Here is a 570286-nt window from a genome sequence, read left to right as displayed (position 1 = left end):
GCAGGTGGTTATCTCTGAGTTCAGGACCAGCCTTAGTATTGGAACTACAGAGCTAGTTCCAGGACAGCCAGAGGTACACAGAGAAAACCCTGTTTTGAAAAACAAAACAAGAAAGGAAGGAAGGAAGGAAGGAAGGAAGGAAGGAAGGAAGGAAGAAAGAAAGAAAGAAAGAAAGAAAAAAGAAAGAGCATGTGAAACAAATTATAAGGTCATTTCAAGAGACTGGAGGTGGAGAGAGGACTCTGGTTAAGAGTGCTGGTTGGGGATTTAGCTCAGTGGTAGAGCACTTGCCTAGCAAGCGCAAGGCCCTGGGTTTGGTCCCCAGCTCCGAAAAAAAAAAAAAAATAAGAAGAAGAGTACTGGCTTCTCTTATACAGGACTTAGGTTCAGTTCCCAGCACACACACATAATGGCTCATAATAGTCTGTAACTCCAGCTCCAAACCTTGTGGCCTTGGCAGGCTTCTGCACATGCATCGTGCACATAAACTCACACAGGCACCCCCACACATAAAAATAATAAATAAGAGATCTCAGAGGAGACGGAGGCTTGTTTGCAGCCCTGGTTTGTCTGTAGAGACCTCAGCCCTGAAACAGTTGTGGAGTCTGCGCTTCTGGCTGTTGCCCAGGCTAGCCCCTTTCTCATTCACATCAGGAGCCCACACTAACCGTTGACTCTCGCTGGTACGATACCCCTATTTGGCTGGCTGTGACTGGGGGAGCCGAGCCATTTGTTCAGAAAACTGGCTCCTCCAACACCAACTTGTCTGAACCAAGTCACTCGCAGTGGTAAAAAAAAAAAAAAAAAAAAAAAAAAAAAAAAGATATTTGAAAGATATTTGCTTTCTATTGGGAAGATGGTTTCCTCTCCCCTGGAGACCGAGCTCAGAGATATTTCAGTGGCCCAAGGAGATCAGAGAAGGCTGATATAATTTACAGCAGTTCCCCCTGGACCAGTTAACCTCCACCAAGAGCAAATGCAGTGCTGCCCTTTGAAGCCTCGGGCTGTCCTTTGCTGGGGAGAACGTGTTGCCTGTGCTTATTTATGGGTTTTAAAACGTGCTCTCAGATTGGCTGGCTGTTCCCCAAAGGGTGGCCTCATACCTGTAAGGCTGGGGCTCTTCTGTGAAACCGTGACGTAGGCGGAGAAGATAACAGATGCCAAACGAACCCAGGCACAGTCTCTGTGGCCTCATGGGAAACGCAATGTGTAGTTCGTCACCTTAGCCCTGGATGGGAAGCTGGAGCTGGGGCGGCTGGAGGATTAGAAAAGGCCCACTTGGGAAGAGACCCCTGTAGGCGAAGAATGCGGCCACGGCCACGTAACACATGGGACGGAGAGAACAGGAACTGCAAAGATCAAAGAAGCAAGCAAGAGGGACAGCAACGACCCCCAAGATCCAGAAGTTCAGGGAGGAACAGGAGCCAGGGCAGATAAGAGTGCCATTCTCTGCAGAGTCTCTCTATCACTGGGGAGTGGAGCCATCTGAAGGCTCTCCAGTGGCTTCCGTGCAGAGGAATGGGACATTCGATAGACCAAGAGTAGGGTACAAAGGTCACCGAGAGTCCGCTGGAGTCACCCAGCTGATCGAAGATCGCAGCTTGGGCTAGAATGGAGTGGTGGAGTTGGAGAGACGTGGGCCAATTTGAGTTGGACCTGCTCTGGGGAAAGATGGCTCCGGGGTCCCGTGGCTGAGGGTGTCTTTGTACTTTCTGTGCAAGATCAGAGAGACAAGCTTGCTCAGCACTGTTAGGGAAGCAGAGAGAGCAGTTAAAATGATTCTGTTGATCTTGCAGGGAGGGTTGTTTGGCTTTTTTTGGTTTTTGTTCTTTTTGCTCTTTTGGTTTTGCTTTCGGTCCCGCCCCCCCCCCCGCTCCCCTCCCCCAGCCTCCCCCAGACAGATCTCTGTGTGGCCTGGGCTGTTCTGGAACTTGCTCTGTAGACCAGGCTGGCCTCGAACTCACAGAGATCCACCTGGTTCTGCCTCCCTAGTGCTGGAGTTAAAAGCATGGGCCACCACTGCCCAGCTTAAAACGCTTTGTCTACTACAGTCTGTGATATCCTTTTATGCATGTCTAGACCCCGAATGTTCAAAACAAAATCTGAAACACATAATCTCAAAAAAAGTGTTTTGGGGGTTGGGGATTTAGCTCAGTGGTAGAGCGCTTGCCTAGCAAGCACAAGGCCCTGGGTTCGGTCCCCAGCTCCGAAAAAAAGAAAAAAAAAGTTTGTTGTTGTTGTTGTTGTTTTTTTTTTTTTAGCAGCACAATCCCTTTCTCTTTTAGCTTTATGAAAACTGCCCAGGCAGCTGGCTCCTCTGCCCCACTATGCCACTCGGCGGCCTTAGCCATGAGGCTTCTGGAGCCCGTGCCGGCTCAGCCTCCCTGGCTGTGGACACTGCACTAGGCCATGGATCAGCAGCCTGGAGCTACTAATTAATCTGTTACATTGTCTCAGAGGGGAGGCCCAGGGGACTGCGGAAACCAGCAAGGGGCGGGGGCAGACTGTGAGCTTTATCTTGAGGACACTGGAAAATATCAAGAGGAAGGCAACCTCTTCCTGTCTTCTCTCCTCAGTATTTCCATAATGTCTCTTTTTCTGCCTGTCAGGCCACCCTCGGGCTCTTCTATAGGGACAAATAGGTGTTTGGAACTCACCCAGATTACCTAAAGTGAACTCACACCTCAAAGTCCTCAGTCATGTGTCCAGACTGTTCTCCCGATAAGGTGCCACTGCTGAGTTCCAGAGGTGAGGCTCGGCAATCCTCGGGATCATGCCACAGGATGGGTGACTGGTAGGAGCCAGCACATTCAGGGGGCAGCGGCAGCTGAGGTCCCGGTGCCCAGTTCTCACATGACTAAGAAGGACTGTTGGTTTTGTGGGTTCACATTGGGCAGTGGTCCACAGAGACCTATTTCCTGTAACTTCTTGCTTCCTGACTGTGTGGTGTCCAAGTGAACCTGGTGTTTGAGCATGTGATAGATCACAGGATGAACTGTCTTAGCCATATTTACAAATCTCTTCGGTGGCCAAAGTCACACAGCCAGTCAGTGGCAGAGACGAAATTGCTCTTCCAGAGTTCAATCTCAGACTGAGTTCATCCAGACTTCATGGTCGGCCTGGAGACTGGAGGGGACAGGACCAGGCCTGGAGGGAGACCAAGCTGTATTGTGAACTGATGGTGGCCTGGCCTGAGGAGGTGACCGAGACAGGGGACAGATGGGGTTGGAGAATATGTGGAAGATAAAGTAGGTGGGATTTCTTTGAGTTTTGGTTGTCTGAGACAGGGTTCCAAGTTGCTTCATAGGCAGCAACCCCAGCCTTAAACAGCTACCCCCCTGCCTCTGCTTCCACCACCACCCTAGTGGAAGGATCACAGCAAATACTACCTTGCCCAGATCAAGCAATAGGACTCATAGTAGAATGGATGGGCAAAGAGCAGGGTTGGGGAAGGTAAGGAGGAGAGGGGTTAAGAGGGTGCCGTATTCCTGACTAGGGCAGCTAACGGTAAGTTGTTGGAACACCTTCCTGGGGCTAGTAAGTTCAGGAAAAAAGGTCATTGGGGTTAAAGGAAGAATCCACGAGATTCAGAACGACACACTGTGATTGTGTAGCAACTTGTTTCAGAGCTTTGAGACAGATTATATACCACCTGCCTATAGAGAGGGTCATTGAAGTCATGGACATCATCAACTGACCAGCAAGAGAGGCAGCTAGAGGAGAGCAGGAAGCTTTGAAGGGAGAGCCCCGAGTGACTCTCACTTTCAAGGGGCAGGGAGAGGCGAACTTCCCAGAGCATTCTGAGACAGCCACCAGAGAGATTCAAGGAGGTCATGAGAACGTAGGCTCCTTGGGGCTGTGGTTAGAGGGAGAAGGAAGTGATCCACAATCATGGGAGTCGCTCACGGAATCTGCAGTATGCCTGCTGGCTTTGGGGTGGGGGTGGGGTAGGAGGGGGGTGTGTTGATGAGGGGTGGGGGTGGGAGTCAGACTGGAGTGGGTGAAGGAGTGAATGGAGGTGTACGGGATGGATGTGGTGACCCACTCGTTCAAAAGACTGGGCTCCACAGGAGGAGCCAGGCCCTGCATGGCAGCAGAAGCATGTGGGGTAGAGGAAGGTTTATTTTTAAGATGATAAATTATATTTAAATGCGATGGGGAAAAGAGGGAGAGCAATGGTTGTCTTCATGGGGACCAGTCAACAACCACGGGGGGAAGCTTGCCCGGACCCTTCCTTGTATAATCACCAGTGACAGGACTGATACCCAAGGTGTTGTCTGGACCCTTCACCATCTCAGCCATACCCATACGGACATGGCTGTCAAGACCCTTGTGGCGCATGACTTTTATCCTAGCATTCAGGAGGCAGAAACAGGAGGATCTCTGTGAGGCCAGCCTGGTCTACAAAGCCAGTCCAGGACAGCCAAGGACTGTGGTTACACAGAGAAACCTCCTCTCACGAAATGAGAGAGAGAGAGAGAGAGAGAGAGAGAGAGAGAGAGAGAGAGAGAGAGAGATCCTTGTGAAGGGTAGTGTGCACACTTTTTTTCCTGTAGTTTGATGCAAGGAATTGATGCTCCCACAAATGTTCCCCTCAACATGAGCGAGGGTGTGTGTTCAGACAGCAAAGCCTGAAGCTAGCCCCCGGCTCTCTGCAGATTATAGATGAGAAGGCGGTTTCTCTCAGAGCTTTCACTTTAGAGTTTACCTTTGCTCAGAACTCTGAGGTTCCTCAGAAGAGATAGGCAGACTTTGCTTCCAGTCACTTCCTCCCTGGAGCGCTCGGAGAGCCTTCTCACCATGCTGCCAGTGAGACATTTATGCAGCTACAACTCCGCGAAAGTCCTTCATATCCACAGCACACGGCTCGGGGCTCTGAAGAACTTCTTCCTACTGGCCATCTGCATCTATATCTGGTGAGTCAAGCCAGAGCCAGACTCAGGACTCCACAACCCAGCCTTTCTCTACCTCCACTAGACCCCTGTTCCTCCAGGCTACTCCTTCTGGTCTCTGGGTGACCCCAGCTTCTCCTGTGTCAGATCTCTCCTACCTGCCAGGTTCTCCACCAATCCTCAGTCCTACCAGGCTCACCTAGATCCCTGCTCCTTGATACTGGGCTTGCTCCAGGGCCTGGTGGCTTTGTATGCACCTGAATGCATTGAACATCCATTTCTTAGAACTAAGAGCCACCGGGATTAGAAATTAGAGAATTATGACCCCATTCAAGGACTGAACCCACAGCCCGGAGAAGAGGTCTAGCTTCTCTTGAGTTAACCCATGAGATCAAGAGTTGGTAACTGAATTGATAATTAGACTATTCTTTCTAAAAGGCAAGATACTGCAGGCTCTCTCTGCCTCTCCACTCCTTTAATGTGTCGATGGGATATGTTAATAGTGAAAGACCCCCAGCACGGGGAGACCCTCACTCAAGTCTTGGGGTGACTCAACCCCCCAAGAACTCACACAAGACCATCCTTGCTGTAATCACATGAGGTTTATCGATAGGAACCAGTGCACTGGGGTCGAGACTCATATCCCACGCAGGGGCAGTGGAGTTCGACTCTGAGAGGCTGGGAGAAGAGGTATTTAAAGGAAGAAACCACAACACAAAGGGGTAGGGATGGTATCATTGGAAAGTGTGAAGAATACCAGTGAAAAATCACAAGGAGAAACTCTGTTTCCTAAGATTGTTTAACTTATGTCCGCTAGTTCCTGGGAGAAGCTGCTTGCTTCTCAACGATTGTTCTCTAAGATTTATGGTCAGCTAGTTTCTGGGAGAAAGCTGTTGAGCCAGCCAATGTAATTACCCATTCTATAGCCCTAGAAGAGGCTTCCTGGAACATAAAATTCTGGAGCCTAACCTGTTTTTTTCTTCTGCTCTAAACTTTGTGTCTAGGGGGCAACTTTATTTTTTTTGTTCTTTGTTTTTTGTTTTTTGGGTTTTTTTTTTTTTTTCAGAGCTGAGGACCGAACCCAGGGCCTTGCACTTGCTAGGCAAGTGCTCTACCACTGAGCTAAATCCCCAACCCTGGGGGGGGGGGCAACTTTAAAACTTTTACCTTTCATTTCCCACTTCTAGTGGCTAGTTCTAATCTTAGAACTAAATTTCTGTATCTTTGTAATATTGATTTTTTTATCTTTTAAAAGTATGATATTGTTGGCATAGCATCAAAATCTGAACAGCACTCACTCGTTTTTTAATGAAGGTAATTAGCTTATTTAACACACATGGACCTATAATCAGAAACAGAAGCAAAATTAAGAAGGGTTCCATAAGGGAAGATAGCAGAGTAGTCATCCAACGAGATCTACTAAACCAGCTCTCGAACCATCCCTGATGCGCTTCTCTGTCTCTCTGTCTTTTAGTGTAGCACACAGACCTCCTTCTTTTTTTTTTTTTTTTTTTTTTTTTTTGGAGCTGGGGACCGAACCCAGGGCCTTGCGCTCACTAGGCAAGCGCTCTACCGCTGAGCTAAATCCCCAACCCACAGACCTCCTTCTTTAAGGAATATCAGGTCTAATCTTCTTTTATTCTGAAGGACTACCTCTGAGAGGGAGGTTAGGGATTCTTGGGGGTCAGCTAAAAAGTCTTTTTTACTCTTTTTATATCTAAATCAATGGCAGTTCTGAATTCTCTATAAGCCTTGTGTTGCAGGGCAACAGCAGATGTCATTGTAGTTGTCCTTGTAGTACCTAGACTCAGCCTTAAGAGAGCCCTAAGTAATTGTTAACTCTCTTTTGTGTCTTACTAAGTCTTTAGCATCAGGATTCCAATCTGGACACTATCTGAACCTACACACAAAGGTCATGACTGTCTTTTAGAACTTTTAAACTTATACAGATTGTGATCCCTGAGGCACAGTTTCAAGAAGTGTTAGGCGTACTAACATATGCAATGTTCCATCATTTGTAATAGAAATCAAGCCTATCCCCACACCTATCCTGATGGAACCCAGGGCAAACATGAAATTCTTGTTTCTAAAGCACACTCCTCAAGTGAGCATTATAGCAAACTCCCAGTCACGTCTCTGGTGTGTCCACTTATCTGATGTGCAAGTCTAGGGAGCTTTTTGAAGATCTGAGTGTCCCTCTAGGTCCCAGCTCTCAGCCCCAACAGCTTGTACGCGGCTGGTGAGAGCTGACACTTGACAGCTGTCAGGGTGGTCAGCAGCACCAAGTATGGTCCTTTCCAGTGAGGTTTTAGTGTCTGGGCTCGGTGTCGTCGTATGTAGCCGAGTCTCCGACCTGGAACTGATAAGCTGTCTCAGGGGTCCCCAGGGCATAGGCTGCTGCCAGCTGTGAGCAGATTTCTTTCTGTATCACCTGTAGGTCTTTTAGCCTGGCATACAAATCATTATTACTATGACATGTTGGTTCAGTAACATCATCTAATACCGTCAGAGGAGCTGAGGCCTCATATAAGATCTCAAAGTGGGTAAGGCTGAATCTGGAAGGGATATTTCTTTCTTTCTTTCTTTCTTTCTTTCTTTCTTTCTTTCTTTCTTTCTTTTTTTTTTTTTTTGTTCTTTTTTTCGGAGCTGGGGACCGAACCCAGGGCCTTGCGCTTCCTAGGCAAGCGCTCTACCACTGAGCTAAATCCCCTACCCTTGGAAGGGATATTTCTTGCTCTGAAGAGAGCAAGAGGGAAGGAGTGCCAGCCAGTCTGCGCCAGTCTCCATGGTCAATTTGGTCAGGGTCTCTCTTTTTTTTTTTAAAGATTTATTTATTAACTATGAGTATACTGTAGCTGTCTTCAGACACACCAGAAGAGGGCATCAGATCTCATTACAGATGGTTGTGAGCCACCATGTGGTTGCTGGGATTTGAACTCAGGACCTCTGGAAGAGCAGTCAGTTCTCTTAACCACTGAGCCATCTCTCCAGCCCGGTCAGGGTCTCTTTTAGAGTTTTATTTATTTACTCTACCTGTTCTGAACTTTGAGGTCTGTAAATATAATGTAATTTCCAATCAAACTCTAAATACTTGGCCACACCCTGGCTTACCTTGGCAACGAAAGTAGGGCCGTTGTCTGACTCGATTACCTTGGGCACTCCAGATTTCTTCCAGTATCTTTTTGATGACTACAGAGGCCGTCTTTTGCTTGGTGGAGAAAGCTTCTATCTATTCCTGAAAAGGTATCTACAAGCACTAGGAGATACTTGTGACCATATTTTCCTGGTTTTATCTCAGTGAAGTTCACTTTGACTTTTTCCTGAACTCTTTAGGTCTCTTTGCCCTGTTTGTTTGTTAAGCATTCACTTACTAACATACCTTATACTTCTTTACTGTCTCTCTTGGGTAAAATCTTGAAGTCTATTACATACACCTTAACTACTTGGACAAACTTTTTATCTCCTAAATGAGTCCATTTCTGTATTTGGCAAAGTGAGTCTTTTGTTTGTTCTCTGGGGAATATAGTTTTCCCACAAGTGTGTCATTGTCTTTTTTTTTTTTAAAGCAATTTGGGCCTTTTCTTCTGTTGTACATTCTAAGTGAGGCCATCCCTTGGTCTGATTCCAGTTCCCAGTGGCTGTCTCTTGCAGGCCTGCAACCAGGATAGGCTCCTGCATAGCCATTTTTTGAGCCACTTGATCTGCTTCGTTATTGTCCCATGCCACTGAATCTCTTCCCTCCTGATGTCCTGGGCAATGAATAGTACTCACAGTTGCTGGCTTTATCAGGGCATCCAAGAGATGGTAAAGACATCTGCGGCGCTGATGTGCTGGGGGTTGGGGTTCAGCCATCCCAGATGACATTGTTTTGTCCACCATGGCAGCACCCACTTATCTCTGACCTTCATGAAGAGAACTGTTCCCGTCTGTAGAGAAAGTAGCCTCGGCTTTCAGCAGGGGTCAATCAGCCAGTCGCAGAGGTCTTCCCTCTACCCATGGGCTTCTGCCAGTACTTGACACTTGTGCTGTGGTGGCTCCAAGTCAGGATTGGACAGCAAGGTGACCAGATTGCCTCCAACCGGTGGAGAATCCAGTCCATGTCAGCTGACCAGTGGTCCCATCCTCTGGGACATTTCATTTAAAGGCAAAACATCAGCCACTCTACCACAGTTTAAGTCCTGGATTGGGTGATAATTGTTAGTGCCTGGCTGGCAGGAGTGATGTGTTCCAGGCAGAATGGCACCAAGCCACACATCTCCCAGCATCAGGTACTGGTGCACTGAGACAAGTCTTAACCTCCACATACATAGTCTGCAGATATGCATACACATGGCCTCACCCAGCCATTTCAGCCCATGCAAGCCATTTTGGAGAGTAAATTTCTCATGAGCAAGGGATAGGGGCATTCAGGGATGACCATGAACTAGTGGGTTACCCGGCCCACACCAAGGTCCGCTGTTCTTCAAGTATCCATAAGTATTGTTTGTTGCCGGTAGGTCCCTGTACCCAAGGTCTTTTGATGGACACTGGCCCACTGGGGCATAGGAGCACAGAGCGTTGGGTCCCTGTATCCACAAAACACTGATTGGGGTTCCCCTCTATCCTGGAGCAGTCCCTGACCCAGTGTTCTTTTTCTCATAATAGGCACTCTGATCTTTAGCCAGGGATTCTCTTCTGTTGCCAGGTGCTGTCTTCCTAGACTCTAACTACTGTGACCAGTATGTTTTTCTCCTGTCTTTTAGCTTCTTCTTTCTGTCTCTCTTTCTGCTCTTTTTGTCTTCTTTTTTTCTTTCTTTCTTTTTTTTAGTCTCTCTGTTTTCTCTGCAACTTCACTAACTCTCTCAGTGACTTAGCTTAACCCTTCAAGTTACTGCAACTTTTTTTTCGTATCTTTTCCTTACCTTAGCCAAACTGGTGGGGCATTTTCAGCCCCTCAGAGACCCACCATTAGAGTCTGGCAGTAGACCTGGCCTTCCCTACCTTCAGGTGTATTGAAGTCAACAGGCAGAAGTGAGGGCCTTCCATCCGTGTCTGGAACACTTTTTCTGGCCTCTAGTAGGATTCTGTATTTCCTGTAACAACTACTAACAAGCATCTCAAGTGGGATGGTGAGAAAACAAGAAGAGAGTCCAGAAAATAGAGGCCCGCCAAAAAGGACAAAAGCATTCTGTCACACAGAAAGACAATCAAAAGATTAACAGACAAAAAAACAGAAGTGCGCACAAAAACAAAAAACAAGTGGCAGCTGCAAGATCACAAAACCGAACTGATTCAGATGGGAGCTTCCGTGAGCTCAGCAACAACAGATGAAGGGGAGCGGATTCCACATCACTCCTCCTTCCCAAGTAGAATCTCAAATGACAAGTTGTGTGCTCTAGTCTAACGTCAATGCAGTGGTAACATAAAACAAAGACCTAAGACACATGGACAAAGACCACTCTGGAAATACAGACGGCCGGGAGGGCGGGTCTCTTCTCCAATCCAGGAGAATCACTGAATCCTCACCAGCACCCAGATGGGAATCTCCCAGGCGTCCCTGGGTTCCCTCACCTCTTGGGACGTCTCCCAGGGCAGCGAGATCAGTGAGCCCCTGGCATGTCTACTGCTCACACTCGAGTCTCTCCTGAGACACGAGCCTCCCTCTCAGCCTGAGATGGGAGTGATTGCAAAACCAGAACTCCAGAACTCTCGAGCAAATGCAGACCCAGAGTAGCAAATACAGACCCAGAGTTTAGACGGCACAAAACACAAAGACACAGACAATATCTCACCTCCAAGTAGGTCTCTGGAGATGAGGGTGGTCGCCTATCCCTGATGAGCCCCCAAATGAAAGACCCCCAGCGTGGGGAGACCCTCACTCAAGTCTCGGGGTGACGCGACCCCCCAAGAACTCACACAAGACCATCCTTGCTGTAATCACATGAGGTTTATCGATAGGAACCAGTGCACTGGGGTCGAGACTCATATCCCACGCAGGGGCAGTGGAGTTCGACTCTGAGAGGCTGGGAGAAGAGGTATTTAAAGGAAGAAACCACAACACAAGGGGGTAGGGATGGTATCATTGGAAAGTGTGAAGAATACCAGTGAAAAATCACAAGGAGAAACTCTCTGTTTCCTAAGATTGTTTAACTTATGATCCGCTAGTTCCTGGGAGAAGCTGCTTGCTTCTCACGATTGTTCTCTAAGATTTATGGTCAGCTAGTTTCTGGGAGAAAGCTGTTGAGCCGGCCAATGTAATTACCCATTCTATAGCCCTAGGAGAGGCTTCCTGGAACATACAATTCTGGGGCCTAACCTGTTTTTTTCTTCTGCTCTAAACTTTGTGTCTAGGGGGGGCAACTTTAAAACTTTTACCTTTCAATAGGAACTTTTATGTTCATTACGCTACGGAGGTCCATTAGGTTTGCAAAGCCTCCTCTAGTTTAACAGAGCCGGATTCAATTAGAGTCGGGTTCAGTGTGTGTTGCACATTCCAGAATGGAGATGATGCATCTGGCTGAGCTTCCCAAACGGCAGAGCATGCGCCGCTCTGGGAGGAAGTTGCAATGGATAGCCTCAAGGAAAACCCCAAGTATTTTGTTAAGTGTTTCGAGGCCGGGGCGAGACTGAACTGTATTTGTCTATGTGCGTCCTTGCACTCTATCAGGTATTCTGAGTGGGTCCCAAATCTGGATTTCTATTTAAAAACTGTCTACATTCTGTGTGCAGTCATGTGCTCATGTGTCCATGGCGGGCACATGGTGGCCAGGGAACAAGGTTCTGGAGACAGTTCTCTCACCTTTCGTCACGGCGTGGGCTCTGGGGATTGAACCCGGGTCGTCAGTCCTGTCAAGAAAGGATTTTACTCACAGAACCACGTCACTAGACCAATTTCTTCCTTCTTTAATAATAGTGTTGGAGAAACACTAGAATGTACCGTGAATAACGTATCTATGTGCCTCTGTGCAACTTAAGAAACAACGTACACTGATCCAGCTCTGCTCCCTGTCAACTTTTTTTCACTGCTTTTCTCCGCAAGCATCACCCTGAATTTGATCTTTGTCCCTTTGTTTTGATATGTCCGTAGACATATGTCTAGGTTTATACAGATGTGAGATATCCCTCTTACCTACTGAGGTGAAATTCACATAGCATAAAACTGACTGCCTGAAAAGAGGGCAGAATGAAGGGCTATTTTTTTTAAAACATCTTTATCTATTATATACACTGTCGCTATCTTCAGACACACCAGAAGAGGGCATCAGATCCCATTACAGATGGTTGTGAGCCACCATGTGGTTTCTGGGATTTGAACTCAGGACCTCTGGAAGAGCAGTCAGTGCTCTAACCACTGAGCCATCTCTCCAGCCCCGTGAAGGGCTATTTTAATGTAAGCACACCAGGGCCACTTAACAAGTGCATGGTATCATGTAACAATGCCTTTCTCTACCGATGTATTTCTGTCTTTTTTTTTTATTTATTTTTTTATTTTTTTTGATGTATTTCTGTCTTAAATATTCCATCTTAAAAGGAAGTCATGGGGCTGGGGATTTAGCTCAGTGGTAGAGCGCTTACCTAGGAAGCGCAAGGCCCTGGGTTCAGTCCCCAGCTCCGAAAAAAAGAACCAAAAAAAAAAAAAAAAAAGGAAGTCATGTGCTCATTAATGGTCCCTCTCCATGTCTCCTCTCTTGGCAACTATGTATTTTCTTTCTGTATAGATTATATTGATTCCATGCATTTCTTATAAATGTCCGGTATGGTGGCACATGCCTTTAATCCCAGCATTCAAGAGGCAGAGCTAGGAGGATCTTTAGGAGTTCGAAGGTCATCCTGGTTCACACCAGGATAACCAGGGCTACATAGAGAGGCCCTGTCTCAGATAGATAGATAGATAGATAGATAGATAGATAGATAGATAGATAGATAGATAGATAGATAGATAGATGGACAGACAGACAGACAGACAGGCAGACAAACAGACAACGTAATCCCTGAAACAAGAGCAAGCCAAGCCAATGTGGCACGGAGTCCAGGACAGAGCTCTGAGCTGAGATGCCATCTATAGCAGGTAAGGATAAAGGGAGGGACAGGCACAGGCTGCTAGCCCCAGTTTGCAGCAGGGAGAGTCACAAGGAAACAGAGGCAGATTGCCATCAAGCAGCGGCTCCAGGACACCCCTGCCCCCAGAGTTTGCACTGAAACTTTTTCCCTCTGCTCTCAGCTTTGCTTTGATGAGCGACAAGCTATATCAGCGGAAGGAGCCCCTTATCAGCTCTGTGCACACCAAGGTCAAAGGCGTTGCAGAGGTGACAGAGAATGTCACGGAGGGCGGGGTGACGAAGTTAGTACACGGCATCTTCGACACGGCCGACTACACCCTCCCTTTGCAGGTGAGTGCGGGGTCCCTCCAGGTCACATCCCCCTCCCCATCCTTAGGGGTCTAGAGCCTCATTTCAAAAACAAAGTTACCTTGGGACTAAGGATATGTATGTATGTAGCTCAACTGGTAGAATGCTTGGCTAGCAGGCCCCCATAGCTCCAGGAGGTCAAGGCTGGAGACTCAGCTCTCCAAGGTCACCCTCAGCTGTACAGAGAGATTGAGGCCGGCCTGGAATACTTAAGACCTTGTCTCAAAAGAAAAGAAAAACATTGGCCCTATTTAAAAACCTGTGAAAAATCCCAACTGAGAAAAGCTAAAAATTGCAAAACTAGGTCACATCCAGCCGCTCAAAGAAGATGCGGTCTTTGCTTTATCGAGTCCTACCGGGCTGCTCAAAATAGCACTGCATCCTGGCTCATTCCAAACATGATCTCATTCACTCTCACCGACAGGCACAGGGCTTTAGGAGTAGGGTCACCATGTGGCAAGCTCGGCATGGGTTCAGAAGGGCAGAGAGCTTGTCTTCTGCATGGCTTGTGTGTCCTGTTATTGAGAAGGTCGCCAGGAGATGATTCTTGAGTCTTTAGAAAGGATGTGGTGACAAAGAGGGGAAAGGTGTAGGCTACGGACAAGTGTGTGGTAAGCTGAGTTTGCAAAGCAGGGAAAATCAAAGAAGTTACCATAAAAAGGAGAAATAAAAGAGAGGCTGGAGGAGTTAGGAACAGATGGAGAGGAGGAACAAAAAGTCCTATTTGCAACCCTGGGGAGCCAGGGCACTTGGCAAAAGCATCAGACCCAAGCTGCTGTTCGTTCCTAACTATAAATCACAAAAGCCACTGATTGCCCGGGTCCTGAGAAGCCCCATGGTCTTCCATTAAGCCTTGAGAAATCTCAACAGCCTGCCCAGGGTACAGCCCACATGCCACCTCCACTTCCCCAGCTCTCCAGAGTCTTGATTTAATGGGATTTTACTGTGTCACAAAATGACACAGTTGCTTTTGAGGCTGGCTCGGAAAATGACTGCTCCCCTCATTTGAAAGCTCCTCCACTCCCTCTCGCCCAGTGGGACAGTTCCTGCAGCCTTAATATTAAGCCCTCCGCAAAGTCCATGCTGCCCACGGCTGATTTCTAAAGGCTTCGAAGAGTACAATGGCTCCCGCCCCCAGCTCTTAGCAAACCGTATTATGAAGGTTAAGGAGATTCTGTTCCCTAAGGCCTGCTCTTTTTTCCTCCGTTTCTCTCTACAGGGGAACTCGTTCTTTGTAATGACAAATTATCTCAAGTCAGAAGGCCAAGAACAGAAGCTGTGTCCTGAGGTAAGCAGGGGACCCACTCAGAGAGGACGCAGGGCCGAGATGCATTCTGGGAACCAAGAAGTCTTTGCCCACCCTTGTCTCCCGGCCACAGCGGAGGGGCCTGTGTGAGCACCTGCTCTTTCCTTCCCAGGCTCTCTGTGCAGCGCACAACACAATTCCCGGCATGTGTGTGATCTATTTCCCATTTCACTGGAGCCTCACCCTTCTGGGAGAGCAACTCCTAGGCCCTAATTTATACCAGAGAATACTTAAGACGTAGCACGATACACTGCGAGCCCTCAGAAAACGTGCTGCTATTGGAACGAAGAGGATCGCCCCACAGCAGATGAAACCCAAGGCCTGCACAGGGCCCAGCCAGCCTGGAGGATACCACATGGGGAGGGGCGTTTAGCCTATACTACATTCTGGCCTGGGTCATTCCAACTGGTCGAGTGTCAATACCCACACTATCTTTGGTTGGCCCAGTAAATGTGGCCAAGACCTAATGTACATCTGAATATCCGCGGCGCTATTCAAACTCCTATGGACCTGAAAGGGCTTCACTCGACTGGGGTTGTTCTCACAGTTCCGTGACGGACTGAGCTCAGCCGGGTGGGTTTTCTGATTTGGCTTATTTCTCACAGAGCTGCCGTTACCATTCTTTGAAGGCTCCTTTCCGTTTCCAAGGACTCTTAAAGAGTTTTTCTCTTCTCAGGGTCTTTAGCCACATGCTTCCTCCAGGAGAGTAGCCAGATTTCCAAACTGCAGCTCAGGAATCCCAGCGCCAAGGAGGAAGAAGGCTGAAGCCCGGAGCTGGCACAATGCTATTTCAGCTGCCTCCCGGGTAGTTCTGCGATCGTAGATAGGTCCGGCTCAAAAGGGAAGGAAATACTTGGTCTGTCAGCCAGGAGAATGATCAAGAACCTCTCTCATCCATGCAACAATTGCAAAACTAATGTTAGAGTTTCTTTTATAGATTAAAAAAAAAAAACAAACAACAACCAAAAAAACAGCCAATCAAACAAGACCAAAACAAACCCAAACACAGAATTGATTCTTCCTCTTTCTTGGGAGTTCCTTCTAACCGATGAATGAAAATCACAACTGCCCAAGAGCAGTATGTATATAGCATTCATTCACTCATTCATTCATTCATTCACTCATTCATTCACTCACTCACTCATTCATTCATTCACTCACTCATTCATTCACTCATTCATTCATTCACTCATTCATTCATTCACTCACTCATTCACTCATTCATTCATTCATTCATTCATTCAAACTATGATTATCAAGACCTGTAATGAGTCCAGTAGGCAGTTAGACTGCAAAGATGTGACTTAGGCTTTGCAGGCAAAAGATTCATAGTTGCATTCAGGGGTTACTGAGAGAAGAACCGAGGGGCAATGGCAGGTCACAGAAAGAATGCAATCCAGGCAGTAAAGAGAAAATGAGTCTGAAAACTGTTTGCACTATCCACTGAGCAAGGAATATATATATATATATACACATATACATATACATATATACATATATACATATATATACATATGTACATATATACATATATACATATATACATATATACATATATACATATATACATATATATACATATACATTTATATACATATATATATATATATATAAAGCCCTCTTTCCCAAACCCATTCCACCCTCATAGCGGCCATGCCAGACAAGCAAGTTACCCTCCTTGAGCAGAGGGGTTGTAGCTTAAAGGACATGAAATGACTTAGGCAAGATAGCACAAGCCACATAACATAGAAAGCTGCTCTCACAGAACCCAGGAGTCCCTGGACTCAAGACCTGGAACCTTGGCCTGGATCTTAGACACAAGAGCCCAGATGACAATGAGCAGGGGCTACGGCCATTAGACCGCTGCATAAAGTAAAAAATGCAGGAAGCAAACGCTCTCTTTCCTTTTTCCTCTTTTCTTATTCTGTCCTTCAGACCCCAGACATAGCTGACCCATTTTCTCCAGCCAGGCGCTTGCTGGCTGAGTCTTTCCTTCCCACATCGCCTGCTGCGTGCATCTTGGCACCTGTCTGCTCACTCTGTGGTGGCGAGGCCACTACAACCCTCAACCTTGCCACCTGCTCTCTACCCCAAAGACCATCCCGGAAAGTGCCTCTTGGCTGCCTTGACATCTGCTGCTTGCATTTTGATGTATCCTTGTTTTTAATCGAGATGGAATCATATACTCTAAAACCTACGACTTCCAAATATACATCATGCAAACCATCACCAAATTCCAGGAAATTTCCATCACCCTCCACACCTCCACAGCAAGGAAATGTTGACTCCCAAAACAAACTGTCCCCGTTAGCAACCAATCTCTTCCACCCTCCCCACAGCCATTGACGGCCACCAATCCAGCTCTCTGCCTCTGTGGCTTTGCCTGTGCAGGGCATTTCCCAACTATAGAGCCAAACAGAATGTGGCCTCGGGTCTCGCTCCTTTCACCCCATACCACGGTTTGAAGGCAGTTGTAATGTAGCATGTGTCAGGACCTGGCTGAGTAAAGACACCACATATGGGGCCTGGGAGGATGGGTCAGTCGCTAATGTGCTTGCCACCAAGCATGATCTGAGTTTGATTCCCAGAACCACATAAAAAGGAGGATACAGCTGTGCACACTTGTAATCCTAGTGCTGGGGAGGCAGACTGGTAGGGCCCTGGGGCTTGATGGCCAGCTAGCCCTGTCAAATAGGTGAGCTACAGTCCTGTGTATGTATGTGTGTATGTATATGTGTGTATGTGTGTATGTGTATGTGTGCATATGCATATACAAATACATCATGCATATACAAATATAGCATATACACACACATATACATCCTATACATATATATCATATACATATACATACTCATCATATACATATACTACATATACATATACATCACATTCATGTACATCATATTAATTTCATATACATCACATACATTACACATTACATACACATACATCATACACATACACATATACATACACATCATATACACACATATATCCTATACATATATATCCTATACATACACATCCTATTCATATATATTATAGTTATATACATCATATACACATACACATCCTATACATACACATACACATCATATACATATACGGGGAAGATCGATAGAAAGAGACAGCTGATGTTGACCTCTGGCCTACCACCGTGAACAGGTGTGCATGCATGCACACGCATGCACACACACACACACACACACCCTCCTCATATGAATGTAGCACTCTCTTGTCTCCTCTCCCTCTGACGGATTTGGTGTTTTCCGCTCTGGCCACTGTGAGTGGTGTTGCAGTGAACCATGCTGACTGAGCAGGTGTCTGGTATCCTGACGGCTCATAGGCAGCGCCCACTCTGCTCTTCCTGCAGTATCCCAGCCGCGGTAAACAGTGCCATTCTGACCAGGGTTGTATAAAAGGATGGATGGACCCACAAAGTAAAGGTACTTTGTCTTTCCCTGGACTGCTGAGAGGGGGTGGTCTGGCACCTTTGGGACACTTAAGACGTCCAGTTTCGGGTCCTTAGTCTCCGACTTTCGACTGTCCTTTGCTCCACCAAATCACAGGCGAGACTGTGTCTGTCCCCTGACTTGGCCCCAACAGTCCAGCTGACGTCTATAAGCAGGACATCAACTCCCAGCGAGAGAAGCTGGTTCAGGGTTAATTGTTGGAACACTTCCTCAAAGGTGGAGGAACATGAACTTGACCCTCCAAGGACCTGGGGATTTAACCTTTTTCACTTTTACTTCTCCTTCCTCCTCTCTCCTTAACTCCTACTTTCTCTTCCTTTTCCTCCTGTTTTCTTTTCTTTCTCCATTCTAGAGATTGAACCCAGGGCTTCATGCAGGCTGGATAAGCACTGACCACTGAGCTACAGCCCCAGCCTTGCAAAACAGACATTGCCTCATGTTTTAACGTAAAAAGACAGTGGTTGTGCAGGTCTTTAATCCCAGCACTCGAGGCAGAGGGGCAGAGGGGCAGAGGGGCAGAGGGGCAGAGGGGCAGAGGGGCAGAGGGGCAGAGGGGCAGAGGGGCAGAGGGGCAGAGGGGCAGAGGGGCAGAGGGGCAGAGGCAGGTGGATCTCTGTGAGTCTGAGGTCAACCTTCCAGGCCAGCTAGAGCTTAAATAGACAGATCGTGTCTCAAAACCCAGGAAGAGCGACCAGTGGTTACGATGTGAGTTTTGAGTTCCACTCTGTAACATCTGCATGTGAGTTACCATGGAGATGGTTGTACTGTGCCTTGCCCTTTATTCCCTTTTTTTGCTTTCCTCATGCTTCAGAAGGATGCTCCCTAGTTCACTGTGTGGCTTTACACATCCCCAGACAAGCTGTGTACCCCAGAGGTACTCAGATGCCATGGAAGAAAACTATACTTTGGGTCCCTGTACAGTAGACTTTGAATACAGAACTCGTCTCTCAGACGTCTCTCCCTGCAAAACACCCAAAGGGCGGGCAGACCCCAGCACCTCTCTGTGCCATCTCTGGGCCTAAGGATGTACTGTCAAGTGTTCTGTTTGACTTGGGGTGCATATGTGATGAGGGCGGGGTTCACAGAGGAGGGAGCAGCTTGGGCCTAAGAGTATAGTCTCTGCACGGGCTAAGTGCGTGGTGGTGCCCCCTGCAGAAAGACATTCCTCTCCCGGTACATTCACTTCTGTGGTTTTCAACCCCTTGGAACTTGTAGGAATCCAGACCGGCAGGTGTATACCTTACGACCAGAAGAGGAAGACCTGTGAAATCTTTGCCTGGTGTCCTGCTGAGGAAGGGAAAGAAGCCCCCCGGTGAGTTGCACCGTGTTTGGGGGTGACAAAATGGTCTTTGCAGTGCTAACGTTTCCAGGGTCCCTAAGCTTCTTTGATCAACATAGCCCTGGACTTGGAGAGCTCTATGCCGTCTCCGGGAAGGCTATGTCAGCTCTGTGGTTCTGGGTTCTGCCTCTTCCGGTGGGGTGCCCGGATGCCACCGGTACAGCAGGTCAGAGAGGATCGGACAAAGTCTGGAACAGGTGGGGTCTACAGTTTGCCTCTTCCTTCCAGGGCATCAGATGCTGCTCTATGCCAGATCAGGGAGGGTAGAGTGAGGTCTGGGACAAAAGGGGTAAAGAGGACTACAGAACCACCCTTTCTGCCCTTCCGTTGCCATCCCAGTTTCTTTGTGCAGAGGGTACTACACTGCGGGTGGGATCCCAGCCTACACTTAGGGCTGCTTGGCTCCTTCCAGAAGACGCTGGTTGTAATTTTCAGCTTTGCCACCAATTCATTCGTCAGATGAATCACTTGCACCTCCACATGCCTGTCCCAGGGCTCCGTTCTTTCTTTTTGTTGTTTGTCGTCTTTGAGACAGGGACTTACTATGTAGCCTTGGCTGGCCTAGAATTCACTCTGAAGACTAGGCTGGCTTCAAACTCACAGAGATCGACCTGCCTCTGCCTTCCTCAGCACTGAGATTAAAGGCCTGTGGCAGAATACCCGCTGAGGTTTTTGTTTGCTTGTTTATTTGTTTTTTATTCCTGTTACTTTTGAGACATGGTCTCACTGTGGAGTTGAAGCTGGCCGCATCTTGTAATCCTCCTGCCTCACCCTCCTGAGTTCTGCGATTACAGGCATAAACCACTAAATCAGCTTGCTGGGTTACATTTTGCGAGGACTTTGGGCGAGCAGTCTCCTCACATTGTATGTGAACCAGATACAATGTTTCAGGTAACCCTACTCATTCAGGATAGCCACCAAGGAACTGACTTTCTTTAGTTACTTTAGTTACTTCTCCTGTGTGTCACTTCCTAAGAAATAAAAATCTAAAACAAACAACTAGACAGGGAGTAGGTCCCAAGGTTCTTGCTCTGTAATAGATAAGACACGCAGAGAAATCGTAATTCGAAATAAAATCTTAGAAATGTCACGCGTGAAGATGCTGCAGTCTTTGGAGTCTTAGTTTTTATATTTAATTATTCTTTATATATACACATGCATTTTTAAAATGTATTCTGACAGTTTTGTGCATATTATATATAATGTATTTTGATCATGTCTGACCCAAATTTCCCCTCCCACTCTCCCTGGGTCCCTTTCTCAAATACTTTCTTCTTCTGACTTCATGCCCCTCCCCTCATGACCCTCTTCCTCGTGCCCCTCCCACCCATGCCCCTCCCCTTCATGCCCTACCCCCTTCATGCCCTGCCCCCTTTACAATAAGTCCAGTTAGCTGTGTCTGCACAAACATAGGTGTAGACACATTCACCTCAGTGTGGGTAACACAGCATGAAGAGAAAAGACCCCTCTTCAGGCAGCCATCCCCGGTTTGCCAACGGTTCCTCAGCTGTGGGCGGAGCATCATGATGCCAACTCCCAGCTATGCTGGGCTGCTGACTAGCTGATCTTGTGTAGGGTAACTATAGCAGCCTTGAGTTTATGAATGCAGCAGCCACGCCGTGCCCAGGAGACAGCTCTGATCCCCATTCTCTGCTTCTTAACCTTCTTCCCACACACTCTTCCCTGATATTTCCTGACCCTTCGGGGAGTGGGTTATAGAAAGATCCTATTTAGGGCTGATTGTTCAACTGTTAGTTTACCTCAGCACGTTGACCAGTTGTGGTAGGGGTACTTCTGCCATGGCGCTTACCAAGCGCTATATCGAGGCTCTTTCCAGCTTCTCCCTTACAGAGCTAGCTGTCAGATGTTAACATGTCACCGCACACTGCCAGACATACAGTTGTGTCGGTATTGGATGTGACACCATGATTACCTTTCTCTCAAGAAGGGAAAAGTCTTCTTGGAGAAGCTGTAGGCCTCATGGAGAACTTCGGGACGTTTTGCTAAGTTATTGTACTTGTTTCTCTTCACTCAAAAACACAAAACCATAACCCTCTGGTCCATGCACTCTGTCCCTGAGGTTACTGACCCTCGTCTTCCTCTCCCAGGCCTGCACTCTTGAGGAGCGCCGAAAACTTCACCGTACTCATCAAGAACAATATCGACTTCCCGGGCCACAACTATACTACGTAAGTATCTCAGATGCCCGGCTGTCCTAGTCCATTATCTGCCGTGGAACAAATGACCCAGACCTTGAATCCTCAGATTGCAAAAGCTTCTTCTTTCTCTCTCATCTATGGATGCAGAGTCTGGAAATGTCTTTGCTGGGTGGTTCTGACTCTCGTTCTTTCCAGAGCTGACTCTTGGCTCTAGGCTTGATTAGAGTTGAGCCCGTCTCCAGCCTCACCCCTGTGGCTGGAGCAGGAGGGCTAAGTTCCACATCATGTTCATCTCGCCCGAGGACCGTTTCGAGTTTCCTTAGGACATGGTGGGCGCTCCATCTAAGCAAGCAATCTGGATAGCAGCAGGTTGCTAAGGGCAACTGAGATGCAAACCACAGTCTTTGGGAGTGATAGCCCACCAATACTGCAATATGCTATTGGTTCAAAGATTGTTCTTTTTTTTTTTTTTTTTTTGGTTCTTTTTTTCGGAGCTGGGGACCGAACCCAGGGCCTTGCGCTTCCTAGGCAAGCGCTCTACCACTGAGCTAAATCCCCAACCCCTCAAAGATTGTTCTTAGCACAGGGTAAAAGGACAGCCTGCAAGGGTCCCCAGCAGACAAGGGGGCTGCCACACGGGTCACATCAACCTTTGCAGTGGATCAATGTCAAGTTCAATAATGTTGTACTGGGGGCTTGATAGCAGCTGAGGTGGAGGGATTTAGAGCACAGTCGCCAGCAAGCACTATGTATCAGCCACTGGTTTTCCTGTTAGAGAAATGGTTGTTAGTGTCGTTTGTTTGCGACCCTGCACAGGAGAAACATCTTACCAGGTATGAACATCTCTTGTACCTTTCACAAGACTTGGAACCCTCAGTGTCCCATCTTCCGGCTAGGGGACATCTTCCAGGAAATCGGAGAGAACTTTACAGAGGTGGCAGTTCAGGTGGGTGAAGCCTTTGGATAGTGGGTTCGTGGGGGAGGTTGAGGGAGGGTGGAGGTTGTCAAAGGTCAAGTGACAGTGTCTAAGGGCAGAGGCTGATATTCCGGGTTCTGAAGTCACGGCTCACATTTATATGCGGTAAGCTATATCAGGGCCCAGGGCTTTACCTGAATCCTTTCAAGGATCCCCACAGTCCTTAGTGAGCTGGTACATATCTCCCCTAGCTGCTATAGCAACTTACCAAACAATGAAGGTAAAGTCAGTACATAGAAGGAAGCACCCATGTTTGAAAGTGATGTCTAGGGCTGGAGAGATGGCTCAGTGGTTAAGAGCACTGACTGCGGGGCTGGGGATTTAGCTCAGTGGTAGGGCGCTTGCCTAGCAAGCGCAAGGCCCTGGGTTTGGTCCGCAGCTCCGAAAAAAAAGAAAAAAAAAAAAAAGAGCACTGACTGCTCTTCCAGAGGTCCGGAGTTCAGTTCCCAGCAACCACGTGATGGGCTCACAACCATCTGTGATGAGATCCAATGTCCTCTTCTGGTGTGTCTGAAGACAGGGACAGTGCACTCACATAATATAAAAATATAAATTTTTAAAAAAATAATAGTACCATATGTCTTCTCTCTGTGCCTGGGGTAGAAGTCCAGACTCAGAGCTGACCTTCCCGTGTCAGCAGCAACGCACTCCCGCTGGAGGCTCCAGGGGAGAGCACGTGTTTGGTGTTTGCGTTTCCACCTTCCCCAGAGCTCCTGTATTTATGTATTGATTGGCAGTCCCTTCCTCCATCTTTAAAGCCAGCAGGCAAGCATCTTGTTTTAGTAGCCATAATGACTTCTTGTTGTTTTCCTTTGTTTTTGTTTTTGTTTTTCCGATGTTTGAGACAGGGTTTCTCTGTGTAGCTCTGGCTCTCCCGGAACTCACTCTGTAGACCCAGCTGGCCTCAAACTCAGAGATCCTCCTGCCTCTGCTTCCCTTGGCGTGCTGGGATTAAAGGTGTGCACCACCATTGGCCACCTGACTTTTCAGTTCTTTCAAAGTGGGTCTCATTAGGTAGCCCAGGCTGGCCTGGAATTCTCTAGCCTCCCAAGTGCTGAGATTGCACAAGAATGGCACATTTGCCTGATTGTTCTCTGTCTCTCTTAGAAAAACACTTATCTTTAGGAGAAGGACCTTTGTAGGGAGGGCACGTACGACCAGGTAGCCTGTCCAGCTGAGGACAGTCATTTGCTCACAGCTGCTGAAACTTTTCCTAAGGGAGCTCAGACAGAAAGCAGAGAAGGCCTTGGATGCAGTCCCCTGGATCAGGGTAACCAGATAATCTGTGATGGGAAGGAGTCGGGGGGGAGTTTGAATGCAGGGATGGTTTGCGGAAGTTACATTTTAAGAGTAAATATGGGGTAGGAGGGCCCAGATGGGAAGCCCCAGGAGGCACACCTGCTGCCTGCCACCGTGGTATGGGGACCCATGTTCATGGCACTGAAACCCTTTAGTGAGTATTTGCTCCAGAGAGTAAAAACTTCCCTGGGATGATCACAAAGCAGGACAGTGTCTGGTGGCTGCGTAAGCCACATCCAACAGACTTCGTGACTTCTTTTTCACTGTCCTCCTCCTCTAGGGAGGAATCATGGGCATTGAGATCTACTGGGACTGCAACCTGGACAGCTGGTCCCATCGCTGTCAACCCAAATACAGCTTCCGCCGGCTGGACGACAAGTACACCAATGAGTCCCTGTTCCCTGGCTACAACTTCAGGTAACAGAATCAAACATGCCCGTGGGCAGACATCAGCAGACAGAAAGGGCAAGGTGCTGCTTCATGCTTGTTACTGTATTTGAATCAGGGCACACAAACAAAAATGTAAGCAAATCAGACATTATAGCTTACCAACATTATGACTCATTAGGGAAATGCATTTAAAGCCGCAATAAGATGGCATTGTAGGGCCAAGGAGGTGGCTCAGTAGGTCAGGGTGCTTACTGTCAAGCACTGAGACCTGAGTTCAATCCTCAGAGCACACATGGTCTAAGGCTAGAACTGACTCTTACAAGTTGTGCTTTGACTTCCACACACATGTGTGCTCAAGCACACACATTCACGTGTACATGTGCACATAGACACACACACAGACATATACACAGACACACAGACACACACGTCCAGGCCTGATAAAGTCTAACACTGAAAAAAGAGATTCAATTGTGCATACACAGGAATGACTACAACTTTAGGAGACAGGAGCTGGAGCGATAGCTCAGCAGTTAAGAGCACTGGCTGCTCTTGGAGAGGACCCAGGGTTGATTCCCAGTACCCACACATTGGCTCACCATGTATATATCCAATTCTAGGAATACCTTTTTCTGACCAGTTCAGGCACCAGGCACACATGAGGTATACATGCATGCATGCATACATACATACAGATAAAACACTCATAAACATAAAATAAAGATAGATTTTAAAAATATAACAGAAAGCAAGTATTCCTCTTCGAGGGCTTCTCCCGCTCTCAGGAATTCTCTCGTTTTTTCCTTAAGAATAAATCTACATTCACAGAGTAAATGAAATTTAAAAGTCAAAGTGTTGTACACAAATATTCATAGCAGTCTTATTTATAACAGCAAACTATGAGAAGCCAACTGTCAAGCCCAGATGAATGGACGCCCTGCGGTATATTGGGACAGGGCAAAGCTACTGGGTGTGAATAAGAAAGGAGGGAAATACTGACACATGTATCACCTGGGAGTTAGATCTACAGACGCTATGGTGAAAAGCCAGATCTAAATGGCACGTGCTTCATGACATGATGCCCCTAAATTGAAGTTCAAGAATGGGCAAACCACGGGTGGGCGAGACAGCTTGGTGGGAGGGGCGCTTGCTGCCAGGCCTAGTGACTAAGTTCTAGCCCCAGAATCCTCCTGATGGAAGGAGACAACCACTGCCTATAAGTGCCATCATCGGAGCTCCATCCTAGGTCCAGGGTCATGGGTCTCACCTGGATGCTTGCCGTAGTGCCAGGCATCCCAGTGCCCCACCTCCCTGCCCCAACTTAGTGAACACCGTCACTGGAGCAAGGTCCCCTGGAGACTCCACTTATTTTTGGGCATAGGCAGAAAGTTTTAAACTTGGTGATATTCTACACAAAGTTATGGGCCTTTTTTCCTGGGAAACTAAAGTGTTTCACAAAAGGTTTATAACTTTTAACAACACTGGGCTCTTAGCCCATATGACAGCATTGGCTGGAACTGGGCATCGGCCTCTGTTCCATCAGTCCTCAAGAGCATATGGCCTTTGTGATGTCACTGTTCTTGTCACTCCTTTATGTCTTTATATATGGCTGGCATGCTGCATGCCCAGGCCCTGTTGAGACCCCTGACCTCAGCAGTAAGCTGGCTGAGGCATTCTGCTTCCTCGGGGGTCAGTGAAGTTTCATCCTGGGCTCAGGAAGTGGTTCTTAGTTCAGGCAACTTTTTGATCATCCATCCTGAACATAGTGATGTGCTGAATAGACTGTGGCCATTAGCAGAGACAAGAGGACAGGGCAATGGTCCCCTGGCAGTCCTAGGCATTTTTATTTAGGAGGCAGACAAAGGATAGAAGGGCAGTGTACCAACCAGACATTAGCCAGCATCCTCCTGGTTCTCAGAGCTAAACCTAAGAACATTCGGTCCTGGTGGGATCTGAGCTCTCCTGAGACCCGAAGGCAATATGACATCAGTATCCTTTTAGAATAAAGCCTTAGCCAATTTGTTATTGAATGGGCACCAGGAGAAATCTTTGGCCAAAAATAAATTATGGAGATCTGGCAGGCAAGAGGACAAGTTGTTTTCAAAGAGCATCACAAAAGAGAAGGAAATGACTGGCTATATGAGGTATTTGGGCAAAATATAGCTTTCTGTTTTACGGGAAGTTTAAAAGTTCACATTATGTAACTTGGTCCTCAAGAAAGATTTATGGGGGCTGAGGAGATGGCTCAGTCAGAAAGGTGCTTGCTGTGTAAGCAAGAGGACATGAGCTCGGATCCCCAGCATTCATGTAAAAAAAAGAAAAAAACAAGCCTAGTGGTGTGTGCCTAGAACCCCAGTGCTGGGCAGGCAGAGACAGGAGGATTCCTGGGGCTTGCTGGCTAGCTGGTCCAGACAAACTGGTGTTCAGAAGGTGCAGAGAGAGACCAGGTCTGATGAAATAAGGTAGAGGGGTCGTTGAGGAAGGTCCCTGATGCAGACACCTGGTCTCCACACACAAACCCTCGCTAAAATGAAGACACACTACAGAATGTCTTCCTTTGGTGAGCACCTGATTCAGTTGACTGACTTACATGTGATTAAGGGGCGATAAGATGCACGTCTTGGGTCCGGAACACGTGTGGATGCATAGTTCCCTCTGGTACTGTAGCAGATGACTTTAAATGGTGTGAGGTGGTAGACATTTATTCTCTCATAGAGACTAGAAGTCTGTGGACACCAGGTGTCAGAAGGGCCATCTCTCTCTCTGAAGGCCTAACAAGAGCTCTTCTCTTGCTTCCTCCACTTCTGTCTGCTCCAGGAATCTTCTTACCTTGTGGCTGAATCACTCCAATCTCTGCTTGCATCCCTGAATGCTTTCTCCAATTAATTTATAAGGATGCCTGTTCATTATGGGATGTAGGACTACCCTGAACCCAAGGGATGCTCATCTTGAGATTCTTACCTATGTTTGCAAAAGCTCTGTTTCCAAATAAGATCACAATCACGGTACTGGCCTGGGGGTAGACACTTGAGCCTATCTTCTTTGGGGGAACCACCATTTAATCTGCTTACTGCAGAAAAACACCTTGTCCAGTGTCCCTCACAGACTCAACACCTGCCTGTACTGAGGTAGACTCCTAGAGCTCTCCTCAGACTTTCTGAAACCCCTCTTTGGCATTCATTCAGGTCCATGGACTCCCCTTTTGAATAGCCTTCCCCCACACAATCTTTGCCCTTCATTTCGATCTAGAATAGGCTTGAGAACAGACGAAGAAGACTGGATTGCCTAGTGCTTTGTTTTTTCTCTCCATAAAACTCCAGCACTTTCAGAGAGGTTGCTATAGAGATGGCTGCTTTTTTTTTTTCTCCATAGATACGCCAAGTACTATAAGGAAAATGGCATGGAAAAGCGGACATTGATCAAAGCCTTCGGCGTGCGTTTTGACATCCTGGTTTTTGGCACTGTAAGTCTCTCCTGGTCCCAGCACCTCTATCCTATGGCTGTCTAATCATGGATGTGGTGAGGAGTGCATGCTAGCGGTTGCTGTCAGTAGCTCTGTGCTACTCACCTGTGAGATGAGAGGAGGAAAAGATGTGTTTTGGGGATCTGCTGATGTACAAACCATCTGAAAACACAGAAGGCGACTGAGGAGGAATTCAAAGACCCAAGCTTTGTTTCATTTTTCTGAGGCAGGCTTTTTCTGCATAGCCTTGGATTCTCCATCTCCCTGACTCATCCCTCTATGTGCTGGAATTATAGGTGGGCACCAGCACGCCTGGCTCTGAGAGTCAACTTTTCAAATACTTTAATACTGAACTGGGGAGATGGCTCAGTGGATAAAGTGTTTAGTGGACCAAAATGAAGACCTCAGTTCAGACCGCCAGAGCCCAGGTAAAAGACAGGGCCTGGCAATGGCTGTAATTCCAACACTGCAGGTAGACACGGGAAGATCCCAGGGACTCACTGGCCAGCCAGGTTTTCTGAGAGACTCAGTCTCAAAAAAAAAAAAAAAAATCACCCGGGGTTGGGGATTTAGCTCAGCAGTAGAGCGCTTGCCTAGCAAGCTAGGTGGAGGCACCTAGCAAGGCCCTGGGTTCCATCCCCAGCTCCAAAAACAAAACAAAACAACAAAACAATCACCCGAATAATCAACTAGGGAAAGACACTCCAAAATCAACTTCTTCTACATGTGTGCACGGACAAGCACACCTGCACACATATGCACACACATATCACAGATCTCACACATGATAGATAGATGATAGATAGATGGATGGATGAATGGATGATGGATGGATACATACATACATACATACATACATACATAGATCTGATACTAAGCTGGGGGGGTGTATCTCACTGGTAGAATATGTGTTTATGAGAAGACCTGGGTTTGCTCTCCACCCCCACATAAACTGGGACACATCTGGAACCCCAGCCTTTGAGACAGTTCAGCGGTTAAGAACAGCGGCTGCTCTTCCTTCAGAGGACTTGGGCTTGAATCCCAGCATCCACATGCGTGCTCATAACCATCTGTAATTCCAGTGCCTGGTAATCCAATGCCCTCTTCTGGCCTCCATGGGCACAGGTACCCAGGTGGTGTGCTTACACACAGGCCAAACACCCATACACAGAAACTAATACATCAAAAATAAATAACCTTTGATACTTAAAAAAATAATAATGGACAAATGAAATTCTCTGTAAAATATTTTGTACCAGATGCTAACTCAAACAGGCTTAATTAGAAGACTTTTGCTGGGAGGACTATTTAACTGAAAAACAGAGACAAAATGGCAGGCTTTAGATACAGTGGAATTTAAGCGTTCAAAGAAGATAATCAGAAACCTGCCTGTGCTCTTCCACCTGCTCTGTTTGCTACTGACTGTCTGCATGCTCCCTTATCCACAGAGATATGGGGTAGCTTTTGACTTCTAGTAGGTTAGCAACATCAACGGAAACAAAGTATGTCTTTGCCGGAAGTCTCAGCAGAGGCTTTAGGCAGAAAGCCCTGGCTGTGCTTGGCTCTGTGTGGGTCAGATGTTCACTGCTGTACACACCACTCATGGCGTGTGTTCAGTGGCTGCTCTTGGATCAGCCCAGACTTGGACGGGGGGGCCAGAGGACAGGATAAGGCATGTACTAAGGATAAAGTCGTTCTCCAGAGGAAAACTGGGGTGAAGGAAGGAGATGATGTGGAGGCACTTAGAAATCAACGGGGACCACAGCATCCTCCTTGGCAGCAGGTGACTGATGTCGCATTGTAGCATAGGAACCAATGAAATGTGAAGGTGGGTGTGGGGGTCCACACTTGTAATCCCAGCACTCTGAAGGCAGAGGCAAATGGATCTTGGGAGTTTGAGGGCAGCCTGGCCTACATACCAAATTCTAGGCCAGTAAAGGCTACATGCATACATAAAGACCTTGTCTCTAAATAAATAAATAAATAAATAAATAAATAAATAAATAAGAAGGAAGGAAAGAAGGGAAAAGAACCTATAAAATATAACAAAAAAGGCCACTGAGAGGGGACCCTGAAGAGTTCGATAAGAAGTCAGAAAAATCTCTGCTTCCCAAGTAATCACACTCCATGGGAGAGCTTGTCCAAAACCCTCATCTCATTTGGAAAACACCCTTCAATGGTCCTCTCCTTGCTGACCGCCTCCCTCTCTAAAACATTCCGGATGGCAGAAAGGGGAAGGGTGAGGTCTCACGGCCCCTGTGACAGTGACAGTGAGCACTTGAGTGTGTGTACCAATGCTGTCACCAGGCTTTGCACATGCTACAAGTAGTGACTGCGAGTTGGTGTGGGGGAGGGGGGCGCCACCCGGAGCTCAAAAGAATAACAATGTTTCCTGTACCACCCAAGCTCAACGGAGGAGTTAATGTTTCCTGCTTTGTTTCAGGGAGGAAAGTTTGACATCATCCAGTTGGTTGTGTACATTGGATCCACCCTGTCCTATTTCGGTTTGGTAAGAGGTCCTCTTCCCCATCCTTTAAGATAGTGATCCGGCTTGGGGATGGGTGAGGGGGTGTCCCACTCGGGAGGGCAGATCTCTGTGAGTTGGAGGCCAGCCTGGTCTATGTGGGGAGACTCAGTCTTGAAACCACAGCAGCAACAAAAAACCATGAAGGGGAAAAAAACGATTTGGGGAGAGACATCTCGTTGGTCGTGCGCTTGCTTTCCCACAGGCCACCGTGTGTATTGACTTGATCATCAACACGTATGCCAGTACCTGCTGCAGGTCACGTGTTTACCCCTCCTGTAAGTGCTGCGAGCCCTGTGCAGTGAATGAGTACTACTACAGAAAGAAGTGTGAGCCCATCGTGGAGCCCAAGCCGGTAAGGCGAGCTGCTTCCCTAGGAGATACCACACCACACACACACAGACTCTTCTAGGTGGCTAAAACGATGTGTGAAAAAACAGGCCACGGTCACAGTTTGATCCCTAAGCGGGTGTGTTCCCTGACAACCCAAACAACTGACTCTCTGATGAGTCCTTAGCTTTGAGAAAGAAGAGACTTGAAAGCGAACACTTTCGATATCCAGGGAGACAAATTGCTATGCTTTTAGCATTCATTACATCAGCACAGCACACACACACACACACACACACACACACACACACACACACACACAGTACAATGGCTTCAGAGAACAAGTCATTCAGCAGTGACCAGTAATAAAGTGACAGAGACGCTTTCCTTCCTGGTTTTTCCATTTTCCTGTACTTTCCTAGAGAAACCGTCACCTAAGACAAGCACAGTGTGTGTGTTCAGGACGGTCATTAAATTTTTGTTAAATTACTAGTAATGCCTGAGGACCAGGGAATAGTTTAGTGACAGAAGATTTGCCCAGCATGTGTGAGGCCTGAGCTTGATCCCCGGTATTGCAAAATAGGTAAAGAATTAATAGGAAAAACAAAACAAAAGACATCGACCCAAATGGGCGAATAGTGAAAGATACCATGAAAGATACATAGTAAATAACACTAGTCACCACTCGGGTAACTGATAGTAAGAAAGAAAAGAAAGCCTTTGGTAAGCTTATATTCATATGTATGTGTATATATATATTCATTCATATTATATCCATATATATTCATATTATATCATACATATTCATATTATGTTAATACATCCATTCATATGTATATGTTCATTCATATTATATTCATATATATATATATATATATATATATATGAATGATATGGTAGCACATGTCTGGAATCCCACTGTATAGGAGACTAAAGCAAGAAGAACATGAATTCCAGGTCAACCTGGAGACCTTGATTCATACAGCAAACATACCTAGAAAGTTGGATATGGTGGCTCAAGCCTAAATCCCAACACTAGAGATCTAGAGATGCTGAGGCAGGTGGATTGCCTTGAGTTCAAGGCTAGCCTAGGCTATAGAGTAAGACCTTGTCCCAACACACACACACACACACACACACACACACACACACACACACACACACAGTACAATGGCTTCAGAGAACAAGTCATTCAGCAGTGACCAGTAATAAAGTGACAGAGACGCTTTCCTTCCTGGTTTTTCCATTTTCCTGTACTTTCCTAGAGAAACCGTCACCTAAGACAAGCACAGTGTGTGTGTTCAGGACGGTCATTAAATTTTTGTTAAATTACTAGTAATGCCTGAGGACCAGGGAATAGTTTAGTGACAGAAGATTTGCCCAGCATGTGTGAGGCCTGAGCTTGATCCCCGGTATTGCAAAATAGGTAAAGAATTAATAGGAAAAACAAAACAAAAGACATCGACCCAAATGGGCGAATAGTGAAAGATACCATGAAAGATACATAGTAAATAACACTAGTCACCACTCGGGTAACTGATAGTAAGAAAGAAAAGAAAGCCTTTGGTAAGCTTATATTCATATGTATGTGTATATATATATTCATTCATATTATATCCATATATATTCATATTATATCATACATATTCATATTATGTTAATACATCCATTCATATGTATATGTTCATTCATATTATATTCATATATATATATATATATATATATATATATATATATGAATGATATGGTAGCACATGTCTGGAATCCCACTGTATAGGAGACTAAAGCAAGAAGAACATGAATTCCAGGTCAACCTGGAGACCTTGATTCATACAGCAAACATACCTAGAAAGTTGGATATGGTGGCTCAAGCCTAAATCCCAACACTAGAGATCTAGAGATGCTGAGGCAGGTGGATTGCCTTGAGTTCAAGGCTAGCCTAGGCTATAGAGTAAGACCTTGTCCCAACACACACACACACACACACACACACACACACACACAGAGAGAGAGAGAGAGAGAGAGAGAGAGAGAGAGAGAGAGAGAGAGAGGGAGAGAGAGAGAGAGAGAGAGACTGAGATTAAATGTGACTTTGCCCAAAGTCATACAGACAATGAGTGGCAGAGCTGAGGGTCCGTCGGGGCGGGCTAGCCTCGGAATCTGTTATAACCGCTCAGGTAGAGTCGATGGCATGAGTGAATATCCAAGATGGTTTTGTTTAGAGGGGGAAAAAAATAAATAAAAGAACCATATGTCACAGTTTGTGGGTTAAAAAGGTTAACTGTGCACATAATCTACACAATCTATACATTCTCTATATGTACATTCCACACATATACATGTTTGCATGCATAGGTGGGTCCTGGACACACAGGAGTACTGGCCTTCATGGTTGCTGGCTAAGATCCAATGGTAGAGGAGTGAGCACATTGTATTTTACTAATGTGGACTTGAGGTCCACCCCACGAACTTCCATGATTCCCCCACCTCTGAGAAACCAGTCCTTTCCAGCAGCCGAATGCACAGTCCACTGTTTATTGTCCATTGTCCTTGGGCTCGTGATGGAAACAAAAGTTCAGCCAAGCTCAGGGTGGTGGCATTGGCCTGCTGTGCCAGCAGTAGGTAGACAGAGGAAGGAGGAGGGCACGTTTGAGGCTAGTCCAGACTGGAGAGTAAGTAAGACTGAACCTCAGAGAAGAAAACCAGGCAGTGGTGGTGTTCGCCTTTAACCTCAGCACTTGGATGACAGAGGCAGGCAGATCTCTGAGTTCCAGGCCAGCCTGATCCACAGAGTGAGTTCCAGGACAGCCACGGCTACACAGAGAAACCCTGCGTCAAAATAAAATAAAGAAAATAAGGAGAGAATAAGAAGGAAAGAAAGAAGAAAGGAGAGGAGAGGGGGGCAGGGAACGAAGAAGGAAGGGGAAGAGGAAAAGAAAAGGAAGATTAGTTCACCTTTGTTGGGGATTTAGCTCAGCGGTAGAGCACTTGCCTAGCAAACGCAAAGCCCTGGGTTCGGTCCCCAGCTCCGAAAAATAGAAAAAAGAAAGAAAAAAAAAAAAAAAAAAAAAACCTCTCACAGCCTGTCTGGATGAGTAAAATTTACTGCCCTCCAGAGACTGCATCTGGGTAAATGGAACTGGGGAGAGCTTGGCACAGGTCACCACACCGGGCTGGGGTCCCGCTGGACTGTGGGCGGGACCAAGTCATCCGTAGGGGGTGTGGTCTGTGCCTGACTTCCCTTTGGGGCTTTAACCTGACTTGCCCCGTGCTAAATGTGACTGGCAGATGTGTTCATATCTGTCTGGAGAGGTGACTCTTTGACGCTTGCGCACAGAAGCAGACAAACTTTGACCCTTCCTTTACCAGACGTTAAAGTATGTGTCCTTTGTGGACGAGCCCCACATTTGGATGGTGGACCAGCAGCTGCTTGGGAAAAGTCTGCAAGATGTCAAAGGTCAAGAGGTCCCGGTAAGTGAAAACAGTGAGTCGTTTTGTTTTTTGGTTTTTTTGTTGTTGTTGTTTTTGGTTTTGGTTTTGGTTTTTTGTTTTTTAGGAGATTTTGCTCTTAAGTATACATGATTGTAGAGATTTATATAAATCAAAGGTGATAGATTTGGGGGCTGGGGATTTAGCTCAGTGGTAGAGCGCTTACCTAGGAAGCGCAAGGCCCTGGGTTCGGTCCCCAGCTCCGAAAAAAAGAACCAAAAAAAAAAAAAAAAAAAAGGTGATAGATTTTGACAAAATAACATAGTTGTGAAACCAACATCCAGATTTTTAAAAAAAAATTAGTTGTTCGGGAACTGGTCGGATGGCTCTGAGGGTAAAGGCAGTTACCACTGAGGCTGATGACCCAAGTTAGATCCCTGGAGCCCACACGGGGAGGGAAAGAACCAATTCTAGCAAGTTAGCCTCTGATCTCCCTACACTGACTGTGTTTTACACACACACACACACACACACACACACACACACACCACACAAATCTAATAAAAATGATTTAAAATCAGATGGCTAGGGGTATAGCTCATAGTAGATTTGGGGGGGGGTGGTAATTAGTTTTTTTTGTTTGTTTGTTTTGTTTTGTTTTGTTTTGAGACAGGGTCTCTCTGCGTAACCCTGCCTGCCCTGGAGCTCACTATGTAGACCAGGCTGGCATCAAAAGTGGCCTCTGCCTCCTGGTTGCTGGGATTTCATAGTAGAGATTTATCCAGAAAAGAGACAGAGAAAGACTGAATATTCCAAAAGTCCCTTCCATGCCCCTCCTAAATTGTCATCTTTCCTTAAAAGTGGTCCCCGTCTTGCATCTAAGGATTGGGTAGCCTTGGTCGGACTAGAACTCTTATAGAGACCAGGTTGACCTAGAACTCAGAGACCTCCTGAGGGCTGGGATTACAGGCATGTGCCACCACAGCAGTTTAAGGATTATTTTTACGGATTCTGCGGTTTTATAAAAGTTGGCCTGTGCCAGCTGGGTAGAGCTGTCTACACCTGTAACTCCAGGACTTGAGAGGTCGAGGCAGGGAGATCACTGGGAAACCAGATGAGACCAAGTGACAAAGGAAAACTGGACTGTGTATTTTAAAAGTCTTACACACGCTGCTACAAGAGCTACCTGACACAGAAAATAGCTCATTCTCCCTTTCGTATGATTTCTGTCTTGTAAACATTCAGTTTATTTACCTGTTTCAGTGAGGAAGGGCATTTGGGAAGTTTCTAATATGGAGGGGCGGGGGGGAGGGGGGCAGCAAATGCCAATCATGCCAGCATTCTGCCGGGTGATCACCTGAGTGTCTGGGCTGGCGGCTGGCAGCTGGAGTACATTCAGTGTCAGTGGATACCAACAAACAGCCACAAAGTTCATTTGTGCTCCCACACAGTTCCGGTCCTTGGGCACCTTTGTCAGCTGTATTGATTTCCTGTGGCCCTAACCAGTGACCACGAATGAAGTAGCATAAAACATCAGGCTTGCTCTGTCAGTCCAGAGGGTAAATGGCTGAAGTGAAGGTCTTCGTAGGGCAATGGTTCCCCCGGGAGTCTTCAGGGAAGAATCTTCCCCTTGTGTCCCAGCACTGCCTAGGCCCCGGCAGCCTGGCAGGCTGCCCCACTGAGTGTGGAAAGCACTGGCCTCTACCTCATTTCCTGCCTCAGCAGACAGCCCGTCTAGTTCATTCTCTGCCACGGGTTTTTGGTGCGCTTATAAGAAGGCGGTATCAGATTCAAGAACATTCCCTCTCGTGTTTAGTTCGTCAGGAATTCTTATCAGAAATGGATTTGGAATGTTAAAAAATTTTTTCTGAAGCAATCTGGGAGGTTTTCTCTTTCCTGTGATGTGTTGAATTTCAATGCCCGATCTAAGTTGGGGAATGCTGGGACTTGAGCCTAAGGCCTTGCATATCATAGGTTAACACCACTGAGCCATGCCCTTCTGAATGTAATTGGTGAATGGCTAGGGATGGCTCCTCCCCCCCGCCCCCGCTGGCGGGACTCACTGACTCACAGCGGCTGGGTATGTGTGTAGGAACGAGTGGATGTCTGTTCATGTGAATGCACCGCGTGCACACATGTGGGTGTACACCAGAAGTTGTTACTTGTTTCCCTTAATCGCTCTCCACGTTACTGTTTCAAGACAGAGACTCTCACTGAACTCAGGGCTCACTAATTCTGCTAGGCTGGCTGGCCGGGTTGCTCCAGGGATCCTCCTGCCTCTGTGTCCTTGGCCCTGGGACTTGAGGTGCACCGGGCTCAGCTTGGGATCTAACGCAGGTCCTTCCGCTTGCATGGCGAAGTGCTTTACCGACTGAGCCATCTTGTCCCACAACTTTCCATTGCGATGTGATGGGCCATTCTTTGTAGTTATTAATGGATCGGATTCCATTGTTTAGGACTTTCATAGCTCATCTTGGGGAGAACCTGACCAAAATTTTCCTTTCTTGTAATGTCCTTGTGGACTACAGGTAGAAAGTGAGCTACTTTGCTGGGCGTCCTGATAGATCTCTGTAACCCCAGCATTTGTGAGGTACAGGCAGGAATATCAGGAGTTCAAGACCCTGCCTTACATAGTGTTTTGGGTCAACCTGGGCTACAAGAACTCCATCTCAAAAAAAAAAAAAAAAAAAAAGGTTCTTAGTGTTTGGGAGTGTAACCGTTCATGGCACATAATTCAGTGATGCCCACATGTCACAATCCAGTCAAGGCCACCAGCCCCAGAGCTCCTGTATCTCCTCAGAAAGAAATCCCATATTCATCAAGCAGCCACTACTCACCTGCTTCCTACTGGCCTGTCTCCTCTTGAAACTCTGCCTAAGATGGGCCATATACCATGTGACCTCTGTGTCACTTCTGTCACTTAGCATTGTGTTTTCAAGACTCATCTACGTTGCTGTGTGTGCCCGGTTCGGTCTGTTTTGTGGCTTCATAGTATTCCTGGACAGACAGACTGCCTGTGTGCTTACCCACCCACTGGTTGGTGGATGCTGGGTTGTTTCAGCCTTTTGGCTGTTACGGATGGTGCTAGGTTCACATACACAAACCATTCCGTTTGAATGTATTTGACTCGGGTCTTCATCCAGGAAACGAAGGCGTATGTCACGAAGACTAGGCCCAGCCGTTTTGGCAACTTCTTTAGAAGATAACAAATGGTTATGCCAGTAGAGAGAGAGAGTAGGAACGAGTCAATGAGTGTTTTCTATCTACTGTATACTGATCTCTGCCCCTGCACCAGGGACATGCGGCAAATAAACAGAATTCTTGCTTTCCCCTGGAAGGCAGGCGTCAACAAGGAAACGTACTAGCCAGTTAGGTCTCTTAGGAGGGGGCCAGTCCCAGAAGATAGTCCCACTATCTTGATGTGACTGGAGAATTGCCCAGGGAGAGTCACACCCTCAGAAGGCAGCCAGGGGAAGAGGCTCTGATCCAGTTGGTAGCTAGCTGCCTTTTCTGAACTTCATTTTCCAAAGATAAACATCTATACAAGAGGTTCTTAGCAGGCTCGACAGCAGCCCAGCCCTGATGCAGACGTCTGGCAAGTGGTAGCTTTGCCAGACGCGGTGATACTGAATGCGATTACGTAGGTTGATAGAACTCGAGGGGTTACTGTCGCTGATGGGTCTGGAAACTTGACTTTTTCAGAGACCCCAGACGGACTTCTTGGAACTGTCTAGGCTCTCCCTCTCTCTCCACCACTCACCCCCAATTCCTGGACAACCTGAGGAAATGCAGCTGCTCCAGATAGAAGCGGTTCCTAGGTCCAGGGACAGCCCAGATTGGTGCCAGTGTGGAAACTGCCTCCCGTCTCAACTACCAGAGAACCGCAGGGCCCTGGAGGAGCTGTGCTGCCGGAGGAAGCCAGGACAGTGCATCACTACCTCTGAGCTCTTCAGTAAGATCGTGCTATCCAGAGAGGCCCTGCAGCTCCTCCTGCTCTACCAGGAGCCCTTGCTGGCGCTGGAGGGAGAGGCCATCAACAGCAAGCTGCGACACTGTGCGTACAGGAGCTATGCCACCTGGCGCTTTGTCTCCCAAGACATGGCCGACTTTGCCATTCTGCCCAGCTGCTGCCGCTGGAAGATCCGGAAGGAGTTCCCCAAGACCCAGGGGCAGTACAGTGGCTTCAAGTATCCCTACTGACAGTATGGCTGCCACATTATGGTGACTCATAATATAGCATTCTCTTGGAAAGACTTAGAGACACACTTTCAGCCAAAGGGGAACTTAAGTCTTCCTCCCTCGTAAGCCGTGTTGAAGGGATTGTTAGGCCAATGGCAAGCACATGAACCCCTCTCCACGTGGATGAGAAACAGATGCAGATCTGAGCCTGCGGCTTGACCTGGACTGCGGTGCCACCCACAGCCTATAACGTATACACAGGCTCCTCGAATCCCGATCTTCCCCAACTCACTTCCTCTGAACTAGCATTGTGGAGACGGTGAAGGTGTTTTCTCTCCCGTCCATGTCTCCACAGCTTCCTGGATACAGAGGCCCATTCCTGAAAACCAAACCTTTTGAGATTCGAGAGTACTCTGAGAAATGAAATATGGCCACAAATTCTTTGACGTCCTCCACCCCAACCCAACCCCTCAAGACCCAAAGGTGTCGTTTCCCCTCCCCATTACGGGCAACTCTGGCGGCTTCATCCAGTAGCGGATGTGACGTCACATGTATTGTTTCAGGCCCTAGTTTTAAGAGGCTAACAACTTCCAATTCCTGTTGAACGCTTGCTGAGAGGAAGCCAGGCAAGTTAAGAGCACAACTATAGGGGCTTCTCGGCTGTGAGGAAGCCCGAGAAGCTCCAGGGGGAAGTAGTCAACCTGAGCCAGCTCATCACCAGAAGCTGCCACCGGCAGGTGATTCCAGACACGACACGTGACTGAAACTGCAGGAGACGAACTGCGCATGTCAACCCAGAGGACCACTCTGCTGCCTTGTCGTCACATGTGGGGAGTGCGGTCACCACACAGCAACAGGCAACCGGAGCAAGGGATGCTAACCGAGGCCCGAGTCACTGCAAAGCGTAGAGACTCCTTATATCGGGCAACTTTAAGAGGTCACATTAACCAGACTAGAAGCCATCGCATCTAACCGCATACCAGACACAGTCTGACGCCTCATTGCTATGCTATGGTTCTAAGTGACTGCTATTGGCAGAAACCACTAAAAGCCGCCTCTGTGCCTTTAACGTCCTGGACTGAACAGCCAATGAGTCCGAGGCAATCTAATGCCTCAGCCTAGTGCCTTTGGGGGGCGGGGGGTCAGAAGAGGGTGTCGGGTCTCCTGGAACTGGAATTGCAGGTGGATATGAGGTACCGTGTGGGTGCTAGGAAGTGAACTTGAGCCCTCTGGAGCAGCAGCCGGTGCTCTTAACCACTGAGCCGTCCCTACACCTTCAAAACCACATCTTAAAAATCATAATCATAATAGAGAAAAAGAGAGGGGAAGAGCGGCTAGGGAGGTGGTTCAGTGGGTAAGAGCACAAGCATGAGGACCTTTGTTGGGATCACAGCATCCACCTAAAGTTTGGATGTGGCTTGGTAGAGACAGGAGGGTGGGGGTGGGGGTGGGGGGGTGAGCTTGCCATGTAATCTGATGACCTTGAACCCCATGGTGAATGTGGAGAATCACGTTCTCTGACTTCCACATGGACCTCACACACACACCACACACCACACAGACACAGACACACTACCACCACAACCACAAGCACACATACACATGAAGACACACAGAGACATATACACACTACCACTACCACCACAACCACACACTCACACACACATACATGCATATACACACACACATACATCATACATGCACACTAATGATAAATAAAATAGATTTAAATTTTTAAAGAAAGCCAGTACCCTTCCTTCCCTGTTCTCTACAACCGCTAAGCATATAAGAGATAACAGTCACAGGTTTGAGACCTTGCCTCAAGATTTCTTTTTGATAGTTTTTTTTTCTCTAGACATAGACACTTGTCTCTACAGAACAAAGACTTTGAGTATTATGAGATACTGTGACTGATGATCTGCGACTTTTAGATCCACTTTTTTTTTATTTTTTTATTTTATTTTATTTTATTTTGGATTTGAGGACCGAACCCAGGGCCTTGTGCTTCCTAGGCAAGCGCTCTACCACTGAGCTAAATCCCCAACCCCAAAACCTCTTTTTTTAAGACCAGGGTTTTATCTAGCTTTAAACTCAGGAATCCCAATAATTGTACCATCTTTGATTTCCATTTTCACTGTGTTTTTTTTGTCTGGTTTGGGTTTGGATGGGGGGGGGGTGTTTTGTTTTGGTTTTTGTTTTTCATGACTGGAAAGGCCTGGCTGTCCTAGAACTCATATGTAGATCAGGCTAGCCTCGAACTCAGAGACCCACCTGCCTCTGCCTCCCAAGTGCCCGGATTAAAGGTGTGAGCCACTATCAGGTTTGTAGATATTTTTTATAAACATGGAGTGTATTTGACTTCAGAGATGAGCTTTTTTACTCCAAGAACTCTATGTAAGAGCTACAGGCTTCCTTTCCTGTGGCCTCCAAGTCTTTCTTTACACCCTACTCTTTGATGCTTCCTTCCTAGAGTACTTACATAGCCTTGTTAAGGCTTCAGACAGTCACTGACCACTGGACTCTAGTGTTTGCTTTTGCCTTGGCCACTGGTGCTCTCCTGAGGGCGACACGCTGCTCTGTGGATAAAATGGCGCTTTCACAGCAGCAATATCTGCTTCGTACTTTCGGTCCACTGTGGGGGCGATGCCATGATCGGAGGCCGTGAGCAGCTCATTTTGCAGGACAAGATTCTTGTTGTTAGACGCATTCTGCTCTGTCAATTGCCCAGAATTCCGCCCTTCCGTGGTCAGAACTGAAGAGCTGCTTCTCGACACAGACCGAATGACGTCATATACGGCTGACCTCATGTACAACTCAGGGTGAATATCACTTCTCCCTTTACAGGGAAGCATCTTCCAAACTCTTCCCAATTTCAGGTTGGCCATGTAAGGTTTTTTTGTTTTTTATTAACTGTTTCCATAATAAAACTTGATTTAAATTCATTCGTTTAAGTCTCCTCTTTGATTCCTTTGTTTCAGAAGAGTCCCAAATCTTAATGAATTCATTTACTTTCTCCATCATAGGTGGTGTGAACACAAACAATCAGATGGTTTGAGCAATGAAAACTTGAAACCTGCGGTACATATCATGACGAAGGCAGGTGATGCTCTGAGGTCCCTTACTGGGAGAATTTGGCTTACACGGGAAGACCAGAGTGTTCTACCCAAAGAAGGAAAAATTTAGCTAAAATTTGCAGAGAAACTCCTGGTTAACTAGAATTCCAAGTGGGGCAGGGTAGAGCATTCCATGTACTGATAACAGCATGTGTCCTACCTGGGGTCCTTATCACAAGCCTGATAAGGAGTCTGCTAAAACAGGATGGTAGCCTTAACTGATTTTAAGCAAGAACCTGGTAAGACCCCATTTAACATTTAAAAGCTCACTCTGAACCAGGCCTGGTGGCTCATACTTCCTGACTCCTGGAGACAGAGGAAGGCAGATCTCTAGAGGCCAGCCTGGTCTACATGGAAAATTCCAGGCCAGCCAAGGGATCATAGGAGACCCCATCTCAACACACACAACAAACGAATAGAAACAGAAGACCATTCTGGAGCAGAAGGTTGAGCTCATTGGAGAAACTTGTCTTGTGTGCTTGAAGCTCCAGGTTTGAGATTTAGTACTGACAGGAAAAAAAAGAAATCACCATGTAGAAAATATGAGTGAAGGTAGATATGGTTTTAGTTTTTTTTTTTTTTTTTTTTTTTTGGAGCTGGGGACCGAACCCAGGGCCTTGCGCTTCCTAGGCAAGCGCTCTACCACTGAGCTAAATCCCCAACCCCATGGTTTTAGTTTTTATTTCAGTCTTTCCTGAAACTTTTTCCTCCCCTTACCTTGCTCCTCTCAGAAAGCCACAAAAGGGCAAGTGTCGGCGCCTGCACCGACACGGTACCGAGAATCGGGCGAAAGCCTGTGGGATGAAAGAAGCACACACACACAGGTTATTCGTGTCAAGCCAGAAGAGGAAAAAGGCTCCTGGTTACTTTATTGACCAAACTATATATCCAAAGAACACCACTTAGCAGGTATCTGTCAAGCACAGTGGGGAGCCCTGGCTGAGACTTCGGTAACAAAGGACCGACTATGTGGCCTGAATACATTAGGGAAATAACCAGGAAGGCCAGCCTAATTCTGACTCAGGTGAGAAGTACCTGGCCAGACTGCTCCCAGTCGGGGACAAAAGGCTTCCACATGCAAAGGCAGGGCTCAGCAGGAGTCAACCTTGCTGGAGACCCAGAAGGGTCTTGTTGCTGAAAACATTCCGTGAATGCAAACTACTTGTGCCGAAAATATCAGGGAGAGGCTTTTGATCCTACAATCTAAGACTAAGGCCACACAGTGACAAAGCAACCAGGCCCAAATCCAATATGGCTCCCACAACTCCTCCGTATTTCTTTTATAAAAGACCATTAGGTGGAAGTAGTGGTCTGAGAGAGATCAGACATGCCTCACAGAGTGCCCAGCTCGGCCATGGCAAGCCACTCTTGCAGTTAGGACTGCACCCCAATGGCTAGGAATGAAATTATGTTGTAACACACCGTTCTGGGCTAACCGTGTGTGTGGTTAAGGAGGGAGAAACTGGGCAGAGGAGCATTTGACCGGCCCGTACATTTAAACGGGGCGTAGTCACCTCTGTCTTAGGATCGACCTCTCGAACCCCAGCCTCTCTGACATAGGATCACCTTGTCGCCCTCAAGGGTCCGTGTCTAGATTGGTCAAGGGTCAGAGGAAGTTGCCCGTCGCTGAGGAAAACTACATCAGGTCATCTTCTCATTCCTCTTACTTGAGCCCAGGGGCGAAAGAGTAGGAGCCAGATGATAATAATTTAGGAGATTGTGGAAGTTGAGCCTCTCCTGATAAGTAGTGGGCACCTAATCAAGTACATTGTCTTACTGGTTCTCCTCAGCATGTGAAAAGAAGCACAAGGACCGTTGTTGAGCGGCTCCTGTAATAAAATTTAGACCTGTAATACAATTTAGAATTCCCAATTGTAAACAACTACTCCAGAAAGTTCACCCACTGTGTTTGTCTAACAATAGAATGGGGGGAGGGTAACTTCAGACACTGCAGACACAATGTCTGCAGCAGTAAATGGCTGCTACAATAGCAGCGAAAATAACGTATAGCCAGGACAGTTCAGGATCAGCCATTCTTCTCTGAACAACCAGCAGGCAAGGGAACCATGTCTGAGATCTGTACAAACAGGGCAGAGTTCCCCAGTCTATAGCAGCTTCACGCAGATGGCATTCTTGTGAAGCTATAGACTGTAAGATGACAACACCAGTTAAGGCAGCAAGAGTCACCAGGGGAATGAGGGGGGATCTTCTATCTTCCTCTCAGGGCAGAGGAATGACTCTAGGGACCCGAATCACGAGAGCTGAATCTTCATGTAACCAGGATCAGCAAGTCTCAGCAACCACCTCTGGCAGCTGGCACACTCTTGTAGCATCCTGTAGAAAAAACACAAACATTCCCTCTTCCCCATAAAAATACCTGAACAGGATCATGCCAATATGTGAATCTTTCTATTTCACCTAGTCAGAAATATGTATAGTTGTAGGGTTTGTAGTAAAAATTTTCATATACACTTAAAGATTAAAGTTCTAACTTCTTACATTGAAGAAGCAACAAAATTACATAATATAAAGCTATTAGCCATTCTTTAGTAAAAATTTTAATGATATCACTTTGTGGGCTCTCTAAAATTATAAGCAAGCTCACAAAATGAAAACTCACAATCGCCAGGACGTAAATAAATTGAATAAAAATAATCCTCTAAATCTATCTTGGAATGGCCGTTGGAGTAAGCAAACTGGCTGTAATGTTCTCACAAGTTCTAAAACCTCATCAATCTTTCATAAATCTTGTAACAATCTCTACCTGTTTGATTTTTTTTTTTTAAATTATAAATAAGTTTGAGTTAGTCAACGTAACACTGGCAAACTTTAATCACAATCTTTAAGATCTCTTTGTAACACCAGAGCACAGCCACAACTTTGGAAAGTCACCTGAATTCTGAGTATGTGACTAGGCAGCTGTTCTTGGGGCAGTGGAATTATCATCAAAATACAGTAACTTTAGGGCAAACCACAACTTTGGCTATGATTGCCAATTCCTACATATGAACGCAGGATGGTGCGGTCTCCAATACCTCAACAAAGAGACATTGTCCTAAAATCTTTTAGAAGCCTGGTTTCTAGAATAAGAATTCTATAAAAATATTACCTCAATTTAGATCTGTTTCCCTAGGTTGGCCCATGTCACATGTTATCTAGAATGACTTCATCCAAATTACAGTTTTAAGCCAACTTTCTTTTACCAATGTTACACCTTTTAACCATATCTAATAACTTAAAAGCCAATAGTACATAACCAAGGCATGTACAGCATATTTATACATTTAAAACCAATCAGAAACAAAATTGAAGTGGCTACACATGTCTTTAATATTTACACCAAGCACCATGTCACCTGTTGATTCCAATAATCACAGTCAAAGATTTTTTAGTTTTATTATCATAGAAGCTGTGAAGCTCCTAGTGCCTTTAGGATAGGCTAGTATAAACATTTAGCCCGCCCCTGGGGAGCTTGTCCAGTAGACTTAGGCTTCTAGCTACAGATGTAGGCTCCAAAAGCCAATTGAAACTGTTTTTTATTCATTGTTCTCTTCTTGAAACGAGTTAAAACCAAGTCAAGGTGTGAACGACTGGCAGATAAAGTTTTTACCATTTTTTTCTTTTGACCACGAAACATAAAACATTTAAGCAACGAGAAACAAAAACCACAGACATAAACTGACAGACATGGACAGCCTGGTGCACCAGGGACAGACAATAGACAAAGAGGGAAAATTCTAGATGGTGTCCCTCCGAAGGGACCCACATATCCTACCTATGGAACCCAGAACCAGAAATAAGCATTTCTCCAATAGGAGCCAGCAGAGAGGCAGGACGTCTCCTGCCTTTCTTCTGTTCCCAGGAGAGCTCTGAAAAGTTTTTCTCTTTCTCCAAAGCATCTGCGAAGAGTCCGGCAGGACTGTTTTTCTAAGCCCATTCTCTCTCATGTCTAGGGTGTAAACTATCTCTAGTCGGGGTCCAAAGACTAAAACATAACTCTAAAAGAACGCATATGTAAAAACGCTTTACTATTACCTTGTCCCATTTATATGACAAGTTTTACTCAGGCTAGCCCAAATCATCCAGGCCTTTTCTGGCCCATCTTACCCCAATCCGTCCCTGCTTCTATGCCGGCCGGGCTCCCGGGACGTCCCAACAGTACTCCTTTCTTCTCCGATCTCGGTGGGACCTCCATTTGTCGGCGCCAGCACCGACACGGTACCGAGAATCGGGCGAAAGCCTGTGGGATGAAAGAAGTACACACACACAGGTTATTCGTGTCAAGCCAGAAGAGGAAAAAGGCTCCTGGTTACTTTATTGACCAAACTATATATCCAAAGAACACCACTTAGCAGGTATCTGTCAAGCACAGTGGGGAGCCCTGGCTGAGACTTCGGTAACAAAGGACCGACTATGTGGCCTGAATACATTAGGGAAATAACCAGGAAGGCCAGCCTAATTCTGACTCAGGTGAGAAGTACCTGGCCAGACTGCTCCCAGTCGGGGACAAAAGGCTTCCACATGCAAAGGCAGGGCTCAGCAGGAGTCAACCTTGCTGGAGACCCAGAAGGGTCTTGTTGCTGAAAACATTCCGTGAATGCAAACTACTTGTGCCGAAAATATCAGGGAGAGGCTTTTGATCCTACAATCTAAGACTAAGGCCACACAGTGACAAAGCAACCAGGCCCAAATCCAATACAGCTCCCACAGGCAAGCATGCAGAGAAAAGTGGGGACGGCTCTGGTGGGCTTTGATTTTAGAAATGTCCCCACTCTGGATTGGTGAGAATACTGAGTTTCAGGCCAGGGACAGACATATGCATCACGTGGAGACATGAAAAGCAATCAACAGGGGTTGGGGATTTAGTTCAGTGGTAGAGCGCTTGCCTAGCAAGCGCAAGGCCCTGGGTTCGGTCCTCAGCTCCAAAAAGAAAAAAAAACAAGGTATGAGAAAAGGGCATAGGTGGTGTCTGCAATTCCAACCTTGGAAGGTAGAGACAGTGTGCTCCCAGAGCAAGCTGGCCAGTGAGGCTGTATTGGCAAGCCCTGGGTTTGACTGAGAGGCCCCTCCTCCATGAATTCAGATTGAAAGGGCAATGAAACTGAATTTCCACATCAACCCTGGGCCTCCATGGGCGTGACCGTGCACACATGCCTATAAATACGCAAAATATGCAAAACACATATAAACACACACAGACGACGGGAGATGGGGAAAAACAGAACACTCTCGGGCTGGGGATTTAGCGAGAGAGAGAGAGAGAGAGAGAGAGAGAGAGAGAGAGAGAGAGAGAGAGAGATTGATTGAGAGAAAGAGAGAGAGAGAATAGAATATAACTTAACATATGGAAAGCCCTGACTTCAAGTCCCAGCACTGCAAGTAACAACCCTGGGGTCACTGGTGGAAGGGGGAACCCTAGGGAGGTGACATCATTTAGAAGTCTGCTGGATCACATGGGTGACCCAATAAGCCACCTGGTGCTGACAGAAAGGAAGAGAAGAATCTGAAAACACTTTCAAAACATTTTCTTGCTGAGCATGATAGCATGCACCTCTAATCCCAGCACTCAGGAGGCAGAGGCAGGTGGATCTCTATGAGTTCAATGCCAGCCCGGTCTACAGAGTGGGTTCCAGGACAGCCAAAGCTACATAGTGAGGCCCTATCTCAAAAACAAAACAAGCAAAGAGAAATCAAGCAATCGATATAGATCGTTAAGATGGCCTCAACTGCTGTCTTAGTTAGGGTTTCATTCCTGGGAAGAGACAACATGACCAAGGCAACTCTTACTAAGGAAAACATTTAATTGGGGCTGGCATACAGTTTCAGAGGTTTAATCCAGTCATCACGGAGGGAAGCATAGCAGTATGCAGGCAGATGTGGTGCAGGAGGAGTCAAGAGCTCTACATCTTGATCCAAAAGCAGTCAGAAGGAACCTCTCCTCCACAAGCAGCCAGGAGGAGAGTGTCTACCACAGGTAGCCTGGAGGAGGCTCTGGATCAACACTGGCCAGACTTGAGCATAGATATGAGACCTCTAAACCCCTCCTCCACAGTGATACACTTTCTCTAACAAGGCTACACCTCCTCCAATAAGGCCATACTTCTTAATGGTGCCACTCCCTGGGCCAAGCGTATTCAAACCACCACACTCCACTCCCTGGCTCCAATAGACTTGTTCAAACACATGAGTCTGTGGGGGCCATATCTAGCCATCACATAATGCAAAATACAGTTAGTCCAGTTTCAAAAGTCCCCATAGTCTATCACAGTCTTAACAACGTTTAAAAATTCAAAGTCTCTTCTGAGATTCATGTACTCTCTTAACTGTATTCTCCTATAAATCAAAAAGCAGATCATATACTTCCAACATCACAGGATATATATTACCATTCCAAAATGTCACGGCGAGGAAATACCGAACCAAAGCAAGACCCCAAACCAGATGTGCAAAACCAGATGTGTAAACTGTGCTTCTCCATGTCCAATTTCAACTCCTTTCCATCTTTGCTGACTGCAGCACACTTCTTTCTCCTGGGCTGGTTCCACTCCCTGTTAGCAGCTTTCCATGGCTGGTATCCCATGACTTTGGCATCTCTAACATCTTGGGGTCTCCAAGGCAACTTCAACGTCACAGCTTCTTGTTCCAATGTCTGGTATCCACACATGATCCTTTGGGCTTCTCCAAAGGGTTTGGGTCACTTCTCCAGCTCTGCCCTCTGTAGCACCTTGGGCTCTGGCTATGCCCACTCCACCGCTGCTGCTGTTCTTGGTGGTCATCCCATGGTGCTGGCATCTCCAAATGCTGGGGTCTTCTGCTGCAAACAGGCTGAACCTTCATCAATAGCCTCTCATAGGCTCTCTTCATGGTGCCAAGACTCAACTTCTTTGCATGAGCCCTTCGGTCCTGGGCCTTCAACTGCCACTGAGTCTGCACCTTCACCAGTGGCCTCTCCTGGCCTCTCACAGTGCCAAACCTCAGCTGTTCTCCCTGACCCCTTTATGCCTTCTTTTTTTTTTTTTTTTTTTTTTTTTTTGGTTCTTTTTTTCGGAGCTGGGGACCGAACCCGGGGCCTTGCGCTTCCTAGGTAAGTGCTCTACCACTGAGCTAAATCCCCAGCCCCCCCTTTATGCCTTCAAACCCAGTACCACCTGAGTGATTCTTACACATCACCAGGTCCAGTTGCCTGCATGAGGTTCTTCTCTGGAACACAGCTTCTTTATACTCTCAGAAAACTCTTTCCAGAAGATTTTGCCTCAGTGATGCTGGTCTCTTCTTAATCACCACTAACTTTTTTTTAGCACCAGCTAACCAAAATCAATTGTCCCAGTACACCCACCCACCCGCTTCTGTTCTTGACTCTAACCTCAGAACCACATGGCCAAAGCTGCCGAATTCTGCTGCTTGCCAGTCCTGGAACCTGGTCCCCTTGTTCTATTACGTCTTCACAAGTTTTCATTTTTCTGTGATTTCCTTTACTGCTTAAGCGTGGCTGTCCTGGAACTTGCTCTGTAGACTGACTTTGAACTCCTCCTCCTAACAGTGAACAACACCTCCTAACAGTGCAACTTCCCAAGGGCCAAGCATATCCACACCATCATGGCTGGTAAACCTGTCATTACAGCAAGGCCAGTCCAGGATACACAGTGAGACATTGTCTTTAAATAAAAAGCTCAACAGACAGAAAAATAAATGAGTCCTATCTTCAAAACTTGTAATGGGGGCTGGGGATTTAGCTCAGTGGTAGAGCGCTTACCTAGGAATTTGTTACCTATATGAATTTGTTCTTGTCTAAGTCAACAAAACCGTGCTGAGTAAGCACTCTATGATGGTGCTACACTCTTAGCCCTTGGTCCTCGTTCTCCTGTGTGTTCGTGGGTGTGGTGTGCATGTGAGTGGCATGTATACACACTCAGGTGCTCCTGGAGGCCACAGGATTCATGCTGGGTGTTCACGCTCTCCTCCGTGTTCCCTCGAGGCAGGGTGTCTCTCTCGTGGAACCGTGACTTGGACTCGTTGACTGCAGGGCCCAAGCAATCCTCCTCTCTATGCCCACAGCACTGGTTTATAGGCACAACTACCATGAGGCCTGGCTTTTAACATGGCTTTTGGGGATTTGAACTCAGGTCTTCACATATGCTTGGCAAGAGCCCAGACCTGCTGAGTCCTCTCCCCAGTCCAAAGACCTTAGGATTTTGTTGTTTTTTCTTCTTCTTGTTGTTGGTTGTTTTGTTTTGTTTTGTTTTGTTTTGAGATAAGGCTTTGCTATGTAGCACAGGCTAGCCCTTGGACTCAGGCTCCTCATGACTCATACTCCTGAATGTTGGGGTTACAGACATGGGCCATCACAGCCTGTGGTGTGACAAATAATTCTGGATACAAAAATCTAATACTCGAGTTTAGTGATTCCATAAAGAGCTGAGCATAGACTCGTCCCATGAGTCATCAGTTCTGCTTCTAGGCACACGCCCTGTGACTGAGGGGAATCACTCAGGACTGTTTGAGCAGCAGTATCCAGAGCGGTTAATAAGTAAAAACTAACAGGATCTGGGAGGAGCTGCAGAAGGGAAGGATATGGTGAAAAGATACTGTATAAATTTAAAAAAAAAATGGGGTTGGGGATTTAGCTCAGTGGTAGAGCGCTTGCCTGGGAAGTGCAAGGCCCTCGGTTCGGTCCCCAGCTCCGAAAAAAAAGAACTTAAAAAAAAATTAACAATATTGTCTAAGTAAAAACAACCTGAAGGAATGAAGGGATTTTCTCTTTTAGATATGGTGTCACAATGTAGACCAGGCTGGCCCATAACTCACTATGTAGATCAGGCTGGCCTTGAACTCATGGGATACTACTACTTCCTCCTCCTCTTCCTCCCCCACCCCCACTTTCCATTCCCTTCCTTCTCTTTTCCATTTCCTTTCTTTTCTTCCCTTCTGAGTATCAATCTCAGGTTTGGTTTGCTTGAATACTACCTATGCATCCATATTTCATTTGGAAAATAATCTACTGGGAATGACATCTTGGTCAGGAAGCCAGGAAAGGGGGAGAATGGAATGTTTAAGGAAAGATAGAGCTGGGACTGGCAGAGATGGGCTAAACCAATGGTGGAGGCATTACAGAAATCTTACTTTTGGCTTTGTTGGTGTGGAATTGCAGGCTTTCCCTACCCTGAGGCATTGATTTGGTCCTCATCCTGCAGCTCCTCAGATAAGATACGAAGGACAAAGTCCACAGACTTCAACTCCCTGGGGGTGAGCCAGACTGGCAGGCAGATGTGCCCTGTACCTGCAGAGTCCAGGATCCTGCCATTCTCTGGGGTAGCCTTTGCTGGCCCAGGTTTCCCTGGGTTGGCTATGGTGACACTGCAAAGCAGAGTGACTCTGTAACCAAGCACAGAGGAATCCCACCTTGTAAGCTCAAAGCCAGAATCCCACAGCCAAGACGTGAAAGATGGGAGCATTTGTTGCCTGCAGGAGGCAAGGAGACCACAGGGTTATTTCCAAAGGGACACCCTTGTAGGACAAAGACACAGAAGGGCGACACATGTATTCCTCAGCGCACTCCCTTTAGGAGTCCGTCCTGCACTCGCTGAGCTAAGGAGTGCGTTCTTGAATATGTTCAGTTTAAGGTCCCGATTTTACAAAGAAAAGAGGGTCGAAGGAATTTAGGGTGTGCTTACCTCAAAGTCAGGGAGATCAAAGGAATGGACAATAATACCTCAAGCCATTATCACCTAAGTTGTTTGTTTGACTTTTATTCTAGGTTTGGGCGCTTTGCCTGCATGTATACATGTGTATCTGGTGCTATCGGATGTCAGGAGAAAGGGTCAGATCTACTGAAACTGGGGTCACAGATGGTTGTAAACCACCATGCTGGTACTGGGAACCAAACCCAGGTCCTCTCGAAACCAGCAAGTGGTCTCAACCATTGAGCCATCTCTCCAGCTTGCTTTGTTCCTGTTGCTTTGGCTTTCATTTCGCTTCTTAGATGGACCTAGCTATCCTGCCTTGCGTGTATCTGTGCAGTATGTGCACACCTGGTGCCCAAGAAAGCAGCACGGGCATCCATTCCGAAGACAACATGGCTGGATTCTCTGCATCTGGAGTTACGGCTTGTTGTGAGCTCCTATGTGGACGCTGGGAACCAAACCCAGGCTCTCTGGGAGAGCAGCAAGTTCACTTAATTACTAAGCAGTCTCTCTGGCCTCTTGGTGTTTCGTTTGCTTTTAAACATACTTTATTCACTCTGGTGTGTGTGCCTGGCTTTACATGTACCGTGGTGTACACACGTGGAGGTCAGAGGACAACACATTGATCGAGTCAGCTCTCTCCTACCAGCGTATAGCTTCTGGAGGCAGAACTCAGTTGCCCAGCTAGTGACAAGCACCTGAGGTGACACTGAGCCATCTCTCTGGCCCTGCCAGAAAGTCTTAGCTGAGGTAAAAGAGAGGCTCCTTTGAAGGTGCATTAGCCCCAGAGGCTCCCCCTAAAGGTATGTGTCTTGTTTGCTTGGCAAGTTGGGAAACTGCCACACCAGTCAGTACAGTGGGCTATCACTGTGTTTTGCTAGGTGAAGACTTCTGAATGGAGCCCAGAGGTCCCATCAAGAAAGGGTTGGGAGCGCTTGCCTAGGAAGCGCAAGGCCCTGGGCTCGGTCCCCAGCTCCGAAAAAAAAAAAGAACCAAAAAAACAAAAACAAAAAAAAAACAAAAAACAAAAAACAAAAAAAAAAAGAAAGGGTTGGGATGGATGGACTGTTCTGGAAATGAAGGAGGCACCTTGAGGAAAGCAGGCAGCTGAAGCAGCTGTCTGAGAAACAGATCCACACACAGAATCGGAGCAGAAAGGAGTGAGGAGAGCATTTCAGAAGAAGGCGGAGTCCTCTTGGGAAACCGACTTCAACTAACTTGGATCTACAAAAACCTGCAGTTACAAAATAAATAATTGGATGGGTACGTGGGTCTTGTTTTACGATGGGATTGGTGAGACAGATTCCTTTCAATAGCATTTGAGTGAAATTGCTGGAGGCTGACTCTTCTTTCTTTTCTTTGAGATAGACGCCGGGACCACAGCAACTCTTTTTTTTTTTTTTTCCGGAGCTGGGGACTGAACCCAGGGCCTTGCGCTTCCTAGGTAAGCGCTCTACCACTGAGCTAAATCCCCAGCCCACAGCAACTCTTATAAAGGAAAACGTTCGACTGGGGCTGGTTTACAGTTCCGGAGACTTAGTCCATTATCATCATGGTGGAAGACATTTGGCGTGCAGGCAGACATGGTGCTGGAGGAGGAGCTGAGAGTTCTAGAACTTGATCTACGGGCAGCAGGAGGAGACTGACATACTAGGCCTATCTTGAACATATGGTACCTCAAAGCCTTCCTCCAACAAGGCCATACCAACTCCAACAAGGCCACACCCACTCTAACAAGGCCACACCCACTCCAACAAGACCACACCCACTCCAACAAGGCCACACCCACTCCAACAAGACCACACCCACTCCAACAAGGCCACACCCACTCTAACAAGACCACACCCACTCCAACAAGGCCACACCCACTCCAACAAGGCCACACCCACTCCAACAAGGCCACACCCACTCCAACAAGGCCACACCCATCCCAACAAGGCCACACCCATCCCAACAGGGTGATTTCCTCCTTCCTACTACTCCTTGTGGCCCAAGCTTCAAATACAAGAGTCTAGGGAGCCATTCCCATTCAAACCAACACACTATGTAACCCAGGCTGAACTGAAACTTGTTATGTTGCTCAGGCTGGTCTTGAACTTGCAATTCTCCTTCAAAGACAGAGGAGCTATCCAGAGCTCTGCTCTGAGCTACAGAGACCTGTCTAGAATTCATCTTGGTTTTCTTATGCGTGAAAGGAGAGACTGGGTCTATGATCTCTCGGGTCCTCTTCATTTTAAAATGCTCTCTCCACTGTAAAATAAAAAGTTCGATTTATACTTGACATTAATATATAGAATCAAAGAGAACGAAAACACTACAAGTCAAAGCGGGTAGACAAAACCAAAACGGAACTTCCAACAGAAAGAAGCCTGCGGTTCTACAGAATTCATCAGGAAACTGGAAAGCTGAGAAAAAGTAATCTAATCACTGAGCTCGGCACACTGAAGAGCGGTGGCAACGACCGTAGGAAATCAGAGGGAAATACTAGGGTGGAAATCCGTGAAATGAAAACTTCAGAAAGCCAAAAGCTGATCTCATAAAAAAAAAAAAAAGACTATGAAGATAGAAGGGTTGCAGAGGTGTGTCTAGGAAAAAAAAACACAGAAGAGACTTTCTAAAGCACCAAGACTATTACAGACACTCATGGTGAGGAACCCGAGCGGTTTTCCCTGGCTGCTCTGACTCATCTGCATTGTCCGCTGTCTGCCTCTTGGCACTGGAATAAAAGCTCCCAGAGACAAGGACTTTTTGTCTCCTTCGTTCACAGAGAAACCGAGGCTCAGCCGTGGCTAGCACGGGCCACAGCTGAGCCCCTTCTGAATACATACATGCACGCCTCCACTAGGCTGACATACTGAGGCTGTGCAGGCCCCTAAACGAGCCTTTCTGTTCGTCTCTGGCGGCTCTGCCCAGTTAGAAGAGAAAGTGGAACTAGGGAAAGGTCAAGGGATCAGGGTCTATCAATGGCTCATTGTCACTGAACCTTGCTTGTTGCTGGGAGCCACTGGAGAACTATGAACGCCTGGCTCGGAGAGACACGGCTGGGCACGTCATACGTCAGAGACGCAAAAAAGGAAAATAAGAGGTTTCTGAACATTTTTAAATGCTGAATTACCATATAATCAAGTGAATGTATGCCCAGGCAGATACGGAAAAGAACAGAAAACGCATTCAAGGGGTCCCGTGGGTTGTGTTCATAACAGCATGGCTTACAAAGGAGGGAAGCAAGCCAGTGTCTCCCAGTGAATCAATGGATAAACAACATGTGGCAAAGCCACCCGATGGAATGGCATTCGGCCACAAAAAGGGCAGAATATTGATTCACACAAAACAGTGGATAAATCTCAAAGCGCCGTGTTGAATGAAGAAACACGCCAGGTCACACATCACAAACCTATTTATAGGAAATATCCAGAAAGGATAAGTCCATGGAAACAGAGAGAAAGCCAGAGTGTGGGTTGTCAGAACCCAGGGGACAGGAAAGTGGGGGCTGACAGTTTTACGGGAACGAGGCTTCTGTTCAGGGTAATGAGGCTTAGCACGTGATATGCATTTGTAATCCTGGCACTCAGGCAGAGGCTAAGCAGGAGAGTTACAAGTTCAAGGCCTGTAGGTTGATGGCTTTATGCAGTAAGGCAGGTACAGAATAGAACGAGGCCTGTCATTGGACGAGAAGGAAGGATGGGCGGGACAAAAGTTTTAGGAAAAGGAGAGGGAGCCAGAACAGGAGGGAGGTGGATGAGGAGAAGGAGCTGGGAGAACATGGCGGCAGAGGTTAAGATTCTTCTCTGCGGGGGCTGGGGATTTAGCTCAGTGGTAGAGCGCTTGCCTAGCAAACGCAAGGCCCTGGGTTCGGTCCCCAGCTCCGAAAAAAAGAAAATGGAAAAAAAAAAAAAAGATTCTTCTCTGCGCATAGTTACAGGCTGTTATGACTATTTTTAAGGGATGGGTGTGTACAGGACTTTGTGCTGTCTGGATGGGCAAATTATATCTTATCAATTAGATCAGAGTTTATCGTGTGGTGTGTTCTTTCATGTGGAGACTTAATTGAGTTCAAGAGACTATGTGGTGGTGGGACGCGCCAAGCCCACCACGGAATTGGGATGTGTGTGCCTGGTGTGGTAACAACCTGCCAAGGGAACTGCAAGTGAAAGCAAAAGAGCGTGGCTCGTGGACCGCCTGGGTCAGAGAATACTGGGGGGCAGGCAGTATGGAACCGCTGAGATAAATTAGCGTGCCATTTTCCTTTTTTACCGCAACAAAGGCCAGCCTGGGACACACAGGAAGACCTTGTCTCAAAAATTAAACAGCCTAATTTAATACTTACATTCTGAGGAATGGACAGTGGGAAAACACTAGTCTCAAACCATTATGTGTCTGTACGAGCAGAATTCTGTGTTTACAGTGAAAACCCTGCAATTTATCATATACAAGAGCCTCTCCGGTTAAGAGCACTGAGTGCTCTCCCAGAGGTCCTAAGTTCAATTCCCAGCAACCACATGGTGGCTCACAGCCATCTGTGATGGGATCCGATGCCCTCTTCTGGTGTGTCTGGTGGTTACAGTATGCTCATATAAATAAAAAAAAATAAATAAATCTTTAAAAACAAAACAAAACAGGAGCCTCTCGTCTGAGATAACCCAACCGCGGATCCATAACGTGGCGTGCTTCTTTTGAATTAATTTGGGGTTGGTGCGTGTTCAGAAACCTTTCCCTGTTGCCATTTCCCCCCCCCCCCCCCACAAAGCCTACATTGAACTCTGCAATCCCTGGAGAATAATAACCACAGTTTAGGAAGTTCTTCTGATAGTCTGTTAATATTTCTTTAATTCAAGTGTTGGAAAGAATCAAGTTGTTTTTGAAAAAAAAAAAAAGTTTCCAGCCAAGAATTGCTTTATTTTAGTTCACCAATAGAAAATACACTTACTGATGGAATTTTAACATATTAAGTATTGGACCTCTATTCTGCTCCAGTCACAGCCAGAGTGTTCCCCTACGTGCAAGGGTGAACAGGGACATGTTGGCAGCAAGCCTCTTGCGTATCGCTGACTCTGGCTCGGTGGTCGCTTATGTGATGTTGTAGCCACTGATGCGAGCAGCTGAGAGAGGCCAGAGCTCAGGCTGAATGAAGCAGGCCTGTGCTCACCTAGCCTCCGGAGGCTCAGGACAAAATCTTTAAAGTCAGGGTCAAAAGGAAGGCTGAGACCAACTCTATTCTACTCCCAATAAAGAGGCAAAAGACGGGGCTGGGGATTTAGCTCAGTGGTAGAGCGCTTACCTAGGAAGCGCAAGGCCCTGGGTTCGGTCCCCAGCTCCGAAAAAAAGAACCAAAAAAAAAAAAAGAGGCAAAAGACAGCGAGGGAGGAGGCTACAGGAAGATAAACACGACCAACAACGCTCTTGGCAGGAAAAAAAAATGGCACTTTCACCCTCTCCTGACTCAAGGAAAATTATTCCTCGCTGTCACCCACTTCCCGTTCCCTACGGAATAGAACTCATGGGATGGAGAAACCAGAAGGGAAGCAGCTAAAGAAAGCATGGAGTGTTGCTGCCCACAGACACTTCCCAAGGATCATCATGACCAAACATCATGCACTTTGTGTATCTCAGGACAGCCCACACACTGCAGAGTCCCACAAATACTCAGGGGTGGAGTGCCCTCTGCCTCTTCAGTGGCTGACTACATTTAGAAGGGGAAGGAGTTTCACAGCCTGCCCCACATGTGGCCCATACATACACAGCCACCAAACTAGATAAGATGGATGAAGCAAAGAAGTGCAGGCTGACAGGAACCTGATGTAGATCTCTCCTGAGACACACAGCCAGAATACGGCAAATACAGAGGCGAATGCCAGCAGCAAACCACTGAACTGAGAACGGGACCCCCGTTGAAGGAATCAGAGAAAGGACTGGAAGAGCTTGAAGGGGCTCGAGACCCCATATGTACAACAATGCCAAGCAACCAGAGCTTCCAGGGACTAAGCCACTACCTAAAGACTATACATGGACTGACCCTGGACTCTGACCTCATAGGTAGCAATGAATATCCTAGTAAGAGCACCAGTGGAAGGGGAAGCCCTGGGTCCTGCCAAGACTGAACCCAAAGTGAACATGATTGTTGGGGGGAGGGAGGTAATGGGGGGAGCATGGGGAGAGAAACACCCATATAGAAGGGGAGGGGTTAGGGGATGTTGGTGTGGAAACCGGGAAAGGGAATAACATTTGAAATGTAAATAATAAATACCCAATTTAATAAAGATGGGAAAAAAAATAAGACGGGGAAGGAGTTGGGAAAACCTGGGGGTGCGCCTAAAATCCCAACACTCGAAAGGCTAAGATAGGAGACTTGTTGGGGGTTCAAGGTTAGAGTGAGGTACAAAGTGGGGTTTGTTTTATTATTTATTTATTTATTTACTTATTATTTACTGCAGTTTTGTGGTTTTATTTAAACACAAAACATCCATGCAGGCCATCTATTCCTCTTCTCACTGCGTAGGCTGGCGCTGGGATTGGTGACTCTGAAGGTCAGCTGTGCTGCTCTCTCTACGATGGCTTTTCGGTTCTCAGAGGACACACCGTGAGCAACCTCAGCCCAGTCAGATTTGTTGCCCACCAGCAGCACTTCCAGCTCCTTGGCATTGTGGACCAGAAACTTCCGGAAGCCGCTAGGCAGCACGTGATTGGCTTTCTTGTTGCCATGGTAACCAATGTTCGGCATCAGGATCTGGCCCTTGAATTTTTCTCTGTACTCTATTGCTGATACCTCTGGGTTTCTGCCAGTTCCTCTTAATTTTGACATATCAGTCTGACTGGAGTGAGAGGAACTTCTTGGTCCTCTTTTTGATGATCTCAGGCTTCACCAGAGGCCAGAGGGCAGCAGTCATGATGCCACAAAATGTGGCAACTGTCTCATTGGTAGTACAGGGGAAGAAGGTGGTTTTAGTTTTATTTTAGAAATTTTTGAGACAGGCCCTTACTACATAGCCCTGGCTGGCTAGGAATTCTGTACATACATCAAGCTAGCCTCAAACTCTTAGAGACCAGCCTGCTTCTGCATCCAGAGTACTGTATTTAAAGGGATGCGCGACCATACTGGGCTTACTGGGTGATTTTTAAGACTCTGGGCTACTGAGTGAGAATTTTGTCTCAAACTAAATAAATGAGCCTGTCATTTGATAAAGTGCTTGCAGTGAACAGAAGGACCTGAGTTCGGATTCTAAGTTTACTCATATAGAAAGTCAAGCGCAGAGGGGCAGACTGTCATTCTGCAGCTGACAGGGGAGGCTGACGGGAGGATCCCTAGGGCTGCCTGGCCAGCCCTTCTAGCCAATCAGTGAAAGGAAAAAACAAAAAAACAAACGGAAAAGCAATTGATGAAGATACCCAATGTTGACCTGGTCTCCACATTCACGTATGTGCATGAACCCTCCGGCAAATTCTAAAACCCTAAGAGAATTCTTTGGGATTAGCCTGGGTTGTAGCATGTAGTTTCTACTGCCCCCCTTTAAGCTCTAGTCGGACCCTGCTATCAGCCATGCCCAGGTTCCCTTGGGTCCGAGGATGAAACACACACACACAGACACACACACACACACACACACACACACACACACACACACATGCTCACACATGCTCATACATGCGCATGCACACACACACACTTTATCTTATTTTTAATATGCTTTTAGCTCAATACCCGGGCTTTCCCAAGTCTCCCTCCACTATCGCACTCTTCTTTCCACTCCCATCTCAACGTCGACCTCTAAATCTGCCCTCACTTTAGTTACTCAGTTACCTTTAGTCATAGCTCAGCAGTCCTGCCTCTTCTGTCCAACCATTGGCTGCTAGCATCTTTATTGATCAATCAAGAACCAACTGGGGAACAGGACCTTCAGCATTCATTTCCGATCAGAGCATCAGAACCAACCCCTATAGAGGTTATTCTTACCTACATTCAAATAACCAAAGCCCAAAAATAAAATGTGGTTACGTTGAGGGTTCCAGAGTCTTGTGATCCTTCTCTCTTAGCTGCCAGCTTTAACAACTATTTTATCTTAGGACAGAGATGGAGAGAGGCCCAAGAAACAGGAAAAGCAAGGCGACTCGAAGGGCTTATCAGATATAATGAGTTTGAGTTTTTATCATCAGTAAAGCAGGAGTCTGAATACCAATCGCTACTATGATGCTTTGCAAACAGAAATTGTTGCTTAGAGCCGAAGGAGCCTGGGTCCCCAGTGAGTCTAGGTCAGGGCAGTTAGAGGCTGTTTACTTTGCTAACAATGGCTGAGGGACTGAAAAGAGTAACACAGACTCCCTTTCTATTTGTCTTCAGACCAAAAGCAAACAATAAAAAAAAGCAGATGGGTTTTTATAAGGAGATGAACCACGTCAAAGGCACACACAACTCCCATAGCCTTGTTTTGTTTTGGTTCAAATCTTCCCCTAAGTTTGAAGCTGTCCTGACAGGAGCACAAGATGTTCACCTTGAGAAGCTACACTTCCTGTTGGCTCTTGCAACAGCCCTTCTTTCCCAGAAGATCTAGATCAGCTTTAAACAGTCCATACTCCACTTAGCTACCATTTCCAGAAGGAAACACAAAATGCTTGGAATGGACAAGGGGACGTGGGGTGGGGTCAATCAGTTACCTTCCACCTTAGTTTCTGAGTCAAGGTCTCTCCCTGAACTTGGCGCTCACTGGGTTACCTGAGATGTCCAATAAACATCAGGGATCTCCACGTCTCTGCTTTTCCCAGTGCTGGGTTTGCAGACACTCTCCATTCTTGGGTGTAAGGGATCTGAATCCATGACGTTATATTTTCCAAGACAAGTACTTTGCCAAGTGAGCCATCTCCCCAGCCCCCCAAACTCCGGATTTTAAACCCTATCCTACCTAAAAGAGAATACATTCTTCTAGGTGCTTTTTTTTTTTTTTTTCTTTTCTATTTTTCGGAGCTGGGGACCGAACCCAGGGCCTTGCGCTTGCTAGGCAAGTGCTTTACCACTGAGCTAAATCCCCAACCCTTCTAGGTGCTTTCTTGAAGTTGGCTAGATTAAGTCAAAATGTCAGCAATCACTCCCATTTACATTCAGGCTTTCTTTTCTTTTCTTGGAGGGAGCAGGATCTCACTGTGTGACCAAGCTGGCCTGACTAGCAATCCTCTAACTCAGCCTGCAGGTTCCTGGAACTGTAGGCATACACCACACACCTGACCTCGGCGTCTGCTTCTCCAGTGTGAGCACTAAAAGTCCCCGTAGCCCAGGGAAGACTAGACAGTCACCTAAGGATGCCCCTCATTGGCAGCCGAACCTTACCCAACAGGCACACCCTAAGTGGGATCGGCACTGTACGTTTTCAAGGGGAATCTGTGTAGCTTCGGTGTAGTTCACAGCCTTTGACTCTGGGCTGTTCCCTCCTAGAACTTCATTTTCTCCGTTACGTGATTCTGTAATTCCCCACCCATCAGACAGGAGGAATGCTGGCAGAACAGAAATCTGCCAACGGGCTTCTGCCTACAGTATATAGGGAACGTTTACATCCCAAAGAGACAACCATCTTTTAAAATAAATGAAAAGAGCTGAGCGGACATTTCTCCAGCAATGTACGAATGACCAATAAGAACATGAGAGGAAGCATCACGTGGTGTCTGTCCTTATGATGTTATCAATCACTATGAAAATGCAAATGAAACAGGTAAACACATATATATCCAAGTATCGGTGGATTATATCCATATTAGTTTATTTCGGGGCAACTAAAGGATGTTAAAGATTTATTTATTTTATGTGAATACACTGTCCCTGTCTTCAGACACACCAGAAGAAGGCATCTGGTCTCATTACTGATGGTTGTGAGCCACCATGTGGTTGCTGGGAATTGAACTCAGGACCTCTGCAAGAGCAGTCAGTGCTCTTAACCACTGAGCCACCTCTCCAGGCCCTAAAGGATGTTAAATAGTGATGATATATTTAGCCTCTTTGTGCCAAGTGAGCGAACCTTTCATCTTTAAATGCCTAGGCATTCCGGTATTCTTTTGTGAGCAACACTTGGGAGCAGTGGTAATTGTTTCTTTTGACAAGCCCTTGTGGCTGTATACCACGGTGGCAAATGCCAGCCTTTGAATGCTCAACAACCAAATGACACCCTAAAGCACACCTGGGTGTGTCACCAACTGGACTCAATGGCCCCAGACTCTTGGCTCCGCTTTTTATAGAGATCCATTTCTTTTTATGGACTGCTAATTTATTTATTGCTTCTTACTATTAGCTGCCTCAGGCTGTGCCTCCCACTTCTGTCTAATTTTCTGCATTCATACAAACATTTGTTCTAACACCTACATCTCTGGTGACATTTTCAATCTGTTGGATCCTAGCACCAACAATCAAGGTTTTTGTTTTGTTTGTGTGTGTGTGTGTGTGTGTGTGTGTGTGTGTGTTTGAGACAAGGTTTTGCATAGCCCAAGATAGCCTCAAAGTTCATAGGTAGTCAAGGATGCCCCTGAACTCTGGATCTTCCAGACTCTATCTCCGAGTGCTGGGATTACAGATGTGTGCCACACTGCCCAGCGCCCTGTTTATGTGATTCTAAGTTTTAGAAGGCTTACCTTTAGAGACAAGTACTCAGCAGTAAAGTACTTGCTCTGCCTGGGTTTGATACTCAGTACGAACATTTACTGTAAGGTTATATAGGCAGGCTCTTTCCAGAACAAAAGCGAACCAAGAGGGCAGGGCAAGGATGCGGGACCTCAGCAGAAAGCTGGATGCCCTATTCTCAGCCCCGTTCTCCTATGCTAATTTGTTCCACTTTGGCCTTTACAGCCGGCCTTTCCGCCCTCTTGTGTAGGTGACGCTTATGTCAACGGTTCCAGGTGCCTGTAGAGAACAAAGAGCTGCCTATACCAAACGCCCAAGAGACTCAGACTGGTCAGGCTTGGGGCAGGCTGCCATCTGTGACCCAATCAGCTGTGGCCAGGGGGATAAGGTCAAACAACAATAAAAAAAAAAAAAAAAAAAAAAAATGGCTGCCGGGCCACCCATGGGAAAGGGACAAAACAAGAAAGGGAGGGAAGAAATGGCTTAGCAACTGACATAGAAACCAAATATTCATATTCACTATTTAAACTGTTTTACCTAAAATAAACACGCCCTTTGTGGGGCTGGGGATTTAGCTCAGTGGTAGAGCGCTTGCCTAGGAAGCACAAGGCCCTGGGTTCGGTCCCCAGCTCCGAAAAAAAAAAAAAAAAAAGACCAAAAAAAAAAAAAAAAAAAAAAACACGCCCTTTGTGAGGTCTTGGGGAGTGCACCCTGTGAGTAAACGAGGGTTCTGGGGCAGCTGTTTTAAGTTACCTACCTTTTGTTTCTCCTCCTGCCTTGACGGTTTACACCTGACTCCTCCTTTACTATTATTACTAGGCAGATATAACACAATGCCACGACATTTGGTCTCTCAAAAGGTACTACTTGACAGGTAAGGTGGTAGGTGCCTGTAACCCAGGCACTTGGAAGGCGGAGGCAGAAAGGATACAAGTTATCCTCCACTAGATAGCAAGTTTAAGGCTAGCCTGGGCTACATGAGATCCTGTCCCAAACAAAATATATAACCTTTTTTAAAAGTTATCTAGGAGGGTAGGGAGATTCCTGCCCTGAAAACAGAGGACCTGAGTTTGCTCCCCAGAACACGCATAAAAAGTAGACGTGGCAGCATACACCTATAATTCCAGCACTTGGAAGGTGGAGACAGGTGGATTCTTGGGGCTCACTAAACAGCCAGCTTAGCCAAACTGGCAACCCTTCAGTTGTAGTGGGAAATCTTGTCTCAAACACCCATGTGGGAATCCAGGCAGTGGTGAAGCACGCCTTTAATTGCAGCACTCAGTAGGCAGAGGCAGACGGGGTCTCTGCAAGTTTGAGGCCAGCCTGGTCTACAGAGTTCCAGGACAGCCAGGAATACATACTGAAAACTCTTGTTTAGAAAAAAATCTCTCTGGCTTCTACAAGTACATACTTGTTCTGTCGTAAACACAAACATAGCATGTACACACACACACACACACACACACACACACACACACACACACCCTGCCCCAGAACTTGTGATCCTCCTGCTGCCTGGACTCCCAAGAGCTGGCGTTACAGGCCTACACTATACTACCATGCTTGACCATGGGTCTTGGCAGAAACTTCTCCATTCATTTCATGGGAGACAATTAGGTTATCTTCTTCCTGGTTTTTTTTTTAAAGATTTATTCATTTATTATATATAAGTACACTGTAGCTGTCTTCTGACACACCAGAAGAGGGCATCAGATCTCATTACAGATGGTTGTGAGCCACCATGTGGTTGCTGGGAATTGAACTCAGGACCTCTGGAAGAGTAGTTGGGTGCTCTTAACCGCTGAGCCATCTCTCCAGCCCTTCTTCCTTGTTTTTTATAAGTGCTGCTATGAACATTCCTATGAGGTTTTGTGGAAACAATCTTTTTTTTAAATCTCTGTAGCATAGGGTGTGGTGTCTGTAATCCCAGGGCTCAGGAGGCTCCAGGAGGAAGGAAACTGCAAATCCCAGGCTAGTGTGGGCTGCAGCGTGAGATGCCAGGACCTGCTCTCCTGGCCACCACTGCCAGATCCCTTCTGCTCTGCATGCAACCAGTCCACCCAGCCAAGTCTTTCACATCTGTCTCCAGGGTCTAGCCTTGGAAATGGATGGAACTATGAAAGAGAGGATACTGAGGGGTGCTAGAAAGATGATGGCTCAGTGGTTAAGAGCACTGACTGCTCTTCCAGAGGTCCTGAGTTCAATTCCCAGCATCCACATGGTAGCTCACAACCATCTGTCACCATCGTTGATTCAAAATGACAAAATCTCTCTGAAATACATACTCAGGACTGGATTTGATGGATCGAGAGTGGGAATTCAGTGTTCAGCACTGAATCACACTGTCGGCGCCAGCACCGACACGGTACCGAGAATCGGGCGAAAGCCTGCGGGATGAAAGAAGCACACACACACAGGTTATTCGTGTCAAGCCAGAAGAGGAAGAGAGCCTCTTCTGGTTTCTTTATTGACCAAACTATATATCCAAAGAACATCACTTAGCAGGTATCTGTCAAGCACAGTGGGGAACCCTGGCTGAGACTTCGGTAACAAAGGACCGACTATGTGGCCTGAATAAATTAGGGAAATAACCAGGAAGGCCAGCCTAATTCTGACTCAGGTGAGAAGTACCTGGCCAGACTGTTCCCAGTTGGGGACAAAAGGCTTCCACATGCAAGGGCAGGGCTCAGCAGGGGTCAAACCTTGTTGGAGACCCAGAAGGGTCTTGTTCAGACTGACAACATTCTGTGAATGTAAACTTCTTGTGCCACACAGTGACAAAGCAACCAGGCCCAAATCCAATACAGCTCCCACATCACACCTCCGGGCATCCATTCTTAAATTATTTATTCAGTGGGTGTGGGCAGTGTGTTAGCATGTTATATCCTCACACCAAGTGCTTGCCTGGTGCCCAAGGAAGGAACAAATCCCCTGGGACTAGAGGTACGGTCCATCTTTAAAAAAACAAAAACAACTAGGAAGCGCAAGGCCCTGGGTTCGGTCCCCAGCTCCGAAAAAAAAAACCAAAAAAAAAAAAAAAAAAAACCAAAAAAAAACCAAAACACTAGATTTTATCGTGTGTAGGAGTGTTTTGCCTGTGTGTATGTATGTGTACCTCAGGTATGCCTGGTGCCCACTGAGGGGGAAAGACGATGCCAGATCCAATGAGACTGGAGTCACACAGGTGGTCTCGAGCCTCCGTGCGGTGCTGAGAGTCAAACCCGTCAGCACTCTTATTTGCTGAGCCAACTCTACAGCCTGAAAGCCTATCTTTTTTACAAAGCGTTGCGAGTGGGGACGAAGTGCTATTTCAATGTGACCGTGTACCTTCTTTGTTTCTCTAACGACTAATCACACTGTGTACCTTTTCGGAGTCCTTCCTAACCATGTAACCCTGGCGGGACTCCAGCTTGTAACGCAGCCAAAGATGATCCTCAACTCCTGGTCCTGCTCCACCTTCCAAGCGCTGAGACTACAGGCGTGCGCCTGGGTGGGAGAAGGCTTGTTCGACTTTCTATTGCCTGTTTTTATATCGTGTAACCGTTTTAAGTAACAGTACTTGGAATATTCCAGGTTCTGAGCTTTTATGAGAGGTGCGCTTCCTCTGTTTTATGAGATCTTTATACTGACTTGCCTCTTTTGAGGCCAAAACTGTAAATCGTGACAAAGTACAGGTACGTTTTTTCCCTTTTTTGTTTTCTGTGCTTTTGTTTTATCTTTTAAAAAAGGGGGGAAAATCGTAGGGGGCTGGAGAGATGGCTCAGTGGTTAAGAGCACTGACTGCTCTTCCAGAGGTCCTGAGTTCAATTCCCAGCAACCACATGGTGGCTCACAACCATCTGTAATGCTCATATAAAAATAAATAAATAAATCTTTTTAAAAAAGGGGGGGGAATCGTTTCATAATTCAAGGGTCAAAGTTCTGTACCTAGGTCTTTATTGAAGAGGTTTGAGCTCAGATATTTGTGCCCTTTGTGGCTGTTAGATTTAATTTTATATAACATAGGAGCAGGCATTCAACTTCCGTCTTTTGCAAGAGGCTGTCCTCTGGCTCGAGTCATCTGTTGAAGCCTACTCTTTCCTCCTTGGATTGTGCTGGCATCCTTACTGAAAAACTCTTACTAAAAAACCCCTGAGTTGCTCAATACCAACCACGCTCAGTCAAGCACATGACAGACAGAAAAAGCAACTGAGCGAGATTAAAATCTGAGATGCGGGGGGGGGGCTGAAGAAATGGCTCGGGGGTTAAGATGACACGCTGTCGGGGTTGGGGATTTAGCTCAGCGGTAGAGCACTTGCCTAGCAAGCGCAAGACCCTGGGTTCGGTCCCCAGCTCCGAAAAAAAAAGAAAAAAAAAAGAAAAAAAAAAAAAAAGATGACACGCTGTCCATGCTGAGAACCAAAGTGCACTTCAAGCACTCAGGTCAGGTGGTCCACAAACAGCGCTGCAGCTCCAAGGGATCTGACGTCTTCTCCTGGCCTCTGTGGGAGAACGCACGAAGCCCTCCCAATAAAGGGCTGGGGAGGTGGCTTGGTGGTTAGGAGTGTACTGCTCTTCCAGAGAGCATTGTGGTTTTTGCTTATTGTGTAAAGATTATCCCTGTATTATTCAAATGCTCTTCCCTCTGCTCTTATCTCTGTTGCAGTCTGGACGTGGCACTGTAAATGCTTATTCTAAGATTCTCCATCTTGGTTCTTCTTCCCCCCCCCCCCCTTTACAAAACCTTTGTCCCCGCCTTACTTTTTACTGTCCAATTACAGGCCTCGCCTGAACTTGTGCCGGCCCTCACCTGTATATGGACATCAACTTACATCCTCCCGTCTCAAGTGTGTGTAAACATTCCTCTCCATTTATTCTCTTATCTGTCAATAAAAGCTGATCAACCAATAAAAACTGAGTAAAGAATAGGGCTGGGCTTCTGTCAGTGGGTAAGGGTGGTGTGGGGAGGGAGGAGGGGGAGGAGGGAGGCAAGGAGTAATCACCACCTGGAGAGGGTCCAGGAGATACCATGAGAACAGCTTGAAGCAGAGAGAGCCAGACCAATACTAAAAATCCAAGTATCTGGGGGATTTTGGCTGGGAGACAGGCAGCTTATCTTAGAGAATCAGAACGGATCAAGAACTGCTTAGATACTGTGCTGCAAAGCCTATTAAATAAATCTAATAGTTTCCGTCTCATTTGAGAGCTGGCTAGGATAGAGAAGAAAACCTTAACATTTGTAAAAATGGCTCATGACACACATCAGGTAGCTTACGACTGCCCACAACTCCAGTTCCACGGGATCCAGTGTCCCCCGGCACATGTGTCATACGCACACAAGTACCCGTAACAGGAAATAAGTCCTTTAAAAATGAATACATGATTTTTTTTAAAGATATCACAAAATAAGAAGCAGTCAGGGCTGGCAATGTAACTCCAGAGCCTTTGTCTTGCATATGAAAACGCAGAATGATTTCGAGAGGAATTAAGGAAATGTCACGTGGCTTATTCTTGTGTCTCAGAATTTTTGTAAACAATGTATTAGGAGGGGGCGGGCACATACCATGGCACATGTGGAAGACAGTCATGCAAGTTCTTCTTCCACCACGGGGGTCCTAGGGATTAAACTCAGGTTGTGAAGTTTGGCAGTATCTATGCCTACTCACTGACTGTAGAGGGAAACAGGGTCTCACTCTATACTTAGAACTCGGTATACAGACCAGGCTGGTTTTGAACTTGTGCCGATCCTCCCAGCTCTGCTTTCGGACTGCTGGGATTAGAGACGCCATACCAGGATGGTATGTTTTTAAGACTAAGCCATAGATTAAAACTTATAATCATTCAAATCGCATGATGTGTCTCTGGTAACACAGCGCTATGATTTGTGTGTGAAGAGTTCTCCTAAAGCCTTCATGTGTCGAAGGGTTCTTCCCCACACGGGAGATAGAACACTGAGAGAGGACTGGATTCTGGGAGCGATATGAGCGAATCATAACATTGGGAGATGGTACAAAGGAGGGGAAGGCAGTTGGAGTAACTAATTCACTAAGAGCTGGTGTTGGAAAGACACGTCTTGTTCCCATGCCTTTCCGTAAGGTCAACTCCACCACGCTCGCTCAGATCAGAGGAGCCAACTCTGATGGAAGCCTCTGAAACCATGAGCCTAGATGCATCTTCCTCCCCTTTGTTTCCTCTCAGGTTTCCGACACAGTGACCAAAAGCTGAAGCGAACACATATGGAATAAAAGATTTGGAAAAATGAAAAGAACTGTGAGGAATCTGATTAGAACCTAAAATCTCACGGATGTGACCTGCACAGGGCTGAGACGCTCTCCTCCTACGCTCACTGCACTGTACCTGGTGTAAGGAAGATAGCTATTAACAGTTCTTGGTTGTATCTGTTACACTAAATATAAAACACCTATAAAAACACAGCTCAAGGGAATGGATGTATGTGACGCGTAACACTGTCAACTCAAGTCACTCACTGGCTTGAATTTTTCCAGTTTTCCCTAAGCTTGTGATGAGATATCCTCAGTGGCAAGATGGCTTCAAGGACACCTACCATGCTCTGGCTGTTTCCTTTTCTCAGAGGCAACTAAGTTATCGGACTTGGGGCAGGGACACCGCCTGACTTCAGTTCTAGGAGGGATATATGGTGGCGTGTGTGGCTGACTACTACAGACATCCCTTGACAGGTTCTCTAGGAATGTAACTCTTACCCAAGTTCCTCTGGGGCACGGCTTGTTCTGCATCCAAACTGCTGAGGTGTCCTTTGCAACCGGGAGGAACCCATCTGCCTCTCAAGTCCTAGGCCTGAGGGGGTCATTACCCTTGTTACTCTCGAGCTGACCCTGCTCCCTGGACCCCTGCCCCTGAGGTAATTCGTCCCTTAGGGCTAAGGCACTCTGGGTTGTTAGTCTCGCCCCTTGAGGGGGTCACGGGTCGGGGCGTCACCCCGGGGTGGCGGAGGGGGAGGAGACGCGATCCTCAGGCCTCGCACCGCCTATTTCCGGGCGTCGCAGCGAGCCTGCCGGAGCTGGTGGGTGGAGCTGCGGCCGGGAGCCGGCGGTGGCGAGGGGACCCACAGTGGCCAAGGCGCGGAGCGGTCGGCGGAGCCATGGCGGGCTGCTGCTCCGTGCTCGGGTCCTTCCTGTTCGAGTACGACACGCCGCGCATCGTGCTCATCCGCAGCCGTAAAGTGGGGCTCATGAACCGCGCGGTGCAGCTGCTCATCCTGGCTTACGTCATCGGGTGAGCGGGCCTGGGGAGGGGCCGCGGCTAGGGGAACCCAGACTGCCGGAGACCTGGCAGCGCCCCCTGGCTCGCCCTCGGAGCTCGGGGCACCCGCTGAACCGGCCAAGCCCCTCCTCCTCCTCCCCAAGTTCAAGAGGCAGCGACACGCCCTCGCCGGGCTCTAGCCACCTGGAACCGGCTTGAACGGGACACTGGGGACAACTGGAGGTCCTACGAGCTGAGCCTTGTCTTAGCTAGACCGTCACCCCATCTTTCTTGCACCCTTACCTTCCGACTTGCTCCATGATGCTCTTTGACTTGGTGAAGGGACTGCGCAGGGAGGGCTGAACTCTTAACGCCACAGTCTTCCCGCTTCCAAGGCTCGTGATTTTCATTCGGTACTTTCTGGGTCTGTGGTTTTGGTTCCTTTAAGAAGCGTTTGATAACCCAGGACCACTTCCCAAAAGTGAGATGTCACACTTCCCAAAAGTGTCTTAAGGGGTCACTCATTTCCTTTGCCTTGTTGGATTGGTTGGGAATAGGAGTACCTGCCTGATTTTGATTCTAAACTCTGCTCCCCGAATACTGTTTATATATACCTCCCACCACTTGGCATTATTAAATGGTTAATTTTAATTGGACGCACCTGTAAGAATTTAATACACCCCAGGAGAGGTGGTGAACGCTACCTTGCCTCCGGGGCCCAATTTCAAGGTATTCAAGTGTCAACAGCTGCTAGCGTGACAGGTGGATCTGTTTTCTTACTCTTTCTAAAGGGCCTAAAAGCACGGGTCCCTAAACTACACATTGGAATCACCTAGGAATCCACAGAAAACATAGATTGCCCATTCACAAGCTGACACAGAGGGCTTACCAACCTCAGTGCCGGACCACACTCACCTGAGAAATTTTTGTGTGACCTTGGGTAGATGAATTAGGTACACAGGTGGTTGGAGAGGCCGCTCAGTGGTTAAGAATGCCTAAGACACAGCCTTTAATCCTAGGACTGGGGTGGGAGAGGCGGCGGATATCTGTGAGTTCAAAGCCAGCCTGGTCTACCAGAATTACGTAGTGTCTCAGATAAATAACAAGCCAGCAGGTCTCCTGCTTGGTGTGAGGTCTGGAATCTGTTCAGACCGCCTTAGGGCATTCGAAAGAAGGCAGGTTTCCCTCACAAGGTTGCAGGTTCCAGCATATGGAAGCAGTAGACACTAGGTAAAATTTGCTGAAGCCGGGTTTCGGTAACCAATAAGTCTGCAGTCCCAGCATTTATGGGCCTTGAGGCAGAAAGATGTTGAGTTTAAAGCTAGCCTGGCCTACATGAGATCCTGTCTCCAAACAAGTCCTCTGTAGATAAAGTGTCTTTTTTTTTTTTTTTTTCTTTTTTCTCGGAGCTGGGGCCCGAACTCAGGGCCTTGTGCTTGCTAGTCAAGCGCTCTACCACTGAGCCAAATCCCCAACCCCGATAAAGTGAGTCTTAAGATGAGGCCTTGGAGGATTTATTCAGTCGCCGGTACCTGAAACACCTGGACAGTCAGTCTGGACTTGTTAAGTGTCTGAGGGAGTAGTTTCCAGGGTTCAGGATGAACTCTCAAGTAGTGAGATATGCAGCTAGCCAACTCGGATTGGAAGTATCTAGAATCAGGAGCTCTCGGCTTTTGCTCTTCTGGGCTAATCTGTTCACTGATGAGAGTCTGTGGCTGTTGTCATTTTAAGAGGGCCATGTGCAGCCACTGAGTGCTAAGCTATCTCAATTAAAATGCACTCAAGCTAAAAACAAACAAACAAACAAACAAACAAAACCCCACTAGGTTTTGAAGGTATTTCCAATATAGTAAACCAAGAAAGTTAAATATCAGTACTTCTCCCACTGGGGTACCAAGAGCCTTTTGCATACCAGACTAGCTTTGTGCTAATGTTTAAATGCTGCCTTGGTTTTTGATTACGTATCTGTGTATGAGTGAGGGAACATGCCACATGTGGAGGCCAGAGAACAACTTTTAGGAGTCAGTTTCCCCCTTCCATTGTAGGTTCCGGGGATGGAATTCAGGTCCTTAGACCTGCACAGTGATCACTTTTACCCGATGAAACCACCCCACCAGCCTGTATTGTGAGGAGGTTGTGGGGCCTGGGTTGGACAGGCTCATGTAGCCCAGGCTATCCTACACTGGACTCCCAATCCTGCCTCCACCTCCCAAGTGCAGGATTATGGGTGTACACTACTGAGTCTATTCCACTCTGATACTTTAGAAGTTGATGATGTCTCAGAGTGGCGGAGGCACAAGTCTTTAATCCCATCGCCTGGGGAGACAGAGGAAGGTAGATCTCTTGAGTTTGAGGCTAGCCGGTTCTACAGAATGAGTTTTGGGACAGTCAGGGCTACCCAGAGAAATTCTGCCCCCAGCCCGGAAAAATTCTATATTGGAGCACATAAAAATGTCATTAATTGTTCTCTTCCCTTTCTTTTCTTTAAAGACAAGATCTGTAATTCTCTGGCCAGTAACATGATAGGAGTTCTAGGCTGGTCTAGAACTGAGATTAGAAGCATTCACTGGCACACCTGGCTTGCATTCTGTTTCCAATCGTGGAGTCTTACCGTGGAACTACCCTCCCTACCCTACCCTACTGTATTCCATTTCTGTTGGGCAGCATAGTGGTAGTAGGGTCTCCTTACACAGAAGTGCCTGTCCCGATCGATCATCTCTAAATCAATAGTGCTTTCACTTTTACCCATCTTCACTACGACCAACATTGACTCATGGTATAAATTCAGGACTTTTTTTTTGTTGTTGTTGTTTTGTTTTGTTTTTCTTTTTTCTGGAGCTGGGGACCGAACCCAGGGCCTTGCGCTTGCTAGGCAAGCGCTCTACCACTGAGCTAAATCCCCAACCCCTCAGGACTTGGTTTTAAGCTTTTAGCTTTTAGCTTTTGTTGTTTTGAGACAGAGCCCAGCTCTGCAGCCTGGGTAACCCTGCACTCACTAAGTAATCCAGGCTGGCCAAGGAATCCGCAAAGTGAGTTTTATGCCTTAGCCTCCTGAGTGCTGGGCAACTCATCACACCCTGGCCTTTGTTAACTTCCTGGCTTCATTAATCTTGGTGAAAAGTGTGACCTCTTTCTGCATGAAGCGAGTCTCCTCAGAATTCCCTGTGATCTTCTTCACGTGACGAGCAAATAACTAAGCCTGTGGTGATGGCATCATCTCCCCTTCCTGATTCAGCACCTCGGTGTACGGAGTCAGGAAACCCGAAGGCTTTCGGCCCTCACCTCTCCACCAGAGTGGATTACAGGGAAACACCGGTGCTGTTGGCTTCCTGGAAGCCCCGTAGGAGAGGACTCAGTGGGAGAGAAACCATCTTTAGGATGGGCAGAGGATCGAGGATCAAACAAACCCAGGAGAAAGTAACCCAAGAGCCAGGCAGTAGGGGTGCACACCTTTAGTCCCAGTACTGAGGATGCAGAGGCCAACGGATCTCTGATTGGAAGCCAGCCTGGTCTACAGAGTATGTTGCAAGGCAGCCAGGGCTACAAAGAGAAACTCGATCTTGAGAGAGAGAGAGAGAGAGAGAGAGAGAGAGAGAGAGAGAGAAGGTAACCGAGTTCCTATTTCTGAAGTCGCTCGAGGTGTATCTGGAGTAACAGACTGGTGTTCTGTAGCAATGTGACGGCAGCTTGGCAGTGTTCAGACTGCCCGGCAGTGCTTAAGATAACTGCTCTCGTCTTATTAACTTATCTCCCTGAAACCCTGTAAAGTTCTGTTATCCTTCAGTGTAAAGGCAGGACAAGCTGAGGTGCGGAGCAATTAAGTGACCCAGTGACCCCGTCACACAGACAGATGCCTTCAGGTGTGTAGTTAACTCAGCCCAGGGGCAATGCCCTTCCTTTAGAAGGAAGGAGCAGGAGATGACCAGAATCCCTGGGGGGAAAAGATGGGACTGTAAAAAGTTTCCCCGGGGGTTGGGGATTTAGCTCAGTGGTAGTGCACTTGCTTAGCAAGCGCAAGGCCCTGGGTTTGGTCCCCAGCTCTGAAAAAAAAAATAAATAAATAAATAAAAAGTTTCCCCGAGGGGCTGAGGGGAGAGCTCAGACAGTGAAGTACTCAATGCACAAAGCTGGCCGACCAGAGTTTGATCCCCAGAATGAGGTGCTGAATCACACGCCTGTAATCCCAGCCCTGGGGAGGCAGACACAGCTAGGACCCTGGCACTCAATGGCTTAGCCTAATCATCCAGCCCCAGTTAGATCCTGTCTCAAAGAGACAAGGTGGAAGGAAGCCAGCCGTGGCGGCAGCACGTGTCCTTAATCCCAGCACTCAGGAGGCAGAAGCAGGTGAATTTTAGGGAGTTCAAGGCCAGCCTGGGCTACATAGTGAATACCATCATAGTCCACACAGCAAGACTGTGTCTGAAAAAGTGCTTGCTAGACTGATGTAGAAGTGCACGCCTTTAGTCCCGGTAATCAGAAGGCAGAGGCAGGCAAATCTCTGTGAGTTCGAGGCCAGCCTGGTTTACAGAGGACAGCCAGGGCTACTCAGAGAAACCCTGTCTAAAAAAAAAAAAAACCAAAGTGACTGCTATTACAAGCCCAACAACTTGAATCTGGTCCCCAGAATCTGCGAGGGAGAAAATCAACTTCTAAAAGTTGTCGTCTGACTTTGACACGGGAGCCACACCCACCCACAAATACCCACACACCACACACCAACCAACAGCTGGGTAGAGTGGCTCACCCTACAGTCCCAGCACTTGGGAGTCTGAGGTGGGAGGATTGCTACCTCAGAGTCTGAGTCTACCCTGAGCCTCAAAGCCGGCACCCGATCAGCCAGGGCTACGTAGCAAAAGCCTGTCTTAAACACCCAAAGTTGCCTCAAAGATAAGGTTCTCTTGTCTGGAGACAATAACGTCTCAGAGGTTTTTCTGGCTTGGGTTCAAATCCCTCCCCTGCTGCTTGCTACCGATATGACCATAGGAGCGCTTGGCTTAGACATTCTTTGCCCCTGCTCCTATCTATACATTGTAGGTAAGAACAATGCTATGTGCCCCATAAAGTGGTTGGGACTAAGTGACCTACTGTGTGCAAATCAAGTGGAAACTATTGTTCTGATAACCTACTTTTGGTGAGTCCCATAGATCAGAGTGTTTAGAGGCTCTTCAGACATCCAGGAATAAAGGTAACGTTCACTCTGTATCTCCTGGATACTCGACGACTGGGCTCGCCAACCCCGGCCTTCATTTCCCACAAATAACCAGTGGGACTACTACGCCTGTTCACGGTAGCAGAGTGTAGACGTTGGGCAGCTTTTTCCATTCACATAGTTGGTAAATGCCACACCTCAGTCCTGTGGCTATCGGAGACTCCCCGGTGCCAGTTCGAATTTACCGTCCCTATGACCTACTGTCTTTCACAGGTGGGTGTTCGTGTGGGAAAAGGGCTACCAGGAAACGGACTCCGTGGTCAGCTCGGTGACAACCAAAGCCAAAGGTGTGGCTGTGACCAACACCTCTCAGCTTGGATTCCGGATCTGGGACGTGGCGGACTATGTGATTCCAGCTCAGGTATGGCTTGGCGTGACATCTGTGCGCAGGAAGCCCTTTGCTGACTTTGTCCACATACAGTGAGTGGCCCCAGTTCGCCACCTCCGGGCCCAGGCTGTTTTAGCCCAAGCAGGCAATACAGTCACCAGATCTCCCTGGGATGTCATTTCTTCCACAGAACCCTTGAGAGCTCTAGAGAGAGCTCTGTAGTGTGGCTGGCTCCAACCCAATACTCTGTCTTTCCCACACCTTCATGTCTCCAAGCTCTTGAGAGTAAGGTCTCTTTTTTCTAGCGCCAGAGGCCTCACACATGCTAGCCAAGCGCTCTACTGCTGAGTCAGATCTCCAGCCCAGGTTAAACATTGACTCGGCTATGAGCCCCTTGGCCAGGCCCCACCCTCCAGTCTCCTTCCACACGGCTGGTGTGCTGGCAGCTGATGGGCTGGCTTGGTGTGTTTGGTGGCCACATTGCGTGAGCTATGAGCACTTGGCTTGGAGCTAGGAAAGGGAAAGCAAGGACTTCAAGCTAGTCTCTTCCAAAGGACCTGGGTTCAGTTTTCAGCACCTCTGTGGTGGCTCACAACCATTGGCAGTTCCCCAGTTCTAGGGGATCTGATGGCCTCTTCTGACTTCTGCTGATACCGTTACGTTACTGGCTCCCAGACTCTTCTCTAGAGTCTTTTGGTATTTATTTGTTTTCGAATGTCTCACTATGCTTGCCCTGATCTGATGAACCCAGAACTTACTGTGTAAACAGATCGGCCTTGAACTCACAGATCCTTCTGGCTCAGCTTCCTGCTCTAATTAAAGGCACACACACCATCACACCCAGCCTTTAGCATGCTCCCCCTCCCAACCCCCTCCTCCAGCCAAGGAGGGGAACCCAGGGCCTTGCGCTTGCTAGGCGATCACCCTACCACTGAGCTAAATCCCCAACCCCTTTGGCATGAACAAGTGCCTGTGTGTGTACCCGCAGTGTAGCACGTGTGTGCAGTGCCAGCAGAAGTCAGAAGATGGCGTCAGATCCCCCTGGAACTGGGGTTGCAGGATAGTTGTGAGCTGCCTGGTAGGCGCTGGGAACTGGATCCAGGTTCTCTAGAGGAGCAGCCAGTGCTCTTAGCCGCAGAGGCATCTCTCCAGCCCCTACTACTCTTCTCTATGTGTGGAATTGGACATGGATTCCAGGGCCTTGTGACTGCTAGGCTAGTAGTCTACCACCTACCCTCCCCGGTATGTTTTCGAGGTCTGCATAAGCAGCGAGCCTGTATCAGCATCTTAGCATGCTTATGGCCAAAGGCTAATTCCATTGAATGGATAGAACACAGTTAGTTTTCCAGACGCTTTAGGCCTTTGGCTTGTTTCTACCTTTCGCCTGTTGTGGAAGTGCTGTTAGTAATATTTTTGTGCAGCTGTCTGTTTCGGGTGCTTTTTTTTTTTTTTTTTTTTTTTTTGGTTCTTTTTTTTTCGGAGCTGGGGACCGAACCCAGGGCCTTGCGCTTCCTAGGCAAGCGCTCTACCACTGAGCTAAATCCCCAACCCCTCGGGTGCTTTTTTTACTCCCTGTTTTATCTCTATGTTATAAACCTCCATGGAGGTTGACCAAGGGACCACAGATTTGTTTTTTAAATTGTGTTCTTAAAATAATAATAATAAGTAATGTTATTAATAATATGTAATTATTAATAATAAAATCAATGTTATTATTGTTACTATTTTAGATGTTTGAGAGTTTTGCTTAGATAGGTCAGAAGAGGGCAATCAGATCCCCTGGAACTGAAGTTGCAGATGCTTTTGAGCCACCTGGGGTGGGTGCAAGGAACTGAACTTGTATTCTCTGCAGAAGCATCCGTTGTCCTTAACCTCAGAGCCCCCTCTCCGTCTCCTTCAATTACATTCTTAAGGAAATTTCTGGACAGATTTCCTGGTGCACACCTGTAATCCCAGCCCTTGGGAGGTGAGACCAGGAGTATCAGGAGATCAAGAGCAGCTTGGGCTATATACAGTTGGAGGCCACCCTGGGCTACGTGAGACCCTGTCTCAGTCGCCCCTCCTCCACACAAAAAAGGACTTTCTTTCTTTCTCTCTCCTTTCCTCCTTTCTTTCTTTCTTTCTTTCTTTCTTTCTTTCTTTCTTTCTTCTTTCTTTCTTTCTTTCTTTCTTTCTTTCTTTCTTTCTTTCTTTCTTCCATGTTCTCTTTGACTTCTAGCTTTCTGATTGTTAATACTCAAATGCTTTCCTTGTTTTAGGTATATCTTATTTGATTTTATGTGTATAGGTGTTTTGCCTTGCATGTATATCTGCACACCTCTTTTGTGCCTGGTGCCTGTGGAGGCCAGAAAAAGGTGGCAGGTTCCTTGGAACTAGAGTCATTGACCCTCGTGAGCCACCATCCAGATGCCGGGAATCGAACTCTAGAAGAGCGGCCAGTGCCCTTAACCACGGAGCGATCACTCCAGCCCCATCTGCCTTCCTTTTCGGCCCCACTCACCTCTTCTTAGGGAGACTCAATAGGGTTCCCTCCTCCCCACAGGAGGAAAACTCCCTCTTCATCATGACCAACATGATCGTCACCGTGAACCAGACACAGAGCACCTGTCCAGAGGTAGGTGGCTCTTTGGGAAAGCCCCTCGGTGCTCCACACCGGCGACTGCTCGTGGCAAAGTGTGTGCAGGCCACATGGAACCTGTCTGTGTCCATCCCTTTTCCAGATTCCTGATAAGACCAGCATTTGTAATTCAGACGCCGACTGCACTCCTGGCTCCGTGGACACCCACAGCAGTGGTAGGGATGAGTAGCTCGTGCAGCTGGGACATCTCGGCCGATGCTGGACCAGGGGAAAGTCACACTTCCTGTGGCGCATCTGCAATAGAGAAATTGCAGAAATAAGACTCTGCCCCACCCACTTCCCCACCCCGGGACACAGCTCAACGGTAGAGAGCACAGGCTTGGCTAAGACGAGCCCCTCCCCCACTCCGTGAACCTAGGGGAGCCTGCTGTGAGAGCAGTCCCAGGGGCCTTCTTAGCCTTCCCTGTGTTGCGCCCCTCTCTGTGACTCCGTGTCACTTTGGCAGCTCTGTGGCCAGCCCTGAGGCAGCCCCTCTTGTTCCACTTCCATTTTGAGACATGGTCTAAATCCTCTAACTTACTAAAGATGGCTGCCCAGGATCCTCTGGGTCGCCTAGTGTACCACACAGGGATAGAAGATGGGCGACAAGACTCCCATGCCCCCGGACCTGCCCTCTCTTCACAGGAGTTGCGACTGGAAGATGTGTTCCTTTCAATGAGTCTGTGAAGACCTGTGAGGTGGCTGCATGGTGCCCGGTGGAGAACGACGTTGGCGTGCCAACGTGAGTCCTACCCAAGGCTCCCCAACCTTGGTTTTCAGCCTGGAGGGAGGTGACAGGGTGAGGTGAGCCTTTGTGCTGAATTCTGTGTGCACTCTTGTCCCGAGTGGGGCTGTTCTACCCCGAGAGAGTGGTTGTCAACCACAGAGCGAGATGACCACAAGGGTTTGTCACTTGCGATAAGGCTGCAGGTGGCTTACGTGTGCTGGAGCACTGTCCGTTGCAAATAGCCGACAGGAAACAGTTCTCCAGTTTTGGTCTTTTTTCCCCCCTTTATTTTTTCCTTGGGGTGGGGGTGGGGTTCTTTTTTGTGACACAGGGTTTCTCTGTGTAGCCCTGGTTGTCCTTGAACTCACTCTGTAGACCAGGCTGGGTTCGAATTCAGAGATCTGCCTGCCTCTGCCTCCCAAGTGCTGGGGTGAAAGATGTGCACCACCATTCCGCTGGTCTATTTTTTTTTTTAAAAGAGCCTCATTATATACCCTGGGATGGCTTTGAAATTTTTAAAATAATTTTTAATTATATCTGTGTGTGTATACATAACGAGGTTTGGAAAATAACTTGCGAGTCAGCTCTCTCCTCCTGCCATTTCGGACCAGGAATGGAAGTCCAATCCTTTGGCTTTACAGCCCTTTACTTTGCCCCCTGAGCAGTGTCAGCAGCCAAGCCCTGAACTCTTGATCTCCTGCCTCTGCTTTCTAAGTATTGGGAATACCGGCATAAGCTATCATAACCTGGCTTGGGGTGTCTCAGGCACCGTGCCCACATACACCCAACCCCAACCCCCACACACACATCCAGCGCATGTCAGTTAGTCCATCTAACAGAAAAGACTGAGCTGGGCTACAGCCGGGGATCACAGAGGACCAGGTTCCTTCTGCCTCTGCCTTCCTCAGGGTGGCTTCTTCTGCAGCCCTGGGCTTATGTCTCCCATCCTGTTTGTGCAGCCTGGACGTGTCCATCACTGTGTCACCCGTGACTCTTCTCAACCCATAATCATGGCCTTTGCTTCTTAGCTTGGACTTGGGTCACATATCTGCCTCTGGAGCTGGGTCCACCATCAATACCGCCCAAAAAGTACAGCCTGAGGCGGGGGCAGGCGTAGCTTGCAAAGGAAACTGGGGGCCCTGTTGCCAAGGGAATGAGGTGGTGAAATCACAAAAGCTACATCATAAACAACAGAGGTTCCAGGGGCCCTGGGCACCATCTTCCCAGTCACTTCGGTGCTTGGCACGGGTGGAGGCAGAGGCTGCAAGTAGAGACCTGCATGTAGCCTGGGTTTCTGTGGTGTTCCGTCCTGTGGGAGACCTGAGGAGCAGGAAGCTGTGGCCGCTCAGCCTAGATGTGCTGTCCCTGGGGGAACCCTGTCAGCTCAGGCACAGGGGAAGCAGCAAAAGGAGAGGGATCCTGGGGTTTGGGTCCTGGAAAGGATCTTTGAGAACTGGAGTGTCCAACGCTGGGGCCACTGGCCACTGGCCACTGTTGAGGTTTTTTTAAGATACCGGGTCTAAAGTAACGTGTACCATTGATGTGACATGTTGTGGCTTCTGAAAACTACGACCAAGACAAATGGCCTAAGATCTGGTTAACATTTTATGTTGGCCACATAATTTATTCCAAGTCCTGTGACATGTTGGGATAGTATATACTAAATGTCACTTCTCTTTTACATTTAAAATTTCTTTTTTTTAAAAAGGATTTATTTATTTTATGTACAGCATTCTGCCTGCATATGTGACTGCAGGCCAGAAGAGGGCATCAGATCCCATTACAGATGGTTGTAAGCCACCATGTGGTTGCTGGGAATTGAACTCAGGACCTCTGGAAGAACAGTCAGTGCTCTTAACCACTGAGCCATCTCTCCAGCCCACATTTAAAATTTCTTAGAGGCTGGGCATGACGGTGCATGCCTTTAATCCCGGCACTCAGGAGGTAGATTTCTTGTGAATTTGAGGCTGGCCTGGTCTGTGTAGTGAGTTCCAGGACAGCCAGGGCTATGTAAAGACACCTTCCCTCAAAACCACAAATTAATTAGTTAATTATATTTCTTCAAGATTCTTTTTAAAAATTACATGTGTATATCTATCAAGTGCCTGCAGTACCCAGATCTGGAGTTAAAAGCAGCTGCGGGGGGCTGGGGATTTAGCTCAGTGGTAGGGCGCTTGCCTAGGAAGCGCAAGGCCCTGGGTTCGATCCCCAGCTCCGAAAAAAAAGAACCAAAAAAAAAAAAAAAAAAAAGCAGCTGCAGTCTGCCTGACCTCAGGTGAAAGAGCCCCTAACCACTGAGCCGTCTCTTGAAGGCTTGCTTTTGTTATTGTTCCCCACACACACACAACGCACACGCACACCCGTGCGCACACACACACACAGGAATGCACACACACGCACACAAGCATGCACACATGCACAGACGTACACACACACACATGTGCGCGCACGCACACACACACAAATATAACCTGGTCCGCCAGGCCAGTAAGGTGGCTCAGCAGAAAAGGCCACTTGCAGCTGAGCCGAGTTCTAGCCCTAGAACGCACATGGTTGAAGGAGAGAACCAGCTTGCACTGGTCGTCTGATCTCTATGCATGAACACAGGGTTAATTTTTTTGTGTAAATGTGGCCTCCAGAAAACTTGAAGTGTGGTGTAGAAACAGCCATGGTGGTGCGTGCCAGGGATTCCAGCACTCAGGAAGCTTAGGCAGCGGGGTGGCAAGTCCAAGACCAGTCTGGGTGATCTATGGAGACTCCATCCAAAGAAATAAGAAATCACACTGGGTGGTGATGGCGCACGCCGTTAACTCCAGCACTCAGGCATCAAGGGCAGATGGGATCTCTATGAGTTTGGGGCCAGCCTGGTCTACAGAGTTCCAGGACAGCCAGGACTACACAGTGAAACCCTGTCTCCAAAAATCTAAACACTGGAAAGAGAAGAAATCACATGGCTAAAGTTGTGTTTGATAATGTATTTAGACCAGACAGCACTGTTTCAGGTCTGAGAATTCACACGAAAAGGTGGTGCCTGTGGCACAGGCTTCTGAGCCTCCTGCTGTAGAGGTGTGCTTGGGGTTCACTGGCCAGCTAGCCTAGTCTGACTGGTGAGCTCCAGGCCAATAAGAGACCTTGTCTCAGCGATGGACTGTGTTTCTGAGGAAGATACCTCCAGGTATGCATGCAGACATAAAACCTGCATGCACACAGAGACACTTAAAGGAGATGTCTCCATTCCTTCTTATTCAGTCCCTTCCTTTGAGTCAAGGAGGAAACCCTGACTTGGGATATCTTGGTTATCACCTCCTGATTTGTGTATCTTACTAAGAATCAGATCCAGACCACACACCCTGCACAGACAATCCTATTAACTACAAGTTTTAACATCACTTCTCTGGGAGTTAATTGAGAGCAGCCCAATTTTTATGGATGCATACGAACTGTGGTATGCCCATACAATGGAATATTACTTTGCCTTTAAAAAGAATCAGGTTCACCTAAGAACTTCCTCCGAATAGGTGACCCTCCTGGCTCACTCTTCCCAGTGCTGGCAGAGCAGATATCAGCCATAACGGACTGAAGGGGCTCATTTTTAAATGGCTAATGCTTTTTAGTTGAATTTCACTTCATTGTGAAAAAGAAAAGAGCTGCCTATAGGGTACACCAGTATTAGGGGGACGATACAGAAAATGACATAAATGGAAAAACCCTGTCGTGACTCCTCCCTCTGGATAAGGAATGGGGACTTCAAGTTTGAACCAGCTCCAGGCCCTCACTTAGCATCAGAAGTGTCCCGCTCAGCTCCCCTCGTCAAGTGGCCGTTGGTGGCTTTGCTGCTGATGCGTGGCTGAAATGAGCAGCTACATTTATAACTTCAAAGGTCTCATCTGCCTCAGATGAGGCCTCCTCCACAGAGGGGGTCAGACCGACCCTTCTGGGTTCTTACAAAACGAGTCGCTTTGGGAACAGACTCACCTTGTATTGTCAGCCGCAGGCTGAGGTGGCACCTTTTCGAGCTTTCTGGCAGCACAGTTTCCTTGTCAGCAAGAATGTCCCTGCTGGTGAACTCCTCTGTGTTTTGACTTATAAAACCAGATCTAGCAAGCATCCGTAACCCATGAACACCTTCAAAGGCAAACAGGCCAGCAGCTGCTGGGGGAGTCACGGTGGTCACAGCCAGCACCCTGTCCATTGAACACTTTGGACAGGAAGTTCTGCCCCTTCAGAGGAAGGCCTGGTGACCTAGTGTGACACAAAAGAGAATAGAAAATGCCAGACGCTCCCATTCTCCGTGCCAGAGTGGCACTGAACTGTCGGGAAGGGAAGGGTTGCACAGCCGTGCACGCGTATATAATAACCATTACAGTTCTCTTCCAGGCCGGCTTTCTTAAAGGCTGCAGAAAACTTCACCCTCTTGGTAAAGAACAACATCTGGTACCCCAAGTTTAACTTCAGCAAGTAAGTGGGGGCCGGGCACGTGCGTTCTCAAGCCTCTCGATAGAACTTCAGGCTCGCTCTCCCCCTGAGGTTGTCCTCACTCAGACTCTCTGCTTCCTCCCTGACTTCAGGAGGAACATCCTCCCCAACATCACCACGTCCTACCTCAAATCGTGCATTTACAATGCTCAAACGGATCCCTTCTGCCCCATATTCCGTCTTGGCACAATCGTGGAGGACGCGGGACATAGCTTCCAGGAGATGGCAGTTGAGGTAGGTGGCCAACATGGCTTCTCGTATCTTCTTGGCCCCAGCATGGGCCTGAGTTCTTGAAAGCCTAGCTTTTCTCTCCTGCTTTCCCCCACAGGGAGGCATCATGGGTATCCAGATCAAGTGGGACTGCAACCTGGATAGAGCCGCCTCCCTTTGCCTGCCCAGATATTCCTTCCGGCGCCTGGACACCCGGGACCTGGAACACAATGTGTCTCCTGGCTACAATTTCAGGTACACCCACATGGTGGGAGGACGAACAAATGTGGGTCGAGCCTGGGCTGCACCGTGAGAGCTGCATTCAAATCTGCCGTCTGAGAATGCTGCCCTATCCGTCTCCCTGGGACCTAAGAACAGACAACGCGGAATGGCCTGAAAGAACAGAATTTTATTCTCTGAGAGTTCTGAAACCTGAAGCCTGTAGTCTGCATTGCTGTAAACTCTATGGCCAGACCCTTCCTTCCTCAAGTGTTTGGCAGCTATTAGCAGCCCTTGGCTTATGCATGTGTCACTGCCTCTGTGGTCATGTGGCTTTCTTCCCCCTTATGTCCCCCTCTGTGTAGCTAAGGATCACCTTGAAATCCCGAACCCCCACCATCACCCCAGAGGTATGCACTCCCACATCTGCCTTCTCTGTCCTTTTTATGGATGGCCAGGAACTTGCTGTGTAGACCAGGCTGGTTCAAACTCCAGAAATAGGACTGCCTTAGCCTCCTGAGTGCTGGGTTGAAGGTGTACCTGGCCTAGTCTCTCTTCTTGTACATGAGATTTAGGGTCAACCTTAATCTAGCACGACTTCACTACATCTGCAAAATAAGGTCACCTTTGCGGGCCGTAGGTGGAGATGAACTTGAGAAGGGACACTATTAAATCCAGGAGACCCTGGGAAGGTGAAGAGAGGCCTGAGAAGCCCCTTTGCCATTTTCTAAAAGCAGTCAAATCCTGTGTAGAGTTAAGGAGCATTTGCTAGGTCGGGTTTTAAAAGTTGCCCTTGACTCCCCCTAGTGGTAGCTTGTGGTATCAACATTGCGTGCGGTAGTGAGAAGACTAGGGCAGCTAGCTATTCGAACCCTCTCCGGGGGTCAGGTTTGTATTGTCCCATCCCTGTTCCTGCAGGGCTCTTAGGGACCACTGTGGAGACCTCCAGCTTGGGTTGGAATCCTAGAGCTGAGAAGTTGACAGATCCCACAGGACTCCCAGCCCCTCGCCTCTGCCCGCACCAGTCTCCCCTGAGGGTCCCCAGCCTGGACCATAACATAGAAGTTGTGGACCACATAAACCCCAGGCTTCAGGCCTGAGGTTCTGGAGAATGCTCACTAAGGCTGGGGCCTGGCAGAACAGCAGTTGGGGCGAGCTTTCTTCCGGAGCTAATGAGGATCTAAAACCGAGTAGTTGCCTATTTAAGACAGATTGACCTTTTAGTTCCTGGACTGCTGGGGTTACAGACTTCCCTGGCTTGCACTCTGTAGCTTGGAGGGTGGGTTGTGTAGCTGTTATGTCAGCTCAGTTGTGTATCTCAACCCACCCAGCAGATGGTAGCCAGAGAGGAGCCCTGAGGCATGGCGTATCCCACCTGGAGCCAAGCTTCCAGGCTGAGGCAAGCGACCGGGCTGGCTCGGTCCCCATCCTTCAATGCAGTCCTGCAGATCCCCACTGGCTGAAGAGTTCCCTGTTAGTACGCAGGATTCAGAAAAGCCATTCAGATCAAGAGGCTTCCCATCCTGGGGGAGGATGCTAATGGAAGGGGAGTCACTCTGCTCCTCCAAGAGGGCTCCTGGTCCCTCCTGCCACATGCCTCACATTAACCGGGAGGCTGGCCCGCGGTGCTTGGTGTCTGTGAAGCCACCAGAGCAGCCCATTAGCCAAGACCAGTTGTGCCCGGGGACCTGGGTCTAACGGTCTCCCCATCCCCTCCCGTCTCTGCCTCCAGGTTTGCCAAGTACTACAGGGACCTGGCCGGCAAAGAGCAGCGCACACTCACCAAGGCGTACGGCATCCGCTTTGACATCATCGTGTTTGGAAAGGTGGGCCCTCCTTTGAGCCCCGCTTGGAGAGCAAGCCTCCCACCGTCCTCCTTTCCATCATCACCCCCGTCTCCTCCTGTCTTGCGCAGGCTGGGAAGTTTGACATCATCCCTACCATGATCAATGTTGGCTCTGGCTTGGCGCTCCTCGGGGTGGTGAGTGGCTAGAGTTGTTTCCCCGTCTGGGCCTTTCCCGCTTAGTGAGCACTGTCCGTCCCCTAAACCTTAGACTTGACTACACCGGATGCCTCTAGGGGCGAGGAGGAAGATTCCCTAGAAACCCCACCTCTGAGACCAAGCCCCTCGGTCAGAGTCTAGTCTGATCCAGAGAAATGGAGATGCCTTTCCTCCCTGGTCGATTAGACCTTCAAGGAAGGGGGTCTTAGAAAGCGACGGCTAGGGGTTGGGGATTTAGCTCAGTGGTAGAGCGCTTGCCTAGCAAGCGCAAGGTCCTGGGTTCGGTCCCCAGCTCCAGAAAAAAAAAAAAAAAAAAAAAAAAAGAAAGCGACGGCTAAAACAAAAACCCTGGTTCGTTCTGTGCTAAACCAGGCGACGGTGCTCTGTGACGTCATAGTCCTCTACTGCATGAAGAAGAAATACTACTACCGGGACAAGAAATATAAGTATGTGGAAGACTACGAGCAGGTAGGCTCCTGTACCCGGGATGGGCGCAAAGTGCGACACCTTGCCTTTGTCTCTTGTCCCCATGGAGACCACCAAGCGAAGGCCCCCCCCTACAAAGGCTGGCACCGGCCAGCTGATCACCCCAGCTACACCTGTGCTAGCATGTATTTCCTTTCTTCAGCTGGGCTCCCTCTCTAAAACCCAGCTGTCTTTCACCTTGCACTTACCGCAGTCACACCTTGACTGGGATAGTGGGCAGCAGGCCAGCATCTCCATCCACACCGTGCACACGCTCCTCTTGCGGAACGAGGGGTTTGTACCCTACTGTGAGACCCTCCAGAACCAACTCGAGACCTCTCTGTTGTTCCAGATCCTTCCACAAGCCCTCAGGAAAAGCACCAAGCTGCTGTCCGCCATCCGTCGGTGGCTGGGCACATGGTGGCAACACAGGCTGGGTAGTTACTGGTTCTCTCCTCTTCGCAGGGTCTTTCGGGGGAGATGAACCAGTGACGCCTAAAGTTACATTTCCACCCCGCTCAGCCCGCGAAGCAGAAAGATGGGGAGAGATGGCTACTGCGTCTGTCACTCTAGAGAAAGCTCCAGAGTTTCAGCTCAGTTCTCCACTCCACAAATACTCAGGGTTGCCCAAGCACGTCTTGTTGAGCCCGGTTCTTGCTCTGCTGCTCAGATGGGCTTCAGATACAAGATCCTCCTGCTTCTGCCTCTAGGAATGCTGGGATCATACATGTTCACTGCAATGCCCATTTCCCATGGGAGTTTTGGCATTTTTTACATTTTACCTTTCCTTTGTATACATCTAAGGCTGGCCTCAGACGCAAGACGTTCTTCCACCCTATACACCCTTTTAATCTCACTGTGTGTGGGAGGGGGGTCGTTTGCACACGACGCACGGTGGATGTCTGGTGTGCTGTTGGCTGGGCCACCTGTGGCTTATACAGTGTGAGCGTATGGAGGTAGGAAGGGTCTGAGAGCAGAGACACTGCTGTGGCTTACGGACAGGCCCAGGCTCTGTCCACGCACTTTATTTCTAAGGAAGGAGGCTCTCTCAGGTGCTGTCAGCAGGCCTGGGACACCATTCCTCTTCCCTATAATCAGAGAAGTTGTCCTTGTAGCAAAGGCAGGGTTAGCTTTTCCTTTTATAAGGGCTGTGTTGAAATGACCTAGGACCAAACATTAAAAGAAATAATTTTTTAAAGATTCTTGTCTGTTGTCTCTCGGCGTGTGAGCCGGATCCTCCTTCTGTTATGAAAGTTGTCAATGTACAAATGGAGTCACCAAAGAAGTGGTCAGGCTGGGGTGGGAGGTCTTTGTGTGTATCTGCCTGGTAGGAAGTGGTGTATATGCATGGTCTTGCAGTGAGGGCCACTTCTAGGAGCAGCTAGAGTCCCTAACCACTGCTTTGGTCACTGCCTGAGATAAATGAGTGACCAGAAGAACTTGTCCCTCACAACAGCAGGATGTAGGTCTTCTTTTACCTTTCAAAGTTTGCCTTGGCTGTCTGGCTGTACCTACATGCCACCTCTGTCCTGCCCTGGCCCACAGGGCACTCAACATCCCGCACTGCACCCTCCACCATCTCTAAAGAGGCTCTTCGCCTTGGAGCACCTCCTGCTGTCGGTATTTGATTGTGACAGCCTCTGCGGTAAATTCTACGGTGGGCTAGCCTGCCATACTCAGGAGAGCTCAGACTGCTTCTGGCAAGAAGTTTTGTTTTTAAATGTGCTGAGGTGGGGGCTGGAGAGGTGGCTCAGTGGTTAAGAGCACCAGCTGCTCTTCCAGAGGTCCTGAGTTCAATTCCCAGCAACCACATGGTGGCTCACAACCATCTATAATGAGATCCGATGCCCTCTTCTGGTGTATCTGAAGACAGCTACAGTGTACTTATATATAATAAATGAATAAATCTTTTTAAAAAATGTGCTGAGGTTAGGGGAGGTAAGGCTTATGAAATGGTTTTTAACAAAACTCTGGTTTGTGTGGCTTTTTTGTTTTGTTTTGTTTTTTTGGGGAAAGGTTTTCTCTGTGTAGCTTTGGCCATCTTGGAACTCAAGCTGTAGACGAGGCTGGCTCTGAGCTCATGCCTGCCTCTGCCTCTAAGTGCTGGGATTAAAAGCGTGCATCACCACTGCTGGGCTGTTGTAAGAGTCACATCATGGCGGGAGATGGCTCTGTGGTTAAGAGCCCCTGCTGTCCTTACAGAGGACCTGAGTTTGATTTCCTGCACACACATCAGAGGTGTCACAACTGACTGTAACTCCACCTCTAAGGGGATCTGACCTCTGCCTCTCTCCTTCACAGGCAACCATGACACGTGCACAGACAGACAGACAGACAGACACACACACACACACAGAGGGATGTTTCTTTTTTTAGGTTCCACGTGAACACAGATCAAATGGAACGGGACATTTTAGGGATGCTGGTACGGTTAGACTATGCCCCCCCCCCAAATTCGCATCTTAGAAACTGGATCTCTAGTGTGAGAAGATGAGGAGAGGGAGCCTCTTGGAAGGGACTGAGCCACCTTGGAAGGGTTTAAGTGCTTTATTAAAAGGGCTGCGTGCTGGCTGGTTTTGCGTGTCAACTTGACACAAGCTGGAGTTATCACGGAGAAAGGAGTCTCCGTTGAGGAAATGCCTCCATGAGACCCAGCTGTAAGGCATTTTCTCAGTTAGTGATCAAGGAGGGAGGCCCCAGCCCATTGTGGGTGATGCCGTCCCTGGGCTGGTTGTCTTGGGTTCTATAAGAGAGCAAGCTGGGCAAGCCAGCGGGAGCAAGTCAGTAAGCAGCGTCCCTCCATGGCCTCTGCATCAGCTTCTGCTTCCTGACCTGCTTGAGTTCCGGTCCTGACTTCCTTTGGTGATGAACAGCAATGTGGAGGTGTGAGCTGAATAAACCCTTTCCTCCCCAGCCTGCTTCTTGGTCCTGATGTTTGTGCGGGAATAGAAACCCTGACTAAGGCTTAACAGGAGGACCCATGTCTTCATGGTCCTTCTGTGTGTTAGCATCATCCTAGAAACAGAGGAGGCCTCAGCAGACCTAGTATCTGCAGGAATGGTGTTCTTGGCTTCCAGACATTTCGAGAGTTTCTATTTGCAAATCAGGCAGTTTGGGGCACTCTGTTACATCAACAGTCCCAGTCTGGGTCATGCTTTGTTCACTGAGAAGTCATGATGACGCCACCTCACTTTAGGGTGTGAGGGATGGATATTTGGGGTACTGTTTACCTTGCTCACCCAGGGCCATCTTGTATTCAGTGGCATCTACTCACTGGTACAGCCTGGTACTACCTCGTAAGTGTGGGAGTCAGTGACAGGATCTCACTCGTATGTGCATGAGTGGACTCCCTGAAGCCCCTGAAGCCCCTGAAGCCTGCGCAGTGACGAGCCCTGAGAAATGGCTTCTCCACACCCTCAGGTTCCCCACAGCATTTCTAGACAGGAACCTTCCCTTGGCTCCCGGCCTCTGTTCCTTCCTTCTAGGTAGACTCTCACTATGCAGCCCAGACTGGCCTTGAACTTGGAATCCTCCTGCCTCCACTTCCCAAGTACCGGGATGACAGGCATGCATACCACACCTAACAATAACCCATATTTCCACAGCATGGATTGGGACTTCTCAGATTTCGCCTCCTGTGCCCCCTCCCCCCCATAACAGAGAGTAAAAAGTCCAGATATCCCCCATCCAACCTCACAGAGTCCTGCCCTTACCCTCACGCTCCCACCGCTGGGTGGCACTCACCCGGGAGCAGTTTACGTGGGACCCCGGAATGTGCATCCTACCCTGCTTCCGAGAACTGTGGACGTGTCTGGTCTCAGAACTGCACTGAATAACGACACCCTAGGACATGCCTACATCAAGGGACCCACCGGCCAGCTGCATGAACTGTGACTTGGCCATCTGACTTGCTGTCAACGTGTGGGAAGGAACACCACCAAGGAATGGCCACCAACCGAAGAGCCCCCCGAGAGGCCCAGGCTTCGCACCATTGTGCTGTCTGTTTATTTTCAAGTTTACAGAGAAGCTCGATCACCTGTGGAAAAAAACAACCGAAAGCTCGTCTTGGAAGTTCATGTTCTTGTAAGTGATAAATACATAGTATTTAACTTTATACACCTGATAAAAGGGAAGTGCATAGTAGAGAGGTCAAGGGGCAATCAAACAGAAGCGGAGGGCACTGGTCACCAGATATGAAAGTCCAAAGTCCCACGGAACTCGGCCCACAGAGCTGGAGAAGACGGAAACCAACCATCTTCCCTAGCACCTTGGGAGCAAACGGAGGCAGTGGTTCCTCGTTGGCAATGTTGTGCCCTCTGGAAGATGGGCGAGAGCTGCAGGCCTAACCGGGCGTCGACTTGAACAGATGTTCTCCCAAGTCCACAAAGGTCCAAGGACGAGAATTCTGTCCTATGGAGAGGCCGAACCAGTAGGCAGGTGGCCTCTGCAGCCCCAAGGGAGAAGAAGGGCTCTGTACGGTGTCCGGGAGCCTGTGAGACCCATGGGGGAGGCAATAAAGACAGAAAAAGAGGAGCAGGGCTTTGTGCTTCCTTCGAGGCCATAGGTGCAGGCCAAGGTTGCTTATACGGGAATCATGGAAGGACTCATGGGCGTCCCATCTGCCGGGGGAGAAAAGCCACTCTGACAGCTTCTCTCCTCACTAATGTTGCTTTTACAAACAATGCTTCTGCTCTCATGCTCTGGTTCTGGCTGGACCTCTTATACTCCCCACGGCAGCTAGCTGGGCTGGATGGGGCGTGCGGAAGGGTGGGGGAGAGAGAGGTGGGGTCACTCCTTTCCACAGCCTTCTTTGGTGATTAGTTAAGAAAAAAGTTACCCATGCAGATCCCTCAGTTCCTTCTGCCCGACCAGCTGGTGCTGTCTGATTGCTGGCAATCCTAAGACATCCTGGGACTGTGCCGTGGTCTGGAGAAACGAACGGCATTGCCCAGAAGGGTTGTGTAAACACAAGAAGAATTCTGCAGTGCTCTGTCTGTATAAGCCACTAGGGCAGGCCACTCAGCCAAGCCAGGGTCCAGGCAGATAGGCTAGGACTGAGCTGTATGACCTGGTAGCTTTAACCACAAGGTGCTTATTGCAAACTAACTGAACCCCATCTTTGGCCAGAAGGGGTAGAGCCACTGGATTGTTTCTCCTTAGACTTTAAAAAGGGAAAGTGACAGGAAGTCCTTGGTCACACAGACCCTCCCCACACAGCAGTCTTTGCCCAAATTCTAACTGCTTATGTGGCTAGGGAAAGTGGCTACACCACAATCAAGAGCTTAAGAAACCCTACGGAAGCCAGGAACGCCTAGACTCTGCACAAGCCAGAAGGCAGTCTTCTGGGCCCCATTACTAGCAAGACAGCCATCACCAGATCATTCCGAAGCCCTGGAAACCGGTCTGGAAGCCCCCTTGAACTTCCTGTTTTCTCCTGGGGCCCTGGGTCATCCCACCCAAACTTCAACCAAACTTCCAATGTTGGCTGAAAGTTAAAAAGGTTCAGGATTGCTCTCTAGGCCTCAGGCTACAAAAAAAAAAAAAAAAAAAACCCACAAAGGCCCAGTGCCCTGAGCAACGTTCTGGGTTTTGACACTTTGCTCTACAATGGCACCCTGATATCACTGTGGTTCGCACTGAAGCTTCGACTAAGGATAGTCGTTTGTGCCTTCTCAGGGTGACGACCTTGCCTAAGTGGCCCACAGGAAACTGAGGTTTCAGTGACTGTGTGGAAGAGGAAAGAAAGCTTATAGCCTCTAGAACACACAAGTAGTGTGTGCGCAGGCACGGGTTTCATTGGCTCTCCGTCCCTGTCACATAGCCGTAGGGAGGGGCACAGATCCTGGAAGCCTCCCTATGTAACTTCTGAACTTCTCCAGAGTTCTGGCTAGTTGAAGACTTGGAGACATCTGTCGAGCCTTAAGCCATGTACTATACATGAAAGAGCAGATGTCACCCTGAAGTTTTTTTGCCAATTTACAGACAGAGTTAGCTTAGCTGACGACCTCAGAAACCCATTTTGAGCAGCTAACATGAAGAAATGTGTCTGGTCCTCCCTCTCCTCGCCGGACAAACCTTTGCCACCACTGTGGCTTAATGTCTTTCGGAGTTGCAAAGTACCCCTTGAACATTTCAACGTCAAGCCCTTTTAGTTTTCCTGACTATAAGTTTACCCATTAAAAAAAAAAAAACATTTAAAAAGTCCTCATTACAAACGAATGACATTGAAGGTCCCTGCAGCTACTGAGGGCTAGCCCTGTCTTTCCACGGTCCTGGAAGGTGCCCAGGCATGGGGTTTGTATGTGGGTTGCACCAATCCTTCTAATCCCCCTCAGTGTAGCCCTAGCTGGTTTCCCCACTCGATTCCATGAAGCTCAAACCCCACATACATTCACCTGGTCCATCTGACATGGTTCTGAATCCACAATGGGGGGGGGGGGAAGGGGGGTTTGTTTGTTTGTTTGTTCTTTTGTTTTTTGGCGTAAAAACATTTTAAAAAGAAATTGTCCCAAAATGCATGTTGGTTTCGGTTTGCAACTCCTCACACCCGCCGGTCCGGCCAGCCAGTGGCCAAAGTCGACGACGACGTCATGGAGTCAAGTCCTTTTTTTTTTTTTTCTTTGTCCCCTTAGACAACAAAGGGAGAGAAAAAAAAAGAAAAGAAAAACCACAAGAAAAACAACAGCAACAACAAAAAGAAACAAAAACAAAAACAAAAAACTGATAACCAGAGATGACAGTCAAGGCTCTACACACGTGCTTGGTTTCCGTAGGACATGCTGCTATGGAAACGCAGGGTGCAGCAGCCCCGTGCAGGGCCACACAGCCAGGCATGCGAGGTCAGGTGGTCCGCGCAGCTACTCCGGCTCCATGGCCTCCTCGGGCTGCTGTGGAGGCGTGCGTGGCGGGGAGCCAGGGGCCGGAGCCCCGCAACTTTCCACGCAGGGACCACCTTTCACAAGAGCACTTCCTCCTCCCCCACAGGGGCTGGCTCTGGGCCCCGGAGGCTGTCTTCGCTGCCTTGCTTCCTGCTCGCCGAACAGAAAATCAGCATTAAGGCTTGGAGAAATCATGGCCGAGCCCTGACCGACTCCCACCTTTGCATGCCTCTGCTCCCAAGTGTTAGAGCTGCTCTTTTAGAGGCTCTCCCCGTTTCTACTGTTCACTTAAAATATTTCAAAGCCGACTTGGCCTCCCCTATAGAGAAGCGAGATTTACCTGAAAGACCAAAGAACCATAGAACAGGTGCCAAGGTATCTATGGAACACCCCAAATCACCGTAGGGCCCTCCAGTGGGCTGTGTTCTCTGAGGTGTACAGAGCACTCTCTCCTTTCTCTACCCTCTAGGCTAGGAGTGTCTATAGAGCACAAACTGTGACGCCTGTCCTCAGTCACCCCACTGTGAAGTCCTGGGACAGTGGCAAGGACGTGTGTGAATTGGTCCGGTACATGGGGCCTTCAGGAAAAGCCTTCAACACCCAGCCTACCACCCTAGGCTCACAGGAAGACTCTTGGGAAGGAAGGGAAGACCACCCCCTTCTCAGAAGAGTCCCTCATAACCCCACTAGACCTGCCGGATGTGCCAGCCGTGGATGGGGTTTACCAGACAGAAGGGGAGCCCTATGGAGTGGACCTTAGCTCCAGGCTTCCTTCGAGCAGAGTTTACCTGTGAGGAAAAGCCACCGGCCTTGCCACTCAGGGCCACTGTCCAACTCTCAACAATGATCTGTGTATTCTACCCAAACGGGGGACTCTGTCCCTACACAGGGATGGTAAACTGATACCCACGTGTCCCTAAGGAAGAACCACCTACATTTGGGAGTTACATTATCTGGTCCTTTCATTTCCAGAGGTGACTTCCTGGTAAGAATATCTGCCCCTAAAGCTGCCAATGGGTGCAGACAGGCCTAGGCCCAGGATCTCCCACGAATAAGCCCTACAAATATCCAGCCCTCACAGGTAACCTAGGTGATGCTGTGTCCGCTGAGTAAGGAAAGGAGGGGCTGAATAGCACGGAGGGGAGCTCAAGTCTGTTGGAATACTGCCATGTTGATCTCACTGAAAACAAACAAATAAAAAGAAACAAAGAACAGGCTGGCCCACAGTCCAGTTGGGCAAGACCTCAAGAGTAAGGGCCCGGTGCCTCATGAACACAGAGGTGGGCTACCAGGTCACCTGGGAACAAGGTGGGGATAAGGCAGCCATCTGCCTAGCTGCTAATTCAGACACATCTTCCTGGCTCTCCTCTCAAAACACCAGTCCCAAATGGCAGGTGTTTTCTTACATCACCCGAGCCCCTGGCTCCTAGGATACAGGAGCCTGATGAATGCCCTCAGATAAGGCCATTCCAATGAAGAGAAAAGCAATTTCCATTTGATTCAAAGGACCACAGCAAGTTCATTCGTTCCTGACGGCCTACACAGAAACGCTGTCCACCAATGGATCCAAATATTGCCGTCCAGCTAAATACTACTCAGTTATGAAAAGGCAGGAAGTGCTGGCACGTGCTGCACCGTGGGCGAGCGACACGTGGCAGAGAGAGGCCAGACACGAAAGGCCACATGCTGCACCACCCATTTACAAAAGCCCTGCAGAATGGACAAAGCGGTAGAAAACTGTCCGGGCACCAGTGGATGCTGGGAAATGAGACTCGGGTGGATGCAGCTCGGAGGACTCAGGTCCCCTCTGGGGCTGAAACTACTCTGGTGGCCAGGAGACTCCACCGCACACTTTACAGTGATGGGCTACGGAGTGTTAATTATTTGTGGGTAGAACAGAGCTTCTCCGGGCTGGGGATGATGAAACCCACGGCTTGGTGCGTGCACTCCACCGAAGAGCTACGGCCCCAGCCTTTGACAAAGCCACTGTGTGTCTGTGTTCATGTTCACACGTGTATGCGGGCCAGAAGTCAACTGGAGGCCATTCCCCCAGGTACTGTCTGAGGAAAAACTTTGTTCTTTGATGCTAGGCTAAACAGTGACTTCTAGGAATCGGCCTGTCTCCACCTCCTGAGGAAACTCATGCGGCCCCACCTACATAGGTTCTAGGGCACTCAAGACCTCATGCTTGCCTGAGAAACACTTTAACAAACGAATGATCCCCCTGGCCCTCATAAAGCTAGTTTTAACAACAGAAGCAGCTGAAAGGAGTTCCCGGTAGACTCTGGCAACCTTATCAGGGTCAGTGAGAAGGACCCAGGGATCTCTACCCTAATCCAGGCACCCGGGGGAGCAGGGTTACCAAATAAGCCCACCCAACCTTACAGGGACAAAGCGTTCATCTGCTTCAGAAGTTATAGGTTGTGCTGGCCTAGATACACAGGCAGGAAGGAGAAAGATCTAGATCCTGCTAAGGTTATTTCTAGCTTTTAACCCACCCGAGGAGCCGTGGTGAAGAGCCACAGAGTGCAGCAGGCCTGACCTACGCTCCGTGTGCATAATTAGATCGCAGCTCCAGAGCCACGAAAGGACTCTCATTGCCAGTGACGTGCACGGGTGTGCGGCTATCCAGCGGGGCCTGCAGACCTGGGTGAGTTCACAGGCATTCCGGGTGGAGCGCCATGCACCACAGCCCAGCCCGCATGCAGGACGAGCCGCGGGACCCAAGCCCCTGGATGCCCCTCACTGTAACCCCAGACGCCCTCGGTGAGCCAGGCACAGCAGCCCAGGCTGAAGGCACATCTGCCTGCTGGAGACGCCCGCGTGCTCTGCAGCTGCCCGCCCCCAGGCCCCAGCGGAGGGAGGCAACGGTACAGGCAGGTAGACAGCAGGCATTACCTTGGGCTCAGACAAGGGCTCCCACTCCCTGGTTGGTTTTTTGCTGGAATTGCCAGAGGAAGGGAAAAGGGAAGTGAGAAGAGACCTTGGGGATGCCCCCAAACTCTAGACAGTAGACCCCCTGCATTTTCCAGAGAGCCTGTACCAGCGTGGGCGTTTTGAGCAGGTGAATGGACCCGTGTATTCGCCTAGAAAGTCCCAGAGTGAAACCATTTGGCTCGTCCGTCCATCACGCATTCCTGCGGCCACAGAGCGCTACCACCCAGAGACCCCCAGTGAAAGAGTAAGTCCTCAGAGGAAGGTAGAGCTCCAGGGTGGGTACACTGCCAACAGGTGGATGCTGGCTGTGTTGGGGGAGCCCAGACATAGCTTCTAGTACCCCTCCCCAACACTGGAAGGAAGATGGCGGACACTCACGTGAGCAGGTTTCCGGGTGCTGACAAGGAACGCTCCTCCCGCCGGCTACCTTCAAATGGGTTCCCAAAAGACCGTTTCCGAATCATGGTCTTCACTAGGATCTGAGGGAGGGGAAGAAAGACAGCAATGATGGCTGGGCCACACAGGGAGACTCCACATACCACCTTCCCCTCTCTGGTCCCTGCCAGCTCCCATGATTCTCGAAGACCCTTCCTACCCAGAAGCTGCCAGCCAGAGCCATCCTGAGCCTAGGGACAGCTTGCTGCCTGGCTCCCCTAAGATCCAAGCTCCTGGCTCTAACGTGTGGTTTGTCCTAATTCAGTTCTAGCCTACACAGCCTCAAGACCGTGTGGTCCAGAGGTGGCTGTGTCATTGCTGGAAGTCGCCCGGGACCACCCTACTCCACTCCAACAAGAAACAAGCTTTCATATCATGATAATTCTTTTTTTTTTTTTTTTTTGGTTCTTTTTTTCAGAGCTGGGGACCGAATCATGATAATTCTTGGGGAAGAGATGATGTGTGTTCAAAACTGAGATGGGATTCACACAGAGACACTTACCATTGTAAGAGTTCAGAACCTTTAAAGCCTACCAAAACCTATGGATGCTCAAGTCCCTTACACAGATTTCAGTATCTTCCTATAACCTTGGCATATTCCCCAGCGTACTTAACCCATCTCTAACTACTTATAACACAGAACGCTATACAGCTGACATTTAGACCCTATCAGTTAGGGCATGACAAGTCAGGTCTACATGTGTGATCCAAACCTCATTTTCCAGTCTCAGGTACTTTTGGCCAGTGGTCGGTTGCATTTATGATGTGGAAACCAAGTACCATGCAGCTGAATGGTCTTAGTTCATGCGCATCACCTTGATCCAGTTTCGGATTTATATTACCCCGAGGGAAAACCCCATACCTGCATCCTTTCCCTACAGCCCTTGGGAACCTCGAATCTTCCTGTCTGTATGGATTCACCCAGTCTGGGCCCTCCCTATAATGGAATGTACACTGGCCTTTTGCGTCTGTTTCTTTTTTTTTTTTTTTTTTTGGTTCTTTTTTTTTTTTTTTTCAGAGCTGGGGACCGAACCCAGGGCCTTGCGCTTCCTAGGCAAGCGCTCTACCACTGAGCTAAATCCCCAACCCCCTTGCGTCTGTTTCTTAATTAAAACATTTTGTGTGTATGAATGCCTTCCCTGCACATATGTGTGTGCACTGTGCACATGCCTGGATGCATGTATGTATGCACTGTGTACATGCCTGGATGCACATGTGAGTGCATTGTGTACATGCTCTGCCTGCACATATGTGCACTGTGTACATGCCCTGCCTGCACATGTTTGTGCACTGTGTACATGCCTAGATGCATGTATGTGTGCACTGTGCACATGCCTTGCCTGCATATGTGTAACTTTATATATGCCTGGATGCATGTATGTGCACTGTGTACATGCCTTGCCTGCACATACGTGTGTGTGTACTGTGTACATCCTTGTCTGTACATATGTGTGGACCATGCACATGCCTGGATGCATGTATGTGTGTACACTGTATACATGCCTGGTCACAGAAGAGGGTGCCGATTCCCATGGAAATGTAGTTGTAGATAGATGTGGGCTGCCATGTGGGTGTAAGAGCAGGAAGTGTCCTTAACCACTGAGCCATCTCTCCAGCCCCTAAAAAGGGTTTTAAGTCTGTGCATCACACACATGCCCAGTACCTACAGAAGCCAGATGTGTCAGACCCCCTAGAACTGGAGTCACTCAGAGTTGTGAGCTGTCACATGCATGGGTGCTGGGAATTGAATCTGGAAGGAGAAGCAGCCAGTGCTCCTAACTGCTAAGCCATCTTTCCAGCCCCTACAAAAGTTTTCAGATCTTTTCTGTGTGGTGGTGGTGGTGGTGTGCGCATGCACGTGTGGAGGTCAGAGGTCCACCCCTGCTGTTAAGGCCTCTCCCTCCACCTTGTTTGAAAGAGGGTCTCTCTAGCTTTTCACTGCTGTGTATGCCAGGCTGGCTGGCAAGGGCCTTTCCAGAGGGACCTGACACCCTCCTCTGGTCTCCACATGTGTGTGAACATTCATTCATACACAATCACACATGCGCACAAAAACAACTAGAATTTTAAAAATACTCAAACGAAAAGGGGGGAGGGAGGAGCACTGATTTACAACATGGTCGAAATACTCAGATGTCCACCAGCTAGAAAGTGTAAGACTGGTGGCGCATCTATGAAGGAACAAGCATCAATACCACCACAACACAGGGGAACCTTGGGAATGTGACACTACAAAGGAAGCCAGACACAAAAGGCCATACAGTACAGAATCCCACTGATAACAACTGTCCAGCACAGATCAACAGAGGAAGAAAACGGAGCAGTAGCCACCTGCCATGGGGGAGGGGAGGGGTGGGGCACTGGGGTTTGGGAGAGGATTGTGTTGCAAGTGTCCCGAATGCCAATAAATAGAGAAGCCACACCCCCAAGGATAGCCTGACAGCTCCCAGCACAGCAAAGTGCCAAGGGATTCTGGGACGAGCCAGCTCCTTCCCTCTGAGCCTTGGGAGGTGTTCCCCCCTAGTTGCCCTTCCCATGCCTCTGATCCCACGGGGAGGGTGAACTCTGGGTCCATCTTTCTTATGAGGTTGGAGCCTCAAGAACTGGTGCCAGCTCATTTTTGTCATCTCAAGCCTGGCATGTGACAGGCACTCAGTATTTCCCAAGGGACAGGTACATAGAGAAGGCTAGACCTCATAACCACGCCCCACACACACACCCCCTCCCTGCTCCAGCTCGCCTGATCCTAACCCTGCAGGCTCTTCCTGTGCTCTTGGAACTTTCCTTCAGCAGTGTGGGCTTTCTGGAAGCTTCTGCCTGTCACATTGTCCCCTCTCAGCAGGTTACACCCCACCTTTCTGCATTCATCCGTTTCTTTTTTTCTTCTAATTTTTGTTTATGTGATTGAATGGTTTGCCCAAGTAGAGTGCGTGAGCGTGTGAGCGTGCGTGCGTGCGTGCGTGCATACCACTGGCATTGCCGGTGCCTGCAAAGGCCAGAAGAGGCTTCAGGTCCCCTAGAAGTGGAGTTACAGATAGCTGTAAGCTGTGGGTCCTCTGAGACTCAAAGCGGGGGTCCTCTGCAAGAACAGTCGGTGCTCTTAATCCCCAAGCCCAGCCCCTTTATTCACTTCTTAAGAGAAGACTCTTTTTGATCCATGGTAGAGCCAAGTGTCCCTTCCTCAGGGACATTCCCTGCAGCCCCTCCATTGAACCATACAAGTACTCCTTGGCGTGACCATCTCCCAAGGAAGGCAGGGAACACGTGGGTGGTGCTCACAGCTCTTCCCTGAGGAACCACTTACAAATGGTTAAAGAAGCATTTCTCCACGGACAAATACCTACTGCAGACCCCCAGGCCAGACGCTTTCCCCCAAGAGTGTCTGGGGAACACAACTACCCAAAGTGGCATGGAGTCCGACCCAGCTTCCTCTCCCACCACAAGCACGGGACCTGGGAGTGAAGAGTAGACTAGGAAGGGCGAGTGGGCGTGGTTATGTGAGTGGGCGTGGTCGTGCGGAGCCCCGGGCGGGAGAAGAAACACGGATGACTGCCCAGCCCTGGAGCTCAAGTTCCAAAGGAGGCAAGAGTCAGTATGGGATAAGCAAGAGAGAGCAGGTAAGCAAAGAGCAGGAGTCAACTCTCAAATTTCCAAAGGGACCCTTGAGCCCAGTCCTAGCTTTGCAGAGCCCAGGGCCTGCTAGTCTCCGGGGTTGGGGCGGCGGCTCAAGTGGGCAAAACATAATCTGGGCTTCTGATTATGAAGGGTATGGGTGCTTAGAGCAAGAACCCCTGGGCCTCCCATCTCTCTCCGGGAGCCAGAAACCCTCCTAAGAGGCTGGCAGTGGGGTAGCTCCTACAGTCTCCAAGGTGAAGACTACTCTTTCAAGCTTCCTTTTCCCGGGGCAAAGACCCAGATTCAAGGCCACAAAAAGGAGTCCAGTGTCTTCCCAGATCTGTGTCGCAAGATCTGGAAGAACTTTCTGCAGTGGGAGGTGGGAACCCCTGATCCTGAGAACCACATGGGAAATGTGGGTCGTGCCTAGTTAGCTGCTCTAGAGACTGAAAAACGCACCGGCTGGGGACGCCATCTTGGATGCTTTGACTCCAGGTGATTGCAACTCTGGGCTGTTTGTCCTCATCTTCCTGGCTCCTCTCCCCTAATGTGCTCTGAAAGCAGGAATTTAAAGAGCAGTACGGTGCCTGCAGTGGGTTGCCCGGCTCTACAGAAACACGGGAATCCCAGGGTTACCTACCCTGACGAGTAGCCCCCAACAAGATCCTGACAGGCATCTGGCCTGCGTCCAGCCCTGCCCTCTCTAGCCCTGCCTCAGGCTCTCTCAGCTCCAGCTCTTGGTCGGTGGGCCTGCCCGCCTTACCACAGTTGCCAGGCTGGGAATGTGTTTGACTGAATTCTCGACCTCCTCTTCGGTCACCTCGACCAGTGTGCAGTTCTCGTCCTCCGACGGCAGTGGCTCGGCCCCGTGCCTCGTGACCCAAGGGTGCAGCTTCAACGAATGACAGGAGGGGTAAGGGACAGGTGCCACTGGTTCCCGAGAGGCCCTGTCAGCGAGCAGAGCCAAGGAGGGCATGCAGGAGGGAGAGGCCAGGGCCTGGGGTCTGGCATGCAGGAGGAGCTTGGGATCCAGGCATAGAGGTGGTGAGTGAGACGGGAGGAAATGAGAAAAGGCAGAGATGGAGAACGGGAGGGGCCGCAGTGCTGTGATGTGTGCAGAGACAGTTCTCCACCCCACCCCGAAACCCCCATCATGAAAGGAACAACCAGATTTTGGCATTAGCTTGGCCCAGCTACCCAGGAGCAGCCACTGATCCCCGCCAACTCTCCCCAACAACAGAGGTGCTGCTCTGAAAAAGTGTTTCCCTAGTCCACAGAAGAGGAAACAGAGTCACGGTAGGTCCAGATGGAAGGGCACACTCACAAGGGGACCCAGGCCCCCTCTCCAGGGTCTAAGTCCTTATCTGGGACTTCTGGGCCCTCTTAGAGACACCCGTGCGATTCAAGTGAGCCAGGCACTTCAGAAGCCCAGGAGCGCGCTTTCTTTCTTTCTGTTTTCAGACTCGGTCTCAGAGTGGGCTCTGACCCACTACGTAGCTAAGGGACAACCTTAAATTTCTGACCCTGGGGTTGGGGATTTAGCTCAGTGGTAGAGCGCTTCGTCCCCAGCTCCGAAAAAAAAAAAAAAAAAAAAAAGAAAAGAAAAGAAAAAATTTCTGACCCTGCCTCTACCCGCAAACGCTGTGATTGTAGGCATGCATTAACAACACCCAGTATAAGGTATTAGAGACAAGAGCCCAGGGCTTCACGCTTACTAGTTCTATCAACGGAGCAACATCCCAAGCCTCATCTTGAGATTTTTTTTTTTTAAAAGGGGTCAGATGTGCGTATGTGCCATCGACAGGGGTGTGTGGGGTGTTGGGCGAGGTCTCTGCTGGTGGTACTTTCTACCCCAGGGTAGAAGTCATCAGGGAAAGGATGAACTGCCCACTAACATTCCCTGACTCTGTTGTTCCTTCAAGGGACTGGCCCATATCTTCAACAGGGCCATGAAAGGACAGCCCAGAGCCCAGAGGCTCCAGGACATGGAAGGCGGTGATGCAGGAGGGTGTGGTGCTATGGAGAGGGCTGAGCCAAAAACGTTTCCAAGCACAGGACACCGGCCTTCACAGCCAGCAGCAGCCGAGTACCTTGATTTCAGGTACCACAATCCTGGACTCTGGGTTCTTGTCCAACATCCGGGTGATCAGATCTTTCAAGTCTTCGGCTATGTCAGGCCTGGGGATGACAACAGTCACAGGTAGGTCACAGAAAACTCAAGAAACCTGACCACTAAGGAATAAGGGCGTGGCGTGATCAACAGAGAGGCACTACTCACTGGTCTGGAAACTCCAGGGCCTGACTCTTGATCTTACTGTGCAAACACATGATTCGTTCATCCATGAAAGGGCACTGTGGAGAGGCCAGGGAGTGTGGTGCTCAGTGGTTGCCGCCTGTATCCTTCAGAGCCCATCTGTGCTGTGTCGCTCCTCAGGGATCACAGCAGTGGCCCAGGCTGGGGAGGGGCCGGGACCCATTCCCCTTCACTCTGCCCCCAGATCAGTAGAGGACGGGAATGTCTAGTAGGTGTCAAGCCCTTACCGACCACACTACTGACCTGCTTTGTTTCGAAGCTTCAATTTCCTACTGACGCAAAAGCAAACACTCTTCCCCGCCCACCTACCCAGAGAGCAATAAGGAAGCTGAGGGTAATATGTGTGTGCACATGTGTGAGTGTGATTGTGTCTGTGTGTGTGATTATGAGTGTGTGTTTGCATGTGTGATTATGTGTGAGAAAGTGTGTGTGATTGTGAGTGTATGTGTGATTGTGTGTGTATGTGTGTGTGAGAGAGTGTGTGTGTGTGTGATTATGAGTGTTTGTATGTATGACTGTGTGTGTGAGAGAGAGACAGAGTGTGTTTGTGTGTGTGTGTGTATGTGTGTGTGTGTGTGTGTGTGTGTGTGTGTGTGTTATGAGGATTTACCCTGGTTCAGGGGCCATAGTAGACTTTGTGTGACTACACACAGCCAATCCATGGTGCCCTCTACCTAAAATGATCTCCCCATCAAGTGCGTGGCTTTTTCTCTCCAGTCATGTCTGACCAAAACTGCCTACGAGTGGTCCCCAGCCAAGCAGACCTACCTCATTCTTGCCAACCATGCCATCCCTAGCTGGGCACCTGACCTGACAAGACAGTCATTTACTGATAATTCCTTTCCACTGAATCCTCAATGACACCGGCTTAGGGCTTCCTGGCTGGCTCTTTCTCAGAATGTCCTTGGCACAGTAAAGATCTACTGAACTAATGAAAATTCAGGTTGGTTCTGTCTAACCTCTCAGGGCTAGGGTGCAGCTCAGTGGTTCAAAGGGTGCTTAGTATGCACAAGGCCTGGGTTTGACTGACATCCGAGAGAAGGTAGGAATGACGAAAACAGACATATGGATACTATAATATGGTGGAAGAATCCATGTGGTGGGGTTATGAAGTGGGTGTAATGGGGCTGGGGATTTAGCTCAGTGGTAGAGCGCTTGCCTAGGAAGCGCAAGGCCCTGGGTTCGGTCCCCAGCTCTGAAAAAAAGAACCAAAAAAAAAAAAAAAAAAAAAAAAAAAAGAAGTGGGTGTAGTATTTGGAATATGTTTGGCACATAGGAGGTGGCACTATTAGGAGGTGTGGCCTTGTTGGAATGGGTGTGGCCTTATTGGAGGAAGTGCATCACTATGGGCCTGAGCTCTGAGGCTCCGCCCAGTGCTCTTGGTTGGCTCCGCCCAGAGTCACTCTCTCTTGGTTGCCTTCTAATCAAGATGCAGAATTCTGAAGTCCTCCACCAGCATGGTGCTTTCCTGCACCCTGCCATGCTTCCTGCTATGATGATAATGGACTGAACCTCTGAAACTGTAAGCCAGCCCCAGCTAAATGTTTACTCTTATAAGAGTTGCCTTGGTCATGGTGTCTCTTTATAGTAATGGAAACCCTAAGTAAGACATGGGTTTTTACTACAGAATTTACTTAACCTTATGTTGAACTGAAAATTGTTCTAAAGATATACTTTTTATTATGTGTGTGTGTGCATGTAAATATGGGCCACTTGTGTGCAGTGCCCTGGGGGACCAGTAGAGGGAGGGAGAAACCCTGGAACTCAAGTTTCAGCCCCTTGTGAGCAGCCATATAGATGTTGGGAACCAACCTGGCTTCTCTGCGTGCTCTCTGCTAGGCCATCTCAACCAGCCCCAAGAAAAAAATTTCCAAACAAATATTGAGGGAAAATAGTCTTTTTTTAAAAAAAAAAAAAGGTAAAATTATTCCTTCCCTCCCTCCACCTTCCTTCTTCCTTCCTTTCTTTGAGGCAGAATCTCTCTTTACCCCTAGTGGTCCTGAAAGTCTAAAAACCAGACTGGCCTCAAATTCAGAGATCCCCCTGCCTCTGCTTCCCAGGTACTGGGATTAAAAGTGTCTGCCAGCCACCATGCCAGGCTTTGAGACACAATTTGTAAGCTTTCCTCTACAGGAGCACAAGCTCAAAAAGGAAAGGTGCAAAAATCAGATTGAACTTCACAGTTAAAAGAGGTGCCTTTCCAGGCATAGTGGTGCATGCCTTTCATCCCAGCACTCTGGAGGCAGAAGTAAGAGGACCTCTGTAAGTTGAAGGTCAGCCTGGTCTACAAAATGAATTCCAGGAAAGCCAGGGCTACAGAGAAACCAAAACAAACAAAACCAAAAACATTCCCTAAGTCAATAATGCTCTACAAACTATGGTTCCCATTCTATCCCTGGCAAGAGTAGCTAGGAACACCGATGTAAAGAATATCAAATCAGTACTAAGCAGCAAAGAATACAGTGATTGATTAGTGATGTCTGGCTCAGGCTCAGGAACAGACAGAGGTAGTACAGTGTGCATTTGCCCTAAACTCATCAAGTATCTACAATCTCCACAGTCTCTGTTAATCCTCCTGTTTCTTTCGACCATTTTCATACAAATGAAAACACTGTAGAGATATGCAGATTCCAAAGAATATCTTTTTTTAATCTATTCATTCAGCTGTGGAGATGTAATCTGCAAATGACAACTGTCTCCTTGCAAGGCAACCAGCCACTCACAGCACTCAGAAGACAGGACATATCACCCTTTCTTACCTGGCCAAAAACAAAGCAGTATAGTGTCACACCCATGGCCCAAACATCCAAGGCCTGCAAGGGAAAGAGAGCTCAGTGTGATGAGTTGTTTTTGCAGGTCCAATAACTAAGTCTCCAACCTCCCTGGCTAAACAACATTCTCTTAATCTACACAGGTGGAACGAAGCCTGTTTCTTAGCGCTGTTGGTTGGGACATGACACATGGGCATGGCCAAGGACAGCCCAGCACCCTGCAGCCACAGTGGTTGGTTTGAATTTCTTTGCTGTTGCTGTTCAGTGAGCAAAGCTACAGAGCTGATCGCCTGATGAGAAGCAATCTGCAGGGTCTGGTGCCTGACCCTCTTCCAGGGCAACCAGCTCAGGAGAACGGAGACAGAGCTGGGGAGATACCGATCCTCGAGTGAGTTCCTGCGTCTGGCTGGTCCTATTCACCAGCTACATGACCCAGTGCACTTGCTAAATGTGTGTCTCTTACACTTAGAACCCAAGGACGCTGATACAGGCAGAACTCTGCACACCCAAACCTACCTTTCCGGAGAAGATCTTCCGGGTCTCTGAGAGCGACTCGGGCGCCATGAAGGCAGGCGTGCCCACGGTGTTAGACAGCAAGGCGTCGCTGCCCTTGAACTCATTGCTCACGCCGAAGTCGGCTATCTTGATGTGCCCGTCCTCCCCCACTAGGAGGTTGGAAGGTTTGATGTCCCGGTGAATGATCTTCTGGTAGTGTACTAGATACAGAGGACACCAATGGACAATGGAGGAGAGGGGGAGGGAAAGTCCATGAAAATCTCCACTTGGCCATGCAGCCCAACATGTCCCTGATATCTCATGTCCCAAGCCCGGGGTGCCCTCCCCAGACATGCTAGGAAAGACAAGGGGAGAGCGCCTTTAAGGACCTTTACATCACCCTCAACACACCAACCATCGATAGCGATGTTTAACCACCTGGCACAGCCTATAAATAGTTTTTGTTGACTTGGGCTTCCAGCCAGGCACACTGGGACCTGTAACAGTCAAGCACAACTCCCCTAACCAATGGCTAAGGCTCATCATGGCCAGCAAGGCAACCTAAGCCAGGCTCCTGAAGGATGAACCACTGCACAGAACGTGGGCCTTAGCTTCTCGGTGGACACACGCATCAGACAATACTATGTATGGTCTGGAAGTCCCAGCCTAGGGTAATGATGAACTTGGTGGTGTAGAAAGAGCAAAGGTTTAGGACTTCGCTCTACCACATTTATCCTGATTAAATGTCAAAACCAAGGGGGATGGGAGCGGGCTGGAGAGATGGCTCAGTGGTTAAGAGTACTGACTGCTCTTCCTAGAGGTCCTGAGTTCAATTCCCAGCAACCACATGGTGGCTCACAACCATCTGTAATGGGATCTGATGCCCTCTTCTGGTGTGTCTGAAGATAGCTACAGTGTACTCATAATAAATAAATAAATGTTTAAAAAAAAAGGGTGGGGTGGGATGGGGTGGGGTGGGGTGCGGGCAGTGGTGGTGTATGCCTTTAATCCCAGCAGAGGCTAACAGACCGCTGTGAGTTTGAGACCAGCCTGGTCTACATAGTGAGTTCCAGGATAGCCAGAAAAACCCTATCTCCAAAAAAAAAAGAGACAACTATCCCATATACTAGGGCGGCAGGGGTAAAAGTCACCAATGGGCAACAAGAACCCAACAGAGCCATTGGTAGCAACAGAGACTTTTTCTCACAGATGAGGGTAGCAGGAGGATAACAGGACCCCCATCCCAGGGAGCTGGATGGGGAGGGAGATTATGCAAATGGAACCCTCGCTATGCCTGGTCTCCATAGAAAGGGCTGGATTCTTGAAAGACACCAGTGTGCAAGGCAGATGGCTCAGTCAGTAAAGTGCTCAAAGGCATGAGATCCGAGTTTGGTCCCCAGCACCCATTTGGAGGCCAAAACAAAAACACAAAACCAGCTGAGCGTGGTGTGCACTTGTAATCCCCACACGAGGCCTCACTGGCCAGCCTCGCTTGTGAGCCCCGGGCCAATGAAAGACACTGCCCCCAATTCCAAATAGACTGTCTTTGCAGTCTATCACAATCTGTTAATAAAGAGGTTATTCTCATCGTAAAAATGGGTGAAAGAGGTAGAGAGCTCCGGAGGGAAGACACTGAGCCTCCATGTGCAGAAGCCTATATGTTCTTCTACTGCCCAGGGACAGCCCCGTCTGTGGCCCACACAGTCCTGTGTCCCCACCCTCCTCCTTTGCTCCAGCAGGGAAAAGAGATACTTTCCATTCCTACCCACTGGCTGTGATGCTAACTTTCCCAGAGGAGCGGCGGCTCTCCCCACCCCCACCCCACCCCCAGGGTGTGGCTTACAGTACTCAATGCCTTTGATCAGATCTTGGAAGTAGAACCGGGCCTGGTCTTCAGACAGTGGCTTGAGGGTGGGAACTTCCATCACAGGCCTGAAAGGGCGGGACACTGCGTGTAAACAATATAAACCAGATGCAGCCAGCCCTGGCCCACTCTCTCCCTCAGAGCCCAGCTCCCTTCCCTCAGCCTTCAAGTGCAAAAGCCTGGCACTGGGCCTGGGAGACAAACACTCACCCTTGGTTGACCAGTTCAAACACTGTGGGGAAGAGAAGGGAGAAGCTGTCATCTCGAGGCACAGTGAATCCACCTCCCGCCTCCTCACCTACCCCACCTCCAGGGAGGACTGAGGAGACGACAGCACAGTCTGCTGAACACAGGCTGCTCAACATTGCAAAGTGCTCGCTACCGAGGAGGAAACGGACAGCCTGCTGGCCCAGGGCCTACTTGGACTTTATTTCTAGGACTCAGAATAGTCAAGGAAATGTTGTGCCTGATGGTGCAAGTCTCTAATCCCTGCTACTTAAGGAGCTAAGGCCAGCTGGGGCTATAGAGTGAATATAAGAGTAACCTAGTCAACTCAGGGAGTCCTGTCTCCAAAGCTGTATCTGGGGATTTCAATGATATAGAGCAATGCTGGCATAGCATACATTGGGCTTCGGGTTTGAACCCCAGGAATGGAACACTCTCTCTCTCTCTCTCTCTCTCTCTCTCTCTCTCTCTCTCTCTGAGATACACAAACTCAGAGAAACACACAGACATCACACATACATACACTCACACTCACACACACACCACACTCTCATACCGTATACAAATACTACATCACACACATGCACACACACATGCACCACACTCTTATACCACATATAAACACTACACACCACAAATGCACAAACAGACACACACACACACAGGGCCTTGGGGACAGAACCCAGACCTTGCACATCTGAGACAAGCATGCTGCCACTGAACTGTATGTTCTCCTGTTTTTCTTTAAATTGACTCATTTCTAATTTTGCCCCTTCCTTCAGGGGTCTCACTCTGCAGCCTCTGGCTGGTCTGGCACACACAAATATAGATCCTTTGCCTCTGCTCCTCAGTGCTGGGATTAAAGGCGTGTGCCACCATCCCTGATGTCCTCACCATTTATAAATGAGTCTCTGACGACACAGCTGGGCTTTTGTCTGGAATTGTCCCCAGGTCTCTGAGGGTCCCATGAGGCTTCCCAAACTCACCGTTCTTACTCCTGGCCCCTCTCCCTACTTGTCTAGCACCAACCTTTTTATTTTTGAAGTTCTTAAAGCCTTAGGGCTTTTCTGCCTGTTCCTCCCTCTGCCCAGCTGCCCTTCCCCACATTAACGTGGCCAGATCTTTGACATTCGGGTGTTTGATGCTCATCTCCTATGTGATGTGGTGTGTCCACTGTCCCTGACATCACCCTAATTAACTGCCCTCAAAATATCTAAACTTCTCATTTATCTAATTACCGACACTATCTTTCCTGTCTAGGATAGCAGCTATAAAGCTCTCCTCTTTCTGATCATGCTGTCCTCGGTGCCTAGAACAGGTGTGAGTACACAGTAGGTGCTCAATATAGAGCCACAAATGAACACATAAGAGATCTAGATGTTGGGGTTGGGGATTTAGCTCAGTGGTAGAGCGCTTGCCTAGGAAGCACAAGGCCCTGGGTTCGATCCCCAGCTCCGAAAAAAAGAACCAAAAAAAAAAAAAAAAAAAAAAAAAAAGAAAGAGATCTAGATGTTAAAGGTCCCAGCAAGCTCTGGAACTGCGGAGGCTGCACCACAGAAGAAAAAGAAGGTTGCCGCTAGCCAGGAACCCTTAAGAAGAAAAAGATTCCTGCTGAGCCAGAAACCCTTAAGAAAAGTGAAGAGTTGAAGGTGAGGCACCTGAGGAAGAAGTTTGTCCTGAAGCACTGTGAAAGGCAAGGAGGAAGCTCATCTAGGAGAGGGCAAAGCACTCTCACAAGGAGTGCAGGCAGAAGGACTGGACTGAGATTCGCATGGCTAGGATTGCAAGGAATGCTGGGAACTTCTATGCGCCCTCAGAACCAGAATTAGCCTTTGTCACCAGGATCCGAGGCACCAGTGGAGTTAGCCCAAAGGTGTGCAAGGTGTTGTAACTGCTGTCTCCAGCAGATCCTCAATGGCACCTTTGTTAAGCTCAACAAAGCTTCAGTTTACATGTTGAGGATTGTGGAACCGCACATTGCATGGGGATACCCCAACATGAAGTCAGTAAATGAGCTCATCTACAAGCGAGGCTATGGTGAAATCAATAAAAAGCCTTGACAGATAGTTATAACTCCTTGATTGCTCAATCTCCTGGTAAATTTGGCATCATCTGCACGGAGGATCTAATTCATGAGATCTATACAGTTGGGAAACGCTTCAAGGAAGCAAATAACTTTCTATGGCCCTTCAAACTATCTTCCCCACGAGGTGCAATGAACAAAAAGACAACTCACTCTGTAAAAGGTGGAGATCCTGGCAACAGGGAAGACCAGATAAACAGGCTTATTAGACGATGAACTAAGGTATTGCCCGTGGTATTTTTATAATCTGGTCAGTTAATAAACAGTCATGGCTTGGCAAACTGAAAAAAAAAAAGTCCCAGCAAGAACTCCTTGCTATGCCCTGCTTTAAACCAGATGTGTGGGCTCCTATGGGGTGCACCTGGACCAGGAAAGAGGAACCTGTCCTTGGTGGTTCCAGGGCTACAGCTATCCGGAGAGGACGCCCAGGCACTGGCAAATGCAGCTAGCTGCTTCAGGGTGGATGGAAGGAAGCAATCTTACCCATGTACAGATGGTCCTCGTTAGGGTCATCCAGGACCTGACAGCACAGCCACCCAGGGACAGGAGCAAGGAAAGAAAGAACAAATATGAGTGAGGGGAAGGGGAACATTCCCACCTTGGGCGGGGTGGGGGGGTAAGGGGGGACGGGACTTCCCACCCACAGAGGGAACACTTCACACCCTCAGGAGGGAGCACTTCACACTCACAGGGGGGAGGACTCCCATTCACAGGGGGAGCACTTATAAACCTAGGAGGGAGCACTTCACACCCTCAGGAGGGAGCACTTCACACTCACAGGGGGAACACTTCCCATCCTCAAGGGGGGCATTCCCAACCCACAGGAGGGAGCACTTCACACCCATAGAAGGAGCACCTCACACCCTCCGGAGGGAGCACTCCCCACTCATGGGAGGGAGCACTTCCCACCCTTTTTGTTAGTCAAGACAAAAGACAGAAATTTCCAGAGTGTGAGAGCCAAGTGCACCCATCCTCAATGTCTGGAACAGACTGAAGAGAAGAAGAGCAGGGAGGAGTAAATTCTCCCCAGAAATGCCCCACTCCCAGATGCCAATCCAGCCCATCTCCTAGGACATGCCCTGGGTTTCAGGGTAAAACTTAAGCTCCACTTGAACTCAAGAAGTGGACCCATTCCTCCCAACCCAACCAGGACATGTCTCCATGCCTGCTCCTGCCTCTCTTCAATGGGCAGCCTCAAGCTTGTTCACTTTCTTGGTGATGTCCAGTACTGCCTTGGGCACACAGTAGGTACCTAAGAAACACTGATATATAAACAGAATGATTGTGTGGCCTTGCTGAGTTGGGTCAGATGCACGGGGTACTGGGGAGAAAAAGATCCCACTAGGACTCAGTGCTACCTCAGGCCATGCTCCATGGGGCTTCCGCTAAGATGGCCGACTCCAGCATTGGGGGATTGAGATCGGGAACACAGCATGGCCTTAGGACAAAAGGTAACCGCTTACAGCTACTCTCTTCTCTCTTTTGGGGAGAGAGACATGGATGGGCAGGACCCCCAACTAGACTAAGCTGCCTGTCTCTTCCACATCACACACCTTCCCCAGCACCCTAGATGCACAAGACCACAGGCACACCACCTGGCCATTCCATCCGGAACTCTGAGCCCTCCTGTGAGGGAAAGTCAGACCCAGGACGCACGCAGAGTTCCATGGCCATGGGTCTCCAGGCAGAGTGACCATGGCGCCCCAATCCCAAAGGGAAGGGAAGGTTCTCCACAGAGGCTCGGGACCCTTACACATGTGCCGCCCCCACCTTCGCAATGTCCTTCCCTGTTGTCTCTGCTAACCAAGGAATAGCTAAGGCCATTTCAAAGATTATTTTCTCCACAAAGTCCTCCCTGCCTCATTCAGACAGTTGACACAATCCTTTAGGTGACAACCTTGACCCGAGGGGCTCCAGATTGGATCTGCACCTCCTGTGGACTCCCCAAGTCACCTTCAGAGGGTCTACGAGATAAAAACTATTTATACTTTCAGACTAAGACACCACTGGCCTTTCACTGTCCTTCCCTACTGGTATCCACTGTCCAGAAGGCACAAGACAGCGTCACCAGAGGCTGAAGGCCAAAGCAGAGAGTCTAGATGCCTTTTAGAAAGTCAACATTAAGCTTTGCGCAGTGGCAGTATCGTAGCCAATGAGGTTTATCCAAGGCGCGATTATTGCTAATTGAAAGTCAACATTAGGGCTGGAGAGATGGCTCAGCGGTTAAGAGCACTGACTGCTCTTCCAGAGGTCCTGAGTTCAAATCCCAGCAACCACATGGTGGCTCACAACCATCTGTAATGGGATCCAATGCCCTCTTCTGGTGTGTCTGAAGATAGCAACAGTGTACTTATATTCATAAAATAAAAATCTTAAAAAACAGAAAGTCAACATTAACGAAGAAGAGCAACAACAGTAGCAGCAGCAGCAACAATGTATAAAATACATCCTTTTTTTTTCTATGCTAGGGATAGCAGACTCAGTCAGTAAAGTGGTAAAGTGCTTGCCTTACAAACACAGACTTTAGTCCAGCCCCCAGAGTCAATGTAACAAACCTGGTAACCGCTAGAGAGATGACTCTAAAACGAAGAGCCTGTACCTGAGCCAGGCTGTGGTGGTGCCCTCCTTCAATCCCAGCACTCGGGAGGTAGAGGCAGGTGGGTTTCTGTGAGTTGGAGGCCAGCCTGGTCTATAGAGCCAGTTCCCGCACAGCCAGGGCTACTCAGGGAAACCCCGTCTCCACAGTAGAGTTCAATTCCCAGCATCCACCTCACACAACCACCTGTAACTCCAGTTCTAGGGGATCTGACGTCTCTGGCACCGGCATGCACATACCACCCCCCCATATAGACATAATTAGAAATTAAATAATAAATCCTTTTAAAAAGTGAAGCATGGTGGCACATGCTTAGAAGACAGAGACGGGCGGATCCCTGGGGGCTGCTGGCCAGATAGCCTAGCCTTGTTGGTGAGCTCATTACTTCCTGAGGAATGACACCAAAGACTGGCTTCTGCTCTCCACAGGCATGTGCACACGTGCGCACTCACACACCCACAAAGTTGCTTTTTGTAAAAACATACCTCTCTTAGTCATATACAACAGGGTTACTGTTTTTCAAGAACTTAATAAAGAATTTAAAATGCTGTCATTTTATGGTTTTGACTTTGGGGTTTGCTGGTTTGGTTGAGACAGGACTGCTCGGACGGCAGGCTGACCCTGACCTTCTGAATCTCTAATCTCCATCTCGAGCGTTGAGAGTCCAGGTGTGTCTGGCGCTGGTTTATAGGTTAATGGGATACACAGGAATCAATGTAACCAGTGTGAGTGAGCTGGCAAACCTTTAGGCTGGGTTATCGATAACGTCCCCCTGGCACACATTCCCAGGCAGCATGCACTGTCCCCAACCCCAACACACACAGGTCTCACCCCCTCCCTGGCTACCACAGTACAGCTTGGCCTCAGACTCAACACGAAGAAGCCAGCTGAACACCCTCTGCAAACAGCCTCCAGCCTAGATCGATCTTTCTCTGTATTAAGTTGTTTTTCCAAGAATTCGTTACAATGACTAAAAGCCAACACAGGAGTTTTCCAGAATGTTTAAAGTTCATCAAGTCATCTTGAGACAAAAACCAAACCAAACCTGAGAACTGGTAACACTGAAGCAAAGGTTGGCTAAATATAGTGCGGGCTGAACCTGGCTCCTCCCATGTTTACAGAGGAGGGCTCACTGGAACACATTCCCGCTTTCTTACTGCTTTGTTTGTTTTTGCGACGAGCTCTTGCTATGTAGCCCTGGCTGGCCTGGAATTCATTATATCTACGAGGGCCACCTCAAATTCACAAGAGATCCGACTCCCTCTGCCTTCTGAGTGCTGGGATTAAAAGTAGGTACTACTATCCCCAGCGCTATTGTTTACGGTTGTTTAAGCTGTGGTTGTTTTTGTCTTGTGTGTGTTTATGCACATTACACCTTTATGTGGGTTCTGGGGATCGAACCCAAATCCTTGGGCTTCTATCATCAGGAGCCAAGTGCCTTTGCCCACTGAGTTATCTCATGGGACTTCCCTGGTTTGTATGTGTAGCTACTTCTGTGGCCCAGCTACCTGCAGGTATAGTAGAAAAACAACTAACTTCAGAGAGAAAGAAGTAGGGACTGGAGAGATGGCTCAGCGGTTAAGAGCACTAATCAGGTCCTGAGTTCAAATCCCAGCAACCACATGGTGGCTCACAACAAATCTGTAATGAGATCCGATGCCCTCTTCTGGTGTGTCTGAAGACAGCGACAGTGTACTTATATATAATAAACAAATAAATAAAGAGGGAGAGGGAGAGGAAGGTAGGTAAAGGGCAAGCCTTGGAACTCTCAGCCTCAACTTTTGCATCTGTAAAATGGCGGTGAAAGGCAGCTTCAAGGAAGCAAGTTCCTGGGGCTGGGGATTTAGCTCAGTGGTAGAGCGCTTACCTAGGAAGCGCAAGGCCCTGGGTTCGGTCCCCAGCTCCGGGGAAAAAAAAAAAAGAACCAAAGGAAGCAAGTTCCTCAGCCTTGAGGAAGCTGTCTACTATGACTTGACTCTAGGAATCCTAGCAGTGAAGGGTCTAGATATTACCAAAGCCAGGGCTAGACCATCAGCCCTGCCCTCCCTCCCTCCTCACCTCCACCAGCTTCACCACGTTGGGGTGATCCAGCTTCTTGAGGATGGCAATTTCCTGATACACCTGCTCAATGGGGCCCCTGGGCTGGATGCAGCCCCCTGGAGCTGGGCGAGTACCTCGAGGTGGGGGGCGACCTGCAGGAAGCACAAAGAATTAGGGCAGAGACCTTCCTCTGCAGAAGGCATCTGCTCTTGACAATTCCCCTGCTACCGGAAATCAGGGAGGCGGAATTCCCCGGGCCTCTCGTTCATCCTGTAAATCCCTTTCCTGTCACAGGCCCAACCCAAAGTGACAGAAACTCACTGAGGATGCTGGTCCTGCCCACCTCCCTCACCATCCCAGGGATGTGTTTGGGGTGTAGCTAAGCGGGTAGAATGCTTGCCTAACACGCACAGAGTCCTGGGATGAATCCCAGTGCCGCATAAAACACAGTGTGGTGATGTACCGCTAAACTCTTAGTATTTGGAGGGGAGAGGCAGGAAAATCAGAAGTTCAAGGTCATCCTTTACTACAAAGCAAGTAGGAGAAGGCCAGTCTGAATTACACAAGATGCTGTCTCAAAAGGAAAAGAAGAACCACATATAACCAAAAACCAAACCTAACCAAAAAAAAAAAAAAATTGGGGGCCCAGTTTTCACACTGCATAAAACAGACCCAAACATTATCCCTCTCCTCCGTGCATAGAAATGGTTACGGGTGCCCCAGAGAGCCAAGGAGAGGAAACAAAAAGACAGTCAATGAGAGAAAAGATGAGCTAGCTGTGCCAGGATGGGGTGTTACTCAGTGGACACGAGAGAATGTGAAGCCCAACAGTCAGACCCGTTACATCTGCACCCGTGTGAGAATGCAGGATCAGCGAAACAGAACGCAGCTGTGACCAAGCCTGGGCAAGGAAGACGGGCAGATGCAGCTGCTGAAAAGGGTGTGCAAGGAAAGGGGCTGAGTTAGCCTCAGCGTGGGACACGGGAGGAGCACACCTGACATCCGTCAGGAAGCTGAGCGGGAGGATCCAAAGGTCTGAGGCTAGCCCAGAGTAGTTTGCCACAGAGAAACAGATGTGTGGTGACCCGGACGACAGGTGGCTGCCACGCCCACCTGCAGCCTGGCTTCCTGGGTACCATCACCAGTGACTAACTGAGCTCTGGGAATCCAAACTCCATCTACATGACAAGCACTTTAGCCACTGAGCTATCTCCCTGGCTCCATTAGTATTTTACTTTTGATGCAAGTGTTGCTATCCTGGAGATCACTATATAGACCAAGCTGGCCTTGAACTCACATTCACCTACTTCTGCCTGCCAAGTGCTAAGATTAAAGAAGTGTACACCACCATGCCAAGCCCAATATTTAACTGTTAAAAAAATTCAACATTTGTAATGTGTTTTAGTGGCCTACTTTTTTTTTTAATTTTTTTTTTTATGTGAGCACAGTGTCACTGTCATCAGACACCAGAAGAAGGCATCAGATCCCATTACAGATGGTTGTGAGCCACCATGTGGTTGCTGGGATTTGAACTCAGGACCTCTGGAAGAGCAGGCAGTGCTCTTAACCTCTGAGCCATCTCTCCAGCCCCAGTGGCCTACTTTTTAAAATTATTCTTCCTTTTCATGTGTGTGGTTTTTTTGCAAGAGGGTGTCATGGGGCTAGCCTTGTACCTGACCCTCCTCCCTTCACATCCTGAGTGCTAGGGTTCCAGGCTTGTGTTCCATGCACTCTGATTATCTTGGAGGTTTTTTAAGTACCACTGCCACCAGGTAGCTGCAGAATATGTTGTTGCTCTTTCCAAAATTCCGATTCGTCCTCCTGCTAATGTACTTACATAAATGGCTTTTGTACAGTAAGTGATGTTTTGTGTCTGGTCTCTTTCGCTTAGCACACTTTCACTCACGGAATAGCAAACATTATTACCCTTTGATGGCTACATATTAATCCACCATATGCATACACATCTTACTTAATAGGCCACTAGAGTTGCTTCCACTCCACGGATATTGCGAATAGCATTACTAGCCCGCATGCGCAGATAAGCTTTGTGTCTCTTTCATTCTCTTGGACACTAGAGAGAAGTTGCTGGGTTCTAAGTTGTGACGATTGATACTGGTAACTAGAAAGAATCTAGAATCACCTGAGAGATGGCCTCTGGAGGATTTTCTTTGATGCACTAATTGAGGTGAGAAGGACTTGCCCACCCTGGGTGGCACCATTCCCTAGGTGGGAATCCTGGTATACATAAGCAGAGAAGGGTGCTAAACACTAGCATTCATTCTTCTCTGCTTCCTGACTCTGGATACAATGTAACCAGCCGCCTCAAGCTCTTCTTTGAAGTCCCAAATAGCAGCCAAAGTGAAAGATTTCCTCCTTAAATTGATTTTGTCAGTCTTTGATCAGGACACCAGGAAAAGAAACAAAGACACTGGTAACTCCAGGTTCAGCTTTTTGATTATTTATTTATTCTGGGGTGCATACGCCACAGAACGAATGTGAAGGTCAGAGGACAACGTGTAGGAGTGGGTTCTGTCCTGCCCTTGCCGGGCCTTAGGAATCAAACTCAGGTGATCAGTCTTGGGGCAAGTGCCTTTTCTGCTGAGCCATCTCTCCTGCCCTCAAACTCAGCTTCCAAAGTCTTACATGAAAACAAATGAGCTCTCAGGGGAGGTCCTGTATGGGATGTGGTGTCTTCCCAGAGTCTCTCTGCGGGACATCACATTCACCTGGCTCTGTCCCCACACCTTAGAACAAAGGTCAGCAACACTCACGTGGAAAGCCGGCCTGTCGGATCAGCTTCTTTTTGGACAGCACTTTCATTGCCTGCAGAAGAACAGACCCCCAAGTCCAGTTAAAGGAGATAACTAGGTTCTCTCCTCTCCAGCCTCACTGAACTCCCAGGCCCTTGGCACCTCAGGACAGGGTAGTGAGCGCCTCGCATCACCAGCAGGAGCAAGCTGCTACTGGGCTACGTGGAGACAAGACACCTGGAGTTGTGCCAGTGCCAAGCCTGGCGTACGCCCGAGGTTCCTTGTCAGCAGACTCAGCTGGGAAGCACAAAGCTCATGACTCGTGCCACTGGGTCAGACAGTGAGCCAGAACCAGAGCAATGGGCCAAAGAAGGGTATGATGGCTGCCTGCCCAAAGTCGTGCTGTTGGCTTACATCTGAACCGACACCACCTACTCCAGAGCCTCAATTACAAGGGCTCATCTATTGACTTGTTTGGGGACTGTGAAAGAGGTACGGAAGACACCAGGCCATCTGGTGTTGTTTCCGCCTAAATGACCTAAGAATAAAATGGGGGAATAAATACCCAAACCTCAATCAGAGCTGAGAGCTGGGAGCTGAGTGCTGAGTGCTGAGTGCTGGGAGCTGAGTGCTAAGAACTGAATGGTGGGAACTGAGTAGTGGGAGCTGAGTGCTGGGAGCTGAGTGCTAAGAACTGAATGGTGGGAACTGAGTAGTGGGAGCTGAGTACTAGGAGCTGAGTGCTGGGAGCTGAGTGCTGAGAGCTGAGTGCTAGGAGCTGAGTGCTGAGAGCTGAGTGCTGGGAGCTGAGTGCTGGGAAAGGGGCTTTCCTTTAGATGGGATGGGGATACTCACATAATAAGTATTGTCATTTTCATTGTAGGCCAGCTTGACAACGCCATAGGAGCCCTGGACAAAGAGATGCATATGATGTAGTAGCCAGAAGCCATGCTGTATGAGATGAGGACTCTGCCAGGCTACAGACTGCAGCTCACTGGGCAAGCGTACTGACTGAGACTGCACTCTGTTGGACTTGCCATGTCTGGAATCTAAATCAGCTGCTAACATTTCAATGGGAAGAACTAAGATAAAAACCCGGGTCTGAGAAACCTGGAAACTCTGCTGAACATGTAAATATTATCTGTGAGGCTGTTGCCTCTGCCTGCTAACCAACACCCAGTCCTGGAGGCTTCTAGCCTCTTCTCTAGGCCTAGAATGTTCTCAGCCTCTGAGGCTTGCTGCTGAATAAGCTCACCCTTGTTAGCTCTTTCTGAAGTCTGAGCTGTTCTGGCTCAAAACTCCTCTCCCAGCTGACTGATTCAGTCTGGCTTCTCTCTCGGCCTCCCACTGAATTGCTTTGCTTAGCCTCAAACTAACTCTGGCAGTCTGTTCTAATCACCTGTCTCCTCCTCTGGCTCCTTCTGTCTTCCCCTGTGTCTAGCATGCTCTCCCTTCAACCTGTCTCTGAAAAACTCTCCCCTTCTCTCTGCACTGCTCCCTTAAGTAGCTTCCCTTCCCTCTCTTGTCAAGACAGTTGGGCGGATCCTATTCTGTCAAATAGTCCTCTGATTCGTCATTTTGTCTGCCACTCAATTAGACATCACCTTCAAATGTGGGTGCTTCATTCTACACAACTTTGCCTTCATTGTTTGGGATTTAAGGTGTGTACTAAGTGTGCTAAGCCACACCACAGCCAGAAAAACTTTTTTTTTTTTTCAGTAAATAACACAATCTCTGGGTTCTTGTGATCAGATATCCTGCAACACCACTCAGGTCTCATATCTAAGCAGCTTCACTCAGGGGGCCTTCCTCCAAGGCTTACCAGTTAGCTTCAGTCCTCACTACTCCTTATGGTCTTACACTTAGCATACTTAGGCCAGTGATGCTAACATATCTTCTGTTAGCGTTTGAGTTTCTAGTCCCTCAGTGATACTAACAAAAACGGATGGGCAAGGGGAGGCCCATTAATGTGATGGGGACTATCGCCATGGCAATGGAGGAATTCTCCAGAAGTTTTCTGAACTGTAGAAACACATCTAATTTTAACACTATAAATTAAAAATAGGTTAGGCATGGTGCTGCACACTTTCAGTCCAGGCTCTTGGAAGGCAGAGGCAGGAGGACCTCTGAGTCTGAGGCCATCCTGGTCTACAGTGTGAGTCCTAGACTAGCCCGGGCTACATAGTGAGACCCTATCTCAAAGGTATTTTTTTGAAAGAAGGGTTGGTAAGATGGCTGATTAGGTAAAAATCCACCTATAATCTCAGTGCTGGGTGGGGGTGGGCAACACAGAATACCTCAGGCTTCTGGCCAGCTAGTTTTGCAGAATCTCTGAGCTTCATGATCAGTGAGAGACCATGTCTCCAAGAATAAGGTGGAGAGGTACTGAGAAAAGACATCTGTCATAAACCTTTAGCCTACACACACGCATACACACACACACACACATATACACATACCACACACACTACACACACCACACACATACACACCACACACACATACACACAAACACTACACACGCACACACACACCACACACATACACACCACACACACATACACACAAACACTACACACGCACACACACACCACACACATACACACCACACACACATACACACAAACACTACACACGCACACACACACCACACACACACACATACACACACACCACACCACACACACACGTACACACATACCACACACACACAACACACACACTACACACACAACACACACACACCACACACATACACACCACACACACACACCACACCACACACACACATACACACACTACACACGCACACACGCACACACACCACACACATACACACACCACACACACATACCACACACATACCACACACAAACATACCACACACATACACACTACACACTACACACATACCACACACACACCACACATACCACACACACCCACTCCACACACACACACCACACACACACCACACACATATACCGCACACACAACACACACACATACACACACCACATACACACACACCACACACACACACATACCACACACATACACACACCACATACACACACACCACACACACACACATACCACACACATACACATATACCGCACACCACACACACACACACACACACACACACACACACACACTATTAATGACAAAACCCTTTCACCCCACCAGCCTTGCCTCCAAAGGTCCCTCTCTTCCCGGCACTACTGATCCCCTCCAGGGTGTCAGGAACATCCCTGGTCCAGGTACAAAGGTGGCCGAGAGCCCCTGGAACATTTACCTTTCCAATTTCATCCTTCAGCGTGTACTGATTCAGCTGCACACAGTCCTGGAAAGCAAAGAGAGGCACAGGTGAGACGGATCTCACCAAAATAATACTGACTGCAAAGTCAAGGAGCACCCCAACTTCCCTGCCCTCCCCCTATTAAAGAATATATATTGGGAATGGGGGATGGCTCAGGTAATGAACTGTCTGCCACACAAGCAAGAGGACCTGGTATGACCCTGGGAGCCTACATAGAAAGGCAGGTATAGGGTAACACGCCTGCAATCCCAGCAGTGGGAGTCAGAGACTGGGGCGGGGGGTCCCTGGGCACACTGGCCAGCCAGGCTAATCAACACACTCAAGGTACCCATGAGAAACTGTTTTAGAAGAACAGGACGGCTCTCATCTGTAACCTCATGACAGGCTGATCTCTGGTCTCCACACGCACTCATTATACATGTGCACCTGTGCACATATGAACACACACACACACCAATATACAAAGAGAATATATACTAGTTTTATTATTATGGGGGGGGTCAGCACTAAGGATCACACTCAGGGCCTTATACATGCTAGACACTTTACCACTAAGCTGCACCCTCAGCCCACCCTGGGTTATACAGCTGAAGCCCTGTGTCAGAGAAAGAGAGACAGAAGGTGACGTAGGAAGATCAGGAGACCAAAAAATCATCCTGTTACATGGTGAGCTCGAGGTCAGTCTAGGCTATGAGACCGTGTCTCAAAATATAAATTTTATATATATATATATATATATATATATATATATATATATATATATATATATATCTCCTGAGCTGAAACAAACAATTCACACACACACACACACACACACACACACACACACACACACACACACACACATGCAGCTACAGTGGGCAAGTGAGCCTCCTGGAGATGGCCCAGCATTTTGCTCACTGCGATGGGTGTACCTTGGAGAGGCACAGCCCCAGAGCTCTGTCCCAGGATTGCTTCCTGCTCCTGCTGTGCCTTCACCGTTTGTCACTATTATGGTCCTCATATATCTGACCTGGTGTGATTGTCCTGGGAAGACTGTCATTGCCATAGCCTGGTGTGCTCACTTCCTGGGTGACAGCCCCTTCTGGTGGGCAATCTGCCTGCAGATCAACGTGAAGTGAACTTTCATAAAAATAATAGTTTAGGTGAATTAATGATTTTATGGAATTGCCAATTTGGTTTAAATACCTTTAGGAAGTTAGGGTATTTGATAGAAAGTTTAAGGAGATGGTTTAAGTTGTTTTAACAGACTGTGCCCCTCCTTGTAGAAGGTGTGCAAAGGCTGCATAGGTTAGAAAAGGAGCACAAGTGTGCTTTCCTTACATGTTATAAGCATGTAACCGTACTAGGGAGAAACATAGGCTTGAGACAAGTTAATGATCAAAGAAAACATTCATTCTAGGTTGGGTCTGAGTTCCTGGACTTGGAGTGTAGGGGTGCGGCCATGTCCATTGTCATAACCATGAAAAGACAGGTTATGAGTAAAGAGTAAATAATTCAATTATGATGTAAGACTAGAGAACCATGATTACCCAGTTTAGCTGAACACGACTTAAAAAATAAGGCGTAAGAGAGATGATGATCCGCTTCTTGGTAAAGACAAAATGTCACCAGGTAAGCATAGGAAAAGAGCTGCAACGTAGACTGGCTTGCTAAACTCTGCTAACCAACGGCAAAAGGATTACTGCTTTGGGGTTACATTGAACTTACAGAGAGAAAGAGATGAGAAATATTTACACAGACACAGACACACAAACATACACATGAAAATGGTTGAAGCCTATTGATTGGTAAGCCTCCATCCACCAAATATGTGTGTTTATGTATATATGTAAAGTGGTTGGAACTTTGCTTTAGCCACTCAATGTGTGAATGTGTGTGTGTGTGTATGTATGTATGTATGTATGTATGTATGTATGTATGTATGTTTGTGTGTGTATGTGTGTGTATGAGACGTTATTAGAACTTGTCTTGCTTCATCCACTCAGTGTGTGTGTGTGTGTGTGTGTGTGTGTGTGTGTGTTTGAGAGAGAGAGAGAGAGAGAGAGAGAGAGAGAGAGAGATTTTCTCCCCCTTTTCTCTTTTCCTCCTGGCTGTCCCCCCACCCCCGAGTTTAAAGAGTTTAGAAAGTCTCTGCATGGTCACAGGGAGTGCCGGCCACAATGGATCACGTTTTATCTCCTCAGAGGAAAGTCTGTTGAATGATGAGCTGCTGATTCTATACCCTTGCCTCAGTTTCCCTTGACCTGTCGAAGCTGGCCTTCAACAACACATACACTGACACACTCACTCATGCACACACTCACACACACATGCACACCACACCTACATGCACACATACATACATCAAACTCATGCACACACACACATACAGACACCTCACACACATGCACACAGATACACACACACATACATATATACACACCTCACACACATGCACATACACTTACATACTAACACACATCTCACATGCACAGAGACACACACACATGCTCACACACACACATCTCACACATACATACACAGCACATACATACACAGCACATACATACACACCCCACACCTACAGACACACACACATATACACACCATACCATACTCACACATACATCTCACACATATATATACACCTCACACACATGCAGGCACACACTCACATACATACATCTCACACACATGCACATAGATACATACACACTCACACATGCTCACACACACTCACCCACACATCTCACACACATACACACCCCACACCCACAGACACACACATATATATACACCATACCACACTCACACACACATCTCACACATACATACACACCACATACATATACACACCTCACACACATGCACACACACTCACATACTGGAGGGAATGTCTCCAGATTCCCCTCCCAGAAAAGAAAAAGAAAAAGCCATGAACTGGAGAGAGAGGAGGCAGAGGAGAGGCACGTGAGAGGGGTTAGAAGGAGGAAAAGAGAATGATATAATTTCAAAATATAAAAATTATTATTAAAAAAAAAACAAGCAATGAATAGCCTAGTAAGAGCACCAGTGGAAGGGGAAGCCCTTGGTCCTGCCAAGACTGAACCCCCAGTGAACGTGATTGTTGGGGGGAGGGTGGTAATGGGGGGAGGATGGGAAGGGGGGGTTAGGGGGATGTTGGCCCAGAAACCGGGAAAGGGAATAACAATCGAAATGTAAATAAGAAATACTCAAGTTATTTAGCTCAGTGGTAGAGTGCTTGCCTAGGAAGCGCAAGGCCCTGGGTTCAGTCCCCAGCTCCAAAAAAAAAAAAAAAAAAAAAACCAAAAAAAAAAAGAAATACCCAAGTTAATAAAGAAACAAGCAAAAGGTCTGAACAGGCGCTTCTTTAAAGGAGACGGATAAATGGTTAACAAGCATGAAGAGCCATTGAATACATGCCTACGAAAGCCACGCCAAGCCAGAAAAGGACGGGTAGTCAGACCGAGTGCTGGGGAGAACACAGCGCTCACAGTTGCACATACAGCTGCCAGAACAGGACGTGGGGCGTGGGCAGCCCCCCTGAAAACGACTTCCCTCCCTCTCTCTCCACTCTCCCTCCTTTCATACACGGTCCCATCTCTTCCCAGCTGGCCTCAAACATGCTATTTAGAGTGTGGCGGTGCACGCCTTTAATCTCAGCACCCAGGAGGCAGAATCAGGCAAATCTCTGTGAATTCAAGGACAGGCTCATCTACATAGAGAGTTCCAGGACAGTCAGGGACTACATAGTCACACAGACCCTGTTTCCAAAAAGAAAAAAAAAATGTAGACACAGGTAGCCTTGCATGGTGGATAAATACTGCAAAAGTTGTGGGTTACTGAATTAAAATCTCAGTGCTACCCCTCTCTACAGGGTCCAAGTCAGAGACATCCCAGAGGTCCCCAAGACAACATAGGTTATTACTGCTGCTCTTGGGTTCCCATAAGTAGACAGTAAAACTACTACTGACAACACAATACACTTCGGCTAAAGACAGAGAAGCCAAGCTACAACCTCCACCCTGTTGGCTCACTTTCATAGTTGCCTGAAGGGGCCAAGCAGGCCCCTGGGGGAGGGAGTCATCACGATATCACCCAGCAGCAAACTCTGTACGCTCTAACACTGATCCGATACAATGCGGTATGGAGGTTGTGAAGGAAACCCATGCTTTCTGACTGGTTCTGAGGCCTGCTCCACACGAGGGGATTCAAGCTTGGCATCGTAGAGCTGGGCGATGGCGCTCAGCTGCGAAAGGTCACAGGTCCTACGAGGAAACCTCCTGTTGTTGTTTGGCTTGAATGGCGTGTTGTCAAAGTGCCTTCTAATGTTTATGTTTACTCCCATAGTTTAGAGCTGCTCTCCAACTTGGCCGGAGAAGTATCTCTCTGCAGTGGGTGGCTGCTAACACAGAGACCCGTGACTGGTCCCCTCAGTGCTGAGCGTAAGTGACCGGTGAGTATTCGGCTCTTCTGAGAATATCTCAAAAGGGGACGCAAGTCAATGTAAGAACCAGGGGACAGGGAGGAGGGCTGTGAAAGGCTATCTTTAGGATAGGACACGACCACTGGACTCAGGAGCTCGCTGCAACCATGGTCACCTGCACAAGATCACTTACTATCCCAAAAGGCAGTTAGTTACCTTCCCCAAAAGAGGGCAAGAGGCCGAGAAAAGAATGGGTGGAAAGTGAGGGAGGGGAGAGGAGCTAGGGTAGCTGCGATTAAGATACAATGTTGACATGTGTGAATTTGTCAAATAAAAGACTAACCTGTTAGAAAAGTGGGATACTTGGGGGGGGGGGGGAGCCTGAACTGCTGGTCCTCCTGCCTCATCTCTTGGGATCGTCATGAGGTGTTAGGGGTGGAACATGGGGCTTCGTACACCACGCTAAGCAAGCACTCTATCAACTGAGCCACAGCGACAGCCCACCAGCTGCTTCTTAACATCCTCATCCCAGCACCCGGCGTCCTGTTTCTAGGACTACCCAAGAGAAATAAAAACGATTCAGTAGTAAAAAGGAACCAACATCAGCAAGGCCAGGTGGCACGAGCCTGTCATCGCAGCCCTCAGAACGTACAGGCAGGTGAGTGTGAGGCCAGCGGGGAGACAATGAGATCATGTCTCAAAAAAAAAAGTTTACGTAGTAAATGAAGACCATCAACTGCCAGTAAACATGTCCCCCGGTGTCTGCAGGGAACCGTTGCAGATACTAACCAAGAAGAACTAAAGTCCCTCAGAGAAAATGGCACGCACGGCAATGTGCCAGTACAGAATACGCCCCTCATACAGCCCCTCTCACATATATTTCCGCACTAGGAAACAGACAGCTCTTCTGGCCTGGAGCTCACTGTACAGACCAGGCTGGCCTAGAACTTGCAATGATCCTCTTGTCTCTGCCTCCTGAATTCTGGGATTACAGCATACCCAGCCCTCTTCCCTCAGACTTTTTTTTAAAGATTTATTTATTTTATGCATATGGGTACACTGTCGCTGTCTGCAGACACACCAGAAGAGGGCATGGGATCCCATGACAGATGGTTGTGAGCCACCATGTGGTTGCTGGGAATTGAACTCAGGGCCTCTGGAAGAGCAGTCAGTGCTCTTAACCGCTGAGCTATCTTTCCGGCCCTGCTTCCCTCATATCCTATTTTATTATATCTATGTTTGTGTTGGTCTGTGTCAGATGCCCCCACAGGTCAGAAAATGGCATCTGACCCTCTGGAGTTGAAGTTAAAGGGGGTCGTAAGCCTCCATGAGGGTGCTGGGAGCAGAACTGGGGTCCTCTGCAAGAGAAGCCATTCCTCTTCCACTGAACCGCTCTCCTGCTACACACACACTTACACACACTCATACACACACACACTCATGCACACTCACACACACACTCAAACACACACACTCACCCATACTCACACACTCACACACACTCACACATGCACCCACACTCACACACTCTCACACACTCATATTCACTCACACACTCATGCACACTCACACACACTCAAACATACACACACTCACCCATACTCACACACTCACACACACTCACACACTCTCATACACTCACATGCACACTCATACATGCACACAGTCACTCACACACACACTCATACACACACACTCACACACTCTCATACACTCACATGCACACTCATACATGCACACAGTCACTCACACACACACTCATACACACACACTCACACACTCTCATACACTCACACCCACGTGTACTCACACACACATGAACACTAACACGCGAGCGCGCGTGCGCGCGCGCACACACACACACACACACACACACACACACACACACACATACACACACACTTTAACTCATTCCCAAGCTGCTTATGTATTTAATACAATGTCACTGTTATGTAAGTCATTCTACCCTGGTGCTCTGAGGCAATAACTATTTAAATTGTCATTTAATGACACGAGAAAAAAAATAGCCCGCACAGCCTCATAGTTGCGATTTTTTTTTCCTTCCGAATATTTTCAAGGTTGGCTGGATCTGCAGCTATCGGGGCCAGGAGCGTATCCAACAGCACGGATAGATCTCAACATCATTACGCTGGAGAGGAAGCTGAGCTAATGGAGCACTCGAACGGGCACTGAACCTGCTTACACAAAATCCTACAACCTGCAAACTAATCTAAAACGCTAATTTTTTTTTTTTTAGAGAAAAAAGAAAAAGGCAGTTTGGAATGCCAGGAGTGGCTGCACACACCTGTTATCTCGGCGTTCGAGAGTCTGGGGAAAGGGGGTCATGCAAAGTTCAAAGCCAGCCTGGGCTACATAGATCCTGTCAATGGCAAAGAAATGAAACGGACTCAGTTCAGCAGCTACTGGGGAAGGGGCGTGAAGGACGCGGCCAGCAGGTAGGAGATACCCTCGGTCTGATTGAAAAGTTTTCCCAGGAGCAGTCAAAGAGGAAAAAAACTAACGTTTGCCCGGTGAGAACGTGGGGGAGGGGGGGATGTTTACTTTGTTGCTTTTGAGGCTTCACCTCAGTCTGCGGCCCCTAATGTCCTTCGGGTCATCCTCCCCCTCCCCATCTACCCCACCATGGCTCACTCAGCGCACGCACCAACCTGCAAACCCGTGATGGAGACGTGGTGCGACTCCACTGTGGGCCGCCGGGGCATCCGGGGAGAGGACTGTGGGGAGCTGGCTGGTGAGTAGGACAGGGATGGGCAGATGCAGCGTCCATTCATGTCCAGGCTGCTGTTGGACGCCGGCCCGCCCTGGGACCGCTCCTGGAGGGACATCTTGCGACCAGAAAGCAGGGACCGTGACTCAGGTTCCGAGGCATCCAGAGGGAGTTCCTGGCCATCGGCCTCCAGAGGTTGGTCTCTGGCCAGGCTGAGGTCCACGCCCCGGCCTGGTTCACACTCGGTGACCACGATGAAGGATTCCATGCCCAAGTGGATGCTTAAGGATGAGAGTCCCCGCAGTGCCTCGCAGGGCTTCTGGCTTTCCCGGCTGACACCCCCGCTTCCCAGCTCATCCTGGGGGGCCGCCCGGTCGCTGGTGGGCTGGCTAGAGACACATGATGACATGGTGTGTGTACCAACTTCATCGGCCAGGCCGGAGCACTTCCATCAGCAGTAGAGCTGCCTGCAGAAAGAGAGAAACAACCGTGAGCCAGGCAGGGACAGAGAAAGGAGTCCGTCCTCCGGGCCAGACTAGTGTCTGATTGGAGCACACGGTTAAGATCCTTAAAAACATCTTTCTGCCCAGTATGGTGGTATAGCGCTTGGGAATCTAAGGCAGGAGTATTGCCAGGAATTAAAGGCTAGCCTGGGCTACACAGTAAACAACAGGCTAGATTGTGCTACAGAGCAAGACTCTGTCTCAAAACAACAAAAAACAAAAAATAAATAAATAAATAAATAAATTTTGTAGCCAGTGTTCTGGTGCCACATGTCTATAATCCCAGATCTCAGAAGGTCAGGAGTTCAAGGTCTGCCTGGTCTGCACAACACGAGCTATCTTTGAAAAAAATAAATATTGGGGCTGGAGAGATGGCTCAGTGGTTAGAGCACTGACTGCTCTCCCAGAGGTCCTGAGTTCAAATCCCAGCAACCACATGGTGGCTCGCAACCATCAGTAACTCCAGTTCCAAGGGGAACCGATGCTCTCGTCTGACCTTCAAAGACACCAGGCACACAGTGCACAGACACATATGCAGGCAAAAACACTCACTCGCAATCTTTAAGTTAAGAAATGGGGGAGGGGCAATGTACTCTTTTGCATTTCTTCTCACACATCATGACAAGGAATTTAAATTCAATTCTCTCTTTTTTTTTTTAATTTTTCATTATATATGAGTACACTGTAGCTGTCTTCAGACACACCAGAAGAGGGCATCAGATCCCCATTACAGATGGTTGTGAGCCACCCTGTGGTTGCTGGAATTTGAACTCAAGGCCTCTAGAAGAACGGTCAGTGTTCTTAACCACTGAGCCATCTCTCCAGCCCTAAATTCAATTCTTATATGAAGAAAGTATAAGGAGCCCCAAGAGACAGAATTGACAGCTAACTGCAGTGTTGCCGGGCAGGGGCAGGGGCAGGGGCAGGGGCAGGGGCAGGGGCAGGGGCAGGGGCAGGGGCAGGGGCAGGGGCAGGTAGACTTTGAAGCAAACAGGACTACACAGAGAGTTCCAGGACACACACATACACACACACACACACACACACACACACACACACACACACACACACATCACACATACACAGGGATGAGGGAGAGAAAATATTAAATGAGGTCTCTTGATTTTGTATGTTTGATATATGTAGGGATGTGTCTGAGTTCCTGCGTATGTGCATGTGTGTTTAGAGGTCAGAGGTCAACCTCAGGAACCTCCCTCCCTATCTTGGATTTTTGGTGGTGGTAGTAGCAGTGGTTTTTAATCTTTAAAATCATTTTCTTTTATGTGCATGGGTGTTTTGCATGTATGTATGTATGTATGTGCACCACATGTCTGATGGGTGCCCGTAGAGAACAGAAGGCAGCATTGGAATCACAGGAACTGGAATTATGTGTGGTTTGAAGTTGCCATGTGAGTGCAGGGAATTGAACCCGGATCCTCTTAACCAATAAGCTGTCTCTGCAGCCTCCCAAATTGTTTTTGGAAACAGGGTTTCTCACTAGAACCTGGGGGGCTCCATTTAGGCCAGCCTGGCTGGCAGACAAGTCCCAAAGACCAACCTCTCTCCATGTTCACAGCTCAGCTTGCTGACTAGCGACCTCTAAATCACCCTCTTGACATTTTTTTTTTTAAATCAGTAAAAGTATCTGGTGCTGAAGGGATGGCTCAGCAGCTAAGGGCACTGGCTGCATTTCCAAAGGACCCAGGTTCAATTCCCACCACCGACATGGCCACTCACAACAACCCACAACTCCAGGGGATCTGATAGCCTCACACAGGCATACATGCAGGCAAAACACCACAGCACACAGAATAAAAAGAAATACGTCTTTAAAAAATTTTAAAAAAAGGGGTTGGGGATTTAGCTCAGTGGTAGAGCGCTTGCCTAGCAAGCGCAAGGCCCTGGGTTCGGTCCCCCAGCTCTGAAAAAAAAAAAAAAAAAAAAAAAAAAGAGAAAAGAAAAGAAAAGAAAAGAAAAAAAAGACATTAAACAAAAAGAGCACAGGACCCAAACTCACAACTGCCTATAACTTCAGCTTAAGGGGTTTGAGGCCACTGGCTGCCACAGGCACACGACTAACACACACACACACACACACACACACACACACACACACACACAGAGTTCTTTAAGAATTAGTAATTACCATGCTGGAGAGATGGCCCAGTGGTTAGAGCACTAACTGCTCTTCTAGAGGTCCTGAGTTCAATTCCCAGCAACCACATGGTGGCTCACAACCATCTGTAATGGGATCTGATGCCCTCTTCTGGTGTGTCTGAAGTTAGCTACAGTGTACTTATATATAATAAGTAAATAAATCTTTAAAGGAAAAAAAAGAACTAGTAATTATCTACTTCTTAAATGCTAGGTGGGCCAAATGAAACCCTTCTACCCGTATCTTCCATGCCTTACTGCAGTGACTTCTCCCACGGACTGGTAAGATGTCCTAAGCCCTGGATGTGCTATCTGCCCCCTGTGCTGTGGTGGGGTAAGTGGGGTGCACACTTCAGGCCCGCCCAGGCTGTAGACTGAGACCCTCTCAAAACAAACAGGCTGGGGAGACTGCAGCTCAGTGTAAGAGTGCCTGCCCCATGGGCATGAGAACCTGAGTTCAAATCTCTAGCACCACCTAAGAAACCAAGATGGCTGCCGGAAGGTAGTTCCTCAAAACGGTAGAGGCTTTCTGCATGCTCCGTACCTAGGAGTACACCCTACCAGCTCTCATCCTAGGACCTGAGGAGGGAGGCAGCAGATGAATAGATACCCATAAGCATTAGCTATGGCTACCACACAAAGGAGAAAACATCACATCAAGCGTAAGCCCGGTCCCAAGAGGCCTCGAATGGCGTAATTCCACGGAAATGAAATTTCCATACTAGGCAAATCCAGGGAGACAGGCAGATTAGCGGTTACCTAGGACTACGGAGGAGCGTTCTGGAGGGCAATGCAGTGACTGTGAGATAGGTGCAGGGTTTCATCTTGGGTTTCATCTTGGCGAAGATGTCTTGGAATTAGACAGGGTGGAGATTTCACAGCCCAGTGCATGTACTGAATGCAGTGAACCGATCTCAACGGGGTTCATCTGCCAGGCGTGGTAGCGCACACCTTTAGAGATGGAGCTAGGGGGGCTTCTGGGAGATGCAGGTCATCCAGGCAAGACAGAATTACACAGTGAGACCCTGTCTCAAATTTAAAGGGGAAGGGGGGTTAACTAGAGGGCTAGGGTAGCTTGCAGCAAAGTTCCTAACTAGGATTTGAGGAGCCTTTGGCTCTACCTCAGCACCCCCACACTCCCAATTCATTTTAAGTCCTCTAATCTCTTTTGTTTGTTTTTGTTTTTCCAGACAGGGCCTCTCTGTGTAGCCCTGGTGGTCCTGGAACTCACTCTGTAGACCAGGCTGTCCTCGAACTCACAGAAACCCACCTGCCTCTGATTCCTGAGTGCTGGGATCAAAGGTGTACGAGGTCCAGCCTCAAGTGAACTTTTAGATCAGTTGGAGAGAGGAAAAGAGAGGGTGGGGGGAGACTGTCACACACCTCCAGGTTGTCAATTCCCACCAGCCCTGGGACAGAATATTAACCTTTCACTCACGTGCTTGACAAATGCTGGTGGACAAATGTCACAGGCACTGAGTTAAATCCGTGCGTCGGCAACGTGGTGGCAGCTGTGTGCTCACCAAGGAGGGTCTCCTTAGGCACTGGGAAAACAGTGGGTGCTGGCTGCCATTTCAGTGAGTAACATGGCTTCCAGGGTCACCCTCGGGAAGGAGGACTTGAGAGGGAGTGGCATGAAGTCAGGGCTCCCTGGAGATGTTGTCTGGCCCTCTAAATCCACCTTTCAGAAACATCTATTGTAACAACAGTGGGGAATCCTCCAATCAGAAAACCCCTGGCATTCTCAGCCGTGACTGGTGCCTACAGATGAACACCATTCATGATTTTTTTTTTTAAAGTGTTGGATTTTCTTGGTTGGAAGTTTAATTTGATTTGACTTGGTCATTTGTTCTAAGAAAGAGGAGAAAGAACATAAAGTTGGGGGAGGGGGGACCTGGGAGGAACTGAAGGAGAAAAAAATGATAAAGATATACTGTATGAAATATATTTTCAATAAAGAAAAAAAATACAATAAAGAGCCGAGGAGATGGTTTAGTGGGTAAGAGTGCTTGCTGCACAAGTGTGAAGGCCTGAGTTCAAATCCCAGCACCCACACTAAAGGCTCGGTGTGACCTAAGGGTATTTATAACCCAGCACTATGAGGGCAGAGACAGGAGGCTCGCTGACTGCCAGCCTAGCTGTGGGGTCAGAGAAAAAGCCTGTCCCAAGGGAATAAGGTAAGCGTGAGAGAGAGGAGAACCCTTGTCCGTCTCCAGCCTGAGTGCAAACACGTGCACCCACATACATTGCATATACCACACACAAACAAACCCCAACAAAGTCAACCATGTGACAAGGTGCTCAGCCTGGCTTACAGGAAGAGAAGTACACATGAAAACAGCCAGCAGCCGCTGCACTTCCTCAGGAAGCTAGCCATGGAAGGCCCAAATGGCCTGTCATTCTTCCCATTGGTACGCACTCAAAAAAAAAAAAAAAAAAAAAAAAAAAACGGAACGGAGGGCTTCAGACCCCTGCATAGCAACAGCCATGGCGTCGCTAGTCACAACTGCTAAACGGTGGACGGAACCCCATCTATCAAAGGATAAGTGGGCCTACAGAACGTAGTAGGTCACATAAGAGTCAGAGCAGGAAGGCAAGTCTGACCGACAACCAGTGAGTGGCATCTGGGATGGTCAAATTCGATTGGACGCGGGGGTAGGGGTGGGGCCAGTGAGCACAGCGCGTAAAGACCTGGGCTCCACCCCCAACACTGCACAACCTACTCGCTGCTGCTTGCTGGGCAACAGGCAGTTAAGAGGAGAAGTTCAAGGTCACCTTTAGCCACTCAGTGAGTGAGTTTGAGGTAGCCTGGACTACATGAGAACCTGAACCCAAAACTGGAAGGGAAAAAAGCAGCACAGAGGTGGGCCGGGTTAAGGGGAGAGAATGAGAAAGTCCAAACTCAAGGGAAGAGCCCAACACGGTGGACAAGCTTGAGGCCACTGAATTGTACCGGTAAAACCAGTGAAGATGGCTCATTTTCACTGTATGTCACGTATATAGTTTTTATTTATGTGCATGTCAATGCCTGTGCCACTGGAGCGCAGGTGTCATGAAGACCGGAAAGGGCACGAGCTCCATTAGAGCTGCTTCTGAGCTGCCAGACTTAAACTCAGGTCCCGTGTAAAAGTACAACGACTGTAGAGCGCTTACCTAGGAAGCGCAAGGCCCTGGGTTCGGTCCCCAGCTCCGAAAAAAAGAACCCAAAAAAAAAAAAAAAAAAAAAAAAGTACAACGACTGAGCCATCTTTCCGGCCCTGGAGATGAATTTCCAGAAGAGAGTAATATGCCACGCCTCAGTACCGACGAAGACATCACCAGCTATGCTCCTGCCTCAGCTTCCCTGTCAGTGGAGTTCCGTACTTTCTGCAGCCTGCCTAATATTATTTTACATATCCTGATGTGATCCTCACCTTCCAAAAGAGAAAAGTGGGGCTCCGAGGCCACAGCCTGGACTCATCCTCTGCCCAGCTTGCCTTTAAATTTTTCTCTCTGCCTCAGTTTCCTCATCTTTAAACTGGGCAGCTTCTGCATAGTCACGGGGAGCAGATGAGCCTGAGCCGTGCACTCAGACCACATGACTGAGGTGCTAAGAAGCTAGTCTTTCGATACAATGTCTATGAACAGCTGAGCAAGGTAGTCTTTGAGACAATGTCTATGAACAGCAGGGGCTGTGTTCCAGAATCTTCCTGAGTAACTACGGTCCTCGAGAGTCCACCTGCAATTCCATGGATTCCACAACTGTGACCCAGACAGCCCAGGGCAGGCAGGTGACCTATATCCTTCCTCTTGGAGCCACTTCTATTGGGGCTACAAGTGTTCCTGAAAAGAAAACCAGACTTGGCAGTGCCTGGGAAAGTCAATGGGGATTTTTTTTTTTCTCGCCAACAGAAAAACAATTGCTTATCGATCTCTACTCCAGGCCAAGGACACCGAGCCATCCACCTCCGACGAAGCCGCTTTTAATCAAGTCTCCTTGGCCAGCCGGTGTCTGGCCTGGGCCTCCCTTGTCGCTGCTTCTGACGCAGGCTTGGCCTTCAAGGTCTGAAGGAAGGAGGAGAACAGACCACTAGGACCAGGGCTAGGGCTGCCTGTGAAGGAAAGTTAGGCCCACCCAGGTCTAGGTTATGTGGAAGGATCGTGTCCCAACTCTACAATCTAAGCCAGTACTCGGAATTGTTTAAGGACCAGAGACCTTACAAGAATCCAATGAAGTTACCAACACTTTCCGTAGCAAAGAAAAAAAAAATTAACCATAAATGCAATAGTTTGGCATAAAAGATTGTACTAAAAATGCTTTAAGTCCCAGCAGGCATCAGGCATGGAGTGACTCCCTGTGGTTGTGTAATTCCCCCAGGACAAGCCCTCTACAAGGAAGGGCAGGGATCAGAACACAGGATTGAAAAGGACATTCCTACAAGCTGCTCAGGTTTGACAAAATGCCAGCAGCCCAGGCTGAGCCGGGCAGTTCACCGTGAATCACAAGAACTGCCCCACCCGGAAGCCCCCTGAGCCCCCCCCCCCCCGGCACCCAATGGAGCCGCCAGACCCTTCCTGGAGCAGATGGAGCCAGTCCCCAGCCAGGATGAGAGGAATGTTCCATCCTCTGCCAGGAAGCCAAGTGGCACAGGCCTCCAGGAAGCGCTTGACCATTTCCTTTCCTGGGGGCCATTTCCAACCAGCAACTGCCGCCTGCCAAATGCAGAGCCCGGTGGAGCTGGGCCACGCTGAGCCAAGCTGAGCTACTACCCGGGCTGTGGTGTGCATAACAAGTCGCAGGTAGGCTTCAAAATCAGAGACACACCTTCCTCGGAGTCCATCAGGGTCCCCAGAGCACCTCTTCCCTGGCTCCAAGACCAAAAAAAAAAAAAAAAAGGGGGTGGGGTGGGGTGTGCGAATCAGCTCCACAGATCCTGCCAAGACCAGAACGATACCATCCCTGGGTCAGCAAACAGCCACATCCTCTCTCACCTGGGGAAACTGAGGCCCAAGGCCCTAGAGGAAAATTCATTTCACTCGTGTGTTCTTTTAACAGTCAATTAGGGAATGAAGATCAGTTGGGAGATTGCTTATCAAGTATGCAAGAGGTCCCGGGTCCCCAGCGCGGCTGTGAATCAGGCACAGTGGTGCACGCCTGAAATACTGTGGAGGTGCAGGCATGGAAAAAGTTCAAGGTCTCAAGGGTCATCCTCAGCTATACCACAAATATAAGGCTAGCCAGGGCTACACAGTGAGAGCGTGTCAATCAAACACACACACACACCCCAAAACCAAAACCCCCGAAGGGTCAAATCACTCCAAGTGATTATGGAGGGTCCCTACATGGGATTTCTGGGGCAAGGAACCAACAATCTCATGAAACATTTAAAAGGAGAAGACCCAAGTGCCACAACACAAACAGGGGTGCGGTGGGGGCTGGGGGTGGGGACAGCCAGACTAATCACAAAAGAATAGAAGAGAGGTAGAAGGAGGCTGGGGAGCTGGGGGGTGGGGGGCATCAAGGACGTCTGTCCTGGGAAGTATTTTCCCTTCCTAATTAAAATAATAAATTTCTTTTTTTTTTTTAATGAGAAAGTGCAGTTAGGATAAGTTCCTCTTTTTTTTTTTTTTAAGATTTATTTATTTTAGTTATATAAGTACACTGTTGCTATCTTGAAGAGGGCATCAGATCCCATTACAGATGGTTGGGAGCCACCATGTGGTTGCTGGGATTTGAACTCAGGACCTCTGGAAGAGCAGTCAGTGCTCTTAACCACTGAGCCATCTCTCCAGCCCAATAATAAATTTCTGAAGCAGAGCCTCACTGTGAGGCACAAGCTAGCTCTGTGATCCGCCTGCCCCGGCCTCCTGACTGTGAGGATTACAGGTGCCGCCACAGTGCCATGCCTGCAGTCAATGTGTGAGCATGAAGACCTGGAGTTCAGCCCCACAGCGCCCTCATAAAAAAGCCCGGTGTGACTGCCAAATGGTGTGTGTGCCAGGTTCAGGGAGAGACCTTGTCTCAATCAATCAAGGTGAAACAATGGAGAAAGATCTCAGGGGCTGGAGGGATGGCTCAGTGGTTAGGAGCACTGACTGCTCTTCCTAGAGGTCCTGAGTTCAAATCCCAACAAGTACATGGTGGCTCACAACCATCTGTAATGAGATCTGGTGCCCTCTTCTGGTGTGTCTGAAGACAGCTACAGTGTAGTCACATATAATGAATAAATACATCTTTAAAAAAGGAAGAAAGATCTCAGCCAGTCGAGTCATCAAACACCTTTAGTCCCAACACTCAGGAGGCAGAGAAACGCTGTCTCAAACAAACAAACAGATACATTTTTAAAACATTTAAAGATTACCGATTTACCTAGAGTCACATGGTAACTTAAGTATCCTTAAAACAGGTCAGAGTTTCCTTGTTGTTTTTGTTTTGTTTTGTTTTGTTTTGTTTTTCCCAGATGCCTAAAGTGGAACTTAGGGTCTCTGTAAACGTCCCGGTCTGTGATTTCCAAGAAAAAAAAACCCTAAAAGTTATGGACAGAGCCTTGCAAAGGTCCCAAACTGTCTCCTGAGTAAAGTACAGGCTGGGTCAAAATCTTAACATAAGTCATGTGGCTGCCATCCTAGGAACTCAATCTATTTGGGGAGACCAAAGGGAGCAGCCTCCGACTATGCCGGGAACAAATACCCAGACTCGACACAGCAACACGGCCTGACTGGCTAGGGAGAATGCAGTTCTGAATTCGCCACTGAATTCTCAGGCCTAGAACTTTCTAGAATACAGAGACAAAGGTGGTGGGGAGAGATCCACTCCAGCAATACACAGTCTGGCCCTCCCACATGGCTCTCCCTCCCTCATCCTGCTCCTCTAAATCCACCTTCTTCCTTCTCCAACCTCAAGTGTACAACCCCCTAAGCAGGGACAAATCAGGAAACCAGGTCTACAGGGCCACCTGTCCCTTACACTTGGACCCAGAACGGGGAACAAGGGCTGAAATTAACAGAAAGGCAAGAACTCTCTCTTCCACCGGCTTTGAAGGCAACAGCACAATGGAGTTAGGAAGCTATAGTGGCTCATGAATCCCAGCACAAGGGAGGCAGAGGCAGGATGCTCTTTTAAGTTCACACAGCCAGTCTGGACCACAAAGCAGGATCCTGCCTCTGCCAAACTGAACCAGGGAATGAGCTCTCTGCCCCGCCCTCCTATCTAACCATTGACTCCCCTTTAAGGGTTCCCTAACAGAACCACCCACCTTGGCCTTCCCTCCTGATGCTCAACCTCTCAGGGCAGAGGGCAAGATCCTGGCCTCCCCTCCTCGCCCCCACTTCCTGCTCCTTTCCAGGTTGGAATTAGCATTTTTATCTCGGTAACAGCCATCTCTCAACTATTTACAGCCTCCAGGATAAAAGGAGGCAACACAGAAATAGTACCTCAGCAGCTTGCAGGACGGGTGGGTGTGGGTGTGGGGGGCACGACAGAAGCTTCCAGATTTCTCTTTCTCCCTTTCCAAAAGGGAGAGATAGCCTAAGATATGGCTCATCTGTTACACGGGTCTCCCCAGCAGCTCCGAGACTCCCACAAGGAGCAGGTCCTAGCACCCGTGAGCTCTCACAGTGCAGCATCTGTTCCCAGACCCCCAAACAGGGGGTTGAATGTTGCAGAGCCCAGCTGAGTACAAGGCAGCAGCACCCTGTCCAGTTCCTGTCATGCCCAGGGCCTCCTTCCCGCCTTGTGAAATACCAATCAGTCCAAACAAACAAAGCAGAACCAAACTTTGCCATTTCTCTGGGCTTAAAATGTTTTATAATTGGAAGAAAAAAAAAAAAGAATGAAAGAAAGAAAAATCAGTTAGGCACGGTGGTGTCTGCATGCAGGAGGCAGAGACACAAGGTCAAGAGATCAAAGCCAGACTGGGCTACAGAGTGAGACCCTGTCTCCCAGAAGAGGAAAAGAAAGAGAAGCCCATATATGGGAAACAACACAAATGTCTGTCATGATAAATAAACCAGGTGTAGTCTGCTTGGAGTATGGAATATTATTCAGCCATCAAAAAGGAAGGAAGCGTAGAAGATGTGATTCTGAGTGGAACCAGACACAAAAGACCTCCTATTGTATAAGATGTGACCCACAGGCACACTAATCCCAGAGAAAGCAGATGTGTGGGTGCCAGGGGCTGGAGGGAGGGATGCCTGGAACAAGGAGTGATGGTTTATTAGGTACAGGATTTCCTTTTGAGGTGATAAAAATGCTCTGAAACTAGACAGAGGGAACAGACTACAACACTGTAAGTGTCCTAAATGCCACTGGGAGGAACCTCGCCTCGTTTTTTTTTTTTTTTTTTCTTTAAGGATTGGAGAACCGAGTCTGATGGTGGAGGGCTTGCTAGCAAAGTGTACCAGGCAAGCACCCTACCACCTGAGCCACATCCCCAGTCTAAGAGGTCCTAGAGAATCAGAGAGAGAGAGAAACATCTAAATCCTCAGCTTCCAAGGAAGGAGGATAGGTGCGAACTGAGAGAGAGCACTGCAGCCTGAGAACCACCTCGGGACTCTCTCACCCACCCGTCCAAGGACTCTCACCCAGAGGAGCCGTGTGAAAGCACACACGTGTAGAGCCTCAGGATGGAGGAAAGACAGCGGCCCTAGCCGCGGTCCACATCCAATCGCAAAGTCCCTCAGTTGAGTTGGATCCCACCCTATTCCCTCTACCTAACCCCTCAACTTTTCAGCCCATCTCTGAAGGCTTGGCATAACAGACGCCTCCTCCAGGGAGCCTCTGGGATTCACTCCTCTCAGAACAGATTTCTCCAGAAATAGCACCCTGTGGCTCGCTCCCTCTCCACTCCCTCAGCCCTTGAGGCTTGTGGCATTTCTCAGCATCTCCCTCCTGGCATTTGAGGTAGGGACATTCTTACAGGACATTTGGCTTTCCTTAGCTCCTGCCCACTAAACTCCATGAGCGCTTAGTCTCATTTTGACAAGCCAAAAGTCCCTCCCACGTGTTTCCAAATGCTCACCAGGAGGGTGGGACTGTCCTCTGAGAAATACTGCATAGTTATTAGCCCAACTAGCGACTGCAGAGAAAGACAAGCCTGAGTCCTCCTCACAGGACAGCAGGACGCCTGTGTCTTCATACACAGCCCAGTAAACAGGCCTGGGCTTCCCCCACAATAAGGAAAAGGAAGCCCTGCATTGTCTGTGTGTGATCCTGGCTAAGTTAACTAACCGCTCTGAGCCATTTAGTCCCAGGAACCTCAGACTCCTGTTCTCAACCACATAGGATATGGGTCAGCATTAAATGAGATAACCCAGGCATTTGCCACATAGCAAGAACTCAGTAAATGTTACTTAGGGGGTGGGAGTGTGGTTCGTTGGTAGAGGGTGTGCTTAGTAGCATGCTCATGGCACTGGGTTCTATCCCCAGCATGAATGATAAAGGTAACTAAGATTATCCAAGGTAGGGGCTCATCAGATGGTGGCTTTGATGAAGCAGTTCAGAGCAGCAGATTGTACAGGAGGAGGATCGGGCAAACTGAAGCGGCTTCTGCACACCACCACACAATCTATTCTGAAACTGCAGTGTCTGTGGGCTTGGGAGCGGTGGCAGCCCCTGCCACTTCCAAAGAACAAAGGAGTAGGGAGTGGGGAGGCAGAGCAATCCTCCTCTCTGTCCTGTGGGGGCAGAGTCCGGAGGAGTAAAAGACATCATTAATGCCCCAGGGCACCTGAAGTTTCTACTCGAAAATTGGGGGACCGCACAGAAGAGGCTAAGGAAGATAAAAGTTGCATCTAGGGTAACCAATGAAGAGCACGACCCACCCCCCCAGGTCAGGAGGCTCCTTCTTTGCCCAAGGCACCTGAGATGTCCTCCACCCCCTGCTCCATCCCTCTGCAAAGTGCCACCTCTTCCTCTCCAAGTGAGAGCAGCCGGGGAGGAGGCTGACAGAGCTGTGAAAACACCCCGCTTCCCAAACTGGGCATCCAGGGGGTGGGGGAGAACCCTGGCAAAGCCCCGGTGATACCAGGGCACCAACCCCAGGGCAGAGCCAGAGGGAGCCGGGCATGCACTCTTCATGCACCGCTCGCTGCAGCCCTGAGGTAAATTTAGGTCAAAAGGATCAAGTCGGCCTGTGAGGTCGGGGTGATCAGAGGGCAGACTCCGGGCCAAGCCTCTAGGACCCCGGTCCCCGAGTGACTTGCAGCCTGCGGGGGTGGGACACTCCCGCGCGCTCAGGTTCCGCACCTGTCAAGCGCCAGGGGTGGCCTAGGCCGTCGCCGGGATCCGGGATCGCCCTGGCCGGCGGACCTCGGTGCGGAACTCCAGGCCCGCTCCTGCCGCTGGGGCCCGAGCACCGCCCCACTCCGGAGGCCGGGGGAAAGGGGGCGCAGCCCTCCACGTGGCGGGGCGCGGGGCGGCGCACGTGGGGTCCCCTCGGGGCCCGCCTCTGGGCTGTGTCTGCCGGCCCCGCGCGCGTCCGGGACCCGGAGACCCACAGGGAGGTTGCGTCCCCCCACTCAGCCCGGCCCGCCTCGGGCCAGCTCACCTGGGCTCCGCGCCGCCGCCTCCCGCGCTCTGCGCCCCCGGCTCGGCTTGGCTCGGCTCGACTCGGTCCGGTTCGGCTCTCCACGGGAGGAGCCGCCCGGGCTTCGGCTCGCGCGCGGCGGCGCCTCGGGCTCCGTGCTGATTGGCCAAGGACCCGGCGTGGAGCGCGCGTACCCGCCGCAGCCTCGGCCGCGCGCGCCGGGTCCCGCGGAGACTTAAGTAGCGGCGGGGCGGAGGCGAGGTTGGGGGGAAGGAGGAGGCCGCCCGCGGCAGGAAGCGAGGCCGGGCTCGCCCGCGCAGGGGCGCACAGGCCGCAAGTTTGGGAGTGGGTCTCAGTTCCTGCCAGCTGCTCCACGCTGCTTTGTTCCTGAGCGTGGAGAAGTTCCCCGGAGGCGACCGGGGAAAACCCAGGAGCCGTCTGGCGGTTCCCTCCCTGGATTTCGGGGCAACGCCCATTATGAGGAAACCCTTTCCGCAGCCGCCTCCCCACCGACCACTGTTGCAGGCTCGCCCTAAAATGCATCACTCACTCCGAACGGCCCAGTGAAGTTCTAGGTCTCCCCACAAGGCTGACCAAACACCCTTCCTCTTTTTGACGTTTTACTTTACTGGAGCCTAAAAGCTCGTTTAGTCTCCCAGTTGGGTAACAACGGAGAAAGAAAAGGGTATTTGAAGGGCTCCCTGACCCGGTGGCCTTGGATGTGGGGGGTCAGTGAACGCAGTCTTGGATGTTCACCAGGGGCTGTCTGCATGTTCCTGCTGGCAGCCAAAAGGGAATCAGAGTTGAGATGTCAAATTCACCAAGGTTTCAAAGCTCTTTTGTCAGCTGGGTCCGTTTCCAGCCCTCAATAAATTATTTCAATATTCCTAGGCTGGGCACTCACAAACAGTTCCCAGGACCGGACAAATAAACTCAATGAACGTTCTAATGAGATGGTCGCTCCTGATACTGCTCAACGGGTTTGCATTTCTTTGTTAGTGTAGCACATAGAGCAAGACGAGGCGGAATAGTACACAGTAGTTAAAAGGACTGTTAGATCTACTTGTACCCACACGGAAAGAAAAACAAAAACATGGAGAGTGAGACAGCAACCTGCTGGATGCAGAATCAGGCAGAGTTTGCGTGCCTTTTTAAGCTCCACTCTTGGAGTGACTTCCTGAGGAGACGTGAACTAAACGTCTATTCACCCAAAATAGGGCGCCAACAACAGATCAAAGACACAATTTCATCCAAGCCCAGCTTGGTGAACCAGTGAGTTTATTGGGCTTACTCATCTCCAGCGTGGATGGTGGCTTGCCAAAAGCTGCGGAGGGGGGAGGTAAGATAGGTGGGGTGTCTCCTTCGATTACCTCCCCATCTTACATACTTTAGCATCTCCCCCGGGCTATGTGTTCTTGGAGGTGGGCAGCGGAGGGAAGGAGGGAGAGCAACTAATGACTCTCTCCCCATTCCTTCCCTGGAGGATTGATAACAGCCGCCCTCCAGGAAGGGACCGGTGCAGTCAGGCACAGCTGCTCTGATTTCAAAAGGGTAGTGGCATGTTGTATGACTTCCACACGCTACATGCTTTTAGACACATACAAAAGTCAAAGAAAACTGGGTCACGTTAGATTCAGACACCAAGAAGAAAGTAGGCAGCGAGAGGGCATCGCTCAGAGGGAGGGTACTTCCCTAGCTTGTAGGAGGTACTAGCATGGTACAAAAGTAAAGGAAGGGTGCTGGAGAGTTGACCCAGGAGTTAAGAGCACCAGCTGCTCTTGCAGAGGACCTAGGTTCGATTCCCAGAGCCCACAAGATGGGTTACAACCCTCTGGAACCCCAGTCCCAGGGGATCTGACGCCCTCTTCTGGCCTTCTCAGGCAGAGCATGCATGTGGTTCACAGACATACATTCAGGAAAACCAGCTGTTCACATGAAATAAAAAGAAAGGGAGGGGTGTTGGGGATTTAGCTCAGTGGTAGAGAGCTTGTCTAGCAAGCACAAGGCCCTGGGTTCAGTCCCCAGCTCCGAAAAAAAAAAAAGAAAAGAAAAGAAAGGGAGGTGGGTCGGGTGTGGTGACACACTTACCTTTAACCCCGGTACTTGGGAGGCAGGGGCAGGAGGAGGATCTCCACCAGTTCAAGGTCAGCCTGGTCCACATAGGAAGTTCTAGGTCTATATAGACCCTGATTTCCAAAAAGGACAAAACAATAATAATAAAGTAAATGAAGGAAGGAAGAAAGGAAGAAAGAAAATGAATTGAGAGCAAAGAAGGGGACAGAGAGTATAGGAAGATGTCATATCTGTTTTATTTCCTCTATAAATGGTTGTAAAATAAATTGCAAAAACAGTCAATGTCAAATAGTGGGTACACAGTTCTGTATTGCTCTATACCCTCCCCAAGTGTGTAGCAGGGCAAGTGGGTGGGGCCTTTGGGGTCATTAATGGTAACGCACGTGTTGGCAAACTTTCTTCGTAAAAGACCATCAGGTCAACACGTCAGGCTCTACCCCATGCTCTCAACAGAGACAGCGCAACTCTGCCATTTGGCGGCTCCAGACAACGATGAGTCAATGGCTATGGCAGTGTCTCAACAAAAGTTTTTTTTATAAGCATCACGGGGTGACGTTCATACAATTTTCCTGTGCCTTGCCCTTTAGGAGGGCACTCCATGAAGCAGCCTCTATCTCCATCTCGGAGGTCATCCATAAGGAGGGGGGCACTTTTGAAGTGAGGCAGCTACGCAGAGGTCCCCCATGTTCCTCTAAGTAAATCCAAAGGATGGCCTGCAGGGGGTTGCTGCGGGGGGGGGGGTGGTGGGATACTTGGGCAACTGCTTTCCTAAGGTAACCAAAACAGACCCTGGTTTCCTTTCCTGTCATTTGTTAACATTTATAATTCTATCCGAGTATGTCACACTTTACTAGGTTGCCCATGCTTTATTATAACGCTGTAGGTAACACAGGCAGAAACCCAGTGTAAAGTTAAACACTATAGAAAGGTTTAGGGGCTGGAGAGATGGCTCAGTGGTAAGAGCACTGACTGCTCTTCCAGAGGTCCTGAGTTCAAATCCCAGCAACCACATGGTGGCTCACAACCGTCTGTAATGGGATCCGATGCCCTCTTCTGGTGTGTCTGAAGACAGCTACGGTGTACTCATATATAATAAATAAATCTTTTTTAAAAAAAAAAAAAAGAAAAGAAAGGTTTAAAATACCCATACAAGGGCTGGAAAGATGTTTCGACAGTTACGAGAACTCATTGATCTTTCAGAGGGCCCAGGTTCGATTCCCAGCACCCACATGATAGGTCACAACCACCTCTTCTGACCTCCATGAGCTCTTGGATTGTTTGATGTCCAGCCGACCTTCCTCACTCTTTCCTTCTCCACTCAAGTTGTTTTGTGGTGCTGGGGAATCAAACCAAGGGTCTCACCTATGCTAGGTAAACACTTCACTGCCAAGTTGAAGGAGCTGAGCTCAACTTATGGGCTTTGCTTTACAGATGTAAATTCCTGGGGTCTGGGCAGGTGCCACAGCCACACCCAAAACATTTGCATAACTCAGCATACAGGTGGGAAGGCAGTGCCACTGAGCTGAGATGGATTTCATTCAACTCTCCGGCACTCACTAATTACCTGTAATTATCTGTGAGCATGGGCCGTTGACTTGATCTCTCCCAGTTTGACTTCAGCAGCTATCAGATTGGGATAATAGCACCTCGGAGCTCATAGACCTGCCCCGGGGTTTCAACTCGAGGGTGTGTGTGAAGACATTAGCTCAGAGCCTGGTACCAGAGTGCTCACTGGGGCTAACTCCCGATATACTTAGCACGGTGCTAAGAATCCCATCAATTTGTGTGCCTTTCTTATTAAAGCAAATTAGAACAAAGTGCAGAACACTGTAATTGCCTGTCACTGCCATTCAGTTCCTCTTGTGCTAGGAGCCATCCCACACAAAGAAACCAATTTCTTCTCCGAGATACGAAAACAAGAGTTAGCGTCCCGCTTTTCAACTCCCCCTCCAAGAACGCCCAAAAACCCTATTCTAGGCAAACAGATCTTGATGTCCTGACAACATAGATTGCCAGGAAAATAAGTAAACACGACATCTGAGTCTTATTTTTTTTTTTCTTTAAGGAAAACTTAAACTCTGTGGAGGGTGTAAGGTATGGAGATTTAAGACTTTATCATTTTTCTCTCCCACGTGGATGGCTTCATAATGTCCTTCTTTCATGGTTTGCCCCTCCTTCCTGAGCTAGCCTGCGTTCCACCCCTGTTGTTCACGGGAATGTTCTGAGTATCTAGAACAAAAGAATGGGATTCACATCGCCAATGAACTTGATTCGTGGGGTTCTTTATCTTCAACAGAGCAACAGCTAAAAGAGGCCTTGAAAGCTACCTTCTACCGGCAGCGAGATAAATAGCTTTCTAAGTCTTCGATACAAACAGCATTGTAAAAGATGTCTGGGATGGTTTATGAGAGGGCTCTTCATCTGTCTCTGCAAACATTTGCAGAAAGAAAAACACCAGGACACAACTGAATACTCGGAACAAGTAGAAAAAAGTCCAGGCATCAGGTGAAGGCAAAGATGACGGCCTGGGGATAGAGGAGAGGCATGCGCGGTAGAGGCTATCACACCCGGGACTGAAAGTCTTTCTGGTCCTTAGCACTGACTGGGCTCACTCAGGCCATGAGGTCAGAGCTCAGTTTCCTCGTTGGTAAAACGAGGAAGGCACTGTGCTTGAAGATGACGCATAAGTTCTTAGTGGTGTCTGGTGCACGATGGCTTCTAGAGAAATGGTATTATTGGTCCACAAAAAGGTAAGTGTTCACAGAAACATCACAAGACCTTTCTAAACAGTGGGATCTGGGTAAGGCTGAGAACATTATGTTCCCAATTCTACAACCTGCTATTTATAAGACCTTGAGCAAGGGACTTCCTCTCTCTATGTCCCAATGCCATCTGTTAAACTGAATGAACATAGTTGCCCAGGCTTTAAGACTGTTCTTCTGAAGGTGAACTATAGGGTTGGTATTTAAAAAATTCTTTTTTAATTCATATGTCACACGTGGACAGGTGCCTAAAAGACAGCCTTGCCGGAGGTTGGGGATTTAGCTCAGTGGTAGAGCGCTTGCCTAGCAAGCGCAAGGCCCTGGGTTTGGTCCCCAGCTCCGAAGGAAAAAAAAAAGACAGCCTTGTCTCTCCTGAAGCTATAAAGTTAAATGCAATTTTGTGTTGCCCGATGTAGGGGTGCTGGGAAGTGAACTTGAGTCCTCTGGAAGTGCAAGTGCCCTTAACCACTGAGCCATCTCTCTAACCCCCCCGACATGTAACTATTTGTGTAAAGAACTCAGAACAGGCCATTCTGCAGTCAAATGCTCTACCACTGAGCTATACCCCCAGAACAGGCCATTCTGTACATTTTAGCCATTCTTATCCAGGTCAGGAAACAGGCCACTAGATCTACCGGGATAGAGTGCCCACTGTTTTGAGTCAAAACACTTTCCCCCTTTTCTTTGAGGATAATTTCTTCTTTTTTTTTTTAAAGATTTATTTATTATATATAAGTACACTGTCGCTGTCTTCAGACACACCAGAAGAGGGCATCGGATCCTGTCACAGATGGTTGTGAGCCACCATGTGGTTGCTGGGATTTGAACTCAGGACTTCTGGAAAAGCAGCCAGTGCTCTTAACCCCTAAGCCATCTCTCCAGCCCCCTTGAGGATAATTTCTAAAGGCCACTGGGATAGACCCGAATGCTCAATGGCTACAAAGCTTTCAATCCTTTCTCACAGACCCTTTTCCCGTTTAATCCACTATGAGACCTTTAATGTGAAGTCGCCTGGAACTACGCCATTACGTAACATAATTACTGGCTTCCTTCTGCCACCACACACTCCATTAGGGAAAAATCTTAAAAGCCAGTCGGCTGTCACCCAGATAGTTGTGTCACTCTTGGGGTCACTCTTGATAGTGCCACTTTCCATTTGACACACTGTTTGCCCCTGAAGAACAGCCTGGGAGGCGGAGTCACCGGTAAGCTAAGGGCTGCTTCCCTGCTGAGATGTCCACCATCTGAGAGCAGGGTGGCCAGGGAGCTGTGTGAATGAAATCAGGTGTGGTTCGGTAGCAGTGAGTGTAACTACATCACTTTGTGCCCAGGAACTCTGGATCGATCTCTCTCTCTCTCTCTCTCTCTCTCTCTCTCACACACACACACACACACACACACACACACACACACACACACACACAAATTTTTTAAACGCCTTAGCTAGCTCAAAGGCTGTGCAGTTCTAATCCTCTGACCCTAGCTATCATAGATTTTCCTCCAGTACTCCTGAATCTAAATCTATGATCTTTGTTGCCCTGTTCCTTCGGGGGCGGGGTAGTCTTTCCGGCCTAAGATGCTTCTGGGCAGTCCTTTTAGGGACTGCATTCCTTCTCACCTATATTTTGGAAGATTTTCCTCCTGCAGTTATAAATCTGATCGTCTCCCTCCAAAACATGGTTCCTCCTTTCTCCCTCCTCCTAGCCCTCAAAAATCTAAGGGTCCCACCCTGTCTCCTTTTGCCTGGCCATTGGTTGCTGGCATCTTTATTGATTGATCAAAAACCAACTGGGAATGAGAACCATCAGCATTTGGACACGCAGATTCCTGATGAAATCAAAGCATTAGAACCAATCTCCAACGTGGTTCTACGCTCCAAACGGCCTCGGTACTTGGATCTAAGATGCAGTGGTGTGCTGGTTTAAAATCGGAGCTGTGGAGGCAGAGGCAGGCAGATCTCTCAGTTTGAGGCCAGCCTGGCCTACACAGTAAATTCTAGGCCAGTCAGGGTGGATATGAGACATTATTGTTACCATTTTTACCTTTTTTTTAATAGGAGAAAGGGTGGTGATTAAGCCCCAATCCTCATGACCACACTCAGGTGTGGTGCCACAGCCCAGCACCAGGAAATTTTATGCCAGAAACCTCTTGTTTTTCGTTTTTCCTACACATTCCGGTCAGTTCTGATCCGTCCTGACAGCTCTGGGGTTTAATGTTGATGCACGTGGAGTCCAGCTAACGCAGTAAATGGGAACAAGGACTGGTGGTGTAGCTCAGTGGTAGGACACACGCTCCGCATGTGTGTGAATCTGGATAAGCTAGCACTGTCTCCCCTCCCCGCCTCAAGCAGGGATCAGCCAACTGCAGTGGCGCAGACCTGTTTACACAGGACTCCAGGGAGGTTGAGGTAGGAAGATCTAAGTTTGGGGTCAGCCTGGGCTACAGTGTCTAAGAAAAACCAAGCATAAAAGGAAATAAACTCACCATCTAGTTTCTCGCTGGGAGAAAATTTTTTTAACTACACAGCCATTATTGTGATTACATTTCTACAAATACAACCTCCACAGAAATTAAAGCAAAGATTTTTTTTTTTTTTAAACATCAACACTCCGATTCGTGTCTCTCCTTCTATCGTAAGCCTGTCTCCAGAGCAGCTGTCTTTGGCCAGCAAACACTCCCTGGCTATGGAGTTGTTTTTCATTCCTTCGGAGAGAAACTGTTTCTCATTAGAAGGTTTAAATATAACAGAGAAAGAGCCAATGACAGAAGCTGCAAAATCTGGTTGGTTCCTTGTGGCTTCAGAAGAGCTGCTGTGTGTAGGCTGCTTTGGCCTTGAAACATAGGCATTTATTTTCCTGTGTGAAGGGGTAAGAAATTCATGAACACACAATGACAGCGGACTCTCTTTTAACTGTCGGATTGAGGTGTGTAAATGAGCTTCCAAACGCCCCCTCCACACTTCTTTCCCTTTCCCACATGCATGCAGAGGAACAACAACAAAACAAACAAAAAGCCCCCCCGAAAAACAAAAAATAATACGCTATTGGTCTTAATACCACAAACCTTCTTCTTTTATCTCCAGTCACGTGTGCTATGAACAACCACACACAAGGACTGGCTCAGACTGACAGCAGGGGAAGCTGCAGAAGTAAACCAAAGACTCGTGAAAGCATGTGGGGGTGGGGCTGGGGGCTGGAGGGGCTGGCACTATAGCACAGTGGTAGAGCGCTTGTCAGACATGGGCAAGGCCCTTGGTTGGATCTTCATCCCTGACAGAAAACCAACCAATCCCACGACAAACCAGTAAACCTTTTATTAGGGGTGTGACTGGCATGTGTCACGACGTGTGGTCATGTGCACAGTGGTCAGAGGACAACTGCGTGGAGTCAGTTTTCTTCCATCTATCTAGAGGTGCAGGGGATGACCCTTGGGATGTTTGATCTGTGATAGGCTCCTATACCTCATGATTCATTTTTGCCAACCTGACACTTTTTTTTTTTTTTTTTTGGTTCTTTTTTTCGGAGCTGGGGACTGAACCCAGGGCCTTGCGCTTCCTAGGCAAGCGCTCTACCACTGAGCTAAATCCCCAACCCCCTGACACTTTTTTTTTTAAAGATTTATTTTATTCATTATATATAAGTACACTGTAGGTGAAGAGGGCATCAGATCTCATTACAGATGGTTGTGAGCCACCATGTGGTTGCTGGGATTTGAACTCAGGACCTCTGGAAGAGCAGCCAGAGCTCTTAACCCTGAACCACTCTCCAGCCCCTGACATTTTTTTTTTCCTCTCTTTTTTTTTTTTTCCCCCGGAGCTGGGGACCGAACCCAGGGCCTTGCGATTGCTGACACATTTTTTAAAATGTGGTTTGTGGGCACACATGCATGAGGGCTTGTGTGCCTGTGTGCACATTTTGGGAGAGGGGAGGCAGAGACAGAAGCTAGGTGTCCTCCGTCAGCCTCCACCTGACTGGCGCCCACCGATTCTGCTAGTCTTGCTAGGTAGCTTGCATGGGCAGCGTCACCTCCGCCTCCTGAGGGCTGGGGTGGCAGTCAGCAGACATGTCCCCCTCACTTTGAAGTGACATCTGGAAATCCAAATTCTGGCCCTCACACTTGCCGTCTCTCCAGCTCTCAAATCTTTTTTTTTTTTCCGGAGCTGGGGACCGAACCCAGGGCCCTGCGCTTCCTAGGCAAGCGCTCTGCCACTGAGCTAAATCCCCAGCCCCCAGCTCTCAAATCTTATGTTTTGAAATGGAATCTCATTGTGTAGTAGGGGCTGGCCTTGAAGACAGCAGCCTGCCTCCACCTTCCACGTGCAGGATTAAAGGCCTGAGCCACCAACCCCTGTAAGAAGATTTAGGAGGATACAAAGGTTTTTTTTTTTTTTTAAGATAATTTATTTTAATTTTATGTACATTTTGATGGCTTGTGTGTCTGTGTGAGGGTGTCAGAGCCCTGGAACAGGAGTTACAGGCAGCTGTGAGCTGCTATGAGGGTGCTAGGAATTGAACTCAGGTCCTTTGTTAGAACAGCTAGAGCTCTTAACTGCTGAGCCATCTCTCCAGGTCCCAGATACAGTTCTTAACAAAGATACCGACAATTCAACCCAGAAATAAAGCCCACCTCAGACAAACTGACCAGAACAGTTTATTGACAAGATAGCATATAAAGACACTACAGAGCATCAAGCAGGGAGCCTTTTCTAGAGATGGTTAATCAGGGGCACCCCATGGGAAGGCAGCTCCTGGTGCAGCTGCCGGAAGACCATGGCACAGTGGTTCCTCTCCTGGGTCTTGCCGAGGGCGTGGTACAGCCTGGCCTGGAAGTACGACACATCCCTGATGCGCTCTCTACAGTCGACTTTTGCAAAGTAGTTCTTGGCTTCAGTGAGGTTCTGAATGGCTGCTTCCAGAGCTGACAATGGGGGTGGGAGAGGGAAATCAACATCTGACATTTCAGTTTTCAAAACCTGCTATCTGAATCCAGCACACACCACATATCAGATATTCTTATATTCTCCACTCTTGCAAATGCAACTGAGTCTCCACACGGCTCCTACCTTCTGCTTTCTTCACTGGGTCATAGGAAGCTGCTGAAGCCACTTGGCACTTGGACACTAAGAACATGGCACGGCCTTTGTCCAGGATGGCCCCATCGGCCAGGATGGGCTCAATAGCCATGTGGAGAAGGGTTAAGGCCTGTTCTGGGATCCCCAGGATGAGCTACAAAGGAAACAGCAGATAATTGTACACATGCATGTCCTGTGCCCATTACTAAGATGGGCTTGTGTTTCGGCTTTTCTCCATAGCACAGGCTATGTCATCCTGCACAACACATTCCCAGAGAATACATGTACACAGCAGTATGATCAATAGATGCAGGACAGAGTGGTCATTTGTAATATGGAAAGCCTTGTCTTGTATTGCTTTATTTGGGTTTGGGTTTGTTTTATTTATGACAAGGTCTATTTTTTTTTTTAAAGATTTATTTATTATATAAGTACACTGTAACTATCTTCAGACACACCAGAAGAGGGCATCAGATCTCATTACAGATGGTTGTGAGCCACCATGTGGCTGCTGGGATTTGAACTCAGGATCTCTGGAAGAGCAGTTAGTGCTCTTAACCACTGAGCCATCTCTCCAGCCCAACAAGGTCTTACTATTGTAGCCTAGGCTGGACTATAACTCACTGCGTAGTCTAGGCTGGCCTCATACGTGCAGCAGTTCTCCAACTTCTCTCTCAAGTAGTGAGGTTATAGGCACGCACCATGTAGCCCAGCGCTCAAGTTTTGTCTTTAAGGCATGGTGGTGAAAGCCATGGTGCCTCTCACTTCCTAAGACCCCAGAGACGAGAGAACTACACAGTTACAGTAATCTACACATTACCCAGGTGGACTTGCGATGCACACCTAGCCCCAGCGCTTGGGAGGCTAAGGCAAGAGTGCCCTATACTCGAGGGCACTCGGTTCTACATTCTACAGAATACTGTGCACATAACATGGCATTGGTGATAAAAGAACAAATATATGGACAATTAAATAGAACTCAAGAGTCCAGGAGCCAACCGATACATAGCACGAATTGATTTTCTCAAAGGTGCCAACATTATTTAGCAGGAGAAAAGGTTTATTTGTTTCTTTGTCTTTGAGACAGGGTTTCTCTGTATAGACTGGCTGTCCTGAAACTCACTCTATAGCCCAGGTTAGCCTTGAACTAAAGAGATTTGCCTGCCTCTTGCCTCCCAAGTGCTGGCCTCAAAGAAGCCTTTTCAATAAATTTCAATAAACAGTGCTGGGATAATGATTTGACAAAATGAAATAGTGAAATGTGTATGGAACACATAAGAATTAACTGAAAATAATTCAAAGACCTGGGCTGGAACAATGGCTGAACTGGCAGTGCCTGACACGCAGCATGAGGGCTGAGTCTGATCTGTGAGCCCATCCGAAATTCCCATGTCTAAGCCTAGCACTGAGGAAGCAGAAGTGGGGCTTACTGGCTGCCAGCCTGCCTGACTCGGTGAGCTCTGGGTTCAGTGAGAGACTTGGCTCCCAGAAATAAGGCAGAGAACAACTAATGAAGACACCCAAGGTTGGTCTCTGGCCTCCACAAACACATACCCATGTGCACTAGCATGCATAGATGCATACACATAAACACATACACATGTGTACCAGCACGCATACATGCATATACACATACCCATGTGCACTAGCATGCATATATGCATATACACAAACACATACACATATAAATTTCAAAGACCTAAATTTAAGTGCATAAACTGTAATATTTATAGAAAACGGTGAGAAAGTCTTCATGACCTTAGATGTGGCAACCACTTCCTAGACAAGCAACACAATACTAAAGCACAAGAAATAAAGAAAATAGCTACATATGAGATCCTATCTCACAGAGAAAAATTGCTAAAAGTGAATTTATCAAATTTAAAAATTATCAATCAACATGATCAAGAATATACATCTCATGAGTAGAAGAAAATGTTTGGTACATGCCTACAGTGCAGCTCTCTGAAGTTGGCGATCAGCCTAAAGCCAGCCTCTACTATGTTGTTACTATGAAGCCATCCTGGGCCACATAAGCCAGTTTCCAAACCAACCAACCAACCACAAACTCTTAGAAGTCAACATCACAATTACACGCAGCCATGCCAGCTTTGGGGATGACCGCCTGTTATCTTGGTACTACAGAGCAAAGGCTGGAGGACAGCTCCAAGTCTGAGGCCAGCCTGGTCTACATAGTTAGTGCCCAGCTAGCCCATGGTACACAGAAAGACCCTGTCTCAAAGTGGGGTGGAGCAAGCCAGGTTTTGTGGTACAAATAGCCTATAACCCTGACATTTAGGTTGCAGAGGCAAGATACCTAGTTTAGGCCAGCCTGGGCTACATAATCAGAGCTTATATATAAAAAACAAACAAAGAAACAGAACAATAAAAATTAGAAATGATGGAAGAGGGCTAGAGAGATGGCTCAGTCATCAAGAGGTCCTAATGAGCCTGAGTTTGGTCCTAGCACCCACCTGGGGCAGCTAGCACCCACGGTGCAAGTGATCCAAGCCCATCTTCTGAACTGAGGGAACCTGCATTCATGTGCGACACCCACATAAACGAATAGGGATGCTCACAATCACTGGTCACCAGCGACCAGAGTACCAAACCACCAGCCACCACTTCATACTCGTACGGTACAGTAACGAACACTGCAAACTCCCAGAGAGCTGGCAAATCCTTACTTGAGACAATTCTGGGTAGACTGGAAACCTTAATACGCTACTGCTCAGAACACGAAATGACGAGTCCACTACGAACCCATTTAGCACCATTTGTGCCAAAAATAGTTAAGCTGTTCCTAAAAGAAATTAAAATTATCGTATGATTCAACAATTCCATTCTTAGATGTCTAAGGAAACTGGAAACAGGTATTCAGAGAAGAATTTGCATGTGCAGAAGATGGCTCAATGGTTCAGTGTCTGCCGCACAAGCCCAGAGGTTCCCACCCTATAACCACAAAAAAGGCCTACGCGGTGTGGTGGCTGCCAGGAACCTCTGCCCTTGGGAAGCAGATGCTGAAGCTGGGGAGATGGCTCAGTTGCTGAAAGCCCTGACGTACAAACCAGAGCACCTCAGTCGGACTCCCAAGCAAGCACAGCACGAGCTACACAGTGACAAGCGCCTCTTATCCCAGTGATGGGACAGCAAGAGACATCGGGGTCTCTAGGGCTCAATGTTAGAACGGTTAGCCAGTCTAGCCTAAATGACAAGCACAGGTCCCCATAGAGACTGTGTATGTGTATACAAATATACATACATATATATACACGTGCATATATATACATAAGAGAGAAACGCAAAATCAGGTGGACAGCCTCCAGGGAATGATAACCAAGGCTGACTCTGGCCCCCATATGCACACACACATGTACCCCATAAACAAACATAACACAACCTCAGCCCACTGCCCCCACCAGGAAAAAATAATCATCACACTGGCTTACCTGGGCATAAGCCAAGTTGAGCACAGTTTCAGAGGCCAAGTACTGTAACCGGTATTCTTTGGAGAGGGCCAGAGCTTCCAGGAGCACAGGCATTGCGATGGTCGGGGAGGAAGATCGCCAGTACAGCTCTGCCACCGACAGGAGGACGCTGAGAGAGAGGAGAGTGGGATGAGAAGACCCACCTTCCAGCCCCGACAGGACACCTGGGAGACAGCTTACCTGATGACCATCTCTGTGTTCTTCAACTTCTGACAGTATGTCAGCAACTTCTGCAAAAGCTTGTGTGCCTCTGTCATCTGGTTTTGAGCTTGCAGCACCACTGCTTTTCTGGAACAATCGAAACAAACAGGAGTGGTCACCCAGAGGTCTGAGAGCATTTCAACCATAACCATTCGGGGGTCAAGCATCTATCTCCTTAGCAGGATTGCTAACTTCTAAAGGGGAGAAAGGAGAGAAAAAAACAAAGAGGAGGAAGAGGAAGGAAAGGAGGAGGAGGAGGAGGAAGAGGAGGAGATAAGAAGACACTGAAATGCAGTGGCAGCTGCCACCATCAAGTGTGACCCCAGCACTTGGGAAGTGGAGACAAGAGGCTCGGTTCACACCGCATCCTCAGCTACACGCCGAGGTGAGGTTAGTCTAAGCTACACGAGTCCTGCCTCAAACACACCAATCAATGCACGGCCATGTGTATGCATCTAAGAGCCTAGCTGGGCCAGTAAGAAGGCTCAACAGGCAACTGTGCTTGGTTCCAAGCCTGGTGACCTGAGTTCAATCCCTAGGACTCACATAACGGAAGAAAATTACTAACTCCTAAATGTGTCCTTTGATTTGCACACATGCACCAGTGACATCATGTTTACACCAATACACACACAAAATAAATAGATAAAATATAATAAAAAAGATTAAGTCTTGGATTATAGCTATCAGACCCTCAGTCACTATCTCTAGAAGATACTTATTTTATTAAATTTAATTATGTGCCTTTTGTTGTTATTTGCTTGTGACAGGGACAGCCCTGGCTGTCCTGAAACTCGCTATATAAACCAGGCTGTCCTAGAACTCACAGGGATCTGCCTGCCTCTGCCTCTCTAGTGCTTAAAGTATGTGCTACCACACATAGCGGTTGGTTATCTATTTTCTTATTTCCTAGATAGAAAAACAACAACAACAACAACAACAACAACACACCCTTGACTTTTTCAAGTAAAGCTGAAAGTAAATTATAATTAATACACAAATTAAAGTATAGGAAATATAAAACTATTAAAAATTATTTTGGCTGAGTTCGAGGTCAACATGGTCTACAAAGTTGAGTTCCAAGACAGCCAGTGTAACACACAGAAAACCTGTTTTGAAAAACCAAAAGAAGGCTGGAGAGATGGTTCAACAGTTAAGAGAACTGACAACTCTTCCAGGGGTCCTGAGTTCAATTCCCGGCAACCACATGGTGGCTCACAACCATCTATAATGGGATCCGATGCCTTCTTCTGGAGTGTCTGAAGAAAGCTGCATAAATAAATAAATCTTTTTAAAAAAGAAAAGAAAAAGTATGTGTGTGTGTGTGTGTGTGTGTGTGTGTGTGTGTGTGTGTGTGTGTGTATGTGTGTGAGAGAGAGGTGGCTCAGCAGTTAAAAGCTCTTGTTGCTCTTGCAGAGGACCTGGACTTAGTTCCAGGCACCCACACAGTAGCTTTCTCACGCCCTTTTCTGACCTCTCCTGGCACTAGGCACTCACAATGCATAGACCTACACTCAGGCAAACACTAAGACACAGAATAAAGTTAACTAACTCTGAAGCACCCGACAGCAAGTCTGGTGACCTGAATGTGGATCCCCAGAGCACACGCAAAGCTGGACAGTAGCACAGGCATCTGCAATTGAGCAGAAAGAAGGGAGACGGGGGTCTGTGGGAGCCTGAGGCCAGCTGGCCTGGCATGAGCAGAGGTGAACAAGCAAAGGGGAGGGGCCACCACCTGAGCTGTCCTCGGACTGCCACACACAAGAGATTATATTATCTTATTTATTTGGTTGGTTTTTCGAGACACGGTGGCTTTCCTCCAACTCGCTCGGTAGGCCAGGCTGGCCTCAGACTCACGGGTTTGACTGCCTCTGCCTCCTGAGTGCTGGAACTATAACAAGTGTTTTGCTGTATGGTGACAGCTTCCCAGGTTTCTTACCTGTATACTCCTTCTATGCCATTAAGTGCTGTGATTCCTGTAACAAGCGAGTCAGCCAAATGGAATTTACCATCATTCATTGCTCTGTCAAACTGTATTTTTTGATCACACAGCATCCATAACTAAAACATTAAATAAATACAAAAGGAAAGATATTCACTTTGTTGTTACAGGCATCCTAAGAATTCACACACATGTGTTTGAGGTTATTTTATTATTTAATGTTACAAGCAGAGAGAGGCCCACATTTGGTGGTGGCAAACATTTATAATTCTAGTACTTGAGAAACTGAGGCAGGAGGACAAGAAGGGTCCACGGCCATTGTGAAGAACACACCACACAAAGCAGCCCCATGTCCACCTCTCGGCTCACACCGTGCTTTACCACCGGTCTTAGATCCTCCTGTCATCCTTATCAAATTCTATTTCCCTAGAAAGCGTTCAGTTTGCTGTCTGCCATTCCCATTCGCGTTTCCTAGACTTCTCTAAGGCTCATCCTTAAACAACATACAGAATAAGGCTGGGTTTGGTGTCTAATTTTGAGACAGGGTTTCGGGCATTGCAGGCTAGTCTCGAGTGTTCTATACAGCCGAGTATGATTTTGAACTGTGAAAAAATGTATTTTTGCCAGGTAGTGGGTGTACCCAACACTTGGTGGGCAGACAGATGGATCTATGGATGTGTGTGTGTGTGTGTGTGTGTGTGTGTGTGTGTGTGTGTGTGTGTGTGTGTGTGTTATTGAAGATAAACTCAGGACCTGGGGATGCTCACTAAGCTTATACCTCAGCTATGACTTTGATCTTTGGATTATTGATCCTGCATATGGGGATTACAGGCATCCACTACCACACCCAAGTTATGTGGTGCTGGGGATAGAACTCGGGCTTTCTGCTTGTTGGGCAAGCATTCTACCAACCATGCATCAGGCTGGCTTCATACTCAAGAGATCCACCCGTCTCTGCCTCCCATTGAGAGTGTGAGAAAATGCATCCAGTCCCTCCGGGTTTGTTTTAATGTATGCGTGTCTGTATGTGGATATTAGCATGTGGTTGCAGGTGCCTACAGAGCACTGGGGCTATAGTTCCAGCTGACTGTGAGCTAGCTGACAGGCGTACTGGAGCCCAAACTCAGGTCCTGTGAAGGACAGAATATGCTCTTAACCACTGAGCCACCATCTCCCCAGCCCCACGTGACACATGTGTGTACACTTAGTACAGATAAATAGCATCGCCTGTTCGCACCCTTTCGCCCCACTTCTCTGCAGTCTAGGACGGGAACGAGGACTTGGTGGCTGCCTGGTGGGTTCTATAATAGTAAACCACATATCCAGAGCACCAGCTTCCTTTGCAGCTTAATGTTTTCCTGAGGGAATCATCTCAAGTGTCCCACTGTAGAGCTAGGGATGTGTCTCACATGGGAAAATGCTGCCCAGGGTACATGAAGCCTGGGTTTCTCCCCGAGACAGCACAGCACAGGCACGGCAGCACGGGGCTGTAACCCAACACTCGGAGAACCAGGCAGAGCATTAGAAGTTCAGTGTCAACCTCACACAGTCCAGAGCTACCTTGTGATACATTTGACCAAGTCGTAAGAAATCCTATTTCACAGTACAGTAAGGCATTCTTTTGAGAAATAAATCTATCTGCATGAGAAAGGCAGGTACCTGGGCGTGCTGACTGTTGGGTGGGAACCGTTCCTTCAAGTGCTTCAGTACTTCCCCGGCAGCAGCGAAACAGCCCTAGAATGGAAAGCCATGATCTGATTGGCTCACCAGCACTGACAGGAGGTGCACACGTGACCTACCTGCTCTCCTTTAGTGAGCTAGAAGACAACAGGCACAGGGAACTGAATAGTTCAGTGAGGTATCCTGTTTCCTATAGGTTCTAATGAGTTTTATATATTTTTTTTGTTGTTGTTGTTCTTTTTTTCGGAGCTGGGGATCGAACCCAGGGCCTTGCGCTTCCTAGGCAAGCGCTCTACCACTGAGCTAAATCCCCAACCCCGAGTTTTATATATTTTTAAAGATCCTTTTTCATGTTAAAATATGAACTTTAATCCTAACAACTGTTTTCTGAAAACAGTTTTTATCAATCTCTGCACTCAACTTGGCCAGATCTATACAGCCATGTTCCTGTACCACAGAACAGAAACATTCAAGAAGTGTTTATATTTAGCCTCACTCTTAAGAAGCCAAGGTCCCACTGTAAGTTAGACTGGCCTAGAAGCCAAGGCACAGTTAAACCTGGCCGTGAGCTCCCGGCTCCTCTACCTCCCAAGTGCTGAGACTACAGACGCACACTGCCGCCTGGCTGAAGACCTGTCCTGAACTATACAGATAAGCAAAGTTCTTTCTAGGAAAACTTGAACAAGACAAAGTTACAGCAGGTCTGGTGGCTCCTGGCTGCCAACATCAGCATTAGGGAGGTAGAGATAACTGTTATGAATTACACGTCAGCGTGTTCTGCCTGGTGAGCTCCAGGGCAGCCAGGCTCACCAGCTCACACAGTAACACTCACCTAAGCTAAACTAAACTGAACAGAACAAAAGCGCGGTTACTTATAATCCCTCTCAGACAATCGCAGACATGTTCCACACATCTTCTATGCCTCTTTTATGCCCATAAATATAAAATATAGAAGTTCTAAAACAAGCTATACTTATTAATTTTTGTAAAATATGTGCAACACTGTAACTGCATGATTAAATTCTATGAATCGTGGAGTTTTCCTTCTATGTAGGATCTTGCTATGTAGCCCTGGTTGGCCTGGAACTCAGATGGAGGCTGGCCTTAACCTAACAGAAGTCTGCCTCTATCTGTCAACCTCTCCCCCTCATAAGTGCTGGGATTAAAGGTGTGCTCCATCTCATTAGGCAAAATAAATATTTTCTGAGTGATTTGACTTTTCCAGTAATAATATAACTCTATATTAGCATATTTTATTAGGTAGATAAATTGATACATCAAAATAACCTGCTGGGCAGTCAGAAGGCAGAAGATATATATTCTGGTTGTTTCTAATTAATTCTACTTTATAAATATTGCACTGACTGTCTTGGGGCATACAATTTTGCATTCCTACGTGTCCAGCTGTTTCCTCATAGGCAGAAAAATGAAAGGTATTTTTTTAGACCTTGAAAACTTTTGCCAGGCTGGAGAGATGGCTTAGTGGTTAAGAGCACTGGCTGCTCTTCTAAAGGTTCTGAGTTCAATTCCCAGCAATACATGGTGGCTCACAACCATCTGTAATGGGATTTGATGCTCTCTTCTGGTCTGTCTGAAGACAGTTACTTATATATATATATATACATATATATATATATATATATATATAAAATAAATTAATAAATCTTAAAAAAAACAAAACAAACAAAAAAACCCCACTTTAGCCTAATTTACTGGCTGAAACTATTTCACTGTCTTGATTTTCTTGACATTTATTCCGTGTGTGTACCCCTACATTTGTGTAGCTAGAGGACAATGTGCAGGTCAAAGGACAATGGTTGGGGGAGGGAAGAGCTGGTCCCCTCCTTCTACCATGTGAGCTCCTGGGATCAAACCCAGGTTGTGAGGCTTGGCACCAAGGCCTTTACCCATTTAGCCATCTGGCTGACCCATTGTCTTAAATCTAATGTCAACAAGACTGAGTTTCTCTTGTTTTGATATCCACGTTCTTTTGTAAACCCACACTCATGCCTTTCTTAGACGTATGTATTGTGAAGTGCTGTCTTCTTAGCTAAGGCTTCTCTTTTCAACATATAATTAATTTTATGTCCATTGGTATTTTTCTTGCATGCATCTCAGCGTGAAGGTGTCAGATGCCTGGAACTGGAGTTGTAGACAGGCATGAGCTGCCATGTGGGTGATGGGAATTGAACCCAGATCCTCTGGAAGAGCAGCCAATACTCTTAACCACTGAGCCACCTCTCTAGTCCCTTAGTTAAGGCTTTTCAATTTGCTCTAATCATTCCAACAAGTGTTAACTACGCACAACTAAGCTTTTAGTTGAAGCTAAACCACTGAACGACAACAGCAGAGATCATTCTGCTTCTGTTATGTCTACAGGCCAGCCCTGTTCTCATGTCTGTCAGAGAGAGGGGCAGTACTGAGATGGGCTGTCCAACTTCAGACCAAGTAAAGAGAACTTCTTACACTCCCCCCATATCTCAGTGGCACCTACAATTCCTGAGGCTTAGAAGGGAATAGTACAGGTGCAACAGAGACTACGGGAGTGAGAGAGTACAAGAGGCTGGGACAAGCCTGCCTCTCCACAGTGGCCAGCCAGCCAGTGTAAACACCCGACAGTGCTCAGCACAGTGAGTGCACGAGGTGAATATTCTAAAATCAAAGGTTGTGCTAGAGCAGCTAAGGCCATGAGGAAGCCATTATCACTCCAGCTGCTGTCAAACATTTCTACACATCCTGGCTGGTGAGGGTAGGGTCACACAAGACCAGAAAGGGGGAAAAAAGGAAGGTGGGACTGTTATTACAGATCCGAAGGGTAGGGTTACCAATATTTTTTGAGGTTTTAATGGGGAGAGGGAGTCATGTAACTAGCAAATGGCTACACAGAAAGTCTGAAGGGGAGAAGACTCAAGCCAGGACCATGCTTTCTGAAAAGCAGTTTAAAAAGTCAGCAGAATAAAAAAATAACTACCATACACTTCCACAGCAGCTGAGCATGGTGGTGCATATCTGTGATCCCAGCAACTCAAGAGGCTGAGGCAGGAGAATCTCAAGTTCTGGGACAGAAAGGGTAAGAGGGATAGAAGGGTGGGAGGGAGGGAGGAAGAGGAGGGAGAGAGCAAGAATACAAAGAAGGGAAGAGCTGAGGAGGAAAAGTCCTCGAACTCTACATGTGCCACTGCATTATGGGGTCTGGAGGAAAGGCAGACGCTCCATGACAGTCCTATATGCAAGCACAGGAGGCAAAGGTGGGAAGGTCGAGTCTGAAGCCAGCTTTGAACTACACAAGCAGGGCTGGGGAGACAGGTCCGTGGTTAAGTGCTTAAAGCTTGCGTTATGAGTTTAATCCCAAGAACATTAAGAAATGAAAAAAAAAAAAATGGCTGTGGTCGTGTGAGCTTGTAATCCCAGAACTAGAGAAACACAAAGAGGCAGATCCTCAGGTCTTGCTGGCCAGGGCCAGTGAGAGACCCCATCTCAAAAGACAACATAGTGCCTGCGGAGTGACACCCATGGTGCCCTCCAGCCTCGAAGCCGGCTTAGACCCCTCCCCTCCTACCTTTGCTTTCTGTGCTTGCAAACAGGGCTGTGCTGAAACTTCTTCAGCGTCGACCTTTCCTCCCGATACCACAGTTCAGTGGTACATTAGTAAAGAGTTTGAGGAGCCAGTGGGACACACACACACACACACACACACACACTCACACACACACACACACACACACTCACACTCACACACATACACACACACACACTCACACTCACTGCAGGGGTGGGGGACGAGGGGAAACAGGAAACAAAGTTCCAGTGCCAAGAAAGAGAAAGAAAAAACAAAAACCAAACCAAACCAAAAAGCAACATATCAGATTCCTAGAAGAAAGCAGAGGGTAAACACAGATGGTTTGCCCTTTGACCTGGGAAAGGACAAGAGGAACAAACGTCTCAGACAGCACAGGATGACAGTAACCAATGGGGACACACAGGACCCATCAGAGCCCAACCTCCCTGCGTTCACAGAAAGGACTAGAAGATGATAGAGTGAGATCTTTACTATATAGATGGGGTCCACCCCTAACAGTAACAGAGACCACAAGGGTGAAGAGAAATGCTGTGAGGAAGAAGACTGGCTTAACCTGCAGCTTGTTCTATGAGGTGAAGACTCAGTTCCCAGATCTCTTTTCCAGGGGACCTTTGAGCTCAGGGGAATCTGAGGCAGCATTAGGACTTCCGCCTCCTAAGAAGAGAATGTGCACAATTATGTGGGATGAAAGTCAATGTCACACCCACTTCCCATTGTCCTTTGGGGTCAACTGGACATGAGCTGGAAACAACTGACAAGTACTGGGAGATGCTTCAAGCCCCTGGACCTCAGATCTTGTTCCACGGAATAGGAATAAACACAGTGAGAGCATGAGGCTTGCAAAGGATTCTGCAAGGTAACACACACAAGCATCAAGCACAGGCCTGGCACAGAGCTACGAGACCAGCGCTGGTTATTGCTCTTCCGCCTTGATCATCAAACTCCTGACCAGACACACGCAAACCTCTCTGCTGCACTCAATTCCACCTCTCCTTTAGTCACTGTTGATTTTTTGTTTTTGCACCAGGGTCTCTCCAGCCAGGATAGTCCTGGCTGTCTGGGAACTCACTGTGTAGACCAGGCTGGCCTCATCCTGTCTTTGCCTTGAGTGCTGAGATGAAAAGTGTGCACCACCATACCCAGCCTACTCTGCTTCTGCGAACCAGTAGACAATCTCACTGATGTCAAAATACCCTGCGAGTGACAAATGTGGGGACTGCATTCTTCAGCAACCTGCACCATCCAGACCCACTGGCGCATACCTAGGGCTCTTCTCAAGCACTAGAAGGAAATGGCAGTGCCCCAGTGTCCTAGGAGCACACTAGTCAGGCCACCCATGCTACATCTTTAATTAACACTTGGGGCGCACCCTTGGAGGCCATGAGAGCAGCCTCTGCTGCTGCCACTTGCACTGCACAATGCATGGGCTTCCTTCCTTTCAAGTTGGTTTCTGCAGGAATTTTGCCATGGCAACAGAGCACAAACGAGCACACCCGACCCACCTGTTCTGCATGCAGCTCTGCAAGATGGCAGAGAGCGACGGCAAAGGACTCGGTGTTGTTCTGTTGCACACCTGCACTCAGTGACTCCAGGCTGTTCATGCTCAGCAGCATCTGGGCTTGCTGCAGTGCCATGGTGCTGGGTAAGGAGAGGGACAGATCCCCTTAGGCAGCAGACCCAGGCTACCCCTGAGCTATACACTATAGTTATCCTCAGTGGGGACACAAGAACATTAACCCTTGCGGCCCTGGATGTGTGGAAGCAACTCCTCCCCATGCCAGCTCTCCTGCCCTCAGGCAGAGGAGAGCAGAGCTATCCTGGGTCTGCAGGCCCCAAGGAAACGTAGAGCAGGTCAATGTACCAGGGAGCACTCAGCGCCCAGATCCCCACTCCCACTTCCCACCCGCGATGCTCCCTGAGGTCACAGGATGCTAATTATGTTTCACGGGTAAATTCGGACCCGAGGCCATCCTGGCACCGGCTGCTCTGGCAATGCAGGCAGTGGCCAGTGTCGGCAGCTGTTTCAGAGCACACCGTGCCAAAAAATTATCTGAAATACAAAAACAAGACTGGTGAAGAGGCGCTTCCTTCATTACGGAATTCCTAGAACAGCAGGCTGTCCAGGGGCTCCAGGGGCAAGGCTGGCTCAGAAGTTCACTTCCAAACTACAGGTGGCTGAGTGGAATGCAGACAGTGGCTGCAGAGACCCAGAGAAAACACCTCGACAGAGGAGCTACGCTGCCTCCCTAAACCGCTGTGGGAGGGGTGCTGGACTTGCAGAAGGAGGCCATGCAGCATGCGAAGAGGGAGGGGGCTCTCAGCTCAGGGTCAGGTGATCTAGGTCTGAGTCCCAGCTGGTCACTGGTCAAATACACTCATGATCTTGGAATCAAATGTGCGAACCAGATGAGAGGTCACCCACCAGTTGGTTATACACAGAGCAGCCGGGAAGAATAAACCATGTATGTGGGGAAGACTTTGCCAAGTTCGTGCAGACTACAAAATGTCTCCAGATGATGAAGCATTTTCTCTAATCCCCTCGGTGAACAATTCCAAAGGGGGACTCTCTAAAGGACCCACACCTCCGTGGCCCTGGCAGTGTGCCCGGAGACCTACCTGCGGCCGTACAGCCTCCAGATGGCCGTTTTCTGTGCGATGCTGATGTCGATAAGTTCTGACAAGCTGTGTTTCCAGTGCAGGAGGTCAGAGTCCTTTAGGGCATCCATCAGTTTGTTGGCCGTCTTCCCAGCAAAAGCTCTCTGTTGAACAAGGGACTGTATTCCCAGGGAGGCGAGGTACTAAGGGGACAGATATACCCACGACCCAAGATAGAGATTACATGACAGAATTTGTTTTGCTCTTCAGAAATGTGGTGGATTTCACATTTCAGCACATGCACAGTGACAGCTCTACTTAAAGAACCTATGACCTGGTCTTAACCCTGACCCATGAGAGATGTGTTCCTGAAACTCTCGGACTGAAAGAGAAGCAGAGGATACATGGCAAAGAGCCAGGGCTTCAACATTAGGTAACCTGGACTTAGACACTGCCTCTGCTACTTACTGTGTGACTTAGGGCCAGTCACTTAGCTTCTTAGCTAAGCCTCAGCTTCCTCATCTGTAAAATGGGCATCAAACCTATCATAGAGAATTGTGGTAAGGATTACAATGAGATAACAGAGCAAACAGTGCTGGGCACATTAGGTAACAGGAGATTAAAAAAGGACGCCTTCATGAGCAATGAGTATCTTCTTAGCTTTTGGAATTCTCAAGGGTAAAAAGCTCATCTAAAAAGGCGGTTTAAATCCATAAGCAGAGTATATTTAAGTAGTCTGTGAAGCGTCACTTCAATTCGGTCCATGTAAGTTTCCTTCCCAGCAGGTAATGCTCAGACTGAACTAATGTATACATTAAGTAGTTCTCAATCTTGCTGCAAACTTCCTGAGAATGAGGCGTAAGTCTTACCGTCACAGCAGAGGCTGAGACAGAATATCTTTCCAATAGCAGCCTAGACCCCAAGGCCACTCCTACTTTCTGCATACAAACCACACCCTTTGCATGGCCTCAGTGTCCCCGAGGCAACACTCAGCCTTTTCTTGCCATGCAGAATGAGAAGAACAGGCCTTCCCAGTAGGCTTACTGTTTAAAACAAGGAGGAGCAAACTTTCAAGCAAGGGTCAGAGCCACACGTTACAGACCACATTTGGTCTTTGCGTAGTTGTGGCTGTTCTCCTGCCCCATCCATTAAACATGCAAACCGTTCTTGGCTCAACAGCCATACGCAGGCAGATGGAGCACCAGATTTAAAACACAAGCTGTCGTTTGCCAATCCTTGGTATAAACTAAGCGCTCCCAGGGCCGAGGACGTAGCTCAGTGGCAGAGCCCTTGCCTAGCACGGGTGAGGTGCTGAGTTCTAGCCCCAGCACTAGAAAAGAAGAAAAAACCTCTTCTACAAATTCTCTAAGTGCAAATGTACTAAGTGCTGCTCAATAAACTACTAACCAAAGATCGCTTATCAAGTCGATAAGTGGAGCTCTCACAGATGTTATTAGGACAAAGGGAATAGAGAGAGACCTACCCAACAGAATTTAGTGGTGTGATTAATAATTCGATCAGAAACCAACAACGACAAGCCCACGTGTGGGAATACCCACTCCAAGGCCTGCTGGTTTATGACACAGGGGAGGAAGAAGAGACAAAGGCTCGACACCACTGACTTTAACAATCGCACAGAAAGATGAGCCTTACCGGTAACCCAAAATGCACTGCTTTCTTCACAGAATGCTCCAGCAGAACATAGCTATCGGCTCTCTTCTGCCCCAGCACATAAAGCCAGCTCTGGCGAGAGACAACCATCAAAACGTGTCATGAAAATGGCAATGGCGGCTCTCCAGTAAACATCAATGTGGACGGACAGAAGAAAGAATTTTAACGGGACAAGATAAACCTTGCAATACTGTGATATGAACTGTGCGTGTAAGTGAAACCTGTTAGGCTTACTAAAACCTTGATCAAAGCCAGACTGAGATAAGCAAGCTACTAATCCTCTTTCTCTGACAGCCCCAAGTGTAGGCGCGTCAGAAGGAAGCATGGAGCTCCCACCCGGCATTTAGCTGAGCTGAGTAAGTAAGCAGGTGAGTAAGAGCGTCCATAGTCTATGAACTTGGTAACTGTTTGCTACACCAGCTCTCCCCAGTTACTAGTACAAGGCATTGTCTCATCGATGCCAACGTCAATGCAACCGACCCTTTGTCTCATGTCGAGTTGTATAGAACGTGCTCAAAGCAGAACAAATGCCACCAATTAAGAAAGATCTGACCATGGGGCCCTCTGTGAGTCCCTGTGCCCACCTACATAGTTTCCCCTCACTGCTAAGGACCTTTGATCCCACTGCACAGCAACCTGATTGAAACTGGGCCTTCAGGAGGCCACCTCAACCCATGCAAAATCCCAAGACCAGAGGACGGCCTCACCAAACAGTGCTGCAGACACACGTGATCGTTGGACTCCTGGGCAATCCTAATTGCCTCCTGCAGGGCGAGCTCTGCCTGTTGACTAATGACAGACTAAACATTAATATCCCAGTAACAATCACAAGCATGCAAGCGTCGGTAGCAGGAAGTCATTCACCACGCACAGCCCGTACATGTGCAGCCTCTGGCTGCAGCTGTAGCTATTTATGGACTGCTTTCTCCTGGCTGCCCAACCCCAGGGGCAGGAAACATCCATTGTGGAGGCGGGGACGACCCTCTGGGGGATGTCTAGGAAAGGGAATGGTTTTCCTTGCTGCTTCTAAAATGTTTGTTCCAGCTCTCCAATGCCAAGAAGACAGCAAGGAAAAGACTAATAGTTTACTTTCCATTATTTTCTACATTGTTTAAAACACAACAAAACCACAAAAAACCCAACCCACCATATGCAGTTGCTACTTTATCATCATTAAAATAATAAACAAAAGCCTTCAGAAGCATTCTGAAGATTATCATATCTGGTCATTTTTTTCTCTCCTCACATGTCAACTGTCCCCTGAAAAATCAAGACGGTCCCCCCCAACCTCCTACTGTTTATTGCAGTCCAACCAGCCATTCTCAGTCCTCCCTACTGAAAACACCCCGTCACTTTGCAATGCTTCATTAAATACTACTGGGTGTTGCCTTCTGTTTACTTACTTAACCTTTTTTTTTTTTATTTCTTTATTATATATGAGTACACTGTTGCTGTCTTCAGACACACCAGAAGAGGGCATCAGATCCCATTACAGATGGTTGTGAGCCACCATGTGGTTGCTGGGAATTGAACTCAGGACCTCTGGAAGAGCATCCAGTGCTCTTAACCTCGGAGCCACCTCTCCAGCCCTCTGTGTGGATTTTATTTAACTACTTCGCAAACCTCTAACCGGCACAGGTCATGCCTTATGTTCTTGATTTTCCAATAGCAAATAAAAGGACGGAAGCTTTACTAATGTCTGCTGGAACCTCAATGGAGAGTCTCAGTGTCAGAAGTCTCAGAGGGCACTTGCCTAAGGAAGAACTTACACAGTGAATGTTCTTCCAACATTAGCAACAGCCTCACCGGTGCAGTTTTAATTAAGTAGTCCTATACTGTTTCCTTAACTGCTCGTTCAAACAGAGAAGCCAGCGACCTTCACCTATGCTGCACCTCTTTCAAGCTGCTTTCTATGCTGAGCAGAGTGTAACACCCTAGACTGAGAGCCACCGAGAGCAGGAGCACATCGTCATACACAGGTCCTCAGTGTCACACTGAACACTGCTCCATTAAACAGCAGGTGGCCGCACAGTGCTAGGCTTAGGAGAGAAGAGTTTGAGAGAACGTACAGTGTGCTACAGCAGGGCTAGAGACTAACATGCAGAAACTTAAGAAAGGCAAGCAAACACTTTTTTGTTTTTTTGTTCTTTTTTCCGGAGCTGGGGACTGAACCCAGGGCCTTGCGCTTCCTAGGCAAGCGCTCTACCACTGAGCTAAATCCCCAGCCCCACACACTTTCAGTTAAAGAGCCTGACATGGTGGCACAGGCCTGTGACCCTGATAACTGGAGGGAAGGTCAGGAGTCAGAGACCAGGCTGGGCTACATGAAACTGTCTCAAAAGGGCTCCAAACGAGCAAGGGGCAAGCAGGTCTCCTCTCTGAAATGTACTGTGACGCCCACTGAGCCTCCCAAGATGGAAGCAACAGCCTCCCCACGACTCAGGGCTCGGCTGGTCTGCAGCTCCACCGTCACCTTCCACTTTCCCTACCTGCAGAGTCCCCACGACTCAGGGCTCGGCTGGTCTGCAGCTCCACCGTCACCTTCCACTTTCCCTACCTGCAGAGTCCCCACGACTCAGGGCTCGGCTGGTCTGCAGCTCCACCGTCACCTTCCACTTTCCCTACCTGCAGAGTCCCCACGACTCAGGGCTCGGCTGGTCTGCAGCTCCACCGTCACCTTCCACTTTCCCTACCTGCAGAGTCCCCACGACTCAGGGCTCGGCTGGTCTGCAGCTCCACCGTCACCTTCCACTTTCCCTACCTGCAGAGTCCCCACGACTCAGGGCTCGGCTGGTCTGCAGCTCCACCGTCACCTTCCACTTTCCCTACCTGCAGAGTCCCCACGACTCAGGGCTCGGCTGGTCTGCAGCTCCACCGTCACCTTCCACTTTCCCTACCTGCAGAGTCCCCACGACTCAGGGCTCGGCTGGTCTGCAGCTCCACCGTCACCTTCCACTTTCCCTACCTGCAGAGTCCCCACGACTCAGGGCTCGGCTGGTCTGCAGCTCCACCGTCACCTTCCACCTTCCCTACCTGCAGAGTCCCCACGACTCAGGGCTCGGCTGGTCTGCAGCTCCACCGTCACCTTCCACTTTCCCTACCTGCAGAGTCCCCACGACTCAGGGCTCGGCTGGTCTGCAGCTCCACCGTCACCTTCCACTTTCCCTACCTGCAGAGTCAGGAGCGTACCGCTCACGCAAGCTGTAAGCTCCCACTCTGGACCTTCTCACCCCTGTGACTGCCCTCCAAACACAGGCACAGACCACTTGGCTTTCCTATGACTGTGTTCCAATATCAGGTCAGCAGATGACAGGCAGGACTAACCTGTGACCTTGGCAACTGGGCATGCGCACAGACCTGGAGCAAGACCAGATCGCTCCTCCTTCCAGCCATGGCAGCTCCTTACCACAGCTCTCAGCCTGGCCACACTAGGACAACACTGCAGCTACATTCTGTACCTGTACCGTTCTACCAGCTACAGCATCTCCTACAAGTAACCCAGTGCTTCTCTATTTTCACTTCTGCACACCCTGGCCCCCACAGTGGAGCTTCGTATGAAGCATTATCTGACGAACAAGCAGCTCTCAAAATGTCCAACATTACAGGGCTAGGGCTGTAACCGTCAGCAGAGCGCTCGCCTTGCTTAAGTTTCCACCTCCACCACCACATAAACAGGTGTGGGGCTGCCTGGCTGAAATCCCAGCACTTGGGAGACAGAGGCAGGAAGACTAGAAGTTCAAGGCCGGTTGAGAAACACGAAATCCTGTTAAGAGAAACAAAGGTCTTTGGGGCTAGAGCAGTTGCTCAATGCCAAGGCACTTACTTAACTGACCTGCACAGGGTCCTGTAGCATCCCCAGATGAAACCCTAAGAGGAGTTTATAAAACAAATGCTTCATCTACAGGTCATTAGAGCAAAGAGGGAGTGAGCTACTGTAAGCTACTACGGAATCTCACATAAGCAGCGAGTCTGGAATGTGAGCCTGGGGCCTGCATGTCCCTGCTGCCACCCCGCTCTGGGCTTGCGCTCCACACCGCTGTTGTGAGGTTCTGAGGTTCTCAGACTACGTCTGGTGACTCGAAGTCCTACCCTGCTTTGGTAGCCACTTTTGCAGCCAAGGCTCGCCTCTCTTACCTAAGTCTTTTCCATGAGAAGGTGTCCACACACTTGCCTAAATTGGTTTTTTTTCCTTCCTGACTACAAGTTCTCATGCTTTTTCCACAAAGCAAAATAAACAGACCATAAATCCAGGCATATATTATAACAAAACCAACCGGTTCCATATCATGGCTGCCTGAACTCATGTAAAAGTGCACGGAACTTCCAAAGTCTGTGCACCTTCTACCAGCGGACACACTCTCCTTAGCTTTATAAATACCGAAAATAGCTTCTGCAGCACCACCACTGCCTCCAAAGTCCCTCTGGGAACCTCCGACCTAATGACCTAATTCACTGAATGGCCGATTGCTCTTAGAAGCAAAAAACAAAGCAGGCTCAGGCACTAAAGCACGCACTGCTACACAGTGACTCCAGGGGGCACACTACTAAGGAAGATTTTCCACTTACAAAAAGGTTCAATCTGGGAGTTAAAAACAAATCTAGAAAAATCTCAAGTCAGTTTCTTTCTCCATTTTAAAAATAATTTTTTAAATCTCCAGCCCTAAAAATAATTTTTTGATTGTTTTTTTTTTTTTGGGGGGGGGTTCTTTTTTTCGGAGCTGGGGACCGAACCCAGGGCCTTGCGCTTCCTAGGCAAGCGCTCTACCACTGAGCTAAATCCCCAACCCCTAATTGTTTGTTTTTGACTCTGTTTTATGACAGAGTCTTCTGTGTAGCCCAGACTGGCCTTGAGCTTGCATCTGTCCTCTTCCCTCCAACTCCCCAGTGCTGGGATTACAGACGTGTGCCATCACAAGTGGAAGAGTGTTTTTTTGTTCTTTGAGACAGGGTCTCACTACATATCCTTGGCTGGCCTGGAACTCCCTATGTAGACCAGGCTAGCCTCAAACTCAGAAATCCATGTGCCTTGCCCCTGAGTACTGGGATTAAAAGGGTGCACTACCCCTCCAGGCGGTGGATTATCTTTAAAAACGAGTTTCAGTGAACACTGAGATACTGGTCCTCCCTGTCTGCATGGACAGAAGTCTACGAACTTACTAGTGGCCGAAGCGGCAGTGCAGGGCAGCCAGGTTGAGAGCGGCGTATCTTAGGCTCCGGCCATAACCTTCTTCCCCATTACTTTTGCCCTCTGCTCCAGTGAGAATCAGGCGGTCAAAATAATGAAGGAGGCTGTGCGTTGAGCTGAAAACATCTTGAACACGGAGGTTGTTTAAGTAGCTGAGGTAATGCTGAAACAAGAAATAATCAGTAGTCTCATGGGAGCCATGGTCAGCATCATCTTTTTTCCAGGGGCAAAGTAAGAGATTCAAATACTGGCTTGGAACAGGCCACAGACGACAACCTCATTAGCTGTCTGTTCAGGTTTCCGCGCACGCACACCCCCCGATTCATGTACAAGTTAGAAGTTAGTTCTTCTAAACGTCCGACTTAAGACGGAACAGCAGTAAAGCCAACTACCGAGTTTATTCCTTCCTTTTGCTTTGAAGCACAGAGTTAAAGCAGTCTTCTAAAAGGGGTGTCTCAGGTACTGGGAAACACAATAGAACTGTTCTGACATGAATAAAACCTGATGTCAAACCAAATATCATCTGAAGTTTACATTAAGAAACTCACAGAGGAACAGATCTAATAGGACATTTAATTTCAAAATTTGTTTGAAAACACTCCAAAAAGGGAGAAAGGAAAACAGTTTTTCAGTCTTCAAATGTTTTTTTTAATCTATTCGTCTACCATCTCCTGTTTAAAGCCACACCCAAGATGACTGAGAGAACACAGTAGTAGGCCCTTGGCCCAGGGATGGTGGGGAAACCTTGTGGTCTGGGCCCTGCTGTTATCTTGCCAAATGTGATTTCTTTTAGAATCCAAAATTTGTGTGGCTCTCTGACATACTGAACTGCACTGTCCTTTCCTTGAAACCCAGGAACAAATTCTGGATAAAACTCACAGCTTCAGCAAAATCAGGATTAAATTTCAACAGGTTGTTCAACTCCTTCTGCAAGGAGGCTGGGGTGAGGGCTTTAGTCTCGTCATTCTTCAACAAAGCAGCCTGAAATTACAAGGACAACACATTAGAAACAGGGAACCCAGAGGGAACCCAGGGACTGACACTGGCTGACACCCACCTCATCCGCCCGAGTGCATTTTCAACACACTGACCATGTTCACGCCTTCCCTTCCCTTAGACACAAATCTCCGGGCCTGCACTCCTTACCCACGTGCTCCTTCCAGACCTAGCAAACCCCAGTGGGTCCCAGTTTACAGTTTACACTTCACTGTCTATCACTGAGGCTAGACAAGGTCTAACTATCAGTTAGAAATAAGACTATTAGGGGCTGGAGAGATAGCCCAGCAGTTAAGAGAACTGATTGCTCTTCCAGAGGTCGTAAGTTTAATTCCCAGCAACCACATGGTGGCTCACAACCATCTGTCATGGGATCTGATGCCCTCTTCTGGTGTGTCTGAAGACAGCTACAGTGTATTCATATACATAAAATAAATAAATCTTTAAAAAAAAGAAAAGGGGTTGGGGATTTAGCTCAGTGGTAGAGTGCTTGCCTAGGAAGCACAAGGCCCTGGGTTCGGTCCCCAGCTCCGAAAAAAAGAGCCAAAAAAAAAAAAAGAAAAAAAAAAAAAGAAAAAAAATAAGATTATAAGTAGTATATCTTTTTTTTTCTTGAAAGGAACTGGCACTTGTCTTTCAATCCCCCTGCCTCAGCTTCCTATGTGCTGAGACAATAGTATCCTCAGACCTGGTATGGTAGTAAGTGGTACAGGTGGTAACTTCATCCTAGCTTTTCCCACATGTATGTGATTGCAGGTATGAGGTTAGGTCTAATGGCTGAACATGTCATCTTAACACATAGGAGGCGTTTCCACGAGGATCAGAGTTACAGACTGAGACTTTGTCTTAAAAACATGAGTGAGGAGGAAGTAGAGATGGCCCAGCAGTTAAGAGCACTGACTGCTCTCCCAGAGGACATACATGCAGGCAAGCCATCAATGTTCATAAATAAAAACTTTAATCCCAGCAGTTGGGAGGCAGAGTGGGATGTAGCCTGGTCTACAAATGAGTTCCAGGACAGCCAGGGCTGTTATAGAGAGAAACCCTGTCTCAAAAAAAACAGCAAAAACCAAAACAACTAAGAATGGCGTGGCAGGTCTAGCCTGTGATCACAGCACTCAGGCTGCACAAGAGTCCCTGTCAGTTTGAGGCCAGCTTGGTCTAGAGAATGTCCCAGGCCTGTCAGACCTACACAGTAAGACCCTATCTTGGGGAACTGGGGTGTTAGATCGGTAGGGGATAGGGGAAATGGTGTCCAGCAGTTAAGAGCACTGACAGTTTTTCTAGGAGCCAGGTCCAATTTGCACCAAGTCAGCTCAGAAATATCCATGCATTTGTGTTCCGGGGGATCTGCCACTGTCTCGTCCTTCATAGGCACTGCATACATGTAGTTCACACACAAGGAGGCAAAGCATTCACACACATACAATATTAATAGCAATCTTCTTTTCTTTTCTTTTCTTTAAAAAGAGATTCATTTTTATTCTATGTATGTGGGTATTCTTACAGGTATGTCAGTGCACCATATGTGCAGTGCCCACAGAGGCCAGAAGAGGGCACTGGATACCCTGGGACTGGAGTAATGGCTATGAGCCTGTGCAGTTGTTGGTCCTCTGGAAGAGCATCATGTGTTCTTAACCAGGAGTCTTTGCAGCCCAGCCTGTTCTTCTTTCCACAAAGTAACAGATGATAAACTTTGTCTCCTCATCAAACGGTCTTTGAAACAATTTCTACAGCGACACTGCTAACTCTCACTCACATTTATTGCAAACACTTTCTGCCCTTGATTAAGTTGAGAATGTGACAATGCCAACATTGAGTTCATGCTGAAAAACCAACTGTCTCCTGCCCGGTTCCTTCCTCTGTGTCACCAAGGCTTTCCCCACCCAAGGGCAGTTAAAACTTAATGTGGGGCGGCCTCCGGTCTAATTACAGAGTAACCTGGGTACACGTGACTCTTTAATCCGTCTGCAGGGCACAAGGGTGTGAGGCGAATCCAGATTACAAACACTTCCTCCCACAGCTAAGACATGCAGTACCACATTAGGAAAGCTGGGCTCCACAACTAAGGTATTCTGCACGTGGACTCTTGACTGACTGGTGTTTACTGTGGGGTAACTCAGTTAGGTTAAGTTAGTTTTTAGACAAAGCTTCACTCTACAGCCCTGGCTGCCCTGGAACTCTATGGAGACCAGGCTATCCTGGAATTCAGAGAACTGCTGCTTTTGCCTCTCCAGTGGTGAGAGGCATATTACCACATCCAGCTAAAATTCAAATATCACATCTTTTTAAGGAAGAAAATTATGAACAAAATAAAAACAGGACAAAAAATTTAAATTCTATATTGTATTAAAATAGCACAGGAAAACTATGTAGTCTGCATTAACACAATAATGAAGAACTACGACTTAGAGCTGTAAGAAGCACTTCTGGAACAACACACACTAGGATCTATAACTGAGCTACATTAAAGTAAAAAGGCGGGCTGGGGAGATGGTTAAGTGGTTAAGAGCCCTTGCTGCTCTTGCAGGAGGCCGTGCCTCGGTGCCCAGCCCTCACATCAGACGGCCTGCACCAAGCACCAGCAACTCCAGCTCCAGGGATCAGGTGCTTCCTTCTGGCCTCTCAGGGCGCTGAACCATATGTGCACATAACCACGTGCACATAACACACAGACACCTCACACAGACACAAATGCACACACTGAACCATGTGCACATACATAACCACAGACACCTCACAGACACAAATGCACACACTTAACCTTCTAGTTAAGAAGAAAAGGTAGGCACACTGGAAGACAAGAAAACTCTGTCTATGTCAGTCTAGGCTTCACAGTGAAACATCAGCCCTACCCCAAGAGATAAAACCTAACTTTAGCTGGAAAGAGCACGTTAATTATTTATAAACAGAGTAAAATATAATGTGGAATCCCGAGAGTAATGATACAGGCAGTCACTATACAGCACTTTCACTGGATGTGGTGGTTCAAGCATAATTATAATCCAAAGATATGAGGCCAGCCTGGGCTACAGAATGAAATCCCATCCCAAACTAACAAAAAGCTCATGGTGGAGGATGTGTAGAAGTCAGAGGACAACTTGTTCTCTCTTCCCACCATGGGAGTCCCAGGACTGAACCCACTCAGGTCATCAGGCCTGGTGACAGGCACCTGTATCTACACACTTAGTGACAGGCACCATTCCACACTGAGGACCTTGTCTGCACCTGCACTTCTCTGTACACGTATGTTTGAGAACATCAAAAGGACAAGTTGGTGGGTGTACAGCCCACTGTAATGCCAGAACTAGAAAGGCAGGGAGGGATCCCCAGAGCCACTGGCTAGCTACACTAGCAGCTTGCCAAGCTCTAGAGTCAACTGAAGAGCCCGCATCAATGACTAAGGTGAGAGCAATTATGAGCAAGACACCGGACAACACACTGGGGCTCTACATGCACATGCATACAGTGGACCCACACGCATCCACCCTTACCATAGTCATATATACATGGGGGAAAGTTAATTGGGGACATAACTGTCAGGGAATGGTTCTAATGCTCTTTTATTTCAGATCCCCAAAAGTCACGCTTCCAAACCTAAGGGTCCCTACCCCAGCTGGCTTCTACTGATAATAAAGAATTGCCATTGAGCCAATGGTTGGGCAGGGAGACAGGGCCAAACTTTTAGATTTTGTGGGTGAGGGGCCGAAGAAAGAGGAAAGGGGAGAATCACCATGACCAGGAAAGAGAAAAATGAAACTTAAAAGCCTTTCAGCATTGAAGAATCCAGGAAAATGGCCCTAGAGGCCACCTCCCTGATTGGGTCTGAGGTAGCAGAGATGAAATGTTCATTTAATAAGTTGACTCAGGAAAGTTGGAGAGGAGAGCATGTGCTAGCCGAGGGGAGGACTAGAAATGCCCAGTCACTGAGCTAGTCAAGGCACATCAAAAGTAGCTGGTGTGCCTGTGTCTTTCACCCTTGAATCCAGAGGGCTCTGGCGGGTGGCTGGAAGCACAGGCCTTCAGGAGCCAAAGCAGTTTTAACTAACCCACTGTGCGCCAGTGCTTGCCTGGCATGCACAGGACATGGGGCTCAATCCCCTCAATACTACAAATTAAGTATATAACTGCAGGAAGGAAGAAGCCAATCTAGATTATGAGTGAATGGGCTCTTGGTCACACTCCATTATGGAATGAATGTCTCCAGAGAAGAATAAAGTAACAGGCAGGCAAGGACCCATAGCCACTATACCACAGTCTTGCAAATAAACACATTAACTTTAGAGGGACATGACAATACAGAACATCACAGGACTTAATAAACGTAAAAAAGCTCATGATAAGCTATATGGAACATACCTGCTGAGAAAGAAAAAATTCTGCTTGTTTTTGGGACAGAGGACCACTGCAAGATACCTCCTCTTCTCTGGAAAACAAAAACATAAAATCATGTAAGTTCTTTAAACATTCAAGGCAAATTACAGTAACACGCCCTTATAAAGCCACTTCTCATAAGGCTAGACAGAAAGAGGGGACGTTCAAGGGCAGCCTAGGCTTCCTATTAAAAAGCTATTTAAGATATTTTCAATGTTTAAAATGGGGGATTCAAACATACATCTGCAGATCACACGATAGCAACTCAATTACCCACTGACAGACAGTAGATAAGCAAATACGTGGTATGTACATGCAAAATGCTATTCAGCCTTTTACAAAAGGAAGTTCTTAGACTAGGGAGATAGCTCAGTGCTTAGAGCAAGTGTTGCTCTTGCAGAAGACCCAGGTTTGACAGCTACACGGCAGCCTTCTGGCCTCTGCAGGCGTCCGATACACCATGGATGAATCTTCAGAACACTGTGCCATACAGCCCTCGACCACAGCTCCCCCACTCCTAGCACTCTTAATCCTGTGACTATGCCAGTCTTTCTTTCATTAAGACCAGCTCTTACTATACAGCCCGACTACCCTGGAACTCACTGCCTAGCCAAGGCAGACCAGGAACAATCCTCCTGCTTCCTTGATCATTTCCTAGTCCCTGCCTAGTGGTGGAACTATACACATTACCAAACATGGCTTCTGTTTCACTTCTTTACCACACTGACTCTCTGAAAATTCTACCTCATTAGTTTAAACTTAGTTCCCTATCTATCATCTGTCCATCCCTACCTACTGGTATGAATGCGGGAATTTTCTCCTCCTTGCAGAGTGAACTGCACCAAGCCTTGAGCCTGGCATAGGGAAGCGCTGAGCAAACACTCGCAGGATAGCTGAGTTTGGGAGACTGACACAGGATTTCCTTAGAGGAAAAGCTGCGAAGGCAGCCCCTCGCTCGCAGCCTCAGGGGCTCCACAGTAAGCTCACAGGGTGTGTGTGCTTTCCAGGCCTGCACTCGGGCGGGACATGAATGCTGCCACTGAGCCACAGAGCTAAACACAACACGAAGCTAACTTCATTGTCTGCTCTGCAACTGGAGTCTTAGACACTCGACCAACAGCTCAGGACTGAGCAGGCCAGGCTCTAAATGTTTGCTTCTCTGGCACTGAATGGTGAGGCCTCATTCACAGAAGGCGGGGTCTGTACCACTGAGGACATGCTTGGCCCTGCCACTCTCAAATTAACAACTAGAGCTCCCTGTCATCTGTGTACCTGAAGGCTGAAGCAGGTCTGCCCTGAGTCTCAGGCCAGTCTAGACAAGCGAACGAAGTCCTGTCAGAAAAATAAACAGCGGGGCTTCCCTTCAGAAAGGGGGACTGTAAGGTGGGAGACTCGCAAAGCTCCCAGTATTACCTCATAAACTTGTGTTTCCCTTTTCCAGAGCTAATACTAATTCACGAGAAAAAGAAATTCCCTATAGAAAGCTAAAAAAATCCCAGTAACTACAAAAAGAGAAGGGTAATTTCTCTTCCAATATAATACAATAAAATAAAATTACAAAAGGCTAGAATTACAAAAGAAATTACATGTCTAGCATGTGTGAGATTGTGGGTTCCAGCCATACCCTTGGAAAGAAAAGAGAAACTATGCACACATAAAAATTTTAAATTTAAAAAAAAATGAAAAAAAAATTTTTAAATTTTCCTTTTCATTGTCAAAAAGGGCTCCAATTAACTATTATAAAAAATAGCTAAGAAAAGGCTCAGTGGTGGGGCACCTGCTGAACACACACAGCCCCGGACCAAAAACTGTAAAAGCAAAGCAAAAAGTTTCAAATAATCAAATTAGTCAAGAAATACAGGAAACGGGGCTGGGGATTTAGCTCAGTGGTAGAGCGCTTACCTAGGAAGCGCAAGGCCCTGGGTTCGGTCCCCAGCTCCGAAAAAAAGAACCAAAAAAAAAAAAAAAAAAAAAAGAAAGAAAGAAATACAGGAAACTATCTTTTTTTTTTTTTTCCCCAGCTAGGGTTTCTTTATGAAGACCTGGCTGTCCTAAAACTCACTAGGTAGACCAGGCTAGCCTCAAACTAATGGAGATCTTCCTCCTGCCTCTGCCTTTTGAGTTCTGGGATTAAAGTCATGCATCATGGGCTGGAGAGATGGCTCAGTGGTTAAGAGCACCGACTGCTCTTCCAGAGGTCCTGAGTTCAAATCCCAGCAACCACATGATGGTTCACAACCATCTTAACGAGATCTGATACCCTCTTCTGGTGTGTCTGAAGACAGCGACAGTGTACTTATACGTAATAATAAATAAAATCTTTAAAAAAAAAAAAAAAAAAAAAGAACTGGCTATCACCCCAGACACTTGTTTAAAAAAAAAAAAAAAAAGTCATGCATCATCATACCTGGCCGGAAACTTTTCTTTTTTTTTTTTTTTCTTTTTTTTTTTTTAAAAAGATTTATTTATTTATTATATATAAGTACACTGCAGCCGTTCAGACACACCAGAAGAGGGCATCAGATCTCATTACAGATGGTTGTGAGCCACCATGTGGTTGCTGGGATTTGAACTCAGGACCTTTGGAAGAGCAGTCAGTGCTCTTAACCGCTGAGCCATCTCTCCAGCCCGGAAACTTTTCTTTTATGTATGATGTGCATATAAGTGCTCATGTTTGAAGCCAGCCAGGGCTATATAATGAGTTTAAGGTCAGTCTACATAATGACAACATGTGTGTGCCCTCCCCCTCCCCCCCAAAAAAAACAGCTTGTGGAAATCCATTACATTGTAAGCTAATTTTAGGACATTTTATAGAGACCTGAATATGGTGAATGCCTGTGCTTTAGGAAGCCCTCAACTGATTCTCAGACTCTGATGATTGATGGTGTCAATTATTAGGGTAGCTGACCCCACAGGACAGAAACCGCACATTCAAACCTAGAAATCTGAGTAGAGTACAAAGACAGGAGCAGGGAGGGCTCAGGGAAGCCATAGGGTAGGAAAAATGATTCCTCAGGCAGACAACAATGGGCCTTTATACCTAGGCCTGTCAACACTGCTCCCTGGTCACAGAAGTATAGAGATCATCTGACAGACACCATGTCCTATAGCCACCCGCAAAAGCCCAAAGGAAGGGGGCCACTGGATCCACACTGACTTACTCTCCTTCCACCTGTGGACTGCCCGCTTGTGCCTCCCTCCCACCAGCCGATCCAAAGCCACAGGACACAAAACTTCAATTGTAGCCTGTGAGCTGACCTCCTGGACACCCGGGGACAGAGAAGGGACAGCCAGCTCACGGGGTCCAGACCAGAATGGACTGCAGCACCTTCACTGAGGCCGTAACTGGAAGAGGACCCTGACAGGAAGCCGAGTTACCTGACAGATACGTCGAGCTCCTCCTTCTCCATCTGTCTCTCTCCATCCTCTCTGTCCATGTCAGCGTCTTCCACCGTCTTTTTCTCCCCGTTCTGGAAATACTGCTGCAGGGCAGTGTACAGCTTGAACACTTGACTGAAGGAAAGCTTGCTGTAGGCCAAGATCATGTGACGCAGAAACAGACCTACGAGAGAGGAGGCGAACCATTAACTGACATCCCAGGACTCGGCAACAACTCCTGCCCATTCCTCCTTCAGAGGAATCGTAGGTGCTGCCCTCCGCCTGGAGTGCTCTTCCCGCATGCTCCGGCCAGGTCTCAGGCCTCTTGCATCTCCACCCCTCCAGGCCTCCATTTTCTCCACAGCTATTCAAACTCTCTGAAACTACCACAGTTATTATGTGTGGGTCTAGTCAAAGCTGAGGAGTAATTACGTCATCTTATTTACTGATTTCCTCTGTAACATCTGCCACCCCTCTTCCAGCACAACTCAGTCTCTGTAAGAGGAAAGTCTATGTCGACCTTGTACATCAAAGACCTGGGAACAGGAGAGCAGTAAACAACTGACGCTAACTAACATAAAAATGGCCATGCAACAGAGTCAGAGGGGAGGGGCATGGACGGTTAGTAGAAAAGCATCAAAGAAGTGTCACGTATGCACGTGCTTCACATACTAAAGGAAGAGTGTGTTTTTACTTACCTTGCTTCCTAAGTTGGCTGCTGACTCCCACTTACAGTGGCACAACACAGGCAAGTGGTCTGCAGGACTGTGAAAAGAGCTGGGTAACCCCGAAAGACCCCAGAAGCAGGCTAACTACTACAGATGAAGCAGAGGTGCTTTCCCACAAGGTATGGTTAAATACAGAACAAACAGGAAGGCAGTAAATAGAAACAACAGCACAGCCAGCACCCTAGCCTGCACGTTCATGTACACCAGTCATGACAGATGCCCCCCAGAAAGCTGCTCACGTCAGTGGAAACGCTCTCTGCTCTTCTGACAAGTTTCATACCTACTACACTTGTTTTGTGAACCTCTGGTTCAGTTCCAGAAAAAGAATCTGAAAGGTCATCAAAAAATTGTTCCAGATCCTTCAATTCGCCTTCAGCCATCAGTTTGATTCTGAATGAGAAAATTGGGATGCATGTTTTAGCAAGGCCTGCTGAACATCTTCCACATTTCATATTTCTGAATTACTAACAGTTCTGCTTTTCAAGGTTTGTTTAAAGCTGTGGCTTCTAAGACAAACTTTATAATCCACTTAAAATGTCACTCCCATATTCCCCAAGAGTATCGTACACTGCTCGCTTACTGTATAACACTCGTCAGAGTAAAACTGGAATTATCTAAAACAACTATATATAAAGGAGGTAATTCCACGTGAAATAATACACCTGGGGGGAAGAACACATAAACCTTATGTCTAATGTTATCCATTTAAAAACATCTCAATAAGGGTTCTTAGAAAAACAACCCCTCAAGTAAGCCTAGCTTTAGTTCCCCATGTACCCCAGCTGGCTTCCAGATCATTCTGTAGCCAAGGAAGAATTTGAACTGCTGCTCTTCCTGCCTCTCGCGCCCCCCACCCCCCAATGCATAGATTACAGTTGTATCCCACTATGGCTAGTTTAAAGTGCTGGGCAGAGAACCCAGGCTTTGTGCATGGGAGGCAAGCACTTTCCCAACAGAGCCACACCCCTCTCATTTTAACTGCTACCCACTCCTTTGTAGTCTTTCTTCACCCAGCCCTTTGCAGAAAGAAAGTTCACCTGATCTGCACTGAATTTGCCAGCTGAGGACACGATTCTTCAATTAGTTTGTACAGCTTTGACAGTGTAATATCTGGGCCCTGCGTAAAGGAGAAACAGGAAGGTTAGAGATAGCGGGCAAAGAGCTTCAGACTGACAAATAACTGTAGAGAGGCATTTGTCAATCACTCCAAATGATATATATGGAATCCGGATTTTTCCTGACTACACAAAACACCAGGACATACTTCACATTTGTGGGTTGTTTTGGTTTAGTCAATGGAATAGTATTTTAAAAAAGGAAAAGTGAACAAGATTCATAGGACAAGGCTCTCTTTCCTTTGTCACTCTGTAAACAGGCAACACTGAGCCTGTCTCCATCAGTTAAATGGACTTAATAACCACTGTCTCCTTTGTTGATGGCAAAAGTTAAGTGACTGAATGTGAGGGACTTTGTTTTTACCCGGGAAGCACTAAACAAAGGTGAGCAGTAGTTCTCATGAGTATAAACACATCTCATCCTTTCCTGAACTTGGGAAGGAAGGCTGGCTAACCCCAGAAGCAATACCTTCTCTAGACGAGGCTTAAAATTACACACTGGAGCCATTTTAGAAAGTTACTGTTTACGCCACTCTAGACCTGGGTAACTCAATTCTACTCCTTGGCAAACTGTATTTGACATATATTATTTTAACATAGCCTATATGGCTGGGTACACACCTTTTAATCTCAGCATTCAGGAGACAGAGGCAGGGGGATCTCTAAATTGGAGGTCACCCTGGCCTACAGAGCTAGTTCCAAGACAGCCAGGGTTACATAAAGAAACCCTGTCTGGAAAAACAAACAGAACTAAAACTGCCTGTAGGTTAAAACAAAAACAAAAAAAAGTATCGAATTATGTTGGTTATCTTAGTATGAACTATTATGCAACTGATAAGAAGAATATTCTTTTTGGCTGACTTGGCAAGAGTCCAAGACTTGTTAAGTGGAAGAACATTTAACAAGTAGCATTTATCAAGGTCCTTTTCAAACTAGAACTCAACAATCAGACGGATTAATAGTGAAACTCTCTGAAAACAAAGCAGAACTGGACAGCATGGAGTATCCCACTTTCCAGACGACCAAGGCTCTCAAACAGTTGCCCTACCCCTAATCATTCATATTATACAGGAGCCTAATGTGGACCTGCAAAAAGAATTCACGTAAAGCACCTGACCATAGTAGGTGCACAATAGACGTCAGCTAGAAGCATTCACGTTATTTTTCCAAATTCCTTCAGAGCAGAAAGTTACGAGATGAACCCCGCCCCCTAGGCCCCAGGTTGGACCTTCCCCGCCCCCCCCCGGCGCAGGGCGGGGCCCACAGGAAGCGCGTGGAAATGAGCGGGAAAGAGTGGGCGCCTCTCACCTGCAGCAGGGGCAGGAGCAGCTGGTTGAGCTTCCGCCGCTCCACAAGGCTGACAGCACCCTCTCCCGTGCGGCCCATCTCGTTCAGCAGCACCAGGACCGCGATCTTATAGGGCGTCACCCAGTCCTTGATGCCAAACAAGTTGGCGTGCACTACCCCGTTGGTCATCATTGGATTGAAGTATTGGCTCTCGTGGACGCTGGCAATGACAGGCCTTCAAGGCCTGCCACGCGCCGCGCCCACGAGCCGCCTTACGCCATGGCTGCACCCGCCCGGCACCAAGCCCGCCCAGGACTGTTTCCCACAGCAGCGGGTCCTCCGTGTCCCGGTGTGCTTTCGACCAATCATACAACACAAGGGAGACTGACGACCAATCAAAATATCCAAACGTTAGTAAGGGGGTGGGACATAAATGGTGTTTCCAGAAATCGATTCCCTACAGGAACGCTCAGCCAAAGTGAACAGGTTCCTAGTCGACGTGGACCGGGATCCGGTAGAATGGAAGAGGCAAGGATTTTTGTTAGACACAGAGTGAACTACAGACTGTGTGTATTCGTCTAATTTGATCTCCCCCCCCCACTCCCATTTAATTGCATTTTTTACCTCTGGCAGTACACAAGGTTGAACACGACGCCTAGTGTATACTAGGGAAACTCTCTAACAAAGACGTTCATCTGAAGCTACTTTCCTCCCCTTTTTGAAACAATAGCTTACTTAAGACACATAACTTGGCTTCGAACTCGCGATTATCTTACTTATCGGCGATCACCACAGTAACTGAGATAATGTGAATGCTCTACCCTGCCCAAAAGACATTTTTAAATAATTGTATTTAAAAGCAATGGAATTAAATTGACACGTTTTAATTATATTTGCATGCGATGCGGTAGCTCCCGCCTTTTACTCCAAAACTCTGAAGGTATAGGCAGTGGCAGGAAGATCTCCATATGTTGGAAGCCAGTCTGGTCTATAAAGCCAATTTCAGGCCAGCTATGTCTATGCAGTAAGACCCTGCCTCAAAAAAACATACTTTTTTCATTCTTTCTTTCTTTCTTCCTCTCTTTCTTTCTTCCTCTCTTTCTTTCTTTCTTTCTTTCTTTATTTATTTATTTATTTATTTTTTGGATACAAGGCGTCACCATGCAGCCCTTTGTAGAATCTGCAACTGCCTCCCTACTGCTAGGATTAAAGGCATGAGCCACCACCATGCCTGTATTCTTACTCTGCTTTTGTAAGGACAAGAATACATGTTTTTCTTTAACCCCTCACAAATGCCATTTGCAGGCAGCTATTTCAGTTTGCAAGTTCTCATAGTGAAACAAGAGGGAAGACCACCTTCTTGTGAGTGAATATCTGTTTCCCACCTAATTCACTACAAAGCCCAAAGTCTGGGAAGTGAAGCCCTTAAAACCAACCCCTGGTCTACAATCCTTTCAGTCTGAATTTTCACATTGCCCCTTCTATCTCTATTTCTCAAGACACTCAGTTTTCCAGAGTTTAAATTATTATTATCAGGGCTGAAGAAAGGGCCCAGTTGTTAAGAGCACTTGTTGGTTCATCATTCTCTTCTGGCCTCTGAGGACACCAGACAACCGTGTGGTACAGAGATATATATGTAGGCAAAACACTCATACAAATAGAATAAGAATAAATATTTTAAATAAAAATACTATCAGTGATTAGCCATTATCAGTAGGTTTTAATACCTCTTAAAACAAAAAGAAAAATTCAACTCCTGCTGCATACAAACACAAACTGAGCCTGTTTTCGTCTGTCAGTCCTGTTTGTTTAATAAGTGATGTAAGAACTAGAGAGATTGGTTGCTCAGTGGCTAAGAGTGTTTACTGGTTTTCCAGAGAGCCAGACTTTGTGCCCTAGGACCCACATCAGAGATCTCGATACTGTTTATTTGGGGGTGGGGGGACATGTTGGGTTTTTTGTTTTGGTTTTGGTTTGTTTCAAGACAAGGTTTTTCTGTGTGATAGTTTGTATAAGCTCGGCCCAGGGAGTGACACTATTAAAAGGTAGGGCCCAGTTCCAGTAGGTGTGGCCTTTTGGGAGTAGCAGTGGCTCTGTGGGTGTGGGCTTTAAGACCCTCATCCAAGCACCCTTCAGGTGAAGATGTAGAACTCTTAGCTCCTCCTGCACCGTGCCCACCTAGATGCTGCCATGCTCCCACCTTGATGGTAATGGACTGAACCTCTGAACCTGTAAGCCAGCCCCAATTAAATGTTGTCCTTATAAGAGTTGCCTTGGTCAAGGTGTCTGTTCACAGCAGTAAAACCCTAACTAAAACATCATGTGTACGCTCTGGCTGTCCTAGAACTTGTTCTCTAGACCTAGCTGGCTGTGAAGTCACAGACATCCACCTGCCTCTGCCTCCCAAGTTCTGGGATTAAAGGCATGTCCTACCACTGACAAACTCTTCCAACTATCTTTAACCCACCTCGGGGAGCTCTGATTCCTTCTTCTAGTCTCCTCCAGCACTGAACATACATGCACATACCTCTACATAGACAAACATACATGCACATGATTAATTTTTAAAAAAAAAATTAGGTCTGGAGAGATGACTTAGCACTAAAGAGCACTGGCTGCTCTTGCAGAGGACACAGGTTCGATTCGCAGCATCCACAAGGTGGCTCACAAACATTTGTAACTCTAGTTCCAGGGACTCCAAAGTCCTCTTCTGCTGTCAGACACTAGGCTCACCTGTCGTGTACATGCCAGCAAAACAATTCATATAAAACAAACATATAAACATATAAAACAAAATAAATGAATCTTTTAAAAAAATAACTGAAAGCTAGTAGACTTTCAAGCTATTTTGCCCAGTAGGCAAACCAATGCCTGATTTACATATCTGAGAACACTGTCCACCTGGAGCAGAACTACACCAGGTTTTCCTCTGACTCATCAGACAGTAGCTCTCCATCGTGACCTCTGCAGCTCCCATTACAGATGGGAGAGTCAGCAGATGGGTCTCAGAGAGCTGTTTCACCTGCTGCTAATCTAACCCAACCCTTCCCCCAAAGGGACAGGCCCTAATCACCACAGCACTTGTTAAAATACTGCTGGATCTGGAGAGATGGCTCAGCGGTTCAGAGCACTGACTGCTCTTCCAGAGGTCCTGAGTTCAAATCCCACAACCACGTGGTGGCTCACAACCATCTGTAATGGGATCCGATGCCCTCTTCTGGTGTGTCTGAAGACAGCGACAGTGTACTCATATACATCAAATAAATAATTCTTTGAAAAAAAATTTAAGACTTTTCTGTGGGGAGGGCTGAGTTTTTGAGACAGGATCTTGCAACATAGCTTGGTTATCCTAGACCACTAGTATGCTAGACCACTCTGGTCTTATGGCTATTCTGCCTCTGCCTCCCAATGACCAAGATCACCACACCCAGTTTTTTTTTTTTTTTTTTTTTTTTTTTAGACCTCTTGCTCCTAACTCCCATTTGTTACTGCTGGACCATTTGCTATCATGAGGACAAATTACCTTTCTACTCCATATAACTGACCTTGCCTTATCCCAGTTAAAATCCTTTCTGGGAAGAGGATAGGGACCACACAATAACTTAAGAATGGAGGTGCAGGGGAGGGGGCAGTGCAGACAGACATCTCATCAGGTAAAGGCCCTGAAACATCAACCCTGCGATCTGTGTTCCAGCCTCAGGACTCACACACTGCAAGGAGAAAAACAATCCCTCAAGCTGTCCTATGGCCTCCACGCCTGGGTTGGGGCATGTGCACACACATACACAGATAGGTAGGTAGACAGATGAACAGACAGATATATAAAATTTTTTTTAAGATTTCTTTATCTTAGGGGCTGGGGATTTAGCTCAGTGGTAGAGCGCTTGCCTAGGAAGCGCAAGGCCCTGGGTTTGGTCCCCAGCTCTGAAAAAAAGAAAAAAAGGAAAAAAAAAAGAGATTTATTTATCTTATGTATGAGTACACTGTAACTGTCTTCAGACACCAGAAGAGGGCATCAGATCCCATTCCAGATGGTTTTGAGCCACCATGTGGTTGCTAGGATTTGAACTCAGGACCTCTGGAAGAGCAGTCAGTGCTCTTAACCACTGAGCCATCTCTCCAGCCCAAAAAAATATTTTTAAAACAGTCCAGGGGTTCCTCTTTTCTCCTCTTGCTCTTGGTCCCTTACCAACTTCCCCCTCCCCCCACCACTCCTTCTCTCTCCATGTGCTCACATTCATGACTGCTCTCTCTCTCTCTCTCTCTCTCTCTCTCTCTCTCTCTCTCTCTCTCCCTTTCTCTGTCTCTACTACTCCTTTGATTCCTCTCCCCATGCCCTAAATAAACTCTATTCTATACAAAAAGGGGAAAAGGGGGGCAGGAATGCAGTTCTATGAGAGTGCTTGCCGAGGATGATGGAAGCCCTGAACCCCATTTCCAGTCCCTTCCCAAATCATGCACTCCATACTGCACCCCGATGGCAACAATCGGTGACAGGCCAAAAGAAGCTTTGGGGTTCTCATCCATTTGAAAGTCAGCCCAGTGAGTAGCACACAAAATGCCAGTTCCATCCTGAATTGAACCGGAGTTGGTGAAATCTCCACTTGAAGTTGTTCCTAACACCATGTCTCTAGCATCCAGTAGTTAAAGAAATGGGAAAGTGTAACATTTCCGACCTTCACCAGTAGACCCTGCGGATGGACCCCAATTATCCTATTCAGTCTAAACTTCCAGGGCTCTTCCAGGGCAATGCAGGGAAAAGCAAGTCAACTTCCCCTTCAGGTCTGAGAGGCACTGGGAGGATGAAGAAGAAAATGAAAAGGACTCGTTCCCTTTCTAAAGATCATAGCCAGGCCACTCATTAGAGCCTTAATTACCTGGGCTGCTACGTGACTCACAGAGAAAATCAGCTCAGAGCCTGCCTCTCCCGGCCAGCAGTTTACAGTCCAGACAGACAGGCTGACGCTCACACTCATTTACAGACGACACACACACACACGCACACACACACACACACACACACACACACACACACACACACACACACACGATGCAACAGGACCATTAACTCGGCTGTTCAGACAAGGCGACCATTTGGGATGGGGACGTTCAGATGGCTGAGATAAGTAGGAACAGTTGCCATGAACAGTCTGCTTTCAAGCTAAGATAAACAGACTGGACAGAAGGATTCTCCACTGTTGCCTTCATTTATAGTCACCTAAGAGTATATACAAGCCTAAAAATTGCCAACTTTTATCTGGCATCATTCTGAACCCCTTATATATTCTAGGGTGGTGTGCCTGTGTGTGATGGGAGGGGTACTCATAGAAAATCCACGGTCCTCCTGCCTCCACCCTGAAAGGCTGGGATTCCAGGGATAAAGGCGGTATAAGTGGAGGCTCACGGTAATTGAAATGATTGGGGCTGGAGAGACAGCTCAGCAGTTAAGAAGTCTCCATGCCTCCCAGTACCCATATGGTGGCTTATAACTGATGTGTTTATAAAGAGATAAAGAGAGTGGGGATATGGTCTATGGAGGTGTGATGAGGTGTTGGGGAAGGGGGTGCCTCTGTGGGCCCATGTTGAGGCAGGCCTTCCCCCTAAGGGACCAGCCACAGATGATATAGTATAGAGTTTATTCAGGACATGGGGAGGGGAGTTAAGAGGGTAGTGGGGGCAGATAAAGGGAGAGAGAGAGAGAGAGAGAGAGAGAGAGAGAGAGAGGTAGAGGAGGAGGAGGAAGAGAGGAGGAAGAGGAGGAGGAGGAGGAAGAGGAGGAGGAAGAGGAGGAAGAGGAGGAGGAAGAGGAGGAAGAGGAGGAAGAGGAGGAGGAAGAAGAGGAAGAGAAGGAAGAGGAGGAGGAGGAAGAGGAGGAAGAAGAGGAGAAAGAGGAGGAAGAAGAGGAGAAAGAGGAGGAGGAGGAAGAGGAGAAGGAGGAAGAGGAGGAAGAGGAGGAGGAGAAGGAGGAGGAGGAGGAGGAGGAGGAGGAGGAGGAGAGGCCGGCCATGAGCACATGGAGAGAAGAGGGGAGGGGAATGGGGAGAGAAGGAACAAAAGGGGTTAGAGGGTAAGAAAACAAAAAAGCAAGAGAGCAAGAGGGAACAAGGGAACAAGAGAGGGGGCAAACAGCCCCTTTTATAGTGTCAGACATACCTGGTTGTTGCCAGGTAACTGTGGGGGTGGAGCTTAGAATGCTAACAATAACCATAAGTAATGCCAGTTCCAACGGATCTGACTCCTCCTTTTGGCCTCTATGGCACCAGGCACACACATGGCTCATAGACAAATATTCAGGCAAACACATTCGTAAACATAAACATTTGTTTGTTTGTTTGTTTGTTTGTTTAGTTTGCTTGGAGACAGAATTTCTCTGTGTAGCCCTGGCTGTCCTGGAACTTCCTCTGTAGACCAGGCTGACCTTGAACTCAGAGATCTTCCTGCCTCTTCCAAGTGTTGGCATCAAAGGCATGCAACACCACACCCAGTTGGCTAAAAATAAATTTTTTTTTAAAAAAAAGTAATTGTAGCAATCGCTGCGTACCCTAGTTACAGACCATGGATTTGTGTGGTATTTATGAACACACCTCTGAGTTTGCCTTTGCTAAAATAAAAATGCCTTTTCTTTTGAATACCGTTGGCCAGATTCCCGAAACAGCTCTTTAGGCCTCGAATCGATGTTTTTGTTTCAACCAACTCAACTCTATTTAATTCTTATCTCTCTTCATTTCGGTTAGGATTCAGAATGGCTTTTGTTTCTTTTTTTTAATTTATTTATTTATTATATATAAGTACACTATAGCTGTCTTCAGACACACCAGAAGAGGGCATCAGATCTCATTACAGATGGGTGTGAGCCACCATGTGGTTGCTGGGAATTGAACTCAGGACCTCTGGAAGAGCAGTCAGTGCTCTAACCACTGAGTCATCTCTACATCCCCTAAATGGCTTTTCTTTTAAAAAAAATATGAATAGCTAATTATTTTTACCATTTGACACTTGATTAAAACACTTTCTAGAGCCTGTGGGTAAAAAGCTGCATAAGACTTGCCTAGCAAAATACAGAGACTCAGGCTCTCTGCGGCACCAAATATAAACAAAGAACAAAAGACGAACAAACAAGTAATAAGTGGAAGGAGAGGGATGGAAGGGGGCGCAAGGCCTCCGGTAAGGAGAACCTGCCGATCCCGGACATTCGATCAAGGCCCTATTGAAGTCCTAATCCGAGCAAAACGAAGGTCAACCAGGGCTACATGAGATTGCCACAAAAAACAAAAATCGGCTTTCAAAATGGCTCAGTCAGCCAGTCAGTGGTGGCGCACACCTTTTATCCTGGCACTAGGAATACAGAGGCAGGTGGATCTCAGAGTTCAAGGCCAGCCTGGTCTACAGAGCGGGCTCCAGGATGGGCAGGGCTACACAGAGAAACCCTGTCTCAGAAAAAGAAAAACAAAGCCAGAAAAGCCAAGTAAATAAAAACAATGCTAAAGAGTACGCCAAAGAACAGACTTTTAATATTTGAAGGGTTGGGAAGATTACTCAGTGGTTAGAGCGATGGCCGTTCTTGCAAAGGACCCAGGTTTAGTTCCCAGCACCCGCATAGTGGCTCTTGACTATTTGTAACGTTAGTTCCAGGAGATCCAGTGCCCTCTCCTGCCGCCACAGGCACCAGGCACAAACATGGTGCCCAGGGAAAAGACTCATACACTTAAATAAAATAAAAGTTAAAAAAAATCTTGTTCCAAGGCAGGAAAGTAAACTTATACCATCTAGGTTAAATAAATAAACAATTTTTTAAAAGAAATCATAAAAAAAAAGAGTATTAGATCCAATTGGCCCAAAGACCAAGGACAGATTCAAAGACGACTGGCAAGAAAAAAAATGTCAATGAAATGAAGCCTAATAATATTCTGCTAGACTCATAGATCAATGCCCTATCTGATTGACATCAGAGCGGCTTCATTCAGCAACTAATGAAAACAGGTACAGAGGGCTGGAGAGATGGCTCAGTGGTTAGACACTGACTGCTCTTCCAGAGGTCCTGAGTTCAATTCCCAGCAACTACATGGTGGCTCACAACCATCTGTAATGGGATCCGATGCCCTCTTCTGGTGTGTCTGAAGACAGCTACAATATACTTACATATAATAAATAAATCTTAAAAAAAAAATGCAGAGACCCACAGCCAAGTCTTGTGAGTCCTTTTAAGAGGGGCAGGAAGGATTATGAGAGCCACAGGGGTCAAGGACACCACAAGAAAATCCACAGAATTAACAAGCCCGGACTCCAGCTCACTGAGACTGAACAGACAATCAAGGAGCTTTTGTGGGTCTAACCTAGGCTCTCTGTATATGTACTATAGTTGTGTAGCTTGGTATTTTTGTAGGACTCCTAACAGAGGGAACGGTGGGCTGTTTGGGACACTTTTGCCTGCTTTTGGGACCCTCACCCTCCTACTGGTTTGCCTCACCCAGCCTTACTGTGAAGGCACTGTCTAATCTTATTGTAACCGGATATGCCATGTTTGGTTGATATCCCTTTTCTGAAGGGGGATGGAGGTGTGGATGGGCAGAGAGGAGGTGGGGATGGGGAGGGACTGGGAGGAGAGGCAGGAAGGAAAACTTCAGTGGGATATAATGTATGAGAGAAGATAATAATAATAAAATAAAATAAACAGTGTTTGAGACAGGCGGTGGTGGCACATGCCTTTAGTCCCAGCACTTTGGAGGCAGAGCCAGGCAGATCTCTGAGTTCGAGGCCAGCCTGGTCTACTGAGATAGTTCCAGGACACCCAAAACCTATCTCAAACACACCCTACCCCATCCTCAATAGAAGAGCATTCGAACTGGGCATGGTGGATTTGAGGCCAGCCTAAATACAGAGTTCCAGGAGATCCAGAGTTACATGGGAAACACTCTCTAAAAAATAAAGAAAGAAAGGCAGACAGGCAGACAGGCAGACAGATGGGAAAGAAGGAAGGTAGGAAGGAAGGAAGGAAGGAAGGAAGGAAGGAAGGAAGGAAGGAAGGAAAAATGTTTGAATTACAACACCTTGTTCAATCAGCTGCAGTTGAAGAGTCTGTGCAAAACCAATATAAGAAACATCTGCCTTGATTAAAATGACTTACAGTGTAGTTAAAATCCTAGCTACAGTGGCTTTTATACTCCTTTCTCCTGAGTCAGTTACAATTACAGAGCTGAGAGTAACCGACCCAGTCACGAGGCTCATATACTTGACCCAAACCAAACAGTGTGGAGGGTACTAACCAGAAACCTAGTGGCCTTTAGACCAGGATACCTTAATTTTTTTCAGTGAAGTTAACCTACCCCAGCAAAGAACAAACCAAATGGTTTTTCAGTGCCAAACAGTCAGCCCTGAAAACAAACTTATGCAGGCTGAACAGGTTATATTTCAGAACATACATATGTGCATGCGATGATATTTAATTTAAAAAAAAAAAAGGAGCCAAGGGCTGGAGAGATGACTCAGAGATTAAGAGCACTGACTGCTCTTCCAGAGATCCTGAGTTCAAATCCCAGCAACCAATGGCTCATGACCATCTGTAATGAGACCTGATGCCCTCTTCTGGTGTGTCTGAAGACAGCGTCAGTGTACTCACATATAATAAATAAATAAATCTTAAAAAATAAAAGAGAGAGCCAAGAATTTGAAGGATAGTGGAGAGGGGTGTATATAAGAGGATTTGGAGGGAGGAAAGGAAAAAGAGAAATGTTGCCATTATAATGGCAAAAATAAAATGTATTTTTATTAAAAATAATTTATTTCACTCAAAACCCTTTTTCATTTGAGAAATTTTCATACAGCCTCAGGTATAGAAAGAGAATATGTCATAAAGAAATACATTTAAAAACAACTTTTGATATATAATTTTTCCATTTTTAAAGAAAACTTATTTTTATTTTATATGTTTGGGTGTTTTGCCTACATGTATGTCTATGTATGTGTATGAAGTGCTCACAGAGGCTAGAAGGGAGCATCTGATCCCTAGAACTGGAATTACAGGTGGTTGTGAACCACTGCGTAGGCGCTGGGAACCAAGCCCAGCACCTCTGGAAGGGTAGCCAGTGCCCTTAACCACTGAGCCATCTCTCCGGGCCATGCAAGCAAGAATTTTGTGTAGGACCCTGTGTTTATAAATATATAACATATCTTACGTATCATATGTTTAGAACCACTTCAGAACTTATTAGAAATTCTGTTCTAATCCTGAAATAAAAATCAGTTGACAATGTTTATATTAAATTCAATTTATATAAATTTATATAAAATTCACAGACCATCAAGATGGCTCAATGGAGAAAGGTGCCTACCTCAAGGACCTGACCTCAACCCAGGACCCACACAGTAGAAGGAGAGAACTGACTCCCAAATGACTCCCTCTGACCTATAGGTGCAAGCCACAGCTCTCAAGTTCACACAGATAAACACAAAAATCAAAGGGAAAAAAAATACAAGCCAGGGGTTGGGGGAGATAGTTCAATCAATACAATGCTTGCCAAGCAAGCTTCAGGGGCTGAGCTCTACACCCCAAACCAAAGTTTGAAAAGCTAGGTATCATATCATACCATCCGCTTGCAAGCCTACTTCAGGCAAAGGGACAGCACAAATTATCTTTGGGACAGTTGCTGCCAACCCAGCCTCCTTGGTGAGAGACCCTGTCTCAAAGCACAAGGTAATATTTCCTCGGGAACAAATTCCCAAGATGATGCCTAGCCTTCACAAGTACACACACACACACACACACACACACACACACACACACTCACTCACAAACACACGCTCACAAACACCCAAATACACAAAATAAATAAATAGACCACGGAAGTGGCTCTAGTAACTGGCACTTGCTATCTATCATGACATCCCAAATTCAATCCTGGGAGCCACTTGGTAGAAGGAGAGAATCCACTCCAGGAAGTTAGCCACTGCCCTCCACACATGTATCCTGACTCCACACAGATGAACCGAAAACTAACCAAATGGCATAATATTTTAAATATAAAATGAATTTAAACACTTTTAAGGAAAACAAACAAAAAAACACCAAAAACCCCACCCTCAAGTCTGCGCCTCAAACAGTAATTTTTTAAAAACATTCTATTTTTTTAAAGATTTATTTATTATATATGCATACACTGTAGCTGTCTTCAGACACAACAAGAGAGGGCATCAGATCTCATTACAGATGGTTGTGAGCCACCATGTGGTTGCTGGGAATTGAACTCAGGACCTCTGGAAGAACAGTCAGTGCTCTTAACCGCTAAACCATCTCTCCAGCCCCTTAAAAACATTCTAATACAATAAGGCAATAAATACAAAGACACAGACATTTTGGGAATTTCATGCTGAGCGATGATGGTAGAAAACTATTCGATGTCATTGTTCTCCATGACTAAACCATTGTGTTTTCTTTCTCTCATGTCTCTGTAAAAGCATAAAACTTCCCACGTACTTCGACAAGAGGACTGTCTATAACCTCAGTGGGCAGAGATGGTTCCGGAAGCTGTTTCTTAGTGACAAGTGTTTCCAGGATGGGCGGTGCAAAGTGTGCATGTCAGGTCACGTGTTTAGCACCGAGACTTCAGTGAAGCCACTCTGGGCAACACCATTGAAGTAGAAGTGATTTGTTTGTTATTTATTTTTGGCTTTTGGAGACAGTTTCTCTGTATAACCCTGGCTGCCCTGGAGTTCGTTCTGTAGACCAGGCTAGCTGGCTTCTGACTCAGAGACCCACCTGCTTTTGCCTCCTGAGTGCTGGGATTAAGGCGTGGGCCGTCACTCCCTGCATTGAAGACTTTTACTCTTTACAATTTTTCTTTTTTGCACCCCTCATATTCAGTTAAGCCATGGGGTGGGCGTTGTGAGGGTGGTCCTCTTCCTGTTTAGTGTGAAACAATTTAAACAAAAAAGCTGTTTGATCTGTTTGCTCTTGATTGGGCTAGCCTGGGTCACGTGCCTGCCACTGAAGAAGTCAGAGACTCAGAACCGAGGCGTTCCCCACAAAATGAGTTGTGTGCAGATTATCTGGAGGGAATCCTTCCGTGAAAGCGTGTGAATGTTAACCGTAGTAGAGTTCTTGGAATTTTCTCCTGACAACTTTGATTTCTGCGTGTGAGCTTAAACGGCTTAAAGCCAAAGAGGAAACGCCAGTTCCTCGAGAAGCCCACGTTTCAAGTCGCTGTGAAAGCGAAATTTGAATTGGCCTCAAGTGCCTGGCTGAGTCATGTGGAGTTCCTAGAATAGGCGAAGGGTGTCGAAAATGGTTGGTATGGTACTGGGCAGACCGATGAATGCTAATCTCTGGGAATTTGAGGTTCTCTGGTCTATGCAGAGAGTTTTAGGACAGCCCGGGCTACAAAGAGAGACCCTGTCTCAAAACAAAAACGAAAACAAAAACAACAAAACAGAAATAAAATAAAAATGTAAATGTTATTAAGAGAATGAAAGGAGGGGTTGGAGATTTAGCTCAGTGGTAGAGCGCTTGCCTAGCAAGTGCAAGGCCCTGGGTTCGGTCCCCAGCTCTGAAAAAAAGAAAAGAAAAGAAAAAAAAAGAAGAGAGTGAAAGGATCCAGCTTTCTTTTTCTTTTCTTTTTTTTTTTTCCGGATTTTAATTAACTAGTTAGTTTTGTTTTTTTTTTTTTTTTTAATGTTTAGCAATCTTTAGCCCAAATGCAAAAAGTTCAATACAGCATTTGCAGGGCTTGGCATTTATTAGTTTAAAACAAGACAATGGGGAAATGGAACAAGATGGTCTTTCCATTTTCCAAGCTCTCAGGAAAGGGACAAAAGCATCCCTTTAACCACGCCCCTTTCTCTCACTACCAGCAGTCGACTCTGGTCTGTGATCTTTCTTTGTTGATGTTTGACAAGGTTTCTCTGTGTAACTCTGGCCGTCCTGCAAATCACTTGTAGGAACACACTTACGCTTTATGAGACGAACACCTAACCTGATGCACAGAATCGGGAACAGCAAAGTTGAAGTAACTTACATAATTAGTTCTGGAAAAATCAGGCTCTACATTAAGGTCAAATTATATACTGACAGCAAATGAAAAAAAAAAGGGTTCTCCTTTTGTTTGGTTGGTTGCTTTTGTTTTTTTGTTTGTTTTGTTTGTTTTTTGAGACAGGGTTTCTTAGGCTAGCCCTGCTTGTTCTGGAACCTGATTTGTAGACCAGGCTGGCCTCAGAGATCTGGCTGCTTCTGCATCTTCCGTGCTGAGGTTAAAAGTTCCCACTACCACTACCTGGATCCTCTACAAGAGCAGCCAGTGCTCTTAACAGCTGAGTCATTTGTCCATTCCCTAACTGATTTTTAATTTTAATTTTTTATTTGTGCGTGTAGATGTGTGTCTCTGTGTATAGGTATATATATATGTACATATATACATATATATATATGTTTAGGTGTGTGTGTGTGTAGGTATGTCATGGCTTATACACGGAGGCAGAGGACATCTTGCAGAAGTTGATTCTTTGCTCCCACCTCGAGAGTCCCAAGGACTCTAGTTTTTTTTTATTTACTTTTTGTTTTGTTTTCTTGACACGGGGTCTCACTGTATCGCCTCAGCTGGTAATTTGTTTGTTTGTTTGTTTAAATGGTGGTCCCGGGAATCCAGCCCAGATCTTCAAGCTTACAAGGCAAGTACTTGGAATCGAGTCACCCCCCCAGCCGTATGTATTGTAAAACTGTAAAGCTTTGTCTCTTACAAGAAGTTTAGGCGAATAGTACCGACCTTTGTTCTTTCTTACAGGCTCTCTTGTACATTTTTCCCCTTTGTCCCACAAAAAAAAAAAAAATCTGAGTGTTATATAATGTTGCAGTCCAGCAAGATAGCCAAGCTCCCAAAGACCTTGGAGAGTGAACTATCTCCTATGAGCAAGAAGGCAGAAGAGAAAGAAAATACACACAAAAGTTAGACTTCTTTATATTTTCTTTTTTTTTTCTTTTCTTTTTTTCGGAGCTGGGGACCGAACCCAGGGCCTCACGCTTGCTAGGCAAGCGCTCTACCGCTGAGCTAAATCCCCAAATCCCCAACCCCAACTTCTTTATATTTTCATCTTATAACTACAGTCTTGAATACGAAAGGCTGAAGATCTGGGAGAGATGGCAAATCAGACCGACTTTTTATTTTGATGGAGGCGTAAGTACGGTCAGACCAGTTTGCCACAGCATTAATCCCAAAAGGATGTCACCAAGAATGGAGGGTAGAGGGGTTGGGGATTTAGCTCAGTGGTAGAGCACTTGCCTAGCAAACACATGGCCCTGGGTTCGGTCCCCAGCTCCGAAAAAAAAAAAAAAAAAAAAAAAAAAAAAAAAGAATGGAGGGTAGAAACCTATACTAACAAGCAGGGGGCTGAAATAAACCAGAGAGGGCAGAATAGCAAGTTACCTTGAAGCTCACACGGGCTATAACTCCAAGCAATAAAACAAAGAAACACATAAAGGGGAACACTTTAAAAAGTTTTTCTTTAGACTTTTATTGGAAAACGCCAGCAAGTCAAATATTAAGGATAAGTCAGGGTGCCTGCCAAGAATGGAGAAGGCCAGCGTAGCCGCTGCCTCGAGCCTGTAATTTTGAAGACAGGAAGGGCTACAGTTCACTTCAGCCTGGGCCATATAGTGAGACCTCATTTCCAAACAACAGGACATAAAGCAAAGAGAGAAACAGATGAGTTTAAAATCCAGTCCTGGTCGTGAAAATTACAAAGAATGAATTATCTCACTGGTTGACACTAAGAAATACGGAAAGTGGGTGTACCTGCAAGCAAATGGATTTTGTGTTAGAAAGTCATCAATGTGTCCATTGATCCCTCCACCTGGGAAGGGTGAGGCCTATCCTGTATGGATGAAATACAGTGTTGAAGGTCTGGATAATTAGCTGAACTGCCAGGAAAACTTGACCAGGCCTGAGGAGCGTGGCTAAGTATTTCCACATCCAACCCATCAGACCAGCCTCTCCAACCATGCAATCTCACTCCTTGGAGAAGGGGTTGCTCATTGTATTTTGTACCTAGGTGGGCAGAACACTTACCTCCCATGCATGAAGCCCTCTATCAGTCCCCAACGCTGATAGAAACTATGTGGGCTGGAGAGATGGCTCAGTGGTTAGGAGCACTGACTACTCTTCCAGAGGTCCTGAGTTCAAATCCCAGCAACCACATGGCAGCTCACAACCATCTGTAATGAGATCTGGTGCCCTCTTCTGGTGTGTCTGAAGACAGCTACAGTGTACTTATATATAATAAATAAATCTTTAAAAAATTAAAAAAGAAAGGAAGAAACTGTGTATGGTGGTTCGTGCCTGTAATCTCAGTCCTTCAAAAGCAGATGCAAGAGGACCACAAGTTCAAAGCCATCCTCGGCTACACAATGAGTTTGAGAACAGGCCGAGAGCTACACGAGACCCCAGTCTTTAAGGAAAAAAACCAAAACCAAAATGATAGCAAAAGTATTTTTATGTTCATATTCACATATTCATACATCTTATCCCCAGTTTGCTTCCTTATTAATCCTTGGTCTATTTTATTTTTATATCTGGAATAGCCATGGTAAGATTCAATTTAGTCATGTATCCATGCCATGTGTGCATGCGTGTGTGTGTGTGTATGTGTGTGTGTGTGTGTGTGTGTGTACATGTGCGCGTGCTTGCACCTGTGTATTTCTGTGTATGGGCGTATGCCTGTGAGTACAGGGGGTCTTGTCGGCCAGGAGAAGGTGTTGAATCCCTTGGAGTTGGAGTTTTGGGTAGATGTGAACTCCCTGTTATGGGTGCCAACAAAGAAATTGGATTCTTTGTCTGCTATAGAATGGATGTGGTTTAATTATTTGTCTAGGAGCAACTAGCCTCAGCCTTTGAAGCCTAGGTTATTTCCTGACTTAGGGTAGAAGATAGTCAGGTTTTAGCTGGGCCTACCTCTTAGAAGAACTAAGACCAGAGGCTGGAAAGTTCAAAGCCGGTGTAGCCTACCATAAGTTGTAAATGTCACTTTTATTTGCCAGACGTAATTGTCATCTTGGAGGCTTACTGATGAATAAGCCAATTCTTTCTGAACTCTGACTGGCTGGTTCAACTCAAGCTGTTTCTGGCTAAAAACTCCCTCCCAAGCAGACTCGAACTGGCTTCACTAGGCTTCTGACTGATTTGCTCGGCTTTGCTTCAAACTAACTTTGGCGATCTGTTCTGATGCTCTGCCTCCTCCTCGCTCTCTGGCTTATTCTGCCTTTACTTACAACCTCTGTAAAGCTGTCCAGGTAAAACTGCCCTCTTTCTCCCTCTTAAGTAGCCTCTCTTTCCTGCACTGTTCTATCTCTGTGTGTATCGCTAACTCGTTCTGTCAAATCTTTCTCTGATTCGTTACTTTGTCTGCCCATCAATTAGACCTCACTTTCTTTTTTTTTTTTTAAAAAAGAATTATTTACTAGTTTTATGTATATGAGTACATTGTAGCTGTGTTCAGACACACCCGAAGAGGGCATCAGATCCCATTACAGATGGTTGTGAGCCCCCATGTGGTTGCTGGGAATTGAACTCAGGACCTCTGGAAGAGCAGTCAGTGCTCTTAACCACTGAGCCATCTCTCCAGCTCTAGACATCACTTTCAAACGTGGGTGCTTCCTTCTACAGACTAGCTTTACCTTCGTTGTTTGGGATTAATGGTGTGTACTAAGGGCATGTCTGTATTCCAGCCAGAGGGGTTAAAAGTGTGTATTCCAGCTGGATCACACAGACCTAAAAGGCCTGTGGATGTGATCCCTCACAGAGCAGCCATATTGCTGGATTAAAATCCCTCTACAGTGAGTTTAAGGATAACATGGGCACCGTAAGTGAGACACTGTTTCTAAATTAAAAGTTGTAAAAGGTTGGGCATAGTGCCTCATGCCTCTAAGCCCAGCAACTGGGATACCGAGACAGGTGGATTGACATGAACTTGAGGCCAGCCTGGACTATATAGTGAGTTCTAAGCAAACAAACAAACAAACAAACAAAAAAACAAAAAAACAAAACAAAAACCCCACATATGCCCACAGCTTGGTGGCACGAGCTTGTTTCTCAGAAAGAATCAACTTTGCAGATAAAACTAGGGTCTCAAAGTGGGGTCGTTCTGGACTGATGGGCGGGCATACATCAGGTGGGGACAGAGGTAGATCAGAGGTAGTTGCTGGAGTGAGGCAGCCACAAGCCAAGGAATCCCTGGAGCCGCCAGAAGCCAAAGAAAAGCAAAAAAAAAAAAAAAAAAAAAAAGCAGCTTATTCCATTGTTTTGTTAGTTTTACATTGGTGTGACAAAATTACCTTAGAAATGAAGGATTTAACTTGACTCAAATTCGAGCAGAAAAGGTCCCTCACAGTTGCAAAGGCATAACGGAAGGAGGCACCATCTGTGGTGGCAGCAGCTTGGTGGCCTGGCTTTCTCACATCTTAGCAGACAAGGAAGAGGGAAATAAGCAGAATCAGGACCCAGCCATAGCTATCAGACTCACTCCTATGGCCTAAGTCAACCATCTAGGCACTATGTCCAGACGGTTCCACAGGGTTCCATCGTCTCCGCAAATTAGCACTCCCATCTGGGAATCAAGGGTTCAGACATTACACACTCAAACCATGGCTCTGCCCCCAGGCAGTTTCATCCTTGTCATCTCCGGTGCTGTGAGTGGATTTATTTCTGCTATTCAAGCCCCCAAACTTTTAGGCATTCGATGCGGCAGCCCTAGGAAACCAGTACCACAGTTCCAACATTTTACCGTTCATCTCCATTCAATGTAAGCTCCATGAGGAGAGAGGCTGTGTCTTTTTGCTCTGGGTTCACCACCCAGCGAGGGCAAAGTGAGAGCATATGAGCTAGGACGTCCATGGGGGAAAGCAGCCCCCTGCACCAGAGGCGAATTGCTTCCCAATACTGTAGCACATAGCTTCTGTGTGGATGGAGACTACTGTACAGGAATGAGCTTGCTTTGCAAGGTCGGTCTCTTTTTATTAGAAGGATAGAAACACAGGTGAGCATGACCCTGCTCTGGAAATAGGGGTGACTTGATTCTCACTTTCATCAGGGCACACTAAGCCTCGGGCAAGACAGTTCAGGTGTGGCTCATTTTCCCAAGCTATGAAAAGAAGAAAGCCCTGTGTGCCCATTTTGGCTACTCAGGAGGACGGGGTTGGAGTTGGGAGGCCCTGTAAAATCTTCCTTGCCCGGTTGCTTTCACTCTCTGGGTTTAAAACTACTAACACTCTATCTCAGCAAGCTTAACTCCCAGGGTTTGCTCGGTCACTCGGCAAAGTCTTAAGGCATTAAGTTGCCACTTGATAAATCCGACCTTCATTTTTACAGATGGAAAAAAATTTTTTTTTTTTAGAAAACAGACATTTGATTCACTCTTTCATAATTGTGCACATATTTGATATGCTTTGATCATAACCTCTCCCAGTTTCTTCTACTATTTCTTGTCCCTCCTAATGAACCCTCTGACTTTCGTTGCGTGCTTGCTTCCTGTCTGTCCTCCTGTCTGTCTGTCTGTCTGTCTGTCTTTTGTTCCAGGCTGGCATTCAATCAGTTCACTGTACAGCCAAGAATTGTTGCAGTAAATATCATTTGGGGGTTGCTACCTCACCTTAGATCATTTAGCTCTCAAATAAAAGACACAAAACCTTTCTGTTTATAATAATCCTTGCTCCATTAGAGCTGAGCAATTGCCAACCCGCTCTGCTAGTTTACTTCCCTTTCACTAACCCCAAGATATCACTTGCCTTGTCCCGCCTGGACCACTCCTAATTCAGCGTGCTGGCCCTCATGGCACCTCCTTCCTCTCTCTTCTCCCTCTCCTCAGGATCTCTCCTCAGACGACAAGCCCTGGCACCACCTCTCCTTGGTGGCACCAAAGCCCCACCTACCTCTCTTAGGCCCAGCAATAAGCTGTAGGCATCATCTTTATTAACTGACAATTTTAAACGAAGGAGCAAGGTTTGCACAACAAAAGCTGGTCTACAGGAGAATGTACTCTCAGGGCAACTGGACCCTGGGATACAGAATTTAACATGATGATACATAGCAACAGAAAAAAATCTCAACAAAGAGTGATCTTGAACACCTGATATTCCTGCCTTATTTCCCCAGTGCTGGGACTAGAGGCCCGCCACTTCACACTTGTTTTTATGCAGCCTTGAGGATCAAAACTCATGCTTCCTACAGGATAGACAAGCATTCTACCAACTGAGCCACGTTCCCAGGCCCAAAGACAATCTTAAATGATGAAACGATTTCATTTGATTCGACAACGACTACAAAGAAGGTGGGTTACCTGGCCCTGGTTCCAATTCTGAAAGTGATCCAGGACCAGTGAAACACAGCAAGCTCGGTTTGAGTCTCACACATTCTCACCTGGCTAGTATGTAGTTGGCCAGCCACGTCCATCAATCTGGCACTCAGTTTAACTCATATATGAAGGGAGGGTGGAGGGTGGAGGGTGGGGGTGGGTGGGGGGTGGAGGGTGGGGGTGGGGGGGTGGGTGGAGTAACACAAATCCTAGGGGTAAGAATGAATGCAAGAGTGGCTGATGTGGTAGTGCACACCTTTGATCCCAGCACTTGGGAAGCAGAGGCTGAGGCAGGTGGAGCTCGTGAGTTCAGGGCTAGTCTAGTCTACAGATACAGATCCAATAACAGGACAGCCAGGGCTACTTCTATCTATCTATCTATCTATCTATCTATCTATCTATCTATCTACCTACCTACCTACCTACCTACCTACCTACCTACCTACCTACTTATCTATCTATCTATGGGGCAGTGAACCCTGCAGGGCAGTGGACCGTGCCACTAGACAGAAGAACTGATAAGTTAGTAGCAAAAGTTCAGAACCTCAAACTCATATAATTGAGAACGGCAGGGGTTCACTAGCTCCTGACCAGATTCCTGTCCTGGAGCACGTGACTATGACATCCCACTAAGAGGACCATGACAACTGGTCACAGAGCATAGAAACCCAGAGTTCTCCATGTTAATGAGGAGAGAAGTGATAACCACAAGCTGTCCTCTGATCTGCACAAGTGTCCTGTGGCTTGAGTGTGTCTTACCCCTAGAACATAGATAGGTAGATAGATAGATAGGTAGGTAGGTAGGTAGGTAGATGACTGATAGATGATAGGTTATAGATAGATGATAGATGATGATAGATGATAGATAGGTTATAGACAGATGATGATAGATGATTATAGATAGATGATGATAAATAGATGTTGATAGACAGAAGATAGATGACTGATAGATAACAGCTAGATGGGTAGATAGGTGTTTATAACAAGGATTTGACTGGAGAGATGTCCCAGTGGGTTGAAGTGCCTGCTGCTGAGCTTGTCTCTGTCCCATCACTAGTATTCGTGCACGCACTCATGGTGGGAGTCAAGAACTTACTCCTGGAGTCTGGACTCTGAACTCCATAGGTGGACTCCCAGACCTCCATGTACAAGCACACACATGCACGCAAAAGAAATAAATGAAATGTGATAGAATATGTACATATAGAAAGGGATATATCTGCTTACATGTGTTGGCGTACTGGACAGTAGCCCATGAATATGTTGAAGTTATATCTTAATCAAGTAAAATAAATTTAAATAAAATAAAAAGTCTTAAATCTCAAAAGCAGGGAAGTAAAGGTATACAGATCTGGGAGTACAAGACACGTATCAGATCTCATACATATACCAGGACCAGCCTCATCTATATACCAGGACCAGCCTCATCCACATACTAGGACCAGCCTCATCTACATATCAGGACCTAGTTTCACTCTGCCCATCCTCCCCAAAAAACCCCTGCTCAACTGCCCAGAGAACAGTCCTACTGTACCCTAAACAAGTAATTGCACTACAGTGAATGATCTCACATGTCTTTGCAATTGTTTTTGTCTCTTCCAGAGGCCGCGGGTTCAATTCCCAGCACCTACATTGTGTCTCACAACCAATTTCAACTCTGGCTACAGAGGATCTGACCACTATCTTCTGACCTCTTCAGACACCAGCCCTAGTTGTATGTCTATATATGCGCACACATGATCACGAGCGCGGACATGTTCAGGTGCTCCCACGTGCTTGAGCAAAGTGCACGTGCTATGGAGTCTGTATGGAGGTCAGAGGACAATTTGGAGTTGTCTCCTCCTGCTATACCAAATCCAGAGACGGATCTTAGTTCATCAAACTTAAGGGCAAGTGCCTTTGACCTCCGAGCTATCTAGACTACCTAGGTTTTATTTATTTTTCTTTTCTATTTCCTACTATCATTGTGTGCCACAGCAGTGTGTGTGAGGGGTATACGATGTTTGGGACCTGGCATCTATATGAAGGTAAGAAGACAACTTTGTGGGGTCGGTTCCTTTCTTTCTCCTACCTTTATGTGCATTCTGGGGATCGCACTCAGATCCTCGGGCTTGGACCACAAGTACTTCCACAGGCTGAGCCATTTTGATGACTCCGACGTGTTTTATAAATAATTTTCTTTTTTCCTGGTTGGGGATTTGGCTCAGTGGTAGAGCGCTTGCATAGCAAGCGCAAGGCCCTGGGTTCGGTCCCCAACTCCGAAAAAAAGAATAGAAAAAAAAATAATTTTCTTTTTTCCCTTTGACAGCACTAGGGACTGAACCTAGGGCCTCATGCATGTTAGTCAAGCCCCAAACGATTCTGTTGTAGGCAGGGGGTCAGCCCTGTCTCCCCCCAAAAATATGGACATTTGTTTCCGCATTCATTCCATGGTGGATACTTGTGTTGGGTCCTCACTCTCGCTGCTCAGAATCCTGCTGCGAGCTTCACTGTGCACACATGTTCTTACTGGGTACACGGGAGTGGAACTGTTGGGTCATAGGTGGCCTTATGCTTCATGTTCTTAAACGATCGCCAGAGTTCCGAAACGGCAACCTGACCGTGTGATATCACCGGTGAGTTCTCTGTGTCTTCAATAAGGCCTACAAGTATGTTGTCCCTTTCAAAATCCCACTCGGAGGGACACCTGGGGTCTCATTTGTATTTTTGTGACAGCTAATGACAGCAGGCATATTTTAATTTGCGTATTTGTTAACCCTTGAGGATTACTGAGGTAGAGATAGTCTTCGCCTCACCAGAAAATATGATTTTCCGAGACAAGGTTTCACTATATACCCCTGGCTGGCGTGGAACTTACTATGTAGACCAGGCTGGCCTTAAATTCACAGAAATCCACTTAAGTTTACGTTCTCACCGCTGGGATTAGAAATGTGTGCCACCAGACCTGGCTTAATATTTTAGCTAAAACCAATTGTGTATATACGCGCTTGGGTCAGGGCTGGAAGCCAACAGTTGATGTTTCCTTCAATTGTTTTTTTTTTTTTTTTTTCTTTTTTCGGAGCTGGGGACCGAACCCAGGGCCTTGCGCTTGCTAGGCAAGCGCTCTACCGCTGAGCTAAATCCCCAACCCCAATTGTTTTTTATCTTACCGAGACAAGGTCATTCACTGAGCCTGGAGCTCACCAATTAGGCTAGACTGGCTGGCCAGCAAACTCGAGGGATCCTCCTGTTTCCACCCACAGAATGCTGGAATTACTGATGAGTGCCACCAAACCTGATTTTTACATGGGTGCCAAGGAGAGAACACAGGTCCTGGTACTCAGACAGCAGGCACATTATTGACTGAGCCATCTCTTTAGCCCTGCCAGCAAATGTTTTTTAAATTTCTTTGCCAAGTTGGTGAGCAGAATCAGTAATAGTTCTTCTCTCTTTTTCCCCCCTCTGTGTAACAGCTCTGGTTGTCCCAGAGCTTGTCCTTGAACTCACAGAGATTCACTGCCTCTGCCTCCTGAGTGCTGGACAAGATATTACATTGTCTCAATAGAACCTGAAGAAAAATAGGCTTGACATAGTCCAAGAAAATAGCTTGCTATGGTTTGTTCTGTTTTGAGCCAGGGTCTGACTACGTACAGTGGCTGGTCTGGAATTCAGAGAAATTCACCTGCCTCTGCCGTCCTGAGATTAAAGGCCAGCGCCATTGTGCCCAGCTGTTTGTAAGTCCTGTCAAATATTCCAACTAAGCAGGTGTTAAAAAGGAATAGAGTAAGGGCTGCCTCAGTGGTTAAGAGTACTTGATGCTATTGTAGAGGACCTAAGTTTGGTTTCTAGCACCCACATAGTAGTTCACAACTGTAATTCAGTCGCAGGGCATCCAACATCCTCTTCTGGCTTCCTTGGTCACTGTACACACGTGGTGCACAGATACACACCCAGGCAAAACCAGACACAAAGAATTTTAAATTATTATTATTATTATTATTATTATTATTATTATTATTATTATTATTATCATCATCATTATTAAGAGTAGATCTGTCTGGGTCTTCCCTAAGGAAGAATTAACATCGTGAGGTCTAAACTTTTTTTTTTTTTTTTCCGGAGCTGGGGACCGAACCCAGGGCCTTGTGCTTGCTAGGCAAGCGCTCTACCACTGAGCCAAATCCCCAACCCCGAGGTCTAAACTTTCAAATCTGATTTTGAAGTGAGAAAAAGAAGTGTAGAAAAACCAACTAATTAAAACCTTAATCGAGGGGCTGGGGATTTAGCTCAGTGGTAGAGCGCTTACCTAGGAAGCGCAAGGCCCTGGGTTCGGTCCCCAGCTCCGAAAAAAAGAACCAAAAAAAAAAAAAAAACCTTAATCGAGCAAGGCTGAAGAAATTTATTCCATCATTTGTCACTTGTTTTTCCGTCCCGACATCTGTCGTGAATTCTTTGAAAGGGTTAGGACTTGGGTAAATTTGAACATTACATCAACTGGGTAAAGGTGTGGTGGAACGCATCTTTAATCCCAGCACTCAGGAGTCAGAGGCAGCATGATTTCTATGAGTTCCAGGCCAGCCCGGTATACACGGGGAGTTCTCTTGACCAGGGCAGCCAGAGAAACAGGGTCTCAAAACAAAACCACAAACACACACACAAGCCAAACAACGGCAAAGAATTGGAAGTGAACAACCTTTGGTCCTTCAACTGTTTCCCACACACCTTCTTAGTGGTTCTCCCTAGAGTGCTGCGTCTCTCCTTGAGGAGACCCCAAGGTTCTCACGGTGATGAGAATCTAGAACATTAGGAAAATGGGTTCAGCCCGAGGCCCTGCTTCGCAGTTTAGAACAAAAGCTTCAAACGAACCGTGTTTCCTACTTCACCACAGTCCTTTCTGCCTCTGGCCGCGGGAACCTAGACACCCAAAATAGGAAGCCAATTCAGCTTCAGCATCTTCCTCTAGGCGAGCATCGCATCGCGCCCCGCCCCGCCCTGCCCCGCCCCTCTTCGCTCCTCCCCTCCTCTCTCCGCTCCCTTGATTGCTCCCGAAGCCCCGCCCCTTCCTCACCATTTCATTGGCTCTGGTGACCGGCCCCCAGAAGACTTCCTTCGGATTGGTGAGTTCCGCCCGCCGCTCGCCGTCTTCCCGGGGCGTGACCGAACGTGACCACGCCCCTTACGTAGGGACGCTCAGTCGGTCTCGGGAGGCGCCGCATTCGCCGCCTTAGAAGGAAGGAGGTCCGTTGTGTGAGCAGTCTGCTATGGTGCTGAGTTCCCGGGTAGAGCCGACCGAGCCGAGGCGGTCGCGGCCATGAAGGTGAGGGGCTGGTGGAGCCGGGAGGCTCTCCTCGCCTCTCCTGTACGCCCAGAGCGCTTCCTATTTTTCGTCTCAGCGGTTGCCCAGGGGGGGTTCCTGAGAGACCACCATGGTGGGGGGCGCCCGGTCCGGAATGTGTGGGGCCCGGACCGGTTCCAGCCGGAGAGGCCAGGCCAGCAGACCCGCCCGAGTTCCTACAGCGCCCTCCGGCGGCCTGGTCGAGGAGCGGGCGAGTGGCCCTGCTGTCGCAGCCCGCTGGGCCCTGTTCCCGGGCCCTGTGCTCTTTTCGGCGTCCCGATCTTTTAAAGCCGCTAGAGCTTTCCTCAGGCCTCGGTGTGTCTGCCCGTGGCTGTGCCCTCTGCCTCCCTGAGTCCTTGAGCTAACCCAGACCTCGGGGGGTGCATCACGAGACAGAAGGCAGAGAGCGCGCTGCGGGGTGTGATGAGGCTAGGACCAGAGTAGCCCGGCCTGAAATGCCAGGGATTGGGGGTGTCCCCCTTCATGGAGTTCTTCCGTGGGTTTGAACGTTTGGCCGTGACCTAGAGCGCTAGACGTGTCTACATCGCCACTAGGTACGCAGCAAGTAATTTGGCAGCCTTTCTCCCAGGTGGGAGTGAGAGCGTGGGAGCATCACTGATAGAAGTTTCAGAAAAGGGCAGGTTTTGTGTGTGCGTGTGTGTGATTCTGGCCTACTTAGGGGAGGTGATTTTTCTCAACTTCATCACAGAGAGTTCCACAGAGTCTGTGTACAGCAATCAGTTCAGGCATTGAATCATTTGCCCAAATCAAATCAAATGGCATGAGTCAGAAGGTGGTGATGTCTTTCCTGACAGGGTTCGATTCATCTCGTGGACGAAGTGTATTGGCTTGGGGCTGCTAGGTTAACGACCTTTTACAAAGTGTCAAAGATTTACTGCGGACGATTGAAAAGAGCGTCAAGTAGAGAAAATCAGCAAGTGTTTTGTCCAAGTCCTTCATTGTATTAGTCAAGGAGTAGAGGTAATTCAAAATATGGTCGCCCCCCACCCCTTTTAAAAAAGGATTAAAAGAAACCGGGTAAGCAGTGTGGCCTGTAATCAACGTTTGGGAGGTAGAGGCAGGAGGATTGCTGTGAGAGTGTGTGTGTGTGTGTGTGTGTGAGAAAAACCAACCAACAACAATCCCCAGAGAGGTACAGCTCAAGTAGCCACAATACAGACAGCAATAATGTAAGGTGGTTGTGTTAAAAACTCTCAGAAGCAAGAAAGATAGTGGTACCTTCAGGGTTGCATGCCTGTAATCCCAGCATTTGGGGGGCGGAGGCTGGAGTCAGGACAATTAGCTCTTCACAACTATCCTTTGCTTCATAGGAAGTTTGAGGCCACCTTGCACTGCATGAGATCCTATTTTAAAACAAGCAGCCAGGGCTTGGGGATTTAGCTCAGTGGTAGAGCGCAAGGCCCTGGGTTAGGTCCCCAGCTCCGGAAAAAACAAAAAACAAAAAACAAGCAGCCCCTTCCTGCTTGAATCCAGGAAGGTTTGGGGAATAGGCTAATTTCTTTGTTTTGAGATAGGGTCTTGCTGTATATCCCTAACTGGCCTGGAACTGAACGTGTATGCTGTCCTCCCTCCTGAGTGTCTGGATTACAAATGTGTGACCTGGAGTGGGTGATTGTTTGAACTGACATTAAGGATTGAGACTCCTGTGAAAGCTTTAAAAAATTGTTTTAAAATGTCTTTAGGTTTATGTGTATGAGTGTTTTGCCTGTGTGTGTGTGTGTGTGTGTGTGTGTGTGTGTGTGTGTGTGTGTGTGTATGTGTATATATACCTTCCGCATGCCTGGTACTCACAGAAATAAAAAGAAGGTGGCCTTAATCCCTGGTACTGGAGTTACCAGTGGTTGTGAGCTACCATGTAGGTTCTAGAAACTGACTCTAGGTCCTCTGCAAAAGCAAAATGAGGGTTCTTAACTGCTCATCCATCTCTTCAGCCCCTAAAGAGTTTGTTTCGATTAAAAATTTTATTTTAGAGCTGGGAAATGGCTCAGTGTTTAAGAGCACTTGACTGCTCTTCTAGAGGTCTTGAGTTCAAATCCCAGCACCCACATAGTGGCTCACAACCATCTGTAATGACATCTGATGCCCTTCTCTGGTGTGTCTGAAGACAGCTACAGTGTACTTCTATATAATAAATAAATCGTAAATTTTTTATTTTATGGGTATGAATGCATGTATGTCTGTGCACCACGAACACGTACCTCAGATCCTGACCTGGAGTTAGGTAGTTGTGAGCCATCATATGGGTTCTGGGAATCAAACTGTGGTATTTAGGAAGAGCAGCCAGTGCTTTTAGCCACTGAGCCATTTCCTATAAGAGTTTTTACTTCTCAGTTTAGTTATAAAACGTCGTTGCAACTTAAGAATACTTTATTAAACTCTATGACAATAGCCTGAAAAAATCTATGACAATGTCCTGAAAAAAATCACACCTTTCCTGTGAGACCCAAAACCAACCTTTGTCTGTCAAGGAGAGTAGACATGGGAGGAGGATTGGACGTCGGTACTATGCCCAAACTTTTACATAAGTCGTTGAAAAACAGTGGTTTTGTATTTAAGTGAAAGATAACTACTCTTTCTTTTCTTTCTGAGCAAAAAAGAAAGAAAAAGAAAAAGGATATGACTCCTCCTGGGTGTGGAGAAATTTACTGTGGATAAAAGGTAGAGCATAGCCAGAGGCAGGGACATCTGGGAGAGTCCACATGACCAAACTGAGCTGGACACAAAGGAGAGGGGATGGAAGGCCAGAAAACCGGATGCATCAGCAAAGAGGCTCACAGGTACAAAGAGGGCGGGTAACCAACATGGCCGGATTATATAGGGAAGGACAGCCTAGCCTCCTGGGCTGGAGATTTCAGGGTCGGGGACAGGGTATGTAAGCCAGGAGAACCCTGTAACAGATAGGGACTGAGGGATGCTGGGAGAACCTGTTAGCCTAGTGTACTATGATAGGTTAAGGCGCCTCAGCAGTTTGTCCAGGGTTTAAAATCTAGCACTTTTCTCCCCCTCCCCTTTTCTTTTTTTTGGGGGGACAGGATCTCACAGAGATACTAAGGAGAAAATGGGGAGAATTACTCCATGTTTTAAAAGGATTTATTTAATATATATGAGTACACAGTAGCTGGCTTCAGACACACCAGAAGAGGGCATCAGATTCCATTACAGATGGTTGTGAGGCACCATGTGGTTGCTGGGGTTTGAACTCAGGACCTCTGGAAGAGCAGACAGTGCTCTTAACCACTGAGCCATCTCTCCAACCCTTCTACAACTCTTGTAAAGGTGGGAAGAGAGAACCAGCTTCACAAAGCTGTCCTCTCTCATGCCCCCCCCCACATACACCTCCATACAATGCACATACAATAGGATTAAATGTTACGTTTTAAAGGGCAGCATCTGTTTTATGATGTAGGATGTCTTTCCTTTGAAGTATAAGGTTAGACAGTATTAAAGCAGTATGCTCCATATATTGGTTTTGAAGCATCAGTTTCAGTAAATAGTCTTCCACATTTCTTTTTTTTTTTTTTTTTTTTTCGGAGCTGCAGACCGAACCCAGGGCCTTGTGCTTGCTAGGCAAGTGCTCTACCACTGAGCTAAATCCCCAACCTGTCTTCCACATTTCTTAAGTGAGTCTAAAGTCTGCATGTTATCTTTTTCTCTCAGTTCTGTTAGAAAGTTTAACTGAAATTTAAACCAGAAAGCATTCATTAATATCTGTTGCTAAGATTCAAAACATTCTTTCAACACAAGGACATTCGAATTTTAACAAATTGGAATTGTCCAGAAGTTTTTTTTTTTTTTTTCTTTTTTCTTTTTTTTTGGAGCTGGGGACCGAACCCAGGGCCTTGCGCTTGCTAGGCAAGCGCTCTACCACTGAGCTAAATCCCCAAACCCCTATCCAGAAGTTTTTAACAGAAACCTGTAGTCTCTGAAGTAGATGGGTTCTTTGAGGAAGCTTTCACTAGTTGAAGAGTCTCAAGCTAGGCATAGGTCGAGTCCTTCAATCCCAGCATTTGGGAGGCAGAGACAGTTGGATCTATGTGAGTTGAGACCAGCTTAGTCTGTATAGTGAGTTCCAGAACACTTAGAACTACATACACTCTGTCTTAAACACCGAAAATATAAAGAAAGTTGGAGAGAATTCATATCTGGTTCTTTTGTAGCATCTTAGAATACTTGGTCGCATATGAAAGTTCTAGGTCATCCCTTACTGGACGATATTTTATTCCCTGTGGAGTTAGGACAACAAGACAGACACAATCTCTTTGTTTAGTTGAAAGCCAATGACTTAAATCATTTAGTTTTCAACAGCTCATCCATTGTCCATTACCTCTTCCTCACCCCTGTCTCTGTCATTTCAATCTTCATACAAACCACGTTCTGTAGTCCGGCTGATTAACATTACATTTAATGGAATCATTAAAAGAGATCACATTCTAATTCAGTATGGTGCAGGAGCCAAAATTTGTAGTAACTTTTACTTGAGTGTTTTGAAGTTTTTTTCGCCTACAGGGATTCTAAGTGTGTATATACACAAGACAGCTGGACATTGAGGTCATTTGAAAACTGGCAGTGGGAGAGGGCATAGACACAACCAGAATACCCTTCCTCCCGGTCTTGTTGACTGAAGCTGTTCGTGCTGCAGACGGAGTAAGCGAGTTGAATCTAAGAAAACTAATCAGGTGCTTATGTTTGGTGATTTATTGTAGAAACAAGTGTCACAGTGCTTGAAACTGTCAAGTCACTTTGAAAAATTATTTGTGGAAAGTAACAGTGTCCTCTCCCACCCTTGTTACCAGTAGTAGTTTTAGTCTAAGAGAATTGAGCAGGAAGATGATAAAGAAAAAAAAGTTATTTTTAATTCTCACCAATGGCTAGAGACCAAGCTATCAATGTAACTGAGTTTGGGAGTAGCAGGTACCATGAAGTTTTGTTTTTGTTTTTCTTGTATCTCTCTTTTTTTTTTGTTCTTTTTTTTTTTTTTCGGAGCTGGGGACCGAACCCAGGGCCTTGTGCTTCCTAGGTAAGCGCTCTACCACTGAGCTAAATCCCCAGCCCCCTCTTTTTTTTTTTTTTAAAGATTTATTCATTTATTATATATAAGTACACTGTAGCTGTCTTCAGATACACCAGAAGAGGGCATCGGATCTCTTTACAGATGGTTGTGAGCCACCATGTGGTTGCTGGGAATTGAACTCAGGACCTCTGGAAGTGTAGTCGGGGTGACCGCTGAGCCATCTCTCCAGCCCCCTCTTGTATCTCTTTAGTGTTGTGTTTTCTGTGCTGGATTGAGTAGGGCCTGTGGATGCTGAGTGAGAGCTGTATTACTGCGCTGAGTCTCTAACTCCATCACCTCAGACTTTGGACTACACTCTCGGCCGGGGAAAGCAGTGCGTTCACTTCCAGGACTGTTGTTCTGTCTTTTGTCTTGGACTCCCGTGTGCTCTGTAGACTCCTGCTTTTAACTGTGGTCCTAACCAAGGCTTCCTGGCTTTAGTTTTCAGTGATCTGATGCTTTACTTGGAAAAGAGACATAGACTTAAGTTTTGTTCTGTTTTCCATTTTTTATTTATTACTATTACGGGAGTTCATGCTGTGGTCAGAGGACTTTATGGAGTCCATTTTCTCCTACCTTTATGTGTGTTCTGGGGCCCCCTTTCAGGTCACCAGCCTTAAACTCCTGATCTCTGCCTTCGCCCTCCCAAGTGTGAGCTCACAGTTGTGGGTCACCTCACTCGGGTTAGCTTTTGTTTTTAGTGAACAGATGTCAGAAAGTTACCCTGACCTAAGGGTTCCAGATTGAGGCGGAGCAGCATCAGTGAATTCACTGCAAAGCCAGGGGATTGTGTCAGTACTCAGTCTTTAGGAAAGGGTTTTCCTCAGAAAATCTAGGGGGAAGTGGAAATGTTTGGAAAAAGACATTCCAAAGTCATTACCAAAATAGGAGCAACAAGTAAAAGGAAAATAAAGGAATATGTGCTAACCAGGTGATCTTTAAAGAGGGGAAACAAAAGAGGAATCTGGGTCTCTGACGGCCCCCCTTTTTAATTTTATGTTTTTGTGTTTTGCCTGCATATACGTGTACACTACGTGTATGCCTGGAACCCACAGAGGTCAGAAGAGAGGATTGAATCCCCTGGAACTGGAGTTCTGGATGGTTGTGAGCTGCTGTGTAGGTCTGTGAATCAAATCTAGGTCCTCTGCACGAGCTGCAAGTGCTCTTAACCCACTGAGCCATCTTTCCAAGTCCAAGTTATTTCCTTTCCCCTCTCTCCCCCCTTCTACCCCTCTCCCTCCCTCCCTTCCTAAGATTATTTTATTTAGGCTGTGCTTGGTGGCATACACTGTTAATCCCAGCACATGGGAACCAGAGGCAGTTATCTCTGAATTCAAGGTCAGCATAGTCTACATAGTGAGTTCCAGGACAGCCAGAGCCACACAGTGAGACCTGTCTCCAAATAAACAAATATTGTGTGTGCGCTCGTGAGGTAGGGGGATAGGGATAGGGAGACGGAGAGAGAGAGAAAGAGAGAGAAAGATGATTGATTGTTTTCTGTTTTGGAGAAAGCACCTTACCATGGAGCCTTGGTTGGCCTGGAACTTGCTATACCAGGCTCGTTTTGAACTCCTAGATCTACCTGCCTTTTAAATGCTGTAATAATTAAAAGTGTGTCATAATGCCTGGCTTTAATGTTTGTTTGTTTGTTTGTTTGAACTTTGTTGTTATTGTGCATATGGGGGCTAGGAGGGAATGTGGGCCACCATGGTTAGAGTGTGGAGATCATCTCAGGGCAACTTTTATAGAGATCTTACAGAGAAACCCCAAAACAAAAAACATAAAAAGGAAACAAAAGAAACTGGTAGCAAAAGAGTAAGTAAAATAAAAAAAATCAGTAAATTTCAGTACAAGGAATTCGAGAATTTGAGAATCATTAAATGGGCAAAACTTCAGGAAAGCCACTTTGAAAAAGGTCAGCCTTTTTGAAAGCTTTGGAGAACTTTAGAGGGGAGTGGAATAGTAGAGGCACAGCCCATGAGAAGACGATATGGACAGTCTCGGGTGAGCACATGGCTAGATGTCTCAGCTCCTGCTCAGGAATCTTCCAAAATTATTTAGGCAGGAAGAAGGAATCTTCACTCAGACCCAGAAAGCCTTGGCCTTGTGAATGTTGGCTGTATCAGAATCACCCGGGAGTTAGGGGGAACTTTTGTGGGGCTGGAGAGATGGCTCAGTGGTTAAGAGCACTGACTGCTCTTCCAGAGGTCCTGAGTTCAAATCCCAGCAACCATATGGTAGCTCATAACATTTATGTGATCTAATGTCCTCTCTTCTGGAGTGTAGGTGGATATGCAGATAGAACACTCATATACATAAAATAAATAAATCTTAAAAAAATTGTTGTTGGCTAAACTGTGCTCTAGAGTAGCAAAACCAGGAGTCTCCAGATATTAAAAACTTAAAATTATGTTTATTTCTGTACGTGTATTCCATAGCACTGCATGGCATTCGAAAGACACCTTGGGATTTGGTCCTCTCCTTCTAGTGTATGGATCCCAGGGATTAGGCTCATTTTATCAGTGATTTTATCAGTGTGAGTGATTTTTAAGGCTTTGTGGTGAGTCTAACGTGCAGAGAACAGTTCTGGTTAGTTTCACAGGCCAAGTGGCATTTAGAGCACCTCAAAAGTAAGGACCTAAAACCATCTACACATAAGGACAGGGGAGGTCATTAAATACTTCAGCTGTGGGGAGTCAGAACTCACAGGGCTTAATACAGAAGTGGAAATTATGTTTTTCATATACCCTTGGTGGCAATGAAGAAGATACCCTAGACAGCGCATACAGGCCTGTTTGCACTCTGAACTGTTAAGTCGGAAGAGTATAGATGCTGTTCTGAGAGAAGCCAACATTGTGGGTTTACCCTTCCTGTGCTGACTAGAATGTTCTAGTGTAAGAGCTATTTCCTTAGACCTGTCTGACCAAAGTGCTCAGATCCTAATGAGGCTGCAACCTAGATTTTTCACTGTGTTTTCTCTCCTCCTGTTATGGTCTATGACTGGAGATAGTAATACAGATCTACAGTTTAACTTTTTTGTTTTTATAATGCAATCCTAAAGTTAAAAGCAGCCTTCTCTGTTCTCAGCATGCGTGTTTATGTAAGCGTGTGCATGTTCATAGGCCAGAGGAAACTTTGTTCCTCTGGCGACTGGAATCAGAATAACCCTCACAGGCTCATGTGTTTGAAGGCTTAGTGATCAGGGAATGATGCTATTTGAAAAGATGAGAAGGTATGGCCTTGCTGGTGGAGAAGTTAGTGATTAAGAATTAAGACGGTTGAACCCTGGGTGCCACCTTTCTTTCCTCCTTCACTTGAACATCTGGTAGGGAGAACAGCATTATTGTTATAAGCTCTCCAAGTTGCATTTAAGCTCGATAAGCAAATGATGTTTGACATAAAAATCAAGGGAACAGGGTTGGGGATTTAGCTCAGTGGTAGAGTGCTTGCCTAGCAAGCGCAAGGCCCTGGGTTCGATCCCCAGCTCCGAAAAAAAAGAAAAAAAAATCAAGGGAACTGTGGTGTTATCTGGTGCCATTTTAGCTAATACCTCAGCCACACTAAGTTCCATTACATATCACATTGTCTAGGTTCCAGAGTATGCTTACGAAGTGGAATATGGGACCAAAGAACCCCTCCTACTGGTCCCAAATACTGTCTCCTTTATTCTTTAGCATGGGAAAATTGCTTTGGCCTCATATTTGAAAATTTGTATCTATTTCAGACAGGCTGGCTTCTCACATTTGTGAGACTAATAAGAAAGGGGATAGGGGAGGAGCTGCAGTTGGAGCTCTCGGGTGCAGTGCTTGTCGGGAGGGGTCCACTCCCAACAACACACAAAAAAGAAAGGCATTGTTACAGGAGGTATAGTGATAGCCATCTTCTCTCTGAGAATAAAGAGGCAAGAAAGAAAGAATCAAACACACCCTAAAAGAAAATGTGGGGGCTGGGGATTTAGCTCAATGGTAGAGCGCTTACCTAGGAAGCTCAAGGCCCTGGGTTTGGTCCCCAGCTCCGGAAAAAAAAGAACCAAAAAAAAAAAAAAAAAAAAAGAAAAAAAAAAGAAAAAAAGAAAATGTGTTTGGTGGAGAGGCAAAAATTTTTTATTCTTTTATTCAAGGGTGCTTTGGCCATTAGAAATATTTAGTGCTTTTGTTCTGAAAAGGTAGAGTAGCGTCTGCCTTAAAACTGCTTTCCTTAATGCCAAATGAATATATTTATAAGAATTTGGGAAATAGAGACGAATTCAGAGGGAAATACCTGTGTGAGATACATTAACATCTAGAGAGCTGCCAGTGTGGTGTACACTTTTTTTTTTTTCTTTTTTCTTTTTTTCGGAGCTGGGGACCGAACCCAGGGCCTTGCGCTTGCTAGGCAAGTGCTCTACCACTGAGCTAAATCCCCAACCCTGTGGTGTACACTTTTAATCCCTGGTCTTTATAGCAAGTTCCAGGACAACCAGGAGTCTGTGTCACATAAAAAAACAAAACAGAAAAGCCCTGGAGAGCCGGAGTTGGCATTTGGTTGTTTTCTTGTGATGCTTAGTTAGGATGGAGCCCAGGACCTGGTGCGTGAACACTCAGGCCCCTGAGCTGCAGCCTGGCACTGGCCTGTTGCGTCTTAATATAAATCAGCATGTTATGGTCTATAGCCAGTGAGACAGCAGGCGAATGGGGCAGTGTGGTTTTATTCCTTCTTGTTAAGTAATAACCGGAGAAATAGACCTGTAGAGCCCAGTGCATGTCTCAGGTTAGCAGGAAGACCTGAGTTTGAAATAGAACCTGCAATTTTAAAAGTATAAGCACATCTTCAATATTACACAGGGGATATTTGACTGACATAGAGTTAGCGTAGTGCATACAGAGTTGTAATTGGGCTTTTGGAAACTTGAGGTGGTAGAACTGCAAATTTAAAGTTGACCTGGGCCTTTAGACACTTACAGATTTTGTTTGGTTTTTTTTTTTGCTTTTTTTGTTTTTTGAGATTGGATTGGTTTCTCTTTGTAACCCTGGCTGTCTTGGATTAAAAGCATCTGTCGGGCTGGAGAGATGGCTCAGCGGTTAAGAGCACTGACTGCTCTTCCAGAGGTCCTGAGTTCAATTCCCAGCAACCACATGGTGGCTCACAACCATCTGTAATGGGATCTGGTGCCCTCTTCTGGTGTCTAAAGATATAGCTACAGTGTATTCATATACATAATAAAGAAATTTAAAAAAAAAAGCATCTGTCACCACTGCCCAGCTTCAATCTTTTGTTTGTTATTTTGTCTTTTTTTTTTCTTTTCTTTTTTCTTTTTCTTTTTTTCCGGAGCTGAAGACCTTAGCAAGCGCTCTACCACTGAGCTAAATCCCCAACCCCCTTTTGTTTGTAAATAACAGAGAATTATCTTTCTAAATGACTTGAGACGTTGGTAACTTGAATGTTAAAAATATATCTTGGGGTTGGAGATTTAGCTCAGTGGTAGAGCGCTTGCCTAGGAAGCGCAAGGCCCTGGGTTCGGTCCCCAGCTCCAAAAAAAAGACCCCCCCCCCAAATACATATATATATATATTATATATATATATCTTTATGGGCTAGAGATGGCTCAGTGGTTAAGAGCACCGGCTGCACGGCTGCTCTTCCAGAGGTCCTGAGTTCAAATCCCAGCAACGACATGGTGGCTCACAACCATCTGTAATGAGATCTGATGCCCTCTTCTGGTGTGTCTGAAGACAGCTACAGTGTACTTATACATGTGATAAATAAATCTTTTTAAAAAATATATCTTTTAATACACCTGATGTAATTGTCATCTTCGAGGCTTCATACCTGTCTCCTAACCTAGTTGTGGAGGCTTCTAGCCTCTGTACAATCTTATCTAGGCCTAGAATGTTTTCAGCCTCTGAGACTGACTTCTTACTAAGATCACCCTTTCTAGTTCTGACCTCTGGCTGGTTGGTTCATCTCAGCTGTTCTGGCTCCAACTCCTCTCCCAGCTGACTGATTCCATCTGACTTCTCTCGGCCTGCCACTGAATTGCTCTGCTTGGCCTCAGACTAACTCTAGCAGTCTGTTCTAATCTTCTGGCTCCTTCTCATTCTCTGGCTCCTTCTGCCTTTCCCTTCATCTAGTTTGTTCTCTTCTACCTGTCTGTAAAACTACCTCCTTCCTCTTTTCTGTGGTGCTCTCTTCAAGTAGCCTCCTTTTCTTGTCTTCGTGAGAGTTGGGCATATCCTATCCCTGCCTCCCTGCGTTGTTCTGTTAAATCTTTCTCTGATTCATCACTTTTTTTTTTTCCGGAGCTGGGGACCGAACCCAGGGCCTTGCGCTTGCTAGGCAAGCGCTCTACCACTGAGCTAAATCCCCAACCCCCTGATTCATCACTTTTAAACATGGCTGCTTCCTTTCATTGTTTGGGATTAAAGTTGTGAGCTAAGGCTGAGGCACACCACAACTAGAAACAGGCCTTTCCAGTAATTAACACAGCTTGAGTGTTCGAAGTGTGATCAAATATCCTGCAACACTTGCATGTCCTTTATTTCAGGTGATAAGAAACAGAAGTGCTTCAGATTTGGGGGATTTTGGAATATTTACCTTTACCTGCTCCTGAAATTGAAGCTTATTTAGCATGATAAAGATCTCAAGGTTACTTAAGACAAATTTACCTCACTCACTCACTCACTCACTTACCTATCTCTGCCTGCCACATGTGTGCCTAGTTCTCTAGGAGGCCCGAGAGGTCATCAGGGACTAGAGTTACAGATGGTTGTGAGCCATCTTGTGGGTCCTGGGAGATTTAAACTTGTGTCTTCTGGAAGAGCACTTAGTATTCCTAACCTCTGAGTCATCACTCCAGCCCCTCTGCTTGGCTTTAAATGTTGACACGTATGTTTCTTTTCAGGCGGGTGCTACCTCTATGTGGGCTTCATGCTGTGGACTGCTGAATGAAGTCATGGGAACTGGAGCTGTCAGAGGCCAGCAGGCAGGATTCCCAGGAAGCACTGGTCCATTCAGGTTTACACCGAGTTCTGACTTTCCTACCTACCCACCAGCAGCTACAGAAGGACCCAATATAGTTTGCAAAGCCTGTGGACTTTCATTTTCAGTCTTTAGAAAGAAGGTGAGTTGGGTCAAACACTACATACAAATAACACTTGAGAAAAGGATCATAATTCTTTTTCTTTTTCCCTTGGTTTTTCAAGACAGCGTTTCTCTATGTAATAGCCCTAGCTGTTCTAGAACTCACTTTGTAGACCAGACTGGCTTTGAACTCACAGAGATCCACCTCTCTCTGCCTCCCGAGTGCTGGGATCAAAGGTGTGCTCCACTTTTGGCTGAGATCATACTTGTTGTTTGTACGTTATATTGAATAGACAGTTCATTTAATAAAAATATTATAAACTTAGTCCTATTTGGGAAACTATGCAGTAGGATTCTAGCTCTGTCACATTTTCTGAGTAGTTCTTGTTGCCTTTCCTGTGCTGCATTGATCTTTGCTTCTGCAACCTCATTCCTGATGACAGTTTTTTTTTTGAACCAAGAGACTTAATTGCTGGGCAGTTTTGTTCAGTGAACATTTATTTTATTTTTTTTATTTTTATTTTTTTCTTTCTTTCGGAGCTGGGGACTGAACCCAGGGCCTTGTGCTTGCTAGGCAAGCGCCCTACCACTGAGCTAAGTCCCCAACCCCCAGTGAACATTTATTATAGCAAGGTTCCATGTTTGATAAATATTTAACTTTGGTTCCTGCAGAGCTTATCAAGAAGGTTAAGGCCTTATGTATGCTAGCAAATGTCCTCTCTCCCACTCCATAGCCCTGTACAGCTCCCTAGCCTACCCTTGACCATGTTCTTTCAGTAACTGTGTCTTAGGTTGGCTTCAAACTCCTAGTTGGCCTTCTGCTTCTGCCACCAAGTACTGTGACTACAACATGAGACATCATGTTGTGAGAATCTAAGCCAGGTAAGCCTGGCTCCTGTCTGTATTTTAAAAAATAAATAAATAAATAAATAAATAAATAAATAAATTTAAAAATATAAAATGTTCTATATAATATTATATATATGCACATGCCTTTTGTGTGCAGATGCCATAAGAAGGTATTGAATCGCCTGGATCTGGAATTATAAGCAGTTGTAAGCTAACACATGTAAGCTAACACATTCATAACATGGGGGTTGTGAATCAAACTAAGGCTCTCCAAGAGCAGGAATCATCACTTTTAACCTCTGAGCTGTGTCCAGCTCTCTGACCACCTCTGCTCTTTTAATGGTTTTGTGCGTGTGAGTCTCTGAGTGGATATTGCATGTGTGCAGATGCCTAAGGAAGCCAGAGAGCATCAGATACCCTGGAACTGGAGCTATAGGCGTTTGTGAGCCATCAGACATGGTTGCTGAGAACTAACTTCGGGTCCTCCAGAAGCTAGTGCTTTTAATAACTCAGCTATCTTGCCCTGGTATTTTTAAGTTTTAAAGAAGGAAGTTGGATGTGATTGGTTCATATCTGTACCTCAGTACTGGGGAGGCTAAGATAAGGGCATTGCTGCTAGTTCAAGGCCAGCCTCGGCTACATAGAGTGTTCTAGGCCAGTTTGAGCTACAGTGAGAGAAGCTTTTGAGGGCATGGGAGATGTAATCAGTAACTAGTGTTTGTGGAGATTTTACATAAAGCACTTAGCCTAAAACTTTAATCTTACAGTTTGGTCAGTATAGTCTCGCGAATTGTTATCTTGTAGGAGCCATGCACTGCACAGAACTGGACATACCCGAGTGTCCTCTCAAAGAGTTTCTTCTGAGGTGCCTTAGAGTGTAATTAGGGCCATGCTGGGTACAGATTTCTGCACTAGTGGGGTCCTCTCTGTCCTTGGGTTGAGTTGGAGAGGTCAGTTTCCTTTTTGTATTAAGCTTTTTCTCTCTTCATTGCTGGAGAAATGATCCACATAGGAAAAGACCAGGAGGCGGACTGGCGGTTGTACTCCGTTCCGTGTGGTTCAAGTCAGCACTGCTCTGCTAATTACACGTTTGTGCCGAGGGGTGGAACATTTTAATTCATTAACACAGAGCATGTATTTTTCTTAAAAGTGCTGTGTTTGAAGTTGTGAGACTCTCAGCTGCCCTAGCAGTGACTGGTTCTGTGAAAATAGACGGGCGCATGGGTACTTCATATAAAGCAAGGTTTCGGTCCTAGTAAAAGGCGACAGAAGAGGGTGTTTGCAGAATGGTTCAGGCGTTGTGTCGTCTCCTCTCTCTTCAGCACGTCTGCTGTGACTGCAAGAAGGACTTTTGCTCCCTTTGTTCGGTCTCACAAGAAAACCTCCGCAGATGCTCTACATGTCACCTACTCCAAGAGACAGCCTTCCAGCGCCCTCAGTTGATGAGACTAAAAGTGAAGGACCTGCGGCAGTATCTGCTCCTCAGAAACGTACCGACCGACACTTGTCGCGAGAAGGAGGACTTAGTGGATCTAGTGCTGTGCCATCGTGGACTGGGCTCGGGGGATGGCCTGGACTCAAGGAGTCTCAGTTCCTCAAGATCCCAGACTTCTAGTTTTTTTACACAATCCTATTTTTCAAATTATACACCCCCCTCTGCTACTGTGTCCTCCTTCCAGGGAGAGCTGATGGACAGAGAGGGCACCTTCAGGTCAGAAGTTCTCACACAGGTAGGATGGTATGGTTGATGACCCCGAGAGCCTGGGCTGCTCACTCTTGGCCACATGTGGCCAGGATCTTTAGTGCCGGGTGGCATCGGATGAACCTTAGGTCATATGCAGAGTAGAGATTCCATCCCCAGATGCTGGCATTGCACATTTCCCTGATGTGTATGTGGCTTTAGGTGCTAATACCCGGAATCCACTCTGACATAGTTCATGAGTTTCTTGTCCTTAGTTTCCTGTCTTGTGAAGTTAAATAAATTTACAATTAACTGTTGAAGTAATAATCAAAAGTGTTAGTGACAAGTAGTTAACTCAGTAATCATTTTACCTTGTTGGGGGGGAAATGGTTCTGATTTGTTTTTATTTATTTATTTTGAGATAAGCTCAGGTTAGCCTCGAGATCCCTATATAGCCACGGATGACTTTAAAGTAAGAGAATGTGTGTACACATCCTTACTTGCTCAGTTGTTCTCCATCTGATATTTTGAGACTGGTCTCACTGACCTGGCTATGCCTGCTGGTCCGGAAGCTTGAGGTCAGGCTGTTCCCATCACTGCTTCCCGTGATTCTAGCATTCTAAGCACGGACTTTTCAACCTGCGTTTGTGTGATTGTTGCAAATCCAAACTCACATCCTTGTGCTTTTGCTGCAAGCGCTGTTACCTCCGGAGTGCTAACCCCAGCCCTGGCTCAGCTTCCCGTCTTCTTAGCTCCTGAGGTCAGAGATCAAGAGTGTGCATCATTATGGCCTGGTTTTAAGGTAGTGCTAGGGACTGAACCAAGACTTTGTATACTAAGCCAGCACTCTTCACAATTGAGCCATGTCTCCAGTTACACAGTTTTTCTAATTCAAATAACACACACACAAAAAAATGTAGTGTATTAGAACACTATCCCAATAAGGTTCTCTTTTAAAGGATTTATTTATTTATTATATATAGGTACATTGTAGCTGTCTTCAGATACACCAGAAGAAGGCATCAGATTCCATTACAGATGGTTGTGAGCCACGATGTGGTTGCTGGAAATTGAAAGCAGGACCTCTGGAAGAGCAGTCAGTGCTCTTAACCGCTGAGCCATCTCTCCAGCCCCCCAATAAGGTTCTTAAGCATCGTAGTTGAATAGCATGCAGGGCTTACAACTCAGTTTGCTGTGTCTGAGTGACTCTAAAATGCTAAGTTAAGTTGTGTGTGATGGTGGTGTAGTTCCATCTAAACTAGGGAGGCAGGGACAGCAAGGCCTCATGAGCTCAGGAGTTCACGGCAGCATGGGCCATTAGCAAGGCTCCCAATTTTACAAACATAACAAAGCCCTAAGACATAAAATACTGGGTTATTTTGAAATTGTTTTTTCCTGAGTTCAATTTCCAGCACCCATATGGCAGCTCACAACGGTCTTACTCCAGGTCCAGGGGGTACATCACCTCATACAGACATACATGCAGGAAATGCACCAATGCAAATAAAATAAAAACAAGTAAATTGTAAAAAAAAACAAAAACAAAAACAAAAAACAAAAATAAAAATCTTCTTAAAAAAGTAGGCGTGCCTCATGACTGGGCAGGGTAGTACACAACCACTCAACGGACAGAGGCAAGAACACTGATTTAGCTGCTACTCAGGTATTTGTAACTTAGAGAAGGCCAAGACCATAGTTCATGGTTTCCTCCATGAGAATCTGCATGATTCTATACCAGATTTGGATCTAGAGCACCATTTGGGGGACATGTGGGTGGCACAGTGCTGCAGTGTGCTACCTGTGGGACGAAGTGTGATGCCATGAAGAATGGCGGTGTACATCTACAATTCCAACATTGAGAATGTGGAGGCAGGAAGGAGAAGAGTTCGTACTAGCCCAGGCTAGACCTTGTCTCAAAAGAGAAAGTGTGGGAAAGATGTGGAAGAAGGTGTATAATCCACAATGGAAAACTCTTTAATTAGGGATTGTTAAAAACACTGATTTCTTGTCTGTGTATGTGAACGTATGCATGCACTTGTGCCCTGGTATGCGTGTCACATTCATGGGTGCCCTAGTGCCTGTGGAGTTCAGAACGGGGCATTGTATCCCCCTGGGTTGGAGTTAAAGATGGTTGTGGTCCGACACGTAGGTGCTGGGAACTGAACCCAGGTCGTCTGGCAGAACAGTAAGTCTCTTAACTGCTGAGCCATTCTCTTTAAGGGCAGGGAGGGTCTCACTGTGCGGTTGGTAAGTAGAAAAACCTGATTACAGATATAATTGGATCTGTCGTGTATATAGGTACAAAGTGAATTAGCTTCAGCAAACACGGATGATGAGGATGGGGAGGAAGATGACGACGATGATGACGATGACGACGACGAGGATGACGATGAACAAGAAGAAAACTTAGAGGAACAGGTGAAATTCCTTTAAAATTGCTTTCCCCAGTAAATGCGTCTGGCAGGAAGGAAGATGCTGGACTTGCTTTAGGCTAGCACAGAGTCTCTGCACACCTTGGGCGGCTGAGAAGTCTGGGGAGGGTATCCAGCGCCACGGGGACCGACATGGGTCAGGCAGTCTGGGCTCGTGGGAGCAGAGGTAACAAACACTGTGATTTCAGAACCCGGGGCTCTCTAAGAAGAAGGCGAGAGCTTCCCTGTCCGACCTGTCAAGCCTTGAAGAGGTGGAAGGGATGAGCGTGCGCCAGCTGAAGGAAATCCTGGCTCGGAATTTTGTCAACTATTCTGGCTGCTGTGAAAAGTGGGAGCTGGTGGAGAAAGTCAACCGGCTGTACAAGGAGAATGAGGAAAACCAAAAGTCATGTAAGCTTATTTTTCCCGATATCCTTTCTTGCCCTTTAAAAATTGGCTTTTTTTCTTTTTCTTTTATTTTTTTTGGTCATGCTTCAGTCAGATTTACTAGCTTGGCAGCATCACTAGCTCTTAGGTCACTGTCAGACACTTCCAAAAACTAGAAACCATTCAAAGTAAAACCATTTGGGGGGTAGAGCGCTTGCCTAGGAAGCGCAAGACCCCGGGTTCGGTCCCCAGCTCCGAAAAAAAGAACCAAAAAAAAAAAAAAAAAAAAACATTTGGGGCTGGGGCGATGGCCCTGCAGTTTAAACTCGCTGTCTGCTCTTCTAGAGTAAGGATTAATTGTCAGCACCCACATGGTGGTGGCCTACTCTGTTAACTCCAGATAGGCATCAGTTTTGCTTCTGGTTTCCACGGGCATCAGGAACTTCAGAGGTACACAGGCATGTATTCATGCAAAACACTCATAACACGTAAAATTTAAAAAATAGGTTGATGAATCTTTTATATAATTTATTAAAAATTTGTTTGTGGGGGTTGGGGATTTAGCTCAGTGGTAGAGCGCTTGCCTAGCAAGCCTAAAGTCCTGGGTTCGGTCCCCAGCTCCGAAAAAAAGAAAAAGGAAAAAAAAATTCGTTTGTGTATGTTGCCTGCAGAGGCCAGATCCCTGTAGTAATCTAGAGGCTTGTGTGAGATGCTGTCTCTCGAGAGATGAAGTCGCTATCATCCATTTGTTGATGAACCATTGTTTTTGGTTCTTTTTTTCGGAGCTGGGGACCGAACCCAGGGCCTTGCGCTTCCTAGGTAAGTGCTCTACCACTGAGCTAAATCCCCAATCCCCCGCTGATGAACCATTTAATGATAGTTTTACACACTTCCAGACAGTGTGAGTGTAGCAAGCCCAGGAATAGTCAGTCCTCAGACCTGAGATGTGAGGCTGCTGGCTGGGGAATGGCATTCTGGCATAAAATAAAGTGTAATCTTTGGGTATCTAGTTAAGGTGGACTTCAACACTAGTTCAATCCCTGGCTCAGTGAATACATTTTGTTTTGAACACAGCTGGAATTTTCTGTCTTGACTGGCCTTAAGCCACTTAAATGTTAATATTGACTTGGATAGCTCCACTGTGTTACACATTTTAAAGAGGTGGAAAGAACCAGCCACATAAGAGACCAAGGCCAAGATTTAAAACTGGCCTCCCTCTAGGCTCTTCTTTATCTGCTGATCTGCTGTCTCAGTCCATAGATCTTTTGTCTGCAAAGTGGACAGTAAAGACCTTAGTAACAAAACTATTGACATGGTAGGCTGTGAATTTTTTTTTTTCTTTCTTTTTTCAAAACAGGGTTTTTCTGTGTAGCCCTGGCTGTCCTGGATCTCACTCTGTAGACCAGGCTGGCCTTGAACTCAGAGCTCCACCTGCCTCTGCCGTGCTGGGATAATTCTTGTTTTGTTGAACCATATATGTGATCCCATGGAGCCCCGTCCTTATTTAAAGCAAGACTGAGCTAAGGTTAACTTTTTCAATTCATCCACTTTTTCAGTGTCTGCGATTTTTAGGCTACAGAGCCAGGAAAGCCCAGCCCATCCAACAGAAATGTGACAGATGTTTCTCAAGTTGCAAGGGACCTTTTGCTTCCTAGTGTGGTTATTAAAAAGCTTCCTTTAAGTCCCTCTTAATGAGATGAGGCTTCAGGGCTTAGGGAGATGGCTCAGCAGTTAAGAGCACCGACTGCTCTTCCAGAGGTCCTGAGTTCAAATCCCAGCAACCACATGGTGGCTCACAACCATCTGTAATGAGATCTGATGACCTCTTCTGATGTGTCTGAAGACAGCTACACTGTACTCATATATAATAAATAAATCTTTAAAAAAAAATGAGATGAGGCTTCCATATTTATGGCCAAACAACTGAGCTAAACACCCACTCTGGCCTGACTACTGAGTGGCCCATAAGAGGAAGGTCTCCTGTACCCAAGCCCCAGATTCACTGTAGTTGAAGGTGACCTCGAACTTGTGATCCTCTTGCACCCACCTCCCCAAGTGTATTATTTCACTTGGTTTAATGCAGTGCTGGGAATCAAACCTGAGACGCACAACCTGTACCGGTTGAGCTGCACCCCCAGCCACTGTCCCTTCTTTGTAAATACAGGATGAATATGTCTGCATCACCAACCCCTTCCATTAGGTCAGCACATGAAACAGCAGTCAGTAGGCAACATTTACTGAACACTTTTTAGCTGGTCCCAAGTCACACACTTCTTCACTGAATTAGTAGTCGTGTAGAGATTAAGCGACCACTCTCTGTATAGCCCTGGGATGGCCTTGGGCCTGTAGTGGGCTCAGAAGATGGCTGCTCACCTTCCTTTATTTCCTTTCAGATGGTGAGCGGATGCAACTTCAGGATGAGGAAGACGACAGCCTGTGCCGAATCTGCATGGATGCGGTCATTGACTGTGTCCTGCTGGAGTGTGGGCACATGGTCACCTGCACCAAGTGCGGCAAGCGCATGAGTGAGTGTCCCATCTGCAGGCAGTATGTGGTTCGAGCTGTGCATGTTTTCAAGTCCTGAAATTGAGGCCCCTACAGTGGGACACTCACATGACCCCAAACATTTCAGTGCACTAAAGGGACTGGAAACTTACTGTTCTAAGGCAGAAGCTATTTTTTAAAATTATTTTCATGACCAACTGGGGACAGAAAGTTCATCCTAAGTCTTAGAAACCTGGGCTGTGCCATAGGCCCGTCAACCGTGGACACATGGCTTCCCAGGTTCTGCTGAGTTCTGTCACTTGTCTCCCCTGAGCACTAGGTGAAGCCAGACTGTTCAGTGTGGGTGTGGAGGCCACTCGCCTGTCTCTTACTTTACCTTTATCCTGTGTTTGACACTTTTGTTCTCTGAACTGAGCTCACTGTTCGTGACTGGGCTAGTGTGGGCTCTCCTGAGCCGTAGCTGCTCGGAATGTTCACCTAATTAGCCATGTATATTCTAAATGCTAATACTTAATGAATGTACGTTTCAACATTATTGCTATTTCTGCATTTAAACATAATTGGGAGACAACTGACATTCTATAGTCCACTGCCCGGGCCTTAGACTAAACGTCCATTTTTGTTTGGGTACAGCTTTTAATAGCAAGGGCTGCATCTAGCTTCTTATCTTAGAAGTGTATGTGTGCTAAATTCTTTATTAATATGTAATCAATTTACAATGTTTTGTATAGTGAAGGTGTATTTTTAGTGCTACCTGCTAGTAATTTCAACTTTAGGAATAAAATTAAATTAAAAGGCTGTTGTAGTTTCCCTACATTTCAGACTTATTTGTATATAACATGAACAGGCATCAGGATCCCAGTCTAGCACCTCTCTTCAGAGACATGGCAGCACCTTCAGAGACCACCTTTGCTGTCACCATAGCCGTGTTCACTGTGACAGGTGTGGTGCTTCACGATCTCTCCACCAGACCCTGCTCTCACTCTAGAATAGATGCGGCCTCACTTGGATGGAGAAGCTAGTCTCCGAGAAGTTAAAAGCTTTCTCTAAAATCTAGCTCACCTTCTGTAATATATAATTAGCTGAATATTTCTATATTGAACTAAGGTATAGCTGATGGCTAGAGATTACACTGTAAGGCCCATCCATGTACATCACAGCACTGGGATGGCGGAAGGGGCAGAAAACACTTGAAAAAATGAAAACTTAAACAGCTCATGCAGAAGGGGCAGCTTTAGTTTCTTTCTCGAGTTGAGAATGACTGTCAATTCACTTACATTTTATGAGGCATTGTAAGTCATCTGGATATAATAAATCACACATACATACACACACACACAGGATCATGTATATAGCTATCTGCAAATACAATACCATGTGTGGATTTTGGGGCAAGGGCTCTTAGAGCCAGTCGACGGTAAATACCAAGGATAACTACTTATTTCTTTCAGCAGAGGGTAAACATTGCTTCTGCAAGCTGCATATTTTAACTGGCATGCCATAACACTTATACCTAACAGGCAATGTGTCAAATGGATAAGGTTCTGAAGGTTCACAGCAGAACAGAATAAAGTCTTCACAGTAGAGAAGAATATGAATTAAGCACATTCTGTCTTGCTGTGCACACATCAGGTTCCCTTGATGCCCCGGTGCTTCGCTTCTGTGGAAGCTCCAGACTGAGCACAGCAGGTGTATTCAGTCACAAGGTTTGGTCTTTCCACTGCCAGCTGTGGTACAGCTCCCCCTCTCTGTGACATGTGGTTTAAGCTTCCCTTGTCTGAAGCTTGTTTAAAGCTATAGAGAGGGCTGTTGAGACTCTGTAGGTAAAGGCACTTGCCATGATCCTCATGACTAGATTCAAGCCTCACTTCCCACACAGTGGAAGGAAGGAGAGAACGAACTTCCTTATGTAGTCCTCAGACTTCCACATGTGAGCCAAGGTCCATACACAAAATATATATAATTAAATGCAATAAAAAAAAAAAACAGTGATTATAAGTTTGTTTTGGGGGCTGGGGATTTAGCTCAGTGGTAGAGCGCTTACCTAGGAAGCACAAGGCCCTGGGTTCGGTCCCCAGCTCCGAAAAAAAGAACCAAAAAAAAAAAAAGTTTGTTTTGGCTAAAATCTTCCTTGGCAGGTCAGCACTCCTTGGGAGATGTTAACTGACTATTCTAGGAGCTACATCGTATCTTTGCTCTGCTGTTTGTGAAGCCGGGTTCTTACCAGGGACTATTTGTTTGCCCCGAAAACAGTTTTTTAGGGGAGAAAATGGCTTCTCTAAATATCAGGGTGCAGCTGTCTTATTTGAAGATTCAGAGAAGTAAAACTTACACAGAAATGGCCTTTGCATCATACAAACAAACCTTCAGGCTAGTTTTACACTTAAACAAGTGTGTTGGCGCATCTTAATTCTGTTAAGTTACTCCTCAGAGTTAAACAGAGGCCACTGTGCCCAGAGTTTGAGCTCAAATGTTTGAATACCTAATCCCTAGGTGGTGCGACTGTTGGGGAGGGGTGAGGAGGAGGGGTGAGGAGGTAAGCTGTGGTTGCAGGAGGTGCATCACTGAAGGTGGACAAGACTGAGCTGTGAGTCTACCTCTCTCCTCTACGCCCCGCTCCACTTCATACATTTAACCCCTGGAACAGTAATCCTAATGGAACTTTGTTTTATAAGTGGCCTTGATAATTTATCACAGCAGCATCGGAGTAAGACGGTTGGCCATAGATAGAAATTGCTGGGTTGGGGGTTTAGCTCAGTGGTAGAGCGCTTGCCTAGCAAATGCAAGGCCCTGGGTTCGGTCCCCAGCTCCGAAAAATAGAAAAAAGAAAAAGAAAAAAAAAAAAAAAAGAAATTGCTTTGTACAGGGGTAGTGCATGAACAGACAGCAGGTGAGCCATCGCTCTAACATCCACAGGAGGCCCTCACCACACCATAGGTTTTTCCTATTATCTTTATTGGTTAGAAACAAACCTCTTACTGTAGGAAAAAAAAAATCACGTGTCTTGAGGCTGCTGCATTTCTCAAATGACCGAGAAATTATATTTACCCTGGGCATTAGATTTTAACCCTCTCATAGAACAGAAACCCTCAAACACAGAGTGGATTTTTTTTTTTTTTTTTTTTTTTTTTGGTACAACTGTTTATACAAATCCAACAAAGGTAAAACCTCATCAGGGAAAGGTTAGGATACCACCAAACAACAATGGCACACAGGGTTGCAGAACTTGACAACTAGAAAATAGCCAGCTTACCAACTTAAGTGAGAACTGAACACTTGAAAGGAGGGGACAGAGGAAAGGCTATGGGCACATTTACTCTACCTGACTCATGGTATAAATTAGATCTATGTAAATAGAATACAAGAGCTCATGCTTGGAGCAAAACCCTCCTGAGTGTAAAGGCCGAAGTCTGCATTGTAAAACTTTGAGGAAAAGGTGAATTCTATTGAAACTTGGCAAAGTGTCTTTACCTGGACTATACTTTACACACATCCACAACATGCTTGTAACTTCTTGACATACAGAGTAGGCTCTCAGCATCCAGTTAAACATGCTTTTTTAAGTGGAAGGTCATAGCCCCCGTCACACCTGGGCACATCTGGAGATGGGCTTTTTATGTTGACAAAATACAGGTTAAGTTCTCTCCTACCTGAAGGACAGTTGGCAATCTAAATAATAAAAACACTGGTATGCATTCAAATCTTGCATAAATAATTTTTAAACAATTTATACAAAAATAGTTCTGCATAATGTAAGGTGTAACAAAACCAACTAAACAAAATGTGTCAAGATGGCTGCAGGTGGTGTTTGTGGTCCACTCCATGTTGACACCAGAAGCCTCAGCATTGCAAGGAACAAGGTGTCCCAAACAGAAGCTGCTGATAAAAACACTAAACTCAGGCTTCTAAGAGGATTTCTCTGAAGCTCATCTTCCTTTGCAATTGGAATGTCTTCTAAAGGCCGCCTTAGAAATGGTCCAGAAGCAGTGCAGTTACGATGTAGAAAGAGCAAAGGAAAACATCTGGCTCACTCATCCCCAAATGGGTGGTTGAACGGCTTCTCCCTTGGCAAGACTTGCAAAACAGAACTGTGTCCTGTAGTCTCGTTTCAGATTCCAAAGGGAAATACAGGCCCACTTGTCTCTGCAGTCTTCCCTCTCCCTGGCTGTATTCCCCCAAACCCCCATATTTACATCCTTGTCCTGGAGCTAACTTAGTTTTTGCAGGAGTTTCTCTTCCACTTGCCCAAACTGGACACTCACAGACATTTCAGCTATGAACTGCTCACAGCCTTCCTTGGTGACTTGCTTGCAGTACCTCAGGTCAATATGACAGATATTTCCACAGCGTTTGAAGAAGGACAGGCACTGGTCAGTGACCTTATTGCAGTCTGCAGGAAAGAAAAAACCATGTGAGGGACAGAAGACACAAAGTCCAAGGCCCTATAAACTCAAGGGTCCAGTAACAGATACAGAGCATAGTCTATCCCGTGATGTCTCCAAGATGGGGATAATTTCACCTACCAATTCCAAAGTTTAATAAAGTGTTTTTGAAAAGCGTATCTATCAGGAGTCTTGCCAGGAGTGTGAAGACATAAGGTTCTGGCTGGATCACTGTCTGTCTCCAACCCCAATCCCCACCCCTCCTTCCCCCCGACTCAGGTAGAAACTACTGTACAACAGGGCTGCCTCTTCCTGTGTATCACAAAAACCATTGTCTCACAAAAAGGGTCACAATGTTTTGAGGGGTTTGCCTAAGATTATCTCTTTTATCTGACTACTCTTCAGATAAATATCCTAGTGACATGGCTAGATCAGAGTGAAGTCCTTAAAGTCAGAGACTGAAGAAAGGCTTCGTCCACAAAAAAGCAATTCACCATCTCCTGTAGCTACTGCATGTTTTTCAACATTTTTCTCTTAAGCTACTACTTTAGAACTGAATCCAGTCACCTGGCTGAGCAGCGCCAGCTGAAATTCAGCAAGATAAATGACGTCTGGGTGGGTCAAATAAACGAGAAAAGGATTGTTAGAATCCCCCTCTTTCTCTTTATCACCATTTTTTGAATAAAAACCAGGGCCAGCGGGTAACACACACTAACAAAGTGACAGTAATGAAGGCTTTGATCACCTATACATTGTCAGTCCTGCAAGGGAGGCCATCATGCCTACACAAAGCCCTGAACACAGACTCACCAGTTCTTAGATGCATAATGTGGACACTGAGGGTAACCCAACCTCTTGAAGGCAGTAAGAGTAAGATGAGTCTGAGCCTCTGACAAATGGGGGTGGGGTGGGGATAGTTAGACTGAAGGGGGCAAAATTATGAGAATGCTAGCCAAGACGCTTCCAAAAACACTAATCTTTCAAGTGTATTGCAGAAGTTTTTGAGAAAGGGGCTTTATGCCCAAAAATCATAAGATCCCTCTGCCTTTCAAGTGCTGGGATTAAATATGAGCACTAACAATACCTAGCTGTTAATCTGCTCTATAAATTAGCTGCAAAAATTAAGAGTTGCAAATGATGTTGCCCACACACAATTACTTAAAACTAATTATTTGATTCACTTTATAAAGGATAAATTTTGCTGGTATAAAAACACATTTAACATATTTTTGCTTTAAAAAAAAAACTCGGGCTGGAGAGATGGCTCAGTGGTTAAGAGCACTGACTGCGGGGCTGGAGAGATGGCTCAGTGGTTGGGAGCACTGACTGCTCTTCCTGAGGTCCTGAGTTCAAATCCCAGCAACCACATGGTGGCTCACAACCATCTGTAATGAGATCTGATGCCCTCTTCTGGTGTGTCTGAAGACAGCTACAGTGTAATCACATACATAAAATAAGTAAAATCTTTAAGAAACAAAACAAAACCAACTCAGTATATCATGTGAAGCCCCATTCAAACAGGGGCTTTTTTAAAATATTAATTTATCTTGATCACCTTCAATAAAGCTGGCTTGGTAAAGGCTGTCATACGGATCATCCTATGTCTGTGGAAGGTGTGAGGGACCAGGCTATAAAGAAGCTATAAACTTAAAGAAGTTTAATGCACAAGAAGGACATGAGACTGCAGAACGGTCCTTCCCTTCCAATTTCCCAGACAGCGGGTCTTTAAGCTAATTTATTATTTAAACTGAGCCAGGGACACTGCTGAAAGTGATTCAAAGAGGCCAGTGCTGCCTGCCCAAAAGTCAACTTGGAAAAGGAGCCATCTGGAAATACTGGTCACACTGGTGTGAAGAGGTAAGTGCCAAGATAAGCATGAATGTCTAATGGCCGCCAGTCAGATCAGTGTGCCATCTGGACAGCAAGGCCCTTTGGGTGAGAGGTGCCGAGGGAGAGGCAGGAGCTGTGAGGCTCACTGTCTACAGGAGGGGATTTCTCTGATTTCCTTTTTAGCTCAGGGTCGGTGACAGAAGTGAGGCCTGAGAGGAGCGAGCTGAGCTCTGCAGGTGGAGCTGAGTGGGAGCAGCTGTGAGGAGAAGGTTCAGTTAGAAGGGTGGAGGTGCGTCCTAAAAGGGCTCCTAGGGCTGCAGGGAAACTCTGTTGCCAGCATGTCCGTAACTGTGAACTCACCCAGAGAAAATCATAACTGTTTTTTTTTTCATAGCAAAGAGACAAAGTACAATTATTATCAAGAAAATTTTCTTATCAAAAGAAAAATGTTTAACTTATTCAAACTTCTAGCCTTAACCTGGAGTTCACATTAAACCTGCCCCCCCCTTACTCCAAAAATGGAGTGCAAGTTAAATGACACCATGGAGTTCACTAACTGAATAGGAAACATTTTTAGGCAAACTGAATATAAAGATACAGGGAGGGGTTGGGGATTTAGCTCAGTGGTAGAGCGCTTGCCTAGCAAGCGCAAGGCCCTGGGTTCGGTCCCCAGCTCCGAAAAAAAAAAAAAAAAAGAATACAGGGCTTCATAGAAGCCAATATCATCAGCTTCTCTTGCCTTCTAAAGGTAAGTGGGAGGTTCTGTTTGTGTCTGTGGTCTTGGAATCCAGCCAGGGCCCTGTGACGTAATAAGCCAGTGCTTTATCACTGAGCTCTATTCCTGGTCCTCAAGGATACTGAGAACAGGACAAGGGCTGGTCAACATGGCATGGGGCCTCTTATGTCACACTGGAAAGTGAAACAAAGGATTGCTTCCCCCCAATACTGGCAAATTTTCTATTCTATTTATATATAAAATTTACCTTTGCATCTTGGGGAAGCATCTGAGGGTTAATTAGGAAGAGTAAGGAGGGGCTCTTGGGAAGAAGGAGGGAGAGGTTCTATTTAGAAGCACCTTTTTTGTTAGTTTTCTCATCTTCAGTCTCACTGAGAGTGAAAGAATACTCCATTTATATTTTAGCTCTTTTAATTGAGGTGACGGCACTATTGGGGTTCTATAAATAGGCCGCTCATTCTTATCTAACAGCTTATGATAGCTCTTGTTACACAAGACTAAAACAAGTTATGTTCCCTGCACTATTCACTGCTATGTATGTTTGAAAATGTTCACAATATAAAAGTGGGAACTGCAGAGACAGCTCAGTGGACCTGGGTTAGCGCTCTACACCACCAGTTTCAGGGGATCTGACATATTTCCTGATTTCTGCAGGACTAATCACACACATGGTGCACACAGTACACACATATACAACATACATTAAAAAAAGACAAAACCGGGGTTGGGGATTTAGCTCAGTGGTAGAGCGCTTGCCTAGGAAGTGCAAGGCCCTGGGTTCGGTCCCCAGCTCCAAAAAAAAAAAAAGGAAAAAAAAAAAAAAAACAAAAAAAAACAAAAAAACCCAAATATGAGATTGGAAGAGAAACCCTACCAATGAAGATGACATTTTCTAAACAGTAAAAATAACAAGTTTAACAGGAAAAAATGGTGCAGTTTTTATAAAAAGTGAAGTATTCAAAGAGCCCAAGTCTCTCAGAACAACAAAAGAAAACCCTCCTTTTACCTAAGACATTCTGGCAAACTTAGAAAAAACAGTTCCATTTCTAAATGAGAACAATGAAAAAATTATAAGCCTATGTACAAAAGGTAAATTCAAAGGAATGAGATTTGTCCTCTGACAATGGCAAAAAAACAAAACAAAACAAAAACCCTACTAAAGTAAAAGACAAATGGAAAAGCGTTCTAAGTTCTTGGGTTAGAAGATAAAATATGAAGATACTTCTACTGTCAAATGTGAGCATTCCCTAGTGGATTTGCAAAAACAGAAAAAAGCCCGTTCTGAAACTTAGTAAATGGACTAAGTAATCTGAAAACTCAGAAGATTCATATTTGTTCTTTGAAAACTGTATTACAATGCCAAAACAGCCAAAACTAGTGTTAACAGCAGTGAAATTTATATAGACCAAAGGAAGAGAATCAAGGTAAAAAATTCTGTCCCATGGTTAGCTGACAGTACTAATTAGTAACCACACAGCAGTACAGATTAGCTGCTGCTGCTGCTAATGCTATTACTGTTACTATTATTTATTATTTATCATTACTACTATAATTATTGTTGTTGGAGACAGGGCCTCTCTCTCTGGTTGTTGAAACTCACTAAGTAGACCAGGTAGCATGAAAGTCACAGAAATACTCCTCCCTTTGCTTCCTGAGTGCTAAAACTTAAAGGTGTGACCTACCACACCTTGCTAGTAACCAGTTTAAACAAGTTTAGGATGTATTTTTGTGTGCGGTGCACATGTGGAAATCAGAGGATACTTCTGAAGGCCAACTCTCTCCGTAGCATGTGAAATGTAAGGATCAAACTGTTTACAAGGCTTGGCAGTACATGCCATTTTGTGGGCCCTCGAATGACTTGACCAGGGCACTGCATACATTTCAGTGAAGAAAAAGACAGCCTTTTCAACAATCAGTGCTGGGAAGACTGGACTGGATGCCTACATGCAAAAGAATGTGACTGGACCCCACTACCACATAGCACACAGAGAGACAGGAGAAAAACCTTCGCGACTTTAGCGATCACTCACACATTGGAGTGTTGGAGAAAGGGTCAGCAATTAAGAGTGTGCACTGCTGGGCTGGAGAGATGGCTCAGTGGTTAAGAGCACTGACTGCTCTTCCAAAGGTCCTGAGTTCAAATCCCAGCAACCACATGGTGGCTCACAACCATCTGTAGTGGAATCTGATGCCCTCTTCTGTTGTGTCTGAATAAATAAACAAATTAAAAAAAAAAAAGTGTGTGCACGGCTCTTGCACAGGCCGTGAGTTTGGTGCCCAGTGCCTACATTTGTTTGGTGACTCACCACCAAATGCATGTAAGTGCAGCTCAAGGAGACCCGACTCCCTCCCCGCCTCCTCCTCACACACAATTCTCACACAAAATTAGAAACAAAGACAACTTCTACAAAACTGGGGGGAAAAGTAATGGATAAGGCACTAAACTTATTTTCATTTCGGATTCTGGGAGTTAGAGAAGTCAGGGGAGAAAGCATTTTATTTTCTGAAGCAAAGTGTGGGTTCTCACAAACTATGGGTCTACATTCAACTCTCAACTAAACGTGAATGGTTTCATGTGATCTACCCACCAACAGACCAGCAGGAAGGAAAACGGGGAATCAAAGAAGAAGGGAAGCTGGTGGTAGGTGAGGCCCCTGAAGAGCAGCGGCTGGTGCCCCATTCAGAGGAGAACCTAGAGACCGTGGAGAAGGAATAGAAGAAAAGGCCAGGGATGGGGATACTGTCCTGCAGAAACAACTGACTGTGTGACTAGACGTTTGTAAGGGGATGTTTAATTTTGCTGCACAGTTTGCTCAGAAGTAAACAAAACCAAAAAGGCAATTATTAACTAGCAAACCCAAAGTCATCAAGAAAGTGTACTCAACACATTTGGCTTAATCAGTGACCGAGGTGTACACGACTGTAAGGTCAATATCACCAACTTCACAAACTGGAAACACGGAGAGGGAAGAGTGGAGTCAGTAAAGGAGGATGCAAAAGTAACAAATCCTTACGTTGTACACAGGTCAGAAGGGAAATGGAGGCGTATGCCCACTACTGGATGAGACACAGATGGGAGGTGGACCCCGATGAGAACGAGTCTAGTGGGTGCCCGGCACGGTATCTGCCTGAGCGCCTGATCTGTATGTCTAGGACGAATTGCAACAACGGGGCACCAGATCCCCAGCCACACGAGCGTGGTCATCATGTGGCACTCTATCAATAACTCAGCTGTACTAATGGGAGGCAAGAACAAAACAAGGAGAGCGTACGTGAACACACACTGTGACTTCTGACTTTCTGAGATAGGTTCTTGTGGGACCCAAGAAGGCCTTGACCTTGCATCGAAGAAGAGGGCTGAAATTTAGATACTGTTGTCTCCCCTCTCCTGGGTATTTTTGGCTATGAAGCCACTGGCGTTTTAGAAAATGAATGTAGGTAGGTATCTGAGTCCTGAGATGAAGAGATGATCTCACTACGTTGTGATGGAGAAATAAAATACAGATGATTTGTACACACTCCCACACATTTCCTCAACGGCACTGCACATCCATAACAACTAGACCATGGGAGAAGATTCACTGTAATTAGGAGCTGAGAGCCAGACGCTAGCAGCTCTGGCACTCTTCAGGTCTCAGCTGGGTCCCTGAGACTGTGCTGCATATCACATATGGTGATGAGATTTCACTTCAGTATAGCTCTTTGCCTCTGTTAGTTACAAGTTCCTGCTACGAAACCTTTACAACGAGGAGGAATAGCTTCTAAGCACACTAAGCACAGAACGATGCCAAGCTGTCTAACCTCCTCCCTGCCTACTGGGTGGCATGGATTCAGCTGTAAAGACAGTAATCAATGAAATAACCTGAGTCCTATCAGCGGAATGGAGTGCAGTTGTGTCAAACGCAATTTTAGTGAGGTGAGGATATCCCATAATTTCTTGAGAAAGGACAACTTTCTCCCTTGTATTTATACTTGTGATTCCCCCCCACCCCCCACATAAATAACAATTCTAATCCAAACTGTCTTAGGCTATCAGAAAACACTGTTAACTTGATTGAGGAAGTGTGACCTTGACACTGTCTACCTTGCTATATGCAAAACCAAGCTCCTTCCAAATCCTCTCAGAGTCGGCTCCAGACAAAGAACAATGGAAAGAACAAGGATTCTGGGAGATGTGATAGACCAACAGTAGACCTCTCTATAGGGATTTCATTTCTAACAACAGGCTCCTTAACAGAAGATTGTAAGGGCAACAGAGGCAGAAATACGGTCAACTGTGTTCAGTGGACCCTGCCTCCCAGCCCATCCTCGGCTATTGCCCACACACTGGCTGCAGGCATGATCTTGTCTCTTATCACCCAGGAAATGTCCTAGGCTATAGTTTGGATCAGGAACCACCGTAATATGCCTTCAATGATAGGCTTTTGATAGGAAGTATCCTAATTCTCACAGCGACTTCCTCTCTAGAGCTGGTGGGCTCAATCACTTGTATGTTAAAGCACTGTGACCAGACAGTAGTTCTCCATAGCTGTCCAGAGCCCAGAGTCCCACAGGTCTGGGGCCCAGCTCACCCGATAGGTTGATCTCTGTCAGAGAGTCCCGGGTGGTGGTGCCGACCGCAGTGAGCAGGTTGATGGACTGATCAGTGACGTGGTTACAGTAACTGAGGTGGAGCTTGGAGAGCAGGGGCATATGGCGAATAATGAGCCGCAGGGAGACATCTGTGATGTCCAGGCCAGCTAGGCGCAGTTCCACAATGTTCCGGAGCTTGCTCCGATTGTCCATTTGACCTGTTGGGACAGATGGGAGAGAGGCGACCCATCAGCCTCTATAGGGAAGACCCACATCAGGAAGTGTACCCAACGACACAGCCGGAATCTCGGCATTTGAAGCTTCCACATCAGAACCTGTACTTCTAGATCCTCTACAGAGCAATGAGAATTCATAACCGGTTGGGAGCTTTGTCTTCAGGCCTGGCTGTTTTCACTGCACTTTATTCTAGCAGTCCTAAGTCCAAGCTGGTCTTTGCCTTTACCATCAAGAAATCTCAGAAACAGAGCCTAAATTTCATGGAAAACCAAAACCTTGGCTGGTGCAGGAATGGCCCACTGTCCTTGTCTGCTGTCACCTCACTTTATACACATCCTCATCTGAGCTTTGGCTGGGGGATCGGGAGGCACCCAGGCAGCTGACCTGGGACCACACCCTCACACCCTAATGACATTCTGCCCTGTATCTTCCAGCAAAGGGCTGAGGCCAGAGGAAGCTTGGGGCAGGACAGTAGGTGATTGTGGTCAAAATAGAACAGGGTACTTTGGTCACCTCATGTCCATGGGACAGACGCTTAGGGTACAGCCCCAGCCCAGCAACTCACCTGGCCTGTTGTCTGTGGGTGGAGACAGGAGATCCCGCATCTGGGCATCCTTTAGTCCTTCTACCCACTGGACATCCAGGGTCCGGAGCAGTGGACAACTGGAGCTACAGAGGGCTGAGACAGCGATCCATGAGCAGCCTGACAGCACCAAGTCTCGGAGCCCTAGAGACGAGAAGAGGGCAGGAGTCAGGTGACACCATCCAGGCCACCATCACTACACACTTGGGGCCCTTCACCAAACGCTTACCAGGCAACCGGTTGATGAGCCAGCTCAGCTGCTTCTTGGAGATGTTGGTCCAGCTGAGATCCAGGGAGACCGGCTGCCGCCGGATGATGCCGCTCAGCATCAGGGGAGTGATGGACTTGCAGTGGTTCAGGTCGATGCGGGTCCACAACCGCTTATCGCAGCACCTGGGAGTCAGCCAGACGGGAATCATCAGAGCTGTCCCCCGGGGGTGGGGACCCCTGCTTGGCTGCAGTAACTTCCCCACCTCTGTCTACAAGGAGGATGTGCCTTTAAGATCCAGCCCTCTGTGGGGTTGAGGATTTAGCTCAGTGGTAGAGCGCTTGCCTAGGAAGCGCAAGGTCCTGGGTTCGGTCCCCAGCCCCAGGGGGGAAAAAAAAAAAAGATCCAGCCCTCTGTAATGTACTTAGCACCCACCCCAAGTATGGGCACCTCTGCTGACGGCCACATGCTTATATAGACAATTCCAGCTAGAACTCTCCATGAAATGCCTCCTGGGCCTTACTACGCCTTCTATAGGATGCGTCTTAACAACCCCTGTGGAGGTAGGTACTGGATCCTCCTGTTAATGACGGAAGGTCAGAAACTCAGCTGAAACTAGGAAAACGGCAGGCTGAATTAGTCACTATGGGCATACTCTCAGCCAACGTCAGCCAAGTCTAGACAAGGGATTCTGCATGGCCCTTAGTTTTCCGTGTTGGAAAGCAGACACGTGCCTCCACTGCAGTTCAAGCACTACACGCTTCCACGGACCGAGCTGACCCACAACCTAGCCCTCCCGCACAGGGCGTTCCTTACCAGCGGTTCCAGGTCCTGCAGACCCGCATGCAGACACACAGGTCTTGGTGGCTGAGGTAGCTGAAGACTGCCATCCACACCTCCCTATGCATGACATGGGCTGCTCCATCATCCAGGGGCAGCGAGTCAGGTGGGGGGCTGATGGGTGGTGGCCGGATCACGTGACGCTCCATCTGGATGCACTTGGGTGGGGATGTAGAGGGCGGGGGCCGGGAGATGACACGAGGTGGGCTGCGAAGCCCAGGTCCCAGTGAGTGCCGCAGCTCCCGAGGAGTGCCGTTGAGCCCTTTGCTGAAGCGGTGCGGGCGCTCGCAGTGGCTTAAGGGCCTCTTTGGCTCCTCGTTTTCACTCTCGGGCTCTGACTTGATAGGCTGGTGGTTCTCGTGGGCTAAGGTGCTCTCTGTCTTTTGGATCTCGTGGTTGAGCTCCTTGCTTAGCTCTTTGCTCAACTCCTTGTTGGGAAGCCGCCGTTTCCGGCGCATCTTCACCTTCCTCTTCTCTTCTGGGCCCTCGGCCCCCTCAGTGCTGGGCCCAGCTGTGGGCGAGCTGGACCGTGACTGATCACTCTCCCGGGTCTTAGGAGGTGCCTCAGGCAGGTCGTCCTCTGGCTCCTGCTTGAAGCGCCGAAGGGGCTTGTTGGCCAGTGACAGCCGATCCTCAGCGTTCTTCCAGGACCGCCGCTGCCGGAGAGAGTGAGAAGGGTGAGGATGGGTGGCCTGGGATTAACCCAGTCTGGGGCAGCACCCACCCCAGACTTCCCAACCCTACAATGAGATGTAGTTGGGCCACCAGGTGGCTGTGTTGCCTCCAGCTCTGACAGCCTAAAGTAGGCTGCAGGTACACAAGGGGAGGGAGGGAAGATGGTACCTTTTTCCTGAGAAGCTTATCTTCTTTGCCAGGTTTTAGCTGTCATAGGAAGAAAGGGTACAGAGCTTGCTCCTGGACTGGAGAAAATGGTCCCCCTTACACTCCCACCCCACAAGCCCAGTCTCTTGAGTAAGGGCTAGGAGGCCATCTTCCTATAAAGCCATGACTTTACATCTGACAGCCTGATGCTCTCCCAGAGAATGACAGAAATAATGGAAGATGGCCAATTGTTCCCGCCCAGCTGACCTCCCACCTGAAATAGATCAGAGAGGATAGTTGCCTACTAACAGCAGTGTCATGGCTGAGGGAGCCCAGAGCTCTGGAGACCAGGCAGGAGACACCCCTAGTCAAGCCTAAGCCAGGAGCTTCTCCAGGCGCCACCTTGTGGCTACTAATGGCAAGGCCCATAGCAAAGCAGGGCTGCCAGGACCTTCCCAGCTGCAGCCTCCCCAACCACCAGAGGCCTCTCCACCTCAGCCTCTCAGGCGGGCTGCAGCCCAGCAGCGATGGACAAGGGTGTGGGGAGTGGGGCGGAGGGCAGCCTGACTCCAGAGTCCCCAGGGCCTCAGGAGGGCGGGGCGTGGGAGCACCTGCTGCTGGAAGTAAGTGAGACTGGATCTCCACCAAGGGCTGAGACTGCTGCCTAGAGGGGGCCTCGGCGAGAGGTGAGAGGAGGAACCGGGGGACGTTTGAAGCGTCGAGGCCTAAAGGGGGTGGGAAGAGGAGTGACTTCGCTGGCTTTTCTCTTTCTTTTGGACCAGGCTTTCAGAACTTGGGTGACCTGCTCAGGGCAGCTCTTAAGAGGCCAGGATTCCCGGGTTGTACCCATTAACTTTCCTTGGTCCCCACCCCACACCCCCATACCTAAGACCAGCCACACCACCCTTCTGCTTGCTACCCAGGCCTTCCCAGGTCGTACTCGCTTGCGTGCACTCAGCTCTTGGGGCTTCTCGTATTTCCGCTTCCTCCTCAGGTGCACATCGTCAGACTTTCGGCGGAGGATGCCATCTGTAGGCACCTTCTTGGGGTGCTCGTCTGACCTGCGACGGGGGGCCTCTTCACACTCACTCCTCCGCTTGGCAGGCTCCTGCCCTTCCTTGTTGTCCCGGTTCATCTTCTGCTCCTTGAGCAAGGAGCCAGGCAAGTTGGAGGCATACTTAAAGCCAGGGCCACGCTTTTGCTTGTAGGCCAAAAAGAGAGAACAACAATCCAACTGTATATCCTTGAACTTGCTTCTCTTTGCCCAGCCCGCTGCACCCCACCTGACTGACAACTGGGGACAGGCTGGTCCTGGCAAGGCCCGGCCCATCCCTTTCTGCCAACCCGACCCAACCAGGGACTTGGAGTCCGCACTCACTTTCCCGGTCTTGCCGGCATGGTTACACTTCGGACACTCCCAGCAGTTGGGAAGCTCATCGTTGACCACACCCTCTGATTCCTTAATCTGCAAGGACAGGACAGGACTCAGTGGGCAAGGAGGGGTACTCAGAGAGTCCACAGGACACAAGGTCCTTCAAAGACCGGTATACCTCAGCATTCACACCCTCCCCAAAGCTGTGTCCACCTTGTGCCTAGCCTAAAGGGAAGACCCACCACGTGGCTGTGTTATTTACCTTAGCTGAGCTCAAGAGAAATGGTGAAGCAATAATTACCAGGAGAGGCTGGCTTCCAACGCCACGATGGCATAGCAACCCCTTCAGGTGAGTGTGCAGAGGGAACCAAGGCCCTCACCGCTTGCAGCCCACAGACATGAACGCTGGGACAGAGACGTGTGCCAGCACAGAATGTGTTCTTCCTTTCTCAGGTGGAATCAGCTGCCTGAGCCAGGCAGGCACAGAGGTCACCCACAAGGCATTCCTGCCCTAGCATATCACAGAAACCGGTTCTTGGTGCAAATGCATAGGAGAAAAACCACCTATTGCTCAGGACCCGCCCTCCCTGGCCCAGGCTCTTTTCTCCCAGAAGCCAGGTCTCAGGTGCTTTCTGTCTACTAAGATGCTTGGAACCTGCCATGGTTCTGGGGTCCAGGGTATTCAGAATGAACTGAGTTTACTCAGTCAGGACATGACTTCAAACTCTTCCTGCCCTGGACTCATCACCCAACACAGAATGACCTAGAACTGAAGGGTGTGTGTGTGTGTGTGTGTGTGTGTGTGTGTGTGTGTGTGTGTGTGTGCAGAGCCTCTGGGGGATACTACCTTAAGGCATCCAGGACTCATCACCCAACACAGAATGACCTAGAACTGAAGGGTGTGTGTGTGTGTGTGTGTGTGTGTGTGTGTGTGTGCAGAGCCTCTGGGGGATACTACCTTAAGGCATCCAGGACTCATCACCCAACACAGAATGACCTAGAACTGAAGGGTGTGTGTGTGTGTGTGTGTGTGTGTGTGTGTGTGTATGTGTGTGTGTGTGTGTGTGCAGAGCCTCTGGGGGATACTACCTTAAGGCATCCAGGGTGGATGATCTCGTTGCAGATGGAGCACTCCATGAGCATGAGGTTAAACTTGCCTTCTTCCTCTTCCACTGTGTCCTCCTTCCCTGCCTCGCCACACACAAGGCACACGGCGGTGTGGGGCAGCACTGGCTGAGGACCCAAGAAACATGCAAGCCATCAGGGAGGGAAGACAGACCCCACTGGGGACTAGAACCGTCAGGGGTCAGAAAGCTGCTCCAGGCCAATTTATTCCCATACTAACAGTGCTAGGTACTCTACAAGATCTAGGAAAACAGCAAGGAACAGAAGAGATAAACATCTCTTGTATCCAGAGCTTATCTTTTAAAGGAGTGAGGCAGACAACCTGAGGAAATTATTCTGTTTATATCAACAAATCTAAATGTGTCCACAGAGGGCTAACACCTTCTTCCCATTGTTATCAGAGCACAATCCACAGTCTCGGTTCTGAGACCTCAAAGAGGACTCAGCCACACCCATCTTGAGTAAGAACAAGGCATTATTTGCATTCTGCCATAACAGTGCAAAAGCATGGGTGGGTGGCAGGGTTGGGACTTCACTGAGGTGCCAGGCCCTAGCATCTAGGCAGCCAGTCAATCACGCAGGCCCACACGCATACCGAAAAGATCTGCAGTTCCACTTGCCGTCTTGGATTACTAAGTTCAACAAACTTCTACCCCTGAGCACACATCCTTTCCACACAGGAAATAGGCGCACAGTACTTCCCCATGCCAAGGGCCACTATCAAAGGGAAACACATGTGACTATGTTTTGAGCTCAACTGATCACCAGGTTCTCCACAGAACAACTTTTTTTTTATTTTTTTATTTTTTTTTCTTCTGCTATTTATTTAGAGACAAGGTTTCCCAATGTAGCCCAGGGTATCTAGGAACTCATGACCTGCCTGCTTCAGCCTCCATACAGAGACTGGTGTAAGCTAACATGTCTAGCTCGGAGTATAACTTTTTAACTGAAAAAGTAGAAAAGGGCTGGAGAGATGGCTCAGTGATTAAGAGCACTGACTGCTCTTCCACAGGTCTTGAGTTCAAGTCCCAGCATCCACATGGTGGCTCACAACCATCTGTAATGGGATCTGATGCCCTCTTCTGGTGTGTCTGAAGACAGCTACAGTGTACTAACATACATAAAATAAATATTTTTTAAAAATATATTGAAAAAGTAGGAAAAAAACCTGGCTGCTGTTGTATTTTCTTGAAGACTTAAGATCTGATCCTGTCATTAAAAAAAGAAAAATAACCACCAACTTGTTGTACACATGACAAATTCAAGGCTAACATAACAGTTAATGAAAACTTCCTTCCCCTGGTACTCTTTCCAAGTCCAGGAACAGGCTTCTTATCAGAATGATAATAACACTATCAAATGTGATCTATGTGCATATGCTTAGAGCATGCTGCAGTCTCTGGGAATGGCTTCAGTACCAGTATGTAATGCTACAACCATAACTGCAGAGGCAAGGCCAGCCAAGCTTGACAACTCTTAATACAACAATATGAAAAGCTGATGGTTACAATTTCAGATTCCATCTTGCAACTGACATTAAGCTGTCGCCTAGGGCACTGGTGACTCATACCCTTAATCCCAGCACTCAGCAGGCAAGACGATCTCTAAATTCAAGGCTAGCCTGATCTACAGCATGAGTTCCAGGACAGCCAGACACACACACACACACACACACACACACACACACACACACACACACACACACACCACCACCACCACCACCACCATCACCACAACAAACCCAACCAACCAACCAACCAACCAAAAAACAGTAAGTAAATAAAATAACAAAAGAAGCTACCACCTGGGGCTGGAGGAATGGCTCAGTGGTTAGAGCACTGACTGATCTTCCAGAGGTCCTGAGTTCAATTCCCAGCAACCACATGGTGGCTTAAAACCATGTAATGGGATCCGATGCCCTCTTCTGGTGGGTCTGAACACAGCTACAGTGTAATCATATATAGTAAATAAAACTTAAAAAAAAAAAAAATAAATAAAGCAGCTACCACCCGTGGGGTTTGGATGGCTCTAAGGACCCAGGCTCATCTACCGAAGACTTAGCATGCTCCTCTCTTGCTCAGCAACCTGTGGGAGGCAGGGCTTTTCCTCAGGTTCCATCCAAATCATCATATCTAACTGGTGGTATACAGAAGCAGATATGAAAACGCAAGTCCTAGTGAGTCAGATACAAGAGATTTACAGAAACATGAGATAATGCCACTTTCCCCTTACTAATTACTTTTATTTTTAAAAATATAGAGTTGGCTCTCATAAAAATGTCATTTGTGAACATACTTATTTTTAAAATGAACCTAAACCTTTTTTAATTTCTCAATTGTAATTTCAAATACATCATTAGATTAATATGACTTTTCTTAAGACCATGTAATTTGAAAATTGCTATGAATGATACACAGTGAGGCCAGGGGTCAACTTAGCTCTTCAGCCTTCTTGTGCCAATTAGTGCCTACTATACGGGGGAGAAGCACCATCAGTCTTAGTCAAAGTGCTTCACAAGGGCCTCAAAATAATCTGGGACACAAACATTCCACAGATAAGTTTACGAGAGGCTAGCTATAGTAACAAACACCTTTATTCCCAGCACTCAGAGGCAGGTGGGTCTCAATGAGTTTGAGGCCAGCCAACGCTCTACAGGGAGACTAAAACAGGGAGTCTCAAAAACAAGGCACACTTTCAGGAACCTGTCCGTGGAAACTGCTGTCGGAACGAACACAGTGGCTCCTAGACTTCCCACACCGGAAGACCTGTGACGATCTGCCCAGGTAGAAAAGACAGAGAAAACCTGTGTAGAATGCTGTCTTTCTCTCTGTAGGTGCCCGGCTAGGCACCTCCTTGTGCAGTCTTGTTAGGAGAAAGAGACTCTTGTGTCTCCTTGCTTTCTCTATGGACACATAGCTTCCTGAATTGGCTAAATGCTTTTTTCCCCAAAAACATATTGCGTTCTGTAGCCCAGGCTGATTTGGCAATTGCTGCATTCAGAACAGGCAGGCCTCACACTGTCAATCTTCCTGTCTCAGCCTCTAACCTTTACCCATATGTGACCCACATTCCCTGCTCCCTTTTCCCGTGTGTATGTAGTAGCTTCATACACAGACATAGACATCCTCCTTGCTGCCCAATCTCATCTCCATCCAGGATCACATCGGTTGCCTCAGAGTCAACCTCAGACCATGGCTTCCATGGGCTGTTCCCACCAAGTCTGGTCTACTCAATTCATACCAAGCCAAGCTCCTTGTGTTAGATGCCCTGGCCCACCTGGCTGACAGCTTCCTTGCGCAGCTCCTTGACTTTGCTCCCCTCTGCCTTTTCTTGCCCAGCACCCATCTTTTCCTTGGATTTCAGTTGAGTTGTCTTTGTTTTCCCAAATACCCAAGTGGCAGCTGCTTCCTCATCCCACACCTTTATAGAATAATCACTTTCTTCAGGTTGTTTGAATATATATATCTGATGTCTGATACTTCACAATTTCAGATGAAAGATGATTTCTTAAAATTTTTTAAAGCTGGGTCTCTATCAGTCCTCCCTAGCCTGGAACTCTTTTGTAGACCAGGTTGGCCTTGAACTCAAAGAGATCTGTCTGCTTCCTGAACACTGAGATTAATTAAAGGCATGATGCAGGTTCAATTCCTAGTACCATTTACTTGGTACCTCACAACTGTCTGTAACTTCAGTTGGACAGACGGGGACACACACACAGGCAAAACACTCATGTGATGCATGCACATGGTGTATATACACGTTGGCAAAAGTCATAAACATAAAACAAAGTAATCGAATCTCAACAAAAAGCCTGAGTTTGATTTTGAGCAACAATATGCAGGATATATAAAGAATTCTTACAACTTATCAAAGCAAAAGACCAAAAAATCCAACTTGAAGCTGTGCAAAGGACTTGAAAGAAAGATATACGAATGGCTAACAAACACATGGCAAAGTGTCAATCATACATCGGGCAATTCAAGTAAATAAGCAGTCCGCTATGCTCAATACAGATTAGGGCGGTATGTTAAAAACAAAGAACAGACAACTCAAGGAAGTGATGTGGCCCAGGCTGTGGAGAATCTCTGCACTTCTCATGCACTGTGAAATGGTGGAACCACTATGGAAATTCCTCAAAAACTAACAACAGAATCACTACGACCCAACAGTTCCACTGCTGCCCACAGAGGCCAGATCTCAGAAGGGCACTTGGGTATCCATGCTCACTGCAGTGTTATTCACAAAGGCCAAGAGGTAGAGACAATTCCAGTATTCGCAGAGAACAACAAAACAGGTATGATACGCATCTATCTAAAGTGATATTACATATCTAATATTACCCAAGATTAACAAACTAGCCGGGTAGGAGGTCGAGGCAGAGGACTTGCATGTGTTTGTCAAGGCCAGCAGGGTTACAAAGCAACGCCATGGCACAATAACCAAACGGCATACAAAACTTTTAAATTAAAATACTTCTGTCAGGTGTAACAAGTGTCTTTGAGCATGTTGTGCTAAGTGAAATAAACAACTCCTACAAGGACAAACACTGTCTAATTTCTCATAAACGTGCTCTCTGCACTGGTTAAACTCTCAGAAACTGAAAACGTTACAGTGGTTTCTAGGAACTGGGAAAATGGCTAGAGTTCTGCCTGAAGCAAAAATGAAAATGAAGAAAGATGAAAATGTCCTCTAGATCAGCCACAGATTGTGCATAGAATTAACACTATGCTATATGCTTAAAATATGTATATTGGTATATTTTATGGTATGTATTTTTTGACCCAAAGCAACAACAAGGTGGCATGAACGCAGAGAGAAAGAGACGAAGCTCAAGGCTTGGGTGTGTGTTGGTGGGGGGTTTTGGGGGAGGGGGTGGGCTGCTGCATTCATGACGGAGGAGCTCACTCACCCAATACCATGCTGGACTCATGGTCCAGTTCACCAGGATGGAGGGAATCTGGTTACTCCAGCTAAGCCAGCTTTTCAAGGGGTCAGGAAGAAGACCACTGGGCCCTCAGGGAGCAGTGTCTCCGGGAGGGCAAAGTCTAAGAGTGTGGAGGAGGGAACTAAAGCTGAACTCCAGGACGGTCAGATTGCCAAAGAAGCACGGAGTGTCTGGAGTTGCCGGCTGAGTTTTCCACGGGCCCAGCCCAACCATGCCATATATCAGCTCTCCTCATCTAGGGCAAATTAACTGTCCACCCAACTGCTGATTATGAAGACAGGAAGGAAGGGCCCAGGACCCTGGATCACAAATGTTGGTAATGGGGTCACAGTCAAGACAGGCTGCCCTGACCTTTAATAAGGGGGACTTCAAAGTACTCAGCTATTTCAGGCAGGGAAGACTTAGAGACCACCAGACAACACACAGGAGTCTGCAGCACGGCAAGGCTGCCCAAGTGTAACCAAGGGTAGCTGGGAAGGGAACCGCCTAAAACCCCCTCATCCCATGGAGCCCCTCTGGGCAGGACAGACTAGCAGGGAGCCGGAGCCCCGCAGGCCCTGCCGGTGCCTTCTGTGCACTCACCGCGATGCACTGCCGCATGATGCAGCTCTGCTTCATGCGCCCAGGACCTCCGAACTTCTTCATGTCCTTGCAAAAGTGGCACTCTCCACACTCCGTCCGCAGGCAGGCCTCGCACTTGCGGCATCGCGTCCGGCGCCTGCGAGCTCCTGCTGTTGTTCGGTTGGCAGCCAACTTCACCGCTGAGGCCGGGCCCAACTTGCCCTTAGGCCGACCCACCACCCGGTTCTGGTCAAGAACAGATGGAACAAGTGAGATGGGAGGAGTCAAGGGCAGCCCAGCCCCTGGGAGAGGCTGCCAGGCTGAGCTGTACACCTGAGCAAGAGATGCTGACCTTGGGTGGCAACAGTGGCACCCCAGAAAGTGACTCATCCCGAGATGGGATTCAGGGCAGCTAGGTTAAAGGAGGGCAAGTCAGGTAACCTCCTGAAAGGGGAACAATTGGATACAGGCCAGTGTGGGAGCACACATGAAGACAGGGAGAAGGGCCATGTGACTGGGCATCTTTCTAGAAGCCAAGAAATACCAAGGACTATAGACCAACATCAAAGGCAGAAGCAAGGAGGATCCTTTGGAGCGAGAGTGATCTGGGGCTTCTCAGACTGTGTGTTAAAGGCCCGCAGTTCTAAGCCCTCTCCCAGCACAGCTATAAGTAGCTTTACTACAGGGAGCAACTGGGCTGCCCTGGCCTCCTCCTGCCCACAGCTAATCTACTCTTCCTGGGAAAGGGGGCGACAGGGCACAGGCCTCTAACACCTGTGCCAAAGCATCGACTCTCTCCCCTCTGAGCTTGGCTGAGAAACTGCATAGGACTAGTTCATACATTTTTGGGGGATGTGAAGAGGTCTAGCACTCATAAGAATGCCTCAAACTGGCGGTTCCTCTGAGACAAGGCTCAGAAGAACTGACATCACAGGTATCTCATGCAACACTGCATGGCCATGAGATGGCTCGCCACCCAGATACCCCCAAGAGAATTGGGCAGTACCCCCTGAAGAAGGCCCGCACTTCAGAGACACCCCACTTCCAAAGTGGGCTTCAATGTATCATTCCTTGTGACTTGAAAGAAAACAAGCGACCAGATAAAAATAAAGCACTCCCAACCATGAAGGGAGCAGCTGTAGTTCTTGCTTCCAGCCCCCAGTCCCAGAGCCTTGCCAAATCCAATGCATGGAGGACCTGCAGGACTGGGGTTCACTGTCGATCAAGGTTCTGAGACAGGAAGAACCAGCACAGTGATAGTACTGTCTGTCTAAAGCACTGGTTCTCAATCTGTGGGTAGTGACCCTTCTGGGTTAACAATCCTTTCACAGGGGTCACTTAAAATCATCGGACAACACAAATATTTACACTAAGATTCGTAACAGTAGCAAAACTACAGTTATGAAGTAGCAATGAAAATAATCTCATGAGGAACTGTATGAAAGGGTCACAGCACCAGGAAGGTTGAGACCCACTGCTCTAAAGTGTCCTTTTGTAGGGTGAGTTTACTGGGACAATCACCCGGCTCCTAAGGAGGGCGCTGCTCTTGTTCAAACCGACTAGCCTATCACCTAATGGCAACAGTCACTTTTCAGACAGCAGCTCGCCCTCAGCAGACATCTGCCCTTTGTTAGCCTGGCTCTACATGGAGAATCCTGTGTCTCACGGCGTGAGGATCTGTTGCTGTGCAGCGTGCCAGCTTCCAGGTACCCGTCCTACCACACGTCTCCCCCGACCTCAGGGGAAGCTTCCTAGGACACCATCCTAAGAGAAAAGGTCTGTGATGTCTCCACTCTCTCTGCTCTGAACCCTAATTAAGCACCATCATCTCCCCTGTGATGGGAGGCCCCACCCACCAAAGTCAAGTAGCAGAGCGTCCCAGAGACCTCTCATTGTCCTTACAGTGAGTCTGGGCTTCCCCTAAACACACACAGCCCAGTTCTACCATGCTGACACCATTAGTGGGACACACCAGTCTTCATCCACACTATATATGTCAGGTCAAGTTACAGGTCTGTCACCAAGAAAGCCTATCACAACTAGTGTCCAGAGCTTTGTGGACCTGAGAACTTGGCAAACAGCCACAACAAAAATGTCTAGAACACAGCAGTGTTGACAAGAATGACAGGTAACGGGGTTGGGGATTTAGCTCAGTGGTAGAGCGCTTGCCTAGGAAGCGCAAGGCCCTGGGTTCGGTACCCAGCTCCGAAAAAAAGAACAAAAGAACAAAAAAAAAAAAAAAAAAAAAAGAATGACAGGTAACTGTAATGGTAGGCATTTTCTTAACACAATTCATGAAGACTGTGGCCACCATTCTACATACGATACAAACAGTTGCCTTACTGCTCCCATTTTACAGACAACATCTAAAACTAAAGGTCAAGTGGCTCATCCAAGATCGCAAAGCCTACAGAGATGTGGACACAATGGAAGTATGGCAACAGCCTCACATAATCCACCACAACTGCCAAGGGCTCTCATACTGAAGGTACAGCAAGATGCACAGGACACAGGACACTAGAAGCGTAGAACCCAGAAGGTGCCTTCTCTACACGGTGCCTTTTGCTCTTTCTACCATGGGGCCAGTGTCCTCAGAGGTCACTCATCAAACTCTTAAAAAAAAGTAGCAGTGACATGAATATTTTGGAAGCCTCAGGTCAGGTACAGAGAAGGGTAGCACATCACCCATCTTTAAGGGAAAAACCAACTAGGAGGGCTTATGCTTGGGCCCTGGGTGCAGGAAATTCCATAGGCTGGCCTCTCTGGTGAAAAACTAAGGAAATTCAGTCCAAGGTTACTTTGGATATAAGAGGCCAGTAAGACCAGCAGGGCCTACCTTCCCTTGCTTTCCAAAGCAGACTCGCATCTAAAAGCACATTCCTACCTCTAGAAAGTGACTCCACGTAGACCTAACTAGCACAGACATGCTGGAAAATGGCTGAGTAAATGACAGCTAACACCTTCAGAGAAGCCATTTCCTAGGACCCGATCCCTGCTCTCTGCAAATCCAGCCAGAGACAGGCTTTGGCTATGGTCACCAGCTGGCTTGCTGGGAGGAAACCAACCAACACATGCAGGATCATAAATACCACAGAAAACATTCTCCAAGAGGAAGAAAAACCATGAAAATCAACTTACAACTCCAACTAGAGCTAGGCACAGTGGCTCGAGTCTTTAGCCTCAGTACTTGAGAGGCAGACACAGGTCTCTGTGAGCTTGAGGCCAGCCTGGCAGTCTCAGGATAGTCAGGGCTACATAGAGACCTTGTCTTAAAGAACAAAAAACAAAACAAAAAGTCCAACCAGGACTCTGAAGAGCCAACCAGAAAGTCCCACAGCAGCAGAATCTAGACAAGTATGAAGAGAACGGGAGGTGAACAGAAAGAGCCACCCATCTACCATGAGGCTTTCTTACCATCTCTGTGTGCTGCCCAAAGCCTCACCCATTCTGAGCTCCACTTCTAGCTTATTCTACAACGTGGAACAATGGCACCCAGTAAAGGTCATTTACTGATTTTTTTATTTCATCCAAGGCTAGCCCTGAACTTAGCATGTAGCAAGGATGTGGTCCTTAAACTCCAGACCCTGTACTGCCCAACTGCTGAGGTTACAGGCATGCATTACCCTCCCTGGTGTATGCAGCTCTGGGGATTGAGTGGGGGCTCTGTGCGTGCTAGGTAAGCAGTCTACAAATTGAGACGCGTGGGCCTACTTGTTGATGTAATCACTCAGCACAAGAGCCATATCCTTGGTTCACTCAGAAACAGTTATAAAACCTGAAGCACACATACTTAAAGGCAAGACCAATTCAAAAGCTCCTCCTTTAAAAGAAAATGTCTCGGGCTGGAGAGATGGCTCAGTGGTTAAGAGCACTGACTGCTCTTCCAGAGGTCCTGAGTTCAATTCCCAGCAACCACATGGTGGCTCACAACCATCTGTAATGGGATGCTCCCTTCTGAAGTGTCTGAAGAGAACAACAGTGTACTAACATATAAATAAAATAAAATAAAATAAAAAGAGAAAGAAAAGAAAAGAAAAGAAAATGTCTCACTATGCAGCCCTGGCTGACCTCAAACTCAGAGATCTGCCTGCCTCTGCTTCCTGAGTACTGGGATTAGAAGTTTCCACCACACCCATTAAAGGCAATGCTATGAGAGAGGTCCAGCCTTCCATTCTCAGTATTAATGACTACCCTGTCTTCCCAGCATTGCCTTCCACAAAGATCATGGGTAGAATCGCAGAGGCCCACATCTATGTGACGTGAGCTCAGCAGAGCTGAGGTGCACGCGCACCAGGCCTGAGACTCTTGAGTCTGATCCTCAGAACCAACAAGGATGAAAAGGAAAAGTTGGAAAAGATAACGCCATGGAAGACGCCATGGTTTCCTGGCTGCAAACCTCACAACAGACGGGCAGGCGACAATGTGGCATGCATTGGGAAAGACCTGAGGCCCAGAAGTAAACTCGCTTCTTTTTCACCAAATGGTTTTCAACAGGGTACCAAAAATTTCAGTTGGGGAAATTTTCTTTTTTTCAACAAACAGGGCTGAGAAAAGTGGAAATCCCCATGCAAAAGATTGAACACACAGGACTCCACACTACATATGAGACAACCCCAAAATGGACTAGAACTAAACAGAGCTAAAAGAATGCACAGGTGTATAGGATATAGTTTCTTGGATATGACAAGTGAAGCAAAAATATTAATGGGAAAATATAAAATAAGACTTCCTAAAAATTAAAGCTTTAGGGGGCTGGAGAGATGGCTCAGTGGTTAAGAGCACTGCTGGCTGCCTTTCCTGAGAACCTAGGTTCAATTTTCAGCCCCCACATGGCGCCTCACAACCGTCTGTAACTCCAGTTCCAGAGGAAATAAATCATTTTTAAAAATTTGAAAACATTTGTTTCAAAAAAACACTAGAAAATATTTGCACAACATCTTCATAGTAAAGAACTAGGATCCAGATAAATAATTCTTAACATCTCAGAGATAAAAATACAAAAATGTCAACTGTAAAATTGGGCAAAAAGGGGAATCCGTGGTTAAGAGCACTGGCTGCTCTTCCAGGTCTCAGGTTCAGTTCTCTGTTCCCACAAGTGACTCAACAACCACCTGTTCGCCCCGTTCCAGGAGATCTGGTGCCCTCTTCTGGCCTCTATGGGCACTGCATGCACATGGTGATCAGAAACATGTGCAGGCAGAACACACATAAAATAAATACATCTTTAAACCAAAGGATTTTAATAGCTATTTCATCATCATCAATATATATACACACATATGTACATATACATACACACATATGTACATATATACATAAATAATCACACAAATGGCCAACAAGGACAAGATGCTCACCATCACTAGCGTTGAGAATCTGCAATGCGCATGCACTGGGGATTGGTTCATTAACCCCCTCATTCACATATTCACCCACTCATCCACCCACCCAAGTGTTTTCTGGCTGCGAATTATGAACCAGATTCAATGCTAAATTCTGGGACTACTGAGATGAGTAAGCTGTGTGTAGCCTACTCGTAAAGACGTTACAGTGTGGAAGGAGAAATACAGAAACCACGTAAATGCAGCGGGCTGATTCTGCAGGCTAACTAGGAAGTGCCAGTCACTTTTGACTTCTTAGAATATTTGTATCAGTAGTTTCTGAGGTAGGAATTATTATCTCTACTTACAAATGAGGGAACTGAGGCCAGTGGCGTTCAGTAACCTGCCCAATGCCACGCTGCTGATAAGTATGAGAACTAAGCTCTGAGTCTGGGCTGTGGTATGCAAACCCAGAGAAGATGCCTCCTCTTCTGAGAAGGGAAGGTTGGACAGGGCAGTGCAGGCCACAGCAGCTGCCGATTACATGGGAGTAGAGGGGGAATAAGGGAGACAAGACAGCAGTGAGGGTGGGGTTGCGGGGCAGACGGCTTATGCAGAAAGAAGAGTAAAACAGAGATGTGAAAGTGCATGACACATTCGACAACTACAAACAGCCCAGCAGAGCTGCTGGAAAAAGAGCTCTGAGGTAGCAGGAACCTAATCTGCGAGGCCTCCCAGGCCACGATAAGGAAACATGCCCTGTATGTACCGGGTTCACACACAGGAGCAATAGGACTGCACTCTGCAGGAACAGTGTGAGTAATGGGGATTTCATGGGCAGTGGGCAAGACAAAATCCAAGCAGAGATCAACGAGATTATGAGGGTATGAGCAAAAGAAGCAGAGGTAACGACAGAAGGGGACAACTCAGGACCCTGGTAAAGGGCACACTATGCCGGTACAGGCAGGATCCATTCCTAGAATCTAGGAATCAACATCACGGAAGTGTTAAAGCCGGCTCACTGCAGCAGGGATGGCAGGGGTGGGGGTTGGGGGAGTCTGAGAGTAACCCTAAAGCTGAAAGCAATAAATGGAACCTAGGGAAGGAAGGCTGGCCCTTTCAGAAATGCCAGGACTGCAGGAAAGGCAGCAGAAAGTGGCTCTCAGGAAGAGGTAGAAGCCTTAAGGAATGGTGGCCGGGTGTGGTAGCCCACGCCTCTAATCCCATCTCTGTGAGTTCAAAACCAGCCTGCTTTACAAATTGAGACAGGACAGCCAAAGCTATTATATAGAGAAACCCTGTCTCAAACAGGAAACAAAACAACATAAAAAGGGAAGGGAGTCGTTGAGTTTTACTGGATGGTTGTGGCCTTTGATCCCAGTATTCAGGAAGCAGAGGCAGGCAGTTCTCTGTGAGTTCCAGGACAGTCGGGGCTACAGAGTAAGCCTGTCTGGAAAAGAAAAAGAAAGTTTCTGCAGTGGACAGTAGTCAGGTGAGGAAAAACAAGAAAATATAGCTACATGTTTCTACAATTAGTTTTACAGGTGTGGTCCCCTCATAGCTAGTTGGAAAGCTCAGGTAGGAAGATCAAAAGTTAAAGGCATGTCTGCCTACACAGTGAGCTGAATGGAGGACAATCTAAGAAACTTGTTGAGACTCTGTCTCAAAATAAAAAAGAAAATAGTAATAAAGAAAAATGAAATTAAAAAAGTAGAGGGAGTGGGCATGCTGCCTTAGTGACTTGAAGACACTTGCCACTAAGTCTGAGTTTGATCCTGAGAACCCACTCCCACAGATTGTCCTCTGACCCCTTCACACATGCCAAGTCACATATAGATCCGCACGTGTGTGTACATACAGATTACACGCAATTTTAGAAGGGAAGGCTGGGTAGCTCAATGGTAGAGAGCATACCTACTGTGTTTAATGAATGGCCTGAGTTCAACTCCCAAAGCTGTAGGTAAGAAAATGGGTGAGTTTCCCACCTACCTACCCCAAAGAATACCAATGTCGGGCTGGAGGCATGGCTCAGTGGTTAAGGGCACTGACTGCTTTTCTAGAGGTCCTGAGTTTAAATCCCAGCACCACATGGTGGCTCCCGACCATCTGTAATTATATCTGATGCCCTCTTCTGGTGTGTCTGAAGATACAGTGCACTCACATATATAATAAAAAATAAATTAAAAAAAAATACCAATGTCATTTATCCCTTTAAGTTTAAAAAAACAAAAAACAAAAAACAACAACAACAACAAAAACAACCCAAAAAACTAAAATTTCATTCTGATGCACAACACAGCCAGGCTGACATGAAAAGTCAAAGCCAGCTTCAAACCACTTGAGCTTGATGGTCACGCCACCTACAGAAAGCTACGTATGGCCAATGCTGTGAACCCTAGAACACAGCATGCCTGCAGGTTACAGGGAAGGTTCTGAGCTTGTTTATGTACTGAGAGTAAGGAGCAAGAGAAAAAAGAACACCCAAGGGATGGAAGGCTCTCTAGAGAATCTAAGGAAGTTAAGGAAGACCTTTCCTCTAGAAAAATACACACATCCACAAAGTTGCCAACATTTCCCATATATCTTCAGATAGGTTCAGGGATGTGTCTGGAAACGTCACTATTGAGCTGGGCTTGATATGGTAGCCTACCCCGGTTACCTTAAACATTTAGAAGATCAACAGAGAGGGACCAGGTGTTCAAGGTCAGTCATTCCTGGCTACTAGAGGAATTGGAAGTCAAGAAAGAAAGAAGGCAAATGGGGTGCAGGGGGGAGGGTGGGGAAGGGAGGTACAAAAGAAAAATGACTGAAATCTTACTAAATGCTAGCAAAATGGCTCAGTGGGTTACCATGCTGGCGGTTAAAGACCAGTGACCTGGGCTTGACCCCTTGGTCCCACATAGAAGGAAAAAAAGAAACAATTCCCAGAGGTTGTTCTCTGAAACACACACACACACACACACACACACACACACACACACACCAAGAATGCCATGGCATATGTACACACATGCACCATAAAGAAATTTAAAAAAAGAAACGTCACTGCTTAAGAAACCACAAACGCCAGGTTTACTGGCATAATCCCAGTACTCGGGAGGATGAAGCAGGAGGATCAAAAGTTCAAGGGCTCCCTGGAAACATGAAGTGAGACTTTTATACTGAAAGATACCCCTCTGAAGCAAACCGCCATCACCAACAAAACAAAACCAACCTGCACAGTACACTGGGCAACACAGTAACCATCACCACATCAGTTTCTGAGAGTTTTCCTCTAGAATTTCCTAAGTCCTATTTTCAACCAGTCACAGTCACTTTCGTTGGGAAGAAAAATAAATAGTCCAAGACGGAAAAAGCTCTCACTGACAACTATTCTGTAAGGGACACCTCCTCCGACTGGAAAACAGAGGGAATTTCCTGATACATTCTGTGTGGGACACCTCACAGCCAATGTGCACAACAGCAGTGAGCAAGCAAAGGCTCTCATGATAAAGTTGCTCTCCCGCCATCACTTCCTGGCTAGCCCATAGGCTGATGACACTGGGGGACACCTAAGTGGCTGAGGAAAGGCGTAGGAGACAGTTAACCCATGCTCACAGGTGGGTTGGCCCAGTAGGGAGGGTCTAAATAAGCCCCAGGCCTGGCCGACAGGCTCGGGGTAACCAGAACCGAGTAGGGTTGTAGCAGCTTTTTGTCCAATTTGATCAGTGGAACAACTGCTCCCCGGCAAGGCCTCCCGCCTTTCGGTCTTCTGTTTTGCAGGTGGCCTGGTATACTTGATATCTATATGTCAGGACTCCAGCACCCTCCTCTTGAAGGTGCTAAACACATCGGGCTAGAAGGATAAGGTACAGGGAGGGAAAACTCAGAAAAGCTGGGGCCTGTGGCTGGCAAGCTTAGAAGTCATAGATGCCTTCACAGAGGTCCCTAAGACAGCTACTCTTCTCTGGTCCAGAGAATCCCAGGGCTCACAAAACTGACAGAAAAAATGTGGTGGCGGGGGAGGGGAGGCAAGGGGCACTGAGCCACAGCCTAAGGTGTCCCCAAAATGCAAAGTATCTGAGCTGACATCAGTTCTGCAGGGGCTCTATGCCTAGGCTTAGAATGTTGTCTGCCTAGCACACCCGTTCGGTTGGGGGGAGGGGGACGACGGGCAACTTTAAAGTGTAAATTTCTCTTGCTAACTTCTCCAGAAAGGCTCCCAGCTTGACCCATTGGAAGAGGACTACCTGGCTACAGGAGTGCAGGCCCCTTCCTAATAGCAGTCTCCCTCAGAAAGAACAGTACCTCGAAATGTGCTCTTAAGCCCAGGGACAAGCTGGGTGTGGTGACTCACACCTGTACTCCCAAAACTTGGGAGGCTGAGGCGGGAAAACTGCTACAAGCTGGAGGCCGCCCCGGAATACGGAGCTACAAACTGAGTACTGCAATAATAAACAGTAAAGAGCTGTCTCAGGAGCCAAAACAAAAGAAACAGCTCAGAGATAGTCGTGTCCTGTCAAAAGCACTGGAGCACAGGATATAATCAAATTGGAAAAAAAAAAAAAAAAAAAAAAAAGAGGTTAAGAGGAATGTCAACCCAGATGGACCAAAGCCTGTATTGAATCCTAAGATGTCCTGATGCCATGGTAACGGTAAACGGTTGGCAGGATTAATTAGGCAGACATAAACTGAACCAGGAGTTGAGGCATGAACTATATAGCAAGAATTTGAGAGCCAAGTACACCAGGGAGAGCTATACCTGAGGCAAACATTCCAAAAACCTCCCGAGTGGTCCCTGGGTTCATCCAACTGAAAAACTTGGAAGACTCATTAACACTTAGAGGGTGGGCACGTCTAAAGCCGTGCAGCAGAACCGGAAAAAAAAAAAAAACAAAAAAACAAAAAACAAAAAACAAAAAAACCCCAGAACACTCGACTATCTCTGTTAAATAAAACTACGGAACAACGCGCACAATACCACTCTAGTGCAACCCTTCAGCTTACTTCCTCACTGACGCCTAAGGTTGGGGGTGGGGGTGGGGGGTGTCCCGATGTTTTCGCTGGAACATCTTTATTCCACCAAGGAAATGCAAGTAGCATTATAAAAAAGGCATCTTATTCACACAGGCCGTCCGAAGCCCACACGATAAGGTGAGCCATCTCAGTCCTAGTTCCTTGGACATGTCTACCTGGCCTGTCTCACTGCAAACGCTATTTTACACGCCGTGCTTGGTTTAAAAGCAGCAGCACCTCAACTTTCTTCCCGGGTGTCCTAAACACGAACCTTGAAGTGAATCTTCACGGTAAACACACCCAGAGCTTTGTTTTACACGCAGAATTCTACTCCCGTCTCTCCGCTCCGAGAGAGAGAGAGGTGCTCCTTCTCCTGGCCGCCGAGGCCAAGGGCGATCGCTGGGTTCCGGATGGCCCGGGCCGGCCGCGGCTCGCACCCCTTCCTGTCTCGGCTGCCCACGGCGGGCGAGCGCGCGGCGCCCAGACAAAAGCTCGGGCCGTCGGCCCACGGGCGGTCCTCCAGCCCCGATGCAACTTTGCCCGCAGGAGGCGATGAGGCGCCGGCGCCGCGGGGCCCGCTGCGCCCCGCAAGCGCGTGGGCCGCGGGCTACCGAGCCGAGGAGGGCGCGGTGCGCCCCGCAACTCACCCGCGGGGCCGGGGCCCGCGCCACCCGACGGCCAGGCCCGCAGGCCCACATTGTCCGCGGCGCCGCGTCCCGCCGCACACGCCCCCTGCCCGCGCCCGCCCCGGGCCCGCCGACCGCGGCCGCCAAACTTTCTCCTCAGCGCGGCGTCGCGGCCGCCTCAGCCGCCTCAGCGCGTCAGGCAGGAGCTCGCCGGGTCGAGCCGCGGGTCCCTCCCTCAGCCCCACCCCGGGCCGCCGACCTGGTCGGGCTCCGATTCATAGTCGTCGTCCTCGGCGCTCACGGACATGGCCATGGCTCATGGTGGGCCCAGCCTCGCGCGCGCTGACATGGCTGGAGCGCCGCCGCCGCCCGCAGGGAGCAGGCTCGGCTCACCCTGGCTAGCGCTCGGGCTCCCGCGCGGCGAGGAGGGAGCCGCCGCCACCGCGCGCCTCGCACGCCCGCGCGGGAGGGGGCGGGGCGGGGCCGGTGTTCATGCATATGCATGAGGCGAGCCAGGAAGGGGCTGGCCCCCCGGGCGGGCGGGCCAATGACGCGGCCGCGGTGCTCGGCCCGCACACAAAGGGAGCCCGGCCTGTGGTGACACGGGGGCGGACCCGTGGAGGACGGCCGCGGGGCGCGTAGCGCGGGGACTGGGGCTGCGTGGGGGCGTGCCCCGCGCCCCGCCCGAACGGGTCCGTGCGCTGCGGGATACACATAGGTGGCTTGCACGGCGCCGCCACTGCCCAGGCTGCCACAGGAAATGCACACCCGTCTTGGGGTGGGGTCTTTTGTGTGGTCCCAAGGGGTGTCTCCTGAGTCCCGGTCCAATGGCCACGGGGGGACCACCCTATATGCAACGCCAGGCACCGGTTTCCAGGTCTCCGGCAGCACGATCTGCGTGCGCTCGGAGATCTTGATCTGATGCCCACGAATCCCAGAGGCCCCCAACCCAGAGCCCGCAGGCCTGTCGGCCTCAGTAACAACTGGGGCCTCTGTTCTCTCTGCTCTTCCGTTTGCCTTTCCAGGTTGAAATTCACCGTTAAATCCGAGGTGGTGCAGGCTCCCGCTGCTAGACTAGAAGCTGTCACAGAGAATCCCTCAGACTTGGCCCTAAGGTAGATGTCCCACCCTCTTAGAACCACTACTCTCTACTGCCCAGGGGCTGACTTCAGAGAGGCTGCAGGTGCCGCAGTCCAGAGCACAATAATCCTAGGAGATCGGGCAAGAACGTGTAGGTTTCTGGATTCTTCAACAGTGGAGAATTCTTATCATTTAACTCCGGAAACAGCCGAACGCTGCAGAACATCGTTGCTAGAAATCCAGACTGACCTTCATCCCCCAACAAAATGTCTACTGGCATTTGTGTCAACAACCCTTCCCCTGAAAGATCGGCTAATGACTTTTAGCCCAGATGGCCCGTGGTTATTACAGGCACCAAAATCACTGAAACATGACTACCACGGAGGATAACTTTGCTCGACAACTGGCGAACATACCCCACATCTGAGGCGACACTATGCATACCAGTACCCGCTGTTGCTCCATCTATAGAATGGGAACGATTTTACTGAGAGACTCTCTGGAGAATAAGCTCCAATAGTAGCAGAACCAGATGACCAATCTGCCTTGGGCATCCAACTATTCACTCTCATCTAGGCCACTGGTCAGGACATCAACAGTGGGAACAGGGGGCACTGGCAGATTTGTTGTGACTCTGGACTTTCTATGAAGGCGGGAGACCTTACAAATTAAAGCTCAGGAGGCTTCCAGCAGAGCCGGCAAGAGTAAACGAGCAGAGATGTCAGTTTTACTGAGTGGATTTTAAAAGTCTCTGAAGTATATACACCCCCACTGACACTATGGAAAAACTCCCAGCTGACTTGCTCTTTTCTGAACACCTCTGTGCTGAGTTTCCTCTTCCATTTCGTACATTTTTATAGTCCCTTCAGGGTTACCAGAAAAGGGGGGGGGGGTGGCAAAAGATTACCCTACACACACTTCCCTCTACCCACAAAACCACCCACGCATAAGGCCTTAGGAAATGCTCCACCCAGGAAGAAGCCAGGTAAGGAAACTAGAAAGAGGAAGGCAGGTGGGGAGCATGCTAACTATGGGACTATGGTGTATCTTAGGGGTAGAGTATGCCTGTCTAGGATATATCTGTCCAAGATAGAAGAAGAGGAGGAAGAGGAGGAGGAGGAAGAAGAAGAAGAGGAGGAAGAAGAGGAAGAAGAGGGGGGAGGAGGGGGAGGAGGAGGAGGAGGAGGATATCAAACACTTTTCTTTCTCTGTCATTGGTTATACCTGCAAGGACAGAGATACCCAAACAGCATAATACATCAAGTGTAGTCTGCGAGTGGGATATTTTTCACCCTCACAGGTGTCCTCTGTTAAGAATCAGAAGCACAAGTCTATTTAATAGAACTGTCTTCAGGCTGACTTCCTAGGAGGACTCTCAGATCACTTTGGTATTTAAATAAGTAAAATGACAGCTCTCTTATCACGGCTCAACCAGGAGAAAGGGAGAGTGCTCGCAATGGAGCTGCTGGGAACACAAAAAAGTCATTCCTTTCATCTCAGCAGCTCAGAGCTGGGAGGGCCTTGGCAGATGGATGCACGATAGTTAGAGAATCCCTTATCTAGCGTCATCTGGAGGAAGCCCCCACCCCAGCGCTGGGCTCGGCATGCCCAAGATCGTGATCTCATTTAAGAGCACAGAATAGGTACGGTTGGCAGTCCTGCCAGATGTGCTCCACTGCACAGATGAAGAAATGGAGGTGAGATCCCACTAGGAGGAGAAAGGATTCCATTCCGATCTGATCCCGGCCCAAGGAAGAAGATGCAAAATATAAAGCAAACTGGTTTGTCACCTGGACAGTTTTGGAGGCAGAGGAAGAAGGGTCTCCTGTCAATTCAAGGTCAGCTTGGTTTTACACCCGGAGTTCAAGGCCTGGTTGTCACAATCCAAGAAACATGTTGTTAACTGAAGCAAAGAGGCAACACAGACAACAGACACGCTCTCTCTCGCTCTCTCTCTCCTCTCTCTCTTACTAGATTTTTGTTATGGAGTCTTTTTAAAAAATATGTGGCCTTGGTTGTTGTAGTCCTTGCTTTGTAGCCGAGCTAGTTCTCAAACAACCCCGCTGCCTCAGTCAGCCTCTTCAGTTCAAGAATGCCAGGTGTCTGCCACAACAACTTAGTCGTGCTCGATTTTATAAATTGTGAATCCTCGGTTTAAGGTCTGATGTCTGACCTTACCAGGGAAGGCGGAAACCACAAAACTCCTGTTGTTAGGTTTTCTTCTAAACATACTAAGGTGCTTCCCAATCACAGTCCAGTGGGTTCTTAGGGATCCTTTCCCGGTACTTTCGAGGGGCGTCTTCTACCTCTCTGAACCTAATTTCCTTTACCTAACTGGTACGATTATCCGGCATCTGGTTTGTGTTGCTAGGGTTCCAGGCTATACACAAGCGGAAATGACAACGTTGCTCATCCAGCAGAACAGCTACCTGAAACTGTGTTGCTTCCACTGTGCCATGGCTTATCTTTGCCCCAGTCTCACCATGAAGGACCCTGAAGAACTGAACCCTCTCCGGGCTGGAGAGATGGCTCAGCGGTTAAGAGCACTGACTAGGGGTTGGGGATTTAGCTCAGTGGTAGAGCGCTTGCCTAGGAAGCGCAAGGCCCTGGGTTCGGTCCCCAGCTCCAAAAAAAAGAACCAAAAAAAAAAAAAAAAAAAAAAAAAAGCACTGACTATTCCTGCAGAGGATCTGAGTTCAATTCCCAGCAACCACATGGTGGCTCACAGCCATCTGTAATGGGATCTGATGCCCTCTTCTGGTGTGTCTGAAGACAGCGACAGTGTACTCATATAGAATAAGTAAATAAATCTTTAAAAAAACAAAAAACATAGAATACAATGCAAACCTGTACGTCTAAGCCTTCCAGTTACTTGGGAAGCTGAAGCATGAGGAAGACAAATTCCAAGACTAGCCTTGGCTACAGTTCTAGGGAAACCTGAAAAAATTAGAAGAGCTTGTGTCCAAAATCCAAAGTATACATATACTGGATACAATGGGTCATACCTTTAATTTTAGCACCGCAAGCAGAAATGGGTGGAATTCTGTGAGTTTTAGGCCAGCCTGATCTACACATCCTTCACGGCCAGCTATGACAATACAGTGAGGCTTTGTCTCAAATAAATAATTATTGTAAAAGAATAAAAAAAGGTGGAAGAGGGTATGGTGACTTTTGCCTATAACTGGATAAGTTGGGAAGCTGAGGACGGTGGACTGAGAGCATATGAAGCCAGTAGAAGCTATACAGTGAGTTCTGGGCTAGCCTCAGGCACGCAAGATCCTATCTCAAGAACCAACCATAACAAAACTGGGGATAGTGATGGAAATGATCCCCTTCACAATTCTCACAAGGGCTGGCTCGGCCATCCTATGGGTAGACATTGCTGGCATCACATAGCTTTTAGTTCATACTGCTTCCTAGGAGGCCTCCGGTTCATCTCAGTGTCATCATGTGACTTGATTTGTGCATGATGGCTAGCTAAGCATGTCACACACTGTGAAGGATCTATGCCCTGGCCCCTAGAGTCAAGTCTTTCCCTCTACTCCCAGAGTTATAAACCAAAGTCTTACCTCCTTTTATAAAGGCTCAATGAATTACTCCCGGTAAAATCCCAACTAATATGTATGGCTTGGTTTAATAATGAATTAAAGGAGCGAACAGCAAAAAATAACGCGGGGTGCCCTCTTTCCTTATCGTGATTATTAGCTGCACCCCCTCCGCCCCAAAGAACCCAGGGTCTCACTCTGCCAGATCCTTCCCCATGCCACCAGCCCTGGTGCCCACTCTCAACCCACCATCCTCAACTTCCCCGCTTCTAGAAATGGGCAGAGGCACATCTTGGGGATGTGTCCACCTTTCACCTGGACTCCGGTTACAGCTAAGGGAGAAGGTCATGCCCAGGGTAAGGCCCCGTTGAGAGTACCCATACCCCAAGGGCACAGGTAAAGATTAGGAATCTTTTCCACTGATTCAGTATAGGAATAGTGTACTGAGTCCTTGGGGATGATAACTGGTACCCTCCTGAGCGGATGAACAACATTTGTGAACATTGTTAGAAGACATGACAAGGCTCGTTTGCAGAGGGTCATCTTGGTACGGTGTGTGTTGCATGCTTAGTAGCAATAACGAATGTACACTTCAAGTATTTGTGCTGTTACTTTGCCATTTGTTCTCTCCAACAGCCTTTTCCTAGCTTAACATCAATAGCAAGATGTTTTGCCTTATGTTGCCCAGGCTAGCCTCAAATTCATGATCCACTTGCCTCAGCTATCCCAGTGCTAGGATTACAGGCCTGTACTGCCATGCCTGCCTAGCAAAAGGTATTTTGGAGAGTCATTCTTAGCACGTAAAAGAGAAGTAAAAAGGACTTGTGAGTCTTGCCACATACCGAGTTAGGAGTCTAGGATTACCTGGTTAAACTGGTTTAGAGAACAGCATTTTGAGAAACTCAGGGCTGCAGTAATTTCAGTTTAAAAAGAAAAAAATACTAATGCTCCTATATTAGTCAGGGTCCTACAGTCACAGAACTTATGGGTAGTCTTTATAGTAAGGGAATTGGTTGATGACTTACAGTCTGTAGTCCAACTCCCCAACAATGGTCAGCAGCAGCTGTGAATGGAAGTCCAAGGACCTAGCAGTGGCTCAGACCCACGAGTGAGAAAGGCGAGGAAGAGAGTTCTATATCTTCATCTGAAGGCTGCCGGTGCAAGACTAACCTCCTGGCAGCTAGGAGTAGGGTCTTAAAGCCCATGCCACAGTGACATACCTACTTCAATAAGGTCACACCTCCAAATAGTGCCACTCCCTGGGCCAAGCATATACCAGCCATCACATTCTACTCCCTGGCCCCCATAGGCTGGTTCAAACACATGAGCCTATGTGGGGGAGGGGGTATACCTAAACAGCATTATGAAAAAGCACATTTAGTCCAACTTCCAAAATCCCCACAGTCTACAGCAGTATCAACAAAGTTAAAAGTCCAAGTCTCTCCTGAGATCCATTCAATCACTTAACTGCAATCCCTGAATTAAGACAGGAAACCAGCTGGGCAAACTCCAGACTCTGCCACCTCCATGTCTAAGCTGTCTACAGATCTTTAACTCCTTTTTCATCTCTGTTAACTGCAACAAACGTCTTTCTCCTGGGCTGGTTCCACTCCCTGTTAGCAGCCTTCCTCAGCAGATAGCCCGTGACTCTGGCATCTTTAATATCTATGGGTCTCCAAGGCAGCTTCAACGTTACAGCTCCTTGTTTCAATGTCTGGGATCCACACACGATCTTCTGGGCTCCTCCAAAGGGCTGGCGTCACTTCTCCAGCTCTGCCCTCTGCAGCACTCCAAGCTCAGGTTGATCCACTCCACTGCTGTTGCTGTTCTTGGTGATCATCCCATGGTACTGGCATCTCCAGTACACTGGAGTCTTCCGCTGCAACTAGGCTTCACCAATAGCCTCTCATGGGCTCTCTTCACGGTGCCAAGCCTCAAATCCTTTGCATGGCCCCTTCAGTCCTGGACTGTCAACGACAACTAAGGCTGCACTTTCACCAATGGCCTCCCATGGCCTCTCACAGTGCCAGGCCTCAGCTGCTCTTCATGACCCCTTCATGCCTTCAAAAAACCAGTACCACCTGGGTGACTCTTACACATCACCAAGTCAAGCCACAGCCCGAGGTACAACCTTGGCTATCTCTGGAACACAGCTTCTTCGTGCTCCCAGAAAACACTTCCCAGATTTCACCTGAGTGATGCTGGTCTCATTCCTAACCACCGCTAAGCTCTTAGCTTCAGTTAACCGGCATCAATTGTCCCTTCTATTCTTGACTCCAAAGCCAGAGCGACATGGCCAAAGCTGCTAAGTTCTGCTTCAGTTTGGCAGGAGGTGGAACATGGCTCCCTTTGTTCTAGTACATTGTCACCAGTTTTCTGTTTTCCAACTCCTTCACTGCCTATGCTTGGCTGTCCTGGATCTTGCTCTGTAGACTGACCTTGAACGTAGAGCTCTGCAAGGCTCTGTCTTCTGGAATGCTGGGATTAAACGTGTGTACCACTCTGCCTGGATTTAAGGTTTTCTTCACCTAGAACCTGCTTTGTCCCAGGCTGACCTTGAACTCTGAGATCTGTTTGGTTTTGTCTCCTGGGCTCGATAGGATCTTACCTCAAAATCCCTTAATCTGTTATCTCCTAGAATAACAGATTTCAGTTCCATTTCACTTTCTGGTTCCCCCTTTAATACTTGAACCATATATTTTATATTTTCCCTTTCTAAGCTTGCTATGCTTGTTCAAAATGCTCTTCAAGAGGCTTAAGCAGAGAACAAAGTCTATGATGGGTGTTTCTGAGACTTCCTTTGTCAATGCAATTAATCTGAGTCTCCTCACTTTAGCCTCAGGCAGACTCTTCAGACAAGGGCAAAAAAGTAGCCATATTCTTCACCAAAATACCACAAAGACAGTCTCTAGGCCACATACTGAAATTTTCCACTGAAACCTCTTGGGCCAGATTGACACGATTCAAATCACTCTCAGGAACAAATCCTTCCATATCCCTACCAGCATGGTTCATTAAGGCCCATTTAAAAGCATTCTACCACTTTCCAAATCCAAAGTCCCCAAATCCACACCCCTCCAAACAAAAGCTTGGTCAGGCCTCTCAGAGCAATACCCCACAACTGGTACCAACTTCTGTATTAGTCAGGGTTCTCTAGAGTCACGGAACTTAAGGGTAGTATCTAGATAACAAGGGAAGTTGTCAATGACTTACAGTCTGGGGTCCGACTCCCCAACAGAGCTCAGCAGCAGCTGTGAGCATGACACACAAGTCAAGCAGGAGGAAGAGAGTTCTATATCTTCGTCCGAAGGCTGCCGGTGCAAGACTAACCTCCAGGCAGCTAGGAGTAGGGTCTTAAAGCCCAAGCCCACAGTGACACACCTACTCCAACAAGGCCACGCCTCCAAATAGTGTCACTCCCTGGGCCAAGCATAGACAAACCACCACTGCTACTTAAGTTTTAATTGACTCCTTCAAGAAACAACTACATCATTTAAAAACCACACACATTCATCGCATGGGTATTCATAATAGACTGAGCTTTCCGTGAAAGGAAGATTCCTTTCTTAATTGTGCATTTTTACATTAACAAAATCAACCTATAAATGTTAGCATGTACTGGAAGATTTAAGACAACACACAAGAAGCTTTAAAAAAAAAATTAATTTGGGGTTGGGGATTTGGCTCAGTGGTAGAGCGCTTGCCTAGCAAGCGCAAGGCCCTGGGTTCGGTCCCCAGCTCCGAAAAAAAAAAAAATTAATTTAAGTCAGATGTCGCACACCTTTATCCCAGAACTCAGGAGGCAGAGACAGGCAGAATTGTCTGTGAATTCAGGGTTAGCCTGGTCTACAATGTAAGTTCGAGGGCAGTCAGGGCTACACAGTTAAACCTTGTTTAAAAAAAAAAAGGGGGGGTGGAGTAGGGGACTGAAACTGACGTAAAAGATGCTTCTCAACATCTACCCCAATTCAAAAGTCATGGATGGAGAGATAGCTCAGTGGTTAACAGTACTTTGCTGTTTTTAGAGAGGACCTGGGTTCAGTTCCCAGTACCACATGGCAGTTCACCGATGTCTGTAACTATAGTTCCGAGGGACCCAATGTTCCTTTTCTGGCGGGCGCAGAGATGAGACATGCACACTATACTGGGACAGACAGTCAGGCAAAACACACACATGAAATAAAAATCAACAGATCTGTCTTAAAGTTTCTTTCCTTCCTTTTTGAAACAGGGTTTCACTCTGTAACTCAGGTTGCCCTGGAACTTGATACTTTGTTCAAGTGTGATCTTGGGCTTGTTCTTTTGAAGTTTGTTTTTCCTCGGTGTGTGTGTGTGTGTGTTTGCGTGTGACAAGGAACCTACAATGGCGTGCATATGGAGTAAGGAAGAGGACAGATTGTAGGGTAAGTTCTTCTACCACACATTGTTCCAGGATCAAATCCCTCCTCGGGGAAGGCAGGTACCACCACTTTTTTTTTTAATCAGTTTAGTTTCCCCGGACAGGACTTCTCTGTGTAGCCTGGCTGGTCTTGAATTTAGAGATTACCCGCTTCTGCCTTCTCAGTGCCGGATTAAAAGCATGTATGTGTGACTATGCCCAGCGTGAAGGCAGTCTTACCTACCGAGCCATCTCACCAGCCCTGAACTTGTGCTCTGATGTAACCCTCCTGCCTCAGGCTCTCCAGTGCGCGAGTCATTTATTACCAGGGCTGCTGGCCGCCCAAGCTAGTTGACTGAATCTGAAAACCAGCTTCAGTGAGAGAAGCAGCCTCAAGCAATCAACTACTTAAGGGTGTGTAGATGCATATCTTTTTTATCAGCCATGTTTTCCCTGGGTTAGCTAAACTAGTCAAAAGGAACCCTCCCCCACCCCTCAAAAAAAAAAAAAAAAAGACAAAACAGAGGCAGGATAAGCTGATCCCCCCACAATCCCCACCTTGGTAGCCAGACCTTTGGATGGGCTGTCTTTGCTCTCCAAGGGTGGGTCTGTCAACTCCTTCACTGTGATCCCAGATCCTCCCCCTGAAAGATGATCTCACTGGGACTGCAGGCCCTTTGAAACCAACTACCTCTGAAAGAGCTACAAATCACCACTGTAGGGGGCTAACTACCTCAACTATTCCTCAACGAAATAGGGGTGGGAGGATACTGAGTTCTAACCAGGAGACTCTTTAGGTACCTTAAAAAAATTTTTTTGTTTATTTATTTTATGTACGTGAGACACACCAGAAGAGGGCATCGGATCCCATTCCAGATGGTTGTGAGCCACCATGCGGTGGCTGCGGATTGAACTCAGGACCTCTGGAAGAGCAGTCAGTGCTCTAACCACTGAACCATCTCTCCAGCCCCTTATTTACCATTCTTTTTTTTTTTTTTTTTTGGTTCTTTTTTTTCCGGAGCTGGGGACCGAACCCAGAGCCTTGCACTTCCTAGGCAAGCGCTCTACCACTGAGCTAAATCCCCAACCCCTACCATTCTTGTTCTACATCATGGAAAATGGCTCTAGGGAGCAAATCTGCATCTCCAAAGACCGAAAGAAAATCCAGGAAGTAGTCATCACACCCCAAACAGGAAACAAGCAAACAGGGAAGAATACGGAAAAGGCTTGCCCAAATTCACGTGTCAAGGTCGCAAAGCCAAATAACTTTTGGGCTTATTGCATTCAATAACTCTGGGAGTTACCTTGAACTCACAGACATCCACCTGCCTCTGCCTCCCGAGTGAGTCCCACCCACCCCCACCATCACCTTATCTTTTTATCTTAAAGAAGGGGTTCTTACTATGTGGCCCTGGATGACCTGGTACTCAGAAACCCACCTGCCTTTACCGAAAATTCGAGATTGAGATTAAAGGTGTGCAACATACCACCACACTGGGCGTTCGTTTGTTCATTCATTCATTCATTCATTCATTCATTCATTCATTCATTCATAAGGCTTTTGAGACGGGATTTCGCACTGTAGCTCAGGCTGGCCTGGGATTCACAGCCATTTTCCCACTTGGGCCTCCCTCCCACTCAGTAGATTATAGGTCTGTGAACCACCAAGCATTTCAAAAGAGGCTGACCCTGTGGACAGATAGAAGGACAGGAGCATCAACAAACCCTCTTTGGCAAACCAGAATCACTGTTCAGCATGGTGTGTTTCTTGCAGTGGAGTTTGTTTGGGCCAGTATAAGACAGATTATAATTTTCAGGACACTTCCAAGAGGTGACAGTGAAGATGACCGGTTTGCCCTAAGAAGGAGGCATTGGTCACAAGAGCAATAAGTGAAGAAAATTTTATTACTTTCACTGATTGATTTTTGCATGTAGACTTAAGTATGCCAAAGGCGAGGGGACGAGGGGACAACTTGTGTCACCCTCCAATCATTCAGGTCTCACAGAGCAAACGAAAGGTGCTGCACTTGGCAGCAAGCATCTTTTTTCCACTGAACCATCTCATTGGCCTGGGGGAAAAAACAACCAAACTTAGACCAGGGTTCGGTTTCCCAGAACCACGCTGGCTCATCACTTCCACCCTATTGAATTTGATGCCTTCTCCTTGCCTCCTTGGCTACCCAGGCCTGAGCTTGGTGCACAGCAGGATACAGGCAGAAAAAAGCCAATTTGGTAAAAGAAAGCCAAGTGTCCTTTGACAAATTGCTAAATAGTATGTGGTGCATATACACAGTGGAAGTCAGCCTAAAAAAGGGCATTTGGACTCATTATCTTTGTTTTAAAAGATTAATTTTTTATTACATATGAGTACACTGTATCCATCTCCAGACATACCAGAAGAGGGCATTGGATCCCATTATAGACCGTTGTGAGCCACATTGTGGGTACTGGGATTTGAACTCATGACCTCTGGAAGACCAACCAGTGCTCTTAACCACTGAGCCACCTCTCCAGCCCTTGGCTTCATTATCTTTAATGAAACAAACTAGTCAGTAAGTTAGTGGTGGCACAAGTCCCAGTTCTTGGAAGTGAGGCAGGGGTCTGCCTCACTGTCAGGAGTCTGGGGTCAGTTTCTGATACATAGTTTTAGGCTATCTCAGACCAACCAAGCAACCAACAAACTAACCATCGTTGTCGTCGTCGTCGTCGTCGTCGTCTTCGTCTTCTTCTTCTTCTTCTTCTTCTTCTTCTTCTTCTTCTTCTTCTTCTTCTTCTTCTTCTTCTTCTTCTTCTCCTCCTCCTCCTCCTCCTCCTCCTCCTCCTCCTTCTCCTTCCCCTCCTCCTCCTCCTTTTCCTCCTCCTCTTCTTCCTCCTCCTCTTCTTCTTCCTCCTTCTCTTCCTCCTCCTCTTCCTCCTCCTCTTCCTCCTCCTCTTCTTTTTTTTGAGACAGGGTCTCACTTTGTAGCTCTAAGTGTCCCTAGGCTCCCCACTTAGTACCTGGATTTGTTGGCCATGATGGAAATTGGATTTCACTTCGGCTTCTAAGCCTTACCACCTACTTTCTTTTTTTTTTTTTTTTTTTTTTTGGTTCTTTTTTTTCGGAGCTGGGGACCGAACCCAGGGCCTTGCGCTTCCTAGGTAAGCACTCTACCACTGGGCTAAATCCCCAGCCCCTCACCACCTACTTTCTTAATGTGCAACTAAGGGTCCCCTCGCCTTGTCAGAAACACAAAGCGAAATTAACGGGAAGCGGCTCAGTGGTACAGTGTATGTTCAGCACGCTGGCTGCCCTAGGTTATTCCCGGCACCAGGAACCAATAAATCTCACCACATCTTGCCCTGTTTTTCTCCAGATTTCCTAAATTGGAAGGCTGAGTTACCTAAAGGGATCAATGTAGCCAAACATTCCTGACAATGACGAGTTAGAAAGAAGAAGAAAGGACAGGGGGAAGAAGAGGAAGGCAGGAAAAGTCACTTGCAATACAGGATGACACCTGATGGCCCAGGTCTAAAAGATTGGTCATTGTTCTGGAAATAGAGCAGCAGCAATGGACATAGGACCACTTACTGCCTGCCAGACTTCTGAATGGCCTCGTCAAAGGCTCCGGCCCTAAGTATCTCAACTGCTTCCCAAGAAAACGTCTGAGGCGTTATTAACACAGCTGCTCAGGGTCTCAGGCTCAGGCGAGAGCCTTGGCTGCAGACGTTAATTGCAGGTTATTTCAGCCAAATGCTGTCTTACGGTTCTGAAGGACAGAAATAAAGGCTGACAAATGCCAGCGAGGCACACTCTTCCCAGGTTGAAGGGGGCTTGCCCTGTCTGACGGAGGAAGTGTCGGGGCCCTCTTTCTTTTTCAGTTACTGGTCTTTTAGCAGCTCGCCATGACTGTGACACCAAAGGGAGAGACAGAAGTCAGTTAAGTCACCACAGGGCTCTGAAGCATTTGGTGAGCAGGTCAAAGAGATCAAAGGGACGAAACTAAGCGGGCTAAACTTTATCTTTAGAAACTTCTGGAAATTTTTGCTATTGGGTTCATTCTTTCAACAATTATAGGGGGGGGGGGGGAAACCAACAATTTTCCCAGACTCTTGGTATCTGGGGAAAACTTGGATTCACCAGCTAATAAAATGGATCAATCAGGCAGGGTGACACAATCCTTTAATGCCAGCACTTGGGAGTTCAAAGACAGCCTAGTATACATAGTGAGTGTCTAAGCCAGCCAGGATTGCAGAGTGAGGCCTTGTCTCAACCTAAATTAACATTCCCGGGCATATCGGATCTTTAGTCCCAGAACTCAGGAAGCAAAGGCAGGCAGATCTCTGTGAGTCTGAGGCCAGCCTGGTCTACATACTGATTGTTAGGACAGCCAAGGCTATGTAGAGAGAGACTCTATCTCAGAAAACCAAAAATCAAATCAAATAGATGGGAAAATTAAGAAGACAATTAATTAACTGTCAAAAGGCTAGTGTAGGCAGAGGCCAGAGGACCACTGTAAGTCTGAGGCCAGACCAGCTACGTAGACTGTTCAGCCAACACCAAGACCTTGTCTCAACACAAAACCAGCTAGTCCCTAGGGCATGTAGAATCATAGTCAACAAAAATGTGGATCATAATGTCAAATTGGGGGTGAGGGGTAGATGTAAAATCAGTCTGTCAATCATGACCTTAGCAGTAGGAGACTAACAAGAATGGAACTATTATCAGACATGAGTTGGGAAAGGCTGTGGTAGACAGTGTGGCCTTCAGTGGCTACAGTCAGTCAAGGGCGATGATCCTGCAGGGAGAAAGCCGGGGAAATGAACGTCCCTGGCATGGTCTGCCGCCACCTTCTCATTTCCTATGGGTGGTTCTAATTCGCTGAACCTAATAACAAACCTGAGGGAGGAGCCTGCTGGTGATGCCAGAGAGGAGGTCGTAGTAAGACCTGGAGGTATGACTATGGGACATGGAGCCGAGGACGCTCTCTGACAAAGCAGGACCCAGGTTGGGAGGACAGCGTGGATTTGTCCATGGGAGATAAGAAAGACAAGGAAACAGCACAGACGGACTTGGCTCTGCCCACAATGGAAATGAAGAGCTTCTAAGACTCAGCTGCAGGCAGAGCCCCGAGCCTCCAGAAATAATGATGGAGCGCTGTCATTTAGGCCACAGAGTCCTGGGGTTCTGTGGCCCCCGAGAACTAACAAGGGAGCAGGGTGAAGAAAAGCGGGTAAGACAGATGGGAGCCTAAGGGGACTGGGCCTGGAAGCAAAGGAGTAGTAAATGGTTTCTAACGCTGGAAACCATTGAGCCCGTGTCTCCAGCGAGAAGCAAGTTGTCCTGCCTTGGTAGATGGAATCCCTGGGAGCTCTGACATTTCTCTTCACCCCAAACAGAAAGCAACTCCTCCCTTGGGAATACATCTACAGTCTTGTTTCTTCAGTGACGTGGCTACTAGTCTAAGCCAAGTTAGGCTCTCATCCATGCCTAACTAGCAGCTCCCTGGTGTACCAAGCTTTTAAACAAGTCCCGGCCCTTAAGAAGATTGGGTTGCAGGAAAAGAGAGGAAGTAGGTTGTCCCAGGGCTGGGTGATGATGAAACATCCCAGAGATGGATGGTGCTCGTGACTGCATAACTCTGTGAGTGTAAGTACCAACAACTGTAAATTTGGAAGTGGTTAGGATGAAGCGAAACAGAAGCAGGAGGGGTCGTCGCAAGTCTAAAGTCAGCCTGGGCTACCATAGGAAGACCCTGCCTCAGAATATCGAGGGCTGGAGAACCACGGCTATGATTTGCTTAGCATGCACGACGCACTGGGGTCATTCCCTGGCATACAGAGAAAATGAAGATGGAAACCTCTCTCTCTCTCTCACTCTCTCTCTCTCTCTCTCTCTCTCTCTCTCTCTGAGTATATGATCTCTCTCTGTGTGCACTCGTGCGTGCATGTGTGTGTGTGTAGTGTGTGTGTATAACCTCTCATTTATCCCCCTTCACCCTATTTTTGTTTATTTGGTTGTTTTTTTTTTTTAAATATTATTTATTTAATGTATATGAATACACTGTAGCTGTCTGCAGACACAACAAAAGAGGGCATCGGATCCCATTACAGATGATTGTGAGCCACCATGTGGTTGCGGGAAATTGAACTCAAGACCTCTGGAAGAGCAGCCAGTGCTCTTTTTTTTTTTTGGTTCTTTTTTTTCCGGAGCTGGGGACCGAACCCAGGGCCTTGCGCTTCCTAGGCAAGCGCTCTACCACTGAGCTAAATCCCTAACCCCTCAGCCAGTGCTCTTAACCACTGAGCCATCTCTCCTGCCCGGTTGGCTGGTTTTGAGACAGGGTCTCTCACTGCTCCTGAAGCTCACTGATCCAGCTAGACACACTAGGCCACAAGCCCCAGGGATCTTCCTGTCTCTGCCTGGGAATACAGGTAGGAGCTGTATTTATTTCCCCCTACTCAACGTATACAGATGGTGTGAATTCATGCCCACATGCTTGCGAGCCATCTACCCACGCCCAAGATGTTAACTTTTGTTGTGCAACATACATTTGATCACAATAAAGCCCATCCCCGCCAAAAATGAGGCTCTCAGACTCTCGGCACCAAATTTAAATTCTTTCCCGTGACCTCCAGCATTCCCTAGCTCCCAGAGGCCTTGCCTGACCCTCCTCTATCAGTGTCACCTCCTGGGCCCAACCCTCTCATCTTTCACCTGTAAGCCTTAACTTCCAGGCCCCGTCCATCTCCCCCCAGTCAAAGCCAGCCTCTCACACCCGCCTTACCACAGCACATGCTCCTCTTTCCACACGGGACCAGCACAGCTGGCTAACCAAGTTTTCTGTAGTAACCTACACGTTCCATGAAGACAAAGGGTAAAGCTGTTTTTCTACATCCAGTAGCCTGCACAGTGCACATAACACCAGCCACCCGCACATTGTGGAACAAACCGGAGAGAGAAAATTGACAAAGAGCCACCGTACTTAGAGGAGAGGAAGAGGCTAGGTGCTTTCCAGCCTCTGATCACATCTTCCCTGGTCAATCACTTAATCGAGGAATTAATTCATCAGTCCATCAATACATTTAAACCTTGTTTAGATGCAGTTCTGCTTCAAGACCTGCTAGTTTGTGTGTGTGTGTGTGTGTGTGTGTGTGTGTGTGTGTGTGTGTGTGTGTGTGTATGTATATATATATATATGGTTTGGGAGAAGTTGATAAAAGACAGATTCCACAAATAGGAAAGTCTATAAATAAAGGTGGACTGAGCCTTTTAACCCAATGGAATATCCTTACATTGAACATTTAAAATGACACAAGCCAGCAGGTGAAACTACAGACACACGCACGCACACGCACACGCACAGACACATACACACACACACATACTTGCTCATCCACATATAAGCTTACACTTATTTGTGCACACTCACACATACACCCACACTGACATATACACACAAACACAGACACATTGAGACACACACTCACAACCACATTCACAGACATACACATACTCATACATGCTCACCCGTGCTCACACACATACAAGCTTACACTTACTCATGCGCACTCACACATACACCCACACTGAAACACACACACACACACAAACACACTCATATCCCATGATCTGGCCTTCATCTACTCCCCCGCCCCCAGTAAAGTACAGAGCAGCTGTGTTGGGGTGCTTGCTCCAAGGCCCCCCCCAGAAGGTACAAACACCAGCTCACGTGCAGTCAGAGGTTGCATATCCAGAGAGAGAGAGACCTGGGTTCTCACTCTAACTCTTGGCACTTGAAAGCCTCCCGAACCCCAGGATTCAAGGACTCATTCCCCGCTTGGCACTAGGAGGATATTATTGGCACTCTAAGCCAGGCACGGTGGCATAGCAGCGTTCGGTAAGCTGGTGCTGAGGACTGTTGTGAGTTCAAGGTCAGCCTCAGACATAATAGTGAGTGTCAGAGCAGCCAGGACTGCATCGGCAAACCTTATCTCAAAAAGGGTATGATGCTGACAGAGACAGCTCATCGGTTAAGAGCACTTGGACCCAGGTTCAATTTCAAGCACCTACGTGGTGGCTCACAGCTGTCTGTAACTCCACTTTCGGGGTATAAGCACCCTCTTCTGACCAAGGCAGGCACCACACGTACATGGTGTAAAAGACATCCAGGCAGGCAGAACATCAAATAAAGATAAAAGTAAACTTCCTGTTCGTGTGGTCTTTGTGACTTCCACCATGGTGTACCATGGCTAGGGCCAGAAGGTACAGAAGGTGATGGGGCAGCCCATCAACCTTATCATCAGATACTTGCAAAATAGATCTCGAATTCAGGTGTGGCTGTAGGAACAAGCGAATATGCGGATAGAGGGTTGTATTATTGGCTTTGATGAGCACATGAACCTCATATTAGAAGATGCAGAAGAGGGGCTGGGGATTTAGCTCAGTGGTAGAGCGCTTACCTAGGAAGCGCAAGGCCCTGGTTCGGTCCCCAGCTCCGAAAAAAAGAACCAAAAAAAAAAAAAAAAAAAAAAAAAAGAAGATGCAGAAGAAATTCATTCTAGGGCTGGAGAGATGGCTCGGCAGTTAGAGCACTGACTGCTCTTCCAGAGGTCCTGAGTTCAAATCCCAGCAACCACATGGTGGCTTACAACCATCTGTAATGAGATCTGATGCTCTCTTCTGGTGTGTCTGAAGACAGCTACAGTGTACTCATAATAAATAAATAAATAAATAAATAAATAAATAAATAAATAAATAAATAAATAAGTCTTTAGAAATTCATTCTAAAACAAAAGTCAAGAAAACAACTGGGTCGAATCATGCTCAAAGGAGATAATATTACTCTGCTCCAAAGTGTTCCCAACTAGCAATGGTCAAGCATAGGAGAAGTTGAGAAGGGGGTTCAGGGGCCAGCTGGTGACTACATTTAGTCATCCTGTTTTACTTGCACATTCTCACTGGGGTAAAAACAAATGTGGGCTTGTTTTTGTTACAAATAAAATAAAATAAAAGTGAAAAACAAGAAATAAATAAGAGTTCAAGGGTAGCCTGGGCTATATATACAGATGCCCGAGTTGCCCATCCTCTGCAGAACTTGTTAAAGAAAGACATTTTGTGAGATTGGGACGACAGAAGGGCTCAAGAGGGTTTAGAGCGTTCTAAGATCCTCGTAGGACAGGCTAAACAGTTGTGTGCCCCACTACCCCAGCGTCCCTTCCTGTCAGAAGTCACCGGAAGTTCAGAAAACTAGGGGGCTACGGCAAAAGTGGGCTGAGCAAACGCTTACAGAAGAGTTGTATTCTCGGTCCCGGTCAGAAGCAGAGCTGGGTGCACGGCACCAGAACGGGAGCTGTCAGCCATAGAGGAAGCACTGCCGAGGGCAGAATCCATTACAGTGAGTGGAAGAACAGCGTCACAATAAAGCGTATTGATTGACAGCCCCTTGGCCAAACCCCTTATTGGTGCGGCGCGGAAGCAATCACCACAAAGGTGACATACATACTTGCAGCAACAAGGCACAGTGTCTACAGAGCCCCACTGCCAACGCCATGCAGGCTGTCCCAGGACCAGTGTCCGTTAAAAGCCATTGAGAAGCCCCCCCAGCCACGGAACCAACAGCCAAACCAGTTTACATCCTGGAAGGGACAGCACCCATCCCTATAGATGCCCAGGACACAGAGGGTGCTAGTAGGAACGTCTAACAAGAATGGGTAGCCATAGCAATACACATGAGCGCTGATGCCGTGTGGCTGGGACAGGAGTATCCCAAGGGCTAAGATAAGATAGGCGGACAGTGATAACTTCTGAGACTTTGCTAGTGGCGATCAGTACTGACAGGGTGTACACAGAGAGGCCCTGCCTGAAGGACAGCCCGCCGGGAAAAGGAAAGATGGCAGATGCTGGGTTGGACGCCATGGGGGCTGGGGGTAGGGCGACAGACGTAGAAAGAAATATTTAACAGAGTTCAGCAGGAATCCCCAAGCAGTAGCCCCTAGGCACATTAAGTCTCCCTGGAAAACAGGAAGCGGATGCCCTTACGGCCCATTTCCCCTCAGGTACCCTTAGAGGCTGCCCACTAGGTCCACATAAAGTCTGCTCACAGGGGACCCAGCATGGGTTAGAAAACGGGCAGGGCTGATGGCATTCCTGTGAGATCACCTGACATTTTGCCTGCTGTCATCTGAGAACTGTTTACGGTGACAGCCTCGACAAGTACGTAAACCAACCTGTACCGTGAGGGATGGGCAGGTAGACTCCATGGGGTCCATGCCCGTCAGGGATGGAGGCAAACATGCCCTCACTGTGTGGACACAGCCACAGACCTCGTGCAAGCATCTCGCGCAAGCGAAGAATCCACAGTGACAGAGAGCCGTTTCGCAAACATTAGCATACAGAACTGGGCTGAAGGCGGCCAGGGGCAATGGTGCTTTCAGCCAACCAAGTGAGTTGAAAGAAAAAAAAGGGGAGGAGCTAAACAGCAGCTGAAAGTTTAAATCTAAATGGTACCCCGCATGGGTAGGAACAGACAGTCAGGAGCTCTGTAAGGTTACCAGATGGGAACGGGAACGCCAGCACCAGTACCGGGAGTGGGCTACCCACCCTGTGTGCTGTTGGCCAGGGAAACCCAAGGTCCCACACAAAGCATCAAAGCTATTGCTACTGCGGCTGCTCTCGTGACAGGAGTCACCAGTAAGGCCTTGAACTTGAAGCTGCCACCCCAGTGACTTTCACGGTGCCGGAAGGCTTGCCACCAACATTCCTGCTAGGCTACGGAGTCGCTGTGCTAAAACACCAACATGCCAGACAGGATGCGCCTGCTTGGGTACCAGTGGCTCAGCTGTCACGGGTAAGGCCAGCAGCCTTCCAGGTGGATTCAAGACCTGCTCCTCAAGATGGAGTTTAAGCCTGGTACTGTGAGAGGCTGGGGAGGACACTGGAGCCAATGGGGAAGCCATTCAAAATGGATGTAGGGGCTGGGGATTTAGCTCAGTGGTAGAGCGCTTACCTAGGAAGCGCAAGGCCCTGGGTTCGGTCCCCAGCTCCAAAAAAAAGAACCCCCCCCCCAAAAAAAAGATGGATGTAAACGTGCCTGTGAAAATGCCTTCTACGCCTGTGTGTTTACAAGCGCAGGTCGCTCGTGGTCGGCCTCGGCCCCTGGGGAAGCTCCTGAGAACCAGCGACTACTTCTTAGCCACAGGTCTAGCCTTAGCTACAGGTCTAGTTATATCCTCCAAGGTTCGGAGGTCATTCTGGAAGAAGGGGGCAAAGAGAACGTAAGAGTCAGAGACAGGTGCATTATTTGGGTTTTCTGAATAGAGCCTCGGTTCCAGAGCAGAGATTAAAACATTCCACCCTCGGGGCAGGAGAGATGCTCAGTGGTTTTAGAGCCCTGGTTGCTCTTCTGGACGGACGAGCTCGGTTCAACTACCAGGATCCACATGTGGCTCACGACCATGTGAAACTCTAGTCCCGGGGCACTGCCAAGCATAGGGTGCACAGAGGTGTGCATGGAACATCCATACACATTAAAAAAAATTAAATTAAAAAAAAAAATCCAGGGGCTGGGGATTTAGCTCAGTGGTAGAGCGCTTACCTAGGAAGCGCAAGGCCCTGGGTTCGGTCCCCAGCTCCGAAAAAAAGAACCAAAAAAAAAAAAAAATCCACTTTACCAGCTGAGCGTCTCCTAGATCCTTTACTTGCCTTCTCTGCCCTTCTGGGCTCCTCGTGTGGGCCAGCAGCTTCTAGCAGCTATTTCCTTGCTATACTGAGAGCTACTTAGTCCCGGCCTGGGAGTTGCTGTCTCACGGGGCCTTTCTTAAGGTCTGTCTCACTCCTAGGGAACTGCAAAGGTTCAGAGAGCCGGCACACTTGGGTCTTTGACACTCTCTCCTCAGACCTTGACCTACTGGCTAGGGAGCTTGCGGTCTTAGCTGCCTACAGGCCCCAAGGGCACATTCTAAAGAAATAGCTATACTCCGTGCTGAAGGGCCTGAGGTTTCTCCCTACCAGGGTAAAAAGGAAGAGATAAAAAGAAGACAGCTCCTTAAACCCCCACTTTAGCACACCCCCATCCCCAAACCAGGACGCGCCAGTTCATTACAGCAAAGCCATAAGAACTTCACAGAAATCAAGATGCACGCAGGCCAGGCGTGGAAGAGGACGCTTTCTTTTTTTTTTCTTTTTTTTTTTTTTTTTTTTCGGAGCTGGGGACTGAACCCAGGGCCTTGCGCTTGCTAGGCAAGCGCTCTACCACTGAGCTAAATCCCCAAACCACGAGGATGCTTTCAATACCGTCATTTGGGAGGTGGAGGCAGGGGATCAGGAATTCAAGGCCAGTTGGCTACAAATCAAATTTGAGGCCAGCCTGGGCTATATGAGACCCTTTCTCAAAAACAAACAAACAAACAAAAAAACAACCCTCTCTACCAAAAGACCCTAAAATGACAACAAAAAAACCCAAACAAACAGAAAGGGAAGACCAAAGCCAAAACAAAACAAAAAGCTGCCCAGCTGCCCAGCAGTCTTTGCATGGGTTAAGTAGATGGGCTTTAAACTCATCCTCCTGCATCAGCCCAGGAAGGGGTGCCAGCACTATGGGGCACGTGCAGAGGTCCTCAGTGCGAGAATCACCAGCCTGGTGTTAGGAGCTTACGAGTCACAACCCTGCGAGACTAGAATAGCTATCACTGAGCAGAGGCCTAAAACAGAGGGTTTGTTTGCCTGAGGCTGGCCTCGAACTCGCTCTACAGCTGACTATGATTTTTTTAAACTCCCCATCATCCCTCCTCTCCCTCCCAAGGGCTGCACAAGCCACAGGTGTTGCACCTCCTCACATGTTTCTGCTTCTATAAAGATATTTTTACAGACAGCATCTTACTGTGACCATGCCGGAGTCAAACTGCTAGCCCCTTTTACAGCTAGGTAAACTGAGGCTTTGACTCGAGCCCAGCTAGTCAGTGGCAGAACCAGGTGTCGGTGACCAGGGGTGCCTGACTTTGGCCCTAAAGTCACATGCTCATGCCCTTAGAATAATCTGGAAGCTCTCGGGAGCAGAGATTTTTAGGGCTCAGCAGGAGTTTACTGAACTTTCGATGTCAAGGGCAGGACCAAAGACAGACCGTAAAAATATTTATTTTTTTCATTCATTCATTCATTCATTCATGTGTGTGTGTGCACATATGAGTGTGTGTGAGAGACAGACAGACAGACAGACAGACAGACAGACAGACAGACAGACAGAGGGCGGATGTGTGTCAGAGGACAGCTAGCAGGAGTTAGCGCTCTCCTCTACCATGTGGGTCCTGAGCATCAAGCTCTGGTTGTTAGGACCTGGCCAGAAACTCCTTTCCCGGTTGCTCCACCTCCCTTTTGAGACTGGGCTGCTCTGTACCTCGTGGTAGGTAACCTTGAACATCCATCCGGGCGCAGGTTGCTCTTGCTGCTTTTAACAAGTTTCCCAGGTGAAGGTGATGTCTCCAGCCTAAATATTGGCCCACATTAGACCACCCTGCCCCTCTCTAGAAAGTGACAGAGCCCCAAGCAGAGGATAACAGCCACCAAGGCCCCTCCACCACAAACCACTCGCTCGGCTTCTCTGTAGCCCAAGTACAACACGAGATTTCTCCCGCCTCTGACTGAATAGTCTGGCTTGTTCAGAGACAGACTGCAGATCACACCCAGGACCCCGGACGGATCGGGCACCCCATATCTAATCTGCTCAAACATAGAGGAAGAGGAAGAGAGACACAGTAAAGCCACAGGTGACATGGGACTTGGGTCACTTCCTCTCACATCCTGCAGCCATCCTGTGAGCTCTTCAGAGAGCATGGTGGCTCAAGCACGGTGGCTGACCTGCACTCGGAGGGAGAGGCCGGCAGCTATCTAAGTTCAAGGCCAGCCTGGTCTACAGAGCAAATTCCAGGACAGCTTACACAGAGAGACTCAACCCTCAACCCCGAAAGGGGTGGGATTAATAAGAGGAAGCCTTCCACAACTGTCTTTCCAGGTGGTCGCTATGTCTCAATCTCCCTTTCGGGTTGTTTCCTTTGAGAATAGACCCGGCAAGCTTGTGGCTTGAAGTCTCTGGCTGGTGAGCAGAAGTTCAGCTCAGTAATAAGGTCACAGTCAGAGACTGGGCTTCAAACAAGCAGAGCTTGCGCTCTCTCTCTCTCTCTCTCTCTTTCTCTCTCTCCTGCCTTGCCTCCAGGGTCACAGACAGGAACCCCAAATCCCACCACCTGGCTGAAAAAGGAAGCAGCCAGGGTGCAGAGAGATCAAAACAAGTCCAATGTCGCTCACGGAAACAGCCAATTGGGGTTAGAGTGATGAATGGGGTTCGGTGGCATCCTGGAATTAAAGGACATCCCACCAGAAAGGACCCCACAGCACCTAATCAGTTCCAGAAATGGGCTTTGTTCTCCTGAAGGGAGGTGGGAGATCAAAGCGTATCTTGCCATTCACCCTTGAGCATTAATTACTTGTAGGGTAACCGGACCCAGAGCAGACCCTGCTCCTTGCCTTGCATCCTGGTGGCCCCGGTGAGCACCTTTGATCTTGCGACCCCACGGGCATCAAATTGGAAGGGAGCTTGACGGCAAACCTGGGAACCCAGAGACCTGGTGTGGCCCAGGCAGCCAGTCGTTCAGCCATCCCTTCCGTTCCTGTTAACTTTTTAACCCCACCCGCCAGGAAATGCTCGAGCGTGGAGCTGCCCTCCTCCTGACTCCCTCCGCTACACTTGACTGGGTTCTCACCGAAAGGCATGACAGAAACAGGCTCGTAAGCTGTGTGGCCTGAGGCACGTGGTGGACCTCTCTGAACTCATCCCCTCCGAGCACCCACCGCTTAGCTTTTATGTACAGAGACACAAAAGACCAAAACATACTGAGTGTTGACTCACTTAACATAGTAATCCCAGCACTGGGAGGCTGAGGTGGGAAGACCGCCGTGAGTTCGAGGCAGCCTGGGCTACCAATGTCTCTCAAAAGAAATATTAACACAAAATATAAACACTTCAAAAACTGGTCGCAGCTGGGTGTGGAACAGCACCTGCCCTGAACGTTACAGCTCACAACATTCTCCAAGGTTCCCTGCTGCTGACTCTGAGATTACAGTGGACAGCGTCAGATTTGTCTTGTGAAAAACCCCTATTCTGTAGGTAGTGTTCGTTACCTGGGCTAGAAGGGATAAGCACTACAGCAGAGCCTTACTTTGTTACCGAGAGCCACGTGATCCCGGCCCAGCTAGTAGCTTCAGGTCGCTGTCTATGAGAGTTTGCGGACTGACACACGGACCGTGTCCTGTAACCCTACCCATTCCTACCAAGTGGGGCGGATCTCAGGGCATCCAATTTTTCTATCCTAGGCTTTGGGAAATTCAATAATCCCAAGTAATGGATGCCCCTCCCCCCCCAAGCACTCCCACATTCAGAAATAGACTTATGGGTAAATAATCAAACAACACGAAAAGAAACACCAGTGACAGTGCCGTTCACTCGACAGAGATACAAGACAAGCCGCAGATGGATTTCTGAGTTTTTCCCTCTAGGACTAGAGACTGAACCTCAGACTCGCTATCACTAAGCCATATCAGTAGCTGTTCTTTGCAAGTCAGAGTCTCGTGTAGCCCAGGCAAGCTCCAAATGTACTATGTGACAGAGGCTGGCTTCAAATCTTTTTTTTTTTCTTTTCTTTTCTTTTTTTTCCAGAGCTGGGGACCGAACCCAGGGCCTTGCACTTACTAGGCAAGCGCTCTACCACTGAGCTAAATCCCCAACTCCGGCTTCAAATCTCTTATCCTCCTACCTCAACCTCCCCGATGCTGAGGTCATAGGTTTATATTATCACAACTGGTTGAAACATGTTTTGTAGCCTGTGTCTGTAATCCTGACTGGGCAGGACGATCTCTATGAGTTCGAGGCCAGCGTGGACTAGTAAACTCTGGGTTAGCCTGGTCAAACACACATACAAAATTCCCCTTACTAAGGCTGGCCATGGTGGTGTACACCTTTAACCCTGCACTCGGGAGGCAGAGGCAGGAGGATGTCTGCGAGTTTGAGGCCAGCCTGCTCTACAAATGGAGTTCCAGAAAAAACCCTGTCTTGAAAATTAAAATTAAAACCAAAAAACACCCCCTTAGTAATAATCCAGTTAAAGTGCTATCTCTGAGAAACCGTCATTTCAATTAGGTTGCCAGATTTATCAACTAAAAGCACAGTGCTCCTAAATTAAAACTCAGATAAGCAAGACGTCTTGGACATAAGTGTATGTCCTGAAACACTGGGGACACACCCACATAGAGACTTAATTATTCATCTGATATTCAAATTTCACTGGGCATTTTTTTTTTGTACCATCAGGCAACACTAATGAAAATAATATGAAAGGTAACAAGGTAGCTTACGTTTGTCTAGTGCTGTCTCTGAAACCTGCTGTATACTTTACACATACAACACTTTAGTGTGGGCAAGCCATGCTTCAGATGCACAGTACCACACAAATGGCTGTCCCTGGTGACAGCGCCTATAGTTTACAAAGTCCTTCTCAGTGTCATTTACAATAGAAGGAAAAAAGTTAAAAAAAAAAATTGTCAAAATGCCCATTGGGGCTAATTCATAACAATATTTTCTTAGAAAAAGAGAAAGCCAGGATTTTGTGCATGCTAAGCAGGAGCTCTACCATTGAGTTATATCCTGAGCTCAGATCATTTTTTTTTTTTTTTTTTTTGGCTTGGATTTGGCCATCCAACCCTAACACTGAGCCTCTCCTGTGACCTGCCAAATGTTCTAGACTGAGCTAAACCTCCAGTGTTTGATTCACTGAGGCAGGGTCACCGTAGAGCCCTAGCTGGCCTTGAACTCACCCTGCAGCACAGGCTCGGTTCCAACTCTACTTCCTCTTGCCTCAACCCCTTGAGTGCTTGGAGCAAAGATGGCTAACATTTAGAGCCGTGGTCGAAAGACCCTTTCACAGAGGTCGTCTAAGACCACACTGTATATCAGATATTTATATTACGATTCATAACGGTAACAAAATTACAATTATGAAGTAGTAACGAAACTAATTTTATAGTTGGGGGGGTCACCATGACATGGGGAGCTGTATTAGGCACCTTGTTCTGAAGGCTTTGTATGCATACAAATCGCACTGAGTCCTCAGAACCATTCCAGGTGCTGGCCTAAACAAATGAGGAAACGTATGTGGCCTGTGCATCTAAACGCTGAAGTGGAGTGAGTGCAGGTGGATGGAAGACGAGGGAAGCCGTGCATGGTGGCTAGAGATCTTCCTGCCTGTCCCATAATCTTTTTATATCCTAACCCATCTCCTGAGCCCCCAATTTATACATTTTTTTAAATGATAAACGCTCATTAGTTTTATGAAGAAAAAGAAGTCGATCTAAAAGGGAGGGAGAGTCCGTTGGAGCAAAGTGAAAGACAGGAAATTTGAGACGGAGCAGGTCTCGATCCTCAAGTTCACAGGTGGCCACCAGGGGCCACTGCTTGCAGACTGCAGAGCTGCCAAACCGAGCCCCCCCCCCCCCGCCCCCCAGCTGGGGACCAAACCCAGGGCCTTGCGCTTGCTAGGCAAGCGCTCTACCGCTGAGCTAAAGCCCCAACCCCAAACTGAGCCTTTTTAAAAAGGAAGCATTTGCAGTGAACATTTTCTTAAAACGCTAAGTGGGGTGCCCTCTCCAGAAGCCAGGGTAGCATAGTTCCCATCCTCACGGACTCTCACCCTGAAGGATGGGGAGAAGGCAGCTGGGAAGGGGTCCCCCACCATGAGCAGGCTGTGTCTTACCTTTGGAGTTTTCTTTGGCCAACTGACCACGGGGACCCCGGTGATGGCCAGGTTGGGGTCATCATCCACGTGTTCCTTCAGTACATTCTGTGGCCAAACAAAGGATCCATGATTAACTCAGGGTGAAGGAAAGATCTCTCTAAAGGAGGCAAAACTAACCCCTCGAACGGCAAGCTCTCCAAAACAGAAAAGAAACAAACAAAAAACCCCCCTCCAAGTCACCTAGGATTCCTAAGGACTCACAACATACAACATCCATCCCCCTTCCCAAAAAATGTTTTGAGACCTGGTTTCACTCTGTAGCTCTGGCTTGCCTAGAACCTACCGAGACCCAGGCATGTACCACACTGACCTGATTTTACCACACACGTACCAGCTACTGATGTCACTAGGGCACCGAACACTCATCCAGAGCATCACAGACTCTCTCACACATTTCGTGTCTGTACCGTATGCTCACAGATGTGTGCGTGCGTGTGTGCTGTCCTCAGAGAACTCGTAAGTCAGAGAAGGGCACTGGCTAACCTCCACTATCTCTCTCCACCTTGGTCCTTTGGGACAGAATCGCTTAATAAAAAAACACAACGGTTTGCAAGTTTTGAGGCTAGGTAGGCCACCTGCAAACCCAAGGGAACCTCCTGTCCCTGCCTGCTGGAATGCTGGGATTACAGGCATGCGCAGAACCATGGCCAGTTTGGATGATGTGGTGCTGGAATTTTAGGCTTGGACAGGACATTTTTTTTTTTTTTTTAAAGATAGAGTGTCTGTGTAGCCCCCATTGTCCTAGAACTTACTCTATAGACCCAGTTGGTCATGAACTCAATGATCTGCCTGCCTCTGCCTCCAGATTACTGGGATTAGAGACGCGAAACACCACCACCGTCGCCACCACCACCCCTCAGAACCTTGTCTCGGGCCTGGTTTCACTTTTAACCAAGTAATCTGGGAAGTGGGTATATGAGGAGTTTAGGATCTCTGAAGCCCGTAAGTGCAATGATGTTCTCAAAGAAGCAAATAAAAAAAACTACCGAGGCATGGTGGTGTAAGCCTGTAATCCCAGCGTTTGGGATGAGGAGTTCAAGGTCATTCTCTGCTACATGGAAAATATGAGACCCGCCTTTGATATATGAGACCCTACCATTAAAAGAACAAATGAACAAACAAACATAAACCCCCAAAAGACAAAAAAACTAAAGGCAGAGAATGGGGAAGGAAAAAAAGAAAAAGGCTTTTTATACATCAGAAGACTCACGGACAAGGTTCAGCAGAAGTGACTGGCATGCCTGAGCCCTTAAACACAGGTTTCTATCTGGTCTTCTTGGTGTCCCGCAGACACAGCCATGTGTGTTCATGGATGTAAAGTCTGATCTTGAGTTTGTCCTTCCCCAGTGGTATCAGCTTTTACACCTTCCTAAGCCATGGTACCCCCCAAACGTAAATGAGAGATGATTCAGTGGGGTGTTTCTTACACAGGAACGAGGTTCTAAAGTCACCGTGCAAAGAGCCAGATTCTGGTACGATTCCATCCGGATCGCCCTTTAGGAACCTGCAAATTGCTCACAAGGGAACAAACACAGTGTGGTAGGTTCACATCTCAACCTAGGACACCCAACACAACTGATTTTCCTGCCAACGTTTAGTCAGATGGCCAGGTAAAAGTATTCTTTGGATGACATTTAAGAACACTGCCAATCATGGAAGGATATTAAATGGGGAGTGCAAAAGAGCTCAGGAGATAAATACAGGTAATGATTATTTTACTTTAAAAAAATTATTTCCTGTTTGCGTGTGCATGTGCGTGTGCGTGTGTACATTCACTGGAACAGGGGCGTGCGTGCTTGTATGTGGTGACGTCACAGCGCACTTGTGCGGTTCGGAGGACAGATCTACAGAGTCAGTTCTCTCTCCCGACCTTGTCAGGCTTCTGTGGCAGAGTGCTTCACCTCATGAGCCATCTTGATGGCCCTGAGGATTATTTCAGGACATTTTCTCTTATCTGTATTAGCAAACAGGAGTCTACTCCACTTCTAACCGACTGACTCCACTTACTGCCGTATTTTCTTGGTCACCACTTGACTGGTTTTCTGAGAGGGTAAGCTTCAGTTTCTCCACTCCCCATGGGGGGCAGCAAACCGCACAGAAGTCGCCAGGGCAGCCTGGGTTCGCATCTTTACCCTGGAATATCCAATGTCCGTGACCCATGGTTGCTAGTCATAAAATACCTTAATATCTTTGTCAACTACATTATGGTTTAAATGAACAATGTCTCCCGCAAGCTCATGCATGTCAACACTTTGTCCCCAGCTAATGGCAGTTTGGGGAGATAACAGAACCCTTTGGACATGGAGGCCTACACAGCAGAGATAGGAAATAGGACTGATTACAGGTAAACATGGTTTCCTTCCTGAGCTCTCTCAGAGTCCTGTCTGTTGCCAAGATACAACAAGCTGAGCTTCTGTCTCCGTGCCTTCCCTGCCACTAGGGATGAATCTCTGAAACTGTAAGCCAGAACGCTTGTCTCCCTGACGTTGCTTCTGACAGATATTTTGTCCAAACATAAGAAGAGCGACTGACACAGTCTTTTATACCCACTGTTGTCTAACCCAAGCCCCGCACAATGACTATAGAAAGCTTCCAGCAGATAACAAGACAGAAAACGTCATACCCCCAAAGGACATGCGGCAAGATACCTGACCAGAGCCTCCCCAAAACCGTCCAAATCATTAAAAAAAAAAAATCCAAACAAACAAACAAACAAAAAACCCCACAAATACCTCCAAACAGGGGAAGTTTGAAAAACTGACCAACCAAAAAAAAAAAACCTTAGGAGGAAATTATATCTAATGTCGAATCAGGGACAAGACTCTGGGAAGAAGAAAGGTAAATACTGAGGAAATCTAAAGAAATAACAAAACTTTAGTTTTAATAACTGCGCTGGATATATCATACTAAGATGTTAACATACTTGTGCTATTCTTATTTTTCTGAATTTTCCATAACCCTAAAACTCTTCCTGCCGGGTGAACTGGCAAAGACATGCCTTTAATCCCAGCACTTGGGAGGCAGACAAAGGGAGCTCTCTACGAGTTCAAGGCCAGCCTGGTCTACAAGAGTTCTAGCTAGAATTATTTGTGAGACCCTTTCTCAACAAACACACCACCACACATTAAAAAAAGGAAAGAAAAACAACTAAAATAATAAGGTATTAATAAAACTGTTTTCTTATTTAAAGCTGGTTGGCCTTCAACTCAGACATCTACTTGCTTCTGTACCTTTTTATTTATTTTTATTATTTTTTTTCTCTTTGGTTTATCAAGACAAGGTTTCTGGCTGTCTTGGAACTCTGTAGAAGCCCTGGCCCCAAACTCACAGAGATCCACTTGCCTTTGCATCTCAAGGGCTGGAATTAAAGGCATTCGACACCACGCCCAGCTCTTTTTTATTTTTAAATTAAACGCATTAGTTTTAAAGTTTTCCCAAGGTGCCCTTGTAGCCTAAGACTCCCACACTAAACAATGCCAAGTTCCGTTCTGTGTATATTCATGCAGCAGCCACTAGGGGGCACAATGGACCTTGTCTTCCTGGAAAGTATTTTCAATTGTAAAGGCGAAATTTAGGGGAGGCGCAGCCTAACGTGAGATTTTTGTCTCAGAAAAAAAAAAAAAAATGTGCTGGAGGGAATGATGTCACGGGATTCCTTAGGCTCTGCCTGAATTTACGCATTCTCTGAGATCGTTGAGCACGAAAACAGAATGGAGACTGTGTGTCCACAGTAATCCAGCTCCCTAGGGATGACACCGTGTAAGCCCAAGGCTCTCACCAGCCCCGAGCAGGCTTCCTGCCCCCACCAGGCTCTTCCTGCTGGAACCTGCCCCACGTGTGACCTACCAAAGGAACCTTGCCTCCCCATCATGCCAACTTCTCTCAAAGAATTTAATTTGTTAGCAAGAGATTTGGCCTCCATTGCTCCCCAGGGTGGGGTGTTAATCACTGGAAGCCCCATCTATGCAGTGACCAAAAATACCAGCGCTAACGAGGCAGTGACTGGCTAGGATGGCAGCTCCAACAGTGGGGTTCACGAGGCGGGTATAACAAGGTCAGAGTTGCTGCTCTGGGGAACACCGGGTGACAGTTTATTTGCGTCCCTGAAACCCTCCCTCCTCTCTAGCTGTATGGGGGGGGGGGGGGTGTGTGCACAAACTTCATCTGTAACAGATTTCATTGCCGTCCTCCGCATAAGTACGGTGAATCCGAAATCCTGTGGCTATCTATAGTCACCAGGTAAAGACTTGCTTGGATACCTGACACTGAGTTCTTTCCCCAACCCAGGCAGGGGACATGATATACAGGGCTCCTTCTGTGGTCGCACTGGGAGTCAGCCCCCTAGCCCCTCACTTCCTGCCTTTTAGCTCCTCTGAAAAGGCTCCTTTGAAGTAGGCAAGAAGGTGATGGTTTTACAAAGTCAAAGAGACTCTGTGACCAAGCGCAAGCAACATGTCCAAGGTCCTAGGCCCAACTCTAAGCAAAACACACACACACACACACACACACACACACACACATACACACACACACACAGAGAGAGAGAGAGAGAGAGAGAGAGAGAGACAGAGACAGAGACAGAGACACAGAGAACAAATCTAGATTGTACACATCACACTGTCTTGTAAATTGGTAACACGAGAAAGGAGCACCTTTAAAAGTGGGTGGGTTCCAGGGTGGAGAACCCTAAGTCCCCAACAAAAAAAAGGCACTGTCCACCCTCCACGTCACGGCTCCTCAAGCTCTCAGACCCGACCGGAAGCAAAACGGTTTTCACCTCACGGTGTCTGAAATAATTAACAATATCAACTCTAGTTTATGGAGCACTTCGAGGCCCTGCTAGGCCTTTCCGAGTGTCAGCCCGCAACAGATCACTCCTCCTTCTGTTTTTACTGTGTCTCCGAGATCATCAGCTACCTGATGGACTGTGCAGGGACTGTGGCCTGACTCCACAACTCTCCTCAAAGACAAGCGACCTCTGTTTGGACAATGTACTCTTAATTTAGAACTGACATCCATTTGGGGCAGTGCACTCCGAATTTAGGACTTTTTTCCCTCTCATGCTTGGAGCTTGATGTCCAAATCTCTATCCGGCTGTAGAGGGAAAAAAAAAAAAAAAAAAAAAAAAAAAAACGCCTGGCCCATTAGTTCATGCTGAGAATCCTGACACTGGAGAGGCTGAGACACAAGGTCACAAGACTAGGACCAGATTTAGCCTAGGAGATAGAAAGAGGGAGAGAGCAGGGAGGGAAAGAGGTAGGAAGGGAAGGGAGAGGACGACGCTTTAAAACAAGAAAATGGAGGTTGGGGGCTGGAGAGATGGCTCAGTGGTTAAGAGCACCGACTGCTCTTCCCGAGGTCCTGAGTTCAAATCCCAGCAACCACATGGTGGCTTACAACCATCTGTAATGAAATCTGATGCCCTCTTCTGGTGTATCTGAAGACAGCTACAGTGTACTCATAGATAATAAATAAATAAAATATTAAAAAAAAAAAGAAAGAAAGAAAATGGGGGTTGGGGATTTAGCTCAGTGGTAGAGCGCTTGCCTAGGAAGCGCAAGGCCCTGGGTTCGATCCCCAGCTTCGAAAAAAAGAACCAAAAAAAAAAACAAAAAAACAAGAAAATGGTGACTATTATGTCTTTCAGCCCCACAGCGCGAGCCCCATAATTCCCGTTAGTCCCAAAATTCTATTGCAGCCCCAGAATCCCATGCAAACGGATAGGTGGATTTCTGTACCAGGCTAAGGTGAGGATAGCCTTAGGATAGAAGAACCTGGAGTTATAGCAAGGGGGCGTGGCACGATGGAGTTAATGAAGGTTGGGCTGCACTTTGCTCCATCAAGAAAGCACCTTGCAGAGGGTCATCAGATGAAGTCATCTGACCTACACTCATGGCATCTCTGCCCACTTAGGCCATAGCCCTTCACAGCCCTGCCACATACCGGGTTATGCTCTAGTCACCTAGAACTGATCTGAGGACTGTACACATCCTCGAATACTTACACGCCCCTCTATCCCCTCCACCCTGAGCCTCGGCCACCTCTCCGAGTATCTGGCCGGAAGCAGAGATGTTCCTAGGAGAGACGCCTTGCTAGGCAATCCCATCTTATGGTGAATTACGTCATCCCATGATTGTTGCTAAATCAGCGTGTCCCCAACATTCATGTGCAGCGAGAGCCCCAGAATGTGGCTCTGGGGACAGTCTGTATACATTTAATCAAGTTGACCTGCGTTTCTTTCTTTTTTTTTTTTTTCCGCAGCTGGGGACCGAACCCAGGGCCTTGCGCTACCACTGAGCTAAATCCCCAACCCTGACCTGTGTTTCTGATGGATTCATCTGGGCCAGAATCCAAAGGCTGGTGTCACTCACTGACATCTGACATGGTGGGGGGTGGGGGGAGGGGGGGGAGGGAGAGAGAGAGAGAGAGAGAGAGAGAGAGAGAGAGAGAGAGAGGGAGGATCATTAAGATCGATCTTAACTATGGCTTCAGTAGGAGGGATAATATAACAAGCCAAGCTAAGCCAAGAACTGCTAGCAGCAGCAAGAAGAGGGAGGAGCCAAGGACAGGCACCTCCTAGAGCCTTAGGCGTGGGTGTGGCTCTGTAAACATCTTGCTTTCTCCCCAGGCCAGAAGTCCGTCTGAACGTGCTGCTCTGTGACATCAGTCTTAGAAAACGAATGCAGATGGTAACCGCTCCCTGAGAGCAGATGAGAGCTGGGGAGAGAAGGGGTAAGATCCTGGGACCTGAGAGGCTGACCAAAACCAGTCTCACTGCTCCTCAAGAATAGGTCCACGACACAGTTCCCTGACATTGGGCTCTTTCTTTCCTTTCTGTCTATCTGTCTTTCTAAGATTTCAGTTGTCAAAACATCTATTCATTCTGCCATGTGGGTCCCAGGGGCTGAACTCAGGCCGTGAGGCTTGGTGCCGGGCACCTTTACCCACTGAGCCATCTTGCCATCTTTTAAGATTTTAAGATTTGTTTATTTATTAATTTATGTCTTTACATATGTGTTGTCTTTGTGAATTTATATGGGCCAAGTGTATGCAGGAACCTGAGAGGGAGCAAGAGAGAGCTTCAGGGACTTTATAGAAGACCACGGCTACCATGGAGTGTTTCTAGGTAGTTCTCAGTTTTTTAAAACTAATTTTGTGGGGCTGGGGATTTAGCTCAGTGGTAGAGCGCTTACCTAGGAAGCGCAAGGCCCTGGGTTCGGTCCCCAGCTCCGAAAAAAAGAACCAAAAAAAAAAAAAAAACTAATTTTGTTAAGAGCTTTATTATGTTGGGAGGGCGGGGTATTCCATCCCATGGTCCACCTATAAAGGTCAGAGGAGAGGTCAATCATTCAAGTCCTTTCTCTCCCTTGACCATGTGTGTTCTGGGATTGGACTCGAGTCATCAGACTTTACAGCAAGTGACTCTGTTTGCTGGGCTTTTCAGCTAGCCAAAGTTTTGTTTTATTTTATTTTATTTTATTTTATTTTATTTTATTGCCCTTGCTACCCTAGAACTCACTCTCTAGACCATGCTGGTCTCAAATTCAGATATCTCGCCTGTCTCTGCCTCCTGAGCTCTGGGATTAAAGGCGTGCACCACCACCATCTGACCAAGATTATATTTTTTTTTTTCCGGAGCTGGGGACCGAACCCAGGGCCTTGCGCTTGCTAGGCAAGAGCTCTACCACTGAGCCAAATCCCCAACCCCCAAGATTGTATTTTTAATTGTAATTTTAATGCACATTTGTATCTACACGGGGTTAGTGCATCTAAATTAAGGAGCCCTCGGGGACCAGAAGAGGACACTGGTCCCCTGGAGCTGCATATACAGGTGGTTCTGAGTCTCCTAATGTTGGTGGCCTGGAATTCAACTCTGGTCCTTTTTATAAAGATACGAAGAGCTCCTAACCAGAGTCACCTCTCCAGCCCAGCCCACACGACTTCTTAATGAAGTACCCGAGAATTTCAGAGTGACCGAGAAACATCAGAATCTGGCCCCTAGAAGGACAAAGGCCATCATGTCCATGTTTTGGGCTTTTTGAGACAGCATCTCACTATGCAGCCTCAGCTGGCCTTGAACTCCTGGAGATTTGCTGGGAAATACATTTTACAACGAACCGGAAAACAGAAAGCAGAATGACCTGCCCACATGGTAAGTAGTTGAGAACATAAATCGTTGTCAACTCAAGGATCCTGATTTCCTGATGTCAAAATACAGGTTATTTCAAGAGGGGTACGTCCCATCAGCTAGCAGGGTTCCTTCGTACCACGCAGAGAGCCCTGGGTTCAGTAACCCAGCACTACATGAATTGAACACAGTGGCACATGCCCGCATTTGCATACTCAGGAGAGAGAAGCAGGAGGACCGGAAGTTCAAAGTCCACAGACTGTGAACTCTCTTTCACCAACCAAGCGAATAAGGTTGTCATTGAGCTAGAATCAAACTAAAAGACTCGGCCAGGCAGCCGTAGCCGCACTGGTCACAGGACATGGTATGAACCTTTCAAGAGATATAAGAAGAAGGCAGGAGGAGTCCACTCTTCTACCTAGAAAGAAACCTGGCCAGGAGCCAGGGGCACTCCCCGGAAACACACAACACGCAGATGCTTGTGAAGAACGTTTCCCATGTTTAACTTAGAGGCAGGAGGCAGGAGCAGGTTTCAGGAAACTCAGAACTTTGGAAGCTTTGTTCCAAAACAAAAACTTAAAAGCAAATCGATTAAAACTTTTCACTTGTTGGGGATTTAGCTCAGTGGTAGAGCGCTTGCCTAGCAAGCGCAAGGCCCTGGGTTCAGTCCCCAGCTCCAGAAAAAAAACAAAAAGCTTTTCACTTTACAGGCTCTCTCTCCCAAGTTTAAAAAAAAAAAAAAAAGTAAATAAGTAAGTAAATAAATAAATAAAGTAGTCACATGACGGAATTCTCAGATTTCAACCTACTAGAATACTCACTAGAAATGAGGCGTGGGGAAGGTGGAGGAGGACCTGTCCGGTGTGTGATACCCTGCCTTCTATCTGGTTCCACACACAATGAAATCAATCAGTAGGTGAGATGCTCCTGGACTAGTGATTTGTGTCCAGTGGTTCCCCGTACCAGTGGTAACTGTTAGGCCAACAGAACGGAGCCCCAATATTTCACATACTCCCTACCCTCACCACCCCACATCCCCCAACTCTGCCCACCAGTCCCTAAGCCCCTGCGAGGCCGATACAGCGTTGCCTAGATAAACTACCAACTCCCAGGGAAGAAAGCGGAGTTCGGTTTCTAACACCAGCCGACTGCCAGCTGTACTGCCCTAATCAGACCCTGGAGCAGCAAACAGAGAGGTCATGTGACCTCACACGGAAGACTTAACAGTGCTACAAGAAGCAGGTGGGCATAGTGGGATGCCCAGCAGACACTCTAGCATCCTTCCTGGATCTGCATCCCAGCTCTACCTGACCCTCAGGGCCCGATTCCTCATCGGAGAATGCAGACACAGTTGGGACCCCTCGAACTTAGGTTGCCGTACCTTGTCCATAGTTGATGGCTATAAGGTCGGTCACTGCGAATTGTGACCAGCTCAGGAGCACAAACGCATGCCCTAGGAAATCGACCCAGAATGGTAATCCCTCTCACCAAGAGACTAGAAATCTGTCTGCCAAAGCCAACAGAAGATTGTTATAACACACACTGAACGTTCTGGGGGTGGAGGGAAGCCTTGAAATTCCAAAAGGATCAACAGAGAAGCTGATGTCCCTCCACTTAGCTGCTAAGTGGTCCCAGATTCAATAATCCAGATAGGCTTGCCTAGACGGAGTACCAGCCCAGCGCCTAGACCAACCCCAGAGTATCTACCCCTAAGCCCGACCCAGCCATGGCCCCTGCCCACCTTAACACCTTCCAGGAGGGCCTGGGGGTCCTCAATTCCCTCAGGGACACACTTCTTATTCTCCGGAAGAGACTCTAGTTTTTCAACCAGGGCTTTCAAGCCCTTCAGTTCAAATTCGGTAAGGTGAGTCCACTTGGTAGAAACCTCAGTGGCCGGGGAGCCTGTGGGCGTCTTGGGGTAGTCTACGGGCATCGCTGTGGACTTGACACTTTCCTCGGACTCATTGGACAAAGTCCTCTTGAGGAATCGCATAGCAGGGGCTTTAGGCTTCTTCCCTGTGCTGTCCTGGTCTTCCGACTGGGTGCTGGTGGGTGAGGTGGGGCCCTCGGTGGGTGGCTTGGGTGTTTTGTCTGCACCATCCCCTTCCTCTTCCTTGTCCTCCTCCTCCTGGAGCTGCTGCTCACGGGACTCCTCCTCCATCTCCAGCCAGGAATCAGATGAGAAACCGTCTACACTGTTTTTTCTTGGGGCATCTGTGAGGAAGATCATAAGATACAATTGATAAGATATAATCACTTAACCAACCAACGCAGGAAGCTCTGTAAGTTCCACTCACTCTAGAGCAAAGAACAAGGATCCGGTGCAGGCCTCCTGGCCTGTGGAAGGGCTATAGTCAGCCGTACACTGGTTCAAATCCCAGCTCTGCATCTTGCAGAGGACCTAACTTTGGTTCACAGTACCCACATGGCAACCACAGGTAACTTCTACTCCAAAGGATCTGACGCTCTCTTCTGGCCTTCACAGAGATGTCTGTATATCTATATATCTATATCTATATATCTATATCTATCTATCTCTATATATACACATACATACATATACACTCCATTATATACATATAAGTAAATAAATGCTAAAATTTAGTCAAGAGCTGACGAGACGGTTAAGTGGGCAAAGGCACTTGCTGCCAAGCCTGACAACCTGAGTCGATCCCTGGCACCTACATAGTGGGAGAAAATAAGACTCCTAAAAGTTGCCTTCTCATCTGGCGTACAAAAACCCATCAGAAACAAAGGCAAAACTGGGGGTTAGGGGAGACACTTCTATCGAAGGTAATGCTCTAAGTTGATGGTTATACACACCCGGCGATAGACTCAAGAGCACATTAGCGTCTCCCTAGTTTGCACAAAGCCCTGGGTTCGGTTCCCAGTACAACATCAACCAACATGATGCCAGGAAGTTCAGCACCGGAGACGGGCAGACAGAAGGATGAAGACTTTGGTGTTCATCTGGCTACATAGAGAGTTCTAGGCCAGCGTGGACTAAAAAGCAGGGCTGTACCTCAAAACAAACAAACAAACAAACAAACAAACAAACAAACACCAAAGACTCCAGGCAAGCATATATATTATATATATATCTCCAAGCCCTGACTTACTAGGAGCAGGGAGAGATATAAAAGGGAGAGGTGGCTGGAGAGATGGCTCAGTGGTTAAGAGCACTGACTACACTTCCAGAGGTCCTGAGTTCAATTCCCAGCAACCACATGGTGGCTCATGACCATCTGTAATGGGATCTGATGCCCTCTCCTGGTGTGTCTGAAGACAGCTACTTATATATAATAAATAAATCTTTAAAAAAAAATTAAGAGAGCACAGAAGAAATTGCACGCACGGTGAACGTGAGATAGGCCCATTCCATGTTTGTTTCTAGTGATAGTGCCATATGACATCAGTCACTGTTCCCCCAAACTACTAGCTGCCCCACACTGAAGGAAGAGTGCCTGATTTTTACATATTGATCGGCTGCAACTTCATGCTAGGCATCTATGAATCAAGGCATGGGGTGATGGCAGTGTCCCTCTACGTACCAGCAGCAGGGCAGAACACTGCGGCTGACAGCCTAAGCGCTTTCCCTGCCTCTACCACAGACCCTTTCTGCCTCAGGTCTGTGTTGCCAGCCCCAGTCACCCCTCCCTTCTGGGTAAAGTTGGCCTAGGACCCTGCGTACCCAGCTATGTGTCTTTGCTCCTATGGGGACAAAACCCCAAAAAGCAGCTCGTAACCACAGAGGAAGGAAAGGAACCTGGACTCTTTGCTCTGTGGGATGGTCCTGTCTTAGCAAGTACGCTGATAACAGGCTTCTCCGTGCATTTGCACAGTCAAGGGAGGGGGTGACGCCGAGTTTCTTATGAGGGCCATGAGATCCTTCTCTTGGCTTCCCTGCTCTAGGTTAGGGGTTCACAAGCCAGGCTATTTCCTGAGAGGCCTAATGTCCAGCATTCTGATGCTGAAGAATCCCAGGAGACCCGGGACTACCCACGGGCTTCCCTGGTAGAAAGAATTTCTGCACCGGTCAAGCAGCTGGCCCTGAGCTACACGCAGGCTACTCACCAATGAGCATTAATTCTCGCTGGTATTCCTGAGTGAGGTAGGAGCGCTGGGTCACACAGTACACGTATCTCTCCAAGACATACCAGCACATCTCATAGTAGAAGGGGTAACGGAACTTGGGCTGAACCTGAAAACAGAGAGCAAGCCCAGCAAGAGGTCAGCTCCCAGGAGCCACGGGGAAGACGCAAGGCAGGCAGTAGGTTCCCTCAAGGAGAGCTCGTCTTAGCAAAGAGCACAAATGGCAAAAGGGGAGAACGGGAGGTGTCACTGGCGGGGAAAGCGAGAGGCCTAGGAAGGGAAGCACCAGCAGCATGCATGGATGAGACGGAGCTCGGCCTGTGGAAGGCATCAATTCTGGACCCTGTGCTACCCACCCTGGAAGGTGAACAGGCCCACTGTGTGTAGAAAAACAGTTCTCCCCTGACCTGCTGCCAGCACCGTGGATGCCTGATCCCACAGACGTGGGCTCCTCGCTTTAGAATATCCTTGCATGGGCTCTCTGTCTCTCCCGCCCCCCTTGGAAGACAGAATTCCGCTCCCAATCCTTTATCCTTCGGCAGACAAGCTACTCTGCATCCTCCTGAATCTCAGGAGGAAGGCCAGTCGGGGAGGACCGCTGTGAACGGTGGTGCAGTCTCGTCTGCCTTCCGAGGACAGGGCTTCAAGCGTGTTCAGTGTCTGCTACCCACATCCACCTACAATACCTTGCCTGGGTTTCTACTAAGGGCTCCAAGGGACACATTCCCCAGTGTGACCAACATCTTATCATGGGGCGGGGGGTGGGGGTGGGGTAGAAACTCTGGGGTCTCATGGCAGAGCAACAACAGGGAGCCCTCTTGGCTGCTTCTTAGACGTGCAGAGGCAGTGCATATAAGAACTGTAAAATGTGGGGACCTCAAGGGAATTCTGACCGGAGCAGTGCAGGGCCTGCACAGGAACTGGCCATGAAAGAAAGAGGATTACCCCCCATAGATGGCGTCAGTATGGAGGAACCTTCTAGAAGCTGCATGAAAGGCCATGGAAGCAGTAAGGCCTAGTAAGGTGAGCTCATGGCCCACTGTGGGGTGCCTTCCTCCTCCAAGCACTGCCCAGTGGGTCTTGCACATCCCCACGAGGCTCCCCAACTTTCTCTTTTTCCAAGAAGGTATCTGTGAAGGTCAGAGCGCTCCCTCCTGACCTTTCTCATCCTTCATCGAGCACCTCCTACCCCCAGGTGCCCCTTCTAGGCTGACAGCATTGCATTCCCCTCCTATCTTTTTCAACAAAAATCAAACAAGAGCCGGCCCAATCCGTGACCTTCAATGTGTTTTTCCTGTATTCTCTAAGCACCCAGGTGGAAAAGACCTCCCCGCCTCTGTCTTCTGCTCCTCAGGCACCTCAGCTAACCTCTTGGCTCTTGGGTTACCCTTGTCCCACTTCAGGCCCAACCTCTTCCTCCTGCGGACTGGGTGCGTTTGATTTCCTTGCTGTGGTGGGTGAGGTGTTTAGGAATGAGATCATGGCCGCCGCATGCTTTTCAGCTCCTGGGGGAAGATGCACGGAGGAGGGAGCGTACTGTAGCGTTTTCCTTGGCTCCAGCTATTTTCTGAGAAGCCCAGTTTCAAGGTTACTGATCAGCGCCCCCTGGGTTTACACGGGGGCGGGGCTCTTGAGTTTCAGGTAGATCTCGACTTCCAGAGGATGAAACGCTTGAGGGGGGAGGCTCAGCCCCATTCCTAATCCAGACACTGGGTCAAAGGATTTCGAAACAAATTGCCAATCCCTAAGATCCCAGGCGGAGGAAGACAGAACCCCGAGTTCACAGCTCCCAATGGTAGACATCATGGACCAAACTCTTCACTTTTCAAAAAAATTTGAGGCTGCCCATGCCGCCACTGTGCCGTCGAGGGGCACTATGACACCAGCGAATCCTTCTGGTTTGGAGGGGGAAATTAGAGGAAGGGGCTGTATTTCAGGAGAGGAAGGCAAATCTCTCCTCTCTGTTGCTGAACCCAAGGGAAACTAGTTGGGTGAAGACAAAGACAGATGAAAGATTTCAACTTGGTTTAGTTTTTTGGGCTGGGATTTTTTTTTTTTGGGGGGGGTGGGGTGGGGTGGGGAGGGTTACTTTTTTTTTTTTTTTTCCAAGAGAGGACTGCAGGAAAAAAAAAAAAATTTTTTTTCCTGTTCTTTTTTTCGGAGCTGGGGACCGAACCCAGGGCCTTGTGCTTGCTAGGCAAGTGCTCTACCACCAAGCTAAATCCCCAACCCAGGAAAAAAAATTTCCAAAAAAAAAAAGAAATAATAATAATAATAATAATAATAAACTTACAAACAGTTGTCGCCTTCTACCATTCACCTTCAAAAGCTTTCGGCCACAGGCCCGGGAACATTAAACACACGATTGCTCAACATTACATGGTGACACACTTGGAGCCTCACCAAATTGAGTTGTTAACCAATCTCTGTCCGAAACAAAGGGTAAGGCAGTGACAAATAGGGCCCTGTGCCCAGCCTAGAGGGCAATTAATCAACAATGGATCTCAGGGGTCCAACTGGCGTTCCAGAGGCCCATTTCAGTGAACTTGCCTGGCCTAAACCACTCCTCAGAGGCCTGAGTCACACAAGAGTTAAGCAGCCTTTGAAGGGAAGTTGATAGGACCCCTGCGCTCCCATGAGGCTCAGGTCTTAAGGAATTAAAATTCGAGGGTGGGCGGGCGTATGGTAAACTTTTTCTCCTGGAAAAAAAAAAATCAATGGGGGAACAAAAAAAAAAAAAAAAAAAAAAAAATCCAGGTGGTGGGAGGGAGGGAAGAGGAAAGGCAAATAATTTGCGGTTTCCAAACAGAGTCACTGGCTGCAAAGGGAGGGAAGGGAAGGGTTGGCTGAGCCATTACCTTTTCGGGCAAAGTTGATTTCACTAGAGCCATTAAGGAAAGAAAAGATACGTGTAAGAAAGACAGCAGATCGATGAGTGATCACCTGGGCCATTCTTTCTCTCCTCCATAGCTAACTGGAGCTAAATGTCACGGCAGTGGCGGTGACGTGGTTATGGCAAGCTCACAGCGGTCCCTGGTCTAGCTCTATTATGCGTTATCTGCAGAGCAGATTTGCAGGAAGAAAAGGATGCCCTATCGGGTCCCCAGAGGCCGGCACCTGCTTACACCACCTTACAAGGGAGGGAGGGACAGCCCTGCGGAGTTAAGTGTCACCAAGCGTGGAGCCCAGAAAAATGAAAATATTTCCTAAATGTGGGAGAAGTTTACAGTTTTAGGTCTAGATAGCCCAGCCCGCCGCCACCTAGAGCTATAAAGGCTAAACACCTTTTCTGAAGTCAAAACCACACAGAGGGCGGGGAACTCATACAGTCTGAGTTTTCTCCACCAACCTCCCTCATTTGTTTCCACGCCAAGCCATGTTTTAGAACACACCGGGACAAACTATTTTTAAATGCTCATAGCCTTCTTAAAGGAAAGGGATGGAAAGGATTGAGCAGTATAGGCTCACAAGTAGTCCTGGCATTTTTTTTTTTTTTTTGGGTTCTTTTTTTCGGAGCTGGGGACCGAACCCAGGGCCTTGTGCTTCCTAGGCAAACGCTCTACCACTGAGCTAAATCCCCAACCCCTAGTCCTGGCATTTTATCTGGCTTCCAGGACTCTCTCTCCAGGGCCCTTTGTCTGCTTTTGGCTACTAAGACAGAAACAATTGGGCCTTGTAGCCAAGCCCCTCTCCGAAGACCAGAAATCAAGGCAGATTAAATGCCTGCTGTTGCCTGTAGCCCAGCCTGCCTCTCAGCCATCCCTCCCCCAACCCTCAAGCCAACAACATGCTTTCTGAGAAGCCAGATGGGTTCCCCCTTAGAGACTGAGGACAAGGGCCCTTGTGGGAGGGAGCTGATGTGCATCTTGATGGGGTGAGACACTTCCCCAGTGCAAACAGCAGGCCACTATGGGAGAGTTGGGGGCGGGTCTATTACCATGACTCCTGCCTTTGAGTGATACCGGTTGGAGGAACCGGGCTCCTGGGAGTTATGGACTGGGATGAGGGGAGTGTGGGGGGGGGGGGGGGGAGCAGACGCACTGAGATGCACAATCATATTCCCATGGTAGGGGACAGCTACCCAGCAAGTTGCCAAAGTCTTGAGAAATCCCAGTCCGATTCCGGCTTTCAGGAATTGCCTGGAAAGTCTGGGTCTGACCTCGCCTCTAGAGCGCTGGGTTTCTATCCACACCTGCTGGTCTGCTGCTCACAAAATGGACTGTTTTTTTCAGGGCTGGCCAAAGAACAGTTGGCTGGAGACCAGAGAGCATTTGACTCAGACTGGAAAGTCACTATTTGTGCCCAAACAGTGCTTTTCTCCTGAACAGCGCCGAGAGCGTGCTACAGATCTGGGCTGCGGTGACCTTTCTAGATGGGTGCCAGTGGGAAGGGGAAGAAGTCTATGAAATGAGGCGTCTGCATAGGATCTTGGCCCAGGACAAATGAAACTGGAAATTCAAGCATGCCCTGGGTACTCTCATCACCTCCCTCTCTTTGAATCACTGTATCAATCTGTGAAAACGGAGATCTGAAAACAAGACCAGAAAGATACATTCTGACCAGAGCCATTTGAGGTATTTCTTTATAGAGTCCAACACTTCTTGAGGGCCAAAAAGCCAGAGGCAAATCCAGAGTAGAAATGGCATGTGGTCTGTCCATGCAATGGAGTTCTACTCCGTTATGAGACGGGCTGGCAGTGGCTAGAATAGGAATGTACCTTGAACACATCATGCTGAGTGAAAGAGTCCAGATATGAAAGGCCACATATTACATGATTCCGTCCTTAGCAAATGTCCCCAACTGGCAAATTTCATCGAGACGGAAGGTTATATCGGGGCTGTCAGGGGTGAAGAAAGAGGAAAAGAGGAATGACTGCTAATGGGTACGGGGGTTCCTTGGTGTGTTGGGGGTGCGTGAAATGTGCTAGAATTAGTGATGATGGCTAATTCTGTACAGTTCAAACGGCGAATTTTATGCCATGTGGGTTATATCTCAATTAAAAAAAAATCATTAAATAGGCACATTTAAAAAAAGAGAGACTACAAATAAATAGGCCCTTTTAATCCCAGGGCTTCAGTTCCTCACCCTTGAACCTGTCTCAAATGCCTGGGGACATGGGTCAGGCCAAAGCACTGGAATGAGGGTGGCCAAGTCCTAACCGTCAAAGATAATTCAGGGGAAATTCGAGAACAAAAAGCACATATGGCCCTTGGGAGAGATTTCATAGCTGAAAAATGGTGTCCTGAGTTGTCAGTGAGGATGGACACAAGGGAAGCTGCGGTCCCAGCGCTCAGAAACAGGACGAGAGACCCGGACACAGGCTTCCTCGCCACCAGACTTCAGTTTCCCAAGGAAATGCTTGGGAGAGATGTGATTTTTGGACCAGGCTGGGCTTTCTTCAGAGCCTCCCCACGCCCGGGAAAGTTCCGCAACAAGAACAACAGAAAAGCTCCACACACCCTCTTTCTACACGAGCAAAGAGGAGAAAGGCTGGGCTCTTCCCACTTCCTGCTGTTTCCTCAAGATACACACACAGACACACAGACACACAGACACTTGTTCAGGTACAGATAGATCAACAGTAGTTGCGGGAAAGTGGTTGGTTTTGTTTTGGGTTTCTTGTTTTTCAATGAGAAAACATAGCTTAGACTGGTCCCACCCTATATAGTTCTGGCTGGCCTTGAACTTCTGATCCTTCTACCTACACTTCCCAAGTGCTGAGATTATAGACGTGTACAGTCATGATGGCCAGCTTTTCCACTGGGGATTCTGGCTGCCTGCGGCCTGAGCTTGAACAGAGACTCCCGGGAATTGGGGACTGGTTCTTGTGGATGGTCTGAGAGCTCACTGCAGAGAAGAATCAAGGCCCCAGACTGAGACAGGAGGGAGAGGGAACTGAAGAGGTGTCATGGAGAAAGGCCAGCATGCGCACCGGGGAAGGAAGGTGCCGCTTACCCGGGTCCTGTCCTCGATCTCGTAGATGCGCAGCTGCATGGGCACGTTGAAGCTGTGCAGGATGTTCCCGCCGAACACCAGAGAGTCCACGGGCGTGTACACTGCATGGATCCAACCTGAGGGAGGGCAAAGGGAGGGTGAGCCCTGACTCCTCTAGAAGACAGGAGGGCACAGGGGACACGGAGGTGCGAGGACATGTGATACGGACACCAAGGCTCCCAGGCAGCCCAAGGGATGCAGTCAGCAACCCCTAGAGACCCCAGCTGACTCAAGGCAGGTGCTGGACTGCTGCAGGCAAAGTGCCGGTCTTAAAAACTTGGGGGATCAGACTTTCTCACCGGGACGTGGCTGTTGCCAGGAACATGGCCCTGGTCCCAGCACTCATACACAGTCAGAAGGTGGGAGGAACCTTCCGGGCTGTACGTCTCTCCTCAGCCTTTTCTCTTAGTCATTCCTTGGAACACTGGTCCTGGAGGGCTCATATGGAACCGCTCAGAGCAATGATTACAGAGCCTGGGTACACCATTTGAATGAAATCCTCCCAGACCCATTTCCAAGTCATCTCCTTGGCCACGGGATGCTTGTATCCCCATCTCAGCTTCCCCCGCCCATTCTTCCTCCTGTACTAAGTGCTGTGACAAGCGTCCCTTCCTGTGGTGCACTCCCAACACAGGCCTTGGTTTATTCGTTCTTTTAGAAGCCATCTCTTTCCAACTACAACCTACAGGAGAAGAAACGGGGTATGTTGAAGCGAAGTCGTCTGTACGGATTTTGAACCCAGAGAGTTAGCCTCTGCCTCATTGATGGGGACTTTAGTTAACAGTGTCATGTCTCCACTGAGATTGGTCACGGTTGCCAGTGCAGAGAAGTCAGTGTGGTCCCTAGAGCTGGAGCCAGAGGGCACAGAGCTTAACAGTTTCTGCAATCCGCAAGGCTGAGAGGCCCTTGCAGCTGGCAGCGGTGCTTCACACCTTTAATTTCAGCGGAGGTGGGCAGATCTCTGAATTCAAGGCCAGCCTGGTCTACACCTCGAATTCCCGGGCAGGAGTGGCTACACAGAGAAACCCTGCCTCAAAAACACAGACACACACAGACACACACAGACACACACACACACGAGTCCCTTGCTGAATGAAGGAGCAGCACTAACCAGCGAGGGAAACAGCTATCTCTGCCTTGCCCCCGAGTTCTAGGAAACAGACATGGGAGCACAAGGGGAAGCAACAGAGAAATACACTGAAAATTCTGGAACACCAAACAGTTCCAGCTCTCTCCCAGGAGTGTTGAGACATCAGTTCTCAGGCTCATGATCTACACCCGCTGCGGGGAACGGAGCCACCAGATGGGTCTGCTATAGTTGACAGTACCACTGTGATAGAGACAGACACACTTCCTCAAATTGGGCTGAGGGTGTCTGGACCCTCGAGACCCTGTTCCTACACTTAACATGGCCACCTGTCATGGTTTGAATATGCTGGGCCCAGGGAGTGGCACTATTTGGAGGTGTGGCCTTGTTGGAGTAGGTGTGTCACTGTGCTGGTGGGCTTTAAGACCCTCCTAGCTGCCTGGAAGTCAGTCTTCTAGCAGCCTTCAGATGAAGATGTAGAACTCCCAGCTCCTCCTGCACCATGCCTGCCTGGAGCCTGGATGCTGCCAGGCTCCTGCCTTGATGATAATAGACTGAACCTCTGAGCCTGTAAGACAGCCCTAGTTAAATGTTGTTCTTTTAAGAGTTGTCTTGGTCATGGTGTCTGTTCACTGCAGTAAAACTCTAACTAAGACACCATCCTTCCCTCTACCCAAGTCTGAACTTAGGGAGCCTGGTTCCAGACTCTCCCCATGAAAACATCCCTGTTCTGCTATGTGTGCCCACCTGAAGACTGTACTACCTTCCTGTGGGGAACTCAACTGCTACAAGCAGTCACACACATCAGTTTGGAAAAGGACGGCGCCTACGTTAATACGTACTGATTAACCCAGACTTTCCAGCAGGCTCACAAGACTTACATCTATTACAGAGTGTGAACAGAAGACAGATCCCCCGTAAGTAGGCAGAGAACCTGTATGCCAGCTGTTCAAGGGATGCTAGAAGCTTCTACCAACTTTCCTTCCCATCCTAGGTTATCACAGGTGGACCAGGCAGGCTGCCTTGGATTAAAATGGCTGCCCAGTTCCTCTCTAGCCCAGCTCACATTTGCTTCCCTGTCTCAATGAGGCCCTTAGAGGAAGACAAAAAGGGAAACCGCGGTGTTCAAGACTCCATCTCTCCCCATTCTCCGGAGGACGGCTCACTCACGACAATATTGTGGGAAGCCTAGAATGGTGTCCTGGGTTATAACTGGGCCGTCAGCACTGTGAAGGCAATAAACATCTTAGCGTATTCAGGCCGAGCAACCAGGGACAGAGGCAGACGTGGAAGGAACACAGTGTCCCACGAAACCCACTGCCTGGGTGATTTCTGGGACTTGAGGGGGCCAAGAACAACAACCCCAGAGCTGAGGATGCAGTCTGCAAGCCCCCTGGCACATCTGCCTCCATTTTTGCAGTTGCTGTAGTGATGACCTCACAAATTCCGTGAGTGCCCTACCCCCAGCCCCTGGCCCCTGCTGGCGCTGACTAGCAAAACGGCAGGCGGCATCTGACCCAAGGGCATGTTACGCTTGATCTACCTCACGTTACAAAATGAGAGATTTTACCTGAGAATCTGGATTGCTTTCCTCCTCTCAACATATGGAGATGATATACAAGCCAGGCCCCAATATTACCTGGTCCCGAAACACCAAAGCCAAGCAGTAATTGCCAAGTTTCCTGTGCCTCCAGCATGCTCTGCGGGTCACCTGCTTCACATTCTACCCTGTTCTGTACCCGGTTTATAATGGGTGGACTATCAAAGGCCCAATCATGTTATAACCATCACCATTACTGCCTTGTTGGCCTCCAAGTGGTTCATTGTCTCTCATTTTGATTTTTTTTTTAATTTTAATTTTCTCAGATATTTCATGTATTTACATTTCAAATGTTAGCCCCTTTCCTCCCTTCTCCTGTACCCCCTCTCCCTTCCACCTGCTTCTATGAGGATGCTCCCACTCCCACCCACCCGATTTTTTTTTTTTTAAAGACAGGATCACACTGGATAGCATTGGCTCTGGCCTTTAGCACCTATGTAGACCAGCACAGCTTCGAACTCATAGAGATCCATCTGACTCTACCTCCAAGTGCTGGGATTAAAGATATGCACCACCACACCCAGGTAAACTGTCTCTTGACACAAGTAACATTCAGCAGCCCAGAGTAGCCTCCTTCTGCCTCAGGAGGAAGTGGTTCCCACGGGATGGTTCTTATTCCAAGGCAAGCACAGAGAATACGTTAAGAGCAGCCTAAGCCTCTTGACTGCAAAATACTCAGACATTGCCACTCTCAGGTATACCTAACAGGGTCCCCATACTGGGACTAAACACCATAGTTGCCACCTGGCTGGATCCATGCAGCCAGGAGGGAGGGAGTGTTCCCTACATCTCCTCAGCCCCTTGTTCACTGTCTGAAACCAGTGTGGCTCTAAGAACATTTGCTGTGCGAAGGGCTTTAAGCAAAGAACCAGTTCGAAGCCAGCTTGGGTCAATTTCAATGATCTTCCTCTTCCATGGAGCTCGCCTGACCTTCTGAGGGACAGAGACTGGAAAGAAACCAGCCTCGGACTCCTTCGCACTCAGACACAGAAGAAAAGACGGCACATCCTAAACCACTCTAACCCACCAGCATCCTACAAGCTCTCAAAGAGACAGAAACAGGGGACACTTAGGGCCTAAGGCAGCAGAGCACACATCCCAAGTCACTAGGGAGTGAGTGTCGGAAGTATTATAGTTGGTTTGGTAGAGCACTTACCCAGGGGATGAGACCCTGGGTTCATTTCTCAATAAAGGCAGGCAGGCAAACAGACAGGCACAAAGACAGACAGACAGGCAGGCAGACAGACAGACAGACAGACAGACACACACACACACACACACACACACACACACACACACACACAGAAAGACAGAGACAGAGACAGAGACAGAAAGACAAATTCACTGAGAGGCTGGTCATTATGCTATATGTCTGTGGTCCAGACATTTAAAAGGGAGAGGTTCATGAGTTCTATCCCACCCTGGGTTATATATCAAATCTCTGTCTCAAGCTAGATACGATGCCACATGCCTGTAATCCCACCATTTTGGAAGTAGAGGCAAGAGGATCGGGAGCTGGAAGACCTTTCTCAGCTACGTAGTGAAATCAAAGCCAATCTAGGTTACGTTAGACCCTGTCTAGACACCTAGGTCTAGGGAATAAAATTTTCGATCTTGGGGACAGCAAGATGGCCCAGCAGGTAAGTATACTTGCCACCAAAGATGATGACCTGAGTTTGATCCCTAGGACCCACATGGTGGAAAACAGAAAATTCCCACAAGCTATCCTGCGGCCTCCACACTCAACCTCTGACACACGCATAAAACACATACAGAATTAGAACAAAATTCCTATCTTTTAATGTTACCTAGCAGCAACAAATTAAAAAACTAAAAACGATGCAGGTAGATTTTCAGATGCACCACTATCAGGCTCTAAGTACCACTCTTTCTTTGAAATATATTTCTATCTGTTCATCCAACAGGATACTGTTTATACAATATATTCAACCATCCATAAGTCATAAAGGCTCAGGGGGGGAACTGTTTCTGTAATGACCATGCAAAGGCCCTTTTTCTTTTCTTTACATAAAGAATACAATGGAGCAACTCTTTACACAGTATTACACTGTACTACGTTGTTTTTTGTTTGTTTTTCCAAAAAAGAGTTTCTCTTTGCAGCCCTGGTAGTCCTGGAACTTGCTCTGTAGCCCAGGCTGGCCTTGAACTCACAGGTCTGCCTGCCTATGCCTCCCTGGTGGGTTAAAGGTGTGTACTACCGATCACTGGCTTGAGCTGGGTCTTTCTGCTCCCTGAGAGACTGGTTTTGGTACCCACAAGGCATACTAACTAGGATCAACCTCCTTTAGCTGACAACTCCCACAATTCTCCTTCAGATTCCTTTCATTCAACAGTTTGCTGCTAGTCTGTCTTCTGGTTGACATATCTTCCAAAGTCTGATTCCTAAGAGGTACACAACATGTGGACTTGACTGAGTGTGTGTATCTCACATGTCTGTGTCTCACTGTGTGTGTGTCTCACTGTGTGTGTGTGTCTCACTGTGTGTCTACGTCTCACTGTGTATGTCTCACTGTCTGTGTCTCACTATATGTGTGTGTCTGTGTGTCTGCCCCACTGAGTGTGTCTGTGTGTCTGTCTCACTGTGTGTGTGTGTCTGTGTCTCACTGTGTGTATGTCTGTATCTGTCTCACTGTGTGTGTCTGTGTCTCACTGTGTGTGTGTCTCACTGTGTGTGTGTGTCTCACTGTGTGTGTATGTCTCACTGTGTGTGTGTGTCTCACTGTGTGTGTGTCTCACTGTGTGTGTGTGTCTCACTGTGTGTCTGTGTCTCACTGTGTGTGTGTGTGTCTCACTGTGTGTCTGTGTCTCACTGTGTGTGTCTGTGTCTCACTGTGTGTCTGTGTCTCACTGTGTATGTGTCTGTGTCTCACTGTGTGTGTGTGTCTCACTGTGTATGTGTCTGTGTCTCACTGTGTGTGTGTGTCTCACTGTGTGTGTCTGTATCTCACTGTGTGTGTGTCTCACTGTGTGTGTCTGTGTCTCACTGTGTGTGTCTCACTGTGTGTGTGTGTCTGTGTCTCACTGTGTGTGTGTGTCTCACTGTGTGTGTGTGTCTATGTCTCACGGTGTGTGTGTATCTGTGGAGTGAGGCACACAGTACCTAAGGACCACACTGTCTTCCCACAGAAACCGCCAGAGTAATGGTTCTCAACCTTCCTAACGCTGTAACCCTTTAGTATGGTTCCTCATGCTGTGGTGAGCCTCCAACCATAAAATTATTTTTGTTGCTATTTCACAACTGTAATTTTGCTACTGTTATAGATCATAATGTAAATATCTAATGTGCAGGGTTTCAGATAGGAGACCCTTATAAAGGGTCGTTTGACCTCCAAAAGGGTCAAAACCCTTGGGTTGAGAACTGCTACTCTAGAGGAAGGCCCGAGAAAGGCATTCAAATGTCCCCAGAGGAAGGACCTGAGGCTTCTTCACTGGTATGGTTACTCAGGCTTTCTCTGGAACCTGAGACTTGCTCCCCTCAGGGCACACCAAAGGCTCATCTAAGTCCAAGGCCCACAGACATCCTCCCTCGTCCTTCAATCCTGGCCGAGACCACAGGACTGCAGGGGGCTGCTCCAAATATTGGGGGAGCCGGTGGTTGACTGACCCCAGGCCAACCACCCAGGAACCTACCAGAAGGGATGAAAAATGTGTAGCCTTGCTTCAGCTCAATTCTTTGGCAGCGTTCCACTCGGTCTCCCAGAAAGATGTCACTCTGTTTGCCAGACAGCACCCACTCCTCATACAGAGCCAAGTTGTGCAGGGTTGGGGGGATCAGCCAAAAGATCTTGGGAGCAAAAGGAAACAGTTAGGCTGGAGTCTCTGATTTCTTCCAGGCTTGGAACAAAACCAAGAAAGCCCCACCCACTTGGGGAGAGACATGGAGGAGGGGGGCATCTGTCTGTCTGGGCTCCCAAAGCAGGGCTCAAAGCAGAGAGGGGGTTCTGGCTACCTTTGGGGTTATCCCCATTCCAACTGAAATACCAAGGCAGGAACATTCCCTGCAGAATTTTTTTTTTTTTCTCCCAAGCCACAGACTTGTCTAGGAGGTGGGGAGTGGAGGGGGGGGGGGTTAAGGAGTGAAAGATGTATGATAAACTCGCCCAATAAATAAATTCAGCCTGCACTCACTTCGGAGGGGGGGAAACCATCTGGAATCAAGTGGGTTGACTTCCTCCCAGAATCTCTCCCAACACCGCTGTTTCTAAGGAAGGTAGGAGAGGCCCACAGGAGCCAGACACACATGGGCACTCTCAAGAAGGACCTTCATCCGTGCAGGGACACCAGACGCCAAAGGAAACGGAGCACAGGTTCCTTTTCAGAGTGCTATTCTATCTAACGCTGGTGTAAAATGTCTTGCTTAGAGAGACAGGCGGTGGCCACCTCCTACTTTGAAGTTAAAAGTCCCATGGCAGAGCAGACCCAAAACTGAGGAACTTTATGCTGGAGCTCCCTGGAGCTGAAAACAGAGGAGGTATGAATGGGTGACCCTCCCCTCCTGTAGGAGACAGAGAGCCAGGAGGTGGTCCCAGGGGATAAAGCGGCCCTAAGTGGCTGAGTAAGGGGGAGAAGAAGGGAATAGCAAGACTCTCTATGCATACAAAAGCCAGAGATACTAGGGGCACTCACCTTCCCGCCACGGAAAACATGGTACCACACGGAGGTGCCTCCAAAGTCAATGTGGAAGTCGGTGAAACAGCCCTTCACGCTCATCAGACAGTACCTGAAGTGCAGGAGTCGGGGCAGAAAACACAAGTCAGCCTCAAATCACACGTGGCAAGCAACCACGGCAGACAGAGCCACCTGACTTGACACCCTTTTACAAAGGAGGCAGATGGGGAATTTTTAAAGAACTGAGACAAAATCGAAGTGGAGTTTCCCTCCTGGGGGATGCCCCTGTAATCAGGTGACAAATCTCAAGCCTGGGTCACCCACCATAGATGCTCACACACAGCATCTAGGCTTCCAGGTTCCCAAGAGAAATGGCAACCCACAGGCCACTATCAGTTTCGACCTTTACCCCACCCCACCCCCGCCCCCACCCCTGGCCACCTCCGAGGCTCCCTTTCTGTTCCATCCTGGCTCTGTGGCTCTGATAGCTTCAGCTCTCCCCAGCAGCCAGCCCCCTTTGTAGCAGCCGGGGGGGGGGGGGGGGCTGGAATTCAGTAGTAAACCACCTGCCTAGTTTGCCAATTACCAGTCCCCATTCATCTCATTCATTGGACCAGTAGTCCGGCCAGGAATGAGGCACAGTACTGAGAGAAATGGGTAAGAATGCAGAAGATCCCTGCCCTTGCAGATGAGAGCCCAGGGTTGAGGATTGGACAGATAAAGTTAAATGATACATATGGCTTGCTAAGAAAGCAACTGGGCTAAAAATTCCACCCAGTGTGATTCTGCGCATCCCAGGTAAGGAAATCCAAAGAGGAAGTCCACAGACAGATTAGTGGTGGCCAAGGGGCTGCCTGGGCTAGGGTTGGGGTGGGGGTGGGGCAAGAATACACTAATGATCGTGGGGTTTCACTCTAGCAGGATGAAGAGATCCTAAAACTGACGATGTAGTTGTGTCACTCTTTGAACACACTAGAAAACACTGAGTTGGACACTTTTTTTTTTCTGTGTGAATGATACATGATTTTTATCTCGATAGAGCTGTTTTATCTTTCTTCTTTTTTTTTTAAGTGAAGGGATTAAAAGAAGGTCCTGGGACCAGAGAAGGGTGAAGAACTCTGGCGACAGAAGCTGGATCACAGGTTATGTGTTCAAGAGAAGGAACCCCACAGCAGCAGCCCTCCCTTACAAGCACCGAAGGAGATAGGTAGCCCAGCCCTCCCTGCAGGTACACAACAGTCTTCTGGTCCAACCCCCAACAGGTTACCACCGGCCCTAGGGGGTACACAGAACCTGAGTAAGAGAGGAGGGCACCTCACTGGCTTTCAAATCCAGGCCTGGCAAAAAATAGTGTTAACCCCCTACCACTGACCCCTACCCACAAGAACCCCAAGGGGCACGAAGGAGCGACCTCCCCCCTCCCTCCTGCTCATCTTGGCACCTCCAGAGGCCCGCAAACGCGTTTACCCCACTGACCTCTCTTCCCTGCTGTACTTTGCTCTTCCGTGGTTTGGGGAAGAGAGATGGAATGGGGCGGGGACCCGAGGGGAGGAGCCAGCAGCAAGCCCGAGCGGAGAGAATGGGGTAGGGGGGTGGGGGGCGTGGGGGCTGTGCTGGCTTGAAGGTTGGAGGGCTCTGAGAGCCCCCTCCTGGTTTGCCTTTTGCACCTCTCGCTCAGGTGGACCGGGGGCTCGGCAATATGCAGGCAGCGTGCCCCGTGTCCCTCCTCCGGATAGGCTGGAAACAGCCTTAACCATGTGTCTGCAGGAGGCTGACAAATCAGAAGGCCTCCCCGTACATCAGAGCCCCGCTGCCTAGCAACCCCATCGGAGGGGTGTAGTTGACAGCCCAGGACTGTCACGAAGCTGGCACTAGGGCTCCTGAAGTCCTGACTGGGGCTTTACATCCTGTTTGCCGGCAGGAGGTGAGGCAAACAGGTCTCCTGACTTAAGACTCAGGAAATCTTCCCTCCAAAGAATGGGGGGGGGGGTCCCGAAGCCCTACCCTACCCCACCCTCATGGACCACACTGGCCTCTTTCAAAGCTCCACTTCAAAATATTAGTCCTCATTTCCCTAAAACCAACTCTACTCTGCCCCTCTCCTCTTCTCTCTTCTCTTCTCTTCTCTTCTCTTCTCTTCTCTTCTCTTCTCCTCTCCTCTCCTCTCCTCTCCTCTCCTCTCCTCTCCTCTCCTCTCCTCTCCTCTCCTCTCCTCTCCTCTCCTCTCCTCTCCTCTCCTCTCCTCTCCTCTCCTCTCCTCTCTCCTCTCCTCTCCTCTCCTCTCCTCTCCTCTCCTCTCCTCTCCTCTCCTCTTCTCTCTCTCTCTCTCTCTCTCTCTCTCTCTCTCTCTCTCTCTCTCTCTCTCTTTTAATCTAACCTTGGTTTCCACCCCCTCCAGGCCTCAGCTGAACATAGACTAGAGAAAACAATTTAAGTGTGTTGGGTGGAGCCACGAGAACCTGTTTCCTTCAGCCTGCAGCTGGATGCCCAGAGGGAGTACCTGCAGCAGGGAAAAAGGACCAGGGTTGGGGGTGTCCAGCTCTAGGGCCCCTGGCACTGCTTAGCCAAACCGGTCACTCCTGCTTAGCCCGTCTTCCAGCCCTCTCTCCCAACCCCTCCCATGGAAAACTAGGATCCTCTGGCTGTGAGTGCTCGGAAAGTTCTCCAAGTATAGCCCGCATCTGATCTGCCCTCAGTCAGGGGCCCACTGTGTGCTAGAACACTACTTCCAGACCAGCCTCCTCTAATGTGGGACCTTCCTTTCGGCGTCAGTTCCACTCCTCCCACCTCACACGTCCTTATTAAGTCAAAGTGGCTTTGACAGAGTGGCTTTATACCGGCCCCTGCAGTCCAAAGGCAACCCTAGGATTTGCCTCCCCAAGGCTCCCACCCGCGCTGACTTGGGGCTCCCTTCTCGCTCCTGCTTGCTCTGGCGTGCCGCCTTTGCACTGACCTCTACAGCTTCCTCCTCCCAAGCACACCGCAGTCACATGGGCACCTCGGTCGGCTCGGCTTGGTGCCACAGCCAGCCCGCCAGCTAGCCAGGCTTCCGCAACGGCAAGGCTGGACAGCCAGGCACGCGACACCCCCACCCCACCCCCCACGCTAGGTGGCCTCCGTGCACCCTGCAAGTTCGCAGCTGAAATTGCGGAAGATCTGGAGCGCAGGAGCTCAGTCCTTTCAGCGCTTGGAGGCCAGGGATGGAGGGAGGCAAGAGGCATAAGGGGGGCGCTGCACCTGCCGCACCAACTTTGGGGCGCGGCCTGGGGTCTGGAGAGGTGGGGCGGCCCCACCTTGCCCTTCTCTCTCTAACTTCCAGAAACTCTCCCCCAGGTGACCCAATTGGCATCCCTTTGGGCAAAGGTCTGATGGAGAGAGCCAGGAAAGCTGGCGACGGGTGGCAGGCTGGAGGCGCCGCGCGGGCGCGAACGTACACGCCCCACACTTCCAACCCGCCCTGGGAGACACAAAGAACAGCTCAGCGACGCTGGCCGAGCATCCCGCGGGCAGGAGGCCACCCACACCCGCCCCACGCGCCACAAAGGAGGTTACCCTCGGTGGCCAAGGAGCGGCTCCCTGGCGACCCCTTCTGCAGAGGCTCGACGCGCGCCAGACCCGTGAGGCGACGGCAGCCGAGCCCCCTCCACCGCGCTGCCAGGCCCCAGTCCAGGACGCTGGGGCCCTCTCGCGCCGCCTTCCTTCCTCGGGGAGACAGGCGCAGCCCTGTGCTCATCCCCACGCTGAAACTGAACATCCGCGCGGCGCGGAGGCCGCCAGGGAGGTGGAGAGGCCGCGGCGACAGACAAGAGCTCCGGACCCCACACCGGATCCCTAGCCCACTCCCCACACTCCCCGGCAGTAGCCTGAGGACTACTGGGTCGGGGTTTTCCAGAGTGTAGACACCACCTTGCTGCACAGGTGGTGACCCAATATAAAGCCACCTGCCTTAAAAATCCACCCTTAGGAACCGATGGAGGGAGGGCCAGAGCTAAGATTTCTGGAGAGTAAGTGATGTCAAGAGGTGAGGTTCTAGTCCTAAGAGACTGGCTGTGACCACTTGGGCAATTTCTTTCCTCTCTCAGGGTAATTTACTAGAGGGAGGTAACCTGAAGTTCAACTAGACAGACTCTTCCCCTGCCTGCCCCTCAGTAGCCTTTTCTACTAATTACAAACTACAGTGTTCAATCCAAACTTCACAACACTGTGAGTTCAATCCCACCATTTCAGATGTGGAAGCCAACTGCTCAAGAGGTCAGCCCCTCCTTGACACTAACATACAAGTGGCCAGTACACATTACTGCCTGTCTGTGAATCTCCCAGTCCCGAACTTTAGCACCAAAATTCGAAGTTACACCTAATCGCTCAATGCCTTTAGGCAAAAAGAGTTCAACTCAAGTCCCACCCTGGGGGCGGCAGGAGACAATCTCCTTCCAAAGCTGGTCCTACAGCCTCCAAAGGAAGGAGCCACAAGGAGGTAGGAGATGTCTCCGTATGGGTCTGAAGAGGCAGGAATCAAATTTCATTCTTTGGCCAAACACTGTACACAGTAGAAAGCCAGAGATGTAATTAGAGTCTAACTAAAGTGTAGACTGTAACAGTCACATTCACGATCCAGTACGACAGTGTAGCCCCAATGTCACCCTTCAACCCCATCAACCCCACTTTAAATATACAAACGTATATATAAATATATATACGCATATCCAAGTGATCAATGACCCAGGCGTTCCCTCTGTACCTCCCCTCCGTACCTTCCAGCATTCTGTCTATAAACTTAGACTTTAACTGGATGGATTGTGTTTTAAGCAGGTGTACATTTTACTGGTTGAAAGGTAAAATTAACAGTTCCAAAGAATGTTCCCTATCTTGGGTATGAGCGCCGGTCATTGAGGAGGTGTCCTTGAGCAAGAACTTTTGTCACACTTAGAAACTGATGTGGAATTAAAGCTGACAGCGGCTGCCACCCTGGCAACTGGACAAGGCAACTCAAATAAGGGGCTGACTTTATGGGGACAAATCCTATTCCTTGACGGAAGGACTATAAATGATTCATTTGTGGAAAGAAAGCATCAACCCCGATCTTAAATTCTCATCGGTTGGGACCGTGGATAGATTCTCTCGTTTAGGAACTCGGCATCTCGACTGAACTAGTCAGGAACCTCTAACTGGTCATAGCTCCAAATGAGTTCTTCATGTGCATGCTTGGGCTAATGGGCTAGCATTTTTTAAATTACCTTTACATGTGTATTATATTTGGGGGGGGCAGGAGAAGGACAAGCTCTCACTATATGTAGCCTTGGCTGTTCTGGAATTCACTATGTAGACCAAGCTAGCCTTGAATTCACAGAGATCCACCTCCCAAATGTTGGGATTAAAGGCACATACATACCACTATGCCTGGCTCACACGTCTATTTTAACTATGCAGAAACAATTCTCAGAGAACTTTCACTGGGTGTGGTGACACGTGCCTGAAATCCCAACCCTTGAAAAGTGGAGGAGGAGTTCAAAGCCAGACCAGGCTACATGAGGCTTTGTTTAAAACAAGGAAACAGAAGTTCTAAAGGGCAGTCTCTCAGTCCTTTACAAGGCCCATGAGCCACTGCTTGCCGCTCAGCAGCGACATTGCCTTCACTGACCCACAATGAATGCTTGTCTCTTGATTGGTAAAAACCTAGCACACCGGCTAATGGTATCGCTGAGGTATAAATGCCAGAGTCTAACACAACACCCGAGTAGTGAGTGACCCTACACAACAGGACACACCGGGAGTTAAGAAAAGAGCCAAGAATCTTGGAGTCGTCTGGAGTCTAGTCTGGAGTCCATGGCTGTCAGCTTCCCTACCTGGTAAGACACAGGTGATCAGTTAAAGCAGCGAATCCCTGAACCAGAAGGTGGGTGTGGCTCTAACAAACGCAAAAAGGGGCCTGGTGAGAAACCACAGAACACCAGACACCAAGAGGCCACGAGTACAGAGTTTTTTATACCACCTTGGGATCATACTCCACACATCACATCCGCTGTGTGCTCCTGTCTTCCCGAGGTACAGGAGAGAGGCAGCCCCCCCCCCGGGGGGGGGGGCAGACAGAGCCTCCCTCTGAGTGTAGCAAAGAGGCTGCTTGAATGTTCAGTGACAGTGTCGTCCTGTGTCCCACCTAATACTTCCCCCAGATTTTCTTCTCAGAGTGAAAACGTGCAGTCAAATCTCGGGGGAGGGGAGTACTCCCTTTACAATCATCTGAGCCTCGCCCCTTTCTGGCTGGGATTCTGAGCTCTTTGACTGTGGGCCCACAGCCTATCATTCCTCTTAGCAGCACTCACTGCCAAAAACCACGCTGCTCCAACAGGAGGAGTGAGGAGGAGACGCCCTAATCCCTTTTCTGCAATGCATTACCAAACCCAATCCTTAGTGAGAAAGTGCACACCTGTCCAGACCCTGGGGGATTGTGGAGGCTTCGCTTCCAGACGCACGCCGCAAAGTCTCTCAAGCTCTCCTCTTCAAGAGGGAGAGCACTCGCCTGGCATGTGCAGGGCCCTGGAATTTCATCTGAGCGCCACAGAGACAAAGGGGAGGGGGCTGGGCATGGAGCTCCGTGCTCGATCTCCAGCATGACATAAAGTGCTGGAGAGATGGCTCAGAGGTAAAGAGCACTTGCTGCTCTTTTAGAAGACCCAAGCTAGGGTTGGGGATTTAGCTCAGTGGTAGAGCGCTTGCCTAGCAAGCGCAAGGCCCTGGGTTCGGTCCTCAGCTCTGGAAGGAAAAAAACAAAAAGACCCAAGCTAGGTTCCCTGCACACAAATGGTGGCTGACAACTGTACTCCAGTTCCAGGGGACCAGATACCATCTCTTGGCCTCTGCAGAGCCACATAATACATGCACACACACTCTACGCATATACATATGTACATATATAAATATATATATATCCATACATATATATACATATGTATATATGTGTGTATGGTTTTCCTTCATGTATAAATATTTTCCTTCATATATAAATATATATGCATACATATACATATATATGTTTTTCCTACTGTTTGTGTATATATACATGTTGGTTAAACACTCCCATAAAATAAAATTTTTAATTTCAAAACAAGACATGGGGTCACGTGCCTATACCCCCATTAGTCCAAAGGTTGAAGCAGGGGAAATGGAAGCCTTGGCTATACAGTGAATTCCAAGCCAGCCTAGGCTACGTGAGATCTTGTCTCAAAGAGACTACCACCCTTCCAAAAGGAAACAAAAGAGGAAGCAAACGTCTCTGTCCCTTAGAGCACAAATTGGACTAACTAATGAACGGACAGAACAGAAGTAAACAGGATATGACTTTCCAAACTAGGTCAGATGGGCACTATGTCCTCTTGGATCTTCCCGGAAGCACTCACTCTGGGGACATTCAAATAGCCTTGTGGAATGGTCCACAGGGCGAGGAGTGCAACCTTCGCTGGCTTCCGGCCAACAGCCCAGTGAGCGTTGTTTCAGAAGTGGACCCTTAAGCCACTAACCTTAAGACGAACGCAGCCTAGATCTAAGCTGCGAAGAGCCCTTGAGTAAAAACTATCTTGCTGCTCTATCTTTAGGGTCTTAAGCTTCAGGGAGGTAGGTATGAAGTGGTTGTTTTAGACTTGGACGCACAGTGGTCCTCTTGTTGCCCTTCGAGTGTCGGTTGCCAGCTGGCGTGAGCCACTGCACCTGCCTCTGTTAACTTTTTTTGGTTTTTAGGGTGTTGAAGTTAAGGGTAATAGCTATGCTACGATAAACGACCAGGTCAGGGATACTCCCCTGTCTCGGTACAGGAAGGGCTTTTCCGATATCAATAACTCTACACAATCAAAAGGGGGAGGAGGCAACAGCAGAAACGCAGGGTAGTATCAATATTCACCGGCACGTCCCTTCATTCTCTCTCTGCTTTATATCCTACTGCTCTATGTTCCATTGGGACATTAATTAAATTGTGTCATTTCCACAGTATATGCTTCATGAGAACGGGGCCTTGGCTTTAACCACTGTGATGTGATGGCTAACTTAGAGGAGCCTATCGCACCGAAATGTTAACACCAGCTACAAGTCTTCCCTGTCCCTCAGTCTCAGGGACCTGGATCCCGTTCACCGTCCCCTGCCTCAAGACTCTCAACCGAAACCTATTAAAATTCCTAAACCTCTGACCACAATGGAGCAGTATAAATCCCAGAGGGGGTTGGGGGAGCCTTGGTGTTTGTCACATGTCCCCCTCCTTCCTTCCTTCCATGCCAGGAGGGCCATCAGCTGTCTGTTCTGCAGACGCCTCCAGCCAAGGAAGCACCGTGCTTTTCAGAAACGATGTCATTTTAATTAAATTCCACAGAACCATTCCCGACTCCCAGAGGACTCCACCACGGTGGGTTTTTTTTTTTCCCACCTTGCTTATGAACATTTGAAATCCGCCTTCTTTTCAGTCAAACAAACACGCCCTTCCTAGCAAGGTTCAAATCCTACGGCCACTGGCGGAGTTCAGAAATCTGTTCGACGCACAATCTTGCCGATACATCGGAGACCCAAGGGCCTATATTTATGCCACATGGTTTTGGTAAGGGTGCTCAGGGCACATTTGAAGCAATCTCTCCATAAACTACAGAGTACACTGAAGCACTACTGAGAGGGGCAGGGCAGACTTTCGTATGAATTTATATTCCCCAGCACGATCTACTTTACTCCCTAAGTGTACACCAGGTGTGAACACCTCCTTTCTTGTCTGCTGAGATGTAGGCCAGGCAGCAGCCTCCTCAGACCTCCAATGCTCACACAGCAGGAACATTCGCAGAGGATAAGCCTACGTGAACGTAAACGTGAACGGATCCTGTTCTGCTTAGAATATCCCGGGGAATAGAAGTCTGTGTGCGTGTTGCGGGGTTGGGGGGTGGGGATCAAAACCTCCCGTACTTGTGTAGGCATAAGGATCAGAAGCTTTGAGCCCATTATCCTGGGTTACATATTGAGGATCTCTCAACCAACCTACCCCAGAACGAGAGAAACTACTCTGCGTTTGTAAAGGTTCCTTGGTATGAAGACCTGAGTCCAGATCTCACAGAAATTCCAGGGTGTGGCAGCCTGTTTGTAGTTCTAGTACCTCATGAGGCCAAGATAGGGGATCTCTGAGGTGATCTGGCTAGCCAGACTAGCTATGTGGGGGAGCTCTGGGATCAGCTGAGAGCCCCTTATCGGCTGATTCACCTCGGACCAGTGCCTCGACCTCTCATGGTTTCTGTTGGTAGCCTCATCCCCAGGATTTGGTTTCCATGTATTTCTGCCATTGTTGGATTAACACCCGAGTTCCCTGACCCTGTGTCCTCAGCAAAGCCAAGATGCCTAATTCACTGTTGCTGAATGAGTGAATGAACAGAAACAGCCAAGGGACCAATCATAACCTGCCTCTTCCATCCAGCCCCTCTTCACCACTTCTTTGCCCAATCCCTTCCCAATTCTCACGGGTTTCCTTCCATCCCCTGTCCCCAAAGCCCCGTTAGGAACCAGAGGTGGCCCTGAAGGTAAGGAGAGCACTTGCTGAGCATGCCTGGAAATCTGAATGTGACCAGTTCCCACAGAAACCTGACCTCAGACTTTAATGTGCACACTGTGGCACATGCCCCCTCCCCACGCATCACACACGCACAATAATAACAAATAATCTTTAAAGAAAAGTATGCGTGTCAGTGCCTGCCTTCAGTTCCTGCACTTAAGAGGCAGAGGCAGGTGGATCTCTGTGGATTCAAGGCCAGCCTGGTCTACAGAGTGAGTTCCAGGACAGCCAGGGGTCTGTAGAGAGACCCTGTCTCAAACAAAACAAAGCAAAGAGGAAATAAACCCCAAGTTAACTGCCCCACCCCTACCCCGTCCTCCAAGACGACTCCTTGAAAACAAGAGCTCAAAAGGATTCATTCACCTGTCTGGATTTGTCTCCCTTTGCCTGGAAAGGTGGCGGCCTGTATGCTACGTGGCGTGCTCTATACAGGCCAGGTGAGGGTGGAGCCCCTTAGCCTTATTTACCTCTTTCTCTGCCCGACTTAGAACACTTTGCTGTGATTGAATCAGAACGGAACAGAATTGGAAATGAGCCCTGCTCCCCTCCCCTCTGCACCTGAACCCCATTCTCCGCCTTTGATGCAGCCCAAATTCAGTAAATACATTGAACTTTAGCGTAGACGGGAAGAAAAGAGTCCATGAATGAATGATAGAGAGTATGAGAGAGACAGAGATAGACAGAGACAGGGAGGGACAAAGACAAAAGAACATTGAGAAATCCATGGCCTGTCTCACAAACCCTGGCACTCAGTCTGCATTCAACACTGGCTGAATAGAGAGAGAAGCTGAGGGAATGAGGAGTTCGAGGCTGAGATTTCCTGGGGGCATTGCTGGCAGCAGGACTAAGTCGAGATGCTAATAGAGCCATGTTGCCAGCACCAGTCTTTCTGGGACGCCCAGCATCTCCTTCCCGTTTCAGGGAGAGGGACAGAGAGAGGGTCTATAGCAGCAGAAGTATCCAAGGTGACCTCCTCCTCCCCATTTTCCTCCCTCCTCTTCCTCCCCCTCCCTCCTCTTCCTCTTCTTCTTCCTCCTCCTCTATTATTCAAATCCCTTAATATGAGAGGACTCCCATATTGAACAGCGGGCTCAGAACATGCTGGTCATGGGATCTGTAATGTAGGCTCTGTTCTCAAAGACAGTGGTGTTTCCTGCCTCGGCCACCCTCTGATCCACCAGGAACCACTGGATGTCAGATGACTAAGATGACAACGGGCATTGTTTGGGAAAGGTGCTTCTGGATCTTAACACCAAGGAAAAGAGAAACGGGATGGACAGATGGCTCTGTGGCTAACAGCACTTGCCACTTTGTGGAGAGGGCTCGGACTTGGTTCCCAGCACCCGCATCAGATGGGCATAACTCTTCATCCTTCCAGGGCATCTGAAGTGTCAGGCACATACGTGGTACACATAGATACATGCAGACATACACACACACACACACACACACACACAATATTCTTTAAAGAGAGAGAGGGATTAGACCAGCCCCAGTCCCACGGCGCTGCAAAAGCTGTGTCCAGTGTAGACACGTCCCTCTGAAAATGCCCCTCCTGGGACACTGTCCCACTGAGGTTTCAAGAACAGATAAATATGTACCCATGCACAAACATGGATGTCACCGAGAAAGTTCCCACCACTCCTCTCAGATCACCACCTCCAAAGAAGCTGTGTGGAGTCTCCAGGGCCAACTGGAGGAAAGGCCCGACCCCATCACTGGACCCAGAGGCCTACGCCCAGGGAGATGACACGGCAGTTTGTTTATACCTAGGGACTCGAATCTCACGCCACCACTGTGGTCCAGCCGGGTGTCAATACTTCTGAAGCAATCCTGAGATCCACATCAAGGACCAGGAAGTCCCTTGCCAATACCCACAAGATTGGGGGGGGGGGGTTGTCCCATCCCTCCCCAGTCCTGCCACCAGCCAAACCATCTTACTTCTTCACTTTGGGGTATTTCATCTCGGCAAGGGCGTTTGTGGCTTCTGTCTGCTTTTCCTTTAGATGTTGGGGCCACATGTTGTCCACCCAGTCGACCAGGTCCACCTGAAAACCAGTCTACTGTAAGCACTCCCAGCATCTCCTGCCGACGGTCCAGAAAGGACTACTCCTCTGCCAGGGCAGTACCTGGGTGCCTTCAGCTAGACTGCCTCTCCACCCTTCCAGGCATCGGACTTCCCAACCATATCCTCAGGGATAGGCCTCAGCCACACCCACCCAACCACTCTATCACAGGAAAGCCATGGCCAGGCCTCATGGGAAAGCATGCTGCTGGAGGGCGAGGAAGGAAGGCACCATAAAGGGATCGGCATACCACAGTGGGACGCTTGACTAGATGCTCCAGCTTCGTATGGCTGAACTCGAGGCTGATGACATTGTACAGTTTGTCCCTCTGTGCCTCTGGTGTCTCGTAGTAACGCACGAACTGGGACATGCTCATCTCCGTGCCCTTCTGGGTGTTCACGTCCATCACGTCCACCAGCCGGCGACTCCCTGAGGACAGAATGTACACATTGTTTACTATGACCAGCACAGGGCTCCACATCCCATGAGGGAGCACCCCACAACCAACAGCTTCAGAGCTCCCAACTCTCCTCCAAGTCTGCCAACGACTGTGTATCCCAGATAGTTTTATGTCAACCTGACACAAGCTACAGTTATCAGAAGAGGGAACCTCGACTGAGAAAAGGCCTCTGCAAGATCAGGCCACAGGCAAGCCTACCGTGTGGTGGTTCTCAAGCTTCCTAATGCTACAACCCTTTAATCCAGTTCCCCATGTTGTGGTGACTCCCAGCCATAAAATTATTTTTGTTGCTACTTCCTAGCTCTTATGAATCATAATGTAAATATCTGTGTTTTCTGATGGTCATAGGAGACCCCTGAGGGACCCCCTCCCCCAGGTTGAGAATCACTGCTACAGAGCATTTTCTTAATTAGTGATTGATGCGGGAGAACCCAGCCCATTGTGGGTGGGGCTATCCCTCTGCTGGTGGTCCGGGTTCTGTAAGAAGCCAGGCTGAGCAAGCCATGGGGAGCCAACAAGCAGGATCTCTCCATGGCTTCTGCATTAGCTCCTGCCTCCAGGTTTCTGCCCTCACTGCTTTTGATGATGAACTGTTACATGCAACCGTGAGTGAAGAAGCCCTTTCCTCCCCCATTTGCCTTGGTGATGGTTTTTTATCATAGCAATAGTAACCCTAGCTAAGACACGGCTCCGTGTCAGTATCCGACCCTGACCTCCTCCCTCCTCCATCAGTGCAGTCTACTATGACTGCTCTCCAAGATGGCGCCCCAGGATCTCCATGCTACCCCTTGCCCTTTCTAAATCAAGACCCAACTTAAAGCCACCAGGGGGCGCCATACTTCCTACTGACCCGGAGCCCGTGGTATAACAAAGCCTTTCTGTTTACAGCGTTAAGAGTCTCTCTCTCTCTCTCTCTCTCTCTCTCTCTCTCTCTCTCTCTCTAAAAATCAACAGATTCAAAGATTCACTTGAGACTCCAAAGAATAGCTGTAATCTCAATCCCATTTCTAAATAAATAAATAAAGCAAGCAAGCTCTCTTGCTTAGGAGCCTAAAGAGCTCAATAAGAACACTTGATCTTTCAGATGACCTGGGTTCGATCCCCGGCACCACACGGTGGCTAACAATCCCCTGTAACTTTAGTTCCATGAACTCTCATACCCTCTTCTGGCCTCTGCAGGTACCTCATACACATACCAGGCAAAACACCCATGGGTATAAAAAATTTTTTTAATTAACTTTAAAAATTAAAAAAAAATGATCATTTCTAAAAATGGTTTCTCAATAAATAGATAAAAGTCTTACTCAGAGGCTAGGGAGACGGCTAGGTTTGCACAGTGCTTGCCTTCCAAGCATGAGGACATGAGTTCACTTCCCCAGGACTCATTTAAAAAAAAGCAATGTGTGATGTATGCTATTGGAATTCCAGTGCGGGGGAGGCAGAGACTAGAGGATCTCCGGGGCTCTCTGGCCAGTCAGCTTAGCCTACACTCAGGGAACGCTGAATCAGTGACGAATTCATCTTATAAAAGCAGGATGGATGATTCAGGAGGAAAGACACCCAAGACTACCCACTGCCTAGACAGGCAGACAGGCAGGATTCACACGCGCACACACACAGATGGGTATGTACACAAAACCTCGTTTCTAGGGGCTGGGAATGTGGACCAATTGGCAGAGTCCTCGCCTGATACAAGCAATGTGCCGGGTTCCACCCCAAGCATCGCGCAAACCAGGCAATGTACATCCGTAGTTCCAACACTCAGAAGGCCGAGTGAGGCAGGAGGATGACCATGAGTTCCAGGTCAGCAAGTCTAGCCAAGTCTAGACTGCAATGTGGGAGCCTCTCTCAAAACAAAGCTAGGGAGAGAGAGAGAAAAAATGTTTACTCCCTAGCCTGTAGGGGCAACATTAGGTTGGTTTCATTGAACTTCAGGCTCCATCTTGTCCACCCTTCTGCTAGAGTGTGAGGAAGTCACATGACCCAGGGTCACCTGTCTAGAATGTAAGGATGTTACCCCCTAGCACTGGTCATGACTGCTAAAGACTGAGCGGCTTTCTTGTCCTTCTTCCGTGGCCCTGCTGTAAGGGGGAGGTTCTGTCGCTAAGGTCTTGTTCCCAATTGGCTCTTGACTTGCCAATAAAGAAGGCCTGGGGGCCGATTGTTGGACGAAAGGTAAGGTGTAGGTGGGACTTCCGGGTCCCAAGAGGAAAAGGAGACACAGGTAAAGAGAGAAGGGCTTTTCTGTCATACTTTGGAACGAGGAGAAAGCCACAGTCATGTAAGGTCTCGGAACAGCTAGGACCTGTAGCTTCTGCTATGGGCAGGGGCCAAGGATGTTGGCAGGGACTAGCTGATGCAAACCACTGAGTTTAGGGCAGAGGGAGAGATGAAGATGATAAATTAATTGATGAGGAGGCACTTTTCCAGGTAGGAGGTACCTGTGTCCAACACTTGTGCCACAGAAGACAAGCTATCAATGCAACTTTATCTGCAGATTCAAAAGGAAACCGGGTTAGGGCTGGCCGCCATCGGTCCCAGAGCTAAGCCAGGTGGGACAAAAGGGAGCTGGGAGGGGCTGGGAGCGCAGTCGCAGCTCCAAGGCTATGGTGGTAGCGTACATTAAAACTACACGCAACACCCTATTGTCTTGCTCTCACTATTCTGTAACAAGAATCTGGACAAAGGGGCTTGATACACAAACACACGCGTGCTTGTGCACACGGGCGGGCGACGGCTATGGAATGAACAAGTATCAAATATGAGGCGGAACGCCAGGCACATCGCCTATGAATGGCGGCCCAATGGAAAAGAGCACGTGCTTCCTGCTCAGCAAAGTCCAGCCTTCCACCTTTGCAATGGACTCTATGCCTCGCACAACACCACAACACCCCAGAGAAAAAATGGAGCCCGCTCTGGACTGGGACAGGAGGCCTCCAGGTTTGGTTGGGATTCCCCCTGCCAACAAGCAAACCTTTGTTTGGTCTTCCTTTACGCCTCTGTGAAATGGGAAAATGCGGGTCCCTAGAACGTCCGTCTGCCAGGGAGGAGGGAATGACTGAGCCTTGAAGCGGGAGGAAAACAGACACAATGGAGCCTGCCAAGTTCTCGGTGACTTATTAAGGAAGCTGGCACGTCCTGCGTGTTACACTCGAGACGAACGTGAACCCGCCATCTGGTCTGAAAGGACCTTAATTCCTCATTTTCTCCGAGGCAAAGAGGTGGTGGATGGAGACTTTGAAACACTCAACAGATAACCAGAATTGAACCCACGTATTCACCATAACCCCCAAGGTTACAGCTACGCTCGCCTAGAGTTAGCACAGAAATGCCTCGGAGCCAGAGGCTGATCCAGCCAACTGACTACACGTCTGTCTGGTTTTGGTTTTGTTTTTTTTTTTTTTTTTTTTTGAGACAGCATCTCCTGTAGCTCTGTGTAAACTCAACAATATAGCCCAGGAGAACTCCACTTTCCTGCCTCCATCTCCCAAGTACCAAGATCCCAGTCATAAACCAATTTTCTTTTCCTTTTTAAAGATATATATATATAATATACATATATATAATATACATATACATATATATAATATATATATATATATATATATATATATATATATATATATATACTGTAGCTGTCTTCAGACACATCCGATCTCATTACAGATGGTTGTGAGCCACCATGTGGTTACTGGGATTTGAACTCAAGACCTTTGGAAGAGCAGTCAGTGCTCTTAACTGCTGAGCCATCTCTCCAGCCCTCCTTTTCTTTTTCTTTTTTTTTTTTTTTCCGGAGCTGGGGACCGAACCCAGGGCCTTGCGCTTGCTAGGCAAGTGCTCTACCACTGAGCTAAAGCCCCAACCCCCCTCTTCTTTTTTAAAAGATAGGTCTCACTATATACCGCAGAATGACCTTGAACTCAAGACTCCCGCATTACCCTCCTGAATGCTGACACAGGCTCGCCACCATGCTTAGTTCTGCAGCATTCTCGACTTTTGTTTTATTCCTTTCTAAAAACAGGATCTTGCTATATAAAGCCAGGTCTAGTCTCAGAACTGGCTACATCGACCAGGCTGGCCTCAAAAGGATGAGGACCCGTGTAGTAGTACCCATCTCTAATCCCAGCACTCAGGAGGCAGAGGCAGGTAAATCTCAGTGAGTTCGAGACCAGCCAGGGCTACACGGTGGGACTGTGTCTTGAAAAGAAAACAGCGAAATCAAATGCTGGAGTATATAGCCCTACCCAGCTCTTTTATTCTCATCATTGTTTCTTTAAATCTTGGATTTATTTTCTTTTATTGTTTGAGACAGGGTCTCACCTGTGGCTCTAACTGCCTTTGAACTCACAGAGATCCACCTGCCTGTGCCTCTCCACTGAGACTTGATTTTTACTATTTTAATTATAAAGCTTCATTTTGCTACCCACTCCCAGCACTCGGGAGGCAGAGGCAGACAGAGCTGAATTTGAGGCCAGCCTGGGCTACAGAGTGAGATCCGAGAGCACCAAGGCTACACAGAGAAACCCTGTCTTCAGGGTGAGAAAAAAAAAAAAAAGGCTTCTTATTTATCTTGCTTTCTGAATCTGTGTCTCCAACACTTTCAAACGGATTTTCTGTTCCTTACTCATGAAAGTCCACTTGATCCTGTCCCAGACAGGTCTAGCACAAGTGTTTGGGCTTGGACAACTTCTTAAGGACTTCAAGACTCATAGTGTAAACTGCTCAAAGTCTGCCTTCACACACACCACTTACAGACTTCAGTGTTTTCCTGACATTCCAGGTATAAAAGTAAACAATCCTGCCATGGGGGTTTGGGACACCCTCGTTTTGTTTGCCCCTCGTGTGGCAGGAAACCGTGCAATGATCGAATGTCAATCAAACAACAGAGCACTCAGAGCCCCCATCAGCGTCATCCCCTGCTTACATTCCTAAATGCAGAGGTACACATGTAAGAGCATTTCGCAACTGTGAATGAGATTGAAACTTGAATTCCCGAGTCCACGCAGAAGTGCGCTTGGCACCCACCAGCGGGCAGCGACCCTGTATCACTCACGGGCAATGGTGGCAGAGCTGAGCACGTCTGTGACAGAGAGTGAATCCGCTCTCAAATGCTCAAATTGTTTGCTCTCCAGCTCTTTCCAAGAAGTCTGCTGACCCTTGCACCAAACAGAGCTCAGGATAAACCCAAGTGCTGATCCAAGTTAACAGCTCGTCATTATCCACACTCACTGCCCTGCTGGGCACAGAACTGCCCTGTCAGGAGCCAATGGTCAATAATGGTGAGAGGGGAGGCGTCTCTCACGTAGAAACTGAGTTACAGAAATTAACTAACTCTGCAAACAGGCAGAAGAACTCGAGGGTTCTTATCTCTTGGATTCGAGGTCTGGTTCTCACAGCAGTGAAAAGAAGGACCCATTTGCTTTACAAACAAGCAAAGCATGGTCGGTCACAAGTGCAGTGGTGACTCCCATTCCCAGGGACATGCTCTTTCTCCCAATTATAGCCATTGCCGACCACATAGGCAGAGCCACGCCCTCTCCACCGGAACTCTCACTGCTCTATGGGGCGGAACTGCGGTCATTGCTGGATTCACGAGAGACTGGACGCTTGGACAACTAACTTGCCCAAGCATGCCCAGTCACTACAGAGTTGGGATTTGAAGCTAATTCAAGGCTACACCAGGGCTCAGGCTCTAAATGCCACCTGTGCAACTGCCTATTTTTGTCACATGCTAAGACTGAAAAGATTACCCTTCCCTGCAATGACTCCAATTTCCTGGGGCTAGTTACAGCCCTCAAGAGGCCAGGAAGCAGACCCAAGTGAACTCTGCTCTGTGTCTGCCCTGGGAAGGTACAGAGCCACCAGGGGGCATCCCTGGTCTTTCCTGCCAATTCAGGCCACGTTTGACACAATGCTAGTTCTTCTTTTAACAGTCAAAGGGCCTGGAATAGGTTAGCCTCCCTAGGGTTTCCTAAGAGTTCCACCCAGCAGAGAAACCACTATTAGCATCCACAAATCCTCTTCCCCCCCTTACACAGCATCCCACTCTGTCCAGCTCTCTACGTTAGCTTTGCTCAGGATCCAGCGGATGGGTTCTCCCAAAGAGGAGAGGTACACAGTGTCAGCATTAGAGCCCCAGAGGCTGCTGCACATGGCCTGTATAGGCCAAGATCAGACACTGCATGTGTAAGGTACTCAGACATACCTGTAGGCAAGACAGCCATACACCTTAAATACATACATACATACATACATACATACATACATACATACATACATACAAACAAACAATACAGGGCTACAAAGAGAGACCTAGCCTCAAAACCAAAGCTGGGTATGGTAGGGTATGCCATTAATCCAACCACTTGGAAAGAGGAGACAGCCAGGCTACAGAGAGAAACCCTATGCCAATCAATCAATCAATATAAATGTTATATGCAATACTCAAAAAAAATCAATCGGTCCCCAGCTCCGAAAAAAAAGAACCAAAAAAAAAAAAAATCAATAAAATCTTTCTTACTCTGAACTACATAGAGGATGAGGCAATATTAATCCCAGTGTTTGGGAGGCAGAGGCAGGAGGATCTCTGTGAGTTCGAGGCCAGCCTGGTCTACAGAGGGAGTTCCAGGACAGCTATAGATACTTAAGACACTGTTTCAAAAAAACAAAACAAAGCAAAACAAAAAACCCACCAACAACACCAACAAAACAAATCTAACTAAATAAAGCTACATATTGAAACATACATATCTATATATAAATATATAGATATATAGATATATATAAAGTGTTGCATTCTGCTAATAAACTTCAAATCCTGCAGGTGAGGACAAAGACTGGTTAGATGTGAAGTAGGACTGGTTCTACATGGATGAGGCTAGACCAAAATGATGGATGAGTGGCACTTTACCCTTTTTGTTTGTTCTTAGTACAATTCCCAATGCCCAAGGAGTTTGTGATGTCTTGTGTGGCTTCACAAGCTCAGCCTGAGGATACAGTTTAGCAGTGTGGCACTGTCAGCACCTGTCTTGGAGTCAAACGACGTTTTATTTTCAATTCCTGGGCTGCTGAGATGGCTCAGTGGGTTATATGCTGGGCTTGCAGGCTAAGAGTCTGAGTTCCATGCTGGAAGTCATGTGGGGAGGGAGGGGAAGAGCAGGAAAGCCAGCCACACCCTCTTATAACCATCTGAAACATTACTTCCAGGAATCAAGACAATGCTCTCCTGACCTCCTCAGAATACCATGCACAGGGTACACACATACATACACAATGGAGAAATTACCCACATAAAAACTAAAGACAGGGGGTTGGGGATTTAGCTCAGTGGTAGAGCGCTTGCCTAGGAAGCGCAAGGCCCTGGGTTCGGTCCCCAGCTCCGGAAAAAAAAAGAACCAAAAAAAAAAAAAAAAAAAAACCTAAAGACAGGGCCTGGAGAGACGGCTCAATGGTTAAGAACACTGACTGCTCTTCCAGAGGTCCTGAGTTCAATTCCCCGCAACCACATGGTGGCTCACAACCATCTGTAATGGGATCCTGTGGCTTCCAGGAGTCACCTAACCTCAAGACTGCAGGGTATTTATAAACATAAAGGATTCTGGTATCAATAGTCCCCAAAAGGGTCTGGGCCTGTGGAAGACCCCTGAGGTCTGAGGCATCCAAGTCCATTTAAAAGGAAAGGTTCTCTTGTACCTCTGGTTTCCCAGGCAGTCACGTGTTCATGTTGCTGCTGTAGGTCTGTGTGGGTGTGAGTGCGTGTGCGTGTGGGTGGGTGGGTGGAAGTGTTGTGTATGTGATATTTATTAGGAGAGCACACACGTCAGAGGACAGACAGCCTGCTGTTCTCCCCTTCCACCGTGTGGGTCTCAGGAATGGAACTCAGACGGCTGGCTAGGCAGGAGGTGCCTTTATGCTCTTAGCCATAGCTCTACCAAGGCCCACCTGAGCTCTCTAACTCTGTGAAGGAGGATGGAGGGTTGAATGCCTAAGCTCTCTCCATCACCGGTGTCACGAGACACCCAAGAATGCACGCAGGATGCCTCCGGACACTTGGGACAATTCTAAGAGCCCTAAGAGTCATGGTTCCAGCAGCACCACAAACCCTATTCCAGGGCCCAGTTCCTGCCAGGAAAAGACAATAGACTAAACTCTTCTTCTTCTTCTGAGAGTACAAGAGTCAGATCCTCAAAGAAAAAGAAGGCAGCCTGGATTTGAGTGGGACAAGGAAGACAAACTCAGAACTGAGATCAAATCCCTGGGATTTCCCTTGGAAAACCACTGAGAGCGGTCACTCATGCAGGACCTCTCTAGGGGCTGACATACTACACACTACAAATTACATACTTCATTACTCAGCCCACTTCCGGCCAGTAAGTTGGAATAGAGGGGTAAGGAGTGAGGGACCCCTGGGGATGGAGCAGCCTGTCAGCCAGTCTGAGCAGGCTGGCTGCACACCCGTAACCCGTAACCCCAGGAATCATGAGGATGAGGCCAACAGGTGCTACATAGAGAGATCCTGTGTCAATTAAAAAAAAAAAAAAAAAGGAATTTATTTTTATTTTCCCAGGTTCACACTCAGATCTGACACGACAGCAAAAGGGTCTCAGCACCAGAAAGCACAGTACTCAGAGAGACAGAAAAGGCAACTCAGTCACAGACAGGACCAGGTGACAAAGACAAGCTGCCCCTGGAACCCAAGCAAGGTACATCTGTGTTATGGCCCTGACCTGACCTTAGGTTCCCAAATCAAAGGGTTACAGGGGAATTTTCCCACCTCAGAGCAAAGCCTGGAGTTCCTAAGTGGCCCAGTTCCTTTGCTCTCTTCCCTCCCTCCGGGTCTCAGGGCTATCTGGGCTTACACACAGCACACAAATCATGAAAATCCAACCGACCGCAGCTGCAGGAATCAATCTACAGCCCTGTAGCCTTGTAGCCCCCGGTCTGACTGAAGGCTCCTTCAGTCAGCTCTAAGAGTCGTGGGCTCACAGCCAGGAGGAGGCTGTTCAAAATCACCTTGAAGCTAACAGGAAGCACTTACAGGAATTGACCCCAAACTCTCCGTGAGCGCTACTCTTTAGAAACAAGGACATATTCCACATCACAACTCCAAAATGCCATTAAACTCCAGGAGGCTTCACTGCTGGTTTTTAATGCTGCTTCCAAAGTACCATGAGTATCTATGTCACGTATTACACTGCACACTAAATATGGGTTCGTACTCTACTTTGCTCCACAGTTTACACCAGGTGAGGCCTCAGGTATATTCCTAAACCTCTTTGGGCCTCAGGCTTCTCATCTGTAAAACGGGAATACTAGGACCATCCCTCTTGCCCTGACAGAATTATCAAAAGCACTTGGTAAGCCCAATAGTGGGGGCTCCCACAATGACTCTGCTCCAAATGGAAAAGTGCAGTGAATGAGGCCAGGGCGATACTGTGTGACTCAGGACAGGTCTCCACAGATCCGATCATCTGTGAAGGAGGATGGATCCAAAATCTTCTGCGCACTCATCTTGAACCTCTGCAAACCTCTCCAGGATTGTTCCCGTGCCTCAAGATCCTTACCTTTTTTTTTTTTTTTTTTTTTTTGGTTCTTTTTTTCCGGAGCTGGGGACCGAACCCAGGACCTTGCGCTTCCTAGGCAAGCGCTCTACCACTGAGCTAAATCCCCAACCCAAGATCCTTACCTTTATGGACAACGTGCCTGAGACATAAATCCAAGTCAGGCCAGACAGCTTGATGGTTAAAGCCATTTGCTCCCAAACCATACAATCCGAGTTTGATCCTTGGAATGAATCCACCGAGAGAGAGAGAGAGAGAGAGAGAGAGAGAGAGAGAGAGAGAGAGAGAGAGAGAGAGAGAGAGAAAGAGAAAGAGAGAGAGAGAGAGAGAGAGAGAGAGAGAAAAGAGAAAGAGAGAGAGAAGAGAGAGAGAGAGAGAAAGAGAGAGAGAAAAAAGAGAAAGAGAGAGAGAGAAAAGAGAGAGAGAGAGAGAGAGAGAGAGAGAGAGAGAGAGAGAGAGAGAGAGAGAGAGAGAGAAAGAACGTGTTTGGATGTATGGAGGCCAGCGGACAATTTTGGTGAGTCACTTTTCTCTCTCTCTCTCTCTCTCTCTCTCTCTCTCTCTCTCTCTCACACACACACACACACACACACACACACACACACACACACACACACAACCAAGACACAAACAAACCTAGTCTAAATGCAACCAGTCAAGGAGATGAGAGAAGTTACCCAAGCCAACAACAAGGAAGCCTTCTGGAGGACGGAGGCTGACGGAGGCTGAGAGCCAGCCACAACCCTTGTGTAGAGGTTATGAAAACAGTCCATAGGAGAGCAATCTCTGCCCTTCAGACCCTGAGGCAGGAGGGCCACCACAAATTCAAATGATCCTGGGCTTGAAAGGCAAAAAACAAAAACGAAAACCCTCTGAGTTCACACAGGTACAAGAACACTCTTGGGCCTCCTTTCACTTCTTAGTTGTTTGATCAGGAACAAATAATGCTGAATTCATGGATGTCTTTTCTCGTTTGGTTATGCTAGCGCCTGCACGCTCTAGCTAAGCACGCTTGCCACCTAGGTACAGCCAGCTCTGAGCCTGGGTTTGGGCATCTAAAAAACAGACATGAGGAAAGGTATACAGCTCAGGGGTAGAGTGCTTGCCCAGCGAGTTTGAGGCACTGGATCAGCTCCCAAAACCGGGATAAAGGAAAGATCGGAGAGGCACTAGACACATCATAGCACCCCCCTGTCAGTGGTAGATAAGGCTATTCAAGACAATCCGAAACTTAACAGTGACTGGACATATGACTTTTTTTACTTGATGGCAGTGCAAAAGCAAAACACATTGAGAAAGAAAAAGAAAACCATACTTTGAATTCTAAGTTTTGATCTGTTCCCAGGCAATCCGATACTTTTGGAAGGCAGCAAGCATCAGCCGAGGCTCCCACTCAGCCCCGTGACCACGTAGCTGAAGGGCTGGTACCCAACAGCGTGCTGTTGCTAGGCAGTGACGCTGAGGAGCAAAGATACAGTAAGAGCGCTGTAGACTCTTATATTTACGATGCTTTTATCACTGCAGAAGCGCTCCTGTTTATTATTGAAGGAGCTGTCCCTACAGGACTGATTCACAGTGGGAAAAACACGAGGAGGGGATGGGCAGTTTCCCTCGAATCTGACTACGAGTAGGGATTTAACTTCATAGCAAACCTGTGAGACCGGTGAAGAAAAGATACGGGGCGGGGGATCCAAAATCCCAGTTTTTCTTTGGGTTAGGATTCTTGGTGCTCCTGCCTTCGTGCCCTCCCAGGGCTGCATTTCTGTCCTGGACATCTGGGACTCTCTACAACTGCTTGTCCTATCTGGACTTCTGTCCTGAGCTCAAATTTAATGGCACTAGGACCAAACAATGTCTACATCCACACCCGCGTCACTTTTCCGCTGGGATAGAACAAAAGCCTTGTCTTCCAAGCACTGAAATCAAAGCCCACATCCGAAGCAGATGGCCACAGACCATCTGAGCAACTCAACGGGCAGAGAGCCAGTCCTCGGGGTTCATTTGTGAACTGTGGAAGCGGGACTAGGGGAAGGCTAAGAACCTTTTCCCAGATTAAAACTGGAAAAGATGCTGCCGGCAATAAACCATTTGCCTGGTACTCAAATGATCTCGGGTCCCAACCCCAACATGTAATATAGTAAAATAATTAACAAACAAAAAGGTCTGTATCAAAAAATTTCATCATGTTTAATTGTGTATGTGGACTTGTACATGTGTTTGTGACTGCCTGCGCGTGTGAGTGAGTGAGTGTGTGTGTGTGTGTGTGTGTGTGTGTGTGTACATGTGTGTCTGTACCAAGTGAGTCCTGGGAACTGAACTCAGGTCACTAGGCTTGGCAATACGTGCCTTTACCCATTAAACCTTCTTACCAAAGTCTACAATTTTATTATTTATCTTTTCTTTCTTTCTTTTTTTTTTTTTTTCAGAAATGGGGACCGAACCCAGGGCCTTGCGCTTGCTAGGCAAGCACTCCACCACTGAGCTAAATCCCCAACCCCAAGTCTACAATTTTAAACAAAGCTTTAAAGCAAGGTCTGAACCGAGCATGATGTACACAAGTTCACAGTTCCAGCAATCAAGAGACTAATGGCAAGAGGATTCAGAGTTTGAGGCCAGCCTGAAATATACAGTAAGATCTGTATCAAAAAAGAGGGTTGGGGATTTAGGTCAGTGGTAGAGCGCTTGCCTAGCAAGCGGAAGGCCCTGGGTTCGGTCCCCAGCTCAGAAAAAAAAGAAAAAAAAAAAAAAAAAGAAAGGAAAACAGGAGTGGTGGTGCTTTTAATCCCAACGCTCAGAAGGTAAAGACAGGTAGATCTGTAGACCTGGTCTACAGAGTAGGTTCTGGGACAGCCAGGGCTACAAAGAGAAACTCTGCCTCAAAAAACTGATAGATAGATAGATAGATAGATAGATAGATAGATAGATAGATAGATAGATAGATAGAGATGGATAGACAGACAGACAGGAAGAGGGGCTGAGGAGGTGGCTCAGGGTTAAGAGCACTGGCTGCTTTTCCAGAGGTCCTGATTCAATCCCAACAACCACATGGTGGCTCACAACCATGTATAATGAATTCTGATGCCCTCTTCTAGCATGCAGAGTACATGCAGATAGCATACTCATTTACTGGCTGGAGAGATGGCTCAGTGGTTAAGAGCACTGACTGCTCTTCCAGAGGTCCTGAGTTCATTTCCCAGCAACCACATGGTTGCTCATAACCATCTGTAATAGGATCCAATGCCCTCTTCTGGTGTGCCTAAAGACAGCTACTAGATACTCATAAAAATAAAATAGTTTTTTTTAAACAGGAATACTCATTTACATAAAGTAAATAAATAAATCTAAAAAAAAAAAAGAAAGAAAGAAAGAATGAGGCAAGAAGATCAGGAGTTCGAAATCATCTTCCACTACCCAGTGTGTTCAAGGCCTGGGCTATGTGAAACTCCATCTCAAATAAATTAGTTAATCAATTTAAGAGATGGCTCAGTGGGTCATGTGCAGCTTCTAAAACATAAATACCAGAGTGCCAGCTTTACCCTGGGAAAAGCCAGGGAGACCGGAGCGACTGTAAACCCAGCTTGTACACAGGAGGTTTCAGCCCAGCCTTGACAATTGGTGAGCCCTAGGTTCAGAGAGAGACTAAGGCTCAAAAAAGAAAATGGAAGGTCAGTGGCATGGCTCATGGGGTAAAGGAGCTTGCGGCCAAACCTGGTGATGACCCGAGTTCCATCACCAGGTCTCATTCCCACGGTTCAAAGAGAGAACTAAGAAAGTTTGTCTCCTGATCCTAACGCTCGTGCCAAGGCTCAGGATCCCACAATGCAATTAATTAATGTAAACATTCAGGAGGAGACAGAGGTGATCAATATAATTAGATCAATGAATAAACGATTTTCATGACTATTTTTTTTGGTTTTTGGTTTTGTTTTGTTTTGTTTTGTTTTGTTTTGTTTTGTTTCTGGGAGCTGAGGACCAAACCCAGGGCCTTGTGCTTGCTAGGCAAGTGCTCTACCACTGAGCTAAATCCCCAACCCCTATGACTATTTTTTTTAAGGGAACCCTAGAGTGTCGGTTGGCTCCAACATCTCTTTAGAGAGAAAGCTAACACAAACACAGCAATCAGGCCCATAACCACGGGAAATCTCATTTCTCTGAGATCCAATCCCTTTTCTGAGACTTAAAGCATCTTCTGGGGCGGGGCAGGAGGGGAAAGCCAGGTGTGGTATAGAATTCCTTTAATTCAGTATAGGGGGGAATCTCTTGAGTCCAAGGACTTCTGGTTCTATATGGTCCACCAGGCTCCCCATTCTCTCTTCCAGCCCCCTTACTCCCTGAATTCCCAAAGAATAAATGTAACCCAGGAGACCCTATAGGCCACCTAGAATCACAGGACCTACTGTGGTCATCTTCTCTAAATGTATCCCTAGGTGAAACCAGCAAGGTCCAAAGTCCCTGGGGGTTGGGGATTTAGCTCAGTGGTAGAGCGCCCTGGGTTCGGTCCCCAGCTCCGAGGAAAAAAAAAAAAAGAAAGTCCCTAAGACTCAAATTAGCTGTAGAAAAAGATTGACGCATTTTTGAGAACAACCATAGGCCCCTACTATCAGATTCAACCAATCTCAGATTGAAAACGTTTCAGGAAAGAAAAAATTCTGACTGGTTATGGTGGACTATTAGTTCATGCCTATAATCTCAGCAACCAGGAAAGAGACTTGGAAGATCAAGAGTTCAAGGCTAGCCTGGACTATATAGGGATAAACTGTCTCACACTTGCACTTTCCGGGCTAAGGATTTAGTTTGCCCTAAATTGGATCCCTTAGAAAAAAATTAAGTAAACAAAATGTGTCTATATTGAATGTGTTCAGACTCATTTTCCCATCAGTAGATTACATTGTGGCAAATGCATCAAGACAATTCCTTATTTAGTACTAACATTGTATTAGGTAATGAAAGTATCCTAAGGGAGCTTTAAATGCTGAGAAGATAAGCAGATTAGCTATAAATGCCAGGGCACCTTACATATACATGCAGTTTTAAGCATCCTCGGATTTTAGTACCATTGAGAGCTTATAGGATAAATTCCTCAAAGATTCTAATAGATAATTGCAAATGCAACACATGAGTCTTAACTATATGCTAGAATCAAAGAAGAGAAGAAGGAGAAGAAGAAGAAGAAGAAGAAGAAGAAGAAGAAGAAGAAGAAGAAGAAGAAGAAGAAGAAGAAGAGGAGGAGGAGGAGGAGGAGGAGGAGGAGGAGGAGGAGGAGGAGGAAGAGGAGGAGGAGGAGGAGGAGGAAGAGGAAGAGGAGGAGGAAAAGGAGGAGGGGGAGGAGGAGGAAGAGAGAGAGGAGGGGGAAGAGAAGGAAGAGGAGGAAGAGGAAGAAGAGGAGGAAGAGAAAGAGGAAGAAGGGGAAGAGGAAGAGGGGGAAGAGGAAGAGAAAGAGGAAGAAGGGGAAGAGGAAGAGGGGGAAGAGGGGGAAGAGAAAGAGGAAGAAGGGGAAGAGGAAGAGGAAGAGGGGGAAGAGGGAGAAGAGGAGGAAGAGGAAGAGGAAGAAGGGGAAGAGGAAGAGTGGGAAGAGGAGGAAGAGAAAGAGGAAGAAGGAGAAGAGGAAGAGGGGGAAGAAGGGAAAGAGGAGGAAGAGGAAGAGGAAGAAGGGGAAGAGGAGGAAGAGGAAGAAGAAGGGGAAGAGGAAAAGAGGGGGAAGAGGAGGAAGAGAAAGAGGAAGAAGGGGAAGAGGAAGAGGAAGAGGGGGAAGAGGAGGAAGAGGAAGAAGAAGGGGAAGAGGAAGAGGAAGAGGGGGAAGAGGAGGAAGAGAAAGAGGAAGAAGGGGAAGAGGAAGAGGAAGTGGGGGAAGAGGGGGAAGAGGAGGAAGAGAAAGAGGAAGAAGAGGGGGAAGAGGAGGAAGAGGAGGAAGAGGAGGAGGAGCAATAAAGAAGATTTGGGGGACAAATGGAACACAGTATCTGTGTTAACTTCCTGAGCCTGATTGACAATTCTCAAGTCCTACGAAGAGGCTCAGGCTCTTTCTCTACCGGAGTGTTTAGCAGTGAGGTCATACGTCTACAAGGAACTTGTAAGCAGCTCAGCAAAGTATGTGTGTGCCTATGTTTATGCCAAAGAATACTTTTGGGGGAGTTTGAAATTTTTCTGTATAAAAAAAATTAATAAACAAATGATAAAAAACGAACTTGTAGATAGGCACTGGTAATAATGCCTTCAGTTCAGATCTTGCCCCTACAAGGGCAAGGCATTGGAGGGATGTGATGGAAGCATGTTAGGAGGTTTTCAGGGATGGTTAAGAGCGCTGACTTCTCTTTCAGAGGTCCTGAGTTCAAATCCCAGCAACCACATGGTGGCTCACAACCCTCTGATGCCCTCTTCTGGTGTGTCTGAAGACAGCTACAGTGTACTCACATATAATGAATAAATAAATACATCTTTAAGAGATTTTTCAGACTTAGAGCTAAGTGAAATAATACACACTTTTTTTTTCTTTTTTTTTTTCGGAGCTGGGGACCAAACCCAGGGCCTTGCGCTCTACCACTGAGCTAAATCCCCAACCTCTAATACACACTTCTAAACCTGGCACCCAGAAGTAGTGGCAAGGGGTGGGGAGTTTGAAGCCAGCCCTGGCTACATATAGAAGAGAGAAGCTAGCTTTGGGTATATGAAACCCTGTGGGGCTCAGTGAGGGGCTCCGTTAATTCTCCCGAGATCTTGGCTAGGTCTTGGAGAGGGCATTTCCAGAAGTCTTAGCATAGCTCCACCCAGCTTGATCCCTCCCTCCCTCCCTCCCTCTCTGTATGGTAGCACAATTATTTGCACCCATATGTTTCACAAGCTATTGTGATCTGCCATGAGGTGACACAGCTGAGAACTGTCGCTGGAGTGGAGCCAAATGTCAGAAACAGCATTAAATCTCTCTCTTTCTTCAAAAGGGAGTCTGGCTTACTTATGTCGTTACGATAATAGCTTATGTCGTTACGATAAAGCTAACACAAGACTCCAACCAACTCCACAAGACGAGAAAAATAAACCGAAAGGTAGAAAGACAAGAAGAAATACCGTAGACGTTCGGAGATGTTCGTGAGGATTCACAGCTAGAATTCTAGCACTTAGGAGGCTGGGGCAGGAGGCTACCACAAAGTAAAGGCCAGCGTGGGGCTACCATGCGAAAGCCTGTCTTGAAAACGAACAATAATGAAATTAGTGCTAATAGTTAATAACATGACTGACTAACCTAAAATATGAAGCAGGGTGTGAAGAGGCAGCTCAGCGAGTGATGCAAATCCCCAGCTTCCTTGGGAAAAGAGAAGCGTGGGGGTGATCCAGACGGGAAAAAGCAGGTAGTACCTACTTCAGGGGAGAATCTGTTTTAAGACAGAGCAGGCTTCCGGCTTCCTGCTCTGGCCTCCAAATACTCAGGCACGGTGCTCAGATGCACACGTGTGCAACACACACACACACACACACACACACACACACACAGGCACGCACACACGGATTTAAAAAGCCAAATAATTACCTAGGGATAAGTCAAACAAGAAATGTAGGTATTGGTGATTAACCTCTTGTCTTTTTATTGTGAAGATTAATCTCATTGCCAACTTGATTGGGTTGAGAAACACTGAGGAAGTGAGAGAAGCATCCCTGTGGCTATGCCTGCGAGAACATTTCCAGACTTCCCGGATCCTGCGGCCTCTGAGGGTTGAATGATTTAATCCACTGAAAACCTGAATAGACTACTGGGAAGCAGTCGGGGAGAGAGCTGAGGCCTCATTGGAAGAAGTGGAGAATGAGGGGTTGGGGATTTAGCTCAGTGGTAGAGCGCTTGCCTAGGAAGCTCAAGGCCCTGGGTTCGGTCCCCAACTCCGAAAAAAAAGAACCAAAAAAAAAAAAGAAAGAAGTGGAGAATGAGAGCCCATTCTTGGGGACTGTACATTGCCGCGGTCCCTTCCTGCTATAGTAATGATGTGCTTCCAACCCACCACGGGGTGAAGAAGTCCTACCGCACATACCCCCCAGTCACCCATTTTCTACCAAACGCTCAGTCCATGAAGCCCTTGGGCTTAATCCTCTGATATTCGGAACCAGGTCTTTCCCTGTGAGGTGGTACCCTCATAGCCTTTGGTCACAGCTATAGAAAAGTAGCTAAGAGCAAACGCCACACATTAATAGAATGTTATGTCCACTGATTATCAAACTCAATACTATAAAAAACCAGTTTTCTTGTCTGTTTACTTCTTTTTGTGTTTAGGGTCTCACTATGTAGCTTTGGCTGGCCTGGAACTCACTCTGTAGGCCAGGGTTGTCTCAAACTCACAGAGATCCACCTGCCTCTGCTTCCCAAGAGCTGGAATTAAAGGCATAGCTGCCGCTCCCGAATACAACTGTCTCTTTAAGTAGCTTAGGCTGCCCTGGAACTTTCAATCCTCCTACCTCGGCCTCCTACAGTACTAGGATTACAGGATGTGTGCGCATCGGTACATCCAACCTCAGCTTTTGCAGTAATATGATGATTTTAAATGTCATATAGGGAGTCAAGATACAGCGCAATGATAAAATGTTTTCACAGCACGGTAAGGCCCTGGGTTGATCCTCACATGCAAAATAAAACAAAATCGATATAGAGATGCAAAGAGTGATAAGTCAAAGCATTCTTTTGAATAAAAGAGCTAGAGACGTGGCACGGTGGCACAATCCCCGGACCTCAGCACTCAGGCTGAGGCAGGAGGACCACCGAGAGCTCAAAGCTAGCCTGAAGTACTAAACACAGAGCTAAAGGCCAACCTGGAGACACAGTGAGATCCTGCCTCCCCCCACCCCGGCCAAAACAAACAAACAAAATAAACAAAGCCAGGCCAGCCAGATGGCTCAGAAGGAAGAGGCTTGTTACCAAACTTGAAGACCTGAGCTCCCTTCTCCAAGGCCCACATAGTTGAAGGAGAGAAGCAATTCTAGCAAGTTGTCCTTTAATTTGCATATGCTCCCCTGGGCATTCTCAAGCCTGTCCTCTCTGCCACCCCCCACACACAATCAATAAGTAATCAATAGGTAATCAATAAGTAGGTAGGGAACCACCAAAACCAGGACAATAGCACTAGCCAAAAATGAAACAAACATTCCTCTGTATGTTGGAGCAGCTAGGACCTTAGGCCGGCCTTTAACCTAGCAGCTACCAGACAGCCCCTCAATAAGTAAGTAAGTAATAAGTGTATCTAAAATAATAAAAAGGACCAAAGAGTAGAAAGACTAATATGTAGCGAGCCCTATTACAAAGTTACCAAGACAGAGTAACATTGAGGTTTCATTCAGGACAGGTTGAACAAAGGAGCAGATCCAGGTGGCTACAAAAAGATCCCCACAAGCACAGGCACCCAGCCTTGTGGAGAGGCTACCATTCATCCCCCTGGATTTGTTTTCTTTTGTTTTGTTTTTTTTTTTAAAGGAGGATCTTGACCCCTATCTTTTTACCAGACTGGAAAATCAATTCCCGGTGAAGTTTAGATTTAAATGTGAAAGTCAATGAGGAGATTTTTCAGAAAAAAAAATGTGATCATCTTCATGACCAATGGAGAAGGTTAAAAAGAAAGAAAAAAAAAAAACTCGAAGAAGATGCAACAGGAGCTAATGAAGAAAGCAAAACTGGGGGCTGGGGATTTAGCTCAGTGGTAGAGCGCTTGCCTAGGAAGCACAAGGCCCTGGGTTCGATCCCCAGCTCCGAAAAAAAGAACCAAAAAAAAAAAAGAAAGAAAGAAAGCAAAACTAAACCGTTACTGTGAAGGAAGGCGAAGATCAACTGTGGGCTCTGTCGTGGTTCCTGGAGTCCTGCCTACAGTTTGGAGTCAGCCTTAACAATATAGCAAGACCCCGAGATTCCCATCTCAAACAGAAAAGAAAACAAACCTATTCTTTTTTTCCCCTCTTTGAGATTATGCAGCCTTGGGTGGCCTAGAATTCACTGGGTAAATCAGGCTGACCTCGAACTCATAGAGATCTCCCTGCCTCTGTCTCCCAGAGTGCTGGGATTTTAAAGGTGTGCGCCACCAGACCTACCCAATACCCACCACTTTAACCATGTCAAAAGACAACACAGCCTGAGCTCTAAAGTGCCTGCTTGGCCTGGAGAGATGGCTCAGCAGTTAAGAGCACTGGCTGCTCTTCCAGAGGTCCTGAGCTCAACTCCCAGCAACCACATGGTGACTCACAACCATCTGTAATGAGATCTGGTGCCCTCTTCTGGTGTGTCTGAAGACAACAACAGTATACGCGTATACATAGAAAATAAAAAATTGGGGTTGGGGATTTAGCTCAGTGGTAGAGCGCTCAAGGCCCTGGGTTCGGTCCCCAGCTCCGAAAAAAGAAAAAGGGAAAAAAAAAAAAGAAAAGAAAAGAAAAAATTGGGCTGGAGAGGTGGCTCAGTGGTTAAGAGCACTGACTGCTCTTCCAGAGGTCCTGAGTTCAAATCCCAGCAACCCCATGGTGGCTCACAACCATCTATAATGAGATCCGATGCCCTCTTCTGGTGTGTCTGAAGACAGCTACTATATATAATAAATAAATCTTTAAAAAAAAGAGAGAGAGAGAGAGAGAATAAAAAAATTAACCTGAAACGCCTGCCAACTAGTTTCAGCCCTTTAGGAGCTGGAAGGGGAGGGGCTTCATGAAAGTGAGGCCAGAGGAGACTCACAAGAAGCTGTCTCAACGAGACAATAATACACGCAAGGGGAATTTTAAAAATCGTGCAGGGCACAGAGACACATGTCTACAGTTAGGAGACTAAAGCAGTGGAATTCCAAGTTCAAGGCCTTTGCATACCTGTGGTCTCCTGGTGAACTGAAAATATGGGCTAGGGAACTACTAAAACCAAGAGCACTGGCCAAAAATGAAACCAACGTTCCGTTGCACACCCGACAGGCTCCAAACGCTAGGGCTGTCGGCGTGCGCCATCACACCCAGCCTTAAACCTAGCCAGTTACCCGACTGCCCCTCAAACCAGTATCTTAAACCCATTAACTGTGAGACAGTCATTGAATGGAAACCTATACAGCGGTGAAATAAATCAAGGATCACATAAAATAAATACTTTGAACTGTGGAATAAAAGAAAGTGGAATAAAAGAAAGAAAGTGGAATAAAAGAAGGAAAAACCATGAGGCTATGCAGTAGGATTCCACAAACGTAATGTAACCAGCAAGAGAGAATTTGGGATGCGGATCTCCATATGTCTGGGTGCTTAAAATCCATCAACGCCATTGGCATAGGTGCACCTCCTTATATGTACACTTCAGCTGAAAAGTTTTTAGTAGAATATAGGAATGGGGGTTGGGGATTTAGCTCAGTGGTAGAGCGCTTGCCTAGGAAGCGCAAGGCCCTGGGTTTGGTCCCCAGCTCCGAAAAAAAAAAAAAAAGAAGCAAAAAAAAAAAAAAAAAGAATATAGGAATGGAAACCTCGTTTTTATTTTTAAAGGCAGGTCACTGCAGACTATGACACAGGCTTACAGTCACAACAACTTAGAAGGCTAAAATAGGAGGAGTACTTGAGCCCAGGAGTTCAAGACCAGGCTGGAAAACGTGCCAAAATCCGTTTATCCAAATGAAAGGGCTCAAGTGAGGAGCAGATGGCCAGTCGACAAAAGCTTGATTTAAAAACAGCAGAGGATCTACAGCCAGGGTTGTAGCCTGAAAGGCTAGTGGGCATGCCTCCCCCAAACCCATTTTTCTGTGTGTGTGTGTGTGTGTGTGTGTGTGTACATGTGTGAGTGTGTATGTGAGTGTGAGTGTGTATGTGTAAGTGTATGTGGCAGTTTGTATATGTGTGAGTGTGTATGTGTATGTGCATGTGAGTGTATATGTATGAATGTGTATGTGTGAGTGTATGTGTAAGTGTATGTGTGAGTGTGTGTCTGAGTGTATGTGTGTGTATGTGTGTATATGTGTGAATGTGTATGTGTGTGAGTGTGTATGTGTAAGTATATGTGGGAGTGCATGTGTGTGTTTATGTATGTATGTATGTGTATGAGTGTATATGTGTGAATGTGTGTGTATGTGTAAGTGTGTGAGAGTGTGCATGTGTGAGTGTTTATGTATGTATGTATGTATGTGTAGGAGTGTGTATGTGTGAATGTGTGTAAGTGTGTATGTGTAAGTGTGTGAGAGTGTGTATGTGTGTGAGTGTGTGAGAGTGTGCATGGGTGAGTGTATATGGATGAGTGTGTGTGTTGAGTATATGTGTATGTGTGGATGTGTATGTGTGTGTGAGTGTGTATGTGTAAGTGTATGTGGGAGTGTATGTGTGTGAGTGCATGTGTGTGAGTGTGTGTATGTATGTGTATGAGTGTGTATGTGTGAATGTGTGTGTGTATGTGTAAGTGTGTGAGTGTATGTGTGAGAGTGTGCATGGGTGAGTGTATATGGATGAGTGTGTTGAGTATATGTGTATGTGTGAGTGTATATATGAGTGTGTGTGTGTGTATGAGTGTGAGTGTGTTTGTATATGTATGTGGAAGCCACAGGTTGACATCAGGTGTCTGCCTCAGTCACTGCTCCATATAAAGAGGTAGGGTCTCTCACTTGAATCCAGAGCTCACCAATTTGCTTAATTTAGCTACCCAGCTTATCTCACGGATCCCTAACACTGGACTACTAGGTTACAGATAGGTGCTGTACCTACTCAGCGTAGACGTAGGCACTGGGCATCCAACCTGGGTCCACATGCTGTCATAGCAACTGCTTCCCTGCTGAGCCGATGCCCCTTCTGAACTTGGTTGGCCGGCCACCCCAGCACTGTCCTACCACAGTGTGAGTTAATGTTAGGAGCACTGAGAAACCCCGGACAACTGCTGTTTCCTATTTATTCTCTGTCCCCATGGACTGTCAGCCCCCTGAGGCACACTGTCCCCAACAACCAGCTTCAGCATCGGTGTCCCAGGGACATGACAGGGACAGGGCCTACCTAGCACTATCAGGAAGGAGGACCCTGTGGTGGCAAGGTGTTAGCCTGGGGCTCCTGGTCCTATTTTTACCTTCACAAGGGGAGGCAACTGACCAAAACAAGTCAGAAAAGAGGAAGGAAAGAGGAGAAGAAGAAAAGAAAGGCAAGGGCCAGGGAGATGGCTCCGCAGATAAGGCACTCGCCAAGCCAGAGGCAAGAGGTGACCAATGAGGTAATTTCCTCTCGGAGTAATTTTAGACCACCAAGGTCTACACGAGCAGCTGGATATGTTACACAAGTCAAACTATTCTGTCTTGCTTAAGCCAGCCTAGATACATTTGTCACCTCTGTCCTTTAAGATAAATGCACTTTTCCCCACTCTCCAGAAGGCTGTGTGGACTGAGACTACAATGGACAACTGTTAATACCCCAGGAGAGCTGCAGCCAGCAACATGGTTCAGTGTCCAACCACCCATACCTCCCTGAAACATTCACATACACATCACGACCCCAGAAAGGGGACGAGAGCGGACCATGATGGCTAGTACCAATAATCCCAGCGTGTAGGAGGATGAGGCAGAAGGATTACTGTGAGTTTGAACCCAGTCTGGGCTACAGAGTAAGAGCTTGTCTCAAAACAAAAAAACAATAAGGTTAGCTCACCCTGCTTTCTTGGTTCTAGTCTGGCAAGAATATTAGAACCATCTAATTGGATCCTCCATGAGAGCCATGAGGTCCAACTGAAAGAAGAGGCCGTCGGGATGCGAACTGTATCTGGAAAAGGCTTGGGGAGTTTATTAGCAAGTCCAGGAAAGCAACATTACTTAGGCAAGCTAAAACAGCCAGACGGTGGGCCCACACGCCTTTAATCCCATCACTCAGGAGGCAGAGGCAGCCAGATCTCTATGAGGGTGAGTCCAGGCTGGTCTACCAAGTTCCAGGACACCCAGGGCTACACAGAGAAACCCTAAAGCACATATCTACAATCTCAACACCTAGAAGACCGAAGCACTGTGGATTCCAGACCAGCCTCGTTACACAGTAAGACCTTGTCTTAAAAACCTAAGAGAACAATTGTGGCAAATACTCTGGCCAAGTTGTCTGACACGCCCAGTAGCCAGCTGCCTTCATATTCCACAGGTGTGATTTTCATAAATTTTAATACCCACTATCATGGCCATCATCAAAAACACAGATGGGATTATAAAATAAGGCTGAGGCGGGAGAATGGTTAGTTCTAGACCAGCCTGGACCTTATAATGCAACCCTGCTCACACAAATTTAAACACAAAAGCTCAAGAAACAAAACTAAACAAACAAGAAAATACTCAGTGCCAAAAGCAAAAACCAAAACCAAATCAGACCAGAACAAGCCTAGAGTGTGTATGAGGAGCAAAATTGAGCCACCGTACAGAGATCAGGACTTGAGTAGAAACAGGTCGACAGTCAACGGTTACCTTATACTGTGAGGATCTCCCACTGATGTTGGTACCTCAGTTCCTCAATATAGAAGTTGGGAGGAGGGAACCATGGGAAGGTGTTGAGGTCTTGAGGCTGGACCCCTTAGGGATAATTAATGTCTCCTAAATTCATTACCACGATATCAAGTTTCTATAAGGCAAGATGTTCCTTGTGCCCTCCACACCCCTGCGTGGTCTTTCTCTTCCCACCATCGGTCGAAGCAGCACATACTAACGAGATGCCCACACACTGTACTCTTGGACTCGCCAGTCCCAAAACCATGAGCCCAAATTAACCTCTTCTCTGTAAGTCACTCAGTCGACGAGTAGTCTGTCACGGCACTAGAAAACATGACTAAGATGCTGTAAGACTCCAGAGAAATGGGTGTTCGTGAAAACTTGTACAGTAAACATTCGTTGCGTTATTCATAGCAGCTGAAAGGTAGAAACAACCAAAACGCCCATGAGGGGACAGGTGGGCAAACAAAATGTGGTCCTTTGATATAAAGAAAACGAAGGGGGGCTGGAGAGATGGCTCAGCGGTTAAGAGCACCGACTGCTCTTCCAGAGGTCATGAGTTCAATTCCCAGCAACCACATGGTGGCTCACAACCATCTGTAATGGAATCCGATGCCCTCTTCTAGTGTATCTGAAGACAGCTACAGTGTACTTGTATATGATAAATAAATAAATCTTTAAAAAAGAAAACGAAGGAGGTGTACGAGGGGGCAGACGAAGGGTATGTGGGGGGTGGTAATCTGGAATTGCAGTGGTGAAGGTTGCAAAACACGGAATATTCAAAAAAAAAAAAAAGCCCACTGAACCGAACACTTTAAATAGGGAGGTTACATTATATGAGTTTAACTTTAAAAAGAAAGAGTTAAGCAAGGAACACAGCGCAGTTGACAGAAAAGTTGCCTGTCATGTGTGAGGCCCTGGGTTTACTTTCCAGCGCCACACACTTAATTAATTAATAATTAATTGATAATTAATTAAAAGTGCCGATGCCCACAAAGAAAATAAGCAAATCGCCTAGGTTCCCCCTCACTCTTAGTTTTCAGCTCCGCAAGGCTTCCCACAGTCAGTGCCTAAGCTCCAAATCCAAATTTCCCTGGGGCTTCCAAGGCTCTGATGATCTGGCCCCGGGGTTTCTGACAACACTCCCTCCTTTGTCATTCAAGGTTGAAAGTTTATACCCCTGGCCTTTTTCCCTTGCTGGTTTCTCACAGCCTAGACTACCCCCCCCCCCCCCCCCCCGTGGCTGATATATTAAAAATGGACGAATGGATGGATGAATGAGTGGTTTTCGTGTATGTGCCTCTGTCTGTGTCTGCTGATGCCTATAAAGGACAGAACAGAGGGTCAGGTAGATGCACTGGCGCTGGAGTTACAGGTGGTTTTAAGTAGCCTGACCTGGATGCTGGGAAACAAACCTAGGTCCTCTGGAAGAGCAGCAAGTGATCTGCCACTGAGTCATCTCTCCAGCCCCATAGTTGATTCTCATCACCTGAGTATCTGTTCAAATGCCTCCTCTCTTCCCTGATGCCCATGCCTGAAGTGCAACCCTACTGTGTGCTTTACCCATCAGCCTGCTTATTTCCTCAAAGCTCTTTCAATCATTGCAAAGATAATGTCGTTAACATCTTTACTGCCGGTGGTCCTACTAAAGAGGGCAGGGTCCTTGTCGGTTACATCCACAGCCTACCATGTAGGCAAGAAATGATTTTCCAGAAAGAATGGTGTCATCAAAGGACTTTCCGTGTGATCTGAAATGGCACCTGCTACCTGGTAGAAGGTCGAGAGTGCTAAGCCACCAGCCTTACTTGGCAGGTCCTCAGAGAGTTTAGCCATTTGCTAAACATGGAGTGGCAAGCCACACCCTAGGCCTGCCTAGAACCCTGAGGAAGCGGGAGGCATAACCCCTCCCCTGCGTGAACACATGAAAGTCTTTTAGGGGTCACGAAGCACTCAGTGTTTACCCAGCAACCCACAAACAAACGGGAAGGAGAGATCTGAGATTGCGTTGTTGACACCCAAGATAGAGACCGGGTCCAAACCACCTCATAAAACTGTGCTGGCAAACATCCTCTGAGCCAGCTTCTCAGGACTTTGCAATCTAACCTGTTCTCCAGAGTCAGGCTTACACCTGCTCTCACCTCCTTCGGAGAGCACATTCTTTTCTGAAGCAGCTGTAAGTCTAAACGGGCGGGCGGCAGTGAAGACCTCCCCTGCCCTTCTCCTGCCCTGCCTTTGGCACTTACCCACCAGGAGTTTGACGTCTCGGACTGTGAAGTCAGGGTCTGGCATCCTGGAGAAAAGAGAAGTATGAATATTTAGTTAGAATAAATAAATAAAGAGATAGGTAGGTAGGTAGATAGACTCTACCCTGAGTCAAAGGGGAAGCCATTTTTTCAAAAAGGGGTCCTTGTTCTAAGCTTGGGCATATGAGAGAACCCCAAGGACAAACCTAGTAAACTAGATAAGTACCTTCAGGAAAGTCACCCAGAAGCACAGAGTAGGCTCCCTAACTATATGAGAAAACGCAAGCTGAGCCTCAGGGGAGAATGGGACATCACTGGTCACCTTGCTGCAGGACAAACTAAAGTGTGGTGTCAGGGACCTGCTTTTTTTTTTTTTTTTTTTTTTTTTTTTTGGTTCTTTTTTTCAGAGCTGGGGACCGAACCCAGGACCTGCTTTAATTTAGGTCGTCTCTGTCCCTTTAGAAAATATTTTCCATACAATTATATACTCAGACGGCATAATACTCTTGAAGCACTAAAAAACAGGAAGATTGTGAGTCCCGGACTAGCAACACAGCAATAAACTATCTCAAAAAAAAAAATTACAAGATTAAATAGTAAATGAGTAAAGACAGAGTCAGAAAGGGGACAGCATGCTTTTATGGACAGTGTCAGAAGCCCACAATCCCAGCTCTTGGGAAGTGAAGGCAGGAGGAGCAAACATTCAAGATTATCCTGTACCACAAAGTTAAGTCTGAGGCCAGCCTGGGCTCTTAAAGAACAAAAACGAGAAGGAAAACAGAGATGCTAAAAGGCAGGTGCCACACGCTTTTAAATCTCAGTACTCAGAAAGAGACGGGAAGATCTCTATGAGTCCAAGGTCAGCCTGGTCTCTACATAGCGAGGTCCATGCCAGCCAGTGAGGAAGACGCTGAAAGTCTCATGTCTCCGGTAGGAAGTACACGAATGAGCATAAGTAGAAGCTAGAGTGGGAGGCAACCTAAAACCCCTTTCTTATCCATGATCGAGGATTGGAGCCTGTTCTTCCAGCCTGCCCCCATCTCTCCCCAACCCAGAACCCTAGCGGTTCTGCAGAATACAATTGGAGAGAGGCATAGGAGAGGAAACACACACCCTTCACAGAACGAGACCCATTTCCCACACATTGGGAGAATGCTCAAAAACATGCATCCTGGTACCCTAGTCCAAGCACAGAGGATGGCCAATCCCTTCACAACCCATGCTTAACGCAATGCTCAACAGGAAGTTGTTTCGTGGGACCAGAGTAGACCAGAGAGCAGTGGGAGATCCATCACTGCTTAAAATGACCAGGATAGACTAGATGTTGGTGGGGGAGATCCATCACTAGGACTTCCAAATTCCCGAAAAAAAGATCAGCGTTTCCTCTCGGGAGGGCCTTGAACAAGGAGGAGCTGTTCCCAGATTTTAGGCAAAGTCCTTCTGGAAGCACTAAGTGGGCTCCCCGACTCTTCTCCCTCCTTTCTGACCAGCTTTGAGTTGTGATGGGGAAGAAGACCAAGGAAGAAGGGATTAATTTCAGCCACTTACTTGATTCCTAGTCCATCCTTGTCTCGAAAAACCAGGGGAACCCTGAGAGCTTCTCTCTGTACGTACTCATAGTTAAAATCTGTTGGGGGTATTTGAATGAAAAACAGTTATCCGGTTAAGTTATTAAATGGTCAAGAGGCAAATCCACTAGATGCAGGTACCAGCTAGATGGTAAAACTCTCTGGGAAAATAACCAGAAAGTAGATAAGGCAAAACCATGCCATCACTCCATCCGCTCCTCTGCCTACTCATTCCCTGCATGCCCCACGGGTCCCAACTTGTCAATGAACAGCCCAAGGCCAGCCAGGACTCGGGAGGAGACTTAGAAAGAACTCTACGGTGAAAACTCAGTAGTTACTATTGAGAAAGAGGGACAGACAAACACCAGGCTTGAGTCAAGGCAGGAAAGGGATGGCAACATTGAAGCAAGCTACCTGGGAGGACCTCAACCCCTGGATAGACCGGGAAACGCTGAACATCAGTGAAAATCTTATTGTAATATCCTGGATGGTGAAGGGGGTGAGGGGAGCTGGTTTCCCTGGAAACTATGTATTTGGTGCCAAAATAACTAGGGAACTGGGCATAGCTTTGTTGTCTTGCTATGGTGAAATTCGATTGGAGCCCATCATCGTACTTGCTTCAACTGGATAACCAGGAGGGTTGTGCTAATGAACTAGGAGGACGGAGCACAGGAAGCCCTCCCCCCAAGGAAGACTCCACAAGGCAGTTTTCTTTCAGTAGTTTGCATGATAGAGATACAACGCCCACCCAACCCCCCAATCCTATCCAAAGCCCCCCAGCCTTTGCCTAATTCTTTCCCTCCTCAAGTCCCGAGCCAGTGGCTCTGACCCAACCATATCCCCCAGCATGGACGTGAGGGATGCTGGGCTACATCCTCTTTCCTCCCAAATCAGGTGACTAATGCAAGGTACCAAGGGCACCAGTCCTTTCTAAGCTGGTCAGAAAGGAGGGAGAAGAGTCGGGGAGCCCAAGCCCTAGGGAAGCAGTTCAGCCGGGAAGCCTTTGGGGGAGGAGGAGGAGGAGGCAACAGGCTCAGGAGAGAGAGAACAAAACCCAGAGCCGAGAAAGCCCTGACCCCAGAGGCTCAGATCCCCAGGGGCTCCTAGTGAATGGGGATTCCTCCGGATTTAAAGGAAGAGAAGTTTGAGACGCTTCTGTTTTGAGGCTAAGGGTTCCTTCTGCATTTCAGCTCCTCCCTCCAGTTTTAAGGGCAGATCTGAATTAACAAGCAAAAGCCCAAGCCCTCTCCCTTTGAAAGAAGCCAGGGCAGCAGCTTTAAGGATGCCCTTGGAGCTCCCTAGATGGTAACCTTCCCGGTCTACACACCCCCCAACTCCCCACCCAACCCACCCTCCGGTTTCAGCTTCCACAAATGGGCCTGAGAAAAAGCTCGCAAATCCTGGCCTGAGAATTCCTGACAAATCACTAGGAGGGAGCGTTTGCACATTGTTTTCTCATAGGCTTTGCCAGGCCCGGTAAAGTGGAGGAAGAAAGGGGGAAGAATTAAAATCCCATTTGTGCCGAGAAAATATAAACGCAGCTGGGGCTGGTACCCTGTTTTGGGGTGAAATTTCTTTGGGGAAAAAATAAATAAATAAAAACTTCCCTTCCCCCACTTCTCCCTAACTTCACCAGAGCCCCAGGAGGCGGTGAGCACAAAAGAGAAACTTCAAAAAATGCAAAGCCGGGGACAGTTTCCTCTAGGGCTAACTCCAGGCCTCAGCCACTCAAGCAGAACCTGGAGGAGGGAGGCTCTTCCCCTGCTGTCAGCCCACTGAGAGGACAGGGGTTTCCAAGGGGGATGGGGAAACACAAAATGGAAAATGAGTAATTAAAAGGAAACTTTAAAAAGTCCACACACCCTAGGAAGGCGTGGGTAAGCCAGGGCTTCTCCCAAACTCCAATCCTACAGGCCAAAATAGGATGTGGGTCCATAACCTACAAAAGACCCCCAGGATGCTGGCTGGGGAGGTTCGGGGCTCCTAAAGCCTCACTTCAAACAGGAGTATCACCCAACCGAACATGTCTAAGAAACACCCCAGCCATTCTGTCAGTAGGAGAGCCAGGGAGACCCAAAGCCAGGAGGTCCCTCCAAAACCGTGTCCACCTTCTGCTTCCTCACCGGAAAGGCCAGAGGACACAGAGCTCTCATGTCAGCCATGGGAAAAGACCCTGTCTCCCAAAATGTACCAAAGTCTTCCATTCAAACTGCCAAGGAACTGGGATTTTAGCTCTGGGCCTGAACAGGTAATTCATTACATTATACAAACTAGACCCCCAATTCAGACTGTCAAGGCTGTAGCGCTAGAGGCTTCCGGCTTGGGGAGGAAAGGATAGCGCCAATAACGCCCAACAGCCCACTTAGTTCCTTCTCTAATCCTGTAGGGCAGGGCCCAAGAAGGAAGAAAGGCGCTTCAGACCCAAGGTTCAGCCTCAAAGCCCGAAGGGGCGTAACCCTAACAAGGGAAGACGCTGCCATCTTCAGTGCCAAAGCCCACTGCCAGTTCATAACCCGCAGGGCCCAGGGTGATAGGGGCTTGTTTGGGAGGCTTCAAGCTGAAGGCCGTCACTCCGATGTCCCAGGGATGTCGGGAAGGGCTCCTGCCAGGCATTGCACCTCTGGCAGCGCAGAGAGCGCAACTGGCTTGGGAGAGTAAGGATGCTGCGCTCACGCCCTCCCTCAGTCCCAGAGTCTGTCCCTGGGTCCCTCTCAGTCCAATAGCCCCTTGGCAGTGACCAGCCTGGTGTTGATGATGGGTACAGTCAGGGCCTAGGCCCACGCCAGGCCCAGCCCTCTTCCTGCCTGCCCTCCTCCCTTACCACCCCCCCACCCCCAGTGCTCAGTCTCGTTTCGTCACCGGATCCCCTGGAATGGGGGACGCGGGCGCGAAATACGAACCCAGCCACAGGCAGCTCCCTCCCCACGTGCGCGCTGGCCCTCTGCACAGAGTGCAGCCAGGAGAGGGGGTGCCTTACCTTTGCCTTCCATGGCATGCACGAAGTCCCCCTGGTATAGCTGGCTACGTAGCTTCTCCTCCAGGCTGAAGCCACGGACGCTGACAATTTCCTCCACGTCCGACAAGTCTTCGTTCTCGTCGTATCTCTGGCGGTCAATCGCACGCTGCGGGGACCCAACCAGAGAACCCGGGACATTACTGAGAGGACTTGGGGGTCTCCTCTCACCCTGGGCCCACCAAGAACAGGTGCAAGAGTGGCGCGCCCACTGCACCCCAGCATTGCAATCTGAGCAACTTTGCGCAAATGCCAAAGATGCTGGAAAACAGAAAAAGGGGCTCGCACCCCCAAGGCCCGACTGCTCTTACATGAAGCAATCCCCTCCTGCATCTTTGGAAGCCATCGAAGTGTTATTTGGGGCTTTCCTCTGCCCCCACCCCAGTGATGTGCTACGCTTTGCCCACTCGACTGGGAGCCTGGTTATGTAACCCCCGAAGGGGGCTCTGGGTATGAGCTGGCGGGGCAGATGTAGGCCCCGAGAGAAGCCGCTGCAGCACCCGGCTCAGCGGTAACAGCAGCCCCGGCGGCCACGGCGGCCAACCCGGGAAGCCGGAACCCGGGGCCGGCGGCATTACTAAGGCTGGAGCTGCTCTCGAGCTACAGAAAAGCTGGAAAGCTGAAACGGAAGGGTTGAGACCCTAGCGGCCCCCGCCGACCGACCGCTAGTGCAAGAAGAGGAGGGGAGGGGAGGAGGTTAAGAGCGTGGGGAGAGAGAGGCAGCCGGCCCACCACAAAGCTTCCACCAGAGACCCCCAAAACGCACCAGCAGCTGCCTCATCTCCCCACGAGCGCGCGCGCACACTCACTTCCTAAGGAGACTCCCCCACCACTCCCCGCATCCTTCTTCCTCCTCCCTCCGCCGCTCAGCACCGAGCCCCGCAGCCCCCCAGATCCCAGGCGAACCCCGAGCCCGCTCAGCCCCTTCCACGCCTTTCGGCGCTACCTCCTCCCCACTTAAGTGTCTGAGACCCTGAGCCTCACAAGAGACTGGAGGAGTAAGCTGCTCGCTTCCTTTTGCATGCAATTTATTTTTTTCCGGTCCTCTTGCAAAATACAGAAAAGGAAAGAAAAGGCAGCGAGAAACAACCAAAAATAAACAAATAGATAAATCGATCATATACCAGATACAGATTTGGGGGAGGAAAAAAAAAAGCTACACACCAATCTTCTTCCAGAGTCTTTCTCTGCCTCCATTTTTTTAGGGGAGTTCACCAATTAATTGTCAACACTCCTGCCCCCTGCATTTTGGCGGAGGGGGAAAGGAGGGAAGACCAAAGAAAAGAAACCAAAAAAAAAATAAATAAATAGAGCAAGCCAGAGCCGATATCTACAAAGTTTTGCACCAACACTTAAGCAGATCCGTTTGCAAAGTCCTAGGAAACCATTTTCAGCAGTTGTGGGGGGGGAGGCGTCGACGTCATAATCCCCGGAACGTAAACATTGTTGCCGATCGGGCTCCGAGCTTGCGGCTAGGCTAGTTGGGGAGAAGGGGGGCTCGGGTTGGGGGTGTCGGGGACCGCAGCCGTAGGAGGTGTGGGGCCAGAAGGGAGCCTGGGACGCACCGGGCGCCGTTAGCGCCTTGGCATCGCTGTTTTGTTGTTGGGTCACGAGTGCGCCTCTGCACGCAGGCGCCGCCGCCGCCCGGGAGCTGACTTTTGAAGGGCTGAGTTGCAGGCGGCGGGCGCATCCCAGAGATGGCGGGGCAGGGAGGGAGGGAAAGAGAGGAGGGGGTGGGGAGGGAGGTGCAGATTTGCACGGATGGCCTCAGCGGGAGGCGCGGAAATGCTAGCCGAGCCTGCTGGCGTGAAAGCCCCCGGGGCCTGGCACCCCCAAAACCGACCCCCCCACTTCTGCCCCTGTCCTCCTTGCTTGGGTTACCCAGGGCCGCCCCTCTCTTCCTTCAACCACCTTTCCTCATTACCTAGGCTGGCGACCTAAATTCAAAGTATTTTGCATGTATGATTTCTTTTTCTGTTTTGCTTTCCTTACTGCATGTCTAGGGGGGAGGGGCCAGCCTGTCCAGACCCCTATCCATTTGCGAACCTGCCATATTTCCATATGGCATCCGAGGGGCTCAGAAAGAAATTAGCGGAGTTCTGTATCTGTACAGACTGCATAACTTTTAAACTCCCGGGCTGAAATAATATGGAGACACAGGCACAGGTACAGGAAATACAACCAGTCCACAGCCTTCTCAGACTGCAACTGACCGGAAGAAAGCCTTTCGCTCATTCATTCGGACAGCCTCGGTAGTACAGCCCTGAAACAGAAGTTGGGCTTTTAAAAAGAAAGAAAGAAAGAAAAGTCTCTACACTCGCTGAGAAGAGATAGTCGATACACAGGAGGGACTAGAGAATCGGATTCACCAGGCAGGCAAAAGGTAAGCCTCTCTCCTGCGGCAATTTAGGGGAAAAGTAGTGATGTTCGTGGCTTTCTGGGGTACAGCACCTTGATTAATCCATACTGTTTTCTCAGCGGAGAAGGTAGGGGCAGCCTTTGTGAATATGCGAGGGGTATCAGATCCCCCAATGTTCCTCTGTCTTTTAAGTAGTGCTTGTGACTGCTCCCAGAATTGGCCCTCAGTGGTCCTGGAATTCCAAAACGGACAAGTCAGGCCTCTTTTTAAGTTGGGAGAAAGGCTGGCCCCAAACTTTGTTCCCTACGGCCTCTTTCTTGCAAGGGCCTAATGACTTTGCACCAGGGATGTTCTGCGAGACCTCCCAGGTGACGCTACCATTGACTGCAGCTTCTTATTCAGTGCAGGAGCTAAAGCAGGTCATTTTGCGCACCGGGGAAACCCAGATTCAAGAAATTATGAATTTAGGTGACTGCTCTTCCTATCTTGTCCTCAACGTCAACAGCACTGATTCAGACAGATGTGGGGAGGAAGTGGCCTTGCCACCTGAAATCAGCTGTGAGCAGGCTTGGTCACCCTCCCTTACACTAGAATTTCCTACCGTATATTTCTCTACTTTTTCCACCCGCCCCCAAATCTACTCTTTGAAGTTTGTTTTAATTCCTATCCGTGTACGTTAGTGGTAGAAGTCTTCTACGTAAACCCCAAATTTGTCACTGAAATTACATCTACGTTGGATCAGCTGCGCCCACTGGGACAGCCTTTCTAACCATCCCTGTTGGAAACCAGGAGCCAGCTGGGGATGTGATTCAGCGGCGAACTAGGCCCAGCAAGCCTGGGTTCTGGGTTCCATACCCAGCACCAAAGAGGGGGGGGGGGGAATGACGTGGGGACATGGACCTCTTTACCTGGCTCTTCTCGTGAGAAAGAATCTTTTAAAGGAGATGTCTTACGGCCTTGCTGCCCCGTTTTGTAAACAAGGAAGCTGGGAATCAGAAAGGCAGAGCTACTGGCTCTCAACCACGCCGCTTGCCTTTTCAAATGCTCAACTTCATTTATGCTTCAGGCTGTTTTCAGGAGGGGCCCAGGGCTGAGAATCAGTGGGTTAAGAATTAAAGCAAAACTGTCAAATGGGACGTTGGACATCTTCCTGCTTCACCTACCTCCCTGGGGTTCTCTCCCCTCCACCTCTCCCCACCCCCCTGTGGCTTCTGAGTTTTCCCCCCAAAGGAAAAAGTCTGATATCAGCCAGTTTCTTAGAGTGGGCAGAGGTTACTCAGTCACCTGACTTGGTCCCCCTCCCTTTCCAAACCTGGAGGAAATCACAGAAGAATGAGCCAGCCAGGTATTTGTCCCCCTTTGACGCCCCCAGAATGGCCACCCCTCTGCTGGGTCTAAGTGGTCACTCAGTAAACGTTGAGCCCTTGATGGATCACCCTCTCCGGCATATTAGCATCTTCCCTTTATCAGTAATTGGCAGATGAAAGCCTTTGTCCTCGGTCGAAAGAATTCCAAGCATTCCCCCCAAGTGGGGGAGGAGGTTATTTTGGGCCAAGGGGGGAAGGGCCAGACCCTTGAGCTCCAACTTTGGCTGAATGTCCCCCAGGAGCTGGGAGGTGAGAAATGAGAAAGAGAAAGGGGGCTCGTTTTGAGAGGTGAACTTTTAACGCAAGCCAGCCTCGTTGGAAATGAAATACCACATTCCTGTACCATCCTTGTAAAAGGCTCGGTCAGATCCTACCTGTGTTATAGTCAATTGTGTCATCCATCCTCACAGGGGTAATGAGCAGCTCTGTGTCCAAAGACAAGGGGACAGAAGACAGAAATGACAGCTTCACTTGCACAGACACACACTGTGGGCTTGAACGTCCCTGGATGGACCACTCAGAAACCAGGGATTCTGGACTAGGAAGGAACAAACTGCTCTTACGTCGTTAGTCTAGCTCTTGGCTTTCCTATTTGTGAGACGAGGGTAGCCTGGAACTTGTTTTGTAAACCAGGCTGGTCTAGAAGTGTGTAAGCCTCCAGCCTCTGTCTCCTGAATCTTGGGCTACCCTAGTCTCTAGCTCCAGGCGCTGAAGCACTTAAGAGTGCCTTTGAACAAAGCCCTTCATATTGGCATCTCTTTAAATCTATTTCATAGCTATTTCATAGCTAACGCTCAAAGACATGCTAAATTATTTGACCACAATGGTATTATGATGACAGTGATCTGAACCAAGAGCTTGGAAGAATCTGGAGCCCACAACTCTGGCCGCTATGGAAGCCCTGCCTATGAGTCTGTGACATTTATTTAGAACCCAGCCACTCATGAGTACTAAGAACTCACTCTACTACTGAAATACACTTACAGCAAAAAAAAAAAAAAAAATTAAAGTTAAACTGGGCATGGTAGTGCATGCCTGAGCAATATAATAAAACCCTGTGTCAAAAATAAAAAAATTAATGGGCTGGGATTATGGCTCGGCGATGCAGTACCTCACTGGCGTCATATACAAGACCCCGGATCCAATCCCACTGGGGCAGCAGGCAAACAAACAGCACTTAAAACAAGGAGGCTATGGGGTGTCTGCCATCATGGCTCTTACGGTACCTTACCGAGCTATTTATTTATTTATGAGTCAAGGTACCAATTTGGCTTCCAGCTCCATCATCAGCTGTCATAGAACATTTAAGAGGATGAGGAGTTCACGGAGGCAAGGATATGTAAGGCAAAGGTTGTATGGAAGAACACACCTCTGTGCAATGTGAATTTTGCAGCCTTGGCGTTTGAAGCACTTGCTCCCGGTGCCTTCGGTGTGGCCCAGTGCGGGAGCCTGGTGGGATACCAATTGGATGGGCTTGGTTTACCTGCCAAGATCTTACCAAGGTGCTAAATGTCCAGTGGAGGATAGAGTCAAGAACCATATAATAAACCTTAAGGCAGGCATGGTAGCATATTAATCTCAGCTTTTAGGAAGCTCAGGATGGGGAGTTAAAGGCCACAATGCTCTCTATGGTTACCGGACTGTAAGAGCGTGTGGGAAATCCAAAGCCGGGCTCACACTTAATCCTAGCACTCGGAAGGCAGAGGCAGGATCTCTGTGAGTTTGAGGGCCAGCCTGGTCTACATAGTGAGTTCCAAGACAGGTAATGCTACACAGAGGAATCCTATCTTGAAAAACAGAAAGAGAGAGAATATATGTTTGTATGAAGTGACTTAATTATATCCTTAATTAAAAACATGATAAAGAATACTAAATCTTGATTACTGCTTGGATAAACCAAAGGAGATATATTCATAGATCGATGCTTAATCTTTCCTATGCATTGGGTTTTCTTTGGAAAAACATGACAATGGAGAAAGGCAACAGGAAGAGAGGAAAAGAGCTAGCCTTTGGTACATTGTTAAATGTTAACTCTGTGTGTGTGTGTGTGTGTGTGTGTGTGTGTGTGTGTGTGTGTGTGTGTGTTTACTGCCTGATGCAGACCTGAGGGGTTTAATTTCATTCTATGTGGTGTAGAGCCTTTTCAATTCTGCACCATGGAGGTGTGTTAACTACTCAGGAATGAATTCAGGTTAGTGGGGTACCTCAGGAATAGAGCGTTTGTCACCATGTAGAGACTCTGGGTTCAATCCACTACACGCTAGGGGATGGAGCACGTGAATAGAATTAAGGCAGTAAAACCTTGTATGTGCGAGACCCACCACGGACTGATTGTATGACTTTTGGAATTTAAAGTGTACTCTTATTTTAATATGGCAGCAGACCAAGCCGTCTCTGTTAAAGTGATTGTTCTCAGATATCGCCTGTTTATTTTGTTTTGCAGTCCTTGGTGCCTTGTGGATTGAAGTCAAAAGAGAGAAAACAAAACTGTACAAAGGCTGTCAGGCCTGACCCTTGGGGAAAGGCTTAAAGTTCTACTTAGCGTTCTGATTTTGCTTTTCAATTGTGTCTCTTCTTGTGTAAGGGCTGGAAAGGACCCTGGAGACCACAGGTGAGTTAAAGGGTTAATGCTGTGAAGAGAGTCATAAAAGTTCAAAGATTCTTTCAAAACTTGCATCTTGAGATTGATGGACAGGTGCGGTAGCCAATGGGAAGGGGAAGGCAGGCATTACTTCATCATGCTCACTTGTCACTGGTTGACAAGCCCTGAGGGATGGACAAGAAGGCTGGCAGTTAACCCTTCGGGCCCTACTCTGCCCTTTGCACTTCTTCTTGGAAGCATGAAGCTTCCAGACTGAAGAGCTTCCAAAATTTCCCACCTTCAGGTGTTGTCTTTGGGTCCAGCCCCTGGCCCCTGGAGACGGGATCTCTGCTATCAAAGGGATTCCCTCTGAACAGATGTCCTGGAGTAAAGTTTTGAGCTTTCTAAAGACCAGGAATCAGCTGACCTTGCTGAGGAGGCCAGGGAGAAGTTTGATTCACTTTTTTTTTTTTTTTTTTTTTTTTTTTTGGTGCTGTCAGAACACAGACCCATGGTGGAGACATTTCCATTAATCTTGTAAAGTGATCAGTCACTGGAAGGATTGAATTGCATTTCCTGCCCAAAGATGTGGAGACAGATGACCTTTGCAGCAGCCCTCAGACCCCCGGTTCACAGCTGGAGAGAGGATGTGTCAGCATTTGCCTTCCAGTCTCACCCAGCCCTTTGTTCAGAGCTCGAACCCTTTGTGCTCAGGCTGCAGCAGGGGGATTTTGTAATTGTTGATGCAGATTTTTTTTTTTCCCTAACCTCCCACTTCTTAACAGCTTCTGAGAAACAAACTCTTATTTGGCAGAAGATGGTATCTAAGAGCTGCCCCAGAGGGAGAACCAGAATAGATGTGGGGAATTTTGAGAGGCCGCTTGGCCTTTTGGCTATAACTACTGCCCTTTCCTCAGTTTCCCTGTATACAGTGGGCCAAACTGGACGGAGTCAGAAGTCCAACAAAGTCATAATACCTCATGTTAAGTGGCTCTATTTAGAAGAAGAAGAAGAAAACAAGGCTTTTACCTATACGATCTCAAGTCAAAGGCACTTAGAACTAAAGCATTTATGTAAAAGGACACGAAAACCTAGACAGTCCCTCAAGGTGCCGGAGAGTCTGTTTTCTCACCTGTGAAATGGAGGTTTTAAGGCAAAACCCACTGCAGTCTCACTATGTGTCCTATATGCTCACAAAAGGGCTCACCCAGTAATGGTATTCAAAGGAAGCTGATGCTCTGGGCGCCATAACCCCAACATTTTGCTTTCTGCTGAGTTTTAAGGTTCAGGGGAGAGTCATCTGTGGAGGTTGAATAGCTGTTTCCCCAGCCAGATTCCCTCCAAACCTAACCTAACCTTGCTCGGTGTTTTGAGTCCTTTGACTGAATACTTTTGTCTCCTCCAGGCCTCTGTACCTGCTGGTCCTTTCTCTCTACATTTTTATCCTGCTAGCTCCAACATCCCTCTTCTAGAAGCTGCTTGGATATCTCATTTCCTGTCACCTTCTAACGCTAAACATGTTTTTGTTGTCCCGAGATTTCCTCAGGGAATCAAACCCAGGACCCCAGCAGGAACTAAGATGAAAGAATCCTCCGTTCCTATAATGGCGAGGTGGTTCTATAGAACCACACCCTCCTGGTGGTCCTTGAATTGTTTCCAGATTATTTTTTAATACCTAGTACAGTTTAAGAAATAATGGCGCAGAAGAAAACATGGGAGTTGGGGAGAAAAACTATAATTCCTCCCAGTACCGGTGAACTTATGGCCTCACTCAAGATAGGCAAGCCCTCTGCCACTGGGCTATATCGCCAACCCTTTTTCTCTTATTCTTTTTGAAACGTAGCCTTGCTAAATTGCCGAGGCTAGCCTTCAACTTATGATTCTCATCCTTACCTGGAATTATAGACACAAGGCCCAGCAAGATGGTGTTGTGATAGAGTCGCGGCTCCGGTCCAGACAGACCACACCAGGCCAAGGCAGTTCCAAGTGGGAGAGGTTTATTCTGGTGGAAGGGGACGACAGAGCCAAAGTGGAGCAAAGAGAGAGAAAAAGAAGGGTCGGGAAGGGTCCGCCTTTTTTTTTTTTTTCCCCAGAGACTGACGTAACAATTCGCAGGTAATGGTGGGAAGTAAACCAAATGGACTCTGGGAGTGTATGGCCATTGCCATGGCAACACATGCTCCGCTCGCTGTCGCCTATGCATGACGTCATCTCTGGGTTCGCAGGCGATCTACAACCGTAAAACCGGTTCCCGATACCAACAGATGGGATTCCTTGTGACAATTTTTTTCCCTATGCTTTAATTGGTTTTATGTGTGGGGACGCACCCTAGCGCTTATGTGGAAATCAGGGGACAGTGATTGCAGGAAGTGGTCAGTTCTGTCACTCCACCGTGTAGGTCACAGGGATCAAACTCCGGTCACCACATTTGGCAGGAGGCATCTTTGTTTGCTGAGCCATCTTGCCAGGACCTAGCGTGTTCGTTCGTTGTTTTGAGACGGGCCTTGGCTGGCTTGGGGTTCGCACTGTCTAACTAAGCTCAGAAAGATTCCCTTACCCTCAGCCTTGCGAATGACAGGACTACTGGCAGGAACTACTACCACACCTAACTCCAGAAGGAGTTCTTTAAAGTTTATTTTCTCAGGATGGAGATAGAGTTAGAGTACTTGGTATCCGGTCCTACATTCAACCCCTAGAACAAAACAAAACACCAAACCTAGGTCCGGGCAAGGAAGGGTGGCCCAGTGGTTAGAGTGCTGAGCCAACATGGGGATTCCAACACATAAGGCAGGGCTGGTCTTACGCATACCAGTACTGTATGGAGGTAGGGGCAGGAGGATTGTTGTAGCTTCCTGGCTGCTAGCCTATGAGAATAACCTGAGTTTGAATTTGAGAGAGAGACCGTGCCTCAAAGGGATAAGGTGAAGAATGAGATATCTATACCATCCTCTGGCCTCGGTGAGCACACGTGACCAAGCATCTGCATATAACACACACATAAGTAATAATCAAATGCCCAAACGCTGAACCTGCGGCTATAGGGAGAGCCGATATATTTTTGTTGTCTATACTTCTAGACAGCAGTGAGATCGGAGAGATCCTGTACCAGGTGCCTCTGATTTGGGCACGATAGGCAATCACTTAGCTACACCACCCACAACCCCGTCTGTCACTGTCTTTAATATACTCCATATCAAACAGGAACTCTGTTTACTCTAAAACTACAGGTTAAATAGAAGCCCACACCCTACCCCAAGTGCGCGCACTACATTTCTCCCTAAGTGCGCACACTACAGTCCCTCCTACAGTGCGGAGTTTCTCTTTCCGGCATAAATAACTGTAATAGCTTTCATGGGTGGTGTCACCGGCTTTTAACCCTTTTCAAATAGCAGTCAGTCATTTGTAGATCATTCGGGAAGCACTACCTTGATATACGCATGCGCGCATGTACGCACGCTCGCCCGGCAGCCTTTATAGGAAACCCTCCTGTTCCCTCCCTCCCAGTGCCACCTGTTCCTGGCAGAGAACAGGCTTTCCCCAGGGGAGGATGGAATGTTCCGAAAAAGGACAGTTGGCTCTTCTCCCCAGCTCCAAGAGAAACTCTTAATCATCTAACATCTGCCTCTTTTGTTTAAGTAAAAATTCTTTGCAAAGATAGATCTTGCCTTCAGTCCCATGAATCTGACTCGGAAGCTACACTTTTAAAAATACTTAGGGGTTGGGGATTTGGCTCAGTGGTAGAGCGCTTACCTAGGAAGCGCAAGGTCCTGGGTTCAGTCCCCAGCCCCGGGGGAAAGAAAAAAAAATACTTAGGGCCTGGGGAGTTGGCTTCTGTGTTAAGAACACTTGTTCTTACCAAAGGACCTGAGTGGCTCATAACCACCTGCATGTTCGTTCGTTCTCTCTCTCTCTCTCTCTCTCTCTCTCTCTCTCTCTCTCTCTCTCTCTCTCTCTCTCTCTCTCTGACACACACACACACACACACACACACACACTTGAGTTAGGTACAGCGCTCACCTTTAATCCCAGCACTCCCAAGGTAGAGGCAGGTGGATCTCTGAGTTCCAGGACAGCCAGGGTTAAATAGGGAAACCCTGTCTCTAAATGAATTTTAAAGGCGAGACAGGCTTGAGAGCAGCGACCTGGTTTAGAAGGTGAAGGTGCTGACCTGTTAACCTGATGATCATCCCCGGAATCCACATACAGATAATAGCAACATTTCTTTTCAGAAATGGAAAGTAAAAATTAAAGCTTAAGACCTGGCCTTTGGTCTATGGCACGGTATAGTGTTTGCCTAGCGTTTCTGAGGCCAAGCACTGTTCTAAGTAATCAAAAATAGTTTACTATACCTAGCTTGGGCTACATAGCAAGACCATGCATCAGCAAACTTAAGTATACAGGGTTGGAGAGATGGCTTAGCGGTTAAGAGCACAGACTGCTCTTCCAAAGGTCCTGAGTTCAATTCCCAGGAACCCTATGATGGCTCTCGACCTTCGCCAGAATCTAACTGAAGCGGTGTAATTGCGTCAGAACTCTGGCTGGTAGATTGATCCTATGTGGTTTACCAGCTGTGCGAACTACAGGAATTGCTTCACCTTCCTGGGACTCTGTTTCCTCCCCAGTAGAAAGGAGGCAGCAATACAAGCTGTCAGGTAGACCATGACCAGGAACAGATGCTGAAGGTAAAACGCCTTGCAGAGTGTCTGGCGCACATTAAGGTACTGTCATCGTCATTCATTATAGTAAAACAACCCGAAGGGACCCGGAAGTTTATTACAGAGTTGCTAGGCACTGAAAAGACAGCACGCAGTCCAGCACACTCAGTGTTTATTGGCTTGAATCTGTGAACTCAAGGGGAGAGACCGAATCTATGATGTTATTTTGGCCCTGGTAGATGAGCTTGGTTTTTTCTGTTTTGTTTTGTTTTTTTAGCCCCCTTCGGTGCTAAGCATAGAACCCAAGGCAAGCTCTACCACTGACCGGACTTGGTAAATTCTGATTACAACCTGTGAGGCTGGAGAGACAGCCCAGTGGTGAAGGGCACTTGTTGCCTGTGGTCGGGACTGGGTTTGATTTCCGGCACCTACATAGCACGTCACAATCATTTCTCCAATCCTGTGAGATCCATTCTCTTCTAGCATCCATGGTGCATCAGGCACACACGCGATGCGCATGCGTAAGGGCAGGCACGAGGTTTATGCCTATAAAATCTTTTTTTAAAAAATGGCTTGAGATTGGGGACTTAGCTCCGAAAAAAAGAAAAAGGAAAAAAAAAATGGCTGGACGTCACATGCTTTTAATTCCAGCACTCAGGAGGCAGAGGCAGGAGGATCTCTGAGTTCAAGGCCAGCCTGGTCTACAGAATGAGTTCCAGGAGAGCCAGAGGGACACCGAGGAACCCTATCTCCAAAAAACAAAAGTAGGTTGAAAAAAAGGGGGGGGGGGAGGCTGAGTTCAAATCCCAGAAACCACATGGTAGCTCACAAACATCTGGAATGGGATTCGATGCCCTCTTCTGGTGTGCCTGAAGACAGCAACCCTGTACTCACATACCCAGCTGATGCCAGACGTGGAAGCAGGAACCAGGAATGCCTGGCCCAGGGGTAAGCAAGCATCTACCTGTGACTTTGAGGCTGGCTTGGTGTTACGTACCAAGTTCCAGGCCAACCTAGGGTACACAGTAGGAGCCCGTGGTGGCAGGAGAATAGATGTTAGAAAAAGTCCACGAGTTCTAAAGAGTTAAAGTAGATGGACTGACCCTGGACTCTGTCCCCATAGGTAGCAATGAATATCCTAGTAAGAGCACCAGTGGAAGGGGAAGCCCTGGGTCCTGCTAAGACTGAACCCCCAGTGAACTAGACTATGCGGGGAGGGTGGCAATGGGGGGAGGTTTGGGAGGGGAACACCCATAAGGAAGGGGAGGGGGGAGGGTGATGTTTGTCCGGAAACCGGGAAAGGGAATAACACTTGAAATGTATATAAGAAATACTCAAGTTAATAAAAAAAAAAAAAAAAAGACATGGGAAACAGGAAAAGACAAAAAAAAAAAAGAGTTAAAGTAGAGAAGGATTAGGGTTAACTATTGCCTACAATGTAGGCAGGGGACAATGTGTGCTAATAGTTGCACAGATCAATGGAACATTGCAACCTGTAAATATTGCAAAGGAGTGTGTGTGTGTGTGTGTGTGTGTGTGTGTGTGTGTGTGTGTGTGTGTACACAAGTACTGAGGATTAAGTCCAGCCCTACTCAAATGCGTGGCAATCACTCTACAGGCTGCTATGTGCTTACAGGGACAGCATGTAGGGGAGACTGACCCAGTCCGAGGTTGGGCGAAAGGGAAAAACTTCCAAGGAATTGATGTAGACAGCTGGACTCTCTGGGGAAGCAAAGACCGGGTGGAGTGGGGTTGGGTGGGGAGTGTCCTCCACATTGGGAGTGGAAAGAAGGCCATCAGGCCTGGCAGAGGGGAACCGAGAGATGGTGGGTGGAGCTGAAGTGCTTGTAGCCTGGGATCTTACTGCTCAGAACGTTCTGGAGAAACCCTGACAAACAACAATGCACCTTAGTGCCAGTGTCCGCCACGCCAAGAAAAAAATGAGCCACTGTAAAATGTTCGGCAGTGGGAGAGCATAACGTGGTGTGGATTCTGCAGAAGTCAGTGCTGGATGTGGTGTCAGGAAGATCAGGAGTTCAAGGCCAGCCTTGGCTAGGTGAGACTGTCTCTCAGAAAAGGGTTGCGGGGGAGCGGGGAGGGGAAACTGCTAAGCTTGTGTGGGTCTGCCTTGCTATAGAACATAGACTTTCAAGTCCAGAGTGAAAGCTGAGACAGGGGAGGAGAGTAAGACAATGGGAGGGAACTGAAGAGAGTCTCTACGTACAGAGGCATTTGAGGGCAGAATTCATTTCTCGGTTCCTGAGCGAAGGCTTGCCCACTGCCCCACCTGCATGTTCATCAAAAACTTCATTTTCACATCCCTTGTGGTACCCACTGTTCTGTCTCTACATTTGACTACTTTGGAGTACAGAATAAGTACCGTACTTATTTCTGTGGCTGGCATATTTTACTTAGCAACACCTTCAAGATCCCATTATAGCATCGATCAAATCTACCTCTTTTCGTTTGAGGCAGATTTAATATATAGTCTTCTGTTTCTTTATTATTTTATGTGCATTGGTGTTTGCCTATATGGATGCCTGTATGAGTGTGTCGGGCCCCCTGGAACTGGAGTTACAGAAATACTGGTATTAAAAATATGCACTACCATGCTTGGCTTTCTGTCTACTTATTTATCTAGATACTTTTTTTTAATATTTTATTTATTTATTATATATGAGTACACTGTAGCTGCCTTTAGACACACCAGACAAGGGCATCAGATCTCATTACAGATGGTTGTGAGCCACCATGTGGTTGCTGGGATTTGAACTCAGGACCTCGGGAAGAGCAGTCGGTGCTCTTAACCACTGAGCCATCTCTCCAGCCCCTATCTAGATACTTTTATATTATTTAATATATATGATGAATACACTGTAGCTGTCTTCAGACACACCAGAAGAGGGCATCAGATTCCATGACAGATGGTTGTGAGCCACCATGTGGTTGCTGGGATTCGAACTCAGAACCTCTGGAAGAGCAGTCAGTGCTCTTAACACTGAGCCATCTCTCCAGCCTGCTTTGGCTTTCCTTCGAAGGGTAAACTCCATTGTCCTGCTGGTTTGGTTTACTGTGGTTGGCTGATTGGTTTTGGTTGTGAGAGAAAGCCTAAGCTACATAGCTCAAGGCTAGCCTTTCACTCACTGTTTATCCTAGGGTCGCTTGCTCTGGCAGACTGAGATTACAAACTCCCTTGTCACAGTCGGTGATATGCTCCCTTTTATTTTCTCACTCATCCACCGATGGAGATCTTTTGTGTTTCCACCCTTGAGGAGATTGCAAACCATTAAGATTTTTGTTCTTCGATTGATGGAGGTACATTATTTTTAGACCATAAACATATGTTTATATCCCTAATTTTTTAAGCTTTAGCAGTTGTGATATTCTGAAAATATGTGTGATCTCCATCCCAGTTTCCTGGCTTTCGACTTCAAAAAGCCTTTGAATCTCCAAAGTGATTTGTCTTTTTATATGCTAATGAGCCGAATGCTGCCTGCCAGCCTCCTGGTAGCTTCAGAAGCTAGGTGACCAGAATGTCTAAAGCCACATTAAAGGGTGGGAATCAGTCCCACCTGCCACCTCAGGACAGGAGTCATACTGGAGGTAAAGTTGATCACCAATAACAAAGGGTTTAATCAATCATGGGTATGCAATAAAATCACGATAAAAACCCAGGATGGGGCTGGAGAGATGGCTCAAAGGTTAAGAGCACTGACTGCTCTTCCAGAGGTCCTGAGTTTAATTCCCAGCAACCACAACCATCTGTAATAGGATCTCATGTTCTCTTCTGGTGTGTCTGAAGACAGCTACAGTGTACTCATATAAATAAAAATAAATAATATTAAAAAAAAAAAACAGGATGGGCCTTCTGACAGGGACCAGCTGCTCTTTTGGCATGTTCAAAGCCCTAGGATCCATTCTCAGCATTGCAAAATGAAGCCCAAAATGAAGTCACTAGAAAGTAGAGGACCCATTGCTAAAAGGGTCAATCTCTGGCTGGATGTTACTGGCCTTTAATTCCAGCACACAGGAGGCAGAGGCAGGTGGATCTCTATGAGTTTGAGGGCAGCCTGGTCTACAGAGCCAGTTCCAGGGGTAGCCAGTGCTACACAAAGAAACCCTGTATATTAAAAAAAAAAAAAAAAAAAAAAAAAAAAAACTCAATCTCTTTGTGTATTCTTTGTCCTGGTTTTTGTTGCTTTGAAACTTTTATTTGGTTGCTCACCCATTATCTCCTCAGGAAAATAATAGCACTGTGGAGGGAATGGAATCCTGTGGAGGGAATGGAATCCTGTGGAGAACTCCAGCCTTTGGTCACAACAACATTACGCCCTTGGTTTCCTTCTCTGAAACAAACTACATCTGTGTTCCTGGCAGTGCTCTTGATAACGGTTAACACCAGTGGAACTTTCCCTGAGCTGACCAAGCTGCAGTGAATTAAGAGAGGTGTAAGAACCCTGGTTTACAGGGTTGGGGATTTAGCTCAGTGGTAGAGCGCTTGCCTAGGAAGTGCAAGGCCCTGGGTTCGGTCCCCAGCTCCAAAAAAAAAAAAAGAACCCTGGTTTACAGTGGTTCCTTCAGAAATACAGGTAAAGCAACTTGAGATTCGGCACTGGTATCAGACTGTTGAAGATAGTCTAATTGTGCTGTTATTGTTGTTGTTATTAAGAAAAGGTCTCTTATGTAATACAACCTGCCATACGACTTGCTATGAAGATCTGTCTGACCTCAGACTTGTAGCAATCCTCCTGTCTCTGCCTCTCAACTGCTGGGCTTACAGCAGTAGGCCACCACACTCATTCTGTTCTTTCGATTTTATTTCTCTCTCTCTTGCGGTGCAGTGGATTGAAGCCAGGGCTTTACCCATGGTAAACATACCCTGTACCTGAGTAACACACCCAACCCACAGAGTGTCAGAATTGAATCAGAATAGTGGACACCCTGCCAGTGTACCCTATAGATCGGAGACTTGACTAGTTAGCTGGAACTTAGGAGGAATTCCCACGCTTTGATGAGCAGAGGTCACAAAAGTTTTATATTTGTGAGACTCTAGGAGAATAGAATGTTTGTTCCAAACTTGCTCACGGTTGTACAATTTTTATTGCTCCGCACACAACTGGTACATTGTTAAGGTTATCTTTATAATTTACGCTCTAAACTGACATTTTATTGATAAGACCACAATAAATGGCAATGTGTAGATTAGTGGGGGTTTGTTGTCATGTTTTCTTTTGTTTGCATCTAAAAAGATGGAGAGATGTCTTAGCAGTTAAAAGCACTCACTGCTCTTGCAGAGGACCTGAATTCAGTTCCCAGCAACCACATCAGGTGGTTCACAACCAGCTGTAACTCTGGTTCCAAGGTTCCAGTGCTCTCCTGTCTTCCACAGATGCGTAGAGTCGTGGCCAAATACATAGAAACACACACACACAATTTATAAATAATATTTGAGGGCTAGAGAGACGGCTCAGCAAATGGGAGCACTAACTAGCTACACTAGTAGAGGATGGAGTTCTCTTCTCAGGTCCTACATAGCAACTCACAGCCATTTGTAATAAGTCCAGTTTCAGGAGATCCAGTGTCCTCTCCAGACCTCCACGGAGGACATCAAGCACACATGTGGTGTGTTAGCACACATACAAACAGGCAGTCAAATACCCATGTACATAAAAATGGGGTTTTTTTTAAAAAGATTTATTTATTTATTATATATAAGTACACTGTCGCTGCCTTCAGACACACCAGAAGAGGGCATCTGATCCCATTACAGATGGTTGTGAGCCACCATATGGTTGCTGGGAATTGAACTCAGGACCTCTGGAAGAGCAGTCAGTGCTCTAACTGCTGAGCCATCCCTCTAGCCCAAAAATGAGTCTTTAAAAAATAATAAAAAATAATAAATAGAGAGTAAACATGTAAAAGGGATAAAGTGGCTCACGGGAAATATCAGGTAGGATAATCACCATGAGTTCAAATCGGGCCAGGCTACAGAATGAGATCTTGTCTCCAAAAATAAATAAATAAATAAATGATAGATAACGTGATGGTTTGCATATGCTCATCCCAGGGAGTAGCACTATTAGAAGGTGTGGCCCTGTTGGAACAAGTGTGTCACTGTAGGGTTGGGCTTGGAGATCTTAGCTGCCTGAGGATGCTCAATCTATTCCTGGCTTCCTTCAGATGAAGATGTAGAACTCTCAGCTCCTCCTGCACCATGCCTGCCTGGATGCTGCCAGGCTCCTGCCTTGATGATGATGATGGACTGAACCTCTGAACCTGTAAGCCAGCCCCAATTAAATGTTGTCTTTTATAAGACTTGCTTTGGGGGCTGGAGAGATGGCTCAGTGGTTAGAGCACTGACTGCTCTTCCAGAGGTCCCAAGTTCAATTCCCAGCAACCACATGGTGGCTCACAACCATGAAATAAAGTCTGATACCCTCTTCTGGTGTGTCTGAAGACAGCTACAGTGTATCCATATACATTAAATAAAACATTAAATAAATAAGTCTTAAAAAAAAAGAGACTTGCTTTGGTCATGGTGTCTGTTCAGAGCAGTAAAACTTTAACTAAGACAGACAGGCAGACAGACATACAGACAGACAGATAAAAGATTAAGCCAAGTGTGGTGCTGCATGCTCATGGTTAAAACTATCTTTTATGTTACAATGTGTATCTTAGTGTACATGGAAAGAAAGGAGGCTTACCAGGTTAGCACTGTCCTATAATCTGAGCATCCAGGGAGATGGATTAATTCCAGAGCCAGCAAGCTGCTCAGCGGGGGAGAGCACTTGTCACCAAGCCTGTGATCCTTTGGAGCTACAATGGTAGAAGAAAGGAACCTACTCCCACGAGCTGTTCTCTAACCTCCACACACAAATCTTGGGATGTGTACCCCCACATCACACAGGGTCTCGAGGAGCAGAAGTGTGGTGGCCCGCGCCTTAATCCCAGTACTCGGGAGGCAGAGGAAGTTGGCTCTCTGAGTTCAAGGCCAACCTGGTCTACATGAGTTCCAGGAGAGCCAGGGTTACAATGAGAAACCCTGGTCTTGGAAAACAAACGAGGTAGGGTCTTAGGGTAGCCCTGGCTACTAGAGGGGGGAGGGAGAGGGAGTAGAGAGAGAGGACAGGGAGAGGGAGAGGAAACCCATGGCAGTCTGAGCAACCTCTTCTCCAGGCAGGGAAGGACATGACTCTGGTAAAACACATGGCTGTCCCTAGTACCTCTGGGGGGGGTAGGGGGGACACGTTCATATGGTGCTAAAGCTTTGTGGCTGGTGAGGATTTGATTCATAGTCACTTCTCTGTATACCTAATGTATTAGCCCTCATTAAAATTTTTAATTTCCCAGCCTGGGCAGATGGCACGGCTGATAAGGCACTCTGCCTTGCAAGCACAAGGCCCAGAGTTTGTATTCCCAGTGCCCACACAAAAAGCCTTGCTGCTCTGTTGGACTTCCTGAAACCCCGGCATTTGCAGAAACTAGATCCCCAGGACAAGCTAGCTAGCTAGCCAAGCCAAATTAGAAGCTCCAGGTTCATCGAGAAACCCTGCCTCTGTAAATGTAGAGAACAGGGATCTGGGGAGACAAATGCCACCAACTTATGGCCTCCGCTTGGAAGCCCGCACACGTGCACACAGCGCTCACACAGAGAAGAGACTGCCTCCTTTTTTTTTTTTTTTTTTAATTCCGCCAGTCCAGGTAAGGGGTTATAATGGGGAAGAGTTAAATCCTTCAGAGCAAGGAAAGTGAGGCCAAATGAAGGGCAGACAGCTTTTGGCTCGCTGCCAACAGCACCAGGTTTGGGGCCCAGCTGCTGCCCTCTTGCCGGATGAATGAGGCACGGACAGCCTGTGGGAGAAGGTGGCAGTCAGACTCCAGGCCTTGATAAAGGTGTGCCACAGACAGAGAGCCCTGAGACACAAGAGACCCACAAGCAGGTGAGCAGAACCTATCTGACCTACATCTTCAAAGAGCTATTCCCCGGACGAGAAGATAACTCTCTGAGAAAGGTATGGGCAGTACAAGGAGAAAAGGGTCTCCTGCCCGTGCACACGCCCACATTATGTTAGTAGCTTACGGAGCTTTTCAGCAGGAAGACCTGGGACAGTTAGATTCAGACAGTTAGCCAACTACAGTATACCCAGAGGCTGACTGGGCACAGTAGATGTTGGTAAAGGAACATGGCATTGGATGATGGGCGCAGACCTAGCATCTAATAGGTGCTTAATAAATGCTCCTCTAGGGCTGGAGAGATGGCTCAGTGGTTAGAGCACCGACTGCTCTTCCAGAGGTCCTGAGTTCAATTTCCAGCAACCACGTGGTGGCTCACGACCATCTGTAATGGGGTCTGATGCCCTCTTCTGGTGTGTCTGAAGGCAGCAACAGGGTAGCTTACTTAATAAAACAAATAAATAAATGCTCCTCTAACTGAATAAAAAACAAGTCGCGTGCCCCACACTTAGCAAGTAGGTGTTTATCAACTGCTGGACTACACGAATTCGGAACCTGCCCTTTTGTTGTTGTTGTTGTTGTTGTTGTTGTTGTTGTTGTTGTTGTTGTTGTTTGGTGAGAGGGTTTCTCACTTGTAGCCCTGGCTGCCCTGGAACTTAGTCTCTACGTAGACCAGGCTGGCCTTGAACTCAAAGATCTGCCTGCCCTTGCCTCTTCAGTGCTGGGATTAAACGGACCTTTCATCGTGATGTTTAAATTCAAACCAACCATCCAGCAGGCAGCTGGTTTATGCCTTTAACCCCTGCAAATCTGATCGCCAGCCCCATGGCTGGTGACCCATACCATCTGTAACTATGGCTCCAAGGGATCCAACATCTTCTTCTAAGGTCTGATACCACTGTACTCGTGTGCACAGAGCCTCGACACACATCTACTTGGGATTCAAAACAAGGCTTGGCACACACCTTTAATCAGAGGTCTCTGTGAGTTTGGGGCTAGCCCAGCCTTCGAAGGTCAAGCTTCAGAAAGACATTCCGGAGGATGGGGCGTGGGCTCATGAGCTAGGAGAAAAGGGATACACTCAAAACCAAAAATGACTTCAGAGGCGTGGTAAGCAGCAGCCAGCTTCGCCCAATTGGCTGCCACAGCAAACATAAGACCATAAGGCTCAGCCAAGCAAATCTAATTCTCAGTTTTAGTACCTGGAGATTCAGTACAAAAGGTAGATGGGGTGATGGCTCAATAGGTACAGTTTCGGGCTGGAGAGATGGCTCAGCGGTTAAGAGCACTGACTGCTCTTCCAGAGGTCCTGAGTTCAATTCCCAGCACTGATATGGTGGCTCACAACGGATCCGATGCCCACTTCTGGTGTGTCTGAAGACAGTGACAGTGGACTTATATACATTAAGTAAATAAATCTTAAAAACAAAAACAAACAAATCCCAGTCAGAGTTCCGTAAGGGAGGAGGCACCTTCTCAGGCGAGGAGCTGAGTAACCACTGCAGGGCCTTCCACAATGCAGTCAGCTAAATTACGACCCCTTCACATCCAAATCCCCTGGAACCAACCTGTGACCATAGTCTCTTAGCTGGGAAAGGCTTTCCAGAAGTGATAGAAATCGAAGCTCTTGAAATGGGAAGACTGTCCAGGTGAGGCCAAAGTGATCGTAAGTATCTGGTCAGGAAGTAGTCAGGAGAGGCAGAAAAAGCAATGGAAAGCAAGATCAGTGAGTGCTTTGAACACTGAAGGGGGGAGAGTCCACAAGCCGAGGACTATGGGAATCCACCAGAAGGCGAAAGAGGGAAGGAAAAGGATTTCCCTCATCGAGAGCCTCCAGAACGAGCCAAATCTTTAGTTACTTTAACCCTGCAGCTTCATTCTGACTTCTCAGTACGCAGAAAAGTCAATAAATAAAAGTCAATTTATACACTAAGCACCATGGAAAGGACACAATCAGTTGGCTGGCCAACAAATCCCTTCCTGGCTGGCCTCGAACTCACAGAGCCCCGCCAAGTGCTGGAATTAAATGAGTGTGGTGCTACTCCTGGCAAGTTGTTCCTTTTAGAAAGGTTTTCCGATTGCTCTTACAGAGTGGGTTCTAGGATAATCGAAAAGAGCCACGAAGAGTTGGTCAAGTGACCAAGTGACCACTGACATCCGAGTGAATCCTGACAGTCCCTTAGATACCATGGACACGAGAGAGCTGGAGGGAAGAGCTCTGATCCTAAGGAAATGTTGAGGACCGCAATTGCCTGGTAGACTTTTCTAGTGGAACGGATACATGAAGGAAGGATGAAGTGAAGGAAGGAGGACTTGGGTGTCTCCTCAGGTGACTGTTTCCGAATACTCCACTGTTCCCAGGACATGCACTAGACAGGGTGTTCCTGGGAAGCAGGGTATTTTTATGTGATTAGCCTGGAATAGTTCTCTGAGAAATAAATACCCTTAGTCCAAAGGGTTTTTATGAGCCAGGGCAAAGGATTAAAGGCAGCCAGGCTCCAGAGAAATCCCAGGGTCAGGGACTGCCGAGGATGGAGACTTTTAATCTAAACCTTAGAATGTTTTGATTTTTCACTCCCTCGGTTCAGAGTGTCACTTTAAATACGTGTTTGGCAACATCAACCGTTCTATTTTTCTTTTTAATTATACAAAAGAATGATCCTGGAAATGGCCCAGCTCCAGACTGGAGGAGGCAAGGGGAATTTGGCAACAGCAGCTGAAGGCAAGAGACACCAACTAAAAAAAAAAAAGAAGAAGAAGAAAAGAAAAGAAAAAGAAATGGATTTGAGATCTCTTCAAGGGAGCCGAGAAACCCAACTTCCTCCCTGAACTTGGTGTGGTCAGTCCTGACTCAGGACTTCTAAAAGGAGTCTGATAGACTCACCAGCTCAGAATGGACACAAGACAGATGGACGGGTGTCTGGATAAAAATATCCGCACACTAATGCCGCACTGGATCTCGGATTTACTTCCGGCCTCGGTTGTCTTCCCCGATTTTAGCCTCTGAGCAGCAAACAGCTGATTCTTTTTGTAGGTATTGCTGCTTCCTACTGTGTGCTAGAGGCTGGGCCAAACTGGTATGTACTCTGTCTTGTGCACCCAACTTTCAGAAAGACTCTTTATACCTGATTTCTACACATGGCATTTGAGGCTCCAGAGGTCAGTACAATTCCACACCCCACTGCCAGGCCGGGGCATCCCATCTTCTTAGCTACTTTCTGGATCACTGGGAAGCATCCTTCCGGCTCCTTGGTCAGCAGGCTCTCTGTACAGACAGGACCAAAGGGAGGCAGAGATAAACAGTGGGACTTCCAGGAAGGGAAGGGCGGCGGCTGTTTTTGACATGCAGCGTATCCGACCCCTCCAGTTTCCCTTTCTCCACAGGCCTTGCCCTTCCAGACAGTTCATCTCCGATCCTTTATTCCGGTACCTGTTTTTCCTGTTTGGATTCTCAGAGATGAACTGCCCTTGGTAAATACAGATTAGCTAATTCATTCATTAGATGGTGGGGGGGGGGCTGCCTTCATTCTTTGATCCCCAGGCAGAGCCCAAGAGAGGGAAAATAGTCACCGTTTATTGTCCTGTCACAGAACACTCGTCACAACCCTTGCTGCCTGGTGCCATCGAGACTCCCACTTGACAGATGGAGCCTAGACAGGTTGGGATGTTTGCCAAAGTGTCAGAGTTACACACCGATGAGGCTGGAGTCCACATCCAGGTGAACCTCACCCAACAGTCTGTGGCTTTCCTTATTTCTGATGAACAGAGATTCAACCTCCTTGGCTGGCTGAAGCCATCTCTTTGAGCCACTCCTGGCTCCTAGGATTATCTCTTCAGGCTGCCCTTAAGGAAGGGCTGTAGTCCAGGGAGTTCCGAGATCCCATTTGTTTATTTAGGCTTCCCCCCCCACCTTTTTTTTCTTCTTTCTTTCTTTCTTTCTTTCTTTCTTTTTTTTTTTTTTTTTTGAGATGAGGTCTAATTACATAGCCCAGGCTGGCCTCAAACTCGTTCATCTCCTCCCACAGCATCCCAAGTGCTAGAACTACTGCCTGACCACACCCAATGAACAGACTTATTGTCTCCGTTTTGCCAGCCAGAAAGCAGCCAGCAACTACAGCCACATCACTGCCAGGTCACCCAACCCAATCTTGTCCATCTGTTGGGAAGGACACCTTCTCTAAAGGTTTTTTCAGGGACCCCCACCCCCAGCTTCTGACTCCTGTTTACTTCCAGTGTCTACACATCTCCCTTCAGTGTATGTTCTTTGTGTGTGTTTCAGACGTTCTGATTTCATGTGTGGGGGTATTTTTTTTAAAGATTTGTTTATTTATTATATATATAAGTACACTGTAGCTGTCTTCAGACACACCAGAAGAAGGCATCGGATCTCTTTACAGGTGGTTGTGAGCCACCATGTGGTTGCTGGGAATTGAACTCATGACCTCTGGAAGAGCAGTCAGGTGCTCTTAACCACTGAGCCATCTCTCCAGCCCGTGTGTGGGTATTTTGCTTGCACACATGTATGCCCGGGACACAAGGAGGTCAGACGGTGTCTGATGCCTTGGAACTGAAATTAAATTGTTGTGAACCGCCATGTGGGTGTTGGGAATTGTCTTTAAACACTGATCCATCTCTCCAGTCCCATGTGTGTATTTTTTTAGGAGTATGTAGCCCAGGTTGGCCTAGAACTCACTATGTAGTCCAGGGTAGCTTGGAACTCCCAGCAGTACACCCCTGTTTCGGCCTGTCAAGTGCCAGGATTAGAGTCATGAGCCACCATGCAGGGCTGACATCTCAGTTCTGCTTCTGAACCAAGGTTCGGAAAGTAATTTGCCCCATTTGCTATGTAATTTGTCACATTGCTATGGAGCAGCCAAAAAGTACAGTAGATCTTAATAAGTAAGAGAGTCAAAAAACGGGCTGGAGAGATGGCTCAGAGGTTAAGAGCACTGACTGCTCTTCCAGAGGTCCTGAGTTCAAATCCCAGCAACCACATGGTGGCTCACAACCATCTGTAATGGGATCTGATGCCGCCTTCTGGTGTGTCTGAAGACAGCTACAGTATACTTACATAAAATAAAATAAATACAAGCGCAAGGCCCTGGGCTCAGTCCCCAGCTCCGAAAAAAAAGAAAAGAAAAAAAAAATCTAAAAAAAAAATAAACTCAAAAAACAAACAAAAACACTTGAATGCTAAAGAAAAGCAGGTTAAGCGCTTCTCAGACTTCACCTAAAGAACTTACTCAAGTCAAAATAGCTTGGATGGCTTCTTTTTTTAAAAAGATTTTATACATTTTTATTTAACGTGTATGACTGTTTTACCTGCAGTGCCTGTGGAGGCCAGAAGAGGGCGTTTGATCCCCTGAAAACTGCACTAAGCAGCCGGTTGTGAGCCACCGTGTGGGTGCTAGAAAACAAACCACTGCTACACCACCCCTAACCACTGAGCCACCTCCCTAACAACCCCCACCATGCTGAAGGCGTCTGATCTAGGAGATTGAGTGGAGTGATGGTGACGTCCCAGACGCTGGACCAATAAAGTTAAAAAACAAAATCTGGGGGTTGGGGATTTAGCTCAGTGGTAGAGTGCTAGCCTAGCAAGCGCAAGGCCCTGGGTTCGGTCCTTAGCTCTGGAAAAAAAAAATTTGTCCTACTAAAATCATAAACGAGATACTCCTGCTCCTAACAGCCTCCTTTCTTCTCATCTGTAAAATGGTGATTCAATGCTACAAGGTTGTAAGGAGTTTAACACTTAATATATAATGAAATAATACGTAGAAAAGTGTTAATAAAAGAGTTTAGGACAGGGGCTGCCATTGGGAAGGACTACACTGATGTTAACTTGTCTTCTGACAGGATTAGGTTGTTGCTACCTCCTAATCGACCTGTGGCAGCAGTCTCCCATCAGCCCCCGAGGCTATGGCCATTGGTCCTGCGGATCAGCCATTGTCTTTCAGCAGGGTCTCTCCAAGGCACAAAACTGATTGGGAAAGTTGTTTGGGACTTTTTAGAGAGCAACCCCAGAGGTTGATAGCATACCTTCTGACCACCTGAGGGAGCCCTATGGTTGCTTGAAGGTAAGGTGGGCTCAAGAAGCCTGAGGTCCAATCCTCCCCGCCTGCCTACCCTGTTTATTTAGCAGGCTGCTTTCTCGCGGGAGCCTCGGGTTTTCCACCTGTTGAAGTACCGGTATCAATGGTTTTGCTGGGACTCATGGTCCCAGCTGGATCTGGTAAAGGAGATAAAAGGTTACTGTGGATCCTTCGATACTCTGAAGCCAGGGGCTGTGCTTAGAGCCCTTCCTCCACCCTTGGTCTGGATATTTTTATTTTTTTTTATTTATTTATTTATTTATTTATTTATTTATTTATTTATTTATTTTTGTCTGCCTTGGTTTTTGGTGCAAGAATTGAACCCAGAACTACATGCTGAGTTTTTTGTTTTGTTCTCTGATCTCTACTAATGGGCTGATGCGAGTCAGAGAAGAGAGGTTACAATGTTGCCACAAGCAAACTCTCCCCATCTCAAAGGCCGGGTTTTAGCCACCACTGCCAGATCTCTTCATTGCTCTAAATCAGTAGACCTCCCTCTCTGTCTTCCAAGACCCTTAACCTCCAGATCTCAGGCCCTCTCTCCAGCTAGACGTTTCCTTGAATCAAGGGAGTCTGTTATTTTATTCAGTAAACCTGTTTGTATACAAACTCTAAGGGGGGGGGGGGTGTCAGATCAATACATACACTGGTTAGACAATATCAGACGCCATCCCACCATTGCTGTGATAAAGGCCAAGACCAAAGGCAGCCTGGGAAGGAAAGGGGTTATTGGGCTTACCGTTTCCCCGGTCACACTATATCAGCACAGAAACCGAAGCAGGGATTGGTGAGGGAGGACGCTTACTGGCTGACTCAGCCTTCCTTCTTATAGAACTCAGGATTACCCACCTGCCCAGGGTGGCACCACTGTGGGCTGGGCATTCCCACCCCAATCAGTCGTCGAGAAAATGACCTCCAGACCGGCCTTACAGGCCAGTCTGAAGGGTACAAATTCACAGTTGAGAAGAAAACAAAACAAAACAAACAAACAAACAAAAAAAAAAAACAAAAAACTAACCAGCACAGATGTTATCACAATCAGAGCTATGCAAGGGAAGCTATCAGGGTGACTAGACAAGTCCTTGCGTGAGGCTATGTAGGCAGAAAGGAAAGCTCCTTTGGGATATTTGAGCCCAGATGTAGATGGAAATCAGAAGTAATAAGCACAAAGCCCACCTACAAAACAAACCCAGTGGGGCGAGATTTCCAGTCCCACGTGCTCAATCTTCTTGTCATTCGGTTTTGTTACTGAGACGAAGTCTTTTATGTACCTGGCCTAGGACTCAGAGATCCACTTGCTCTGCCTCTGTCTCCCAAGCGCTGGGATTAAAGGCGTGCGCCACCATGCCGGCCCCAAATTCTCAATCTTTGTAAATCAGGGAAGGCGGCGGCTAGGGGAGTCTCAGAAACTCGGCAGGAGGCCTCCTCTCTTTTGTGCCACGCGGTTGGGTGGAGGGCTGCCCTCTAGCGGTCGTACAGGAGTTGACTCTCTCACGGTAAACCAAGAGCACCACATGCTTAGGATTTGACTGGGGTCTAAATTTATCATTCGTTCTTGTTTTTCCCACGTGGTATTCAGTCAACAAGTATGTCTTCAATGTGGAGTGTGTGCCAAGAAACATTCTGAAGGCTGGGGGTTAAAGCGGGGAAACCGCTGTTAACGCAGCTGCCTTGGATTTAGCGGCCTAGATGTCCTCTACCTTCCCTCACCTGAGCCCCACCCTCAACCTCCATATTTCCTCGTCCCTTAAGTTCTGGCTCCTTACATTGCTGGCCCAGGTCTCAGCTTCGAGGAGACCCCCAAAGGTGGGAACTTGTTTAGTTCTGTATTCCCTACAGAACAGGAGACGCTCACGAAGGGGTTTGGGAATGGCGGGCACATGTTTAAAGCCAGCACTCCGGAGGCTTGGGCAGATGGGATCTTTGTGAGTTCGAAGCGGGCTTGGTCTATATAACAAGTTTCGGACTAGGGAGAGCTATGTAGTCTCAAAGATAATAATTACAAACGGGGACTAGCATTCTAAAATTAAAATAACAACTCGGTTACTATCCACCTTTTTTAAATCCTGGTTTTTTTTTTCCTTGTACACATTTACAGTCTTCTGAACTATAATTTACTCATCGATGTGTTGTGTTGACTGCAAGGGGGCTGGGAATTTTGTCCCTCTTGTATTCCAAGGCAAGAGCACACTACTCCTTCAGACTCATTATTTTCCTGCCTCATTCTCCTCTATGCTGGGATTCCAGGCACGCATAACATCGTGGGGATCGACTTTGTCCCTCTTAATCACAAGCCTATACCTGCCCTCGACGCCTGGAACAGTGCTGGCACCCAGTAGACGTTCAATAACCGCTCAGTGAACTCTAGTAGACCTCCGCTGGCTCTTTTTCCAACAGACCATTTGCCACCTTGTTCCAAGGAGGAAATAGGCCTCAGCAGGCGCCCAGAGGTGACCTCGGATGGCCCAAGTCAAGAGCTCGGGGAGCAAAGGCACTGGAGCAGCTGCGGAAAGAAGAGAGGCTCGTCCGCGTGGGGCGCTTCCAGGAAGGCGCGCCAGGGCTGTGGGCGGAGCCGTCGGGGGCGGCGCGGGGCACGTAACTCGCACGGACACCGCCCACTGCCTTATGGGCGGGGTTATTAGTGGGTGTGGTATATGCAAATAACCGCGGGTCGCCGGCCAATCGTGGAGCTCGCGGAGGTGCCGGCTTGGGACCGGACGCCGGTCCGCGCGCAGGCTCCGGTCGCGGCCGCTTGGAACTTGCGGAGCGGTCCTGCAGCCAGTGCCTGGGCCTCCGGATCCGGTGCGTCCGGCTGCGGGACACAGGCTCGAGTGGGAGGCCGGCGGAGGTGCGGCGCGGCCCCGGGGCCGCAGCCTTCGCAGGCGCCCGCCGCCAGCCGCGCCTTCGCAGCGTACTCCATGCATCCGGAGCCTGCCCCGCCCCCGAACAACAGCAATCCGGAGCTTCCCTTGAGCGGCGGCAGCAGCACTAGCGGCAGCCGCCGGAGCCGCCGCCGCAGCGGGGACGGGGAGCCCACGGGGGCCCCACCGCTGCCGCCGCCGCCCGCCGTCAGCTACCCGGACTGGATCGGCCAGAGTTACTCCGAGGTGATGAGCCTCAACGAGCACTCGATGCAGGCGCTGTCCTGGCGCAAGCTCTACTTGAGCCGCGCCAAGCTCAAAGCCTCCAGCCGAACCTCCGCTCTGCTCTCCGGCTTCGCCATGGTGAGCTCGGGCCTCCCTGCCCTCCTCCCCTCTTCCTGCTTCGGCCGCTCCCGCCCGCAGCCCCGACGGGGCCCACAGTTGGGAGCGGGCTGGGCGTGCCTGGGGTGAGGGGAAGAGCTGGGCTAAGCCGTCCTAGGCGCCGGAGGGGAGCCAGAGGTTGCTGAGCTGTGAGGGAGAGGCGGACGACCAGAGATAGAGATACCCAGGCGCAGGTGTTTTCAGACGGGCACCTTGTTGGCAAAGAGGTTAGGGTTACAAAGAATGTTGCTTTCATGAACTTGCTATATAAGAAGTCGGCCCTGAATGTAATCAGGGGGACAAGGAGGACGCAAAAGGTCCCGTCCACTGAGGACAGGTGTCAGGAGTTGAAGATGAGCTAGCTACCTTGTGACCGCGCCTTCCCACACACCTAAGGCTGGAAGGTGTCAAGACTTTATCAAACATTAGAGGGGATTTCCTAATACTTTCCACCTCCTGGTACTCCACTCTAATCCCCTTTTAGCCCCCACCGCATTTTCCAAGAGCCTCAGCCTAGGGGTTGACAGCCACTCCCCACCCTCAGTTTCTTCTCCAGAACTCGCCTCTGAGTCACTGGGTGTGGGGGAGGAGGGTGGGACATGTTCCCCTTGAACGGGCTCTTGCTTGATTAAGAGGTAGACATATTTTCCTCCCCTCATGTCCCAAGAAGGTGGTAAAGGAAGCCTCTGCAGGAGGCGCCCTTGGAGGCTCCAGGTTAGGCACCAAACATTAACTCTAGGAATACCTTCAGGCCTGACGTCTTGGAGTTTGCCTGGAGCTGAAGCGACATAACTATGCTATTATCTTTTGGTGACATCAGCCTGCATCAATGGGGTCGCCCCCTCCCCCCCTTTCACCAGCTCTCCTGCCTCCGGAATGAATTAGCCAAGCCTTTGGCCTTGAGGAAGGGAGTGGCTGGCACCTATGGTGTTTTCTTGGGAAGGGAGTGTGTCTGGGTCTGTCCATATCCTCAAACAAGTGGGTCCACACAGTTGTGAGCCTGAATGCTTTAGAGGCCCACTGTGCACTAAGCGGGTGTGTGTGTGTGTGTGTGTGTGTGTGTGTGTGTGTGATATAATCGACTCTTCCCAGATCTGCCTTGCTGCTTTGTGTGACCTCAGGCAAGTCTCTCTCTTTCACTCCCTGCACCTTGAATTCTTAAATGGCAGATTAAAAACTATCCTTAAAATGGACTTTAAAAAACAGAAGTTGGAGGAGCCCTTTAAAAGAGGAGAAAGATGTGGGAGGATGGGGAGGGGAACACCCATATTGAAGGGGAGGAGAGGGGTTATGGGGATGTTGGCCCGGAAACCGGGAAAGGGAATAACAATTGAAATGTAAATAAGAAATACCCAAGTTAATAAAGATGGAGAAAAAAAAAGAGGAGAAAGAGTTGGGTGTGGCCTATAATCATAGAACTTGGGAGGCAGAGGCAGGAGGATTGCCCAGGACTTCAAGACTGGCCTATTCTACACAGCTAGTCAGGTAAACAGGATTTGAGCCTAGGTCTTGCTTAGGACAACCACAGTGCTGTGATCAGTGTCTAGCCAGAGGCGGGTAGCGCCAAGCCTAGGGGAATGAGAAACAAAGCCAGAATGTGTCTTTGGAAGCTAAAGAGAAAGTTTTACACGTTATGGGGTTGGAGGGCACCATGTGTATGAGCTTCCTAGGATACTGTAAATTGTAACTTCCTAGACCCCAGGAGAGGTGAGGGTCAGACAGGGGACACTTTCCTACCTTCTTGTTCTCTGCAGAAGGTCAGTCCTCCACTGAAAAAACGTGGAGGATGTTAGAAGACTAGGGTAGCTAAAAACCTTGGGTGGGCATGGATGCATCCCTACTGTCTCTCTGGGAGTTTTGTTTGCACAGCCTGGGTGGAGGTTGCCATCCCTTAAATTCTGCAGACTGTGAAGGGTTGAGTCCCAGGATTGCCTCCATTCCTTGCAACAGTTTCGAGAGGGCAAGGAAGTACTTTGCTATGAAGCTGGACTTCTAAGAACTCTGGAGTGGACTCTGAGGTCTGATGATGCCCTGCCCCCACTGCTGACACCCAGCCCTTGAGTGAGCCTCAAGAGAGGAAGGGGTGCCTGGCCAGCCTGATGCCATGGTAACAGAGTGACAAGTTTCCTGGATAACTATTCCCTTGGCTTGTGAGTCAGCACAACCAGCTTCCTGCCCCCAGAGGGCTTCCTTCCTACAAACCTGGAAAAGTAGAGGAGTTCACATGACCTTTGTTCGCCAGGGTCAGCCAGGTTGCCTAGAATGCCAAATTCACCTGCTCGCCCATAAAGTGATGGTGAGGGAGAGTCTCCCAAAAGTCTTGGTGGAGATTGAGCCAATACGCACTTCATGATAGAAGAGTATAGGCTGGGTACCTGTAACATGTTGAGGGTAAGCGTCTCTGAGGTTAGTTTTCTCCTGTGTAGAGATGGGAGGATCCTTGACTTGAATGAGGGTTCATTACAAAGGCCTATGGGTAGCCAAGGAATTTCAGGATCTGATGATGTGTCTGGTCTGCCGGTTACACTCAGCAGATACAAAATGAAGGGAACCCGAGTCTAGGTTAAATGTGCATCTCACAGCATCCTTGGAGCCAAGAGTATCCCTCGGGCAGGTGGTAGCACTCAGGAGGCAGAGGCAGGCAGTTCTCTGTCAGTTTGAGGCCAGCCTGGTCTACAGAACAAGTTCTAAGATAGTAGCTGGAGCTACATGGAGAAACCCTATCTTAAAAAAAAAAAAAAAGAGTTTCCTTCAGAGCCCAGCTTTAGGCTGTCTGTACCTAAGGTTACCACAGCCTGGACCTGCTGCCCCTGTCCCTGTGTAGGACTACAGTGATCGTGCATGGAGGGCAAGCCGTAACAGTAGCCTAAGCAGACGGTAATTGGGAAGGTCCGCCTGGCCCAGTAAACAAAATGCTTCCCGGGACCTGGGATCAATTAGTTTTGGATTATCTTCCTCCTCAGGTTCTGCCCGCCAGTCCCCTTTTGTTCAAGGTTCCAGAGCTGGTTCAGAAGTTGGCTTAAAAGTTCTGGGGAAATGAGTTGGAAGGAAGCGTTCGAGTCATGAGACGTTATCGGGTGTTTATGACATACCCCGAGATCAGGGTGCCTGGTGATGAGGAAGAAGCTACTGTTATCTCTTGGTCCTAATCCCCAGAAGTGATCATTAATGCTGGGGTCCATGGGGCTCTTGTACTAGGCTAACAAGAGTGGAAAACGCTTCAGGAGTGTTGTGTCTTCTTCCTCCAAAAGTGGTTGTCCTGGATGAGTGACGTGACACAATGACGTCACTTGGTCGGGAAGTGGTTACAGCCCTCTGGGTGGTCCATGGGGAAGCAAGCCTCAGAGAGTGGTAAGTAAGGACATAGAGCCGGGAAGCTCTAGGGTAGCAGAATGGGAAACAGGGACAGTAGCCACCTAGCTTGGGTGCCAGTGTCAGTCCGCTTCTTCAGACTATAAAATCTGGGGGAAGTCGCTTAACCTTGAAGCTCAGTTCCCTCACCCGTAAACGACAAAGTAGTAGTCGTTGGTGCAAGGATTTGTCCGGGTTGGTATTTGCAAGTTATAATACCTGCCTAGGTATCTAGGAAGCTTGTTTACGATGGTTGCTATGGTGTGGGGGCTGCTTTTTGAAGGATAGAAGGATTGCGATTCCAACGGAGCACTGAGGATTTTGGAAGTGAGGTCCAGAGAAGAGCCTACCAAACTGGCAAGAACTGTCCCAGTCAGTCGTAGGGTCTCTAGGGAAAGATGGGGTGGGGTGGGTCTGGTATGACTGGCATCATGCTGCACACCAGGGCACTCTGGTGGCTCACACCTCCAAGCCCAGTGCTCGGGAGACAGGCAAGCAACTCTCTGTGAGTCTGAGACCAGCCTGGTCTACATAGGGAGACCTCGACTTAAACAAAAGCCCTATGGTAGAGAAATTTGAACTCTTGGGTAGGGAGCCATGGGTGATTATATAGACAGAGGCGTGACATGAATAATTTAAATGTGATGGTTAAAGTGGTTATTACATAACTCTAACTCTCACTGTGTCCAGCATGAGCCGGGAATTCTTCCTTTCATTCTTGTTTAAACCTCACCGTAGCTCTTAAAAGTCTGAGATCCACACAGGAAAACTAGGGCTCTGAAAGGCTCTGATCACCAGCTAGTAGGACTCCAGTTCTGTTAAGTCTCATGTGGCGCCTCTTCTCCTCTCCCTCCTTTTGCCAATATCCTTCCCCCACCCCCAACCCCGAGCTGGTTGATAACCAGGCCTTTGGAGTCTGCCAGATGCCCAATTCTGCATGCAAGATTTGTACGCCGGGCCGTTTATATGTGGAACTCTGCTGAATATCCCCGAGGGGGCTGGTGTCTGCTAGGCAGAGAGGCCTTTTGTGAAACTTCACAAGTGCCTGCAGCACTTTCTGGAATTCTCAGCTGGGAACGAACCGTGAGGGGACCTTGTGGTCCCTGACTGGGAAGGAGAAGCTCTTTTTAAGTAGGCTCCCCAAGGCCTGGCTCTTTTGAGCTACCCTGAGTAGAGGCTAGGCGGGTGGAAGCGGAAGATGAAGTTAAAATGTAAATCAGCTGATTTCTGGGACGAAACATCTGAGCGTCTTTTAATGTGCTTCTTGAAAGGGACATTTCAGACAGACAGGACCATGGTGTGGATGTTTTTGTTTTTTTAAAAGAGGATCTCTGTTTCTTTGAGATTGGGTTTCTCTATAGCCCAGTCCGGCAAGGAAACCTTAATCCTCCTGCCTCAGCTTTCTGTGTGCTGGATGGATAGACATACTGGACATACACCACCATGCCTGGATCAGAAGAGAGAGGGGGGAAAAAAGAAAGAAAAGAAATATGTATTTATGTATATAAATACATTTATATATTAAATTAATTTTATATAAATGTTTATATACCCCCCCTTCTTTTGAGACAGGGTCTCTCTGTGAAGCCTTGACTATCCTAGAACTCACCCTGTAGACCAGGCTAGCCTCAAACTCAGGGATCCACTTGCCTCTGCCTCCCAAGTATTGGAACCAAAGGTGTGCACCACACCTAGTGAGAAAAAAAATATTTAATTACTTTTAAGTCCATTCACGTGTCATTATACCTTTGCACAAATCTTTCTCCCTTCCCCTTAGAGGGTTCTTGTATGACTTGTTATTTAATAACCTCCTCTGGGGAGTGCAGGTCTAGCTGTAGGGCCAGCCAACTTTGTGTGTCAGGGCAGTGTGGCTTTCCAGGTAAACTATTGCACTCTGCCATTGGCCTTTGTAAGTTAGTGGGTGTGGCCAAATACAAGACCATAGTCTGAGGGCCCTCGTTGATCAACCTTTGGTCTGAACATTGGTCTCCAGGCTACTAAAAAAAAATCTTCTAGTGCCAGCCTTACTATTTTTCGTTTGTTTAGCTTTGAGACAGGATCTCACTGTGCAGGCCAGGATGGGCTCTAACTCAGATCTGCCTGCCTGTGTGCCTCCAGAGTGCTGGGCTTAAAGGCATACGCCACTACATCCAGGCCTATTGGTAGTTCTATAACTAATACATACATTCTAATAAAATATTGTGCTATAAGGGGCATACCTAAAGATAAGAAAATAGAAACGTTAAAGAAGAGACCGTGGTGGCCCAGGCCTCTGATCCCAGCAGCTGGGCATAGGAAGGCAGAGCGGGTTCCAGGACAGCCAGGGCTACACAGAAAAGTCTTGTCTTGAAAAAGCCCTCCCTGCCAAAAAAAAAAAAAAAAAAAAAAAAAAGGCGGGCATTGGGGTTTAAATCTGTCATTCCAGTTCTTGGGAGGTTGAGGCAGAAGATCAGAAGCTCAAGGTCACCCTTAGCTACACCGTAAGCATGGGGCCAGTCTGCGAACGTAAGACTCTCTCTCGAAAAAGAGAAAAAAAAAACCAGGTCTTGTTCTCCTGAACGTGCTTGACACAACAGAACAGTTCTAGGGACGCTTGGGGATTTAGCTCAGCTGTAGACCATGCACAAGGCCCCGGGTTTGAATCCCAGCACCAGAAAAAAAGGAAAGCACCAGGGTTGCACACCGGAAGCCAAGACTGGGAGACCAGGAGTTTGAAGCCTCCCTGAGCTACATTGTCAGGTCTTGTCTCCAAAACAACTAAGAACGGGTGCTGGAGACTTGGCTCGGTGGTGAGAAACCCTCCATGCTCTTATAGGGGACCTGGCTTCGAGTCCCGGCACCCACATGGCTGCTCACAGCCATCCATTATGTCCCGTTCTCAGGGTGCAACATCCTCTTCTGACCTCGGGGGCCACTAGGCGTGTTCAGGTAAGATGCACATAAAATAAGAAAGTAAAGATTAAAAAAACAAGTCACTAAATTAAAGGTGTGAAGGGAGACAGACGGGTTGAAACACCAAATGAGTCTCGGTGTCCGGACGGGGACCCCACAGTGCTCAAACCTTTACTCATTAAGGGTCAGAAATAAATGTGGCGGTGGGGATGCACGCCTTTATCCCAGCACTCAGGAGGCAAAGATGAGTGGATCTCTGTGAGTTCAAGGCCAGCCTGGTCTACATAGTGAGTTCCAGGGCAGCCAGAGCTACACAGTAGACCCTGCCTCAAAACAGTATGTGTAGACATCGGGATCTCCACCTCCAGAAAAGTGAAGGCATCTCCTCCAGTCTTTGAGAAGCCAGCTAGAGGCTCGGCACACCTCACCCTGACCCAAGTACCAAGTGGCGATCCCCCTGCACCTGCCCTCTTGGATTAAGGAAGACTGAAGACCAGTCCTTTAAGAGGGCTGGTGGCTTCTTCCCCTTATTGGCCCAGGGCGGGTTGGGTCAGTGTTTGGTTTCCCAGTGATTTCCTACAGTCTTGTCTCTTCAGAAGGGGAGGAGATAACCACCTTCCCAGGAATTCTCAATAAAAAATTTAATACTTAAACTGAAGCAGGGGGAGGGGGAGCAAGTGCAGGCTCATAAGAATAGACCGCATTGGCAGGCTTCAAGAATACGTGGTGTTTAGTGAAACTTTTGTTTGTTTCATAAAAGGGTGCACATCTATTTTTAGGAACATTTGGAGTACTGGACTGCCGTGGTCAAGAGAGTCTGTAAACCATGAGGCTGGATTCAGATCTATCTCACTAGATAGATGGTCTGCATTTGGAATGGAGTTAGCAAATCCAGACAGTCCATTGAACCCCATGTGACTGAGTCTTGAGGGGTCTACCCAAGGCTGTAGCTGTTGACTGTCTCAGAAGGGGGAACAGGAAGAGCTGGGGAGAAGAGAGCTATGTTTCCCCCTGTAATGGTTCTGGGAATTGGGCACGGCAAGGGGCGAGGAGTTCTCCAAAAAGTGTCTGGATTACCAGGATGCAGGTGTGCAGGGGGTCCATGGAGCCTAGCAGGAAAGTATAGGTGGTTGATATTCAAGTGGGGGCCACATGTCTGACCAGGAGGTCAGCTAGGCCTTGCCTTCCACAGGATCAATAATCTTTTTTTTTTTTTATTTTCCCCTCTGAGACAAGGTTTCTTTGTGTCTCCCTGGCTGTCCCGGAACTCACCAGGCTGGCCTGAATTTACTATGTAGACCAGGCTGGCCTTGAACCTGGAGACCTACCTGTCTCTGCCTCCTGAGTGTTTGAATTACAGGCGTGTGCCACCACCGCCCAGCAGGATCAATCATCTTTAGCCCCTACTTCAGACTTAAGATGCTCAGTATCTCCTTCAAGGATCTGTAGGCTGGTGTGATTTAGGGCCAGTGGTCTGACCCTTCTGTTCTGTCAGGCCCTGTACAGCCGGGTTGGTAGAGGCTTGCTGGCTGACTAGGAGCTGTTTATTTTGGGCAAAGAGTCCTGCCCCTGGCTATATTTACCTTGTGAAGCTGCATGCAATCTAATCTGATACGATCTCTCTGGAACACGGCTGGGGCCCTGGATGTCAGCTGCTAGGTTCTGCCAGGGCTCCCCTGACTTTGCTCTCCCAGTGTGCGGGACAGATCCCTGGTGGGAATCATTCTGGAAGAAGACCTTTAAATGGCTGTGAATAGTTTTCATCAGGGTTCATGATTATAACAGCCGTCCCTTACTTCTTGTTCAGAATCGGTTTTTCTTTTCTTTTTTTGCTTTGTTTTGTTTTTCTTTTTCTTTTTTTTTTTTTTAAGATTTATTTATAAGTACACTGTAGCTGTCCGGACACACCAGAAGAGGGCATCAGGTCTCATTACAGATGGTTGTGAGCCACCATGTGGTTGCTGGGAATTGAACTCAGGACCTTTGGAAGAGCAGTCAGTGCCCATAACCGCTGAGCCATCTCTCCAGCCCTGTTGTTTTTCAAGACAGGGTTTTTTTTGGTGTCGCCTTGGCTGTCCTAGAAGCCATTTTGTAGATCAGGCTAGCCTTCAGATCCTCCCGCCTCTGCCTCCTTAGTATTGGGATTAAAGGGGTGTACCACCACCATCCTGGCCAGAGTCATTTCTTGTATGCAGCCCTGTGGCACTGAACCTGGTCTTATCTGGGGCAGTGGTGCATACACCCAGCCTGTGTGGTTGGACTTCCAGGAATCGTAGATGAGGGTAATAGGGTTTCTTCCGGAGCACAGCAGCCGGTACTTCCTCTTCCGTGGAAAGCTCAGCCTTCCCTCAGCTCAGCATGTGAGGGTACCCAGACCATGTGTGCCTCAGCTGGGTTTTATGGCCCTGGTGCTGCTGGCCTGCAGAGATGCTCACTCACCCACAGGTCTTGGGTAGAGTACTTGGCTCTGATGCCCACACTGGGAGCTAGCATTGCCTCAGAAGGAGCTGTATGGCCTGCATGAGGAAGAGCGGTGCAGGCCCGAGGTTACTGTTTCTTTTCCACTTCTAGCTCCTTGTTTTCCTTTTTAACTAAGATTTATTGAGCTTCTCCAGTGGCTCAGTCTGTGCTAAACGTTTACACATCAAAACCTCATTTAACCTCAGCCACCATGTGAAAAGCCACACCCATTATACACAGGCTTTAGAGTGGCTGTGAGTCTCCCCACCCTATCCCAGAGCAGGATTAGCTACTGCGCTATAATTGATCTCATTTCTGAGACTCCGTTTCCTTATTTGAAATTGAGTAGTGAGTGAACAAGTATGTGTGTGTCTGCCTGTCTGTCTGTGTCTATGCATCTGTGGTGTGTGTGTGTGTGTGTGTGTGTGTGTGTGTGCATGCATGGAAGCCAGGCCCTCACCACACTAGGCTAGCATGTTCCTGCTGAGCAGCGACCTCTGCTCCAGTGGGAATCACTAATGAGGATCATTGTGCTGGACAGTGGTGGTGGGCATCTTTGATCCCAGCACTCAGGAGGCAGAAGCTGGAAGGCTCAAGGCCAGCCTGGTCTACACTATGAGTTCTAGGACAGCCAGCACTATATAGAGAAACCGGATCAGACAAAAAAAGGAGTCGATACTCTAAATGTATCATGTGTCTGGTCACATTTAAAGAACACTTTGTGTTCATTAACTCTCAGACTTCATAACTCTCGTAAGCAGGCCTCCCATTTTACGGATGCAAAAATTGGGATGTCAGATTTTAAATACTTGCCTAGGGGTCCGCCAGGTTTTACTTTCAGCTTGCGTTGTGGTTCTGTGGTTAAAGTTCTACGGAGGGGACAGTATGTCACTTGGAGGTCACTGGGATTCAGGGACATACACAGACCAGCCATAAACAAACCCCCAATGTAGGACCCACAGACCAGCCATGCACATTGGACTCCACTCCATTGGATAAGAGCAAGGGGACCAGGGACCGCTCCACCATGCTCTCTGGCTTGGCCTTTCTCAGGTTTCAGGTTCTGGGACAGCATGGGGTGAGGAAGTAGCCAGAGGTGCTGCTGCTGCTGCTGCTGCTGAAGGTACCCACCTTCTCCAGGTTGTGGGGGAGAGTGCGTCAGATGTGCCTTGCCTTTGCTGTCCCGTGTCCCTCACCCGCATGTTGCCGAGTTGCCCAGCTCCCTTGCCCGCATGGGCTCAGGAGAATTCTCAGGGTTGGCATTAATTAGGCCACCAGGGAATCTTAAACAACGTCAAAATTCTCATGGCACTGCCCCAAATTTACATGAACTCAAACTATTTTGTAAATTCTCAGGCCGAAGCATCCTTACTCTTGAAGGCTGTGGCAATTCTTGGGCAAAAGCCTTTTTTTTTTTCCCCTTCAGAGTTGAGGACGGAACCCAGGGCCTTGTGCTTGCTAGGCAAGTGCTCTACCACCGAGCTAAATCCCCAATCCTGACGAAAGCCCCGTTGAAATGTTCCAAAAAGTCTTAGGGATATATTAACCGGTTGTTTTAATGTAGACTCCCGTTCCTTTTCGCAGACTCTCTTCTGTCTCTAGTACCACCCGTCCATCTAACTGAGAGGGTTGGGTCTGGGCCAAAGCTCTAGAGTGAGACTTGGGATGGCTCTGGCTTGAGAGCCTGGTCTCCTGTACTATTGACCCGCTTCTCTTGAGCTGAGCCTGCCTCACGGAAGGAGGAGGGTAGGAACTGGAGAGTTTCAGGTAGACTGGGATGGGTGTGAAGGTTTTAAACAGAGCAGGGAGTGATATGACCCATTTTTACTGAGCCCCCCATGCAGCAGGTATTTGGCATGGAATAACACATCCTCCATCCAAGGCAATTACTACCATTTTGGTCTGTCCTCGAACTCATCGTGTAGCCGAGGGTGGCTTTGAACTTGTGGTCCTCTTGCTTCTCCTTTCGCAGTGCTGAGATTACAGGCGTGAGCTACCACACAGTTTCTTTCAGTGTTGGGGACTGATAGAGGGGCTTCACACATGGGCAGTAAGCATCTGTCCACCTAGGTACAGTCCCCAGCCTCCCTTAATGGTAATGTCATTGTCCCTGTTTCCTTGCTATCCTTGACCCTTGTCCAATGTCCCCAAATGCCTGCTGTTCCTGGCAGAAATCTGATGAGTCGGCTCCTTTGCATGAGGGTGATTTGCAAGACCCAAGTATACAGAGCAGGTGTCAGATCCAGATTATGCCCCCGGTGACCCCAAATCCTCAAGTCTCCAGGAACTGGGGAGCAGCCAGGGTATGTGAGCCCTGGGGCTGGAGGAGGAGATGCCTTGGGGCTTGCTGGCACCCAGCTAGCCAAGACACAGCTGACACTGGGTTGAGCCTGTCTGTTCTGAAAAGCCTCTCTCAGTTCCCTGTCGGCTGTGTACTCTGTTCTCAGAAAGGACCTGGATATGACATGGGAAGGTCTTCACTTCTCTAACCTAGTCCGTGTCCTCATCCTCAGCGTGGGACAGGAAATTGAGTCCTGTGAGGTGTGAGAGTGTGGGATTGTGGTTGGCAGTTTATTTTTGTTGGTTTTGGCTTTTCCAGACAAGGTTTCTCTGTGTAGTCCTGGCTGTCCTAGAACTTGCTCTGTAGACCTGACTGGCCTGGAACTCAGAGATCCACCTGCCTCTTCTCTTGAGTGCTGGGATTAAAGGCCTGTACCACCACTGGTTGAAAGTTGATTTGTTAAGTTTTTTTTTTGTTTTTTGTTTTTTGTTTTTTTTTGTTTTTTTTTTGGTTCTTTTTTTCGGAGCTGGGGACCGAACCCAGGGCCTTGTGCTTCCTAGGCAAGCGCTCTACCACTGAGCTAAATCCCCAACCCCAAGTTTTTTTAAAGATTTATTTATTTTATTTATAGGAGTACATTGTAGCAGTTTTCAGACACACCAGAAGAGGGCATCAGATCCCATTACAGATGGCTGTGAGCCACCATATGGTTGCTGGGAATTGAACTCAGGACCTCTGGAAGAGCAGCCAGTGCTCTTTTTTTTTTTTTTTTAAAGATTTATTTTATATATGTGGGTACACTGTCACTGTCTTTAGACACCCAGAAGAGGGCATGGGATCCCATTATAGATGGTTGTGAGCCACCATGTGGTTGCTGGGGATTGAACTCAGGACCTCTGGAAGAGCAGTCATTGCTCTTAACCGCTGAGCCATCTCTGCAGCCCCCGATTTTTAAAATTTTTAATGTCTCTTTCATTTTTCTTGGTCTAGAGAGATAGTTAAGCAGGTAAAAGGTGTCCACTGCTAAAATTGACTTTGAGTTTGCTCCCTAGGACCTACATGGTAGAAGGAAAGACCTGCCTCCCAAGGCAGAGGCAGGCAGATCTCTGAGTTCCAGGCCAGCCCGGTCTACAGAGCAAGTTCTAGGACAACCAGGGAAGGGTACACAGAGAGACCCTGCCTCGAGAAAAAAGAAATTTACAGTGTGCACAATCTACCTAACTCTACCCACCTTGACTATTCATGATTGGCAGAGGTAGTGTTCCCAAAGGTGTTTGCTGGGGCTGGAGAGATGGCTCAGAGGTTAAGAGCACTGACTGCTCTTCCAGAGGTCCTGAGTTCAAATCCCAGCAACCACATGGTGGCTCACAACCATCTGTAATGAGATCTGATGCCCTCTTCTGGTGTGTCTGAAGACAGCCACAGTGTACTCACATACATAGAATAAATAAATAAATCTTAAAAAAAAAAAGAAGAAAGGTATTTACTGTACACCAAGAACTCTCACTTGTTAAAATAATTGAGTGAATCAATGGGTCATGCCTATTTTCTATAAGGGCTGGGACACACAGATGATAGATCCATGCCTGCTCTCCTCACCGACAGAGAGGGCGGGCAAGCTTTAGCGCTCCCAGAAGCCGAGACTCAGAGGCCAGACGACCGATCTAACCGGAAGAGGACTAGGGGTTTGTGCGTGCCATTCACTTCCGCGTCCCTCCCGCCCCCCCCAGGTAGCGATGGTGGAAGTCCAGCTGGACACGGATCATGACTACCCGCCAGGGTTACTCATCGTCTTCAGCGCCTGCACCACAGTGCTGGTGGCCGTGCACCTGTTCGCCCTCATGATCAGTACCTGCATCCTGCCCAACATCGAGGCTGTGAGCAACGTCCACAACCTCAACTCCGTCAAGGAGTCGCCGCACGAGCGCATGCACCGCCACATCGAGCTGGCTTGGGCCTTCTCCACCGTCATCGGGACGCTGCTTTTCCTGGCCGAAGTCGTGCTGCTCTGCTGGGTGAAGTTCTTACCGCTCAAGAGGCAGGCGGGACAGCCAAGCCCCACCAAGCCACCCACCGAACCGGCCGTCGTCGTCGCCAACAGCAGCAACAACGGTGGCATCACCCCGGGTGAGGCGGCTGCCATCGCCTCCACTGCCATCATGGTCCCCTGTGGCCTGGTGTTTATCGTCTTTGCCGTTCACTTCTACCGCTCACTGGTCAGCCATAAGACGGACCGACAGTTCCAGGAGCTCAACGAGCTGGCCGAGTTTGCCCGCTTGCAGGACCAGCTGGACCACAGAGGGGACCATTCTCTAACACCGGGCACCCACTATGCCTAAGTCCTCACCTTCCCACTGGCCCTTTGAGGCCTTGGCCTTATGCCCTTCCCCATGACCTTGTCCTGGCCCACTCTGGAGGACGGGCTCGTGCGGGCGGCTGGCTTCACCAGGGCAGAGTGTGGAAGGAAGAGGCTTTAAAAAAAAAAAAAAAATCGCTGCACTTTGAGATTTTCTTCTTTGAGAATAAGCACTCCCTGTTCTTCCAGCTCTCCGTCCCCCTCCTGGTAGGATGTGGGGGGGTGGGGGGGTGGAATGGGGACAGTTGCTCTCTTTGTCCCTTCTCCTCCCCTGCACCAGTGCCACCCGGATGCTTCCTGTCCTGTCCTGAACCTCCTTACTACTTAGCCGTGTGTGTGTGTGTGTGTGTGTGTGTGTGTGTGTGTGTGTGTGTGCGTGTGTGCGTGCGTGTGCGTGTGTGTGCGCGCGTGCGTGTGTGAACACTCCCCCACCTGTGTGTGTATGTGTGTGTGTCTGTGTGTGTGTCTGTGTGTGTGTCTCCTCTGTGCGTGTGTGCACACGTGCACACTTGTATCTGTACAACATAACACATAAAGTATATTCATAAGGGACACCTCTTCCTCATGCCTGTGTTTGTTGGGTCTGTACGGCCTAATAGGATGTCCCAGTCAGGTGAGTCACTAAACACTTCTTAAAAATTGAGAGGAAGGGGTTTGGGGACTAAACACTAACCCTGGGATTAGTCCTACAACTCTACAAAAACTATGTTGCTGGGGATAGAACCCAGGAAACTGCCAAGGCCTCCCACTGAGTTCCACTCCAAGACCTGTAACTTCACTTGGAAAATTTCTACTCAAAAGAAACCTTCAGGGATAGTAATTAAAATGTGTACCTTGTTGTTTCTTTTGGAGGTAGTTACAGTCTACAAGGTCCCCAGAAAACATACTGAGCCACTGTTTCTAGGGGAAATTCAGTTCCTGCAAACCTCCAGTCACAATATTTTTATGTGATTAAGACATTACATTGTATTAGGTATCATTGAGTTTAAAGACTACATATTTTGCAGGGCAGGAGAGATGGCTCAGTATTTAAGAGCGTTCAGCTGCTCTTCCAGAAGACCCAGGTTTCATACCTAATATCCCAGTTGCAGCCCACAAGCATCTGTAACGTCAGATCCAGGCGATCCAATGGCTTCTGGCCTGGCCTTCATGGGTCCTGGGAAGGCATGTGGTTTGCAGACATGGTCAGGACTTTTTTTTCTTCTTCTTTTTTTTGTTTGTTTTTCAAGACAGGGTTTCTCTGTGTAGTTCTGTCTGTCTTGGAACTTACTCTGTAGACCAGGCTGGCCTCAGACTTACACAGAATCCACTCCCAAGTGCTAAGATGAAAGGCGTGGGGGGTTGGGGATTTAGCTCAGTGGTAGAGCGCTTGCCTAGGAAGCGCAAGGCCCTGGGTTCGGTCCCCAGCTCCGAAAAAAAGAACCAAAAAAAAAAAAAAAAAAAAGAAAGGCGTGGGCCACCACCACCTGGCCACATTAATTTTTTTTCTTTTTTAAGAATGCTATAGTAGGGCTGGAGAGGTGGCTCAGTGGTTAAGAACATGTATTGCTAAGGTCAGTTTTGAGTGCCCGAATCAGGCAACCCAAAACTGTCCATAACTCCAGTTCCAGGGCATCCATTGGCCCTCTTCTGGCATCCGAGGGTACTGCACACATGTGGCGTACAAACATATTCATACATACATACACACACACACTCCTTTTTAGAATAACTTGAGATCAGAGAGAGAGAGCTCAGTGGTTAAGAGCACTTGCTGCTTTTCGAGAAGACCTGAATTCAGTTTCCAGTGTCCACATAGGGCAGCCAACAATTTTAACTTCAAGGGACCTGACTGCCTTTTCTGGCTTCACTGGGCACCAGCACACCCATTGACGTATGCTCACACCAACACACAGATAATCCTTGTTAGCTCAAACCAAGGATATTGCCTTACATAGAGCCACAACTCCTGAGAATAGGATTTTATGTAGCCCAGGCTAGCCTTGGTCTTTCAGGAACATCCACATCCCACATGTTGGAGTTAACAGTGGTGCTACGTGTTCTCTTTATTGGGTGCCAGTAGTTGAATCAAGGGCTACTTCTATGCTAGGCAAAGGGATTTGTGCTGTCTAAATCACTAGAAAGTGGATATTGCAGTTCCTACCTGATAACTCATGTTCGTTTTCCTACTCACCCTGGGAACACCCCTTATAAGCCATCCCTCTCCTCCATTGGTAGTAATGAGTTGGCACTTACTACTTTAATTTGGAACACTTTGCATGGCTTTTGTCTTTTCAAATACCAACCTTTGGAGATTTTATTGAGATAGCCGAATGTAGCCCAGGCTAGCCTCAGACTTGCTATGTAGTAGAGGATTACCTTGAACTACTAAGATCCCCCCCAACTCCCAAGTTCTGGGCTTACAGGTACACACAGCCACACCAAGTGTCTCGAAGAACTAGGGAACAAACTCAGAGCCACCTGAACACTGCTGAGGGTCTCTAGGAACTGAGCTACCGTTCCCACCTCCTCATTAACGTTTCTGAAAATGTGTATTTGTGAGTGTCTGCACGTATGTGTGTGTATCACGTGCATGTATGCTCAGTGCCTCTGATGGCCAGAAGAGGCTGTCCCATCCCCTGAGAACTGGACACAGGTAGTTGTCAGCTACCATGGGTGGTAGGGTCTTCTGTGGGGTCAACCAGTGCTTTATCCCTGAGAACCATCTGTCCAGCCCAGATATTAATTTGTTTTGTTTTGTTTTTGTTGTTTTCCTGAAGCAGTGAAACCTATGGTTTTACAGAGTGCCTTATAGTTGAGGTCTTTTTTTCATGGTTATAATCAGATTGTGCATTTCGGCATGAATATCCCAGGAGGAACAACAAAGTAGGACTAGTTAGCCGTTGTGTGTGTGTGTGTGTGCGTGTGCGCGCGCGCGCATGTGCGTGTGTGCTGCAGTGTTCTTTCCACCCTCCCCATTCCTCTCAGAATGCACGGTCATCACTGTGCAGCAAAACAAAGTTATCGCTCAAGAAAGTTAAGGTAGCAGATCTCGGAGATGTTACTTCATCGTGGAGAGGGAATGGGGGTAGATCCATGTCATGGCAGCCAAGAGTCAAACATGGGGATGTGGGAAGTAACCCTAGCAAGATACGGTGCCCTCCCCGTCAAGCCCTGCCCCCCAGGTATCATCACCTCCCAATAACGCTGTCCTGTGAGCCACAGAGGAATGAGTCCCTGCCATTGATTAGGTCAGAGGCCTTGTGAGCTAATCGCCTTTGGAAATGCTCGCAGAGTCCCAGAGGTGCTTTATTAATCCCCGGGGCTTTTCCTAATCCAGTCAAGTTGACAGTGAAGATTAACTCTCACTAGTAACTTGCAAGGACTCAAACCCTGAACGTGGCTCGGAGCCCAGGGCCTCGAAAGACTCTTCCCTGGGTAGATTCTGGCATTGCTGGGAGATTGGGAAGTTCTAGGGGCACCGGGCCTATCTTGCAGACCTCCAGTGAGCAGGTACCATTACTCACGGCATGTCCTTGCTACACTTCCCACCACACCCTCTTGCCTCGCACAAGAACTACCTCCTCTGAAGATGACTCGGCAGATAAAGGAACCTGCCCCAAAGCCTGACACTTTGTAATCCCAGCAATCGGGGCTCAGGCAGATCTCTGAGTTCAAACCCAGCCTGTTTTACAGAGCCAGTTCCAGGACAATGAGGGCTATACCGGAAGTTTGACACAACCCGATTTCCCAGAACCTGCAGGATAGGCGGAGAGAGTCAGTTGGTAGTTATCCTCTGTCCTCCACACATACAACGTGGGACTTGTACACACAGAGTCACACACAGTAAATATAACTTAAAAAGAAAAAAAAAAAAAACCTCATCGCCTGACTCCCACAGGCCTTGACTTGGAGGTGTCTGTCTGTCCCAGAACCCCAGTATATAAAGCAGTTTTGTTTGCTTTCTTTCTGATGGTGCTGAGACTCAAACCATGTGCATCGGGCATAAGCAAACATCCTCCACCATGCTGTCTCCTTAGACCCCACTGAAGTAGTGTAGGGGCCTAATACTCATCCCTCTCCCATCATTCCCCATCCACCCTGCACCCTAGCGTCTTACACACCAGCACCATCCTGTGAGAGACACTACGTACAACTGGAAAGAGGTCCCTAGGGGCAACCCGTGCTCCCCAGAGGAGCCTGCATACTGCTGACATGTTGAACCACCTTCCTGCTTCTGCAGCAGCCCAGGCTCCTGTTGGAGTTATTCCTGGGCGGTGATTTTCAAGTCTTGACATGTTTCCTGAATATGTCGGGGGTTGAGAACTACCAGGCTGGCCTGTGGGAGGTAGGTACCCCAATACCACCATCACCCATGAGCTTCTGATCCAGGTTGACACATCGATCTTCGGAATCTATTTCTAACAAGTACCCAGGCAAACTTGAGAAAATACTCGAGAGCCCAGCCTCAGCTGAGGGGTAACTCAGTGGTAGAGCCTTTGCTTAGCCTACACCAGGCTGAGTGTCCCATCCCAGCGCCAACGTAGACAATAAAGAACAGCCTCTCCACTCCAGCATCGCTTTTATTTTGGACACAGATTATCCACTTGCTCCCAGTTCCAACAGTACAATGTTGGTCTCCATTCCTGTCCCCGGTTGCTGTCTCCGGAAGTGACTACCATTGCCGTTTTTGTGCTTTTATAAATAGACAAGAGGCTGGGGACTTAGCTCAGTGGTAGAGCGCTTACCTAGGAAGTGCAAGGCCCTGGGTTCGGTCCCCAGCTCCGAAAAAAAGAACCAATAAATAAATAAATAAATAAATAAATAAATAAATAAATAAATAGACAAGAGTATCCTCGTTCCCCCATCCCTTTGTGAAGCACGGTATCCACATAGACCAGGCTGAAGAGATTGCCCGCCTTTGCCTCCCAAGTGCTAGGATGAGAGACACCACCATGCCAAGTAACAGTCCATACATACACCTCCACTCCCTAAGAGTATAGAGCTCTGGGCTGGATACATGGCTCAGCAGTTAAGAGCATTTGCTGGGGGTTGGGGATTTAGCTCAGTGGTAGAGCGCTTGCCTAGGAAGCGCAAGGCCCTGGGTTCGGTCCCCAGCTCTGGAAAAAAAAAAAAAAAAAAAAAAGCATTTGCTGGTGTGCCAGAGGACCCTGTTTTGATTCCCTGCACCCAAGTGGCAGCTCACAAGTATCTATAACACCTTCTTGGGCACCAGACATGTACCTAGTACATGGACATATGTGCAGACAAAACATCCAAACACACAAAAATAATTTAAGAGAATATATAGATCTGGGGGGCTGGAGAGATGGCTCAGCGGTTATGAGCACTGACTGCTCTGCTCTTCCAGAGGTCCTGAGTTCAATTCCCAGCAACCACATGGTGGCTCACAACCATCTGTAATGGGATCCAAGACCCTCTTCTAGTGTGTCTGAAGACAGCTACAATGTACTTATATACATGAAATAAATAAAAAATTCTTAAAATATATATATATGTGTATACACACACACACACACACACACTCATTGTATAGACCAGGCTGGCCTCAAACTCAGAGATCTACCACCTACCTCTGCTTCCCAAGTACCTGTATTTAAGGCACAGGCCACCATGATGGCCCTGGGTGCTCATAGTTTTTAAAGCTCTCTGGGGATTCTTGGGTTAGGCTAAGGAGGTGAGGACATGTTTAAATCTCAAGTCTCGGTGGGCTTGATGGCAGAGTGCAGGCTCACTCTCCTCTCTGGGTTAGCTCGGGCAGTAGAACTGAAACCACTTCCTTGCTCCTCTGCCTTGCACCCTCAAGTCCCCCTGTCACAGACACAAGGGGAAAAAAATCTACACAGTTGGTGAGGCTGTCTTTCCCATCCCTCAGACCCTGCCCACCCCTGCTCAAGCTATAGTCCCTTGGATTAAGGCCACCACCTTCTTTATTTTCATGCACACTGATATAAAGCCACAGGGGCAAAGGCTTTGAGCAAGTGGGTCCCCAAGACCAGCCAGGGAGAAGCAATACCTTACCTCCACTGGCCAAGAATAAGCTAGTGTAAAGACCCCACCTCCAGTGGCCAAGAATAACCTAGCGTCTGGAGGAGTGGGTGCCCTCTGAGGGAGCCAAGGGCGTGCCCAGAGTCACTGTGTGCTCCTTCTGCAGGAGGTGCACCGGTCTGAGCAGTTTGGTGACAAGGGCTAGAGTTTCTCCTGAGTCTCTGTTCGATCTCTGCACAGGTGGGGATGATGTCGGAGTTAAGGATTAGAAACAACCACCAACACCCTCGCCATAAAGCCTCACAGCCACCCTCAAGGACAAGGTCCCACAAACAACTATCAAGACAGGCCAAGGGACCACAGCCTCCTTCAACATCCTTTAGAAGGGACTAACCAATCACCTGACTGCAGCTCGCCCCGGGAGGCTAAGAACAAAATGGAGGCAAACTAGGCAGGGCTGGAATGCACTGGGTTATCTAGGCACACGTATTTCAAAGAGGAGTAACCAAGAAGGAAAAGCTGGATTCGGGGAGGCAAGAAACTTGCCCTCTTTGATCTTGCTCTGCGCCCATTAGTGGTACCAGATGATCGGCACTGTTTGTTCAGAGAGGTCTCAGCTTTCTCAGAGGTGACAGACAGCCGCGTCTTCTCACCTGACATCAGTCCTCTTCTTCCTCAGGCTTCTTCAGTTTATCTAATGCTTCCTTCAGCACACCGTCTGGGTCTAGAATCTCCACCTGGGGGGAAGCAGGGGCGAGGGGACCCTTTGGTTGGGGTAAGGAGCATGGGAAGCCCCCAAGCTGCCTTGCTAGAGATGCTTGAAAACAGAACCTCGGGGTTGGGGATTTAACTCAGCGGTAGAGCGCTTGCCTAGGAAGCTCAAGGCCCTGGGTTCGGTCCCCAGCTCCGGAAAAAAAAAAAAAAAAAAAGAAAAAAGAAAACAGAACCTCACCTCCAGCTCCTTGACATGTGGAGCCAGGAGGCTGGTTTCTGTCTCTCTGGTTTCAGGACTCCAGGAGGACTACCCACCTTAGGAATGGGGAACTGGGTGGGTTCTGGGGCCTCATCCCGGCCAAAGTCGATCATGGTGCCACACTTGGCCACGTTGTCCACCCAGAAGCCTTCAAACAGCTGGCCGTGGTCCAGGTGAAAGAAACGCCCGTGCCCGTTCTTCATGCCTCTCTCCCAGCTGCCTTCATACCGGTTCCCGTTCTCTAGACAGGAAAGCATGGGTGCTAGGCACAGGGAAGCAGCTGGGACATCGGGCTGGACCTCACTGGTCCTAGCTGCTGACCAGTGAGCTCTCTGAGAGGAGGTGCAGTGTCCTTAAAACATCGCTTCAACCAATTCCAGAGATTTTATTCTGCCAGTCATGGTGGCCCAGGCCTTTGATCCCAGCAATCAGAAGGCAGAGGTAAGTGGATCTCTGAGTTCTAGTCCATCCTTGTCTACCAAGAGAGTTCCAGGGCTACACGGAGGAAAACCAGGGAGAGGGGGAGGGGGCGGGGGGTGAGAGAGATTTGATTTTTTGATGTTGGAGACAGAACTTGGCTCTCGGCACTTCTGCCTCTGAGCTGCAACACTAGCTGTAGGGAGGGTTTTTTTGTTTTTGTTTTTGTTTTGTTTTTTGTTTTTTTGTTGTTGTTTTGTTACTTTGTTACTTTTGTTTTGCTCCGCAGCGCAAGAAACTTTGAGCCTGCTAGGCAACTGCTCCACACCCCCAGGCCTTGGCCTGAAATTCCCTATGTAAATCAAGAATTCAGAGCTCCACCTCCCTCTGCTTCCCAAGTACTGAGATTAAAGCCATGTAAAGTTTGTTTGTTTGGATGGTTTGGTTTGGTTCCCCCCCACCCCCCCACAGCATTTCACCCCCTAGCTGGTCTCTAAGTGGAAGCAATGTTGTCGCTGATACCGAGTGTTAGGGACCTTGATCACCTCCCACATTTATTTATTTATTTTTTTTTAGTGTGGTTGTGTTAAATGCCAGTACTTGCATGCCAAGGTGCATGTGTAACACACATGTAGGGGTAAGAGGACAAGTCTGGGAGAATCGGTTCTCTCCTCCTACCTTGTGGGACCCAGGATCAAACTCAAGTGGTCAGATCTGTTTGGAAGCCCAACTCACCATTGAGTGAGTTACCCGCCGAACCGACTCAAAGGCCCTCACACTAAAAACTACTAAACTAAACTAGACATTTGCCCGGCGTCCCAGAGCTAGCCCCAGCTCCCACCAGGATCTGAATTCCTGCAGGCTCGCCCAAAGTCCAGACCATGAGAAGCTCCTGGAACATTTGCTCTGCTTAGCAAGAGCTCTCTAAATCCAGTTTATGCTCAGTGGAGGCTCACTGAAGGCAGGCTCCTTGCAGAGGATAGGGACTTCAAGACAGACATACAGACTTGACCGCCTCTGCCCTCCCAGCTGATCCATGACCTCAGCTCAGTTGGACCTCATTGAAAAATCGGAATCTCACTTTTTCAGGGCCAACAAGACAGGTATTATGGGACAGGTATTATGGCTGGTGGGGCAGCGAGTGTGGGAGGAGATCTTTCCGGGATGGGGCGGGGCCAGGAAGCCTTGGGGCGTGGTTTCATGGGGCGGGGCACTCACTCAGCCGCAACATGCCCTCCCCATCAGGCTTGTCGTTCTTCCATTGGCCTTCGTAGATGTCTCCGTTGTTGTAGTACATGCGTCCCCACCCGCTGCGCTGGTTGCTACACCACTCACCCTCGTAATACTCCTTGGGTCCGAAAAACTGGATCCCATAGCCCTGAAAGCAGGAAGGTGTCCCACTATTTGCCAATTCTCACTCCTGAGTCTCCTCCTGCTCTCCTAGCAGAGGTCAAAGAATTCTAGCTGCATATTTCAGTTCATTTCTGCACCGCCTGAATACCGCCCGCATAATTTCTCTTTTCTGGTCCTCTTATCTCTGACCCCACTTCCACACACCCTCTATACAGCCATCAGAAGGATATTTTATACCCCGTAGGATCAGCCACCCAACTCTGATTACAGCCAGTCTCTACTCACCTGTCTCCTTAGAAACATAAATGTTACATTTGGAGACTAACAGCAGGAAGCTATTGGAGATCGTGCTCAAAGTGGCTTGGTTAAGTAGCATTAAGGTCTGCACTTCAAAATCCCAATGCCACTTTTTCACTACTCTCTTTCCCTCCCCCAGAGCAAGTAAGACCTGCTGATTGGTAACTTTATTTCTTCCTACCAATTCATGTCTACTGGGCTAGCTCCTGGCTGCTCTGATTTGACCTCCTGCGCTGTATTTTCTAGGTTAGATTACCTGATCTCCCAACCCCGGGAAACCACTGCTGACTTTCCATAAAGGCAAATAAATCATTTGTTTTAGGATCAGTCTTTCCGCCGGGAGCAAAGAACATGAAATCTTGGGCTCTGCAGCTGGTTAGCTGTGTCACCAACCCCAGGCTAGGTGCTTCACCTCCCTGAACTTGTTCCGTAGTAAAACGGAAGACCGATGTTGACAGAGCTGTTACAAGAACTCAAGTGTCATGTACAGTAAGAGCTCAACGGCAACATTTATAATTATCAGACTCCATGCTTACAGCAAGGATCAATACAAGTTGGTTGTTTTTTTTTTTTTTTTTTAATATGTCTGCAGTAGAATGAATGTTTGTGGAATTTCCTCTGGCTAGCTTCTCTCCCCACACCCCTTCTTCTTTTGTCCTTGTTTCCTGTTTTCAGTCAGGCTCTCTATGTAGCCCAGGCTGGCCTCAAACTCACTCTCCTGAAGGTGGAGACCGTCAGGTTGTTGAGATCACAGCTCTGCACCTCCATGCCCTGCGTCCTAGCCTCCCATCTGACTCAGGCTAGCAGGAGGAAGAGGATTCTCAGAATGGGGTACCAGGAGAAGAAAGCCAGGAAACGGGGGAAGAGGGTGGAGGAGACCTTGTCTGCTGCCTCCCTGCAGCCATAGAGTTTTTAAAGGGTTCCTCATTGGGGCCCCCACTTCTCTTGCTTCCTGTTTTCTTGGTTTTGAAAAGTGCTACAGTTCCTCTACCCCTTCCTTCTCCCACCCAGCAAACCACCTCCCACCTTTGCCCTCTGAGCGGGCACTCTCTCTCACGCACTTGCTTTCTTTTTCTCCTACACACACACACCACACATACACAAATACTACACATACACACACACACACACCACACACACACACACACCACACACACACACACAGGCCCCCCCACAACACACACACACACACACAGGCCCCCCCACACCACACACATACACACACACCACACACACACAGGCCCCCACCACCACACACACATACACACACACCACACACACACACACACCAGATACACACACATACACACACACCACACATACACACACACCAGATACACACACACCACACACACACACACACACACACACTGAGCTCTCTCTCTCTCTCTCTCTCTCACACACACACACACACACACCACACACACACACACACACACACACACACAAACACAGACAGGGCCCACACACACACACATACACACACACACACTGAGTGCTCTCTCTCTCTCTCTCTCTCTCTCACACACACACACACACACACACACACACACAAACACAGACAGGGCCCACACACACACATACACACACACACACACACACACACACACTGAGTGCTCTCTCTCTCTCACACACACACACACACACACACACACACAGCCTGGCTCTTACCCTTACCTACAGACAGGCAAGGCATGCTGGGAACCACTCACCGATTTCTTGTCACCTTTCCACCAGCCTGAATACACCCTCTTGAGCTTTCCAGTTTCTGGGTCAGGATGACTGAGGATGCCATAGCCATCTCGCTTCCCAAACTTCCAGTCCCCTTCATACATAGCACCACTCTGCTTCCAGACCTGTGTTCCTTTCCCTGGGGACACATGGATGGGCCAACATTGCAGGTGGCTGCCACCCTGAAGCTGGAAGCCACATGCCAGGACCCTGGGGTCCTCTGCCCTGAACAGTTTCTTCAGAACTGGAATAGGGTCTGTGCCTCATCTCTAGACTATAAGCACACAGAAGAAAGGGATGCTCCATGTCTAAAGACAGTGATTTCCCTGCCCATTGTTTAACAGCCAGACCCATATGGCAAACCTTAATGAGAGGTGAGGCTGAGGCAGGAGGATGGTGAGTTCCAGTCCAGCCTGGGCAATATCTAGAGACTCTGTCCCCAAAAGAAAGTAAAAAGGGGGGCAGGAAATGGTGTGAGGACCTAGATTCAATTTCCAACAGTGAAAGAAAAAAGAAATCCTGCCCTTTACAATGTAGATGAACAGGAAGGATATTAAGATGAACAAGAGGGCTGGAGAGGTGGCTCAGTGGTAAAGAGCAGCAACTGCTCTTCCAGAGGTCCTGAGTTCAATTCCCAGCAACCACATGGTGGCTCACAACCATCTATAAAGGAATCATATAATGGGATATATATATATATATATAGGAATGAAACAGCCATGCAGTGGTGGCACATGCCTTTAATCCCAGCACTCGGGAGGCAGAGGCAGGTGGGTCTCTGAGTTCAAGGCTAGCCAGCCCCTGGTCTACAGAATGAGTTCCAGGAAGCCTAGGCTATACAAATTGTCTCAAAAGACCTAAAATAAAATAAAAAATAAAAATAAACCAGACTCAGAAAGACCAGTGCCAGGTGATGTTACTTTTATGTGGGGAAGTCAATCTCATAGAAATAGAGGATAACATGGTGAATGCCAGAAGCCAGCAGGAGAGAGGGAGAGAGATGTGAGTCTAAGGTTATTGTAGCATAAGGTTTTGGGGACCGATGTACAGCATTGAAATTATTGAAGTAAGTCGGGGCTGGAGAGATGGCTCATGGGAAAACAGTGCTAGCCTTGCAAGCTGATACTTGACTTTGCTCTCTGGAAGCCACAGTGGGAGGAAAGGACTGACTTCTGGAAGTTCCTCGTTGACCATCTCCCACATGCTGTGGTAATGCCAGTGCCCACCTGGACCCCATCATACATGCCTAGACATAGGCCATACTAAGGCTCAAACCAAGGCCTTGTCTATGCCAGGGGTGCATTTTGCCCACTCATAGCTACACCACTGTATTATGGATCTGTAAGACAGGATCTTGTCCTATGTCCCAGGCTGTCCTTGAACTCATGATCCTCTCACTTACGCTTCTTCTTCTTTTTTTTTTTTTTTGGTTCTTTTTTTTCGGAGCTGGGGACCGAACCCAGGGCCTTGCGCTTCCTAGGCAAGCGCTGTACCACTGAGCTAAATCCCCAGCCCCTCACTTACGCTTCTTAAGGGCTTCGTAGTTAGGCGCTATCATTCCTCGCAATCAGTTTGATTTCAATGAATGAATCCAAGGAATGAATGAATGAATGAGTCACCATGGAGGCAAGCATTGCAAGCAAGCATCTATGTCAAGTCTGCATATAGCATTCATTCCTTAGCTCCCCTGTTGACTCATTTGCAGGCTGGAGTTTTCTGTCTCCTTCCTATCCCCTAAATGAGGTTAAATCAAGAGCTGCTGGCAGGCCGGAGAGGTAGCATGGAAAAGTGTTCTTGCTTTTTGGTCAGGGTCTCTGAAGGGTGATCAGCTGCCCACCGGAACAATGAAAGAAAGCCAGGTGCCTCCCAGTAGGGGTAGGGATGTGTAGAAAAATATCCTCGGGTTACTTACACCCGTCTCAAAATTTCTTTTCACTATTAAGAAAACTCTTAGTAGTGTCAGGCATCACCCTCTGTCCCTGGCATTTTCTCTGCCTTCTTCTGGCTACAAACTCCAAGAAGAGAGTGCACGGTCTTGCCCAAGACTGAGCCAGAGTCTTTCCCTTGGATTTTTAGTGTATTAATTTTTATATTTTTATAGTGATGTGGATCAAATGCAGGGCCTTCAATCATGCCAGGCAAGCTGTCTACTGCTATGTTAGCTACTTGACACAAGCCAGAGTCTTTTTTTTTTTTTTTTTTTTTTGAAGAGGGAGAAAATGTCTCCACCAGATGTACCCATAGGCAAGACTGTAGAGCATTTTCTTGATTAACAATGGGTGTGGGAGGGCCCAGCTTGCTGTGGGTGCTACACCTCTCTGTTAGAGATCCTGTGTGCTGTAAGAAAGCAAGTTTGGGTGGAAGTGTGTCAGACCCTCCTGGGCACCCCCAGTCAGTGTTTGACTCCTGCTGAAGCCTTGCTGATGCTTGTGGAAACCTTTTGTTCCTAACAAAGGAACACTCTGTCCCTGAAGCAACATGCCTGGGTGGTACACCTGGGCAATAATCGGTTCCTGTCTTTTGTTCCTCTTTCTTTGTTCCTGAGGGCGTTAGCGGGTTTTTCCACGCAGGACTACTACACCTGGTTCTCAGTACCTTGTCGGCGCTGACAGAGGTGGCTGGAAAGATGGCTCAATGGTCGGGAACTCTTGCTGTCCTTACAGAGTATCAGGGTTCAGTTTCCTGCACTTTGCTTACAACCACCCATAGACATGAAAATGGTGCACACAAAAACACACACACACACACACACACACACACACACACACATGAGCAAAATACACACATAAAATAAGTAAATCTAAAAGAAGACAGCACAGCAGGGTGAGCAAGCCATGAAGAGCAAGTCGGGAAGCAGCACTGCCCCATGGCCTCTGTATCAGCTCCTGCCTCCCGGTTCCTGCCTTGAACTCTTGCCCTGAGTCTCTTTGATGATGAACCTTGATGTGGAAGTATAAACCAAAATAAACCCTTTCCTCTCCGAGTTGCTTTAGGTCGTGGTATTTATCACAACAATAGAAACCTGAGGCCTAAGCAAGCCTAACCTTTCTAGCTCTTGTACTTTACATTTTATTTATAAAAGAATGTTTTTTTTTTTTTTTCGAGCTGGGGACCGAACCCAGGGCCTTGCGCTTGCTAGGCAAGCGCTCTACCACTGAGCTAAATCCCCAACCCCAAGAATGTTTGTTTTTAAACATTTAGTTTTAGGTGTCTGTGTGACTATGCTATGTGACTGTAGTACCTACAGCGGCCAGAAGAGGGCGCTATAACCCCCGGGGCTGAAGTTCTAGATGACTGTGAGTCACTGAATGTGGGTACTGGGAACTGAATTCAGGTTCGCAGCTTTTTTGTTTGGTTTTCTTTGTTGTTGTTGTTTTGTTTTTTGAGACATGGTCACGCTGTGTATAACAGGCTGGCCTAAAACTTGCCATGTAAATCAGGCTGGCCTCCAGCTCAGAGATCTTCCTACCTCTGCCTCCTGAGTGCTGGGCTTAAAGGTATGCACCACCAAGACCAGAAAGCAATACTTGCTCTTAACCGCTGAACTATCTCTTCAGCTCAACGTTTGGGCTTTTAAATCTAGAGCAGGTAGGGCTTCAGTCCTATCTCATTTGCCTAATAATATTTGAAATATTGTGAAATAAGATAATCACATCGGGAGATAAACATTTGATCTAGGCTGTCCCTGGCAAGGGCAGACTCACTCTTCATCCAGCACACGCTTGGCATGCACAGTGCTGACTAGCCTGTCCCCCTTTCTTTTCAACAATGTTTGTCCTGCAACCAAGAGAGACAGAGCTTGGGGAGAGGTGGCTCAGTGGTTGAGAGCCCTTGCTGCCTTTGCCAAGGACCTGGTTCTGTCCCCAACAGGCAAACGGCAGCTTACAACCCCCTGGAGCCCCAGTTCTGTGGGATCTGACGCCCTCTTCTGATCTTTATGGGCACTAAGCACTCACACGGAGCATATAATTAGCTCTATAGGCATCTGAGTGTCCTTGTTCTCTCTCTCTCTCTCTCTCTCTCTCTCTCTCTCTCTCTCTCTCTCGCTTTGTTTTTGAGACAGGGTCTCATTTTGCAGCCACAGCTGCAGTGGAATTTGCTGTGCAGACCAGCCTGGCTTTGAACTCACAGAGATCAATCTGCCTTTGCCTCTAGACTATTGGAACTAAAGGTATGAGCCACCATAGCTGGCTACTACTTCCTTCCTTCCTTCCTTTCTTCCTTCTTTCCTTCCTCTCTTTTTAAAATTTATTTTGTTTTGAGAAAAGGACTCATGTAGCTGTAGCTGGACTTGGACTCCTGATCTTCCCACACTGCCTTCCGAGCACTTGGGGACCACAGGAATGCACGATCACACCTGGCTTCCCCAACCCCAACTTGCTTTGGGGGAGGGGTCATAGAGCTAGGATCACAGCCCAGCCTTGATCTTCCTACCTCAGCCTCCTGAGCCAATAACTGGGATTATAGGTATATATAATAAAACCACACCGCATTCTGTCCCACTTTCTCTCCCATTGCTTTCTGTTCTAGCTACACCAACTTCTAATCTGTCCTTCAATCAAGCTATACGGTCCTCCCTAACTCTAATTCTACAGCTTAAGGTCTAAATTTTAGATGAAATGTCCCTCTGCCTGGCCACAGCATCTTCATGCTTTCTGCCCAGCTCAAACATCACCCTCCTCTCTACTGTCTTCCTTTTACTCCCTCTCCTCCCCTCTCCGGTGCCTTTTGTAGGCTAATACCATCTCTTGGTTACTTCTCCCTGGACCCCAGTTGCCTCATTTGGGAAATGTGACAGCTGTCTGCAGTGCATATTCTCTGCAAGCACCCTTACTCTCTGAGCCATCTTGCTGCCCGCCCACCAATCTTGTCTTTATAAAGAGACATTGTTGCCACTTAACAGAGGAGAAAACTGATCAAGTGGGATTCTAACAGTGCAGGCTCAGGGATCCTAGTGTAGATAACCCAGGAAGGCAGGAGAAGAGGGTGGTTAAGCCTAGAGTTGCAAGACTGGAGTTTTTAAATAGGGTCATGTCATTCCCCGCCCCCCTCCATTCCTCTCCCACAATCAGGATTTGCATTTTATCACCAGAACCCATTCGCCCCCTGCTGGTTAAGACTTAAGTCCAGACCTGCAGGAGTAATCAAGGTTACCCAGTTACTTCTGGGGGTTGGACAGGTCCAACCTGTGTCCTAAGCCCAACCAAGACCTTGCTCTCCAGGGCAAGCATCTGCAGAGCTGGGCTGCGTCTGAAGTCCACAATGCCTATTGCAAGCCATTTTTTTTTAAAGATTTTTTTTTATTTATTATATATAAGTACACTGTAGCTGTCTTCAGACACACCAGAAGAGGGCATCAGATCCCATTACAGATGGTTGTGAGCCACCATGTGATTGCTGGGATTTGAACTCAAGACCTTTGGAAGAGCAGTCAGTGCTCTTAACCACTGAGCCATCTCTCCAGCCCGCAAGCCATTTTCTTAAGGTGTTGACCTTTTCACCTGCCAAGCAGCCCCAGGCTTAGCCACCCTGTCAGAAGACAGAGAGTGACCCACATCCCCAGAACCCCAGCTTTGGGCTAGCTTCTGATGACCCCTATCCCATTTTTGTCCCTAGACTCTTGCTCAGCTAAAGTCAGGCTGAGTTGGGCTTCAGAGACACAGCATGGGAAGGCCCTCTGCTGGTCCTGGTCAACATTTACCCACTACGGGGGCTTGGGAACAAGATCGCTTATGTTCTTAACGTTCTGTAGAGCCCGTTTTATTTTCCATTACCCACCCACTCTGACCCCACACTGGCCACTAATCCCTTGAGGATTCCCTGTTTACCGTGTTTCAAGTTGCCCTTCCATTCGCCCACGTAGTGATCGCCGTTCACAGCAAACACTTGGTGTCTCAGTCCATTCTTCTGGGCTTTCTGGTCCCAACCTTTCCACAGTGGCTCGGATTTTCTTGGACACTTGGTGACTGGCATGCTGACTGCGTCTGTGGTGTTGGGGGGGTGGTGGCAGGAGGTAGGGGCATCAGGGACTCAGTGTATCCCGTGTATCCTTGGGATTCTGGGGCTTCCTGGGGAAGTGCCTGCCTGAGTTTCAGTAGGGCAGGTCATGTGTGTTCTGAGTCCCCAGGGCAGGTGAGCAGCCCTCAGTGGGGAGCCTTCTGTGCTGGACCCAGGACAGTCCTTTGCTTTACATTCTCCTGGAGCCCATCTGTCAGGAATGTGATGGCACAATTCCTTTGGAACCCAGGGAGACCAATAGGAAACCGGGGTTTGTGATGACACTGGAGAGAAGCTGCCCCTGGGAAAAATGATGCTTACAAACCTAATGACTAGAAGGACCAATCAGAACAGACTTTGGTGAAAGAGGTGCAAAGTAGGAAGGGTCACATGGTGATGTCAGAGAGTATCAGGCAGACAGCTGCCTTCTGCACAAACTGCAGAAACATCCCTGGTCCAACGCCTGCACGGTTAGCCCTTGCCCTACCTACCTGGTAGACGGGACAGATGAAGCTCAGGGGTTGCCTTTCAACTGGGGAGGTCCCACAAATCAAAGAGACTGATTCCATGGTGACTAACTGTCCCAGACTGAAAGTCTAGCTATACGGTGAGACCGTGTCTCAAAACAAACACAGTAGCAGAGTCCTCAGACCACCGGTCATCCTTCTACATCTGAGCCTTATGACTCTGTCTGGTGGAGCCACAGACTCTATAGAGAAACAGTGGGTGGCTTAGGGCCGCCTCCCCATGTCTGGGAGCCCCCACCTGTGTTCCTCACATCCCCAGACTCTCCAGAAGGGACATTCATGCCTTTCCGTCTCTCTCCAGTTTGCTCATAGGTAATAAAAAACGTTTTTGTCTAGACCCAGGGGACCCTGTTCCCCCTCGACAAATACAACTATATCCTCCATAGATTCTGAGGCTGTAGAATTCGGCTCCCATTAAATCTTGTGCCAGCAGCACATACACACAGGTACTGCCAATCAAAACAGCCTAAGGTTCAAGCCAGTTCCAGATCACTGGATCTCAGCATCCACCTACAGGGTCAGCCTCAAAACCATGTACTCTAGGTTGGACAGTGTGACTGCCACCCGTGCAAGTCATGCAGCCTCTGTCCCCACAGAAGGGACCACGCTTGGCTCACACCTTGCTGTTTACCCTGTTTTGAAAACAAAAAAAAGGTTTTTGGCCTTTTGGGTTTTTTTTGGGTTTTTTTTTTTTTTTTTTTTTTTTTTTGAGCCAGGATCTCATGTAACCCAGGCTGGCCTCAGACTCACTTTGCAGGATGACCTTGAGTTGGTGATCCTCCCAAGTGCTAACGTTGCAAGCATTAGCCATCTTGCTTGGTTTATGCAGTGATTAGGGTCAAGCCCAGGGGTTCATGCATGCCAAGCAAGTACTCTTCCTACTGGTCCTCAGACAGTGGTCTTAACCACTGAACCATCTCTCCAGCCCCATACTCAGTCAGTTCTCCACATGCCCTTTAATTGTTGGGTAGATATCTAGGTTCCTGGCAGGTCCTCAGATGGAGAATGGAGGCCTTGAGAGGGGAACCGTGGTGTGAGAGGATTTTTTTTTCTTTTCTTTTTTTTTTTTTCCGGAGCTGGGGACCCAACCCAGGGCCTTGCGCTCCCTAGGCAAGCGCTCTACCACTGAGCTAAATCCCCAACCCCCAATGTGTGAGAGGATTTTGCTGCTGGCAGAATCCTGGGGCTACCAATCGTATCTGTCCTTTTTGGTAGTACCTTTACCCTCTGAAAGCACCCCTGCTCTGGCCGCCGTTCTCAGTAGAGATGACAGGGGCCACATGTTTTTCTGTTTCTCACTGCACCCCATGCCTGCACATAGTAGGTCCTCAACTAAGGGCAAAGAGATGCTGGGAGTTGTGATGCAACCCGTAATCCTAACTGCTGGGAAGCTGGGGCAGAGAATCACCATGAGTCTGAGGTCAGCTTGGCAGTGAGACCCTGTGTCAAAAAAAGGCAGAAACCAGGGCAGGAGAGGAAGTGGTGTCTTAACATCCAAACTTTGTGGATGGAGAGGTTCCATTCCTTTACTCAGACACTCACAGTGTGGAGAACTCGAGTTCTATGGAATCCAGTAGTACTGCACAAATTGTGCACAGAAATACATGTAGGTGACACACCCATACACACAGCGTTTAAAAATAAATGAGAGATGAGCAAAAGGAGGTGTTGGTGCCATAGCCCCCAAGCGACAGTGTGTCCCGAGCTGAGCTTGCTCAGAATTGTAAGAGAACCCCGCGCTAGGCTCCACAGCGTCAATAGGCAATGCTGTTCCAACTGTGTCCTTGATTCCACTCTCCCCTCCACTTTTCAGAACTTATAGGAGAGGCTCAAGTGGACGGGAAAAGAAAGGCTTTGCGCCTGCGTAGGCTGGGTTGTTTTGTTTCTTAAGAATGAAGGAGGGCTGGAGAGATGGCTCAGCGGTTAAGAGCACTGACTGCTCTTCCAGAGGTCCTGAGTTCAAATCCCAGCAACCACATGGGGGCTCACAACCATCTGTCATGGGATCTGATGCCCTCTTCTGGTGTGTCTGAAGACAGCTATAGGGTAGTTATATATAATAAATAAATACATCTTTAAAAAAAGAAAAAGAATGAAGGAGAGCTCTGTGGACACCAGAGGGGAGGGGACAGACAGCTGGGGTCATTCCTGAGCTCCTTCCCCGCTACATCCACCGGGCTCACCTGTAAGACCAGCCTTGGGCTTCACTCACAGCAGGCAGCTAGAGTTGTGAGTCGGGGCCCTGGGAGGTTGTTATGGCAACACCCAAGCTGACTGGCAGTGCCCGCCTCTTCCTGCTGAAGCAGGGTAGCGGGAAATTTTAAGGGTAGGGAACGTCCCTTTTTGTTTGATTGTTCGTTCCTCGTTTTAGGACTGCTTTGAGTATCTTAGGGAAGCTCTGGGGACCGTCTCCGTGGAAGGTGCACGGGGCACATATTACAAATGCAGATTCTTGCTCTGCTCACAACGAGAAGATTCTGGAAGACCCGCCTAGCGCCTTCACGTTTCTCTTCCTCAGGTCCCCCTAAGCCTCCCCATTCAGCCTTTGCCCGAGCTACACACTTACTTCTCTGCTTTTCCGGGAAAGTGCGCCATGTTCCTGCCGCAGGCCGGAACTTGTGGGACAGCTGCCAGGACATTTCTTCCGCCACTGGAGAGCGTGGATCTTGCCTTCTTTCCCTTCAGAGGTTTGTTCAGACATCAGCTCCTCACCCAGGAGTTCTCAGAACCGCCCTATTTAAAATTGGAACCTCCGTTTCATTCCTGTGTATTCCGTTTAAGCACTTACCACAGCGGCCACCTTGCCATCTGAGCGCTCTCTTACCTACCCATCCCCCAGCCCACTATAGTTTTTGTCCATCTCGAAAGGCAAAGGTTTTGGGGTTTTTATTTTTTATTTTTCATTCTCAGGGTTGGTTTGTTTAGAGACAGGCTCTCACTATGCAGCCCCAGGCTGTCCTGGAACTCACTCTGGAGATCTGGCTGACCTCACCAGAGATCCGCCCACCTCTGCCTCGGGAGTGACGGTATTAAAGGCAACCTCACCTTCAAAACTAAAGAAACCAACAACAACAAACCCCTCAAACATAAAAAAAAACGAAGGGGAGGCCGGCGAGTTGGCTCGCTGCTGCCCGTAAGTAACCTGAATGAGATCCCTGGTGCACGCTGTGGGAGGACAGAGCTGGCTCCTGCTCGTTGTCTCTGAGCTCCACAGGGCGCTCAGGCAGAGTAAAACATTCAAAGGCTCAGGAAAACATAGCTGTAACAAACACCTGCCACTTCCCCTCCCTGCACAGAACGCGAGTTGCCGTTCTGCCTAATCTGGAAACAAAAGGGTTTGTAGGTTTTTATCTTTGGAACCTCGAGAGATCTACCTGCCTCTGCCTCCGAGGGCTGGGGTCAAGGGCAGGAGCCATGAAGGCTCTTCATTCCACCATTGGCCTTTTTCTGATCTTGTTGAAAAAGCGACCAGCTCCTAACTTTACCAGGTCTTTTTTTTTTTTTTTTTTTTTTTTTTTAGATTTATTTATTTTATTTATATGAGCACACTGCTGCTGTCTTCAGACACACCAGAAGAGGGCATCGGATCTCTTTACAGATGGCTCTGAGCCACAATGTGGTTGCTGGGAATTGAACTCAGGACCTCTAGAAGAGCAGTCAGTGCTCTTAACCGCCAAGCCATCTCTCCAGCCTTTTTTTTTTTTTTCGGAGCTGGGGACCGAACCCAGGGCCTTGCATTTCCTAGGCAAGCGCTCTACCACTGAGCTAAATCCCCAACCCCTTTTTTTTTGGTTTTTCAAGACAGGGTTTCTCAGTGTAGTCCTGACTGTGTCTTGGAACTCACTTTGTAGGCTGGCCTTGAACTAACAGAGATCCACTTGCCTCTGCCTCCCAAGAAATAGGATTAAAGTCCTGTGACACCACTACCTGGCATCACTGTGATTTTAATTACTGACAGGAATTAACTGTTTCCAAATTCCTACTCAAGTACTCAGTTGGCCCTGCTGGGTTCTAGAGCCTGCGCTGGCTGACTCTGGTTCTCCTCATAACAGCCTCCTCTTCCCTTCAGGCACCTGGCCAGCATCTGCAGCCAGTCTTTCTCCTGGGTACAAACTGTCCTTTGGCCGGTGGCCCTGTCCCGAGCCTCCTTGCCACCTGCTGAGCGGTGGCTTCATGCCCTTATCCTATCTAGGCCAGACTACATTCCAACGCGCTGTATCTCAGTTCCTCACTGTGAGTGACTGACATGTTTGTGCAGTTTTTAAGAAAATCCAGAGGAAGCTAGGTCTGTTTGGAAGAGAATGATCTGGACTACGGTTGAATCTGTATTACAATCCAGCCAAGGGGGCAGGTTGTAAGCTTGTGAGACTGTTCTCCACATGAGGTCAGGATATGATTGCATTTTTAAAAAAGATTACTGGGCTGGAGAGATGGCTCAGTGGTTAAGAGCACTGACTGCTCTTCCAGAGGTCCTGAGTTCAATTCCCAGCAACCACATGGTGGCTCACAACCATCTGTAATGGGGTCTAATGCCCTCTTCTGGTGTGTCTAAGGACAGCTACAGTGTATTCATATAAATTATACACACACACACACACACACACACACACACACACACATACTATATATATTATTATATATATTATATATATATTACTTTATATATATTACTTTAATATATATGTGTATATATATATATATATATATTACTTTTGCAGCCATCCATCACAAATGCCCTTCTCTTGCCATTGTTAAAGACTTAAATTTTTTTTATTTAACCTGCTTGAGTGCTTTGCCTGACTAGGTAAAATGCACTATAGTCCCATCTGCTGACTGCAGAGACCAGAAGAGGGCACCAAATACCCTGGAACTGGAGTTAGGCCCCTGTCGTAAACCTCCATTTCGGTGCTGGGAACCAAACGCCAGTTATCTGTAAGAAGAACAAATGCCCTTCACCTGTAAGCCCTCTCTCCAGTCCTTAAATACCTTAACAATCACTTGTCAGAACTGCAAGGTCAGGATTGGACTAGCCTCTCCCGAAAGATTTCCTTTACAGCTTGAGAGAAGGGCGTTCCCAGGGGATGCGAAGTGAGAAAGGCTCCCACACACACCACTTATAAATGTTTGCTCAGAGAGGCGTGGTCCTGCAGACATGAGCCCACTTCAATGCTTTGGCTTAAGGCTGGATGATGTGCCCTAGCAAAGAAACCCAAGACTTCACTCAAAATCGTCCAGGTTCAGTAGGTGCCACTCACACTAAGTGTGCAGCCTAAAGTGACACGGAGTGTGGGGTTTCCTGTATCAGAATAGCCTGGGCCTCAGCCTTCCCAGAAGTACCAGGGAAGACTTACCTACCTGTCTGGACCAGTCAGTCTTGTTGAATACAATGGACAGAAGGTGGAAACAGCCCAAGTATCCATCAATGACTGAACACATAAACAAAAGTTTGTCTGTACAGTGGAATATTATTTGGCTGTGAAATGAACCGAGTCACGATACTACACGTACTGTGATGTGGATGAAACTTAAAGTCATGATATGGGGTGGAAGTGGCTGGTCACCATAGGACACTAATTATGTCATCCCATTCATTTGAAGTGTCCATGGTGGGCCAATCCATCCAAACAGAAAGTAGTGAGTGTCAGGGAGTAACACCTAATGAGCCCAAGTTGTTGGTTTTGTTTGTTTGTTTTAACAGTCTCACTGTGCAGCCCCAGAGAGCCTGGAACTTGATACGTAGACCAGGCTAGCCTCAGTCTCATGACATAAGCCTACCTCTGCCCTCCGGGTGCTGGAATTAAAAGCGTGTGCAGGGCTGGAGAGATGGCTCAGTGGTTAAGGGCACCGACTGCTCTTCCCGAGGTCCTGAGTTCAAATCCCAGCAACCACATGGTGGCTCACAACCATCTGTAATGAGATCTGATGCCCTCTTCTGGTGTGTCTGAAGACAGCTACAGTGTACTCATATATATAATAAATAAATAAAATATTAAAAAAAAAAAAAAAAAAAGCATGTGCAACTGTACCAGGTCTCAGGCTCTCTATTCAGCTGCCCATGACTTTGGATTCCCGATCCTTCTGTCCCAGCTCCCAGGGTGCTGGGATCAGAAATGTGTGACAGGCCCAGCTTCTCTTTTAGGGGTGATAAAACTGTTCTAAAACCGACTGTGGTAACGGTTTCACACCTCTGTGAGAAGACTGAACCCAACTGCGTACTTTACGTAAGCGAAGTTTATGATATATGAATTCTTCCTCACTAAAGCTGTTTCCCAAGTCTTCAGTGCAGAAGGAACGCCCTCTGGAGGTAGAGGTTTGGTTCTGCTTTGGGACAGGAACTCCCTAAGTCTATGTGGCTCTCTATACAGACCAGGCTGACATTAAACGGAAGTAGATTCGACTGTCTTTGCTCCCCAGTTCTAGGATTAAAGGCATGCATCACTATGACCTGTCCTTTCTTTCTTTTTTTTTTTTTCTTTTTTATGGTGCTCAGCATAGAGCCCTTCAACAGGTTAAGACGGCTACTATGGAGTGGCATCCCTAGCTCTTTCCCCTCCTCTTTTTTGAGATTTATTACTAAAAAGAAATCACAGGGGTTGGGGATTTAGCTCAGTGGTAGAGCGCTTGCCTAGCAAGCACAAGGCCCTAGGTTGGGTCCCCAGCTCCGGAAAAAAAAAAAAATCACAGAAACATTGAGAGGGAGCAATGGGCTAGAGAGATGGCTCAGCGGTTAAGAGCACTGACTGCTCTTCCAGAGGTCCTGAGTTCAAATCCCAGCAACCACAAGGTGGCTCACAATCATCTGTAATGAGACCTGATGCCCTCTACTGGTGTGTCTGAAGACAGCTACAGTGTACTTATATATAATAAATAAATTAAAAAAGAAAGAAGGAGAGAAAGAAAGAAAGAAAGAAAGAAAGAAAGAAAGAAAGAAAGAAAGAAGGAAAGAAAGAAAGAAAGAAAGAGAGAAAGAAAGAAAGAAAGCAGTACAGTAGTTTTGGGGCTAGCCTGGGGTGATACGCACCTTATACCCCAGCTCTCCGGTGGCAGAGGCAGGTAGATCTCTGGATTCGAGGCCAGCCTGGTGTACAGAGTGAGTTCCAGGACAGCCAGGGCTACACAGAGAAACCCTGTCTCAAAACAAACAAACAAACCAACCAAGGGTTGGAGAGATGGCTCAGTGATTAAGAGCACTTCCAGAGGTCCTGAGTTCAAATCCCAGCAACCACATGGTGGCTCACAACCATCTGTAATGGGATCTGATGCCCTCTTCTGGTATGTCTGAAGACAGCTACAATATACTCACAATCAATCAATCAATCAATCAATCAATCAATCTTAAAAAAGACAACAAAAATCCAGTGTTGTCTTGGTTTTGTTTTGTTTTTTTTTTTTTTTTTTGGTTCTTTTTTTCGGAGCTGGGAACCGAACCCAGGGCCTTGCGCTTCCTAGGCAAGCGCTCTACCACTGAGCTAAATCCCCAACCCTTGGTTTTGTTTTTGAGAGACTTGCTTTGTAGCCCAGGCTGGCCTTTAACTCATGAGACTCCTGAATGCTAGGGTTACAAGTGCGTGTTGCCCACCCCATTCCCATCCCCCAAATGATTTCTTTTAATGCCAAGGATGAACCCCAGGACCTGGGCAGGCTAAGTACATGTTTTACCAATGAGTTCCAATCCAAGCCGTTGCTTAACGTTCTACTGAATATGAGAGTAGATTTTCTTTTCTTTCTTTTTTTGTTTTTTTGTTTTTGTTTTTGTTTTTTTTTTTTTTTTGGAGCTGGGGACCGAACCCAGGGCCTTGTGCTTGCTAGGCAAGCGCTCTACCACTGAGCTAAATCCTCAACCAAGATTTTCTTTTTTTTTTTTTTAAAGAATGTATACACACTTTTTATTTTTGAACATTTATTTATTATGTATACATCATACAGCTTTCTGCCTGCATGTACGCCTGAAGGCCAGAAGAGGGCACCAGGTCTGATTATAGATGTTTTGAGCCACCATGTGGTTGCTGGGAATTGAACTCGGGACCTCTGGAAAAGCAGACAGTGCTCTTAACCTCTGAGCCATCTCTCCAGCCCCCCAGATTTTCTTTTTTTTTCTGACAGTTCCCACATAGCCCACACTAGGCTCAAACTTGTTTTACAGTTGAGAATGAGCTTAAACTCCTAACTCCTCCTCCCAAGCATTTGGGCTGCAGCTTTGCACTGACATTCCCTTTAGTTTATCCCCTCCTGTGAAAACCTGCTCCCTCTGGGCCTTTCCCCTTCCAGACCAATGGCAGAAGTCATCCTTCTGAGTTCCTTTGTAGCTGTTTGCCCCACCTAGTAAGTCCCTTTTCTCCCACCCCCACACCCCCACTCCCTGTCCATTCCTTCCTTTGTTCCTAATCTCTAGGGTGCTGGTGCCCTGGGATAGGGCAGGCTCAGAGCACTCCTTTACCTTGGAGAGTTCTACTCTGCAGAGCTATTGTGGAGGGATGAGCTTTGTCTGTTAGGCTCCACCTCTTTCCCATCTGTCTGCCTTTCTTGCTCCCTCTCCCCCTTTCCCTTCTCCTCGCCCCCCCCACTCAAAGCCCAGGGTGGCCTTGAACTCACTCTATAACCAAGAATGAATTTGAACTACAGGGTCCTCTCAGCTCTAACTCCTAAATGCTGAGATTGCAAAAGACGGCCGCCACCATGCCTCATGCCTGGCCCCTCCCACATTCTTAAAAATAAATAAATAAATAAATAAAAAGTCAGCCAAACCTGTGAAAGTCAAGAATGACTGTCTACGGGGGAGAAGCCAATGGAGATTACAGTGTCCAAAAATAGTCATTAGGCACAGCTAATAAGTTATCCCAAGGGAGGACAAATGCACGGCCTCGTTGGCAATTAAAGAAATGAAAGTTAAAGTAATCCCCCCACGCTATTACATACTGTCTAGACTAGAGAAAGTACATAAAAAAAATGGACCGTAGCGGGCTGGAGAGATGGCTCAGTGGTTAAGAGCACTGACTGCTCTTCCAGAGGTCCTGAGTTCAATACCCAGCAGCCACATGGTGGCTCACAAACCATCTGTAATGGGATCTGATGCCCTCTTCTGGTGTGTCTGAAGACAGCTACATTGTACTTATATGTAATAAATAAATAAATCTTTAAAAAAAAATTTAAAAAAAAATGGACCGTAGTGATGGCTGCCCTACAGTTATTCACCTGGCCATTCTTGCAATTAGGTAAACCCTTATGAGGAACGTTCTGGAAGCCTGCAGCTGGAACAGTACTGCTAGCTTCTGCTACTTATGGACATGTGGGTGTGTTAATATATTAATATAGGGATTGGGGATTTAGCTCAGCGGTAGAGCGCTTGCCTAGCGAGCGCAAGGCCCTGGGTTCGGTCCCCAGCTCCGGGAAAAAAAAAAGAAGAATATATTAATATAAATATATTAATATATTAGTGTATACTATAATATATTATTAGAATGAGACATAATATTCTGCACTTACACGCAGTGGTGGCACGCACCTTTTTTTTTTTTCTTTTTTCTTTTTTTCGGAGCTGGGGACCGAACTCAGGGCCTTGCGCCTGCTAGGCAAGCGCTCTACCACTGAGCTAAATCCCCAACCCCTACGCACCGCACCTTTAATCCCAGCTCTCAGAAGGCAGAGGCAGCCTGGTCTACAGAGTGAATTCTACACCGAGAAACCCTGTCTCAAAAACAAAACAAAACAAGACAAAAAAATAAAATAAACAATAAAAAACCCAACCAACCAAACCAAGACAGCAAGGACAAAAGCACATACCATTCTTGCAGAGGACCCAGGTTCAAGTCCCAGCATCTTTGTGAGTGGCTTACAATTGCTTATAACTGCAGCTTTATGGACATGATGTTTGTGGCCTCCGAGGGTGCCTGTAAGCATACACACACACTTAAAATTAAAAAGAAAATTACTTCTGACAATGCTAGGAGATGGTGGGTATTGTATGCATTTTATTTTATTTTTTTCTTCTTTTTTTCAGAGCTGGGGACTGAACCCAGGGCTTTGCGCTTGCTAGGCAAGCGCTCTACCACTGAGCTAAATCCCCAACCCCTTGTATGCATTTTAAAAGCCAGCAAACCCTTAGGCTCAGTGGTTTAAGTGACATTAGTGACAGACTTCTTGACCTTGGGAAGACCACCTGAATGCTTTTTTTTTTTTGAGACAGGGTCTTCTATGTAGTTGTAGCTGCCCTGAAACTCACTATGTAGACCAGGCTGGCCCTCTAATCCACAGAATTCTACCTGCTTCTATCCACCAAGTACTAGGATTAAGGCATGTACCCACCATACCCAGTTGTTACACATTTTAAAATATTTTATTTTATCGTGTGCACACATTCATGTGCAAGCACATGGAGGTCAGAAAACAACTTGTGAGAGTCTCTTCTCTTTTTATGTGGGTTACAGGGATCAAGCTCAGCTTGCCAGCCCAGTACAGACTGTATACAGTATAAAGAAAAAAATATTAAAGCTTATGGGAGATGTTGTCTGCCTTAGTATATACCATAGGACCTTAATAAATACATTATTATTAAGAACACTTATTATCATTATTACTGATTGCTACTGAAGGCCAGAATAGGACATCAGATTTACAGGAGGCTATAGACCATCACGATCTACCTACCATGTGAGTACTGGGAATCAAACCGAGCGTCTCTGGGAGAGCAGCTTATTAACCACTGGGCCATCTCTCCAGCCCTAAATACTTCATTTGAAAAAGCATTTTAGACCAAGCATCGTGGTGATTCTAGCACCTGAACACTAACGCAGACGTATCATAAACAGAAGGTTAGCCTGGCCTACAGATGAGACCCGCCCCGTGTCTGCATGGATGTAGCAGCTGTCAATAGTTAAATCTGATGGTTTATGGCTTAGGCAGCAAATAGAGGTAGGACATCCGGGAGAGAGAAAGAATTCTGGGATAGAACCAGGCAGGAGCTCCGCCTGGGAAGGTCCCTGAGCATAGATAACCAGCCATGTGGCAGAATATAGATTAAAATAAATGTGTTGCCTTAAGTTATGGTTCTAGTCAGAGAAGAGGCTAGCTAGATGGCCAAGGTATTTATAAACCTATTTTGAGGCTGAGTCTTATTTCTGGGAACACGGGACTGGGAGGAAGCACCGACCATAATACCTAAGCTCGGTGGTTAAAAGCATTGGCTGCTCTTCCAGACAACCTAGGTTCTGTTCCCAGCACCCACATGGCAGCTCACAACCGTCTGTTACTCCAGTTTCAGGGGCTCTGGCTCCCCGTTCCGGCCTCCTCTGGCACAAGGTGGTACATACTACATACCCGCAAAACAGCCATACGCATAAAGACAAATATTAAACATTTTGTTATATTTAGCCAACCACATTATGTGAACTTACAACTTAGCAAGAATCATAGTGAACTTTTAACCACAATAAAATTGTAAGTCAAAACTACAATGAGGTAGAACTAGATTCTAGCTCTTTAAAAGCGGAACCGCGGGGAACCGGATAGAAACAGAAGGATGGGGTGGCTGACGTCATAAACCTCGCTGGCTTTAAATGAGCATGCGTAAAGCTCGCCTCAACCACGCGACCGTCCTGCACTCAATGCGCGTGCGCACGGTGAAGTCAGCTTAGCTCTCGGCTCCGCCTGCTTATTTTAGATGGGAGGAGCCAGTCGCGTGAGTTCTCGGGACCCACCTGCTCGCGCGTAATTACCGAGCCTAGCCCCTCTGCACATGCGCATTCACAGCACAAGCCTGGGAAGTCTCTAAAAGGCGGCCCGGAGCTGCGCCTGCGCCCTGGGTGCTCTTCAAGGAAGTGGGTGGGAGAGGAGTCGTAACCGCGTTTCCACGCGGAACCAACAGAGGGCGGGCCAGACAGCGCGGCCGAGGTTCGTGACTCCGCTTGTGCCGTCCTTCCAAGCCACGTGAAAGCCGGGATATGGACACACAGACATTGCTTTTCGATTTTTTTTTCTTTTTTTCGGAGCTGGGGACCGAACCCAGGGCCTTGGGCTTGCTAGGCAAGCGCTCTACCACTGAGCTAAATCCCCAACCCCATTACTTTTCGATTTTTAAAAGGTCTCACAAAATTACCCTTGTCTATATGAAGGAACTTTTTTCTTTCATTTTGTGTTTCTAGGACTAGTTCAATTTATTAGTCCAGGCAAGCCTCGAACTCCAATCCTCCTCCTTCAGCTTCCCAAACGTCCCAGCTCAGTAGGGAAAATTTTAGTTTTGTATTTATCTCTAATAATTTCTTAACATTTTAATATGATTGAAACATCAGAAAGCATTTTAGGAACTGGGCATAGTAGCTCAGGCCAGTAATCGCAGTACCTGGGAAGTAAAGGGAGGAGGCTCACTCAGGAGTTCGAAACCCTCAGCTACCCAGAGAGCTAAGAGGCCAGCCTTTGATACTGGAGGCCAGGTCTCAAAGCAGAACTCACTTCGTATGCCTCCAAGTGTTGAAGCAGATTAACAAGTATTAGTAAGTTCTTGTCTGTTAGGCAATGTCTTTCATTGCATAAAGAAAGGCTACTAAAGAAGTCTGCATAGATTTATGTGTGGGTTTTGTGTCCTGAAGGTTGTTGGTCCATCAACTTGTTTCCACAAACACATATGGAAAGCATATAATGTTCAACATATGAATGGCTGGAGACACTAAGAAGTCTATTCTTAAACGGGGTCTGGGGGAAGGTCATGTGGTTCGGATATAGGCACCGTCTTGGAGGTAAGTTTGGGAGCGAGCGTCTTGACATCTGCTGGAAATGATATCTTTGAATATCAGAGGCTGTCCAGTAAATACAATGGTGCTGGACTTGGGGAGAGGAAGTCTAGATACCAGGAGAGGGGGATACTGGAACCAAAGTGAAGGGTGAGAAACTGAGTATGGTCCTGGACATTCAGTGGTGGGAGGGAATGAGGCAGGCAGTGACTGTTAGACCAAGACCACCTATTTAAAAAGGGAGAAACTAGGAAAACTGAGAAAGATTATTTACATTTTTTATGTTTACATGTATGTATCTGTGTGTGTGTGTGTGTGTGTGTGTATACATGTGTGTGTTGTTCCCATGCTGTGGTATGAGCACAGCATTCAGAAGACAACTTTCCAGAGCTATCTCTCCTACCATGAAAGTTCTCAGTATTTGAACTCAGAGCCTCAGGCTTGGTGGCAAATCCTCTTACCCACTGAGCCTCCTCTCCACTCCCCCTAAGAAAGCCTTGCACTGATAAATTCTTGGGCCAAAATCCCTTCAGGCTCATGAGACGGATGAATCTTAATCACTGTCCTAAAAAGCTGGAAGGTTAGGGATTCTTAGGTGCCCTGAGGAAGTTGCTCCGGCGTTCTGTAGGAGAAAAGATTTTCCTGTTGGTATAGGTCCCATCTCCCTAAGTCATATACACCTTGAGGAAGAGGGGTTTATAAGAGTGCTAGCCCAAGAGAATGAACTTTTTTTTTTTTTTCAGAGCTGGAGACCGAACCCAGGGACTTGCACTTCCTAGGCAAGCGCTCTACCACTGAGCTAAATCCCCAACCCCGAACTTTTTTTTTTTTTTAAAGATTTATTTATTTTATTTTGTATATGAGTACACTGTTGCTGTCTTCAGACACACCAGAAGAGGGCATTGGATCTCATTACAGATGGTTGTGAGCCACCATGTGGTTGCTGGGATTTGAACTCAGGACCTCTGGAAGAGCAGTCAGTGCTCTTAACCACTGAGCCATCTCTCCAGCCCGAGAATGAACTTTTAAAGTACTTCAAGAATAGCACAGAAAAAATTAATTAAAACTCTTAAATGTATCCAAAAAGAATCCAGGATGTAGTAGAATACATAGGACAGACTGGTTTCACGGACTTGCTCACTGCCATTTTGCCCTGGGCCCTGACACATTAATGTAGTTGCCATTGTTTCTTATCTCCCAAAGACTGCCTATGTCAAACCACCACAACCCTGAGGGATTTAGGGTTGTAAAATATCAGGGGACACAAAGATTCAGATTTTTTTTTAAAATAAAGGTTTATTCATTTATTATATATAAGTACACTGTTGCTGTCTTCAGACACACCAGAAGAGGGCATCAGATCTCTTTACAGATGGTTGTGAGCCACCATGTGGTTGCTGGGAATTGAACTCAGGACCTCTGGAAGAGTAGCCAGGTGCTCTTAACCGCTGAGCCATCTCTCCAGGCCAAAGATTCAAATCTTAATACCAGATACCTAAATGTGAGGCTGGAGGGATGACTGTGTAGTTACAGGATTGTCTGCTCTTGCAGCCGTCCTGGGTTTGGGTGCTAGCTCCACTTCAGGCCGGTTAGGACGGCCTCTAACTCCGGTTTCCAGGGGTCTAGTGCCCCCTTCTGGTCTCCACTGGCATCTACATGAGCCTGTCTCAAAAACAAACAAATAGAATTTCCAGAGCAGGAAGATTGTATCTCAGGTTCCTAGATGAGGTGTGATAAAGAGAAATAATCTGCCACTAGGGACCCACCAGGGAGAGAGAGAGAGAGAGAGAGAGAGAGAGAGAGAGAGAGAGAGAGAGAGAGGGAGGGAGGGAGGGAGGGAGGGAGGGAGGGAGGGAGGGAGGGAGGGAGGGAGGGAGGGTGAAAGAGAATGAATATTATCTCGTGTACAAACCACAACATTGTAAGGCAGCTGACCTGGGCGGCCCCTGGACAGCTGCTAGGCATTGACAGTTACTTTAATCACCCTAAAGATACACAGGAATCACTCGGACCTGTTGAGCCAGCTACAGGGATTAAGTGAAGTAGTGCGTGGAGCAGATTGTAAACAGCTGGCGGCTATTCACAGGAAGGTGTGTGGGAAATGTAAGGGTGATGGTGTTTGCTCTGTTGTCAAACACAGGGGTGAGCTAAAGAGGCCTGAGTTCTCTCAAGTCCTGCAAGTGTTTTTTTTTGGGGGGGGGTTGTTTGTTTGTTTTTTCCCTTCTGACAACTGGTGCTTCTCTGCTTTAGTGCAGATTAGTCCATAGGCAGCTTTCAGGAAAACACTCTTGGATGTTTTTAAAAGCCACTAACCAAAAAAACAAAACAAAACAAAACAAAACAACCCCCCCCCCAAAAAAAATACTTAATGTGCTGTCCATAGGCAGCTTTCAGGAAAACACTCTTGGATGTTTTTAAAAGCCACTAACCAAAAAAACAAAACAAAACAAAACAACCCCCCCCCCCAAAAAAATACTTAATGTGCTTTTGAAAGGTAATTCGAGAGAACAGGAGGCTGGGAATTCTCTGGGGAGTGTGAATCGCCGATGAAAGACAGTTTAGTGTCAAAAGGTTGGAGACCCAGAGAAGCCTGTCTCCAATTAGGGGCCAGGTGAAAGGGACACTGTAGCACTTTTTTAAATCCTTAACCGGAAACCACCATGCTATGTCAATGGTTGAGCGGGGGGGGGGGGGGGGGGGGGGCGGCAGGGAGGGTTTGCGGGGGTGGGGCGGGATCAGCATAGAGAATCTCAGCTATGGAAGAGATCGGCTGTCCTATGCAGCAGGGGATAGTCCTGAGAGTGCAGAAGGAAAATAGAAGCCTGGTGTGCTTGTGCAGGGCGACTAGAGGGATGGCTCAGCAGTTTAGAACGCGTACTGCCTTTGCAGAGGACCCAAGGTCTGTTTCCAAACCCCACAAGGGGCAGCTCACAACTTCCTGGAACTCCGGCTCCAGGCGATCCAACACACGTCTGAGATATACAATCCTCCGTCGCATAAATCAAAACAGCCTTTAGAAAGTCTCACTTCGGAGGAGTGCTTGGACTGCACTGGGAGATCCGGATGGCTCAGTGGCTTACACACAGCCTGACCTTCACTTACTGTGACACTGTCAAGGTTTTCCAATGTATCTCATATCATCCCATTTAACGATGGAGAGGCCACAAGTGAGTGTTGGATCTCCCGGAGCTGCAGCTGTAGGCAGCTGTGAACCTTTGGACTTGGATTTGGGGAACTGAACTCAGGTCCATTTGTGAGCAGCAAGTGCTTTTAACTACTGAGTCATCTCTGTATCCAATAGTTGTTTCCTCTTTCTATCATAAAAACTATCATATGGGCTGGAGAGATGGCTCAGCGGTTAAGAGCACTGACTGCTTGCTCTCCCAGAGGTCCGGAGTTCAATTCCCAGCAACCACGTGGTGGCTCATAACCATCTGTAATGGGATCTGATGCCCTCTTATGGTGTGTCTGAAGAAAACTACAGTGTACTCAGAAACATAAAATGAATAATTCTTTTTAAAAAAGAGAGCGAGAAATGCTTTTGCCAGGCAGCGGTGGTACATGCCTTTAATCTCAGCACTCAGGAGGCAGAGGAAATAGGATCTCTGAGTTCAAAGCTAGCCTTGTCTACAGAGCGAGTTCTAGGACAGCCAGGATACCCTGTCTTGGAAAACAAAGATACTTTTTATAACACACAAGTTATCATAGGGAAGTATGTGTTCCTTTTTTCTTAGTAGCATACCTACAGCTAGAAGGGGAATTTATGTGTCCTATATTTAAATTTGTCAAATTGTTTTCCAAAGTGACTGGGCTATGTTCCACATGTTGGTGACATGTAAGGGTTTTCATTTTAATGTGCCTATAAAAATGCACTATGTGTGTTTCACCTGTGCACTCTATGCACACCTGGTGCCGGTTGTGAGGTCCTATGTGGGTGCTGGGAATTGAACTTGGTTCTGTTGGAAGAACAGCCAATGCTCTTAACCACAGGGCCACATTTCCGGCTCCTCTCTGTCTTTTACAGGTCGGCTTTGCCTTTCACCTTTCTTGTGGTTAGGAACTAGCATCTCACTGCAGTTGGGTTTCTGTTTCCCAAAATGGCTCTTGATGCTGGATTCATAATGCATTTGTAATTTTTGTTTTGTTTTGTTTTGGATTGGGTGTCAGCATGTTCTTAACTCATAGAGATCCTCCTGCCGGGGTTGGGGATTTAGCTCAGTGGTAGGGCGCTTGCCTAGGAAGCGCAAGGCCCTGGGTTCGGTCCCCAGCTCCGGAAAAAAAAAAAGAACCAAAGGAAAAAAAAAAGAGAGAGAGAGATCCTCCTGCCTCTACCTCCTGAGTGCTGGAATTAAAGGCTCAGCCAGAATGTATTGGTTAAGTGCTGGAATAACCATGAGAATTTAGAAATTAAATAGCTAGACTAAATTTTAAAAATGTGTATTTAATGCCGGGTATGGTAGTGCACACCTTTAATCCCAGAACCAAGGAGGTATGGGCAGGCAGATCTTTGAGTTAATTAAGGCCAGCCTGGTCTACACAGTGAGTTCCAGGACAGTCCTGGCTAAACAGACTTGGTCTTGTTGTTTGTTTAGTTTTGTTTTTCAATACAGGATTTGGGTGCAAAACCTTTGCTCTCCTCATTGGCTCCAAGGTTGCCAGTGCATACACTCACACAGACATGTCCACATAAATAAAAGGAAAATAAGCCCTTTTTTAAAAAAGCCAGTGTGGGGGTTGAGGATTTGGCCCAGTGGTAGAATGCTTGCTTAGCAAGCGCAAGGCCCTGGGTTCGGTTCCCAGCTCCAAAAAAAAAAAAAAAAAAAAAAAAAAAAGCCAGTGTGATAGCACACTTAGTAATCTTGGTGCTAGGGAGTTGTAACTAGGAGCATCCCCGGGTCTTGCTGGCCAGCCAGGATAGTTGAGTCTGCAAGCTCAAGTTCATCTAGAACCCTGTCTCAAAAAATAAACTGGGGGGCTGGAGAGATGGCTCAGCGGTTAAGAGCACCCGACTGCTCTTCCAGAGGTCATGAGTTCAATTCCCAGCAACCACATGGTGGCTCACAACCATCTGTAAAGAGATCCGATGCCCTCTTCTGGTGTATCTGAAGACAGCTACAGTGTACTTATATATATAATAAATAAATAAATCTTTAAAAAAAAATAAACTGGAGTGGAATTGAAAATGTACGCCCAGGGTTAATAATTGAGCCTGGAGAGATGGCTCAGACACTAAGGGAACCCCCAAGGTCTGTTCCAAGCACCCATATTTGGTATCTTAAAACTGCCCATCACTCAAGCTCCAGAGGAATCTTGTCTCTCTGTGGGCATCTGCACATACCTGCATACAAATACATAATTTAAAAAATCTTTTAAAGGATGGGGAATAAATTCGTGTTGAATAACACTTGTGCTTTTTCTTGGTAGGAAATAAATTCTACAAAATTGCCAGCAGGGGGCGCAATGAAACAAGATTTAAGCTTGTAGCCTTATTTTAAAAATAACAGCCTAGCCAACACTGTCCCTTGTTTTTTGTTTGCCTGTCTGTTTTTGATACAAGGTTTCATGTAGCCTGACCCAGGGTGGCCAGGGACCACTCCTGATCTTCCTGCCTCTTAGTGCTGGGATTACAGGTGTGGGCCACAACCCCCAGCCTTGGCCTTGTGTTTGCAAAACATTTTTTTTCTTGAATTTCCCAGAGAAATCTGCCATTGTACAAAAGAACCCTCGAAATATGCTTCAATCAGAGAATCACTCCTCTTAATTCTGCAGCAAAGACAAAACCCTAGGCAATCTGGTGTTTTCTCTGCTGCTTGAATTTTACTTCAAAATAATGGGTTTGGCCGGGGTCCAGGATCCTTCTATCTGTAACCACGGTGGAAAGCAAAGGTTTGCTCATCTTTAAACACATCCTCTCCTTCCCTTCTTTTCTGTAGTCCTGGTGATGGGATCCAAGACCTTGTATATCTAGGTAAGCTCTCTACCACTGAGTTCACATTCATTCATTATTATTTGGGGGGGGGGGGCACACATGTAGAAGTCAGGAGACAGCTTGCAGAAGTTGGCCTGCTTCCCCATGTGCATCCTGGGGACTGAACTCAAGGTCCCAGGCTTAGTGGCGAGCACCGTTATCCATTGCGACATCTCTCCAGTTAATTTTTTCTTGTCAATTTGACACAAATTACAGTCACCTGGGAAGAGGGACCTTTAACTGAAGAGTGGCCTCCACTCCTTTGGAATTTTCTTGATCAGGGATTGATGTGGGAGGGCCCAGCCCACTCTAGGCAGTGCCACACCTGGGCAGGTGGTCCTGGGTTGGATAAGAAATCAAGTTGTTGGGGCTGGGGATTTAGCTCAGTGGTAGAGCGCTTACCTAGGAAGCGCAAGGCCCTGGGTTCGGTCCCCAGCTCCGAAAAAAAGAACCAAAAAAAAAATATATATATTTTATTTGGTGTGTATGGGCACTTTGCATGTTTGTCTGTGCACCACGTCAGTGCTCACTGGATGCTAGAGGAGGACATCGGACCATCTGGGATTAGGGTTAAATGGAGTCACATGATGTTGTACAGGGTGCCAGGAACCAAAGGGTCCTAGTCAGAACTTACATACATCACACGCACAGACAGTAATAAGCATTTAAATGATCAATGGGTACGAGTTGTTCGGAGTGATAAAAATGTTACAGAATGGGGCACCAGTGGTCTGTGAATGTCCTAAAAAGCTGTGGAATGTGGATTTTAGAACTCCTTCTGGGTTCAGTTCCCAGCACCCACATGGTAGCTCAGAACTGCTACGGGGGATCTGACTCCCCCTCACCCAGACATACATGCAGTCAAATCACCAATGTACATTAAAAAAAAAAACTACCTTAAGACAGGGTGGTGGGGGGGTTGGGGATTTAGCTCAGTGGTAGAGCGCTTGCCTAGGAAGCGCAAGGCCCTGGGTTCGGTCCCCAGCTCCGAAAAAAAGAAAAAAGAAAAAGAAAAAAACAAACAAACAAACAAACAAACAAACAAAAAAACCCAAGTAGGACTGGAGAGATGGCTCAGCGGTTAAGAGCACTGACTGCTCTTCCAGAGGTCCTGAGTTCAATTCCCAGCAACCACATGGTGGCTCACAACCATCTGTAATGAGATCCGATGCCCTCTTCTGATGTGTCTGAAGACAGCTTCAGTGTACCCATACATAATAAATAAATCTTAAAAAAAAAAAACCAAATAATTGAAGAGGAATAATCCTTTATTTAGTAAAAATAATTGGGGTTGGGGATTTAGCTCAGTGGTAGAGCGCTTACCTAGGAAGCGCAAGGCCCTGGGTTCGATCCCCAGTTCCGAAAAAAAAAAAAGAACCAAAAAAAAAAAAAAAAAAAAGAACCAAAAAAAAAATAATAATAATAATAATTGGCTGTGGGGCTGGAGAGGTGGTAGCAGTTAAGGTCACTTGCAGTTCTTGCAAAGGACCCGCATGGTCCTCAGGGGCTCATAACCATCCACAACTCCCGTTCCAGGGGATCTGATGCCCTCTTCTGACCTCCAAGGGCATCAGGCACACACATGGTGCACAAACATTCATGTAAGCAAAACTAGGCAGAGCAGGCGGGCCTGGAACTCACATAGATCTGCCTACCTCAGTCTCCTAGGTGCTGGATTAAAGATGCGTGTCGATCACACCTCGAGCGCCGCCACCCCTTCCATTTTCCTCAACGCGCAGTCTGCTGCGAGGTGGCTGCCGTGTGTTCCGCGGCATTATGGCTGCCCTCCTGCTTCTGGTAAAGCCCAAGATGGTCAAAAAGGAGGACCAAGAAGTTCATCAGGCACCAGACGGACCGATATATGAAAATTAAATGAAACTGGCAGAAACCCAGAGGCATCAACAACAGGGTGTGGATAAGATTCAAGGGCCAGATCCTGATGCCCAACATTGGTTATGGGAGTAACAAGAAAACCAATGATGTGCTGCCTAGCGGCTTCCGGAAGTTTCTGGTCCACAATGCCAAGGAGCTGGAAGTGCTGCTGGTGGGCAACAAATCTGACTGGGCAGAGATTGCTCACGGTGTGTCCTCTAAGAACCAAAAAGCCATCGTAGAGAGAGCAGCACAGCTGGCCGTCAGAATCACCAATCCCAGTGCCAGCCTACGCAGTGGAGAAGATGAGTAGATGGCTTGTGTGCCTGTTTTATGTTCAAATAAAATCACAGAAACTGCAAAAACAAACAAACAAAAATAAATAAAAAATATAAAGTGTCACTATACTTGGCTGATTTTACTTTTAAAGGAAGAAAAAAAAGAGAAAGATTTACTTAATAGAATTAACTGAGACAAAAATCAAACCCGAAGGGTCTTGGGGTCAGGCATAGTAGCAAACGCCTTTACACCCAGCACTCAGGAGGCAGAGGCAGGTGGCTCTCTGTGAGTTCGAGGCCAGCCTGGTCTACAGGGTGAGTTCCAGGACATCCAGGACTACATTTGGAAACTCTTGTCTTGAAAAACCAAAAGAAAAAAAAAAAAAAAAAAGACATCGATGCAAGATGGCAGCCACCACAGGCTGAGGGGTAAAAGTCTCTCAAAACTTTCCAAAATTTGTTGGAAGAGCTGGAAGAAGGCCAGAAAGCAGCAGGCGAGGGCACAGTTAGCTGTGTTCTAGAGGGCAACAAAGACGTGACACTTACAAGATGGACCTGGATGGTTCCTGGGTATCCAGGAACCATTTGAGGAAACCGAACATACAGCCTTATAATAGGACATGGGTGGGCCTAACTAACTACCCAGAAGCACCCCTCGTCTGTAAGATGTGTAAAAAGAGTCAAGGAGAGCAGCATGAGTAGTTCAAATGGAGTGGTAGATCTAAGAGCCACGGCAGTGCCGGTGAAGTGACAGACTTCCCACAGCATCAAAGTTGTCCTCTGGGAGCTTTGGTCCTTGGTGACAAAAGGGAACATAAAGCTGCCAGAGCCACCAGAAGGAAAGTTACAGCAATCTGTCGCCAAGGCAGAAGCATCCCCCCCTGAATCCAACCTGAGTCTTCATTTCCACAGTAGTCAGTTTTTTTTTTTTTTTTTTTTTTTTTTTTTCCGGAGTTGAGGACCGAACCCAGGGCCTTGCCCTTGCTAGGCAAGCGCTCTACCACTGAGCTAAATCCCCAATCCCTAGTCAGTTTTCTAGATACATCTGAAGTCCTCAAGTACTGGAGAGGAAGCCCCACTCAGACACCACCCCGAGACTATTCTGATACTAACGTCTTGTCCATTTGAAACACCAAAGTTGTGCTGTGTAACATCCTCTGTGGAGTATAACCACGTTCTGCCTGGTTAAACTTCTGGGATGGAGAAGATGTGTTGAAATCAGTTTCCTCTGGGTGGGCAAAGCTAACACAGCTGTCGACAGATCGTCACACAATCACTTGCTGCTAGCGCAAAGCCTGCCCCACCCTCCCACCAGAGCTCCGCAGCAGCCCTCAGAACAGATAGAAAGGATTCAGGTGGTTGCCCTGGGACTACTGCTGGCTGTGTGTGTGTGTGTGTGTGTGTGTGTGTGTGTGGTGTGTGGTGGGGGTGATTTGGCTGTACCCCTGTACCCTGCTTTCTTAAGTCTTAAGTGATGCCCCATGGTCCCCACTCCTCCACTCCTACCCTTAAGGAAAGCTTCAAACGTAAAACCCTCCCACTCTGAAATCCACCGTTGGGTGAGGTTCAGGGCTTCCCATCTCCCCACCTTTATCAAGGGGTGCTGCTTTCCCCTCCTCTACTCTCTTGTAGCCCACCCAACATTTAGCTGTGGCAAGAAGCCATCAGATGAGGTTGGAAGAACCCAGCCTCCCTCACTGAGCTCAGGATTATCTGATCACTTGCTAACAAACAGCCTAGGAAGGCGGTGCTGGGTCCTCCTCACTGCCGCCCCCATCAACCTCTGTGCTTCGAACTCAGATCTCCAAGGGAAGAGAGCAGTCACAGGGCGGTTCAGACCAGTCAATGCTCACGGCCCTTGGTGGTTCCCCTTAAAGAGGCATTTAGAGAGTCCTAAGCGGACACCGTTCTGAGTTGCTTCCTCTTCCCCAAATCGACGCATTGAAGGCCCCCAACAGGGCTCTTGTATCACCGGGGCCACCCATCGGGTCTGCTGTGGAGCCCGACAGCTGGAACACGAGGCCCTGACCCTGCAGGCTTCAGGTTTCAGTGTTGCTGCTGCTCCTCAGAGGACCGGGAGGTCCAGGGATCAGGAGGAACTGTGTGTTACCGTGTTTTCAGATCGGTGGGCCTGGCCTCCTTGCCAGGTTCCCTATTTTGCTCAGGACCACAGAACGTTGAGATGCAGACGCATACCAAAGTAACGTTAATTCATTGTATTGTCCAAAAGAAAAAAGTTATGAAGTCCAGGATGACCTTGAATTTATGGTAGTCTCCTGCTATACCCTCCACAAATCCATAGCTTCTCTAACTTTAGTGTACCCTGAATCCCCCTAGTGGGAATCTCGTTAAAATGCAGGTTCTGTTTCAACCCTCTCGAGGAGGGGCTTAAAAATCTCGTCATCCCATAGGCTCCCAAATAGTGCTTCCGGCTACGCATAGCCAGGTGATAAAACTTACCCAGGAGCTCACATTGCAAAAACGTCCAGTGGCCTTTCTGCAAGCACGGCTGTCCAAGGTCAAGTTAAAATTCCAGGAACACCTCCTTTGTCCACTTTCCACAAATCTGCTTGCTCAAAATAGTCCCAAAGACGACACCAAGTCATTTTGCATAGGTATTTATAGCAGCCAAACTAGAACCATCCCAAACACCCCATGCTAGGGAAACTGTTCAATAAAGAATAGTCTGAGTCCAGTGTGATGGTGCATGCCTTTTATTCCAGAATCCAGAGGCAAGCAGACCTCTGTGAGTTGGGAGGCAGGCCTGGGACAGATACCAAGTCCTTGTCTCAAAATACCATGTCCTCCCCCACAAAGTAGTAGAACAAAAATACTGATTAAAGATATTTGACGGGGGCTGGCGAGATGGCTCAGCGGTTAAGAGCACTGACTGCTCTTCCAGAGGTCCTGAGTTCAATTCCCAGCAACCACGTGGTGGCTCACAACCAGCTGTAATTAGATCTGATGTCTTGTGTCTGAAGACAGCTACAGTGTGCTCACATACAAAAAATAAATATATGGTTGGGAATTTAGCTCAGTGGTAGAGCGCTTGCCTAAGAACCACAAGGCCCTGGGTTCGGTCCCCAGCTCCGAAAAAAAGAATCAAAAAAAAAAATAAATATATATCTTTAAAAAAATATTTGACCATTCATATACCCTGAAAAAGATCAGGTAAGTTTAATATAACATAAGTGGTCTATTTTATAAACTTACGGATTTTTTTTCCTCAAAATTACTCAGTAGTTTGGTTGAAATTAAAATCCCCACTTCAGGGTTGGGGATTTAGCTCAGTGGTAGAGCACTTGCCTAGCAAGCGCAAGGCCCTGGGTTAGGTCCCCAGCTCCGAAAAAAAGAACCAAAAAAAAAAAAAAAATCCCCAACCCCCCTACTTGGGGTTTTAAAAAGAGATTTTTATGTATTTATTTTATGTATATGAGTAAGTAGCTGTCTTCAGACATACCAGAAGAGGGCATCGGATCCCATTTGCGAAGGTCTCGAGCCACCATGTGGTTGAACTCAGGACCTCTGGAAGAACAGTTAGTGCTTTTAACCACTGAGCCATCTTTCCAGTCCCCAATTACTTGTTTTTTTAATTTATTTAGTGTGCACGTGTGAGCTTACAACACATATGTAGGGCTGTGAGGACTTTGGGGGTGCGTGGTCAGTTCTCCTCCACTTCCTTTTGAGGCAGGTTCTTTCCTTATTCTGTTCCTGCACTGTGAGTGCTTTAGGCTATCTGGCCTATTCCTTCTCCGCAAACCATCTCATCATCCAAGGATGCTGGGGTGACTGTGGGATACTGGGCACTCCAGGCTTTTATGTGAGTTTGTGGGTTCTGAGGGTTAAACTCAGGATGTTACGCCTGCTTGGCAAGCACTTCTAATCACTGAGCCATCTGCCCATCCATCTATCCATCCATCCATCCCCCCACCCATCTATCCCTCCACCTGACTGCAAGTCTCATGCTATACCCAGGTGGGTCTTTTTTTTTTTTTTTTTTTTTTTTTTTTTGGTTCTTTTTTTCGGAGCTGGGGACCGAACCCATGGCCTTGTGCTTCCTAGACAAGCGCTCTACCACTGAGCTAAATCCCCAACCCCACCCAGGTGGGTCTTAAACTTGAGACTCTCCCTCCCCCAGTTGCGGCCTTTCCAATGCAGGAATTACAGGTGTTTTCCACCATAATAATTTCCTGTTCAAACTTTCACTTTCATCATTAGATCATCTGAAGAAAAAATATCTTTATGTCCTCGAGTGCCTCCCCCAGCACCCCAGGAAGGGACTCATATCCACTTGCAATGCAGGAAGTGGTTTCTGGACTTGCTGACAGCCCACCCCTGAGTCTTAGGGACCTCTCATTTACTGATGATACATCAGGTTAGGATGCAGGGGTGAGAACCCAGACTCTTAAGTGGGTCATGGATTTGCACGTTGAATAGAGCACACTCATTTGCTGGTGTCAAGTAACAGTTGAAATACATCTGAGGTGGTGGTGTTGCCTTTAATCCCAGCACTCTGGAAGAGCAATCAGTGCTTGTAAGATCTGAGACAATTCACTCTCCAGCCTAACCGATCACTCAATTTTTTTTTTTTTTTGGTTCTTTTTTTCGGAGCTGGGGACCGAACCCAGGGCCTTGTGCTTCCTAGGCAAGCGCTCTACCACTGAGCTAAATCCCCAACCCCTCTCAATTTTTTAAAAAAAAATACTTACTTACTTTATGTATGTGAGTACACTGTCACTCTTTTCAGACACACCAGAAGAGGGCACCAGATCTCATTACAGATGGTTGTGAGCCACCATGTGGTTGCTGGGATTTGAACTCAGGACCTCCAGAAGATCAGTCAGTGCTCTAACCACTGAGCCATCTCTCCAGCTCCTTTTTCTTACTCTCCTACTATCTCTGTCCCTTCTCTCCCATTCCCTTCCCATCCCCCGCCCCTTGCCCCGCATGTTCCTGGCTGGCCTCTACTCTCTCCCCCTGCCCTCTCTCTGCCTTTATCTCTACTCCCTCCTCAACTTCCCTCCCCATGTCCTAAATAAACTCTGTTCCATGCTAAAAACAAACGAGCAAACTGAGTTGCAAGTTAGGGACCAGTTGTAGTATCATGCTGTGTGTGCGTGCGTGTGTTTTCCTGAAAGACATGGCCAAACCTCTTCTCAACCTAGTTAGAGCACCAATGCAGACCAAAGAAAGGATTCCACCCAAGTCTAGCTTGGTGGAGCAGTGACTTTATTGAGGCTGTTCATGGGAGTATGGGAGAGAGGTTACTTATGAGAGCACAGATGACTCAGAGGCAGCTGTATCTCTGAAAGATCCAGCCCCACCCAGGTAAAGACCCATATGCATCCCTGGAGCATTTGCAAGACTGGAAGGCAGCTGGGCTGCATGGAAAATCTACTCTTCCCAGCAGCCATTGCTATTCTATAACACTGATTTGGGAAGGGTGGTGTCTTATGAATCTTGTAAGTTTCAGGAACTTCCTGAGGTCTGCAAATGCCTTACAAGCATCACTTCAGGCCAAATGAAAGAGCTACACAAAAACTGGAACATGCTTGTAATAACAGTGGGAAGTGGAGGCAGGAGTATTAGGAGTTCAAAGTCATGCAAGTTTGAGTCTAGCCTGGGCTACATGACTCCCTGTCTCAATCCCTTTTCACTCCCTAAAAATAATTGTGCCTTTGCACTTCTGTGAGTTTTTCCTGAGTTCTAAAAGTGATTGATCTGTGAACCCCAAACATTGTGAGCTTCCGCAGTAGATGATTCTATCATTCATTCCTTGTAGGCATTCAGCGAATAGTTTTTGAGAGTCAGCTATTCTCTAAGCTCTTGGGATCTAAAGACAATGAAGACAGAGACAAGTTCTTTGCTGTCTCGGAGAGATTACTTACCCCTGGAGAGAAACATAATATGCAACCAGAACAAAACACTTCAGAAAAATGACATCTTGCATGAGGAAAATAAAGTAGATGGTTTGTAAGTAATCGAGACAAGGTGTGGCTTGGTTTTTTGAGACAGGTTTTTTTTCTGTGTAGCCTTGGCTGTCCTGAAACTCACTCTGTAGACCAGGCTGACCTCCAACTCACAGAGATCCACTGCCTCTGGCTCCTGAGTGCTGAGATTTAAGGCATGTGTCATTACGGCCTGGCTTTGACTTACTTTTTTTAAATTTTTTTTTAAGATTTATTCATTTATTATATATAAGTACACTGTAGCTGTCTTCAGATACACCAGAAGAGGGCATCGGATCTCTTTACAGATGGTTGTGAGCCACCATGTGGTTGCTGGGAATTGAACTCAGGACCTCTGGAAGAGTAGTCGGGTGCTCTTAACCGCTGAGCCATCTCTCCAGCCTCCTTGACTTACTTTTTTAATTTAAAATTTATTTTATGTTTGTATGTGCTTGCCTGTTTATGCACCACATACACAGGCACATGGTGCCTGAGGATTCAGAAGAGGGCATCAGATCCCCTGGAAGTGGACTTATAGATGTTTGTGAGCCGCCATGTAAATGCTGGAATTTGAACCCAGGTTCCCTGGAAGAAACAGCCAGTGCTCTTTACTGTTGAGCCACTCTCCCCTGCCTGTTTTGTGGCTATTCCTGGAGAGTCATTACTACACAGAGGACAATGTTCTGATGTGCAGATATTCCACCCCTCACAATATGACTGTGTGAATGAGGTTGTATTAGTGTAAGGTATTGTCCATGTTGAAACACAGCTCATACTTCAAAGGGGAAAGAGAGAGTTTCTTCTGGGCTGGAAAGGTGGATTAGCAGTTAGGGGCACTTGCTGCTCTTGTCATACCTGGGCTTCATTCTCAGCACTTACGAAGGGGCTCACAGTCAGCTCCAGTTTCCAGGGGAGCCTACACCCTCTTCTGGTTTCCTTGAGTGTCAGACATACACATTGTGAGCAGGTATACAGGCAAAGCATTCATACATATAATAACATTTTTTAAAAGACATATATTATTTTGGAGCTAAATATGATTGCCCATGGTAAAGAAACAGAGATTTAGTACCGCAAAGTGCATGCTCCAAAGTGGTGATAGTTTGATGAAATTTTTATAGTAACTGAACAAAGAAAGTCTTAAATCAAAACACTTGGGCTGGAGAGATGGCTCAGCGGTTAAGAGCACCCGACTGCTCTTCCAGAGGTCATGAGTTCAATTCCCAGCAACCATATGGTGGCTCACAACCATCTGTAAAGAGATCCTATGCCCTCTTCTGTTGTGTCTGAAGACAGCTACAGTGTACTTATATATAATAAATAAACAAATCTTTAAAAAAAATCAAGACACTTGATAATACACTGTAAAAATCATTTAAGCTACACCAAAATGGAGACATCCTAGTTCTGGGCCTGAGGGGGTTACCTCACAACACTTTTAGTCTTTTGGCTAGCAGAAACTAAGGCTTTATCGATACATTTCAAAAGGCTTTACACAGAATGTTAGGTCCCTCACAGCCCAAGATGAATTGTATGTAATTAGGCACCAGACCTGCAACATTCTAACCTCTAAACAACTAGCGGAAGATACTGTTGAAGATACAGCTTCTTTATGGGAACTTTCTTTCTTTTTTAATGTATCGTTTCATGTTTATGTCCGGTCTTCAGACACTCCAGAAGAGGGAGTCAGATTCCATCACAGATGGTTGTGAGCCACCATGTGGTTGCTGGGAATTGAACTCTAGACCTCTGGAAGAGCAGCCAGTGCTCTAAACCACTGAGGCTGAGTCATTTCCCCAATCCCTCTGGCACTTTCTTTAACAGTGTCTTCATAAGAAAGGGCACACAGAGAGGCCCTATAAATACTGGTCAGGGCCTGGAGTAATACCACTGAAGGCCACAGAGCACCGAGGGTTGGCAGCCATTGTCATGACTGGTAGGTAGCAAGGCAAGAGACTACCCAGGGTCTCGGGAGTCACAAGGCTTTACCGACACTTTGATTTCAGGTTTGTAGCCTGTAGAACTGTGAGATAAATGCATTTCTCTTGTCTGGGCCACCCACTTGTAGCGATTGCAGTCCTACGAAACTAATACAGGTGTCTTTTTTTATTTTAATTAATTAATTAATTAATTTTGCAGGGTCTTACCGTGGAGTTGGCTCTGAACTCACTACGTAGACCAACCAGGCTGGTCTCAAACTCACAGAGATCTATCTGCCCCTGCCTCTTCTATTAAAGCCATGTGCCACCCAAGCTCTACCTGTAGAACGCAGACCTAACCATTGAAGTTTTTCCTCCAGCCCCCAGGCAACATTTGATACTTTATTTTATTTGATTATTCTTTTTTTTTTTTTTTTTTTTTTTTGAGGCAAGTCTTACTATGTTGCCAAGGCTGGTGTGCAATATCACACCCAGCTGCAGGTGTCATTTGAATGAGGTTCCAGGGATGAGCAAGAAACCACTGCATGATGATTCAGAGGGAAGAATGCCAAGTCGGGATGACAACAATGGCCAAAGAGCTGGATTCAGGGCAGAACGATAGGAGGTGTGATTGGAAAAGCCAGGCTGGCGCAGGTCTTTTCGGACTTTGCAGGGAAAGGGAGGGAACTGTATTCCATAAACTTGGTGCTTGGTCTTTTGACTGACAGCGGCAGCTGTCAAGAGTCACCCAGTGTCTTAGAGGACAGGGATCTAGGCTGTATTGGTTGCAATAAATATCAATGCCAGCGTGAGAGGACAGAGCCAAGTCTGCATTTTCCCATCCTGCCCTTGACCTTACTACATGGTCACGGTCAAATCTGTCATTCCAGGGCACCGGCTTTGGCCTAGGTCAGACAATGTTAAGGAGTACAGGAATTTTCCTTTACCTCCCCCCAAATCATTTCCACCTCACTCCCCCACAAGGACAATCTAAGTAACGGAAGCCGTAAATGCAGCTTACAGATAGACCCTCCACCCACTCCGAAGAGAAACGGATACTACACAAGAGGAGTGAAGCGAGAGATCCAAGTGAGACGGATGAGTTGCGCCCTCCACGCGGCCAGAGCCGGGGAAACGCGTGCGCACGCGCGGGCCCCACCCTCGGGCGAGGGGGTGAGGCTGGCGCCGGGGCGGGGCCCGTGACGTCAGGTGCGCGCGTGGCTCCGGCTGCGCAGGAACAGCTGGTGCCTCGGGAGGCGGCTAGTGAGCGGGCGGGCGTGGGCTGCTGGTGGCCGGACGGGGCCACGCTGCGGGAGCCGCCGCCGCCTTGCACCATTGCACCATGTCCGGTCAGCTGGAGCGTTGCGAGCGCGAGTGGCATGAGCTGGAGGGAGAATTTCAGGAGCTGCAGGTAGGACCGGGCCACCTGGTCCCGCAACTCTGTTACCTGAGGTGCGGTGCCTTCCCCATCTAACCATCCCAGCACCGGAGGTGGGGCGATAGGACCCAGAGGGTGGCCCAAACTGTGCGTCCGATGGGCTAGTGGGTGGCCTGGCACGGCCCCTTCCTATCTCCCAGAGCTTTGGCTCCTCTGTCTCTTGGGGCGCCCCCATTCTCGCACCCTTTCACTCGCTCTTTGCTCCATGTTCACCCTTCGCTGCAGAAAGTTGGTCTCTGGCCCCCGAGGCAAGTTCCAGGTGTGTTCACGAGGAAACAGTGACACTCAAAGGACACCAGAGCAACCCCGACACAGGGATTTCGCCCCCAACCCTGCTACTCTCCAGCTGCAGTTGGCTCCTTAACTACTACTCGCTCTTGCTGGTGGGGCAGCCGTCTCCTGCAACTGCGGTTTGAGAGTTACACTTGGCTGCTTTTATCTGGGACCCTTAGGCAGTTCTTAAGTATCAAGGACCCCCCTTGTCTTTGGGGGCCCTGATGTGGTTCTGCTTATAGGCTGCTGCGAGCCGAGTTTGGCATTGAGGAGAGCAAGCATCTGTCAGTTCTGACAGCTGGCTGCCTCACCCAGTGATAGAGGGTTGCACCAGGTGGGTCGAAGGTGACTATAAGAACTGGCTCTGGAGAGAATAGCATCGTCACCAGGTCCTATCAGGAGGGTCCAGAGAGGCCTCAGCTCTGGGGACTAGAGACTCAGGAAACCTTGGGGACAGCCAAGAGGAACAACACATGGCTCTCTCGCATGCCCCCGGGTGGTTTCACATCGTTTGCACCCTCCTCCTGTCAATGGACACATTGTCATAACCCTCTTCCCTATAGCGTCTCAGTCGGGCTGCCCTCCTGCAATGTCTAGAGGAGGGTGTTGTCAAGGGGTGTCTGTGATGGGTCTTTCTACAGCGGGATGCTGGGGAGCCTGAGAAGGAAGGCAGGGGCAGAGACTAAGGTACCCAGGGCTGGCATCCCTTTGAGGTCGGTTGGTGCCTCCTCTTTTAGATCCAGGGCCTGGGTCACTCACAGTTCCCAGAGGATCCTTTTGGTTCCGCCCACAGGGAGAAGACTCAGCCACAGCCTAACAATTTGTCCCACTGGGTTGTGAGGCTGTGTCCTGCCACAGAGCCAGTGAGTGAGTGGGTCTTAGGGTTGGGAGTGGGAGACAGGGTTTCCTGCATGGCGCTTTTGCTCATGTTTTCTTCCTTTGGGCTTACTTTAAACTCCGAGGAGGAGGAGCCTACCACTGCAGAACTATGCCATTAATGCAATTATCGACAATTAGGTAGCAAGTCTTGGCAGGCAGGTGTTGCAAAGGAGTCCTTTGATTTGTTATGATCTGGCTTGGACAGGAAGATGTCATGATGTGTGTCAGGTGCTGGGGTGGTCAGGGCAGGGGAGTTATGGGTTGATCTGCATCTCATCGTTTGGTGGTGAAGGGCTATAGACAGACCTGGTGAGTGGAGATGGCGAAGTCTCCGAGCTGGTGGTCCCTTAGAGATAGGACAACTGGGACAGACTAGATCCTCCTTTGAGAAAGAGGGACCCAACTGGTGTAGGCTTGATGGTTAACTTCTGGGTCTGAGGGCTTTTAGTGAATGGCTTCCTGGTGGTCAAGATCATAGACTGGAGCAAAAATTACCATCTCTCTCTCCATATATATATGTATATATGTATATGTATATACACATGTATATACATGTACATATATATGTGTATGTGTGTATATGTGTATGTATACATACATTCATATACCCACATATACATATATACTCATTTATGTATATTTACATATAAATGCATATTTATAACATATAACATTTATAATATATTTAATATGTAATGTTTATATGTAAATATATACTTATAAATATATTTTTAGAGGTTTATTGTTTTTGTTTATGTATATGGGTGTTTTGCATGCATGCATCTCTGTGCACCGTGCACCACCTTCCTGCCTGGTGCTGGAGGGATCCGGAAGAGACTGTCATCAGATCCTCTGGAATTTGAATTATAGACAGTTGTGAGGCACACGTGGGTTCTGGGATCCAAACTCAGGTCTTTGCAAGTGTAGCCAGTGCAGGTAACCACAAAGCCATTTCTCCTGCCCATTTGTTTATTTTCTTGTTAGTTTTTTTTTTTTTTTTTTTTGGTTCTTTTTTTCGGAGCTGAGGACCCAACCCAGGGCCTTGCACTTCCTAGGCAAGCACTCTACCACTGAGCTAAATCCCCAACCCCTTCTTGTTAGTTTTATTTATGTGTCTCTGTGTGTGGGTGCCTGTGGGATCAGGAGAGGAAGAAGGTTTTAGATTCCCGGGAATTGGAGTTATACCATCTAACGATTTTGCTCTTGAGACGGTGTTTCACTGTAGCCTGTCTGGCTGCGCCAACCATGCAGGACTCAAACTCACAGAGATCAGCTTCCTTCCACCTCCCAAGTGCTAGGATCAAAGGTATATGCCACCCACGCTGGCCAAGAGGTCCATCCACAATTTCTATTCTAAGACGGGGAAACTGAAGCTTCGAAGGACCGATTGTTCTAGTTGGGATCACCAGCTGTTCCGTGCTGAAAGTTAGTGCTAGATTATTCAGGAAATGTCTGGAGTCTGCCGGTCCTTGCGTACAAGGGACTTCTGTTTTAGTACATGTGCTGTCGAAGACAGTCTTCTGAACTTCTAGGAAGAAAGTGTCCAAGTCCTGGGTATATGCTGGGTGTATGTTGGACAGAGATTCTGTTGAGACTCTTGTGGGGAAACAAGGAGATGATACAGCTGTGTGTGTGAGTGTGTGTGTGTGTGTGTAGTGTGTTTGTGTGAGTGTGTGTGTGTATGTGAATGCGTGTGGGGTGTGTATATGAGTTTGTATGTGTGTGGTGTGTGTGTGTCTGAGTCTGTGTGTGCACAAGTGTGTGCATGAGATGTGCGTGTATGTGAATTTGTGTGTGAATGTGTGTGATGTAGGTATGTATGTGTACACAAGTATGTGTATGTGAGTTTGTGTGTGGTGTGTGTGTCTCTGTATGTGTGTATGTGAATGTGTGTGGTGTATGTGTATGTGAGTTTGTGTGTCTCTGTATGTGTGTATGTGAATGTGTGTGGTTTATGTGTATGTAAGTTTGTGTGTCTCTGTGTATGCCTAAGTGTGTGTATATGAATGTGTGTGTGGTGTGTGTATGTGACTTTGTGTGTGTGAATGTGTGTGGTATGATTTTGTGTTTCTCTGAGTGTATATAAGTGAGTGTATGAGTGTGTGTGGATGTGAGTGTGTGTGAATGTGTGTGTGTGTGTGGGGGTCTGACTGCAACTGGAAAAGTTAACAATAGAAGGGACTTTTTTTTTAAACAATAGGAGGGACTTTTTTTTTTTTTTTTTATGTCATCAGGAAATCCTGATTAGCCAGTTCTACAGCTGCCTAAGAATCTGGGATAGTGGGTTTCAGCTTTGCTGGGTTTCTTCATTTCTGGGGAGATGAGTTGTGTCCACATTTTACGTCACCTTCCCTTTTTGGAATGGAAGAAAGAGGAAGCCTGTGTCTCAGACCCTGGAACATTTAAAAGGTCTTTGGAATCCCCCTTCACCTACAGAGAGCAGGAGTAATGCCCTGAGCCTTCAGGAAGATCTGTTCTCTTCGGACTGGGATTTACATTTCCTGGGGGCGTTGCTGGACTCTGCGGGAAGCTGAGTCTCCGTGAGGACTTGGTATTTAAGTACTGGAAGGGGGCATCAGTTGGAGATCAGCGTGTACTTGTCCCCTTGGCCTGTGGGGTGATCACAGAAGGTCACTTTACAGGCACTGGGGCTGAGGGTTTAATGATCAGTTCCTGCCTTACGTCACTGGAAACCTGACCCCACCTTCCATAGCACTGGAAAGCAGCCTTTCTCAGTGCCTGGCTTTGTGGATCACTGAGGTCCTGTATCCCATTGTAAAAAATGGGTGCACACAAACAGTAAAAAGGAGGGGGTGAACCTAGAAACAAAGTTGTGAGCTGCCCCACATGGATACTGGGATCTGAGCTCGGGTCCTCTGTAAGAGTAGCAAGCGCCATAAATGGTTGAAATGTCCTCCCCCCCACCATTTAATTATAAAAATGCACATTTATTTGTGTGTGTGTGTGTGTGTGTGTGTGTACGTGTGTGGATCCCACAGCACATGTGTAGAGGTCAGAGGACAGCTGTAAGATCTTTAAAGTCCTGAGGGTCGAATTCAGGTCATCGGGCTGCTCTGGAGTCTGTTTTTCTGCCTCCCTCCCTTCCTTTCTTCTTGGCATGGTCTCTCTATGTAGCCCTAGGTGTCCCAGAACCATCTAGGAGGACCAGGCTGGCCTCAAACACATAGAGATCTCTTGCCTCTGCTTCCTGAGTGCAAGGGTTAAAGGCGTGCACCACTATGTCCAGCCAAATGTGTACTCTTAACCACCACACAAGGCAGATTCATGTGGAAGAGTTCTTTTGTTAGCCCTGGTTGCCCTGGGAACCTCTCGCTTTAGAAGCAGGTAAAGTAGAAAGAGCACCAGCCGGGGTGTCAGCATTCCTGGGCTCAGATCCTTGCTCGGTGGATATCTAGTATCTGGCCAGTAGCAAGCTGGCACTCTGAGCTTGACCCAGTCTGATGGTGATGTTACCCAGGTGCTGTTACTGTGTAGCCATAATGTTACACAGCGGATTGATTGACACATGGATATCTAAGCAACACCCCCTCCCCTCCCGTAAGGAGACTAAAGCTGAGGAAGTTGACAATCATCAAGTTGGCAGGGCATGGTGATACGCGCCTTTTATCTCAGCTCACAGGAGGCAGAGGAGGACCTGCCTCTGCCTCCTGTGTCTACTTAGCAAGTTCCAGGACAGCTAGGGCTAGGGACAGATACATAGAGAGACTGTGTAAGAGGAAAAGAAAATCATCGAATTTGAACCCAGGTCTGTTCTTTGACTTAGATTTTTGTGTTCCTGACACAGCAGGCCCTAAAGTATTTTGAGGCTCCTTAGCTCAAGAAGTGTTAAAGAAAAATGTATTTTATTATTATTATTATTATTTTACATTTATTTATGTGTGTGAGAGGGCTTGTGTGCCATGGCGGACGTGTGGAGGTTAGGACGACTTACAGGAGTCACTTCTCTCTACCGCGTGGGTTCCAGGGGTTGAGTTTAGGAGGCTGGGCTTGGCGCCAAGTGCTTTTTCCCACTGGCCCCCTAGAAGAAAAGTTTTGAACTTGCGTAGTCTCTTTTCAACCTTCTTATGCCTGGTTAAGACTCAGTTATAACTTTTCGTGACCAAATCCAGGTCTACTGGTTTTAGGGCAAAAAGGGAGTACATGGACTCCTGAATTAGGTAGTTCAGTCGAAATGACTTTAAACAAGGTTGGATGCAGGCACTCAGTTTATGTTTGTGTGTTTCTCTGTGTTCTTTCTCTTCAATTTCATTACTAGCCTCCCCCCCAACCCCCTCCTTGGCTCGATCAATGAAGGTGACTAGTCTAGTTCTGGTGGCACACATTTCTAGTCTCCTCTCTTAGGAGGCTGAGGCAGGAGGATCATGAGTTCAAAACCAGCTTTCTGAGAGAGCTCTGACTGGGGTCAAGGGTAGGTAGGTAGGTCTCAGCTCGTCTCACGTCATTATTCCAGATATTGGTCATATGTCTGTCTGCCTCTGGAGCCTCCAAGTGGGGTCAGTGGAAAGATGGACAAGACTTTCTTTCTTTCTTTCTTTCTTTGGCTTAAAGCCATATAATAGCAGTTGTCTTTATCTGAGATTCTCAAACATGGCAGCCCTCCCTGTAGTAAGGCTAATTCACAATATCCAGGGAAATAGTGAAACATCAGATCTGGGTAACCTGTCATTCTTTTTGATGCTGTCTTACCTTGGTAGCAGCAGGAAACCATTCTGCAGAGACCTCACTGTTTTTAGTCCTTTTCAGCTGAGGATACTGAGGCAGGAGCGATGACGTAACTCAGCCTGTAAGTGGCGGGCACGGATCTAAACCCAGCTCGTCTGATTGCAAAATGGAATCACTTAATCATTATCTGACCCCACCCCCCTTGCTGAACACCCATGCATGGAGTCCTACTCCATGTCCAATGGCAGACATCACCTGTCAACCTTGACACGTGACTCAGAACATTTCCCGGTAAGGGAATGGCACCCTTGAGGTGGAGGGGAACCTGTCATGTTTAGTTGTGTTTTCATGGTGATAGGACCTCCTTAGGGACAGTCAGCAAGAGAACATCTACTTGAAGATACTCTCTCGGACAACAAGCTGTATGAAAGTAATCTCTTAAAAGTTGACCTCCGGGCTGGAGAGATGGCTTAGTGGTTAAGAGTACCAGAGGTCCTGAGTTCAATTCCCAGCAACCACATGGTGGCTCACAACCATCTGTAATGAGATCTGATGCCCTCTTCTGGTGTGTCTGAAGACAGTTACAGTGTACTTATATATAATAATTCTTTAAAAGAAAGAAGTTGACTACCAGCGAACACCCTCATAGAAGCAGGGGTAAGGGTGGGATAGTGGGTTTCTGGAGGGGGAACTAGGAAATGGGATAACATTTAAAATGTAAATTTTAAAAATGCAATTAAAAAAAAAAAACCTCCCCTACTCCCCCCAAAAAGTTGACCTCCAGCAAGTGGCATGGATTTAAGGCAGCCTACAATCTGGTGGTGGCCCTGGCTCTGTTGCTGTCTGCTGGATTGTCACCGTGTCCCAATTCCTCTGAGCCAGAGCTGGTCCAGAGGTGCCGTGAGATTCATGGGTTGAGGAGGTCTGACTCCCTGTTCTAGAATTCCGGCCGCCTTGATGTGTACAGAAGGCGGTGCCAGATGTTTCACATCTGCTGGGACCTGGAGTCATTAAGCTCATGTTCCCACTGGGGCAGAGCACGAGGCCTCAGAGGATGAGAGAGGTGGCCTGGATTGGTGCTTCCCTTGTTTTCGACTTCTCTGTGTGGCAGGCGGTAATTAGGCAGGATGGAAAGATGCTAGGGGCATCCCGACCCACACCGCCCTTTTTGTTTTTGTTTTTAATCCGAATGCAATTTTTTCCCTTGCATTTTGTTGCTGTTATGTGTGTTGTTTTGTTAAATTTATTTATTGTGGAGTGGGGGAGGCATGTGCTACAATGTTCTTGTGGAGGTCAGAGGGGGGTGCGTGTGTGAGTGTGTGTGTGCCTGCCCGTGTGTCTCAGTGCATGTGTGGAGGTCAGAGGGCATGTGTGTGTGTGTGAGAGTGTGTGTGTGTGAGTGTGTGTGTGCCTGCCCGTGTGTCTCAGTGCATGTGTAGAGGTCAGAGGACATGTGTGTGAATGTGTGTGTGTGTGTGTGTGTGTGTGTGTGTGTGTGTGCCTCAGTCCATATGTGGAGGTCAGAGGACATGTATGTGAATGTGTGTGTGTGTGTGTGTGTGTGTGTGTGTGTGTGTGTGTGTGCATAAGTGTGTGTGTGCCTGGTGCTCTTCAAAATCAGAAGAGGGCATAGGATCTCTTGGAAATGGAGGTACAGATGCTTACGAGGCATCATGTAGGTGCTGGGAATCAAACCCAGATCCTCTGGAAGAGCAGCCAGTGCTCTTGAGCTCAGAGCCGTCTCTCAATCCCTGTAGTTTTCTGCTCTTGGCAAATAAGTGTCTCAGTCTCTGAGTCTTCGCCGGCAGGGTTGTCTTATTCACTCCCTCTGGGAACCTCCATCTTCCGGTAGTCTACGACCGGCTGCACACTTTTGATTATGTCTGGATTACTCTTGAACTGGACAACTGGAGACCCGGGCTTGCTCTGAGCCGTAGCATAGAGTCCTCGCCACAGCTGTCTGCACACTGCTCCCAACACTCTGGATTATTTTTAGAAGTAGCAACTCAATGTGGGAGTCAGTCATGTTTAATAAGCTGGTTTAAGAAGCACGTGGTTGTGTCTGCCAAGAGCTTGCTCCCAGTTTGGGGTGAGAGCCGCCATGTCCCCTAACTCCTCGTTCAAGTCAGAGATAAAGGTGAAGTTCAGTCATTGGGCATTCTCTTTCTTTCTTTTAAATATTATTTATTTTTATGTCTATGAGTACACTGTCGCTGTCTTCAGACACCAGAAGAGGGCATCGGATCCCATTATAGATGGTTGTGAGCCACCATGGGGTTGCTGGGAATTGAACTCAGGACATCTGGAAGAGCAGTCAGTGCTCTTAACTGCTGAGCCATCTCTCCAGCCCGGGGCCTTTTCTTTAAAAGTTAGAAATTTATAAGAAAGAAAAATCTGTACCTGGTAGCCTTTAATCCCAGCACTTGGGAGTCAGAGGCAGGCCAGCCTAGTTTACATTAGCAATTGCCAAGCCAGCCAAAGTCCCGGGTGATTCCCCAGTAATAAAAGAAGTGGCAGGGTGGGGTCGGGATTTACTTCACAGCCCAGCAAACCATTACTAAGTATCTACTCAAAACCTCACCACACCCGGATGATCTCGCATCTCTAATCCCCTGGCCTCTACGTCTGGAATCCTGAGACTGTCTTAGAGGTGTGTAGCACTGTTGGGCCACCAAGGAAACTGTGGTGACTATTAGCATGCCAACGGCAGCTCTCCTCCTCACCCCACCCTCACCCTAAACTCCAGCTCCTGGGCTCCCTTCCCCCAGCTTCTCATTCCTGTAGAACCCTGCCAGTCAGCCTAGCGCTCTCTTTGCATGCTCGCTCGTACTCGCACGCTCGCGCTCTCTCTCTCTCTCTCTCTCTCTCTCTCTCTCTCTCTCTGTCTCCTCTTCAGCCCATTCTCTCTTCTTTGCACCCCGATATCCTCTCCTGCTCCCCCCATCCCCCTCTATCATGGCCCCATTCAGTCCGCTGGCCATGCTCAATCTACTGTTGTCTGTCTCTCCCCGCTCTGCACTCTTCCAGATGCCTCTGGCTGTGCTCTCCCTCAGACTTAACAGTAAAAACCTTCCTCTCAGCCATACCTTGGAGCGGTCATGGCCCCATTCATTCAGCCACCACATCTTACTTAGTGCTGTGGGGGATGATGAGATCCAGGGCCTTTTGCTTGCTGGGCAAACATTCTCCCAGTTAAGCCTTATCCCCTATGAAGAGTCGCATTCTGTAGAGGCAAGAGAGAGGGAGCCAGGGGCTGGGGAGAAGAGACACGGCCAACAGAACATAGGGGTCTTTCTTACTGGGTGCTGGGATGTCTGAAACCGGATTACACCTTGGTAGCTGCCTGGGCTGGTCCAGGGAGATGTCTTAGGAGGTGCAGTGTTAGACAACCTGAGTTTGAACTGTTGAGCCCACATAAAGGTGAAAGGAGAGAACTGACTCCATAAAATTGACCTCTGACCTCCACAAGCATGACCCCATTTCACACACACACATACAAACACACACACACACACACACACACACACACACACACACACACACACACACACACAGAGTTAACAGGTGTCCCTGAACTACCCATGAAAGGGGTTCTGGTAGTTAAGGGGTTCTGGTAGTTTTGTGAGCTTGCATGTGTATGGTATGTGAATATTTGTCAGTGTGTAGTTTTACACATTAGTAAAGCTTTTTTTTTAAAAAGGAATGCTTGGTTTCTGAGGTCGGTGGAAAAGCCATTCCACTGGATGCCTAGGGGTCAGCATGTTTGGTTGTCCCCCCTAGCTACTGGCCTGATGAAGGAACCACTCAATTGGCTTTCTTTCTTTTTTTTTTTTTTTGGGTTCTTTTTTTTTTCGGAGCTGGGGACCGAACCCAGGGCCTTGCGCTTCCTAGGCAAGCGCTGTACCCCTGAGCTAAATCCCCAACCCCCAATTGGCTTTCAAGTCCTTATTTGGGGCATTTTTTAGAGGACTACACTCTGAGCAGGAGACTGGTCATTAGACCAAGGCCTGTGGCTTCTCTTCCTCCCTAATGTGGTAAATGCTGCCCAGATCTTCCCTTCCATTCCTTGTCCCGTTAGAGCGGACTTAGAGCAGACGCTGGCACCTGCCTTGGGGTGAGGAGACATAGAACTGGCAATGCCTCGCAGGGCAGGAGTGTGTTTGCTTACGCAGTTGGAGATTCAAGGGCACATTCTCAGGGGAAGCAGACGCAGGAGAGGCCTCGGCCATCACCTCCCTCTCAGCTTTCCTCTCCTCAGTCGGGTTTGCTCCTGGGGATGCAGACACTGGAAGGACAGCCCTGCTAGCTCAGTTCTTCTCTATCCTAACTACCTTCCAAGCTAGTGGGAGCAAGACCCCTCCGTTCTAACAGTTCTCTCCCGAGCGCCACACTGACTCTCCTTAGTCCTGGAGTCCCATCTTTGTATCAGCCAGCTGGGCTGGTGGGAGGGGCGCTGAAGTTCTAGCTAGACCTAGGCCACATGCCCTTGGGTCTAAAGCAGGACCAATCCCATCCCAAGGGAGATCTCATACGTGGAAAGCAGGGAGAGACTAGTTTCTAAAGAAAATCTACATTAGTAGAAACCTATCTCACTGATAAAAAGCAGAGAACAATGACAACAAAACCAGCAAAGGTCTCTCTCTGGCCAGCTGGCTCCCCTGGAGGAGGCCAGGGTTGCTTGGAGGAGAGGAAGTCGTGGCCATTGTTGTCATTTAAATTGAGGTGTCGCCCATATGTCGGTTCTGAACACTTGGAGGCTGTGAAGCCTTTAGGGGCTGGGGCCTGGCTGGTAGAAAGTGGGTAACTAGAGGTGGGACTTTGAAGGTTATGCCCACCTGTCTTAGTTTGGGTCTCCATTGCTGGGGAGAGACACCATGGCTATGAAAACTCTCATAAAGGAAAGCATTTAATGGGGCCTGGCTCACAGCTCAGAAGTTTTGTCTATTATCATCATGGCAGGAAGCATGGCAGGGTGCAGGCAGACGTGGTGCTGGAGAAGGAGCTGAGAGCTCCACATCTTGATCCACAGGCAGCAGGAAGAGACTGTCCCACACTGGGCATGGCTTGAGCATAGGAGACTTCAAAGCCCGCCCCCACGGTGACACACTTCCTCCAGTAAGGCCACACCTCCTAACAGTGCCACTCCCAATGGCCAAGCACTCAAACACACGAGTCTTTGGGGGGCGTTCCTATTTAAACCACCATACACACTTCCTGCTAATAGTGTCACTTCCTAGCGGTATGGGGATCCTTAAACTATCATACCACCCTGTTTCCTCTCTAGTCCCCTCTACCTCAGTGATATGTGCAACTGCTTGTGCATCTTTGACATCATGAACTCCCTCCTGCCTTCTCTGCCATGGTGAGGGGAATCCTGTGAAACTGTCCGCATTTTGGCTAATGTCACAGAAGGAGGGGGACAGCCTCAGCCACTGGGCTAGAGGCCATTCCTGTACTACGTTATTAAAGAATCTGGCAACCTTCTGCCCATGCCTTAAGGACTTGCCTGATGCTAAATTAAAAAGTAATAGACTGATTTCTTTGGCTGAGGCAATTTCAGGGGAGCACATTGACTCTGTGGCATGGTGAGTATTGATAACTAATTCATATGCAGGTCTACAGTGAAAAACAGCAGGTGGGGCTAAAGAGGAAAAGAGTACCAGGAAACTCCATGCTGCAGCCAAGGCTGCTGCTGAGAGGAGATAAGAACCCTTAAGGAGAGGCCTCCCTTGATGCACTGGAGTAAAAGGAAGGCTGCCCTAGGATGAGAACATGCCCAGCTAAGCTTCCAACCTGTGAGAGTGCGTGAGGAATTTTTGCTTCAGAAAACAACTGAGTAAAAGCTGTTAAAGGCTCCAGGGGGGACCAGGGTACATCCCAGTTGGCAGTGGTACTTGTCTGGTCACCCATGTGGTGTTGGCTTTAGAGGCATGACAGGTGGAAGGGTGAAGAAATGTGGATTCTTTCTCTGTGGCTTCAGGGTGCCCCAGAGGTTAGGCTGTGTGGTGGGGGAGTGCTTGAAGGCTGTGCTGTTCTAACAGAGGTTCTTCAAGTGAAATAAGATTCAAGGGGGCTTCTTCTCCCCTTCCCCTCGTGACTGAGGTAGGTTCTGGGCAGGGACATGAATGAGGGTTCAGTTATCCCCAGCTAACCCAAAATTCTGTGTAGAGCAGGCTAGCCTCAAATTCCCAGAGATCCACCTGCCTTTGCCTCCTGAGTGCTGGGATCAAAGGTGTGCACCGCTCCCCCCCCCCGGTTCCCTTTTTGGATGGGGTCTCTTCTATCCAAATGTGGCTTGAACTTGCTGTGTAGATGGTTGGCCTTTGAACCCTGACCCTTCAGACTCCATTTTGCAAACGCGGTTATTAGAGTTGATTGCCACCATTTCTTGACTCATAATTGTGCGTTACTGAATAGGCTAGTGGTAACTGCCTCAAGCCCATGGGATGTGGGGGTGTTGGGAATTTAGATAGGAATTTAGAGTTGGTGAATAGGCCTGGCTGTGCCTTACCTCTAAGGTTTCAGCTGGAAGTCTTCAATGACAAATGTGGCCAAGGCCAGAAACATAGGGAGTTTTCTTTTTTGCAGGTGTCGGGCTGGAATAACTTGTCTTTTTGTCAGTGCCCATTCTGACTTTTGGATTCTCGGTGTAATTAGGGCCTCGGAGGTGGTTGGACTCTTTGTTCTAAGAACAAATGTTCCAGTGGATAAGGTAGAAGCTGTGTGGGCCTCTGTGACCTTTTCTCAGAATCTGTATGGTGTCACCTGTGCCACATTTTGCTTGGGCACCATTGCAATGATACTCAGATCGAGGTGGAGGGAGCCAAGTCCCCACTTCTCTGTTTTCCTTTAAAATAATTTAGCCAACTACAGTGGCTCAGGCCTTTAATCCCAGCACTTGGGAGGCAGAGGCGAGTGAATCTCTGTGGGTTCTATTATAATGAGACATTGCCTTAAAACTCTTAGGGACAATTATTTTTTGCAACAGTATCTATTTCTCTCTGTGCACACATCCTTGTGTGCATGCCTCTATGTGTGTGTGTGTGTGTGTGTGTGTGTGTGTATACATATATACTATATATATATATATATATATATATATACACACTTGTTTCTTTTTTTTTTTCTTCTTTTTTTTTTCTTCTTTTTCCTTTTTCTTTTTCTCGGAGCTGGGGACTGAACCCAGGGCCTTGCGCTTCCTAGGCAAGCACTCTACCACTGAGCTAAATCCCCAACCCCTACACTTGTTTCTTGAACATAGAAACAGGCAGATAAAGGGAAGGAGGAGGAAGGAGATACTACTCAAGTGTACACGTTTACAGTCATACAGAATGAGTGCAGTACAACAGCAGAGGCCTGTCTAACATAAACCATGTCCCAGGTTCCAGTCTAGCACTTAGAAACATAGTGGGAGGGGAGGGGCTGAAGGGAATGGAGATGAGTAAGTCCTAGAGGCCTGTTCTGGAGCACCAGGCCAAATGTAGCGCACATGCCTTTAATCCCAGCACTATGGCAGAGGCAGGAGGATCTTTGTGAGTTGAAAGCCAGTTGTTTTCTCCATAGGGAGTTCCAGGCTAGATAGGGCTATACAGTGAGACCGTACTTTTTTTTTTTTTAAAGATTAATTTATTTATATGAGTACACTGTAGCTATCCTCAGATATACCAGAAGAAGACATCAGATGGTTGTGAGCCACCTGATGTGGTTGCTGGGATTTGAACTTAGGGGCTCTGGAAGAGCAGTCAATGATCTTAACTGCTGAGCCATCTCCAACCTGGAGACCCTAGATTAAATAAATAAATAATGTGTGTGTATAAAACATTTGTCTGTATAAGTTTTGATATTTTATGTAACATATAGATATAATTTATATATTTTTAATTTAAAATTTGTATATATATACATATTTTAAGATTTAATTATTTTATTTGTATGAATACACTGTAGCTGTTTTCAGACACACCAGAATGGCTAGAAGATGAAGTCTGTGGCTGAGCGCCATAGTACATGGCTATCATCCTGCACTTAGGAAGCAGAGGAGGAGCCCCGCTTGTGTTCAAGGCCAACCTGGGCCAGGTATGCAGTGATGCTGGCCAGGGCTACATAGCACAACCCTGCCTCAAAAGCAAAAGGGAGAGGCTGGCAACAGCGGTGGCTTCTGGCCAAAGAGGAGATTGATGGCTGTGGTTCCCACCCTTCCTAACGCCGTGACCTCATGACAGCTCCTCATGTTGTGGTGAACCCCAGCCATAAAATTATTGCCATTGCTACTTCATGATTGTAATTTTGCTACCGTTATGAATCATAATGTAGATGTGTGGTGCGCAAGATATCTGATGTGTGATGGGCTGGAGAGATGGCTCAGCGGTTAAGAGCACCCGACTGCTCTTCCAGAGGTCATGAGCTCAATTCCCAGCAACCACATGGTGGCTCACAACCATCTGTAAAGAGATCCGATTCTCTCTTCTGGTGTATCTGAAGACAGCTACAGTGTACTTATATATAATAAATGAATAAATCAAAAAAAAAAAGATATCTGATGTGTGTGACTTCGGAAGGGTTGGGAACCACTGGATTAAGGGACTCTTTGGAGTCGACCTCAGCCGCGTCTGGCATTTTAATTTTTAACAAGGATAACGTCTTTATGTTTGACTTGTGAAATTAAATATTAATTCACACCGAAGAGGGGCCTGAATTCGCAGCATTGTCTTATCTCTCCATCTGATACCACCACAGAGCGCCAGGAGGCTGTGCAGCCTTTTATCGGGCGGCAGCCCCTCACGTGAAGGCACCGCCTCCTAGAGGGCTATCTCGGCCCCGCCTCCTAGAATGCTCTCTCAGCCCCGCCCTCCTAGAGGGCTATCTCGGCCCCGCCTCCTAGAGGGCTATCTCAGCCCCCCCCTCCTGGGACGTCTTGGTGCCTGTCCTTTGTTACACGTGTGCTGCACTGAAGCATCAGAAACTCATCCCCACGTGGTCTTTCTTCCTCCAAGAACTTATCTCATTGTATTTATTTATTCATTTCTGTTGCCTCACATGAACAAGGCAGGCACATAACTGTGCTACAGGCCCAGCCCTGAGAAAACTTAATCAATTACCAATAGTAAAAGCTGATCACCGTACAGTAGATCCTCCGGGGGACACCCTCACCAAGCACACCAGGCTGACGTCACGGACACCATGTTCCTTCTGCCAGTCATCACATCCAGGCCCACTAAGGAAATCAGCATCAAATCCTAAGGCGACATCAGGTTGAGGCCAGGTTGAGGGACATTCTCTAAATGATAGAAATGGACTTTAAAGATGTCAGTTCAGGCCAGGCACCTGCCTTTAATCCCAGCACTCAGGAGGCAGGGGCGTTCAAAAGAAGTGGGGGGGGGGGTTGAAGATCTGTGCTAGGTTAAGGAGACAAAAACACACACGTGAATACTCAGCGTAAAGTTCAGTGGGATCCGAGATCTAAGGGACAAATTTGGCAACAGACAGGGTTTGGGCTGAGGGATGGCTCAGCAGGTGAAGGTGCTTGCCACCAAGCCTGACACCCGAGTTCTGTCACGCGGACCCACATGACAGAAGGGCAGAACCACTCCACCTGCACGTTGCCCTCTGTGCACTGTGGCCAAGCAATGACCAAACAGAGTAAACAGATAAACGTAGTTGGCAACTGTGAGTTGAGGTGTCTGCGATGAAAACCTCATGTTACATATCTCAAGGTTCCGTAACGGCACCCGGCAATAGCAGATACTATTGATCCCAGTGATGCACGTCGATGCTCACTTGAGAAGTACGATGGTGACTCTCTAATGGGTCGGCACAGGGGTGGGCCAGCTTCCTTGGCAAAGGGCCATATGGTCTGTGCCACTGCCCCTCACTCGGCTGCTGCAGCATCAAAGCGGTGACAGGCCACACACAATGGAGCAGGAGTAAGACGTGTGTGTATGTGTGTGTGTGTGTGTGTGTGTGCGTGTGCGTGTGTGTGTGCACGCATGCACGCGCGCCACAATTCCAGTGACTTATAATGTTCGCAGAGTGTGGCATGATTTAAAACTTTATTATTTTCAACCCTCCAACACCCACTTCAGGCTTTGCCTGAAGGTCCCTGATACCCGATAGAGAAAAAGACACACGTGGGAGATAGCACACCCCAAGAGATGCCTATTATTGGGGGGTGGGGTAGGCTCTAGAGCGTGGCGTTCTTCACAGGGCTTTTGTAAGTTTGCAAGCCTGAAATCATTTTAGGATAAAGTAAGCCTATTAGGAATATTAGGAAAATTTGATTTTCCTCTCTGAGAGGCCCTGGAAGGAGAGGGGGCTGCTGGCTATGCCCCCCTTCCTTTACAAATGAATAGTCCAAAGTGACTGGCTTACACATTTTGGATGTTATTGCTAATTGTTCTCCCCTCACACCTCGCTTTTCTTTTTCAATATTTATTTATTTTATTTGTATGAGTACACTGTGTCTGTCTTCAGACACACCAGAAGAAGGCATCAGATCCTATGACAGATGGTTGTGAGCCACCATGTGGTTGCTGGGAATTGAACTCAGGACCTCTGGAACAGCAGTCAGTGCTCTTAACCACTGAGCCATCTCTCCAGCCCCCTGCTTTTCTTTTTCCGGATGTGGTCTCACTATGCAGTCCTGCCTGGCCTACAAACTGCTATGTAGACCAAGCTTGGCAATAATACCCTCATCCCTCCAGCCTCCAAGCTGGGACTGAAGGTGTGTACCCATCATTCATGCTCTGTTTTCTATTTTTCTTCCTTCTTCCTAATTTTCTGCTTTAACTTCCTCTCTTGCCTGTCAGACACGATAATTTAGACTCTCCTCTTGTACCCACTCCTTTCCCCCTCTGCTAAATACGCTTCTGTGTCAGCTAAGAAAATGGCTGTTTAACCCAGGCATGGTGGCACATGCCTTTGATCCCAACACTTGGGACACAGAGACATCCAGATCTCCTGAGTTCGAGGCCGTTCCCATCTGCAGAGAGTCAGCCAGGGCTCTACAATGAGACACTGTTTGAAAAAATAAAAGAGAGGAAGGAAGGGAGAAAGAAGAGAGATGGGTCTTTGAGCTCTGTCCACTGCACACTGATTTTAGCCTCATGTTCTGTGTCCTCCTGTCAGCTCCCATCACCTCCATGGTCATTCTGTATTGAGAGCTGAGTGTGGCAACAGTTTGAGAACTTACTGTGTTCCTTTCTCCCGGCACTGGGATAAGCCTCTTGTTATGACTCAGAAGGGTTATTTCCAAGAATGAGATACCAAGTTTATTGAGTGATGATGTCTGGGGAAGGGAAGAGAGTCTTTAGGGAGGAGATGGGAACTTTGCAAGCCCTCTCTTCACAGCGAAGATCAGAAACTCAAAGTGAGCAGTGAGGAGGAAGGAGCTTACAGACCTTACAACCCACGACGCAAGCCCCAGAGCTGGAATCCGTGTCATGTTGTCACCATAAAACGCTTGACACTGGATATTGTGTAAGGAAAAGAGGTCTGCTTCGGCTCACGGTTTTGAAGGCTGAATCCAGGTCAGGGGCCACATCAGACAAGGGTCACAATGCACACCATATGGTAGATAATACGGAACATGGTCAAAAGTAGTGGACGAGCCGGTGCATGAAGAAGAGCATGTGTCGAGAGACCGAGGGAGGAGTACCCGACTTAACGTCACAGTCTGTTCTTGTGAACACTGATCCAGTCCTTTGAGACTTAGCCGACCAACCCGTCCCTTAGTCACCTCTCAGCCATTCCCAGCTCTTAAAGATCCCAGTACATCTCAACACCTTGTCATCGGGGACCCAGCATCTTTGGACAGCAACCCCTTCCCATAACAGATGCTGTGAGAATTTCATCTTGGCACCTCTGACTCTCTTCCCCTGTTTTACCGGCTTGGACCAGAGGTCTGGCTTCTAGCCTGAGCTTATAGGGGAATATAAGCATCTCTCATCTAACCCTTTCCTCTAAAGTTCCAGGACTGGCTCTCATTGGCTCAGTAGGAACCATGTGTTTGCCTCTGAGCCAATCAGGAGACTGGGGGATAATGATTGGCTGGAACTGGGCGTCTTGCTTTCTTCCAAACCATGTAGGCTATAAGAACTGACAAGAGGTAGGCTGGGGATGTAGCCCGGTTGGTAGTGTAGGCCTAGCATGCACAAAGCCCCGGGGTTGGTTCCCAGTACCACATGGACTAGGTGTGTTGGCACGTGGCTGTAATTCGCATACTCAGGAGGGAGAGGCAGAGGACTCAAAAGTTCATCCTCAGTGACATAGTGAGTTAAACACCACCTGGGGATGCACGAAACCTGGCTTCACAAAATCAAGAAGGAAGAATTGGCAAGGAGGCCGAGGATGTCAAAAATGTACCCAGAATGTACAAGGTGCTGGTGTCAGTCCTCAGACAAATAGACAGACAGACAGACAGACAGACACACACACACACACACACACACGGATAAGAAAGAACAAGATGAGAGAGGCAGGGAGATCTCTGGTGAGTTTAAGGGCAACCTGGTATACATAATGACTTTATGTTTTGTTTTTCAGGATAGGGTTTCTGTCCTGGAACTCACAATGTAGACCAGGCTGGCCTTGAACTCAGAAATCTGCCTGCTTCTGCCTCCTTAGTGCTGGGATTAAAGACACGTGCCACCATCACCCCACAGTGGCTTCTAGGATAGCCAGGGTTATATAGAGAGACTCTATCTTAAAAAGAAAGAAAGGAAGGAAGGAAGGAAGGAAGGAAGGAAGGAAGGAAGGAAGGAAGGAAGGAGGAAGAAGGAGAAGCTTGGGAGATAGCTCAGTGGTTAAGAGCACTGACTGCTCTTCCAGAGGTCCTGAGTTCAAATCCCAGCAACCACATGGTGGCTCACAACCACGTGTAATGGGATCTGATGCCCTCTTCTCATGTCTGAAGACAACTACAGTGTACTCACAGACATGAAATAAATAATAAATAAATAAATAAATTTATTAATTTATTTTAAAAATCAGGACTAACACCCAGGGGAATCCAACAAGTACGCCACAGCTACTGTGTCCTGCCCCCTTTCTCAATCAGTCACAGTTCTGATTTTTAAAGCGTCGTCCTTGATCTCATTCCCCGAGAATTCCTCTCCAGCTCACCCTCCGCTGTGCTGCTCTGTCCTCCAGGAGACACACAGAATCTACAAGCAGAAGCTGGAGGAGCTGACGGCCCTGCAGACACAGTGCAGCATTTCCATCAGCAAGCAGAAGAGGCACCTCAAGGACCTGAAGTACGCACTCCAGAGGTAAGAGGGCCGAGGCTGGAACGCTCCCCCAGGGTCTCCTTAGGGAGCTGAGGGGGACCTTGAATTTCTGACCTCCCTTCTTCGCCTCTGGAGTCGGGCTTACAGATGTCAGCCGCTGTATCTGGTTTACACAGTGTTTTGCTCACTGAGCTGGAGCTCAGGGCTTTGCACGTGTGAGGCGAGCGCTCTGTCAGCGGAGAGACGCCCCAGCCCTCCCCTTTAGGACAGAAATCCAACTCAAAACGGGCTTGAGAAGACAATGGAAATTTTAATGGAAAAAAACCAGACATGGCTTCAGGCATCACTGGATCCAGGGGTCAGAGTGTGTTTGTAGGAACCCAGTGTTTTTCCTCTGAATCCTGCTTTTTGGCTCTGCTCTCTGGGTCACTGGTAAGTCACTTAGGCGGCCATGTGCAAGCTGAGCCACTAGCTTAGGCTCTCCCGTCTTCCTGACTGAGGAGTCTGAGGCTTTCAGTCTTGGTCTTCTATTAATAATTGTCTGCTGGTCTGACTGCTTGGACACTGTGGGTGCCCGTCAGAACCCCAGTAAATACCAGTAGCGCTTCTCAGCCCTGCTGTGGCACCTGGACTCTCTACAGACACTGCTTGGCTTTACCACAGAGGCATCAGCTGAGGAAGGCTGACCCTGAGTTAGGGTCCTAGCTGAGGAACCCTCCCGTTCCAGGACATGGGGTCTCCCTGTATGGTTCTTTTTTTTTTCTTGGTTCTTAAAAGGCAGGGTCTCATGTAGCCCAAGCTGGCCTCACACTGGTTACACCCAAGTATGACCTGAACTCTCAGTCCTGCCTCCACCTCCCAAGTGTCTCTGTTGCTGTTGCTGTTTCTCCTCTTTTTCCTCCTCCTCTTCCTCCTCTTCTTCCTCCTCTTCCTCCTCTTCCTCCTCCTCTTCTTCCTCATTATCTCTTTCTCTATCTCTCTGTCTCTCTATCTCTCTATCTATCTATTTACCTACCTACCTACCTACCTACCTACCTACCTACCTATCTATCTACCTATCTGGGTTTTTTGAACCAGTTTCTCTGTGTAGCCCTGGCTGTCTTAAAACTTGCTCTGTAGACCAGACTGACTTTCAACTCAGACATCTGCCTGCCTCTGCCTCCTGAGTGCTAGGATTAAAATCACGGGCCACCACACCAGGCTTGCCCCTGCCTCCTGAGTGTTAGGTTTACAAGCAGATGGCACCATACCCACCTTCAGTGTCTCTAGTTTTGAGAGTTGCCCCTCTCCAAAGGGCGAGAGAAAGACCTCGACAGGCTGACGACTGACACCACCTCCTGCCTCTCAGTCAGTCCTCTCAGGAATCTTTGGTTCTGTTACAATAGAAGAAAGCAGCTTAGCACAGCCAGCCACTGTGAGCAGAGTACCATTCCAGACGATCCATTCCATCTACTTATGTGACCTTTACATAGCTACTGTTTGTGAAGTACCTCGCTGTCACCCTTATCTGTCAGGTATGGGAAGGGAGGCGGAGATTCAAGGATGTCACCAAGGTCTTAGCATCACTCCCATTACAGGTACAAGTGCCATTCCAGCCAGGAGGAGGCGGAGCTCGTCCAGCAGTTGGCCGCCAACATTAAGGAGCGGCAGAATGTCTTCTTTGACATGGAGGCCTACCTGCCGAAGAAGAATGGGTAGGAGCCCTCTAATTTCCTGCTGCAGGTCCCCCCTCCCTGCCTGCCGGGGTGTGAGATTCACAGACAGAGAACTGGACAAGGAGGATGGGGGGTGGGCACTTTTGTCCCTGTTCCTTCCAATCTAGGAGGAACTGCAGTCCTTCCCCTGTGGCTAGCAGTGACGTCCCTAGGGCAACTCTTTTGAGCTGGCACCTGGTACGTGTGTGTGCTACCTCAGGGAGAAGGAAAGTTTCTCTCTCAAGAGAACCAACGTGTAGTGAGTGCATTTTGCATGCCCAGTATTGTCCTGGACATGCCCGCGGCAGCAGTGGCTTTATCCTCAACAATCTGCTGTAGTACAGATTGTGTCATCTCCCCACCCCACCCCCTTCCCCCCTTTTGTTTCCCTCAGGGATTGGAACCAGGGCACCCTGGCACACTAGGCAGTGTTCTAGGCTCGGCTACCTCCCAGCTGTTTGTTTTTTAAATCCTTTAAGGCAGGGCCTCATTATTTTGCTCTGGCTGGCCTGGAACTCCCTGTAGACCGAGCTGCCCTTGAACTCGAGGTGATCCTCCTGCCTCTGCCTCCTGAGTGCTGGAATCACAGGTGTGTGCCACACTCCGCCCTTACTTACTTTGTGTTTGTGAAGCAGGGCTCGGCCCGGCATGGAGCCAGCTCTTTGATAGGAATGGTTGCTTGTGAGCCTCAGCCAGATGGGTCTTATAGGTTAGCCCTGGGACATTATCACCCATCCATCCTTTTTGTCTTTTCCGATGTATTTGGATTTAAAAACTTCCCAAGTTAGTTGGCAATCCTCTTACCAGCACCCCCTCCATTCCCCAAGACCCTCTAGCAGTGTGTTGCTCAAATTCTTTTTCCGTAGCTTTTCCCCCCAAAGCCTTTGGGGGACCTTGTTTTGGTCAGGAGCCTGTGACACACAGGCCAGACAACGCAGGGCTGCTTAAGAAGAAGTGAGGGATTTGCAGCTAAGATATTAGTATGAGTATAGATTAGACGTGGATAGATCCTGCCACTTAGATGCGGTTAGAACCCGCTTCTCTCTCTCTCTTTTTTTTTTGGTTCTTTTTTTTGGAGCTGGGGACCGAACCCAGGGCCTTGCGCTTCCTAGGTAAGCGCTCTACCACTGAGCTAAATCCCCAGCCCCTAGAACCCGCTTCTCTTAGCTTTCTTTTTACCTTCCTTCTCCACTGTGAACATTTAGTCTATTCATAGGTAGGCTTTTTCTATAAGCTGCCACACATCCCCACCTCTAGCAATGCTAGGCTTGCTCCTACCTGACTAGCCATTTGAATAGAAAAAAATTTGGTTCCTTGGTTGTCTAGAGGATTTAAAAACCTAGGGTAGCTCTTCATTGGGTTCAATTGTGTCCCATGACTTTTCTTTCCTTCTTTCTGTCTTTTTTTTTTTAAAGATTTATTTTATGTTTATCAGTGTTCTACCTGCATGTAACCTGCAGGACAGAAGAGGGCATCCGGTCGATCTTGATCTCACTATAGATGGTCCTGAGCTACCGTGTGGTTGCTGGGAATTGAACCAGGGTCCTCTGGAAGATGAGCTAATGCTCTTATCCGCTGAGCCTTCTCTCCAGCCTCCCCTGCCATGGTCATTCTTAGCCATTCAGATGTTTTGCTTAAGCTACATCCATGTGCCTCTTGGGATATGGTGGGAGCTGCTCTCTGAACTTTGCCCTTGCGGAATGCAGGGACCGAGTGTTAGGTAGGAGATATAAACATCTTCTTAATACTTCAGGTCGGGGTTGGGGATTTAGCTCAGTGGTAGAGCGCTTGCCTAGCAAGTGCAAGGCCCTGGGTTCGGTCCCCAGCTCCAGAAGAAAAAAAAAAAAAGAAAAGAAAAGAATACTTCAGGTCTTCAGCTGCAGAGAGGCAGTGCCCAGAAAGCCACTCACAGGGGAAAAGAGGGTCCCCGCTCTCATTTCCTCTCTCTAACCTCTATTCAGACACCGTCACCTCAGTGAGATCTATCCAAAGCCCTGTCTGTCTTAGGAATGTGCTTTTCCTCCCCCAAGATCTCCGGGAGCCTTTGTTTGCACAGTCGTTAGGGTGTTAGGGCACAGGCTGTTGAGAGGCTAGCCATGCTGTACTTCATATAAGAGAGCTTCTCCTGGGGCAGGAGGGGATGGCTCTATGGTTAAGAGCACTTGCTGCTGTTGCAGAGGACCTGGGTTCAATTCCCAGCACTCACATGGTAGCTTGTGACTGTCCGTAACTGGAGTTCCAGGGGATCTGGCATCCTCTTCTGGGTTCTGAAGGCAGCACACACATGTGCATTTGTCTAGATAGGACTCTGTTCCCCAGGACAAATGCTGTGATCAGATTTAGGAGAGAGTCGATGTCGCTGTCACGGGAAATAGACCCATAGATACAACCATTCTGCGTCTAGGCCAGGATTCAGATCCAGATGACAGATATACAGATGAGTAAAACAGACATATACTGGGGCGGGTGTGTGTGTGTGTGCACGCGTACACACACACACACACACACACTCACATACACATAGACACACACGCACTCACACTCACGCACATACACATAGACACACACACAGACACAAACACACACACTTACGCACATACACACATACACACACATATACACACATACATGTACACACACATCACATACACAGCACACATGCATTCATGCATGCGCACGTGCGCACACACACACACACACACGGGGGGGGTGTGGGGTGGGAGAGAGAGGGAGGAAAAGAACACTCATGAGAATGGACTTCTCTCTGTTATGAAGAATCAGAGTAAGAGACCAAGACCATCAAGGGGCCCATAGTTCCTCTGGCCAATGCTTCTCTACCCCTCAGAAGTTGTCTTCTTTCATGAGTTCAAGGACAGTCCTCACCATCATAGTCTCAGAAAGGAAAAGAGAAGGATTTTTTTTTTAAAGATTTATTCATTTATTATATATAAGTACACTGTAGCTATCTTCATATACACCAGAAGAGGGCATCGGATCTCTTTACAGATGGTTGTGAGCCACCATGTGGTTGCTGGGATTTGAATTCATGACCTCTGGAAGAGCAGTCGGGTGCTCTTAACCGCTGAGCCATCTCTCCAGCCCGAGAAGGATTTCTTTTAAAAAAAAAAAAAACCCAAAAAACCCAGTTGCCATGTCTTGTAGCCGCTAACAGCTAACATACACCGTGACCCAAACATACCCTTCAGTAGAAACAGGTGCCCATGTTCCTGCATTTATACATGTGTGAGCATGTTTGTGCGTGTATGTGGCGGTTAGATGGCACCTCACAGGAGTCTGTTCTCTCCTGTTGTGTCGGTTCCAGGGATCGAACTCAGGTCGTCAGGCTTAGCGCTGTGTACTTTTACCCACTGGCTCACATTGGCCTAGAATCCTTTTTGTAGAATAAATGTCGTTGAGTCTTTAGTTGTAAGTTAGTCATGCTTGGGCTGCAGGTCAGCGACACGCTTACATCCGGCTGCAAAGGAGGCTGGGAGATGAGGCCTGTAAGTTAGCTTCGGTGGGGAGACAGATAGGCATGCCGTCCTGTATGTAGTTACCATGCTCCATTGCTAACCACTGTTCTCAGCCATCGCGGGGCCCATCTGACCACCAGCTTAGCATCCTGTTTTTTTGATGTGAGACGCTCAGCCTGCATTCACCAAGCTTGAAAAGTGTTGGTTGCATCCTCACAGGTCTTTCCTTCCAGGCTCTACCTGAATCTGGTTCTTGGCAACGTGGACGTGACCCTCCTTAGCAACCAGGCCAAGTGAGTATGCCCAGGTCCGGACCGACAGCTCCTTTCACTCGGGGGAATGATGGATTGGAGCTGGGGTTTTTACATGGATCAAAACTTGTTAGCAGTGAGGCCCTGACTTTCGGGCTTTTGGACCCTGCCCACCTCAGTGGGCGAGCACGTGGGGGAACCTCTCCCTTCTTACTTTCACAAGAGTCCGTATGTTTGAGGATAGGACTATCCTATTTTCCACGAGAGCGACATTGACTCTATCCTCAGTCTTATCACAGATTTGTCCCGGAGAACAGAGTCCCGTCTAAACAAATCCCGGTGACATTTGCAGCTGTCATTAGTCCTTGTTTTGGCTGCAATCTTTAGGTAAGGATAGAGAAAGCTTGTCTGTGACCCATGTCTGTCCCCAACATGGCCTCAAAGCCCAGGGACAGGGCCCTTCTGTACTTGGTCCTCTCTCCCTCACTAGACATCCCTAGATGAAGATGGGGTTCCCCCGTAGATCAGTGGGTAGGACATGGCATCAAAGGCAGGGCTCGGGGCTGGTGGGACAGAGTGGGATGGTAGCGATATGAGACCTTTCCTGGGGTGTCTGCCCTGGCAGGTTTGCTTACAAGGACGAGTATGAGAAGTTTAAGCTCTACCTGACCATAATCCTGCTTCTGGGCGCTGTGGCATGCCGCTTTGTCCTTCACTACAGGTACTGGGGCACGGCGGCGTGTGCGAGGGAGGGCATGGGGGCATGAGGAGGGGGTCCTCAGGGAGGTGGCCTTTTCTGTTTCCCTAACCGAAGGCTCCTGTAAGCTGGGGACGGAGCCGTTCTGACAGGAGGCAGCACTCCTGCCCACCCAGAGCAAGCTTTTATGGCATAGCGGCTGCCTGGCAGGGTCTCCTGAGGTAGGGGACGGAGTCTAGTGTGGTTTGTGCATAAGTCGGGATATGATGTAACATCAGCACGGCGCTGACATGCCGCAGGGTGTATGACCTTTGACAGCGTCACTCTAAGTGATGCGTTACATGTGTTATACATGTCCGTCGGTATGAAATGTCCAGAGGGACAGGTTCAGAGAGACACACGGTGGGGCAGAGCTTGCCAGAGGACGCAGAAATGGGGGATAACAATTCAAGAGTACTGGCATTTTGTTATTTTATTTTATTTTTGAGAATGCTAGAATGCTCTGGAATTAGTCAGCGGTGTTACAGAATGAACAAAAGATACCAAACCACCTGTTTTTTACATTTTTTATTAGTATTTATTTATTTACCGCTTTAATACGGGGTCTCTTTGTAGCCCTGACTGGCCTAGAACTCACTTCCGAGACCAGGCAGGCCCTGAATCCACAGTGAGCCACTGCCTGTGCCTACCAAATGCTGAGTTTTTTGTTTTGTTTTGTTTTGTTTTTTAAAGATTTATTTGTTTTATGTCTGTGAGTACACTGTCACTGTGTTCAGACACACCAGAAGAGGCCATCGGATCCCATTACAGATGGTTGTGAGCCACCACGTGGTCGCTGGGAATTGAAGTCAGGACCTCTGGAAGAGCAGTCAGTGCTCTTAACCACTGAGCCATCTCCCCAGCCCCGCAAGTGCTGGGATTAAAGCCCTGCACTACCGGGCCTTCACAGTACACAGTTTAAAAGGGAATGTTTTATGGCATGTGAATTATGTCTCATTTACACAGTAAATAAATCAACAGGGCTGAGGATGCAGCCCTGTAGGGAGAATGCTTGCTTGGTGTGCAAGAAGGCCTTGGTTCAGTCTTCAGCACCGAATACACCAGGTGTAGTGGCACAACCCCTGGAGAGAGTGGAGGCAGGATTGGGAGTTTAAGGTCATCACTGACTACAAGAGAGTTGGAGGCCAGCGTAGGATATGTGGGACAATTGATACTCAGAAAGATCGATGCCCAAAAACCAAAAAGAGCCAGCCCAGGTCATCTGGATATAAATCCTGACCTTGAGGCAGAATGGTTGTGTCTATGGGCAGATTCCCTATGGGGTCCCCAGTCTCTCCCATTTGTCAGACAGTGGCCACAAGCTGCACTAAACAGGGTTATAGCTATTCGCTGTGTGACAGTATCCAGTGTCTGCCCATCACTGACGGAACAGAGAGGTAGGGCAGACAGTGCTGAGCTGAGAATGGAGAAAGGAACCGTATCACCAGGAGGGTCTGGTCCATTCCCCTCTCCGCTTGGGTTTTCTGCTGCAAGCAGGAGCCAGCCAAGTATGGTTTAGGCATTGGCCTGAATGTCAAGGGTTTATTTCCTGGCATGCGCTTTGCAGCTAGAGTCCAGCTCCTGCTCTGGCTACTTGAATTTCCCAACAAAGGCCCTTGCAGGCTCTTAGTCCATGCCTGCCTGCCGCCCCTGTCTGGCTTGTGCCCCGGAGGGCAAAGGGCTGTGCACGCCAGTCATGCCTGCTCCTCTGCCCCGCAGGAAGAGAGTTGGAATTCTTGGTACGCCATCACAGGCCCTTACCCTGAGGCCTCCGGCTCCCCCCCCCCCCCGCCCCAGGGCAGCCTGTGTCTGGTGTGTTCTGATCCAGTGTCTAAGCTTCCCCCTAGAGCCTGGGCATTTTCCTATTTCTGCCCTCTGCTTATCCATGAGTCTCAGACCTAAGATCTCCCTAGTGAGGTTTTGCCAACCGGAGAAGAGAACAGCAACATAGTCCGTCGCCACTCTGGAGGAGGCTGAAGCGAGAGGTCAGGATGTTGCAGGACCATGCGGGCTCTCGTTCTGAGAACGCTCTTCCATGCCTCCCGCTGCTTTCATTGATCAGTGGTTTTATCACTTAGACCTGTTGCCCTCCGGTGGCTGCGTGGGCCGGATGGCTAGGGAGAGAGCCTCTGCTAGATCTTGAGATGTAGACGGGGACAGGTAGAGATGGTGGCACAGGGTGTGGGCATAGGCAAGAAGAGACACCCAGGAACTGAGATGAGCCCTGGGTAGTTGTGGTTCTGGCTGTCCTCTCAGCGAGGGGAGAGCTCAAAGCTGTTCCCTTGCGGGCTGTTTCTTCCAACCAGGGTGACAGACGAAGTCTTCAACTTCCTGCTCGTGTGGTATTACTGCACCCTGACCATTCGGGAGAGCATCCTCATCAGCAACGGTTCCAGGTAAACTGAGGCACGGCCCGAGGGGACGGTCAGTTGGAGGAACAGGGAGCCAATGTTGACATCCAGGATCAGGGAGACCATGCCTGATGCCACAGGTGTAATGTCACCTACTTTATGGTCAGTCTCTTGAGGGAACCGACTGGGACACTGAGGGAGTGAAAAGACAAAGACAGTCACATGGACACACAGACAGACACATGGACATGCAGAAATAACCAGGTTCACGTGGACCGGGCTCTCTGATGGAGACCCACAGCACCCCAGAAGCTCAGTGTGTTTATAATATAGAGTCGAACACAGATGCGCGGTTACTGCACACAGCTGGACCAAGGAGACAGGCTTAGCTGATCTCAATAGGAACCGTTTCTACAGGGGAGCAGTCTTCAGTCCGTAAATACCCGGCGGAAGAAAGCTATGGTGGGCATTTCCGGTGTGTAGTTGACCAGGAGGGGAGGTTTTGCAATTTCTCTGAGCCTCGCTGGGATGGATTTGCTTGGAGGTCTTTGACATGGCCTCACTTTCTAGACAATCAGCAACATAGATGCTAGTGTGGGGCATGGGGTGGTTCTCTAGAGCAACATTGTTACTGGCCGGATGAATGGACTTTGATGAAAGGAGTGGTTGCGCACAGAAGATGAGGGTCTTGTGGAAACCCCGTCTTGTACCAGAGGATCCCAGGGCGTCTCTGAGCAGCCCTGGAGCACCGGGCAGGCCATGGCCCCTCTTTGGACTGTTTGGGCGTCCCTTGGGAGAGTGGCCGTAACTCAGTGTCAGTGTCTGAATCTGGGCGGAAGGAGGATCCCAGTGGTCCTGAATTCAGGAAGACCCCCTGCTTTCTTCATCTTCTGTCAGCTCTGCCTGCCTCTGGAGAGAAGGCCCAGAAGTTAAAGAGCATTTGCTTGCAGAGGACCCATGTTTGGCTCCCAGCCTCTACAACCGTCTATAACTCCAGTCCCAGAGGATCCAGCACCCTCTTCTAGCCTCTGAGGACACTGGGCACACAGGCGAAGCACATACATGCACACATGCATACATACAAAGCAGCAATACACATAAAACTAAGTTCTTTTTTTTTTAAATATACATTTTATTTATCTATTCATTTAACATATGTGAGCACACTACAGCTGTCTTCAGACACACCAGAAGAGGACATCGGATCCCCATTACAGGTGGTTGTGAGCCACCATGTGGTTGCTGGGATTTGAACTCAGGACCTCTGGAAGAGCAGACAGTACTCTTAACCACTGAGCCATCTCTCCAGCCCATAAAACTAAGTTCTTAAAGACTAAAAAAAAAAGGATTCTAAAAAGATCTGTATTTGGAGCTGGCAAGATGGCAGTGGGTAAAGGCTCTCACCACAAAATCTGACCACCTGACCTGATCCCGGGGCCCACAGAGTGGAAGGAGAGAACCAACTATAAAGTGTGTGTGTTTTTTTTTTTTTTTTTTTTTTAAAGATTTATTTATTTATTATATATAAGTACACTGTAGCTGTCTTCAGATACACCAGAAGAGGGCATCAGATCTCCTCACAGATGGTTGTGAGCCACCATGTGGTTGCTGGGAATTGAACTCATGACCTCTGGAAGAGCGGTCGGACGCTCTTAACCGCTGAGCCATCTCTCCAGCCCAAAGTGTGTGTTTTTTTTTCTGACCTCCATACACTCTCCCCTATAATAAATAAATACACGGAGTTAAACTATTTTTAAAGGATCTGTAATAGGCTAAGAGTGGTAGTGCACACCTTTACCCCCAGCTCTCACAGGCAGATCTCTGTGAGTTCCAGGCCTGCCAGGGCTACACAGTGAAATCCTGTCTCAAAAATAAAATAAAATAAAATAAAATAAAAAAATGAAAGAGAGAAAAAAAAATCCATGACTTGTCACCTGTAGGACCTGTTTTCTAAAAGTCTGATCCCTTTCTATGGTAACCCTTAACTTCCTACCCACTCCCCCCCCCCTTTTTAAAGTTATTTCTTTACTTCAGGCCGGGAATATGTAACACTGGTCCCCAAGTGTGGAGGACTAAGGTTAGCTTGTGGTTCTCAGTTCTTTCCTGGGAGCTGAGCTTAGGTTGGTTAGGCCTAGAAGCAGGTACCCTTACCCTTGAGGCCATCCTGTTGGCCCTTCTCTCCTGAGGGCTAGTGAGGATCAGCCTAGAGCTGGGGTTTGTATTTTTTTTTTTTTTTCGGAGCTGGGGACCAAACCCAGGGCCTTGCGCTTGCTAAGCAAGCGCTCTACCACTAAGCCAAATCCCCAACCCTGTATTTTTTTTTAAGATTTATTTATTTAATGTATATGAGCACACTGTAGCTGTCTTCAGACACACCAGAAGAGGGCATCAGATTCCATTACAGATGGTTGTAAGCCACTATGTGGGTGCTGGGATTTGAACTCAGGACCTCTGGAAGAGAAGTCAGTGCTCTTAACCACTGAGCCATCTCTCCAGCCCAATATTGTGGTTTTGTGTATGTTTTTAAGCCTAGGTCTTCTGCTGGGCCTGGTGGAACACACCTTTAATCTCAGCACTTGGGAGGCAGAGGCAGGTAGATCTCTGAGTTCGAGGCTAGCCTGATCTACAAAGCTAGTTCTAGGACAGCCAAGGGTACACGAAGTCATCCCTTCCACTCCCTGCCCCTAACCCCCATGGGGGTTGGAGGAAAATGGAACATCATTTGCCAACCACCCTGCAAGTCACGTGACAAGTCATGTGACACCCTTGTTCTCTCTCGAGGCAGGTTCTTCCCTTGAGTGTTCTTACTCTGAACACTGAGCCAAGAGGTAAGGACCAGAACTGCCATCCCACCAAGGGGCACAGCAATGTTTAGGGACATAGCCTCTAGCAGGTGGATGAAGTCAGTGTTTCTCAAGCAGCCCTCATCCCTTGTCTGTGCCAATGGCGCCATCTCCATGTACCACCTGGGCCATAAGTTCTTCACATCTCAAGTCAACCCCTTTCCATTTTATTTGTTCATTTCTTTTCTTTCTTTTTCTTTTTTTTCTTTTGAGACGGAGTCTTCCCTGTAGTCCAGACTGGGTTCTCCCTGCTCTAGGCTCCTCTGTTGCTGAGAATACAGGGGTGTACCACCATGTCTGGCAACAATTCTACATTCTTTTGATAGGTGTTGTTGAAACAGGGTCTCACTATGTAGCCCTGGCTGGCCTGGAAGTAGCCACTTAGACTAGGCTGGCCTTGAACCCACAGCTTCTCCTGGCTCCTAAGTGCCAGGATTAAATGCACGTGCCACCACACCAAGCTCCATCTTCTCCTCCCCGTCCCCTTGTTTAACTTTCTGGTTGCCTGCTTCCTTTACTTCCTGTCCCCACGGGCTTGCCGGCAGTCTCATTGTTTCTGTTGAACACTTTAAGAGTCCAGGGTGGGGGTGCGGGCGTAGAGAGAGATGGCTCAGTGGTTAAATGCATGCATCATTGTTGCAGAGCCCTGGAGTTGGATTCCCAGTACTCAGATCAGGCAGCTCACAACTGCCTGTAACTCCAGCTCCAGGGAAGTCAACACTTGGGCAAATGCACATCCACAACCACAACAGGGATGATTGCTTTTGGTGTGTTCGTGGGTCTGCCTGGCCCACGCCCCCACGTCCACTGGGCACACATTGGGTTTGCTCCCTCAGCGCCAGGCACCAGGTTAGAGATTTTGAGGTAGCTCCCTCTTTGCCTCGAGGGATCATTCACAGACTTTTAAAAAGGTTTTCCTACACAACCCCCTGCAGAAGCAGAACCAGAGCTTAGGGCCAGGGGAGGAGAGCTTAGAATAGACCCAGTGGGCCCTAGCTCCCAGGATGACTTAAAGGAGCTGTGGCCAGTCTGGGGAGACAGAGCAAAGCATGTGGGCAACTCCATTCATCTTAATTTTTAACATTAATTTTATTGTGTATTTATGTATTGTTTGTGCATATTCAGGAATGTATATGCAGCCATGTTCATCTTAAATTTTTATATTTATTTTATTATAGGTATATGTGGGCATGCATTTGCGGCTACACGCATCTTAATTTTTTTTACATTTATTTATTGTCTCTGGGTATATAGGTGGATGTGCCTATGCAGTTGTATCTTCATTTTTTTTTCATTTATTTTATTTCTGGTCAGTGAGTAAGTGGATATGTCCATGCCACTGTGTGTACGCGGGAGGCAAAGCCAGCCTGGGGGGCAGGGGGGGCAGGGGGGGCAGCGTCTCCCCCACCATGAAGGCTCTGGGGATTGAATTCAGGTTGTCAAGCTCAGCAGCAGATGCTCCTCCCACTGAGCTGTCCCTCTGGTCTTTGACCCCCCTAAGCCCCAGGGCCCTGTTGAGGGCTGGTACCCAGTAAACACTCCATAGTCCTTGAATGAAACCTGGGACCTTCCATGCAGAGAGGCCTTTGGGGACACCTAGGTGTCCTGGGACAGCAGACCCGAACCACACAGGCCCCCTAGAATGGGCTCCTTGAAGCACAAACAATAAACTCCATCCATGTTCCTGCTCTGTACCTGGGGGGACAGAACTGGAATGGAAGGAGTAGCCGAGGATGGCAGGTGTGGGGTGGTGGGGTGGGGACCGTCCTACTTTTAGATGAGACATCCCGGGTGAGTCTGATACCTTCCCCAACCCGTGCCAACCCGTGTCATCCATTAGCTCAATAAAGCCAGCTTTGGCTTTGCAAATGTTGGTCCCACCCATCAGGGAAGGGCTGCTCTTCAGCTGAAGGAGGCAGGAAGGGTCCTAGCAACGCCAGTAACCCCACTGGCTCCCTGTTTTCCCCTGGTTCCCACAGCCCAGGCTGTCTTCCTATCCCACCCACCACACTGGAGCAGGTTGTCTTATGGTCATACCCACAGAGGCAGTGGCTGTCTCTGAACTGTGTGTCCTGATAGACTCCTCCTCTCCATTCAAACCCCTGACTGAGTGAGGTGCTGCCCCCTAAGGAAGCAGAGGCCTGGGAGCCACAATGGCTGATGATTGACAGACAGCCCACAGAGCCTTTCCTGCTGGATCGGAATGAATCCAAGGAGCCAGCCATGTTCCCTGGCTCTCACTGGGTTTTTAGGGGCTAGACTTAGAACAAACATTTCCTGGGGGTGGTGAACAGGGAGAGAGTCTACAGAGAAGAAGTCATCCCACCGGCTCTCCTGAAAATCCAAAGCACAATGCCAGAGGCCACCTGGTGTTGAGCCGTGTACCTGGTGTACCCTCTGCCTTTGTGCAGGCTAACGTGTCCTGCAGGGAGAAGCAGTGAGCTCTCCCCCACACAGTGCCCAGTGACCAGTACATTCTGTCCCTACACTCTAGATGCAGGTGTACTTGCTCTTCTCGGAGCCCACAGTGCCCCCGCAAGCTGCATTTCTCTAGCAAACAGGTCCAGAAAGCGATACCTAAATGGGGTGAAACAAAGGTCTAACACTGATCGTAGTGATGGTGAAAACACTTAAACCCACACAAGTGCATAGTATCTGAATCTTGTTACGGCGGAAACTGTTACATAAACACATAGGCAGAAAACGGGTCTAGAACCTTGGGCTATGGAGATGACGGTGTTCATGAATTCGAAGCTGGGGAGAAGATTTGTAGTTTCGTCCGATGTCGCCGAGCCGTGTTTATTGGTGGCATCTGTCAGAGCTGGGCTCTGGGCACAGCGAGCTGTGAAATTAAAAGCCACTGCTTAGTCAGGCTTGTTGCCCAGGGTCTGCATCGAGCCCGAGCTGCTCCCACACCAGGAGAGAGAGTTTCTCAGGGGAGCTTTAACAGAGAGTAGGACAAAGGCCGGGGGCAGCCAAGATCCCAGGGCTGTGGCACGGCCTTGCAAAGCTCTGGGGAGGTGGTAGGCAGGCCTCTTGGTTGCTTGTTCAGTGGAAAGTCTGAAATCTGGCTAACTGCCTTGTACTGTTAAGAAATTGGAGCCAGGGTCCCTTAGATGCTAAAAGGCTGAAGATTCGTCAGGGCTGCTGGGGACAAAGAAGAAAATGTCTTAACCTGCCCCCTCTGTGATAGATGACATCCAGACTCACCGCTCTCTCCCTCATTCTTCCTTTTGTAGTTTTTAATTGCGTGTAGGAGTACGGAGCACATGCATAAGCAGGTGCTGACGGAGGCCAGAGGTATTGGGTCGCCGAGCTTGAGTTATAGGTGGCTGTGAGACAACTAATGTGGCGCCTGGAAACTGAACTCTGGTCCTTTAGAGGAGCAGCAAGTGCGCTTAACCCCTGAGCTAGCTCTCCAGCTCCTTTTATATTTGAGACAAGGTCTCGTATATATTGTACAGGCTGGCCTTGAACTCAGGATCCTCCTGTCTCGGCCTTCTGTGTGTTGGGATTACAGGTGTGTGCTACCACAGCTGACCTCAGGCTGGTTCTCTCAACAGCCACAGGTCTGGGACATTATTTCGTCCATGGCATTTACCTGCTGTCGGGAGTGGTGGCGACACAGAGCCACCTCAGATGCTTGTGGTAGATCTTCTTCCTGTTGAGAGGAAAGTCTTAGCACCCCCTTCCCCAATGGCAGATCCTCATAGTCCCCTCCACTCTTTTCTTTCTTTCTTTTTTGTTTTTAATGAGACCAGGTCTCATTGTGTTAGTCCAGGCTGGTCTTGAACTCACAAACTCACAGGCTGGTCCTCTGCCTCCTGAGGACTGGGATTAAAGGTGTCCACCACCACCCTTTTTTGGGAGAGGCAACACCTTGGATTCTCCTTAATCCTCTCTGAAGAGACTTCTGAAGCGATCAGGGCTTCCCGGTCCCATTGCCGGGTCTCTAAGGAGCTCATAGCTCCTGCGTGCTTCTGGCAAAGCAGGTTGCCACAGCGTGTTGGATAGGAACTCCCAGAGGCAAGCTGGAGAAGCCAGGGGAGGCCTGAAGCAGACCTGTGCACTCGGAAGGTTGGGGATCCAGCTCCTTTCTCCTGGGCTGGCTCTGATGCCGAGGTGGATATAACTAGGTTCAGGAACCCCCAGCTGAAGGAGCCCCGATCTCTCACAGTGAGATTCCCACAACCTTCAACTGCATTCCAGGCCAGGCTTGGAGCTTTGACAGACGATAGCAGATAACCCAGGGACATATGGGAGATGCCACTGTAGTGTCCTATCTGTGCCCGTATGGGGTGACGCTGAACTCATGCTTCTGTGTGTGTGTGCGCGTGAACACACGCATGCACAAATACGAGTGTGTTTATTACACATTTACTAAGCAGTTGCTTTGTTTCCACCGCCACAGGTGAGCAACACAGACGTGCCCTCCCTTACTCCTCTGGGACTTCTGTCTGTCTAGGAAAGAGGCTCAGGTTACAGATAAGACCCAATCACATAATAAACACCATAAGGAAAAGGAAGCCAGGGCCGAATGGTTACTTAGTTAAGAACATTACTTTCTTTCAGAGGACCTGGATTCAATTCCCAACACACCCACAAGGCAGCTCATAACTCCCTGTCACTCTAGTTCTGCAGGATCCAACACCCTTTTCTAGCACACACACGCACGCACGCACGCACGCACGCACGCGCACACACACACACACACACACACACACACACCCCTTTAATCCCAACACTTGGCAGTCAGAGACCTGAGTAACTGAGTTCAAGGCCATCATGGTCTACACAGTGCGCTAAAGAAAGAAAAAAAAAGGGGGGGGGGCTGGCAAGATGGCTCAGCAGGTAAGAGCACCGACTGCTCTCCCAGAGGTCCTGAGTTCAATTCCCAGCAATCACATGGTGGCTCACAACCATCTGTAATGAGATCTGATGCCCTCTTCTGGTGTATCTGAAGATAGCTGCAGTGTACTTATATATAATAAATAAATAAATCTTTAAAAAAAAAAGAAAGAAAATGAAAATCAGACTTCTATTGTTGTAAAACATCTCTTGTAAAGATGTTTTAGGCAGTGTAGTCAGGGAGGGACTTTGTGGGGAAATGACATTCGGTCTGACATTGGGACCCCAGAGCCTAGCAAGGAAAGAAGGGGGAAGCCTAAAAGACAGTGTGGACGAAGGACCTCTTGTTGCCCCAAGATAAACATCTTAACTGTCAGACATTTCTTTCCTGTGGCTTTGGGGGCTGGAAATCCTCGATCAGATATCATCAGTGCCTCTCTCCTGGCGTGCAGACGAACCCATCCTGTGTTCTGTACAGCCCTCCTGTGCTCCGATCTTCCTGGTCTGTCAAAGACACTACGTCAAAGATCCTCCATCCTTCAGCTGTGCCCCATTAATATCTCCAGAAACAGTCATGCTGGAAGGACGAGGGGGTTAGACTGCAACGTTCGATCACGTAGTTCGGTCCAACATAGGCTTGGGGTGTCTCAGTGCTGGGGAGCTGAAGAGGTGTAGCTCGAGGGTCCTGTGCAGATGTGTTCTGTAGGTCACAGAAACCCCTGGGCTCCAGAACAGGTCCCTGGAATCCTCTGCAAGTAGTTTGCTTGGGTTTATGTACCTGTGCAGGAAGTGTTAAGGTTGGCCCATTTCTTAGCCACAGGGCAGCCCCTGCTCACGGAGGGTAGGAAGCAGACAGCTGCCTGTGTTTCTTGTTCCATCTGACCTCCTTCCTTCCTTTCTTCTTTTCCCCAAGAATCAAGGGCTGGTGGGTGTCTCATCATTATGTCTCCTCGTTTCTGTCTGGAGTGATGTTGACTTGGTAAGTCTTCCCTGTGACCAACCTCAGTCGGCTGGCGTCAGAGTGAGAGCTGGTACATGGGGAAGGGGGTGCTCAAACCCGACTTCGTGGGTCAGGAAAGCAAGTATGGACTGAACACTGGGCTGAAGGCCGGGCAGCAGAGGCAACTGGGAGTTTTCTGGGGACTATTTCATAGTTTCCGTTGGCTGGGGCAGAGGTGACAGGGAACAGCACGGGGAATGAGAGTGACCACGATGTCCCTTCATTCTAGAAAGGGTGATGGGTGCAGGCCAGTCAGCTCGAGGACAAAGGACAGAAATGTTCTCTTCCTTTTGGGGTGTGGATGAATGCCTGGGTTCACAGTTGTTTTTTTTTTTTTTTTTTTTTTCAGGCCTAATGGACTAATTTATCAGAAGTTTCGAAATCAGTTTTTAGCGTTCTCCATTTTTCAGAGTGAGTGCACGAGCCCAGCTTAGCGGGAGGGACCTGGTTTCTCAAGATCTGCACGCGTGGTGCGCTCTCTCTCTCTCTCTCTCTCTCTCTCTCTCTCTCTCTCTCTTGCCCCACCCCACCCCCACCCCACCCCCATACTGGTCTGAACTTGCTTTTTCCCTTAGTGTACAGACAGCTTAGATCTGCAATGACCCAGCAAAGCACTAACCAGATTAGTGACCTCTGGACTTTTCCTAGGCATTCAGTAGTCACTCAATAAATGCTTCTTGGAATGCAAGCTGGGGTGGGGATTATGCTGGGTGCCATGGGCTCCATGCAAAGGGAAAGAGCTGCTAAAAAATGAGGTAGTCGGGCTGGAGAGATGGCTCAGCGGTTAAGAGGACTGACCGCTCTTCCAGAGGTCCTGAGTTCAATTCCCGGCAACCACATGGTGGCTCACCACCATCTGTAATGAGATCTGATGCCCTCTTCTGGTGTGTCTGAAGACAGCTACAGTGTACTCATACATTAAGTAAATAAATCTTTTTTAAAAAAATGAGGTAGTCACACAGAAGTTGAGCTGTGGTAAATTATTAAAATCAAAATTAAAGCAGGCCACCAGCATGTCCACCCTGCCCCTCCCCCCCCCCCAGCCCACCCACACCAGTCTGCACTCCAAGGACATAGGATCTGGGGGGAAAGGCCTTGGGCAGGATGTTTTCCTTGAGCCCGGGTACTGTGCTCCCCCTACAGGCTGCGTTCAGTTCCTACAGTACTATTACCAGAGGGGCTGTCTCTACAGGCTGCGGGCCCTGGGGGAGCGGAACCACCTGGACCTCACAGTGGGTGAGTAGCCGGGTGAAGGGTAGATTTGAGAAGGCTGGTTCACCTTCTGCCAGTGGAGGCACAGCATCAGAAGGGCGCCAGTCCATGCCACAGAGCCAGGGCCGGCGTTCTTCCCCCACTCGACCCTACCCTTCCGGATGCCTGTCTTTCTTGACGGAATTTTGTAAGATACACAACTACACAGCGTTAGGCTGGGCGTGGCGGGTCATATCATGTCGCAGCTACCCGGGAGGCTGAATTGGAAGGATTGCTTGAGCCCAGAAGTTCGAGGTCGGCCTGGGCCACAGAGAGAGAGACACCGTGTGGTTTTTAAAACAGGCTCACACCACATGCGCTCTCTTATGTCTCCCCCACAGAAGGGTTCCAGTCCTGGATGTGGCGGGGCCTCACCTTCCTCCTGCCTTTCCTCTTCTGCGGCCACGTGAGTCCTTCTGTTTGTGGATACCACTGTCAGGGATGACCCCTGGGAACAGATCTTTGGGGGTTCCCCTCCCTCACCAGATGTCTGTCTCAGGTATCTGGGACAAGGTACCTGTCCCTACAGATATCACCCAAACCTAGATCCCTATTGTGACTTAATTTAATGCTCGAGCCTCACAGCTCCCTGGGCGTCCGAGGGGCTTCCCCACTGCTTGCGGTCATAGCACAGGATGGGGCCATCTCTCTGAAGGAGAGGTAGAAAGCCTCAGGTAGCCCATTTCCTCAGGACCTAGGACTTGCTGTGTCCGAGACACTTGCCATTTCATGGGGTAGGGATGCCCGTGTCTTGGGTAGTTGGTCTGGGATGCTGGGGAGCCTGGTCCATCTCCCTGGCTTTTCCACACGGACCTGCAGGAAAACTGACGGGTGAGTGGTGCCTGTCTCCTTGTCTCCAGTTCTGGCAGCTCTACAATGCCGTCACGTTGTTTGAGCTCTCCAGCCATGAGGAATGCAAAGAATGGCAGGTATCAGGCCTCCCTCTGTGTCTGTCTGTCTGTCTGTCTGTCTGTCTGTCTGTCTGTCTGCCTGCCTGCCTGGTGGTAGGGAGCCAGAGCTAAGAGAGAGCTGGGCTGCCCTGGGGCAGACTCCATGGGAAGGGATTCAGTAGTGCAGGGGGCCCCTCAGCGTCTCTCAACGAAGGGTTATGCCATTGAACACTCTTCTAGAACCCGACCTGATCGGGGGCCCACCTTGTTCACCCGCTTCTGCCATTTGCTGGTCACTCCCGTAGCCTGACTGAGTCTGGGGTTGAGGCTAGTGGCAGGTCCTTCCACAGAGGAACTGACTTCTTCTCCCTCCTCCCCTGCCCTGGGCACTGCGGGATGCTGCGCTCCGGACGGACCAGGTATTTGTGCTGGCTCTCACCTTCCTCATCCTCTTCCTCGGCAATTTCCTGACCACACTAAAAGTCGTGCATGCCAAACTCCAGAAGAACAGAAACAAGACAAAGCAGCCATGAGCCTCCGGACTCTCGTGCCTGGGGGTTCTTGGGACTTAAGACTGCTGGGGATTCCAGTCAGCACCCTGGCTGCCAGTCACCGGTAGCCGTGGGCAGCAGCATCTCAGGGGCCAGCAGCAGCAGCTCTGGGAGCAGGGCCAAGGCCCTGGTCCCGGACAGACATGAGGAATGTGAAGGCCGCCTGTGCGCACAGTATTAACCTGCCCCAGCTCCATATTTATAACATATTTAATACCGGGTCTTTCCTGCCTCCCTGGAATCCGGGAGCCTTACCCAGAGCTCTGTGTAACGGCAGTGGGCAGGTCCACCTGTCTGTCTTCCAGGGAGGGGCAGAAAGCCTCAGGGAACCCCTCTCTCCCTGTCCCTATCATTTGAATCCCTCACTGGGGTTTAGATGTGCCTCACTGGGGTTGGCTTTAGCTGACCTGCTACTTACTGTGTCCCAGGCACCTGGTGGAATGAAACTTTCAGCATCCAGTGGAGCCGCCCTGCCCTGGGCCGCCACCTCTGCTGTAAGCTTCCCACAGCCCCACCCTCCGTGGTGGGGAAATATTTAAGTTCTCAGAGAACCTACCTGTCTTGTCTCTTGCCTTGTGTCTCCTGAACCGCCTGCCCACTCGGGGAAGCAGCCTCCTTAGGACCTCGAGATCTCTTTCCCCTTGGAGCCTAGCGGCAGGGTTTTAAGGACAGCCTCCACCAGGGGGCGCCCAGCCCCTGGCTGGTTGGAGTTCCAGCGGACTCTTGGGCAGGTCTCGCTGGCACCCTTAAGCTGCTGTTACAGACTTGCTGAGAGTCCTTTCTGGCATGGGCCCCTCATTGTGACTGGAGGTCACCCATTCCCTTCTTCTCTTCACTTGTTTGTGTGGGAAGGGGAGGAGCTCAGGGGGGAGGAGGGGGATCTAAGTGGGCTCAGCCCAGGGTGTGACCCTGTGAGGTTCAGGCAGCAGCAAGAGCAAACTGAGAATGTTCTGCCCCTGCCCAGCCTGCTCAGACCCGACACCACAGCTGGCCTCCTCAGACGGGTTTCATTCAGTCCTCACAGGACTTTAAAATTCTTTAGTTCTGTGGTAAAAATGAGACCTCGCCTCCCCCATGGTGAGAGTCCACCTAAGACTCCAGATTTCTGTTTACCTTATGAAGAACGAGAAGGGCACCGTTCCCAAAGGGCAAGATCAGGCACCTGTTCCTGTTTGCCACAGCCCGCCCTCCCCTTCATCCCTGCCCTATCTCTGTCCTTGGTCTCCTGTCCCGTCCTTCGCAGGTATCTGGGATTGCCATAGATGAGGAATCAGCAAACCTTTCCCATTAAAGCCCAGAAAATGAGTATTTCTGGGCTCTGTGGGCCAGTCCTGTGGCAACACAGTTGCAGAGCAAAAACTGCGCCCTTACGTAATCGCGGCTGTTCAATAAAACTTTATTTACAAAAACAGGCAGCGGCCACATGCGGCCCACAGGCTGTGGTTTGCTGACTGCTGCTGTATACACCGCAATCTGTCCACAAGGCCATCGATTCTGAGAGAACACGAGGTCTTGGTTGGTTCCACAGGGGACAGCAGGGCCTTGGAGCATTTGGGGAAGGGGGCCGGAAGTCTCTTTCCTTGGCAGTCTGACTCCGGGGGGCCAAGTCAAGTGGCGCTGTAGCAGACAGGCCAGCCAAGATCGTGACGGCTTCTCAGATGGTGCCTTCCATCCTGGAGGCCCTAAACCTACCTGGTACACTGGGCTTGAACAGTTCTGAAAGGCAGACTCTAGACCTTCCAGAACGTGGTCAGACACTGGTGGTCAGCAGGCTAGTTCTGAGAAACTGTCCAGCGTGGGTGGGGGTGGCCATGTCAGTTCTGGAAGGAGGCAGAGGTAGTCCACTCCTGAGCTCCACACCCAGTAGAAGCAGAAATGGAGTCAGGTGGCGAGAAGCTTGACTATCTAAATAGCCCAAACCTGGCCTTTACAGGTGGGCCATAGTCTAGGGAGAGCCCATTTGCCTGAGGCCCCTAAAGGTAGGACAAGCACTGACCATTAGGAATTTCCAATGGAAGCTGGCTGGGGGGCGAGGGGGTTGGAGATCAGACCTGGAACAGGGATCAGATGGGTGGGCTGGCTGGCCCGAGTCTATTTGACACTTTGACAGATTGTTTCTTCTCCCTCTGAACATGTGTCTCAGACTGTGACCAAGCCTGAGACAGAAGTCCTCAGTGTGGTAGGAAGAGAGAGGCTGGTGCCAGCCCCATGTCCGGCTTGAAGCCTGTGTTCTCCTGATAGGCTGTGGTCCCCAGGTTCCTGAGGGGAAGCAGGAAGAGGCTGGAGGATGTAGCCCAGCCTATCTCAGGAGCTCAGGGAGACAGTGACAGAAACACTGGGCTCGGGACTCTCGTGAACCGCGTTGCACATCCGTGTTTACCCACAGCTCTCAGTGCCGTTCTGAGTTTCAGGCATGAGTTGGGTTTAGAAAGGGAGACACGCATGGCTTGGGGCAAAGTGGAGCTGTGACAAGGGCGCCTCTGTGGCCTGGGACAAATGCCAGTCCCAGGGTAGAGGAACATTGGTGGGTCTGGCGCCCTCATTCACCAGTGCACTGCAGCCTGAACCCAAGGGGGGCCATTCCAGAATGTTCTGAGCGTCTAGCCCCAGATGCCAGACACTGGGGGGCTGCGCTGGGGCAGAGCCTCAGAAGGAGCCTGGGCCTGGGTCCCCGGCTATGTTAGTTCCACTCAGGCCCTCTGCCCCTAGGGTCACAGCAGCAGGCAGATCCTCTGTTTTTTCTGCCTCTGTGCTTTCTTCAGGGCGCTGAGGGCCACCTTGGTGGCTTCCCTGAAGACATCTTCCACGTTCTCCCGAAACTTGGCAGAACATTCCAGATAGAGCGCGCCTCGCATCTGTTCACAGGCACTCAGGCCCTGGGGTGGGGTTAAGAGGGTAGAAAAGGCAGCGTTGATCAGATGGGGGACCTGAGGCCTCCTGACACCCTTCAGAGTCTTACGAGTTTGGGGCTAGCTTTGGGGGCTCTCTGGAGTTGATGGGGACCCGTCTCTGTTCCAGTGCTGGCCAGTTTGGTGTTTGCATGGCTGGATGGAAGAAGCCACTCGCCGGCCCCCACAAAAGCCTGGTGAGACACTTAGGTGGTTTCTGGCTAGGGTCGTTCGGGGATCATAGGCCCGTGCCGTGGCTGGGACCCCGGCCTACCTGTGTGTAGGTAATGGGCTCCAGCTGGGCCGCCCGGAGCTTCCGCAGCTGCTCCTTGTCCTTCCTCAGGTCCGTCTTGCAGCCGATGAGCACCATGGGGATCCCTCGGCAGAAATGCGTGACTTCAGGGAACCACTGAGGAGGGAGAAGGCAGGGTATCAGGGTAGAGGGCCCTCGGGAGCTGAGCCCTCTCAGGCAGGCAGCGACATTACCTTGATGAGGACGTTGTCGTAACTGGTGGGGTTCATGACGTCATAGCAGATGAGAACGAGGTGCGTGTTCTGGTAGGACAGCGGGCGCAGCCGATCATAGTCTTCCTGCCCTGAAATGGGGGAAGGAGTGTCAGAGGCTCCCTGCCTGGGCTTTGGTGGTGGGATGACCTCTCTGGCTAGTTTCCTCATTGATAAAGTGGGTGGGGCAGGGAAAGGGGAGACAGATTATACGTTGTCAAACTCATGCAGTGCTCAGCTGATCTGGTAATAAAGAAGACCTGTAAACTGCAGCCATTCTGCCAAGGATGGAGATGTTCCCTTGCCTGTCAAGCCCAAGACTCCTATCTGGGGTCTTTGCCATTCAAATATCCCCAAGGCCGAAATAGGCGCCGGGCCCCAGCCTCCTTGGATCTGAGGCAGCTGTCTGGGCTCCTCTTGCCCATTCCAGCAAATGGTTGGAACAGGCACCTATATAAAACCACATCTCACCAGGCAGTCGGCACCTAACCGCACCTGTCACACACTGGGGGGACATGGGACAGTCCCAGACACGGCCCTCCACAGACCCAGTCCAGTCAGAACCTAGAAGCTAGCCTCGGACGCACAGCCATCATGCTTAGCTGGAGGAAACTTCTCGTCAACAGTTTTAAACTCCCAGAGAGAAGACACCGAGAGGGAGGATACAGGGAACTCTTCTGAGCTTCAGTGTTGACGTTTCGCTCACCTATTTGATCCATCTCCAAAGTGGGAACTGCAGACACACTTCCCTCAAAGCTCTCCTAGCAGAGGGCCTCTGAACAGCCATCCCTCGCTTGTGGCAGTCCTGGCGTCAAACCCAGGAAGCCACAGACTCCTTTCCTTGATCCACTCTGAATTCAGATTTCACCCACTTCCCTAAAAAGGTATTTTTTAACCCTAGTCCAGATACCAGTAACCATGCAAAGGTGTTTTTTAAAACTACCACAGTAAGGATGGAGCACGTTTGGAACTCACCGGTGACCCTCAGCCACCTCTGCACCATGTGATGTCCACCTACTACGGGGGACATGCAAGTCCCAGAGTCCCCCATCCTGCCCCAGTCCCATATTTCTGGGTAGTGCCAGCCTGCCCTCCAGTCAGGATATACACGCTTCGTCTCTCCCTGGTAACAGGCACAGGTCCCCTCTCACCTGCCTGGTCTTAGCCTCAACGGGCTCCCCCAAAGCACAGCTGCTAAGGTCATGGGCGCCAGAGCCAGGTCAGACACGAGTTCAAGCCTTAGCTGTGTCCCTCACTTACTGTGTGACCGTCACTCAGACACGTCACCCGGGGAGCCAGAGTCGCCACCTAGAACATCGACATCTTTTCGTTTTTTTTTCTTTATTTTTATTTACTTTTGAGGTTTAAATTTCTATTAGTTACTTGGGAAATTCTTTATTATGTTTTTTTTGTTAGTTAAAACACGTTTTCTTTTTTTTTTTTTTTTTTTTAAAGGAAATTTTTTTTTTTTTGGTTCTTTTTTTTTTTTTCGGAGCTGGGGACCGAACCCAGGGCCTTGTGCTTCCTAGGTAAGCGCTCTACCACTGAGCTAAATCCCCAGCCAAAACACGTTTTCTTTTTATTTAAAAATCCTCTCCCCACTTCTACTCATGCAAACAAAGACCTTATACAACAACAAACACCCCGAAATCAAGAAAACGAAACAAAGCCACGCCCTCCCACATCTACCCAAGTAAATGCACACAGAAAACCCTGTGAAGTCCATTGTGTGTTGGTCAATTACTCCTGAACATGAGGCCTGCCCTGCAGTGGCTGACATACCAGTGCCACTGTATTGTAGAAAAGTCCCCTCCACCAGGTATGAGTGACAGATCAGTCGTTAACCTTTACCCTAGTGACTAGGTTTCCAGTCACTCTTTTTTGTATTGTTTTAATTGATTTATTGGGGCTGGAGAGATGGCTCAGCAGTTAAGAGCACTGACTGCTCTTCCAGAGGACCAGGTTCTGTTCCCAGCTCCTGGGGGTACCAGACACATGTCTGCAGGCAAAACACTGATACGTATAAATCTAAACATTTTTTAAAAATGAACTTATTCTGGGGGCTAAAGAGATGGCTCAGCGGTTAAGAGCACTAGCTGCTCTTACAGAAAAGACCCTGGTTCAACACCCACAGAGCACCTAACTTTTAAAGTTGATTTATGTCATGTGTATGAATGTGGGCAGTGGCTGGCGCAAGACTTTAGTTAGTCCCAGAACTCAGGAAGCAGAGGCTGGTGGATCTCTTGTGAGTTGGAGGCCAGCCTGGTCTACAGAGCTAGTTCCAGAAGAGCCAGGACCACACAAAGAAACCCTATCTTGAGAAAACAAGAAATAATTTTTAATTAGTTAATAATTAATTTAAAATTTTTTATGGGGCTGCTGAAATGGCTCAGCCGTTAAGAACACTGGCTGCTCAAACGTGTGTTTTGCTTGAATCTATGCATCCCATGCATGCAGTCCCGTCAGAGTCCAGAAGAGGGCATCAGATCCCCTGGATTGGAGTTAAAGACAGTTGGGAGCTATCATGTGGTTGCTGGGAATTGAACCTGGGTCCTCTGGAAGAGCAGCCAGTGCTTTTCAATCGCTCAGCCATCTCTCCAGCCTATTTCTTTTTTCCTTTTCTCTTTCTTTCTTTAAAAACGGCCTCACTATGTCAGCTTTGGCTGGGTTCTAACTCTCTTCCCTCTGCCTCCGAAGTGCTGGGATTAAAGGCATGTACCACCAGGTCTGGCTTTCCTTCTCTCTCTCTCTCTTTTTTCGGCCGGGGCTCGTGCATGCATGCATGCGCGCCTGTATTTTAGGGGTCTTGACACAGGGTTTCTTTTGTATAGCCCTGGCTCTCCTGGACCCTGGCCTCAAACAAACATACAAACCTACCTTGCCTGAGTTCTGGGAGTGCAGCCACCACTGCCTACCTGCATGTATTGTTTTTTGGGGATATGTTTCATGTATCCTAGGCTGGTCCAGAACTCCAGATCCATCTGCCTCCAACTTCCAAGTACTGGCACATACCAGCCCACCCACCATGGGACATGGACAAGTAATAAAAGCTGCCCTGTTAGGTGCCACCAGCCGATATCCCTCTAATGCGTAGTTTATCTGAGTATGCATGGGCCATCATGTGACAGCTGAGCCAGGGAAATGACCTATGCTGTCCTTTGGCCCAAGTCCCCTCAACACAGGAGAAGTGGTCTTGACTGTTAGCCTCCCTCCTCACTACAACCAGGAGACACCCTTTGTGGGACAGCGGGGCATTAACTCAGGATGTTATCCCATATATGACCCCCAACGGTCTGACCAATGTCAGTGTCTTCTTAGGCCTGTGTATCGGATGGGGTAGCCTCCAGCCCTACACGACTATCTGAATGTCAACTAATTAACAAGACAAAGTTGAGTTCCTTGATTGTACTAGCTAGCTACATTTCAAGTGATTGTCACATGGGGCTGGTGGCTGTCACTGCAGAGAGCCTCACGCACAGCTTGGATCTGTACTGCTTGCTAGCGGCCCTGCCCCACCCTGTCCTTCAAGCTACCAGTGACATCTTTCTTTTAATTAATTTTTAATTAATTAATTTTATATATTTAATTAATTAATTAGCTTTTTGAGACAAGGTCTCATTATAGAGCCTTGGCTGTCCTGGGTCTAACCCAGACATTTAGAATAAACTCTCGGTCTCAACAGAGAGATCTGCCTGCCTCTGCCTCCTGAGTGCTGAGATTAAAAGGCACGCGCCGGGGCTGGGGATTTAGCTCAGTGGTAGAGCGCTTACCTAGGAAGCGCAAGGCCCTGGGTTCGGTCCCCAGCTCTGAAAGAAAAAAAAGAACCACATAAAAGGCACGCGCCACCACCCTGAGACGATTATTTTATGTATGTCTTGGTTACTATTCTAATGCTCTCAGGAGACTCCATGACTTTTTAAAAAAAGCAGTTCATTGTGGCCGGCTTACAGCTTCAGAGGTTCAGCCTGATCCATCATGGTGGAAACAGGGCAGCTTGAAGGAGCTAAGTTGCAAGTTGCAGGCTGGGCTGGCATGAGCTTTTGAAAGGTCCAAGACCACTCCCAGTGACACCTCCTCCAGTGAGGCCACACCTTCTCATCCTTCCCAAACAGTCGGGTACCCAGCATTCAAAGGAACGAGCTACGGGAACTGGCTTCATTCAAACCATCACAATGGGCATGGGTGTTTTGCCTGTGTGTATGTGTGTGCGTGCGTCATGTGGGTTACTGGGGCATATATTGGGTCACCTGGAGCTGGAATTACAGACGGTTGTGAGCCAGCATGTGGGTATCGAAAACCTAAACTGGGTTCTCTACGAGAGCAACCAATGTGCTAAACTGCTGAGCCATCTCTCCAACCCCTGTGTATGCTTTTTTCTTAAGATTTATTTTTTGTTTTGTTTTGTGTGTGTGTGTTATACCGTGTTTTTCTTGCATGTCCTTCTATGCACCGTGTATATGCTGTGCCTGCAGAGGCCACTAGAGGGCGTCACATCCCCTGGAATTAGAGTTACAGAAGATTGTGAGCTGTCTTGTGGGTGCTGGGATGTAAGCCTGGGTCCTCTGTAAGAGCAGCAAGTGCTTTTAACCACTGGGCCAGCCCTCCAGCTCCTAGGTTTTTAAGGGTCTGCCTATTCATCATTAAGGGTTCTTTTCGGGGGTTGGAGAGATGCCTATTCAACCGTTAAGGGTACTTGCTGCTCTTACGGAGGATCTAATTTGGTTCCCAGCTCACCACTGACTGGAACTCCAGCTCCTGGAGCTCCAAGGTCATCTTCTGGACTTTGAGAGGTACTTGCACTCCCTTGCACATAGCCACGCACAAATACAGATACATAAACACATGCATAATTAAAAATGAATTTGAGGGGTTGGGGATTTAGCTCAGCGGTAGAGCACTTGCCTAGCAAGCGCAAGGCCCTGGGTTTGGTCCCCAGCTCCGAAAAAAAAAAAAAAGAAAAAAAAAATGAATTTGAGGGGGCTGGAGAGATGGCTCAGTGGTTAGAGCACTGACTGCTCCTCCGGAGGCCCTGAGTTCAAATCCTAGCAACCACATGGTGGCTCACAACCATCTGTAATGAGATCTGATGCCCTCCTCTGGTGTGTCTGAAGACAGCGACAGTGTACTTATACGTAATAAATAAACAAACAAAAAAAGTTTAAAACAAATGAATTTGAAATAAAAAAGTACTTGTCACTCTCAAAGAGAACCCTTTCTGTCATCTGTAACTCCAGTTCCAGAGAATCTTGATTCCCTCTTCTGAGCTCCTCTAGGCACCCGGCACACATGTGCTACACATACACGCACGCACACAGGTAAACACGTGGATCAAAATAATTCTCAAAAAGAAATAGGTGTCCTTGCCAGGCGGAGGTGGTGCACGTGTGTGTGTGTGAGTGTGTGTGTGTGTGTGTGTGTGTGTGTGTGTGTGTGTCCCAGCACTTGCGAGGCAGAGGCAGGTAGATCTCTGAGTTCGGGACCAGCTTGGTCTACAAATCCGAGTTCCAGGACAGCCAGGGTTATCCAGAGAAACCCCGTCTCAAGCCTTCCCCACAACAGAGGCCCTTAATTACAACTCAATATGAAAGGGAAAATACAAATACAGTCAACCTATTGTCTTTGGATCCCGTATGCCCAGAAACAACTTCAGCTAGAAACAATCAGAGAGAAACACATTGGTACTGAACAAACACAGACTTCTTGTCACCTTTCCCTAAATAATCCAGGTAGCAACTGTTTGCCTAGCACCGATACTGAATCACCGGTAACCCAGGGTGACCGGAAAGGTATGTAAAAATGTGCCGCCCCAAGGATGGAGAACCACCTCATGTAAGGATCGAATTTGGGTCGCCCAGGGGTTTTACTATCAACGGGAGTGCAGGTGGGGGGTCTTGGAACCCATCTCTGTGAGTTGAGAACCCAGGAACGACTATGCTTGGATTTCCTGTACCAGGGGCTCAGTGTACAGAAGAGAAGTAACTTACCCAAAGCCACAGAGCGAGGCACCGACTCCAACCCACCCCCATTCTACGTGGACTCAATACAAACGAACAGCTCTTACCCTGTGTTGGATAAAGATGGGCTCTAGGCCTCTAAGTTGTAGTTGGGGGTAGGGGCAATGTCTCATGTAACAAACACACTCTCCCAAAAATCTGTCTAGAGCAGTGGTTCTCAACCTTCCTAGTGCTGGGACCGTTCAGTACAGTTCCTCATGTGGTGACCACCTCCCCCCCAACTATACGTATTTTTTTTAAAGATTTATCTATTTATTATATATGAATACACTGTAGCTATCTTCAGACACACCAGAAGAGGGCATCAGATCCCATTACAGATGGTGGTGAGCCACCATGTGGCTGCTAGGATTTGAACTCAGGACCTTTAGAAGAGCAGTTGGTGCTCTTAACCACTGAGCCATCTCTCCAGCCCCTATACATATGTTTCCATTGCTACTTCATAACTGTAATTTTGACAGTCACCAACCACAGTGTAAATATCCGATATGCAGGATATCTGATGTGAACCCTATAAAAAGGACATTGTGTTCCCCAAAAGGGGTCACGACCCACAGGTTCCAACACTTGTGAAATGAATTCCAGGGACTGGTTGGTGCTTTCTCTGCACGCCTCTCTGACAGGCCCTCCTTGCTCTCAGCTTGTCTTCCAAGTGTGCCCCATTCTGCTGGTTCCAGACAGGTTCCGTAGACCTGCACCTGTTTTACCGTCTCCCTAAGAATTCCTGGTCCCCAGGGCACAGTCAGGAAATAGTGGCTAAGGGTTGGCTTGCTTTGATTCAAGAGGCAGCAGGGACGAGGGCAGAGATGTGTGGGGCAGAGTAACTTCAACTCCACTGAGACATTAAAGTAAGAGTCCTGGGTGGAAGTGGGCGGAGTCGGGCTGCCATAGGTTGGAGGAAGTCAAACCACAGGGGGCTGGGAGTGTTCGTTCACACACTCTGCTGTTGCTGTTCCCTCTTCTAGAAGGTTCTCCTGACAGGTTGCAGCTGGCTGGTTCTCTCTCCCTCCTCACCACTGGGTCTAAGCAGAAAAACACCTCCTCCAGGAAGCCTTTCTTGACTACCCTGAACCAATGGCCTCTTAGTGTCCATCTGTCCCATAACAAAGGTTCTGTTTTCCTTTTGCTTTAGGATACATCTTACAGCAGTATTTTTAAGACTTTTGTTCCCTTCCCAGGAATGGGGTCATTGCACACAGTCTTGGGAGTCAAGTGAGCACAATAAAAATTCAGTGAGCAAAGCTAAGGCCAGCCCAGTGCCAACATAGGCCTTTGGCATTGGGTTTCACTTCCTGACCTGTGCTAATCCAAGCAGCACCCACGAGGTGACTCAGGAGAGCAAGTCTGTCAAGGTCACAGTTGGGTACTCTGTAAACTGCAGTACCAAATAGCTTAGTCCCCACTGCCAAGGTCGGCTGTCTGCCCCAGCTGCTCTAACAGCACCGTGCATGCCCTCAAAGGCTTCCACTAGGAATGAACCCCACACTCAGTTTTCTTTTTTTTCTTTCTTTTTTTTTTTTTTTTTTTTTTTTTTTTTTTTGGTTCTTTTTTTTCCGGAGCTGGGGACCGAACCCAGGGCCTTGCGCTTCCTAGGCAAGCGCTCTACCACTGAGCTAAATCCCCAACCCCCACACTCAGTTTTCTTGCCTGTGGAATGGAGCTGTAAAAGCAGGCGAGACCTGACGATTACAGAGATGCTGACTGATAGTGACAGTCACCTGTGACTGCCTCCCCTGCCCAAAATGCTTTGTTAAAATTTAATTCCCCATAAGTGCGAGCATCGATAAAGCGATCTATGCATTTGAGAATGTGGGTGCCCATGGGAGTCCAGCAGTATTGGCTCTCCTAAAGTTGGACCTACAGGTAGTTGTGAGCCATTTGATATGGGTGCTGTGAACAGGCTCAGGTCACCTGCAAGTGTAATACACACTCCAAATCACTGAGCTGTCTCCACACACACAATTTATCAGACAAATGTAGCATTCATATACCGACCATCACAAGGTAGGCACTGGTTACCTCCTAGCCGGAGAAACCAAAAACACAGGCTGTTGAAATGGCTTTACCCCTCACACAGCTAAGTCAGACTCGGTGATAAAAGGTACTCAGGTGGTCTTTTGTTCAGCCTACCCCCAGAAGGCAGGAAAAGAGCTTCACGCCTGTAATGGCTAATCTTGGTTGTCAACTTCACACATCTGAGAAGAAAGAACCTCAGTGGACAATGGCTTCCAATCAGAGTGGCCATTGGGCGAGTCTGTGGTGCACTATCTTAATTGCTCAGAGGTGGGACCTCTGAGCAGGTGGTGTGTCGTTGTGTGTGTGTCCCCCCCCTCCATCCGTCCTGTCCCTCCCTTCCCCCCCCCCCCCAGTCAAATAGGGAAGGTTAGCTGAGCAAACCAGGATGCTCTCCCATTCAGGATTCAGTTCCCCGCCTCTCAGTCAGTGTTTGTCACCTGTGAGTTGCGACCCCTTTAGGGGTTGAATGACTCTTTCACAATGGGTCACATATCATATCAGCCATCTCCGTGATGACTCATAACACCAGCAAAATTACAGTTATGAAGTAGCAATGAAGTAATTTTATGGTTGGGGGGTCACCACATGAGAAACTGTATTAGGACGGCTGAGAACCACTAAGCTAGGTTGTCTGGAGTTCCTGCATTGGCTTCCCTCAAGGATGGACTGCAAATCAAATTAGCCCTTTCTTCCCACAAAGTTGCTTTTGATATCTGTTTTGTTACAGCAACAGACCACTAAATTAGGACAACGCCCCAGCCCTGACAAGGTTGATGGGGAAAACGGTGGCACAGACAGCTATATCCCGAAAGAGGGAACCTCAGGGAGGGAATAGACATTCTGTTAGACACTCTCTCCTCCTCCGGCTTGATTCTGCCTGACCTGACTTTTCTTAGGACTCTGTGTGGTCTTTCACAAAGATAAGGAATTTGAGCTGGGCTGTGGTGATGCACCCCTTTAATCTAGCCCTGGGAGGCAGAGGCAGAGGCAGACGATCTTTGAATTCAAGGCCAGCCTGGTCTACAGAGTGAGCTCCAGAACACCCAGGGCTACAAACAGAGAAACCCTGTCTCAAACAAACAACACAATAAGGCCAGAGAGATGGCTTAGTGGTTAAGAGCACTGACTGCTCTTCCAGAGGACCTGAGTTCAAATCCCAGCAACTACATGGTGGCTCACAACCATCTGTAATGGCATCTGATGCCCTCTTATGGTGTGTCTGAAGACAGATACAGTGTATTCATATACATAAAATAAGTAATTAAAAAAATGAACAAAAGACAAGGAATTTAGGTACTGTTACCCTGTGTTTCCCTGGAGGGTGGACACCCTCCATGCACCAGGCATGAGGTGCACACACATTCAGGGCCTGAGTCCTTTCTTCCGAAGCCTCCGTTTCTTTATCTGGGCAGAGGTGTGACCACTGCTATTGTCATGTGCCCGTGTTCACAGAGGCTGCCAGCATCTCCTTAAGCATGGCCTTGGTTCTAGTAAGGGGTTGTGGAGCGGAGCTCTCCAGAAGTCTCACCCACTTTCCTGCAGCTAGCGGTCTGTGGGGCAGGTGGAAGTGAGGCTGTCCCCCACCTGATATATTTCCTCTGTCAAGTGGGGTGTCCTCTTGACAAGAGTTCCTTTTCTGGGACAGGGCTAGAGCTGAATTGAAGATTGGCTACCGTGCTCCCCAAATCTGCTGGAGGGGCATTTACACTGCAGGAGGTGAGCCATTCTGACCAAAGCATTGCTTAGAGAGAGGGGGTGTTGGCAGCATGAGAAGGGGAAGCTGCTGGGGGAGGAACCCACTTTTACTAGCTCTAGTAGCGCCCCCATCCTCTTTCCTCCCCAGGGACCGGAAGAGTCAGGGAAGTCCCGACCTGAACTCAGACCAAGGTCCCTGAGCTGACTTACTCTAAGATCCACAGCCCCTGTCTTGTCTCAGCAGCTCCTGCCCCCCAAAGCCTCCCCCCTTTTTCCCATCGATTCTTTCCCACATAGCTTCCCAAGCCTCTGTGTCCCTCCTGCACAAGATGAGAGTCTTTGGGTGGTGTCTAAACAACCCCACCATGACACCACCCCTCTGCCCAGGAACCTTCTGGCCTCACCACAGCTTCCTGTCTGAAGATGTCAGGGCTCGCTCAGGGGAGGCTACTGGAGCTGTGGGTGCTGGGGCCCTACCCCCTCTACTTCTTGAGCACCCAGCGCTCAGTAAAGGGCTGTGGTGTCTCTGACTACTTCCGCAGGATGGAGACAGGTCTTTCAATATGTGTCCTGTGGGCTAGCATTACCCAAGATCACCATTCCATTTTGGGCTTAGAAAAAAAATTCAACTTTTGGGGTCATTCCTATCCTTTAATTCTGATCACAGCTACTGGGAAGGCAGGCCCCTCCTCCCCCAGTTCTAGAACTTTCTATGGCATTTACTAGATCCATGTCTAACTCAGTCATTGCTCTCACCCCCTTAGCCTCCCCTTCTCTCCAGGCTAGACAGTTACTGACCATCATTTTCTCCCACATTAGCCCAAGACGCAGCCACAGGTAAAGCTGACTCATCTCCCTGATGATGAATTCATTTACTCCCCAGTCACTTCTTCTAGAGGAACAAACACTGCACCACTGCGCGCGCGCACACACACACACACACACACACACACACACACACACACACACACACGAGAGGAATGACCCAGCCTCACAAGAACACTGCTCACTGGCCAGGGAATTTCCTCCTACCATTAGAATTCCCCCAGTCACAGAGGGCCTCTCTAAATTCTCCATACCCTACAGAAAGAGCTGGGGCTAGAGCCATGTGTAATGGTGCATACCTCAGGAGGCTGAGGCTGGAGGATCGGAGGCCAGCAGAGGCTACTCAGGATGTTGGAGACCAGCAAGTGGAACAGAGACCCTGTCTCAAAACAAACTCACTCAGATTGAGGACTGGGGATGTAGCTCGGTGATAGGGCTTAGTATACACATGAGTCTGATTTCCAGCCCCAGCACAAAACAGAACAAAGAAGTCGGTACAGAACAGTATGTACCGAGCCACCAAGAGCCAGCCCTTGCACTGTGTGTATGGAATTTGATTTCATTCTTTTGCCTCTTTTAGCTCTGAGGAAAGATGAGGAGAATGAGCTTCAGAAGCCCTCGATGGTACAACAAGTCAGAGACTTGGTCTATTTCCAAGCACGTAACAGAAAGTCATGGACCAGATCATTATAGCAAGCAATCCTCACAACCTCCCTCCATCCCTCCACAGCCTCTTGGGACAAACTCATCCTTTGATCCAGTAGCAGCTTTCTGAGCCCTCATACGGCAAAGCTGCCTGACACGACCGTTGAGCATCTCTCTTTCCTCAGAAAATGCCCCAAATGGTCTCTGCTCTGGTCTGGTAGGGGAACTTTCCTGAACAGGGAACTCTGGGATGTAAGAGGAAAGGCTGATGGCAGAAGGAGGGAAAAACAAGACTTTCTGGCCTCTCCTGTGGGGCGGTATGTAATACCTCTCTGTTCAGCCATTACGTGCCCCAGAGTGTGGTCCACGGTCCTGCCCCTCCCTGGTTCCTAGTAAGAGGCATGTGAAAGTGGGTTTTCCTGACAGACTTTGACTGCTACCTAGGCCACGCCTCAGGAATTCCTTCCTCATACACCTGGGGTTGGAGGTGAGGATGGGTGGGGAGCCTCAGCGGGTCACTCAGAGGGGTAGGGTGTCTCTCCAATAGAACCTACCCACCACACGAATGAGATAAAGGCCTGAGGTGGCGACAGACACCCCCACCCCCACCCCGTCTTCTCCAGGAAGGGTGGAGAGGCTGTCTGGATCTAGGTTCCAACTAAGATCAGCGACTGTCACACAAGCAAGGATGGACTAGCCGGGAAGGGGCACTCAATGACGTGGTTCCACCCGTCACTAAACACTGAGTCACAGAACTGGGTGAGGCTCCACCTGGTCCAACCTTTACCCTGCAAAGACTGATGACATCCCAAGGGAACCACGGTGTTCGAGGACTATGAGCGGGCAGAAGTTCCTTCCCTCTTTGAACTGGCAGATAGAGCCTTATTTTGATCCAGACTCTTTGCCAAAGTTGTCTGTTTCTTCACAGAAAAGACACACAAACAAACGAACACCCCAAAGAAAACAGAATAGACTGAAGCTCTAGGATCCCAGAATCTGGGGGACGGGAAGCGAGGTACATTCACAGGACCTGGGGGTCCCCAACACACCGACCTGCCCTGCCATATGCAGAATCCTGTGGTCACAGCTCTGATCTAGATCTCACTAACCTAAAATTATAGGGCAGAGAAAACACAGCCATTGGAATCCAAGCCCCAGGGGACTCAAAGCAAAGACCACGGTAAGTAACGAATTCATTCGGCAACCCTGGGAGGCAGAAGTACGGCCCACGTTTTCTAGAACCACAGGAGAGGAACAAAACTGGGGAACGGTACATAGCGCTGCGGGGTGGGAGTTGCGGGCAGGGGGCGCGGGCGTTGTGGGGGGAGGCTCAGAGTTCACCTTAATCTATCACCTCCACTTAAAGCTGACATGGCTTTGGTCCTTTTGGCTTCCAGAGCCTCCCAGCCAGCCAGCACCCTGCAGGGACCTGACATGTTAGGGTGTCAGGAAGGGAATGCCCCAGAAGGTAGGGGAAACCTTGGGGATGACCACAGGGACCCTCTGGGCTTTGGTGCACTCACCGGCTGTGTCGTAGAGGTTCAGGGTCACCTCCTTGTTACCCACTGTCACACTAGCCGTGTACTTCTCAAACACCGACGGGGCATAGTGCTGTGAGAGAAGGGGGGGGGGTCGGGTTGATCTTTTAAGGGGTGCAAAGGACGGCTACAATCCCAGACATATCCCTCCCCCACAACTGTCTAACACTCTCACTCCAACCAGCTCAGACCTGGCAAACTAGGCTCAGGAATTCTCAAAGGGCTGCCTGGAGGAGACATCTGAGATTCCATGGTCCAGGCTGGGGGAAACCCCTTGTTCCCTGCGGTCCCAAGCCCATCCTCACCCCTCCCGCCACCAAGCGGGCCTTACCTCGGGAAATGAACCTTGGCAGTACACCATTAGCAGGGACGTCTTGCCGCAGCCGCCGTCACCTACGATCACTATCTTCAGCTCCTTCCTCGCCGAGCTGGGGGCGGCGGCTGGGGCCGGAGCACCCGGGGCGTCCATAGCCCGGAGCCGCAGCGCTGGATGCTGCGCGCTTGGCTAGAGCCCAGTTGAGCGACAGGGCGGGGGCGGGGCTACAGGGCAGGGCTACGAGGCTCCACCCACCGGCAGCTGGCGCCACCTCTGCCAGGCAGCCTCCCAGGTTCACCTCCCTGTCTTAATTCCCCTCTGCTGTGGTCCGGGCCCTGGGTATTTGTCTTGCAGGCCCAGAGGAAATGAAGAACCCGAGGAAATGGATGCTGAACCGCAAGCGCAGTGCATCCCCCATCACCACGCGCCCCTGCACCCCCACCCCGTTTAGTAGATTCGTGGTTTCTGCCTCTTCCTAGGGACAGCCTTTGGTTGGCAGGCTCCGCCTTCTATCAAGGACCCTTTGATTGGCCGATCCCACCCCAACAGAGATGTGTTGATTGGCGGGCTGTACCCTAGCACCCGGGTTCGCATCCAGCCCTTGCTGCTAGTCGGCTGACACAGCTTATCTTCCCACAGGTTGTAGCCACTGTCGTCCGGAGATGATGCCAAAAAGTGGGCTGTGCGTGTCCACATCGTCTCACCCTGGCCCTTGTCTGTGTGCAAATGCAGAATTTCTGCTCACCCACCCTTCCCCACCCACTGTTGGCCCACACTGTGGAGCCATGGCGCCCTCTGCCGGTGAATGCCTTTAGCACTGACTTCTGACCAACAGTCTGTTTTTTGTTTTTTTTTTTTCGGAGCTGGGGACCGAACCCAGGGCCTTGCGCTTCCTAGGTAAGCGCTCTACCACTGAGCTAAATCCCCAGCCCCACAGTCTGTTTTTTTTAAGGCAGACTCAAAATACAAGGCTCACAAGTGCGACCCCAAACATGACACGTCGCAAACGTGACGAGTCGAGAGCCCCAGTTGCGAATATCTGGCCCTTCCATAAACTTTGGAAACTGATGATCCCCGTCTCCACCAAGAAATGTTCTGGTGTCACCCACCCCCCCCGAAACTGCACTCTCGTCCGTCCCCATTCAAATAGCTTTTAGCTAAGAGCATAATAGAGGCAAGTACTAGCAGGACAGCTGGCTCGTGTCACTGTGACCCATCCTTTTCCTGCTACTGTGTGTTGAGGGTCCACTTCTAAAACCAGGCCAGTAGGACCCTCCTACTAGCGGAACTTCATTTCTTCAAAGAAGTGTTGGCAAGGCTCAGGGGTCTTCTTGCCCTGGGCCTCACAATGCAGATTCCCGATTTTCAAGTTCTTGGCAAACATCAAGAAAATTTTACTCTGTGGAGTAAACTACCAACCTCGGTTTTTGCTTCCCAGCCCCCTCCCCATTCCTCCAGGAGACGCAATACACGGCTACACCACCAGGGGGCAGCAGCGACCGCCCGTGGAAACTCAAAGGACAACAGGGACTGGGTGGGTGGAAACCTGAATCAACCTCCAGCTGTTCGGGAGAAGCCCCTCTTGTTCCCGGATCAAGGGCCCCATAGACAAATGTTCAGCGACTCATTCGTTCCTTTTTCAACTTGTTTATTGAGAAACAACCATGTTCCCGCCTGTGAGGAGCTCAGTCTGGAGGAGGTGATGGGAGTTCCCGGGACCAGTGAGATCAATTTCGAGACCACAGCTGAGGGACCGGGAAGGTTGTGTTTGTTATATTGGCTACAGCACGGAGGGCGAGCCAATAGACGCTGGAGGGGTGCCCAACTCGGGCAAATGTACCACAGCTGGAAAACCTTCAGGTTTTCAGTGGCGATAAGGGAGACAGGCCCAAGTGGTTGTCAAGGTAACGGGCTAAATCAGGGAGGGCCTAAGTGCTGGTTGAAGGGGGGAGGAGGGCTGCAAAGAAACACAACAGACAAGACTCAACCGAGTCCTGTCAAGGGGAGGAAGGGCTAGGCTATCTCTTAGTGGCTCATGAGGGCGGCAGAAAAAAAAGTAAAGAACCAGGACAATTTCCATTGATATGCCAGAGGTGGTGGGGTTCCTCAGAAGAAGAGCAGGCCATTGGAATAAAAATGGTACAAAGAGAGGAAGATTTGGAGTAAGTTGGGAACCGCTTACCTTTGCAGGACCCCAGGTTTCTTCTCTGGGGTGTCTTTTGGCTTGGCTCTTGACTCAGGAGACTGACTGGCTGCGTTTGCCAGTGGGGAAAATTCACTTCTAAGAAAAAGAACTTGTTCTACTACGTATAACCAAGAGAGGGCTCCTGGCTTCCCACAAATTCCCCAGCCCTGCATCTCCACTCTCCAGCCTCGGTGACAGAGCAAGTCTGCAGGAAGCTGCATGGAGGAAATGACGAGAAGCGAATAGTTCTGGCTCCGGTGGGTTCAGGCAGCACACTGCCACCGGTTCCAGCCTGCCTACCCACCCAGCTCCACCTCAGCAGGAGGCTGGCAGAGCCCCAGCACTACCAGGCCTAGAGTGTTGGATCTGGACTCAGCTCGTGGTGATGGTGGGGCTAAATCTGTAGCTAAAAATACCTAGGAATCCAGCCAGCTGCTTCTGAGAGCCTCCTCAGAGGTCAGGCAGGGCCAAGCCGGCCCAGCTGAGGAGATACACACACTCACCCACTCAGGGTGGCTTACTCCCTCATCTGCAAGATGTTCTGGGGGGCCTGGGTCACTCTGATTGTCCAGGAATTCCTGGAGAGCATAGGAAAGCAAAAAATTCCTTCCACTGGTTCTTGCTTCAAAACCCCTCAGGGAGCTGCCAGGTGGTCACTGGGAAGACTAAACCACAGATCCAGGGGAGCAGAGGCACACTAACGGCCGTCGTTCAGGACAAAGTACAAATTGGGGTGGGGGAGGCTGAAGCCTCCACTCCCCTTTCTCAGAGGCTCCATAAATCAATTATTGAGCTATCCAAATGCAGATGGTACAGATACGAGGTGGAGATAGACTCCAGCTAGAGCCTAGAGATAAAGTAGAGGGGTGAAGCCGGGCTGCCTAGGGTGCAGGCTATCTTATCTACCTAACTCGGCAGTCTCCCTCCAGGTCTCAGCTGCCTAGCAGCAGCTCTAAGGACTGAGCGGAGGATGGGCAAGTCACGTCTGGAAGCCAGGCTGAAAATCAGCTAACGCTGGTGCAGAGGAGTGTACCTACGGTTCTAAGCTGTCACTAGGGCTAGTCCGGGCACGGCAAGACCCTCCTCCATCACACGAAAATTTTAGAAATAGCTCAAGAAGTTTTTGTTTAACGTTCCCCTCCTGGTTCCCTACGGCAAGAACTCGCCTGAGGGCACGGAACAATCGGAGAAAACACGGGGGGCCGGAGAGCGGTGATGGCGGGTTTTTCGACCCATCTCGGTTGCTCAGAGAGTCTAAAAGGTCATATTCCAAACTTGGGCTCCAGGCCAGGTGGAGGAGCCGGAAGGGGCGGGGACACTGGAATCTGTGTAGTAAAGCTAGTCCAGGCACCTCCCGGTTCAGGCAAGCCTTCCGCTGGCGTGGCCCTCTCTCCGCAGGCCAAAGCAGCCCCGCCCCAAGCTCAGTGGGTGACCAGTAGGCGTGGCACCTCTCGGGGCCAGGAACAACAGCAGGACAAACTGCCCCACCCTACTGCCCAGGGGGTGATAAGGGTGCCAAAAAAGGAGAAAGGGAGGTGAAAAAGCGTCAAGTAGCGACAGTCACAAGTTGGCCCGATCACTTCCATCTTCCCCTTTCAAACACATCCCAGTTTAGCGCCTAATTGATCCCTAAAGCCTGTAGCCCTCAGGGGTACAGCTGCTACATCGCGACTTAAATCAATTAGTTTGCGGCGGGAGGAGATAAAGACCCCAGACCCAAGGACTCTAACCAGAGCCCGTGGGTAGATCAAGTGTATTAGAAGGCTTCTAGGGTATCTGTAGTACGAACGAAATCAACTTAGGAAAGCGCTTTTCTCCCCTCCCCCCCAATTGGGGTGAGGAGTTCGCCTTCCCAGCATAAAGCCGGCTCATCCGCAGACTTCATGCCTGGCCCTCTGTACCGGCAGGAGCCACAGGACCATTGTGGTTCCTTGTTACCAGACAGCTCTCTGGCAGTGATAAAAGCAGACAGCTGGCACGGGAGGGAGCCTAAAATAACCCAGACAGCTGGGCAAGGGGGTGTCATGGGCCCAGGCTCTGGGCTGAAAATCAAGACACCTGGAACCCTGTCCACGTTCTGTCTGTCGTGGCCTCATAACCTTGGGTGAGACATTTCTTCTCTTGGGGCCATTGGTGGGTGGCCCTTAAAATCATGACCCAACCAAAGAACAGCTCATCGAGCCCGGGAACAGGCTGGACTCAAACACTGGAAGAAAAACAGGGCTGGCTGCCTTCCCAAGCAGAGCCAGTTTTCTTTCTCCTTTGCCTGGAGGCTCCAGCACGTGCTTCAGGAAGTGGGCTGGCGGGGAGGAGCCGGGGATACAGCCCAGCCCCCACCCGCGCAGCCAGCAGCCACTCCCAGCAACAGTACTTATCACAATGGAGGCCAACTGGTTGTGAGGTCAGAGCAGGCGTCTGGCCCCCTTAATCTCACTTAATCCTCCCACCAACCTTTTCCAGCAGGTATTGTGGGCTTTTTTTTTTTTTTTCCTCCACGGGGGTGGGGAGGGAGAGAGACACTGGTCCAAGGTCACTAGCTTGGGCCACATCTAGCCTACAGTTGCCAGGCTTGAAGCATCCCTGATTCAAGGCACCAAGACACCTCCGACAACAACGCAGTTCGGAAGCCTTCCAGGCTCCCTAACCCACACGTCAGTACTCACTGTAGGGGTGAGGGGTAAAGGGAAGACAAGAGGCTGGATGCTGAGGCCCTAACCGGGGAAGCCAGCAGGATCCGCGACACCTGCGGCCAAATGGCTTATCAAAGTAACGTAACGAGAAACACACTAGGGGGGCAAGGGTCAGAGATCAAGGGCCACACGGATTTCAGCCGCGAAGCTTCCTGCCTGGGAGGAGGGCAAGCCAACTGCTAGCCACCAAGCCGGGCAACATCCCAGGTGTCACTTACTAGGAATCTAGAAACCTGACAGTACCTGGGGCCTTGTAAGAAGTGCAAATTCTTAGATGTACTGTCTAAAAAGAGAAGAAACCCGAGAGACAGGCACGGTCAGGGTCAATGGGTTCCACCACTGACTTCTGATGCCGGTGCAGTTGGGCAGACTCTGCTCAGAATATGTAAGGTCATTACGGACAGGTTAAGGGCCAGCCTACTTTCCTGTCCAGCTTTGACACATTCTAGACACCAAGCTAGCAACACCTGGCCTTGTTGACAGGAGGATCCGGGAAAAGGAGAAGCCAAGGAAATCTTTTCCCCCCGGGAAGCTGGATAACACTTCAGGTCTTTGGTTCTTTGTCTATCCAGCAAGCCAGACATCAGAAGGTGGCTCATTTGGTCACCCCAATGGGGTTCAGGAAGACTGTCTGAAGCACCATTGGCAAGTCTGACAGCAGTCTCTGTCTTCAGAAGCTTCCAGGGCCCTCCCACCCACCATAAAACACACCACTGGGAAATACTTCGTAGTCCTGCTCTAGTAAGCTGCTAAATTCGGCAAGAGAATCGCCCGCCCTAAACGCCCGACAGCAGAAGCTGACAGGCGGGGCTGGATGGACCCAGCAGGCCGCCCATTTCACACACACAACCGCCACATCAGCCACATCAGCGTGGGGGAGGGGCTGCAGAACCAGCCCAGCGGGTTTGGGGATCACAACCAGCGCTTCGAAGGCCGCAGGTCAAAGCTCCCAGAGTCAGTTCTCTCAACTCGGGAAAGGGCTCTTACCTACCTTAGTGGGAAGGCTTGTCAGTCAAACTAGGCCTGCTCCAGTTGTCCAGAGGAAGCAAGGAGTGTCTACTGTGGGGACAACACAGACATTGCTCCGGTCTCCGGCCAAGACCTGTAAATTCGGACGATCTGTTAGGGCAGTTCCAACAGTTTTGTAGGTCAGAGAATGGGTTGGCCAAATGCAAACCAACAGGGTCTACCACATAGAGAGGGAGCCACAGAAAATGCTGCCCCCCTTCCTCAGCTGACAAGGCGGCCCACACTCTGGAATGGGTGGGGGTGGGGTGAGGGTGGCTGAGTCACTAAAGTTCAGCCCGGGAGACGAGCAGCAGGAGACGACTCATCTGCATTTCCAAAGACCCGCCCTGTCCGCATCCCCTCCCCCAGGAAGGCCAGGATCTAAGGCTTTACCCTGGGGCACGGTCGCGGCGGGGGGTGTGGGGGATCCCGAGGGGGAGGCCCCAATCGGCTTTCCCAGGCCCCAGCCCTCCCCCCCTTCCAAAACACACCTCCAACCCACAGAGCTGGGTTGGATGGAGGCTGTGCCCCTGGCGTCCAAGTGAAGGGACTCAGCCTCGGCGAGGGCCTCTAACCCAAAGTGGGGACAAAAAGGGAGACCCGCCCCTCCGGCTCGACAATCAGAGGACGACTGGGGGAGGCAGGGGTGGGTCTCCTGAAGCCGAGTGGGCAGTGAAGGGAGGCTAGAGCCCTTGGCTTAGCCCTTGGCTACTACTGGCTCCTGTTCCGAGGCAGAACGGCAGGCAAGGGCAGCCAGAGCGAGGCCTCGTGCCCGCGTGGGCCTTGGGAGTCCGGGGCTGCAACGGAGATCGGGGTCCTCAACCCGCCTCCAGCGGCTCGCCCTACCCGGCCTCGGCTTCCCCCGCGGCCGCCACTGTCCGAGCCGCGCCCGGGGAGGGGGCTGGGGGGAGCGAGTCGGGAATTATGGTGCGCGACGCCCCCCCCCCCCGAGGCCTAAGGTCCCCCGAGACCCGTCACCAGGATCGCGGGCGCCGTGCCTCGCAGGCTCTTAGGGCCCGGTACTGCCTCCCGGCTCCCAGCGACAACCGGGGGAAAGCAGGATGGCGGAAGGAAGGAGGAAAGCCGGCCGCCATTAGCCATAGCAGTAGTGAACGGCCGGGCGGCTTCAGCTTTGGCTCCAACCCGACCCAGCCCTCGGCTCGGCTCAAAAACCTGAAAATAAAACTCGTGTTTGGGAGGGAGGAGCGAGCGCGGCCCGGAGGACAAGCAGCGCCGGGCTGCAGGCGGGAGAGATGCTGCGTCATGGTGCCAACATGGACGCCGGCCTTTTGTCCTTTTTCTCTTTGGAAGAGCAGACGAGCCCCGGAGCCCCGAAGAGCTGGCTTCCGGGTGCAGAAACACCCACAATCGAATGGGAACGAGACCTTAGATTGGGTGGGAAGGTATCCTCGCTTTTTCAGCCCCTCCATCTCCAAAGCACATGAAATTTCTTCTCTGCCACCAAGGTTCAGACCTGAGGCGAGCCAAAGGAACTAACGCAGACAGCTCCATGGATGCCCCAGGGTACTGGGGACAGGCTCTCCTCGCCTTTGGGGCAAAAGAGGCACAGGGGTATGGAGAGTCCTCGTCCCCTCACCCGCCCACTGCAATCGGCTGCCAAACTCAAGCTCAACCCCAGCTCCCAATCATCTGTAGCCCACGGCCTGCTCAATCGAGTTCCTCGAAGGGGGCAAAATATACTTTAAATTGTTTTTTCTTTTTTAATTTTAGTTTTTTACTTACCGGCTCAGCCCGGTGCCATGGAGTCTAGAAGAAAAAGCTGGGCGGTGTTTTTGGAGATGTTATTATAAAAATAAGGTTTTTTTTTTTTTTTTTGAGGGGGTATTGTTTGGTTGTTTAGTTGAGGTAAAAATCTGGGGTTATGGTGTCCTTTTGTTGTTACCTTTTTGTAAGTTACACTCATGGTATTTCTGCTCCTTCCACGACTGCAAACTTTCCAGGGTTGGGCTGGCAAAAAGGCGGCTTCGCTGAGGACTGTTTACTGCTCTGGATTTACCAATGGTGTGATCATCATTAAGAAACAAAAGGCAAAAACACAGTCAAATCAAACAAAAGGCAAAATAGCTCACCAGCCATCCCAACCGACAGAGAAAATACCACCGAGTTAACGTAGGTGTTTGGCTTGAACCGGCTAGGGCTTTTTGTCCAGTTTTAATCTAATTTTCAGTGACGGCTTTCAGTTTTTTTATACAAAAGGTCTTCCTTTCTTTCACCCTCCACCACCCCACACCCAAGTCGAGAAAAACAGCTGTTTTTCTTCAAATAGATCGATTTTCAAAGAAAGTGTTAAGAGCTACTGGGAAGAAATCTGAATAGCAACTATTGCTGTAAACATTTTTTCCCCCAAAAAGCTTGAAGCTAAAAAAATCGTATTTTTATAGAAGCAAAGGTCTAAAAGCATTTTAACTGACTTACATCAGACAGAGACAAAGACAACACATGCAGATGAAGGTTCCGAAAATTCAGTTCATCTCAGGCGACAGTAACACGAAAACTCAAGTGCAGTAAGGACAGAATGGATTGGGTACTTACAATGTAAAAGGTTTTTAGAAAACTTAACAGTAACAACAGCTCACAGATTTTTGTTATTGTTGCCATTTCGCTACAACTATACATTTAAAACATTACCTTGTTAAAAAAGAGTTAATAAGATGGTCAGGCTTAAGTGTTTAATAGAGGAAACTATATTTAAAAATTTATTGTTCAGTCAAGAGAATACAGATTAAGACAGCTCCAAGCTCTCCCCTCCACCCACCCAAGAAAAAAAGAGGAAAAAAATTAAATATGTCATTTACTTAGGTTTTTTTGAATTCAAAACTGTTAACTGCTGACATTAATAGTGTGCTATGACCTAGTTATACAAGACAAAGATGGATTCCAAGTCATAAGGAAAGATCCAGATCTTTTTAAAAGGTCTTCTTCATTCTTCCAAGTGTGAGTCCTTTGGCAAATGTTAAACACATTCAGGCGTCCTGAACTGGATGGTGGAGTCAAAGGAAAAGCATTCCCCATTTGCAACAAAGGAAAAACCCACTTGGCCATTTAATTCCATTGCAGAAAAATGGCTCCCCTCATCTGTTGGCCTCTCCTTGGAGTCTGATGAAGGATGTTTTGAGATCAGCGTCTAATAACTCAAGCCCTATAGAAGCCGCGTGCTGATTGGCTGCCGCGCCCTGCCGCCCTGCTCCAGCCAATTACCTACCCACGGCCAAATTACAAACCCCGAAAAAGAGCCCCAATATGAAATACACCACCACGAAGCCCCGGCGAGGCGGCTGCTTCGCCTCGGCAGCCCAAAAGAGAGACCGAGAGGTCTGCAAACAGATCCACGCGAAAGCCGGGGAAGCCTCAGAGTTGCACTCACAAAATGGAAGCCGAGCGCTGATTGGCCGCCGCCACTCCCGGACCTTTAATAAAGAAAGGGGAAGGAAAATGATAAATGCAAAAAAGGGGACTCTCCGTCGCTGGTGGCTGGAGGAAGGAGGGAGGAAGAAGCATGTGTTCAAGACAATCACTGGGCGATCCCCTCCAAAAATAAAAAGAGAGGAAAAAAGGAAAAAAATAAAGAGCTATCTTCCAGTTCCAGGCGAGGGCTGTATCCTCCCAGGAATGTGAAGGCTAAGGTGCTTCCAAATCTTGGTTTCCCCTCCCCAGCACAGCTCCAGGGAGGGAGGGGGTGTGCGGGCCGAAGAGGAAGCGGGATCGGAGATACCTCGATTGCAACTCGTTTGGGGTCGACGTCTGCCTCCCTCCCCAGGCTCCTAGTAGTCGAACACACACAATCACCCCACTCGAAACCCAGCCCTTTCGCCGAGCCTCCACGCGTCCACCTCCGGTCTGGGCAGTTTAGAAACAGTTTGGGAGGCCCTGGGGGCGCACACCGTGGAGTGTTCCGTAGCTCGAAGGGTAGCCCCAGCCGCGGGGGAGGTAGAAGCCGTGGAGACCCCCCTCTCCCCCGCCAGCCGAGCCCCCCACCTCAGTCCCAGCAGAATAAATAAATTAAAAGGCCTTCCCCCCGGGGAGGGGGGGGAGGCAGTGTGGGAGCGCGCGAGTGAGGGGTGGGGGGCCGCTGGGGCCCGGGGCTTTGGCGGCGCAGCTGCCGCCGCCGGGAGAGTGCCTGGGGAAGCGGCGAGGAAGGCGAGGGGAGGAGGAAGAGGAGGAGGAGGAGGAAGAGGAGGAGGGTGAGCGCTCGGGTCGGGCTCCTTAGCGGTGTATTGTGGGATGTGCGGCTACTGGGAGCCGAGCCTCCGCCGCCAGCCGCCTCCCGGGCAGCAGCAGCAGCAGCGGCGGCAGCAGCGGCGGCAGCAGCAGCAAGGGCAGCGGCAGCTCGGGGCCCGGCAGCCGCTAAGGCGGCGTCCCCCCCATCCCGGCCCCCGGTCCACCCGCCCCGGCCTCGGCTCCCGCGGGGGACACCATGTACTGGCTGGCGGCGCAGGGAGGCCGGCGCCCGGCGGGGATGTAAGCGCGGCTGGGGAGGGAAGAGAGGCCGCGGTCAGAACAGCCGGGCAGCCCGAGCCCCCGGCCCCCGCCCCGGCGGGCGACGCCAGGCCTGCCGCGCGCCCCGCGCCCGAGCCGGGCCGAGCGCCACGCCGGGCGGCCGGCGGCACCATGGGCCGGAGCCCGCGTCCTCCGTGCGCCCCGGACCGCGCCAGCCCGCAGCGGGGGCCCCGGGCAGCCCCTCGCTGCCAGCCGGAGACGGTGGCCGAGCGGGCGGGCGCGTAAACCCTCCGGAAAGGGTTTATTCTCTCGCTCCATTCTTATATTTTTTTTCGGGGGGGGGGAGGAAGAGCCAGCGAGACAAGCTTTCGGGGCGCGCTGGTAAGGTGGGAGGGGGTGGGGGCCAGCCGATTGGATTCTTTGGCGAATGTGTAGAAGCGGCGGAGAGGACAACAACTTGCTGGTTTTCAGGTTGGGTTAACGGCATGGAGAACAGTCACCCCCACCACCACCACCAGCAGCCCCCGCCGCAGCCCGGCCCTTCGGGCGAGAGGAGGAACCACCATTGGAGAAGTTACAAGTTGATGATTGACCCGGCTCTGAAAAAGGGGCACCATAAACTGTACCGCTACGATGGGCAGCATTTCAGCCTGGCGGTGAGTAGCCGGCGCGCCTTCCCGCCACCCCCACTCACCCCCGGTGGAGCCCCCAGACAGAGGCGAACAGAGGGGGACCCCTCTCCCAGCCACCTGGCCAACTGTCAGCCAGGTCTCCCTCCCCTCAGCCTGGAGTGGGACTGGTGCCTGGAGGGGGGGCCGCCCCTGCCCCTGGGGAGGGTGCCAGCCCTTCCATACTGAGCCCCCTATCTCTGCCCACAGATGTCCAGCAACCGCCCGGTGGAAATCGTGGAAGATCCCCGGGTGGTCGGCATCTGGACCAAAAACAAGGAGCTGGAGCTGTCGGTGCCCAAATTCAAGGTAGGACCCCTCCTCTCTGTCTTATGGTCCCTCCCCCCCCTTCCCCGAGTTCGAAAATAACGCCAGTCCTGACCAAGCCCAGCCGGATTCTGAGTTCCCGCCGTCCAGGACTGGGAAGTTTTGGCGGGGAGGGGGAGAGGGGTGTCCCCTCCCGGCCACTGTAAACAAAATAACACTCGGAGAAACTGTAACAAGGGCACTGATACTGTATCCTGCCCGCGGAGCTGGGGGCTCCCGGTCCCCACCTGGGTCCTGTGCACCCAGGGCCCTGGCTCAGGGACCCGCCCCCCTCCCAGGCCTTTGGCTTTAAAGGGGACAACTTCCTAGACCAGAGGGTCGTCCCGGATCCAGCAGCCAGGATAGGAGGCCAGAATAGGGGGGTGGGGAAAGAGAAACTGTTTCTTTTTCCCCTTTCCTTTCGAACCCAGAGGACTTCCAGGTTCCAAACGATTTAATCCTCCGCTTCCCAGGCCCGCCCGCATGCTTTTTTTCGTTTTGTTTTGTTTTAGACATTAAAAAAATTAAACAAATCGCCTTTAAAAAAAAAACTGCTGGGCAAGTGAGGAGTGTTGTGTTTTCTCTTTGGTTTTAATGTTTTCCAAACTCCCTTCCCCCCCACCTCGGCCCCTGCCAGATCGATGAGTTCTACGTGGGCCCTGTGCCTCCCAAGCAGGTGACATTTGCCAAGCTGAATGACAACATCCGCGAAAACTTCCTAAGGGACATGTGCAAAAAGTATGGGGAAGTTGAGGAGGTGGAGATTTTGTATAACCCGAAGACCAAGAAACACCTGGGCATCGCCAAGGTAGTCTTTGCCACGGTCAGGGGCGCCAAGGAGGCAGTCCAACACTTGCATAGCACTTCTGTCATGGGTAACATCATCCACGTGGAGCTGGACACCAAAGGTTAGTGGAGGCGGGTTGGCCCGTGGGGGAGGAGCTGGAAGGCCACCTGTCAGTCTCACCCCCTTTTTTTTTGGAAACCTCCCTTCAGAGTTAGGAGAACCCCTCTACCTTGTCTCTTCCTTGGGATTCCCCCCACCACCACCACCTTCTTTATTTTTTTGTCCCCTCCGGAGGGCAGAGTCACATGGAGCCAAATGTGTTGTCTGTTGCTAGGAGACAGACTATAATTTACCAAATGTGCCAGTCCTTGGCCACTGCACCCTTAGGGACCACCCAGAGGCTTCCCCACCTATGACACCCTTGTGGGCTGCTCTCTGAGCCCCAGTGGCCTCCATTTAGACAGTCCCTAGTGTTGCTGCTTGTGTTAGGGGAGAAGGGAGGGTTTGTTTATTTGTAGGGGGCAGAGGAAGAACCACGTGCCTTTAAATTCATAAAAGTCACTCCTTAAAGATCTAGGGTGCTGTGCCTCTTCACCCCTTACTGGTGCCCCTTCCCTGAACCAATCTGAGCCCTGGAGTGTTTCATTGATAATGTTCTGATAGCATTGATAGTGGATCTTGGGGGCGGGCTGCTCTGGGTGCTCATGGGTTGACACTTGTCTTCCCTCCTCTCTCTTAAAGAGACCGTAGCACCTCTGTTTGCTCAGTCAGGCTGGAGAACCATACCTCCTACCTCCAGAGCTGTTAACTCTCCCCCCTGAGTCCTGGCTCAGGTGGAATGGCCTGGCAAAACCCCGAGGGCATTCCCTTTAAGTTTACCTGTGTCCTTTCGATGAGATTGCTGCCAATCTGAGGGGAAGTGCAGGGCGCTTTGGGAGCAGGCAGTCCTGTGGTCCTAATGTTAAGTCCGGGAGTTGGGGGGATGTGTGTGGCACTGGTGAACCCTGCCTGAGAGGACTCCAGGGGGTGAGCACAAGGATTTTCTGAGTATCTGAGGACACCAAAAGGCAAGCAGCAGAAAAACTGACTTTGTTTTGCTTTTAATGGTGGCTACATGATGGCTACATGCTGGGTGTTGCAAAGGGTTGTGGGTTGTGGTAATTTTGAGTGGATTTGGTTACCCTGCTTGCAAAGCCCCCACTTGCAAAGCCCGGGCCTACTCATTTCTGTCCAGTCTACATACAACTTTCCTGCTCTTTCGCCTGAGGTTCCTCACGCTCTAGTAAGTCATTCTCCCCACATCCACCCGCTGTGTGTGTGCGTGCGCGCGCTCGTGTGTGTGTGTGTGTGTGTGTGTGTGTGTGTGTGTGTGTGTATGTGTGAGGGGGGAGAAACTATTAAATCTACTACCTAGCCGTAGGTTAAGCTTAAGTTCCATTTCTCCCAATACTGAATGAAGCCTGTAGTCCCCCTCCCCCATCACCTGCCCACATCTTCAGAAGCAGCTAAATCTCGATACAATTTCAGTGGGGGGGGGGGCGGGGAGGGTAAAAAAACCAAAAAAGGAAGGAAAAGAAAGAAAAAAACCACACTCCTCAGATACTACCACCTAATGTTTGAGATTGTATTTCGAGAGACGGGTAAAGTGTAGCTCAAGGAACACACCTTCTTTGCATGCGTAAGCAGCTGTCTGTAAGGCTCTATAAATACCAATAATCTGGGGCCTGAATGGTAAAAAAAAAAATCTCTCTCGGGTGGGTAGAGAGTTTAGGCATCAGGCTCAGTGGGACCATGTGGGCCCCAGGTAGTCCCCGGGCAGACGTGCGGCACCCTTGGGGCTTAAGCTGAAAGCATTGTACGCTCGATTCTCAGCAATACGTGTTTGATGGACTCTGCTTGTCTTTTGGCCTCAGATATGTAACAGTCACCTCTGTCACTAAACTTCCTCTGTCCTTGCTACAAACTGTGGCTATTCTGTGGTGAAAGAATGTGGGGGTGGGGTGGTAATGGCTCCTTTTTTGGGGAACTGTAGTCCAAGTAATGGAAAGAAGTTTTCATTGAGGATGGCATTTTGGGGTTTTAGGGGGTAGGGGGATCGTGGTGCTCTGTCCCACAAAGGCTTTAGCTTCAGAATCTCAGGATCAGAAAGATTGCAGTTTGGCAGCTTTGCTGGACAGGGGAGAATCTTGAATGAGGTGAGAGAGGGTAGGAACTTAGTCAGGGGACGTGTAGCATCTCCAAGCCTGTGGTCGCAGGCACAGGGATCCAGGAACATGCTAATAAGCAAGTTGGAATCCCCATGGGGATGTGTCATGCCGAAGCCTCCATGGACACCCTTGTCCCTTGCCTGTTACAGGGGAAACTCGCATGCGCTTCTATGAACTGCTGGTCACCGGCCGGTACACCCCTCAGACCCTCCCAGTGGGTGAGCTGGATGCTATTTCTCCAATTGTGAGCGAGACCCTGCAGGTAGGTTTATCCCTGCTGATCCTCTGCCTCGGTACCTCTGGCTCTAGTATGTTCAGAGCCGGTCTGAAAGCCCAGCTGCACCCCGCCCCCCAATTGGTCCTCCCTGTAGCTTTCAGGCCTCCTAGAGTCCCTCCCTCCATTCTACCCTCCATCCATACTGGGATTCCCACAGATGCCAGGCTGTTTTTCCATACGGATGTCAAAGCATCGCTGTGTTTGGGTCTTAGTGTCTAGTGTCTGGGCAACCCCTTGGACTCCTGTTTCCAGACAGCAGGAGTTCAGATCCCTTCCCTGAAGAGACTGCCTCCTCAGCCCACTGTATACCTGGATACTCGCTTGGCCATTTCACTCAGCCACAGTTCTAACCTAGGCACCCCCACCCCACCCCCCTCACACCGTTGAAATCTCTAGAATTTGTGAGGACGGCCCATCAAACCCAAGACCAAAGTCATTGGTCACCTCTCTGCGCCACACCCTTTAATGTGAGATAGCCTGAGGTGGGAAGGAAATGTCAGCCTATATCAATGCGCCTGGGTCTTCTCTTTCCTCCGGTATTAGGGAAAGACCTCTGTGTGTCCAGAGCGTAAACATCTATACCTAGGGAGCTTCCCAACACTCCGTTTCTTTCCTTGTGCTGGCAAGTTGTGGGCTCCATGCTCCCTAGCAGCCAGCGTTCTAGCCTGAAGCAACTCCATTCCCTTCGCCCTGCTCTTTCCTCCCTCCCTCAGCTCCCATGATTTCATTTCTCTCCAGCTCTCGGACGCTCTGAAGCGGCTCAAAGATGGTAACCTGTCCGCAGGCTGTGGCTCTGGCTCCTCCTCGGTCACCCCCAATAGTGGCGGGACCCCCTTCTCCCAGGATACAGCCTACTCCAGCTGCCGTCTGGACACACCCAACTCCTACGGACAAGGCACCCCGATCACGCCCCGCCTGGGCACCCCTTTCTCCCAAGATTCCAGCTATTCCAGTCGTCAGCCCACACCCTCCTACCTCTTCAGCCAGGACCCCGCAGCAACTTTCAAGGCCAGGCGGCACGAGAGCAAGTTCACAGATGCCTATAACCGCCGTCATGAACACCATTATGTCCACAATTCCGCGGTGGCAGCTGCGGTGGCAGGAGCCACGGCTCCTTTCCGAGGCTCCTCAGACCTCTCTTTTGGGACAGTTGGCGGCAGTGGCGGCGGCACTCCCTTCAAGACTCAATCCCAGGATTCCACCACATATGCCCATACTCCACCTCCTGCCCAAACAGCCACTGCTTCCGGATTCAAATCAGCCTTTTCTCCATACCAGACTCCAGCACCCCCATTCCCGCCACCCCCCGAGGAGCCCACTGCCACAGCAGCCTTCGGGACCCGCGACAGTGGGGAGTTCCGGAGGGCACCCGCGCCCCCACCCCTGCCGCCCTCTGAGCCTCCAGCCAAGGAGAAGCCGGGCACACCTCCCGGTCCCCCACCCCCTGACAACAACAGCATGGAGCTGGGTGGTAGGCCTACCTTTGGCTGGAGTCCTGAGCCCTGTGACAGCCCTGGCACTCCTACTCTGGAGTCTTCTCCAGCGGGACCAGAGAAGCCCCATGACAGCCTGGACTCCCGCATTGAGATGCTGTTGAAGGAACAACGCACCAAGCTGCCCTTCCTGCGGGAGCAGGACTCAGACACCGAGATCCAGATGGAAGGCAGCCCCATCTCCTCCTCCTCCTCCCAGCTCTCCCCACTCACCCACTTTGGCACTAACTCCCAGCCTGGCTTCCGTGGCCCCTCGCCACCCTCCTCACGCCCCTCTAGCACGGGCCTAGAGGACATCAGCCCTACACCACTGCCTGATTCCGACGAGGATGATGACCTGGGCCTGGGCCTCGGGCCTCGGCCCCCACCTGAGCCAGGCCCCCCAGACCCTATGGGTCTTCTAGGCCAGACAGCTGAGGTGAATTTGGACCTGGCAGGAGACAGGACCCCGACCTCAGAGCGGATGGATGAGGTACCACCATGTCTTTCTGTCTGTCTGGGATTGATTTTTGTCTGTGTTTCCCTCCTTACCCCCCTTGTTACATTTCACTAGCTAAGACGCTGGAGCAACGGGACCCTGTAATGGTTCCGTCCTCCTTGGAAGAGTCTAGACTTTTCAACTTGGGCTAAGTTCTGATTTTGAGCTCCAGTGCGCTTTTCAGAGACCCTCTAAGTGCTGCTGCGTTCATGGTTCCAGGTCATTTTCTCTGTTAATGATGGTCAGTCCTGTCACTCGGGCATATTGGAGGTTGGCCAGGATGCTGTATGAGGCTCGCCCAGCAAACACTCCCAAGTGTTGTGCTTCAGAGCCCGGTGCACTGAAGAGATGAGGAATGCAGGAGGTCCACCCGCCCAGCTTCCTTCTCCCAGTGGTTTAGACTCTAAAGTTTAGGGGGAAGAGGTTAGGGTTAGCTTTGGAGGGGAACATAGCATAAATCGGGCGAAGGCGTCTGGCCCCACCCCCTCCTTTCCTCACTCCATCTCATTACCCAGACCTCCCAGGCTCAGAATTCTCCAAGGTTCCCAGGTTCCACCGTCCAGGTTTTCTGGGGGAGAGGGGCATCGTGTCATCTTTCTGAGCTCAACACTGACTAGATCTTTGTCCTGGGCCCAGCAGGCATGAACAAGTAGAAGCTCAGACACAGGCCCATGCACCTTTGGACACAGAATTGAGTGTCCTCCTCCCTTTCCCAGCCCTTGAATAAGCCCCTCTGGCTGCCTGGGAAGGAAATTTGGGAGTCGGGGGAGGAGGTGGGGCCGCAGGCGGTTGGAGCCTGCAAGCAGTTCTGGGGAAGTGGTTTCTGGCTTCAAGGGTCAAGGCCGAGGAGCTGACAGGTGTACTAGCTCGAACTAGGCTGTAGGCCCTTCCCCCATCCCTTCCAGGCCGCCTAGGTTAGGCGGATGTTTATCATGCCAGCCACCTGGTCCAGGGTTGAGAAGCTCAGAGTAGCTGGAGTGCACGGGCCTCCCTCCCACTCACTCAGTCCCTTACTCCCTGGGCATCAGATGAGAAGAGGCAACTAAGGCAGGGAGGGCTGGAGTCTGGAGTGCCCCAGGACTGAATCTGGTAGATGTTTCCAAGTGGGGCTGAGCATCAGCCGGCCCTCCGGCGCCCCCTGCTGGCGGCTGGGAGAGCAGTACTCAGTGTCTCTGGTAGTGCTTGGTGTCTGTAAGAGCTCTGCGCCCCCCACTAGGCTGAGGTAGAGAGCGAGCAGCAGCTTGGGGAGGACCGGTGGGAGGGTTAGGATAGGCCGAGGCTAGTGAGTAAAAAATACAAGTTTCAGCCCCAGAGCCTTAGCCGTCTTGTCACATGGACTATGTGACCTAGAGGAAGGCATTGTCGCTTCTCTAGTCTCAGTTTCCTCATCTGTTGAGTGGGTCAGTAAGAGTCCCGTCTCGCCAGCCATCTCCATGGAAACAAGGTGTCCCTTCGTTCACCTGACCTACGGCAACCCCCAGCCAGCTTGTTCCCACCCGCTGTGCCCAGGGAGGGAGGGGGCAGAGCCAGTTTGCCTGTGCCCCTGTGATTGGCTGACTGTAGCAGCCGGAGTTAACCCTCTGAGCGCTGCTCCACGGTGCTGGGTGCTGTCCGGAGCTGACGTGAGAGCATTCTTTCTCTTCTTGCTCGGCTCATCTGCCCCCCCCCCCCCCACGAGTACCTTGAGAGTGAGCCAGTACAGCGATGTGTGTACAGGGGAGAGTCTAGACACTCCTTGCCCCGCGATGACCCCTCTCAGGCTCTCCTCGGCAGGTGGTGTGTGTGACCTCTGACCTCGCGCCCTCTCCACCTTCCAAACCAAAGCACTTACTGCCTGTCGAGTTTTGTTTTCTTAACATTTTCACCCATGGTGAGCTGTGGGAGTCTGACCCACACTGGAGTCCTGTGTGGGATTGGAACCCATCTATTCTCACCTTCCCTCCAGCTCCCAGCTCTATACCGTTGGAGCTCAGTGCTTCTGCCTCCAGCTCCCAGGCTCTGATCCTAATGTCCCAAAGACCCAGGCCTCAGAGAGTCCTCACACCTCAGTTTGACCCAGGTTGTCCTTGACTCCTCCCACTTCCACCTCCTCGCTGTCTAAACTCTTCTTGGGGCAGGTGTCTGGTGCTCATGTCCCACTGTCTGTTGTGCATGCATATCTGTAGCCCTCAGCCTTGCTCCTTCTAAAAGCCAAGGAGACTTAAGTGAGAAGGCTGAGGAAAGATTAAAAGGGCCCAGTGGGAGCGTGCTCGCCCAGCTCCAGGGCTGTGGAGCACTTACCTAGCACACCCAGAGGCTCAGAGCACCAGGGCTCAGACCCTAGCACTTCAAATGCAAACAAACAAAAAACCCCCTCTAATTTATGAGTCCTTAATGCGGCTACCCCCACCCAGGCAGCCAGCACTTGCTCAGTGAGTACCTTTCGCCCAAGGCCTTGCTGGCCACAGTGTGGACCGCACACTGACTGGGGAGCCACTTCCTGTTTCAGATCCGGGGCTGTGTCTCTTATTGGTTGCGTGGTCTCGGGGAAGTTACTTAAGCCTTTCTGTGTCCCAAGTTCCTCCTTAGTAAAAGTGGAGAGAACAAACCAACTTTGCCCAGAGTTGTTCTCCACACACCTTCCCACCCCCCTACCCCCCACCCGGAGCTGACGACCGAACCCAGGGCCTTGGGCTTGCTAGGCAAGCGCTCTACCACTGAGCTAAATCCCCAACCCCCAGAGTTGTTCTAAGAACTGGCTAATGTATGTAAATTTTCCCGGCACTCGGGAAGCTGTGCTGTGAGTGTTAACTCTTTCCTGTGATGTCTCAGACTCTCTCAGACCACCTCTTCCCCATGCTGAACTCTTGTTCCGGTTATGCTGCAGCCCCACAATTTCAAGTTCAGCTCTATACACAGCAAGATTTCCGTCCAGCTTAGTCACTTTTGAGTTCTTTCTTTTTTTTTTCCCCCGGAGCTGGGGACCGAACCCAGGGCCTTGGGCTTGCTAGGCAAGCGCTCTACCACTGAGCTAAATCCCCAACCCCCACTTTCGGGTTCTTCACATCTAGAACAGTGCCTGGCACACAGGTGCTGAGTGAGTGGCAGTTTCGATGCTCCTTGTACCACAGGGAGAAAGCATGGTTTGGAATGGTTGCTTGATTGGCCTGAGGTCTGTTCTGCCCTCAGGAGCCTCCCATACTGATCCCAAGCCTCCCAACTTCTTGGTGCTTGGAAAATGCTTAGGAAACCTTGTCTCCCCTCCCTGTTCTCTTCCAGGGCCAGCAGTCCTCTGGAGAGGACATGGAAATCTCAGACGATGAGATGCCCTCAGCCCCCATCACCAGCGCTGACTGCCCCAAGCCCATGGTGGTGACCCCAGGGGCAGGGGCTGTGGCAGCCCCTAATGTGCTTGCTCCAAACCTGCCCCTGCCCCCACCCCCTGGCTTCCCTCCGTTACCCCCACCACCTCCCCCACCCCCACCGCAACCTGGCTTCCCCATGCCCCCACCTTTGCCGCCGCCACCACCACCACCACCACCACCAGCCCATCCTGCAGTGACAGTCCCCCCGCCACCCTTGCCAGCGCCCCCGGGTGTCCCACCCCCACCCATCCTTCCACCACTGCCGCCCTTCCCGCCAGGACTGTTTCCTGTGATGCAGGTGGACATGAGCCATGTGCTGGGTGGGCAGTGGGGCGGCATGCCCATGTCCTTCCAGATGCAAACACAGATGTTAAGCCGGCTCATGACAGGCCAGGGTACTTGCCCCTACCCACCCTTCATGGCCGCTGCCGCCGCTGCCGCTTCTGCTGGGCTACAGTTTGTCAACTTGCCCCCCTACCGGAGCCCGTTCTCCCTGAGCAACAGTGGCCCAGGACGTGGACAGCACTGGCCGCCCCTGCCCAAGTTTGACCCCTCTGTGCCACCACCAGGCTACATACCGCGTCAGGAGGATCCGCACAAGGCCACAGTGGATGGGGTCCTGCTAGTAGTGCTCAAGGAACTGAAGGCCATTATGAAGCGGGATCTCAACCGCAAGATGGTGGAGGTGGTGGCCTTCCGGGCCTTTGACGAATGGTGGGACAAAAAGGAGCGGATGGCCAAGGTATGTAGGCGGATGCTCAGGGAGCCTCTTAGGGTGACGAGAGGGCTGGTAACAACTTTCTGAAGACGTGTCACTGGATGTGTGCTCACCTCTGAGACACCCCTTAAAAAGTGCTGATAATTGGGGTGTCAGTGGTGCACAGCTTTAATCCCAGTGCTTGGGAGGGAGAGGCAGGTGGGCCTCTGAGTTTTGGGTCAGCGAGGGTGACACAGAGAAACCCTGTCTTGAGAGAGAGAGAGCAAGAGAGAGAGAGAGGGGCGCAGAGGCAGGCAGGCACTAACTGTGCAGGTTGGACCCCTGGCACTGGCTGCATGTGGCCCTTCCCCTTTAAATAAGAGGAGAGTGCACATCAGACACTGTCCAGGCTGAGTTTCAGGTCTCAGTGCCCTCCTGACCAGGCTGTCAGTCCATGTGGTCCCACAGCCAAGAAAGGCCTCTGCGACCTGACTCTCCTTCCTTTTCTCTTCTGATACATGTGGCACATCTAACCTTGTAGGCACTGCCGCTTTCTCTTCTTCTCGGAGGCTTGTTTATCTAGACCTTCACAACCTATTCCTAACTGACCCCCTCTACACACGGAGAGACATTTTCTTGACTCCTTTTTTTCTTTTTTCTTTTTTTTTTTTTAAAGATTTAATCATTTATTATATATAAGTACACTGTAGCTGTCTTCAGATACACCAGAAGAGGGCATCGGATCTCTTTACAGATGGTTGTGAGCCACCATGTGGTTGCTGGGAATTGAACTCAGGACCTCTGGAAGAGTAGTCGGGTGCTCTTAACTGCTGAGCCATCTCTCCAGCCCCGAGTCCTTTTTTCTTAAGGGATGGAGTCTCAGCCTCTGCTCCCGTCTCAGCTGTAGAAGCTGCAAGGACAGGCACTTGCCTGGCTTTAATGGTTTTTTTGTTGTTGTTGTTTTAAGGTTTATTTATTATATAAAAAGCACACTGTAGCAGTCTTCAGACACACCAGAAGAGGGCACCAGGTCTCATTACAGATACCATGTGGTTGCTGGGATTTGAACTCAGGACCTGTGGAAGAGCAGTCAGGTGCTCTTAACCACTGAGCCATCCCTCCAGCCGGCCTTTAGTGCTTTTAAATCATCCTCTCAATTAAGCCGAGAGCAGTGTTACACACCTTTAACCCCAGCCCTGAGGGGTGGGATGGGAGGTGGGGGAGGCAAAGGCTACAGGATCTCCACGAGTTTGAGGCTAGCCAAGGTTACATAGTGAGACCCTGTCTCAAAAAAGCAAATCACGGTGAAAATAATTGAAAGAAATGCCTCAGTAGATGCCCTTGCTTCTTGTCCTCGCTGCCCTTGCTTCTCGTCCTCGCTGCCCCTCACCCCAGCCACAGAGGAGAGCAGCGGACTTGACAGTTTGGCTGTCCCTCCCTGCACTGCACCCTAGGGAGCCTTGTGACTAGGAACTTGTTCTCTGCAGTGTAGGTGAGGCCTGTCAGGACTCATATTATGGGGGCAATAAAACCAGAGAGAACAGCCTGCCACGCGTTCTTTTGTCCTGTTCTCACCCCCCCTCACATCCTCCCTCCCCCACCAGTAACAGTCACAGCTAACTAAAGCTATGTCGTCGGTAACTTGAAGTGCCAGAGCTCTGAAGATGGTTCATTTCGTGCAGTTCTTGTCCATCCTTTCAATCCAGTGTGTCAGAGCCTCGAGTGGCCTCTGTGGGGGACACTGAAGAGCTGTGGGGGCGCGTCCTGTAGTTTGATTTCTGTTATTTTGTTGTTACTGTTCCTTGTTTTGTTTTGTTTTCGTTTTTCAAGACAGGGTTTCTCTGTCTGGCCTTGACCGCCTTGGAGATCATTCTGTAGACCAGGCTGGCCTCTCTGGCTTTGAACTCATAGAGAGCCTCCTGCCTCTGTCACCCATGCACTGGGATTAAAGATCTGGGTGTGCCACCACCCGCAGGCTGTTGTGGGGTTTTTTGTTTTTTGGTTTTTTTTTTTTTTTCTTTTAAAGGTTTTATTTTTGATGTGAGTACACTGTCACTCTCTTCAGACGTTCCAGAAGAGGGCACCAGATCCCATTACAGATGGTCGTGAGCCACCATGTGGGTGCTGGGAATTGAACTCAGAGACCTCTGAAAGAGCAGTCAGTACCCTTAAGCACTGAGCCGTCTCCCTGGCCCCTGTTGTGGTTTTTAAGACAAGATTTCACTGTGTTGTCCTGACTGGCTGTTACTTGCTACTTAGCCCAGGTTAGCTTCCAACTCAGAGATCCACCTGACTCTCATACATACTGTAGACAGCCTCATTTTAATTAAAGCTAAATCTGGTTTATGTTTAAGTAAAATACTCACCGAAGGCACGCATTTAATTCTGGTACTCAGGATGGAGAAGAAAGTGGAATCTCTGTGGGTTCGAGGCCAGCCTGGTCTACAAAGCAAGTTCCAGGACAGCCTAGACTACATAGAGAAACCCTAACTCAAACAAACGAACAAACAAAAACAACAAACAAAACTAAACAAAGACAGTCACTAACCCAGGCTTACCTCAAATTCCCTTTGTCATAGAGAATGATTTTAAGGTGAGAATTGTCCTGTTTCCTCCGGGGTGTTAGGATCCCAAGTGTGCCTGACCACACACAGTTTAGCAGAATGAAACCTAAGTCCTCATGCTTGCTAGACAAGCACTCTTCTAGCTGAGGTGTATCCGCAGCCCTGAATACACTCCTCCAGCTGCTGGCAGTCCCTGAGCCAGATGTGAAACACATCTGTCATCCAGCACATGGGAGGTGCCCCCACCACCCCTGCCAGGAACATCAAGGCCAGCCTTAGCTACACAACTCTATGCACACACAACACAAGTGTGTTAGAGACGTCTCAGCCAGTTATAAGCACTGGCTACTCTTGTAGAGGACCCATGTTCATTTGCCAGCAACCACATGGCAGGCCAAAGCTATCTGTAAATCCAGTGCCAGGGATACAACTCCCTCTTCTGGCCTTGGTAGGAACCAGACATCCATAGCACTCTTGAAGAAAGAGCACCTGTGCACATAACATAGAAAATAAACTTCTAAGAGAAAGTATGTAGCAAGTTGAAGAGGCCAGGACCTTGGGTTTGACTTTTGTTGTTGTTTGTTTCATTTTGAGACAGGGTCTAGTGAAACCCTGGCTGGCCTCAATTTTGCTTTTTTAGCCAAACAAAGTTGTCCTTAAATGCTCCCATCTCCCAAGTGGCAAGGATTACAAGGGTGTGTCACCAGACCCAGCTCTCTGTCGTCGTTAGTGTTGTTTGTTTGTTTGTTGGTGGTATTTTATGTGTATGGGTATTTTTGCCCGTATGTATGTAAGTCTGTGTGTGAGCACAGTGAGTGCCTGCCTGGGGTCCGCAGAGCCAGGCGTCGGACGCCCTGAAGCTGGAGTTACAGATGGTTGTGAGCTGCCATATGGGTGCTGGGAACAGGACCCAGGTCCCCTTAAATGCCGCCAGTGCTCTTAACCACTGAGCTTTCCCACCACCCACCCTCTGTTTGTTTTGGGTTTCGTTTCTTTTGGTTTTTCCAAGCTTTTCTCTGTGTTGCCCTGGCTGTCCTGGTACTGGCTTTGCAGACCAGGCTGGCCTTGAACTCAGATCCACCTGCCTGTGTCTCCCAAGTGCTGAGATTAAAGGCAGGTATCCCCTAGGGTTTACCCTTTTTTTTTTTTTTTTTTTTTTTTTTCCACTAGCTCAAGAAATAACATTGGTTTCAATTAATTTCTGAAAGCTGTTTCTTCTCGTATGGGTTTATCGAGTCAGCCGCGTAGACACTGTGTACTGTTTGTAGCACACTGGGACCATACAGCCCAGGGAAATAAGACATTGTAAATATGTTGAGTGTGGGCCTTCCCCAAGGCAGTGATGTAGACATGGCCTTATAGCACACGGCTCTCATCTCTGCCTTCCACATGTGTGGGCTATGCTCCAAGAACTGCAGCTGTAGTGTTGTTGGTGAGGCCATGGTGGAGGGGCAGTGTGGGGCTCTAGAACCGAGGAAAGGCAGTGAGTGCCCTGTGGTTTCGGGCCTATGGGAAGAAATTGTACGGTTACCTAAGGCTGCCTGCAGGGGGCAGCAGCAGAGCCTCGGGCTATTGGACACTGTCTCCTTCTCTCCCCTCCCAGGCCTCACTGACCCCCGTGAAGTCTGGTGAGCACAAGGATGAGGACAGGCCAAAGCCCAAAGACCGAATCGCCTCCTGCCTGCTGGAATCATGGGGCAAGGGCGAGGGCCTGGGTTACGAGGGCCTAGGCCTGGGCATTGGACTACGGGGCGCCATTCGCCTGCCCTCCTTCAAGGTCAAGAGGAAGGAGCCACCGGACACAGCCTCTTCTGGCGACCAGAAGCGGCTGCGGCCTTCAACCTCTGTGGATGAGGAAGATGAAGGTCCGTGCTTCGGCTGCAGGCTGGCACTTCGGTCCCCCTTCTCCCCATCTCTGCATCCCTGCTCTAACTCCTTCTGTTCCCACAGAGTCGGAACGGGAGCGTGACCGGGACATGGCTGATGCCCCGTGCGAACTCGCCAAGCGGGACCCCAAAAGTGTGGGTGTGCGACGCCGGCCAGGACGGCCCCTGGAGCTGGACAGCGGTGGGGAGGAGGACGAGAAGGAGTCCTTGTCCGTGTCCTCATCTTCCTCAGCATCCTCATCCTCTGGATCTTCCACAACCTCACCCTCATCCTCCGCCTCGGACAAGGAAGAGGAGGAACGAGAAAGCACTGAGGAGGAGGAAGAGGAAGAGGAAGCAGAGGAAGAGGAGGAGGATGAAGAGCGCCCCAGGAGCCACATATCCTCCCCCTCATCCTCATCCAGCTCTGATAAGGTCTGGATCAGAGGCTCCTGGGTGCTGAGTGCTGGGTGCGGGGACATAGGCTTCCAGCTCACCTGTGTCCCTCTGTCCCTGTATCCTAGGATGATGATGATGATGATGACAGTGATGACCAGATTGATTCTGACATCGACGATCAGGGTACAGCCCTGTCGGTGGCCAGTGAGAAGGACAATGTTGATTCTGAGGAAGGTAAGCAGGGAGGTAGGCATTCCAGCTGTGTCTCGTTAATCCAGAGACGCAGAAAAGAGATCACCGGTACTTGGGCAGGTCTGGGTGGGGGAAGGGTTGTTGGGTGGAGTGCTGCTGCAGGTGGGGGGTAGCTTCTAACTGTTGATGGGAGTACTTAAGGGCTAAGTGGAGGGGTTGGTCACTGCCTTGGGAACCCATAGGGCGCCGAGATTGTTCACTTCCGGGTTGTAAAGTCTTATGTTAATTTCACCTTGCTCTTTTTATGTTGAGGAGTGGTTTCCTCTCCTTCAGTGTTCAGACAGGTTTCCTGTTCAGGGCCTTGGGGGAAATATCTAACTTGGTACGGGAGCAGGCCGGGCTGTGAATTAACCGCCCCCCGCCCCCCCAACTTGTGTCCCTCACCCAGAGGAGATAGAGAGAGTCACCACCTCCAAGGCCCCGGCTGTGTCATCGTCGTCATCGTCGTCGTCGTCCTCCAGTGAAAGTTCTGGATCTTCTGAATTCGATTCCAGTTCTGAGTCCTCATCCTCATCTTCATCCTCGGAGGATGAAGACGAGATGACTGTACCTGGGGAAGACGAGGAAGAGGAGGAGGAGGAGGAGGAGAAAGAGACCGCAATGGCTACAGCGACGGTAGTGGCGATGGCCGAGGAGAGCATGCCTCCAGTGGGCGGCCAGGACTTTGAGCAGGATAGGGCAGAAGTGCCTCTGGGCCCAAGAGGCCCCCTGAGGGAGTCCTTGTGCACAGAAGAGGAAGTGGACATTGAGGCCGAGGACGAAGTCCCCGAGATGCAGGCTCCTGTGCCGGAAGAGTCTCCATTGCCCATGGGTGCTCAGGAACTGAGCCCCGAGCCCCCAGAAGAGCCAAGCCCAAACACACAAGGGGACATGTTGCTCTCTCCAGAACTCCCTGCCAGGGAGACAGAAGCTCAACCCCCATCACTCCCTGAACATGGTCCAGGTATTTCTGCAGCCTCCTGGGTGGGAGTCAGGTGGGGTGTGGTAAAAGCTGGGGTAGTGTCTTTGCCATTGGAACCAGTTCTAGGTCTTCTGGAAGTGCCTCGGGCGACCCCTTCTTTGGGGTCACTGACAAGCTCATGGTCCAGTATGACCAAAGGTCCTTAATCCATGTTTCCCTGACGTACCCCTACACACACACTCAGTGAGAACCCACAGTTTAGTGGCAGCCAGATAGAACAACCTGTGGGTGCCAGGTCAGGTGAGAGGACAGTGGGCTCTTCACCCCGCACCACCTTTAGGGCAAAGCTGACCAAAAAGCTCATAGCCAGGGCCCTGGGATGGGAGTGCCGGCAGTGGCAGAACTGGCCTCTCTGCCAGATGCAGTGTTGCCACCGAGTTTCTCCTCTGGGGAATCACTACCATCAGTTAATTATAATTCATTTTAACATTTCGGAATATTTAACACAGCCGAATGTGGTTGGTGTATACCTTTATGAGGTCAGGGGAAAAGCAAACTGTAGATTTTGTATAATATATCACAGTTGACAGAGGACAGACCACCGCTCTTTATAAACAGTAACTCAACAAGAAGGTTCTGTAGGTTCCAGCACCGTTTTAGGGGTTGTTAATTCATAGTAGATCAGATAGACAAAGATACTCGTACTCACGAAGCACATGTGCTAAGTCCGAGTGACAGGTCACAGCAAATGCAGTAGGAAAAGTTAGATCCCAGGACAGTGGGGATAAATGCCAGTGAGAAGTCTGTGAAAGACTGTCAAGGACTCCGATGAGGCTTGGATTTTGTTCCCCCATGAAGCAGGTGGGCCTCGGGGACACAGTAGTGTTTTGTTCTCTGGAGTCCGACCCAAGACCTTGTATGTTCCTCCAGGGACCTCCTTACTGTACCACTAAGCTGTATTCTAGCCGTAAGCGAGCGTTGAAGACATGGGGGAAGCTAGTGTTGTTCCTCTTGGCACTTACAGAGCCCCTTCTGGGTACCTGACCCTGGGCTGGTTACAGAAGAGCCTTGTAGAGTAGTGTCTGTATGTTAAGTGCATAGAAGGGGCAGTAAGAATATAAGGCTCTGAGAGATGTTTGAATTAAATAACCATGTCCTGGTTTTGCCTACCTCTCCACAGAGTCAGACCTGGAAGTGGAGCCCGAGCCCCCTCCGATGCTCTCCTTACCCTTGCAGCCACCATTGCTACCCCCTCGACATCCCCGGCCACCCAGCCCACCACCTGAGCCCGAGACCCCAGAGCCCCCCAAACCTCCTGTCCCCCTGGAGCCTCCTCCCGAAGACCAGCCTCCACGTACCCCGGGCCTCTGTGGCAGTCTGGCCAAGTCACAGAGCACGGAGACAGTGCCGGCCACCCCGGGCGGGGAGCCTCCACTGTCAGGGGGCAGCAGTGGCCTGTCACTGAGCTCCCCGCAGGTGCCTGGCAGCCCGTTCTCATACCCTTCCCCGTCCCCTGGCTTGAGCAGTGGGGGCCTTCCACGGACACCTGGTCGGGACTTCACCTTCACACCTACCTTCCCTGAGCCCAGTGGGCCCTTGCTTCTGCCTGTCTGCCCCCTCCCCACTGGTCGACGAGATGAGCGCGCTGGCCCCCTGGCCTCCCCAGTGCTCCTGGAAACTGGCCTGCCCCTCCCCCTTCCCCTGCCTCTGCCCTTACCTCTGGCATTGCCTGTCCCTGTCCTGAGGGCCCAGCCTCGGCCGCCTCCCCAGCTGCCTCCCTTACTGCCTGCTACCCTAGCTCCCTGCCCAACCCCCATCAAGAGGAAGCCAGGCCGGCCCCGGCGATCCCCACCATCTATGCTGTCCTTGGATGGACCTTTGGTCCGGCCACCACCAGGGCCTGCCCTTGGGAGGGACCTTCTGCTCCTGCCAGGCCAACCACAGGCCCCCATTTTCCCCAGTGCACATGATCCCCGGGCCGTGACCTTGGACTTCCGGAACACGGGGATCCCAGCCCCCCCACCGCCCCTCCCACCCCAGCCTCCTCCACCCCCGCCACCACCACCTGTTGAGCCCACCAAGCTGCCCTTCAAGGAGCTGGACAACCAGTGGCCCTCTGAAGCTATTCCCCCAGGACCTCGCCGAGATGAGGTCACTGAAGAGTACATGGACCTGGCCAAGGTGCGGGGACCATGGCGACGGCCACCTAAGAAGCGCCACGAAGACCTGGTGGCCCAATCAGCCTCACCCGAACCCTCACCACCCCAGCCTCTCTTCCGGCCCCGCTCAGAGTTTGAGGAGATGACCATCCTGTATGACATCTGGAATGGTGGCATTGATGAGGAGGACATCCGCTTCCTATGCGTCACCTACGAGCGCCTGTTGCAGCAGGACAATGGCATGGACTGGCTGAATGACACACTCTGGGTCTACCATCCCTATATCCTGCCAGGTTTTGGGGGTCTGTGTCCTTCAGGAGCAAGAAGCCCCTCCAGGCACTCCGCTTTGTCGGTCACAGTCATGGTACCAGGGAGGCAGTAGTACAGTCACTGTGGCTGAGGCGCCAGGCCTGTCTCACTCCCACAGGTAGCTGAGCTGGCCTCAGGTCCAAACGTAGCAGCAGTTGAGGAGACTGAGCTGATCCCTCGGCACGGCCATACCTGGCTGAACTGAATCCCCAGTGGCCCAGTACCATACAGAGTCATCAGTCATCTCATTTAACACAGGAAGAAACTGATGCTCAGAGAGGCTCGGTGGTCTGCCCAAAGTCACACAGCTACCGAGTGTCAGAGCTGAGGTTTGAAGACAAAGCCTGCTTTAGAATCTGCTAGCTCTTTGCAGTGGTCGTTACCTGTTGTCCTGACGTAAGGAGGGAGCTATCTTGATCCCCACTCATCCACACTCTTTTGAGCATTTGCTGCCTCTGGAGCTCTGCCAGAGTACTCTGAATATACATAAAACTATCCATAGGTTCATCACTGCCCCAACTTCTGGGGTGAGAAACAGGAAGTAGTAATAAACATGACCAGAGTCATATGTCTAGGTACAGACCATTGGAGATGGCTAGGTGGCATCAGGCGGGGGGGGGGGGGGGGTGGACCTGGGCGTCCTTCCCCGTAGAGGTGTGTCTGAGGCGGGGGAGGCAGGGAAGAGGGACCAGGAGGGAGAATCTCTGAGAATGTCCATGTGGCCCTTGACCCACACCCACCCACCAGCCTTTCCTCAGCCAAGAAAAAGAAACGGGAGGACGGTATCCGTGAGCACGTGACAGGCTGCGCCCGAAGCGAGGGCTTCTACACCATCGACAAGAAAGACAAGCTGAGATACCTCAATAGCAGCCGTGCCAGCACAGATGAGCCCCCCATGGATACCCAGGTACCGTGAGCAGGGCCTGTGAGTTTGGGCTGTGGACTTCTAGAGCAGTCTGGGCTACGTAGGTAGACACGGTCTCAGAATTTAAAAAACAAAACACAAAAGCAACCAAAAGGGCTGCTTTCTGTTCTTTGGGTAGCGGAGAGTCCCAAGTGGGTTTAATCTTGGACGTAAATACATTCTCAAAAAGTTGGCTTTTCCCCCCTTCTCTATTCAGCACGCGCCTATGGTGTACTAGGCACCAATAAATGAAAGAGTTATTTTCTCATGGTGTGGGGGGAAAAACATTCAAGCAAACACGGGGTCAGGAAATGCTGTGGATAAGAGGGAAGTTGGGGAGTCCAAGGGGGTCAGAGGTCACACTGGATCTCAGTGAGGAGACACACAGAACAATAGGAAGAGACCACAGAGAATAGAAAATGTTTTTTTTGATAAGGCGGGGTGTAGGGCTCAGTTGTGAGAGAAAAAGCACTTTAAGTGCTGATAGGAGCTGGGCAGCGGTGGTGGTGGTGGCGGTGGCGTGTACTTTTTCTTAATAATTTACTTATTTGTTTTGTTTATATGAGTACACTGTAGCCATCTTAAGACTCACCAGAAGAGGGCATCAGATCCCATTACAGATGGTTGTGAGCCACCATGTGGTTGCTGGGAATTGAACTCAGGACCTCTGGAAGAGCAGTCCGTGCTCTTATTAACCGCTGAGCCATCTCTCCAGACCCAAGGCAGCGCACTTCTTTAATCGTAGCGCTCAGGAGGCACAGGCAGACCTGGTCTACAGAGCGAGTTCCAGGACAGCAAGGGCTACACAGAGAAACCTTAAACCTCTCCTCAAAGAAACCAAAGAAGAGGCTGATAGGAAGAAATGATAAGGCCAGAGATGCTTGAGGCCAGGAGGTGGTGGGTGTGACCGGGCCACATCCGTCCCTGTTTGACTTGTCACCCCCCCCCCACCACCCGTTGTGCCAGCAGGGTATGAGCATCCCAGCACAGCCCCATGCCTCTACCCGGGCAGGCTCAGAGCGGCGGTCTGAGCAGCGGCGCCTCCTGTCCTCCTTCACCGGCAGCTGTGACAGTGACCTGCTCAAGTTCAACCAGCTCAAGGTGAGGCAGGACCTGCTGTGGGGCAGCCAGGCGAGCAGTGGGACCTGAGAGTGCTCACCCGTCCTGTCCTTCCCTCCCGTCCCCTAGTTTCGGAAGAAAAAGCTCAAGTTCTGTAAGAGCCACATTCACGACTGGGGCCTGTTTGCCATGGAGCCCATCGCTGCCGATGAGATGGTCATTGAGTACGTGGGTCAGAACATCCGCCAGGTAGGCGCCGCCCAGGGGACCGCTGAGGGGGTGGCGGGGCACGGAGCAGGCCCAGACTTGAAGCCCTCTTTGCTACCAGGTGATTGCAGACATGAGGGAGAAACGGTACGAGGACGAAGGCATCGGTAGCAGCTACATGTTCAGGGTAGACCACGACACCATCATCGACGCCACCAAGTGCGGCAACTTTGCGCGGTTCATTAATCACAGCTGCAATGTAAGTGCCCAGGGAGGGACCGAGGCGGCCCCACCCCTGTACTAAGGACCCAGGAGGGTCCCCGGCACCGCTCAATCATGTTCTGTCTCTTTTCCCAAGCTCCAGTTGACGATGGGTGACAGGGAGGGAGAGTGGGCAAGGAGCTATTCTCCTGAGCTCAGTCATTATGTTTGTACAGTGGGGTGCAGTGGGAATCCTGCAGTCCTATGACAGGCGCTCAAGAGGCAGGCTGAGGCCGGGTGTGGCGGCACGCACCTCTAGACCCAGCCTTCAGGAGGCAGAGGCGGGTGGATTTCTCTGAGTTAGAGGCTAGTGTGGTCAACATAGTGAGTTCTGGGCCAGCCACGATAACACAAGTAAGATCTTGTGTCAGTGGTCAGTAAATTGGTTGTCTTGCAAGCACACGGACCTGAGTTCAAGCCCCAGAGCTGGCATGAAAGGGTGTGGTGTGATGACACCAGTGCTGGGGAGGTGGGAACAGGAGGATTCCCCTGAGCTCACTGGTCAACTGGCCTAGCTAATCTGGGGGGCTCCAGACTAGGGAGAGACACTGCTGCCCGCCAGGTGAGTGATGGCAGGTTGACCCTGCTCCGTGGCTTCAGAAGTAGGGACGTGATGGGGAGGAACCATGGCCAGGAGCCAGAAGGAGGACTTGGGAAGGAGGGAGGACTTGGGGAGAAGGGAGGACTTGGGGAGAAGGGTTTTGGCCTCAGGCTCCCAGTGAGTGCATGTTCTCCATAGTAACTAATTTAACTTGCTCTCCAAACAAAAGCAGCTCTAAGTAATAGGCCAGTGAAGAAGGGCAAGACTGTGCCAATAAAACTTTATTTACGGGGCTGGAGAGATGGCTCAGCAGTTAAGAGCACTGACTGCTCTTCCAGAGGTCCTGAGTTCAAATCCCAGCAACCACATGGTAGCTCACAACCATCTGTAATGAGAGCTGATGCCCTCTTCTGGTGTGTCTGAAGACAGCTACAGTATATTTATACATAATAAAATCTTTTAAAAAACAAAAACAAACAAACAAACAAAAAAAAACCCCAAAACTTTTATATTTACTAAAGAGGGCAAGTAGGACCCACAGTTTATAGGCCCCTGATCTAGGGCTCAGAAATAACACCCACGCAGAAGTACAGACGTAGGCATCTCCTGCCGCCTGTCTGATGATGATTAACTGTGGTCATCCTTAAAGACTCATTCTGTAAACGTGCATGGCTTGTTTTTACCAGTAGGTACGTGGGTACACTGCATGTGTTCCTGATACCCAGAGAAGCCAGAGGAGGGCACCTGACTCTGGAGTTAGGGTCTGGTTGCGAGCCACCCCGTGGAGGCTGGGAACTAAGCCGGGGTCCTCTGCAAGAGTTGCAAGGCTTCTCAACTGTTGAGCCACCTCTCTGGCCCCTGGTCCTTTTTATTTAGTGCCAGGCATGGGAGGAGCTAGCTAGAGAGCTTGAGCAAGGAGCTGGTAACCAAGAGTCTGGCTTTGGCAGCTCCACAGTGAGGACTGGGTAGGGCCCTGACCCCGCCTTACCGCATCACCACCTCATCTTGCAGCCCAACTGCTATGCCAAGGTGATCACGGTGGAGTCCCAGAAGAAAATTGTCATCTACTCCAAGCAGCACATCAATGTCAACGAGGAGATCACATATGACTATAAGTTCCCCATTGAGGACGTCAAGATACCCTGCCTCTGTGGCTCCGAGAACTGCCGGGGGACCCTCAACTAGTCCCTGGGTGCCAAAGGCCAAGGATGTCAGCCGTAGCCCAGGAGGACCCTCGCCCTGGGTCAGGCTCCACCCCCACCCATTTCAGGTGCTGTCCTTTCCCCCAGCAGCCGCTCTAGGGCCTGGCGCCCCCCAACACTATCCCAGGACCCGCCCGCAGCCCCGGCCCCGCAGCGGGAAAGGGCTTCTCTCTCTCCACCCGCGTCTTTCTTTCCGTTTTATAGATGCTCTTTGCAGGCGTTGTGTCCTGGTGTATTTGGCTTTCCAATCCCTCATCCATCTTCCCTCCCTGTCTCCTGCCTCAGTTTCCTCCCGTGAATGCTGCTCTGTGGTGTTGTCTCCTCTTTTATTTTCTTCCTTGTCCGAAGAAAAGACATTTTAACCGTTGAAAATGTGAAGGCAGAATCAGAGGAGGAGCCACGTGGGGGCCCGGAGGCCTCAGTGGAACTGTGTGGGCCCAGGGTCCAGGCTGACCCTGGGCTAGGTGCTGCAGGAGGAGGGGGCTCCAGCGGCCTCGATCTCAGAACACTACATACCCGAAAGGCCCCTCCCCGCCTGTGGATGCAGTGATCAGACCCCACAGTTTCTCCTGGCCTGTTCCCCAGTCTGTCCTTCCCCTGTGGTTGAGGGCGCCCTTTACCTTTGGTAGACCGTGGGGGAGCCAAGCTGGTCCCAGACAGGAACTTCCTCTCTGGGTGCCCCCAGCTGCTCTACCACCCCCAAATCCTTGGGTTCAATGTTTACTTTCTCATTCGGATGCCAGCAATGATGGAGCCTCCCAGGGCGTCCCCAGTGCGGTGGGGGGCACTGGGAAGGGTGCGGTGGGGGCAGTGGGAAGGGTGTTTCCACCCTCTGCAGTTTTGACTCTGCCGGGGTGTAGAGGGTGCCAGGACCCTCAGGGCCCGCCCGGCCCCCCAGCCCTGCCATTACGGGTTGTCTGACCGTACGCATGTGACATTTTTGTTGTTGATAAGCTTCGCCCCATTACCCCAACCCCCCCACACCCATGTCACCCTGCTGGAGGCCCCCCACATAGGAGGCCAGAGCGTATTTATTTCCATAGTGAGCAGGTTGTTTCTCTTAGAAAAAGGAAGATAGACTTGGAAATGATTTTAAAAGTCAGATCTACATCTTGGACAGCTTCCCCCACCCCCCAACCCCCCTCCTCATCCTCTTCAGGGTTAATTTCCATGAATTTTTTTTTCTTGTGTGTAAAATCAAACTGAAGGGAAGAAAATTATTATTTTGGCATTCAGAACCAATCCCTGTAGATAGACTGCCATACAGACTCTTTCTTGGAACTTTGTTTCTTGTAGAAACAAGTGGGAAGACTTTTTCCCCCCCTCTCCTCATTTCTTTGTACTTCAAAAAAGAAAAAAGAAAAAAAAAAAAAAAGAAAACCAACCAACAACAACAAAAAGACACACAAAAACAGCAAGTCTCATCCCCCTCAGAAGGCAGAGCAGGCATGTAAATACTTCTGGACCGCGACTGTTGTGACCCAGAGCCCTCACCATGATGAAGTGCTCCGGGTGGGGCTGACCCCACCCGCGGACCAGGCGGCGGCAGCCTCTTGGTATCTCAGCTTGTGTCAAGCTTCCTTATGTAAATTCTGTACAAAGAATTGTTTTTTTCCTTTCTCTCTGTCTTGGTGGTTTTGTTGTGGTTTTTCTTTCTTTCCTTTTTTCTTTTTTAAATTCTCCACAGGCCCTCTGTGTTTGAGACTGTGCCCACCGGTCCGAAGGTCGAGAGGATCCTTGGCATTAAGACACAAGGGGCACCTGGGCACAGCGCCGACCTTCTCTTCCGTTTGCAGTTCACTGCATAATTGTGCAAATGAGGAAAAAAAAGATTTATTTTTCACAAGAAGAAATGTGTAGCGTGTAGAGATGGCTAGTTTGAGTTACTTCTGCAGCCGGTCCCTCTAGGGGGCTATCTTCATCTTTCCTACTAACGTCCACCACCAAAGGAAAGGTGCCCGAAAGCCAAGGAGGAGCTGCCTGGTCCCTGGCAGAACCTCACTGAGCCCTGTCATGGGATCTGCACGCATTAACCTTGGCTGACTTCAGGGTGAGGTGTGCTGCCCCCTCCCCAAACCTCTGGCTCTCCCCCCTCCCCAAGGGTTTGCAATAATCCTGATATGTGGGCCCATTTTTCTTTGAAAGCTTTTGTTATCATTGAATAGATCTCTGCTTTTGAAGGGTCAGGGGTTTCTGATATTTTTTTTTCCCTCTCCTCTCCCTGTCCCTGCAAAGAAGAGAACCAATAAATTTTAGGGTTGTCTGTGCGTGTAGACTCTGTCATCCGTATGTAACTTGTTTCTGAAGAGAAGTGTTTCCGTTGTGGGTGTGTCTCGCTGTAAATACTTGTTCATATTTTTGTGAATTCAATACTATGTACCATTGTATTATAGTAACTTTTATAAAGCAAACCATAAATATACTGACTTTTCTTACAGCTACGCCGTCTCTCTTGCTCTCCCCCCCTCCTCCCCCTCCCCCCTTCCCCGAGGTGAAAGTGCACCCTAGTCATGAGGGTGGGTTGGCCAGGCTGGGCATCTGGAGGGGAAGAGGTGACAGACCATGCAGAACATCACCGGTTTGTTTGCTTTTGAGATTGTTTTATTCTTTTATTCTCTAGCCCAGGCTAGCCTAGAATTTCTGTCCTCTGGGCCTCAGCCTCCTAAAAGCTAACCAAGAGCTACCATGCCAGGCTGCCCATTAGTTCTCCGCTTGGTTTTGCCCTGAGGCTCAGGGTTAGTGATTGGTTCTAAATTCAGAGCCTGTTTGTGGGTTCTGAACTGGTCAGACTATAGTCAAGCTAGGTGGTCCGCCATTTTGTTTGTTTCATTTTTCTTTTTTTTTTCTCAATAGTTTTTCTTAAGCTCTTAAATATCTGGAGCAGCTGATGACATGTAATTAAGCAAAAAAAAAAAAAAAAAAAAAAATCAGTGTTGGAGGCCTGCCATCCCAGTGACTCCAGAGGCTGAGGCAGGAAGATCCCAAGTTCAAAGCGTGGGCTATGCAGTGAGCACAAGGCCAGCCTAGGTAACTTAGTGAGACCCTGCCTCAAGATAAAACGGGCTGGGACGTTGGCAAGAGGGCACAGCAGTTAATGGTGCTTCCCACCAAACCTGCTGACTGGAGTTGGCTTCCCCAGAACTCCCGAGTTGGTAGGAGAGAATTATTGACTCCTGTAAATTGTCTTCTGACCTCTACAAAGATGCCGGGGTCTCTAACGGTTAATGGGGTTGGTCTCCAGCGGGGGTCTCGGAGAAGACTCAAACCCAGAACAAGGCTGGGTACAGGGGCACATTCACTGAGTGATCCCCCACTTGGATGCAGGTAGAAGGATGGATGACCAAGAGTTCTGGGCTAATAGGGCCTGTGAGATAAATCGAGAACACTCAAGCTGGATATAACTTGAGCTTAGCCCTCAGAGCCCACAACAGAAGCAGGAGAGCTGGCTCCTGAGAGTTGCCCTCTAGTCTCAAATGTGGGGTGTGTGTGCCTACACACACACACACACACACACACACACACACACACACACACACGTATGCGTCACACACAGTAATGAAAATTAAAAACCCAAACAAACCTGGGCGTGAAGCCAAGTGAGGTGATTCAGGCCTATGACCCTAGCACCTGGGGATGCAGAGGAGACAGGAAGATTTTGAGTTCAAGGCCAGCCTAGGCTACAAATCTAAGCCTAATTTATGTAACATTGTACCGGCCACTGTTTGAAGTGTTTGATGGGAAAGCTAGAGAGTGCTCTGCTCTAGGAGATACGTATTTTCTCCATTCAGTAGATGGGGCGGGCAACAGACACTGCGAGGCAATCAGCCTGTCTAGCCAGAGTCATCTAGCCAGCAAGTAGCCGGTGTGGGATGTGGCCCTGGCAGTCCCAGACAGCTTCAGGGTAATAGGTGTGTGGAGGTGCCCATGGCTTAGTACCAAGGCAAAGCCAAAGACAAGGGTGTCCTTATAAGAACCAAGACCCCCAAATGTGTATGTAAAATGGCTCAGCTCTCTAAAATGTTAAGCACAAGTAGGGCCTGGTAGCATTTAATTGCAGCTTCTGCAAGGCAAATCCAGTGGGGCGGGGCGAGTTTCTGAGCAGCCTGGTCTCTACATGGACAGTTCCGATCTGGCCAACCAGGGCTTCACAACTGTCTCTAAACAACCACCCAAAACAAAACAGCAAAAAATACTGAGTCTTTCGTTTAAATTCATACAGACAAAGTATGTCCAGATGTGGCCCACAAGCTGTAGGCTGCATCCATCTAAGTGATTTTTTTTTTTTTTGCATGAACCATGGAAATAGGGAGGTGTTTTGCATGGGTTGCAGCCTGATCCCTCTTTCCTTTCTCCTACGTTCTTTGTTTTTGTTTTGTTTTGAATCTCAGCACATCGTGGAGACTGTCCCGAACATCTCATTCTCCTGCCTCTTCCTCTGGAGTGCTGGGATTGATCACAAGCGTGCACCACCAGATCCAACGTATTTTTCCAGGTTCTTAAATTCATGATCTTAGAAGCCCTGTTTTTTTTTTTTTTTTCACCTCTATTTGGAAAATACAAAACAAACCCAAAAAGAAACCATCTAGACGCCCCCCCAACCCATGATACTGATACTGTTTTGAATATTTCTTTTTTCCTTATGGAGATCAAAGTGTGCCTACTTTTTGCCATGGTGTGGTGCCAAGCGCCTTGAGTCCCAGCCCTCTGGGAGATGGACACAGAGGCAAGCCAAACTAGAGTTCCAGGTTAGCCTGATCTACATAGCAAGTTCCAGGTCAGCCTGGTCTACATAGCAAGTTCCAGGTCAACCTGGTCTACATAGCAAGTTCCAGGTCAGCCTGGTCTACACACTCAGACCTCCACCACCCACCCCCTCTCAGTGAACCTACTTTTAAGTTGATTGATGCTTAGGGAAGGGTATAAGACTAAAGCAAAAGGAAAAGGGAACCAAAGTCACCCCACTCTGTCCCTGCTGTTGATGATAGGACTTCTTGTGTGGTGGGGTGCGCTGTGTCCCTGAGCTGCACCCCTAGGGTTTTGAAGAAATCCAACAGCTTTCCAACCATTAACCCTTCTACCCTTCTCCTGTCCTGATTGCCATATACATATATATAATATATTATACATATATCTGTGTATATATATATATATTTTTTTCCATTTGAGTATCATAAGGTGTGAGGAAATGCAGCTGCGGTGGGGTTTGGGGCACTGGTGACTACCACACTCAGGATGCAAGGCAGGAGGCGAGAAGCTCAGAACACTCGGGTCTCGGCTCTACCCTGTACACCACGAGCAACCATGCCCTGTGATTGCTGAAGAAGGCTGCCAACCTTAAAAGTCCCTTGACCTCTTTCATGTGTTCTGAGTGACGACATTAAGGAGGGCCCATCTTTAAAGGTTTTTAAAGCCATCAGAGGAAACGCTGCCACATTCCACCCGACCTCAGGGCCCAGTCTGTTATCTTTCTAGGGTGGGTCTTGCCAGAAGGGTCCCACTTAGTAAAGTTCCTTGCACCCTGAACCTGCAATCCCCACACAGAGGCCTCAGGCAGCTCAGCGGTCTTGGTCTCCCCCTGGCGGCTAAGTGGCGCCACTGTCCCTCACGGGGCCCAAACACAAGACACAGCCTTGGATCTGGGAAGGCATCTTTACTCGAAACGGATCAGGAGAAGCCTTGCCGTAGAGGGGGCGTGGCCATGGTGTGGGTGGAGCCCTGAGGTCCAGCCTTTCAGCCAGTTGGAGCTGATTGACTTGTCCAGCGCCTTGCGCGGTCTGGGTGTGGGTGGAGCTTACATTCCAGACCTCACACCGTTGGTCTCCAGGTCAGTGAGGTTACCCCGTAGGGCTTGCTCCTCTTCGAAAGCTTTGAACAGAGAGTTGAAGTTACCTGCTCCAAAGCCCTGTGGCGATAGAAGGCAAGTATGAGCTGGAAACTTAGCAAGCAGTTGGTGCTACCTGTTGGGTGCAGGCCGTACCTGGTGGTTGTGGCGTTGGATGACTTCCAAGAAGAGCGTGGGCCGGTCCTGCATGGGCTTGGTGAAGATCTGTAGGAGGTAGCCTTTCTCATCGTAGTCTACCAGGATTTTTAGCTCCTGGGAGGAAGACAGTGGGTTCTGTTAAAGGGAAGCGAACTGACCCTTGTACGATCCGAATCCTACACCACCAAGTTTCCTGCGCCAAAGCCAATAAAAGACTCCTTTTTCTAGCAGTTCCAACTTTCTGCAAATATGTCCCCAGACTGACTATCCTGCCTAAGCTTCCCCCATGGCCATTCCAGCTTGGGGCTCTGGTCTGATCAGATGTCACTCAGTGGAAGTGGGGACTTTCTTCTCTGTTGCCGAGGAGAATGTATAAGAATGCTGCGTCTACTTTGGAAAAACAGCCTGGGAGTTTCTCAGAATGCTAAACACGCCGCGGGTAAGAGCATTTGCTACTCTTGCTGAGGATTTGACTATGGGCAGCTTACAGCCATTTATAACTCCAGATGGAGAGGATCCACACCCTCCTTCGGCCTCCTCAAGCACATGGTCTAGTCACACACAGAGACACACACTCATGATATCTACCCGGGCCAGCCGGGTCTACAAAGTGATTCCTGGCCAGCCAAGGTGTATTCAGTGAGACCTTGTCTCAAACGCTGAAAAGTTAACATAGGTCACATGACCTGGAGGCAGAGGCAGGTGAATCTCTTGAGTTCCAGGACAGCCAGGGCTACACAGAGAAACCCTGCCTCAAACAAAACAAACCAACAAAAAAACAAACAAACAAAAAAAAGCCCAGGGCTGGAGAGATGGCTCAGTGGTCAAGAACACCCGACTGTTCTTCCAGAGGTCATGAGTTCAATTCCCAGCAACCACATGGTGGCTCACAACCATCTGTAAAGAGATCCGATGCCCTCTTCTGGTGTATCTGAAGACAGCTACAGTGTACTTATATATAATAAATAAAATAAATCTTTAAAAAAAAAAAAAAAGCCCAATTTCTTCTTTTCTTTTCTTCTTCTTTTTTTTTTTCGGGGCTGGGGACCGAACCCAGGACCTTGCAATTCCTAGGTAAGCGCTCTACCACTGAGCCAAATCCCCAACCCAAAAGCCCAATTTCTTAAGTTAATAAAACAAAATGAAGAAGCCTCCCAATGGTTTCTAGCCAAAGTAGAGAAAAGCAAACAAACAAAACCAAGGTCATAAATGGCTGTTAGCTAGCCTCTGCTGGAGAGATGACTCAGTGGTTAAGAGCACTGACTGCTCTTCCAGAGGTCCTGAGTTCAATTCCCAGCAAGCACATGGTGGCTCACAGCCATCTGTAATGGGGTCCAGTGCCCTCTTCTGGTATGCCTGAGGCAGCTACAGTGTCCTTAAATATAATAAGAGAACTGCTGTCCTCAGACAAGCTGCCTGACCTCTGTCACACTTCAGATGTACCCTTCTTCCTGTCTCTCACACACTTGAAGGCTGTGTGGGAATCAGGACCTCTGCATACTATATTCTCTTTGCTGTGACTCTTTGCCTAGCTCTCCAGGTACATACAGATTTCAATTCAAGTCAGCCATCAGTCTTTCTCAGTTCCTCCTCAAGTGGTCCGCTTCAATTTTCTGCATGGTCCCAACTCTGTCTCTCATCTCTGATATCCCTGTTCCCCCATTCCAGTATGCAACTCCCATGCCGGCTGGGATCTTGTGTGGGTTTTCGGTGTGTGTGTGTGTGTGTGTGTGTGCGCGTGTGTGTCCCTGTGAACTCAGGGTTCACGTTCTTCTGGCTAAGCGTCGAGCAGGGCCCCACCTCCAAGACATCCATGTTCTCCTTCACTTGGATCTTGGAGGTCTTGAGATTCTCCCGAAGCAGTCTGTAGTAAGAAGACGGGACAGCCAAGAACTCCATGCCTCGTTCCCTCAAGTGGCGGATCTGTCATGGAGCAGGGTCAAGGTCAGTTAGTTTGTTCAACTACTATAGCCCAGAGGAGCCTCGAGGGCAGGAGGTGGCCGAGTCCCTGTCCAAGCTCTGTCAGGATGCCACATGACCTTCTCCCTTTTTGTCTCTTTCTTCACTCCACAGAATACTACGATTGCTCTCACTTATAGAACGTGTACTGTGTGCTGCTGGGGAAACTGAGGCAAGCATTTGTATCTATCTCAGTATAGCAGCTGGAGTGACATAAATCAAGTGTGCCTCTTTTCTGCCTAGCCCATGATGATGTCACAGGTCAGTGTCGAAATTTAAGGTGGCGTCTGCGGCCTTTACCACCTCTTCCTGTCTCCCTCCCTTGTTCTGTCTGAGCCACACCCTTCTCGCTGCCTCTCTAACCTTCCTGGCTTTCTCATCTCTGTCTGGATGGTCCCTTCTGCCTGGGGTACCCTCCCCATTTTCTGTATACATCTCTTCTCAAATGCCTTCCTCATGTGGCCCTCCGTCCTGGTTAGACTTATGTCAACCTGACACAGGCCGGTGACATTAGCGAAGAGGGAGCCTCAACTGAGACAATACCTCCCTAGGATGGGACTGTGAACAAGCCTGCAGGGTGTTGTCTTAATTAGTGATTGATGGCAGAGGGCCCAGCCCATCGAGAGTGATGCCATCCTGGGCTGGAGGTCCTGAGGTATAGAAAAAAGCAGACCGGGCAAGCCATGGGGAGCAAGCCAGTAAGCAGCATCCCTCCATGGCCCCTGCATTCACTCCTGTCTCCAAGTTGCTGCCCTGCTTCTGTTCCTGTCCTGACTTCCTTCAGTGATAAACAGTGATGAGTTCATTGTAAGCTCAATAAACCCTTTGTTCCTCAACTTGCTTTGCTCACAGAGTTTCTTCACAGCAACAGAAACTCTGAGTAAGACAACGCCCTCTGATCAGCCTGTTTAGATATGGTATGCCTTGTCTTCCAGTCTCTCTCACTCCCCAGCTTTTCCCCACAGTTTTTATACCACACACACTGTCTGTCTGTCCTTCAGACCAGGACTGAATTATCTTCCTTGAAGGTTGCATCCATGGACAAAACATTCTTTTTTTTTTTTTTTTTTGGTTCTTTTTTTCGGAGCTGGGGATCGAACCCAGGGCCTTGCGCTTCCTAGGTAAGCGCTCTACCCCTGAGCTAAATCCCCAGCCCCCCGACAAAACATTCTTAATCTGACTAAAAGACACAGGTAATCTTGTAGTCTAATCTTATTTTTAGAGAGAGGCACACTGAAGCCCAGAGAAGGCACTGAGTCTCCTGGGGGCACACAGCAAAGCACCGGCAGAACCTGGACCAGCGTTCAGGCTTGCTTACTCTTGGGAGTGGATGGTTCTGCAGAATGAACTTCTTCAGCAAACTGTGAGTTTGCAAGAGCTGGAAGGGAAACCCTGCCATCCTTCCAGGGGAACTGCCACCACCTGCCACTCCACTTGGCAGAGACTGTCCCTGCCAAGTGATACAGAGGGCACTTGAGCCAGAAACAGGGTTCTAACCGTTGTGATGATGTCTTCGGTCCTGAGAGCGATGTGCTGGACCCCAGCACCCCCATTATAGTCCACATATTCCTGAGAAACAAAGGAGACCATTACCATTTATCCATTTGACCATATATCGTTCATCACTCTGACCTCTGCCCCCTTAGAGCCCGCAAGCCGCCTTCCCTATTGTCTCCTACCCCACCTGGATCTGAGACTTCTTCCTGCCCGGGGCCGGTTCATTAATGGGCATTTTGATGGACTCCTCATAGTTGGCCACCACGATGGAGCGCAGAGAGCTATACTCCGTGTGCACCTGTGTGTCGTCTACAGACCAGAACCGGTGGAACTGCAGGTTTTTCAGGTACCTGCAAAGCGGCCAGGGGAGACACCCCTGAGTGCCCGTGGAACTGAGAGCTCCCCACCCTCCTCCATGTCCACCATTGAGCATATATCCATTACGCAGGATCCCAAGAAGTGACATCACACACATCATAGATTAGTACTTTTGACAATTTTCTTTTAGGCAGAAGGCACGTGTCTTGTAACAAGATACAGATGGGAACCTGGTGCTCCCAAAGGGTCAGGTGTTTGCTTCTGACTTAGATTAGGGCGATGCTGGTACAACTCTATAGCTCAAATGTGCTCCCGAACGCGTTTAAATGCCACTGTGATGTTTTGAACATCTAGGACTCCTAAGAGGCTGGGTTTTAGCTCAGTAGTAGACTGCTTTCGTAGCTGGCTCAGCTGTGCCAAGTTAATGTTCCAGGTTAACTAGGTTAATGTGGGGCAAGGAGTGGTTTTGCCGTGTATGAGTGGGTTAGTTCTCAGTAGTTGGGGTAATTCTCAAGAGTCTTCTCTCAGGGATTAGGTCTGTTCTCAAGGGAGTAGGTTTGCTATAAAACTTCCTTTGGGGTGACAAGTGTGGTGGTGCACACGTTTAGTCCCAGTACTTAAGAGATAGAGGCTGGCAGATTTCTGTGAGTTCAAGGCCAACCTGGTCTACATAGTGAGTTCCAGGATAGCCAGGAAACCTTGTCCCAAAGAATAGATAGATAGGTAGACAGACAGACAGACAGACAGATGTGATAGGTAGATAGATGAGTTCCAGGATAGCCAGGAAACCTGTCTCAAAGGATAGATAGATAGATAGATAGATAGATAGATAGATAGATAGATAGATAGATAGATAGATGTGATAGGTAGATAGATGATAGACAGACAGACAAGTACGTTTGACTGTATCTTTCTCAGGATCAGGTCTGTTAATTCTTAATGGCCTTTCACAATAATAAACTGACTCAGGTAGGCTGTGGGACTCCTTGATGAGGATTAGGTGAGCATTTCACAGTGAATCCATGAATCTGTAACCTCAGGTTAGCCTCCCACCACCTCATGCTGATTTTCCTCTTCAGTTTAAGAGCTGGGGAGGCGGGGGCTGGGGAGGGGGTCAGGTGGATGGAGGTGCTTGCCCGATGACCTGGGTCTATCCCCAGCACCTGTGCGTGTGGTGGGCACAGAGACCCAAACTCTTGCCAACTGTTCTCTGGCCTCCCCACATGGGCTGTCCACAACCTCACGTGTAAGCACACGGCAAAAAAAAAAAAAAAATGAAATAAAAACACAAAAAAGCAAGTAGGTCTGGCAAGAGGGACTGGCTCCTGTGGCAGAGCGGGGCAGGCCAGGGACTCACCATTCTGAGGCAGACTCCATTTCCTGGTCGGGCTGGTTGCCTACAATATGGTCGATGATCTCCAGGTTACAGCTGGGTCTAGAGGAGGGAAGGAGTTGGAAGGTGAGAAGGCTAGCCCCCAAGTCTTTCCATTCCCTGAACCCTTTATCTATATCAGTAGCTCAGAGGGAGCAGTAGCCCTGCTGTGCATTGGTCACAGTTAACCGGACAGCTGTTACGAAGTCTCTTTTGTTTTGTTCTTTGGTTTTTTGTTTTTTTTTTTTTTCAAAACAGAGGCTCACTCTGTAGACCAGGCTGGCCTCCAACTCACAGAGACTGGGCTGCCTCTGCCTTCCAAGGTTGACTAAAGACATGCACCACCACACCTGGCTACCAGCCCCATCTTATGATGACACAGAGACACGAACGGAGGGGTGGGGGTGGGCGCCTGCACAAGGTTAAATGGTTAGGAAATGATAGAGCTTCAGGTGAACCCAGGCAGTTTGCCTGGAGGCCCCAGCCTTCATCTTCTATGCCTCGGCTTGGTGCCTGTCCCGCCTCCCAGAGTTTCCCACCAGATGCTCACAGATGTTCCCGTCCACCAGAGAAGCCCATTACACAGAGTGGGAAGAGGCCATCCCTTTCTACCACTCCCACACCGAGGGACACTCACAGTTTTGGAAGTAGGGTGTCCTTGTATGTTGGGGCCTCGAATCCAGGTAAGAAACGACCGGTGTAGTTGATCTTCTCCACCAGGGTGTGCGTGGTATCTCCATACTGGGGGTGGGAAGCAGCTGGGGTCAGGGGGAAGCCCCCACCCTAGCAAGGCCCCACTCCTCTCAGCACCAGCACAGCCGTGAGTTCCACCGTGAGGCTGACCCTAACTCAGTGGGCAATCTTTTTCTGGAATGTTCGACTACCTGCCGTTTTGCTTGGGAGCCTGCCTGCGGGATCAGAAACTGTGATACAGGGATGCTGTTTCCGTCCTCGTGGCTTTATTTATGCTTGAGATCGAGTCTATGTAGGCCAAGCTGGATCAAAACTCATGGAGATCATCCTCCTGCCTCAGCTTCCCAGGTGCTGACACTGCAAGCAGGGTGGCTTTTGCTCTTCATAAGTATCCTTAGCAGGCAGCTCAGTACCCAGTACATAGTAGGTGCTCAGTAAAATGAAGTAGGTAAAAGCATTGGATTACGTTCTACTGGAGGGAAGAAGCCTTTTTAAATCTTGGGGTTTTTCCCTACTAAACACACAGGGCTTTCTGAATGCTAGGCAAGTCTTCTACCACTGACTTGTATCCAAACCCTCTTTTAACTTCCTTTTTTTGTTTTGTTTTTATGAGACAGGGTTTCTCTGTGTAGCCCTGGCTGTCCTGGAACTCGCTGTGTAAACCAGGCTGGCCTCAAATCCAGGGATCCACCTGCCCCTGCTTCCTGAGTGCTGGGATTAAAGGTGTGCGCCCTCGTTGCCACCTGGCTCTTTTAAGTTATTTATTTATTTATTTATTTATTTAAGATTTATTTATTTCATGTATGTGGGTACATTGTCACTGTCTTCAGACACCAGAAGAGGGCATCAGATCTCATTACAGATGGTTGTGAGCCACCATGTGGTTGCTGGGAATTGAACTCAGGACCTCTGGAAGAGCAGTCAGTGCTCTTCACCACTGAGCCATCTCTCCAGCCCCCTCTCTTTTAAGTTCTTAAAAATATTTTATCTCTTTAAAATTTTATTTGTGTGTGGGTGTGTGTGTGCACCCAAATGTAGGGGTCAGAGGTTGATGCTGGTGTTTTGTAATCTTTTTCCACCTTATTTTTTTTTGAGACAGCATATTTTTTTTTTTTTTGAACCTGCAGCTCTTTGATTCTAGGCTTGCTGGCCACTAAGTTCCAGAGATTTCCCTGTGTCAGCCCCCTCACCCCACATGCTGGGTAACAGGCGTGCACTGCTGTGTCCAGCATTTTACACAGGTACTAGAGATTTGAACTCAGGACCCCAGGTTTGCACAGCAAGCCCTTCACCCACTGCACTATCTCAGCTTCCCACCCTCTTTTCCCTATCTGGATTTTGAGACCGAGTCTCAAGAGAGTCTCCTGGAGTTCCCCAGGCTGGGCTGGAGCCTAAGTGCCTTGCATTTATGATCCTCCTGCCGCAGCCTCCCAGGTGCTGAGATTACAGGTCCTCAACTGGGCCAATTTTAGCAATCTTTACATTGAGTATAACTTTGAGGAAGTGGGACTTGTGACGGTCTCACAGACTTGCTGCCCCTGTGTGGATCATATTGCCCTCCTACGTGCTTTCCAGACAGAAGGAGTGGTGTAGCTGAGAGATGGTGGGAGATTCAGCATGCGTCCAGGTCACATGAGATGTCCCGTTCCAGTCCTTGCTCAGAGACCCCAAGCTACTGTGGAGTCTGACTTCCTCAGACACCACTGCTCTCCTTTTTCTTTTTCTTTCTTTTTTTTTTTTTTTTTTTTTTTTGGTTCTTTTTTTCGGAGCTGGGGACCGAACCCAGGGCCTTGCGCTTCCTAGGCAAGCGCTCTACCACTGAGCTAAACCCCCAACTCCTCTACTTTTTCTTAAAGCCCGCACCCTCACTGAAGCGTATATCCCCAAACTGTTTTTTCCACCAGGGAAGATACCTGATATCTCCCAGAATCCTCTGTGCACCCACCAAGCATCATTAAAGGCTAGGCTTGGGGAAGGCTGGATCGGATTGGAGACATGCGAATAGGCAGGTATAATGGGTAGGTTGCTGGGGGAGGGGCCCTGGTGTCTCCTGGTGGGACCTCAGTGTTCACTCACCGTCTGCAGCACAGCGAACTTCACCTTCCCGAATTTGTCTTCCTCCACCCATGGCTCCCGTACAATTTTAGCGCCCCGTTCTCGGGCTTTCTGTGTGGGAGACGGAGTGAGGAGAATGGTGAGGGCTGGAGATAAAGCACGGAGTCGTGTGTATCCTGCCTCTGCCAACTGACTCTTTGAACCAGCTCTCTCTCCACTCCTCAGATCCCCCTCTTAGAAAAGGAGTGGTCACACAGCAAAAATATGAACTGCCGTTAATTGAGCATCTAGTATGTCAGGCGCTCTGAGAACGGGTTTGCGTGTTTTCTTAGCAGGAGCTCAGTCGTCGCATGAAGTGCTCGTACCCTGTGCCAGGCACGATTCTAGGGGCTAATCTCTCAAGTCCTGGCAGTGAAATTACACAGGGGTGGAGTTTTCATCTCCATTCCATAGGAGAGGAAATACGCACAGAGAAGATAAGTCATGTACTCAAAAATCACACAGCCCCAAGCTTCCTTTTCCTTCTGTTGAGCGCGCAGCAAGGGATGCATGTTAGAGAAGTGCGCTACCACTGAGCCCAACTCAGAAACAAGGAAACTCTTTTTCAAGTTGCAATCTCATGTAGCCTAGGCTAGCCTCGAATTTAACATAGCTGAGGACGACTTTGAATTCCTCATCTTTCCACCGAGACTCCGAGTAGGGATCACCATGGCTTGTTTTTGAGGACCCCATGCTCCAAACAGGATCGTTTCAGTCTATTTCTTTGCACGCTTTTAGTGAGGCAGCGGCTGTCCCCAGTTTTCAGATGTGGGCAAGAGGCTCACAGAGCAGACACACAGGAGGGGGCAGGGCACGTGTCAGTGGAACTCAGACGTGGCCATGGCTGCGCTGCATCCGGTTCTGCCTGGTGGGGGATCCTAGCGGGCAGAGGCGCGCTGCCTCGGTCCAAGTGTCTCTCACCTGCACAATGTGTTCACAGTCTTCCACCTCGAATGCGATGTCCTTTACGCCATCACCATGCTTCACCAGGTGGTCACCCATCTCTGTGGTCGTCAGAAGAATGCAGGCAGGGGAGTTTCTAGTCTTTATCCCGGTCCCAGCCCCTCCAGGGCTCCGGCCTCACCCTTGCCCCAACCCATGGCCCCATGCAAATGTCAGAGTCATGCTGACCCCAATGGGATGCCCTCACCTTTGTTCCAGGGATTGAGAGCAGAGCAGAGAACAAACACAATCTAAAAAGGGGACAAGGGGGATGAGCTGGGTGGCCAGGAGAGGGTGAAAAAGGGCCCGCCCTCCATCTTCCCAGCATGCTCTATGGGACACAAGGCTCCACCATTCAGAATCCCCGAATCACGTGTTCCGGTTCCTTTTCTGCTGCAACTGCACCCTGATCCTCAAAGCTTGGGGCTTTCCCCAGTATTCCCACACTGGGTTCCCAGTGGTTGGTACCTAGAAGGCTCCAGCAACCTCACGGACCAGAGACCATTTAAAGGCCCTTCCCGACATCCTAGGTTCTGTGAGCGTCTATGGATCCAATGCTGGGTGTGTTTGAGAAGGGAAGGGAAACCAGGGAGATTCCTGCGGCCTGCTGCGTCATGGGTCAGTGGCAGCTCAGCCGTACATCTTGGAACCAGCTAGGTGTGTGTCCTGACACAATAACACATCCCATCCTGAACACACTGGTGTCCGCATCACCAAGTCGCCTGGATGTGTACTCACTTTCCCTTGCTTGATGACATGACTGACCACCTCCCGGGAGCCCGTCTCCAGGCCCTTGTAGGCCAGCGGTTCGAAGCCCATCTTGTTGCAATAGAAGGAGGCAGCCTGGATGAGGAAGCGGCAAGGGGCTCAGGGGTTTGTGAGAACCAGCCTGGAGATCCCTAGAAGGGAGCCCCAGTCTTCTGTCTGCTCTCTGGTTCATCGTTCGGAGACCCTCCCAGAAAGAACAGCAGCTCTCTCCTCCCTCTGCAAGGTCCTTGCTGGGGTCTGTGGTTCTGATTGTGTAATGAGGTTCCAAAGTGCCAGTCCTAGCCCGGCCTGGATCCTCCCCTCGAACTAGCCAATCCCAGTTCCAGCTGGGTCCAGCCCCCTTAAGGAGGCCCTTTGGTTTGTCCCCTGCCTGTTCCAACCTTTCTACCTGCTTGGCGTTGCCAACCCAGAAGGTCACAGAGTGGAAATGGAGGAACCGGCCTCTCTCAGGCTGTAGGAAGGAAGAAGGGTGAAGTTGAATTCCTGGAAGTAGGTTACCTCGTCACCTAACCCTAGCCTGAAGCCCAGAGCCTAAGAGAATGTTCCTCATCCCCCCGCCCCCCAGCTACCCCCTGCACTCCTGTCTTTAACTAGTCTCCTAAGAGACTAGTTATTTCTTTTTTTTTTTTTTTTTTTTTTTTTGGTTCTTTTTTTCGGAGCTGGGGACCGAACCCAGGGCCTTGCGCTTCCTAGGCAAGCGCTCTACCACTGAGCTAAATCCCCAACCCCTAGTTATTTCTTGTTATAGGATTTGAGCCCCTTGAGGGTTCAGAATTGGGAAGTTCCCCACAGGAGGCCCTCCCAGGGTTCACAGAAGCAAATAGCCTTCCGTGAGAACAGTATGGGTGTACAGTAGACCATAGAAGGGATTTGACCAGGTTTAAGAGATCGCCAGGTGGGGTTGGGGATTTAGCTCAGTGGTAGAGCACTTGCCTAGCAAGCGCAAGGCCCTGGGTTCGGTCCCCAGCTCCGGAAAAAAAAAAAAAAAGAAAAGAAAAAAAAAAAAAAAGAGATCGCCAGGCATTTAGGAAGGGGCTCCCTCAGGAAGCCAAGATTGAGCCCAGCTCCGTCCATCGGAGTGGATGGCAGGGATGAATTTGAGTTTGCAGGCCTAAGTGTCTCACACCCACTGACATTTTTTCCTGTGTTGACACCTTGTCCTCCCCCTAGACAGAGAACCTGGATTTCTGCTCCGGCTTACCTTTGGTCCTTTGTTGCTGTAGGTTGTCTGGCAGAGAAAGGGGGAAGCACAAGGAGAGGTTATGACAAAGGGAGATCTTGAACAGTCACCGTGGGTCAGTACTCACAGGGAGACCACCTAGGCCCGGACAGACTTACCATGGTTGATGGTGGTCAGACCTCTACCAGGAGTACTGGGACAAGAGGCCTGGGAAGCTGATGGACAGAATATTTACCACCCTGCAAGGTAGGGCCCGCCCCTGACCTGGCCTTCCTGGGGGTGGGGAGCTGAGCTAATCCTGAGTGATCCTAGGTTTGGGAATCTCTGAGTCAGCCCTGTGGGTGCGTTAATGGTGCCAGACTCAGAGGGAGAGTGAGATACCTCAGTTCACAGTTCACAGACCAGGAGAGCAGAGCCAGGGCAAAAAGCCAAGGGTGCATGCTTTCTAAGACCCCGGGAGCGAGACTGTGATCTTTGCCATGTAGATTCAAAACTCTGAAAGCAAAGCCAGCTTTCGTGGCCAGGGGAATACCTGCTTCTGGGGGAATTAGCTGGGTCAGCAAAGCAAACACCTAGATTATGTTTAGGGTGAAGGGTCGTGTGCCGTGGTCATTAGAGACAGGGGTACAAGGGTGGAGAGTCGCCAAGCCTGGGAGCCACAGTTTCCTCATCTATAAAATGGGAACAACAGCCAGCCAGGGGTGGAGATACATGTCGGTCATCCCAGCTCCACAGAAGGTCAGGCAGGAGGATTCCCACAGTTCAAGTTCAGCCTGGTCTTCATAGTGAGAGAGAGCCCGGCTAGCCAAGTCAGGGGTATACAATAATATCTTTGTCTTAGAAAAGGGGAGGGGGCCGCATGGTGGGGGACCGAATGGAGGGGCATCCTTGAGATGCCGTCTTCGGAACGGGTGCCGGATCATGGTACCATTCTATTTGTGTCATTTGTGAGTAGTAGTTACACCTCGACAGCTGAGGTGGGGGTGGTAAAGAAGCAGAGCTCTGGCCCAAGCTATAACCTAAGTATTTATTACAGGGGAGTTATGGCTTGATGACTGCCCCAGGCTCTTAGCACCGCAGACGGTTGAGAACTGATATCTTTGTAGGGGCGAAAGGCCTGGGACCCTTCATTCAAACCTGTGAGTCTTACTTCCTAGGAAGGCGAACTGGTAACAGCTGGTGTTTACCCAAGGGCTCTAGGATAACACTCCCACACCCTCTCTTCACTCTGACTCCACACCAGAACCCAAACCCTCTTGTTGCTGGTTGACAGTGGAAAGACTAGTCGAGGGCTCAGGCCAGAGGACTTTTCCAGACCGTGCAGAGTGGCCGAATGAGCTAGCTTACTCTAAGCTCAGGGCCCATACTTCCAAACTTTCTTGTAATGCTAAGGCATGTTGGTGTATGACGTTAGGCTCAGAACTTTGTGCGTTCGAGGGTTGGTCTACATAGTGAGACCCTGTCTCAACCAACCCCTGCCCACCCCAAAAAGGGAAGTATTCTGTTATCCCTGCCAGTAAAATGGGGAGACTGGGCCAGGGAGATAATTGTTGGCAAAGTGCTTGCCTAGCAAGCATGAGGACCTGAGGTGAGCACTTTTAATCTCAGCACTGGGGAGGTGGGAACAGGAGAGGATCCCTGAGTTACAGGCCAGAGACTCTAGTCTTAAAAAACTGGGTGGACAGTGCCTGGAACATCTGTGGCTGTCCTCTGACCACCACCTACATGTGCAGACACATCTCACACTACACACACACACCACACACACACATACACACACACACAAACACACACACATACACTCACCCTCACACACACACACAAACACACATACACTCACACACAAACACACATACACTCACACACAAACACACATACACTCACACACACAAACAAACACACATACATTCACACTCACTCTCACACATAAACACACACAAACACACACACACACACGAAGTTGTGGAAATGGAGCAAACATGTCTTATAAGTCGCTGGTGGGAACAGAACAAAACTCTGGTCTGATTCTGAACTTTTAAAGATTTATTTATTTATTTATTTATTTATTTATTTTATTATATGAGTACACTGTTGCTGTCCTCATACACACCAGAAGAGGGCATCAGATCCCATTACAGATGGTTGTGAACCACCATATGGTTTCTGGGATTTGAACTCAGGACCTCTGGAAGAGCAGCCAGTGCTCCTAACCTCTGAGCCACTGCTCTAGCCCCCTGAACTTGAGTCTTATCTGTCCACTCCAGACATTAGTTTTTCCGTTGTTAAATCTCTATATTTGGGGCAGTTCTGGAGGCAGGATAGGTGGTCTTGTCCCTTATTCTTGCCCCTCCTGGATGACTCTTTACTAGGAGAAGGCCATCCACTACTCCACTGCTCTGGCCAGCAAGAACATCTTGTCCTTTGTTTGCTGTGACCAACTCAACCCCCTGCTGCTGGAGCCTGGCCTGGCATCTATCCTAGGCAGAAGGCCAGGCTTTCCCAAATCCAGCAAGCACATCGTGAGCAGCCTTGGGATTCAGAAGGCTGGAGTGGCAGACATCTGGCCCAGCTGGGCACAGGTAATGACGGTGTATCTCCTGTCCCCTCTGGACTTCCCTTTCAGAAACATGATGTGTCTCAGTCATATCCTGAATATACTACTAGATACTTATCCATCTTTGGGAAGAGGCTAGGGAAGGAACCCTCTCGTTTCTTCCTGAAGCTCCCTAGTCTAGCTGTATTCAGTTTGGCATCAGATTAGTGATGGTTGGATGTGACTATTACTGCTCTTGATTCGACCCTGTGGTAAGGGGTAGGTTCCAGAAGTATTGCCCAAGAAACTAGGCTCTTCCAACTAGGCTCTTCCCCCCGACCCCGACCCCCAAGACAGATTTCTCTGTGTAGCCCTGGCTGTCTTGGAACTTGCTCTGTAGACCAGGCTGGCCTCCAACTCAGAGATCTGCCTGCCTCTGCCCCCTGAATGCTAGGATTAAAGTTGTGTGCCACCACTGCCTGGTTCTTGGGTTTTTTTTTTTTTTGTTTTGTTTCTAATTAATTTACTCATTTTATGTATATGAGTACACTGTAGCTGTCTTCAGACACAGCAGAAGAGGGCATCAGATCTCATTACAGATGGTTGTGAGCCACCATGTGGTTGCTGGGATTTGAACTCAGGACCTCTGGAAGTGCAGTCAGTGCTCTTAACCGCTGAGCCATCATGCCAGTCCCTAGCTCTTGTTTTTAAGGCACAGAACGGCATATATAACATGCTACCATATATGTAAGAAAATCACCACCATACAAATTGCTAATGGGTGGTTTTAATTTTATTGTTTTAGTTGATATGAATTTTACAAAGCACAAAACTTGTCAAGGACTCTGAGCCACCCGACCGCTATCTTCCCCAGCATCTTGGGTTTGGTGTCTCCACTCTTTCCTTCTCTGCACACCTGATTAATCTTTTTGCTTCTGCAACAAATCGTACTCACTCGATTTTCATCCTAATTTACATGACCTGACGATTTTGTAAAGAAGGCTTTCAGGGAGTGTCCTATTGATGGAAACGTAGTTTCATAGGTTGAAATTCAGTCTTTTCAGCGCACAGCTCTGAACTTGGAAAACACATACAGTTACTGTTGACTTTCACGGACCTGTGCGGATCTCGTCTGCAGAACCTGGGAGCTGAGGACCTGGAAGAATGGGGCGGGCTAAAGTCTGATGCTGTTGACAGCCTTACTTCAGTTTCAGTAGCAAAGAAAGCAATTGATCCGAGGAAGGTTATGTGGGTTCAGAAAAACATGACGGGAAAAGCACATAAACAAACGCCAATGAGCGATACTAAATATTAATAACAGAGTAGCCTTTTCTCGGAACTTTCTCAGGACAGACCAGTTTAAATACAGTTGCCTGTCATAAACTACAGGTTTGTATCTGGGAAAACATGAAAGCCAGATTCAGGGTGCACCGGCCAGATCGAGTTCTATAGCGTGTCCTGACATCCAATGAGAATAAACATCTCTCATACATCGAACGTAACTGTTTCTTCACAGACCCCCAAGGCGTTGTTCACCAGGGCTCAGTTCCAACCATTACTGTGATGTCACACACCGTCAAGGTAAAACAACTCGGTGACCCCGGTATGTTCTCACCCACTTTTCCATGCCAGTCCTCCTCTCTCCCCATGCCTGGTGACAACTCTTTATTACCCTCTATGTATCTATCTATCTGTGTGTGTATGTATATTTGTATGTATGTATGTATGTATGTATGTGTGTGTATTTATCTATCTATCTATGTATCTATCTAATCTGTGTATGTATGTATGTATCTATATATCTATGTATCTATGTATGTATCAATCTATGTATGTATGTATCTATGTATCTATCTAATCTATGTATGTATGTATCTATCTATGTATCTGTATCTATTTAATTTATGTATGTTTGTATCTATCTATCTATGTATCTATGTATGTATCAATCTATGTATCTATCTACCTATCTATGTATCTATCTAATCTATGTATGTATGTATGTATGTATGTATCTATCTATGTATCTGTGTATCTATTTAATCTATGTATGTATGTATCTATCTATCCATCTATGTATGTATGTATCAATCTATGTATGTATCTATCTATGTATCTATCTATGTATGTATGTATCCATCCATCTACGTATCTATCACTCATTTTAATTGTATATGTATGCTTATATGTATATGTATATATGCCTGTGTGTATGTGTGTGCACCACATGCATACAATCGACCCTCTATCTTGACTTTTCCAGAATACCGTGTAGATAGATCACCCAGTACATAGGCTTGGGAATATGAGTTTTTCATTCAACTTAATATATTTGGGGATTTTCTAAGTTGGTTGTATGCAGACTCTGTTTGTTTCTAAAGTACAAGAGATTGGGGCTGGAGAGTGGGTAAGAGTATTTACTGCTTGCCTGGCAGTTGAGGAACAAGCCTTTAATCCCAGCACTGGGGAGGCAGAAGCAGGCGGATCTCTGTGAATTTGAGGTCAGCATGGTCTACAGAGTGAGACCCAGGACAGTCATAGCTACACAGAGAAATCTTGTCCCAAAAAAAAAAAAAACCTAAAAGGGAGAGGAGAGGAGAAAGAGAGAGAGAGAGAGAGAGAGAGAGAGAGAGAGAGAGAGAGAGAGAGAGAGAGAACGAGAACTTACTAAGCTCTTGCAGAGGACCCTGGTCCTGGTTAGTTTCCTACTATCTACTGGGCAGCTCACAACTGCCTCGAATTCTTGTCCCTGACACCCTCCATGACCTCTGAAGCCTCCTGCACACACACGGTGCACATAAACTCACATTAGCTGACACATATTTATACATATATGGAGCGTGGGAGGATAGAAACCAGGGCTTGATGCACTCTGGGCAGTGTTCTGTCATTTTGAGAAACTGCTAAACTTTCCCACAGTGTAAGTAAGCATTATTCAAAAGTCCACCATGGGCTGGTGAGATGGCCCAGTGGGTAAAGGCCCTTGTCAATAAACCTATTGACCGGAGTTTAATCAGGGGAAAGCACCAACTCCCCCAGGTTATCCTTGGACCTCTGCTCTCGTGCTGTGTCACATGAGTGCATGCATGTGAACACACACACACACACACACACACACAAATAGGTAAATAAATAAATGTATTCTTACCTTTATTTATTATGTATTATTATGTATGCTTAAAAATTAAGGATTGGAGAGACGGCTCAGCGGTTAAGAGCACTGACTGCTCTTCTAGAGGTCCTGAGTTCAAATCTCAGCAACCACATGGTGGCTCACAACCATCTGGAATGGGATCTGATGCCCTCTTCTGGTGTGTCTGAAGACAGCTGCAGTGTATTCCTATAAATAAAAATAAATAAATCTTTTAAAAAATTAAAAATTAAATTATACCAATGAAAGATTTTATATATCCCTCCTTCCAAATCATGTTTCTTTTCCCTCTCTCTCCCTCCCTCCCTCTCTCCTTCCTTGGCTCCCTTTCATCTTCCAATGTGTTAATCTGATATGGGTCAACACTCCTTTTTTTTTTTTCGGAGCTGAGGACCGAACCCAGGGCCTTGCGCTTGCTAGGCAAGCGCTCTACCACTGAGCTAAATCCCCAACCCCTGGGTCAACACTCCCATACACTTTCTGGTGTTGGTTCTTTCCGTCCATCTTGTTTGAAAAAGAATCTCTGGCTGGAGAGATGACTCAGTGGTTAAGTCACTGAGGTGCTGAGTTCAGTTCCCAGCAACCACACAATGGCTCACAACCATCTGTCATGGGATCCAATGCCCTCTTCTGGTGTGTCTGAAGACAGCAACAGCGTACACACATACATTAAATAAATAAATAAATAATCTCCTTTTCTAGGCTGTGTAAGCCAGGCTAGCTGCTCCGAGAGCATTAATGGATTCCCCTTTCTTGGTGCACAGCTCTGGGGTTGGAGCCCCACTATGGCTTCTGGGGATCCAGGCTCAGGTCTGCAGACTTGCTCAGTGAGCGCTTTACATCGGGAGCATCTCCCCAGACATTGTTACTTCCCTTGCTGATCTTTGTCTCCTCATGAGGGCAGGAGGGTTTGTAAATGGTGACTCCCTTTTTAAAGTTGGACACCCAGGAAGACCGAGCCTTGGGTATGAAATAAAGTGGCAAGGCAGAATAGAAGACATTAGATCAGCCAGCCACATTCTTTTTTCTGCCTTTTACAAAGAGGAGGAAGAGGAGGAGGAGGAGGGAGAAGAGGAGGAGGAGGAGGAGGAGGAGGAGGAGGAGGAGGAGGAGGAGGAGGAGGATGGGGCTTGTGGCTTAGTTGGTAGAAGGCTCAGGTTGCATAAAGCCCTTGGTCTGAACCCTGGCATTGCACGGTGATGGAGTACACCAGTAGTCATCCCAGAAATCCAAAAGCAGAGGGAGGAGGATCAGGAGCTAAAGGTTAACCTCAGCCACAGGAACCCTGTCCCTTCATCCCCAGAACAGCAGGGTTATTCTAGCACGTTTTCTAAAGACAGTGCCTTTAGAGGCAGATCCGTTCCATGAAGTGGAAATTTCTGGTCTCTTTGGAGCCTCGGGTCCTAATGACGATGTCTTGCTGAAGCACACACAGGTGAGAGGATGTCTCACTAAAGCAGACGCATGAAAAGCGTTGTGTTTAGAAAGGCTCCCACGCTGGTTCGCCTCGCACTGCTTTGCCAGTCTCTGGCACTGGTTGGCCCTGGACCTCGTTGCTGTTCTTTGCCTCTCATGCCTTCGTAGAGAGTAACTCAACAAAAATGTCTTGGGATAGATATTCCAACTGCCTCTTGCCACTTCCTCAGGATCCAGCCCATCTGTCAGCGGAGCCTCGAAGTTTCTTCTGGATCCTGCTGCCGCAGCTGATTGGTGTGTGGTGTCTGCCTAAAGGGCTGGTCTGCAGCTGCTGATTCGTGGTTGGTGTTTGCCAGTGGACTGCCGATATCCAGGCAACGAAGATTGGAATCTCCCCAGAGAACTATTTCTTTTTTTTTCTTTCTTTTTTCTTTCTTTTTTTTTTTTGGTTCTTTTTTTCGGAGCTGGGGACCGAACCCAGGACCTTGCGCTTCCTAGGCAAGCGCTCTACCACTGAGCTAAATCCCCAACCCCCAGAGAACTATTTCTAAGCAGGTCCACTTCCCCCATGTCCCAATAACCTTTCTTTTCCACTACCACTGGTGGGTGGTGGGCTAGAAGGGAGGTTAAGGCAGTTAAGAATCCTTATTAAAGTAGGTTTTGAAAAATCGAAACCCACAGTTTCGCCTGTGCGTGATGGTATTATATCTTCCGTCTCAGCCACTGAGAGGCTGAGACAAGAAGCTCTATGTGAATTTGAGGCCAGTCTGGGCTATATGGCAGGTCTTTGCTTTAAAAAAAAGAAGGAAATTAATTTAAAGCAACTGAGGAACTGGGCGTGGTGACTCGAGCCTTTAAATCCAGCACTGAGGAGGCAGAGGGGGTCAGATATCTCAGTTCCAGGAAGCCTGGGCCACACAGCGAAACCCTGTCTCAGAAGGTTGGAGTGGGAAGAACCACTTAAGGGACTGGAGAGATGGCTTAAGTGGTTAAGAGCGTGAACTGCTCTTTCAAAGGTCCTGAGTTCGATTCCCAGCACCCCCATCATCTGGTTCACAGTCACCTGTAGCTCCAAGAGGCTAGGATGTGTATAGTGGTTTGTATATCATCCCCTGCCCCATCATGTTAACTAAAAACAATACAAATAAATTTCAAAATCCATCTAACAGTTTGCATGGTTACAAGAACAAAAAACAAAGACAACAACTGGGGCTGGAGAGATGCCTCAGAGGTTAAGAGCACTGACTGCTCTTGCAGAGGTCCTGAGGTCAATTCTCAGCAACCACGTGGTGGCTCACAACCATCTGTAATGGGATCTGATGTCCCCTTCTGGTGTGTCTGAAAACAGTGATGATGTACTCATATACATTCATAAATAAATAAATCATTTAAAAAAAAAGACAACAGGGCTGGAGAGATGGCTCAGTGGTTAAGAGCATCTGCTTAGACAACAGCCTATCCAAGGGTCCCTCCTTAATGAAATGCCAGTGAGTGGGTGTGTCTAAAGAGGGCTGTGCTTTCCCAAGTGTCTGTGATGACCTCTAGGCTAGGGGTTGCCAGGGTAGTGATGAAGAGATTGGGTTTGGGAATGTTCTGGGTCTGAGAGTCATTAAACAAATGTGGTCACCGTGGGAAGATTCACAGGCAGTGGGAAACTTGTGAACCTCCAGAGTAGGCGTTATCTTTTTGCCCAAAGAAATTTCTTTTGATCTATTTAAATTTGTTTGTGTGGGTTGGGGATTTAGCTCAGTGGTAGAGCGCTTGCCTTGCAAGTGCAAGGCCCTGGGTTCGGTCCCCAGCTCCGAAAAAAAGAAAAAAGAAAAAAAATTGTTTGTGAACTGAAACAGGGTCTAGTGTGAAACCCAGGCTGGTTCTTCCTTCAGCGCCCTGAGCACACGGCCCTTTGCTTAAGCGGCTGCTAGAGTCTCTGCATTACCTCAGTTAGTCCCTGAGCATCCTGAGGCCAGTCACTCAGCTTCCCTGAGCTCTTTACAGGCTCCATGGTCATGGTGCCTCCTCCACAGGGTTGCCATGACGACTGTTGGGATTTAGGTATGAAGCATCTCCCCAGCGTGCTCACAGATCTAAGGCTTTGGTCTCGGAAGCAACCACCGTTCAGAGCTGAGGTTATAGGGGGAAATACTTGGATCCAGAAGGATCTGCTTCTCCCAGTGGATTCATCTATTGCTAGAGTCCGACCCTTTTAAGATCTCTTATTTTTGTCATAGTGGGTATTTTGTCATAGGACATCATACACTTATGTGAGCACTCTGCTACTGAGTTCCTCAGCTGTGTGTGTATGTGTGTGTGTGTGCGTGTGCATGTGTGGTGTGTGTGTATGTGTGTGTATGTGTGTGTGCATGTATGTGTGCATGTATGTGTGCATGTATGTGTATGTGTGTGCATGTGTGTGCATGTGTGTATGTGTGTGCGTATGTGGTGTGTGCGCGCGTGTGTGCATGTATGTGTATGTGTGTGCATGTGTGTATGTGTGTGCATGTGTGTGTGGTGTGTGTGTATGTGTGTGTGCATGTATGTGTGCATGTATGTGTATGTGTGTGCGTGTGTGTATGTGTGTGCATGTGTGGTGTGTGTGTATGTGTGTGTATGTGTGTGTATGTGTGTGCATGTATGTGTGCATGTATGTGTATGTGTGTGCATGTGTGTGCATGTGTGTGTATGTGTGTGTGCGTATGTGGTGTGTGTGTGCATGTATGTGTATGTGTATGCGTGTGTGTATGTGTGTGCATGTGTGTGTGTGTGTGTGTGTGTGTGGGTGGGTGTGGTGTGTGTGTGCGCGCATGTGCTAGCTCACCTACAGGTACCCATGGAGACCAGAAGAGGTTGTCAGATCCCCTGGAGCTGGAGCTACAAGCATTCGTGAGCTGCCTATCATGGGTGCCGGGAACCAAACTCCACATGTAATGTTCTCAACCATTGAGCCCTTTCTCTCTCTAGCCCCTCAATTTAATTTTTTTTTCCTGGCTAAAAGGGAGATGGGGTAGACAGAAGTAGTAAGGATTTGGAGGTTCAACTCTGCATGTACAATGTCTTTCTCCTTGGCAGGCCGTACACCCGTCCCAAGCCAGGGCTCAGATCCTAGCCGGAGACAGAGAAGGTGAAGTGTGCCAGGCACTCAGCTCATCCGGTTATCGGTGTTGGCACGGCTGGGCGAGGCCGTTTGGGTAGGACTGCTTTTTATCTTTTGAGGTATAGTGCTTTTAGCCTGAACTTTGGGATGATAGGCCACTGTATCTCCAGGCATCAGTGAAGGCCTGGAGACTCCTGAGGGTTGATGACAGGGGACCCAGAAGCTCCAGGCACTGTGGATTGTCATTTTTTTTTTTTTTTTTTTGGTTCTTTTTTTCGGAGCTGGGGACCGAACCCAGGGCCTTGCGCTTCCTAGGTAAGCGCTCTACCACTGAGCTAAATCCCCAGCCCGGATTGTCATCTTAAGCCATCATCAGCTTCTCTCTCAGTCTCAGTGTCCCTAATTTTTAAGCGGAGAGCCCTTAGATCTAGGAGGCGTGAAGGGTTTCCTGGAGACACTAAGAGTCTCCTGCAGCTGTGCATATCCAATGGTTGAAGTCTGGAGAGGGAAGGTCAGCACAGAGAAAGCAGAGCTGAGTAGAGAGGGGTCACAGGGTCTTAGGATCTTGCTCCACGTGTGTTTCTCCCTGAGCCTAATGTTCCGTTGGCTCAGGTTTGAGCTGGTTCACTAGCATTCGCGACACACACAAGACAATAGCAACCCTAGGGGCGGGGGGAGTCTGATCCAGCAAGGAGAAATATCATTTTCTCTTAGATTGATTGATTGGTCGATCGACTGACTGATCGATTGATCTATCAGGGTTTCTCTGTGTAAGCTTGGCTATTCTGGTACTCGGATCTGTAGACCAGATCTGTCTGCCTCTGCCTCCTGAATGCAGGGATTAAAGGCGTGTGCCACCAGGACTGGCTCCCGAATCTGGCTTTATGTGGCTTCTCAGTCACCCCCCTCCCACTTGTTTTTGAATGTTTTACTTTGTGTTTGTGGGTATGTATGCGAGCGTGTGAAGGTCAGAGAACAACTTTGGGGAGTTTTCTTTCTCATCGTTTTTGGGGAGCAAACTTAAGTTTCTGGGATGGCGCAGCAAAAGCTTTCACCCACTTAGCCATCTCTGCGGCCCCCGGTTCATGGTCCTCTTTCACCTCAGGTGTCAGTATGTAGCACAGGCTAGCCTCTAAAGCTCATGGCCCTCCTATCTCAGTAGAAGCCTGGGATTCCAGGTATAAAACACCTTGCTCAAAATAATAGTGTTTGGTTTTGTTTTTTGAGAGAAGGCTTTATAAGATCCCGGGCTCCCTTTGAGCTTGTGATAGTGATGGATGACCTTGAACTTCTGATCTACCTGCCTCTCCCCTGGAGTGCCAGGATTGTAGGTGTTCACTACCAGGACAAGTTTCCAATTCACTAGGATTGTAAATTCCCCACAGACAGGGCACCTTGTGACAAACACCACTCACATTCTTCTTCACGGAAGCATTTCCTGCCCTGCTGTGGGGAGTTTGTCCAGCTGTCCTCTCCTGACAGGTCTACCTCACTTACAGAGTGCTCCAGGCCCCTTTCTTCCCAGAGCAGCTCAAGGTGGTTATTGAGAGCTCATGGGAGGCCCAGCTCCCTGGAACCGGCTTCCCACCTACACCAGGCATGTGCAACCTTACCTCTCCTTGCTTGGTGCATTCCTCACTACTGAATTCTGTGCCTATTGTGTCCTTGTTCAGATATGGAAAGAGACTTTGGAAGAGGAGGACAAGGCCAAATAACCTGTCCATGGCCATTAGAGAATGCTGTCAGGTCATAGGTTGCAGCTACTCAGAAAGCTGGCCAAGTCTGGACAGTGTAGTGAGACCCCATTCTAAACACGCAAAAAACCTCTGAGGGCCCATGGGATGACACAGCAGGTCAAGGAGTTTGTTGCCCAACCTGAAGACCTCTAAGTTGTCCTCTGATCTCCACATGCATGCCATGGTGTTCGAGTGCACATACAAGTGTGCGTGCACATCGTGTTTGTGTGTTTGTACATGCATGTGTATGTGAGTGCATTCATATGTGTGTGCATGTGCATGGGTGTGTGCGTGTGTGTGTGTGTGTGCATGTGCGTGTATGTGTGTGTGTGTGTGTGTGTGTGTGTGTGTAATAATGCCTCTAAGCTGAGCCAGGACTCAGATCTACACCACACTCATATTAATTGCATTTCAGTCATGTAAACAAAGCTAGTTCCCAACTTCCAGTCTTCAAGGCATTGGTGGCAAACACCTATGATTCCAGCACTCCAGGGTCTAAGCCAGGAAAATCCCAAATTCAAGAACAGCCTGAACTTGAAAGCAAGATCTTGAATCCAAGAGAAAACTGTTAGGGATTTGATTTGTGCTTTCATGGGTATTCCCACTTCTGCTGCGGGTCCCTGCCATCATTTTTTTTTTTTTTTTTTGGTTCTTTTTTCGGAGCTGGGGACCAAACCCAGGGCCTTGCGCTTCCTAGGCAAGCGCTCTACCACTGAGCTAAATCCCCAATCCCCCCCCTTTTTCTTTTTGGATTGGTCAATAAAGAGTCAGTGGCTAAGAGCCAGACAGAAGGTGGGACTTTTAGGATTTCAGGACAAGAAATGCAGGAGAGAGGAAGAAAGGATTCCACCATTAGGAGGGTGAAGGAGATGGACCATGCAGGAAAAGGTGGAGAGAGAGCCCACCGACAGGTAAGAATCAGGGAACTGCTCTTCCAAAGGACCTGAGTTCAATTCACCACACATGATGGCTCACAACCATCTGTAATGAGATCTGATGCCCTCTTCTGGTGTGTCTGAAGCTACAGTGTACTCATATGAATAAAATAAATATTAAAAAAAAGAAAGAAAGAATCAGGGAAATCAGCTCTAGGGGCCACTCCCTCAATTGGGTCTGGAGGGGTTGGCCTGAGACCACCTCCTGGGAGCTCAGAGTGGGTTAATAATCTACTGTAACAGAAAACAAAACAAAATAGAAAAAGACATTAATCCAAAAAGTTTAAAGGCAGTGGTCCAGATTCGAGGATATTACTTGGTAAGTCCTGCTTACACAATGGAGGAGACAATGAATGCTTCAGTATCCGTTTGTAACCCTGGGCTCTGTGCTGAGAGCACTCCCTGTGGCCCAATTCAAGGGGCCAGTGGAAGGTCACTGGACTTGGGGTGGGGAAGGACATATGTAGGGACTCACCACACCAGGTACGGAGGGCACATTGAGGACTATACCAAGAGTGAAATGTTTAGGGAGGGATGAGATATGACACTTGTTGTCTCTATTCTTTGGGCTGGAGAGATGGCTCAACGGTTAAGAGCACTGACTGCTCTTCCAGAGTTCCTGAGTTCAATTCCCAGCAACCACATGGTGGCTAATAACCATTTGTATTGGGATCCGATGCCCTCTTCTGGTGTGTGTGAAGACAGCAACAGTGTACTACTATAAATTAAATACATAAAAGAGCTGCTGAATAATATCTCTATTATATATATATATATATATATATACATATATATATATATATAGTGTGTGTGTGTGTGTGTGTGTGCATGTGCACTCACACATGCATGCGCCCTGTCATAGGGTACTGGCTTTCTCCTTTCTGTCCTGTGGGCTCTGGGAATTGGCAGACAGTGCCTCAACTCTCTGAGCGTCCTTGCCAGCCCCTATTGTCCTTGCCATCTATGGTGGTTTGACTGTGCTCAGCCCAGGGAATGGCACTATTTGGAAGTGTGACCTTGTTGGAAGAAGTGTGTCACTGTGCGCCTGGACTTTAAGACCCTCATCCTAGCTGCCTGAAGCCAGTCTTCTCCTAGCAGCCTTGAGGTGAAGATGTAGAACTCACAGCTCCTCCTGCACCATGCCTGCCTGGATGCTGCCATGTTCCTGCCTTGATGATAAAGGACTGAACCTCTGAACCTGTAAGCCAGCCCCAATTATATGTCGTCCTTATAAGAGTCGCCTTGGTCATGGCGTCTGTTCACAGCAGTAAAACCCTAACCAGGGGGTTGGGGATTTAGCTCAGTGGTAGAGCGCTTGCCTAGGAAGCGCAAGGCCCTGGGTTTGGTCCCCAGCTCCGAAAAAAAAAAAGAACAACAACAACAAAAAAAAAAAACCCTAACCAGGACAACACACAATGTCTCCAGGCTTGCAAAAATCTGTCTGGAATGCTGACTTTCAATTTTGTCAAGAGGAAGGGTGGGGGGGGGGGATTCACTGCTGGCCTCTGATTGGATGGGTCACCTTTAATATATCGTTTAAACTTCCCTCTATTTGCATAGTTGTGAAGATTTGCTGCTTTTAACCTTTTTATAATACCTGAAAAAAAATCAAACTACAGACTGTCTTAGGAATCAACGGTTGACTCTGAGAAGCCAGTAACAGTTGTTCCTCTGCTTTGGTTTCAGGGGTGGGAAGCCTTATGACTGGGGAACAGGCATAGTAAAACTGCCTAGGATATCGACCCAGCCTGGGGCACATCAAAGGGATTTTCTCTCCGCTGTAACCAAACTACCTTGACATCAGTAACGCCATTGCTTTCGCAAACTGAGGGTGAAGTGACTCAAGACCAAATATCGATTCCCTCCGGGCTAAACCTGCGTCCTTGCCAATATCCATCCCCAGGTTTGCAAAAAATCTCCTCTGGTCCCATTTGGAATGCTGACTTTCAATTTTGTCAAGGGCGATGGGGGCGCTCACCACTGGCCTCTGATTTGCTGAGTTGACATTAACACATTGCTCAACCTCCCTTAATCTTTTTTCTTACTTTTGGATATTTAAAGGGAGCTGTCATGGGTCCCTGTTACCAACAGGGACAGGAGTGGCAGGGTGTCTAGTGCTTACATTTAGTGTCACCGCCTCGTATTATTACTTTGAGACAGGAGTGCATGTATCCCAGGGTGGCCTCAGACACCATGTGGCTGAGAATAACCTGGAACTCTCACTTTCGGTTCCCGAGTGAGTGTCGGGGCTGCAGGTTGAGCTGGCCGTATACCCAGTTTATTCTGTGCTGGTGAGTGAACTCTACCGAGTTAGATATTGGTCCCCAGGTAGGTTTTTCTAGCTGTTTGTAGGTTTTTCTAGCTGTTTGAAAGTAGAGGAGGGGCTGGGGATTTAGCTCAGTGGTAGAGCGCTTACCTAGGAAGCGCAAGGCCCTGGGTTCGGTCCCCAGCTCAAAAAAAAAAAAAAAAAAAAAAGTAGAGGAAACTGAGGCACACGGAAGCTGAGAGGTTTATACTAACCGGGAGAGACGAGATTCTTCTTTTCTCCTTACCCTAGTTAGGGTTTTTGACAGAACACTGTGGTCAAAGCAACTCGGGAGGAAAGTGTTAATTTGCCTCATTTATCATCAAAGGAAGTCAGGACAGGGCAGGAATGTGGAGGCAGGGGCTGATGCAGAGGCCATGGAGGGATGCTGCTAACTGGCTTGCTCTTCATGGCTTGCTCAGCCTGCTTGCTTATAGAACCTAAGACCAACAGCCCAGGGATGGCTCCACCCACAGTGGGCGGGGCCCTCCCCACTGATCACCGAATAAGAAAATGCCTTACAGCCTCATCTTACGGAGCCATTTTCTCAATTGAGGCTCTCTCCTCTCTGATGACTCTAGCTGTGTCAAGTAGACATAAAACTAGCCAGTATGGGGCTGGGGATTTAGCTCAGTGGTAGAGCACTTACTTAGGAAGCGCAAGGCCCTGGGTTCGGTCCCCAGCTCCGAAAAAAAGAACAACAACAAAAAAAAAGAAACTAGCCGGTATACCCCCTCTCCTATTTTTCTCCTCTTTCGGGTGGTCTCATCCCCTTGGGCAAAAAAGCCAGAGGGAGTGTGAGAGGCCGCTAAATCTGGACTTGAACTCAAATATCCTAGGAGCCAGGAGGGAGACATGGGGGACAAAGCCATAATAAGCAATGGCAGATCTAGCTTGTGGGAACATGGCCCAAGCTTGGTCCCAGAGTTTGAAGAGAAGTTAGGAATCTGAATGCCCCTATGAAATCAGCTGACAGAAAGGTATATTGTATTGTATTCAGACATGGCAGCAGCTGCCTATAATCCCAGAATTTGGGAAGCTGGGGCAGAAGGATCTTGAGTTCAAAATCACCTTGGGCTACATAAACTCTTGTCTAAAGAAAAACAAGTTGCATTGTAAAAAACCATGGGGTAGAGGCTGGAGAGATGGCCCAGCAGTTAAGAGCACTGACTGCTCTTCCAGAGGTCCAGAGTTCAAATCCCAGCAACCACATGGTGGCTCACAACCATCTGTAATGGGATCCGATGCCCTCTTCTGGTGTGTCTGAAGAGACAGTGTACTCATATACATAAAATAAAATCTTCTAAAAAAATCTGTAAAGTCCATGGGGTAGTTAAGATTGTGGTCAATAAGACCACAGTCATCCAGGAGACAAGCCTCAGTATGCCTGAGAGTTGTCTAGATTTTGCTGGCCTCTGGGTATATCTGTGAGGGATTACCTAGATTCGATCATCTGAGGTAGGAAGACCCATGCTGCAGGTGACAACACTTTCCTATGGGCAGAGGAATTAAATTGAGAGGCACTGGTCTCCACTCCCTGACTGCAGACACCGTGTGAACTGAAGCCCCCAGTTCCAGTCCCACCCATGCCTTCCCTGCCACAGGACTGCATCCTGGAACTGAGAGCCAAAGTAAGCCCCTTCCTCCTTTAAGCTGCATCTGTTGGGAATTTTGTCACATGGGGCAAGTAGCTAATACACTCCATTTAAAAAAAGAACTGTCTAGAATAGACAAATCCACAGACTCAGTTCCTAGGACAAATGGCAAGAGGGGAAGCTTATCTAGTGAGTATAATGTTTCCTTCAGGGAGGGTGGGAAGAAATATTCTCTAGAGGAAAGCAACAGTTATACTATATTATGAGCATACTGTATACCACTGAAGCTCGCCCGCCCTCCGTCCCTGCCTGCCTCCCTCCCTCCCTTCCTCCCTTCCTTCCTCAACAGGGTCTCACTATGTAGCCCTGACTTTCCTGGAACTCACTCTGTAGACCAGGCTGGCCTTCAACTCACAGAGATCCACCTGCCTCTGACTCTCAAGTGCTGGGATTAAAGGTGTGCGTCACCATTGACTGGCTTCAATATACTTCTTGATGGGGACATTTAAAACCATAGCACCTCTTTTGGTCCTTTAGGTTTGGGGTGACAATCACCCTCCAAGCTTGCTAGCCCAATGAGGCTCCATCAAACCACATTAATAATACACCTGAGAGGCAGAGGCAGGCAGATCTCTGTGCATTCAAGGCCAACACGGTCTAGAAATCGAGTTCAAGGACGGTTAGGATTGGTGTACAGAGAAACCCTATCCTGACCATCTCCCTCCCACTCCTCCCTAAAAAAACCATGAGTCATGGAGTCCGTTCTCTCCTACTGCCATGTGGGTTCTGGGGATTGAACTCAGGTTGCCAGGCATTATGTGCCAAGTATTTTTATCTGCTAAGCCGCCCTGTCATTCCCTCTGCCTTAGCGTTTGAGAAAGAATCTCTCACTAAGCCTGAACTGAACTCTTCAGCTTAGCTAGGCTGGCTGGCCAGAGAGCAACATCTAAATGTCGTCACCTCCCGACCTTACCGACTGAGCCATCTCCTCAGCTGACTCAGCCACCTCCTCCCCCTCCTCCCCTTCTTCCTCCTCCCCCTCCTCCTCCTCCCCCTCCTCCTCCCCCTCCTCCTCCCCCTCCTCCCCTTCTCCTTCCTCTTCCTCCTCCTCCTCCCCCTCCTCCTCCCCTCCTCCTCCCCCTCCTCCTCCCCCTCCTCCCCTTCTTCCTCCTCCTCCCCCTCCTCCCCCATCATTTATTTATTATGTATACAGAATTCTGCCTGCATGTACGGCTGCAGGCCAGAAGAGGGACACTAGATCTCATTACAGATGGTTGTGAGCCACCATGTGGTTGCTGGGAATTGAACTCAGGACCTCTGGAAGAGCAGTCAGTGCTCTTAACCGCTGAGCCATCTCTCCAGCCCCTCTACTCTTTTTGAACTGACGCCATTCACTCGTTCTTCCGTTAATATTTTGACCACAAATATCACCATGTTCAAACCATGCATTGGTGTTGTTTCAGGCACCTTGAGGCAACAGTCATGATACTTCTTCCAGTGTTGTCTATGAAGACAGCAATCCTATCGAGACAGAGTCTTTATGTATCCCTGGCTGGCCTGCTAAGTTGTAGACCGGGGCTGGCCTCAAGTCACAGAGATCTCCCTGCCTCTGTCTCTTGAGTGCTGGGATTAAAGCTGTGTGGCACCACACTTGGGGATTTTGCTTTGTTCTTAATCACCCTCTGCTCACCTTGCCCAGGTCTTCCTGGTCTCTTCCCACAAGTAACTCCCTCATGCTGTCATAGTAATTCCATTGCCCGCCTTTTCAGAGACGTGTGTGTCAGTATATGTGTATGTGTAGGTCAAAAAAATCAGTGTCCTGTGTCTTTCTCCATCACTCTCCACCATATTTTTTGAGACAGGAACTTTTCACTGAGCCTGGAGTTCATCACTTTGGTTAGACTGGCTAGACATCAAGTTCAGGGGTCCTCCAGTCCATGTCCTCCCAGAATTGAGGTTATGAGTCCATGTTCCATGCCTGGCTTTTCATGGACACAGGAGTCCAAGCTCTGGTCCTCAAGGACCTTACTCACTAAGCCATCTCCATAGTTTCTTATTTTTCAAATTTCTTAAAAACTCTTTGGTCACCAACTTGTGCAAGTCAGCCACCCCTTGGCCTCTTGAAATGTCACTGTTTTTTATTGATAAGAAACTCAGGAAAAGAAGGACTCCTGGACTAAGGGGAGAGACAGAAATATACCAGACTGTGTCGATTATGATCCACAGATCTTGCTAGGGTGGGACTTGGTTGCTGGCTCTGTCCCCAGTTCCCTATCTTCTGGCCTCTCTTGTTCTGAAGTGAACGTGATAAAAAAAAAGTTGTGTAAAAGAGATGAGCATTTCAGGCTCCACCAGACCTTGGCTGGCTTCCTAAAATACAATTTTCATTGGGCTGTGTGGTCACTGCAGGCAGTGAACTAAAACAGCCAGGTAAAGGAGCAAAGATTAGTGCCCCACCTCTCCTACGCTGCTTTTCCGTCACACACTCAAACATCTAAAGGTAAACAAGCCTCGGTCCACAGTTCCTGAGCGTCCGGGCCAAACATGTACATCACAGGCAAACATGTACATACGACACCAAGCGGAGGAGAGTGTAGAGAACAGCCCAGTATTGGGATCCCCGCTCGGAGATCCTGGGAGTAGCCGGATTAGCCTGAGATGCTCTTCTGAGAATGGGGTGTGCAGTCACTAAGACCCAGCAAGAGTGCTAGAGACTGCTGGGTGCAGAGCTAGACTGCAAGTAGCCTGAAGGGGAGTGTGAGCATGTGAGGAGGGTGTGAAGCTGAGAGTGTGGAAGTAAGCAGAGACAGAAAGGCCTTAAAGGCGGAGAGACGGGCACTACAACTCTATTGAAAGCATTCGAGCAGCACAGTTGATAACGGTGCCCTTTGGAAAGGTTCCTCTGGCTGCTATGGGAACTGGCGTGGGAGGATTCAGCTGATGGGAGGCAGTCAGGGAAGATGGAGTATTGCAGACAGGAGATAGGGGTGGTGATGGGTTTGAGAGCAGAAGGGGCAGGATATCCATAGGTTTCTCGATCACAGCCCCACTGATGTAATCGTCTAATGCCATCAGTTGAGCAACAGCCCTGGTGCTAGATGGCTCTGGTGGGTATCTTCTTGGCATTTGGATACGTTTCAAAGCTCAGAAGATCTGCCAGACAGTTCCCATAGACGTCCGTGTACCTTTCTCCTGACTCAGATATTGTTACATTTGCTCCGTTACGCCACCACCCATCTTTTAAAACTCAACACCCCTTGCGATGTAGTTGCAGAAAGCATGACCCTGTCAATGCTAGGGTGTCGGTTGTCTTTCAGTGAGGAAATCCTCTGATGGAATTATAATTATCTCAGGGAGGAATCTACCTTGACATACTGTGACATATATATGTCAACTACATGTTCCACCCACAAAGCTCACCTTACTTGTTTTTCTTTTATTTTTTTTTAATTTTTTATTTTGAGACAGTGTCTCTCTCCTCCTTACGTAGCTCTGGCTGTCCTGGAACTTCCTATTAGATCAGGCTGCCCCCAAACTCACAGAGTTCCACCTGCCTCTGTCTCCTGAGTGCTAGGATTACAGGCCAGGGCCATTCACACCTGGCCCCAAATACATCTTTAGACGCTTTTACCTGAAAAGAGAGATTTTATTTATTTTTGGTGTGTATTAGTATCTTCCCTCCGTGTATGCAATATGATATCATATGTGTGCTCGGTGGCATTGGAGGGCACTGGAGGGAGTCAGTGCTTCTGGAACTGGAATTGTAGAAGAATGTGAACCGTCATGGGGATACTGGGAAGGTCCTGTCTGTCTGCCTGCCTATCTATCTATCTATCTATCTATCTATCTATCTATCTATCTATCTATCTATCTATCTGTGGTGTGTGTGTGTGTGTGTGTGTGTGTGTGTGTGTGTATTCAGAGGATGACTTGCAGGACTCTGTTCTCTCCCGATGTTCTGAGGGTTGAACTCAGATCCTCAGGTTTTGGCAGCAAATTCTTTTACCCACGGAGCCATCTTACCAACTCACAAAGCTGCTACCGAATACTACAGTGTTCTGCTCGGTGTTCGTATCCGTTTGCTCACGGTATCGTACTGTAGCTCGCTCTTGCAATTGCACCATAAGCTTGACAAGCTACGCAGCCGAGGCTGCCCTCAAACTTGAGATGGTCCTGCCTCAGCCTCCTGAGTGCTGAGATTACAGGTGTGTCCTGTTTCTGAGCCACTGGGCGATAATTCATCTACTGTGTTGTATGTAACACTGGGTGCATCTTAGGACACTGCCCTATATAACCACAGTGCAAGAACCGAATTAGGAACCTTAACGTTGATGCTATGCGGTCT

At 48.4% G+C, this 570286-nt stretch overlaps 12 protein-coding genes, 5 long non-coding RNA genes and 4 pseudogenes across 81 annotated transcripts in view; 11 read left to right on the top strand and 10 right to left on the bottom strand.

The window, feature by feature from the left end:
* Positions 1–41091, top strand: part of P2rx7 (purinergic receptor P2X 7) — a 44454-nt gene extending 3363 nt beyond the window's left edge. The window contains exons 1-14 of one of the 5 annotated variants that reach the window (XM_039089305.2): positions 2233–4916; positions 13093–13261; positions 14499–14567; positions 17962–18034; positions 19277–19373; positions 21509–21589; positions 22376–22505; positions 23734–23805; positions 24115–24251; positions 27597–27687; positions 30131–30196; positions 30417–30566; positions 33911–34012; positions 37673–41091. In XM_039089305.2, coding sequence (XP_038945233.1) covers positions 4801–4916; positions 13093–13261; positions 14499–14567; positions 17962–18034; positions 19277–19373; positions 21509–21589; positions 22376–22505; positions 23734–23805; positions 24115–24251; positions 27597–27687; positions 30131–30196; positions 30417–30566; positions 33911–34012; positions 37673–38170 — 1851 coding nt within the window. In that variant the 5' untranslated portion in view covers positions 2233–4800 and the 3' untranslated portion in view covers positions 38171–41091. Of the gene's footprint in view, positions 1–2232; positions 4917–13092; positions 13262–14498; positions 14568–17961; positions 18035–19276; positions 19374–21508; positions 21590–22375; positions 22506–23733; positions 23806–24114; positions 24252–24370; positions 26369–27596; positions 27688–30130; positions 30197–30416; positions 30567–33910; positions 34013–37672 lie in introns of those variants that run through there. The other 4 variants (XM_039089304.2, XM_008769223.4, NM_019256.2 and 1 more) reach the window with 4 other exon arrangements.
* Positions 41092–57368: 16277 nt separating this feature from the next.
* Rpl32-ps11 (ribosomal protein L32, pseudogene 11) lies at positions 57369–62120 on the bottom strand (annotated as a pseudogene).
* Positions 62121–68272: 6152 nt separating this feature from the next.
* P2rx4 (purinergic receptor P2X 4) lies at positions 68273–86184 on the top strand. 9 transcript variants are annotated; one of them, NM_031594.2, is made up of 12 exons: positions 68533–68766; positions 74156–74303; positions 76813–76884; positions 76991–77063; positions 77533–77629; positions 81992–82072; positions 82183–82324; positions 82419–82555; positions 84252–84345; positions 84435–84500; positions 84894–84989; positions 85452–86184. In NM_031594.2, the coding sequence occupies exons 1-12, from the start codon at positions 68633–68635 to the stop codon at positions 85476–85478; spliced, it is 1167 nt and encodes a 388-aa protein (NP_113782.2). In that variant the 5' UTR covers positions 68533–68632; the 3' UTR covers positions 85479–86184. The 9 variants fall into 9 exon arrangements, with proteins under 9 accessions (XP_063127306.1, XP_063127305.1, NP_113782.2 ...); XM_063271236.1 differs by lacking the exon at positions 68533–68766 and adding an exon at positions 68273–68392 and having other exon boundaries at positions 84894–86184; XM_063271235.1 differs by having other exon boundaries at positions 68525–68766; positions 84894–86184.
* On the bottom strand, positions 85903–139794 carry Camkk2 (calcium/calmodulin-dependent protein kinase kinase 2). Of its 10 annotated transcripts, none has more exon segments than NM_031338.2 (17): positions 88969–92014; positions 94763–94805; positions 95180–95280; positions 99615–99743; positions 100942–101029; positions 101130–101203; positions 103925–103978; positions 104453–104652; positions 106275–106363; positions 106506–106527; positions 109087–109123; positions 113258–113391; positions 116014–116065; positions 116848–116901; positions 119292–119339; positions 126414–126939; positions 139656–139726. In NM_031338.2, coding segments are annotated over 16 exon segments (1764 nt in total). In that variant the 5' UTR covers positions 126882–126939; positions 139656–139726; the 3' UTR covers positions 88969–91843.
* Positions 101023–104542, top strand: LOC120095972 (uncharacterized). The gene is made up of 3 exons (XR_005491968.2): positions 101023–102687; positions 104080–104324; positions 104406–104542. It is a non-coding gene; the product is annotated as an uncharacterized LOC120095972 (long non-coding RNA).
* Positions 107814–109176, top strand: LOC134481312 (large ribosomal subunit protein uL30-like; annotated as a pseudogene).
* On the top strand, positions 110727–110803 carry LOC120096090 (U4 spliceosomal RNA; annotated as a pseudogene).
* Positions 139795–149103: 9309 nt separating the features above from the next.
* On the bottom strand, positions 149104–182103 carry Anapc5 (anaphase-promoting complex subunit 5). 2 transcript variants are annotated; one of them, NM_001401087.1, is made up of 17 exons: positions 181782–182103; positions 180396–180475; positions 179639–179748; positions 178631–178814; positions 175238–175304; positions 170762–170863; positions 169855–170045; positions 165405–165486; positions 164680–164769; positions 163048–163229; positions 161934–162069; positions 156831–156905; positions 155169–155290; positions 153209–153316; positions 152990–153137; positions 149532–149694; positions 149104–149386 (listed from the first exon to the last, which is right to left on the bottom strand). In NM_001401087.1, exons 1-17 carry the CDS (start codon positions 181950–181952, stop codon positions 149175–149177), a joined length of 2223 nt encoding a protein of 740 aa, NP_001388016.1. In that variant the 5' UTR covers positions 181953–182103; the 3' UTR covers positions 149104–149174. The 2 variants fall into 2 exon arrangements, with proteins under 2 accessions (NP_001388016.1, NP_001073616.1); NM_001080147.2 differs by having other exon boundaries at positions 163048–163190.
* A 14137-nt stretch (positions 182104–196240) lies between these two features.
* On the bottom strand, positions 196241–205241 carry LOC120095970 (uncharacterized). Its single transcript, XR_005491966.2, has 3 exons — positions 203158–205241; positions 199072–199196; positions 196241–196537 (listed from the first exon to the last, which is right to left on the bottom strand). It is a non-coding gene; the product is annotated as an uncharacterized LOC120095970 (long non-coding RNA).
* Positions 205242–206230: 989 nt separating this feature from the next.
* On the top strand, positions 206231–227161 carry Rnf34 (ring finger protein 34). 5 transcript variants are annotated; one of them, XM_063271104.1, is made up of 8 exons: positions 206231–206382; positions 207216–207381; positions 209019–209198; positions 218352–218570; positions 220702–221109; positions 223359–223478; positions 223681–223882; positions 226252–227161. In XM_063271104.1, the coding sequence occupies exons 3-8, from the start codon at positions 209121–209123 to the stop codon at positions 226440–226442; spliced, it is 1218 nt and encodes a 405-aa protein (XP_063127174.1). In that variant the 5' UTR covers positions 206231–206382; positions 207216–207381; positions 209019–209120; the 3' UTR covers positions 226443–227161. The 5 variants fall into 5 exon arrangements, with proteins under 5 accessions (XP_063127174.1, XP_063127173.1, XP_006249423.1 ...); XM_063271103.1 differs by having other exon boundaries at positions 209011–209198; XM_006249361.5 differs by lacking the exon at positions 209019–209198.
* A 2334-nt stretch (positions 227162–229495) lies between these two features.
* On the bottom strand, positions 229496–367200 carry Kdm2b (lysine demethylase 2B). Of its 18 annotated transcripts, none has more exons than NM_001100679.1 (23): positions 355916–356144; positions 354716–354860; positions 351719–351797; positions 350171–350217; positions 323750–323928; positions 323375–323481; positions 311887–311980; positions 310891–311044; positions 304514–304629; positions 298541–298667; positions 296208–296680; positions 286297–286383; positions 248598–248822; positions 243035–243178; positions 241952–242038; positions 241514–241774; positions 241185–241298; positions 240595–240633; positions 239728–240407; positions 238933–239096; positions 238686–238847; positions 237883–238101; positions 229496–230753 (listed from the first exon to the last, which is right to left on the bottom strand). In NM_001100679.1, the coding sequence occupies exons 1-23, from the start codon at positions 355946–355948 to the stop codon at positions 230572–230574; spliced, it is 3918 nt and encodes a 1305-aa protein (NP_001094149.1). In that variant the 5' UTR covers positions 355949–356144; the 3' UTR covers positions 229496–230571. The 18 variants fall into 18 exon arrangements, with proteins under 18 accessions (NP_001094149.1, XP_063127399.1, XP_063127397.1 ...); XM_063271329.1 differs by lacking the exon at positions 355916–356144 and adding an exon at positions 362952–367200 and having other exon boundaries at positions 230063–230753; positions 241514–241783; XM_063271327.1 differs by having other exon boundaries at positions 230063–230753; positions 241514–241783; positions 355518–360870.
* Positions 367201–372334: 5134 nt separating this feature from the next.
* Positions 372335–382407, bottom strand: LOC102546488 (uncharacterized). Its single transcript, XR_010056770.1, has 5 exons — positions 379706–382407; positions 375235–376931; positions 374869–375040; positions 374632–374727; positions 372335–373564 (listed from the first exon to the last, which is right to left on the bottom strand). It is a non-coding gene; the product is annotated as an uncharacterized LOC102546488 (long non-coding RNA).
* A 184-nt stretch (positions 382408–382591) lies between these two features.
* Positions 382592–396483, top strand: Orai1 (ORAI calcium release-activated calcium modulator 1). Its single transcript, NM_001013982.1, has 2 exons — positions 382592–382982; positions 395715–396483. The coding sequence occupies exons 1-2, from the start codon at positions 382677–382679 to the stop codon at positions 396321–396323; spliced, it is 915 nt and encodes a 304-aa protein (NP_001014004.1). The 5' UTR covers positions 382592–382676; the 3' UTR covers positions 396324–396483.
* On the bottom strand, positions 387576–393042 carry LOC134481296 (uncharacterized). 2 transcript variants are annotated; one of them, XR_010056769.1, is made up of 3 exons: positions 390572–391068; positions 387961–388042; positions 387576–387798 (listed from the first exon to the last, which is right to left on the bottom strand). It is a non-coding gene; the product is annotated as an uncharacterized LOC134481296 (long non-coding RNA). The 2 variants fall into 2 exon arrangements; XR_010056768.1 differs by having other exon boundaries at positions 387961–393042.
* Positions 396484–400884: 4401 nt separating the features above from the next.
* Positions 400885–425159, bottom strand: Morn3 (MORN repeat containing 3). Of its 13 annotated transcripts, none has more exons than XM_039090136.2 (9): positions 425014–425150; positions 423404–423510; positions 416190–416356; positions 412928–413083; positions 407081–407238; positions 404937–405096; positions 403358–403542; positions 402982–403065; positions 400885–401101 (listed from the first exon to the last, which is right to left on the bottom strand). In XM_039090136.2, the coding sequence occupies exons 3-8, from the start codon at positions 416260–416262 to the stop codon at positions 402988–402990; spliced, it is 810 nt and encodes a 269-aa protein (XP_038946064.1). In that variant the 5' UTR covers positions 416263–416356; positions 423404–423510; positions 425014–425150; the 3' UTR covers positions 400885–401101; positions 402982–402987. The 13 variants fall into 13 exon arrangements, with proteins under 13 accessions (XP_038946064.1, XP_038946063.1, XP_038946061.1 ...); XM_039090135.2 differs by having other exon boundaries at positions 400885–401067; XM_039090133.2 differs by lacking the exon at positions 425014–425150 and adding an exon at positions 424268–424518 and having other exon boundaries at positions 400885–402151.
* An 8599-nt stretch (positions 425160–433758) lies between these two features.
* On the top strand, positions 433759–435369 carry Rpl32-ps9 (ribosomal protein L32, pseudogene 9; annotated as a pseudogene).
* Positions 435370–443531: 8162 nt separating this feature from the next.
* On the top strand, positions 443532–483342 carry Tmem120b (transmembrane protein 120B). Of its 2 annotated transcripts, none has more exons than NM_001271309.2 (12): positions 443532–443741; positions 462750–462868; positions 464404–464520; positions 468227–468286; positions 468870–468965; positions 471287–471376; positions 479936–480001; positions 480372–480433; positions 481166–481258; positions 481615–481679; positions 482134–482202; positions 482583–483342. In NM_001271309.2, exons 1-12 carry the CDS (start codon positions 443673–443675, stop codon positions 482694–482696), a joined length of 1020 nt encoding a protein of 339 aa, NP_001258238.1. In that variant the 5' UTR covers positions 443532–443672; the 3' UTR covers positions 482697–483342. The 2 variants fall into 2 exon arrangements, 1 of the variants encoding a protein (NP_001258238.1); XR_005491673.1 differs by having other exon boundaries at positions 443537–443741; positions 482093–482202; positions 482583–482662.
* Positions 483343–484093: 751 nt separating this feature from the next.
* On the bottom strand, positions 484094–509209 carry Rhof (ras homolog family member F, filopodia associated). 3 transcript variants are annotated; one of them, XM_039090131.2, is made up of 5 exons: positions 505530–509209; positions 505022–505132; positions 486089–486198; positions 485877–486011; positions 484094–485590 (listed from the first exon to the last, which is right to left on the bottom strand). In XM_039090131.2, the coding sequence occupies exons 3-5, from the start codon at positions 486122–486124 to the stop codon at positions 485426–485428; spliced, it is 336 nt and encodes a 111-aa protein (XP_038946059.1). In that variant the 5' UTR covers positions 486125–486198; positions 505022–505132; positions 505530–509209; the 3' UTR covers positions 484094–485425. The 3 variants fall into 3 exon arrangements, with proteins under 3 accessions (XP_038946059.1, NP_001385887.1, XP_038946060.1); NM_001398958.1 differs by lacking the exons at positions 505022–505132; positions 505530–509209 and adding exons at positions 498825–498912; positions 499171–499331; XM_039090132.2 differs by lacking the exon at positions 505530–509209 and having other exon boundaries at positions 505022–505522.
* Positions 509210–509222: 13 nt separating this feature from the next.
* Positions 509223–534813, top strand: Setd1b (SET domain containing 1B, histone lysine methyltransferase). 4 transcript variants are annotated; one of them, XM_063271884.1, is made up of 17 exons: positions 509223–509240; positions 509968–510152; positions 510375–510473; positions 511108–511378; positions 513614–513726; positions 514480–515706; positions 518971–519798; positions 523921–524182; positions 524268–524617; positions 524707–524815; positions 525222–525776; positions 526915–528174; positions 528943–529109; positions 530073–530207; positions 530295–530414; positions 530494–530631; positions 532186–534813. In XM_063271884.1, the coding sequence occupies exons 2-17, from the start codon at positions 509982–509984 to the stop codon at positions 532357–532359; spliced, it is 5979 nt and encodes a 1992-aa protein (XP_063127954.1). In that variant the 5' UTR covers positions 509223–509240; positions 509968–509981; the 3' UTR covers positions 532360–534813. The 4 variants fall into 4 exon arrangements, with proteins under 4 accessions (XP_063127954.1, XP_038946058.1, XP_038946057.1 ...); XM_039090130.1 differs by lacking the exon at positions 509223–509240 and adding an exon at positions 509247–509517 and having other exon boundaries at positions 530076–530207; XM_039090129.1 differs by lacking the exon at positions 509223–509240 and adding an exon at positions 509247–509517.
* A 3212-nt stretch (positions 534814–538025) lies between these two features.
* Positions 538026–549376, bottom strand: Hpd (4-hydroxyphenylpyruvate dioxygenase). The gene is made up of 14 exons (NM_017233.2): positions 549338–549376; positions 549201–549227; positions 548388–548450; positions 547970–548074; positions 547440–547482; positions 547211–547293; positions 546272–546361; positions 544140–544243; positions 543488–543565; positions 542000–542162; positions 541813–541884; positions 540157–540279; positions 538354–538470; positions 538026–538278 (listed from the first exon to the last, which is right to left on the bottom strand). Exons 1-14 carry the CDS (start codon positions 549338–549340, stop codon positions 538168–538170), a joined length of 1182 nt encoding a protein of 393 aa, NP_058929.1. The 5' UTR covers positions 549341–549376; the 3' UTR covers positions 538026–538167.
* LOC102547495 (uncharacterized) lies at positions 548911–557848 on the top strand. Of its 3 annotated transcripts, XR_010056767.1 has the most exons (5): positions 548911–549425; positions 550216–550318; positions 551549–551758; positions 553229–553293; positions 554902–555092. It is a non-coding gene; the product is annotated as an uncharacterized LOC102547495 (long non-coding RNA). The 3 variants fall into 3 exon arrangements; XR_358679.5 differs by lacking the exons at positions 550216–550318; positions 554902–555092 and adding an exon at positions 556510–557848 and having other exon boundaries at positions 548912–549425; XR_595343.4 differs by lacking the exon at positions 550216–550318 and having other exon boundaries at positions 548912–549425.
* The last annotated feature ends 12438 nt before the right edge of the window (positions 557849–570286 follow it).

The sequence above is a fragment of the Rattus norvegicus genome, chromosome 12, assembly GCF_036323735.1.
Source record: "Rattus norvegicus strain BN/NHsdMcwi chromosome 12, GRCr8, whole genome shotgun sequence".
Classification (NCBI taxonomy): Eukaryota; Metazoa; Chordata; class Mammalia; order Rodentia; family Muridae; genus Rattus; species Rattus norvegicus.
The sequence above is the reverse complement of the archived record's forward strand: the minus strand, read 5'-3'. Positions and strand labels throughout refer to the sequence as shown.

Bases quoted from the DNA above. Each gene is read 5' to 3' on its own strand.
- P2rx4 (XM_063271235.1), top strand. From the start codon at position 68,633: ATGGCGGGCTGCTGCTCCGTGCTCGGGTCCTTCCTGTTCGAGTACGAC. The intron at 77,064-77,532 runs GTAGGGATGAGT...CTCTCTTCACAG, and splicing joins CGTGGACACCCACAGCAGTG to GAGTTGCGACTGGAAGATGT. The intron at 84,346-84,434 runs GTGGGCCCTCCT...TGTCTTGCGCAG, and splicing joins ACATCATCGTGTTTGGAAAG to GCTGGGAAGTTTGACATCAT.
- Camkk2 (XM_039089810.2), bottom strand. From the start codon at position 126,881: ATGTCATCATGTGTCTCTAGCCAGCCCACCAGCGACCGGGCGGCCCCC. The intron at 119,340-126,413 runs GTTGGTGCGTGC...TTTGCTTTCCAG, and splicing joins TCTCCATCACGGGTTTGCAG to GACTGTGTGCAGCTGAATCA. The intron at 116,066-116,847 runs GTGAGTATCCCC...GTTCTTCTGCAG, and splicing joins AAAATGACAATACTTATTAT to GCAATGAAAGTGCTGTCCAA.
- Anapc5 (NM_001401087.1), bottom strand. From the start codon at position 181,952: ATGATGACCAACGGGGTAGTGCACGCCAACTTGTTTGGCATCAAGGAC. The intron at 163,230-164,679 runs GTAAGGCTCATC...CTGTCCCCTTAG, and splicing joins CAGTGCATTTTGGGTTACCG to TACCTCGCCTCCCTGGGAAT. The intron at 149,695-152,989 runs GTAAGCCAGTGT...TTTCCTTTGTAG, and splicing joins TCAACTTGGCTTATGCCCAG to CTCATCCTGGGGATCCCAGA.
- Rnf34 (XM_063271104.1), top strand. From the start codon at position 209,121: ATGACCAAACTGAGCTGGACACAAAGGAGAGGGGATGGAAGGCCAGAA. The intron at 223,479-223,680 runs GTGAAATTCCTT...CTGTGATTTCAG, and splicing joins AAGAAAACTTAGAGGAACAG to AACCCGGGGCTCTCTAAGAA. The intron at 223,883-226,251 runs GTAAGCTTATTT...ATTTCCTTTCAG, and splicing joins TGAGGAAAACCAAAAGTCAT to ATGGTGAGCGGATGCAACTT.
- Kdm2b (XM_063271326.1), bottom strand. From the start codon at position 355,948: ATGGAGGCAGAGAAAGACTCTGGAAGAAGATTG. The intron at 242,039-243,034 runs GTAGTATCCCCC...CTGTCCTTGCAG, and splicing joins TCCACCCTGGATGCCTTAAG to ATTAAGGAATCAGAGGGTGT. The intron at 241,299-241,513 runs GTACGACCTGGG...CACCCCCTTTAG, and splicing joins AGCTGAGTGCACGCAAGCGA to GCCTCGACGCTTCAAACGTC.
- Orai1 (NM_001013982.1), top strand. From the start codon at position 382,677: ATGCATCCGGAGCCTGCCCCGCCCCCGAACAACAGCAATCCGGAGCTT. The intron at 382,983-395,714 runs GTGAGCTCGGGC...CGCCCCCCCCAG, and splicing joins TGCTCTCCGGCTTCGCCATG to GTAGCGATGGTGGAAGTCCA.
- Morn3 (XM_063271886.1), bottom strand. From the start codon at position 416,262: ATGTCCTGGCAGCTGTCCCACAAGTTCCGGCCTGCGGCAGGAACATGG. The intron at 413,084-416,189 runs GTAAGTGTGTAG...CCAACACCACAG, and splicing joins TTTCCCGGAAAAGCAGAGAA to ACGCAGTCAGCATGCCAGTC. The intron at 403,066-403,357 runs GTGGGTAGTCCT...GCTTCCCCCCAG, and splicing joins CCCAGTTCCCCATTCCTAAG to GTGGAGATTCTAGACCCAGA.
- Tmem120b (NM_001271309.2), top strand. From the start codon at position 443,673: ATGTCCGGTCAGCTGGAGCGTTGCGAGCGCGAGTGGCATGAGCTGGAG. The intron at 480,434-481,165 runs GTGAGTGCACGA...CTCCCCCTACAG, and splicing joins AGCGTTCTCCATTTTTCAGA to GCTGCGTTCAGTTCCTACAG. The intron at 481,680-482,133 runs GTGAGTCCTTCT...CCTTGTCTCCAG, and splicing joins CTTTCCTCTTCTGCGGCCAC to TTCTGGCAGCTCTACAATGC.
- Rhof (NM_001398958.1), bottom strand. From the start codon at position 499,308: ATGGACGCCCCGGGTGCTCCGGCCCCAGCCGCCGCCCCCAGCTCGGCG. The intron at 498,913-499,170 runs GTAAGGCCCGCT...CTTCTCTCACAG, and splicing joins GCCAAGGTTCATTTCCCGAG to CACTATGCCCCGTCGGTGTT. The intron at 485,591-485,876 runs GTAGGCCGGGGT...ACCCCACCCCAG, and splicing joins AGCCCATTACCTACACACAG to GGCCTGAGTGCCTGTGAACA.
- Setd1b (XM_063271884.1), top strand. From the start codon at position 509,982: ATGGAGAACAGTCACCCCCACCACCACCACCAGCAGCCCCCGCCGCAG. The intron at 510,474-511,107 runs GTAGGACCCCTC...GGCCCCTGCCAG, and splicing joins TGTCGGTGCCCAAATTCAAG to ATCGATGAGTTCTACGTGGG. The intron at 513,727-514,479 runs GTAGGTTTATCC...ATTTCTCTCCAG, and splicing joins TTGTGAGCGAGACCCTGCAG to CTCTCGGACGCTCTGAAGCG.
- Hpd (NM_017233.2), bottom strand. The intron at 543,566-544,139 runs GTGAGTGTCCCT...TCCCTCCTCTAG, and splicing joins GACACCCTACTTCCAAAACT to ACCCAGCTGTAACCTGGAGA. The intron at 540,280-541,812 runs GTTAGAACCCTG...GCTCCATGACAG, and splicing joins CCGAAGACATCATCACAACG to ATCCGCCACTTGAGGGAACG.